Genomic DNA, 576,716 nt, shown 5'->3' on the forward strand with positions numbered 1-576,716 from the left:
AAGTTATTATCTTACTGATAAAGGAAGACAGGACTGCTGATTCCCCCTTTCCTTCTGCCTTAACATGGTTGTAAGAACTGGAGTTCTAGCAGCTGTCTTGTTACTAAGATAATAACAGCCAAAATGCAAGGACGAGTTGAGCAGAAATACAAAAGGGTCTTGATGTCTAAGGACATCAGTGAGCATCTGACACAAAGGTAGCAACTGTTCTACTTTGGTTTTGTTGTTAGGTAAGTACTAAAATCTGTTTCTACCCACAGAACATTTCTGACACCCAGTGTGTGAGGACTTTTTTTTTCCCCCCTCACCAACCAAATCTCTGGGTGCCCTACAATTTAATTCAGTTCTGACACTATCTACCTGGAGTTAGTATCAGATCCCACAAATGAAGGGTTCAGTCTCACAAGACTGTCTTCCCTCCACTTAGACACCAATTGCAGTCCCAGGCCTCCTGTACTTATGGCTGACCAGCTGTAAGTCAGGGATTCCCACAACCCTCTCCTCAGATTTGATAACTTGCCAGAATGGCTCACAGAACTCATGAAGACATTTTGCTTCACAAAGGATACAACTCAAGAACAACCAAATGGAAGAGATGTATAAGGCAAGCTACCGGGGGAAGGAGTGCTCAGAATTTCCATGCCCTCTCCAGGGCCACCACCCTCCCAGCACCAACGTGTGTTCACCTACCTGGAAGTTTTCTGAAGCCCATCTTTCAGGGTTTTAATGGAAGTTCCATTAGGTCGGCATGATTGATCATTGGTGACAAATCATTGGCCATTGCTGATTAGCTCAATTTCTAACCCCTCTCCCCATGTGTAGAGGTCAGGAGTGGGGCTGCAAGTTCCAACCCTCCAATAATGCTTGATCTTTCTGGCAACCAGCTCCCATCCTGAATCTATCTGGGGACCCAAAGCCACCAGTCATCTCATTAGCATACAAATAGACACTCATCACTCTGGAGATTCTGAAGGTCTTAGAAGATCTTTTGTCACAAACTAGGGGTTGTGGTGAGTGTATGGAGATCACCAAGACCAAATATTATAATCAAAGATATTATCATCACTCTATCAGTCAGGAAATGCAAGTGTTCCAAGATCTCTGTGCCAGGAAATTGAGCCAAAGATCAAATACATATTTTTTATTCTATCACAATATCACAGTAAAAAAGATTAAACCCCTATTTATTTAAGGCAGTCTTACTGGATTTTGTCTCACTTGCCTTCTAATTGAAACAGGGTCTGAATCTCTTGTTTTATTAAAGGGGAAATCCAAGCAAAGATAAATTAAGCAATGTAACAATGTAGCCAAATGTCAGCACACCTTCCTGAGGGTAGATGAGAACAGAATCAAAGAGGAATGTGCCAAACCTTAACATGAAGGAAGACTGGGCTGAAAAATTCCTTTGTGTCTCTTTGGTCCTTATATTTTCTCAGTGGTCCATCTGATATTTGACTATTATAGTTTCTTGAAGAAAAATGACGTTTCCTCATTGACAGAATCTCATCAAACTGTGTAGTTAGTAGGATCTTTCAATCATTCACTTTCCCCTTCTTGACTCTATCAATATATATTTATATCTCATTTTTTTACATATTAGTTTTTAAAACTTGCCTTGAGAATTTATTACCCATTTATTAAGGGTCGTAGGCATTATAGATTATCATTCGTAATAACCCTTCAAGGTTCTGCAAGGTTGATATCATAATATTTGTTTTATAGAAGAAGAAACTGAGGTTCAGGGATAGACTGCATTAAATTCTGCTCCCAAAAAGATTTGTTGAAGTCCTTACCCCCAGCACCTGTGAATGTGACTTTTTTGGGAGTAGAGTCTTTACATATAGAATCATGTTAAAATGAAGTCATACTCAGTTAGGGTGGACCCTAAATCCAATGTTTATTATCCTAAATCCAATGACTGAAAAGGGAGATTTAGAAACAGAGATCCACACCAAGTGAAGATGGTCATATGAAAAGGGAGGTAGAAATTGGGGTGACGTAGCTGTAAGTCAAGGAAGGCCAAGCATTGCCAGTAACCTCCAGAAACTACAGCGTCCAAGAAGGTTCTTCCCTGATCCTTCAGAAGGAGCACAGATGTGCTGACACCTTGATTTGGAATGTCTGCCCTCCAGAATTGAGAGAATAAATTTCTGCTGTTTTAAGCCACTTGGTTTGTGGTAATTCATTAGCACAGCCCTAGGAAATTAATACAAGGGGTTAAATAATGTTCTCTATATCACACAACCGGAAAGTAGTGGGGCCCACCTGAAAACATGTCATTTAACTTGTGCAGTGGAGTGGATCAGTTTAACCCACATGTAGTAAGTTGAGCAGCTATAGAAAGGCTAAACTGCTCCGAATTCTTCATTTGTTCTACAAGTCTTTAAGTTCTGCTACACTCTTAAGAATACAAAGAAGAGCTTTCCTGGAGCTCACAACCTATTACGCAGTTCCTAAAAAGTAACATAAGATATCATTATTCCCTACTCTATTTGCCTTAATATCCCTAGAAAACTATTATTTCCAGTTACAGCCCTTCTTTCTTTAGTCCTGATTTTCTTTCAGTGGTTTACAATGATCATTCCCATTTCTTGGCTTAAAATGCTTCTGTTCAGCGGCACCTGGGTGGTGTAGTCGGTTGGGCGTCCAACTCTTGGTTTCTGTTTGGGTCATGATCTCAGGGTCCTGGGATGGAGCCCTGCACCGGCTCCAGTCTCAGCAGGGAGTCTGCTGGAGATTCTCTCTCTCCCTTTCTGCCCCTCCCGTAACCCTCCCCCACAACTGTCACTCTTAAAAAAAAAAAAAAAAAAAATGCTTCTATTAAGAAGTTAGCTGTCAATCTTATTGTTGAAACTAATGTTTATATTTTCCCAGACTGCTCTTGAAATTGTTTCTTTTCATTGGTTTTTAGCAGTTATATCATCATGGTGTCTACATGTGGTTTTCTTTTAATTTCTCCCATTTGGAATGAATGTTTGGCTTGACATTTTTCATCGGCTTTGGAAAATTTCAGCCAACCTCTTTCCAAATACTACGTTTGACCAAATTTATCTCTCATCTCTTTCTAGGGCTCCAGTTATATGTATGTTAGGCCTTGTGACTGGGCTCCATTTATCTCATAGGAGCTTTCCCATGGTTTTCATCTTCTTTAGTCTGTGTGTTTCAATCTGTACCTGTTTTCCGAGCCTCTCTCTTGCTTCATAGTCCTCCCTTCAGCTGTGCCTTCTTTGCCTGTAAAGCGTCTGTAGTGCATTATTCACTTTCATTATTAGATTGTTTAATCTTAGGATTTTTCTGTTCAAAAATTACTAAAATTCTCCATATTTTTTCCTATTTTTTCTTGAACATAGGCATCACAGATATTTTTAAATCCGGGTGCATAAATCTTAATATCTGTATCTCCTGTGTGGATCTGATATGTGTCAATTGTTCTTCTTTTTTTTTTTTTAAGATTTTATTTATTTATTTGAGAGAGAGAGAGAGCACATGAGAGGGGGGAGGGTCAAGGGAGAAGCAGACTCCCTGTCGAGCAGGGAGCCCGATGCGGGACTCGATCCAGGGACTCCAAGATCATGACCCGAGCCGAAGGCAGTCACTTAACCAACTGAGCCACCCAGGCGCCCCTGTCAATTGTTCTTCTGAGGTTTTGTCCATTTAGCCTTGTTTATGGGAATGCCTATTAATTTTTTAATAATGATGAATGTTGCATGTAGAAAATTGTAGAGATAATTTGCGATTCAGATTAATGTTAAATACTTCCGGAGAGGATGTACTTCGAGAGGCAGATAGACAGGGTAGATCAATTTAAAATCCATCCTATAGGTGCGCTAAATAGAATCTGGATATTAGGCTTTGTGAGAGCTCTTCTATAAAACAGCTCTTTTTTGCTTCATCTCTATTCCTAATGCAGCACTGATGTATATACGGGAAACTCTCCTTCCTAGGGGCCCTGAACTATAATTTTTTTAGCACGATGACACTATTCAGTTTCTCAGCCTCTTGGCAGCTACTTAAAAATTAGCTGATGACTCAAAAGGAAAAAAAAGAGCTGAAAATGAGGCTTACCTTTCTGAATTTTCCTTGTCTCCCGGGTCATAAGACCTTCAGTCTTCACTCACTAATTTGCAAAATGCCTTCAAATAGGTTTCTCAGATGTAACCCTTTTTAGTTGTTATTGTCAGGGGTACTTGTCTGATGCAAACTAGTCTGCCAGAAGTGGAAATCCAGAACTGCTTGCTTTTTGTAATCCTGCAGAACTGAGCTTGACGGGTCTTGTTTCATAGTGAAAAGGAAAGACAAATTTCAGTTCTCTTGTTCACAAATAAGGCTCCATTATAGAGCACGAGCTTCTCCTTGTTTGCAGAGGATGATGGAGGTCCACCTTAGCCTGGGAGAGAGCTAGGTGGGGTATGTGCCTGTGCCTGTGTGCGCACGTGTGTGTGTGTGTTTTGGCTCTCATCTCTACTTCACTCCAGATTTGCCCAGACAGGAGGACTAGATCTAGGCAGAATGAGTGTTTTCGCTCTCCATTCTCTGCCCTATTTCATAAGTAACATCTTGCTCTCAGTTACCTCCTAATTTGAGGAACTGTCATATAAAACAATCCTTTACTCCCAACTAATGTCGATAGTTAATACTGATTTAAGAAAGATAGTTGCTACTAACTTATATATTTGATATTGACTTTACAAAATGGGATGCAATGAAGAGAAACATAAAATTTTCTATCATTTTATCATCATTACTTAGTCCATTAAACTATTTTATGTTGCCTTGAAATTTGTTGAAATCCAAAGTGCTAATTCAGGAATGTAAAGTTCATCGATTTCAAGGCATTTAGTTATGTAATTGAATTCTACAAAACTTTTGATTTTAAAATATTCTGATGGAGCAATTAAAAAAAGAGTCCTTTGCATAGAATTTTGGAGCTAGAAGGGATCTTGGGTGTCTCTACAGTCCAGCTCCTTTCTGAAACATGAATTATCCCTTTCCCAAGAATGATTGTCTGAAAATACGTCACTGTGTATATGATGACACAGATTTAACTTCATGTGAATTAGAAGAAATAAGCCAAAGAAAAGAAAAAAGTCTGTAATGGAAATGCTCTTCCTCCTTTCCTTTTTCTTAGATACATGGAGATGTTTCCATGTGCCAGCCATTCAGGCACTGACTCCCCTAAAGGCACTCACAGTCCACGGGTGGATACTCACCCATAACCAAAGACTTATGTGAATAGTACACAGGAAGCCCAAAAGAATTAATAATTAATTTTGTCTGGGGAAGTCAGAAAGGAATTTGAGCTGGGTTTAGCTGTCGAAGGGACAGAGAAAGATCCTTCTGGTTGAGCACCTACTGCTTTATAGATTTATGAAAGTTCAAGGCACACTTGGAAAGCAGAATTCAGTGCAGAGACAACAATAGGAAATGAGGCTGGAGACATAACATGGAGATAGATTTTGAAAGTCCTAATATGCCATGCAGAGGAATTTGAACACTATCCAAACACAAAGCTCCTAAATATTTTTTTTCAAAGCTCCTAAATATTTTAAAGCCAAGGAGAAACAGATACCTTTTGGCTTCTAGGAATACAACTTGGCCAGAATTTTAGATCGAAGACAAGACTAGGGACAACCGGTGACTGGGAAATTAATGCAGTTGTCCAGATGACAAAGATGACTTGAGCCACGATTTTATTTTTCATTTTTAAAGATTTATTTATTTATTTGAGAGAGGATGAGAGAGAGAGAGAGAGAGAGAGAGAGAGAGAGTGCATGTGCAGCAGGGAGGGGCAGAGGGAGAAGGAGAGAAAGTCCCAAGCAGACTCCCTGCTGAAAGCGGAGCCCAAGGTGGGGCTCAATCCCAAACGCATGAGATCATGACCTGAGCTGAAACCAAGAGTCAGATGCCCAACCAACTGAGCCACTCAGGCACCCCCTGAGCAGCGATTTTAAATATCTATATACATCTGTCTCCCTCATCCAGTTACACTGAAGGGTCTGAGTTAACCAAATCCTCTAGAGGATTTGGTAGTCAAGTCGCCATAGGGCTAAAGAAGAAGAAAGCATGACTAAGGAGAATGGGTGGGTTGTGATACCCTTAGGTGAGAAAGAGACAAGGAGGAAGTGCAAGAGGAGAAGGATGAGTTCAACCCAGCTGCCAGGTGGCTTGTTGGTGTGACATTTGGAGGAAAGTTCTGGTATGGTGGATATCTACAGAATGGCTTACTTCCTTTCTCTTGAGATCTCCTTCCCTATCCACACAGCTAAGATTGTCCTTGCTTTTACATGATCCCCATACCTTGCTCACACCCAGTGCCCAACCAGAGTTGACGAGCCAAGGAGAGGCAACAGACTCTTGATGATATCTGTGTTTTGGGGAGAAAATGGCTTCTCTATTTCTTCTCTAGTCATTTATACTGTTAACATCAGTTTACACTTTTGCGACCCATTTTAGTTGCTATATTGGTTAAGATAGCATTGGGTACATGTATCCGCAAACCAATTACAATGATTTCTGCAAATTATTTTACCACATTCAAAATGAAAACCAGAGGTAGGCAGTCAAAGACAAGTATGGTTTTCAAGGCAATCATTGAGGATCCAGGCCATTTCTAGTGTCCTCTTTCACCATCCATATCTTTCATTCTCGTGATCTAAAGACAGCTCTTTACCTTTAACTATTATGTCTATGTCTCAGGCAATAAATAATAAAGGGAAGGGCAAAAGGCATGAGTATGCTAAGTCTGTCCATTTTTAGCACTAAAAAATAGCTTTCCCAGAAGTTCAACCCAAGACATGTTTTCTTGTACTGCATTGCCCAGAATTATGACACATAACCACGCCTAAATGCAAGGAAGCCTGGGAGATTAAGTTATCTAACCGGGTACATTGCTGTCAAAAAAAAATTGTGATTTGTGAGTAAGGAAGAATGTATGTTGGGTGCATACAACTAGCTGGGCCTACCAGCCACATATTCCTTTTAAATATAAAAAGTAGAATTTTTTTTTATGGGTATAGTTTCTATTGATCTTTTTGATGTACAAACATACCAAGATGGAGGAAAAGAAGGCTGGGTGATGACCCTAAGGGAGGAGGGTCACCTGAGAATAAGAGTCTAACCTGTTTGGGGCGCCTGGCTGGTTCAGTTGGTGGAGCATGTGACTCTGGATCTTGTGAGTTCAAGCCCCACATTGGGTGTAGAGCTTACTTAAAAATAGTCTTTAAGAAAAAAAAGAGTGCAACCTGTTTTCTCCAGCAGTAAGTGCTTTTCTATTATCTTCCTTAATTCCCCACTCCAAATCCCTTTCTTTTTTTAAAAAGATTTTATTTATTTATTTGTCAGAGAGATAGTGAGGGAGAGCACGAGTGGGGAGGAGGGGGAGCAGCAGGCTCCCCGCTGAGCACGGAGCCCGATGCAGGGCTCGATCCCAGGACCCAAGATCGTGACCTGAGCTGAAGGCAAACACTTCACCAACTGAGCCACCCAGGGTTCCCTCCAACTCCCTTACATAGGAGAAAGAAGTGCTTAGGATTCTTAAGCTGAGACAGTGCTGATCTACAAAGGCTAAATTTCAGGAGAAGAGAGTGGTCTGCATCAGTATTACTGGGGCAATCAGAAGGTAGGCTAAGTTTTACCTACTGACTGACAAGAGAAGGAGTGAAGGACACTTAGGGTTAAGTAAGGACAATCAAGACGCCCCAGGTCAAGGATCCATTGTAATTCTTCACTTCAAAAACGTTCCCGATCCTTCACCTCTCCCTTTGCAATGTGACTTTGCAGCAAGACCATCAAGAGATGGTGCAGGCAGTGCCAATTTCCCAACCTCGAACCTGGGCTGGCCTTGGGATTTGCTATGGTTAATAGAATACTGTAGATGGGTGCTGGTTCCGAGCTCAGGCCTCAAGACATTATGCACTTTCACTTTCTTTCTTGGAACGCTGTCTCTATCACATGAGCAAGTCTGAGCTAGACTGATGGATGACAAGAAATGCAAGACCTGGGGCACCTGGGTGGTTCAGTTGGTGAAGCGTCTGCCTTCAGCTCAGGTCATGATCCCAGAGTCCTGGGATCCAGCCCCAGGACAGGCTCCCCAGCAGGGAATCTGCTCCTCCCTCTCCCTCTGCCCCTCCCTCCCCACCCCCAGCTCATGCTCCCTCTCTCTGTCTCAAATAAATAAGTGAATAAAATCTTTTTAAAAAGAAGGAAAAAAAAGAAATGCAAGACCTGACCGCTATTGTCACCCCAGACCATACATAGCTAGGCAACTGTCAGATATTACAGTGAGGCCATCTTAGACCAGGTTGGTCCCAGCCAAACTCCTAGCTGTCTCAGTAAGTCCAGCCAAATTCGGCCAAGCATTATCCAGCCAATCTGCAAATTTGTGAGCAATAGGAATGGTTATGGTAAAAAAAAAAAAAAAATGGTTGTGATTTGAAGCCACGAATTTTAGGATGGTTTGGTACACAACAATAGATAACTGATACATTGACAATTAAGATTCTATAAAACGGGGTGCCTGGGTGGCTCAGTTAGTTGAGCGTCTGCCTTGGGCTCAGGTCATGGGCTCAGGTCATGATCTCAGGGTCCTGGGATCAAGTCCTGCATGCAGCTCCCTGCTCAGTGGGGAGTCTGCTTCTCCCTCTGACCCTCCCTCTGTTTTCTCCCTCTCTCAAATAAATAAATAACAATCTTTAAAAAAAAGTTTCAGAAAATCAAGTTTCATTTTGGGGACTCTACAATTATGTCAGGGGTTTACACTTACACTTTATTTATACTATAAATTGCTTTAGTCATGCGTGAATGGGAATAATCTCAAGCAAAAGAAAGTTTGATTTGGAGGACAGAAAAGAGGAAATATTTAAGCAGGTGACTCGGTCACTATCTGGAACGGTTGTGAGATGCAGGAACTCTAGAGGAAAGCATGATGTCATTTAGTGGCCTCCAAGGCAGGGAAGGACAGAAGGAAAAATGAGATGATTCTGGGAGATACTACCCAAGAGGAATAGTAAGAAGTAAAACATTCATCGTGATCTAATTCCAACCTAACCCAAATCTTAAAAGTTGTGAAAATGAGGCCTTAGATAAGTGACCTGACTTGGCTGAGATCACGAAGCTGTGTGACCTCTAAATGCTGGACTCTGCTGGTCACCTTGTGTTTGTGCTTAGGACTCTGGTGGTGTAGTCTTGTGTCCACAATCTGTGTAGCTGAAAATCTTTTCTGCACTCCGACTATCTGTGACAATTATTTGAGTAGCCATGACTTTTCGTTACACCGTGAACCTCAATTTGCCTAAGTTCACCTTGGTATCCCCAGCACAGACTGGTCTTAAGTCTGGAGTCTTCTGATTTCTCCACTATCGTCTGCTTTCGGAGATGGGGAAGATCAAGGCAGGGATAAAAAATGAGAAAGTTGCTTCTGCACCTCCCTCAGCGGGATTGCTAGCACACACACACACACACACACGCACACACACGCACACGCATACACACACGCATGCATTATACAGACAATGTGAGAATATTTGCCTGATTTGCCATCCATGTTCTTTTTTCCAAATGATCAATCAAACCTGGGTAATCCAGACTCCTGGTAAAGATGTTGTGGTAGATAAAACATGTTTTGGAATTATATTTGTTGGAACTTAGTTTCCTCATCTGTAAAATGGGAATGATTATAGTTACCTCATAGGGGCTGCTTTCTTCACCACAGTAAGTGGCATACCATTTATTTAATTAGTCAAAGGAAAATCCAGAAATAAGTTTAATTCCTTGTCCTCCTCTCCCTTCCATATCCCAACCTGTAGTGAGTCCTGTTGATCTTACCTACAAAAAAGATCCCGAATCTAATCATTTTGACCATGTCCAGTACTCTGGTACTTGTCCAGGGTACCATCATTTCTGGCCTGAGCTACCACAGTACCTCCTTACACAGCTTCCACTCATCCCCACCCCACCTGGCAATCCATTCTTTGCCCTGGGGCCAGTTATACTTTTAGAGTAAAAGTCAGATGTTACTGTTCTCCACTGCTAGGACTGAATGTTTGTGTTCCTCCAAAATTCAGACGTTGAAACCTCATGCTCCGTGTGATGGGATTTAAACATGGAGCCTTGGGAGGTGGTTAAGTCATAAACAGGAAACTCTCATGAACGAGATGAGATGTGTGTTCTTACAAAAGACCCTGCAGAACCTCCTCACCCTTTCTGCCAGGTGAAGATACAATGAGAGGACATCTGTCTGTAAACCAGGAAGCAAGTGCTCAACCAGACATGGACTCTGCTGGTGCCCTGACCTTGAACATCCAGCTCCAGGACCGAGAGGAACAAATTTCTGTGTTGTAGAAGCCACCCCATTTATGGTATTTGCTATAGCAGCTCAAACAGATGAAGACATCCAGTGTAAAACCTTTCAATGCCTTCTCATTTGGTTGATCTAAACCTTACCTACCTTTTTTTTTTTTTTAACCTCAGTTTTGTACCACTTTCTTCATCTTGCCACATTGTCTTTGGTTCCTGTCTCTCAAATATTGTAGGCACATTTGTTCCTCCAGTAGGGCCGCTGTATTGGCCATTTCTTCTTCCACTTAGTGGAAAGTAGCTCATGGGTCACTTTCTGCCATTCCTTTCGATTTCATCTTCTTTATAGAATTTTTCCTTCTGTTATTGCATTCATCTACTTGTTTCCCTAGAATGTAAGTTCCATGACAGGGGAGGCCGGGCCTGGCATATACACTAGTGACTAGGAAATGTCTAGCATGCAGTAGGTTTTCAAAAAATCTTTGTTGAATAAATGTTCATCGTCACTCCCCTGCTTAGCATGCTCCAGCGGATTTCAAATGCACCTCGTATAAAACCCCAAGTCCTAACCATGGCCTGAAATTCCACGCATGATTGGGTCTCTGCTCCCCACTCTGATTTCACCTTTGTATACTTTTTCTCTTGCTTATTATGCTCCCATCTCTCTGGTGTTCTTTCCTTCAAGTTCAAATCCAAGTTCAAGACCTTTGCATTTGTTGTTTCCTCCATCCTACCCTACTGCCCAACCGCCCCCCCCCCCCGACCCCATGCTCTTTCCCAGGACCTACCCATATCTGGCTTGTCATCACTCAAGATTAACCCCCATGTCAGCTTCTGAGAAAGCTCTTCTCTGACTGCCCTATTTGATGTTGCCCCCCCCAACACCATGTTACATGACCCTGCTTTCTTTCATTCATAGCATTTATGAGTCTCTGAGCTCATGGATTTATTTGCGTGTTTATATCTTACAGTAAAATTCAATGAATTCAGGGAATCCATTTTGTCTTACTACCATTGCATTCCCAGTGCCTTGAACAAGGCAACAGTGTCAACATTCCACGACAGACTCTCACCCTTTCCTTTTGATTTGCTTTCAAGGGTTGGTACCTGCAGCTCTTTAGCCCTGACATTGCAATTAAATTGACTATCATTCGATAGTCAGTACTCATGGGCTGTTGACAATCTGGTAGCTTGCTCCATTTTGGAAAGAGAGGCAGATATTTCCTACAAAATCTCCTCTGCTAGGAGCCACCTGGTTTCTCCAGACCAATGCAGGGTAAGGTTTACTTTAAAGTAAAGTTAAAAAAATTGTTTACTTTAAAGGAAAGTACCATTTTCTCTACTTGATAATTCAAGGCTAGTAGATGTTACCTTTTTTGGGTTTTGAAACCCCTGGAGACTCTGATCAACGTAATGGACCCTGCTCCGAAAATAACATCAGGTAGGTCGTACCACCAACTTTTGTATATAATTTCCAAGGGTTCATGGCACTCCTGAAACTCATTTATGGATCATTGGCTAAGCTTCCCAGCTGTAGGCTCTCCATGCTCTGATATGCGACTTCAGGGCCCCATGCAGGGTGGTGGTCCCACCGCTGCCTCAGGGACTGCCCGGCAAGGCAAGGAAACAGGACTGGGCTGGGAGTGAAAGGCCTCTGTGAGCAAGGCGGACAGGACGGAGGAGGGCGGGCAGGAGAAGAAGAAGAGCAAGAGGAATGGAGCTAGAGAAGGGAGTGGAAAAGCCGAAGAAAAGCAAGAAACAAGGGGTAAGAGAAGACATGGAAAAGAAAGTCAAGAATCCTTGGATGGAGGAGTTGGGGCCATCGGCGGCCTGAGCTGCTCTCTGGGGTTGTGAACTCTTGGGCGGAGGACAATTTCTGTTCCCACATAGGCAGTAGAGTTACAGAAACCTAGAGGCCAATTCAGATATAATCATAGAGATGCATAGATGAGTGTCTGCTTAGATGATGTAAGACCACGGGATAGTGAATTTATTTCTGTAACCAGTCTGGGGCCCCATCTCTTTCCATTTGTTCTGCTGGGGAAGGGACCAGGCTCCTTGCATCCTGTTCTTTGTCCCTTAATGAAGATGAGAACACGTACCAGTGGGTATCTAATGAAGTTTGAAAGAGAATCCTCAGAGTAAACGAAATCTTGACACAGAGGTAAACATGGTGCAATGACTTTGTAAACATTAGAATAAGATCACATTGAGAACGACTATGCTAAGTGACCAAATCTGATAATCACTCCTGTCTTTGAAACATGATTCAGTGGACTTCTGGTATTACTGTGAAGAAATACAGCATGATGACTAGCATCCTTCACTCTTTCAACACATATGTGTTAAAAATATCTATTACAAGTGAAGCACCATTGAGAGATGGAAGGTACACAAAAGCATTATCCCTCCCTTGTCCCAGTGCATAAGGCGTGTAAATTTCTCCTCAGAATCTACTTCTAGGAGTTCCTTAATGAAAATAGAAGATCCTAATTTTTATTCTATTCCACCTATGGAAGCGTTTCCTTTCAACTTCCTTTAATCTCTGTGACGCATTTCAAATAAGAGAGTTTTCAAATCCATACTTCGTGAAGTAATTCATCTTCCAGGCACCTTGGTTTCTTCATCTGCAAAATGGAGATTATAATCTCACAGAGTTGTTACAGCGAAGGGCCCCATCGCTAAAATTAAGTGGTCATGTACACACAGTGCCTGAAGCACAATCAGCACTCAACAAATTGTATCTATGTTAGAATTATTATTCTGTTAACACCATTTAATTCTTCCCACATAAGCTGGAAAACATTTTTTATCCCTCCCCCAATCCACATAACATCAATGATCAAGTTCTTTTGGCCCTTCCTTGAAAACATTCCTCATAATCGCCTCTCCTTTCCCTTGCTTCTGACACTTTCCTAATTCCTCTTCCTTGCTGTATCTCCTCTTCTCCAAAAATTTGATGTTGGGCAATGGTAGGCTGTTAGTACTTAAGTTTTGGGGGAGTCAAAAGCTATATGCAGATTTTTGACTGCATGGGGAGCAAGAGCCCCTAACCCAGCCAACTGTTAAGGATCAACTGTATATTCAACATACTTTATTAATTTAATCACCCCAAGTGTCTAATCCCAATACCTATGCTTCTACTGATCACTCAAAGCTTTCTTCTAATCCCCGTAATTGGGCTGCCCTGTTTCTCATCCCTCACAGGCATCTAGGACATGGTATCTCATCTATAGCATTAAATATATATTGAAATATATTTTGGCAACACTATAGAGTAATAATTAAAAGCATAGGTATTGAGATGAGACAGTTGTGGTGTGATTAAATCAGTAAAGTATGTTGAGTATACAGTTGACCCTTGAACACATGAGGATTAGGGGTGCCAATGCCCTGTGCAGTTGAAAATCCACATATAACTTTTGGCTTCCCCAAAACTTAACTACTAATAGCCTACTGTTGACCAGAAGCCTTACCAATAACATAAGAGTCGATTAACACATATTTTGTATATGTATTATTATATGTGTCATATATATAGTCTTATAATAAAGTAAGCTGGAGAAATGAAAATGTAATTAAGAAAATCATAAGTAAGGGGCACCTGGGTGGCTCATTGGTTAAATGTCCAGCTCCTGATTTTGGCTCAGGTCATGATCTCAAGGTGGTGGGATCAAGCTGGCTTCATGCTCAGTGGGGAGTCTGCTGGAGATTCTTACTTTCCCTCTCCCTCTGCCCCTATCCCCCCACTGTGCTCTCTCTCTTTCTAAAATAAGTAAATAAATAAATCTTTAAAAAAAAGAAAATCATAAGAGAAAATACATTTACAGTACTGTACTGTATTTCTTTACTATACTGTATTTTTTAAGAAAATCCGCATATAAATGGACCTGCTGCTCAGTTCAAACCCATGCTGTTCAAGGGTCAACTGCAACACCTAATCATGCTAAAGCACTTAATGTATTTTTTGTTAAAGATTTTATTTTTAAGTAATCTCTACACCCAATGTGGGGCTCAAACTCATGACCCCAAGATCAGCAATTGTACCCTCTACCGACTTGAGCCAGTCAGGCACCCCAAACACAATAAATACTATGATTAATATTATTATTGTGGACATTTCTCATTTTCCTAATTTTTTTATTTAAAAAAACTTTATTGAAATACAACTCACATTACCATAAAATTCACACTTATAAAGTATACAATTCTTTGTACAAAGAAATTTCGGGTTTTTAGTATATACACAAAATGGAGCTACCATAACCCCTATGTAAATTTAGAACATTTTCATCACCCCAAAAAGAATGTTCCTAGATGACAATGACCTTCTGGTATCGATGGTACCTTTTTCAATACGTTGCCTGGTGAACTTTTATTAGATTTTCTGTTAAAATCACTTGCTCACATACTGATTTCATCTAGGATCTGGGTTGACTTCTTTTCATGCTTGAAGATGGGATCATTTCATCATTGTAAGGGATACTCACTGTGATTGACATACAATTTGAGGATATCATTTTGTGCTCAACTTTTTATTAGTGTTGATTTAAAAAGCCAGTTTACAAGTCAGGGTATGTATATGAATAAAACAATTGTTATTAAGTAATGGCATCATAATTACCATTAATACGCCTTACTGCATGCCCTCATGCCAATAAGTTATTAAGAACTGCTTTGAAATCCTTTCATAAGTGCTCCTTATGTTGCCAAACTTGTTTTTTTTTTTTTAAGATTTTATTATTTATTTGACAGAGAGAGACACAGTGAGAGAGGAAACACAAGCAGGGGGAGTGGGAGAGGGAGAAGCAGGCATCCTACTGAGCAGAGAGCCCGATGCCGGGCTCCATCCCAGGACCCCGGGGTCATGACCTGAGCCAAAGGCAGACGCTTAACCACTGAGCCACCCAGGTGCCCCATGCCAAACTTGTGTTTGATAATGATTAGGAAGGAGGTTGGTGTGATTAAAAGAATAACATTTTATTTAAGGATCTCAAAGCACCTGGCAAGCTTGCCTTCCATTTTGCAGATTGGATACACTGAGGTTTGCAGTGGTTCAACACATTTCTTTTGGCTATACTGCCATCTGGGAATAGGGCTGGCTACACATTAGAACAGTTTAGGTTTCAACATATTCTGGGCTTTTCCTAAGTAATTCGTCTGCCCTTTTATCTTTTGCCCATTGTGACTGCGTGGCCAGTCAGATCTCTCATTTCACCTTGCCTGATGAAAAGATGGGAGGCAGATCTGTGATCTATCTGGAGGTATAGTATTGGACTTCAGCTGGGAGTTTCTTACTTGTTTTTCCCCCGATTCTATTTAAATCTTTTTTCATTCTTTCCTACCCATTGTCAATTTGAGTCACCTTGTTCGAATATGTATCTTTTAAAGCACTTTTTAAAGCACTTTAAGTCTCTTTACAAACAACGTGGGCAATGCACACATAGCTAATTTCTACGTGATTCACACATTTCCGGTAGACCCAGGCAGGTTGCATAGTTGAAACACCAGGTTTTTGTAGAGAGCCACACTTAGATTTGAATTTCAGCTTCGACACTTAAAAACTGTGGGAACTTGGACAAGTTATTTAACCTTTCTGAGTTCCCTCTCTGTAAAGTGAAAATCATAATCCATAGCTCACAGAGATGTCTTGGGGTTTAAAATAAAATGTCATGTAAATTACTTGGTGCATAGTAGGCATTCAATAAACGTCGGTTCGTTTCTTATTCCAGTTAATAATGCTTATTAGACTATATTAAAAACTAGATCCAGACTGTGATAATGCATTTCTTTATAAAGTATTTAAGCCAAATAACTAATTTCCCCCAGGGAGAAGGGAGAGATATGTTGAATTAGATTCATTTGGTGGACTTATTTATTAATCTTTTTTTTCTTCAACATTATTTTGTTTCATAGTTCATAATTTAGTTTTCATGCCACAAAAATGCCACTGTTCGGTATTACTTTGAACTCTGCTGTGATTTTTTAAAAAACCTATTATTACATTTGCCATTTATTAGAGATCATTGTTCGTTATATTAGCAGCTCGATTGTGCTTCATAACTACTTCGGGCTGACAAACTTTTGCTCTCAACAGTTTCCCTGAGGTCTAAGGATTTACAAGGATCCAGTTTTCCAATTGCAATGTTACAGCAAAAGAAAACAGGAGTGGGGGGGGTAGACTCTCACCGCCTGTGTTCTCTTCTGTAAATATTATACGTTTGCACTGAAGTGGAGCCACATTCTCCTCAAGGACGGCAGCTAAGCGGGGCAGGGGACAAGACTGGGCATTAACTGAGCTGGAGCTCCCGGTACCGTTGCACCTTTAAGGACCGGAGACTTGGCACTGGCCCGGCCTCCTTCCCGGCCCACCTCTGAACTCTGATTGACAGGGCGCCGGGCGAGGAGGAGCCGAAGGAGGCCGCGGAGGAGGCGCAGGGAGGCGAGCAGGGGGAGGAGGGCCCGTCTTCTCTCCGACGGCCAATCAGGACAGGGGGGCGGGGCCCGCGCGCCCTCCTCCCTCCTTCTCCCCCCCCCCACCCCCCCCCCCGCCTCCCGGCTTCCCCGCCCCCTCCCCTCTCCTCCTTCTCGTCCTCCTCCTCCTTCTCGTCCTCCTCCTCCTCGCAGGCTGTGGTTTTTCTGTATGTGTTTCTGGAGTCCTGAGCCTGAGCTAAACAAAAGCAGGAGGCTGACGGGGCTGTCGGAGTTTGCAGAGACACGGAGGAGGAGAGAGCCTGTGCTCTGCCTGCCGCCGCGGCCGGGGGAGATCTGGCTTTTGCAACAGCCCACCCCCTTTGAGATCACTCTGGCCCGGAGTGGGGGTGGGGGGCAGCGGGGGGTGGGGGGGAAAGTTTGCATTGCAATCCCCCTGCCTTCCTCTCCTTTCTCCCGATCAATGCATATTTGCAAAAGGATTAAGCCACAGATTTAAGCGCCGGGAGCCCATTTCTGCCAGGCAAAGGAGACCGGACTGAAAAGCCAAAAGCCAGCTCTGATTTCTTTTCGTCAAGTGGGAAGGTGGTTTATTTTTCTTGCTTTTTGGAGTCAACACCCTTCCCCACCAGCCCTTATCCCCACCCTCACCCCGCAACCCCTTCACGCCCCCCTCCCCCTCCCCACTCCCCATCCTCCCACCAGCCTCTAAAAGAGGCAAAGGGATTTTTTTTTTTCTTTTGGTCTTCTTTTTTCCCCCTTCCCTGTTTATCCTGAAAAGGATCTGAAGCCAGCTTGAAGGATAAAAAGCCTTGGTGCTGCCCAGGAGCCGAGCCGAGCAGCAGAAGAGGAAGAGCCGGGGGCTGCCGTTGCCTTTGGAGATGGACGAGCAGCCCAGGCTGATGCATTCCCATGCTGGGGTCGGGATGGCCGGGCACCCCGGCCTGTCCCAGCACTTGCAGGATGGGGCCGGAGGGACCGAGGGGGAGGGCGGGAGGAAGCAGGACATTGGAGACATTTTACAGCAAATTATGACCATCACAGACCAGAGTTTGGATGAGGCGCAGGCCAGGTGAGATGGAGGCTTTTCTTTTCCTTTCTTGGGGTTTTTTGTTTTTCTCCCTCTCGCAGGGGGAAACAATGGGAACCGAAGCAGCACAGCTCTTTCTTTTTTAAAAATGTTATTCCTTTTCCCATTTTGACGAGCAACTACATGGCGGAGGAGTAAAATTGGAAGGAGCGTTGTTATCGAAAGTGTAATCGCCCATGCCGAGCTGTGGCTCTGTGTATGTGTGTGTGTGAGTGTGTAATGTATGTATGTGTGTGTGTGAATATAGAGATATTCATATATGTCCACACAAACACTCAGGCACGCCGAAAATACTGCCAACCGATCCAAAAGCGGCCCTCGGCACTTTTTACTGCTTTAAAAGTATCAGAGAGAGCAGAATTGTCAAGTTTTTGAACAGCATTCCATGCCTTCTTGTTGAGGGACTCAGTAACATTACAAAATAAAATGTCCCAATAACACTTTATTTGCAAATTTAGTGACTCCTCACCTAATTCAGGGACTTTTGCTTTTCTTTCTTGACGTACCCCCCTAAAATTAATTTTTATCTTTTCCCCTTTCTGCCCCCTTAAATAAAAAAGCAGATTAATTCTTTGTCAGTACTTGTCAGCTATCCAAAAGATATTTTGCATTCATTTGATTCTGTTTCAAAAAAAGCTAATGGAAAGAAGGAAAACGTAATTTTGCTTTGAGGCATATTTGCTAGTTTTGGGCGACACAGATATTCAGTTTAACTTTATTGTCTCTTAATTTGAGTCAGTTTACCAACCTTCCGTGGCACAGAATATATGGTCCTTTAAAAAGGGGTTGGGGGGGACAAAAATCAAGCATGCTCTTTTTCCCATGCTTCTTTCAGGACCAGTTAGAATGCAAATAAATAGAAATGAAGGCATGTGTGAATTTCATATATTTCAGTACTATAGGACAGGAAGGTCTTTATTAAGGAAACATAATAAAGAAGCTGTTTAGCTTCTCAACTTAATTCACTGCCCAGTATACAGTTCTCCACTCTAGGATTTTACAGTAAATTCTCTTTCAGAATAAAATGTAGAGTTAGTGGCAACCCACTAACAGCTTGCCCAAGGCCGACCTCGAAAGGAAGAATTTTAAAAATCTAATGACCACATATGTCTTTACAGTTAATTACCCTGCTTTGTTAAATCTCAGAAGTAGTTTTTTTTTTAATATGTGCACAATTCCTATAACCCGAATGATTTAGTTATATGGAAAAGACATCATTATATGTATTTCTGTCCTATGGAAATAAGGAATTTGAGTTGAGAAAATGAGAAGCAGCTCAAAGCATGGGTGTTATGAATTACACCCTTATTTTAGCAGTAAGCACATGCAACATGTAAACTCAGAAGTACTGAGGTTTATGTGGGCTCTTAGAACTTAGAAATGTTCAAAGACTGGAACTATTCTTGATTTTCTTAAATGGGGGAAAGTTTTCAGAAATGAATCGGTGCTCTTTCTGAATTTTATTATCTGAAGAGAAGCCAGTAATTATCGTAAAGTGGAAGTTTTCCCACTGGCTATCTCTTTTAGAATTGGAACAGATTTCTCCATTGCATTGTTCCAGAAAAATAAACTCAGACAGACCAGTAAACTGGTTTAGTAACAAGTTTGTGAAGTGGAAAGGGCCAGGAAGGCTGGAGATTTACCACTTTTCTCATGTTGAGTCGTATTCCTTTTTGTACAACTGAGGACAGATGTGGCTTGGCGGGTCCCCCCTTAAAGTGGCCTAGATGCTGAGAGAGATCAGACACAATTTTGGGAGAGGGAAATCTGTTCTCTCTCCATAACCACATTGATGTGCTGTGGAAATGCAGTATTTCTGTGAAGCCGTGTGGGGCTTTTTGTTGTTGTTGCTTTTGTTTGTTTTTTCCATTTGGGCCTCTATGTAAGAATACAATTAATGAAAACTATTTTAAAAGCGTCCCAAAGGCGTCTTTGATACAGTGAGGTATTTTCCACCTTTTTTCCCACCCCACATGAGAACTCAATCACCACTAAGCTTTCTTTTTGGTTAAACAATGTAACTCTACTTAGCAAATACTGGATCTGTTTTTCCTTTCCTTAGCCATACCTTTCTCTTGTACACTTATTATTTACAAAGTAAACCATTGATGTTTTAGACACAATGCATGTGTTTATTTTGATACTCTTGAATTTTTGAGTTTATTGCTCCTTTGCTGTACAGTATGTAGACCAGACTTCTGGTTACTGTTCTTCATGAGGATGTGTCTATTTTTTTTTTTTTTTAACTTTCACAAGAATTAAAGGATTGCATGTGTCTGGAGTGCCAGGGGTTTCCATTTGTCTTTGCACATTAATTTCAGTTTGTAAACAGAATTCCCTTCACTGATGGCTGATATGATCAGGATTTTGTTTCCAAAACAGTATCCTTCTGCTAAGTGCTTCCATAGTAAAATCAAGGGAAAGGTATTGTTTGGTTCCTCAAGTGCATTCTGAATACAAACACACACCAAGAACCAGGTAAATCACCAATCCAAAAGGCAGAATTGTATTTATTTTTTCCCCAATGGGTGCAAGGTCCTAATTGTAAATAATTGAATTTCAACACCTGCAAATAAGCAGTGTGCACACAAGAGGCATAATGTGAACACAGAGAAATGAATTTATTCCCCATATGGGTATGTTTGCCCCCTGGCAATACATTTCCATACTCTTTAACTTGGGGACTGAAATTTTATAAATTGACAGTTCTACTCAGAAGACCTTTCAAGCATCTTGTGTTTATGAGAATACAGGGGCATCTGCGGAATGAATTCGAACACATGGATGAATTAAATTTGAAAACACACACACAGACCGAGAGGCAGACAGCTCCTAGGCTTTGGTGGATGCATAGATTATAGAAACTGTTATCCCATGCTTTTGGCTTTGCCGTATTCATTGCCCTGGGTAGGATTATTGGTTTAAGAATTCCATTTTGATTGAACTACTTATAAAAAAAAAACACCTAACTCCGCCTAAATGGGCATAATTTAGGTTAGTTCTGTTCTGTAGTTAAATCCCTACTCTATCCCTGCTAATTAACATTATTTCTTTTTCTATGGCGGGACTCTATATTAAGTCATAAAACAATTGAAGCATGCCACAGAGTTATGCTTGGGATATAATTTTGGCTAAATGTTCAGATTTTTTTCCCCCTGTGCTTTATCAGCAGTTTGATCTCGAAAGTCCACCTAAGCTATTATGTTGTTGTTTCTTTCTTGCAGAAAACATGCTTTAAACTGCCACAGAATGAAGCCTGCCTTGTTTAATGTGTTGTGTGAAATCAAAGAAAAAACAGGTAGGACTGAGATTCCAACATTTAAGCATTTTCTTTGGCCAATTGACTCACTTAACCAGCAATGACAAACCCATTATTTAAATATTAAAATTTCAGCATAAAAGTGCTGTCAAGATTGATCGCAGTTTCCAATAGGAAGCCCTAGTAGCTCTGCTTCCTGGAAAAAGCACCAAGTTTCTTTGACAGTTATTATCAAGCATTACTGGTTTATTTTCCTTGTCTCTGTTACCAGCCTCTTTGAAATTGGGGCCCAAAGAGAGGTTCTGAAGGGAAATTTATAGAATGATGTGTGCATTTGGGGGAAAAATATGAAAGTAAAAGTCTGTTTCCAGGAGGAAAATCTTTTTGGCCCATATTGAAAACCCTCGTTTTTTTTGGAGTTGGGCATGGGGGCTAAACTGTTTAAAGTTTCCTTTCCTTTTTTTCTTGTGATTGTACCAAGCAGCAGGCTAAAGGTTCTCAGCGGTGTTGTCAAATACCTTTGTGGAAAGCGCCATACAATGTCAGGTTACCGGTATCTGAGTGCCCTGTCATTTTATAGCAGGGGGAAGCGATGGGTTGAGGGAGAATATCATGCCATGAGATCCCTCATTCTGTTGTTTTTTTTTTCTACTTTCTAGACCTCATATCATAGACTCACACACTTACAACACATCCCAGGAGGGCATTTAAATTTTAAAGCAACAATTAAAAAATAGCAATCATCAATCAGAGGTGTTCTTAAACAACAGATGCTCTGGGAAGGACATTTAGCCACATCCTCGTGTTTGTTTGTGTTAAGCCTTAATTTTCCAAAGTGGGTGCATCTCTCCCTTGTAAAAAGAAAGAGTTGAAAAGGCAATCTGAAACTAGGGCATAAAGATGAGGAACAAGGGGTGGTTATATAAAGCGGGAGCTCCTGCTGGCCTCTGACTTGATCGCTCGCTTTAGAGCAGTGCAAAGTACCTGCCATCCTATTTATTTATTTATTTTTTACAACAAGGAGTGTAACAGTCAATAATTCATATCTAAACCATATAAGCAAGGGCATGACATGAATGAAAGTGACAATAAATATGATTGCATGCCCGGTTGATATACATTGATAGTTACACATAAAAAAAGGGGGGGGGGGAGGGCACACAGGGTGGCTTTCTTTTTGAAAGCTCTCTGTGTTTGTCTTTTTAAAAATAAATAGTTTCAAGATGTGGCCACTGATGGAATGTGTAATTACTTGGGTCGTGAAATCTATGTGAAATTAGTCAGCAGCTCCTTTGTTGAATGTTATTTGTGTTGTGCATAACATTCTAGACAAAGCACCTGAGCAGTGATGTTCAGACCTTCCAGACTTCCAGGTTGCCTTGCCAGAGCCTAACCTTACTGCAAAGCTGTTAATCACATTATTTTAGCTGTGAAACACCTTTTAAGAGATTTATGAATGGTGCATACAAATATCAAAGAGCTTTTCCAGTTTGTCACACTTTTTAGTTTGTTTGTTTTTTTTTCTATTAGCCAGAGCAGGAAGCCTAAGTGCATGTCTATTTGTTTCTTTTCTCCTTTTTTTCTTCCTTCTCATTTTCTTTTGATCTCTGATGCTTATTTACTTTGAATATTTGGTTTGTTGAAATTTGTCTCTAATCGAGTATGCTTTCCTGCCTATCTTGATTCATGAAATGTAGAAATCAAGACGTAAAGGCATATTTGATAATCCAGGCTAAGGCGACTCTATTTTTGAAGACATTTTATTAGATTTTTTATTGAAAAGGAAGCCCATCAGGGCACCTGAATGTATATTGTGGCCGAAGTGTTTAATTCTGGTCTTCTAATTAAAACCTACTAAGGCAGTAGATCAAAGTGGGTGGGTGTGAATAGAGATCCGGTTCCGGTGTTAAAGAGTTTCTTCCTTCTTCATATTGGCTAAACTACGGTGATAGGAAGCAGTGGCATTGGTCAAAATCATACTTGAAAGGTGTAATTTATCATTGGCTTGTGTATTTTGCTTCTTAAAAATTTTCTGTCACTTAGTGAATTAATATCTGGAGATTTAAAAAAAAAATCTAAGTTAAGGTTCTGTGTGCTGTCTTTAGGATCCTAGATTTAAAACATAGTCGATCAAGTCCTGGAAATTGAAAACGGCAAGGATCCCTGCTCCTCTGTTAAGGGGGAAGTCTGCATGTGTGTGTGTGCGCGCGCACACTCGGTTTTGGGTTGAGAGGGCACCCATGGGTGAAAGTTAAAAAAAAAAAAAGAAAAGAAAAAAAGGGCCTTCCTCCTTGTTCTTCTTCCACTTGTGTGTTAGGAGGAGTGAGGGAAAGGAAGAAATGTCTCCTGGAATGTTGAGTGTTCTGTGCTAAAGGTAGGGGACCCATGACTGGTGTGTGGAGGAGAAGCCTTTGATTCTAAAGCACGATTACTCCGTTCCTCAAGATTTGCCCAACTCCCCGTCCCTGTGCCAGCATATCTTCCTTGCGGTCGATGTGTTGGAGACACATACAGTGTAAAGTTGCAGGAGGCTTTTTTCCCCCCTGGTCTTGCTACAGAGCTGGTAACCAGATCTGTGGGATGGTCAGTTTCTAGGCATTACTTCATTGTCATGGGACTTTTCCTATTGTTACTTCCAAGCCCCCTTGCTTTAAATGAGTATTTCCACGCTTCCATCTCCAGCACTGTAGAGCTTACTTGATGTAGGGTGGGCTGGTTTGCTGGTTTGCATTCTCACGCGAAGTTGACACACTGGGCTCACCTAGGTCTTTATGTCGGGAAGACGGGACTCTGAGAGGAGCATGGCAATGGCCTTCATTTGCTGCCTTTAGTTTTTTTGTTTTTGTTAATGGTTTCAGTTGGAAAACTCAGAAATAAGTAGGGATGCTAGCAAAGACTGTCCTACCAACCTTTTGGAACTTGAAAGAAACGCATGCGCACAACACCCAAAGTAGGCAGCAGCTTCTAAATTACAGTTGATTGATAGGTATTTAAGTCAGAAATTACTGTGAGGATATTAAAAAAAAAACAAAACACCATGTATCTTCTTGCCTCAGAGTGTGGGTGAGTTTTTATTTTGATACCCTTTTGCTTTTTTAAAATAAATGCTAGGAAAAAAGAATGCCTGCAAAATGCTCGTGCCGCAAATCTCAGACAACAGCAAGGAAAAGCTTGTCCAGACCCACAACAATGTGTGTTTCAGAAGGGGCTTTTCATCTGCTTTCTCCTTCTGGGAACGGAGAGATTTAGTATAGAGTTTGGGACCGCTCAGTATCTTATTTTCTCTTGTGTTTTTTTTTTTTTTTAGGAACCATTACTTGTCTTCTGACAAATTAGCGATAGGCTGAGTGTTACATGTGTGGTGGTAGTGGGGTTGATGGGATGGAAGAGAAGGAGACAAAAAAAGGCAAACACACTGCGTTTCTTAAAAAAGACCTTGCTTATATTTCCCAGTGTTTCTTTTTTTTTCTACTTTTGTGTCAAAAATCATGCAGGTTTAAAAATGAGGAAAACACACAAAAAATATTGGGTGCCATTTACTAAGGAGAATATTTATAGATAGCAATGAATAGCTGTAATTGTTGTGAATAGTTTTTAATTTTAGAACATAATAGCTATCTATGGCATTTTCAGCCGATTTTCCTCTGTGAATTATCTGCACTGAAGTTAAATCAAATCACCGAAGGAGGTTAAAAAAATTGTTTTTTTTTTTTTTTTTTGTGCTTCCTTAACACTCTTTTGTTCTCTCTCTTTTCTTTTTTCTCTGTGTTCAATTAACACACCCATCATAGAACTGTGGGTTTTTTTTTTTTTTTTTTAGTCTACTACTGTATTTCACTTTTGACACCTAATCTTATTATTCTTGCCTGCTACTTCTTTGTAATGCAGCAATTATATTATGGGACTGGTACTCCTCTCTTTTTTACAACGTTAGAGAACAATTTGTGTGTGTGTTTGTGTAAGTAGGAGAGGGGCACTGCTGTATACAGCAGGGGAATAATTCTGATGGTATGAGGCCTTGAGCTGAGCAGGAGTGAAATAACTTTAGACAATTTAGGGTTGCCTCTGCTCAGATTCCTTTTGGGTCGAAGTGGCAAGAGTGACTCCACAGAAGTTCATCCATGGCAGGCAAATGCAAAAACTTTTTCTTGCTGACCAGTGAATTCAAGTGTTAGATCTTTTTTCTCTCTCTCTTTCGTTGTGTGTGTGTGTGTGTGTGTGTGTGTGTGTGTGTGTGTGTGGAAGGGGGGAGTGAGGGAAGGGAAGTTGCAACCCAGCTTTGCTTGAACACTACCATTCAAGGCACAGCAGTGAGCTGGGCAGAAATCATGTGACTGGACAATATATGCTTTATCACGATCCGAATGTAAGCTATAGACGCGCAACACTAGGACTGATGAGAAGTATCTCTTCTGTCTGGTCACTTTTGTGATCCATTTTTAGGAGTGGATTAGACAAATTCTGGTGGGGAGGAGGGTGCAAAGCACATTGGGGGCGTAACCTAACAGAACAAGAGTATTGGAAGTTTGGTGTCACTTCTTCTAACAATCAGGGTGCCTTCTAACAATCTTCTAACAATCAGTGACTTCCCGGGGAGGATTGGGGAGGAGAGAGATTGAAGTTAAACTGAGGGAATGGGGAGAGGGTTTATGAGAGGGACGCACAGAGAGACTTGGGACCCAGGGACAGTGGGTGTTGGGAGCTGGGGGCCTTGAGGCTGGGCGTTCGCAGTTGGGCCTGACCTGCCTGTGCAATTCAGCTCTCTGCTGGTGCCACGCTTGCCATGTGCTTTTGCGTTCTACCGACATCCACGAACTTGGGGTTGTGTGGTGGGCAAAATTACAGAAATGCCCCTAAACAAGCAAACAAACCCAGACTTAAGTACTGCACATATTTAAATAGGAAAGCATTTTCATTTTAATTTACAGCATAACCCCAGCTTCTTTGGAGACATAATTAACATTCATGCCTTAGGAAAACGTAGCCTTAATTTTGGTTTTAAACCTCTTTTGGATGGTGGCTGTTATGTTTTGAACGTGGTGAGGTGGATCTAAATATACTTCATTCCTTTCCCTTTTCATATAAAAAAAAAAATTCACCCCAAAGCCACATGACAGAAGCAGTGTCCGAGGTCCAGCCCCTAAAGACAGCTCTTTTTCATTTTCGTATGACCCTGAGAGCACCCAGTCCGCATGGGCTGCCGTTCGTGCCTGGGTAAGAGGAATAGAACATCCCTGGCTGCACCCCGGCCCCTTACCTGAGATGGTGTTGCTGAGGCTTACGGAATGCAGTAATTGATAAAGTACGTGGAGGATTAATAAGTTATTTGCAAAGTGCTTTGAGCTCCCTGAGCTATCCAAATAAAAGATGCTGTATTTTCTATAATTATGTCAGGACTCCTATCCTGTTCCATTTCATAGGATGTCATTGTGTTAACTCTTTCAGGGCAAGGGAACAACACATCTACTAGTCTGTAATCACGTCCTGGGTGGTTGGTCATCTCTCACGGGGAGAATTCTCCGGTTAAATCTTTTGCTCCATCTGCATCTTGGAGTTGTCACTTCTCAGAACTTGGCAGAGTGATTTCCAGAAGAAAAAAAAAGTGCAGGTATAGACTGTCAGAGGATTATAAAACCTATCTCCCTTTATGGCAGAATAAGGTCAGTAGTGACTTCCCGGAAGAGCTTCTCACCGGTGACAGCTGTGTTTCAATCTCTCAATTATTGGTGGAAATCAAGATTGCAAGGGGTAAAAAAAAAAAAAAAAAAAAAATCATCCTTTTGGGTTTAGCTCGTAGATTCCTCTATATCTTCCACTGACACTGTTGTCATGAAGCGGGTACTGGGGTGGGTGCCTTGCACCTTTACTAGCTCGGGACCTACCACTAAGGAGTTGTAAGATGGTAGGCAAATTGCTTAAATAATTTTAGGACAAACTCTAATAGTACTGGTTAAGGACTTCGTTCTCTGAAGCCACACTGCGTGGGTTTGTGTCCCACATCTACTTTTGAGCTCTGTGACCTTATTCAAGTTATTTCACCTCTCTGTGCCTCATTTTCCTCTTCTGTAAAAAGGCACTAACAATGATACCTATCCTAGAGGGGCACCGGGAGGAGTAAATGAGGTAATACATGTAAATTACAGTGCCTGGCATAAGCAGTCAATAACTGTTAGCTTTTATTATTTCTGGCCCTGTTTTCTTACATGAAAACGAGAGGCTTGCACCAGATGGTCCCTAAAGACCAAGCCAATTCCAAGACTCTGTGATTCTATGCTGAAAAGAGACAAACATTGCTGAATTTAAGATTTGCTTTCTTTTGTTTCTCTTGCTGTTCTCTTAAAGTGAGAATTAGCTGTATCTGGCCAAAAAGGCTGGGGCTAGGTTGGAAAAAAAGGGGTACAAAAAGAAGTGGGTAAGAACAAAGACAAAGGGTTTTAATTATCCCTGAACTGGACAACAACTACCTGAAAAGCTAAAGTTGCATATGTTAGGGATAGTGTTCTCTTAGCATCAGCAACTGGAGATATTACATAATTATAGTTAAAAATATTTTCTCTCTGAAAACACATAGACCCGTCCATTCAGTTCACAAAGTTTCCAAGTAGGAAGAGTAACACAAAGTGAGTTTAGGGCAACCCCACCTCTTCCTGACTTCCTACTATGTTTCTTATTTAGGAAAAATTTTATCTTTGTCATAGTGACAGCCTTGATACATAGGAGGTTTATTCTCTTTTATTCTTTTTTAATAGTTTTTTTTTTAAGATTTTATTTATTTGAGAGAGAGAGAGCACAAGCAGGGGGAGGGGCAGAGGGAGAAGCAGGCTCCCCACTGAGCAGGGAGCCCGACGTGGCGTGGGGCTCGATCCCAGGACCCTGGGATTATGACCTGAGCCGAAGGCAGACGCTTAACTCTGGCTGAGCCACGTGGGTGCCCCATCTTTTATTTTTTTAAAGTACACTCTGTGTCCCACATGGTGCTCAGACTCATGGCCCCAAGATAAAGAGTTGTGTGCTCTACCGACTGAGCCAGCCAGGCGCCCCTGATAGTTTTCTTGAAATATATTTCATATACCATGAAATTCACCCATGTAAACTGTACAATTCAGTGGTTTAGTAGATTCACAAAATTGTACAACCATCAGAACCTAAATTTAGATATTTTTTTATCACCTCCCAAAAAAACCAGTACCTATTACCAGTCAGTTCATACTTCTCCCTTTGCCTATAGCCCTTGTAATTGCTAATCTCTGTCTGTGGATTTGTGTATTCTGGACATTTCACATAAATGGAATCATATAACATGTTGTTTGTTACTAGTTTCTTTTGCTTAGTATAATATTTTCAGTTTCATTTATGCTATAGCATAGCATCAATACTTCATTCCTTTTTTTTTTAAGATTTTATTTATTTATTGGAGAGTGGCAGAGAGTATGTGGGGGGGAGGGGCAGAGGGAGAGGGAAAAGCAGACTCCCAGCTGAGCGGGGCTCAATCCCTGGACCCTGGGATCATGACCTGAGCTGAAGACTGACTGTGCTACCCAGGCGCCCCAATACTTCATTCCTTTTTACGGCCAAATAATATTCCATTGTATGGATATACCACAGTTTGTTTATCCATTCATCAGTTGATGGGTTATTTAGCTTGTTTTGTATGTTTTTGCTGCTATGAACATGTGCATATGAGTTTTGTGTGGAGGTTTGTTTCTGTTTCTCAGGATATATATGTAGGAGTGGCATGCTGCATCACAGGATACTCTGTGTTTGGTGTTTTGGGGAACGGCCAAACTGTTTCCCTGAGTCGGAAGTCATACTGTAAATGACACCACGGTTTGTCTTCAGCACCCCCAGCCTTCCTTTTCTTTCAGCCTTTTTCTCCAGTCAGGGATCTCTCTTTTCCATGTTTAGAGTTCTATTTTAGTTTTTGTTTTCTTTGATCAATACCTACTCTAAATTTTGGGGGGATAAATTTAAATCAGAAGAATGAATTTCTACCACTTGAATTTCAGGTGACCCGTTCCTGGAAAGGAAGCAGTTAGCAAAAAAGATTGGATGATTTTCTGAAGAGCAATTTAGTGTGATAGAGAAAGCATGGACTTTGAGGCAAAACCAACTGGGTTCTGTTCCTAGCTTCGCGTGTAATATTAATGTTACTTGGTTTAACAGCGCTTCCATGTCCTCACCTCCACTGTAAAGATAACAATACTATGTAGGGTCGTTTGGGGGCACTAAACAGCACAATAATATAGGGCGTATAGTTGAGTGAGTATGCTCAGTACATGCCAACCACTGTTTTTTGTTTTTGTTTTTTTCCCCAAAACCACATGGCAGAGTATTGACCACCCTTCTCATTAGTTGGGCCCTGTCTCTTCAGGTTGGGTTTTCTCCCAGCTCCATCCAGGGGTTTTAGAGGCTCACCAAAATGCTTCCTGACCCTGCTGCATTTAAATGCTTTAAGTGGTTGTCTGAGAGGAAAACATTCTCTTGGGCAAAGCTTGGCATGAGGCATCCCAACATACCCGCCTGTCCCCCCTTTAGTCCTAGGGCTTTAGGATGGGAATCCCATAAACAGTGCTGTTCAGTAAACATGTATGTAATTTTAAATGTAATGCTTTAAATTTTCCGGTGGCTCATTTAAAAACAGCAAAAAGAAAAAGGTGAAATTCATTTTAAGAAATCTATTTTTAAATCCAAATAGCTAAAATATTTCAACATGTGATCAACATAAAAATTGTTAATGAGCTATTTTACTTTTTCTTTCGTACTAAGTGTTCGAAACCCACTGTATGTATTTTACATTTACAGCACATCTTCAGTGTGGACCAGCCATACTTCAAGCACTCGGTAGTTACATGGGGCCTTTCATGTTGGTCAACTTGGCCATGGAATGGTTGTTTCGGCATAAACTTTGGTTTTGTTTCTTTTTTGGGCTAGTTTTTGCACTCATGGTTGTTCTCCACTCAAACTTGATCTGGTGCTTCTGTAGAAATTGAAATTGGCTCCTGATGGAAAGCCATGTTCCAGAATAAGGCATATATCTAAGGCATCTCTTTCTGGTAGAGAATGGGCCGCTGGTGGGAGCTAGGATGTGGTGGTTCCCCACTATCTCTTCCTGTTTTTTACTTTTTTCTTTCCATAACTCATTGTTTTATGATTCCTTTCCATTCCCTTAACACAATCTGAAATGTTCCCTAGAATAGAATGACATTGCAGGTGGAAGCAGCCATCTTGTTTTCTGTAGTTGGAATACAGTGAACAAGTATGGAGGAGTCTGAGGTGTGACAAAAGTTTGCAGGACCCTGAGTCAGGAGTTCTGAGGCCTACTGCCGCCTCCAAAGCATGTTATTTTAAGAATGTCATTTAATCTTAGGTTTTGATCTTAGGTTTCCACGTCCACGGAATGGGCAACTCTAGAAAGCCATGAACCTGACCCCACATCCCATAGATCACAAGCCCCCGCGTGATCCCTGCCAAGGCTTTGGGTTCATAGGATGGAAGGCAGGTGGAGCGTTTAGGGAAGAAAGTTCTTTTTCATTATTATTGCAGTTCTTATTTATCCTTTGACTCCTGGTGTCTTTTCTAGGCACTCATGCCATAGTGGCTATGGTTGGTGTTAAGGCCACTTCCATCAATCAAATTGAATTGCAAAAGGCAAACTGGAGAGGAAAAAAAAATAGTGTTTTTTTTTTTTTTAATTGAAGCATTTAGCATCGTATTTACAAGGCCAGTTGGAGGCCAGTCCCAGTTTAATCCACCTTGTTGACTCCGTGACTGAATGCAAATAATGGTTCTTTTGCATCCTTTCTATTTGTAGCAATCAGATTCTAGCCTGGAAATTGCTTTTGGAAAATAGAGAGTTGTGGTTGCAGGATTGGAAGGGCAGTTTACCTTTGCAAGTTCATACGGAGCAGCCCAGAAAGTTGGGAAACTTGGCTTCGGTTTTCACCTTGGGATTGTGGAGAGTTACTTGTTCAACATTGCCCTCAGCTGAAATACTGAAATAAGGTCTGTTTCCCACCTACCTGTCAGGAGGGCTTTTGGAAAGCGAGGCTATTTAGAAAGATGTTTGGCTTTCATTAAGTGTGGGCCGCTAAGTGTGAGCGGAAAGCGTTCTGCGTTTGTAGTGCTTTGAGACAGGGCTGAATCTGCCAGTAGGTCAGAGGAATAAGTTTACCTAGTGGCCCGCACTGGTAGGCCGGGCAGAGAGGGCCGCCAGGCGGCTTATTTCTGAGGGCTGTAGGTGATTTGAGACCAACTGTGTCCCTGCAGGAGGATCCTCCTTATAATTACCATTGTTAATCGAATTGAAAGTTTGCATTTCTCTTTTGTCCCTAACAAAGAAAGCCTCTCAGGGACCCTAACGGGGAGCCCAGGCTGCCTCCATTCTGAAAGGCTCTGTGCGGATGCGAGGCTGTGCACGGTGATGCCTTGCTGCAGAATTTGCACGCAGAGGCTCGAGGACCTTGCACCCTCCTTCCGTCAGTAAACACTTCAAAAGTAAGCGCGGCGGCCCAGGCCCGGCTGCCCTTTGTGCGGCCTGCCGACTGGGGTCCCGGTGGCCCCGCAGCCCCGGCGACGGCGAGGCCGGGGTAGGTGCGCGGCCGCCGTGCGGCCACGTCGTGTGAGCACGGGGTCAAGGGCGGCCAGGTGAGCGGCCAGGGGGAGCTGACACCGCTCGCTCACACCCAGATGGAGCACGGAAGGCGGAGGCGTCCGGAAGGAGTTTAAGGGGCTGCGTCGCGGCAGAAAACTTTGGGAACTTAGGGAAATGCGGGGCCGCGGCCGAGAGGCCGGGCGGCGAGCCACCGGCGGGGCGCGAGGGGGAGCGGCTCCCTTCGGGTGCGAGCGCGGCCGGGCGGGGGGCAAGCCTCCGCGGCCCCTTCCCCACGGGTCCCCTCGCCGCGCGCCTCGTCTCCCGGCCCCGCCGACCTCGCTGCCCCAACCCCGAGACGGGGGCACGGAAGAGGCCCCCCAGGCCCCCCGGGGACGGTCCCCCCGGGAGCCGCGCGTCCTTTATCAGGCACCGGGCGGGCTGAGCCCAGCCGCTCGCGGTCAAGGCGTCGGAGCCCCGGAGTGAGGGCGCTCAAGGGCGCGCGACCCCTGTCCCCGCGGAGCGGGCCCCAGCCGCGGTTTCCGAGTGCTGGGTGTGCCTGGTGCCTGTGCGAGCAGACCTCGGTGGCGGTGGCTTTGCATGCAGAGGTGACACGCACGAGGCAGTGTGTAAGCACGTGGCCAAGTGTGTGTGTGCGCGCGCGCGCTCATACGCACGCATGTTCATTTGCAGCTTCTTTCTTAGTTGGCCCTGTGTTGTTTCCTCTCAATTCCATAAATACTCCAGTTAATGCTTTATGGTATTGAAATGAATCAAATGCCATAATCTGAAGTTGCTGCAGAAACCCTCCCTGTCTTCTTGATTTCTCAGCTCTTCCAAGGGAGCGCGTCATCTTCCCCTGGGGAGATTTTTAACCCAGAGAACCTTGATGTACTTCAAATAGCACTGACATTTGTTTTCGTTAAGCGTGGTCTGATTTCTTTAACACTCGAAGGTTTGGGGCCTTCAAACATACCTAGTTTCTTATATGGCCGCTTGTCTTGTCTCACAGGAATGCTGGAAGGGGCCTCCAGCTGCCTTATTTTTGCGAGAGTCTTCAGCAAAGAGAAAATTGATTTGGGGAGTTGCTGCCCACCCCGCTGCCCGAGCACTCCGCCTCCCCCGGCCGGCCTACTGGAGCCGGGGCAGGAAGGGGCTGTCATCATGCTCATGCCTAAGCCATATTACTTTATTTTTCTTCTTAGAAAGTTACACTAAGAAAGATGTTCTTGGTGTGTGATTATTATTCTTAAATGGATTCTTGTGCTTTCCTATTATTGCTCTGTTACAGCCCCGCAGAGCAACCACCAGGTCCTACAATAGGGCCCTCCAGAAACTTTCCATTGACCGGTCGTGGGAGAGCTGGAAGTGGGAAAGGTTGAATTCCCTCATTACTTGGAAAAATCTGTGAATTAATTCTGTGAATTTCACCAGCCCAGTCTCTGATCCACCAACTCCCAGGCCCATTATTACAATTTTACAGCAGGTGACTCTGGGGGAGAGGATGGGAGGGCCTTATGTAGGTATGTAGGTTGAGAGTCCGCATGTTCCTTCTGACTGTTAAGGACATTGTAGCTAAAATCTAAACGACCGCTCACACCAGCAGTGGTAATAATGAAGAATGCAAGCAGTGATTTCCCTCTGCTCCTGATTTGGACACCCCCATCCACCTACCTCACTGGACTGACTTCCTCCCTTTGTAGGGGGTTCAGGCTGAGATATCTTGGTAACTGGATTCACTTCCTCAAGGCTTAAAGAGACAAGCATCTCCCTAGAGGCCTCCATGTGGGCATTCGTGTGCAAAGATTGGTGGTGGTGTCAGGATCCCATTGGAATACATCTTCCCACCTATCATGTCACCTTCCAACTGTCGCCCTCCGTAAGTGGAGGTTATAGAAGCTTCATTGTTTTTCAGTACATTTGGCCAAATATTTTTGAACACTCTCAGTTCTGGAGGTGTTGGAGGAAGACTCTACTGTCCCGTGGGTTGAAGAGTGAAAAAGTTAAAAAATCCCTGTCCTGACTGGGTTTAGTTTTTCAGTGCCAGCTGGACATTTTCGGTTTAGACCTTCTGGAGGGCATGGTGAAATTTGCAGAGTTTGTGCCCTATTTTGGACCATTGATTGCTTTGGCAAATATTTATGGAATTTTTTGTATGAAGCATTATGCGAGACCTAGGAATGCAAATGTGTAAGTAAGCTCTAGCCCTTAACCCTCAAGGAGCTGAGCTCCTCCCGGTCCAATGAGGAGCCAGAATCATGGTCAGGATCTTTGTAACATGGCCAGCTGACTTGCTCCCAAAGCCCTGTGCTCAAGGCGGAATGTGTTCCTTAGGACCAGGAGTGTGGCTGTCGAGGTCATTCTGAACGAAAGCTCATGAACCCTTCTAGTCATATGTGTTGAAGCATGCTTTCTTGGATTCACAAGGTGCTGCGTTTCACGTAGGCAGCCTGAGAAATGTTCTGTGTCTGAGTCTCTGCATTTTTGGCCTTGCCTTTCCCAAATCTTGCCACCCATTTCATTTGCTTGGCCTTCTCCCCTTCACTCTCTCCTTTGTCCCCTTCCTTGCTCCGACTAGGACCTCCCCCACACCCCCAAATTGCTATTTGCCAAACTTGTGACCTGAGACCACTTGGCATTTCCCTGGGATGGCTGGAATTTACCACCCGCCGAATAGGCATTCTGTGACATTTGCTCACCTGGGTAGCTTAAGCTCCATGATCTGTGTTGAGGGAGTGCCGAGCGGAAGTGTGAAATTTACCTCTGTGCTCCAGGGTTCTTGCCAGCAGGGAGACAAACAGTGATGCTTCTGGAAGCTGGAATTAATTTCTATCATGGTGCACATATATAGTTATATATATTCAAACACACATTTATTATGTATTCAATAAATGCACGTAGACAGTTTGTGCATTATCTGTCATTCCCTGGTCATTATTTTAACAAATTAAATTTTCATGGTTAGATTCTTCTTTCACATGTGTCCCTCCCCTCCACAGCTACCTTCTTTCTTCCTCTCCCTCCCTGCTGGTAGAAGACACTGGGTTAACTTAATGCTCTTGGAGGCCTTGTGCCATTAGACCTCCTGTCTCCTTAAGGTTTTGGAGACGCCGTGATGGCTTTCTCATTGTGGCCTGCCCCCTGCTCTGCTGGTAAGGGAAGAGCTGCCTGTCCCTTTGGATCAGACTGGTCTAGGAGCCCGTTCAGTCCAGTTCCTGGGACAGGCCAGCCCCGGAGGCTTCTCTGACTTCTCTGGCTCTCACAACCCACAGACGCACAGTCTGTCTGTCCTGGCTGTCAGCCGAGGAAGGGAGGCAGGCAGTGTGGATGGTGAAACTGTTACTTTCTACTGCTGTTCACCGTGGCCGAGTGATTTGAGGGGAAGAGGGCGCCCCCGGGCCCCAGGCTGGGAGAAGAGTGGTGGTGGGTCGTCTCAGGATGAAGCAGAACAGGAAATGTCCGCAGAAGCGATGCCCCTTCCTTCCCTGTGGAGCAGGGAATTCTTCTGTCCGTGGGTAATAATAAGTAGTGTGCACAGAACACTTAACTGCAGGCAGAGCTACTGTTATTAGCCCAATTTTTAAGGTGAGGAGACAGGTACAGAGAGTTTAATGAACTTCTTTCAAGTCACACCACTAATGAGAGGCTGAGTTGGGACCGGTGTTCCTCGGGAAGTTCTATGAAAAATGTGGATGTGTCCACAGAAATACTCATTCCCATTGAACGAGAGCCCTTCAGATGGCGATTCTTCCAAGAAAAATCCTGTGGAATCCTACTTAGTTGTCCAAAAAACAAATGGTTTGGCTCTCCCCACCTCTGGTCCTGTTTCTCAGGTACATAAATTTAATTATGTCTTGGCTGTGGTTGGCTGTAAAGCATACGTAAAAGGAGATAAGTCCAAAATTCTCCTTGGGCCTATTTCCTGATTTTTATTAGGCCTCTGCCTGTTCACTTTTTAGAATCTCCCTTGTTTCTTTCAGGTGATGATCATGACTTATTTTCCTAGGTGGTCTAAAGCTTGACTGCCCCTCTTAGGTGTATGTCACCTTTTCAGAAGCCTGGGGTTTTGACAGGAACATAAAGCAGGGCACAGTGTCTGGTTCTTGCACACCCTTCGTGGTCCTGCTGTCCTCTGTCATACGTCCTTCTGTCGTACCTCCGTTTGTGGCCACACTCCAGGCCCCAGGGCCCTCCGGTCATTCGGAGCGGTGCAGCTGGGACCTGCCTTGGTGAGACCTGAGAGTCTCCTCTCTCCAGCTGCAAAGCCACTCGGTCAGCAGGGCACCTTGAGCAGTTCAGAAGTGGACGGTTCTCTGTTTTCAGGAGGGGACAGCTGCATTCCATGGGGTAGGGTGGCCCGGAGAGCCTGGTATAAAGGACCTGGGTGGTCGTGAAGTCTTGGTGACAGTGACACTTTCCATGGCCTGTTATCTTCACGTTGCCCCAGGCATTGGGAGGAATAAAGAAAGAATTCGGTATATCCCATGTTTAAGTGTGTTGTGTAAAAACAGCTTAATGCCAGAAATACCTTAGTAAAGAAAATTTTACAAAAAAGAAAAGAAACCCACCTTTTTTTTTTTTAAAGATTTTATTTATTTATTTGAGAGAGAGAATGAGAGATAGCACGAGAGGGAAGAGGGTTAGAGGGAGAAGCAGACTCCCCACTGAGCGGGGAGCCCGATGCGGGACTCGATCCCAGGACTCCAGGATCATGACCTGAGCCGAAGGCAGTCGCTTAACCAACTGAGCCACCCAGGCGCCCAAGAAACCCACCTTTAATTGTACTACCCTAGCTCACTCTCTATACTTATAAGCAGCCCCCCCCACCCCCGGGCCCTGTGCTTATATTTCCTTCCTGTCATTTGCCTTACAGCTGTATGACGTTTCCATTTCTCGGGGATGAGTACGTACTCAGGGATGAAATTCTCTCCTATTTTTGCAACAGAACCCGTTATGGATCTTAATTTATTTATGTATTGCTCATATCATCTCAAAGATGAATTCAAGCAGTTTACCAAAAGGGAGAAGCAAAATGAAGAGATTTACTAAATAAGTGAGGAACACAGAAGAGAAAATCGTGGTAGAAAAAATAAAGTGCAAAGGAATGTTAGTGTGTAAAATTGCATGCATAAGGATCCTTTCTCACCGTAGACTTTCCAGTTCTTTTGCTGGTAAGGAAATAGCTTCTGCCTCTTTGGATCAAACTAATCGAGGACTTTATTTAGTCCAGATCCTATAAAGTTGGTTACAGATTTAACTCTCTGCTTCCTGGCAGCAAAAGTGAAAAGGGAAACAGGATCGGTTTCAGATTTCAAAGCACTGAGAATTGAAATGAATCAGAATTTGACTTCATGCAAAATTTTTCCCATCGCTCATAAGAAGATGCTAAGTGATGTGATAGATGTCCTTTATAACATGATAAACAAAATATTATATTTCATATTTACTATAGCCCTTTATATGTAATGTCCCCATAGCACTCCCCAGATTTTATTGTAATTATTGGTTTTTGATCTGATTCCTTCATTAGCCTAACGAATTTCTGGAAAATAACGATCAGGGCTTCTCTGACCGGCAACACAGTACAGATACTCAGCTCATGTTTACTGAATTGAAATGCTGTTTTATCTGTTTATCCAAAAAGGAGATAAATCCACTTATTAGCATTTATTGAGTTCTTGCTACTAAAAAGAGGGGTCAATCAAAAGTCCCTGCCGCTGGGGCTGCGTATGGTTGCCTGGGAATAGCTACATCCTAAGAGGTACGTTGGAGTTGGGCTGGGTAAGTGCTATGTAATAGAGGCATGAGCATCATCTCTTTTGTGGAATGGGGTATCAGATTGCTTCAGATACACTCTCAGTACAGCTGGCTTCTCCCTTTGGAGTTTGTGTTGCAACCTTGAAACCCAGAGGAGCAGGGGGACAAACAGGAATGATGAGGGCTTCTGAGAGTTTTGTGCCAGACAGAGGCGCTGGTCTTGCTGATTTGCGTTCTCACTTCCATTCTCTTTTAGGAAAGAGGGTCCTATTCCTTGGCTAATTAACCCCATCTCCCTGAACCCCAGGTTTCCCCCACTGGGGTGGGGCGGGTAGGTGGTGGGGGGCCTCTTCCTGATGGGACCCACAGTCTCAGCGGGGAGACTCTGGGGTTCCTTTGCCCCTAGGCGGGCCACTATACCCTTCCTGGGGCTGGCTTCCAGAGAAAACACGGTCCAAAGACTAGGAAAAACAAAGGCTCCTTGGGAACATACTTGTGAAATAGAGAGTGAAAAGAGCAAGTAACTGCCACATCTGGCTTTTACCCAGTTTTGTTAATTATTAGATGTTCATTACTACACTAATCAGAGAGAATTTTTACCTTCTTTTTGTTTTTTAAGATTTATTTATTTTGGAGTGGGGGAGGGGGAGGGTGGGGTGGGGGGAGAGAGAGGCGGGGAGTTGGGGCCAGAGGAGAGAGATTCCCAGGCAGAATCTGGAGCCCCACCTGGCGCTTGATCTCGTGACCCTGAGATCACAACCTGAGCCGAAACCAAGACCCAGAGACTTAACTGGCTTCACCACCCAGGCGTCCTGAGAATTTTTACCTTCTTACTTCCCTTCCTCCCTCTTTTCCTTCCTTCCTCCCTCCCTCCCTCCCTCCCTCTCTCCCTCCCTCCTTTCTTCCCTTCCTTCCTTCCATTTAAAAACACTTACCAGGTACTTCTAAGCTAGGCATACCGGGTTCTCCCTCGATCTGAAAGCAGAGTGTCCTGTGACCCTTAAGCCAAAGGGCAGAAAGCAAAGAAACTGCTACCATCAATTTATATGGAAAACATTTTTGCGTGTTCCGAGACTCTTCGCCTTTTCTGATACCTTGGGACACGTCTTGCTAAGGGATGCACAAAATACCTGGAGAGAAAGTTCAGGTGCTCATGGGCACAAGGTCAGAGTTCTGGCGGCCTGTTGCTGAGGTGCTGGGTGTGGGTCCTGGGAAGGGGCTGGGTAGTGCCCCTCGCTGTCCAGGGGCACGCTGTCTCTAACTCTCATTGCAAATCTAACGTTGAAGGATATTTTCACTTTTTGCCTTTTTTTTTTTTTTTTTTGCAAAAACAAAAGTCCTCTTTGGATTCCTTTCATTTGGAAAAACAGGTACTAGTGCAGGTCTTTGGTGAAAGCCAAGTGCTCTGGGTGCCTGGGGAGCTTAGTCAGTTGAGCATCTGCCTTTGGCTCACGATCTCAGGGTCCTGGGATCGAGCCCCCCATCGGGCTCCCTGCTCAGCAGGGCGTCTTGCTTCTCCCTCCCTACCCATGCTCTCTCTCTCTCAATTAGATAAATAAAATCTTTTTTTTTTTTTAAAAGTGAAGTGGCTCAATGCAAACTTTTGAAAAGCAGAGGGTACCTGTAATGAGAGATGCAAGACAGGACCTTGTCCTCAAGTTGCTTACGCCTGGGAGAAAAACAAGAGAGGGCTTCAAGGTAGCATTGATCAGGACCTTGAAGGGGACCTAAACATAGCCTAGTGCTCAACCCACAGTATGCTCTCAAATGTTTCCAGAAAAACGATGATTCCAGTTTTCTCTAAGACTGTAAGCTTCCCCTTCCAGATGGTAAACTCCTAGTGAGCCATGCTTTATTCATCTTTGCACACCTAGCACAGTGCATAGATACATATGATGTTCAATAAACATTAGTTGAAGGAGAGAAGGAAAAGAGTCATAGGTAATTCATCACAATCTAAATTGGACTTATTTATATTTTCAGACTGAGCATCTTAAAAAATTGCAAAATTCCTACTATCTGTTGCGAGCGTACTCGTTTCTGAATATTATGTGTGTGCTTCTGTGATGTGTCCGAGAATGAGAGAGGGTGATACACCTCTTCCATCTACTGGATCACTCCATGAAGTGCTCCAAATCCCGTGCTCCAAGACAAAGAGGTTTCTGGTTGGAATCAACCTGTTACTGAATGGGGAGAGTTCTCGGATGGCTCCTCTGAGTCTGAGTTTTCTGACTTATGATCTTGGACTTGGAATCGTGAAGGGTGCGCGGGGTATCGTGGGGTGGATGGGGGTGGGGAGAGTGTGTGAGATGGGACACATGAGAACCGTGTAAAGACAGGTGATAATCAGATGTAGGAAGCTGGCTAGACACAACCTTCCAGTGGGAGAGGCGGAGGTGGGCGGGGCAGCTGCTTCTTAGTGGCTCAGATTCCATCACCTTCTTTCATGCCCATCCTCACATCCTCCTGTCTTTTCCCATGTGCAAAGCCTCCTCTTTTCTTTTTCCCTCTCCCAAAAGTCAAGCTTCCTCTTTGCTGACTTTTTGTCCAGGTGCCCTCCCATCAGATCAATGGAAATGTTGGAAAAGGATTCTTCCATTAAATTATAATAATAATAATAATAATGGTAAATACAAATAAACTCAAAAAGTTAAAAGTGGGTTTTTTTTTAAGGTGAAAGAGGTTATAAACCCTGAGGCAGGAGAAGTAATTGAATAGGAGGCTCTCTGGGCACGCTCGCCCCCCCTCCCTTCCAGTTAAGCACGGGTAATTTAAACCTGTCCTTGGGGAGGAGTAAAGGGAGAATTGCCCCCACCTTCCTTCCACGGGTCCCCTCCTCCCTCGGTGAAAATTCCTAGTCCTGAGTCTGTGATATCTCAGACTAGGCTGTCACTTTTCAGGGTCACTCCCTGGGGATATCCTTCCCCCAATCCCAGTGCAATTCAAATGTTTCTGAGTGAAGAACAGGACCCCATGTTGGGTCCTGCATTTGCTTTAGTGACTTTGCTATTTAGCCTGCTCCTGCGGGGGGTGGGGGGGTGGGGGGGTGGTCTTAGACAAGGACTCTCACTGTGGACTTTGAGGAGGGTAGTAGGTCCTTGAGGACCAGTACAGTCCCCCCTTATCCACGGGGGACACGTTCTGAGAGCTCCAGTGGATGCCTGAAACCCTGGCTAGTACTGAACCCTGTAAAAACGTATATTTTTCCCTGTACATGCCTACCAATGATAGAGCTCAATTTATAAAGTAACCACGGTAAGGGATTAACAATAGTAACTAATGATAAAAAGAATAATTCTAACAATATACTGTAATAAAAATTATGTGAATGTGATCTCTGTCTCTCAGACTATTTTATTTACTGTACTCAGCCTTCTTGCGAGTTGATAAAAGGCGTAGGTGATGAGACGAAGCGAGAATGACGTAGGCATCGGGACGTAGGGTCAGGTCACTATGGACAACTTCCGACCGTACCTCGGAAGGAGGTTCATCTGCTTCCAGACCCTCGGGGACACTGACGTCTCAGAAAGTGAAACTCCAATAAGGGGGGGCACTCTGGTACACTTAGAATGTTCTGCAGATTTCCCCTGGCCTGGTTTGGAGGCCCCTGGAACCAGTTCCTTTGGTTCTTTTCTGTGGCTGTTTCACTCCATCAGTAGAACCACAGTCTGTTTAGGACTTCTTGTCTGTGACCTTTTCAGTTGCCAAGACTCCCCTCAGTCGGGCATCGTGGCAGCTAATAACAGTGTCTGTCTGGCTGAGAAACTTTTGCATTTCAGTCTGTAAACCGTTCTTCACATTCGATGCTCATGTGTACTGTTGAATTCTTGAATAAGGACCTTTTCCTTTGTGCGATTGAGAAACAAAACAAATTTCAGCATGTAGCCTCACCCATTTCCTTTAACATTCCTTGAGTAAGTAGTGCTTATAGACATACATTTATTCCTTTAGCCAAATAGTCAACAAGTGGCATCTTCCTGGGGTACAAAGTAAAAGTGAGAGAACAACCCCCTGGGAATCTGGTTTTATAGCTCCGATGTCCATAGCAAAGATGTGCTATATTTACACCCTTGCTAATTATAGAGCATTTTTTTTTTTTGTATGTTCAAAGAGTCCTAAATATAGGTGGTCACCTTCCTAATCCACACAGCAACCAAAGCAGAAAATACCCAACATCCACCTCTTAATGACATGGAGTTTACAGTCGAGTTACTGCTCTAATGTATCCAGACAAATAGGAGTGAGAGGTGCAGAAGGTGTTATCTGTGGAAGACGTACGTGCATCTTTTTCATTGCTGGCCGAGAAGAAGCTGCTTCTGGGTGAAGATGCTACAGTTACCCCTGTTGCAAGAGCAAGCATCAGATATGGCACCAGGCGCATGATGCGTGCTCAGTAAAATGTCTGTGTTTCCTTCTTCGTTTCCAAAACAGAACAGAAACATGCATGCCCATTTGGAGCAGCATTCTGATGCAGCGGAATAGCTAGTCGCCCGTTGTACCGTTGAGTAGAGCGGTAACACGGGAGCCTGCCGTGCATGCTCTTGGGGAGTGCGTGCATGATTTCCTTATCTGTAGTGTGGGCACTGGCCGACCAACCCGGTCCACCTCCTTTAGACCGACCTGGTCCACCTCCACGGTGGTTGTGAATCTCCAGGGAGCTATGTGTATAAGATGCTTTTATAAGTCGGGAATTCACAACACAACTTCGAGATTCCTTCTCAGACCTGCTTAGAATTGAAGAGAAGGAAGCCACAGACTGGCAGACGTGTGGAGGGCTGATTTAGAGCATGGCGTCGATTGGGAAATCTTGTGGAACCTGGAATTGGTGGGGCACGCAGCGGGTATGGAGCTGGAGAGCCCAAGAGGGTGGGGCAGAGGGGTGTGCTTGAGAGTTAGACGATGGTGTGGGGACACTGTTATCCACACACGGGACTTGAAAATAGAGGCTACCTGCCCGCAGCGGCAGCTGTCCACCAGGATTTTGTCTGGAGGATGAAACTTGAATGTCAGCCTCACAGCCCCTCCCACCTCACACCCGAGGAAAGCACAGGATGATGGCGGCAAGGGAGAGAGCACGTGCGGCTCGTTGTTTGATTGTGTCTGTGTGTGTGTCCCTATTTCACCTTTCCTGGTTGCACACACCAGGCCCGGACGCTGCAGCTGCAGCTGTGTCTTCAGGTAAGGTGTCGGGCGTCTTCCCTGTGTGCGCGTGTGCGCGTGCTATCTGCTGACTGAGTCCCCTGTTTGAGTACACGCCTTAGCTTTCTGGAAGCGTATGTGTGGTGGAGAGGACACTGAAGGGGCATGGAGGAGAGTGGTGACCTGGTAAGTTGCTTAGACTCCAGGTCTTGGCGGCTTCATCTTTTAAGTGAAGGGGTTAGACTTGAGTGATTACTGAGGTCTCTTCAAGGCGAGGCTCAGAGCCTTCCTGTTTAGGGTGCAGAGCCCTTTTTGTAATGGGAATACTTACTTTTGTAAGAGGAAGGCATTTTTTTCTGCCTTTTTTTCGTCGTTGTTGATTTTTGTGCGTCCAGTTTTCTTAGAGCAAGGACATCAGGCACACTTATTCAATGCGCGTTTATCTTCCTATTCATAGCAATGCAATGCATAGCGGTTTTCAGTACATGGATTCACTTACTAATTCCAGTTCCTCAGAAGGTAAACGAAGGCCCATCTTGTTGGCCCATCTATCCGTCTGTCTTTGGCACAGCGATTTTTTGTGAATTTGAGAACGGGCACTGAGTTGCGACATGTAGCAGCCCTCCAGTCGTGCTTGGGGGAAACAGGGTCACCCATCACATCAAGGGGTGCTCCCAGGAGAGGTGGGGAGCCCCAGCGCCAGATGCTGTGGCAACCCCCGTCTTCTAGCTCGGGGAGTGTGAATCCCCCATCAGGTTGCAGGAGCCCTGGGTCTGCGGGGAGCCCTCGGCACCTCTCTGCTGTCCATGTGGGGACGGACACCTGAGTTTTTGGAAACTGAAATCCAAACTCTGAGGCAAAGACCAAAGGACAGAGGCCAGCCCAAAAGCGACTGCATGATTGCATGCGGGCCTAAAATAATTGAAGGAAGCAGGGATACCCATCACCGGGAGCTGAGAAACTTCATGTCCAGATGTGGTCAGAGAGGTTCACAGAATGAAAGACAGTCTGATGAGTGAGATACACACGCCTGTAGAGTACAAGAGAAAAATCGATAGTAAGTGGAGGTGAGAGTTTTAGCTGGGTTTTATTGAGCACAAAGGAGACGAAACTGGCTTTTGCAGTGGTTCCAACCGTATGTTAATGGTGCCTTTTTTTTTTTTTTTTTTTTAAACTACAGGGTAGGGGGAAAAGGCACACAGAAGTTGCCAGGCCGTACACGCAAACCCATGCAGACCCACTGATGAGGGGGAAAAAGACACAGGCTCAGGACAAAACATTTTTGGATTCATGCAGTTGGGTTTACGCATGTGGTGAAGGGTGCTCTAATTTCACGGGTGTGTGTGCATGTCTATAATTTGGGGTTTCCAGAAAGTTGTGAGTTTGATCTGTCTTTTCCCATCCCGGGTTCCTTCTCCCTTCCCTTTGCTCTCCAAGCATCTACTGTGGCTTTATTAGGAATTCCCTTTGGTTCAGGGGGAAAAAAAAATAGAGGGAGAAAGAGAGCCGGCTGGAGGGGGAGAAGCAGAACCAGCTCTTGGCTGGCAGCCCACAGCCTGGGCCCAGCAGCCTTGTTTGAGAGCCGTGCCCCGACCTTCTGTTTTCTTAAGCCCACACCCCCGTTACCCCCACTGTGCCCTCTTTTTTTTTTCATAAGGGGACTGAGGGGGGCTGTCTCTACCCTCCTAACCCCCCCTTTTTTCCCCTTTCTGTTGTTTAAAGAGGATCTTTTTTTTTTTTTTTTTTTTTTTTTGAGCCCTGAGCCTCAAGCCGTGGGTTTCTCCTTGCTGGCCTCCCTCGCCTCCCCAGCCCCCTCCCTGATGAAGAGTTCATCCAAAGTTCGCATCCAGACTCCGAACAAAGTGGCGCAGACCTTTTCCTGACTCCTCACCCTTTGTCCTCATCACTCAGTGACAGACAGGAATCAAATGCTGAGGACCCAGCCGGGCGAGGGGCTGTGGGGGAGGGAGGGGAAGGGAGAAGGGTTGTTCCCATTAACTGCCTGGGCCCTCTGCAGCCTCGGAGGGGAGGCCACCTCGGAGGGGAGGCCGGAGGGTGGCGGGCCCCAGAAAGGATTTTTGTTTTCGTTTCCCCAGGCACACACTGTGAGCTCCCCAGTTGTTTGCCGACGGGTTCATCTGGTTTCTGTTTGAGGGAGGAGAGGCAGGGCGAGCTGTGAGCAGACGCGGCTGGCGGGGGGCAGAGAGGGGGCCGGAAGCCGAAGCAGGGGTGCTTTTTCCTGAATCGGAGAACACGGACGCTTTCTGATCCTACTGTGAGGAAACAAATTCTCTGGGAGTTAAGGGTTCACCTTTTGGAGGTGGATTACACTTTCCAGGACACCAGAGGACCATAGAGCAAATTACTTCTTCCAGAGTGCTAAATGATCCCCTGGTGCCCTAGAAAGAGCCCGTTTACCTCCAAAAGGTGAGTTGTTTATTGCCGGAGAGGAGAATATTGGCTGTAATGCCGGCTCATCCATCCTCTCCCATCCCTGCGAGGTATTTAGGGTGGAGGTGATATTATCCACCTGTCACCACGGGAAGGGGGCCTGACCAAGGCTTCTGTGATTCCTGTTCGCACGATTGGATCCCTGGGCAGGGAGGTGAAGTGACTTTGCCAAGGTCTCTCACAGTGACTGCTGCCTGAACCGCCTCAGCCGGCCCTCAGTGCGAAGGGAGAGGCCAAAAGGAGGCCCCTCCTGCGATTGTCCAGGCCCCAGGAGAGGCTGCCTGCTGTTTTTTTAGTGCTGGGGGGGGGCCCTCTGGGCCGGCTCACTTGTCCTGCTCGCTTCACACGCTCCTGCTGTGACTCCCAATCTCCCGAATTGTTGGGAGGATGTTGAGTGGCGAGGTGCCTTGAAGTAGGAGGGCAACAGTGTGAAATCCTGCTTGGCATCGTGATCAGACCGATTGCCTTTTCTTCCCCTAAATGTCCAGAATCACGGTGAACTCTGCAACTCCCGAAGGGGATGCTGTCACCCAGCCCTTTGGGGTGGGTGATTAGGGGAACCAGGAACTCTTTCTGTTGGGGTGAACGGGGCGGGGGGCGAGGGGGGTTTGATCCAAGGAGTCAAGACGCCTGGGGTTCTGTTTCTCCTTCTGACTGTGGATTTGTTAAACAAATTGTAAACCAAATAAAGAACAAAATGTACTTCTTGCAGGGATGTTGTGGGTTGGCGAAACTGAAAACTTTGCATGCTTGCACTTCTAATGTGTATGGAGTTTTATGTGCATTTCATCCATGCTCATGTAGATTAGCTCATGTAATCTATACAACCAGCCTAGGAGGTGGAAATCGTTGTTTTTTAACAAGCGAGGAAATTGAAACACAGGGTGATTAAAATAACTTGCCTGAGATCAGCTTAGTAGATAGTTATGTGCATTATCGTGGAAATACGGCACGTTTCCAGTGGTGTTTTTATAGGACGGCTCTGTTCACAGAGGGTTTTGGAAATGAGGGACAACCTTATTAATTAGGATCCCGGATAAGTTGGATCCCGAATCACTGCAGGCTATGAAGTCTTACCTTTTCACAGGTTGACAAAAAGAGGACTTTCTAACTATATTAGTAGCGCGCATAGGGATGGGGATATTTATCCCGCTTAGGAGAATAAACTTTCCAATAAATGTTTTAATTACTAATGATCCTTGCCAATTAATTAAAAAGTATGTCTGTCATGGCGCTGCTTTCTTGGCAGCACTTTTATTGATGATGAGTTTGTGTGCATATTTAAGTAATAAGGTGACATTTCTTTTCAACGTTTCCTAACCCAGGCTTTTTGTGGCGGAACATCCTGGTGCAGTTTTCCTAGTCTACGAGCAGAGAGGCGGAGAGAGCCATGGGCTCCCCCCAGGGTTCGAGGGTGGCTTGGTGACCTGGTCTACCCTCCATTCCCGGCGTGCGCCTGCATTTTCTTGCATTCTGGTTTCTCGCGAACTTGTAAAGGCCGTTTGCAAAAAGTTGGGGGCCTCTGTGAAGAGGGGTGCTATGCTGCTGCAGTTAGTTAGATGCAGTCTAGACTTTCCACCTCCCCTGTGGCACTTTTGGCAAGTTGACAGGTATAATTGATGAGTTATTCTAAGAATGTGATTCCTGAGTAAGTCTAGAGTGGAGTGGCTGTGTTTCTGAGTAGTTAATGTGGCTGGGGGAAGGCAGAGGAAGGGGGTGGGGGCGGGGGAATGGGAGGGAGATGGGGAGGAGGGTCTTTGTTTGAGTGAGCGGAGTCTGTGTTCTGCGTCTGCGGTTCTGAGAGCGGGTGGCAGGGAATCCTAGCACGCAAGATCCTCTCTGGGTTCCCCGGTTTCTGTAGAAGAGTCCAGATACAGCTCTTCCCGTCCAGCCAGTGTGTGTCCTAGGAAACGGAATAGACACACCATCTAACTTCTAAACCTCCGTGCCAGCCTTCTCGGCTGAGTTTCTAGGGATTCACAGAATAGCTCCCATTGCTCCCAGTTTGCCCAGTTGCCCGACAGTCCAAAGTTGTGATTGTCTGTGGACCATCTGGGGCAGAGGATAGCCTAGTTCAGGGATTGGCCTGGTACCTCCACGCAATACTTTGGAAAACGGTCCATGAGCGTAGGTGGCCAGCCAGAGGTCAGGGACTCCCCCACCCTTCCCACTGCATCGTTGCTCCTGAGTGGAGTCTGCCGTCTCCTGTAGGACGCCAGTCCCCCCAAAACCTCGCCCACCCGACCCCACTTGCCTTGCTGACGACGAAGACTCCTCCTGGGGCTTCTCTTGAGCCTCGGTTATGACAGGTACCCCCCCCACACACACACACACTGGCAACTAGTGCTTATTTCCTCAGCATCTGTGACACACAGTGCTTACATTCTTTTGAAACCCAACGTACTTATTTATAGATCCAGGCACAATTATCTTACTGGATTTTGACTGGGGGGATGGTAGTTTGCTGTGGTTGCACTTTAATTTTCCACATGTTAGGTGGACCCCAGCTCCCAGGGCTCCTTCAGAAGAATGAAGCTGCACCCTTGAAGGTTAGAAATACCAAGTCTTCCCTGCAATCTCTCCCCTTTCTCCCTGCCACAGGAAGACTTCATCAGGTAGGGAGACATGGGTGTGAATTCCAGCTCTTGTGGTTACTAGCTGCGTGACCAACGGAAGTGACTTAACCTCTCTGTTTGTTTTAAATCTGTAAAAATAAGGGTATTTGGCTTACCTCCAAAAGTTGTTGAGAAGGCTAAAAAAATAATGAATGACAGCCACTACTTCGTAAAAATACTGCTAATTTTCTTCTTTTTTAGTTTTTGCCAGGTCAGTGCATGCCGTCCTGTCTCCTGTAAGGGATAAAATGCCTTGCGCTTTGGGGACCAAGGTGCTTTCCACACCCAGAGCAGCCACTTCCTGTTACTGTCGATTTGTCCCCTGGCCCTAGGTCTCTGTTGCTCGTGAGAGGTTCAGCTCCGGGTTCTCTCAGGGTTCCTAACGTGCCTATGCACTTGGTCACTTAAGGATTAGGCTGATGTTCTTTCCCTTTGGGAGAACCTAACTTTTCCTACTTTACCGCTGCCATTCCAGGTTGCTGTTTCTTGGCAGGACCTCCTGGAAAATCATAGGACAGTGTGATAATTATAATAACCTAATGTGCATAGCACTTTATTAATTTCAAGTCACTTTCCTATTTCGTCTCCCATCAAAGGTGGCATTAACCCTATTTTAGAGATAAAGACATTGAATCTCTGTAAGGAAAAGATTTAAATCCTTTCCGCCACTAACTTGCCATGGGAAGGTCACTCAGAAGCACAGAGTGAAACACAGAATGTTAAAGGTGCAGGGGAGACTTTAGAGTTCATCTATTCCAGCACCGAGGAGAAGAGAGATTCTCAATTTCAATAGAAAATTTAAAACTTGCAATTATCATGTTAAAAGAGGCAAAAAGGAACAGGCAAAATTAATTTTAAGAATATCCCAATATATCTAGACTATTATTTCAGTTTAGTAAGCAACATAAAAATTATTAATGAGATTTTGCATTTCTTTTTTTTTTTTTTTTGGTACTCAATCTTCAAAACTGCATGTGCATGTTACTCCTACAGCCCCTCTCAGTTCAGATTAGCCCACATTTCAAGTGCTCTGTGCCACACGTGGCTGGTGGTTACCTTACTGGATGACTTACAGCTCGTCTGTTCAATTTTACAGATTAGGACACTGAGGCCTAGAATTAGGATTAATATGTGGCAAAAATGAAACAAGTCTGCCTGCAGAGCCCTTGTCACTGTACTCTCTGCACTCAACTGTCTTTTTTTTTTTTTAAGATTTTATTTTTATTTGAGAGAGAGAGTGTGTGCGAGAGAGCACAAGTGGAGGGGAGGGGCAGAGGGAGAGGGAGAAGCAGGCTGCCCGCTGAGCAGGGAGCCTGATGCGGGACTTGATCCCAGGACCCCAGGATCAGGTCCTGAGCCCAAGGCAGGTGCTTAACTGACTGAGCCACCCAGGCGCCCTGATGCACTCAACTGTTTTTTTTTTTTTTAAAGATTTTTATTTATTTATTTGAGAGAGAGAGAATGAGAGATAGAGAGCTCGAGAGGGAAGAGGGTTAGAGGGAGAAGCAGACTCCCTGCTGAGCAGGGAGCCCAATGTGGGACTCGATCCCGGGACTCCAGGATCGTGACCTGAGCCGAAGGCAGTCGCTCAACCAACTGAGCCACCCAGGCGCCCTCAACTGTTTTTAATATGAAGACAGAAGAACTTGATTTCCATCATTTTACATCTTCCATCTTATACTCTATAGTTTGGGCTTAGAGGAGGCTCCCACTGTTAAATGGCTTTAAGAGGGTGCCATGCCTGTCCCCAAAGTTACATCCTACTCTTTCCAATAGCAGAGAAAGCTTTCTGATTGCTAAGCATGTCCTTGCTCTAGGGGAACTAGAAATCCATAGTATTTCTGCCGTGCAGACTTCCCTTCAGTGGAGTGGGGTCCTTGCCGCTCACAACTTGCCTCTCACTACCCTGTGCATTTGGACGTGACTCTCCCTAAAAATCCCCAGAAACCATGCACAGCGCCCTTGGCAAACTGCACTGGCGAGCCAAGTGGGTAGTGCCAGTCGAGCAGTTGTCAGTAATGGTCCCATGGGGGCAAGTTGGCTATAAAGCAGTTGAGGATGACATGAATGATGTCTCTTGAAGCTAAGACTGAGCAGACTTAATGGAAAACAAGGTCAGTTACCTGGCTGGATGATGACTCTGGGTTTTTTTTTTTTTTTTTTTTTTGGTTGAAGAAGAGCCATTTATTAATCACTACTTTTGGCATGTTACGTATGATTGATCTGCTCATTGTCACCGCCCAGCTCAGCTTTGCTTTTAGGAGGTGATCTCCATACCGATATGATCAGTGTATATTCACTGGCTTCAAGAAACCACCAGTGGGAAATCTTATTTATGGTGATGATGGTTATGGTTATGATTATTGACAGCCATTATTATAAACATCATTATTATTTAGTGTTAATCAACAACAGTATGAAGGGTGCTCTAAAGAACACGGAATTAGACTCTGTCCTTGCAAATGGGCTCATAAGAAAAAAATGACAGGAAGAGACACCTAGCCTGGGCTGGCTAGGAAAAATACGTTCTAGGGAAATGCAGCTGACAAAAGACTCCAAAGGTTATAATTTCTAGGGCTTTGGTGGAGTCCAATATGGCACCCTGGACATAGATTAGAAAAATAGAAGGTCGAATTTCCCAGTAAAAGAAAGTCCATTGTTTCAGGCCAGTTTTAGTATTAGACTGAGACACGAAGAACAAGTACGAGGGGAACGTTAGCTGTAGTTTTGTTGCATTGACATGCAGGTTCATCTTTAGGATCTGTTTTTACTGTGCCCTATTGGCATTCTTGAATGACTTTCAGGATCCCTGTGATATCATTACAGACCTGCCTAGCCCATGGTGCGGGGAAAAACTTGGATCTAGTCAGAGAGCACTAGTGTGTGGGGTAGAAGCTTCTGTTTCATTCATCCTGATTTTAGATACATCCTTTAACTTTTCAACTTCCTTTCCTTACGTATTAAATAGGGATCATAGTAACTTCATGATAGTGTTTGAGAATTAAGGTGTTACTCTTTTGGCCACTACTGCTTCATGCTAATTTTTTTCCCACACTAAACTCTAAGCTTTTATTTCCCCCATTTATGTTACTCAACTTCTCTAAAATTAAAAAAATATATATCCAGGAGGAATCTGGGGCTCAGAGAAGTTTAGTGTCTTGGCCAGGTCTCACACAGCAAATAAGTGGTACATCTGGGTTGTGAGGCTGGTTTCTTGACTTGGATCAATGACTTGTCTTCAGTTGTGTTCCTGGCAGTCATGGGGATTAATGAAGGCGTGCTCTAGGACCCAGGCTTTGAGATGGACGTTCTGGTTGGTCTTTGTTTTGCTGTTATTTTGTATCAATTGCCCAATAGTGAAAGATTTCTTCTGGGGAATGGTCATTGCAATTAACAATTTGAAAACACCACTTTCAGTCATGTTTACATTTTGCTTGCGGCCAGTTACTTTGTTCCTTCAGCTGGGAAGGGTTTATGTGGCTCCAAAGGGCCAGCTAGGAAGAGCCTCTGCTCTCTGTCCTTTGTGGAAGGAACCGAGTTGGTGGTTATCTGGGAAGATGGTCATCTCCTTAGAAGGTAGGTGGTGATACCAAGCATTGATGGTTAGAAAATACAACATAGCTCTTTGAAGAGGTAGAATGACCTTGACTTGTGGGAATGATGGTATCTATAAAGGAGCTTTTGGGAGGGGCGCAGAGATAATTGTCTACCACGCTTACAAATTTCTTGGCCAGAAAGCAAGAATTTCCACATTCCTCATATGGCCATATGAAGACCAATTACACCCATTTGGATGTCCCCAACTATGATGATTCTGAAGGTGTGGCCTTGAAGCCAGGACCCGGTATATACTTTTCCTTAAGAAATTCCTTAAGTTTCTTCCACATTTTAGGGACTTCAGGAATGGCCTTTCCATGGCCTTTGTTTGGGGTCTTGTGGCTTTGTGATCCCTTAGAAGAGTGAGTTTGTAGCTTGTAACTCTGGGCCCTTAGGAAGCCTTGGCCTTTTAGGAAACTGATCTGAATCGTTGCCATACTTTTCTGTAGGGTTCCCGATTCTGGACTTCTGGTTTTTATCTGTTTATTTGTTTGTTTGGTTAACCTGACTACTAGAATAAGAATATGTTTCTCTTTCTCTTTCCTTTTCTCCCTTCTTTTTTCCTCCCTACCTTCCTACGGGGTGGTGGGACCCAGGGCAGAATTACAGTCCGGGGTTGGGAGGGGTCAAAGGCACCTTGTCTGTCGAGGGCCTAAGCCTTAGCCTTCCGTTGTCTGTGGCGTCCTGGGAGATCATTCCTCTCTTGCCCTCACGGATACCCGCCGTATACTTTTATAGGCAGAAGAGTCACCCGCTGGAGGTGAGCTAGTTTAATTCCCCAATTTTTCTGATGAACGAACTAGTGCCAAGCGGTCTTTAGTTGCATGACCAGAGCCCTCATTACGTGGCGAAGTCCTCGGAGACCCTGCTCGTACCTGGTTTTGTCACCTGTTTTATTGTTTCTGGGCAGCGGGATCCCCCTCCCCAGCCCCGTCCGCTCTGCCCCCTTTTATCCTTCCAGACTGTTTGAAGGGCTACCTGGGCAGCCACATTTTTCATAAAGAGCCTTGTACCTAAAATAGCCTGACATTTGTGTAGTACCTTAGAGTTTCCCGCAAATTTCATTTATGTTATCAGATTTGACCTTTAAAACCACCTGGAGGTAAGACGGAGAGGTATCATTATCCCCTTTCACATAAGAAATGGAAGCTCAGAAAGGTGAAGTGACTTGCCTTAGGTTATTCAACAGGTATGCGGCTGAGCTTGAATTTGAATCCTGGTCTGCGTCCATACCAACCCCTCCCTGCCCATAGACAAAGTGGCGTTCCTTTGCACCCAGCTCTATTTTCTGTGTCTTTTTCTTCCCGGTTTTTCAGCAAAGAAGAGTCAGCAGGCTAATCAACAGATTTCTTTTTTCTCATTCCGTCTGTCCCTCAAGATCTCATGTCCAACACCACTCTTTACCCCAGCCTTGCTCTCCAGTGCCCTCAGCATGAACGCTGGTTTTCTCTCAACTGTGTAATTCTTAATAGATCCTGAGCTTGACCCCAGGTTCTCCCTACTGTTCGCCCATTCCTGCCTGTAGTTTCGTTTCTTTTCTCTTTCTTCGGGCCAGTCAGGAACTGCTTGGCAAATGTTTAGCCTCTTACCTTTTTTTTTTTTTTTAACAGTATTCCCATGTGAATATTTTGTCAGTGGTCTCGTCTTCATTTTAGTCCTTTTTGGGGAAGGGTTAATAGTTCAAACCCATCATTTTTCTTGTGAGGGTCAAGACTTACAAAAGCAGCCCGGAGTGGGGCTGTCTCTCAGGGTGGGGGAGGGACACAGGCTGAGGTGGGGACTGGGCATCCAGTTGGGAGGCTGGAGGTTGGGAGGACACTTGTCTCTTTTCTCCCTGCTCTAGTAGAAGTGCCCGGGGAGACTTGGACTAAAGAGCCTGCCGCTGGAATTGAGGAAGGCTGGGGATACGTCCTGGCGGGTGTCCTTTCTTCGTCTTACTTTTCCTATTGGTTTGCTGAGCAAAGAGCAGGCTTTGTGCAGCCCCCATCCCCCATGATCCCCCCTTTTCTTTAAAAGCTTCTGTTCTCTTTTGAAACAAGCCAACAAAAGTTGAAGCCAGTGTGTGTATGCAACTCAGACCTCATGAGCCGGCCTTTTCCAAAGCAAATTTTAATTCACAGTGACCAGTTTGGGGGCAGTGCGACAGACCCTAATCACCCTGGCGATCTGAGGGACCTCGCCTGATGCTGAATAATTTAAGTATGGTTGTTCCTGCTTCCTAAATCTCAGTTTAGTCTGGTGGGCCTGAGAACTGTGAGTGTATTTATGGGAAAATTTGGATAGAATGTGTGAGTCAGGACTGTCCTAAAAAAACCCCGAAACCCTAGATGTCTCATCCCTGGAGCGTTAGACTAAAATGATGAAAGTATTAAAGACCGAAACCATGCTACTGCTTTTTAACTCCAGTCAACCTGTACTCCGTCTCTCGACACAGAGCAAACAGGGTTCTAGCACTTTCCCATTGACTGGGATACCACCATGCCTGTTTAGAGCAGTGTAGCTTCACTTGTTAAAGCCCTGGGCCAGTGCACACCCGCTTTGGGCCTGTTCCTGGGTCACAGACGCCATCCCTGACGTGGTCTGGCCATCTCGGGTTTGCTTCTAGTCCCACAGTGTACGCGGGGGGGGGGGGGGATCCCAGGTCGATCCGAGACTGGAGTAATCCAAAGGGATCGCTTTTTGATGGGTCCACGGTGATGATTTTCACACCTGAAGAATGGTTTGCATTTCATAAAAATCACAGATCGCTCTGCCTTCAGGAAACCAGAATGGAGCAGTGAATTTAAGCAGATGCTTTATTCAATAATCAGCACTTTTCGAGCTACGAAATCTCCTGTGTTTCCAGTATCACCAAGGAGAGTGGGGAAGAGTCACTTTGTAGCGCTTTCTGAGGCCTTTGGCCTGCGGTTAAAGGGGTTGTGCAGGAAGCCTCATCTGCTGGCCGGTAAAGCCCATGGTGAAGGTGGTGGCGGTTTTACCGCAGCTGACGTGGTTGGGAGAAAAGAACGGATGTGCTGGAGTCAACATGTACGGCTCTTTTCTGCAGGAGATGAGAATGTGGGACTTGAAATTGTGGTAGGAGGGGCATGAGTCTTGGGGGACAGGGCGTGCCTGGTGTGGCAGCCCCCGCCCCTCCCTGCCCCGTGGGGCATACCCCCTTCTCCCCATCCCCGCCACCTGCCTTACCCTGAGTCCTCCCTGCATTTCCTTGAAGATGATAAGGGTTTACATGTTGCGGCTGGATTATCTAAAGATGAGACCCCGTAGCTGGTGGGGTTCATTTTCCACAGGGCCCATTCTGGGGAGACTCCAGGGAACGCCTTTGAGAAGGAAGCTAGTTGGGCAAGACTCTGCCCTTTACTCCTTCCCAATCCTGGCTGCGAACAGTAGTGACATCTTTGTGGCTTGGAAAGTTAATCCTCACTGTTAATTCATTTAGGTAAAACTGTTAGTTAAAAGGTAATCTGCTTAGCCTCCCTTGTCCCAGTCTCCTGCTGGAGGAGAAGGGGTTTCTGTCTTCTCTCCAGGACACCTGTGTTTTGGCCCGTGGATTGTTCATTTTGGCCTCGGGAGAGAAGCTACCTAAACCAGTTCCCAGGCCCTGGTCTGGGTAAAGCCCTGTGCTGTTCATAGGGCAGGCAGGTACGCTGGGGCTAAAGAGAAGCAGACTAGGAGACAGCCTTGGGGCCCACCCTCCAAGCCATGACCCCTGCCCCCCACCCCCAACCTGGGTTTCAGTTTCTGCCGCTTGGGGCGAACTTCAGGATTCTATCACATTCTCCTCATCCTTTAGAAAATGAGGTCTCTAGGTTAGCACTCCAGGAAAGGACTCGGCCATGGTTGCGTTCATGGGGTTTCATTGTATTGTTTTCTGATATTCTTGTTTATTTAATTGCTTGTTCGGGAAGAGTCTCTGCCGTGAGCTGAGGATGCGGCCTCCCCCTTCTGCACAGCACTCTCCCCCCAGACGCTGAGCCTGCGCACTGCCTCCCTCCTGGGCACCCCAGCCCCTTGCAGCAGCCCACCGTGGTCCCCCCCTCCCCGCTCTGTGTCCTCCACTCTACCCACCAGTCCCCCAAAGTCCCAAACGGACAAAACGTAATGTGCTAAATTGCTCACTTGCGTGAAAGGGCTCTTGCCTTTGAGGGGAGCTCTCCAGGTACCTCATTTCTCTCAGATTTCTTTCTGTCCTTAGAGGCCCCCAAAGGTGCTTGTAGAACGTGTGCTGGTCACTGGCTGTAAATTAGGGGCTGAACGTATGAGGCGTCGATGAGGGAGGGCCTCCTGGGCTGGCGAGGGTTCAGTCCTGAAGGCTGCAGGCCCGAGTTCTGAGTGTCGGGTTTCAGCGCTCCTTCCTCCTTCCCCTCTTCTGCGGCTCTTTACCCCACCTTCCTTATCTTCATCTCTTTCCTTCCTTCTTCCCAACCCACTCCGCCCCCATCCCTCCAGATTTTTCTAAAAGTAGCGCTATGAACAGAGCGAGGAATAACGAGACTAGGAAAGAAGCATTAATTTTTTTTTTTCTCTACCTAAGGCAGGGCCAAAAGAGTTTATTCTTTCCTTTTCCCCCCATTTTTCCTTTTCTCTCTTTGTGTATGCTTGCTTGCTTTCTTCTCTAAGCCAGGTTCGGAATGGTTGCTTGCAAAAGAGAGGAATTTTGAATAACTGCGTTTAAGTTAAACAGAATGTGCAGAAAGTTCAGCTCTGTCCCATGCTTTAAAAAATTTAAATCGGAGAAGAATGGGTTTTGTCCTAGAGGGAAACTGGCCAGATGTAGCCCAGGGGCTGCCCCTCCCAGCACTGGTGTGTTTTCACCTGGGTCAGGGCTAGTCCGACTTTGTGTGAAACTTGTCCGTGAAAATATGGATCCTCAGAAGTAGCTACAAAAGTATGTATGCGTTTCCCAAAGAAGTCTTTGCATAGCTCAATGTATAATACACGTTTTTAAGCGGCGTTATAGTCACCGTTCAAGGTAATGGGTTTTTTTTTTTTTTTTAAGGTAACAAACTTCTGAGTTTGTCTGAGGTGTGGTTGGCTTTGCCAAAAAGACATTTCTTCTCAAATAGAGGTCTTAGGACACATTGTGTGGAGAGCACCTACGTATTCCATCAGCTTGGGTTCTGAGCGCTTCCTGGTGACGCCTAGCTTGTATGCTTTGAGTTTTAAGTTTAGTGTGGTCTGCTTTTCAGTTTCATAACTGGACTGTAGCTACGAAAGCACAACATAGTGATCGTGAGCACCTATTGTTGGCCAGACACAGTGCAAAGGGCTTTGTACATGATCTCATTTAATCCTGTTTTAGAAATGGGACACTGAGGAGGAGCCAGGTTCTAGAAATCATCTACACTGTGGTGCACGGCCTGCCTTCTTACCTGTCTGCATTTCATTGTAACTGCACAGTGTGCTTAGGATTACAGTTTGATGTCGGATGCTCCATCCACCCTGATTTTCATTCATTCATTCCTTCGTACACGCGCCAGGCACCTGTGCTGGGCACCTCCTGGTGCCAGGCCCTGTCGTTCAGGCCCACACGTGGTGAGGACTTTTTGTCACAGGATCTAATGAGTTAGCTTTAACAATCAGGAGTGGACGTGGCCTCTTCATTCTGTCCTTGCTTATGCCATCCACTTATTACTGTGGCATCCGTATGTAATAAATAACTTATCAGAAGAGTCATAAAGGACTTGGCAGACAAAATGAACTGCTAGAGAAGACTGCGTTAAATTTTAATAGAATTCTTAGTTATAAGCTGAAGATGCGTCTCGGTGTGTGGCTGAGCCATTCCTTTGAGGCTTGCAGATGAGCTCTACAATAGCAGAGACCTCAGAGACTTGGTCTTACTGCTCTGTCCTAGCACCTAGAACATTCTCTGCCATACGGCAAGGACTTCGTATTTATTTAATGCCTGCATGAGACGGTTAATGCTTTATTTGTGCATGGGGACTGATGATATTTGCAAATTTTGTATAAAATGTATTGCATGAACATTCCTACTGCCTTATTATAACTTAATTTCTCTGATGAGAGAGAGGAATTTTAGAGTCTTATAAGCTCATTTATTTACAGAAGATGGCCTCACTAACTCTGCAGTGAGGTTTTGGGGAAGGATTCCAAAGTGATGTCAGAATTTAGTTTCAATAGATCTTGAAGGATACAAAGGCATAGCTACAGGATGAGTGTGTGACGTGTCGGAGGCTGGGTACGCAGCACATGCAGGGCCCTCGAGTCATGTGATGTTTATGTTATGGCCAGAGTCCAGGGCCATCCCAGGGTCCGCAGGGCTGGAGACATGGATGTGGGGTCATCAGTATGTGAATAGCAACTGGAAGTTAATGGGAGGGACTGCAAGAAAGGCTGTGTTTTGAATAGAAGAGGACCAGGGCAGAACCCCAAGAACGCCAAAATAGGCAAGTATAGAAGAGGGGATAAGGAAAGGATTGTCAGAGAGCCAGGAGGGACACCTGGAAGGAGTTGCATCTTCAAAGCCGAGGCGAGTTTGAGAACTGTAGGCTCATCCCCATCAGGAAGTGCCAGGGTCCTTCCTCTGGCCTCCTCTACGTCTCTCCTGACATATATTATCCTCCATTTTTCTATTTACTCTCTTTCTCCCGTTAGTTTGTGAGCTCCATGAAAACAGGGTTAAAGTGTGCTTTATCTTTGTGCCTAGGTCAGGAATAGCAGAGGCATTTCATCTCATCTGCCACGTCTAGGAATTCTGAGCTGAGTCCAGGGTCTTCAGAGAAGAGTGCCTTAGTCCATTAATGGTTTCTGGTGTGGGTTCAGGATCAGAGACTGGTGGCAACTTGCCATGTATTTTTCATCTCTGCATTAGGCACTCATTCATTCATTATTCAGCAGATATTTACTGAGCACCCAACATGTGCCAAGCCCTGTGCCAGGTACTCAATAAATGTTTATTGAATAAATGTTGAATGGTTAAAGCTTGCAGCAGCCTTAAAAGGGACCCGACCGGGGATGGGCAACCTTTGAGAGCCCAGCGGTGGCCAACCCCAGTGTTGTAGGCCTCTGCTAATCCTGTCCACACGTGCAGAAGAGTTCTGGGTGGCCCAGAGTCCTTGCAAACAGAACGGCCGCAATATGTCCATGATCATAATACAAATGCTTTTCACTTGTATAAGGGTTTAACTTCTTAGAGTGTACTCACATCTCATTTGATCTTTGCATTTCTCCAACTGGAGAGGTAGGTCATAGGCTCTCTCCATGGGACGGATGAGGTGACAGAGATGCATAGGATTTGAATGATTAAGGAAGCTGAAGCTGAGCTGGGTGCAGTACAAAGGTCTGACTGCCACCTCGAGCTCTTGCGAGTATGGTGCGGGGCTTGGCTTCTCACATCTCAGAACATGGCTCTGCTCTTGGGGCAACTGGAAGAGCCTGATGCCTTGCTTTTTTCGAGAGGTTTCTCTGTGGAACCAAGTAGGCACCAGGCAGCGCTTGGGGTGGTAGGAGGAGGAAGAAATGATTGGCTCCCAGAGGTTTCACAGGCTCCCATTCATGATTCATGATTCTTTCTCTGTAGCTAATTTTTGTTAAGTAGAAGAATTCCAGGAATCCTTCAGGAATTGGGGGAGACTGCTCTCTCCTGAAATATAAAACATCTGCTCTTGGTCTCTTTGGAGCTCCACTGTCTGGGGGAAACAAGGAAAAAGTGGATATGAAACAGACATTTTTTCAAGCAATAAATTCCCCTTTACTCATTAATTAAAAAATAAATTTAGGGACAGAGGTGTCACTTTCCAGGAGGCCTCTCCAGCACAATTTTTTTTTTCCCAGCGAAAATGATACATTCACAGTAAGAGACTGAATCTTAAAATTGTGGGTGTTGGTTGGACATGGCCTTTCCCTTGTAACCTCGCCGAGCTCCCGCACACTGGACATTTTGGAAAGGACCAGTACTTTCTTCTTGATAATCAACCTGTATTTCAGTCGGAAAAACGTGGAGGGAAATGGCCCAAATCCCCATTTTCATGTTCCTGTATGCTTCTTTGTTAACCATTTTCTATCCCTCCAAATTCCCTTTGTGTCCCTAATCGCTGTGAGCCGCATGGATTGCAAGAAACCACCTAAAACCTTTCTGTTGCATTTGGCAAGAGCCTTGGAAACGGGGAAGGGAAAAGGAAGGCAAGCGAGTTTAGGGGCGGAGCCCGGTCCCCATTTTGCTTATCGCGGTGTTCCCAGCACCCAGTCCAGTGATTGTCACAGAGTAGGTAGACTCTGTCATTACTTGGTGAAAAGTGCTGAGTGAGTTCCTGGGGTGGGGGGTGCAGTAAGAGAAGGAGGGAGTTAGTGCAGAGGCATCTTCCGAAGACAAGGAAGCCCCATGACCGGGACTCGTCGGAGCGGAGGCTTCCTGGCAGAGTGACAGAAGGGGACTGAGGCTCTTGGTGCCCCGAAGGCTTGGCCAAGTTCACCGTGTCCTGTAGGAAAGGGCCCCAGCCTCCTGCGCCTGTGCGTCTCCTTTTGTTCCATTAGGTTCTGCACCGAGGCGGATGATGGCCTCCACCTCCGTGGCCTCCCTGCCCCCGCCCCATGTCCCCGCTTGCCATCAGCCTTCTAGCCTTAATGGGGCACACTCTGGCGCCAACAACGGTCTCCCGCAGAACTAGAGCCTGGAGGGCCTGGAACTGTGAGGGAAATGTAAGCTGGGAGTTGGAGGGTGGTCCACAGCCCCTCCCCTTCCCTTCTTTGAACCCGGGAGGGGGCTGGTTCCAGGGCTCTGTGGGAAAGCTCTTTTGAAGGGCGATGCACTTGGGCCACGGGGCACCATTCCACTGTAGTGGAGGGGGTCCCTGTTGAGATCCAAAGAAAACATGGGGAGGTTCACATAAAAGCAGAGTGTAGCAACCAGGGACCCAGTAGTCCCGACGGCCTGCTTGCTTAATTGCTGGTGGATTAGGCCCAGAAGGCACTGGGGGCGGGTGGGGAGAGCTTTTGTAAGAGGTTAAGTTCCTGGTGGAGCGATGATTGGATTAGCCACAACTCCGTATAAGCGAGGAGAACGCCAGGAGAAACTCAAGCGATCGGCTCTGTGCGGAGTCTCGCGTTCCCCGCTTGGCCACAGACCTCAGGCCCCTGGTCCTGGAGGGTCTCGGGGCTGGTGCCAAGGCCGCCCCGGGCCGGGACTGGCTGGCTGGAGGGTGGCACATTTGCATGCGCCCCTGTCCTTAGAAGCCCAGAGCCGGGAGATGGGGAAGAAAGAAAAGAGAAAATCAAATTAAATGTTTGCCCAGCAGAATGAATTCTGTCTCCAGTCAGGCTGGCTTACATTTGTCTGGCTTTCTATTTTCTGAACTTTCTCCCACCATAAATCCTTTTTCTTCTCCTTTTATCCATTAAAATGTTTTCATCTTCGTGCCAGCACTTTGGGCTGGTGGTATCTGTCCCGGCTTTATGATCCTCCACGGTCTTTTTGTCACTTTTCTTGTCTCTCCATCCGACCCCCAGCCCTTTCTTGCTTTATGGTTCGATGTTCACTTGACCCTTCTTGGGGTCTTTTTTTTTTTCCTCTTTCTTTCTTTCCCCTCTAGCTTTGGGCCCTGTTCACATGTCTGTCTTTGAAGAACTGTTACTCTCGGGTATGCACGATCACTGGATCAGGCCTCTTTTTGGTTGTGTGTTTAGAGAAGTGAGCCGGCCTGTTCCGGGGCGGGGGAGACACACCCACAAAATTGTCCCCTGGATTTGCCATCTTCTACCTAACCGCTCGTTTGCTTTGAGGCATGGGAATAAAAATTACTTCGCTCTTCCACTCCGCCAGGAGAGTAGGAAGGGGGGTGACGTGCCCCGCAGGAAGTGGGGACAACCCCGTTCCGGGGGGTAGCTGCCTGACTTAGGCGCTCCGGGGAATGAGGGCTTGCAGTGGGCCTGGCCTCCCCCCAGCCTTCCCTGCATCCCACTTTACCTCCAGCCGGAGGGGAGCTGACAGGCTGCCACAATGGCCTCCTTTCTTCTCTGAGGGCCAGTGTTTTGATAGTGTCCGGTTACACCCCAGCCTCCCCCTGGCCCATTTATAAACCTGACACGGGCAACATGATGTAATGTTATTTTTCAGGATCTCAATGAGGGAATTTTTTGCCCCAGGTCAGAAGAATGCTAGTTGATTTTTGCTGAAATGAACCATGGCATGGTATAATAGATGGGCTCTTAGTGCAAGAAGGTGGGGGGTCGAAGAGGGGCTGGAGCTGGGAGTCAGCGAGGAGGGAGGCTTTTTTTTTCTGCCTGGCCCTGCCACTTCCAGGTGCCTAAGCCAACCTTTCCGTGTTGGGAAATGCTCTTGCAGAAGGCTTGGCAGCTGCCCCTTTAGAGCCGTCCTGCTGGGGTCCGCTTTTGGGTGACCGAGTCTGTCTCCTAGGCTGGAGTCGGCCACCCCTTGCAGCCCTGGTTCCCCTGCTGGCCTTCAGCTGTGGCTGCATTGGGCCTGGCCACTTGGCAGGGAGCTGATGGGCCTGGGGGCACCCTCCCCTCAAGCTGCTCCCCGGGGCCGCCTTCATGAACAGTACCTGGGCCCTAAAAATTTCGGAACGGTCTCATTTCTGTATTTACATTTGTTTGGAATCAGAAGGCCCCAGAGATGCTAGTACAGTGTCAAGTTAGCTGGCCCTCACCGGGAGCACTCACTGCCCGGGGTGGGAAGGAGACAGGGAACGTGATGGGCTTCGCCCACTGCCATCCCCATCTACCCAGTGCCTCTGGCTTTCTGAAGGGGGCCGTTACCAGTGCCTCGGGAGAGGTTACTAGGACTGGAGCTCACGTCCAACGTGGCTTTCCAAGGCTGGCCCTGTTATTAATGGATGGGTTAACCTTGGGCAGGCCATTTGAAACTCCCTGCCTCAGTTCCTGCTCCCTGCCTCATGTCCCAATTTTTGACCCTGCTCTGTTACCAGACCCATAGACAAGCCACCTGAGGCCAACGAAAGCCATGTTGTTGGCCTGTCGAGGGAAGCATTTTATACCAACTGCACTGAACTTGCCACTATTCTCAGAGCAGGTCACACCCTTTATGAACTGTCGCGCCATGTCCTCTGCCTTGAATGCCTTCCCTAACTCCATACCACCTGGCAGATTTTTCTTTCTTCAGGGACCAGCTCCCATACCAGTAATGTAGTGAAGTTGTTCTGACCGTCGGCTTGCTCCTCCTCAGAGTCCCCGTAGATGGTGTACGAATCCGTGCTGTCCTGGCGGTCTGTGTCTGGTGTATGTGAGAGCCCCGAGGCCTCTCGGGTCCAGGACCACCAGTTAGTTAACACAGTGCCTGTTATAGAGTGAGTGCTCCATATTGTTTTATTTCTAGAGTAGGCTCCACACCCAGTGCTGAGCCCAGTGCAGGGCCTGAACCCATGACCCCGAAATCAAGACCTGAGCTGAGCTCAAGAGTCAGGTGCTTAACCCACTGAGCCGCCCTGCCCTATTTTAAGTAAATGAACAAATAAGTACCTTTTGGTGACAGCAATATAAATTTCCTTGTTTTACGTCTGTCTCTGTGGAGGTTGTCGTGGGGGAAGACACAAAGAAACCAAACTCCATGTCAGGCTCCGACCAAACCTTCGGTCTGAGTCAGGGTGACTGCAGAGCAGGTGCTCGGCTAGTGCTTGTCTTTCCCCGGGGGCTGAGGCTGCACTGCCCTTCGGGTTCTCTCCTCCTGGAGCCTGGGGTGGTGGTGATCCCGGTGGGCTTCCATACCTGGGAAGACGTGGTATATACTCCTCGCCTTGCCAGAGAAGTAGGTTTGAGTAGGTAAACTCCATGAACTGCCGAGGATAACCATTCTAGGATGTTCCTGTGGGATGTCTGATGGGGGAAACAAAAGCATAGAACAGAAGAAACCAAGGACAGTTCTCTCCTCCGTAACACTCAGGAAGCAAGGTACAGTTCTGTTATTCCCGGAGTTGGAGACCTTCAGTGGTGGGGCCCTCCCCGTGTGTGCAAGCACGCAAAAGCACAACACGGACGCGTTGAGAGGGTCAGTGGATTTTGGACACCATTTACTTCAAGCCTCTCCTCTTACACGTGAGCATAGTGAGTCAAAGAGCAATTAAGTGACTTGACCAAAGGACACAGACCCGTAATATGACGGAGGCTTGGGATGCAGATCTTAGGACTGTGGTTCTTCCAGTACCTAGCCATGCTGCCTTCTCAACCTTAGGCCCACACAGTCAGGTCAGCCCTTGGACACCTCTTTATTCTTCGGCTGGACCTTTCCCGTCTGTTCTTTCTTTCTCTCTGGCTCCCATCCCTTCTCCCACTTCCCCATCTCTCGCAATTTATTGACATGTGACTCCTGGCCCCTCCAACATTGCTTGCTACCTAGATCATTGGTTTTTGCCAACTGGCTGGTAAAGAGTCTGTTCTGCTGCTTGTGCTCTGCCTCCATCTTCACCCTCCACAACATAGAAGCAGCTCATGAAAATGGCAGATCTAAATTGGGCCTCGTTAGAATGCACACGGTAATGATGAGCAGGTTTGGTAGGGCATGACCAGTTGGTGGCTTAGGCTGGCTTCCTTGCTCATGTCAGCTAGACTCTGTAAGCATGTTCAACTTTTCCCTTTATTCTTCCATGGTGAGGGCTCTTCAAAACTGTGTATTTCTCAGGTAGCCGAAGAAAGCTTAGGGACGCGATTTCTGCATGGAGTAACCAGTGGTTTAAAATAAGAAAGAGAATTCGGTTGGAGCTCATTTCTTTTCCTTTTCTTAACAATCTGTGGGTTAGCCTGGTCTCATTGACCACTTTATTTCCACTTCTCCTTGTGGTTGAAATAATCTCTCCAATAACCGCAAGGAATTTTTTTTAAAAAACTAATTCATTCTTTTTTTCCCCTCTGCATCTGATTTTCTCTGTCCTGATATAAAAATAATGAATCAATAACATGGTATTTCTAGAGTAATTCCCCTTCTTTCAGGCAAATGACTGTTATGATGGAATATTCCTGATTTGATAGGGCGTTGATTCCCCCATAGAGGACAGGCGTTCAAACGCTAGCCTTCTAAATGTTAGGTACCAAATTGACCCTTTTATGATCAATTTGTTTTTATCCAGCTTTATTAACAGCCAACCGTGGCACCATTGATTGGATCGACAAGGCGGTGACGTGAAGCAAGCACTAAACGTGGCCAGAGGAGCCAGACTGACTTTTGTGTGGTTTTGTTTTCTGGACAAGGGCTCTGTTAGTTAGAACACCACTGAATTGTGCCCACCACGAGGAAATAAAACCCACGAGACAGTTACAAATGACCTGTCACAAGAGGGGAGGGAGACGTGTGGGAGAAGAAGGTGCGGGAGGGAGAGCCTACAGGCCTTCTGTGAATGACCATAACACCCTACTGACTTGGGGATCTGGCTTCCCCAGGCTGGATCTGCCCAGAAAGGTCTTAGAGGTTAAGAGCCAGGAGTCTGGGGAGGCGAAGGGTTATTGTGTTTGGTCATAGAGGTGCCTTCCAGGTGGTCACCATGGAAATCCTTTTCACTGGGGCGTCCTGAGATGACAAGCTCAGGACCATGTGGAATATGGTCACATGAACCATGGGGCAGGGATCATTGGGAGGCTGGCTTAGTTGCTTTCTGCATTGGCCTCTAGAGCTGTTGCCGTGTGACTCTCAGTAAACTTTGCAGTGGCTGTTCTCCAAATCTGGGGCTGATTCAGCATGTGAACAGGCCTAGGCCAGTTCTTGACACCGGCGTCAGTGTCTGGTCCAGGAGGCAAGCTGTTCCTGCTCTGTGCCCTGTGTCCTTTCTCCAAGCTTCTTGCCCCTCCCAGTGCCCCTAGGTCTCCCTCCCCCGCTTCCCTTTCTCCTCCTGGGCTGTGAGGTGGGAAACTCGGTTTACTGATCCGGTATGGTGTTGGTGGGAAACACTCGGTTAGGCCAAATACTAATACCTTGCAATTATTTAGCATTATACTGGGTGTATCTTCCTTGAGAAATATATTCCTGGGAGTATACCATTGTAATGAGTTTCAGTTAGCTGAATCATATTTTTTAGCTCCTGAAATTATTAATTTACAAATCTGTTCTCAAGGACAAAAACCTGACCCAGGCCATCTCAACCACAGGCTGAAATTTTTGGTAGAGGCCGATTTTCTGATGAATTACAAGGTAAAAATACTTTATGCAACAGGAAAAAAAAATCCAGAATTGCACTGTCTTCCTGCTAACGGGAGAGGGGGCTGCATTTTCTGATGCGATTCGGTCCTTTTAAAGGTGGTAATAATAACGCATATTTATTGGTACTTCTTATGTGCTAGGCATAAGCACTAAATCCATTGACATAAATCATTTCACATAATCCTCATAATAATCCTTTAAGGAATGGAATAGATTTATCCTAATTTACAGATTTTGAGACTGAGGTTCAAGTAAGTGAAGTAATTTGCTCAAGGTCATGCAGCTGTTAAATGGTGGAACAGGGATTTGAACCCACTTGGAGTCCAGGTCCAGAGGTCATATCATGTTTCTTCTTGACTATTTCTTTCCTGTTATGGGCGAAATAGCGTACCTTCATCTCAAATATTATTAAAAAAAAATTCTGGGGTTTAAAGCTAAAGCCCATAGGCCCTGTGTTGGCGCCTTTCCATTTTTATTTCCCTTAGAGATTATAACCAAGGCTAATGTCTGGGGCTAGTCAGCTCAGTTGGTTAGAGCTAATGGGGCCAAGGTGACAAGGTTCAGCCCTCCTATGAGTCTCTTGGCTGGGCTGAGTTTCATGGCCATAGAATTAACCTTTCACCTTGGCCAGCTGTCTCACAAATGTGTGTTGATCAGAGAGAAGAAGAGGGGATTGTGGATAAAACGGAGCAAAGCACTTGACCAGCCACCCAAGACCTTGGAAGGTCTTTCGGTAAGGTTGTCTCTCCAAGTGGGGACGAGATATGACTGCCAAGTTTTAACAGTTTACAATAGCAGTTGATAGTGTGTTCTCTGGAGCTGGTATTTGTTGTGGTGTTTGTGTGTGAGGAAGGGTTGCCCGCTCAAGTAAGTTTGGGCCATAGTGAGTTAAAGAGCTTTCTTTTGATGACTGCGCTTCTTGGACCTTTAATATGTTAATGCGCCTTGTAAATCTCCAGGACGGGCTGGGGTGGTAGTAGTTGCGTTTTAAGAATTTATTTGACCTTAGGACCTTCTCCCTGGACTAGGATTCTTAGAAACACACTTTAGCAAATGCTGTCTTAAAGTGCATTTGCTCTTTTCTATTTAAATCCCTGTAGGCACGCTGTCTTTCCACAACAAGGGAGAACAGAGAAAAAGACCGGTTACCACGTTCCCCAAACTTCTACACGTGTGAATTTCCTTTCAGCCGGTGGTGCCGTTACCTCCAAGGGACTTCGCCGTCTTCGGTCTCATTTTCTTTTTTTTATCCTAATTTTGTAACTAGGATTCTGTTGCTGGCCACAGCCCACACCCCAAGTCAGTGACACAGCAGAAACTAGAACCCAGATCTCTGGGCTCTGGCCCATTTCTCTTTCCAACAGCCTATGCTGCCTCCCAGTGGACAGAGCATTTGCAGGGAGTAGAGATTTTAGTGCTTGACTGTTTTCTGGAAAGGGTTTGCTTGGTGACTGAGCATTTCTTTGGCCTGCCATTGCTCTCAATTTGTAAAGTGACGTTGTCTTAACTCCCTGCGTAAGACAGAACAAACTCTTTCACACCCCGTCCCCCGCCCCCAGATTAGCTGCATTATTAATAAACACTTGAAAGTATCATTTAAAAGTTCTAGGAGCGGATTCTAAACTGACTTTCTACTGGGAGAATAATCATATTGGATGGACTCGAGACAGTCTATACCAGCCCCCAACTTTCTCGAGGGAATGCTAAAGTACACTTGAATCCTGTCGATGATGATCCCCTACTTCTTCACTCACTTTTTCCTTTATTTCTGTTTAGCTTTGTACAACTTCTTGGGCAACTTTGGTGTTCTGATAATTTGGAAGATAAATGAGTCGGCGGTAAATTTTATTTTATTTTACTAAAAAAAAATTAAACCCAAGTGAATAATCTTTATGCTCTAGTCCTCAGTAATACTTAGATGCTCCTTCCGAAGAATAGTAGAGCTGCCAAAATCAGTAGGGTTTTTGTTTTTGTTTTCTTTCTTTTTTTCCTTTTTTTTTTTGCCAAGCTCTGCTTCAGTAATCCTATCACTTGCCTGAAAAATTCATTATACTGAAATAAACACATTAGGAACTCCATGGTCTTTTACATCTCTAATATTTATGAAGTACTGAGGCTCGCAGCCAGCCAATAAGGAAGCAGGTAATTCCCAGCAATCAGTTAAATAGACGTTGGCTGATTTGGACTGCAAAATATAGGTGCCCTGATTAGCCCCATATATGGACATGCATTGTTCTTCAGTCATTCAAAAGCTACCTAATTATGAATATTGATGTATAATGTTCTGGCTTTTAACATAAGGCACTTACCTTTTAATTGGCCATCAGCTTTGTTTTTTAGCTCGGATGTATCTCCCCTGGGATTCAAATGAAATGGGGAGATAATCAGCCAGTAAGCAGAGAAAAGGGTAAAATGATCATAGATAATTAAGTGGCAGCAGGGAAAGTTAGGGTGAGGCCAAAGGGAGAGAAACAAAAGAAGGAAACTCACAGGAAACCAGCTCCCTCTACCACCACACCGCCAGGCACACCCCTTTTGAAAACACTTTTAATTCCCCTCTTCAGCTTTCAGGTGGGACATCTGTACACCTTGGCGCTGACATTCACCAGCTTGATCACAAACTTGTCTCCTCCCTGCCCCTAAACTTGGAACCAAGCGGAGGGCGGGGTGTTGGATACTCACTGCACAGACTTGGCAGGGAAAAAAAGGAGCGAAGCGAAGGCTAATTGGAAGCTGCCCCAAAGTGCACTCTGTTGGAGCTATTTACAATATCTTTCAAGCAGAGGCTTACTGGATCATTCAGTTAAGGGGCTGTGGGTGGGGGGATATAGGTGGGGAGGGCTCCAGGGGAGGAAAATGACCTGAAGGACCAGCTGGCTCAAAGATGGCGGTGGATGCCTTCTTCCTAACCCCTTGAAATGTTAACTCCTATGTGATCTTAACCCTTGGTGCACAGTCTTAAATATGCCCCTTGTCAGCAGGAGCAGGCTGGGTCTTCTGAGTCATGTGTCCCTTTATAGTCCAATGAAAGCTATAGCTGTCTCCCCAGAAAATGAACTTCGATACACCTGTGTGTGTGTGTTTTTTTTTTTTTTCCAATGGAATTTCGGGAAGCTAAGCAATCTCTGAAAGACAAGCTCTGGATCTTTTCACTTTGTCAGGTTAGAAAATTACTCCTGCTTTAGATGCAAAGGTAGATCCAGGAAGCTTTCTAGAGTCTAGAGAAGTCCTAGTGCAGGTACCTGGGACGGCTCAGGGAAAGCTCTGGTGAACTGTGGCTTTTCGGACTACTTTGTCCACCATTCTGTTGCGACAGAGTGATTATAGTCAGTTTTGTGTATTCGTGATTTTCGGGGAGCAAGATGGGGCAGGGGAGGAGCACATCCGGGGAGCACCGCGCAGAGAGGTGAAGGTGGAACAGAAGGAGGCATCTTCTTTACATCAATTTCTGGTATTAAGAGGACCGGGGACCTCTTTTTTTTCAATCCGTGGTCAGGTGTCGCCAAGTCTGATTTTCCCGATTTTGAATTTGTGATCATTCTTAGACACAGTGGAAGTTTACTTTTGTTTCACTGGTGAGGCAGGCCCATGAAATAAGTACTGTAAGCATCTAAGCAGATTTTTATAGAAAAGCGTAAACTACTTGAGAGAAGCATTTGTATTCAGCTACTTTGGATACGGTCATAAAGACCCAAGGTGCAGATTTATTTAAATTTTTTATTAAAGCAAGTGTCACGAGTCACTGTTTGGAGGCTGTACTTTGTTAGTGTAATTCTAGCTAATTCTAATTATTTGTATGCGTGCAAACAATAACATTTCATATTTTCAGAAATAACCCTTATCATTTTAGGTTCTTTTACCAGTTCATATGTTTGAGTCTGTGCGTGCCTGTGTGTACGAGTGTATGCATTTTTTTCTTCCCATCCTCACCTCCCCAGTCCCTGAGAGGAAGTAGGAATTTGCCCACAACTATATCCCCATAGCCTAAAACCAGGTCTGAGGCGGAGTAGGTGGTTGGAACGTATGATTGGATTTGTAGCTACTGACTTCAGGTTTTGGGAGGAAAGCCCAAGACATTTTTTCTTACTCATTCATCTTTTTCATTAAAAAAAAAAAAACCCCAAAAACGAAAAACAAACTCAAAAAACCTAGTCCTTCCCTTTCTCCTGTCTTTATATTTTGCCTTCTTTTTTCTTCTATTCAGAGGGGGAGAATTAGGTTTTCAGAAGCTATTACGGACATTTGTCTGGCTGCTGAGGATGTGGAAAAGCAGTGCAAAGGATTGCCTGGGGAACTGTTTGGCACTGGGCCTTGGGTGCAAACTGGTTCACTATCTCTTCTCCTTCAGAGGCTGTTATAGGTCAGTGGCTGTGCACTCACTCCATTCCATAATCCACAAAGGACTTCTGGATGGAAATAATCATGAATTTTGGCCATCCGTCTTGGTGCACGCTCCCTCTTTTTGGACATAATTAAGAATCATCCTCATCCCAGGTGCCTGTTTGGCCGGTGGAGTTTCTCAACAATTCCACTGAGCAAAGGATGGATGGGTGGTTGGGTGGATGGATGGATGGACCCACCCCGAAAGGGTTCTGTGTTTCTGAAATGCAAGAATTACATTCAGAGCTCAGAGAGGATTGATTACTCCTGTGTCTGCCCATAGAATGCTTGACGAGGCATTTGGATAGATATTTTCTACTATTTTTATTTCCATCTTCTTTAAGGATGAGACATTTGGATCAAAGAAAAAGGCCCCATCATTCATACCAAATCCGGTCTGAAAAAGCCACTAACCAATTCTTCATCCATGTGAGTGAGTCCTGGTTGCATAGACGTCCTGGGTCATGGCAGTATACACTATTAGGGCCTCGTATTTGGGTGTCAGTGAAGCTAGACAGTGCAGGAAAAACTTCCATTTAGGTGCCATCGAGGTTGACCTGGCTGCTTTTCTGCTGGGGCAGTGGCTTTTATACTTGTGACTGCTGAGTAGACTCTCCTTTAAGTGCTGCCCCCCGAGACAAGGTGGGGCTGGACATGATGGCTGCAGAGGAGAAGGCATCATATTGGAAGGCATCATATAGCTGGTTTAACACTTTGGGTTGCTAGGGGCCCCTGGGTGGCTCAGTCGGTTAAGCAGCTGACTCTTGAAATCGGCTCAGCTCATGATCTCAGGGTCCTGGGATCGAGCCCCACATCAGGCAGTCTCCGCACTCAGCGGGGAGTCTACTTGAGGATTCTCCCTCTCCCTCTGCCCCTCCCCCCTCACACTCTCTCTCTCAAATAAATAAATCTTTAAAAAGACAAGCAACCCCTCCCCCAACTTTGGGTTGCCAGACATCTCGATTTCTGTCCCCAGCTGTTCTGGGGAAGCCACTGGGACACACTCCGCCGTCTGCCACGCCGTGTGAATGCTTTGGATGCTTCCAGATTATCTGTATGACATTTTAGACTCAAAAGAAATCAGCCCAGAGAGCTTCTGTGTTACAAGGCTGGGGGGGCCTTTCAGACTCCCAAGTTCTCGGTGATCTCGTTCTGTAGTAGCGAGGAGAGGAGTGAGAGTCTCTTGATGGCTCTGAGGCTGCTCTCCTGTGCCCTCAGCCTGTGACCAAGGTACAGCTCACTCGGACCAAGCTCTTCCTGATTCAGGATGACTTAGGCACTCGATTTGCACGTGCTCTTATCTCATCTCTCCACATTTCTCCAAATTCCTGCCCATGATATGCTTGCCACTGGCCTACACCGAATACTTTATTCTGTTCTTGTCCACATGGAGAAACATTTGCATGAAATCCAAAAGCCAGGCTCAACTGGCTGTTTGAGATCACATTACACGTCCGGCACACTGCTGGTGTGCACTCACACACGCGCAGACACACGCTTATGGAGCATACACACCGTTGCCATTTTGTAAATAATGCCCTTCTTCCTTCTCTTTTTTCTACACTTAGCATGCCTGTAATCTCCGGAGGTAGGACCTGCCCCATTGCACATAAGATGATCATCACTGGGGCACCTGGGTGGCTCAGTCGTTAAGTGTCTGCCTTCAGCTCAGGTCATGATCCCAGGGTCCCGCGTGGGGCTCCCTGCTCAGCAGGGAGTCTGTTTCTCCCTCTGCTGCTCCCGCTGTTTGTGTTTCCTCTCTCTCTGTCGAAAAATAAATAAAATCTTAAAAAAAAAAAAAGATGATCATCACTAACACAGTGGGTACAGATAGATAGAGACATCTAGCAGTGTGTTAATAAAGGACCTGGTGAGGGATAGAAAAATGTCACCCCCAGGTAATTCTAATAGACCGCTTGCCGTTTTTTCCATAACCACGACTGGAGAGGAGATGGGATAGGAATTTGGGAGACAGGGTGTACCTGTATGCAACCATGTGTGAGGTCAGGAGAGAGGAAGAGACTTCTGTACTTTGTTTTCTTCTTGTCTGGGAAATTTTCAAAGCTGCTTCTGCTTTGGCAAGTTAAGAGCCTTGCCAGGTTTCAATCCCCTCAAAACGGGCGGGGGGTTGCCTTGGGTTTCCCCCTCATGTCAGAACAAACAGCCACCGAAATGCCAAAGCCATTGGCTTTCTGATGCTTTCTTTTGGGTGTGTTTCTCTCTCTGTTCCCCACGCGTCGCATCTTCCCTCTTGGCCTCTGTCTGTCTGTGCCTCTGTCCGTCTGTGCCTCTGTCCGTCTGTGCCTCTGTCCATACCTTCGTGGCTTGGCATCTGGGCCTGGATGGTCCCCACCTCTACGTGTTTCTTGGTTTCTGCCGAGCCTGCCTTGCGCCTTTCATTACCACGTTAACAAACTCGAGTCGTGCCTAACGAGGACGCCTCATACGTTATGCTAATGATCAAGAGACATGTTAATGATATTTTAGAAGCCTAATTAGTGGAATATATAACTATATGCAATTTGGTAATGGACTGTGACAACAAGTTGTTAAAAGGGGGCTTGACAAATCCAGTTGCATGTGGCCTCCGACAACAGGAGCTGAGAATGGATGCGTGAAAATCCTGCAGGGAGATAGAGGAGGTGGGTCCTGGGGGTGTGAACACTGGGGGTACCATTTACGTGGGGGTCAGTCCTTCTGTGGGTAGTGTTGCTTTCCTATCATCCTTCCGCTGCTCTAAAACCACAAGGCTCACTGTATCCGGAGAATTATTTACTGATGTTTCTTAAGCAATCGCTATTGTTGTCATTGATCATACACATATATCTTTGTTAGAAATGTTACTTTGATTATGTTATTCTCCACAATATCCTTACTTGCAATTTGTAATAGGAGATGTATACACAGAAGTTAGAAGATAGGGTCTTGTGCCAAAGAGAAATTTTATTGTGTAATAAACCGATAATCAAGACCATGTAAACTGGGAAATTATCTGTATTGTGTCCGTCAACATTTTGATAGTGTTGGTAGGAGTAAAACAAGGGTAGTGTGTATAAAATCATTCAGCTGTTTGAATGTCATTTTCTCTCAATGAAAGAATTGGTTAGAGGCGTGTATTTCTTCAGTTGGAATCTTCCCTTCCTCTGTGACAGTGATTCCCAATTTGTGGGCTATGGACCCTGGGGGAGCCATACAGTTGTTGAAAAGGTTTGGGAAATGCATGTGCACACAAAGCATTGTCAATAAACAGAATGTCATGAGCACACACACACAGACAGATATGCCTACTAAAATTCATTGAGTGTATGAGATGCTCTTGTGGTTAATAAAATGCACATTCATTTAAAAAAGCAATTTTCACTTCCTATTGGCTTTTTGTCCAGGTACATTTTCTTACATCTGTAGAAGCTAAAAATGTACTAACTCTCTTGTAGTGGCCCTTACAATTTTTTTTTAAGTTTTTATTTATTTACCTAGAGAGAGAGAGCAGGAAGAGGAACGGAGGGGGAGAGACAAGCAGAATCTGTGCAGAGCACGGAGTCCAAGTCGGGGCTTGATCCCGAGACCCTGAGATCATAACTTGAGCCGAAACCAAGAATGGAGCGCTCAACCGTCAGAGCCATCCAGGCGCCCCCAAGGTCCTTACAAGTTTTTGGTGCTAAAAAAGGGAGACTGTACAGTCACAAAAGTTGGAGACCTCTGCCTAGCCTGTTGTCATCAAAGCTGCTTGTCAAAATTAGGCAAGTAACTTTCACTTGGACAACTATTTAATTCTAGAAAATATGTTTGTGAAAATTTCCTTAAAGTGTTGTCTGTTTCTACTGTGACTATTATATTACTGAAAATTTAGGAGTATATTTCCACAGGGTAGGACACCCCCCTTAGTTGGAAGGGCGTGTTGTACCCCTACTCACCCAGGACCTACAGCCTTGGGCACTGCAGTATACAGGTGTCACCGGCCTATGGGAACTTAAGTTCTGGAAACTTGCTCTCTTATTTTTGTCCGGGATTAAAATGCCCAGGAGAATTAGGCTTGCAGTATCACACTTAACCACCAGGGAAAGCTCTCAGAAACATAAAATATTCAGTGCAAACATGTCTGACGTTTGTAGCCTCTGGATGGGTAAAGACAGTTACAGAGACAAAGAAATTAGTGTTCTGTGCATTGGCTGCATCCTCCTGAAATGTATTTTATCAGGTTATTGGCAATGAGGTATATTTGTAGTATTTCCTTGGCTCTTCTTTCCAAGGCATTATGGCCCTTTTACCATTGAGAAACATGGAAAGGTGTAGACTTTTCATTTGGTTTTTATTATATATTGAGCACTACCTCTGTGTCAGGTAGAGTTCTAAGTGCTTTTCCTTTACTAACTGGCTCAAGCTTCATCATGTGGTCCCCTCTGGTTTAGTACTGGGACCTAGGCTTGGGAACAGAGTGGCCTCCCACAGTGGTACTTAAGTTAGTTCTCAAGATTGTCTTCCTTTGCCTTTTTCTGTGCCACTGTAAAGGATTGATTTTAAAGGTTTTTTTTGTGGAACGCCTGGGTGGCTCAGTCGATTAAGTGTCTGCCATCAGCTCAAGTCATGATCCCAGGGTCCTGGGGTTGAGTCCTACATCGGGCTCCCTGCTCGGTGGGGAGCCTGATTCTCCCTCTGCTTGCCTGCTCCCGCTGCTTGTGTTCTCGGTCTCTGACAAATAAATAAAATCTTTAAAAAATAAATAAAAAGTAAAGTTTTTTTTTTGTATTTATGTATTTATTTATTTATTTGAGAGAGAGAGAGAGAGAGAGAGAGAGCTCACATGCACGCACAAGCAGGGGAGAGGGGCAGAGGCAGAGGGAGAAGCAGACTTCCCGCTGAGAAGGGACCCCAATGCAGGGCTCCATCCCAGGACCCCGTCATCAAGACCTGAGCTGAAGGCAGACGCCTCACCAACTGAGCCACCCAGGCGCCCCTTAAAGGGTTGATTTTTAAAAGAAAGAAGGAAAAATACGTATCACTCCACTTATTAAATTATGCCCTCATGCCATCTGATACATTTCATCTGAGTTTTGGCGCTGCCTATGGTGATGCACATGATACATGCTTGCTAGTGCAGGAACCTGCCTTGTAAGGGGTGTCACTTGCATTTTTAGAAATATACCAAGAGGGACCTACCTGGAAGGCCTTTTTGAATGCAGCAAGTCAAAAATGCTGTGTTGTTGGTGCTCTGGGAGACTCGGGCTCTTTTTTCTGGTGTTCTCTCCCTCCTTGACTCTCCCCTGCATTGAGGCTTAGGAAGCCGGGGTTCCCAGTTTTACCACTGATTCAGTTAACTACAGAACTGCTCTGCTTCAATATCCATTTCTTTTGAGATGAGCACCATCCCGCACTTCTTCCTTCTCGATTTACCCTACTTTTTTTTTTTTTTTTTGATAAAACACTGATGGAAGATTGTATATGAACCCGGGATTCTGTTATTATGCCTGATATTTGTTTCCAGTTAAAATGAACAAATTTGGGGGTGGGGGATGGAGAGGGAAAAAGTTTATAAGTGAGACAGTGGAAAAGGCACATTCATTATCAGTGTCTTTCTCACTGAGTCGTTTGAAGCCGGGAAAATTAGCAGCTGCTTTGAAGCTCAGAAGATCTTTCATCTTTGTGAGTGTGTGTGAGTGTGTGCGTTAATATTAAGTTGAGATTCTTTTTCTTGCCACTTATTTGGTTTTTCTACTAATAATGAAATTATAATGAGATCCCTGATGGGATTTTTTTTTTAAAAAAAAAGGAAAAACACCTCGCATGAATTATCCCCTTCCCCCCTTCACCCTCCTTCTGCCTTTCTGTAAAATCTATTCTGCATAATAGGTCTTTGTCTCTGGGTTTGAGACTGAATTGAAGGAGGCCAGGAGTTGGAAATGCCCCTATTGTTCTTTTTGGGGAACAAGATACAAAGTTCTGGGAGGCAGGGGATGCTCTCTTTACCTCCACCTCCCTGCTGGGTTCTCTCTGGACCCTGTTAGCCCCATGTTCATCCCCATGCTCACCACCCCCCCTCTACCATGATGGGCCAGGAGGAGGTGAAGGCAAGTATTTCTTCTTACATTCTTAGATGTTCAGTTTATTTGAGGGGCGTATGCTCTCTTCTCTCCTTTTAACTTTAGACATTCATGATGTGGTCTGGTGTAGAGGGACCAAACATCTGTCTTGACTGGCAGAAATAGGGTGTTTTGAAACCTTGGGAAAACCTTGCTCAGGATGGTAACATTTCTAGTAGCGACCGTCGCCTCTGATTCTTGTCCTGTTGTGTTGTCCTTTATCCATAGGGCTTTTTTGCAAATGCCATCGATTAAAGAGGACTCTTTGCCCTGGCCGGGCGTTCTTCGTCCAGGCCTGGCTTTCTCCACGTGAGCGAGTAGATGGAGCCCTTGGTCGAACGAATTAATACATAGACTGCTTGAGACACACATGAGACATCCACTTTTCTAATTTCAGAATTTCTTTCTGTAAGAAAGGCAGTGTTGTGATCTATCCCAATGAACAATTGAAGCCTTGGCAACTCTGTTTCGGAAAATTCTTCCCCTAATGCCACCTAATCTTTTCTTCTTCAGTGTTTTGTCTTAAGTCAGAGCTAGCCAACTGCTGTTTGCTGGTCTTCACACTCCAGAGAAGTGAGGGTCGAAATGGATGAGCTGAGCTTGCCTCGTCTCTGCATGGGGCTTGATCAAAGACCATTGCCTGCGTTTTTCCACATTTAGCGTTTTCTGATCAACGCTAATGACCAGTTTCAGGGCCCCACTCCCACTCATGTCTGTAGGTTCCCCCTCTCTTTCTTCCTTCTTACCATTAAACAGGTGTAATAAAGCTGGTGAATCTTTACAGTTGGTGATTTTATATCATAGATCAAAGATCAAAGCAGAGGAATACACAGCAACCGTAAAATTAACTGCTTTTTCAATTTTACAATGCTTTCAGTGATAGAGAATCTTATAAATTTAATATTAATTAAACACTTAGCTTTTAACCTCCTCCTGCATCTACTTTTGGCTGGTGGCTGGAAAAAATTAATTGGGCATCTTAAATCTTGTGTTACTCACACTCTGACAGGAGGGGTTTCAGAAGCACTTAGAACTTCAGCAAAATGCTCTTGGAGTGCGTTTGTCCTCCTCACCTAATTGAAAATGCCTTTTCTTTTCCCCTAAAGGAAAATTGAACCATTTGCTAATTTTTTTAAAAGGAAGTATAACTTCCAGGTCCTTTTCGTAGCTGGAGCTTTAACACAGTCCCTTGGCACATTTAACACTTCGTAAAATGGACGCCGTCGGATTGCTGTGATTCCAAATGTCCTATTGATTTTGGGATGTGGGTGCAGATGTGTGGCTGGCAGTTGCTCGACCCGATCATTGTGTCACCTGCAGCTTCTGTGTGTGCTCAGTTCAGCAAGAGTGGCCTCCTGCTTCAGTGAACGTGGTAGGAGACGGGGCTCACCTTGGCCATGGGGCCCCTCAAGTATGGACCGTCAGCCTCCAGAGCAGGGGCGTCAGAATAGCAGAGAAAGGCAATAATGATCCACTTGAAGGAAGTCTCAAGAGATAGGAAGCCAGTGTGATGGACGAGATGCTTTGGAGGAGGCAAGAGTAGTTCGCATTCTCTGAGCTATACAAGGGACTGACTGTGGCCTTTTGTTGGGGGATGGGCCCCACTCTGTCTTCAACAGGCAGGCAGGCATCCACGTCCGGGCTTCAGAAATGGCTTAGTAGACATAATAATACCAATACTTTCTCTTCAGAGAGCTTGCGGCATTTTCATCCACGTGATCTCCTTCCCCGCCCCCCCCCCATATCACTGGGAGGTTCTTAGGGGTGGGCAAGATCAGGCCACGGAGTTTACCCTCGCTGTTTACGGTCACGACCGTCCGTTTGGAACTGGCACGTGGGAGTTGCAGGAAACAGAGTGTGGGCCCCCAAGAAGGCATCTTTCTGTACCTGTTTTAGATTCAGGTGATGGGAGAGAAGTAATACATTGCCTGCTTTGGGGGGCCATCTGTTCTCAGCCCGGTGTGGAGTGGAGTCCCCCCGGGTTCTGTGTACCTCACCTTGAGAAAACCCCATAAGAAGCTAAATTTGGGGGGAAAATTTTTAAAAAGTCATCACTCACTGTACAAAAACGTTTTGAAAAGTCTAAGACGGCTTACTGCAAGTCTGCCTTAATTTGCACAGTCTTCGAGCCTGTCGTTTTCTGATGAGTCTGTCCCTAAGTTTAGAACTGATAGTCCTGGAGCCTATTTTGGGGGTATAGTAAGGGGCTACAGATGGGCACCACGGCCGTCTCTTAGCCCCTGCACCGGGCTGCCGCGGTCCCTGCTCTTCAAATCCCCGACAGTCACCTTGAGAGTCCCCCATGGCGCAGGGAACATTTGATCCAAGTGTGAAGTAATAAACTAGCTCTGGAGTCACCACCAGAACCAGGAATCCCAGCCCTCCACACCTGGCCGGTCCACACTCCCTGGGAGACCACCACTGTTCTCACCGCAGCTGAGCTTTCTGAACCTTTTAGGAACTGAATTGATGGGACGTGGAATTTGAGAGCCGATAAATTAAGGATATTGGTAAATCTAACGACTCTATTAGAAGGTGGCACTTGCAGAATCAGTGACAACCTTTGCTTGTGTGTTTGTGAGCGTGTCCGTGGCAGTCCTTTCTATATGTATCTCTCCGTTTCTCCATCCATCTAGATATACATGATATGTGGGGTGCTGTAAAATTTTTAGTGCCTTAGTTTGGGTTGACCGCCTTATTACTCACGAGTGAGCTATCCAGGTCTTCCTTAACAAGTGGCAATAAAAGCTTTACAGCACCCCTTACACCGTCACATATTTTTGTTTAGGCCACACATTGTCTTTTTCTTTTTAAGTCTCTCCTCAAGTACCTTTGTTGCCATGGCAACAGTCCATTGCTGCCGAGGGTGGAGTGGAATGACATCTTCCTGCAACATTCCTGAAACCGGTGCTTGTCTGGGCCGACCTCAGGACCTCAGACCCTCGGCCAGGCCCAGGGCTGGGGCACTCACCCTGGTCATCGGCGGCACTTTTTTCTCTTTTATGCTGACAGCTCGGTGTATTAGACCGCCGTGGCCGTCCCTACATTAATTTTCCCCCGCGTCTCTTGGACCTGTCCTCGAAGGAATGTGAAGAGGCTGACACTCAGGATCTAAAAATTGAAAGAAAGAAAAGAAAAGAAATTGGAAGAAAAGATGGAAAGATGCATTCCGAGGGAAATACCGAGTTGTGTAAGTGGTTGGCTCCTATAGTAAGTACTGTGACCAGACGGAAGGCTGAGGAAAGCCCTTGATAGGTCGAAACCCTTTCTGGAATTCCCTCATAGGCCAGTTTCTACAGATTCCCATATGCATTTTTTTAGGTTTTTCTCTCTGTGTCCCTCAGTGTTTCCCTTACGGCCGACTTTCCTTCTTCTTGACTCTGTGTGGACTGTTACACAGGGGTCATAGAATTGAGTGATCGAATTGTGTGCAATTACTTTGAGGGAAACTGAGGCACAAACTGGCATGTGGTTTGCTGAGGTCACCCAGCCTTTGATGGTGCCGACGGGATGGAAATCCCCATGTCCAAGCCCCAGTTGGAGGTCAGCCTTGCCACAATTAGTTGATTCTTTACAACAGAAATCATTCAAAAGGTTTTATTATCAGGCCAACTTCCCATTAAGCCACCTCCGCACTTCTGTGAAACGTGGATGTAGCTGTAGTGAGTGGTGAGATCGTTTGGCAAAAATTGACATGCGGTAAGGCTGTACCACGCCCCCGCCTCCCCCCCCCCCCGCCAACTTCTCAGTTCTTTCTCCAGCAAGAAGGTTGGCTTGCCCACACCTTGATGAAAGGTAGGAGTTCCCGTAATCTGTTATCTCAACCACATTTGGGATGCTTGTGTGTATGCTACATATATTTATGGATTTTATATGGGCAATATTTTGACTGCTTCTTTTTTGAAACATGGTGTGAATGAGTGTGCCAAAAACCACAGATGATATGAGAAGTGCCATCAGTAAAAGCACTTTTTTAGGAAGGTGAATGAAACAACCCTAAAACAATGTAAAACTTTTCCCAATGTCATTTTACAAAGTCATTAAAAAAGCTCGTGCTTGTGATCAGTGGGAGGATGCTTGTGGAGTACCACCACGTAGCTGACCTTGGTGATTTTTATTAGGGAGAATTCCAGTCTGAGGCTTTTTTGGCATGGGCATAGAAGGAAAGGCAGGATAGTCCATTCTTGGGTAACATGAAAAAGAATACTGAATGGATTTTCCTTTTCTGAGTTTCCTAAGCCCTAGTGAGGTGTTTCATGTGCCTAGGGAATGTAGCATTTTAGGAGACAGGCCATGCTCTGTTTTAGATCTTCCCGTGGGCTTTCTGACTTGTAGGTATGATGTCGTGTGGCTCACGTTTCTTGAGTGTGTATGCTGTTTTCATATATAAGCTGCCTGTAGCAATTAGCAATTTGCCATAATCCATCTACCAACCAGGAAACACTGTGATATACTCCATTTGATACCATTTTTCTGTTTCCTAAATACTAGGGAGAAGAGAAAGCTCACATGTACTGGGCTCCTAGGAAGCAGATAAAATGAGATAATCTTATGTAAAGTCCATTGAATGACCTTGAAAGAGTTACTACTCCCACTTGACAGATAAGGAAACTGAGCCCCAGAGAAAATAAACACATCGCCCAACTTCCTACAATTAGTATGTGATAAAACTCGGGTTTCTCAGATTTCAAGACCCATGTTCTTTCCTCTGAATCATTTTGCTTTCACGAGGTACTTGGCAATGACTTACTCTCTTGTGCAATCTTTGGACCTTTTTTTTTTTTTTTTTTAAATAATGGGCTTCTTTCCTCCACAACTCGACTCATAATAAAATAAGAATGACAAGTGTTTGGCATCATCATGCAAAACCCTGAGAGTCAGCAAATCTCACCTTACTATGAAGGTACCTTTGTCGCCTCCAGCAGGTTTCCAGGTGGTATGATGTCACTGACAGAGTGGGTTATGAAATAGCTGTTCTAGGGACCTGGCAGAGGTTGGGGTGGCAAGTCCGGGAGAGGAGGGAGCGGGAGATTATCCTTCATAACACATAATGTTGCTTCATTTTTTTCTTGCAGGGTAATGTACATTACTGTTGTCTCATTTGTGTGTGTGTGTGTGTGTGTGTGTGTGTGTGTGTGTGTGTGTGTGTGTGTGTGTTTAAGACACCCTTTAATGGCTTAGGTGCTAGATGAAAGTTCTGGTTAAAATAAAACAAGCAGTTTTGTGAACCCGCGGAGAGAGACCGTGTTTTGGTAACAGCGTTCAAAGTGCTTTTTGAACAAACTTAAATGTCTTTGGATGCAAACAACGCAGAGAAGCCAGAAAACATAGCTCTCCGATTCAAGTAATAAAATCATGGGGGCTGAAGGAAGGGGACAAAAAAAATTAAGTAAAGAAGGAAGATAAAAGCTATCACTTCATGTTGACCCTTTTACCGAGATAAGGTGCAAAACATAAATAATCCACATAGAGAGTGACAAGTCCACTTACTTAATTCATTATTTATTTTACTTATTGGAGAAGCTGCCTAGCCTCTGGGCATATTTACAAGTGTGATAGAAAAAAGACAGTCCCTGCCATTACTGTTTACAATCCACAATAGATAATATATAAACGAGACATACTGTTTTTGTAGGCAGACGCTTGCATCAGATATACTTTAAACAAACAGGAGGAAAACAATTAATATGCATGGGAAAGGGTGAAGATAAATCAGCTTTTGTAGCATAGGAAGGAAAATCATACAGATCAAGGTCCTGGAAACAGAGTCGATCCGCATTTGAGTGTTTTTGCATCGGAACGCCCCATTCTGGAAGCCAGACGTGGCTGCAGCGGAGTCAGGCCTGGGTGAGCGGTGCTGTGACTTCCTTGTTCCACAAGCCGAGCCTGGGCAGCGCCCAGCACCACCCCTCACCTTCATGGGCCGCCAGCCGGAGAGAGGCAAATGAGAGAGGTGGCAGGGCCACAAATCACAGGCTCTTGTTAGATTCGGTCTGACCCTTGGCGTCATTTTATCTGAGTCCTCTTGGATTTAATGTGATTCCCTTCACACCACCCCTCTCTGGACAAATACTAATAGTGTTATGTTATCATCATGATTACTCGGGGCTGACCTAATACCCTTCTGCCCGGAAACCATAGGGCCTTGCCACGGCTGCCGCATTCGCAGCCTTCCCGGCCCCTCGCTGACATAGTCGTCCCGGAGCCTTGCAGCTACGGAGAAGGGAAGGATCACTTAGGGTCCCCACCGCCCTCCCCACCTGCGTCTTCCTTGTGCTCCCCGCCCTGCCAGCCCGCCCGGGGTGCTGCCCATTCTCCCAAGGAATTAAAATCAGACTGCTCACATCTTCTGATTTCAGAGGGAGGTGGGGAAGAAGTCAGGCTCCGAGTTGAAGGTAGTGAGACCTGCTGTGCACCTGTCCTCAGCTTCACTGTATCGCTTTTCTCCTGTTGGACATGGAAGTGGGAGGAGAGCCAACGTCTCTGACCTTGAGTGAACGGGTTTTCAGAATCTGTGAATAATTTCAGGAATGGTAGGTGTAGAACAGGCAGAAGGGCCCACTGTGGCTTCAGCGCTGCTCAAACCTGCTTGTTTTTGTTTTGTTTTGTTTTGTTTTGTTTTTTTCTCAGTCTGTTGTTTTCTGTCAGCCACCCCAACACGCTAAAAACGAGGCCTCTCTAACGATCAGTAGGCTGGAAAGAATCAACGGCATGGGCACCGTGGACGCACATGATGTGCGCGGTCTAGAGAAGGTAGAGCCACGATCTCACGGGTGTCCTCCCCGAGCTTGATGGCAGCAGAAAGGCAGGAAAGGAGGTCCAGAAGGATGTGATGAGGGTGACTCTGGGAACGACGTAAAGAGTGGGAAATTGATTTTATGGTGCTCAACCTGCTCATGGGGGGTTAAGAACTGGAAGAGACTTCAAGAGCCCCGACCAGTTTTTTCACAGAGAAGGAAACCAAACCCAAGGTGGGTGTAACTCAGTTCGGGTTCATGCGGTTTGTGGCCGAGCCGGGACCCGCAGCCAGTCTTCCTGATAACACGTCCACATCACAACACTCCCGTTAGAATGTCTGCAACTGAATGGCGTTGGCTGATTTTGGGGGGGAGGGGTTGTTTTTCGGCGCCGTGTTCTCTCTCCCTCCTTAGACTGTTTGTAATCACCTCATTCCTGGAGTTTCCTTCCTCAGGTCCATTGTGCTATCGTTCAGGTGAGGGTTGTTTGCTTGGATCTGGTAGAATTTGAGTGGAGCATCGTCGTGCGGCAGTTCAGAGTGTGGACTCTGGACTCTGGCTGCCAGGGTTCGAATCACAGCTCTTCTGCCTTTTCTGTTAAGTGACTTAGACATAATTATTTAAACTCTCTTTGTGGCTTATCCTAATCTATATAATAGGAAGAATAAGCATGCTGTCTACTTCGTAGGTATCTCCCTCCTAGCTAATCTACGGAAAGCACCGGAAACCATGTCTGGCCCGTGTTGGGCCTCACAGTAGGTTCTTGTTGCTGTTATTTATTTCCTTCATCCTCCAGCAGTGGCCTTGAGCTGCCTAGAAGGTTATATAATTTAACCTCCCATTCCGCTGAGGAAGGAACCCCCATGGAACAGTCTTTGATAATGGTGACCCAGCTCCCTGGAGTGCTGCCACCTTGCAAGCCTGCTCTCCACTTCCTGCAACGCTCACCCTCTGTCTCCTGCAAACTTGTATGCAATAGTCTATTCCTCCTTCTGCTTGGGGAGGTTTCTGGGCTGCTCACTGAGTGTTCCTCCTCTTGGCTTTGTGGAGCCTGTCCTTGTGGGTTGCTGGGAGATGTGGCCAGAGGCTCCTTCGGGGATGTCCTAGTCATGTGTCTCCCGAGGGATGAGGTCACTGCCATCAGCCCCCTGCAGGACCCAGCCTGGGTCCACAGCTGCTCACCTTGGACTCACAAGGTGGCCATGCTGAAGGACTGGTACACGTGAGAGCTGTGGAAAACAAAGTTTACCATTCCCCTCTTCCTTTCTCCTTAAGCATAATATGATTGCATGAAAGCTTTGAAAAGGGAGCGCTTTTTGAACTCGACTTACTGTTGAAACTGTCTGGACCAGAGGGCCAGGGCTGTGCCTCATATCTGCTCTGCTCTTCCACAATGCCATAGGGATTGCCCAAATTTGTTGTAGGGGCCCGTGGACGACTGTAAGCTTGGGAGGGAAGCGTCAGCCTCCTGTTCATGGCCACCATCCGTGGGCACAAGCTTTCTTGTCATGCAGTGCCCTAGGGAGGTCTGGGCTCCCTTGGATGTAGCTTGGGGGGCAGGTCTTTGTTTCAGGGGGATGTGTTTTTGGGGAGGAAGTGTAGCTGTTCGTTGTTTCCTAGCCTGTCAGGACTTGGAAAGGCCCAAACGTTTGGGGCCGGGGATGGTTGCCCTCAGTGTCTTGGAGAGAGGCGTGATGTGAACACCATGTTGAACGTAGGTCCATGCGGGTCTGCCTGCTGGCCCCAAGGCCTCCTGCCGGCGTCCTCCCAGCCTCACAGGTGACAGGAGGCCGCGTCGTCTGTCTTTAGGGATGGCAGCCGTGGGCAGGAGTTAACTCTCAGGCTGCTAATACGCAGGGCCTTCTTTCTGTCTCCTCATGGGAGGCGAGAGATGCAGCAAGGAGAAGGTTGAAGTGTGAGTGTGGGGAGGGGGTACGGGGCGCATGGGGGTGGGGAGGAGAGGAGGAACAACTGTAAAAAATGTTAATTTATTAATCACTGAATATATAGCAGTTCATCTGAAATGCTGTTGCTATGCCAACACCCTGGGAGTTTATTTTCTTAATCCAAGAGAGGAGCTCTCAGTCCCCTGCTCCCCTGCTGTGTCATTTGAATTTGCTTCTGCCACCATGGTATCTGTTTTAGAAAGTGGGGGGGCGAGGGGTGCGGGGGAGGGGCCCGGCTGAGCCACCAAAGCAGTCATATGCAAAGCAGTAAGAGGCCTTTCTCAGTACGACTTAGTAAAAATGACACAAATTAATATACTCTACTTAAACCAGACCAAGATTAATGGTTCTCTTTCAGTGCAGCTTAGCCCAACTGTCACTCGACAGGCGTTTGTCGGACAAAATCAACACTAATCAACATTTATTCGTCTCTTGCCCTTGGGTCTGAGGAGCGTGAGCGGGCTGCGCCATTCCGCCGCGCGCCTCGCCACGCTTTTCACCCTCCATCCAGCTTCGCCATATATCACCCTTCCTCCTGGTGCCTCTCCTCGGACGGATCCACACACTCAGCCATCAGGGTACATTAGAGGCATGATAGATTTTCTGTTTTAATTTACATCTATTATATTACAACATAACAGATTTTGATTCAGGAGAGACCAGCGTCTCCTATAGCCAGACTCCTTGGGAGGATTTCTGCATTAACTTATTAAGGTTCGTTAGGATGCAGCTTCGGATAGACTCCCTTGCTCGTTCTCTCTCCCTCTCTCTCTCTCTCTCTCTATCCTCCTCTCTCCCCCTCTCTCTGTCTCCCTCTCCCTCTCCGTCTCTCTCTCTCTCTCTCCCTGGCACGCTCAGTAAAGATATCCTGGTGCACCTTGCTCACACGCGCACAGCCCCTCTCTAGACTTGGCTGTCTGTGCTGGGTCACATGAGGATGGCTGGGGTCCTCCCCCACTTTCTGATTGGACTTTGATCCGCCAACAGTGGGACCCGAGAGCTCCCTTCCCTTCCCCAGCCTTGGTCCATGGGCCTGGACAAATCCGGTGGCCTAGCTGGTGGGAACCCCCTCTGAGGCTTTCTTCTTAACCCCCAGCATCATCCCCCCCGCCCACATTTTGATCTAAGTTACAGTTCGATTTTAGTTTTACAGGTCTACAGGGTCAGGAGAAAAAAGAAGGGGAACACGAAGTTGGTTGGGCTGACCGAGGAGAAGATGGAAGGACTAAGTCTGAGAGGGACTGGGCTCCTTGCTACGTGACCATCTTGAAAGCGTGTTATTCCAGCTTGGAACAAGGTGGATGAGTCCAGCTTTTGTCTAACATGTGAGATACGAGTATTTATGGTTGGCTGGGAGAGTGCCTTTCCACCTCATTTATGGAATTGGCTTTTTATGTTTATTTGTTTTCTTTCTTTCCTGTCACTGGAGATGTAGTGTTGAGTATGTCTCTTATGGTGGCATAGTATGTCCCCTTGAATTTTGGTGGGACAAAGCCACCTCAAGCTTTGGATACCTAATCACCTGTTCACTGGCTGCAGAGACGAGCCTGAGAAGGGGACAGGACTCCTCCCCTCTGCTCAGATCCGTCTGCCCTCTATTACTTTTCGTGGGGACACTGTGGCTTTGTCAAATGCCCGGGGTGACTGTGTCTTTCTCCTCAAATTGGCCGGAACCCTGGATCCCTGGCCACTTACGAGGCCCGAGTTTTTTTTTTTTTTTTTTTTCTACCACACTGTGGATCCTAAACTGCAGTGAGGTTCCTTTTGTGGCCAGAATACAGAGAAGCCATGGACTGAGTTGGGGATGTGCGGTTTGTTGTGTGTTTGCATGTGGCTGCTGAAGTGTAGGATGTGCTAGGAGGAGGGCTTAGTACTTCCATTTTGGTTTCTTATTATGCAGCTATAAAGTAAATGACGCTTAGTATAACTTTGTACTTAGAGACTGTAGCTCAATTTAAGAAACAAAACTCCACCAACAGGAGTGCTAGGTATCTTGAGCTTGGGAAACTGACCTCGTTAATTTTAATGAGGGGAAAAATTCTCCAGCTGGGGCTGGGAAGAAAATAAAATACCAATGAGGTTATCACTTTGGATGATCTCACTGAATTCAGAGTAGAATCGGAATGATGCTGGAGAATTTTCTAAAATCCCATGGAGAGATTTAGAAGAGAAGAGAATGCATGTGCCCTTGAAGGTATTAAGAGAGTATTTCCCCTGGTGGGCAGAACAGAACTCTGTATGGTCTCTCCTAAAGGGGCTATTAGAGCAGTTAATATATTAAAAAGTTGGACTGAAAGAAAATTGGAATAAAAAGTGAACTCACATGATCCTTATGCGGGTCTAGCCTGAAAACAACGGAGCAGGTCTTATGGTGGCCAAGACCGTTGAGAAGAAGCCAAGGGCTTCTGAGTTCAGGTGCCTGCTAGGACACTACCTTCCAGTGGGACTTGGGGCATCTGTTTATCACCCAAAGGGAGGAGGTGGGCTGAGGGAGTCCTGTTATACAGTAGGCTCCTCTTTGATTTGAACAGTAAGTTGATGACTTTGGCCCTGCTGTTGAGCTGACTGATTATGACCAAAGAGGTTAGGGTGATGGTGGGACGACTTTGCCCTCAGTTCGGAGAACCTTGCCAAGTTGCGCTGGCATTTGGTCGGGGGCCACAGAAAGACACACACCACCGTTGAAGGTATCTGGCCCAGCCCGCCACACAGCTGATCCTGGGAAAAAGCTCATTCCACCAATGAATTCTTCAGAAGCATGGGGCCCAGAGCACAGTCTTTCTTCTCCCAAAGCTCGAGCTTGCTCTTGCTGACTCAGGCTCTTTCCCCCATCTTTCTGGCATGTCGCTGCACTCAGTAGAAGATTTGTACAGCCATCAGGTAAAATTCAAGTGTCACCAAAGGGACACTTCCTGAGTAAGTGGGGCCATCTTGCTCTGGGGGTCATCTGGGTCTCCGGGGAAGGTGGAGGGCAACCATTCATACTTAGAGGCTCCTTTGAAATTCAGCCCTTTTCTCTCCAAGCCCTAAGACCCTTGTGCTGCTGCTGTGGCTGTGTGTATGATGGGAAATGCTGGTTGCCAAGCAGCAGGGAAGGGGCATAATCGTGCTGCCTAGCAACAGCTGCAGCGTGGCCACTCCCGCCGATTTCTGCGCCTCTTCCTGTTTGGTCTGCTGGACAATACGGATGGTTTCTGTGGGTCACCCCCTGCCCTGGGCACAACGAGGTGTAGGAAAACAGAGTGAACCAGGGTGGATCAATACACAAGGACATGCTCTAGAATGATCACTCTCTGCACCGCCTAGCGCCGGGCCCTCGTTTTTACACAGCGTTCCCTCGGTTTCCCCTCTGAAGTTCTAGCGCTCAGCTGGCCCTGGGGGTTGATGGCTAAGAGAGAAGAGGAAGCTCAGAAAAGTACCAGACTTCTCCGGGTGCTGCCTCTTCTGCACTCTGCGTGTGCGAATATAACATAAAACGGTCAATTTTCTGATAAGGACACACATACACACGCGCAAGTAGTGAAAAAGACGAGAGGAGCAGAGCACGACTACCTATTGTTCTTCGGGGCCTGAGGAACAAAGCCATTGGGAGGGAGGGAGGCAGGCGGTCCCTGCTGGCTCACCGGCCCTTCCAGCCCGGACCCGCACCCCTCACATGTGACCCTCCTCGGTGAGGTCACCTGCTTCCTGCGGATTCTAAAAACGCTCGCTGGGCTGAGGCCTCCCGAGTCCGTCCGGGCCTGTGCTCTTCTTGCCACTTGTGTGGAGAGAGCCCCGGGAGCTCCCGGAGCCCAGCGCGTCGGGGAGGTAGCGCGGGGCAGCAAGAGAGAAGGGGAGTGTGTGCTCACTCCCTCCCACCCTCCTGGGCGCGTCGGTGCTGCCGGGCCGGTGTCTGTCTGCAGGAGTTGGATTGTAGCCGAGGCACGAGTGGCGTCCCGTGACCCCAGTTCAGTCCTCCTTCCCGCTCCAGCCCAGTGGGTTTGCACAAGTCATTTGTCCCACCTGAGCCTTCGTGTTCTTGTGTGTGTGGGGGGGGAGCCAGAGCTGCTCCACAGAGTGGGTTGGAAGGTTCCAGAAGGCATAGGCGTGTTGGTGTCTCTGACGTGCAGCGGGTGTGAGGTAATTGTTGCCCTGACCCTCCTCCCCGCGGTTAAAGAGCAGGAAACCCGGAGGAGAAAGGCAGGCTCGTGCGGTGCGAATGTCGACGTCTTGGGGTTTGTCTTACGTCTTCCAAAGGAAGAGCCATCACTTTCCTCCATTGAGGTTAGAGAAGACTAGAAACTGCCCTCCCTTAGTGCTTCGCTCGGTTCATGGGGAGCTCAGAAGGTATTATTTTCTGTGGTTTCTTAGACAATCCTTACATCAGTTAGGATGGTTTGCTCCCATTTCACAGATGCTGAGACAGTAGTAAAGAACAGGGAGAGTCATTGTTTGGGGTCCTAGAGACCACTGCTTCCAAGGTGGACCAAAATCCTAGGGCCTGTGGAGCTAAGTGAAGCCTTCGGCAAAGCGAAAGGGGATGGAGTGTAGTGTAGGGAGTCCCTGTGGAGTGAGAAGGTTCTAGGAGCTTGAGACTTGAATTTTAGACTTTGGGATCACCAGTGAGTGCCCTCTGGACAGATTGCAGCGTGGCTTCTGGAAGCCTAGCAGAGCTGGGGGGCCCAGCAGGGCTGAAATCAGGCGTGTGGCTTCTCTGCTCTGTCCAGCTTTGTGTGTCTCCTGGTTCACAGAGCGGCACAGGGGCTCCAAGGGGAAGGCTGTAGGTTTTCGGCTTGCCTCTCTCACCGAAGACCTGCTAAGCATGCTCATTCTTCAGTTTCCCCAGCGCAGATGATGATAATGTTGACCTATTTCTTGGAGGAAGTTGAGTGTTAGCAGTGTTCACCTTTGACCTCTCTGGAAATGCTCCACTCAGTGGACTGCTCCTTGCCCAGCGCAGGTCCTTGGGAAGGATGTGATAGCGCCAGCGTGCAGGACAGTCGGTACTTCCTTTCGTGGGTTACTTGGGTCTGAAAGCAAACACGGGCACAGTCTTCTGGACAAACAGCCGTTAATAGCATCACTTCTCTGTCGGGGGAGGGACTTGGGCTCACAGCACCCTCTCTGGCTTTCCCTTCTGGCCTCTCCAGGATACCAGCATCCTGCTCCATTTCTTGTTCTCTGTGCAGGGAGAGACACCATCCCTCAAAAAGAGCCCCTCAGAGCAGCCTTCCGGGACCTCAGGCAGAATGCTTGAAGCAGTGTGGTTCTAAAATTCCACACCACCTGTCCTTTCCGTGGTCTCCTCTCTGAGCGGCGTCTCTCACGTTTCATGGCCCTGGGCCACAGTGCACTTGTGATAGTCATCTTGGCCTTTTCCTTGGAGGATGGGGGGCAGGGAGGAAGGAGAAGGGAGAGGGGAGGAGGGGGAGAGATGTGGGCGGGGTCCGTTCACCCATCTGTCCGTCGTTAGAGGGGTCCAGCGGCCCCCACGACGGCACCCCGGAGACGAGCTCGGGCCAGGAGGACAGCCAGGGACTGAGTGTAGACCAGTACAGCAACTGGGCCTTCTCCCCACCAGACACGCTTCCTCAGCTGCCCTCCCCCTTGGCTGCTTTGGGAACAACCCACCTTCTTGTGCCGTGGTTCCACGTGGTTCTCTCTGTGAGACTTGGCAGAAGCCTCGGTTGCCACGAAAGGCTCAGTGGTGTTCCCTCAGCTATACTTTGGGTGGGCACCCAGGAAGAAACCAGGGTCGCAGGCCTGAGGAACAACTTCCAGGCTTCCGTATCTCCCAGGGCGCTTTCTTCCCCGGGGCTTTCAAGAATCTCAGCTCTTAGTCTGAGTCAGAGGACACTGTGAGGAAGGAGCTTTCATTGTCTGCTGAGTTTCAGCCCCTCCACGTGGTGCAGGCTTGTGGATTTGCCTCCTTCTCATGACACATATCACATACTGTGTTCGGTTTTGCATGGTCACGGTGACTTTTGGTATTCAGCTAACACCCTTCCTTTAAGGAAGTTAGAACACTTGATAAGTTTTAAGCCTTTGGGCCTCACAAATACCCCTGGAAAATCGAGGTCCGGTGAGATAAAGTACCTTGATCCGTTATGTAACGTACGTGCTGCTTCTGGGATGGCCTTCCTCCCCTCCCCCTCTCTCCCATTTTGTTAGGAAATTATTTGACTGTGCAGGTCAGCAGGATCCTGCTTGCATGTGATAAGCCCATGCCTAGCACTGCTTGTTTCTCTCAGAGGCGCTCACGCGCATGTCCCACATTCCTGTCGCCGTCCGTCTGAGAGACTGTGCGTGAGGAGTCAGTAGTGACACCAGTCAGGACTGAGGGAACTGAGGGCAGGCTGCTTCCATCTTGTGGAGCCCGAGTCCCAGACAGGAGACGTGTCCTGCCAAAGGGGATGTGACTGTGAATAGGAAGTGGAACTAAACATGGCCCCCAGATAGTTCAGTTGGCTCCCACCTGCATCATTCCCTGGTTTGAGCTCAGGCTAAGGCATCGAGGGCATCACAACATTTTTCACATGCAGAACCACCCGAGTATGTCTCAGGGGTTGGTTCGGTGGTGAAATCCTTGAGGAGTGACAGGGAAGCTTGTCGGGAGCGGTGCTTGTGGTCTCGAGGCCGGAGGACTGGCACTGCACCCTTGTTTTGCGAAGTCTTCCCAGGTGGTGAGTGCTCGGTGGACCTTTATGGACTCCAGTAGGTTCCTTCAGTATCAGCAAGGATGTAGTGGACAGGTGCCGCTTGGCCCAGACAACAGTAGACGTGATGAGGTGTTACCAGAAAACCTGGCAAAAATGAGCTGCCCTCAAGGAGCTCACCGTCTGGTGGTAGAGGGAGGACCTACCTTCTCCTCTGCTCTGACTGGTGTCTCTGTGACGGCTCTGAGTCTCCTTAGCCTTTTCCCAGCCCAACTGGTCCAGAGGAAAGGATGGGGAGGCGGGCTTCTGCTGTGATGGAGGTGATGTTTTACTTTAAAATAAAGTATGGAAGCAACTGATTGATGGATTATAAACTGGGAGGTCCAGGATAAAGCTTCATTCTGGGAGCATCAGTGTATTTCACTGGGAGCCTCCTGGGCATTAATTCTGCCGTTAATTTTGTTATTAGAGACCTAGCCAAACAAAGAGAGGTGGCGAAGCTCGAGGCTGGTTTAACCTTGATGAAACAGTGATTTCACCAAGGATGATGTTCCCCCATCTATCTTCATCCATCAAGGCACTGCTGAAATATGCTAATGAAACCTGAAGAAAGGAGCACAGAGCAGTTAAATGGGGCATTGCAGAAGCTCTCCGTACCCCCGTGACAGGGCGATACTACTTACTGTCCAGATTTAGTAGAGGAGGGAGAGAGATGCTGACTGGTATCATGGGGAAAGACAGCGCGGAGGTGGAGGGTCCACCTAGCGGAGACGAATGGCAAAGTGCAGAGGTAGACACTCCAGAGTGGGATGGAAAAGCTTGGTCTTTGGTGGAGGGCGTGGGTTCCTTTATTCTCTTTGACTCCCCCTCTAGCCAATCCGTACAAGAAGCAGGTATATGGCTACGTCAGACTTTGTGCCAAACCAGCTTACCTGTCATGCATCACCATGTTGGTTTCCAGTGGCTCAATGGGCTCATGCCTTTTTAAAGTTTATAATTTATCAGGTATTTATTGCATATATTATTTACAATACGTGATTGGGCGTGCTACCAAGTTATTTTATACACTTGAATCTAATTAAATTCTTACAAATATTCTATGAAGAAGCACAATTATGGGATATAGTTGACAGATGAGATTTGAGAGGTTAAATTCATGTCAGAAATCACATAGCCGGCCAGGGGCATCACTGGGATTCAAACACATGTCCATCCAACTTGAGAGCCTTTGCATGAAACGTCCATGGTCTGATGGCTGTCATGGAGGTGTCCCTGGGAATCCCTGCCGCCTGTTGGAGTAGTTTGGCTCACTTACGTGTTTATATATTCTTCAGATTTACTTTATTTTAACTTTAGAATTCCCTTCACGCTTCTTTCTTTCCTAAATAGACCATAAGCTCTGTGAGGCCAAGGGCAAGGCACTGTCTCTAGTCCCCAGAACTATGGAGTGCTTTACTTTATAACTCACATGTCCATTGTTGCTCTCCCTTGCTTCTATATGGAGAGCTTATTTTGGCACGATGCTTCCAGTGGATGCGAAAATAAAGCTGGCTAGCTGCTTTCCGGTTTTCATACATTAGATGAAAGCCATTGACGGTTTTATTTGTCTTTACAAGTTAATCCTACAGGAATCACAGTAAGATTTCTGTTGCTTTCAATTTATTGGTGGATCCAGCTCTGTTTCTACTAGTTCACTGGTTTCGTCCTATCTTGCCCATATCGGACCACACACTGGAAGAAGTAAACAACAAGTGAAATTTTATTATTACTGATGAAACAGCTTCTTCTTCGGGGTTGGAGCTGCGTACAAAACTGTGCTGATTCTAGGTAGTTGAGGTAGCGAATTGGCCTTTCCCAAGGTGCAGATCCTCAACTACGAGGCACAAGAATTCCCGAATCTAAAATGATTCTCGGCCCCTTCCCCTTTGTCTACAGAGATGGAGGAAGGCAGAAGCAAATAAGTGAAAAGAAAGATGTTTTTAAAAATTTAGGTAAGATGCTAGGTTAACACGAAATCCCTGAAAGAAACCGTGCCGGAATATCCACTCCATCTTGGCCTTAAAATCTTTTGTGCCATTTGTCAAGCCAGCTCTGAACTTCGGGGCTCTAGGCTGTCATTAAAGAGTTAATAACTGAAGGCCCTGCAACTTCCAGGATGTTGTGGGGGTCAGAGAAACTCGCCAAAAGGTAACATCAGCCAGTGGAGTCAGTTGGGCCCCCCGTCTGGCAGATCTGTCTTTCTCAGCTGCTCCCCCTCTTTCCAGTCTTGGAGTTCATCTACAGTAAATCTTTCTCTTAATAAAGCCGTTTTTCAAATCTGACTTTGGACTAGGGACTGCTTTTTCTCCAAATGCAACAGCTGTTCAACATGGTGCATTGGGCACGGTGTATATCTCTTTGTTTAGTTTTGGGTTTTTAATATGAGCAGAGACATGGAGGAGTGGGAGGGCCCTATCCATTCTTTCTCTCTAGGCGACCGGCAGCCACTGGGCTTGGAAATAAGGCCTCCAGGCTCCCCGGGCTGCTCGCCCTTGAAGGCGAAGCCCATTGTCCCCTAATAAGCAGTACAGGGTCCCCCTTCCTTTTCGCGAGATGAAATTGTGGAGCTCTAGGTGTCAGCCAGCAGAGGCCAGACCTTTTGGCCCCTATCTGTCCCAGCTACACAGGGAAGGCATTTTTTTTGCCCCCTTGCTCACTTGTCCCTTCTGCCACTGCCTCTGTTCCCAATGCACTGGGGAGCATTAACTCCCTGCAGGGGAAAAAGTTCACAAAAGAAATGAATTATGCATATGGAATTCATTTCCTTGATGAATAGGGAATCTGAACAAACTCCATGGATGTTTGATTTTTAAGGCAGGGGGGAAGGAGGGGCTTAGGGCTAAACAGTATTGGGGGGGTGATCAAAAAGAATTTGGAGTAAGAGTTGGGAGGCAGATAATGGCAGAGGACTTGGGTCTGAAATATTAAGGACAAAGTAAGTGGCCCTTTGAAAATAGTTCATGGCCCATTATTCTTGCCAGCACATCCACAGAGATACATATGACACTTCCAGTGAACACACGGATTTGTCAGCGGAGAAATTGGGGGTGATGGTAAGATAATACGGGGGCGAAATGATGTCATTGTGGTCACAGGACCGTGCTGAATTACAGTTCTGCAGTGATTCTGACTTCAGGTTAATAACGGGGGCTTGGAAGTTGAGGCAGGAATTGTGTGGCCTGTGGAGTGTTGGTTTAGAAGTAGAAGGCTTGGGGGCGCCTGGGGGGCTCAGTCAGTTAAGCGTCGGACTCTTGATCTCTCAGATCTTGATCTCAGGGTCGTGAGTTCAAGCCCCAGATTAAAAGAAAAGAAAAAAAGAAGTGGAAGTCTCAGACCCGAGCTCTGGGATCATAGACTGTGTGACCTTGGGGAAGTCGCTTCACCTTGGTCAGTCTCGGGTGTCTCACCTGTAAGTGGCGTGATGAGGACCAAAGGAAAGCGTTCTGACCGGCAGCACAAAATGCAAATCTGAAGAGATTTCATTTTTCTGTCTCTGCCTTCTTTCCTTGACAGCCTGTTAGGGGTGCAGACCCAATCTTTACGTGAGCCAGAGTTTCTTTGGAGCCGAATGAAGGGGAAATGGATTCAGGAGCACCTGGTGGTTAAAGAAATAAAAATACGCGGGGCGCGTGGGTGGTGCAGTCCGTTAAGTGTCCCAACTCCTGATTTTCACTTGGGTCGTGATCTCATGGTCATGAGATCGAGTCCCGCATCCGGCTCTGTGTGCAGCACAGCGTCTGCCTGAGATTCTCTTCCTCTGTCCCTCCTGCGTGTGTGCGCGCTCTCTCTCTTTTATAAAATAAATAAATAACTCTTAAAAAAAAGAATAAGCAAGCAAAGAAAGAAAAATCTGTTGTAATCCTCACCTCATCTATATTGTGAAAATCATTTCAAATCATCAGTCTGATGTTTTTGGCAAATTTAGCCACTGAATTAGTAGTTGTTGCTGCCTGAGTAGTTAGATCGGCAGTGGGAAAGCTTGTCATTGGCAGCCGCATGAGTTAAGGAATCAAGCTGAAGGGGGGTTTTAGAGTTTCTTCTGTAGAAATCACCAGAAGGAGGCGGGCACTCTTGGCCTCCAGAGACCTGTGGTTGCTTCCGGGCTGGAAATGTGGCCCAAACCGGTCTCTTCACTCCTAATTGGTCTTCATTACTCCTTGCTCCCGAACAGAAACAGGGCTTGGAGACCCCATGTCTTTAGGGGAGAAAACAAATAGGGTCCAAATGCACGCACACATGCACAAATGATAGGGAGCTTTCCCTGCTTGCTGAGTGGAGAGAGGTTTTTTTCTCATGGTCTTGGGGGACTTCAATCCCATTTCAGGATTGAGTGGATTGAGCAGATCTGACCACGGCCACGTTTCTGTATTTTTCTCACAACCCAGTTGCAACACATGCAATTTTCACAGAGGTGTACTTGTTTTACAACAAATGACTTCTTTTTCTGGTTATTTTTGGGGGCGGAGGATGTGTCATGTCATGAAGCTATTCTTTGGGCTGTCCATCATAAAAGGCACAACCCAGCTGGGCATGCTGGGCTGTGGTCATCTTCGGTCCTTGCCCTCCACAGGGCCCCAGGACGGGTATGAGGGTGGCGGGGTGAGCCCTTGGGGCTCTGGACCCTCACCCCAACGTGGACCCCTGCGCTTCTGTTTCATGATTTTTATTTGCTTGACTTTATGGGTAAGAGTCCGCTTCTAAGAAATGTTTGAAATCCAGTGGTGCAGAGAATAGACCAGTACCTAGTATGAATTATTTATTTGTTTATTAAGATTTTCATGGCACCTTTCCTCTCAAAGCTCCAGGCACTAGATGGAGCATTTCAAAGCTGATGTTTAGCATTAAAGATTGGAAACAAGGTCAGTGGTGGAGGAAGCACTGGGAAGGATGAGAAAAGAGGAAGGAGAAGGAGAGAATGGGTGTCAGCCGTCCAGACCTCAGAGCGGGAGCTGGAGGAGGCAGGTCAGGAAGACCTGGGGCTCTAAGTGGGGGGAACCCTGCAGCCCGGCCAGTCAGTTGTGGTTTCAGAGAAAGTCATCGCACCTCTCTGAGCCTCCTCCAGACCATGGAGGCCGCCCAGTTGACCGCCCAAGCCCCTCCCAGGGATGATCTTCCCTGGAGGCTGCGCCACTTACCTTTTTAGGTGAGAGGCCTAACACTCCCGCCTAGTAAGTCATTATGGTAATAAAAATGTTTTTTTAATGTTATGCATAAACCTTTCAGTAACAAGTATATTTGCTACAGAGTGGTTTTCAACCCTGGCTGCACATTAAAGTCACCTGGGGAACTTTTACAAAATACCACCAAGGCCTGGGCTCCATCCCGGAACAGTGACATCAACCCTGGGGTGGGGGTGGGGGGCTGTCGCGGAGCAATTGTGTTTTCTCCGAGCACCCCAGGGTTGTTGGAGCTGCTCCGGTGACCTGGTGGAGGTTGACTAGAGGCGGCGGGGCGGTGGAGAGGAGCCAGAGAAAGGCAAGGAAGGGCTGAGTGCTGGGGGCATGGCTTGAAGTGCTTCTCTGATAAACAGTGGGGGGGGGGGAGGGAATTTCAACTCTGCTTTGATGTTATCAAGCTATAGATTATTCTGGTAGTTAAGTGTGGTTCCTTTGGCTCACGTAGCTTATTGTTCACGTAGTTCAATGCTGGGGAACTTCAGAACTATCACAGCCACGACTTTGGACCCTTCCTCAGCTGCCTGGCCCCCTGAAAGCATCACCACATGCCAGGCCCTGTTGTAGGCGTAGGGCACTTACCATATATATGTAAGTTATGTGTAGCTCAAAGGTTGGTGTTATACTCCCCATTTTTGAGAGGAGGAAACTGAGGCTCGGAGAGGCGAAATAATTTGCCGTGGGTCCCCAAACTTGGATATAGTGGAGAAGGGGATCAAACTTGTTTATGTCTCTCCAAACACACCCCCCTCTTTCCACTGTACGCGCTGTCTCTCAAGACGACACAGGACTTGTTAATTCGTCCCATTGGTGCCTTCTCTTGGGGGGAAGGCCTTTGACTTTCTTCCTTCAGGTAGGTGAGGGAATATGAGGGGAGAAAGTAGCTTCTGAAGGGATTACCTTTGAGACTGAGCAAGGCAATGTAGTGTAATGAAAACATGCAAATACATGGGGGCCTCTAGCCATGGGCAAGCTTGAAATTAGACCTTGGCCAAGAAACAAAATGGTGGGGCAGTTCAAATGTGGACATGCTTTGGTGTCCTTGACATTACTTAAGCCCTCTGCTTCTCTTGTTTTGACCTGGCAGGCCTGCACGGTGTTACCTTTGTATTCAGGATGGACTCCTGGAGCCAACCCAGGGGGCCCGTGCTAATGCTGGCCTTCCCATGTAGTTCAGTCCTCTCCCAGAACCATGCACTCAATCAGTCCACTTACTGCCTTCCAGAACAAATGGACTGTGTGTGTCTCCTTCCCTTAACACAATGTTCCATAATCCTATTTTTCTAGCTTAAAACAAAATTAGTCTCTTAAGTGTAAAACTCTTCCCCAGCACTTTTATTAATGGATTGCTTTCATTCAGGGATTATAATGCTTCATATAAGGTGCCACCCCATCTCTTTTCACACCATCTAGGGAAGAAGCTGTGAACTGCTTTCCAAGGAGGAAATTAAGGTTTTGTCAGTGTTGAATGTAGACACAGCTTTCCGTGGGAGTCTCTGGGCCTTAAACCCTTGATGTGTTTGAGAAAATTGTCATGGCCTCTATTTTGTGATACCCCAGATCTATTATGTGAAACAGGTTGTTTTCTGGTATCAGCTGTTCATAGCTGTGACTTGGAGTCATGGCCCCATGGCTTTCCTACATGATGACCAGCTAGGTTTGTGCGTCAGGAGGCCCCGCTCTCCACACCTGGCCCCCCGCATCCTTCACATCCCTGGAGCAGGTTGGCAAGCTAGCTTTTTTTTTTTTTTTTTTTTTTGGCCCCACCCCCCACCCTGCCAGGGGTTTGATAGGGCAAACTTTCACTCAAGCCACTCAGACTGACCCGTGTTGGGTCTCTTCTAAGTGTGGATTCTGTCATTGATTCGGCCTTCACATCTTTACCGTTTAATGCCGCTTAATAAAAATATGATGGTTTTCTTTTCCCTTCTCATAATAATATTGCTAGCTTTGGGGGTTCTTTGAAAACCTTGCTGGAGAAGTCCACGGCCAAAGATAACAGTGATATTTGACTTTAAAGGATAGGCTCTGGCTCACTTACGTCCCGTCTCTGAAAAAGGCTAGGAAAGAGGGGAAGATTTCTGGGAGGGCTATGGAAGATGCTCTTGCTCTGGCTGGGAGGTCGGCAGATGAAATTAGGGAAAATGTAGCACCACAGATCCCAGCTCTGGGCTTCACGCTGTGGCCAACCGCATGGAGTCTGCCCTCTTTGAAGATGGGGAAGTCACCTTTCCCCTGGCCAAGTGCGGCAGAGGGGGGCTTTCCCTTTGCCCCTGTGCAGACAGGATTATTTCTAGTCGAAGAAGAGGCCTGTGACTTAGCTTGAGGAGAGCCAGTGCATTCCTTCTGCATTGTGTGGAGAAGAGAAGGCCATCGAGTCCCTAAGACCTTCCTTGCCAGTCGACCCTTTTGATAGCTGGTAGCTGCGTTCTCGGTGGGCACACATTCAGAGCTTTACCCCGTCTGGAGGTAGCCCACGCTGTTCTGTTCTGTGGTCTAGTGCGTGCTGCCTGAGTTTTCTTTGTCACCCTCCTGCCACCCCTCCTCTCCAGGAGCCAGCATCTCTAGCCCTTCCTCACCACCTCTGCTTTCCTTCTCCCTTCTTTTCCTCCTTCCAGGGCTGCCTTTAGCAACAGGGAGAGACAGAGTTGTAGTGGTTGAAGGTGGGGGGCGGGGGCATGGATGATGCTGCTCAGGGAAAAAAAAAAAAAAAATCAGCCGAGAGAGCTTAGGGCAGGGAGAGGGAGGAAAGAACGCTCCAAGCATAGCACAGCGCAGACCCGCTCCCAGCCTCCCTGTGCTCCTCTCTGAAGAAGGGCGATGAATTTGGTTTGTGCCAACATTAAACTGATAAATGAAATTTGTACGTTAAAACAATGATAATTTAATTGTATTTTCTTTCCTTCTCTCCCATCCACGCTTCTGCCTCCCCCCACCTCTTACTCACTCTTCAGCTTTGGGTAAGGGGGGGGTGGCGGCGGGGAGGGGGGCTTTGCAAGCTGTCGGTTTGCATTGTGCGGACGGGGAAAGGTCTCTACCTGGCTCATTTTGTCCCCTTTGCTTAGGCTGTCACTGCTGACAGTCCTCATGTTTATTTCATCTCGCGTGGTGGCTGTCTCGTTTCCCTACCCTCCGATGTCATTAACGCACGGAGAGCGGGCCCTGCAGTGTTGAGCCTAATGAATTCCACTGTGGCTGCTTTGCTCCCCACCTCGTTACCAAAGCTCAAGGTGTCAAATTAAACCCAGCCTAGAGAGAAAGAGAAAGTGCGGGAGAGAACGCCGGAGCAGGGGTAGAGGGCGGGGTGGGGAGCCCACAAACAGCCCTCCAAAAAGAGCAGGTGGGGAGAGTCGAAACAAGAGGAGTGCCGCAAATGGGTGATTTCCTGGGACCAAGTCCACTTTAAGCAAGGTGATGTCCGGGACTCTCGGCGGGACTGAATGACCTCCGCTGCGTGGTTTGGGGTTTTGCACCTTGGCCTTGGCTGAGGTTTGTTGCCTTTTTCTTATTGCCTGATTGATTTATCCTCACGGTTTATGCAGATTGGGCACTGAGTGAGAACAGAGTTTATGGAGGGGTGTGTGTGTGTGTGTGTGTGTGTGTGTGTGTGTGTGTGTGTGTGTAGGAGTAGAGGCCAAATGAGCACTCCTGGTTCAGTGGCTCTGATCAGCTGCAGAAATCCATGTTTTAAAATGGTGGAAAGAGAGGCACCTGGCTGGCTCAGTTGGTAGAGCACTCGACTCTTGATCTCAGGGTTGTGAGTTCAAGCCCTACACTGGGGGTGGAACCTGCTTTAAAAAAAACAAAATGGTGAAAAAAGAAAACCATCACATACATTAAAATAATCCCAGCGGAGGCCCTCTCTGGTACATTCCCCTTCCCCACGCGCACTCCAATCTAGGGAAGAATATTTCCTTCATCTCTTTGATATATGACGTTATACAACTTATAGCATTTTTCTGTATGTTACTGGCATTTTATCAATCGAGTATTTTGTTTGAATGACCACTAATAGAGTTCTCCCATTTTACAGATGGGTAAATGTGGGGAGATGTTACCTTACTTGTTCAAGATAATAGAGCTAGAAGGTGACAGGGGTTATAGTGTAGGTCTTCTCTTTCCAGAATTTCATGTTTTTTTCCCTTATACCACAAAACTTCCTAGATGTAGTCAAAGGTGGGAGGAGATTGGTGATGAATTTTAAAAATTGAAGTAAATTTATATACAGTAAAATGAATAGAACTTAAGTATACACTTGGATGTGTTTTGACAAATGAATTTACCCGTGTAACCAACACCCAGTTTACCATGTAACCAGCACTCTTCCATCACCCTGGAAAGTTTCCTTTTGCCCTTTGTACCTCAGTTTACCCCCAGCCTCTGCCCCAGATAACCACTGTTCTAATTTTTATCATCAGAGATTAATTGTGCCAGTTCTTATACTTTGTATTAATGGGATCATGTAGTATATATACAATTGATCTTTGAATAACTCGGGTTTGAGTGTGTGGGTCCACTTTTATGAAGTTTTTCTCAATAAATTCGGTGAGGGCTGTAAATGTATTTTCTCTTCCTTACGATTTTCTTCAAAAAATTTACTTTTCTGTTGCTCCCTTTATTGTAAGAACACGATGTATAATACATATACAAACTCGGTGTTAATCAACGTTTATGTTCTTGGTTAGGCTTCCACTTAACAGTAGGCTATTAGTCGTTGAGTTCTGGAGGAGTCAGAAAGGTTAGTAGGGGCAAAAATCAACAACACAAGAAACAGTAAGCGAGGATGTGGCGAAAAAGGAACCCTCATTCACTATTGGTGGGAATGCAAACTGGCACTGTGGAAAACAGTATGGAGGTTCCTCAAAAAATTAAAAATAGACTTACCATATGATCCAGTAATCCCATTACTGGGTATTTACCCAAATAATATGAAAACACTAATTTGAAAAAATACATGCACCCCTATGTTTATTGCAGCATTATTTAAAATAGCCAAATTATGGAAGCAGCCCAAGTATCCATTGATCGATGAATAGATACAGAAAATGTGGTGTAAACACACATACACACACACACACACACACACACACACACACACACACACTGGAATATTACTGAGCCATAAAAAAGAATGGAATCTTGTCATTTGCAACAACATGGATGGATCTGGAGAGTATGTTGCTAAGTGAGATAAGTCAAAGAAAGACAAATACTATATGATTTCAGTCATATGTGGGATTAAAGAAACAAAACAAACGAACAAAGAAAAAAGGGATAAACCAAAAAACCAGATTCTTAACTAATAGAGAACAAGCAGAAGGTGACCAGAGAGGAGGTAGGTGGGGGGCTGCAGGAAATAGGTGATGGGGTTGAAGGGTACACTTATCCTGATGAGCACTGAGCAATGTATAGAATTGTTGAATCACTATATCGTACACCTGAAACTAAATCTAATACTGTATGTTAACTAAATGGGAATTTAAACAAAACAAAACTTAATGCGCATGGCTCTTCGACTGTGTGAATGGTTGGATCTCCTAACCCCCACATTGTTAAAAGGTTAACTGTCCTTGAGTACCTCGCTTTTGCTCATCATAATTTTGGGGGGATTTTTACATGTTACTGCTTGGATCAATAGTTTGTTCCTTTTTATTGCCAAGTGGGTAGTCTGTTGTATGAATGTACCATAATTTGTTCATCCGGTCTCACTTGGGATTTTTCTTAAGAAAAAAATTGTCTGGAAATAATTTGATGCTTAAGACACAAATTTTCAAAAACAGTTTTGGAGCACAGGATGGTCACCTCAGCCTGGCTCCCCTGAATTCAGTCTCAGGGCCATGCTAACTGGTGAGAGGGATGGGAGAGCAGAGAGCCACAGCACACAGACTTCATGGCCACATTTCTCAAACCTTGGCCCACCGACTGGTGCTTTAATGGCTTGCGACTTATTTTCCTCTTTGCTTGGAGTTCATTGCCTGGTTCGTTGTCCTTTGCCATTAATGACCATAAACGTGGCAACAGAACAATGATGCCCTCCCTTCTTTGGCATTTTATCCCTTTGTGTTGGTTGATTTTAGAATTCTGCTGCTCCTTCTCTCAAGATTAGAGTGGAACTTTATTTTGGAGACACTTCTACCATTTCCTTTCCAGATAGTAGAGTGAAGTCAAGGGTATCACTGTTTGGAACTAGAAATTGCTGGCAGATATTCTTTAAATACAAAGAATGGGGGAGCATCTAGCTAGAGGGACAACCTGGAAAACTTTGTCAGATTGTTTGGCAACTTAGAATCACAAGAGAATTCAGGTTCCCTGACATAGCCCAGCACTGTTGCCTTGAATCAAACAGGTAAGGGGTGTGTGTGTGTTTTCAGGAAATTGCCACGTGTACCGACAGAAAAGCGCCCACAGTCTTTTGTACTCTGGTTAGAGTTGACATCAGGGTAAGACACGAGTTCTCAGGTTTCATCGACTTACACTTGTTAATAACCCACTGCCCCAGCCTTGCTGAGCCCATTGGAGCAGTGCAGATCCAGAAGGGTTTGTAGATATGGGGACAAGTAAAGCCAGAAATACTGGAATTTAAATTCTTTCCTTCTTTAAACTTTCCCCAGTGATGTTTATACTTTCTCACGGATCTAAATGGGGAGAGAATGGTCTGAGAGTAGAGGTGTGGAGGTAGCACATTAGCAGTCCTACTTTCTGTGTACCCTGCACACAAAAATCCACAAGATATTCAGTTACATGGCATTAGAGAGGCTTGTTCAGGAAAGACTCTGTTATCGTGAGTCAATTCAAGAACCACGGCAGGTAACCGAATCTTAAGCAGGGCCCCTGGCATGTAGCTTGTGTCACGGACAGCATCTTGGCGAGGATAACTCGGGGCAAGAACTGGTTTTATGGAAAATAGCCAAAAGGAGTTACTCATTAATTCAGCATACCCCCCCCCACCTCTGACATCTTTCTTTCTTGGGTACCTGTCTTCTACAGGGCACCATGCTATGGGGTACGGTCTGGCTTCTGGAGTAGAAAAGTCCAATGTTGAATAAATAGGATTGATGAGGCACATGGGTGTTGGGACCACTTTTAACCTCCCAGAGAATGAGCTACCTTGGGTGTTGACCCATTGGGATGATCAAGACAGCGTGGCTATCTCTGATAATGATCAGTGAGTTTTCTTCTTGCAGTCGACCCCATTTTTGTGTTTGCTGGTCTGGAGCTCCAGTTTACCTCCTTGATGGAGGTCATCTGTTTTGGTTTTGTTTATTTGTTTGCATTGGGCTTTAGAGTTATAAAACACTGTATACAGTTGTGTGATGTAGTTGCTCCAATCCTTAGTGAATAGGCTTTTTACATGACATGGGTGGGTTGCTTTTATAACGAAACTGCTGCCATATGGTTAGGGTCTAGTGCAGTTGAAGGACTTGACGGGGACTTAAATGACAAATGAGGCAGTAGCTGCTTTTGGAATCAATAGGTATATGGAACAGGAAGGTGGTATAACTATTCACCATTATAGTATACACCACTTTGACTGGTATGGATCATATATGAATATCTAGCCTTCAGTGACTGCAGGTAGAGAGTGGAATTAACATGGTATATTCTTAAATATTGTAGAAATGATATTTTTTGAGAGAGTCAAAATTAAGATGCTCTCATTATCCGATTAACTGAGCAGAAAGTGGGCTGTTCACTATAATGAATAACTTTTAGGATCTATTGGTAGAGATCCTGAATGGGGAGAAATGTCACATGTATATTGGCCTAACACATAAGTAATTAAGTACCTGTGGCCAGGTAGCTTAGGCAGATACGCAGACTGAGGAATGCAGCAGCAGCAGCAGCAGTGATGTCCTGATGGAATCTGTTATAGTTGACTAGTGAATAACCTTTCTCAAGTAAATAGTAATTCAGAATGGACAGAAGCTTCACATGTCTCTTGGGAATGTTTGCCCCAGTTATATTTGCCTGTAGAATCTGTGCTCTTCTAATGGATCCAAACCGTTGCAGAGTTAGAAAATTTTTAAAAAGTAATAGAATTCATCTCATCTGAGCTCATTTAGATCAATAAGCTGGTAATGCTGTGTTTTCATTTCCCTGAAACTAAATTATAAAAAATACTTCTTCATTAGCATTTCAAGACTAAGTAGGCTCTCAGATTTGTATGGGACCACAACACGTCTATTCCTTTTGTCTTGGATAAATTATGAGGAGGAAACTGTCTAGAATTTGGTGGCAACATGGCATGCCATTTGAGGCCACTGGAGGATTTGCTGTGTCAATGTAAGATTGAGTGATGGACACAGAGGAAATGAAGGAAAAAACCCTGCTCCATGTGAAATGGAAAGTAAAAGGACGGAAAAATGCCAAAACGTTCAGGAAATTCTTGTAATATGACTAATTGTGCGTGAGGTTCATAGATACCAGTTCTCCTGCTGGTGTCCTCATGTTCTAGAAATGGCTTACCATTGTACTATGATATTAGCTTTTGTATGTTATGTGTAATATGCTGTATTGTATGTGTGTCCTTTATCAGGTGGGTGATAACGTGTTTTGCCCAAGTGTGAGTTTATGAATGGATCAACTGGGCCTTACTTGCATGACACCAAGCCTGTGTTAAGAATGGAAAAAAAAAAAAAAATCACCTGATGGGGGGTATATGACTAATGCAGTGATGTTAAGACAACATATTCTAGTCTCACTACACAAATCATCTGCTGCTTGATAAGCAAAACGAAACAATGGGGAGTGTATTGGTGCTATTTTCCACAAGGTGGAAAAATACCAAGAGCGTATGTAGAGATGATAAAAAATAGTTGACTCCCGGAGACAAGCTTCCGAAATGTGTGGCCATTGAGGGACATCAGAGTGGAGCCCTTTTTACAGTGACTTGGGTAGTTCTACCTGCTCTAGTTAAACATTTTTTGGACTTGGGAAATGTGTCATGCATTGGTGTCTATTCAGAAGGTGGGGACATCTGCTGTCTGTCATGTAATTGGGAGACTTTTATCTCGACAGTAGACAATAATAATACAGTAAACCAAACCTCATATTATCACTGATGTATTAAAACTGGGATTAATCGAAGCAATAAAATCAAAACAACAGTGAACGCTTATGTACTGTGTGAGGTAAAGTTTACCTCACTATCAGAAATAAAACAATAATCTCATAATTCTAACATTTTCCATGATACCTGTGTTATGAGGGCAGCAATGAGATGAGAAATCCATACAAGATGCTAATAATAACTCAGTTGGTCCTGAACCAGGGAATGTGGGATGGTGAAGTACATTTATATCGCACCATTCTGTGCAACGCTAGGTGATCCAGGTGTACCTCTGGTTTCTATTTTTGGTCCGCTCGAGTGGAAAGGAGGCTTGCTTTTACCTTGATAGCGTGGTCAAGGGAAGAAATGCGCTTTTTCCTTCCTGAGTTAGATTTGCTGTCTTACTGCCTTTCATTTACTCACGCTGATCTGTGTGGCTTTATTGACCGTTGCGGTTTCAGCCCATGTAACCCGCCTGCTGTTTGGGAAGGAAACGTGATGGGCAGAGTTAAACAAAGTCCAGGTGCCTCTTCCAGATGACTCGCCATTTTGTCATCCTGGTGGCTTTGGTGTCATGCCTGCTGATATTTGTGCCCTGACATCAGGCAGATTCTCGGGGACGAGGGGAGAGAGTGATGGATGGCAGGTGGGGGGGGGCAGGTGGGGAGACCTCAAATTCAAAAGTCGGTCCCCTTTCTCTTGGAACCACGATGGCATTCAGGAGTTGTGGTTATTTCTCAAGTATTAAAAAGAAAGAAAGAAAAAAAAGGAAGAACAGAAAGAAGGAGAGAACAAGGGTAGAAAAACAAACACAAAACCATCTCCACCTTACAGCCCAATCATGCGGCCGTGATTTAGTGCACTCATCAAAGTGACCCTGTACCCAAACACCAGGAAAGTGCTGTCATTTCTTAAGGTCCACGTCAGTCTGGTGTGTGGGTCAGCCACTTGAAAACTGTGTCCTCTGTGGTCATAGGGGTTTCTGGGAATTTCAGTTCTTGCATAAGAAGGACCGAAATAAGTACGGGTATTACTAGAGATGAAATATCGGAGATCTCTTCAGACAGATCATGGCTGTGCTGGAACCACAGCATTTGCCCTGGACAGCAGCTCGATAGCCTTGCAGGTTTGATAGTATAGAAGTAAGTAAACAGCACGGTGTCATAGAAATAGCACCAGGTTTTGAGTCGTCCCAGTTCTGCTGCATGTCCACAGATGAGAGCCAGATTTAGGACCTTGGATGGGCCACTTCACCTCTCCAGCGTTGGGCTATTGATCCGTAAAATGGGGATTTTAATAGCTACCTTATAATGCTAATAGGCAGTGTTTATGAAGCACCTGCATAACACGGACTGTTGTCATCACTTTGCATGCATTGTCCATTTGAAGACTCACCACAACCCCTCTAAAGTAGGAGGTCTTCTGCTCATTTTATAGCGGAGGAAACAAAGGACAAAGAGCTTGAGTAACTTGCCCCAGCGCAGAGTCATCATGTGGCTCAATCGTAGGCGCATGGATTTCTAGAACCCTCACCCGGGGGATCGGGAAGACTAATGGCAGCCATGGCGATCCCTCATGCAGCACAGCGCATGGTGAAGAGGAGGCTCTCACCAAGTGTGCCTTCCGTCGCCACCTCCTTCCTCCTCCTCGGGAACAGCATGACATGGGCACGGAGAGGAAGTCTTTCTTTCCCGAGTAGTTGGAAATGGGGTTCTAGAAATCACAGCCTGGGAATGTGCCCAGACTTGAAGCGACACACTGGTTCATGCCATCTCGGCTGGAAGGGGGGCAGGGGGCAAAGGTTCGGTCGCAGGAAGATTTGGGATCCTGCATCCTCATTCCTGGGGGGGTTGGGGGGGGCACACGGAGGGCAGCCAGCGACCTTTTCTCTCTCAGCTTCAGGTGTGGGCCATGCATTTCTCTGCCACGTCCTCCTCAGGAATACCGCCCTGCTTGGTAGTTATGCCTGAGTTCCCGGAGGACAGCACCCGTGGCCGAGACTTCCCTTGTGTCCCCAGACACAAGGGGACACAAGCAGCACTGAGCGTGTGCTCTATCTTCCCAAGCTATTCACGCAACCACCGGGATCCTTTGAGTGAGTCAAGGGAAAGTTGGGTTTGTACCGAGCTCGCAGGAGATGAGTCTGCGAAGAACGTCCTCTTGCCATTTGAGGGGTTCCCACCAGTCTCGGCTTCTCCCCTCTCCCTGGCAGCGAGGGCATGAGCACCTAGCACTTGGCTGGTTGGAAATAGGTGCCCAGCCCTTGAATTTGGCAGGGAGGTGAGCAGAGAGCCAGGACGACAGAGGGGGCCGTGGTGGGATGCTGTCCCAAAGCCAGCAGCACCCTGCCTGGCTCCCGAGTTCCTGCGACCGTGCTCTGGCCCTGTTCTCGGCTGCCTGTGCTTTTCTTTTTTTTTTTTTCCTATTCTGAGTTTGGTTCTCCAGGCTTCCTGTTGATTCTATGAGGCACTGCGTATCTGTCCACTAAATTCCTTCCCTCGGTAGGTGAGCCAGAGTGCATTCCTGCTGTTTGTACCCGAACCTTGACTGGTGGAGGAGGTGAGGGGGGGTCGGCTTCCCAGAGGAGAGTGAGCAGGGGCCGGAACCGATCGCGTTTCCCAGGGTGTATGAGGACAGGGACAAGATTCTCTGAGTGAGCAAAGGAGTTCTGGGAGAAAAGGAGGTGTAAGCGAACTGGGGAAGGATTGCACCTGGCTGTAACATATAAGGGAATGTTGTCTAAGCCTGAAATACTGGTTTGGGCTTTGCACTGAGGCCTTTGGGGACCTGGCCTACATGGGACATGCTGGGGCCTGGAGCTTTGGGGCACTTACACCAGGCTCGAAATGCAGCTGCCAGGAGGCTGAGGCTTCTCAGCTGCACCGACGTGGCAGAGCTGAGAAGACTCAAAACACCTGCCTGTTCTGAGGGCTTGGCGGGAGATCCGGGACTCCTGCTGGGGTGGAGGGAAGGACTTGTTCCTTGTCACCCTATCAGCTAGACAAAGGCAGAGTCGGCCGTTAAGCCCCAACCGCAGAGGAAGAAGGTAGTGGTTTCGTCTAGAGGTCACACTCGTTGGTTGTAGTGACGCCCGCTCCCATTGCTTTCTTTTCTTGGTTAACAAAACAGTGCTGCTCCTATGCACGTTACCCTCACCTGAAGCTCCTCAGCGCATTGGCCAGTCACTGAGCTTTGAAAACCCAAGCCCAGGATGCGTATTTTTTTTTTAAGTATAGTATTGTATTTCTAACAATAACACAGATTGTGGTCTGTGCCTCTAAACAAATAATGCATCAACTGTTGATAACGATTCATTCCCTTTCTAGGATTTACGAACTCCTCCCCCACAAATTCTATGTAGTCCAAGCATTACCTGCCTTACCTGTGGAGCCAGGGGCCTTCATGAATCTCTCTCCTGTGCTTCTGCCGGGGAGGCGGCCAGGTCATCAGCACACTGCCCTAGCCGAACGCGTTTGGAGGCAGACACATTGCGGGTTGTGGTGCCTGTTCACCTTGCTGAAGTACATAGGCTGGGAGTAGCCAAGAGAAGAAAATCTCTCGTCTGGTTTTCTCTGTATCCACCAACTCTTCCTCACTGGACTAAATTCTGTTTTTTTTTTTTTTCAAAATTTTATTTATTTACTTGAGAGAGAGAGAGCACGAGCAAGGGGGAGGCAGAGAGAGAAGCAGGCTCCTCACAGAGCAGGGAGCCCTATGCGGGGCTTGATCCCAGGACCCCGGGATCATGACCTGAGCCGAAGGCAGACGCTTAACTGACTGGGCCACCCAGGCGCCCCTGGACTGAATTTTTTATAAGTTGAACCCCCACTGCCATTTGTTTATGTTTTAATTCTTCAGCATCCATAGTGGTCAGAAAGAAAAGGAATGCGTGTGTTTTGAGCATCTGTGCATGGACCCAGCAGAGTTCCCTCTCTCCCTGGTGTCTGAAGAACACCCCACCTGGTATGAGGGGTAACGTTATCCATGGTTCGTGTCCAAGGGCTCTCCACGTCCATAGGGCGAGCCCGAGACTGTTCCCACAATGTGGCCTAGTGACCACTAGCAATTTCACTGTAAGCCAGTCTCTTCTATTGATCTTTGTGATTTTATTTTTGGTACGAATGTGCATGTAAGCATTACCACCTCAGTGGAAGTTAAAAGTTGTATCAGTTTTTTATTTATTTCATATTTTCAAGTAGAGGTGGAGAGGTTGGTTATAGAGTTAAGGCGGGGGGGGTAGCCTGAAGACCTAAAATATATATATATATATATATATACTCTAATAGCATCAATTTTCTGAATGGTTTCTTCTTAAATACTCTCTAAATTCTATTAAATCAATTCCTTTCAGACTTGAAGAAAGAGCTTTTTTTTTTTTTTTTTTTTGAAATACCTCCTCAGTCTGTTTTTGGAATGTTCAGCCTGACCAGACATGATTCAGCCTTCTTGGAGACATGGTTTAGGTAGAGTTCATAGGATGCTGACAGAATCCCCTGAAGCCCCTGGAAGGCCTGGATGCATCGTCTGCACTGCCTTCTCTACCAGGTCAATCCCAAGTTTCCACAGTCAAACGTGGTGGTTTGGCGTCCTGCATGATGGCTCGGGGTCAGAGGGGGCACTGAGGAGACACTTCCGGCAAGCCTGGAGCCCCAGGGTGGGAGTGGAGCTTCCCTGGATTAAAGTGTCTGCACAGGGGCGCCTGAGTGGCTCAGTCGTTAAGCGTCTGCCTTTGGCTCAGGTCATGATCCCGGGGTCATAGGATCGAGCCCCGCATTGGGTTCCCTGCTCGGTGGGAAGCCTGCTTCTCCCTCTCCCACTCCCTCTGCTTGTGTTCCCTCTTTCATTGTGTCTCTCTCTGTCAAATAAATAAATAAAATCTTTAAAAAAATAAATAAAGAGTCTGCACAGCCTCTTGGCAGTGGGATGCCTTTGTTCCCACGCTGTGCTGGGCTTTCCACAGTCTCCTGGAGTTTGGTTCCTTGGTTATGATGATCCGTCTTTCTCCCGTGTTGTTACCTTCTTGTGATGTGAAGGTTTATCACTCTGGGTTATACATACCTATGAACACGCACGTATATTGATTTTTCTTTCGCCAGGAAATGGTTAATGTGCAGGATTTGGATCAGAACGAGTTTTTCTAACTCCTGGGTTAGAACCGTCTCCCTCCCTTATTTTATGATTGTGTTACTACAAAGAACTAGATCTCTACAACACAAATGTTTTAAAATGGACTGTGATATCAGAGGTGCATTGGTGCTAACAGGAGCATGACTTGTGCAAGTATGTCCCGCCCAGCTTTGTAACTTTCTGATGTCTCTGAACACGGCACATGTGTGTCAGCCAAAGGGATGACTTAAGCAAAATGTAAAGTGTGTTTTTTTTTTCCCCCAGTAAGTCTTTTATCTTGAGATTTGGTCAGAGCAGAAGGTATCTTAGTGGGGCACCTCTCCCCATGGATACAACATGATCTGGTGTAATAATACGTTACTGTTCACGAATCATGGAACCTGTTCAACATTATGTGCTTTGGGCTGTGGCCCATAGCTTGCCTGATCTGGCTCAGAACGTAAAGATACTTATCATCGACACGCTGTGTGTTCTTTAAAAGTAAAGCCATATCAAAGATACTTACATTTAATGAGATGATTGCACCTGTCTGTCATTGCAATTAAAACATTTATGAGATCATCAAACACTTTTTGAGCGCTCCTCAATGTATTGCTCTTGGTATGATATCCTATCCATCATAGTCCTATGCAAATAATTACATTAGCGAAGTATGGTGAAGAGTGTTGGCGCCTTAAGTAAAATATCAATTGCCAGGTAAGTTGGGGTGAACCCTAGGCCACCTTTCATTGTGCAGCTATGACTAATCAGCTGGTGTGTCGGTTAATTACTCTTCCCAGAAGCCAAGTGTTAAAGAAAGTCAGAGACGGTGGTCCTGCGTGCGGGAATCCAAGCACCTGCCGAATGGTACCTGATGATTTTGTTAAGGGACTTCAGGCAGCCTCCCTGTTTGTTACAGGTAAATCCTGAATGAGGAAAAAATGCATGCTTTGTCAGTCAGAAACTGGCAGACACTTTGCATGTGGTGAATATAATGAATTACTCATATTAATCCACGTAAGCAAGGGAGGTAGCTGTATGTCAGTGAGAAGGACATAGATGTCTCAACTGAAGTAAATGAACTGAGGTCAGCGAGCTCAGAAAGTGTACATTTCCCTCATTTCACAGGATGAAGTCTTTCCTTATGAGGATCGGACATTAGCCAGCTGGGGAACCTTGTCCAGGTGTCCTTTCAAGGCTCCGTGTCTTCTCTTGTAGGTGGTGCCTATCCCTCTAGTCATGTGTTCAGGTAGCAGTGGTGCCAACATGGGTCACGATATCAACCAGCACCATGCATTAGGGTTTCTGGCTAGAGTTGAACCCCCATCATGAGAGACCGGTCCTGGTGTCATTCTGCACTGTTGGCAAGCTTCAGGATGGCGTCCACTGCACCCAGTGGCACAGGGAGGCTCCTCCACTGGGCCAGCTCTGCCCGTGCTCCTGTCAGTGATTTGGCCACTTCTTCTAAAGATCCACATGCCTCGTCATCGTGGTTACCAAAAGACCAAGTCTTCTGAGTTCTATTGCTGCTCTTTCAAATCTAAGCTTCATCAGATTGGTGGGACCCATTTTATCTGCCTGCATCTAGCTGCAAGGGTGTCTGGGGTTTTAAGTCTTGTGGTTTGGCCTGGGGCGGGAGGTGGACTCCTAATGTAGGAAATAATCAAAATTGTAATGTCTCAAAGACATTTGACAACAGTAAAATGTAAGGCATGGGATTCTCAGTTTGGAGCCACTCTAGGAGGGGAGGGGTGCACCAGACCGGATGGATGGCGTCGGGGAGCTCTGGAATGTGCTTCTTGGGTGCTCTTCACTGTCCTGTGAACACCTCAACCTTAGAGGAGGTCCCCGGGGGCCGTCTTCTTGGGGCATACGTCTAACTTGGTGGCTCCCTTCTGTGGCCTTCTTGGCTGCCCGTGGCAGCTCAGCTCTTCCTCCCAATACTTCCAAAGGCTGGATGGAAGGAGAGGAGGCTCTGTTCATTTCTGCATTCAGTGGACACATCCTGAATGCTAAAAGGGGACTTAGGTCCATTATTATCATTATTCTTACTTGATGCTTTTGTATATAAATATGCCTAAGGTTTCAAAGATTCCGTGATGTATTTAGCTAATGCTTATGTTGTTATAATGTACTCGTGTGTTCGTTTCTCAGATTAGTCTGAGAAAGAAAAATGAAATGATGATAGCTGCTCAAAGACGCCTGATAACAGATTCTGGCTGATGGAGCAGATACTCTGCAGCTTGATAAGCTCAGTAGAACTGTGGGGCTTGCGTTATTGCTATTCCAATAATAGAAATGTCTCTCGACTGGTTTCAGAGACTATCAGTTAGTAATGCCCGGGAGAAGGGCTGAAAGAGATAGAGAATGAGGGATAGGGATGAGGAAGAAGGTTCCTGAGAGTCCCTGGATTTTTTTTAAGATTATTTATTTATTTATTTGAGAGCGAGAGAGAACACGAGTGGAGGGAAGGGGCAGAGGCAGAGGGAGAAGCAGGCTCCCCGCTGAGCAGGGAGCCCGACGCGGGGCTCGATCCCAGGACCCTGAGATCCTGACCTGAGCCGAAGGCAGATGCTTAACCGACTGAGCCACCCAAACGCCCCATAGATAAAATCTTAAAAAAAAAAAAAACTTTAAAAAATAAAATTGAGGGGAATTCAGATTAAAGTCCTGCCCCCCCCAAAAAAGTAGCAATAAGTAATAATTTAATAATCACTACCTTTTGTGAGTCCTGATCATGTGTCGAGGGCTTTAGTATAGGTTATCTCACTGAATCTTCTTCACAGAACTCTTTATTCTTTTAAAGATTTTATTTAGTTATTTAAGAGAGAGAGAGTGTGTGACGAGCATGATCAGGGGGAGAGAGAGTGAATCTGAAGCAGACTCTATGCTGAGTGAGGAGCCTGACGTGGGGCTCCATCCCATGACCATGAGATCATCAACTGAGCCAAAACCAGGAGTCAGTCGCGTAATTGTCTGAGCCACCCAGGTGCCTCCCCCCCGCCCCCACAGAACTCTGTAAAGGAAGACATTGATCCTCCTTTTCTCAGATGAATAAACTGAGATTTGGAGGTTTTATGTAACCAGTCTTGGTCACACAGCTTGTCCTGGGTAGACCTGAGATTTGAACCTGGATTTGCTTTCAAGCACTAGGCCACACCAGCAGAACAGAGCCTGCGCTGCCGTCTGTCTTGAGATGGTTCTAGCACTCTAGCGATTCCGAGCTTCCTTGCTCTCCACCCAGACTGACGCTGCCCCTGGAGGCTTTTTCAGGCCCACTGCTCCATCTTCATGAACCCTTGGCCTTGCGACCGTCCCTTTCTCTTACTGCTCATTTTGATCATCCAGTGTGTGTGTGTGTGTGTGTGTGTGTGTGTGTGTGTGTGTGTGTGTGTGTGTGTGTGTGTGTGTGTATTTAGTTTCTGTCCTTACATGGCAGCGAACTAAGAAAAAAGAAATGCAAATGTTTGAGCTAAGGTCTTTGCCTTATAGAAGTTTGTAATCTGAAAAGATAAATATCGGCAGAGCAATAACTCTGACTCTGCTGGGACTGCAGAGTACAAAGAAACAGAAGACATTTGGGCCAAGACAGGAGTGTTGGGTCACGGTCAGTGAGCTGTGTCTCAGACCCCGTGGGTAGCCATCTCAGGCTGCAGGAATCTTACTGACAAAACCTCCGTCATAAACCGTAAGTAGTTTTTCACTGAAGCACAGCTAGACCCTTGGTATTCAAAGAGTTCATATTCTTGGTTTCAGCTCTTAAGATGACCACATGTCTATGGGATATCGTAAGCGTAAGTTTGCTGAGACACAGATTGAAGGACTTTTGTGAGGGCGAGTCATTAGCCTGGAGGAGGGCCCAGGTGGCTGCAGGCAGCCCTGTCTCCACGGAGTGGGATCCTCGTCTGTGAGGGCTCCCAGAGGTCTCCAGACAACAAGGCTTACTGTAAATGCAGTCTACACTCCCCGCATTTGGTTTCCTGGCCTGTCCAGACAGTGAAAGACTTTGAGGCCAGCAGGCTGTCCTTCTGGCTGGATGTAAATGGCTCTTCACCCGCCCACCCCCCCACCCCCCCACCCCCCCACCCCGCACTGAGGGTGGGTGGAATGCTGTTCACAGATCTCTCCCTGATTGATAGGGCTTGTCTGCAGAAATGGTGATGGATGTCCACTTCCACTTGCTTCTCCTAGGGGAGCTCCTCCTCCTTCACGTTTTTTGGTCAAGAACTGTGTCATCATCACCACCTCCTATCATCTGTTCCCAACAGTGAACCCTTTGCTCCGTGGTCTTGAACTTGGACTCTTGTGAAATCGAGCACAGAGCCCCCACCAAGAGACTCGTTCTTCCCCAGGAGCCCTTTGTTGTGAACCTAGGCAGCTGGTAAAGGGACTGGTGTACTGTGTCCGGTTTCCTTTTCCCATCAAACCTGATCGTGTCTTGATGGGGCAGGTGGTTGCCTTTGAGGCTCAGAAAGGTTTCACCTCTGTAGCGAAAAAGCAGCCAGGTGTGTACCCATCCTCTCTCCTCTCCCACGCCAACACCCCTGCACCCAGCCCGCCTCCACCAAGAGTCAGGGTTGCCCGAGTGAGAAATGCACAGCCTCCCGGCCAAAGGCTGGGTCCCGAGGTGATCTTTAGGTAGGTGTAGATAACAGGGAGCTTCAGAGCCCTGCCAGAATCACTTGGCCACGGCCCCAAGATAATATTTGAAATCCTTGTGCGAGAGAGTGTCAAAGGATAATGTACTCTTCCCCCTCTGCCTTACCTTCCCCCAGCGTGGCCAACACTTGACGTCTTTTTATCAGATGAGCTTGGCACTGCCAGGACCGGCTCCTCGCGCCAATGTGGCAGCATCCACAGCCCCTCAGCTTGTTAGACTGAAAGAATGTGCCGTTTTAATTAATGATATGTAAATATCCTTGAATGGGCCGCATTTGCATATTAAGAGAGATTTGCGGAATCTGCGGAGTAATATATTTTAATTAAGGATTAATTAAAAATAATGGGAATTTCATTTCGCCTGGCAGAATCCGTTTAGATTTTAGCACACGTCTGCTTGGGAGTCTGGTAGGAAGGCTCTGTGTTACGATTCCTGCAGATGAGAGAGGCACTCCTGTGCTTATCATCTCGGAACCCCATTCCGGGGAGCAAAGGGAATATAAAAGGGGTACAATTTTCCTCTCGCCTTCCCCAACACCCACCCATCTTCTTTCCTCTTCTTTGTGATTTTAGGGCTGTTTTGGTATTCTTTATGGTAAAGTAAGTAAATGGCTCTGAGACACGGAACACTAGTTGTGTTGGCAATTATGTTAATGGGATGCTATTAGGCTATGATTCTATATGAGCAATTGGGGAGAAGAAATGCCTTACTGAGAGAGAATGATACAACAGACGTCTGTCTTATTGATATAGCTCCAGTGGTGCTTTCTGCATAATTACACTCGGCCACTTTCTTTGGGTGGGGGAGAGGCCGCTGCATTAGGGAGTCAGCGACAAGGGATCGGGGTGAGGGGTGCCCCCTAATCAATGCACAGAGGACATGGCGGGGACAGGGCAGGCTCTCCTAGTAGATGTGGCTGTTGGCAGGTGAGCAAAACTTGTTTCACAGAAATCCTTCTCCTCCCTTCTCCTTCTCCCTGGAAGTAGTCTCAAGTAGGGATGGAGTTCAAGCTCCAGGAGGCCTTTCCAGAAGTTGGGTTCTGTGGAGTAGACGCACCACCTCTCTGACCTTCTGCCTGGAGGGTCTACCCTGCCGCCCTCTCCTGAGTTCACAAAACAGATCCTCGTATTCTTGGGGAATCCATTGTTTTCCCCCAACATGCTCCCAGCCGTCGATACTGCCGGCCTCCCGGCTGGCTTTTGCTGTGGGTGTGCCTGTTTGGGGGCTTGTCCTGGCCCCTCCGGGGTGGACCTCTGGAAGGCTTTCCCCATTGAGTTCTAAAGCCGCTGCTGGTTTGGAGATGGGACTGCCAACTTGCCCTTCCTGGGGGGCTGGAGAGAATTCTTCTTGCCCCTCTGACTGCTTGAGTACGAGGGCAGGAAGTGGTGGGCAGTCAGAGAGGAAGCCCGACTCTGCCCTCAAGTGACGGAGGCCTCAGGCGTGGACTCCTGAGAGCTGCCCCGACAGCAAAGGCTTATTTGGTTTTCTTCCCTTACCCTAACACACCCTCAGGGAGATCCAGGGGAAATAGCCTAGGACCTCTTTTAGAGCTGATGGGCTGAGGCTTGCATCTTTTCAAGCAAATTTCCGGATTGTTTTGATGACTGCCACATGAGAAATGCTGGGGAGGAACCTGGGGGCCCTGTGGGGTGGGGAGCGGGTGGCAATATGCTTCCACACAGTCCTTTCCTGGAGAATCCCCTGGTGGTAGATTTCAGCACTTCCACTGGAAGCTTGAACTCTGTTTTCCCCTTACTCTCATTAAAAAATATGTGTCAGGTGTCCCCCTCTGCTACCCCACCCCATGCGACTCCCGGAATTCATGAATTTAGGGGAAATCCACCTACGGGCACTGCCGTGATGGCCTTTCCTTGTACGCGTCCTGACATCTCAATAGCCAGCCGGCTGAAGGCATCGGGGTCAGGATTGAAAGGAAGATGGGGTTGAAGCGGCATATATTGACGCGTGGAAGGCGCGGGAGGGACTGGGGCTTTCAGAGCCACAAAGCCACTCTGGGGCAGAAAAACGGGGTGGGGAGCACAGCAGAGAGAGGGGCAGCAAGTGACGGGGCAAGGCGGCCTGGAAACCACGGCCTGGGTGCACGAGGGATGGAGGGGGCAGGAAACAAAGCGCGGGGGGCGGGGGGGGGCGGAGGATCCCAAGGAGTGTTCTCTTTCTGCCCGTGTCCGCATGCCTGTGTGCACTTTGCAAAGGCAGCGGTGCCGTATCTAATGCAAATGGAGAAAATGCAGTTTCTGGTAAGTGTGCCCTAATAAATAACATCAAGTCTTCTTCCCTATCAGCCGGTGACATCCCGCATTTCTCTTCCCTATGCGCCAGCCCAAGACATTTAATGATGTGGTGCTCCTTATGGGATGTGAGGTCCATGCTAATATCTCCCTTGCACAAAATGGTGGGAACAGATTCCGCCTGGCTCAATTATTCTGCACCAACAGAAATCACAAAGTAAATACATATATATTTCACATCCACAGATAGACCTCTCTCTCTCTCTCTCTCTCTCTCTCTCTCTCTCTCTCTCTTTTTAAAGTCAGTGAAGTTCTACTCTTGCTTTTTCTTTTCATTATGTAGAAATTCGTCCAGGGCTAGTGCTTGGTCACTGGAGGATTTCATTAACGGAATGAAGTAAAAATAATCAATTTCAGATGTTCCCAGTGTTTGTGGTAATGGTCTCTCTAACAATTCTGATTAGCCGTGTGAGATGGAATTTTTCTTTTAGATGACTGCGTGCTGACGTTCAATATGGGCCAACTTTGGGGGTGCATGCACGCGCGTGCGTGCAGGCGCGTTATGTGCAGGCGTGTGCGTGCGCTGGCTCACCTGCCGGCCTCCTTGCCTGCCTGGAGCTGCTCAAGAGGCTTCCATTCATCTGCCCTTTCCCTTCGCTGCTTTGCCGCCTCCTTCATGTTTAATTTCCCCTGTCGTAACCCTGTTCCTCAGCCAGTACCGTTTCTGAAAGGCTGTTCTCCGTCCTTTGCTCCCTCCTCATAAGTCTGGGCCATTTCTGGGAACATGTGTGAAAGGCTGATTTTTTTTTTTTTTTTCCTTTTTGTAAGTGGTGGGGGAGGGTAGGAGAAGCTGGTTAAATCTGCATTCGAATCAATGGAAAGCCGCTCTGTCATCGCCATTGGGGAGTAAAAGGTTTTCTGTGAGTGTGGGTGTCTGAATCCGTGGTATATATTATCCTGGTAGCTCTGCCAACCCAACTGGGAGCTCATCAGAAAGTGCTGGCTTGCCCATATGCCTTACCTTTCCTTTCTTCCCCAGACCCCCTTGTACTTTCAAAGAATGAATAAATTAAATTGAAGAGAGTCCACAGTGGATTTTCCATTATTAATATGTTTCTTTTTATTTATTTTTCATGTATTTTTCTCACTCTGTTTTTCTTTTTTCTTCCTTTTTCTCTTCTGCGCTCTCCAATCGATTCCCCCGTTGACACACCAAGTGTGTCCCCCGCCCCCCCGCCCTCTCCCCCCCCCCCCGTGAACAGGGACAGCAATTCTGCAGCCTGCGTGTGACTCCACACACCACAGAGGGCCACTGCATGTGTGAATTGTTTATACTTCCTCCCTTTGATAAGCTGTCATCTGTGGGCACTGCTCGGGGATTTGATCCCGGTGATCTCTCGACCCCGCGGAAGACATTAAACACCCTCCCGGACCCTTTGCTCTGCCTCCGTCTCTGAACCTTTCACTCTCCTTTAATGAGAATTTCTCCTAATTATTTCAGTGGCTACAGCAGAGGGACTGCAGTGTACTTAGATCTCGATACTGGGACGTGACTGTTATGCTGATAAAGGCAAGAGATCAATAATTTAGGCCCCAGCTTTAATGGCAAAGCTGAGAGCTTAAGTGTCTGCATTCAGGTTGAGTCTTAGAGGTTCCTGGAGTATTAATGATTTCCACGGGATTTTCTCCCCCTTCTTCTTAAGCTGCTGCCGATCAGCATTCCTCTACCTGCTGAACTGTATTTGTAAGGAGATATTTGCCTCATCTCTGCGAACATATGTCTCTGCGGCACATAGATGTGCAGAAGCATTCCCGTGCCTCTTGTGTGTACGTGTGATTATTCACAAATGTGGATCCACACAGAAGCATATAGAGACTTCTATTTTTGTTCTTACCTGGGTAGCATCCTCAGGCACTCAGTCCTGGCTTTTGGGCTACCTATGGTTTGTCCTTTTCCCAGTTCATCTGGTAAATGCTCAGGCACTTCAAAGGCAGGGGGAAATGTCATTCTTTTTTTTTTTTTTTTCTCTCCCTTTCTTTTTTATTTTCTGTCTAATTTCTCCCCTCTGTCTTAAAGCTACAGTTGTACTTGACGGAAAGGGGAGACACCAAAGCACTGTACTCCCTCCGATGTGGGTGTGCATGTGTATGTAATAAATTGGGTTCTTATCCACAGTTGTTCTTTGAAGAATTCCAGCAAACCTCTTTGGACCCCGACAAATTATTACAGTACACGCATATTAACCAGACAGATAAATGCTGTGAAAATGATCATAGTATATGACACATTTTATATTAAGGTTGAAAAGGGGGGAAGAGGGGGTGGCATACGTCACTTGAGGGATTTTCGTGCGATTGGTCACTGGAATGTTCATCAGCTACAATAATGGAAGGCTGCAAATAAGTAATCAGTGCTGTCCTCAGAAGGTCAGAGCAGGGCTGTGAATCCCCAAAAAGGGGGGTACCACTGTCTTCCAGGGAACCCAAGCTCTCAGGACCACCACTTCTCTGTACTTTTGTCAGCCCAGCTTCTCTAGCATTTTTTCTTTCTGGAAAAGTTGCTGACATTTTTAAGTTGCCTAAGGACACTAAGCTCCTATGCATCTGCTTATATTTTGGCATTGGAGACCCCTTGGAGACAGCATTTCTTTCCGCCCTAAACTTCCAAACTGATTGGCTTTCTTAAGGGAATGTGGTGTGATTCCATACTGATCCTAAAATGTGCCACACCAACCACTAGGGGGCGAAGCGACAGACATTCGGTTTGCAAAGGTCTCAGGAGGAGACACTGAGAAACGGGCACAGTGATGCAGTGAAAATAAGACATGGGCATCTGTGGATTCCGACCATGAGCCGATTTCCCCATCCAGTTGACCTTTCAACACGTGGCGGGTTTTATTTACCTTGAACCTGTCCGTTACCGGTCAGTGTCCACCTCTGCTTCTCAAGGTCATTAAGGTTTTGGCTTCCTACCTTTACATGAGATGGCATTGTTTCTGTGTCCCTGAAATGCTTATTTCTAGAAGCAGATCCACTTTCATTGTATCAAGTCTAGGTTTCGTGGGGTCATGACTTATGCTGAACCGGGGGGAATGAGAAGTTGAACTCTAGATCAGAGAGCCTTAGTGTCTTTGTGTTTTCAGTACCATTCCAGTTGATTCTGTGGCTGAGGTATGCAAATAGTTTTCTTCCCTCGTCCTTGACTTTGCTCTGCTCTGCTAAGGTCATCATTTCTTTGCTAAGTTGGAATGCTAGCCCTTGGTAATTGCCACCAAAACCCTTTTTCCTGTTAAAAGACATAGCCTAGGGACTTGGAGTAAAAGCCAGCAGTCAAGGAGGCCTGAGAAAGCTATAAATAGGCGTGGAATGTCCTGGGTAATTCTGTGGTGGGGAAATTAATTCTGAACCACTAAGTACCATTAAGAACTTGATGCCAACTAAATAGGCAGAAATTTTTACAGATGCTGCCAGAATTTCGAAGCCACCCAGTGTGCCATAGCTTCAGGGGAGCAAAACTACTAACTCTAACAAACTGGGAAAATGAAGAAACAGAAGTCTGAATCAGTTGAGCCTTGGAGACCACTGATCCTAGGGGAACAGAGACCAAAGGTCATCCTGGGTGATTGGTCGAAGAAGTCACAGGCTTACCCTACCGAAAGGGCCTTTAGACTTGAGGGGATGGTGTTAGGATTTTCTGGTCCCCGTGAAAGTAACCCCTTTCTTTGCATGGTACTTTATGGGTTACTGAATGCTTTTATATCTGTATTCCTACTTGATCTTCAAACATCCCAAGGAGATTGGCGAGGGAAATACAATTATCTCCATGTTAAGATGAGGATATTGAGGTTTAGAGGTCTAGAATGGCTTATTTAATGTCACACGGCTGGTAGAGGTCAGGGCCAGGACACCCATCCAGGGCTGAACTCCTCGTCCTGGGCTGATAGGTGATGTCTACAGATCTCTCCCCTAGGAGTGTTCGTGAAAAAAATCATAAAACCATTTCGTTCATGGAAATGGAAAAGAAATAAAGGTTCTCTTCTGGGTCTCTTTCTACTTCTAGCATACAACCCTTAGCACTGAAGAGAATAGGACATTCCTTCCTTTTACCATCCACTTACCAAGTGTTAATAGTAATAGCCATCATTCTCTGCTTTCCAAGCTCCCCCCTGGGGGAGAGAGGAGTCTCTGCTTGATCGTCCACCACCCTCACGCCGAGCACGACGGAGACCGAGCCAAGCCAGCCAGAACCAGCTTTGGTGAGTGGGCTTTCCTCTCCGATGAGGGCATCAGAACCTGTTCTCTTGTATGCCACGCATCCGGCTGCCCATCATGATGAGGGGTTCATGCACTTGACTGGCTTTTCCTTTCATGTTCTGCCCTTGTAGTTGCAAGATCCTTTCACTTGGTATTACTCATATCATTATGAGTGAACTCCAGGACCCCCATCAGACACTAAGGACTAACTGCGGTCTTCCTCTGTTTATCTCCCACTGGACCTGCTTGGATGAAACCTTTTAAGCAGACCCTGGTGTGGACTGGACATGAAATTTCCATATTTCGTCAGATTGGGTATATTCGTCTGCTCAGGCTGCCATAACACAATGCCATAAAGCAGGTGGCATAAACAACAGACATTTATTTCTCCCAGTTCTGGAGGCTGGGAGGCTTGAGATCGGGGTGCCAGGTGATTCTGTTCTGTGTGAGAGCCCCCTTCCTGGCTTGCAGATGGTTGCCTTCACCTTGTATCCTTAAGTGGTAGAGAGCAGCTCTGGTGTTCCTTCCTCTTGAAATAAGGGCACTCATCCCATCGTGAGGGGCTCCGCCTTCATGACCTCATCTAAACCTAATGACCTCCCGAAGGCCTACCTCCTACTACCATCACATTGGGGATTAGGGCTCCAACATGTGCTTTTTTGGAGAGACACAGACATTCAGTCCAGAACACTAGGTTTTGGACTTTGTGTGGGCCATGTTTGGCGTAGTCTGTACGCCAAGTCTCCTTCCGTTTCTGCGCTTGGAGTCTGGCGATCTCTCGCCCCTTCTCCCTCAGTGGGACACACCCCGCCCCCCGTCATGCCTTGCTGGTAGGGCTGTGCTGTTTCCATTTGGCATGAACTGATGCAGTCTGCAGACTCCGTCCCCTCACTGCAGTTCTTGAGCCCACCTTGATAGAGGAAGGCCGGATCACAGTTGCTCGCTGCGCAGATGGGAGCAAGAAGGAAAAGGAAAGGTTTTGCATTCTCTATGCTGCCACAGGTCATTCTCTGTATTGCCTGCAATAAACCAGGGCCTCCGTGGGCCCATGAAGTGTTCTTATAACCATGTTGTATTTGCGCCGCCGACTGCCTGGGTTTCCAATTGCAATGCCTTCTCTGCTTTCAGATTCCTTCCTGAACAAGCAGATCCCTTGAGGTACTGGATTTTTATCGTCAAAGTAGAGTAGGGTTGGCTCTAGACCAACAGAGAATGGAACCAAGGACGAACAAAAATATGAAATGAAAATCAAATTCAGGTGGGCCCACAGGTCAAACCAAGAAGGCGAGATGAAGAGGTATGTATATGAAGGTAGAAATTAGAGCACCCTGCTGAAAGCAGGTGGTTCCTGAGCATGAGAGGATCTAGAATCTCAGGCCCTGGAGCATGGCTGCCCTGGGTGCTGGGATATTTCAAGGACTTTGGGTCTTGAAATGGGTTATAGTGAAGGGTTTTAAGAGGATAGCCTCTGGAGTAGGGCTGCCTGAGTTCAAAGCCTGGCCCCTCAATTGGCCAGCTACATGATGGTGAGGTGTTTTGTTTTGTTTTGTTTTTAACTGTCCTGTTTCATATGTGTTAGCATTGTTGTTGTTTTCAAAGAGCTGTGCCTGACTCGCTTCTTAGCTGCTGAGAGTTCTTTTTCTCAAAGCTTAAACCTTGACCTTAAGCCGGGGGTTGAGGTCTGCCTTTAAAGGGACTTGCTGCCCCAGAGTCCTCTCTCCTCACAGCACTGAGGGCCTGGGTGTTTTGTTTTTTTTTGCTTTTGCAGAAGACTGTCGTGTCAGGCTTCGCTGATCTCTGTCACACTCATCAGGATTCTTGGCCTAGTGTCTACCCCTTGCTCAACTGGAAGGTACTGCGAAGGTCTCAAGATGAATCAGTAGCCAAGCCTTCAGGGTTTATGGCAAGGAAGAATATCTTCCATGCGTATACTGCCTTATATTTACAAAGTGCATTCATTTGCACCATCTACTGACAGTCTTTAAGGTTCTGTGAGGTCTTAGGAAGTGATACCTGCCTTAGTGGAGCTTCCAGTGTTGACGAGAGAAGACTACAATACATAAACTGCAGACGATAATGTTCAGGGAAGTTGTAATTAGATGTCATGGATTAAAAGTACAGTGATATTTCAGAGACAAAAGCAGTGGCTTCGAGTTCATGGCAATTAGAGTTGGCTTCATTGAGAGGGGGGTGCGGTGGGATGAGGTAATGGGGGGAGGCACAGGGGTCGTGAGGGGAGGCAGTCGCCTGCTCTCAGGCGGTTATTGGGAGTTAGGAATTACTTCTGCATGGGAAGGGAGTGACAGCTAGGAAGTGGGCCTGCCTGTTGTGCGGGATTTGGGTTAGCATAGCCGTGGATTAAGATGACGCTATAGATGGAGTGTCTGTGTCCCCCAAAGGTCATCTGTTGAAACCTAATCATCAGTGTGATGGTATTTGGAGGTGGGACCTTTGGGAGGAGATGAGGTCATGAGGGTGGAGCCCCCGTGGATGGAATTAGTACCTTTATAAAAGGGACCCCAGTGAGTTCCCTCGCCCCTTCCGCTATGTGAGGACAGAGTGGAAAGATAGCTGTCCATCCGTGAGCCGGGAAGCAGACTCTCACCAGACACCAAGTCCCCTGGCACCCTGATCTGGGACTTCTCAGCCTCCAGCAGGGTAAGAAGTAAATTTCTCTTGTTTGTAGACTGATGGCTACCTGTCTGCGGTATTTTCATTATAGCAGCTTGAACAGACTAAGACAGATAGGATGACTAGGGTCAGATTATGCAAAGGAGACAAAGAGAATTTAAAGTAGGTAGTTCACCTATGTATTTTGTCCTTTAATTCACCAACAGCCCTATCCACTCAGTGGTACTGGCCCATTTTATAGAAGGTATACGTGATGATGAATAACGCCCACGTCGGTGTGAAGCGTGCTCTTTCCATTCCAGCATGCATTCATTGAAGGCAGGCTTGCAGGCTAGATGTGGCTGATAGTTGGGAACCTCTGTGGCTCTTTCTTACAGAGGAAGTGTGAGTGAAAGGGGAGTTAACCAGTGAAGTTGTTTAGCGCACATGGAAGCGTCTGTTTCTAGAGGGCGAGGAAATGGGCTGGTGAAACATACAGAGCAATCCGCAAGGCAGACCCGAATGTGAGATTATGAACTCAGCTCCCAGGATCTGCACCCCTTTGCCCGTGTCCTGGCAGTGGCCAGCCCGTTTATATCCACCCAGTGCTCTCTGTGCATCACAGCCCGTATCTAAGGCGTGATCCTTTTTGGGTCTGTGTCTCTACAATTTATGATGCTTTCAGATTACCAAACCCAATTCATTTGGCAATGAAAGAAAATAGTTTTGTGATATTGGCTCCGTGTATGGGAAATTGCATTTTTGATGAGCAAAGCTGTTGGCCTTCTTCACACTCCTGGTAGAGAATGTGAGCTGGTGGCCAGGGCCTTGAGTGAAAAATCCCAGGATAGTCACCCCTCTGCCACAGGCCATCTAGGGGGAAGTGGACTTTAATCCCTGCCATATGTTAAGCTATGTTTTGTAATCTGTTGGTTTTCATTAGCCAGTGTATACACTAATAACTATTGGAGCAAAATAACTATTTCTTAAAGAAGATTCCTGTGATAGAGTTTGTTGTCAGAAAGTGGGAGATGGGGGTTGTGGGGTGTTGAAGGGGTGATTCTTCTCAACACTCATGGTTTTTTGGGGTGAAAAGGGGCATTAAAACAACCTGGTTGTCTGGCACTTGTTGGGAGGAGGGCAGAGGGGCTCCAAGGGAGAGAAGGGGCTCCAAGGTTTCTGTGTCTTCTCTATAGGGTGGGTTCTGGTTAGTTCCAATCCAGGACATTAGTTCCCTTAATCCCTGGTGGTCTGGCTGGGTGACCCCCTAGAGGTGGCGCTCTTCTTTTCAGTTGCCCCTGAGCTCAACCGGTGGGAGATATTTTATCAGCCAGAGATAGTTTCCTTTTCTTCAGTCTTTACTACTACCAACACAGCGCTAAGGAGACCAAAGTTAAGGGTACCATCTCCACAAGCTCCTCCCTTGAGTCTGGTCTGCAGGGCAGTGTAACAGACAACTGTTTTTGCTGCTGATGTCCTCTGTTAATTAGGACTTGCTGTCTTCCAGACTCTGGGGCGGGGAGGTACATCTGAAGATAGAAGGAGCGCTAAGGTCATTTTAATTTAGATTTATCTAAAATGGCAGAGAACTCGTCAGTGGTAAGGCAACTGTCTTCACGTAGTCCGGGGGAGAAATAAACTAAATCACATTCTTCACGTATCTTCTTGCGCCCAGACCAGTGTTTTGAGAAACTGGCTTGCCAATAACTATAAAAAGCTTCCATAGTTTTTCCTCCCACTCCTCATCCTCCCCGTAAAGATTACATGGCTTCCATGCTCTTAATTAACCACATCAAATGCTTTGTTTCCTGGGCTGCGCTTTTTATTCCGTTGATGAATGCTACCCAGGCAGGAGATGATGGTGAGGAGAAGGAGGACTCAGAAGCCCTTGTCGAACTCTGTGGGCACTTTGAAAGGGAGAAAATGACTCGTGAGGCAAGCAGGGAGCCAGTCTAGTGCAGTGGCCACTGGAGAGGCAGGTGGCCACTGCTAGGACTTAGGGACCTTGGTAGGAGACATGTAGAGGTAGGAGGTAGTTGAAGGGCTCCTTCGAAAGTGCGTGATGGGACACGGTGTATGCGGTCATTTTGGTTTTCACTAATAGTTGGCAGTCCTTTTGGGGCCTTTTTTATTTTTAAGGTCATGCTATGAGCTCATCAGATTGTCAGCCTCTAGAAGAAAACTGAAAATCATTGGATCTGAGACCTCACATTGCCTTTTAAGAAAAAGTCAAGCAGACTGCCTGTATTCATGTAATTATTGTCTAAGTAATTAAAAGATGAAATTCACTGCTACTTTTGTAGTTATTTTTAAGATTTGCCTGAAAAACAGTCCCCCACCTGTGAATAATAGCACTAGAGGGTTTCCATTAATGTTTGTGTTCTCATTTGATCTGCGTAACCAACTCTGTGAAGTAGGCTCTTGGGACAAACACAGATCGCCCCCCATCTTAAAGATGGCAAATCTGAGGCCCAGAGGAAGGAAATAATGGGATGGATTTCACAAATTAGGTCTTCTGACTCCAAGCTCATGCTTAAAAAAAAAAAAAAAAAAACGAACTGATTTGATCTTAGTTGGGCAAGGAATGTGTCATTGGAAATACCAGTGATGATGTGAAATCAATTAATGGTTTCTTCCTTCCTGGTGGGAATGAGACCTCAGAGTAGAGCAGATGCGTTACTTCATCGCATGTGGAAATCTGGCCCTTACCTGTGTGTGTGTGTGTGTATGTTGGTGGTGGGGTGGACCTGGACGGTTTCCCCCATGCGGAAGGAAAGCCTGTTCTCAGGCAGAGGGTCCAGTGGATATTCCATAAGGAACGAGAAATTAATTAGTAAAAAACTATATTTAGAAGCTCATAAAATAAGCATTTATTATATTCATTTGCTTTTTTTTTTTTTTGAAGCAGATTAAGCTTGTTTGGGGGTTACCTGGAAGAGAGGACATTAACAGTTTTAGAATTACAGAATCAGAAGGGATCCAATTTTAAACTCCTACCCGGGGAGTGGACTTCCCCTTACAACCAGTTGTGATAGGACTGGCTAATGTTGGCTAGATTTTGTCTGAATCCTCCTAGAGGTCGGTAGCAAGAGCACAGAATTCTTCTGTCTTAAATTAAGGAGTCTTCGAGATACTTATTATTTAACTGCAAGTTGTTAGGATATTATGCACATCACAAAGGCTGTGTTTTCTCCTGATGGACTGAATCTCCCTCAGTGAAACTTTAAGCTCATCTCTCTGAGGTCTCCCCTTGGACATTGTGTCAGACAAATGCTTTGCTCTTCTGCACGACAGCCGCTCAAATATTTGAAGACCACGGTCTTTTTTTTTTTTTTAAGATTTTATTTATTTATTTATTTGACAGAGAGAGAGAGAGAGAGCACGAACAGGGCGAGCTGCAGGCAGAGGGAGAAGCAAACTCCCCGCTGAGCAGGGAGCCTGGCGCGGGGCTCGATCCCAGGACCCTGGGGTCATGACTGAGCCGAAGGCAGACGCTTAACCACCTGAGCCACCCAGGCGCCCCTGAAGGACCACTGTTTTTATCCCTTCATCTTCTCTTCCCTAAGTTGGACACTCTATTCCTTGAGTTTCTGTGTGTTACCTATACTCTCCTTGTGCTTCTTTTATCCCTCCACAGACATTTGTGGAGTACCTGCTGTGTGCGGGCCCGGCACTTGAAAAAATTTAAACTTTTTTTCTTACAACCTGAGAACTAGAAAAAAGAAAACTGGTTGTGTTCTTTTCCTTCACGCTCAGGGAATAGAAAATGTGTGTGTGTGTGTGTGTGTGTGTGTGTCCCCACGTGTGTGTCCACATGTGTGTATGCACATACCCACACACATACATACATGTGTTTATTTTAACTATAGCGAATAAAAATCAGAAGGTAAATAAATGAGAAAGAAGTTGAAAATGAAAAGTTAGGCATTTAAAATAAATCTTTTGACTTTGTTTTATTTTATTTTTTATCTTATTTAGAGAGAGAGAGCACATGAGCAGGGGAAGGGGCAGAGAGAGAGAGAGAGAGAGAGAGAGAGAGGGAGAGGATCTCAAGCAGACTCCTCACTGAGCATAGAGCCTGATGCGGGGCTCAATCCCACGACCCTGAGATCACGACCTGAGCCAAAACCGAGAGTCAGACGCTCAACCAATTGAGCCACCCAGGTGCCCCAAATCTTTGACTTAGATGGTTTAACATATTAATTGTAGGGGTGTGGCTGGCTTAGTCAGTAGTGCATGCTACTCTTGATCTTGGGGTTGTGAGTTTGAGCCCCACGTTTGGTGTAGAGATCACTTAAATAAAACAACTTTAAAAATCATAATAAAATAAAATATTAATTGTGGAGTTAATTATAGCTGCCTCTTAGAGACGGAGCTGTATATAGATACATTACGGTCGCTCATCAAGGCTCAACACCTGTGAGGGGAGAACTCCAGCTTCGGCACCTTCAGCAGCTTGCTGGGTTTCGTTCCAGACCAGTACGTAGAACACAAGTGAAGACTTGGTTGTGTGATTTTCCTCAGCAGGCTGGGAACAGGCAGACAGAAACTCAGTGATTGCATGAAGCCAACGCTTGGTTGCAAGACAGGTGACAAAGAGCTTTAAGGACAAAGGAGAAGTAATGAAATGAACCAGGAGGTGTAGCCAAGGATAGGAAAAAAGAAAACCCAAAGTCAACAAAAACCAAATTGGCAAGAGACGCATTCATTTAAACTCTGCTATTCACAAAGTTTTGATCTTTTTTTCCTGAGGAACTCAGATGTACCTTTGTCTTTGCTGGTAAAAATACTGACTCAGAAATAAAGAGACTTGTTAAACAAATTAATACTCTTAGGAAGACTTTGGGGGGAATGTTTTAAGTGTCCAGGCAAACAAAAGAGTACCTTCACATATTTTCCTGGTATATAATGTGGATGCTCAATAAAAATGTGTTAATATGTCACTTACATACAATGACAATATGTCTTTCTTAGAGATTTATTAAAACAGATATGCTCCATCATGGATGTCATAAGCCCAATGAAAAGAAGTGGGAAGAAATCATCTGACTTTTCTATGAACATACTCTCTTAGACAGTCATCCCTAATTCGAACTGGCCCTTCTTGTTATTCTGAATTGGCGAGAAAATGGCTCCTAAATTGCATTTTGGGATCACTCACTGTCTTTGCAGGTGGTTAGAAATCGAGCAGTTTTGGTACCGCTCTTCCTGGACCCACAGGAAGGACCTCTTCATCCATCCATCCTCCCCTCTGTCTGCCCATCTGTCCATCCATCTATCATCTATCCATTGAATAAATATTTATTGAGCATCTACTAGCTGCCAGGCACTGTTCTCAGTGCTTGGAAGACATTAGTAAACAAAGCAGGGGAAGAAAAAAAGCCTGACCTCAAGGAACTTTTATTTTAGGAATGATGCCTTCTAGTCACTTAATAGCTGCCGTTTTCTGTCAATTATCAAAGTTGGATATAAGACAAAGCAAAACTAATCATGTGTGTTAAGGATAACCACGTCCCATATGCATTTTCCCGCTACTGTTAGGGAGTCCCCTCCTTCCTCATGCTGCAGGTGGAACTGGAGGCTGGGGCATCAGAAGGGGGTGCTCTGGGGCGTAAACGCTGGGGTGGCTGCCAGGCGGGGGCCACCATGGACAGCAGCCCCTCACCGGGAAACCACTTGAATGGGAGGAAAGAAGTTCTTCCCTTTCCTTTTCTGCTTACCTCACACCCGCCTTCCTCACTGGTGGATCCCTGCAAGGACAGAGCAGCTCGGGGGTTCGAGGCTTGTTCTTCCTGCTGCTGTGTTCCCATACTTCAGTTCTCAGATGCCAGGCTGTGAGCCTTCCAACGTGGAGGGCTGTTCACTACTCCTGTCCTGGGGAAAAGCGTAAAGCAGGAGGAAAGCCTCTAAGGGAGTGGTGATTCTACGACCCTCGTCACCTTTTGGTTGCTGGATATAAATCAGTAAGCGGATGGTAATAACTTATACTTGCATGACCCCAATTAGCATCTGTGGAGTGGTGTGCAGCTTCCAGATGTCCCATCAGGTGTTCTGTGACTTGAGTGCCATCAGGGTGCCCTGAGGCAGAAGAGAGAGCCCTGTTCTATAGAAGAGGAAACCCAGCATTTCAAGGAATTTGCCCGGGGTCCTATAGAAAGTGTCCAAAATAAGACTTTTTTTTTTTCTCAAAGATTTTATTTTTAAGTCATCTCTACATCCAACCTGGGGCTCGAACTCACAACCCTGAGATCGAGAGTCCCATGTTCTACCGACAAGAGCCAGCCAGGTGCCCCTGAAATAAGACTTGTAAGCCTGGTCCTGTGATTCCAAAGCCAGTGCTCCTTCTAACTGGCTACATTGCTTCACCTCTGTTATCTCGACTCACACAACAAATGAGACAAGTAGGGTTCATGTCATTATCTTCTGTGTGTTACAAATGCGAGAGCTGAAGTGGAGAGGCTCAGTGCTTTGCTTGGGTTTGCATAGGTGGGAGTAGAATTTGCATTCAAACCCAGATTGTGTGAATCAGATCAAAGCTTTTCTGCTCCATCATCTTGCTTAATGTATCAGGAATCACCATCCCACGTGCTGGCGCGCGCGCATGCGCACGCACACACACACATACACGGTTCGTTTGGATCCATCACTGAGTAAGCTAATTAAGGGCTGCTGAACCTGGCCCGCAAACTTACTGTGATGGTAAAATGAAGTTTTGCTTTTGATATGTGCTTGTGTTGTACCGTGCACCATTTTCTTCTTTTTAGTATCGATGGGGGGATCACTTTAAGATTTATAGTTATTCTTAAGATTTCTTTTCTGTTGTTTATGTGCAGAATATCTAACAGCTGGACTTACATCTAAAACAGCCTTATGAATATCCTTGTGAATTCCTCAAGCTCAAGCGTACTTTTTGCTTTTTGTAGATGAATCTATAGATAGATCTACCTATCTCCGGCAGATAGCATTTTCATCACGTTTTCCCTGTTTCTTGATACTTCGTGAAAGTATTACGGAAATAAAAGAATCTGTCTTTATTCTTTGATCTCTCTTATGCTTTATGAATTCTGAAAAATTGAGGGAGAACAAAGGAAATCCATGCCTTAGTGCTTGCCCCAAGTTTTGAGAAGCAGGTTTAAAAAAAATGCTTTAAAATTATTGGAAACCAGAATGGACGGACACTAGAAAGAAGGATCCTGTGTGGTCAAGGCAGACCAGGATACTTCTCTGACCCCAGCCCTTGGGTTTAGAAGACTGTATTTAAATGTTTCTTTACATGTCCTAGATTCATAGACCTGCTTCTCTGGTATGATGTATATAGATGTTACTTCCTAAGGATGATAAATATGGAAAGAGAATTATCGCCTCACGTATCCAGAAGTCACTTAAAATGGGAAGGGCATGCTTCTCCTATGAGCTTCCTGAGATAGAGTCCTTCTCATGTTGGCAAAAGAGATTTGAGGCAGTCGGCTCCATAATGGAACTTTTTTGTTCTTACACATATGTCATCTTATCTATCATATGGAAAGTAAATGAACTTTATAGAGCATTTTTGGTAAGAACCACTTAGTCTTATGTGTTGAGCTTGAGTAAGAAATAAAAACACACTTACAGGTGTATTGTGGCAGTCACCCCCTTGGCACCAGGAGTTCGACGTACATTACTAGGGCCAGCTACTGGTCGGGAAACTGAGCCCTGGAGAGGCTGAGTGACTCCGTCAAGGAAGGCTGTTCCGTGCTCAAGGCTTGAGCCTCGTTTTCTGAATCCGGAGTTCTAGCTCTGTCTGTTAAGGGATGTCTAATAACCCAAAGGCATTGGCAGAATCTTCTGGTGTCATTCAGACTCTTCTGCAGCCCACTTTCTGAAGGCTTCCACTGTCACGGCTATTCCTGGGAGATGGGGATGGCTTTTTCTAGATCTCTCCGCGTTATTATTGTTGTTGTTAGCTTTAGTTCTATTTTCATGAAAAATGTACTTTTAGCTCATGAAAATAGCGTTGCAGCAGCTTATCACAGTGTTCCGGAATGGGAAGGTCTTATCTCACCTACAAATTAGGGGCACCATCTTGCTTCCTGGAAGGAGGCAAAGCCAACTTTCCCCCAGGGAACGACTAAAGCCAGCAGGCTCTCCTCCCCTCCCGGACCCCATGCTCTGCTCTTTCTTCCCTCCTACCTCATAGAGGCATGAAATAATGGAGAAGTGTTTCCAGCTGCCCTGCGAAGGGAAGGGGGGGGTTCTGGAGACCAGAGGAGAATTACTACTCGTTGGTTCTGTACCAGGAACAATGCTAGGACTTTGATACACGTTTTCGCTGTTATCACAACAGTTCTAGGAGGTAGGCATTATTTCCAGTTTCCATATGGGGAATCGAGACCTGAGTAACATTCCCACACTTGCACAGGTGGTGAGAGATTGAAGCCTGGATGGGAGCTCAGAGAGTCCAAAGAGTAAGAGTCCAAAGCCTGTGTGCATCCTGTCTACACGGGGTGCCTTCCCTCGTGCAGGAGAACACTTCAGACCATGGCTTCTTGAAGCCTTCTGAGTGGATCCCATTTGGTGCCCATCGCATGGAGGGTCACAGAGGGCAGCACCACCCAGTGGGGTGAGCCTGGACTCGGGAGCCAGTCCGGTTTGAGTTTGAATCCTGCGTTAGCCACTTACTATGGATTGCGTTGGCATCCGGTGTAACCTCCCCAGATCTCTCTTTATTCGCTGGTAAAGGGGAAAGCTATCTGCAGGGCAGGGGGCCTATGAGGGTTGGTTTGGAGGGTAGGGGCAGAGCCCTCACCTTGTAGCCAGGCATTCACTAAAGGATGCTCCTTATTATTGTGAGTCCTGTTACACTTTGCTGACAGTGGTAGGTCCCCTGGAGCCTGCGAGGGTGCGTTCTTCACCAGTCTTTTTGACCTCCGACAGTCTTTGCCGATTTTCCAACCTCTCCTCTCTGCCAGAGATCCAGATCTTACCAGGTTTTTCTCTTGTGCCAAACCTGTCTGATCTGGCTTCTTGGGCAGCTTCCTTGGCTCCTCTGATGGGAACCGGGCAGGTGAGAAGCAACAGAGGTAGCATCAGGAACACCTGGGCCACATACTTTCCTTGGCTGCCCCAGAATGATTGGAAGGAAGTGTGCATGAAGATGTCGGAAGGCAGAAAGGAATGGTTATGTTTCCTTGGGTTCACAGAGGGGAGTCAGTGAGTGAGATCGGGATGCCACTTAACTTCCCTGGTCCCCTGGCCACAGGCCAGCTACACCCTCAGCCTCGGAGAAGTGTGTTGAATGCATTAGGGAGGCCTTGACAGTTCCTCAGGCTGGGTGCAGAAGTGTATTCAGGCTGTTGAACGACAAGCAGGATGGCATGGACACGAGCCAGGCAGGATGGACACAGCCATGGTGCTGGAGCACGCTCTTGAAGACTACCTTCTGTGTGCTGGGTATTAACCCTGGAGCTGCTGGGTTCTCAGAAAGTGCAGGGGAGAGATGGAGCAGAGAGTGGCCCCGGGAGATGGCAATGTCGGCTAAGGTGTAGCCGTTGATCAACCAGCATAGAAGCATTTCAGGGTCTAAATCAGTGGTCCCCACATATTGGTATCTAACTGTGTATCAGCCCCGGTTATGTGCTGACAGGGATTTTCAGGGCACCTCGGAACCAAGCCAAAAACTCGTGCCAGGTTTTAAGAACACGTTGTACCTCTTATTGGCAATATGCGGTGGAGAGTCATCTAGGAACGATACCCAGCCTTGGCTTCTGGTACTTTGTGCTATGTTCTTTTTAAAAAAAACTTCTGTAGGGAGAAACTTGTGGACTTAGCACTCACTTAAGGAAAAAGTAACTTTGATAAGAACCAGGTGGGTTTTTCTTTGCCCTTATTGGTTTCGTGTTTTTCAGCTCTCACTAACTCTCCCCAGCTGGGTCCTGCTGTGGGCACGTGTTTGAGACCCTGTGTGTTGTGATATCCCCAACGTGCCACCCGGGCCCTGGGCTCTTCCCCTTTTTGACTTCTGGTATTCCCCCAGGCACAGACTTTGGGGAATGCCTGCCAGTCCCTGCTTCTCCTACTCCTGCCAGGACACATGCATGCCATGTCATCTCTTCGTCTTCATTTTTTCAACCTTACATCTGTATTTTAATTTTTTTTAACACACAAGCTGACACTTCCTTTATTTTTAGGAGGGGAGGTGGAGAGGGGGAGAGAGAATCCCCAGCAGGCTCCACACCCAGCGGGGAGCCCATCAAAGGCCCGATCTCACGACCCCAAGATCATGACCTGAGCTGAGATCAAGAGTCGGACACTTCACCGACTAAGCCACCCAGACGCGCCACGGCTGTGTCTTTGAAACACAAGCACACCTGCCTTTAGTTTATCATTAACCGGAAGTAACCGTTCAGACAGACCTGAGGATAGCTCTTCACGTTATTAAAAAGGAAGTTTTTTTTGTTTGGTGGTTTTCACTAGCCGGCTCTCATGAGTAGAGAGATTCTCTGGTGTGTCTGAGTGTGCACGCAGATTACTAGCAGCTTGAAGAGAGGCATGGCGCTTTGCTAAGGAACTTTCCACTAAACTTGGAGGTGCTATCAGAATGGAGGTAGAAATGAATTATAAATAATAATAATAATAATAATAAAAAGAAATGTGTTGAGTCCTCTAGCTTTGCAAACCTCGTGCACACATTTTCTCATGGGTATAGGAGGTCTCTATCCCTGATCCTTTGCAGGATGGAAGGAAGGCTGCCGCAGATGTTTCTGACAGGGTTGGGGGGTGGGGTGGGCAGAAGCCGTTACCAAGAGCCCCTCCGGCTGCAAAAGGACCACGTGTCTGCATCCATTTTTAAGGCCTTCATCCATGGCCCATGGTCCTATCTCCATTCTCCCGTTCTTGTCCTGGTATTTACCTTTCTAGATATCAAGGCTTTGCACTTCTCCATGAAGTGGTTGGCATCTTCAGATTTGGACCGAGAAAAAAAAAATAGGATCTGGCTTCCTTTTCGAACTCGGGCATGCACCCAGCCTCTCACAAAATTGCAGTAGTGCACGGCTGGGTCTTCCCTGAAGTGGGCCCTCTTGTCGAGGTCTGACCGATGATTGGTGCCGTGACAATCCATCTTCCCTCCATCCTGCTCTCCCCACTTGGGAAGAGCTGTGCCCACTGGAGGGTGGAGCCGTGCCCCCACCGGCACCAGGGGCCGCATAGAGAGCCAGCGACCTTCCTCCGGGGCTCCTGATATCGAGCTGGGGAATGAGTAATTGGGACTCGCCAAAGTGTTTAAACACCAGAATTGAAATTAATGTCCCCTCATTGCTGGCTACGCTGACAATACATTACAGCAAACACCTTCCCAAAGTGAAATGAATGTTTGTTTATCCTCATGAAATATACATCAAAACATGTTGGTGGAAGAAGCCCTAATGAGGGAAGGGACCAGGTTTCTCTTAATTCCAGGCGAATACTTAGCCCAAGTGGAGGGTTTTTTCTTTCCTTTCCTCTCCTTTCTTTCTTTCTCTCTTTTTCTCTTTCTCTTTCTCCTTTTTTTAGAATAACCTGTCCACAGCTGTGTATCTAGGACATTAATATGGGTTTAATGAAAACTCCAGTTGATCTGTCCAAAGATATTGATGAGCATTGCCCAGCTGTATTAATCATCTCCTTGAGGGAGGAAATGAGGGAATGGGCGAGCAGCTTTCTGTCAGATGCCAATCCAGATGAAGAGATGAGGGAAAAAAAAAATTTTTTTTAACCCTCCATAGCCCCATCCCTTTCCTGGGACGTGGATGGGGCCGGGAGGGAACGAGAAGGACCCATGACAGCCCAGGAAATTCTGGGGGCACGTGTAATGTTAAATCATTAAGCTAGTGCCAATAAATCCATTACTGTTAATTATATTGAGATGGCCAACGATCCACTGACAATATTCCTTCATTGATTTTCATTCACGGGGAATCGATGTTCCGGCTTTAATCTCTTTGGTGTTTTCATTTGTTGGTTTCTTGCTCCCTCTCCTCATCTCTTTCTCCCCATGCCCCCACTCCCCACAGCCATGCCTCCCCCTCCCCCCATGAGCTTTCACAGTAATACAGTTGCCCTCTCACTGGTGATACAGTTCTCTCCCTAAGTGCCAAATGTTTCTTGATAGGAACAAGCTACATTTCTTTATGGCTTATGGCAAACTGCCTTGATTACTTCTACTGCTGTACCCATTATGTGAATTAAATATGTATTCAGTTGCATGCTGCTTGCGATGTTATTGCAGGGTGACATATGGTACTGACTCAATTAGAATGAGACTAGCATTAGATAACCCTTCTGATTACATGCATCCTGACCGGCTCCTCCTCGGCCTCCCCTCCGTGCACCCGCTCGCTCCAGTGTCTGCAGGCTGCAGGTTTTCATTATTGGTTATCATTGCCACCACCCTGGATGCGGGCGGGGGCTGGGAGGGGGGCCGTGGGTCTGTGGGAAAGAGGGCGCGTCAGACAGACATAAAAAGGTTGCTGGCGGAGGAATAGAAAGGACTCTAAGCTTGGATTGGGAATTAACCTTTAAAATTATATTCTTTGGAAGTGGTTGTCAGGCCTACTATGAGAAGAGACCAGAAAGGTCTCTCTAGGGTTGGAAGATCAGAAAAGGAAAAAAAAAAAAGACTGTGAAATGGCTTGTGTGTGTGTGTGTGTGTGTGTGTGAGAGAGAGAGAGAGAGAGAGAGATTAGTTAGTTGGTCCTTACCTTAAAAATTCTTCATTTAAAAATAATGCCTTCCCCCCCCCCCCCCGGAGGAGAGTCGGTACTTATTCTAACACCAATAGCCTTTCTTCTTAGAGTACACTTGTATTCAGTGTGCGTTGACACAGTGGGTTTTCATCAGCACCTGACAATGCAGGTAGAGTTGGAACGGTCTCCCCCATTCCACAGATAGAGCAGTGGAGACACAGGGACATGACATGACATCATAATTCAAGGTCACAAAGTCATTTGGTGGCAAAATGGGGAGGACTCCTTAAAAATGCAGAGGAGCCTGAAGGACGGCCGGAGGATGTGCTATGAAGTGATTGAGAGTTGTTAAATCTTAAAAACAAAACCAAAAAGAGAGGAGGTATTTTGAGTGTTGCGGGCAGGGGCAGGAGTGGCTGGAATATCATGTCCCACCACAGCACAGTTCATGGCAGAGAACAGCTGACCACAGCATCTCCTTCTGAGGAGTAGTTTTCTCTCCTTGATCACGTCGCCATGTTGGAAACTGTTCTCAGCTCCTGTGCTTTTGTTTTTCCCGCTCTGTCCCTTCTGCTCCGCGAGTGAGGAGCCATCCTCTCAACCTCTTCTGGCCACAATCTGAGGCTGAGGCAGACCCTTCCCTCCAGGGCCTGCAGGCCATCTTGGATTTTTCCACAGCTGACAGAAAGGCTACCGGACCCCAGGATGCCTGCCTGACTGTTGCACCACCATCCAGTGGGACTTCCTGTCCATGACCAGCTCTAGTCTGTTTGAACATCTGCTGTATACGTTTGTGTGTGCCACACCGTATGCTAGGGGAAATATGAAAAGTTTACTTGGTATATGGTCACTGGCCATAGGCTGCTATGCCCAGACAGAAAACTAGCATGAGGGTGAGAATAAGTATAAGACAGGATGGATGGTGTGAACTCAAAAGTGCTATGGATACACTTATTAATCTTAGTAATCCTAGAATTATGCTGTCACTTAGCCTTGAGTATAGGCGGCACTAACAAATACTGCTTGGATGGATGAGGGGATGATGGAGGGATGGATGGATGGATGGATGGGTGAGTGGACGGGTGGATGAAAGGGATCAGTGTGAACCATGGGAATACTGAGGCAGGTTTCCTCGGAGGAAACGGGGCTCCTCACAGACAGCACAACCGTCCATCCGCCTCCTCCTCCTCCCCACCTTTCCCATTACAACAATGATCGCTAATTTATATAGCACTTTACATTTGAAACAATCCTTTCAAGATAGACTGAGGAAATAAAGAAACAAAGAATAAAAATGATTACCTGTAGAGGCCAGGCGTGAGGGGCGAGTAGGGGTATGGAGACAAGAAAGGGAGCAAGACCCAGCATGGGAATCATAACACACATACCATGGGTGTATTTTTGTACTGTGAACACATTACCTCTTTAAAAATAATAAATATTAAAATCAAAAAAAGTTTCAGGAGCATCAGCTTACCTAATCTTCATAGCAACTGTGCCTGTGAAGGGGGTGGGTATTTTTAGTAGGTACTAATTTCACGTAAGGAAACCAAGGCACAGAGAGGTTATGTACGCAAGGGCATAGTTAGTAAGTTGTAGAGTCAAGACTAAACCCAGATTGGGTTCTTTCTACCCCAGTATATGGCTTCTGTGAGCCTTGGCCCAGCTGTGCTGATCCCCAGAGGGCAGCCTGTGTGAGTGAGGCCTTCCTTGGGACCTTGCTTTGCAGTGTAACTGTGTGTGTACTGAGGTCTCTCCGCAGGAGGGAGGGTGTTGGGTAGGGACCCTCCCCCTGCCACTGTGCACAAGGCAGAGTTAAACTCCCAGGGACAGATGTGGCTTGGAGTTACAAAAAAAGGCGTCTCTGAACTGGCCCTGCAGTTCATTCTGCTGGGGAAGGGAGGAGACCTCAAACAGGTAGCTTTCGCCTGGTCCTTCAGGTGGCCCTGCTGTTCCCTGGGTGCCTGCCGAGGAACCAGGGTGGTACAGGTGCACTTTTTAAAAATTCACATTGAGCCACTTCGCTTTTACAAAAGACGTACATTAGTACCTGTTTTTGCTAACTGAAAGAAATCCGAAGGGGATTTTCGCTTTTATGAGAAAAGGCGGGAAACGAAAATATCGTTCAGCGTTGGCTTTGCAGCAAGAGTTGCGGAGGCCGTGAGCACCTGGGCAGCAAGGGGCGCTACCCAGCTCCTTCCTGGGACCCACCCTCCGTGTCTCAGCCACAGGCTGCTAGAACTCTGACCTGGGTCCCTGAGCACCTATGCTTCATCTCCAGGTAATTGTGTATCCCTTAGCAAGATGTGTCCTAAGGTATCAGAAAAGCCTGAAGAAGGGAGAGCTGCACCATTGGCTGTTCTGGTGTGTTCTCACTTAGTGTGTCTGCTGTTCTATTTGCAGCTCTCAGGCCCAGCTAGTTCATGGCAAGGCTGTCCCCCGAGCATCACACAGCCAGTGAAGAATGGATCTGTCCATAGACTCCATGAGAGCATCTACTACCCCAGACACCGTAATGCTTTCCTTTTAGCAACCTGTGGCTCGGCAGAGGTATTTGATGCCCCTGTTTGCCCTCCAGAAGAGTTACGACAGTGTCCTCCCAGCCCAGCCTTTCTATGGGTCACATTCTGTTTGGATTTCATCTAAAACGGTCCATTGTATCTTCTGCACTTCCTGACCCAGGTCCCACCTCCATGAAGCTTTCTGGGGCTATTCCAGATGTCATGGCTGCCCTGTCTGTTGATTCTGAGATTTCCAACTTCTTTCAATAACTTCTTGGAGTTTCTTTGCTTCTGCTGAAGTGAGATTTCTGCCTCTCCAGATGCAATCTCCCAGGTGACAAATCCAGTGTACACTCTTTCCAGTTCCAAACTCTTGCTGTATTCAAAACCCATGACTTTTCTCTTGTGAAACTTCTACCCCCCCTTGATTTCCATTTTATCCTCTTTGTTTCATAGTTCTTTGGTTGGGACTTCTCAGTTAACTTCAATAGTGCCTGCCTCTTGACTCATCACTGAAATACTCCCCACCATTTCTCAGGACTTCATTTATCCCCTCCATATTCACAGCTCACGAATGTATCTGCTTGTAATCTCACTGCGGACAGGGGCCTTATCTTTCTTGCCAACCTCTGCCGCACCAGGGAACAGCACAACGTCTGAACCAAAGCAGATATCCAGTAAATATTTATTGAATAAATGGTAAATTACTAAACCCTGTATTTTCAGCCCTGGTTGATTCTGTTTCAGATCTGCACATAGAACTGCCTGGCGGGCATCTCTCCGCCCATGTTCAACCGGGCCCTCCAGCCGTCCACGTCCAGAGCAGACCTTCTCAACCTCCCTGTCTGCATCAGTTTTCTCTTCCTGTGTGCTTTCTCTCTTTCATCTGCCCAATCCAGAGAGCTCATGTTTATGCCAGACTCTTAACTTCTTCCCAAGCCTGCAGCATCCCTCTTCCCCACCTCCTGTCTAATCACTGGACAATCTGTGTTGATTCTAGAAGCAGGCATTTACTGAACACTTTATCCCAGGCTTGGTGCCAGGTGAGGGAATACCAAGGTAAACACACCTTACCTATGTCTCACAGCCTCTCCTCCCCCCATCTGCCACTTTCCTGGGTCAGACCCTCACCATCTTTCACCCAGACAGCTACGTTGACCTCCTAGCTGGTATCTCTGCCCCTAATATCTTACAGCTGTTCATCCTCTCTGAGGCTCACCATGACACTCCTAACATACAAACCTGTTTGCCACACCCCTACTGAGAATTTTCACTGGCAGTCCCAGTGTCAAAAGCGACAGCCCCGAAACTACAGTTGTGAAGTATGTCACAAGGAATTTTGATACTCATAACAGGCTAGGACCTGAGATTCTCAAATTATTTAAAATTTTTAACTAATTCGGGACGCCTGGGTGGCTCAGTTAGTTAAGTGTCTGCCTTCGGCTCAGGTCATGATCCCAGAGTCCTGGGATCAAGTCCCGCATCAGGCTCCCTGCTCCTCAGGGAGCCTGCTTCTCCCTCTCCCTCTGCCTGCCGCTCTCCCTGCTCATGCTCTCTCTCTCTCTCCCTCAGACAAATAGATAAATAAAATCTAAAAAAAAAAAATTAAATAAAATTTTCAACAATTCAAATGATCAACATTCAAATGTCGCTTTCACTCACTTGAATTCCTATATGCTTTCCTGAATGGAAGAGAAGTAGCTGGGAAATGGGCATTTCTCTGGGCGCACATGCTGGAGTTGGCCCTGAATCTGAGCATCATTGAGCGTGCGTCCTAGACATAGCATTGAAATCTGCAGGATGAACACTGAAGGCCTTGGCGTAAGTCCACGAGTCTCGTGATCTAGCCCTTGTCTACCTCACCAGGGCTATTTCCTATCATTTTCTTCTATCTCGTGGTAGGCTACAAATACATGGAGTTCCCTATGATACCTAACGCTTGCCACTTTTTTTCTTAGACCTTTGAATATTGTCTCCTCCACCAGGGATTCCCTGGACCTGCCATCCCTGAAGTAAACTACAGCTAATCATTCAAATCCTAGCAGAGGCCTTGTCCAAGTACTCTGACTCAGTTCTAGATTTTCCTTCTTCTTTCTATTCATTTTGCCGTATATATTCCTTCATTGTAACTTATATTACCCAGCCTTTGTAATTTTATTTTTTACATGTTTATTTTCCCATTGGACTGTAAGGAGGTAAATGCCTTTCTGTATTCTTCCAATTGTTGAGGACAGGCTTGGGCATTTAGTAGGTGCTCCATAATCATTCACTGTATGAGCTGGGGAGTCACATGGGTACATCTTCTCCACTGGTCCCAACATTCTCCAGAGGTAGGCAACTTTAGTACCATATCATATCTTGATGGACTCAGAGAGAGCCCGAGACAGGGAGTCCGAGGAGTGAGCCTTAGCTCATCCATGAGTGGTTATATGGCCCCAGACATGTGAACATAAAATGTATATCCACCTGTTTCTGTGTGCATGGTCTCTTTGTTGGGAGAGTCCTATGAAATGGTTGCTTAGACCAAGTTGGAAAATACATATTGGGAAGTATGAGTAGGATGTAACAGGTAAAGTGGTTGGCGTTGATAGTGTGGCATTGAAGGTCTAGCAGAGGGCTCTGGGCAAGAAGTGGAGACCCTGTGGGGGGCGCCTGGGGGGGCGCAGTCAGTTGAGTATCCTGACTCTTGGTTTTGGCTCAGGTCGTATCTCAGGGTTGTGGGATTGAGCCCCGCATCAGGCTCATTTTTCAGTGGGGAGTCTGCTGAAGATTCTCTCCCTCCTTCTTCCTCTGCCCCTTCTGCTTGTGCCCTCTCTCAAATAAATAAATCTTAAAAAAAAAAAAAAAAAGAAGTGGAGACCCTGTGGTTATTTGAGCACGGATGACACATACTGAAACCAGAGTTAAGGACTTTTATTCTGATAAAAATGTGCAGGATGTATACTAGACTGGAGAGAGATTGAAGGCAGGGATGTCAGCCAGGAGACAAGAGGACCTGGGGTCTAGGTAGATGAATGGTATTTTGGGAATGAAAAGTCTCAGACTATTTCAAAAGAAAGAGTAACAATGTATGGTGACCATCTAAACGTGGAAGTTGAAGGAAAGGTTGGAGTCAAGAATAGTTGAATCTAATTCATCGATTAATTTGGATTCCACAAAAAGTTTGAGATGGGAGATGACTTACTGCAATGAAAAAATATTTAACGATCTAACTGGCCCCAAATATCCAGAGGATGTGGTCATAGGTGCCCATTTTATCATGTAGCTGTGGGAAATGAGGCTTTGCCAGGATTGCCCTTGAGGTGTTTGCTGCGCTGTGTGCAAGTTTGAACTAGACTGTAAGTTGTCTTCCATCTCTTTACCTATGTGTCTGTGTCTCAGGTGTTACCTGGGAGAATGGGCTCGGCATTAATAAGAACAAGGAAATTGGGAAAGGGATGGAATTGGAATACCTGGTAGAGTTTTGTTCATTTCAGATTGTGGTTGATCTTTCCGTTTCATAGAATATTGTGCTGGCTTCTGTGCATTGTCCCTTTTTTTCTTATTTTCTTATTGGCTATGTGTCTGACATTCATTCGATTCTGTCTCTCCAGAGACAATGTGTGATCTGCGAGAATCATGCTCTATGTTCCCGTGATTTCTAAGACTTTGCCTTCTAGATCTTGCACCTCCTTTCTGAGAGGAGCCCAAATTTTTTGTGGACCAGAGTCAAATATAGTGAGAAAGAACTTTGATTTTGGAGTCAGACTGACTTGGGTTTGTGTCCCGAATCCTCCATCTACTGTGTGACATTAGGCAGGTTACCTAATTTCACTCATGTCTATTTTCTCAGTACTATAAGTGGAGATGGTAATATCACCTACTTCATAGGGTTTGGGAAGTATTATGATAATAATAGCTAATACTAATTTAGGGGTTGTATACCGGGCACTGTGTTATTTCTGTTCGTTATTCTATTTACCCCTCCCTGCAAAGCCTATAAGGTAAATACTAGCATTGTCCCCACTATATTGACCAGTAAACTGAGCTCAGAGGGCTTAAGTAACTTGTCCTAATTACCCAGGTTGGAATTGGCAGAGTAGGGGTTTGAACCTAGGTTGAATGACTTTGACAGCTGAGCCCTTAACAACTGAAAGCTCCGCAGCCTCCCAAATCTCTCTCTTTCTGTGAAAATCTGAAAGCTCTCCTAAGACTCCCATTTAAGGTAATCACCCCTTTTACCCTGTTCCTATAACAGAAATGCCTGTAGCATGTATTTTCTAATTATTCGTCTACTAATTTTAGCCAGTTGTTCATATGTCCCTCCCTCTTCACTGAATTATAAACTTTTGAATGCAGGAGCTGTGCCTACCCATGCATTTTCCCTCCATAGGCGTTCTCGATCTGGATTTGTTGGAAAGAAATTCTATGAAAGGCTCAGCTTCCTCTTTCCCTAGGGGCCCCATCTTTGGTGCTGTGAGGTCACCTTTGCCTTTCTGTTACCAAAATAGAAAAATTCAAGTGTCAAGGAGTACTATCAACAGCACTAATGAATTGTGACCATTTAAAATAATGAGATAATGTCACTTAGTCTGATGATGGTCTTTACATCTACTCTCCCACCCCCACCCCCCCAAATAAAAAGTCATAAAAGCAGAAGTGATCTTTGCCTCAGTAAGTTAGATTGTCTGTGATATTTGGAATTGAACTAGACAAGAAAGGAAGTATCAGGAACCGGTTCCTCCTTGCCTCTGGGCATCAGACATGCTGTATCCCATTTGGTCTTAACCTCTTCTCACATTTGCCCCTTCAGAGGGAAGGCAGGCATTATTCTGAAGCTTTGCATAGACATACGGGGTTCCGACCTTCCCTTGGTGGGGAGCAGGCCTGGGGAATCGGTGTGGGTGAATTCCCAGGGTACCCATCATCAGGAGGGCTGGGCCCTGAGCCACAGACTGAGATGGAGTGCAGAAAGCTGGTTATACCCCTTGGGTAGCCATTGAGGGCAAGCAAGATGCCCACCTCTGAATGCCCTTGGGGTTAGAAGTACTTGTTAACTGCTCTCGGGTGCACAGCTGAGTGATAATAATGGTCCTGTCGGTAAAAGCAGTAATACACAGAGTATTTCATACTTATGAAAGCATTTTCTACATTGTGCCTCTTATTGTTGTCGAATAGAAGGAGTTACAGGATTGCATTTGGCAGTGTTCAGTGGAAGGCCTTTAGTTGTTTTTCTCGTTTTGCCCTGTCTCTTCATTCTTTCCTTATCCCCAGTGATCTCTCGGATACTTCCAGCTCACCATTCAGAGCTCAGTGTTGGCAGCCTCGCCTGTCTGTCCAAAATAACGGGGAGCCAGGATGTTAGCATAGAAGGCACCATGCACTTCAGACTGTGCAGTTGAGTCATCAGAGTGCCTGAAAGCCACCCCCCCAAACCTCTTGGATCGTATTTCAGACATTCCAGCTGTATGGTGGTCTGGTTTTCCAGCTTGGTCTGGTCTTACCATACCTGCATGGTAATCGCTAATACTTACCAAGCATGGTTAGCAGCTGCTAACTGTAGATCTGAAACGGTCACAGGTACTAACTCAGGTAATCCCCACCACCCCCCTGGGAGCTAGGTAACATGTTTGTCCCCACTTCCCAGGCGAGGACACAGCACAGAGGGGCTCGGAAACAAGGTTCCAAGGCCAAGAGTCAGGTCTGGCTTCCATGATCTGGTACCACAGCCATGCTCTTTACTGTAACATGCCTCTGAAGAAGAGGAAACTCCAGGAGGCAGTGAAACTGTACGAAGGAGAGGAGAGACCTTACAGAGCCCAGCAGATGGAGTTTATGTACAATAGACCGGCTGACTCCCACCTAGCCGTGGGTCTGGGTGGTAATTGGCATTCATAATGATAAATGATTTGGGTCACGAAGAGGAAGCCAAATTATGTTCAGGATTATCCATCTACCTATCTATGTGGATATCTTTTGAAGAAGCTAGATGGAAATATAACATGCTTTTAAATGATTGACATCCAGAACGATGAAAATGCACACGGTTTTGGTAGCCCCCCAGAACGTGGAGACGAAGCAGCCTTCCGTGGTGATTTATTTCTCGGTGGTTAATGCTTCCTCGCCTTGCTGCCTGCTCTGGGGTTCCAGAGTTGTGGCTCCCTGGGTGTCTCCCCCAGAACAGAGGTTGTGGGGACCACGGGACCACCTCCACCCCTTCTCGCTCCAGAAAAGATGACAGGGCTGGGCTCTGTGTTGCTCTGCTTCTAACGTGGCAGGTAGAGGGCGTGCAGTGCGGTCAACATCAGTCCCTTCACGAACCACCATGGAAATGGAAGGGGGGCGCTCAGGATTCGAGAGGAGAGAGGGGAGATCACTTCTTTGTCTGCAAGGGAAGTGCTGTGACTGCCCCTTCAGGTCTATGGGGGTGTCTGTTGGATGAGAAGGAAATTCGCCTCTTCTTGGCTTCCACCTCCCTGAGCCCTTTTATTTTATTTTATTTTTTTTTCTCCTTCTTCTCTCCCTTTGTAGAATCATATAAAATAAAAACACCCAGCAGAAAGGGAGCTGTGATGCTGTCGTCCCTGGCGTTGATGTTATTTATTTTCCTCAGTTGCTGCTCTGGAAGCCCGGAGTTGACAGAGCGGTTTTGTAGAATAGAAACATTATAGACTGTTACTGTCAGAGTGTTAAATGTGATGGATAGAGAAATAGAGGCGAAGGAGGGGACTTAATACTGAGAGCCAGGGTGCTCATGGGAAAATAAACCATCCGCATATAAGAAATGAATGAGGTAATGTGGCGGGAGGTAATGGGCTTTCGCAACATGCCGGAACAGAGATGCTTATTACAGGGTGTGCTTAACCCTTGGCACGCCGGCTTCCCTTTGTGGGTTCCGGGGCCTCTCGCGGGTCCGTCTGCGGGAGCACGTGGGTGGCTTCCCTTCAGGCGGGGGAGCCGGCGGGCTCGGAACGCCGGAGACAAGAGTGTTCTTAATGACGCTGGAGGAGCCGCCTGCACAGCACGGAGCCTCGGCAGCTCCCGGAGAGGGGGCGCGGCTGGGGATCCCCGTGGCCGTGCAAACGGGCCCTGATTGCCAGGGGAAGGGAGCCGGGGGTCGGGGGGAGGGGGCTGTGCTGATTTCTCCACCAGAGACCCACGGGGAAGACACACTTCGGTTACTTGGGAGAGAAGGAAATTCGTGGTACTTGGCTCCCTGGGTGACTCCCGGAAGATGCTCTGCTACTTTATGTAGCCAGCGCCTAGCCGGTTGTGCATTGACCAGAAGGTGCTGGCTTTGCTGTAAGGTGGGGAGGAGAGGGGCAGAGAGGGTCATATCTATCACTCCTTGTCAAGCATGGCGCCTGCTGGAAGGTGAGCGTGTCAGGTGGGGACCCTGCGTCAGACGGGATGATGGGAGGGACCCCTGCCAGGCAGCTGGAGAGAAGTGAACTGAAAGGTGTTCAGGTTCAGCGAGCAAGATACTTTTCCTTTGCACCGGGTTCCTGTGACCTTTCCCACCCACTTTTGCATCCTGATGGTGGCCAGCTTTGTGTCCTGTGTATGATGAGCATTTGGTCAATTATGAGGACTCAGTCGATAGGGCCCCCATCTACCTGCTGGGTGGCCCTGAGTGAGTCATGTAGTCTGTGGGTGTCAGTTTCCTCATCTATAACACGGATACATTTATTATCAGGAGTAAACATAATCACACTTATGAAAGCACTGGCAGGCTATAAGACATTGTGCAAGTACCAAAGTATTACCATTCTTTCTGTTGTTAGTAACGGAACAATAAACATGCATTAAGTGATAAGGTGAAGAGCTTCACCCAAGAAATAATGTTTTCAAGCCGGCAGCTGCACATGTTTTAACCCCAGGCAGTGCTGTTCTGGGCTCATGGTAAAGTGGCGGTCACATGGTCAAGGACACCGCCCTGGTGGGATGTTTATATTGTTGGCACTGGGTCAGGGGGACCCAGGGGACCACCATCACCCTCGAGCTGGGGCATTCCTCCTCTCCTGTTCAGAGTTTCACAGAACCACCGAATTTGGGAGTGAGAAGGACTCATAGGGAATGTCCGTCATTGGCCTTGATTTGGTTTGGAAAGGGCTTCCTGCTGGAGCACCGGCCCCACCTCCCGCAGCTATTGGATTTTCCGCTGGAGCTCTCCCATCTAAGATGTGCTCAGCCCACCCTCATCCTCCGAGATCTAACTGCTGCCTATGAGACTCTGCCACTGACGGCCCTGTCTTTACCAGGATGGTCCACATCCTCGGTTTTGTTTTTTTGTTGTTTGTTTGTTTGATTGATTGTCATGATTTCGAAGGTCCTTTAGTATTTTCACAGGAGCAGAAGGACCTAGGCTGGCATGGTGTGCCACGGTTTGGACTCTGCTCTGGATCTCAGGCCTCCATAGGGCGACCACCGGCAAGGTGAGGGGCCAGTCTGACCTTCCTGTTTCCTTTTCTCTGGATGCCGTCCCCACTCCTGGGCCAGACCTGCCAGGCAGGCGGGAAGCCCTGCTTTCCTGTGCCCCTCCTGGGATACTGTCTTCTGTTTGTTCTCCGTGCATATCCGTTCTCTGTCCTTTGCACTTTGCTGCTTCATACTTTTCTCAACAACCACAGCCTGTAGTGAATTTTCCTTTCTCCTGATTCCTCAGATTTGTACGACTCTGTGCAACAGGTAGCTCTTTACAGTTTTCTGGTGTTTCTCTGATTGTTTCACATGAGAGTATTTTGTCTTATGAAGGATAGTAAAAGTTCCCTGAGAAAAGGGTTATGTCCTGTGTCTATATATTTGTTTTCTTATAACTGGCATTACACTACCCTCTCCTCTATTGATTTGTCATGTATAGCTTTCTTCTGCCTATTTCCAGTCTCCCTCACCAGATTCCCAGTTCCTTCTAGGAAGAAGCATTATCTGAGGTATCTTTTGCTGTCCCAGATCACCTAGTATATAAGCTCTCTTGCTATTTCTGTAGCTTATTGGACAGTTTTTGACAGAAAAGTGCTCTTCCTGCCCTTGTCTACTTTATGTGCTCAGACACCCTTATATCCAGCCTCGAATGGAACCGGAACGGATGCTGGGTGGACGTGAAGAATAGTCCCAACCGGTGACAGGATCTTGTCTCTCGGTAAATAATATCGTCGGTGCATTAGGGTTAAGGGTAGCTCTGAGGATGAAATGCGCTGGTGCGTCTGAAGGGTTTAGACCAGAACCTGACACCTGGCAGACTCCAGAACTTGTGAGTTATAGCAGTCGGGGTATCAGTGGTGATCATGATTGTTGAAAAGCAGAAATAGTAGCAATAATGCCCGATGCCCGCCAGTCTGCCTTTTGTGCTCCATTTGTATTTTGAGGGAGTTCCACCCATGATCCTATTTGGATAGAGTCTATAAGCTGAGGACCACCACCACCACCAGACCGTCTCAGTGTGAGTCTACCTTGGGCTGGTGGGATCCTTCTGCCTCTTGCTTGTTCTAAAGGCTGGAGCCTGTCATGGTGTCTTCCTGAGTGCCTCTGTAGTCCCAGGAAAATCTCTTCAAATATGTCTCTCTAAAAGCCAGCTCCATTTGGGTTCACGAGGGAAGCTACATTTTCAGACCCAGCGAGGTGCAAACCCCTTGTCTGGTTTGAAATGTACAAGAAAGACAGTGATGAAGCAAGAGGGGAGATCCAACTCTGGGCCCTTCTGGGAGACTCTGGCTCTCTGCATCCAGACCCCACTGGGGATGCATAAAATGGGAGGGTATGGAGGGAGTGCAGAGTTCAGGGGAAAGGCAGAACGAGGTAAAATTTCCAGGGCAGTTCTTTTTCCTTGTTGATCAGCTATTTTGCTCAAACCCTTTCTTTTCTGTCTCAAAAGGCACACAGTTCATGGTGCCGTCAGTTTCACCCCCTGGTCCCTCAGAAGGGTGTGTACTGAGGCCCTTTGTACTGGAGAAAGGAAACGCGATTTGGGTGGGAACTGCAAGACCAGTCAGCCTCCAGAATAATCTGGGCTACTTATAAAATGCCGAGTCCCAGGCCCTGCGTCCGCAGGTTTGCTGTCTGGCCTTGGAATCTGCATTTCATAAATACCTCCCATGAAGTAGATGGCTGCCGTGCATACCATACTTTTTGGGAAATACCTCTACCTCCACCCATCTCCCATTCCACTGTGGTGGTGGCTTGCTTCCTGGCCCTGAAGCTGTCGGTCCACTGCCCTGTGAGAGAGCATTTTCAATGCAGCCTCGGCACTCGCTTCACCAGCACATATAAAAAATGAGAACAACATGGAGAAGATTAGCATGGGTCCTGGTGCCCATGGATGGCGTGCACATGTGTAAGGCATTTCATCTTGTTTCACTGAGCTCTGCATGTGTGCTGTATGCCCCCAAATTTAAAAAGAGCATCTCTTGTCCTTTTATGAATGCCCCTGTGACATATGACCCCAACCCAAGAACTTTTGACCTACATCAAGAACCTCTTTTGGGGACACCTGAGTGGCTCAGTCGGTTAAGTGTCTGCCTTCAGCTCAGGTCATGATCTCGGGGTCCTGGAATCAAGCCCTACATCAGGCTCCTGGCTCCACGTGGAGCCTGCTTCTCCCTCTCCCTCTGCTTATGCTCTCTCTCTCTGTGTGTCAAGTAAATAAATAGACCTTAAAAAAAAGAACTTATTTTGAAGAGACTAAAGAACCGGTATTATGGATCCAGAATTTTCCTATAGACAACTGTCACTGAAGGGTTATTAAGACACATGTACCTACACCTTTGTTAAAAAGTCTAGTTTGTAGCAGTTCCAGGGAGGGGCGGTAGGAGGAAGCATGGTGCTCCTCATTCCTCCTGGGGCCTCCTGGTAGTCTGAGGTGGCTACTGTCCTGATACTTGTAGTGTCTATTTATTGGACACGGGTTAGAATGTCTGCGGTTTGAACTGGGTCAGGGGAGCCCATGGTAATGTTGCCTGAACATTCATGGAGATGGGGACCATGAGGGGAAAGTAAGAGGATGTCCTGGACTCACATTCACTGACAATGAATGTGCTCACAAGCTCCAGCGTTCTCCAAGATCACGGAGATGTGATTCTATTTCCTCAGTGTCACGTGCACTGCCTCCTTCTGGTAGAGTCGCTGTATTCGTAGATGCCTTTGGGCATTTACCCGTCCACACCAGAACTTCCATACTGGAGTGGACTCTTCACTTAGAGTTGGCTGAGTTGTGTTTGAGAGTGAGTGTGTGCACTCACGTGGGTATATATTGTGTGTGTGTATGTGAATATGTATACACCTGTGTTCAAGTGACAGGCCATCCTCATGGTCTCTTGGAGGGACTTTGTCTATGCCAGAGTGCAGAGGTAATTAACGTACTGCCTCATTTCCACTGATGTCCAGCCATACAATGTCTTCTGATGTTTGAAAAACGTCATGTTTGCAAAGATCCTTGTTCCTCTCTGACCTTTCGTACTGTGTGATTGTAAATGTGGGAAGGCAGGGAACTTCAGGGTGATGGTGTAGAGGTGTAACAGAGAGATGTCTCTAGGACAGCTGGATTGTGCGTGTAGTGGATTCCTTGGTGTAGGTTTGTATCATTGGAGTTGAGTTGTGATGGTGGGGCTGGGGGAGGGAGAGAGAAAGACACACACAGACATCCGGGCACACACACACAGACACACAGACATCCAGACACAGACAGACACAGAGACACCTAGACACACACACACAGACACACAGGTGCTGACACACACACACAGACTCAGAGACACCCACATACAGACAGACACACACAGACGTTCAGATACAGACACATGGACAAACAGACACACACATACATAGACACACAGACACCCAGATACAGACGCGCGCGCGCACACACACACACACACACACACACACACACACACACACACACGGTCTTTGCTGATTATCATGAGCCTAAACTCATTCCAGCAGAGATGACCTGTTAGCCAGGAGCCCAAGCCTACAGGTGACAAGTTGGGCGTCTCTTTGGCTGGTCACAGCAGCTTCTGCTGGCTGCACTCGGCTTCCTGTCTGAACTGAGAAGCACAGATGCTCTCAGACCCAAGACAGGTCGGGAAGGAAAAGGGATGGCTCGTCCTCTAACCTTTCCTAAACCTCTTCTCCACACAGATCCAACGGTACCCATGAGGACCCAACCACCTTGTTACAGTGGGCTCTGGCATTCAGAGCAACTTTCCTACAAATCTCTTTTTATTGGCATTTCCTCCAATTTAACCATCCCTGAATTGCATTTGAATCAGTTGAGAGAAAGAGAAGGGGAGGAGGCTCCCCCCCTTGCTCTTGGAAAAGCAGCTCACAACCAGCTTTATTTGGTAAAACGCTGCAATAGATGCTTGTCAGAAATAATTTATTCCTGTTAGCTGTAATCTGAAGGAAAACAGATACAAGTCCTATAGTTAAGAAAAAAAAAAGTAAAGTAGTCTTGCTTTCGCTGACAGTACAAAGGTGTCATATACAAGAAGGATTGACACAGACCAAGGGGTCTTGTGGGAAATATGATAATAACTATAAAGAAGACAGATTATTCCCCAGTTGCCAACATTCAAACCTTTTTACAGTCAGTTCAAACATATAAAACTTTATTGCTCTAGCAGAAAGGGGAACAATTTCTGGTTGCACAGCTTTCCCAGGGCTGGGTTTATACTGTCTGTGTTATTGCTCTATAGTGGCATTTTAAAGTTTATTGAACAAGACTTTTACAATTGAAGGAAGTATATAAAACTGTAAATTTATTAGATTTTTCAGGATAAGTGCCCTTTCTAGTTGTGCTCAAGAATTCGGAGCTACGAGAAACTGCTAGTTGCAAGACTTATTAATATTAAAGACCGAGAGTACGCACATTTTATACCTTAACTGATCTCAAAAATGGTATTATTGTATTACTGGGATTCAGAGCTTAGCAGCTACAGAATTGGATGGATACACACATGTAGGACTCTAAATACCAGACGTGTTTGTTTTCCACTGGCTAAAAAGTTAGCTTTTGTTATATCTTACTTTATTTGATTTTAACACGGTCAGAATGCTCCTCTGTTCACTGAAGGCTGTCTCGGGTGTTTTGTTTTTTGTTTTCGTCAGATCCGTGCTGATTTCCCAGCATTTCTCAGTAGAGGGCTATAACGTGAGTGCAGGTGGTGGGTTTCCAGAGCGTATTTTAGGTGAAGTCATATATCGTGGTGTCTCCCCAAAGCAGCTATACCTTCAAATAATCAACACGCTACTAAAAAGAGTTCCCTTTTGTGTTTTTCAGCTTCCCATTTTTTATTTCTTTCCTTTTAGGGCCATGACTTAAGGAATTTTGCAGTGTTTGTGATAATCTGTATCAGGGTTTCTGACTCTCTGCACCCTAGACTCTTCAAGCCGGGAGAGTCTTTGCTGAGGAGGCCGTGATGTGTGCTGTAAGATGTTCAGCTGCATCTCTGTTCCTTACCATAGTAGCCAGCATCCCCATTATTCAGCGGGGACAACCAAAAATGTCTCCAGACGTTGCCAGATGCCCCCTGGGGGCGTAATCATCCCCTGTTAAGAAGCACTCACTTATACAATATTATCATATGTCTTTGAAAATTTTTTTTACTGTAGAACAGTAAATGATGTGGGTTGTATCTGGTAATTAAAAAAACTATAGGGGCGCCTGGATGGCTCAGTCGTTAAGCGTCTGCCTTCGGCCCAGGTCATGACCCCAGGGTCCTGGGATCAGGCTCCGCGTCGGGCTCCCTGCTCCGCGGGAAGCCTGCTTCTCCCTCTCCCACTCCCCCTGCTTGTGTTCCCTCTCTCGCTGTGTCTCTCTCTGTCAAATAAATAAATTCTTTAAAAAAAAAAAAGGGGGAGGCTTACTTACTTTCGGAAATATCTAACTGTGAACTTCTCTTAAGTAGTGTGTTACTCAAAGACTATAACATAACTCAGTCTTTAAAATGTTACATATAATTTCTCAGGACCACATTGCTCTATAACAGCAAATGTCCTGTTTGCTTGCCTAAGTCCGAGGGCATGTGTTTACAGGTATATCCATCTCTGGGTCTGGAGTGCATATTCTTTCTGTATTATCTTATGATTCACCACTTATATATGTTAGCCTCTTTGATTTTGAATATGCATATGCACAGCCATATGTATTTATATATACATAGACGTGTTCATATTATGTGCCCTCACAGCAAAGGTTTTCAGAAGTACAGAGACACTTTGATTTTAATTTTCTCACTTGACATGTTTAATTTTGAGGTTCCATCAACTTGCCTTTAATTTTCAATTTGTGTTTGAGAATTTTTTTTAACCTCTTCAGAAGGTTTTATTAGTGGATATATTAAAAACATTCAAAGAAGTTGTTTATAGCACCTGTTCCCCTTCATGCCACCTAATGTTGTATAAGTATCTACCTGCGAATGGCACTTTGATCTGGGATTTTGTGTAAATTTGCCTAATGGCTATAGCATTTACAGAATAATTAAGACAATATGTTTTCAAAAGAGAGTAATTTCTAACAGGCCTTTGGTTTTTTATTGCTCGCATTTTGGAATTCTACGTTTGCTTTTTCCCCCCTTCTTTTTAAAAATGTTAGACACTTGTGACTTAGTGAGGGGTGCCTGGAAAGTGTCTTGCTTCTGTTATTATTTTGGGGAGCCACTGATCTTTTCTGTTCCTGTGGCCTTGGGTGGTTGGTGATGTTAGCCATGAGGCAATGTGTCTTTTCTCCTCTTGCCATCTCTCTAGGTCATTGGGCCCTTATGGGTGCATCAGAGATCTTCTTTTGTGAAGATGTGTGACATCCCTGAGAAGTATGGGATAAGTCAGTTTAGTCACTAAATGTTGTTCTGATAAGCTGGATAGGAACTATATGATTGGAAAGCAGATCATACAATTGGAACACTGGTGGGTCTTCGTAAGACACCTCTGGTGATCTGTTAGCAAGTCAAAGGATGTCTTCATTATCACCCCTCTAGTTACATTTGGTTTCCTTAAATCTTAATATGCCTTGCTTGAGTTTTCAAACTACTAATATCCATACCTGTGTGGTACCCATTGTGAATGACAGCTGTGGAGTCACACACGAGTAACGTGCCTGTCTTTGAACTTGGCCACCAGAGAAGGTACTTGGCCCCTATTTGGTGGGCTCCCATCCGTACAAATGATCGCGTCCACACTTCGTGGAGTTAAATCGTGCATACAGTCTCTGATGTAAGTCGTAATGAGAGCCTGAAGATGTAGACACACAGAGTCAGGCGTACACAACCCTCCCACCTCCCCACAAAGCACTCCTGGTGAAGAGGGGAGTCTTCATCAGGTCCCGCTAACCTCTGGATTCCTAAGTCCTGTTTCCAGGTACCATGCGGGAGGCGGCAGATTACAATCTTAGAAAAACTCTAACCAGGTGAAAGAAGCCGCTAAAGGAGACAGGAACCCCAGGCACAGTTAAGCTCTCAGGTAGAGTTGGGTCCTGTGCTTGTCCGGAGTTACTGGATGTCATCGGCCAGGTCACCACCTGCAGCGGGGGGTCGCCAGGGGCTGTGGACTCTTCAAGGCTGAGAGGGAAGGAGCAGGAACAACATGAAACAGCAGATGTCAGGGAAGTGGTAAGCCCTGAATCTTTTATGAGACCTTGGGTATTCTGATCACAGTTCTGCTGACACTGAGATTAGAATACAGATTACAGGAGGGAGCGGCTGTGACATGAAGCCCAGGCTTAAATCTTCCCAAGGTTTTAACTTGCCTCACCAAATGAATATTTTGTTATTTTATTTGGCACTGTCCCCGCAGGAGGCCAGGAGAGACAGTGCTGACTGAGCCGGGGGGGCGGGGGGCAGGGCGGGTCCCGAGATGCAAGAGATGAGAACTGCACTGTGGCTAATGAGACTCACACCGTTGTGCAGGTGTGTACGGATGTGCGAGTGTGTGGGGGAGAGAGAGAATGAGTGTGTGAGACAGTGAGTGTGTGGGGGAGACAGTGAGAATACAAGTGGGTGTAATAGTGTATGAGTGAGTGTATGTGAGACCGAATGTGTGGGAATGTGTGTGTGAGACTTTGTGTGTGAAACTGTGGGAATGTGAGTGTGTATGTCATGGTGGTATGTTTGAGAGAGAATGAGCGTGTGTGTAGCAGAGTGTGTGTATGTGAGAGACTGTAAAAGAGTAAACGTGTGTAAGAGCATGAGTGTGTGGGGGGAATGTGTGTATGTGAGAGAGATGGTGTGAGCATGTGAGAATGAGTGTATGAGACTGTGAGAATGAGTGTGTGTGATAGTGTGAATGTGAGAGTTTGGGGGGAATGTGAGTGTGTGTGAGAGGCTGTGGGCATGTGTGAGTGAGTGTGAGTGAGTGTGAGTGAGTGTGTGTGAGAGTGTGGGGAGCGCGAGCATGTGTGTGAGACAGTGTGAGCATGAGAGTGTGTGAGAGGGTGTGCACGTGCGTGTGCACGAGAGCACAGATCCCCTGTAATCCTGTCTCATGTAAGGCCTGGATGCTAAAACCACCAGAGCTGTTTATGAATTCACTCGGCTTCCCAGTGAGGAAAAGGAAAGAAAAGAGCAAGACCCCCGTGCTGAAATGAATTTTATGCCTAAGCGCCTGTCTTAGCAATGCAAATGGTTTAAGAGTCTCCAAACTAAGATGCCTTTTTGGGAAAATGGAGAAAACCCTAAAGAACTTTGGGGCCTCAAGGGACTGTAGGGCATGCAAACAAGAGAATGTGCTGCTCCCAGAGGGGAGGCCAGGCTCCTGCTGAACGCATCGTGGGCAGAGGGAGCTTGTCTGGGTGTTAGGCCTGCAGGTGGTTTAACTGCCAGCAGAGCTCCCAGTAAGGACTGCGGGTGGAGCATGCGCTTTGCGTGCACTGTCCTGATGGGAGGCCCTCATTGAAGGCCAGAGCGTTGGCAGAGCCCCAGAGAACTGCAGGCGCCGGGGGGGTGGGGGTGGGGGGGGCCCATGTAGCGAGGTCTGCCGAGTGCGAGACTGAATTGCTTTGCCGGAGCACGACTTGGCAGCAGTTTCGATCGTCTGGATTTCGCTTTTCCACACGGGTCCACATCTGGTAAGTCATGCTGTCTCCTCGCCAACCTGCGAGTCAGTCGGGTGAGGCAGGGTGACCCCAGCCAAGCACCGGCCACAGAAGCAGGGCAGGCTGATGACGCAGTGGCCTTTGGAACTTGGGCACAGCAGGGATTGGAACTGGGGTTCCTGGCTGTAGCCCTGTGTTTGGTCATCGTGGGTTGACCACCAGAGTAGCTCTGGAAGGGGCAGTATGGGTTCATGTGGGATAATCATCCATAAAGAAGAACTATTTATCAGGTGACTGTTAAGTGTCAGCCTCTGGTCTAAGTGCTTTTAACATACGTAATCATAGCAAATAATGGCCCAGGTACCTTATCCTCATTTTAGAGATGGAGAAACTGAGGCTAATTTGAAGATTGATTAATTGATTGATCGGTCGATTGATTTTAGACAGAGTGAGAGAACAGTGGGGAGGGGCAGAGGGAGAAGGGAAATCTCCAATGGACTCCCCACGAGGCGTGGAGCCTGACATGGGGCTCCATCTCACGACCCCGAGGTCATGACCTGAGCTGAAATCAAGAGTTGGACGCTCAGTTGACTGAGCCTGGCGCCCCTGGAGCCAGGTTTTGAATCAAGGCTGTCTCCAAAGAACTTGGCCTTGAACACCCACCCATGCCAGGTTCCGTGCTAGGTGCTGGGGGTACAGACTGGAGGAAGACAGGACCCTGGTCCTTCGGGGGCTCCCAGTCACCGGGACACCCAAGCACATTGGCAACGGAAGTGGTGCCGTCGATGCCCTGTGAAGGCTGGACGCGCCGTGGTGGCAGCCATTCGGCAGAGACAGGATGGCTGCATCTCACCCAACTTTTTGTGGTTCCCTTTGTGAAAATCTACTACCCTGAAGGCTCCATCTGCCCCCATTGTTGACACGGAGAGAGCTAGCCTTCTTTCTACGAAAATGGAAGCTTTGTAGGGGAAGGGGGGGGGTTGTAGACAAATGGCAAGCAGACCCACCAGAGAAATAGGCCCAGCTGCTTGTTGCAGGAAATCCTCTAGTCTCGTTAGCCCCAAATTGTAGCAGAACAAAGCTGGGTCCATTGAAACAAAAAGAATAAGTAAACAAAAGTAGAAAAGGGGGAAAAACCCACTTTAAGTTGAATAAACTACCGCTGAGCCAGCTCATGAATTCGGAAGGGGATTCTCATGTTTCCAGGGTATTTTTAGATTCTGATGGTAATGAGGGGAAGACCACTGTGACCTTGAAACTTGGTCTGGGGGCACGGAGCTGACGACCACCAAGACGTCGCACACGGACCACCCACTGCAGGTGCTTGCATGGATCTGCTGGTCGGTCTCTTGGGGGTACTGCAAGGCAACCTAAGCCCTAGTTTGGAGGGCGAGTGGGAGGGTGAGAGCAGGAGTTGAAAAGCCATGAAAAAAAGAAAACAAAAACGTGCCTCAGGCTCATTTCAGCCGGCTGCAGGACTTCTCTCTCTTTCTCTCTCTCTCTCTCTCTGAATTTGATACTATTACAGGAACATTATCACGGACTCAATTTTTACTTGATAGTGAAACACCAGTCAGTCCTGGGGGTGGGCTTCTCGTGAGCCCCCATAAATCCGTGGAGGAGTGCGCGGGGGTGGGGGGGGGCAGGTGCTACTCTCAGACCCCAGACAACGCCAGGAAAGGGTGTACCCTGGCTGTGAGCAGGTCTACACAATGCCGGCCAGGGAGCCGGTCACCTGGGTGTGAATCAGCGTCGTTTTGAGGATTCAGTCAGCAAGTGTCTGTAGGATGCTCTGGCTAGTGCCTGGCATGTTCACCAGCGTCCCATAAATACCGGCTGTTGCTCTGTTTCTTCCTGGGCAAAGCCATGCCATTCTCTCTCTGCAAAATGTGAAACTGACATCAAGAAAAGAGAGGCACTGCTGTGGGTAGGAAAGAACTTCTTTGGGGTTCCCTTAACTTTTTTCCTTTTTCTCATTTCACTTCTCTGCTTTCCTCCTCATTAGAAGGCCAGCAGAAGTTGAGTCGAACCTGGAGACTTCTCCAGGGCTGTTGAACTGACGGAGTGTGGGCACCGGTGGTGTGACTTTCCATGGTGACAGGGGAGACATGCGTGCGGGGGATAAGGTCGAAAGTGGGAGAAGGGAAGAAAAGGAAAGCCAGGTTGAAGATAGTCAGTTTCTTCCAGTGTTGAGCAGGAGAGTGGACAGTGACGGCTGAGTCCACGGTGGGGGCGCCGGTGCTTCTCCTCCTCGGAACTGCACCTGCTGTTGCTGGCCCCATCTGGCCCGCCAGGTGGGAGCCCGCGGGCCACAGCGGTGATGGCAGGCCGGTCTGCTGCCGGCTGCAGGGAAGCGTGCTCACCTCACACCCTCTTGCCCTGGGCCCTTCCTCCCTGCTCCTCAGCTCCTTTCCTTCCACCCGCTTCTGTGGACCCAGGAGGGGAAATTGCAAATTGCATCAGCTCCTGAAAGAACAGGGTGGCTGTGGGCCATGTGCCAACAGCGGTGACCCAGGGCTGCGCTGGCAGCCCCCAAGACGTCTGCTGACCTGGAGGCAGAGGGGTGAACACTTTCAGCAGAACTTTGACCAGCGTGATTTTCTTTGTGTTCTGCCACCTCCCTCCCCTGCGACGCACCAGAGAGTTGACTTTTCTGTGACAAGCCTGAGAAACAAGTCTGGCACAAGAGAGCATGGGGAGAAACCCGGTTTGGGAAATGGCTTTCAGGACACAAAATCCCCACAAGCACAGGCTTGTCCCCCACGAGCGTCCTCGTGCTTGATGTAGATGTCTGTCTGTGAAAAGGTGAGGGACACGACGGGGGGTGGGGGGGCTTGTCTCCGAACACCCTTGGCCGTGGGGCTGAGATCCGGGTGCGGGTGAGCAGATAGGTTCCTAAAATGGAATTGGGGGCTGAAGAGCAGAGACAGCTGTATTGGTTTCCCAGTTCCTCTTTGCTGTTTTTCTTTTTCTTTCTTTCTTCTCTTTTCCATGAGAGCATCAGAAAGGTCCCATCTGCCTTTTAGGGGAGGGTCCTGCTTGGTGACTGGTAGCATCTGGGGTAGGGTCCAGTTCATTATGCCACCCAGAATATCAGAGCGGTTTAGGCGTTGGAGACCAGGGAAGGAAGAAGGGATTTGGGGGAAAAAAAATGCACACACACGCACCCCCCATCCCTGCTGCCAATCGGGGCGCTGTCTGCCTGCCGTCTGCAGGCCGCCGCTACCCACTCGTTACAATTAAAATGAAGTGTCCGTCAGCGGCTGTCTTCTCTGTGTGGCCCATATGTTTCTGAGCTGATACTGTCCGGATTATTCTGTTCGGGAAAACGATAACGGCTGTTTATAACCTTGGCAAAGACTGAGGCCTAATCAGGCTGGAGCACATTTTCACCAACTGGCTGATAACAGGCTGTTAGCAGCCTTATCGCTGGGGAGAGATAGGCCAAAATAAGCAGATCTGTGAGCACAGGAGCCCAATCAAGTGGTACACACTCTGGCCCCGGCTTTATTTTTAGATTCCCTTTTCCCGGTTGATATCAGAAGGCGCAGAGGAAGGAGGCGGGGTGGGTAGTAATGCGTGCCCCCGTGGGGTGTTAATCAACATGAGAGGCAGAGGGTCAGCCCGGCTTCCAGTGCTCTGGGCTCCCTTCAAATGAGGGAAAACGCGTGCAGGTCTTAGGAGACAAAGAAAGGGAAGGGACTCTGTTTCCTGGCCTGGTGTGTGGGCCCCGATGCCTGCTTGGCTCAGCATCTTCCTGCTGTTGGGAGTCTCCATTCGGACCGGCAGGCATAGGTGCTGGGCCCTTGCCACGTTCTCTCCTGCTGTAGGGACTGACTTTTGCTTTCTGTCTTAATCCACTTTGCCTGGGCATCTTCATCTTCATGGCATCACTCCGGAATGACGTTCCCTGCCCAATTCATCCTCCTCACACAGGCTTAGAGACCCCACGGTGGGCTGGGGCACAGGGAACACAGGCAGGCCTGCAAGTGCGGAGAGAGGACATTGAGTGAGGCTCGAGGAAGGATGTAACCTGAGGCCCCATGATGTCTTGGCTTGATAACTGGTCCTCGGTCCCCAGGGAGGAACTGTGAAGTTTTCAGAGAGGTCCAGGTTCCTGCCTCGTGGTGTAGCCTTCAAGGAGAGGCCCCTTTGAACTTGGGCCTGTGCAGGGATAGATGGAAGCCAAATCCACAGCTAGCTTTTGCTTCTAGACCCTGTCCCCGAAACAAGTTACATCTGGGCCTTGACATGTGTGTGGTGCTAGAACAGTTACGTTTTTATATATTTATCATATATAAGAAGATACATATGAGGTCGTCAAGCATGTGATGGGAAGCTGGGACAGACGTAATAAAAAGAAGGGCAGTTTGAAGGTATTGTTTGCCGTGGACGATGGAAGTCTGGTATTTTCTGTTTGTTCTGCAGAAACCTCGCTATCCTAAAGAGCAGGAGGCATTTTGCTCTCTACTCTGCTTCTGTCTGTCTGTCTCCGTCTCTCTTCTCCCCTTTCTTCCTGTCCTCTCCCTGCTCTCTCTGCAGCTGCCCGGTTCCCGACTCACTTTTGTCTGCCTGAGACTGAGCGAGTAGAGTCAGGTGGTGGGAAAGAGGGGCAAGGGGGGAAACCCGTGCGTGGGGGAGGGAGGCGTGTTCAGGGGCACACAGATTGAAGTAAGCACAGAAGGCAGCAGAGAGCATTATTACCATTATCATGCAAATCTATTTACAAGGCTCCCTTTATTCATTAATCTCTGAATAGCAGGACCCGTTCATACAGCCTGAAATGAGAACCACCTGTGCCTCTACAACCAAAAAAATACGGGTGTTAAGGACAAATATGTGGGGGCAGGAAGGGGAAAATTAAATATAAACAAATCCAATCTTTCTGTCATTTAGATCTCCATATATATGGTTTTACAGCTCACGTGGTGCAAAATGGCTGATTGGCAATTTAGGGGACATCCCCCAAGTTGAGAGAAAAATCTCTGGGGAGGGTTGGGAATGTCATGAACTTATTCAACAGTCTGTTTCTTAAAAATCCAAACAGAGGTTTTTCTACACCAATTCTTATTCTCCTTTTTGGAGGTTAGTACCCATAAATGGAATTTAAATGATTTGGGTTAATGTTTCAGAGTCCCTGGTGAGTTCAGTATAAAGGAATCTTTTACATTATCGTCACCGAATTCATAGTAATATGATCTAAAAATCTAAATCTGGAAGAGACCTTACATATGATCCAGTTCAGTCCTCTCACTTGTCTACTAGACCTTTAATTAAGAGTTCTTTACACGTAGTCCACGTCCCCATTGGTCACATCGCACATAGACTGGTTACATTATCTTTGGAGCAGTGATTCTTACAGGGAGCAACATAGCTCTTGCAAACACTTATTACCCTGTGTTACAGGCAATTAGCAGGGGCTGCAGGGAGGTGTAGGGAAGGGCTCCAGCTTTCTTTGCCACTGTTGCTAAGATGGCAGAATACCAGCTAGAAAGTCCACAGAAGAGAATCCCACTTAGGGCTGAGCGTCTTCTAAGAAAAAATACGAGAGTGCCCATGGAATGGAATGGCTTCCATATTCCTTTCGGTAGGACTTTAAGTGAGCGGAGTAATAATTCTCACTAAAATCTGTCAAGAGATTGAATCCTTTAGTTCTAACCACCAAACGTTATTGGTCATAAGTATTAGAGTCATGGAATCTTAGAGCTGGAGGGACCCACTCTAAAGAACCACCTCCTTGTGTAGATGAGGAAATTGAAGCCCCAGAGAGGGGACTGGACCTGTCCTGTGATTGTGAACGTGGCGGGGGCGGGGCGGGGGGGGGGGGCTCCAACTAGGGATGAGGAGGAGATCCTGCCTTCTAGTTCAGCACTTTTTCATCTTTATGATGACTTTATAGGATGATTTAGTTGTGGGATGAAGAATTTAAAACAAATCCCTTGATTGCCCATGCCACTGTGTACTCATCTATAAAATGAGGATCGTTAATTCCCCAATTGACTTTTAAGTTCCTCAAGAGCTGGGACTGTGCCATCCATCTCCGCCTTTCCCAAGGCAGCCACCTCTGCACGTAGACCTGCTCAATAGGTGTTGACTCCAGAATATTTGAATGAGTGAATATGACTTTTAATTGGACTTCTCGAGTGATGACTCTTTCGTTAGATGATTTTTCTAAGTTGGGCGCACATTCCCAGCCATTCACTTCTTAAATCTCTTTCAGGAGGAACGGTGAAAAATGGTGATGAGGTCTTTGGCAGTTCCGACAGAAGACCTCTCAGGACTGCAGCGGCCTGATTGTAATCAGGGAATCTTGTTGTTTGTTTGCCTTGTGGTTGGTTGTTCACGAATCCCATGCTCCTGAGGGTCAGTTGACTTTGAGGTTCTCAGTAGCCAGGGTCCCGCACCTTCTTAGTTGTCCAAGAACCTTCTTTCCATTTTTCCCGGTGGTGGAAGGGACCTTCTTTAACTTGCTTCCTGCTGTTTCCTAGTGTCTAAATGACACCTGGATCCAAGTAGGTACTTGGTACATGGATGAGTTAAATGTAGGTAGGTCTGCTTTGGCTTCCCAAGCCCACGCCTTGGAAGCGAGAAGCTGGATTGCAAGTCTGTGAATTATCTGAGTTGATTCCCCTGACTCAGAAATCCTGGCCAGGATACACTTTTCCCCTCAAAGCATGCATTCTGTCAGTCAGTTAAAAACCTTTATCTTTGGACCTTACCTCCCACCACCAGGGCCCTTTGTATCCCAGGCTTCTCTCCTCCTCGCCCTGAGAGGACTATGCACAAAGGCTGATGGTCCACCTGAGCTTCCCAAGGCAGCCGTTCAGAGGGTCAGAATGCAAGGCAGAGGGGTTACTTGGGGGGCGGGGGTGGGGGGTGGGTGATAACAAAATCGCAGTTTTGTTGAATCGAACTTGCTTTTCCGAGGCACGTGACTGGCATATTTGGGTCATTAAATATAAAGACATTCTGCTTCTGAATTATGCCAACAAGATGTTTTCAAATCAGATGAAGACGGTGTGTGTGGCGACCGCCAAGGAGTACGCTTTTCTGCGTGGGCCTCTGAACACACGGATCGCTCGTCTATGCCAGGCAGCTGTGCCCTGCCCGAGAGGCACCATCATCCATTCCGGCATCTTAGAACCTTCCTTAACCATTCAGTCCCTTAAGATGCCTGTGAGTTACATAAATAATAAGATCCTTACCCCCTTGAACGGAATAGGAAGACTAAATTTTGAAAAATTAGGCAATTTGGCCCAAGGCAAGATGTGCAGAGGAAGCATGACCCGGTGAACCCACCCTAAGCGCCGGTGGCAAGAATTTTTCCTGTAAACACGTTTATCATGGTGGGTCCCCGTGTGGCTTCGCGAGGGGCTTTCAGGCAGTCTTCAGACTGACATTCAGCACCTGGTACATGCCTGCTACTGAGATACAAACAGTTAAAGAGGAAAAGAAAGAAAAGACAAAACAGACACAATTCCTTTCTTCGAAAACCTAAAGACACCGTCGGCGTGACAGCTCCGTGTGGAACAGAGTTAAAATATGAAATATTACGATACAGATGATACTGGGTTTTGGAGGTGGAGAATGGTTAAGTCGCAGGATAGTGGTGGTGGGGAAGGGAGCTGGGGCTCTGAGTTGAAAAATGGGTAGGATGGAAGTCAGCAGAAGGTGGAGGAATGGGCCTTGCATTTGAGACGAACCAAATAAATAAAGGCAGAAAGATGGGAAAGAGGGTGACCATTTTGTAGCAATTCTTGCTATATCTCAGTTTCCCTTCTGGTAAAAACTGAAGGACATAGCACTGGTTAGGGGTGTGCCACCGTGGGAAGGACAGCTGAGGGTGATGGACGTGTTCATAGCTGCCAGGGGCGGATGCTCTAGATCTGACCTGCACAGGCATGGCTTTGGCTCTAGGTTTCTTGAGAGCCTCTGTTTAAGGCCAGGACATGGGATGTGTTTCTTCAAAGACTTTTATCCACCTGGTTTGTGGTGCAGTCAGAACCAGGCTCGGGGAAGAGGAAGGCCGTTCATGGCCACAGGATGAATCCAGACCAGCGAAAGCAGCCATATTGGGAAGGAATCCTTGGGTGTCCTGGTGGCACCTCCCTTCCAGCACTGAGCTCTGTCAGGCAGGTGTTCAAATAAATAATGCATCTAAAAACACTTCCAGCAGCAGCTGGGACCGTCTTAGTAGCTCAGGATAGTGGGAGTACATCATCCCAGCTACTTGGGCAGGTGTGTGTTGGCTCCAGAAAGTTAGAACAAGTGCTCTCTAGACATATCCCCTACATGGACTAGGGCCCCGTTTCTGACGGAGAAACAAAATGAAGCATTTATTTCATTGAGCCCTGCCTGGAAACAGGTGTGCCTTGGCTGAGCCCATCAGCTCAAAAACAAACAAAATTAATAGGCTTCCACTAGGGGGAGACTGTGGTTTCAGAGCACTAAGTTGGAATTAATAATACCTGCTCCTCTCCAGTTCTTGTCCATCACGAACAGTGCCTAGTATAACCTTAGGAGAAGATTAATCTCCATTAAGAATCAGAATGAAGATGACTTAACATGTAAGCAATCTATTTAGCACTTATTATGTGTCAGACACCATATGTATTGTTTTATTTAATCCTCAAAAAAATATCAAGATAGGTAACAGTATCCCCCTTCCCCAAATAGTTCTGAATTGTTCATAATAGTTAAAAACTTTGCCCAAGGATGCATAATACTTAAGTCATGGCGTTAAATCTGATTTCTGAGCTACAAGACTTTAACAAAAATGTGAACTTGCCATTAACAGCATGTTTTGCCTTTTTTTTTTTTTTTTTTTTCTTTACTCTAAACTTAGAGATTAGAAAAATATCTTGCAGGGCGCCTGGGTGGCTCAGTCGGTTAAGCATCTGCCTTCGGCTCAGGTCATGATCCCAGGGTCCTGGGATCGAGTCCCGCATCGGGCTCCTTGCTCAGCAGGGAGTCTGCTTCCCTCTCTCCCACTCCCCCTGCTTGTGCTCTCTCTTTCTCTGTCAAATAAATAAATAAAATCTTAAAAAAAAAAGAAAAAGAAAAAAATATCTTGTGTTGGCCTTGTAGCGTGTTCGAGGTAATTTTGGAGAATCCAGATTGTTTTCTGCAAAAGGATGTCACCCTTAACCCCCATAAAGACAGCTGTGCTTGGGGTGAAAATCAGCTGCTGCCCATTGAAACTCCCAGTTGGATCCCATTTGGGAACTCGGAGAGGTCAAGATGTGGTGACCTTCATCATTTTGGGTGCTGCTTCTGTAGGACTAACTCTGATACGTTTGAGTCTAAGAGGAATATTTGACAACCAGGAGTATTTAGGATTTGGGTGACAAACTTGGTCTTGAAAATGATTGTGTAGGTTCTAGTTGTCATCACCTGATGAGTGTCCATTTGACATTGACTTAGGAGCACTCAAGCAGCCAAACCTTGAATCGCTCAGGCATCGGGGATGAGCTAAGCCCACCTCTGCTACTCTGTAGAATCAAAGCTGATGACAGGGGTTACCTGGCTGGCGCTTGCCAGAGACCCCGCCATGCTTTTGACTTCTCTGATCATCTGGACTTTATAGAAAGAGGGTGGAGACAGCCACATGCTCTTCTCTTTGTGGCAAGGACTCGTTTGGAGAGAGCAGTCTGTTTCAGAATTTCAGAGGTTGAAGTGTAAAAATGTCAATTGCAATGGAGACAGAGGTTAGGTCTTTTTGAAACCAAGCCTGTAGTCCTGTGTTCCCAGTCTCTGTGGTCAACCCCCACTCCCTTGGCGTGGACTCGCACTTGGATTTACTGAAAGAGGAGGGGCTGACCCTCAGGAACTGGCCGAATGACAACCTTTTGGTTGATAACGAAAGTGTTTCAGAATTCTACTCTCAGCCTTGCTCCCGGCCAGTGACCCCGTCAGATCTGATAAACTGAACGAGCTGGGGGCTACCACGAGCTGCAAAGGAGACCCGCACAGGCATGCTGGTGTGCGAGAGGCAAAAACAGGCAGGGTGGTGGCCTTCCTGAACAAGCGACACCACGCTGAGCCATTTTTCTCTGCCCTCCCTCTCATGCAGGTTTAAATCGGAGGTGGGGTTAGGGGAAATTCTTCCATCTGTACCTCATCCTGGGAGAGGGAAGGTTGGGAAGCTAATGGTTTGATGTCTGCACTAAGATGTCACATATGTAGCCCTGAATCCAAACGCAATGCGATTCCGTGACGAACATTCGACCAGAACCTGGACATCTGGGAGTGCTAGCCATTTTCACTTGGCCTGAGTATCTGCAAGCTTTAGGCTGTTCATTGGAGTTGTAAATAGAGTATTTACAGGAAAACCAGGGAGTAGCTGTACGGTGTGTATTAGAATTACCCGGAGACCTTGTGAAAATTGTACATGTCCTGGATCAGAGTCTCAGGATGTGGGGAGGCCCAGACCTGTGCATTCATGAAATGCACAAATGATGCCCGGGTGGAGGCCCAGACCTGTGCATTCATGAAATGCACAAATGATGCCCGGGTGATTTGGTGCCATGTCTCACGGAACGGAGGTCCAGTGTTTTATAGTAACATTGTTCTTGTCCTGTACAACGAGCATGCCAGTGGTGGCCCACTCCTTCTGTCTTCGCATTTGGAAGTGCTTTGGCTCCTGAAAGTACATAGGGGTATGCATGTGTCCAGATGTGTGTGTGCGTGTGCATGTGTACGCATGTGTTTATTTGTTTTCTGAAGCACACGGTCGGCTGCTGGCCCTGGGACATGTGATCAGAGTGATGTGGGCATGCTAGCCTGGGCAGACCGTCTCTCCCCAGTTCACCCTGCCCGCAAACACAGCCAACATCCTCAAGGTAGAGCTCTGAAATCCCATGCTGACCTTTTCGTGAAGCATTATAATCAAGTTGAACATTTCCAGTTGTACCACAAATGCTTGCCCCATGGGAAAACACTTCCCTACATTTTATGACAATTGATTCTGATTTTGAGCAACTGATTTGTATTGAATGCAAAATGTCCAGCCTCCCATGGAAACCGGAAAGTCCCCGTGTCCAAACAGGTCCAACACTGTGTTTTTATTATAAAGGCAGGGCAAACAATGAAAGATTGTGTTTTCTGTTTCAGAAAATCCTTCTTTCATTGTTCTGCATATTTTAATTTTCTTTTTCTTTTCTTTTTTTTTTAACAGTCCTGTGGGTCCAGTGCCAGCAGGCAATTTTTAGATATCTGGGCTCATGGGAAACTTTAGTCTGTCTGGATTTTCAACTCCTAGATGGCAGAAACCACTGGATCTTTTACTGTGTGTTCAGGCTCCCACTGTGCCAAGGATCCCTATGTGAACGTGCTGACCCCTCTGAGAGACTCCTGTACTCTGTAGTGAAAGTCACCATTCCACTCCCTGCAGGATAGTTCTGGCCACAAAGGCAGCTGAGCCCTGGGGCCTTCTAACTTTCTTTGGAGGATGTCACAGACACTAGAGCTACTCCTTCCAATCTAATATCTGCTGACACAAACAGGAGCCCCTCAAGGATGCCTTCTGCCAGGGCCCAGACCTGGGGCTCACACGGAGAAATAGCACTGAAGCTTGAGCTCCCCCTTCCCCCAGACCCAACTCGTTGTCTTCCTCAGCGGGAAGCACAAGTGGTATTGGGGCTGGTGTGTGGTGAGACCCCTGTTACGGTAACAGAGATGCCCAGTGGAATATTGCTCGTTTGGCTTGGCGATCTCTTGTCCAGGGAAGGTGCTGCCCCTCCAGGGGAGCCGCGGTGGGCTTAGGGCTTCTCTGGCATCCTTTTGGAAGGATACTCAACAGTGGTCGTACCTGTGTTGTAACAAAAGATGAATTTTAGGGGAATCTTCTTGGGAAAGGGGAGGGGGTCTTTTCTTCCAAAAGAAGGTCAGGCTATCTTAGGAAGCCATCATCTTCTACTTCCCTGGACCAGTGAGGAGATGGCCAAGCGAACTAGGGCAGCTGTGGGTGTCTGGAAAGGCTTCTTCCAATCCCAGGAGTCTGCAAGCATTCTCAGGTGCACGGCAGACTGTCTATACCTATTTCTGGAATTTGCCTCTTGGCATTGGCATGCAGCGGGCTTTTTCTGGTCGTGCTTTGTGGTAGAAAGGTCCCTCTAACCCTCCCCCGTCTCATGTACTCTCTCTCTCTCTCTCTCTCTCTCTCTCTCTCTCATTCTCACTCTCTCAAAATAAATAAATGAATCTTTAAAAAAAAAAAGAAAGGTCAGCTGGGCACCAGGGAATATGGGACTCACTGCTCTTCTCCACCTTGGGCCCTGGAGCAGGTATTTGACTGGGATGGCTATGAACTCGGGAGCGAGAGGGTCTTTTAAGACTTTCTCCCTGATTCTCAGTGTGGCCAGAAATCTCTTTAGGGCACTGCTTCAAGTCTATGACTCCATCTGTAAAGTTGGGTGGCGGTGTTTGGTGGTGGTGGTTTTTTTTTTTTTTTTTTTGCTTCGTACAGGATTGGGAGAGAATGGTGGTAGAAGCATAATGACTTAAAAGCCAAAACAATTGAATTCTTTGAGCTACGGCGCTCTGCTAGGAGAGCACGGTTGTTTCCCGTTGTGGAACACCTTCCAACACATTTATCTGGGTTCCCTCACTTTTCCATTTGCTGTCATTGGCATGAAAGAGCCATTTACTAAAGGTTCGCAAATGTTCCCCAGGTATGAAGGCGGAGCGTTTTGCAGTTGACCCTTGAGCTGCATAGGGATTAGGGGCACTAGTCCCCTGCACAGTTGAAAATCCACGTAGAACTTTTGACTCCCCCAAAACGTAATAGCCTACTGACCCGAAACCTTACTGATAACATCAGTAGTTGATGAACACATACTTTGTATGTTGTATGTATTGTACGCTGCATTCTTACGATTAAATGAATTGAAGCGTTATTCAGAAAATCATAAATAGGAAAAAAAAATGTAAAAAACCTGTGTGTGTGTGGACCTGTGCAGTTCAAACCTGTGTTGCTCACGGGTCAGCTGTGTTTAATTTCTCATGAGTAGCTCACCTGTGGTTCCCCCTTCTCTACCTGGCTGTTGTAGGGACATGGGGAGCCCCACCCAGGGATTAGCCAGGGTGCATATGTTCACTTAGAATGTTTTATTTATTTGTTCATATATCCGTTCATTTAACGAGACTTTATGGAGCATATTTTTGTGACAGGCTGTATTTTTTTTTAAGATTTTATTTATTTGGGAGAGAGCACGAGCGGGGTAAATGGCAGAGGGAGAAACAGGCTCCCCGCTGAGCAGGGAGCCTGATGTGGGGCTCGATCTGGGGACTCCGGGATTGTGACCTGAGCCGAAGGCAGACACTTAACTGACCGAGCCACCCAGGCACCCCGTGACAGGCTATATTCTAGGCACTAGGGATACAATACCAATGGAACAGACAAACCCTTGTCCTCATGGAGCTTCCATGATAGTCAAGGAAATAGACAATAAATACGATACGACCTGGTATCAAGTGGTACTCTATCCTATCAAGTACTAATGTCTTAAGTCCAGTTTTACATTTTACCCCTGGACTGACCCTCAGCTCTAGGCTCCCTGGCAGGTGGTCCCCTGTGTGGTGATGCCTGGCTGTCACTGATTATACATATCTGCAGGGCTTATGCTCATGCTCTGTAGCCATTTCTGCTAGAGGATCTTCTTGCCGCTCACTGAAGCCTTAATCTCTTATGCCGGGATCAATGGACGTGTGCCTTTCCCACTTGGATGCTCATTTTTTAATCCTTACTGCCTCCTTCAATGTCATCCTGTTCCATTTTTCTTTATAGACTTTCAGGTCTACTGTACCTGCTGATTACTTAGTGGAGAGTGCTGGGCATCTCCCTTAATTAATTCCATCGATTTCAAATCCCACAAGGTTCGAGGTCCTTAGATTCCTGAAGCAGCTAAATGGAATGTCTAAATTCCAACCTTTTCCTTCTACAAATTGTTTTGCCACAAAGTTGCTGGGGGAAGTGCTGTGGTTTTATTTATTTGAAGGAGTATATTAATCCACAGAGGATTCTGCATTCTTAACTGGGCTTTTTGTAGATGAGGTAGAAGGAAAAAAAAGCGGGGGGGCTTGGATCTCTCCCTCTTTCTCTTTCTCCCCTACTTCCAGAATGCTGGCTGAGCTGGGGCATTGTCTTAGCAGCCAGGGGTTTCCTGCATTCTTTGAAGAAGGGTATACCGTCAACCCAGGACTTCTCTTTGAGGAGTAACCGCGTAGGGTTTTTCCGGGAGGTTACAGCTAAAACCTATGGCAATGACCTTGTTGAGTGATATGCATGTGATTTTCTAATGCTCCCTGTTAATAGGAAGCACAGAATTTCTGGGAAAGGGTTATCAACCCGGGCTTGGCACCATAAGGTTTGGAAGAACAGTCCATCTCGCACATGAAGGTGAAGAAGTCAGCATTGCTGGGAAATTGAGAGAGTCTGACCTCATTTCCCTCATTGTATGAACATGGATCAGGAATTTGCACCGAGTCCTTGATGTGCACCAGGCCCCTAGATAAGGCATTACGCACATGCAGTCTGTGAATGGTGCAGTGACTGGCTGGATTGGGCATATTACGGCGTTGCAACTAAAACCCCATCCCTTTCCAGTCATCCTACAGACTATAGACTATACAAAGAGCCAAAGAGAGGGAAGAGAGACTTAGGGCAGAGCAGTATCTTTGGCTGACTCCTTCGAGGCTTCTGTGCAGCCCTGCCTGCTAGGCGGGCAGGCGGTGGGGGGTGGCCAGCCCGGCTGCGCTCAGAGCATTGGCAGCGATTGAAGAGTTAACGTGGGACCTGTGTGGGTGGCGGGCAAAAGGAAGGGGCTGGAGGGAGAGATCGACAGATGAATACACCCCCCTCCTCCCCATCGTGCCATCTGACCATCTGAAGTTGCGTGCATGGGGGAAGGCCAAGAAGCACATTCTAGAGAAGGGCGTGGATTTCTCTGAAAGGACTTTTTCCTTTCTGCTCGGGCCAGCCAGGCAGCAGAGCCGAGCCCTGCCTGCGGCTAAGGAAGAAGACTCTGTTGCTATGCGCCGGAAGCTTAATTTTATTATTGCTCTCCCCTATTTAATGTCTGTCTCTCAGGCAGCTGGTGATGTTTTAATGAAGCTGGAATTGTATAGTCTGTAGCGCTGGATAATCATAAGCTGCCGAGTCAGAATCAAATTAATAATTCATGAAATTAAAGTGTATAATTAATTTGAACCATGCAGATGAGAAGAAGGGCCGGCACCCACAGCCTGGAAGGAGCTGAAGTGTGGGGAGTGTTTACCGAGCTCAGCTTCTGTCCCCAAATGGTGTCAGTCGGCGTATGGGTTGGGGGTCCCTGTGAGCCCATTGGTCTGTCCACCTGCACACGTGTGTTTACCGGAAACAAGATAATACTTTTGCCTAAAATTTGAACTAACCTCAGAAGCTCCAAGCATTTTAGTGGGTTTTAATTCAGCCTTCCCAGGCCCTGGAAGGAGCTTATTCCAACCGGAAATGAGATTGTCAGACGTTATCAGGTTATGTATCCTTGTAGCCGGGGTCCTGTTGAAAGCTCCATCAGAAGCTTCACTCTTTGGTGCAGATCGCAAGGACATAAATCAACTCCAAAAATTTAGGCATTTTGCTGAGCATCCAGTCCCTTGTATTTCTGTCTCGTGAGTGCACGCGCATGTGCGCGCGGGTGGGCACACGCGTGCACGCACACACACACACGCACACACAGGCACACACACACACACACACACACACAGCAAATGCGAATGACTTCCCCTAGACAGCAGCAATGATGTGTTTTCCATCTAGCCTCTTGTTTGGTTTTTTTCTCCCAGATGCCCTTGGCCTGGCAATAGCTTGAAAAGATATTCTTGGTGCCATTGCTTAGCAGCAAAGCAGAGGGACAGGAGCCCAAGGGCCTCATCCAGGGATGGGGACTGGTCTGCCCCGGTCCAAACGGCTCTACCTTTCCTGCGTGCTACTCTGACGTTTGTCTCTCTTGCCTCTCTAGGTGTAAGAGGCAGGGGTTCTGTTTATCACGGGTGCTGTTGACATCGCTTGCTGGGCATTGTGCCTGCATTCTGCAGACGTTGACTGGGATCCCTCCATTGTATCTGTAGGGGATGCCTGCACTGCTCCTTAGTTTTGAAAGACAAATGCTCTGGTACTCTAGTGAGGGAGGGATCTCTGGGTTGCGCTTTTCATTAGAAAATCCCTTCTGGTGTTTCAGCCTCCTAAGCATGGCATCTCCTTTTCCCAGTGGAGGCTTGCAGAGAGTGAGGAAGCAAAATGGGGAACCACAAGTGTCTGTTCCTCTTTGTCAGGTCTTTGAGAGTTCTTGTTCTAAAGGGACAAATGATTGGAAGCCGTGATACAGACTAATAACGCATAAACCCCCAAAGGTTTGGGTTGTATTGAGGCTCAGTTGACTTCACGGTCTTGAGTCTTCAGAATGTTTATTTGTCCCTCACATAGAGGCTGGCTCGGTCTGCCTCTGTGTTCACACACTTAGCCAGAAACACCGGGAGGGAGTTGTACCAGAGGGAAATCTCCAGGGGTGCCCAGGGCCTCATAGACAACATCAGTTCTCTTTACCGTCTCGTGATCTGCGTGCTTCCCCTAACAGGCCTTTGCTCACGTGGCCTCAACTTCTGTAGCACCTTTCTGCTTTCCCACAGGTAACTTTTCAGCCACTGGTGGTTTGCCAGACTGGCTGACTCCCTCTAAACACATCAAAGTTCTAGCTTGCTCCCAGCAATCCTTAAACCATTGCCTGCCTCTCGCTCTCAGACTGAGGCACAAATCAGAAACATCTGATGCCCAACATATAACGAACTCATTTTGGGGCAAAAATAATGGTCCTGTAATATTGGATTCCTATCTTCAGAGCTCTTTGCCTACACAAGTAAATCCTGACTGTAAAGTTGCTATCCATCATCTTTTGGTAAGAAAGTCAAGATAGAGAATGAAAATGACTTGCTCAAGACATCTAGAGTGCTTGGCACCATGATGGGATTTGCTTTGTCTTACTTTTCATTTGGTAGAGGGAGCCTTTGACAACCCTAGGATTTGGAAATGAAATGTAACCACCTAAGCACATCTGGAATTTCCTACTCTTGTGTTCGGTTGAAAATTTTTGACTGCCCTGGGTGATTGGACGCCATCTTGCTGGAAAAGTGTTATACTGCATGGGTTCTTGTATGTCCCTTTTAGCCTTAAAAGTTAAACCTGTTTTTTTTAAAGATGAAAAATCATTTGAGACTGCTACGGAATGATTGGAGTTTATGCACAGTGTTTACTTGCGATCTCTGTTTTTGCGTACAAACATTTTGGTCAACCCATAGCTGTCTCCTCCAGGGAATGGGATCTCTCTGATTTGAATATGTTGATTACAGTTAGCAGAGCTGAGGTCTTTTTTTTTGCCATGGGCTTAGTGTAGAGAGAATGGGAACCATGATTCCTGAATCTACTTGTACGTCCCCTGAATACCTGGACAGTGACCCTGCCAGCCCAGTTATTTTAGCCAGGCAAACAGTGATTAAACTAGATTGCCATAGGATCAGTTTAATTAACCAGGTGGCGTTCAGCCATGAATATGGCTGGAACCAGTGAATTAACCAAAAAAACAAAAACAGACAGACAGAAAAAACCAACAAAAACCAACCCTAGTCACTCTGGGTATCTGAATAGATGTATGTTGAAGGCACATCCAGGAATTATATAAAATTGTGAGCATGGCTACTTACTTCATCATTGAATTAGCACTGTGTTTGAAGTCTATTGGGTATAAAATGAGAGGTCTGTGGAGTATAAAAATGGTCTTTAGAAAAAAGTCTTTGAGGAAGAGAAGTACTTCCTAAAACCTGTAATGACAAAATAATGCTTTGCTGGTAAAAGCAGCCCTTGCCTCTCCACGGTGAAATAATTCTTCATGGTGGTCCTTAGTTCATGTCTTTATAGCAGTATTTGTGCTGCGCTGGCAGGTGCATTTTTGGCAGAGGAGGGAACTGAGACCCGTCTTGGGAGCAGTGAACTCATCGGCTTCCCTTCGGATGGGCGCAGAGTTGGAGATCCTCTTCCATCCTGGCTTTGGCTGCTTCTAAGAGCCTCTCTTGTGCTTCCGTAATGCAGGGGAAAGCCTTCCCCTTAGTTTTCTGGGTTCCCTCTGGTGACTCTTTTTGATCATTTTGGTCAGGTGCTCAAGCAGTGCAATATGGTGTTACGGTTTTGCTAAAGCCTAACACCAAGCTTAGGCTTTATTAAGTTACAGACCCCTAGGGATAAATATTCTGACCCTTTAGCAGCTCCTGAGTGAGAGACTGCACTCCCCGCTTGGCATGCACATGACAAATATGTAATAAAATTCAGTAATTAACTTATTTAATTTATGGATTTAACGTGTGGACTTAACGTCTGTCTTACAATCTCAGAAAATCTGCAATTTCTGTTGGTTTCAATTGGAAGATTCTAGAAGTCAGGGACAAGGCGTGTGCAGTTTTATTTGCTACTTCCTGTGTCATGTTAATAAAACTACATTTGGTTATAATTCAAAGCAATACAATTCAGACATCGGGCATTTTAATAAAGTGCACGTTTCAAGAACTAACATACTTTTTTTTATTTTTAAAGATTTTATTTATTTATTTATTTGAGAGAGAGAGGGGGAGGGAGGGAGAGCAGAGAGGGAGAAGCAGGCTCCTGCTGAGCAGGGAGCCTGACGTGGGGCTTGATCCCACGACCCTGGGATCATACCTGAGCGAAAGGCAGACACTTAACCAACTGAGCTATCCCGGCGCCCCAAGAACTCACATACTTTTCAAAGTAAACAGGACACATGACCTTCATTTAGTGCTTCGGATCAGAGGGTGGGAGTTCTTGGGTGGGTCTTCTGGCCTGCTGCATCCACTCACACAGTGGCTATTGATTTTTGTTACTGAGATTTAGAGATTGATGGTTACACACACAGTCCTGTGGTGGTGAGGTCTTGAGTTGGTTTGGAGCAAAAGCCAGCAGTCCTGTCCTGTGTACCAGAGATGACTCGTGGCCACTTTCCTTTGGCATGTGAGGAGGGGGCCTCTGCCACTCATGCCATGAGGGCTTTTGGCCTTTGTCAGTAGCTAGAATTTGGTTGCAGGTATATAGGCTTCTTTTCGTTTGAGCCCCAGAGGATTTTGCTCCAACTTCCAAGTTAGCAGTTAATACAGCTCTGTAAGGGGCAAATGGGAAAAGTGGTCTGTCTCTCATTGGAGAGGGAGGCTCTTACCTCGCTGATGTTTCCTAGTGGGATTTGTCAGCATCTGTGCCCTCCCTCTGTCCTCTGGGAAGATATGAGAAGAGAAACCAATGAACGAAAAGTGGAAATGGCTCATTCTTACGCATTCTGGTGAGGATGGGTGTGACTCTCATTAAGATGGGTGAACCGTTTCAGGCTGTGGTTCTTGGAGATGTGAGCAAGGAGCCCACATGCTGTATTTCCATTTCTTGGGCAAACCAATAATTTATTTGTTTTCCAAAATGAAGCCAAAAGCATAGAAGGAATTCGTAATTTTCAGAAATTATTTATTATCATTATAACATTTCCCCATAGGCAGCAGATAGCCCATTATTCAGAATTATAACCTATCCTGGATTTAGACATGGCCTGAATAATGAAATTGGGGGAAATGCAGAAAATACGGGTTTTAATGTTAACTAAACATACTTCACTCAACAGAAGGAGGGACCCTCTCTCTGCTACAGATTTGTTTGTTTTCTCAAAAATGCATATTTTTTGCTCAGGGCCTCTGGTTTTTAACTTTACACCAGTTGAGAGTCACTGAGTAATTTTTAACTGCAGGATGCATCTCTTTCCCAATATTCTCTCCACCCACTTCAACATATTTCAGCTTAAATGGCCTGTTATTTTTCTTTACAGAGCCATGTCTCTGCATGGGTGAGAACTGCAAAACCAGTCAGGAGGAATTTGATACGCCAAATGGGTCAGCTCATTATAACTTCTAGGAAACCACAAGATAATTGTAGGGTTACTGCTGGTAGGCTCCTCAGCCCCGTATTAGACGTTCATACTCTTCTCTTCTCAGCTTGCAATGGCTGCTTCTCTTTGTAGTACGTTTGATAGGACATCTGAATAAAGGGGGGAACATGCCTTCTTTAAGGCAGAGTTTTCGAGGCAGCATTCAGGAATATGGGGTTAACTGACCTTAGAGGTTTAAAAGAACAAAACTAAAATATGTGATTGAATTCTTATAGTAAGTAGGAAATACATTTTGGGCAGTCTGCTTCAAATAATTAGAGTACCTTTGTTATTCAAAGTGGATTTTCCCTAAATGATGTCCTATTGATAGATTCAGTCACGATGAAATGGTCAAGGTCCTACTGAAGACGTCTATCCATGTACTTATATTTGGGTCTTCATCTGTGAGGATTGCAATAGGTTGGGTCTGCTTTCTAGGGACTCATGAGTTCATGTAAATCCTTTTAATATGGATGTAGGGATTTCAAAGGATTGCATATATGTGTATGTGTGTGTTATAGGTGTATATATATATATGGCTTTATATATGTGTGTAATTATAAATAATAATACTAATAATAATAGGCAGCATTTATATAGCAGTTACTATATGCTTGGGGCGATTCTCAGTGCTTTTTAGGCAATTTGTTTTAAAGAACCAGATGAAGCAGGTATAAATATTATCCCTCTTTTACAGTTAGGGAACCTAAGGTCCAGAGAAGTTAACTAACTTGCCTAAGGGCACACAGCTCATAAGTCGCATATTTAGTTAATGTAGGCAGGCAGTCTGGCTCAAGAGTCTGTGCTGCTTCTCACATAAGTTTAATAAGCAAAGGGCAGATGGTAATAAGAAGAAGAATAAAAGAAGTGGGGTGCCTGGGTGACTCAGTTGGTTAAGCATCTGACTTGATTTTAGCTCAGGTCATGATCTCAGTGTCATGAGATTGAGCCCCACATTGGGCTCTGCACTGAGCGTGGAGCATGCTTCGGATTCTCTTCTCCCTTTTCCTCTCCCCGAATCCCTCCTCCCCGCCCCCCGCTTGCACGTACTCTCTCTCAAAAAAAGAAATAAAAATAAATAAATAAAGGAAGAAGTAACCATCACCAGATTTTCCCTGTGCACCAAGATCTGTGGCCAGCACTTCACATCCATTGCCTCATTTAATCCTGTCCATAACGTGATGATGTGGGTACCATCCGTACCCTTCACTTTGCACATTTAGAAACAGACTTCATTTCTGACTTGCCTCATGTTGCGCATCTGGTAAGCAACAGCTCTTTAGTATTGTGGGGATACATCCCGGAGGGCTTCAGGACATCTAAAGCCACATATAAGACTCTGGGAGGGTAGCAGAGGCCGAGCTGGGTTTGCAGAAGGGTGAGGATGGCGGGTCGATCACCTGACTAGAGCATGGAGTCTGTGAACCCATTTCTCGTCAGTTTGTTTTGCTCTTCTCCATGAACATAACCCTGAGTGTTTAGTCCCAGAGTTGATGGCATCGATGAGGGAAGACCTGGGTCTTATGACCTAGTTGGGTGTACTATTTGGAGGAAAGAGGTGATTCTCTCCTCTCACCTTTCCCCTCAGCCCTCACCTGCCTCTTGGAAAAGGTTCAGCCCCATCTCCCCATGAAATGTTTTACTGAAGAAAGACATCTCTGGCCCGTGTTGTACTCCTCACTTTACCTACTGCAGCTGAACTGGGATCTGAACTACCTGGCAGTTCAGGCTCCAAATACATTATGCAGAAAGTGTACTGCTTTGCCTATGCTTGGTCAAGTCTAGAGTGGCAGTAGGGCACAAAGTCAAATGGACTCAACTGGCTCCGCCCCCTTGGTGTTAAAGAAGCAACTGGAACAACCATTTATGTCAATATTTTGCCATATTTTCTCTCCTTTTCCTATTTGTCAACACCTATTTCTAGATGGTAGGATTTTGAGTGTACTCTTTTGCTTAAACGTACAAAAACGTAATGCATGGCTGGGTGGCACTCATCAGAATGAGGTCAGAAACGTGGAAGACTGGTGGGTGTTTGCCAATGTGTGTGTGTGTGTGTGTGTGTGCGCGCACGCGTGTGTCCATATATGTCTGTGTCTCTGATATATGGGCAGTAGGTCTTCTAGAGGCTGACTCCCTCTCTGTAGGCTCTAGAAACGTCTTTACCAGCAGTGACCCACTTGACCTATTTTTGCAAGTGTCTTTTGCCTTCTTCCTACTCTTTGCTTTCCTTCCCCCATCAGACACGTTAATGGCTCATATCATCTTCCCTTTTCATCAGCCAAAAAAAAAAAAAAAAAAAATCTCGCTTGGCTTCCCCTCTGATTTCAGCCTGTCACTTGATGAGGTCCCTGCTATTTATATTTTTGTTTGTTCCGAGGGAGGGGGGGAAACATATAAATAAAGCCCTGGCAAACCCAACCGCCCTGCTGGATTGGAAGGGGCTCCCTGGCCTCATGGCAGCGGGGCTGCCTAACTGGTAGTTAAGCAGGGACCAAGAGGTCCACACCATGAAAGCCGTTGAAAGGGTTACTGGGAAATGCAAACAAAAACAACATGCAAATGAGGCCGCCAGCAACAGGTAGGCTTAATCAGATGCTGTCAGATGAATTCAGCATCTCCCCGATTGTCGCCTCTCTTTGCCTCCCATTCGGAAGCCCTCATCTGCTCCAGATGTGGTTTAATTTACTGCGACTTGGCTAATTACTGTAATTAAGGATTAATTACTGTTAATTACTTTCACATAAACTCAACGCCAGTCAAAGAGCGGAGCCTTATGAAGTCTGCCACAGGAGTGAGCACGGCTTGGCGGCCTGCGTGCGCTCTGCAGGTCTGTGGATGGCGCCTGGGCCCCTGCTGCCACAAACCTTCCTGACCTTCCAGCCTCGCCAGTGGGATGGGAGGGCCAAAGGTGCGGGAAGGGTCAGCGCTTAGGCCCTCACAGGGCGTCAACTACCAGGCCCTTCCCTCCACACGGGGCAACCCGACGGACAGGGATGATGTTGGGGAGAGGGCCTGGTCAACCCGCAGAGAGAGGCGCAGAGCACCAGCCTTCCCAGTGCAGGTGGGAGCCAGCCTTGTCTTCTTTTTCTGTTATTACCCCGCTGGCTTTGTGAGCCTAGGGAAGGAGCCAAACAGGAGATGTTCACCACAGGTCATTGGAGCAAAAATAAAAGAGGGGGCTGGAAATCAGCACCAGGCCATCCATTTCTTTCTGAGTCCTGCCTTCCCATCTTAACACATGGGCCTGGTTCTGTGGTGCTGGATGGCTAGAGGAATGGTTGAGCCTACTGCAGGTACCTCATCACACAAAGGGGAGATTAGTGCCACCCCAAATACCTGTTCCCCAACTTCACCTGGGCTCTCGGCTCTGCCAGTGAATGCTTCCATGAGTTAGAGAGAAGTGAGTTGCCCTAGTGACTGTTAAAACATGGGCCCTTCTTAACTTCCTGGCACATGACATTGCTTTCTGTTTCATGAAGGAAATGGAACACTTTAATCTCAAAATCCCTCAATCTCCCCCCACGTTGTCTCCAAATGTATCCATATTCTACCTTCCTCTTCTCCTTCCTCCGTGAGATACTCCCCTTCTTATATGAAGGTGATTCATCTACCTGTGCCCCTTATGCTAGTCTCCTCTCTCTTCTGCTCCTTGGCTTTATCCTTGACTCTGTTTGTCCTCTGCGTCTTCGTGGGCATCCTTAAGTCCTTTCTAAGTTACGGGAACCTTCCTGTGGTTCCGTCTTTCCGTAGCTACATAGTCTTTCCCTTCCTCATATCATTCAAATGCTTGCTGACAGAAATCTCCCTCTAATCTTTCTCAGCCTGCTTCAGTTTCCCTTTGCCTCCATCCTTAGACTGTTCTAGATAATGGCACCAAAGCCCCACAGCTGCTTGAATGTAATGTGTAACTTTCAATCGTCATCTTATTGGACTTCTGTCTTGGCTGTGTTTAGCACTTTTCTTCATGACCTCTTCTCAGAACCTGTACTCCCTTGGCTTTTATGTTCCTGAATGATTTTGTTCGCCTTTAACGGGCTTCTCTTTCTCCCTCAGACCCGTAGAGTTCCAACCTCAGATGGACTATAGAGGACTTCATTCTACATACTTTTGGGGTGATCCCATCGATCTCAGGGTGTTTGCGACTCACCAGGCAGACTAAGAACTCCCTGATGCTAGGCCATGTGTCTCAGTCACTCTTGTATCCCACAAAGATATAGTGCCAGCATTATCCCGTGGTGTCTCCTGCTTGCTGGACAATGGAACCCTGGGTCATGTGCATCTTTGGGTACCCAGCAGGGCAACTTTCAAGAGTCTTTTTTGTTCCCAGTGCCACCTTTATTCTTACACAGGAGGATATTTCTGTTGTGGTGAGGCAGGTCTTCGTGTCATCTAAGAAAATCCCAGAATTTCCCTCAGAATCGTTTCAAAGTCAGGTTCAAAGATCTTTTCTGATTGTGAAATTCCAAAAGATGCATTGTTGGTGTAGAAATAGAATACTGGAATATGTACTACCATCTGTTTATAAAGAGTAACCTGCTTATACATAAGTAAGGTCGTCTTCAAATTGACAGAAGGATACTGCTTAAACATAAAGGGAACCTTAATTTGGGACTGAAGAAACATTGAAAGGAGTTTTTTCCCCCCCATCCAATTAAGTTTTTCAATAAATTAGAAAAGAAAAACTACATGCAAGTCCTCACATACTGTGTGTTGCTGTGTTGTCAGTGTAAGTGTGGATTCGTTATGTGTGTGTGCTTGTATTTTTCACTATGCATTTGCAGATCGTAATTTTAATGGACATTCAGTTGTATGCCGTTTCAATGGGCATGCACTTTATGTACAGCGCTAATACATCAGATGCCAGTACTCTGTATGTTGAAGTTCTCTCCTTTCTCATTTTTTCCTGGAATTTTGTTGTAAGAAGTGTAGTATTATAGGTCCCGATTACCAGTAATGGTTTGAAGGAGGCATTTCTTGTATATAATGGACCAAAGTCAACGTCAGCGGACAACTCATTTGCATGTTTAAAATACAGAAAATATAAAAACTGCAGTGCTAAATTACTTAAATACATCCTATTATTTCTTGTCTGAATAATTAATTTCATGATTTGAATTTCTCTTTCAATGCGATTTTGTTTTACAAGTCATCACCATCAGATGATGTGTTTGCCATGATCCACCACGTACTGATTCTTGAAGTTTAGGGGTTGAGTATCTTTTCCCCATTATATGATACGGCTATCATATAAGGGGTTGACTTAACCAACACTTTTTGAATGCCTGTTGTATGTCACACACAGTACTAGGCCCTGCGAATAACATGGTGTTCAATTATCTGTACTAATGAATTATCGTGGGACAAAATTAATAATATACCATTACCAAGAGTAACAAATAAAGTTTGACACATTGAACATTTTTTCTCTCTTGTGGCAGTGTTTACTTAGGTGCCTAGACAGCTTGTAAAGGGCGAAGGATGGAAAGATGAAATTGTATATGATGGTGCTGTGACCTGGAGTGGGAATATTCACGGGGCTGCCTTTTTGCCAATGAAGTCAGTCACTTTAGGACTCTCTCTCAAGTAAGGAAACGTGGAATAAAGAGATAATATCATGACATTGTTTTCCGAGTTGGATAGCAAGAGCTCTAGATACTAGGTGAAAAGTGAAACAGAGATTCTAAAAGCTTCTGTAATGCATTAATGCTATTACAAGAGTATTCATTTCCAGTTAAAATTTAATTTAAAAGCTTAATTTGTTTCATTGTATGTATTATGCAGTTATTTACATTATATTGCACAAGCTACACACCGTAGCTTTGGCTCACCTCTGTTCCAGTCACAATATAAATATATTCCATCTTTGCAACACCATGATCATTTGAAAAGATAAATATTCCTTTTGTAAAATGAAGTATTTAGATAGAAGTACTCATTCAACACTTGACAGCATAAGAATTTATTGATTGCTTAGAGAGGCCAAAAATAAACCTGCACAGATATGCATAATCTAGATACAGTGAGATTGAATTCTATATGTTATCACATATATATAGTATGCGTATGGTTTTGCACTTTGGAAATTTGCTGTAAATATTATAGACACACGTAGGCCTATATGCGTGTGCTTATGTCCATGTGTGTGGAATCTCAGCGATGTGTGTAAGGGCCTTACCGCAGATAGTGTGAACAAAGCTGAAGAGCAAGAGGGAGAAGGAAAGAGAATAGTGATTAAGCCAGCATTGTTCTATCCCATCCCCGGCTGCCTGCTATTGTTTTCGAGCATTTGAAGAGGAAACATACTCATTTAGCTTTCAGAACGAATGACTTTAATAAGGGCAGAGCAGAGAGGTGGGGTAACACTGATGACTGGGAAGGCCCATCAGGGCTCCCCCTAAGGCCATTCCGTCAGAGCCGAGGACCACATGACCGTTAACTCTGCAATCAGGACAAGTTTTCAACATTCCGGGGTATCCTTCAATGGCAGAAAGAGCCATTCGGAGTCAAGAGAAGATGTATATCAGCAGTAATTGGATTCGGGCCAAGGCTCTTAGGACAGTGTTATCTACAGGGAGGGCATGGGAGGTGCTGGGCAGAGCACAGCGGGTGGGCTTCGAGCCACAGCCCAGGGAGCAGTGGCTGGTATGGGCCGCAGGGAGGGACAGTGGCGACACACCAGAGCTGTTGGGTTTGCCCAGGAGTCAGCGTGGCCTGTCTGTGGGTGTAAGCAATCCTCCAGGTTTCTGAATGTCCTGCGGGACGCAACTTCAGGCCCGACGGACGAGGCCGCCCCAGTTGTACTTGACTAGACAAAGCTATTTAAGGCCTGAAAGTGCCCCCATCCAGCGCCCTCCACGGCTGCCCCCTCCCTTCCCTTCACCCTGACTACTTCATTACAATCTGCCTTCAGGCCGGAATTGCCCTGCTTAAGCCTCAAATCATTATAATTACCATTATTAGAAATAGCTGCGGGGGAGGCGTTGGAACACCAAGTAAAAATGTGTGAGTGTGTCCGCTAGGCCTGGAATCACTCCTTTTGAGCTCGGGGGACCACGAGGCATGAGGGTTCTACCAAAGCCAGCTAATGCGACGGCTGTCAGCTCCACTCACCCCACCTGTCAAGAGGGGGATGCGGTGGGGTTCATTTTTTTAATTGACACCTTCCTCTCTCATTCCACGCTCTCTCATCTCAATCTAATTCCCCCTTTCATCTTCCTTCTTTGAGAGGAATCCATTCCTCTGCTACCCGAATAAAGAGAAGGGAAAAAGCCACATGAGGAACAATGACATATGCATTATCCTCCAGAAAAGACATAGGTTTGTAACAAAGGCACAAGCCAGGAAATGCAGCGAAAGTCAGAAAAATAATAGTCAACCTATTATGAGGCAGACAAGATGGACAGATGGAGGAGAGAGACACACAGTCAGTGAGGCAGAGTGGGAAGGAGAGGAGAGAGGCTTGCTGGACCCTCAGGGGGAAGAGAGGATGAGAACATTGTGTTTCTCAGTGTCCGGTTTCCTTCTGTCCCTCTTGAGGCAAAGCCCAGAGCTTCATATGGGGAAACCAGAGAATGGAATCCCGTGTGAATGCCCGTGTGAGTTTTCAGCTCCTAGGAAGGACAGCCTGTAGGTATTCAGGGGCCTATATGAGGTGAAATGGGAGGTAATGCTGTTGACCGAGATCCAAGGAGACTAGGAAGAAAGGGAGGTGTCCACATGGATTCTACCCAACAGTTGCGACTCAGGACCTCCCTGGCCTTGACTTTGGGCAGCCCTGAGAAATGTGGCCACTCTGTGTTTTCTCTGCACCCGACGGCAGAGCCCCCCGAGGAAAGCTCCTTCCATGAGCCTGGGCCTCTTAAGCTCTCAGGGCCCTGAATGATGGTTTACTTGAAGTTAGATTGACATGCATCACATGTGACATTAGTGGTATCGAAAGGTAGAGTGGATCAGCCCCCTAAATCAAGAAATAAAGCAGGATGAAGTTAAGGAAATAAGTCAGAGTCTGTATTTCAGTATTGAAGTATGAATGTTGCTTCTTTTTTCTTTAGTTTTTATTTTTAATCAACTTGAGTTATAATTTACATAAATAAATGCACTTTTATGTGTACAGTTTGATGAGCTTTGACAAATATGTGGATCTCCCCCAATCACCACTTCAATTAAGATAGAGAACTTTTCTGTCGCCCCAAGAAGTTGCCTCATGCCCCTTTTACAGCTCTCCCCCCCCCCCCACGCCGCCGCCCCACACACACCATCCCTGCCCCTGGCAATCACCTTTCTGTCACTATGGTATAGTTTCTCTCTTCTAGAATTTCATATAAATGAAATTATATAGAATGTAGTCTTTTGTGTCAGGCTTCTTATATATAAAATTATAAAAATTGTATTTTGAGATGCACCCACATTGTGCTTGGCTCAGAAATGCATTCCTTTTGTTGCTGAGCATGATTTCATTGTGGGAAAATACCACAATTTGTTTGTCCATTCATCCACTGATGGACATTTGGATCATTTCCAGTGTGCGGTTCTTATGAATAAACCTACCATGAGCATTTGTGCACAGATTTTTGTGTGACACAGATTTTCCCTTCTCTTAGGTAAACACCCAGGACTTATACTCTTCAGTCATAGAGTAACTTTATATTTAATTTTGTAAGAACTACCACACTGTTTTCCAAAGTGGTTATATCTCTAGCTCTTTTTAAGACCATACCATCTTTTCCACAAAGGAAAAATTAGATGAGATTTTACTTACAGTGATAGAAATAGGCCAGTTGATACGGACTTCTTGTGTTCTATAAAGCTGTCTTTATGCTCTGATGAATAGTTTGAATTATTCCATTTTTAAAATTAAGTAACTTTAAGGGGCGACTGGGTGGTTCAGTTGGTTGAGCATCCGACTGTTGATTTCTGCTCAGGGCATGATATTGCGGTCGTGAGAGGGAGCCGGGAGCCCCGCGTCGGGCTCATCGTGCTCAGTGTAAAGTACGCTTGGAGTTCTCTCTCCCTCTTCCTCTGCCTCTCCCCCACCCACATGCTCTCTTATTAATTAATTAAAATTAAATTAAGTGACATTAAAATAAAACCCCCATTCCTAAAATCCACAGGTCTTAATTATTAATTGGTCTAGTTGAATTGTGCAGTTATTTAAGGAAGCATGAAAACAGGGTTCTGCTATGCATTGTGTTCCCTGGCCCCGTGTCTCACCTTCTGCAGGAAATCTTTTCCAAAGGGCTCTCTCATTTCTCATTCCTTCAACTATTATTTATGTACATTTTAACTGCAGTGCCGTCTGGTTTGGACAATATTTTTATAAGTATTCCATTGTCTCTAGCTGGGGTGATGGTTGGTCTCTTTAGTGACATCAGTTTTGGTAGAGGTCCCTTACAGACTGGGAGCATGTTTTCTCCTCTTCCTACTCAACCATGCCGGTTACGAATGTCATGCATACCATAGGTACTTAATAAATTCTTCAATACAGGAAATTGGTCCCCAGAAGCCATAGTTCAAAAACCCACTACCGCTCTGTCATCTAAGGTAACATACCTTGAATAACGTGGGTCCCCCTGCTGTCAGTCACGGCCATACACTCACGCCTACTCCGTCTAGGTGCTTTGTACTCCGAAACCTCCTCACCTGCTCCTGTGCTTTAAGAGGGATCCACATTCCACTCCCTGCCTTTTGAGTAAATAATCACATTTGATAAAGCTCAAGAAATATTTGGTGGCGGGTTTTATTTTTCCACCTCAGCTGCTGATGTGTTACCTAGCAGTCTGTGTTCTACACAGTGCTTGGTTCTCTCGCACAGCTTGTGGTAAGTGAAATTATTCCAAGATTCAATGAATACCTGCTATTGAGCAGCTTCCCTAACCACCCAAACTGGTCTTTTGTTGGTGGTTATTGAGAGGATTGTCACAGCCATTGACCTACTCAATTTTACTTGAAAAGAAATGAGCATTTTTCTTCCCCTTTCATTTCTAAAAGCAGATATGGCAATTTGCTTAAATTGCTGTCTTTAAAAGTTTAGATGATTATACTTTTCCCCCCTCTTGCCTTTTTTCTTCCTTTTCATTTAAGTTGCACAGTGCCGTCTCTTTTTTCTGGGATTGGACACAGTTCCTGCTGCAGCATCTGTGAAGTAACTCTGCGTGTGTGTGTGTCTGTTGTGTGTGTGGGTGTTTCCTTACACATTAGTGTTCACTTACCTGAGACTCCGAGACAAAATAGGTTATATTGAAATATTTGAGTAACATTTTATATTTTAATTATAGGGTCCATTTCTTTAGGCACAAATAGCAGAGTTCTGTAGCTTAAAATACATGTAACTGCACCTCATGGAAAGCCTCCCATTTCTTTGGGGAGAAAGATGGGGTAGCTACTGGCCTCTGACATAAGAGTAAGCGAGGTAAGTTCTATTTTAAAGACTTTTGTATCTGAAGAAGAGACAATTTGATATAAATATGAGGAGAGGAAATTAAAGTTCCAAGGGAAGGACTGACTAGGAATGGGTATTCAGGGAAGAGTGGGGTGGTGATGGCATCTTACAGCCAGTTGGCAGAGGGCAAGAGCATCCTAGCCACTGATTCAACACCATAGGTTCAGTTTCCGTGGGTCACAGGTTGACTGTGCTCTGTGACCATGGCAACAAAGCATATTGAGCCATTATTTCGTGCTGTATGCTTTCTCTGTGTTGAGCCATATGATGGAGAAAATATATTCTAACTAGTAGTATGGAAAGGATGAAAAATATGGAAAAGACTCAGTTCTGTCTTTAGAGAACTCACAGTCTAGTGGTCATAAACTTGATGACCAGTAGCAGCAGCTATATTGCAAATAGGTGACTATGTTAGAGAGGAGACCAGTGGATGGAAAAAATAAACTTGTGACTAATTTGGGGTGGGGGGGGAGAGAACCACAAAGTGCAGACCCCAGTAATAAGGGTTTATGTAATAGGAATTAGTATATTTACTGAGTACTTGATATGTACCAACAATTTGTGTAAGGTACTTGGGATTCAAATGTGGGTTCATTAATTAATTTGCAAAATATTGAATATGTATCTATTATGTGTTGAGCATGAATGAGACATTCATTATCTTTGCTCTCAAGGAACTCACAGTTTGTATAACATATAATCAGATCTTTTTAGTACATAATAAGTGCTATATAATATAAATATTTGCAAAATTCTGTGGGAAGGCAGAAAAGGAAAAATTATTGATATTGATACTGATATTTGATCACTGTTATTAGATATAGGATATAGGATAAAGATTTCAAAACCATCTTGGAACATTACTAAATATTGTAGGTAAAACTAGAAGGATCTAACAAGAGAAGATCTGACAAGAGCTGGTATGTGTTTTTTTGTATGTGTGAGTGTTGGTGTTGGTGCCGGAAAGGGCTGGTTCTTCCTCTTCTTTGCTACTGTGTGGTATTAATAGTTTTACTCAGGTATATATTGAGAGACACATTTTCTAAAACATTAGCAGGAAAGTTGGCCAAGTAGTCTCTGTGGCTGTTTAAGGCACATGGAGTGAGAAAAGCCCCGTGGGCCATCAGGAATATATCTCTGGATTCAGTGGGCCAGGAGGACATTTTGGCAAATTCTTCTTAGTGATCCAGAATTCATATGATTTAGATGTATGGTTTTACTATTCCAAAGAATGCTGGACAGATTTCCGAGGTTATAAATTGCAGTTCCTGTTAACAAGCAGCCAGAAAGTGTCCTATAAGTAAATTGTACTTCAGATCCAAGAGTGAAAGAATGATGGTGTAGTAGATCAGAGTCTTTCGCTCCTGTCATTTAAATGTAGTATCTGTACAAGGAAGAAGCTGCAGAAATGGGCTGTGGGTCCCTGTTGGTTGCACGGGTAGGATGGTAGCCAACCTCTTTTTTTTTTTTTTTCTTTTTCACTATACTGCTCTAATAAATGGTGAGAGTGTTTTAATAATTCCCCTGGCCATCGTCGTAGTTATGATCTCTAGATGAAGACAACTATGTGAAGCTTCTATCCTAGGAGGCTGTAGTCAGCATGTGTGTGTGTGTGTGCATACACACATAGCGTGCTTGATTTATGAACCACCAAAGCCACAGTGAAGTACTAGTGTGAAAATCACCTACCTTAGCAGCAAAGAAACGTCATCATCAATTCCAAGAGAGACTTATAAACTTGGAGCTAACAGCCAGTGGTTTAATTCTTTTGAAGTAGAAATTTCTTTAACCTTTCTAGGCGAAACCATATCCCATCTGGAAAAAATGCAAATTTATGGGCAAGAAGAAAAGCTGAGAGTTGTAGTTTTCATCTAAGAGCCAAATAAAAATTACCCATCTTTGAAAGACAGTCTTCCAAGGGAGTCTTGAAGAGACTCACAGTGCAATCAATTGTAGAGAAACTCCGGAATAGGGAACCCTGCAGATACTTGATATTTGTTCCATCCTAGGTAGGGGGAGACAAGTCTTCAAAGCCTTCAACTGTGGGGTATCCAAGTTGCTTATGGATTGGAGGATCCATCATGTATTCAACACTGAGGATCACAAAAATGGATTTCCAGTATAGTAGGAGACTCCTGCTAAGCAGTGAATGAATGAATGAAAAACTGATACATTGAAGCCAGTATCTACATTAGAACTCGGGTATGGGCTTGAGGAAACTGCTGTATAAAAACAGTCCATTTTTAACTAACCTTGTTAACCACTGACTTAAAAAAAATAAAGAGATCGGAGAGCTGCAGCTTGACTCAAGAAAAAAAAAAAAAAAAAAAGACCACACGGAGATCATTTTAACCAAATTAGGGCTGATATTTAGAGATCTACAGACTGGGGCTTAATAGTCCTAGCCAGCTTGCTGCCTGAAAATGCTAGAGGCACAGCTTCTGAAAGTGACTATAGAGCAATTGACAGTGATGAATGCGAAGTGGTAATGAGTAACTTCATCATAGAGCGGAGATGTCATGGCTTTGCATGCCACTTACTGGACGGAAGCAGTGGCACCAAGCTTTGACTCCAATAATAGGATCGGCTTTCCCAAACAGCATGTAAGCCAGTGAAAAAGATGCCTCAGGGGCCAAGACCAGTGATGGAGCAAAGTCAGAGAAGCCAGCTAGCCTCAGGGGGCGCTCCGGGTGGGACCGGAGCTGTTGGCTCCTTCCACACAAACGTCCAATCAATGGCATCATAATGAGATGACCATAATAGTAGTCATGTTTATTGCCATGATAACAAATTTGATAACGGTTCCATTGATCTGTTTTGTTCACTTCCGTCCCACTGGAATGTCCGTCTCGGTTGAGTCTTGACATGCTGAATTGTTCCTTTTTCCCTTCCTTCTTTCTCTTTCAATCTCTCTCTCTTGTATTTAATAAGATATCCTTAGGACTCAAGGATCCAACGCTCCTAACCCTCACTACCCACTATCTTGATCTTTTTGCTAGAAAACTTACTTCCCTCTGCTGCTGTTGGAAATAAATGTCCCACCTGCACTTCGGAACCGCCTATGTGCTAGGCCCCTCGGAATTTATTAGGTAGTATCTGCGAGGCTGTGCATCATCTTTCGTATATGTTTCCAAAATTGATTCCAAAGAAATCCAGGATTCTCTTAGACAGTTTAGCGACCCTGTATTACCAAGCATTAGATCTGTCTGCTGGCAACATTTAAAAAAAAAAAAAAAATGGTGGCTTAAATAATATCTTGTGGAATAGAATTCCAAAAGTGAGTCATCAGAGAATCAGGGGCCTTAGAAAGCCATCATTCTGCATTGAATTTCCATCCTCAAGATTCCCTCATAATTTAGCATTACTGCTGGATTTCCAGCCATCTCATCAATGTTCCAGAAAGTAAGGAAGGGTGGAGAAGGTTAGGAAGGGCATACTTCTCATCTAAATTATTCCTTTAAGGAGCCTTCTTGAAACCTCCCATGTATATGTTATTATCAAGAACTTAGTCCCATGACCATTGCTAGCTTCAAGGAAGCCTGAGAATGTAATCATTTGCCTGGGCATATTTTCTAAGTACATTGGATTTCTTGTTTCTGAGGAAAAGGTAGCGTGGGGATGGATGGGCTAGGCAACTAGAAGTCTGAGGGGATGGATTGTAAGGACTTGTTGTATTCATCTTGATGACTTGATTTCACATTTGTTCCACACGCCAGAAGATAACACCAGGACGTGGGGGTCACAGAACATCAGAGAGGCATGGCAGAATTTCAGAAATACCAGAAGACACAGGCAAACCATACCCATGTTTGACACCAAGTTGAAATCAGAAATCAAAGTAACGAATGTGTCTGACTCAATAGTAGATTGTTTCCTAGGCTCATTTCTAGCCCAGTCTTATAACTTTAGAAGATTCCCTCTTCTCTATTCTCTAGTTCTTTACTTCTTTATGTTTGGATTGAGACATCACAAATCGTCTGTACTTACTACTGAAGAACTTCCAGCCACAACATCTTGTATGTGTCCAATGAGCAAATAGTCACTGAACACAGCTCTCATGTGAAGTAACCATAACACTCATGGTCATTCTGATGTAATTATATAGCCTCCCTACCCAGTGTCTTTTAGATCCATTGCCTTATTGGATCGTTGCAACAACCCTGTAGGGCAGGGGTAGTGTCTCATCTATGGGAAAACATCCTGATCTGTCTAGTTCAGTTCTGCTTCCCCAGTAGCTGCAACAGTGCCTGGTATATGACAGTCCCCCAATAAATAACTTCTCCCTCTCTTCCATAGTCACTGCATGCTCAGAGGTGAAAGGGTTAATAAACAGAGGTTGTACACATGCCCTCTACTCTGACGTAGCTGTTGACCAGGAGGTGGGAGATATATAGGTAATTTGAGGAGAGTTTATTCATCAGCATGGGTGGAAATTTCACATGGGTCCCAAATCTTAGTCGAGCTATTTGGTCTAGTGTCATACCTAAGAAGATAGCGTGTGTGGGGACAGGGAGGGGATGGGTGCGGGGTGGGGGGAAGAGAGGGGTGGCATCTTGGCTGATTACCTGTCATCTGCAAGACTCTATTCCATATAATATACCAAGCTCACAAGGCAATATTTTTATTCTCTATACTGCACTTAGATGGTAATACTTTGTTATCTACACCAGACTTCCAGGTTAATATTTTCTATTCTCATTTTAAAGATGGAGAAACTGAGGCTGAGAGAGGAAGAAAGTTGCTCAAGGTCAACATATCTAGTCAATGGCAAAGCTGATATTAAAATCCGTACTCTTTTCCACGGCGCCACATTGCCTCTCCAAGGAAAAATATCAAAGCGGGACACTTAAACTTCGCGGTGAAAAATAGAAGGAAAGCACGGGCCACAGACTGAGCAATGGCCTGGAAACTAGAATTACTGAATTCTGTCTTTCCCTCGATGCTGCCCTGGGACGCGTCTTTATCATCCCACACTGTCTGCTGCAAGTGCTTTGTAAAGGATCGAGCCTTTATTACACAAATCCTATTTTATCTTCACAATAACAGTTGTATCTACACCTACATTTCTGCCCTTATCAAATCGAGCTAATAATATTGTCTCTTGGCCGAAGTGATGCAATAATTCATGTGTTGGGAAGTGCGTAGAGAACCACAGATGAGGTGCCTCACAGCTCGTCAACACAGTCAGTTTGCATCTTCTCGTGGAGCTGCATCCTCTACATTTAACTCCAAGGAAAGGAGTAGTAATGGTTAACAATATCAATTCAATAGTCAGTGGTGGTAGACTTAGCCAGCCAGCTACAGGTGAGGCCAAAGGTTCAAAGCGTTTTCTGCCAATTTGCTCCTTCCATGAAGTGTCTACTAAAGACATTAGCAGAGTGAGAGACCATCTGAGGTTAGACCTTTCCAAGAGCCTTTAGAAATCTCTTCATGAATTCTGCTGCATGCCTTCATAGGTGCATATGTGACCCAGTGCCATTAATATTAATATCATATTCCTGTGTTCCATTCTCCTCTGGATACTGTTACTTTCCAGTCCAGTCAGAGTTGACATTATCGAGTCATGTGCTTCTGAAGGATCCTGCCAATGTGCCTCCATGGCACGTCCTAAATATCAGCACTGAAACAGTCTCTCGCTGATCTGTTGTTGCCACATGGCCCTTGTCAGTGCCCAGGGAAGCATCTGATTATTTTCTGATAGATCGGTATAACATGTATATTTTTAGGTGACCATCCTAAGTACTTTGAAATAAAGCCCTGAATCTACTTTTCCTAGAGCCAAAGAAAAGCTAAGGAAGTCAGCTATCAGGTATCGAAAGTATTCAGAATTATTTTTCCTATGCTTGACATCTTGGTGCAAGAGGTTCCTAACAGACAGCAAAGTATGGGGAAGCACTCTGCTCCCACATCTTGGTCACTTAGCCTGGGATTTTTAGGTAGAAGTGGTAACAGGTAGTCAAACTCTTAAATGTAAGTTGAGAAAGTTCTGGTTAATAGTTGTCTTTTTTTCTATGTATTTCCTGTCTAGATTTCTTACCAGCTCTCATGTTAGCAGCAATAGTTTTATATTGCTGTGACATGCAATTTCTCAGATTTTCTGCACAGAATTCCATGGGGTCCTCATGGATGCATGTGGTGACACAGGGTGGGGAATGAGGTAAGGCGAGCAGGTGAGTTGGTACAGGATCTCACTTTTCTTCTGGAGTAGAGCTGCCTTGGTCTAGTTTCCATATTGTGCTTCCAAATAATCCTAAAGAAGGATTTCAGGTTTCACAAAACCCAAAACTCTTTTTAAAATTACTGTATTTTCTCATTTTATTATTTCTCCAAGTCTTTGAGTGGCTGTTGTTCCCTTTCTGCAGATGAGGAACTGAGGCATAAGCAGATGGAGTTTGCAGGGAGCAGCATCTAGCTAGGAAGTTACTGAGGACCAGCTCAGATTCTGATCTGCTGACTCTAAATTTTATTTTAAATTCGGACACCTTTTTCCAGATTTAAATACTCGTAAATTTGAGAATGTTCTTTTTCCTTTTAGCAGATCCAGACTGTAAAGAGTACTATGTTTGTAACTCTCCTACTTATGTTAATGTGGCGCGTGCGTGTGTGCGTGTGGGTGGGTGCGCGTGTGTGTGTTGCACACACACACACATATATTTGAAAGTACAAGAAGGGAGGGCCAAAGCCAGGACAAACACAAGTTTCTATTCTTGGCCTGTTAGGGGTGTAATATGATAGTGCATTCTTATATATTTCGTGTTCTGCTTGCTAGATCTTAGAACTGCCCTTGACTCTGTGTAACCACAAGCAAGTAACCGTACCTCTCTGAATCTTGAATGCCCATGGGCACACTAGAAGTGAAAGTATCTGCCACTTTCCACAGGAAGAAAAGGCAAAGCAGGATTTTGTTTGCCATTTTTTCTTGGTCTGAGGAGTAGAGAGGTTGTGAGATAATTAACCGTCCTTTGAGTGGAGACATTTGCTGACCTTGGTGATGCTCAACTTGACCTGAGTTGTAGTGAGAGCAAGGAAAAGGGCAAACTTCATAGCTGCGGAGGAATGGTGTTCCAAGACATGTTGGGATCAAACAGCTTTAGAATTTTGTTTAGATTGGAGCTTGACAGCTGGAAGATAAGGTTTACAAATCAGAGCAGAAATATTTCTTACTCCATCTTCTAATGTATACACTGATCACAAGTAGTAAAATAATATACGCCAAACAGCCCATGAAGAAAGGTCTATCCACCGTTTTAACTTCAAAATGAAGTTTAGCCAATGTGAGAAATAGCATGGATGCCATTCATTCTTTTTTTTTTTTTAATTTTTGTTTGACAGCAAAAGTCAAGGTCATTGCTAATTACATAAATAGACCAGCAGGATTTGGGATGCAAAGTGTCAAACACTAAGAGCCTCAAATTCTTTATTCAAAATAGAAGATACAGAAAGACCATATCACACCATAAATAATAATTGTGTGATCAAAGATGTGTGTGTGTGTCTCCAGGGATAGCAGAGAGAGAGAGGCAGTTCATGGGGGTTCACCTGACTTCCACTACTTCTTGATTCCTGTTTGCTGGCTTTTAGAAGCAGTCATGTGTATCAGAGGACGGGCCAAGAGATAATTAAGTGGAAATAAGAACTCTTCAGAAAGAGGCAGCAAATCCTCCTAATCAATTCTGATTCCTGCTGGCTTGGTTGCCTAAGATCAGCGTAATAGTCATTAGAAGAGGTCATGGCGGGCTCTGTGACCTCGATCATCTAAGGTTAAATAATACGTCATTAGAAGGGTCAGTCAGGAAAGAGCAGATTTTTTCCCTGTGATTCACTTATTTTGCAGAAGCCTGTGGCTTCTTGGAAATTTCTATCACACATTTCAAATCTCACAGCAGAAATGTTTATACATTGCAGTTTCACTGAATCCAGAGGAAGCTCTTGGAGCTGATGAGAAGGCGGGGTTGTGGTCTTGGGGAGCACACATCCATGACATCTGTCCTTCACTCTGGATGAGGAGAAAGGTCACCTCATTGCATCAGATTTTGTATGAGGATTTGAAAATATCAATCTAACCTTATGGGAGCCCCTCAGGATGGAGTGGGGATGCGGGTAGTGGTGGGGGCTGGAGAAGACAGGAGGAAATCTTTCTCCACTTCCAGTAGGATCAGGAGTATGAGGAGGAAACTGGAAAGGAAACACAACTCTATAATAGGTTTGATTTTAGCCTCACCTTGACATCACGGGGTAGGTCTCACTTCCCCTGGGAAAACTTTTCAAGCCACCAAAAGTAGGGAAGATCAAGTATAGGTGAAGCCCTAGGATGTCCTTCCTTTTCTTTGTGACAATCTGGGCAACATTAAAGCAGCCCAGGAAGTTGGAAAAATAAAAAGTACTGGTAGTCCTGTCCCCCCAAAACAGGAACACATTGCATATTTTAGTATTTTCCTTGTGATCCATTTGTAGACTGGTAATTAGATAGACAGATGGACAGAGAGAGATACAGATTAGATAGCTAAAATTGGAACATGTGCAAGTATCTTGCTTACTGTATAGAGTTTTCCCATGTTGCTATATTACTTTCAAATAATGATTTCCAACAACTCTTTAATAGTCCTTAGAGTTTTTAAATTATTTCAATTTTTTAAAGATCGTTTATTCATTTGAGAGAGAGAGAGCACACGCAGCGGGGAGGGTCAGAGGGAAAGAATCACGAGCCGACTCCGCACTGAGGATGGAGCCTGACGGGGGGCTCGATCCCACAACCCTGAGATCATGACCTGAGCCGAAACCAAGAGTTGGATGCTTAACAGACTGAGCCTCCCAGCTGCCCCTCCTTAGATAGTTTTAAGGGTAATTGCCCTAAGAAATAGGTGAAAGTAATGACGAATAGCATTTATTATGAGTTCCTGGGCAGACACAGAGAGACAAAGATCTATTTTTGTTTTTCCTTCAAATTCTGCCAAAACCTGCTTGTCAGCCAAACAAAAGCGAGATGTTTGGTTTGAGTTGCTGGAGATTTTTGGTAGATTTGATCATTCACATGAGGTTGCTTTTGCTAAATAAGCTAGGCCTGGACCCTTTGACCACACCAAAAGCTTTCTACTAGGACATGAGCAAGAGGATGTTTGGGTGGATGGGTGAGTGGATAGGAGGGAGGGAATCAGTCTTGTCTCTTTCCAAAGCACAAGTACATGGTCTAGGAGAACCACAGACCACCAAGCAGGCCAGTATAGAAGGCCTGCCTTGTCTGATGGTGGTTACCATCATCTGATGGACCAAGAATCAGTATGCAGGAACATTGGTTTGAGTGAATACAGACATATCCAAGCCTTTTTTTTTTTTTTGCGCTTTACATAAAAAGTTAGGATTTAAGCAAAAATATTACTGCTTAGAGGACAGTGTATATTACCTTTTAAAAAAGCAATTTCATCTCTTTTAAAAAAAAAAACTTCAAATGAAGTAAACACTGAGCTAAAGCCAATAGAGTATTTGCACTTCTCTAAAGTATTTAAGAGGAGCTTTCAACTTGGGGGCTGGGTGTGTGTGTGTGTATTTCCTGAGTGCTCATTGCTAACCGTGTGGTGGCCTTTCTTACTAAAAGCGTGTGTGTGTGTGGCTTTGTGTGTGTGAAATATCTGAGAATACAGTATTTAGACCCCATTAGTGAAGGTAAAAATGTACAGATAAACTGTATCATTTATGGTTATGATATGGCTACTGTCAAAATAACATGCTATTTTGACAGTTGCTTTATCTTTACTCTCACTGAGTCTACAATAAGAAACTAGTTTCTTAGCAACTAAAATATATTCTCAAACAAGAGCATTAAAAAAGAAAAAAGCCCATAAAAGAAAAAGCTATACCCATAGTTGATGTCTGGACCAGCTATTCTTGTTGGGGTGGGGGTGGGGTGGGGTGTGAAATTGATCTGAAATAGTTTGATTTCCTTTTGCCAGGCCTACTGCCTGGGGGTGGCCTCCCTGGCCAGGCAGCTATTTCCAGTCTGGATGCTAGAACAAGTGGTAGCTTGTAGGAGGCTTGGGGAAAACTCTGCTTTTCCTTTTTCTTCTTCATTTCAGTGTCTCTTTTTAAATTTTTAAGTGTCCCTTATCTTATATCCTAGGTAAGAAAGTTCTAGAAGAACTAGCCCATAAGTTCTGGAGCAGAAAGCCTGTATTCAGGTTTGTCTTCATTGTAACTGGTAGCCAGTGGTTTATCTATCTTGCAGTTAGCTATGGTGATCGGAGTAGGGACTGGGGGACCATAGTGGGAATTGAACGATTTCAGGCCTGTTGTGTTATATCCATAAAAGGGTTTGAAATTCTCTAGGGCTACAGTTCTCAAAGGATGGTTGGGGGATCCCCAAACCCTTTCAGAGAACCATGAGGTCAAAACGATTTTGATAACAATGCTAAGAATTTACTTGCTTTTTTCACCCTCAGTCTTTGATGAGTCAGCCATGGAGTTTTCTAGAGGCTCCGTGGTATACGATATTGCCACGGGCTAAATGCATAGATCGGACAATCTGCCCGCCTTCTATCAGGTCACACATTAAAAAGATTTGCAAAATTGGGGCACCTGGGCGGCATCGTTGGTTAAGCATCTTGACTCTTGATTTCAGCTCAGGTGGTGATCTCAGGGTTGTGAGATTGAGCCCCACACTCAGCATGGAGTCTGCTCGAGATCTCTCTCCCTCTTCCTCCACTCTAAATAAATAGATAGATAGATAAAAATCTTAAAAAAAAAAGATATGCAGAAATGTAAAACATACCTCCTTAACTTTTTATTTCAAAAATAGTATTTTTCACAAAACTATTTATGTTAACGTGTAATGGGCTTATTCTTGTTTTAAAATGGATTGATAAACACTTCAAATTTTTTAGTTTCAAATTCCTAATACAGTAAACATTGATAGCTATAATCTGTACAAACAAAAACTCTTTGGAGTCCTTAATACTTTTTAAGAATGCAGAGGGGTCCCAAGCCCAACAGGTTTGAGAACCACTGTTTGTGTTTTAAGATTTTTTTTAAATTTATTTTTGCGAGAGAGAGCAAGACAGAGCATGAGCTGGGGGAGGGGCAGAGGGAGAGGGAGAAGCAGACTCCCCACTGAGTACAGAGCCCAACTGGACCCTGGGATCATGACCTTAGCCGAAGACAGAAGCTTAACCGACTGAGCCGCCCAGGTGTCCGAGAACCACTGGTTCTAAAAACTGATCTCAACCTTTGTGGGATCCATGGCTTTGGGGAAAGCACCAATATGATTTCCTTTCAAATGCTGTGGAGCGTTCAAAGTGACTCCCCAGGAAATGAGCATGTTAGAGGTGTCGGCAGTCAGCACATCCATTTAGCACACTCCCAAGATTTTGTTCCACGCCCTCAGTGCTTGGATATTCTGGTGGACAGAGAACTCGCTCTTAAGAACGAGCCTCTCCCCATGATTTCCTCTGCAGGTGCCACAGCCAGTGCGTTTCTAAGGACAACGGCCTCTGGTGTATAGGGCCACCTTACCCAATACTGCGAGCCATGTTACCATTCCAGAACAAGATCTGAGAAATAAGACATAGGGGAGAATGCAGAATATGGAAGGATGAAAGGGGGGGATTGTTAATTAAGCTCTATTAAATATTAATTGAAATATAAATTCAAAATCTCACCAACTCCTGACAGTTATATAATCTAATTAAGTGGTGGGGCCTGTTGCCCCACGGTGTCATTGGGCGTGTTAGGGGAATAAAGTGATCTTCTGCTCATAAACACCACGAGGGCTTTATTAATCCAAGGCATTTGCCAATAAAGTAGATGGGAAAGTTGGCAATAATAATAATTCTGTGGACCATGGAAGAATTGAAGGGGCAATTTTGACCTGGCGAGCAGTGGAGTGAATTAGGTGATGTGTTCCGGGCGTGAGGGTTCAGCCCCTGTCACTGGGGCAACGAGGGGGAGGCCTGTCTGAGGTGACGTAAGTGTTTCCTGCACTTGGGAAAAGTCTATGGCATCCATGGGGTTAGTAGCAGTTTCTCAGCCACCTTGAAAGGGGGTGATCATGTGTGTGTTTTGTGTGTGTGTGTGTGTGTGTGTGTGTGTGTGTGTGGCATGAAAATTTTGAAAGAATAGAACTTGAAAGGCTTTCAGAGATGAATTTGATTTCTTAATAGCAGAGGTGAGGAAGTTTGTGTTTTGCACATTTTTCGCTGACGGGATTGGTCAGAGGACAGTGAAAATGACATGAATCCCGTATATGCTGCAAGAGAAAAGTTGTTAAAAAGCGCACTATATCGTCTATCCATTTTTTGTGTCTTCTGATTCTTTTGTAATATTCTTTTCGTAATTTTTAAGAAGTGCACGGCACAGGGTTTTGAGTTTTCTTAGGTGGTGCAAATCCGTTGTGAAAAGAATTTCTCTCAAGTTCAATCAGCAACTCTTCACCTTCATTTTTTAAAAAAGGCTCTAGATGAAGGAGCCGATCTGTCACGGTACAGAAGCAGGGTTCTTTGAGTTCTCCTTGTTCTTTGGTTTGGTTTGATGGTGGTGGTTTCTGCAGCGTTTTGTAGCAGGACTTTCTTAGACTCACGTGCTTTGCGTTTGCTCCTGGTACCTTGGCCCCCAATTTGTGAGACTGATGTTGCAGTCTCCCCAGGAGTGGAAATCGCATCCTACGTGACCACGTTGGCCCCCATGTGGTTTTGCCAGCCGTGTCTGGGAGGGATACAGCCAGAGTGTGGTTTTGACCTGTTGGTTCTCGGAAATGAGCGTGGTTCTCCCTCCCCCCGCGTACCTCCCCCCACCCCGGCCACTGTGGCTGGCTGACTGTGTCACGCATTGCTCTGTTACTCCCCGTATGTTAGCAATTTTACTGTGGTCTCTTGTCTTTCCTTTTCAATTTGGGCCTGAGCAGTTTGCTAAGGAATGTGGAGAAAGGCTCCCAGTGCTGGGAGCAGGCATAAATCCAGTCTGAACAGTTGCGTCCTTACCCTGCAAAGGGGCCGAGTAGCCTTGAAAGGCCCCCAAGAGGACAGATTTCTGTTTAGTGTGGCCAGGAAGAAGGGGTCTGCATACCTTGTCTTCCTTGACGGTGGAACAAATAAAAGCATTTTTGCACTGCCATTCGAAGCGTGGGCTTGGGCAAGTGCGTGTCTCGGCAAGGCTGCATTGGGCAGGTGTGGGGGGGGATTTCGTGCTTGGGCCCCACCGGCGTGCCCAGGTGTCCATGCACCTGCTGTGTCCCGCTACCTGTGTTCCCGGCTCGCTTGTGGACAGGAGCATGGATCTGTGGTTCACAGGAGAAAAGCAGAGCCTGGACACCTTTCGAGAACTTGGCAGGGGCTTCCCTGATTCACTTTGGAGTGTTTCTTTTCTTGAAGCCGGTGCTGGATCTTGGGTCTGTGCTGCTGACGTTTTAGAACATGAGAAAGAGCCGCAGTAGGAGCCAAGTATCTGCCAGACTGTGTCGGGAGAACCTTTATCATTTCTGTCAGATACATCACAACTCGCTTGTCTTACCATACATCTTCCTAAATGTGACAGAATATTCAGCTGTTATTAATTGAATACTCTCTAATTTAACTGCTTAGCAGGAGAAAGAGTGACTGGTTTGTTTCAACACGTAAAACTGGCATCAACCTGTGTATGTGAGTTTCCACGCAGTTGCCTTGCAGGGCCTGGAAAAAAAAGAAAAGTCATTGTGTAAAGAGAAATGGCTACCCTCCTTTTCAACAGGGTGACTAACTTCAGTGTATTGTTCTAAAACAAATAGAGGGGTGGGTGTGTGAGAGAGAGATATACATATTAGGGTGATACAAATTGGCTTTTGGGAGCGTGTGCGACTCCATCATTTTTCGTGATAGGTGCGTCCTCCTGCAGTTCCCGAAGTTGTTCAGCTCACCCAGAAGGTTCTGTGGCACAGTGGGTCTCTGTTACCCGAATGCTTGCGAGGCTGAACTCGATTCCTCTGTCTTTATCTTTTTCATCCACAAAATGTAAACAGAGAGCCCTGCAAATTTCTATGTAATATTGACTGGGATGCTAAGAATTAAAAACCATCTCGATGGAGAGACATAAAGAGATTAAAATGTAAGGAGCTAAGGGAGCATTTGGAGAGACTCACTAACCGCACCTTCTTTCTCCTTGGACCTTTGGTGGAAGATCAAAAGCCAATCAACTGTCAGCTTCTGTAGCTGACCTCAGACAGACAATAGAAGATTCCAATTCATGGGATCTAGGGAGAAACCAGTGCGTCACCTGGACGTCCCCCTACACTGGTGTGGATTTTTAACATGTATTTATGTCCACATCATTGTGGAATTTTTGAAAAAAGAAGATAGGAAAATGCACTTGGTGCCGGAACGCCTCTAGGTAGCATGTACAACGTTCTTTTCGTAAATGAATTCAGAATGTGACAATAAGTCGAAGCCAGACCTGGCTTGAGCAGAGCACCCTCAGCAGTGGACAAAGGATCGTGTCCCCAACTCTGTGATGAAGGTCAGCGGAGTGTGCGCTCCAGCTCTTTGCAGAGATGGATGAGAGTCCCACACCGAGGACAGGGAAGAGCATACCTACAGTCCTTCGAATCGCCCATCATGGGACTATTAGCTTGAGCGTTCTGGAAAATATTATTACCCCCAGGGCGCCATGTAACTCCCTGGCTCCTGACAAGCTGCCAACAGGGCTCTCTCTGGACTGCAAAGTTGGAGCTCCCCTGGCAGGCTGCCAGGGTTTTAAGAAGGCTCTGGGGGCCCAAGGTAGTCTCCCGGTGCCAGTCGACATTCATTGTAAAACCCAATTCAGAAAAAAACTCCCCTGCATTCCCCTCTGCACTGAGCTAGCTGGTATACCAGGGCTATCATCGTTGGCAGGTTGCCTCTTATTTTAGGGGGCCGGCTTTTGCTTCGGGATGGCATGGAGAAGGGGATTATTTGCACTGTGGCTTTTGATGTAACCCATCATTGTCATATTATATGACTAGCATTGCACAGGGATGGCCGAGCACAAAGACTAGCCCCCTCCCCTCCCTCACGCTGCCCTCTGTAACCCATATCCTGTCACCAAAAGGCTTATAGATATTTTTTCCCCTTCTGTAGTCTTATGGAAAACAGTGGCCTCAGTTGGAAACCTCAATTTTTTTTAAAAAAGGCCCCTTTAATTTGGGCCTTGCAAAACATGTTAAAAATTAGAAGAGTGGGTTTTTTTTCCCAAAGAAATAATTTACACATTTTTACACGGAAATGCCATCTACATATGCTCACAATCACATTTATAATTACTTTTTCTTTGCCGTCATTTAAAAAACAACACTTGGCCACAGAGTTTCTTAAGATACCCTGACATTGCCTGCTTAGTCCAGAAATTAAAAAAGCGTCACATAAATTTTGGTCATTCAGAATAGAGAAACCTATGTAGCGAAAATACCAGAACCACAAAATCTACTCACTAGGGGAAGACTGATTTGAGAATTCCTGGTATGTTTCTCAGCTCATCAGATCCAGTGTTCATAAGACAAATGGAGGGAGGTAATGTAGTTAGTACAAACTCTGGATGTCTGTATACTTATTTATAAATATATGCATTTAGGCTTATCATGACATATGAGCATATGCGCAGTGAGGAAGGGTAGAGATTAGGAACCAGAGAATTCCTAATGTGGTAATACAACAAAAATCATAATTCAAACAGTTCTGAAAGATAAAGTCTAGATGAGGAGAAAATTTTTTATATTTATGTAGCAACTCATTGAAGAGCTCGACACTCCTTGGTCAGTGATGCATTGGGAGTTGTAGGTGGGGTTCAGAGTCGGTGGAGTGAGGGTGGTATGTACCCATATTTCTGAAACTCACCGATCTAGATTTTTTTTTTTTTTTTGTCAAGGGGAAGATGCATCAAATATTTATAGGGCTCCTTCTTTTGCTCCAAGAACAAATGATATGACAGTGAACGAGATGGAGGACACCACTGCCCCCATGGGACTCAGATTCTTGGAGGGGAGACATACATAAACTACGTTGGGGTTCAAAGATACAACCTGATGGGGGATTGTGAAATTGTGACCATGACGTTGAGGTTCAGTTTCAAAGAGTACAAGTAGAAAAAAGTCGTGAAGCATTGTAATTTTTAAAAAAGTTAACACAATACCTGAACATTCTGAGTGAACTGCATTGTAGCTTCATAATAACGGGTCCTAACTTTGTAGTCTCAACTCTTGGACTCACTGAAGATTCATATTTTCTGTTATTGTCTGAAGAGTGACCAAATAGGAAATACAGAGGGGTTGATTAAAAGAACATAAGTAGCAGCCCCAAAGTAATGTTTCACCTTCCAAACTACTTGAAAGAGGTTTAAGGACTCGAGTAGTGCTATCTCACCCACCCTTATCATCACATAAATTCTATTACCCATTGCACATAGCTGGCCCGTGAAGTCAGTACGTTCCACCTGCAGTCAATTGGGCATTGACAGAGAAGGAAGAAAAGAGTTTTAAAAGGCATTTTTCCAAGCTGGCTTAAGCCTTAAAAAAAAAAAAAAAAAAAAAACCTCTAAATCATGCTGTTCCTATTTTGTAGCCCAGCCTGCTCCCACTCAGCCTGCTCTCACACCAGGTTGTGTTGACCCAGCAAAACTCCCTGAGGTCTGGGGGCCAGGCTGAGCCAGTCTGCAACCCCAGGCCAGGCTCTGCACCTCTGCGGGGCCGGTCAAAGCAAACCTTGGGGTCTATTCGGATCTAACAAGACTGAGCAAAGACTCCAGTACTTAACAGCGTTAATACGTTTGTAATTCAAAGTGGTCTTTCATGGCCTTTGAGGTATTTGGGCTTTGGAGACAAGCTGAGCTCTGTCACACATGGGATGATTAGTCGGGCAGCACATTAACTCAGACCATCCAGTTGGGCCACTGGGAGCCTCAGCCACGACCCCCTCATGTTTATGCAGTATTTTATGTTCCCCAGCAAGTTTTCCAAGTCGCACTGCCCCCCCACCCCCAACCCCCAACCCCCAAAGCCCATGTTATTTTGCCTCTTACAGAATCGGTCTGCATGTAGGGCTTTGTGTTCACAAAACACCGTTGGTTATTTTTACCACTTCCATTGTTTCCGACAAGCACTGTTTTCTTGTTCATTATTGCTTAAATATATCATTGCATGGTGTCATGGCTTATGGCTAATAAAACTCCCACTCTGAGTGACTGCAGCCTGGCTTGGTGGAAAGGGACATCACAAGCTGCAGGCAGGCTCGGAAAGCGGCAGGTTTTAGATGTGCCCTGATGCTGGGGATTGATCTCCGCTCCGCGGAGTCGAGGACAGAGGAAAAGCAGGTGACAGAAGGGTCTGTGCGTTAACCATCCTTGCCGGAGCGTGGAAGAAACGGGACTCCCAGGGCTGCTGGCTGGATGCAAACCTGCCCGTCCTCACTCCTTTCTCCCTCCGTCACCTTCAGAATCCATGAGACAGCCTTTCTTTTCATCTCCAGCAACCAGCCAGGTGCAAGTGCACGCGATGAGGTGGAATTATACTTAGCCTCCTCGAAGTGTGCTGGTTTGGTGACTTACTTTTTTTTTTCCCTCGCTCCCTTTTCCTGCCAACGGCCAAGATGCTTGGAACTAAAATCTGGTTCTTTTTCCCTTTAGTGCAGTTGGATTCCGCTAGCATGTCTTGAGTGCCTGTTGGGGGCTCTCCTGGCTCAGTGCCTGGCACATAGTAGTTGCTTACTAAATATTTGCTGAATTACTAAATGAGGAGAGCACCAGGCCCGATGGAGTGATGAGGAAATGTAAGGGAAAATTAAGTTCAAAAGCAGGCGAAACAAGCCCCTGCGTAAATAGGAGTCAGGATGGATACTGGTTCCCCTTGGAGGTAGGGCTACCCTTAACGGTGAGGGGCTTTAGGGGCAGGGGCTGCTAATTATATTCTCGCTTCGCTCCCTCTCTCTCTCTTTTTTTTTAATTCATGCAACGTTGCCATTGCTTTTTACTTCCTGTGCGTGGTAACAACCTTAAACATTTTATTTATTTATTTTTTTAAATAAGCTCAATGCCCAACATGGGTCTTGAACTCATGACTCCAAGGTCAAGAGTCGCATGCTCTACCCACTGAGCCAGCCAGCGTCCCCTCTATTCTGTTCTCTTTCTTGATGCATGCACTTTGTTAGAAGTCATTAAGCCCAGCCACTATGGTTTGTGTGCTTTTATTTAATGTGTTCTATCCTGCAATAAAAACATTTTCTTGAAGGCCAGTGGTGTCTGTCCTCAAGTAACTTACAATTTAATAGATGGAAGGCGGAAGGAGTAACTAATATACAGGCAGTGGATTATAACGTATGTGAGTGAACTCGAGTTCTAGTAATGTGCTATGAGAGCAGGGTACATTGGTTCATTCCAGGCTCTGCCCTTACATGTGTCATTAGCAGAATTCGGGGTGGGGGTCACCTGAGCTAAAGCCCCCAAGTCTAATGCACAAGGAAGTCCACATTCAGTGTCTATCGATGACTCAGAAGCCTGGGTGGCTGGTTCAGCTTTGTCTGCTGGCTCCCATTTATGATTTTTTTTTTTTAAAGAAAGAAACATAAGGAAAACATTTGCTTTGACATTGAATCCACCCCCACATGTAACAGTAATTGCAGGCCCTGGAGGGGAAAAAAAAGTATCATTCCAATTTGGGGCCAACCAGCCTTAACAATATTGTGTTAAACCTTCTGAAGAGACGAAGCCAAGCTACAACAAGGCGGCCCTGGAGCAGGTGGACAGAAGCAGGCTGGGAGAACCTTACAGAAGCAGGAGATGTGAGGGCCCCCACAGACCTTCCCGAGGCATTTTCAGGGAAGACCAGCGACTCTAATCTTGGCCCTTGGAATGACTTGTGCTACTGACCCCTCGGGTTCGGGGCTGTGAGCTAGTCAGATGCCCAGCTCACAGGATAAGATAGAGCCACTTGACCTGCACTTGGAGCCTGACCGGGTCTCCTAGAAACGACAGCCGAAGAAGCACCGGAGAACCAGGAGCCTCTGCAAGTCCCAAAGCACACATGCTTTCTCCTCCAGTCTCCGTGTGTCTGTGAAAGTTCAAATACTGAGTCAAGTTTATTGTTTCTATCTCGTTTATTTTAAGTATAGTTTTACACTTTATTATGTGCAGTGACATCTTAAATGGAGCCTGTCACTCCATCTTGACTACTGCTAGGGGCTAGAGCCACTTACCGTGTCACGCGTTTCAGCAGCCTGATTAGCTGTATCAGAATGAGCGGCTCGGGCTTCCCCCGCGCCCCTGCCCCCAAATAGTGCCCCTGTTCACACAAAGGAAGATACTAGAACCACAGGATTCTGTACTGAAAGTGAGAGGGATTCTAAATTGACGAATTTGGGGGTAGCAGTCCCTTTCCCCCTTCCTCCCCTCCCCTCCCTTCCCTGCCCTCCCCTCCTTTTCCCTCCCCCCTCTCCTTCCCTCCCCTCCTTTCCCCTGCCCTCCCCTCCTTTCCCCTCCTTCTCTGTTTCCCTCTGTCCCTTCTCCAGCTTTTCTGAGAATAATAAATAAATTAAAAGTGCCCGCCCCCGCCCCCCCAGGCATGTTTTCTCTCTCTCTGAGAATAACATTTATTTAGGTTAATTCTTGCCCCGAAAGAGCAACAATTAAAAAAAAAAAAAAACCCACGAAAACTTTCTTTCCTTCACGTGCGCCCCCCCAAGTCAGTTTCTGTAGCCCCGTCATTATGCGAGGTGGCCTCGAGTAATTTGAATATTTCATCCTCCCGGCTGCTAATGCAGCCTGCGTTACAGATGGCACTGCTTCATCCTTCTGGACCTGGTTCAATTATAAATGAAAGTAGGGAGCTGAGATTTGTCTTTTTGTCTCTGCTTAGTTGGAATAACACAATAAAGCTTGATGGGTAGGAATTTCTCAAACGGCCTCTGTGGCCTCGGACGTTCCCGAGTCCATCTCCCCTCAGAGAGCTTGGTGGCACTCAGCGTGGGAAGCCACGCGGGGAAGGGTCATGGTTGGGGTTTTTTGGAGATTTTCTTTCCTCTTCCTCGGACTAAGGCCGTGTCCTAGAAGGACAGACGGCAGCTGCCCCCACCCTGCCTCGTTCTGGCTCCTTCCTGTTTCTCATCGATTCCTTGGCTCTGGCTCCCTGCCTTGTTCCAGAACCTTCAGTAAAACCACTTCCCCACGCTGTGCCCTTAGAAGTCCTGTCCCGTCCGTTTGTGCCACTTAGGGACACCTTTGTGGTCAGGGACCAGGATTTTTCTTCACATTGGCGCATGTATACCCAGCTCACTAAGTCAATATATAAAAATAGAACACACGTGTACAGCAATTTATGCAAACTTGTGAATGTAATCTTATATGCACGTTTATCAGGCACTAGTAGTATTTTAAGTGTGTGTGTGCGTGCGTGCTGTGCATGTGTGCGTGCGTGTTTGCGTGCGTGCTGTGCGTGCGTGTGTGCGTGCGCGTGTGCGTGCTGTGTGCGTGCGTGTGTGCTGTGCGTGCGTGTGTGAGTGCGTGTGCGTGAGTGCGTGTGCGTGCTGTGTGTGCGTGCGTGCGTGCGTGCTGTGTGCGTGCGTGTGTGCTGTGTGCGTGCGTGCATGCGCATGCATGCCTAAGACTTGGGATTGGTGTGTTTTGGGAGTCTGAAAAATAAGCGTTGAATATATTCTTTTAGCGGGGTATTATTGTTATGAACATTTAGGTAAATCGTAGAGCGGACTGTTTGCTCGGGCTGTGTTTATTTGGAATCCGTGTAAAGTTTTTTTTTTCTCCGTCTACCCCAAATGCCTGAGTGCTAAGTGTTGGGGCAGTGCAGTGTTACCTAGAGGAATGACTGATTCACGTATCTTCCAGTCATTTCAAAGAATGGGGGAAAACCACTGATGATTTTCTTTTACGTTGATTGGTTGGTTGATTGATTGATGATACTTCATGAGATTATGTGGTTGCTCCATGAAGATGATTTTTTAAGAATTTTCACTGTGGAGGCACCTGGGTTAAGCATCCAACTCTTGATTTTGGCTTAGGTCATGATCTCAGGGTCATGAGATCCAGCCTGGCATGGGTCTCCGTGCTCAGTGGGGAGTCTGCTTGGGATTCTATCTCTCCCTCTGCCCGTCCCTAACTGTTCTCTCCCTCTCTCTCTCTCTCTCAAATAAGTACATCTTTAAACAAAATTTCACTTTGTCCCTTACCTGCTTTTGGAAGCCAATTCTGCCTTATTACTCTTGTAGGTTTGTTAATTTTTTCCATCCTCACTTGGGGCATCTACCCTTGTGAAGTTAAATGGGAGGCCTACATTTACAGTATCTCCTGCTACCTACCTACTTTCTCTAAGTCATTCAAGATGAAGGATGAAGGGGTCTACAGGAGAAATTGCCAATGTAGAAGAGTGAGTGTTAGCATGGGACAGTAGGGGCTGAGGCGCCCTGAGTTGGCACAGGTCAGCAGAAGCAGTGTTTAAGGAACTCTGTCTGTTCTTTTTCTTGCAAGCTGCAACGCTTTTCGGCTCAGTGCCTCCCCATCTTTTGCCTACTCGGTCAAATGGAATCCAAATGAAATACTGGAGAAAGAACAATGAATAGTAACCCAAAACAGAGGATTAAAGTTTTCAGAAATATGACATACTTTAAAATAGAAGGTGTGCTTCATTTTCATATTGGTTTACGATAAAACATTTTTTGGAGGTGACCTAGTAGTTGAAGAGGTGCTTCTGAACTGTGCCGCCGAGGGATCCTCCGTGGGTCCCAGCTCAGCTCTGTGATCCAAATGATAGGAGGTGAGCTAGAGGTAAAAACTTGGGACCTAAATGGAGTTAGAAATGCCATTGTTCCCTATTTTTCAGGGAACTAAAATAATGTCTTTGCAGCAATTTTTTAGGAACACAACAATTAGAAATGTTTAATAACCTGTGGTCACTTGGATACAACTAATTATCTTGGACTCACTTTCTGCCAATAAAAAAAGTCTTGCCAGATACATGAAATTGGAGTTCCTATTTTTAGCTAGCTTTAATTTGTCAATCATTGACCTACTTTTCTCTGGCAATTTGAAATAAACTGAAAAATAGTAGCAATAATACTAATATTGGCACATTTTCAGTGTACAAAGTACTTCTTGTATATTTGTCTCTGTTTTCACCCTCACAATAACTCTGAAGAAGTGTTTTGTTTTTCTTAATTTACAGATTGGAAAACAAACTTAGGTTAAAAAAACTTAACCACAATCACAGTTCAGATCCAGTATGAATGTGTTGGGATTAGGCTCAACGATAATAGAAACCACACTCATCCCATTTCAAGAAACAGAAGACATGTGTAATCTTTTGACATACTCATGATCCAAGATGGCTGCTAAAGCACCAGCCAGCCATAGTCATTCCAGGCATCAGAATGGAGGTGAGGACGAAGAGTGGACTTACTATTTTTTAAGAGGACTTTCTAGAATACTAGCTCTACTTCTGCTTGTATCCCATTGACTAGGACTTACTGATATGGCCACTCTTTGTTCTAAGGAGGAGCCTTGGAAAGGTATTAGGGTGGAAATGTTTCAGTTATCTCTTGGAGAAAGGGCAAGTTTCTGAAATAGCACTGCACCTGGGTTTAGTAGAGAAGTGAGAGTTGACCCTTGACCAGGTAAGATAGACTGGGTAGTCATTTTTATTATCTCGAGCTGATTTGGAACATAGGTATCATATTATACCCGAGAATCTGTTTGCTAAAAGCAAAGGCAAATCCTGACTGTGTTCACAAGTGTTTGCTAAATTGGTGTAACTAAACCGCATTCGTGGGGAGGCATGTGAGCAGGTGGTGTGTTTGGGCGAGCAGCAGTAGGACTGACAAGGGTCTGACTCTAATCTTGCCATGGGCGGCCAATCAATGGAGATAGGAGTGACCTTCAAGCTCTGGTGTAAATTCTTAAAGTTGACTTGGTGTACTCCTAACAGAATTAAAAAAAAAAAAAAAAAAAGCGTAGCTCCTAAATCCACATGCCCCTTTGGTGTTCCTTCCACTGAAATCATAAAAGGATGGTTTATAGGATTGCGGAGATTTATAGGATCAGCTCCTTGGTTACTCTGTTGCCAATGGTCAAGGAACCCGTATGCTCCATATGGCCTCAGTGGAGAGGACTTTTTACTCCTGACTTTATTTCTGGCGGGGAAAAAAAAAAGTTTCCAAGTACTTGCGCGTGTACTTTTTGCTTTGTAGCCCAAATATCGCTCAAGTTCTTGTCCATGAGCTGAGTGAGTACAGGGTTCCTTCCCTCTATACTTTGTCTTTTGAATCAACTGCTGCAAGGGCTTCGGAGTCACACTGCACATACACACACATCTCAGGGGTGCTGACGGCCCGTGGCTATCTTTTATTTATTTATATTTTTTAAAAGATGAGATGAAAACAGAGCACCTGTATGTTCGTGACCAAAAGCATTTTGTGTGTGTTTGTGTATCTGTGTATAATATTTCACGTGGTATATCACGTTAGCCTCTTAATATGATTTTCCTTAGGTCACAAATCCATATAGAATATTTGACAGTGTAGCTTGCTCTAATATTTTTGTTGCAGTGCTGTAAGGATGACCACATTACTCACGAGTGAGCGCTGCTAGTCTCTTCAGGATGTCAGGAGAAACTTTATGGTGAAGCCAGTACCATCACATATTTTATTTAGACCACAGATGTTCAGTCCCATAATTTAGTCGTCTTATTTTGTTACATTTCCAGCCGCATTTTTTTTTCTTTTAGTTTGCCTTTATAATTCTGTTAGAATCTGTCAATATAACTGGAGTCTGCCTGTGTGGAAAAAGACTTATTAGTCGTGACAACACTAGTGCACAAATCTACATATGATATAATTTGAGATGCACAGAGTTGTTAGGTACAAGACCTTTTTTCACGGTCCTTTGGGAAATACTTGGGTTAGTATATTTCTTTACCATTGTGAAAACCACTGTCTATTATGTGTGAAGACATTATTCTGATAATTTAAGGCTTTTTATTTTTCATTTTGGTTAGTCAAGTTGTCATGATTATAATTCTTTTGTGAACTGGTCTTCTTCCTTTGGGAAGGAATTTTCCAGCACTTGAAAGACAGATACCCATATAGTTAGAGACTGAAAATACCCTTCCTCCACCTTGGCCTTTCTAGCATAGTTGCTTCTGCCAGGAACTACGTATATGGTCATCATCAGTATGTGGATATTGATTTAACCCTCCGTTTGAGGAACATACAGAGATAATGTCTCGACAAGAATTGGCAGGCAGTATAAAGACATATACATACACTTCTGCTCTTAATTCACCCGTGATTTTGTCTCTGCCCAGCAAGATTAAATGTTGTCTTTAAAAAATTGGTCTTGGGGGCGCCTGGGTGGCTCAGTGGGTGAAGTGTCTGCCTTCGGCTTAGGTCATGATGATCTCAGGGTCCTGGGATCGAGCCCCACGTTGGGCTCCCTGCTCAGCAGGGAATCTGCTTCTCCTTCTGCCCCTCACCCCACTCGTGCTCTCTCTCTCTCTCTCTCTCTCTCTCAAATAAATAAATAAAATCTTTAAAAGAATTAAACAAAAATAAAAAATGTGGCTTGGGTGTATTGTGTGTTTGGGTACCTTTGCCCTGTGCAGTAGAGTGTGCATTAAATGCCCTTTCCTGATGGAAGGAAACAGGACACTTTTGCTCTGATTTGGGCCCGGGGAGGGGAATAATCGGCTTTATCCATGAAGGTGATTGGCTCCTGATGATGACTCTCTTCTGGCACCAGATTTGGGGAAGGAGTCCGAACTGTTCAAAATGCATTTCACCTAGTGAGAGTCTGCGAGAAAGCAGCGAACACTTCCCGGATGCCTTCTGTGTGCCAAGCACGCCCCTAATGACTTTACACATGTTAACTCTTTTAAACCTGATAGCAAGTCTGCCAGATAAATGTGGTTCCCCCCAGTTTACAGATGAGGAAACAGTCCGGGGCTTTGAGAAGTGAACTACCTCGCCTGGAGTCAGACAGCTAATAAAAGGCGGAGGAATCAGGATTTAACTTAGGTCTGTCCGATGATAAAGCCATCCCGTTTCTAGGGCACCATGGAAACTTGTGTCACTGTTGAGTCCGATAGGCTCTTTCTATGAGGGTAGGAAATGCCCCTTAAAATATTGTTACGTGAAATCATAGCAATGCCTTTATGTGCTGACCTCACAGACTCTGCTTACCTTGTTTGAATAAATTAGAAAGTGTTTATGAACCTGCTCCATGCCCCTAGCAAAGTCCCGAATGCTGTAAGAGGACGAAAGAAGGGTAAGGTGTGGTCCCTCCCCTTGGATGGGTAACTGCCCGTTGGCAATGAGAAAACAGCATGTAAACTGGTCGTCATGACGATTTCTTTTTTTAATGTTGTTAGTTGCCATACATTACATCATTAGTTTTTGATGTAGTGATCAGTGATTCATTGTTTGCGTATAACACCCAGTGCTCCATGCAGTATGTGCCCTCCTTAATACCCATCACTGGGCTAGCCCATCCCCCCACCCCCTCCCCCCTAAAAGCCTCAGTTTGTTCCTCAGAGTCCATAGTCTCTCATGGTTCGTCTCTCCCTCCGATTTCCCCCCTTCATTTTCCCCTTCCTTCTCCTAATGTCCTCCCTGCTATTCCTTATGTTCCACAGATAAGTGAAACCATCTGATAATTGCCTTTCTCTGCTTGACTTATTTCACTTAGCATCATGTCCTCCAGTCCCATCCATGTGGATGTAAAAGTTGGGTATTCATCCTTTCTGATGGCTGAGTAATATTCCATTGTATCTATGGACCACATCTTCTTTATCCATTCGTCTGTTGAAGGGCATCTCAGCTCCTTCCACAGTTGGGCTATTGCGGACATTGCTGCTATGAACATTGGGGTGCATGTGGCCCTTCTTTTCACTAAATCTGTATCTTTGGAGTAAATACCCAGGAGTGCAATTGCTGGGTCGTAGGGTAGCTCTATTTTTAACATCTTGAGGAACCTCCACACTGATTTCCAGAGTGCCTGCACCAGCTTGCCTTCCCACCAACAGTGTAGGAGGGTTCCCCTTTCTCTGCATCCTTGCCAGCATCTGTTGTTTGCTGTCTTGTTAATTTTTGCCATTCTGACTGGTGTGAGGTGGTATCTCAATGATTTCTAAGAAATCCGTGACTCGTGGGGTATCAGCAGTAACTGCGGAGCCGTGTGCTGTGTTCAAAGACGTGAGGAAGCAGAGGAGGGGCGGAGGAACCCAAGCCCTGCAAGGGCACTCTCCGTGTGGCTGGATGGAGGATGGAGAGAAGACCTTGGAGGACTAGCTGGATTGACACAGACGCTAGAAACAAAGTGTCATCATCCTGTAGGTGGAACAGAAGGAACATCTGCTTGGCCTGGCAGTCTGCGGTTTTCAAAGCGTTTCCTTCTCCGGTTTATCCTCACTGCCTCTCTCGCCGAGGTGTGCTTATTATCCTCACCATCGTCATTGTTGTCACCCTCGTCTGACAGATGAGGAGTACCAGCCAAGCCCTGCTCCACCTCCCGCTGTGTTCTGTGAAGGGCTCCGGAGGAGATGCGCGAGGGGCGCGGGGCTGGGAGAAGCAGCAGTCCCCTGCTCACGGACCCCCAGCCAGTGGGGCGCACAGACTTGACATTATCCCAAGTCTCCTGATTCCAGTTTGGATCTAAAAAGTAAGGGCTTTTCTGGAGTCTGGCACCCCTTCCGTGGGTTCCGGTTTCTGAATGGGTTGTATTCCTGACTTTTTCTTTTTCTTTTACCACCTCCCCGCCCTCCAGCCTTTTGCAATCTCTTCTAATGCTGGTCTCCTGACAGTGGCACTCTCCTTTTTTTGAAGGTGTGGTACAGCTAGGTTCCCAGGCCCAGACATCGGCACCTGTTGTAAGATCAACTGTGCCTTGTGTATGATGTGCTTGTCTTGTTTTGGTTGTATCAGATCACCATTCACAGAATCCTTTTTAATGAGAAAATACATTCTGAGGTAGGACCGACTATGTAATTTGTTGGGGCCAAGTGCAAAACAAAAATCTGAACCCCCACATTCAAAAATTATTACGGATTTCAAGATGGTGGGGCACCTGAGTGGCTCAGTCTGTTAAACATCTGCCTTCAGCTCAGGTCATGATCCCAGGGTCCTGGGTGCGGGGCTCCCTGCTCGGCGGGGAGTCTGCTTCTCCCTCTCCCTCTGCCCCTCCCCTCTGCTTGTGCTCTCTCTCTTTGTCAAATAAATAAAATCTTAAAAAAATAATAATAACAATAATGTCAAGATGGCGACCTTAGCACATTCAACCAAATGCAGGGTCCTTCTGAGCATAGGGCACTGCGTGACTGCATGGGCCTCTCATCCATGAGGCCGGCCCTGTTTGGACATTTGGCTTAGGATACAAAGGAATACCTTCTGCCCTAGAAGCTGATCAGGGCCTCCCTACACAGGGAGTGGGGAGGAGGTGTGCGCACACGCGGGGGCTAGAAAGGAGCAGGCTTCAGGGTGCAGGATGGAGGTGGTTTCTTGGGTCTGCCTGTCCGGGGAGATGTACCAGGAACGTGTTAACTCTCCATTGCAGGAGGAATGATATCTCTTTATTAGTCATTCCTGAAGAATTCTGGTTTGGAGCAAAGGAGAGAATGGATAAGTGAGAGGGAGCGCACATCAGGGCTTCTGTACCTACTCCCAACTCAGATTTGGTTCAGTTTCAAGTTTGTAAGTTTATTATTATAAGTGGAGATAAGGCCCATCATTATGTAGAAGTCCCAGCACCTTCCACATGTATTTCTGGCACAAAAACAGATGGGATAGAAACTTACACAAAAATCACATCTGCCACTCTGGACAATTAAACAAAACATGAAATTGCAGTGAAAACCACGGGGTATTTAAATAGAACAAGATTTCAAATGAAGGACTCATGTTGTTGAACCAGAATGTGGTGTAACTCTGCATCTTCTGAAGGAGGGGGTGTTTTTTTTGGTTTTTGTTTTTGTTTTTCCATATGTTTTGGGTTTTGGGGTTGGTTTTTTTGTTTTTTGTGTTTTTTTGTTTTTTTTTTTTTTTTTACATTAGTAGATGTGCCCACTTAACAAAGACAACTTTTCTCATTCTGGGGGAGGCTAAGCCAAAATTTTGTCCTTTTTTGAATCCTGTTATCAAAAGGGACATGAAAAAAAACCCTAACATTTATTTCACACCAGCCACGTACTAGGGGCCCACCAAAGCCACACACAGAAAGTACTGCCAACCTTATTTTACAGTTGAAAACACAAGCTCCAAGATGTCACCCACGGCCTTCCTGCCAGTAAGTGATGCAAACGGGACTCAAGTTCTAAATCCAAAGCCCATGTTCCCCCCCCGTCCACACACACACACACACACACACCAGATTACCCTCCCATCTCGATTCCAGCAGGGAAGCCAGAGACATAGAGAGGAACAGAGCCTGCAAAGTCATCCAGCCTCTCAACCCTGAAGGAGCCATGCCATCAGGAGGGGCCCCTGCTGTTAACATTCTCTGGGTCCTTGTGGAGGTGGAGTACTGCTTTAGAGCTTTGCTTTTGCTCCCTGAAATGTTTTCTGAAATGGTGAGTTGGATTTCTAGCTCACATCTCATTTCCACTGTGCAAAACTCTGTGGTCCCTAGTAGAATGGTTCCCACCAGTAAGAACAGTTGAAAAAAGCCTATCAGCTCTTCCATAAAAGAAACTTCACTTGCTTTCCACTACTTTCCCACTCTTCTCTGCCTCACTGCCCCCAGACCCTGAATGTTTGCCTATTTGCGTGAGATAAGGATGCTTTTATTGTGGAGTCTGTTCAAATTGATTTAAACTTCAGACCCATTGCCTCCATCTGTGCGTGTGGTTTGATTCCCCCACAAATAGATTGAATTTGCTGGCTCAAGGTTTTGAGGGCATTGTGAAGAATCTCAGAGGTTGATTGAGACTCTGGCCCCAAATCATGGATCTGCACCCTGGGTTCATGTCATTTCCTGGCCCCTACACAGCTGGGAAGAAGAAACATTCCCTCCGATACCAGAAGCGGCTCTGTCTCTGACTCATGTTCTGTAGGAGGAAAAGTATGAAACAAGGGCATTAGGCTCAGAAGACCTCCTACATAAAGTGGGGAAGGCGTGGGTCATAGTCTGTTCTCTGTCCCTCACATAATAGAGTCTCACGGTGTCATTTATTAGCAGAGCTAGTCTCCTACGAAGCTGTTTGTAAGAATCAGATGAGGTATATACTGTGTGTGCTCTGCAAATGGAAATTACATCATCACAACCAGGAAGCTGGGGCAGTCTAGGGAACATGTGCCAAATGTGGACCCTAAGCCAATTTTTACTCCTACATTTATGAATAACTGCCGTATAGGTGAAGGGGCGCTCTATTACTGAAAGGGGGTTGGGTCCAGTTGCTGCCATGATGCCCCACCTCCTTCAGCTTGTGTAAGAGTCAGCGCCCATGCGCATCTCCACACACTCTCTCTGCTCACCTGCACCTGCTTGCACCCCTACCTTTTCACGGCGGCTCACAACAATGTAATGGACTTGAGAGGAGTACGCCTGTCCCCCTGCACATGCCCAGCCCGTCCTTGCTTCTCTGAGTACCAGGACAGAAGCCCAGGACTGTGCAGAGGGCTTGGACTTTGAAGAACTGGACTTGGGTGATCTGTTGTAACCCTGGGCTGAGTTGAGCCTCTCTGAGCCAATTTCCTAAAAGATGGGCATCTGTGATCTACTTCTGAAGATTGATGTGGGGATCAGGTGCGGTAATGGGGATGAGATAATATGAAAGTTCTTGGTAGAGCTTAAAGCGCCATAGCAGAAAAGGAGTCCAAATCCCTGTTCAAAGGCTATCTCATTGGCTCTGTCATTTTAGAAAATGGATGGTTTTCCAGAAACATGTCTTAATCAGCAAGATCTTTATAAATGACCCGATGAACCCTCTGAGTGCCGTCTTCCCTTTCTACAAAGAAAGGAGAGTGACTTGCCCATGGTCACCAAGTTGAGGAGGGCCGGACCAAGTCCATCAACCTCAGTGGAAAACCAGCATTTTTTCCCCCGGAGCCACCTCTTGATTGTGACATCCCCACAACCACTCAGAGTCACCTCCTGTGCTCCAGCTGCCTCCGCCTCGCAGTCTCGTGGACATTTCCTCCCCTTCGTAACCAAGGCAGGTTAGACTCTTGTCTTCCCGCTTCCTGCTGTGCTTCAGCGCCCAGAGCTCTTGCCGACGATGCCTGTGGGCATTCTGCATCTATGTGGCTCCACTGTTTCCCAGGGTCTTTTCCGGGACGGTCTGTTCAGGCAGTTACCCTGTTTGCCCGACTCTTCTTACTGCCATAACCATTGAAGGCTGTCGCCACCTCTACCAGTGGACGCTGCCAGTTCAGAGAATCTCCTTAAGCAGAGTGCCTTTCTGAAGCCAAGCCCTAGTGTCACGGTGTCTTTTGATGCCCCTGAATTTCTCCCTCCAATGTGCGACGAAGTTTCTGGTGCTCATGACACAGGCGTGAGAGGTGTGTGGAGGAGGGAGGCGAGGAGTTCTGTGACCTCTGAATGAGCATTTGTGCACTCGTTCATTCCAAAGACCGCCACCCCTCTGTATTTGGCTGATCCTTGCAGCAAAGCAAATTGCAAAGTAGGTACCTCTTGACCCTGTTGCCTTAAGGTGCTAGCTTTCACAGGAGGGGCACGCTTTTCTCCCAGGATTCCTGGAGGCCCTTCTCGCCACCCTCCCTTCCCTCCTACCTTCCTTTTCCCCGAAAACCTTGAGGATTTGCAATACTCCCTGACCAACGTCTTCAACCAAGGGACCGCCAGGGGATTTGAGTGTTTATTGCTTTTTTTTCTCCAGGATTTTGGAACAGCTCCGACCAGCTACTATTTGAAAACCATAGAAGTATTGTTTTGCTTATTGTCAAAAGGAAAATAGAGTTTTCTGGCAACTAAACGAGAACTTGATATCTTTCTTGCCCCAGGGGTGTGTGTGTTTGGGGCGAAGGGGTATCCAGCCTTTCCCAACCCCATTTCTGTCTCCTGGTTCCCAAAGCGGGTGTTCTGAACCACACCAAGGAGGGCAGGTGGCCTTTCACCAAAGGCAGAGGTTCAGTAATTAGCTTTCTTGTCTACCTGCCTCTGTCTGTCCCCTTTGCCCCAAGGGTTCCCCTGTCGGTCAGTCTGTCTGTTGTCTGCATGCAGCATTGGTTTGTCTGGAATGCAGAAGTCCCCGCCCTTGACGATCACTACAGTCTTGCTGTCTTTTCTCTGAAACAGCTCTTTTAAAGCCCCCAGAGACCCTTTAAAAAAAAAAAAAAAGAATGCAAATGGAAATTGCGCTGGAAGCAAAAATGAACATTGTTGTGAGTCATGGGATCCTGGCCACACAGGGACAAACTAGTTTTTATTTTGGGTAATACTTCTTCTTTGGCGTTTATGACACCTCTGTTAAACACAGCTCGTGTGACCCAGTGTTACTCACAGGCAGTCAGAGAAAAAGCTGCAAGTTGAGCCATCAGGAGGGCAGGGCGACTTATTGTTAATAGCAGCCATTAAAGCTGAAAGGAAAAATTACCCATCTGCCCCCACCAGACCTGTCTGCCTGGGATGAGCCCGGGCCTCCCAGCCGGACCGGTGAAGGGGGGTGCTGGGCCAACATGAGGGAAGGAGAATGGAATGCAGAAACCCGAGATCTTGAGATCGGTGGAGGGGAAGGTAGAGCTGAATTCAAGTTTGGGCCCTACCCCACGCATAGAAGAAACCCCACCGATGCCAACCGGCGGGCAGCACCCCTCCTCCATCCTCAGGAACACACTGGATGTGATCACTCTTTTTTTTTTTTTTTTTTTTAAGATTTGTGTTTGTTTATTTATTTGACACGGAGAGACACAGCGAGGGAGGGAACACAAGCAGGGGGAGTGGGAGAGGGAGAAGCAGGCTTCCCGCGGAGCAGGGAGCCCGATGCGGGCCTCGATCCCAGGACCCTGGGATCATGACCTGAGCCGAAGGCAGACGCTTAACAACTGAGCCACTCGGGTGCCGCAGGATATAATCACTCTTCCCCCAAGATCTGCTGCAGGATCCCTTTCAGCTCGGGATCGGAAACTCAACAGAAAGATTTGTTTGGTAGCACTGCCTTCTAATGCAGTGCTTTCTACCACAGGGTATAATTTAGAACAGATTTACTACACCCCAAAACCGTTGTCATTAGACCTTGGGGTTCCACAACGCAATTTTTTTTTTTTATTTTAAAAAGTCTATTTGTAAAAGAGCATATGGTTTGAAATCCTTTCAGGCATTTTAAATCCTAGCCAAAGATGCAACCCCATGTACCCAGCTCTTGACAAGTCCCTCTACAAGTGTGTTTGTTTGATGAGGCCATATAAGGTATCAGCTAGGAACATAAATTTGAGAGGGCTTTGCAGAGAATATGTTTGTAAAACTGACAACAGGGGCGCCTGGGTGGTGCCGTCGGTGGAGCCTCTGACTCTTGGTTTCAGTTCAGGTCGTGATCTTGGGGACCTTGTGATCTTGAGGGATTGAGCCTTGCATCAGGCTCCGCGCTCAGTGCGGAGTCTGCTTTGGACACTCTCTCCCTCTCCCTCTACACCTCTCCCCCACATCCCTCTCTCCCTCTCTCCCTTTCAAATAGATAAATAAATCGTTAAAAAAAAAAAAAAAAAAGAACATCCAGCAAGTCTGGAAGGGAAAGGCATGGGCCCATTTTGCAGCTAGTGCTAACTCCCCGGGGTGCAGAGTGACCGTCGGTACCAGGATCTCATACCAATTTGGAGAACTGTAACAGAAACTGGACCTGTGGCTTGGAGTATGGCCCCTTTCCCCTCCGCCTGCACACCCTGTACCTCAGGAGGGCAGTACCACAGCCCTGCGTGCTTTTGGGGGGGTGGGAGTGGAGATACTAGAATGAGGTTTGAAAGGCGAGCAGGATGGCCCCAGCGAGGACCTCTGGGGCTGGCTGTTAAGTCTGAGCAGAGTTGGCAGGACTTAGCATTTAGGCAACCCCTGAGTGCACGCCTGGCTCGAGGTCAGTGGTTGGGCCCGTCTGAGGGGGAGGTGCCTGCTGAGTCAGACCAGGAGTGGTGCATGGTACTCGGAGTGTTTGATTTTCCAGATACGACCACGCCCAGCGCTGGGATCCAGCCCTGAACTGTTCCTTGGCTATCAAAACCAGTGTCAGGTCAGATCAGCTTAACTCATCACTGAGAGAATTCTTGATGGAGCCTGGCTCCTTCTTGCGTATGGTTACTTTGTCCCACGAAGAGTGGCGGTGCTCAGCCTCTCCGTGTTGGTGGCACGATTCTCAATACTAGGTTATTTTGGCTGCCCTTTAGAGTGAATTTTAAGCTCTCTCTGCAAGGATCTTCAGAGCCATGTCATTCATTGACTAGAACTCTTTTCTTCCCTGATCCAGCTCTTGGATACAGTCACCACACGGTTCTCCTTGATAGTACCCCATCTCTTACCTTCTGCTCTTGGCAGTTGGATTGCACCCTGATAGAACGGGGTGACCCACTCAGCTTCACATTCTGCGGACAGACACTGCTAACACAGGGTATCTTACACGTATTGCAACTCTACTGTAGTCTCTTCAGTTATAAAAAATGAATTTTATGAACTTAGGGATTGTTGCAGAGTCTGACAGTTTTGGTCTCAACCTGTCCTGTCAGAGACCATGGAAATAAGATCTCTGTTACAGGGGTCCACTCGGTGATCAAGTGTAGAGAGTGCTTTTGGGAATATATGGCTTAGGGGGTTAGTAGGTCGGGTTGTCCCGGCACATCATTTCCGAACCCGTGGATTTTCTCTAGAGGGGATTCCTAATGTCCCCCTTGAGACACCTGCTGAGGGTTCTGGAAAGAATGAGGTGTTGGAAAGGCATTGAAAAGCAGGTCTGGGAAAGAATTAGCTGAGGTGAGATTCAACCGAAGAGAAGCAAGTGTGGCAGGGCCCCGGGTAGCCACGGGCGGGTGAGCAGCCAATCTGCAGTGTCAGTGCTGTGGATCTGCCTCAAGAACCAGGACCAGGACTCCGGGAAGTCAGAAAGGACTTCTCCCCCCACCTCTCCCCCACACCCCCCCCCCCCCGACCGTAGTCCCCATATTAGGGCAGGCGTTTCCCTAAAGTGTGTCTATTTTGGATTCTTTGATCTTTAAGAACCATGAATAGCAGAGAGAGATAGGTGGCAAAAGATGAGGAATTTCCATCTCAAAGACCCTGTGATTGTTTATTGTTTAGAAGAGAAGGCTAATGGGTTGTTGACTTGTCGTATGTACAAAGGGCTTCTGGGCAGAGGATGTTCGGGAAGGTCCATCGTGAAGAAACGGCAGACCAAGAGAAAATAAACCCAGTATGCTTTCCTTTTCAAGCAGGTCCTTTGGGAAGCCTCAAAAAGTTCAGAAGGCCTGGTACTCCCTCTCACAGAATTGATTCAGTGAAGACATTTTCATATCATCAAATGCTGACTCTCCAGTACAATGTGAAGTCTCTGTTGGGGAGATAGAAAAGGCAACTCCTATCTGGTTTGGGTTGGTTTGGCATCCTCAAGGTGAGGATGGAATTCTTACATTTATTTGCTTGGATTTCCGAGCGGTCACTGTGGTAAGAGGCCGTGGGCTCTGTGCCACAGACTCTGCTCAAGTTGCTTCTGTGGCCAACCGAGGGAGGAGTTTACCCTGGGTTGTTATGATTTAGGGGATATTACATTTTTAACGGACCTGAAAAATCTGCTCAAAGGCAGCCACTTGGCGACTTTCCGAAGGCTGGATGCGGTAGAAGCGGGACGTGGGCATCAGTTAGGATCTCATGTTTCTTCCACAAGACTGGCTTTTCCCCATTTCTCAATTGCTATCTCCCAGTGTAATTACCATTGCAAGCATTTCCTGTTTGTCCCCTGTAGGTACACCACATTGCGCCAGTAACCCGTGGCCCAGCAGGAATATACAGTATCCTTTGCCAGTGTCGATCAGGGCTTGATTACACTTCACGGCTGTAATTCAAGCCTGCTAATCTTCCTCTGTGTTAGGAAAAGAGGCCTGTTCTATTAGATAAGCTGATTACTGTCTGGTGTGTGCTTCATGCCTAGCAAGAGTTGTTTATATGTGGAATTATTGCTGGTTGGAGTCTGTGCTTTACTGCACTGAGTAAGCTGGCTTCGGGGTCGGGGTATCAGGCTTCGCCTCAGATCTAGGAGGGTGAGAAATGGAGCCTTGATTACAGCTGCCTTGCACTCAACCTCTGCACCACTGGCGGAGTATTTACTTTTCTGCTCTGTGAATGGAAGGAACCAGATAAGATTTTAAGAGCCTGAGACTTTTGCCCCCAGGCCCCTCTGTCGAAGATCATAGAGTGAAAGGTCACTGCCCCAGAGTCGGCCCGTCCCCCGTCGCTTTGTCGGACCATCTTGGTGGTGTGTTGTCCGGAGGGGCCGAGGGAGGGAGGAAGATGGCGGCGGGGCAAAGTTGAGTGTGTGGGGAAATCAAAAGCCACAGAGCCAAGAGTGCCCGACCACAAGGTAAGATGCCTGCAGAGACCATTTGAATGCTTTCTTGCTTCCAGAGACGTTTTCTTCAAAGCCACAAAAGCCTTGAAACCACCTTCGTCCCTCCCTCCTGGCCCATCGCTGGTCGGCCATGCACATTGTGGTTTGGGTGCAGCCTACCAACAAGCCCCAGCTCTTCACGGAGGAGGAAGTGTATTTGTTACGACTGTCTGCCAAGCGCAGTTGGCGTGATTGATGCTGGCTGAGCTCTGGGGAACCCCCCTGCCCCCACCGAAGCAGCGCTCCAGGGAAAGGGCAGGGGTCTGTCCTATACCCAGATGCAGAGCTGAGCTTGTGCTCAATAATGGCTCGTAAGTGTTTAAGTTCCACCAATGGTTGCTGATTTAATGGCGTGAGGATGAGGCGAGTACCATAGTGGTCACAGGTGGACGTGTGCACCTGGGCCCCGACCTTGTCAACCTCTGCGCTGGCAAATGTTGGCACCTGCTTGTGTATTATTTGAATATGCAGTGGCCTACGCTGGAATGGGGAAGTTAGGGTGAATGTCGGCACGCTTAATTGTGAAAAGATCCCAGGCAGAGGCGTTCTGGTGAGTAAAATTCCCTCCACGCTACTCTGCGTTCAGGATCTGCTTGTCTGCCTGTCTCTGCGGAACCATCCGTCCCTCTAAGGCAGGCCCTTTGTCTTTTATTTCTGTGTCCCCAGTACACCTGTACGGCCTGGCATGTGGTTAGCGCCCAAGGAATGATGTGTTTGACTTAATGAATGAGGGGTGCCTGGGTGGCGCAGTCGGTTGAGCATCATCTGACTTCGTTTGGGCTCAGGTCGTGATCTCAGGGTTGTGGGATCGAGCCCCGCCTGTCCGATTAGGACTCTTTCTCCCACTCCCTCTGCCCCTGCCCCCCGCCCTATGCTCTCACGCACTCTCTCTCTCTCTCTCTCAAATAAAATACTTTTTGAAAAATGAACGAATGAATAAACTGGTTAATATATTTCAGCCAAAAGGGCCCTACCCAAGAATGAATGCAGGTACAAATCATTTCTCACAGCTCCCTGAACATGCCTTCCCTCTTGTGTACGTTTCCTTCTTTTTCTTTCTTTAAGCAGACTCTAAATCCCCAGGGGCATGGGTATTCCTCAGATGTAGAGGGCGTGGTGAGCTGAAGGCAGGACAGAACACTGCAGAGCCAAGTCGCGTGTTAGGAAGGACCCTGTGACGTGAGATTTGGACAGAAGGGCCGCTGCGTTATGTCCTCACCACTGGGCATCTGGTCTGTGTAATGCTTCTTGACCCACAGACATCTCGAGACTTGGTTTATCTCCTTCTTTTCTTCTCCCTTTGCCTTTCTTGGTCCTCTTCCCCCCCCACCCCCACTCTCCTTCTTCCCTTCCCTTCTCTAGGGAAATCCTTATCTCCAGTAGATCAGCATATTCTCCAAATGGATGGGTTGTACCCCCAGACAGATTTCTTTATCTTCTGAACTTGAATTAATTTGTACTTCTAGGAAAGGTCTAGAGAACCATACAGAGGGCATGGCAACTAAAACAGCTCTGAAAAGTAACTGCAAAGTTCTAAGCCTAATTGAAGCGCTGAAAATTGTCTTCAATGTGCATTGATTAATCTTCTCTTCTTTATTTGAAGGGATTATAAATGTGTGAGTTTAGTGTACCCATCATTGTATGTATGGCTTTAGCTTCTAAGTCACAGCTACAATTTTAAGACTGGATATCTGCTTTAGATCCATGGTTGTGCGTTTGTGTGTTCTGTGTGTGTGTGTGAGCTAGAGTATGTGTACTGTCTTCAGAATATGGAAGTACAAAGCCTTTTTTTCTTCCACACATGAGTTGAGTAAATGCTTGACTCTCAAAAGAATAATTGTCGGGGCGCCTGGGTGGCTCAGTCGTTAAGCATCTGCCTTCGGCTCAGGTCATGATCCCAGGCTCCTGGGATCGAGCCCCACATCGGGCTCCCCACTCAGTGGGAAGCCTGCTTCTCCCTCTCCCACTCCCCCTGCTTGTGTTCCCTCTCTCTCTGTCTCTCTCTCTGTCAAATAAATAAATAAAATCTTAAAAAAAAATAATTGTCCAGGAAGACCACATTTTGAAATTCACCTTAGCATCTTTGAAAGAATCTCAGATGTTTTGAGAGTCAAGAAGAGAATAGTGATGTTGCGTCCCGGAGACTCAGACCACGGAGCCGAACCTGAGCATTTTTCTCACAGGACATAAGCAGGGACCAAACTACCATGTTTTGAGCGTCTAGGGTCCTACCAAACACAGAACGACACTAGTAGCAACAAGACAGAGAGAAATTAGGGAAACCTTCTGCTTTTTATTCTGTTCATAACTCTTTACATCCTTGTCACTGAGAGGCTGGATAACACTCTGATCTCCTGTGTGTTGCTGGCGTCCTGAGTTTTAAGACCAGCAGTGTTGTTTGAATGTTTGCCTAAAGTAGAAATCCCCAGGTCTTTAACCAGAGTTGGTTTCCTGGGATCCTCTCTCAAAAGAGGAAACAGAAATGCACAAACATAGTTTGTGTTGGTTTATGAAATCTTAAAATTAGCGAGTTTTCGTCCTAATGTTGTTCCATCATCACCTGTTGAAAATGTTTGCAGATGAGGACAGTAGGCTGAGATGGCTCCAGACCTCTTTACTTTCTCTAGGAAAAGGAAAATATACACAATACATACATTGAGCAATGTGATAGGGGTATCTGCACCTCTTTCTCTGGAGGACTTCAGAGCATCTTTCTCCTCGCCTGTCTGAGCCCATGTGCCATTCTGATAGCAAATGGAGGCAGGGAGGGGACCCAGAGTTTGGAAATTGGGAACAGAGCCTGGAATTGGAGGCATCTCTCAGCATGTGATGTCGAACCTTAAAACCAAAGTCTTGCACCAGCAACCGGTCCCATTCATTACCAAACAGAACAACAGCACAGCTGCTGGGATCTCCCCTCCATATATTCAGTCACAAGAAGTGAAAACAAATCGAGCTTTCAAAAAAAGTGTTTGCACGACTGTAATTGTGATGCTTTGATGTGTAAACGGTTCTTTGACTTGGGGGTTTATTTTAAGACAGAACAGGGTGGAGGGTGTTGGAGCTGGATAAGCCACGTGTGTTGTTCGGAGTTTTCCTCAGTTCAGCCTAGCTCAGGAGAGCAGAGACATGACGTGCGGCAAAAAGGCAACACGGATGTTCGCGCTGGCCTCCAACCTGTGAAAATTGCCGGCCGCTAATTCCGGCCCTGGCGTCCCAGTTCAGCCCTGCAAGTTGAGTCAGGGCATGGGCCCTTGCCTGCTACTAGCTTTGCTCAACTGTCGGGGAAAACCCTAAGTCAACTGCGTAACCCGTGTTATGGCCAGGACCCCGTCTGCCTCCCCTGTGCATCTGTTCCCTCCTCTGAACGAAGGGTTTCATAATACCCTAGAATGTGCCTGTGAGAATAAAGGCAGATGAACCCATTTTTGATAAATTGACGTGTACAGTTTAATTCCCACATAAGAAAAGATCATTGCTTCCTCCGTTCTCCTTTACCCTTTGTCCACATATCTACCCATTTTCGCTTTGTGTTATTAGCCAGCGTTTCTCTTTCTTCCATGATTCTGCAGACTTACTTCTGGTTGGGTCTCCCCCGTGGAAATATAGGACTTAGCAGAGAGTAGGTACTTAAGTATCGGTTTGTTGAATGAAGAGTGGATGAACCGGGGTCCTTGTCAGAATGGCAGTGTTGGTGAAATCGTGCAGGCCAGTACCACTTTGTGCAGGCTGAGAGATTTTTGTTTCAACAGCGCTGTAAGGCTGTCACTAAAAATAAGTGGACACGACCAGTTTGGCAGAGTCAAGCAGAGTGCCTCTGGAAAGCAGGCCGCACCGAAAGAGAAAAGCAAATTTGGCTTCTAAGATCACCATATGTCTGGTACCCCAGAGGATGTGAGCCCTAGCAAAGACCTCTACTGAAGTGGGGACAGCTGGAGTCCCCTTTCCGATCTGAAGGGCCCTTGCTGGAATGCGCAGCACTCTGGGCCTCAGTGGCCTCCCCAACTTAAGACTCGGCTTGCTAGGGGCTTTCCCCTTTCCCCTGGAACAGGTGGGGCGTGCCCGCCCCTGGGTAAGCTTGAGAGCAGCTATTTTGTGGTTTAGAGAGATGTTAGCTCACTCAGTGGAGGAGAAAACAAGACACCTCTTCGGATAAATATAGTAAGAAGCACAGTAAATAAGGCCCAGCCTCAGGGAGGCAGATCTTTAAAGGAAAATTAAGATGGCCTGTCATCTGTCTCTCTGTCAACCGTTGATGTGTTTAGCTAGCGCCTTGTGGTGCTAAATGCTTTTTGATGATGATGGTCATGATGGCCAGTGTACCTCCCCACCGTGAGAGGCACGCCCTGTGTGAGAACTCTGGGCGGGGGGAGGGGCTCCTTCTCAAGCACCCCGAGAGAGGGATGGGCCAGAGGACCCTTCTCTCTTGTCCCCTTCTTCCGGATTTTTACCAGGATGTAAAAGCAAGTGAAGACACCAACAAAACGCTCGTCTGAAACTCAGAGCCTAATCGCTCCCATCTGCTTCAGTGCTCTTTCCCCCTCGCTGCCTGCCAGGATGTTTGCCGCAGACGCTAAATAGCACATTATTTTCGATAAGTTGCAATCATTTACTTGAAATCTACTTCTCCCTTAAAATGTCCCCCTGGAAACTGGAATCGGCGTTTGAGAAGCCCTGTTCAGGATGGAATTTGAATGCTTGCGCTCAAGTTCAAGAAGAGTGAAAGCCCATTTGTGCACCAGGTGTTTATGTATTCAGGGTTTCAGCCGCTTGGACTCCGTTGGGAGGAGAGAAGGAGGTGCCGTGGAGATCCGATCAGTCCAGGAGATCAGAGCCACCGGATCTCGTTCCCCGAGGACAGGCACAGGTGCCGAGAGGGCAGAGGTGGAAAATGGTGGCTCAGTGGACTCTTCCCCAAAGCAGAGACGTTATGCCTCCCTTAAGACAGCAAGCCAAGATCTTTCTTGGTGCCTGGGAGATGTTTCTCTTTTATCCAGGGACTGGGCTAGTGAAGGCATGTTTCACAGTCTGGAGCTCATAATCTCAAGCGCCGTCCCCCTTCTGCTGCCCCTCCCCCCACCCCTGGCATTTCTTATTCAGCGCCTCTTGCCTAGGACGAGAACCTGAGACACAGTGTCCAGCCTGCCATCTGATCTTCCCCGTCACTCAAGCCTTAGTGCTTTCAGAGGCTGCTTGGAAAGTTTTGAGAAGAAGCAGCAAAAGCCTCCTGCTTCTCAGACAGCCTGTTGGCCTGTGAATTCTGCGGCTCCATGCATCTGAGGGCGGCACGGGTGACTTCATTAGCAGCACTAGGCATGTGCTTGGGGTGGTTTTCGTAACGAGCAGTGATGGATCATCCATATACTCTCCCTGAAGGACCCTGCCTGACCTTGTAGGCATTTCTGAGATGGCTGTCTGGGGTCACAGGTGTTGTCTGTGGTCATGCAAAAAGGAAAGCTAATCGGCATGTGTTTTGAAATGGACCTGGGGCACCCATAAATAGGCCTGGTGTCCTTCAGCTGCAGCGTTTCTGCTACCAACAGAGTGAGCGGAGGTGATTTCTTCTCTAAGTAGCCTGCATTAGGATTTCCCTTTCTCTTCTCCCGTGTCCCCATTCTGGTCCTCTGGAACTGACAGATTCAGCGGGCAGGTTAGAAGGCAAACAATTGTTTTACTATCGTGTAAGGAAGGGTCCCAATACGTGCCGTACACGGGCAGGCAAGTTACGGCAAACGAAAGGAATTTGTTAGACTTCAGTCTTGCATATTGTTCCTGCTCCTATGTTTGCCTCCAGGTTGACAGTTTAGTCCGCCTTGGCTTTCCTCTGGTGAGGACAGAACCCTCCCTGAGTGCCCTCGGCTGGTCTCCATGTGCAGCCATCCCACCCCACCCACCCTGTCTTCCCCAGTCTAGGCTGCAGGCCCCCCAACACCCTGACTAGGAGGCACCTCGTTCCCCTCCTGCCCCTTTGCCCCAGACTTCCTGGATCTTCTCCCACCTCAGCTCATTAGCCAGATCAGTTCTCGGAGAGACCCTCTAATGATCAACCCTCTTTCTGTCTGTTCTAAACCTTCTTCTGCAGGAAGAATTTCTCCCCTGTGATGACTCAGGCTTTTCTGTGACTTGCTTCTTGTTCTTCAAGCTGCCCCTTTATGATGACCTCTCTGACACACTAACCAACATGAAACCACTCTGCCTTGCAGAGTTCTTCCTCCTCCTCCTCCTTAATAGCTTCGATTGCCTAGGCTGCCAAAAACAAACAAAAACCTCCCAAACCCCAAAATAACTAACTTAAACAAAATATGCATTTATTTCTCCTTGTTTTCATGTAGTCCAAAGGTGACCATCCAGGCTGGTCTCTACAGTATGATAACGTCTATCTGGTTCTCTCCCTAGTAGGGCTTCCGTTCCCCAGCCAATTCATGGCCCAAAGCAGCTGCTAGGGCTCCAGCCATAATATTCATGTTCTAGCTAACAGAAAGAACAGAGCAACAGATGAGAAAGACATTCCTTCTTTTTAAGGACATTTCTAGAAGTTTTATATCCTACCTCCACTCATTTATCACTAGAATTTTGTCACCTAAGGCATGACCACATCTAGCTGCAAGGGAAGCTGGAAAGTGTCTTTCCTCTCAGGGGCCATGAACTCAGCTAAAAGCCAATGTTCAGTTTCTACAGACGGGAATATATTCGAAGAAACTGGCTGATTAACTTGTTCCTTTTTCTTCGTGCCAACACTCTTTGCCATGCTCTTCCCCAGGCTCCTCTCCCAGGCCCCATGTAGGAGATGGATGCGTGCTCCATCATATCTCATATCTCGACATAATATTAGCATAGTCAACATACACACTTATGTAAAATGATCTCGTTATCTGTGGTAGTTGCAGTGGAAGTAGTAGTCTGAGCCTCAGAGAGTCCTTTTCTCTTGTCCTGTTCAAGGTAAATACACTAGTCCTTTTTCTCTCTCCCACTTCAACTTCCCATCCTCTTTATCACATGAAAGGAATCATGTTTCTAATGCAGAAGGAGTGAAAGAGGCTGAAGGGATGGAGTGAACTAGAATGTTGCACCTCGTTTCTTAAAAGAAAAAAAAGATTTAATTAATTAATTAATTTATTTGAGAGACAGAGTACGCGAGCAAGAGTGCACAAGTGGGGGGAGGGGCAGAGGACGAGGAAGAGAAAATCCCAGGCTGACTCTGCACTGAGCTCAGAGCCCGACCTGGGGCTTGGTCTTATGACCTGAGCCCAAACCAAGAGTTGGATGCTTAACCAACTGAGCCACCCAGGCGCCCCTCTTTTTTTTTTTTTTAAGATTTATTTATTTATTTTAGAGAGAGAGAATGAGCAGGGAAAGGGGTAGAGAGAGAGGTAGAGAGAATTCCAAGCAGACTCCCCACTGAGCATGGAGCCTGACACGGGGCTCTGTTCCACGACCCATGAGATCATGACCTGAGTCAAAATCAAGAGTTGGACACCCAACCGACTGAGCCACCCAGATGCCCCTGTTGTACCTCATTTCTTGATTCCAGACCCTGTGTCTGCCCTGCTGGAATCTGCTGTTTGTCATCCGTGCTGTCATGTTCTGTTTGTCCTTGGGGTGCGTACCACTGTCGATGGCGTTGATCTGGCAGAGGTGGGAGCTGACAGTAGGACAAGGACATGATATTAGCACTAGTCTGCTGTGATTGGTGAGCTGGAAATAATCACGGAGTGGGTTAAGACTAAATCATCACTATCTTATGTAAAGGCCCCTTAAGGTCAGTAGCACATTGCATTAGGAACCCTGCCTTTGAATTATTCCATGGTTCTCAAAAACTGGGAAAGGTTCTGTGTGGGAACAGAATGTTCTTTATTTCACACTAAATTCTGATAAAATTGTTTGGAAGGTTGGAGGGAAAAAAATAGTTCTGCCCCGACTGAGTTTGTAAATACAGGCGAGAAAATCCGACTTGCCACCAGGAACCAGAAAAGCATTTGTGGTCCTAAGACAGTGAAATGATGTCAAGATGGTAAGACCACACATGATAGAAACGTGGCAACATCTGGTTATTTTAACATTTTGAGTGTGGGGTTTCTCGATGCCCCAGCGGAGAAAGATGATCATGAGGTCTGAGTCCCACCCAAAAGTTGAAACTGAAACATGCCTGTTCAAACCTTGATTATGAATAGAGTCTTTACTCTCTTTGGTTATATATTTTTTAATGGAAATGGGAAGCAGTTATCTGAAAGATGACTTCCAGGCTAGCTTGTTGGACACAAGTTGAGACTGCATCAGAGCCAAGTGGTTCCCAGAAGGGTGTTTCTGCCTCTAGAAGGACCGAGCCTTCCTGAGCAAGCTCCGCCAGCTCAGGGAGACTCGATGCTTCCCGACTCAGGAAGATTGAAGTCAGGGGCTCTGTGTGGAGGGGACGCTTCAGGCTTTAGACGAAGCTGGATTCTTAATGTGCTTGGGAGAAGAAGAGTAGTAAAGGAACATGAAGAATGAAGAAGGGGAATGAGGACAGACATTTAGAAATTTATTCCATTGGCTGAGGATCAGTGTCTTGGCCTGTGATGGTGTGAGTGTGAGCCTGCCTGGAAATCCCGGACAGTGAGGTAGAAAGCGCTGGAAATCCCAGACAGTGAGGTAGAAGGCGCATATGCGTGTGTGTCTGTACGCTCATTGACTTATCCTGGTTCCTCCTGGGTTGCTGATTCCTGAGATACGGAAACCAAACTCTTAATTCCAAAACTGTCTTGCTTGCTTATTCTTCCCCCAAAGGGACCTTTTTCAATGGGATTGATTTAGGTTTAACCCACAGTTGAAAACCTACCAGTTACCGAGCACAGACATGTGCTTTTATAAAAATGACCCTGTTTCATCTTTAACAAGGATTATGGGGTGGTTGGTTTTATTATTGACTGTTGGGTGATAAGGACACTGAGCTTAAGGGAGGCCGGGTCACAGGGTGGGAGTCTTGTACCTGGCTGTGTACCAGTGTTCTTCCTTTGTACTGTGCTGTGGAGCTCACGGAAGAGAGCCCTGGGCCCAGCCTCACACATTCTGGGGATATGGAAATCTATTGTATATTAGCACATGCAACGGAGCAGAGAATGTGTTTGGGACCCCAGGCTACAGAACATTCTCATCTTAAGGCAGGAGAATATTGAGACATTTCTCTCACTTTCTCAGTGGTCACTTCTAGAAACTGCCGTTGTAGAGAGAAGCTTGCATCTCCTGGGAATGCAACACAGGCCACCAACCAGTAGCTTCCCGTTTTTCATGCTTTCTGTGTACAGCTTGGGAGGAAACCCATTTCTCAAGTCATGGGTGACCATGTGTGCGGCGGGCCTCACAAACTGAACTCTCCCCTCACACCGCCAAGCATAGCCGCCTGAGGCCGAAGCCAGGGTGTGGTCAGGTCCTCCTCCCAGCTTCAGGGGCAACTCTTTAGGCAAAGGGGTTCCCCGAGAAGCAGTCCAAGCTTGAGCTATTAAGGACCAAAGCCCCTCGCCCAGGCAGCCGGCACCCATCCAGAAAGGCAGGAGCCTGCTGCCCGGCACATGAGCCTCCCTTCTGCCAGTTGGCCCAGGGAGGCTCGGCGTGCCAAGCAGGGGACGTGTGAATGGGATCGGTGCCCGAGCGTCGCTGGAGAAGGAGAGAATGCATGTGACCGGAGCCGCCGGAGCCGCCGAAGCCTTAAGCCCAGAGAGAGAGATGACAAGAAAGGCATGATGTGTTTCTCTAAAGAAAACCCGAAAACATAAACCAAAAAAACAAACAAACTTTAAAATCATCTCAAGAGTGTCATATAATTTTATTTTCACCCCCGCCCAAAACCCTCACACAAGGCTCTGCACATTTGGTGGCTGTTGGCTACGTGTGAAGAGAATGAGCGCATCTCATTTTCTTTTGAAGCCCAGCACTGTGCCTGGCACCGTGGGAAATGCTCAGTATTTGTGGGATGACATACTCGAGGAATCTCAAAATCTTGCTGCTGATTGACTCATGCCCTTACATCCTCTTGCTTGGCCTACCTGCCTAACAACCCTAAAGGAAAGGTGAAAGGTCTCCAGGACATCTTATTTTCATAGTTCAATCCATGGTGGCCCTTAAAGAGACCCCAGACTTGGGGTCCTGCCTTCAAGCCCCCGAGCTTCTGAAGGGTTGAGACACGGACAGCACGGAGTCCCAGCGTGGTTTCCAACACCTGAAGATTTCAGGAGCTTGGATTTCTCATCTGACAAGCCGGCCCCAGGCCAACTGCAGTGTCGGACGTCAGCACCAGGGCCTGGAGGGTCTTAACCTCCCCTGGCTGCTGGTTCCCCGCGCTAATCAGAAGCACTGACCTGTAGCCCTTCTGGTCTAGAACATTCAGGGCATTGAATTGTTCATTCTTTCCATTTGTTTGACAGACAAACTCTTAAAGACACACAAAAATAAGCTTTTCCGGGGCGCCTGGGTGGCTTAGTCGGTTAAGTGTCTGCCTTTGGCTCTGGTCCTGGTCCCAGGGTCCTGGGATCGAGCCCCGCATCAGGCTCCCTGCTCAGCGGGGAGTCTGCTTCTCCCTCTCTCTCTCTGTCCCTCTCCCCACTCGTTCTCTCTCTCTCTCTCTCTCAAATAAATAAAATCTTTTTTAAAAAACAAGCTTTTCCATGAAACCAACAAGGGGTTAAGAATTAGGATTGAAGAGCGTCAGGATGCACTAGCCTGAGCCGCAAGCCACTCACACGAGACTGTGGTCCCCCCTTTGGTGTCGAAGAATCAAATTATGTCATAGTCATTTCTCCGCGCAAGCTGAAGAGTTTCTGGTTTGCGGGTGTGTTTGGGCTTGTGGGAAACAGAACGAACCTGGAGGAAGGGGAAGAAGGTGTGTGTCAGAGAGTTTTTGGGTGCCAGCCACCTACCCTGGCAACTTTCTGTGCCCACCACAGACCTCAAGGCTGTGGGCATCCTTTGTGAGAGGGGACCAGAGGAGGATAACCCGTGGGCTGCATGAAGCCAGAGCCCGTGGCCGGTTCTTCTTGGAAATCCCAGCACCCACCTGGTTCCTGGCACCTGGCAGGTGGTGGTCAGTAATGTACGCGGTCTGAGCATTCCTCAGAGGGCTCACTGGTGGTCAGCATCCTGTGTACGGCCCCTTCCCTGGGGGCTGCTATCAGGCCTTCCAGGAATTCTTCCCAGGTACCGGTAGGTCACACGCCAAACTCTCCACAGCACCCGGAGCCTTCACCATGGAGAATGTTGGCTTTCTGGGGACACCCCCAGGCTATGGGTCCTGCGTAGATTTGTTTGGAATTGTCAGATTTGAAAAGGCAGATTTTTGAGGTGGGTATGACAGAGGTGGCGGAGGAGACGACCTTCTATCCAGTAGCATGCTGGCCAGGGCGGAGCCTGTCACTGGCCTCTAGGGGAAGGGGCGCACAGGGACCCACTGCCGCCTAAGGTGAGGCCGAGGGCTTTGGGTCACATCATCCGCCATCTTTCCCTCCTTCACTCTTTTTACATATTAAGAAATGCCTGAATAGGCGCTTAGTGCCGGAGGCTCCAGGAAGCCACCTGGGGAATCCACAGATGCAGGACAGGTCCTCACCGCCTTTCAGGAGCTCACAGCCTTGCTGGCAGCCTGGCAGGTGTGACCTGAGGTGTTCTGAGATGCCCTGTGGCCGCACAGGTTCTGGTGGCTCCGAGGTGAGGGAGTTCATCTGGGGCTATTATTAGGTTAGGTTTCATGGAGGAGAGTGCTGAGCTGAGATTTGAAATAGGATAGGACTGTGGTAAGTGGATTTCTGTGGCTGAGAGGGAAGAGGGCACTCTGTCACGTGGCCCAGTGGCTCTGTTATGGTGCCATTGGCAGAAAGAGGTAACTGAAGAGGATCAGATTTGGAGGAATGTAAAGAAACTAAGAAGTCAGTGAAAGACCTTCCTTCCTTCCCTACCTCATCTCGTCTTCTCGTCATCTGTGCATCGGAAGACATTGTGTGTGTGCGCGTGCGTGTGCACACACCACCCCCTCCCCCGCATTGATGTCACATCCACTTAGCCACCCTTTGTGTGAAAGAATCAGAATCCTAATGTTGTCAGGAATAAAGTATCTAAGACCTAGATTCTAGTCTTGGCTGTGTCCCATTTGCTTTGATGGGGAAAGTTACTTTGTTGTTACCTTGCCTTTGTCGTCTTGAATCGTCTGCTATGAAGTTTGGCCTTCATGTTTTATAAGGTGATACAAGTTCAGTGCATGCAAGTACTTTATGAACAAACGAAAGGGGTGACTGTGATATTTTCAGGAGGCAAGGAATTGCCTGTATTTCTAAAAAGGCAGGCACAACGTATTTGCATCCCACACTTTTCTCCAAAGCTCTGACCCACTGGGAGACGGCAGAGCAGTCTTGGGCTGAGGCCGGGAGAGTTCCCCTCTCCTGACTGTTCTCTGGGTCATGGGTAGTGAAGACTAGCCCATGGACAGAACACCCTGCACGGGGCTTAAGTCTCCTGCCTTCCAGTCAAGCAAAGACATTGGCCAGAGAGTGTGAGGGCATCCATCCTGGGGAGACCACCTCGTGCTCCTTCTCAAACCACCTGTCTGTCTCTGTTCTCTCTCTTTCTCTTTCTCTCTCCCCCCACAACCCCCCTTGTCTCTGTCTCTACAAACATTTCTGTCCCTCAGCCCACCTTTGGGTCCCTGGACTACTGTCCAAGTCTGAAGACAACCCTCTCTGTAGATCTGCCCTCCTTCCCCCATGCCTGCCCCACAGTGGAAGTTGCATCTAAGCAGGGGCATCTTGCCCACTGCTAACCTGGGGACTGGAAACCGCCGGACCCTCCCTGCGGCACCCGTCCTCGGTGAAGAAAGAGTGCCCTCTAGTGGGCCTTGGCTGGAGCTGCTCGGGGTCCGTGTTGTTCAGGCAAAGACAAAACAAGCAGCCCACAGCCCTCCTGCCAACGATCCTGAATATGCCTTTGGGTTTGGTTTGTTTTTCTCCTTCTTTGAAGGAAAATAAAGAAAGAAGGAACAGCAGGAGACCCGTTGTGAGAGCAGCTCCGACAGGGCTGTGACAGTCTCCTTATCTTGGGAGTTTGACCAAAGAATTAACACACACACACACACACACACACCCCTGCCAGCCATGGCAGCAAGGTGGATGTGACATCGGATGCTTTTCAAAGGGTTGTGACAGTTTCTACATGAATCACTCACCTGCCCTGACTGGCCTCAGACACAAGGGGGTAGATTCCTGAGGAGTAGACTCCTCCTTTGACAGTCATTACCAAAAGGGTTAACCACCTCGTTGAGCAACCACTCTGGATAGCGAGCCCACTGCGCTTGATTACGTTCTCTGGCAGTGGACGTGTCCAGACCTGACTCCTGACTGCTAAGACCCTGCGCACACGGGCGTAAACAGGGAACTTGGCCCTTTAAAACCTGGCTCAGGAAAAGCTGCTGGACTGGGGAGCCAGGGGGAGGGGAGAGCGCCGGGTGCCCGTCAGGGAAGCAGAAACCTGATCATTTGTGATGGTTGCTGGATTAGGTAACAGCTCCGCTGGTTGAAATTGGATCTTGGAGGATGAGTGTTAACATCTCTGGTGTCCTGGCGAAAGGTTCATTTGAGTCTTGCATGGTGCCACAGAGATAAAAAGGAGCTTTTAAATAATCATTTTGTCTCCTACACACCAGAGTGCTGGCTTCAAGCAATAAATAGGTAGCATCAGTTCTGCTTAGACATATCACCCTTTTCATTTATTTATTTAATGTTGGAGGGATTCTTTTTTAAATGACTCGCCGAACAGTTTCCGTATCCGTGAATCCTAACACCCATTTTTATAATGGTTCACACGGATTATCCTTCTGGATAGAAATGAAGTGCAGGCAGTTTATTGGTCCATCCATGCCTCCTCCAAGTGCACAGACACAGCCCAAGACCCTCAGAACCAGAATCTTCTATGAGAAGTAGAAGATGTTCTCGTTTATACTGTTTGTATTGTTCCTGTATATTTACACACACACTATATATGTATATCCCATATATACATGGTATATATATATACACGTTACATATATACATTATATATGCACACATTATATATAAATACTATGTATACACACGTGATATACACACATACGTTATGTATATACACACATATATGTACATATATACACACATTATATGTATATATACACACATGTATATACATTATATATATACACACACACAGTATATGTACACATGATATATATCATGTGTATATATATTACATATGGCGGGGGATTCTGACACATACTCTGAATTTTTTTCTTTTCATAATGATTTCAGTATAATTTAAAGAGTGTAATTTGAAGAGGACTGCTTCTCCCCCACCCCCCACCCCCCATCTTTATATTCTTCTCTTTTCATCAGATCTCTGGTTTGGGACCTATGTACGTGTCCTGAACTCTACGTATAAAGGCAAGCAATGTATACATTAACGTGCATTGAATTCTATCATACCAATTTCTTATTAGCCACATTTGGAAGCCAATTTTATTAAATCTTATTAAATCCAAATTTGTTTTTGAAGAGTATTTGTTTACAGGATTCATAAAATGATACAAAAGCTAAGTGGAGTGCTAATACTCCCCTATTTTTTTTTTTCCTCCTCGACTAAACGTATCCCTTATACGTGGGTGGGGCCGGGGAGGAAGGAGTCCGTGTAGGTGAGTGCTTTGCGCTTGTGTGACTGTCCTAAGGTTTCCTTGGTGGTGAGGGGCCTGCAGCGATACCTTTCAGCATCCTGTGCTAGTCTTAGCAATTTTCTTCCTTATTTCATTTAAAACCAGTTAGATTTCAAGCCCAGCAAAATGTTACTTAGGTAGGTGTGCAGAGTTTGTGTGAATAGTCTGTGCATCCCACTGATGGTTGAAAAGAAAACGTTGAGCGGAGGTGTAGGTGAGCTATGTGGGTCTGGAAGGGAGAAATATTCTCAGAAGTAAATATCGGTGGTAGTAACCTGCCCATGGTTACCTGCGTAGTACCTGGAGGGAACTGGGACCAGCGCTGTGGTCTGTGGATGCCTATCTCTGCTTCTCCTACTTCTCTCAGAATGAATGGAACTTTGCTGGAGGAATAAGTTGGCTGCGTGAGCGAGGCAGTCCTGGGCACACGGGCTGAGAGGATCCTTGCCATCATCTGGGGCGGACAGGTTGTAGGCTAGCCCTAGGGGGGCACATCCTGAGCATTAGGATGACATTGCTCTCTTTCTCTTTGCTACCTTTGTTGAGACCAGAAATTAATAGAAGATCTTCACTGTGCGTGACGGATTGGTTATGGAAGGACCAGGAGGACCCACTAGGAGGCACTACCACTGTCAGCTTCGGAGACTGCTCTCCTAGAGTCTTTGGCCTCTTCTGGAGGATATGCAACACAAGATTCAGTAGGGTGGGTTGGAGAGTAGGATTTTGCACAATTTATTTAATGACCAAGCTAAAGGGGAACAATTACGTTTGTTTATTAAGAATAGCCCGAGGTGAATCTTTTAAACGACCCATAAATGTTTTTGTTGATAAAGCAAATAAAACTTGCTAAATGAAGTTCAGTAGAGAAACCCCCATAAGACCCCACACACAAATGCCATCACCTGTAGAGGTGAGGAATTCTGGGCCCCACCGCCAGGTGCTCAGGTGGTCCCGTTCCTTTCTGCACCTTTAGGGACTGGAAAGGTCTCTAATTCAGGAAATGAGTAGAGCATTGAATTGTTTTCTTAAGGAAATCTCTGTGAGTGACGATAGGTTCTTCGGAGGACTTTGGAGGTTTGGGTAAATGAACTCAAGGCACAGAATAACAGGACTGAATGTTATTCAAAGGCCAGTCCGAGGGGCAATGTCCCAATTCGTCTCCTGGACCTACAAAAGAAGGATTTCACTGGAAGGACGTCCACAACACAAACCTCCACAAGGCCGTTACTGATACGGCGATTTTATTTTAGTGCCGCGGAACATTCTGGACTCAGGTGTGAGAGGAGAGGAGCCTGAGTCCAGAGGTGTTCGGTGTTTGTGTACAGGGGTGGGCTTCCTTCTTTCCTCCCCAGCTAGCCACCCTCCCTGCATCTGCCCTACCCTCCTCTATCCTCACTTCACCGCTTTTCTCCCTTTAATCCTCTGCTCCTTGCTGCCACTCCTGAGCCACGTGGCTCAGCGGGCCACTTGACTGTCTCCTGTTTCATGAAGGCCATACTGCAGGGTCCCATGCAGCACAGGACTTGGGATTTCCTTCTGAACACCGCTCGACGTTGGTTCTTGTCGTGCCTGGTGGAAGCCAGGAGCGTGTGGTTATGCTGGTATTATACGTGATGGGACGCCCCAAACATCTCTGCGTCCCTCGTATTGAGCTCATAGCCACCTTCCCGGTTCCCCCCCACCCCCCGCCCACCCCGGGGCTGTCCTGCTAGGGCTCAGGAGACACCTAGAACAGGCACCACCTCCCGGGGCTCCCCAGATGCACCCCACCTGGAAACAGCTCTTGATTCTCTGATTGTTCCAGCGCTCATGTATGCATCAAGCCACAAAGTGCTTGCCATGGCCCCGTCCCCATCCATGGCTCCTTCTCCTCTGCCTGGAATCACTTCCCTCCTTTCCTCCCTTACCCCCAAACTTTTTTCACCTTTTTTAAATTGGAAATTCTTCTCATGTTCCCTCTCAACAAAGGCTTGACTGCTGACAGCTAAACTGGGTTTAGATGAGTGATTTATTTTATGGCAGGTTGTAAGATGGTAGTAAAAGGAGACTGCCTAGCTCTTCTGCTGATTTTACTAAAACACTTGGTCTCTTTCAGTCCCAGCCCCCTCCCCCACCCAAATGGCCATGGTGTTTTAATAAAAAGCAGCCATTTCATTGATCTGAGCCTCCTCCATCCTACGTGGTTTCTCTGAACGCCTGAAACAGCTTGTCCAATGGGCCTCCCCCTGGTTTCCAACAGGACAGTCGTCACCTGGAATGAAGAGATCTCAGTGTCCAGAGAGAAACATCCCTACTTGATGGCCAGTCTGTCTTCCTGCTGTTTTATTTTCTTATTTTATTTTATTTTTTCTTGAAGAATAATTGACATATAATATATCTTCTTGCTGTTTTAAACTTCTGTACTCTCCCTGCTGGTCTTGGGGAAAGGTCTCAAGATTCCAGTCCAAAACGACTGGATTTATGTGACTTAGGTTATTTTGGAATCGAAAATTTAGGCCGATCAAATAGTATAAAGTCAACGAGTGTAAAACCACAAACTCACAAAATCTAAAATTAGAAACAGAGGGAAATGTCTTGCCTTGGATTAAAAATTTGGCAGTTTGGGGATGAACGTGAAAATTGTCTTCTGCTATAATTAATTTTTTGTACTTCTGAAATTTCTTGCAGTAACATCTACATAACACGAGTTATCATTTTACCCGTTTTTCAGTGCCCAGGATACAGTTCAGCAACGTTAAATGCACTCACCATCCCTCTTGCCTTTGGGAAAGTCTGTCCCCATGAAACACTGACTGCCAGCCCCCGCCCTGCGCCCCTCTACTTTCTGCCTCCATGAATTGGACCATTCTGGGTAGCTCTCATAAGTGGAGCATCATTCTGGAACAAAGCAAGCCTCTCCTTGCATTCTCTCCCCCTCCTGGTCCCCCTGGCCTGGTCCTTCACCCCTTCTGCACCCGCCACGTTGCAAGCACCTTGGTAATTTGCTGCGCCAGTGGTACGACATCGCTTTTCGGTTTTCTTCATTTGCTTGCGTTGGGGTACCATTAACCCTTCCCTCCGCTGTGTCCCCCTGCAGTCTTGAGTATCCGGGGAGCCCAGGAGGAGGAGCCGACAGACCCCCAGCTGATGCGACTGGACAACATGCTGCTGGCAGAGGGGGTGGCGGGCCCCGAGAAGGGTGGTGGTTCGGCAGCGGCGGCAGCGGCAGCGGCGGCTTCGGGGGGCGCGGGCTCCGACAACTCAGTGGAGCACTCCGACTACAGAGCCAAGCTGTCCCAGATCAGACAGATCTACCACACGGAGCTGGAGAAGTACGAGCAGGTAACCGTGGCATGGGGGCGTTGGGCACCCCGGCCCTTTAGGAGGGAGGGTGAAGAGCCTCGGGCCTCAGGGGGCTTGCAGAGCCCCAAGGGCCAGCCTCTGCATTTCTGCACTGAGCCCCTGGCTGGACTGGAGGCCACTGAGTCTTCAGTGTCCCCTGTTAAAAACCCAGGCACACTGGCCGTAAAGGCATTTTAAAAACTTAAGTTGTAAGTGATGATCTCAGGAAACATTAATAGCCAATATAAGAAATGTTCAAGTGGGGGCTCTAGAACATTTGCCCATGGCCTGTAGCCCGGGTCTCATGGGGTAAAAGAGGTCATTGACAGTCACCACCTGACCTGTGGGGAGGTCGTTGACTCGTACGGCCTTCTTTTGCTCCGTATTTGCGGAGGATTCCTCATCTTCCCAGTACTCATGGAACCGTATGGGAAAACATACTAAAACTTGGCCTTAAAGTCCCTTGCTCTACCCAGATTCAGCTCAAGTGAGAATCAGACCTGTTCGTTTGATACGTGATACGGAATGCGATGCTCACCTCCCTCCATAAGAAGAGTAGAGAAGGGCTCAGGGAACCCCTGTCATCAACAAAGTTGGATTCCAATCCTGACACTCCACCGATGGTCTGTGTGGCACAGTGGTCCACGTAGTCTTACCCCAAAGCTGGTGATGTACGGCAAAGAGCTGTAGATTTGGAGTCAAGGATATCACAGGACCATAAAAACCATATGAAGAAGAGCATAAGGAAGGCTTTAAATTACAAAGCAGTATATATAAATGTAAGGTACTCTAATTATAACAGAGCTGCTCTCTCCAAGAGGCCCTCCCCATACACACACACACACACACACACACACACACACACAACACACACACAACACACACACGCACACGGGACTTTACATATCAGTTCTCCTTCCTTGGGTCTGTATGAGCAATACTACTTTAATAGGAGTCCCTTATATCGGCCTTTCTTCCATCAGTAGGTGACAGATATGTTTGTTGTCACCTTGTTGGATGCAACATTATCCTGAAGTTCTATAGTTAACTTACTTTCCTTGAATTCTTAGCTTTCTGGTTTCCTATTCTTTTTTTAAGAGTCACAAAAGAAGAGGGAGAAAAAGCAAAGGCAGAAGACCCTCTCTAGTCCACTTACGACTGTCTAGGTAGAAGGCAAATGCAAACCTAATAGAAAATTTAAATTTTTAAAATAGAAATGGGTATTTTAAAATTTAAAGTGAAGAGAGTTTCGTCATTGCACTCCTATCTACCTTCGAAATGGATTTCTACCAAGTCCCTTCTTTTATGGGGGGTGGGGGGGGGGACTGCTGTGAAGCTTGCAGCCAAGCATGGCGCAACTCAACCATCAGATAGGCGTAGGGACGGTTTGAGGGGAGGAGAATAGCAGCGATCTTACGGTAGAACCTGTGAGTCACTGCCTTTCGCCTTCTCAGGAAAGAGCAAATGTTCTTACCACAGTGTTGGCTCATGTAGACACTTCCTGAGATCTCAGGGGATGCTGAACCCAGAGAGCTGGCTGATCCCTGAAGTTTTCCTGACCTGATCCATCATGTTAAGAGTTCAGTTGGCCCTAACCCATGGGATAGCTTGGGAAGACAGAGGGGGACATTTCCTATAAAGGTTCCTAGCTGGCCTATTGAGTTCTCCCTACTCAGTGCTGTTCCTACCTTACCTTCAAGACTAAGCCTGGTTCCTGGCAAAACAGCCTGTCTAGACTTGCCATCCAGGTTAACTCTCACCACACTCCAGGGGTACAAGAAGAACCCAGAGGGTGGCCTTCCCCCCTCCCCCCATTAAACCCGTAACTGGGATGGATATTAGCCTGGTAGCTGCTGAAAACTGGCTCTGTTCTTAGCTCAGGTTGTCAGCAACATAGAAGAACTGACTGCTAACTTCTGCCAGTTGCACTTGTTGCTCAAGGTCATTTTGTGGTTGGGTACCCAGGACAGGCATGGTCAGCCTCTCCATTTTGACACAGGTGAGGAGATGGAGATCAGAGGGCTTATGTTGTGTATGTGGGTCAGACGTCCAATGAGGGACAGGGGTGGCCTTGGAATCCAGTTTCTGACCCTTAATCCAAGGACTCTTATCGGAACACCACCTGACTAGTCGCACTCCATACAGAGAGAGTGTGGACTTGTGTAGGCCGTTAAGGAGTCAGCTTGTCTTCTGTTACTTCCGTGGACGAGAGAGGCTGGGGTAATAATATTCTCCTTCAGAAACTTCTCAAGGCTATCTACCTGCTTTAAATAATAAAGAAGTTGGAAACCAGAAATTTAAGGAGAGACTCCCATCAGTACAGAACAAATTACATAAGTGGGGGGGGGGGTGTAGTCGTCTATATCTCTTATTCTTAAAAATACAAAAAAAATCATTTCCTTAGTTATATGGACATTTTCTGGATAAGAACTGAATCCTATTTAACACACTTTAGGCACTTCGTAATTTACTAGTGCTAGTTACATCGTTACTTATAGTACATAGTGGATTGTAGGGAAATTAGGCCATTAAGATCCTAGCTAGTATGTCTGGGAGGTATATCTTCTTCATTTTTCTGTGACGGTTCCTCGTGGGAGCTTTTTTAAAATCAGAAAACCTCAGGGGCACCTGGGTAACTCAGTTGGCTAAGCATCCGACTCTTGAATTCGGCTCAAGTCATGAGATCAAGCCCTGCGCCAGGTTTCATGCTAGTGGAGAGTCTGCTTGAGATTCTCTCCCTCTGTCCCCCCCCCCCCCCCGCTCAAGCTCTCTGTTTCTCTCTCTCTAAAATAAATAAATGAAATCTTTAAAAAATAAAAAAATAAAATAAAATCAGGAAACTTCAGTAAAGTAAAAACATTGCTCTCTACTTTAGTACTTGAGTGAATGAAGTTGCCAAATTGGCTTTTAATCGTTGACTCTGTTATTTTTGTTCGTTTTAAAACGTTTTTAGTATGGTGGTGATAGGTAACTAGACCATCAATTAGCTTTCTGCTAATTAGGTATCATGGCCCTCCTCAACCCCATCCCTTAAAAAAAAGAAAAAGAACCACCTATCTGAATCAGCCATCGTTTCACCCTGAGGTTATTAAATAAAGAAAGCTTCTAGAGATTTTCATTAGAAAGAAAGGAAGGAAATTATTTTATTACAGTAAAGGGTGTTGGTAAAGCGCTTTTCTAGCAGATCATGGAGGGAGTAAGGTATTTAAGAGCTGGTATCTTCTAATAGATAAAACCGTGATGTCAGAAGGCTGAATTTTGTTCCAAGTGTCATTTAAAAAACGGATGCTTGTGGCTTTGCAGGGTTCTCCAGCTTTGAGAAGTAATGCTGCTGGGGCCTGGGTGAGGCTAAATCTGTAGGGCTGAACCGGGCTGGGTTAGTCGGTTCACAGCTAAAAAGAATCCTAAATCCCTGTCATGTTCTTTGCTGAGATTGGCACCAAATCCAGTTTGAAGGAGGAAGGGAAGAAGACGGGCTAACCAGAGTGCAGGAGGGAAGCTTAAAACTCTGGCATCTCGAGCAGGACATTCTGAGAGGGCTGGTCTTTAGTCAGTGGCTCCCAGCAACGCCCTTGACCTGGACCTTGGGCAAGGTTCGAAGGATTTCCCTTTGAAATCCTCGACTCTCTTAGGGGCGCCTGGGGTGCATGGCAGCTCTCGAAAATGACTGCCTTTATGACTGTCCACAGCAGAGGCTCCCCACCCCCTGCCCTTGTCCCCTGTCTCAGAAATTCCAGCCTGTGAGGGTTCTCTTTAATTAGCAGTTGTCACCCCAACTGTCGTATCGGGAATGCCGGACCTAACAGGGGCAGCCCGGCTTCCAAAACCACAGGCTTGCAGGACCTGAGGAGGACGTGGTGTGGGTCGTTCCTGGAAAAACCTGGATCGTCACGTCCTGTCCGTCTAAAATGGACTTGGAACTGGTCTTCGCTCTCTGTTGTGTGTTCCTGAGCAGCTGTTCAGCAGCTGCCTTGTTCCCACCTCAGCAGTGGGTGAAAAGATCCCACTGTCTGTTTATGGCAGAGCAGAAAGGACTCCAGGATAAAATGTCTTGAATAAACATCAGATACTGTGAGTATTTTTATTCCCTGTAATGACACACGTTATTATTAGCCCAGCCACTGGGACTCCCCAGCGGAGAGGAGTACACTTGACAATGCCTCCTCACATCCAGCCCCTCCCCTGTTGGAGCCCCCACCAGGTGAGGAGGCTGCAGGCCAGCAAGGGGCCGTGTTTGCCCATGGAGCTGGTCGGGATGCTTGCTCTGTGCCTAACCCTGCACTCCCCACCCCGTGGCCTCTTAGAATCAACTCGATGCCATGCCTTATGTCTTTCTCTTTGTTTATAAGTGGGGGGTGGGTCGGCAGGGAAGAAGCTTATCATACAGATCTGGGGTTTATATAGAAATTTTCTTGGTGGAGAGCAGAATGCTAGATGGATCTGATCTATGGATGTATCTTCAGCATGGGCCTGCAGAGGAGAAAGAAGGTAATCATGACCCTGTTTCATTTTACCAAGAGGGAAACTGGCTCCCGGATATATCCTCACATAGCCAGACACACACCTAGTAACTCCTCTGACCCTTACTATACCGTTTGAGGTGGGTTACTGCCACCCCTATTTCACAAATAAGGAAGACAAGTCCCAGAGAGGTTAGGTAACTTTCCAAGGTCCCACAGTGAAGTGAGTCCCAGAGACAGCGTCTGTATGCAGGCCGTCCAGGCCCCTCTTGCCCACTCTGCTGTGTCCGTGAGCACAGTTCACTTCATCCGCAGGTCACTGTACAAGACCATGGCACTGCTGGCCTTGCTCAAGGGGAGGAATGCTTGAATCCAATACCTCTGACAAATAAAATGAGGCACCGAGTGGTGAAAGGCTTTGCCCAGACACTCATGGAGGCGGGCTCGAAGACCAGGCCTCCCAGTCCCCAGTGTAGATGCAGCCCGGCGGATGCATCTGCCGAGCTATCTTTGGCCGACCAACCTCGAAGGATTTCTTAGAGAAACGAGGAGTGAATGTGTCGTTGTTAACTGCATTCCTGACAGATAGGAGAGAGGCTTTGTGCTGTAAATGCAGTGTTATCATTAATGAGTGTGCTTCTGGTATTGATACTAAGTTGGAGCCCTTTGAGTCCCTAGTTCTTCGACTGTGAAAGACCATCTTGTCTGTTCCATTACAAATCTAATATAGTCTTATAACATTACTGTAGGTTAACCCGTGAATAGATATTTTCATCTGAGGGCTCCGCTAAGGAAAGCAGACTTCAAATGTTAACTAATAGTCACCAAAAGGAAGGCCAATGGTGTGCAGAGGAGCAAGTTTGGGCTCTGGGAAAGGACAGAAGTCCCCAGCTTGGAATAAGAAGTGTTCAGGTCCTGGCTCGGCTGCTCCCTTTTTGCTGTGGGCCTTAGGAAAAAGGCCCTCCTCTGCCCCCCACCCACACAGTTTACACACCTGGAAAATAAGGAGGCGGAAGGCAAAGCGATCTTTAACCTCACCTCCAGAGCTGATGGTATGTGGGTCTAACTGGAGAGGTTTCCTTTCTGCAGGGATGGCTCCTGAATTCTCTCCATCATGTGTTGATGCTACTTCTACAAGGCCTCTGAGGACAGATTCCAGTTTCTGTTGCGGATATAGTGGGTCTTCAGGAGGCCAGCAGAGGAGGGAATTCTCGTAATAAAACTGAAAGGAGAAATAGGTGGATGAGAAATCTCCCGGAAGAATTAGCTTTTAATTTCATGATTCTGTCCTTCGGGCTGTTGACGCATCCCAAAACTGGACATGTGGAGGTTCTAATATATCAGAGATAATGAGCAAGGTAGAAGTTTGTGCTGTATCTGACCCCAAACTCTCTTTCGCTGTTAACATTGGGGTAAAGGGTTGTGGGGTGTATTTTGTACTAGGATTCCTGGTGCCAACCTTTCACTGTAGTAAAATACATGGGAAAAAAATGATTAAGATTTCTCTTTACCCTTTAGGAAAATCTCAATTGTGGCCAAAGTTAGAGTCAAACAGGATGAAAGGTATTTCTAGGCCAGTCATTTATTTTATCCCTCTGATGTGACAAAACCCCCACAGACTAGCTGAGTTGTCTCCACGTGTGCGAGTCTCTAGAAAAGCCCACGCGGCCCTCCGTCCAGGCCCGGACCCTCCACACGCGCCGGTGTTTACTGTCCTGCCATTCCAGGCATGCAACGAGTTTACCACCCACGTGATGAACCTCCTGCGGGAGCAGAGCCGGACCAGGCCCATCTCCCCAAAGGAGATTGAGCGGATGGTCAGCATCATTCACCGCAAGTTCAGCTCCATCCAGATGCAGCTCAAGCAGAGCACATGCGAGGCCGTCATGATCCTGCGCTCCCGGTTTCTGGATGCGCGGTGAGTCACCGACGGGGCCACCTGTCCCCCGGGGGGATCCCGGATGCAGGGTTGGGACCCACACCTGTCCCTCTCTAAAAGCTGCATTTTCACCATGTCAGAGGCCAAGCAGAATGGCAGCCTGCAGAAGCTTCTGGGGTCTGGGGAGGGAGACTGCCAAGACTCCATAAGCCAATGGTTTTGGACAGCTCCAAATAGGAAACCATGTAATGAGAGAGGATGCTTTCTCTTACCCCTGCCACTCACTCTGAGTGAGAAGCAGGGGTGACTGAGGTGGGTGAGAGCAATGACAGCATTTTCATCCCACTCAGTACCCCTTTTACAGGTGTGTGTTGTAGCTCTGGGCTGGGGCGGCCTCACTGGATGCCGCCGTGACCCACGTTCTCCAGAAAGACGGTGCAGCTTGAGAGCTGTGATCTTTTCTACATTACAGACAGGTAGAGAGTGCACTGAGTTCAGCCTAACAAATATTTTTAAGTAGATCGCCATGTGGCATCCTCTGAGCTAAGTTTCCGGAGCACAAAGAGGAATAGGACCTGGTCCCGTGGGCCCGGAGGAGCAGGGGCTGGTCTGCTATGCGCCAAATTTTCAATCAGGGTTTGATGTTTTCCATCGGGCATTGTTACTCGTGACCTCACTTGTGAGTTCATAGAATTCAGTCAAAGAAACCCTGGATAGAAAGGTCCTCAGGGCACCTGAGTGACTCAGTCAGTTGAGCATCTGCCTTCAGCTCAGGTCATGATCCTGGGGTCCTGGAATCGAGTCCTGCATTGGGCTCCTTGCTCAGCGGGGAGCCCGCTTCTCTCTCTCCTTCTGCCCCTCCCCGAATCATGCTTTCTCTCTCTCTCTCTCTCTCTCTGACAAATAAATAAAATTTAAAAAAAAAAAAGAAAGAGAGGTCCTCTTAAAAAAAAAAAGATAAAAACTGAGAACAGAGAACCAGTAATCAGTTCTTGGCCCATACTCTCTAGACCAGTGGATTTATCCAGATCCTTCTGGTTTCTTTAATTTTTGACATGCAGCCTGCAAGATGGTGATAATCCTATCTTTCATATACTCGAGAGGAGGGTTTTAATCATTGATCTAGCAGACATGTTTTCAGGGTGTGGGTGTCCTTTGCGATCGACGGCCCGTCTCAGATTAGCCAGCTTCTATAAATGCAGGTTTCACCATTCATTACTTCAATTCCTAAAGATCATCCCAGGCTATGATTTCAGTTAGAACTTCACGTGTGTCAGAGTCGTGTGCCATTTTCATGATCTACAGTTTTGTCCCTTTTCAATGAGACGGAAAGATTCACTGCTCCTTTTCGAAGTTGTTCACCCCCGAACTCATGCATTATTCAGCTTGGTTACCTGTATTTCTCTCTGTTCACAACTGTGGTTATTGCAGTCCACAGACCTCTTTAAAACTCCCCGGCATCTCCTAAACTCCCTTTTATTCAGTGTGTTTTGGGTCACATGGAATATGAGTTGAGAGTACCAGCTAGCGAGATGCATCTCTGGGCCACCGGAATTCTGTAGGGTAAGTCAAGAGAAAGTTCACACAAAGAGAGTTTTATCCAGCTGGGCATGGTGATGGGGGTTGGGGGCGTGGGGAGGCAGAGTCTCCCTGAAGCAGGGCCCCCATGTATCTCCCTCGCCTCGCGACCTGCTGCCAACCTGGCTTCTTGAAAGCAGTTGAGTGCAGAGTGCAAGTGGCTGGTGGCCTCTGTCTGGGTCCTGTGCCTGTTTGGCCACCACCGCCCCTCTGCGTGTGTTGCTTCCATCCCCATGGAAACCACCCTAGTTAAAATTCTGGAGTTGGTATTTGTGTGGGCAGATATTGAAAAAGAGAAAAGTCAGGCCCAGACTGGATTCTCATCCAGAGAGAACCCAGGGAGAAGGGAGAGGCGGAATCCTTGTCTTGTTGGATTTCTGCTCGAGGTAACTGTGCTGTGTGCAGTTGAAGGTCAGGCTCAAAACTGGGCGAGCTTTGTACACCGTTCCTGTCACTTCCACCAGCCTTCGCCTAGAGGGTTCCAGTTGGCGTCAGAAGAACAATCACTTACGAGAGGGTCTCTTTCCCGCTTTGGTTGCAACCTTTGATTCAGTGCCTCTGAGCCAAGTCTCCGAACTAAAACAACTAAGCTTTTGTCATTGTTACTAGCACTTATTTTGAGGGTATATTTGGTATCGGTGAAAGAGTGTAACTCCAAATGCCAGCCCACGGCTGAGCAAATGGCTTTCCGGGCTCAAAAAAGAAATGTTTACCCAGACCTCGTGATTGGGGTAGTTTCTATCACTGCTTCCAGTGCTGTAGTTAGAGAGCTAGCTAAACAAACCTCAGTAAGAAAGAGAAACCGGTGCTGATAGCCACGTGTATCTGAGGGGCAGGGCTTCATCAGTGAAGGATTTGGTGGAAGACAAATGAAATACAAGGGAAGTTTGACTTAGTAACAGCATTAGTCGCTGTAATGTCACAGGGGTGTGGAATCGAATGGCGCTACTTTGTTACAAAATACTCCTTGTCTCCGTTTTCTGTTGCCACCTAACAGATTATCGCAAATTTAGCAGCTTAAAACAACACAAAGATACTATTGAACAGTTTCTGTGGTTTAGGCATCTGGGCACAGTTCAACAGGATCCTCAGCCCTAGTCTCACAAAGCTGTAATCCAGGTGTCAGCAGAGCCCATGATCTCATCGGAGGCTCAGGGTCCTCTTCCAAGCTCATTCCTGATGTGGGCAGAATTCAGTTCCTTGTGGTTGTGGGACTGAGGTCCCCAGCTCCCAGAAGCCATTCGCTCCCTCCGGCCAGCTCGCGTCTTTACTGCTTGCTTTGTTCCTGGAAGCCAGCAAGAGAATCTCACCAATTTAAGGCTTTAACCTAATTTCCCTAAACTAACAGGACGGATATCCTTTCTTTGTCACAGCCCCACCCATACTCCGGGGAGGGCGGGGTTGCCGGGCTGGAATCTGGTACCTTCTTAGGATTCTGCCTTCCATACTCCTCAGCTAAGCGCTTGGTCCAGGTTTGTCCATTCAAGTCATATCCTTTTCTCTTCCTTACATTGACTTAATTGTGCCAGAAAAAAAATCCGTCCACCCATTCATTCATTCATTCATTCATTCTGCATTTATTATCTTATGCTATGGCCCAAACATTGTGCTGTCAAACTTGGTAAAGTTATTGTCAGAACCCTCAACACAGTTTTCTCAGTTGAAAGAGAGAACTTACACACACTCTTAATGATTTTCAAGCAATAATTTTAACTTCTGTTCAGTAACATTTTGCTGGAGGCAACAATAAGAGGATAAACAGCTGGAAGACACCTCTTCATTTCACCCCGAGAGAGGGATTATGTTAAATGAAGTAGTAAAGTGGAAGGCAGGCAACGAGAGGGAAGGACATGCAGGAAGGTCTGGGCTGACTGGCCTGTATTTAGACTGATTTATCTCATTGAGTTTTACTCTCTGCCGGATGCTGTAGTAGCCACTAGAAGAACTAAGAGGGAAAAAAACAGCATATAAATAAGGGTCTTACCTTCAAGGAGCTCCTAATCTTGTGGGACAAACAGACACTCTTATGAGTGAACATAAAATAGCGTGTTCCTCGTGAAGTACCTCTCCCAGTGCCACCTGAGGGGGTGGCAGAATGTGGGAGAGGGCAGACAGTTTGGGATCCCAGAGCGAGCAGTGTGTTTGCCAAACAGAAAGACTATCATGGGCAAAGTGAAACAATGTAAGCCAACATCAACAAGCATTACTTAGCTGGAATGCTTACTGTGTGTGAGGCGCTAGGGTTTCAAAGATGAGGGACACGTGGCTCCTTCCCTTGAGGAACTTGTTTAGCCGGGGAGACCTAGGTAAACCTGTGGCAAATGCTGTGGGAGAGAAATACACAGGTTGGTGTGAAGAGGCACGGGAGTGTAAAAGTCACGAGTGTCTTTGGGGGCATGGAGAAGCAGGCATATGATGTGGCTAGACGAAATTGTGCAGAGCGTGTTTAGGACTGGGGGAGATGAGGCACTAGGGATAGGAAGGTCCACTGAAGACCCTTAACTGTACCCATGAAGACTTCAGATTTGTCCTGAGAAACGGCAGAAACCGTTAGAGCTGTTTAAGGAGGGAATGCCGTCATTTAGAGCTTAAGTTCTCAAACTGCACTGCTTGGGTTCAAATTCTGGCATCCTTTGTAAGGTGGGCTAAGTGCCCTATCCTCCCTAGGACTCTTGTCTGTAAAATGGGGCTAATCCTATGCACAGGAATAAATAAGATAATATGAAGAAAAAAAAACTTAGTATAGGGTTGGAATATGGTATTCACACCATAATTCACACAGTGCTTCCTTAATATATTAGGGATCACCACATTATATATTACTTATTATCTTATTTATTGTATTTATATTTTATTATTATTATCATTACCATTACTATTATTGTGACATGATCAGATCCATGGTCTGGGAGAATTACTGTAGTGCTTCTCTTGAGGACGAGCTGAATGGGACGGGGGACACAGTAGGACCCCACTATTAAAGCCCCCGTGCTCCTCAAACTGGGTGAACACAGAATAAGTATGAAGTATCTTCCCCATTTTACTTAAATATGCAGGGGAAGATCATTTTCCTTTTAAGATAAACATTGTGTACATTACAGAATAGACTAAAGCAAGAGGTTTGAGAGACATTTCATGCTTTTGGTGGTGTGTAGCAGGGCTGTGAGTTCACGCCTTCCAGAAAGTGTTTCTGGAATGCATCGGGCTAGAGTTTGCACTGTCTGGTAAGTGGCTATTTGATTTTTAAATTTAAATTAACGCAAACTGAATTACATTGAAATCAATAAAGTTTCAGAACGTCCCGCTCCAGTTACACCAGCCACATTCGAGCTGCTCAGTGGCCACAAGCAGGCTCATGGCTGCTAGACTGGGAAGCAGAGATCTAGAACATTCCCATTATTGCTGAAAGCACCACCGTGCAGCACTAGCCAGACCATTACATGATCGAGAGTGGCTTCTCTGAACCCATTTCAAAAACAGAGTGACAATAGGCTGGAATAAAAGGGTTGGATTTGAAAGAATAGAACTGACAGGGTTTGCTTTGGGGCATCATCATCTGATGAAGGTAAGACAGCAGGATGGGTTAAGAACCACCCCGAGGTTCTGGCACCTGCTAGGTACTCAAATATTTGAATGAACAAATGGATGAACAAATTAGACACACTGTACCGTCCGTGTCCATGGTGATGTGGGGAAGGAAGACAATGGAGCTGGTTTGGGTGAAATGCGATGCGAGTTTTGGAGATACAGAGTGTGTTGGAAGTGCCTGGGGATTGTGGTGGTAGACGGGCAGTGACTCTTAGGAGAGTCGCTGGGGCAGGAGGTAATGCATTTGGTATTTAGCAACAGTGTCTGGAGTGCCTACACCTCCCACTCTTGACTCACTCTGATTCAAAAGGTTTCATTCCTAAAATGCCACATTTATCCAGTACTATTCGATCAACCTCCACATTCCTTAACATTAAACACCCAGATACCTAACTCCCAAGGCTTTTGATTGGCTCGAAGTCACAAATGTTAACTCACCAAGCTGATACCACTTCAAGCCAAAGCCAGGTGTCTAGCTCAAAGAACCTTATGGTCAGAAGCGTCTCCTTTTCACTGGGTGTCCTGAAGTCCTGACAAGTCTTGATCTTGGGATTTCCAAGGCCCTCCGTGGAGACAGCCGCTGAGAGCAGTGTAATAAGGGATCCCATCAGAGTCGGGGAGACCGCCCAGGGAATGTTGCACAGCAGTGTGAGAAGCGAGTCAGGAACAGCTTGTCGGCACCAGCCCCGTACCACCAGCTCATTCCAGGGAGGCTTCCTTTGAGCTCAGTTGGAAGACTCCCAAAAAATACAGTGTGATGCTAATGCAGACAGCTGAATGAATGAACTGAGCTTCTCCCAATTAGGGGAGCCTTCAGGGTCCAGTTCCCCAGGCCTAAGACAACTGTTTTCTTTGGGCAGAGAAGAAGCCAAAGGTTATCTAAAGCCTGGCCTGGAGCCCATGCCGGCCGCTTGGCTATCTTCCCCCAAATTCCCAGCAGACAAGGACTTTTAACAAATGCCTATTTTTTGAGTTGGGCTTTTTTTTTTTAATCCATTCTGCCCAATTTCTGATGTTGGGTGACCCAGAAACTCAGCATGATTTGGGAAAGTGACTTGGGCTTGGCATAGTCTGGACAGATGTGGTTAATACCTATGGACAGATGGTGTTCATCCGGTAAAATCAGGCACTTTATTGTGTTAATTAATCCAAGTGGGACCCTGAAAATACAATAGTAGCTGAATTTCTTGTCTAGCGAGGCTGTTCCGTGCTTTCTGTTGGGCTAAATCAGGAAATCCTGTGTCCTGGCATAACCAAGGATGTTCTGGAAATCTCTTCCATAAGGAAAAAGCTTTTGATAAAAGCAAGAAAGGCAAAGCGCTAATGGGGCTAATTTAAAGGTGGAGTCCCCACCGCCTTGTGGAGGGCCAACCAGCTTCTACTGTGAGCCTGGCGTCCCCAAACAGCTCCCGCAACTTGCCTACGGGCCTTAGCTGTGAGGAGGCAGTAAAGTGTTTCTCACTTTAAATTAGTTCAATTAGCACTTTTTTTTTAAAGACAAAAATGCTTTTATTCAAAAAGTGGTTCTCTTCCTTTCAGCGACCTGTGTATTGAAGAGATTTCTGTGGGCTTTTGTTTTACCATTTAGCAGCTGTTCTTGCTTGAAAAGTGCTACTTGTCTCCTTCTGTGGGAGGTCACACAGTCCAGGGGGCTAATTTCAGTGCCTTCCACACCCTCTTCCCCAGATGCCTTTAAAAAAATGCTGTAAGCATTTACCTGGGAATGGAATAAAGGGAAAATAATAACTTATTTTTAATGGAAGCCTCCAGAGTCTTTGTAATTGCCAGGAGGCAATTTGTACGTAAGAACGAGGTTGGGTTTTGTAGTTAAGCAGACCTGAATTCATACCTTGGTTCTACAGCATGCAGATACTTTCAGTGACGGCTTTGGCAGCCGGCCCCTTGGTGCAAATTTTCTCTAATCCACTTTTTGCTCAAAAATCTGTCTTTTCACAGAAGTAGATTCTCGTCTCTCCCTCTTTATATGTATTTGGTGTGAACTTTTTTTTGTCGTTCTTTCCTTTCTCTTTCTGAAGGCGGAAGAGACGGAACTTCAACAAGCAAGCGACGGAAATCCTGAATGAATATTTCTATTCCCATCTCAGCAACCCTTATCCCAGTGAGGAAGCCAAAGAGGAGCTAGCCAAGAAGTGTGGCATCACAGTGTCCCAGGTGAGGAGCTGTCCAAAGGCTCAGCCTCTAGCCTGGCTCCGGTGGAGCCACATGGCGGGGTCTCAGAGATGTTGCTCTCCTGAGCTTTCATGCCTTGCATGTTCCATCTGCTAAAGCCCTCACGTGGCCAGGGAAGTACGTGAGGTGTTTAAGTAGGAGAGTTTCCAGGTAAGTACCTGGACAAACTTGAGAGGGACCAGCAGAAGTGGGAGAAGTAGAGTACAGTAGACAAACAGGGGTAGGGGTCTTCCCATTGAATGCTCCGTTGCTTCAGAAATGGGTCAAGGTTCTTGCCTGTCCTTGGAAAGCTGTCCGCATTTCTCATACTGTTTTCTCAAACACAGTCCATTCCTTAGCCCATCTTGTGCCCAACCCAGGAAGGAGTCAGTGAATGGAACTTTTCAGTGAAAGGGACTCAAATGTGTTCTCTTGATGTGCTCGCTCTGTAACTGATGGAGTGTGGGAATTTTAACGTGTCACTATGATTGCGCTGGAATGGTTGCACAAAATGTCACTGGGTGCCCCTTTTCCCCAAAGAGCGATAACCATAACAGGTGCCTTTGACGTGGAAAGGTACATGATAAAACCATTTTTATCGACCTGGAGTCTTCAACATTAGTATGAAGTAGAAAAGTAGGCAATATTTATATGTATTTATATTTTGTCTACTCAAGGGATCTATCCAAAACTTCTTATTTAATCTGAACCTCAAATACCACCCCTGGTCTCTAGCTGAGAACAGTAATGATGGTTCTGAAAGCTATCAGAGAAAGTTCCTCTGAAATATGTCTCCTGCAAGAGAACCGTATGTACTGGCCTTTCCCTAAAAGAGGTGGGGGAGTGGGGGAAAGAAGCCTACTGTAGCAAGAAACTTCGCTTAGCATTTTCCAAGCAAAATAGATGCTGTCTTGTATACACTGAGCATTTGTACTTCCTTGAATTGAATCCTGGCTTCTGTTACCCCCTGCAGGGTGCTGATTCCCATCAACCTGTGCTTAGCTAAGCCCAGTTAGGTCCAGTCAGAATATAGAACTCCACACAGAGTGTGTGCCATGAAGAGCTCACCAGGGCCTCCCCAACAAGGTGTGGGGGATTTTGCAGCAGCCTTGGAAACACCAAGCCTTTCAACTCAGACCTCCCGCAGGTGCTTTGACCCAGGTGAAGGTTGTTCCAGTCTGAACCCTAGGAAAGCAGAACATGAGTGGTCAAACTCCAGTCACCTGGTTTTATCTAGGTCTCTAACCATTCTTGTCCAGCCTTAGATCCCTTGTCCCCAAGAAAAGACATTTGATGGTTTTTGATATTTGCTGCCTGTTTGAGGAATGGTTCCGGGCACGAACCATATCATTAACTGACCATCAGTAAATTTGATACTGGAATCTTCTGCTTCTAAAGTAGAATTAAATCACTAGACTGTCTAAACTCTAATTCTGGGATTCAGAATTCTAAATCCCTATTGAAGGTAGAATGAACTCTTCTGGAGTTGGTCTGTATTCTGTCTCGATCAAAGATGGACTCCTGGCCTGTTCCAGCAACTTTCACTTCCTTTGTAATGGAAACTCAGGTGCACATAGTTTGTCCGTTAAAATGAATATTTACATACCGTATCACCTTTCCCTTTGCTTCACCCACCCTAAGGCCATGCCATTCTTCCTTCCCCATCACATGACTCCCTCGCAACTACAACAGAGCTGTTCCACTGTTGCCAAACAAGTCCCGGTGGGAGACAGTATGATATGATACAATAACAAGAGCATTTGTCTGGGAACATGTTTTTGTCAGGAGTCGACTGTGAGATTTTAGGGAACTCCCTCTTCTTGGGTCTTAGTTGTCCCATCTGCCAATCATGGTTTGTTGGACCACATGATTTATTAAATCCCCCTTAAGTTCCCAAATCTAGGGAATCCCGATTTTGGACTTTTTTTATTATAGCCATTTTGGGGCTGTCTCTTTCTTTCTTTTTTTGAGGGGGGGTTTTTTGTTGTTTTTGTCAGTTTTTTTGGTTAATAATTACCCCTCCATCTTGGGGCTCCTGGGTGGCTCAGTCAGTTAAGACTGACTCATGTGTCTTCCTTCCCGCTGAGCTTTGCCATGGCTCTGCCCAGGCTCTTCAAACTTAACATGTTTGAAATGTGATCAAACTCTCCCCAGAGAACTGATTATTTTTTCCATATTACCTGTCTCGGACCGTGTCTGTCCTCTCTGTGTCCCTAGTGCCCAGCACATGGTAGACCCTCCGTGACTATGAACAGCAAGTTAATTAATGAAAGCACTGATTATGTACATGGCTCAGGACATCCAGTATCACCTCGTGGGCCATGTAGGGAATGCCTGAACTGACCAAGCATCTTGCCCACCTGTCTGTTCTTCTTGTTGAGAAGGGACTCACTCCCATAACAGGTTCCTTCTTGTCTTCTCAAGTAGCTTGTTTAACTAGACCTCAGGGATTTCTTTCCTTCTCAAAAGTCCTCCCAAACTACCTTCATCTTTCCCCCTTTTTTCCAGTGCATCCAGTTACCTTAGAAAAATCTCGCTGCCTCTTTTCCTCTCCCTCATACGAATAGTAAAAGTTATAAGAAGGAAAGCATGAGTTTGGGAATGGAATTAGATATGCAGTGGTCCTAAAATGGCCCTTGCTCTCCTGTAGGCACCAGCATTTACAATGACTCAAGCAATTTCTCATTGAATTTTTCTCCTCTCATTTACTAATACTGCAATGGTACGGTTCGGTTTTGATAACAAAGGCTTGGCATTCCTCCCGTAGCATAAGCCACACAGGCAGAAGAGGGCTTACCTTATAAGATTTTTAACTTTGGCTAATGCATTTAAAAGGTAACTGTGGTTTTACAAAAATGTCCTTTATCTGCCATTGTTTGGGTAAAGAGAAACTACGTGTCAGCTGTGGTACATGTGTTACCAACTTTCTCTTCCCTCACCAGATTCATAGTTTGTTTTGTAATTTTATTTAAAAAAAACACACAACATTTTAGTTTGAAATCACATCTGGCCTATGGGGTATAAAGCGTTCCTCGTAAGGCAGGAATGATGGGGGTAAAACTTGAATTTAACTGTGTCGCCCCTTGTGTCTGGCAGGGGTCTTAGTATAAAGGGAGCGGGGATGCAGAAGGAAGCCAGAACGGCTGCTGTGAGCCACATGAAGGAAATAAATGAACAAATGAAAGTAAATTAGGTTTATTTTTTGTATTGGCTTTAACATTTAAAGCCTGGAATTCAAAGGACTAATCTCTGGTATGCTTCAGTTTTTCCTCATGTAGATAACACCAAGCTTTGCTACAAAATACTTGGTGAAAACTATCCGATCGGATTATCTTGATCCTAAGGTCCACAGTACCTGCAGCTAAGAATCTAGTCCATATTAGCATTATTCAGCTTCTAAAAATTTGAAATTAATCCTTCAGTGAGAGCACCTGCATGTCAATACAGATTTGTATGGATGATTACAAGTCTGTGCCTCTTGATTGCTCAAAGTCAGTGTTAGCGTTGGTAAGTAACATTTCTCCTGAAATGCTATGTTTATTTTGGTGTCGTGTTCTTAAGAGGTAAGGAGTTTTAAAATGCTTGTCCTAAACTAAAATTGTCCAAATCCAAATCCAAATGAGCAGCTCCTCCGTAGGATGTTTTGCTGCATTGTTTTTGCTAAATGGTGTTGTATTAAGCAGGAGAACTGCATTGTGTGCAAGGGTCCCTCTTGGTGCCCTTCCTTCAGATCTTCTCATTGATGTTGCAAAATCAGAATAGGATCAGCCCGTGCAGCCTGCCTCCAGCCCTCCCAGTACCTTCCTTTTCCTCTGAGATGTTTGCGCAGGACGGAATGTTAACTTTCTTCTCTTCTCTTTAACTGCTCCAGGTATCAAACTGGTTTGGAAATAAGCGAATCCGGTACAAGAAGAACATAGGTAAATTTCAAGAGGAAGCCAATATTTATGCTGCCAAAACGGCTGTCACTGCTACCAATGTGTCAGCCCATGGAAGCCAAGCTAACTCACCCTCGACTCCTAACTCAGCTGGTTAGTTTCTTCTTTGATTTGGGGGGATCGTGCTCCATTTTTGTACTTGTTTTTCCTACATTGGGGTTTTCTTTTCATTCTTTAGGTTTCCGATTGGTTGACTTACGTATTTGATTGTCCCTTTTTGTTGTTGATGCCACTTGGGGTGTTTCCTCTCATTTCCAAAGAGCAGCGTGTTTTACTGTTTATAAGATGGGCTCGTCTGGAGGTTTGCGCTAACGTGTTTAAGTTGAACAGACCCAAATTGGCTGGTTTTGATGAAAAGACCTTCACATTCTCCTTTCCAAGATGACAATGAGCTAGCTACATCTAATACTTGGGCATAGTCCCTTGGGGGCTCTGGCATTTAGTGTGGTTCATATAAAGTTTTTATCCTTGTCTATTTTGCTGTTCCCATCACATACTGTTTGGGTGACCTACTAGCATACACTCTCTGCAGGAATATTCCTCATTATAATGCTCTGGTCTGCAAAGCCAGACTGGGATGACTGCTATACATTGTTTAGAGTTGTTTTTCTTCACTGTTTCATTTTGTTGGTTTCTTTATGTAAACTATGAAGAACAAATTAATTCACATTATTTAGATTCCAGTCTTCCTATTATAATATTAGTCATGTGTTCTGCCCCTGGTTTTATTTTAGTAAATGTGCATTATATCACTAACTTCAGAGTTTAGGCTAACACATAATACATTTTGGGGTTTGCCTAGTACCACCAGTTCTGAATTTCCACACAAGAAAAAAAATAGTCGCTAATACATAAATGATAACCTTAGTGTTTGTATGCTATGGAAGGCATGTTGGTACTTTTTTTTTTTTTTTTGTAAGGGAAACCCAGAAATACTTCCTTATTAAATAATTTTGGTCTCAGGTTATTCATTATAATGAACCAGCTGCGTTGATTTTGGGGGTGGGATGCACATCTAAGAAAACGGATGCCTCCAACTTGAAGGGTCCCAGATTTAAATGTTTGACCATAAGATGATTAAAAATCTAATTTCTAACATTTCTGGGAGATGCCTTTGACCCTGAAGCTTGTTTGTTCACTAAAATAAATTCTCCTTCTACCTTGTGGTGGATTGTTACTGGAGGCCTGTAAGGCTCCACACTCTAACGTCTTCTGTGAGCTTTCTAGATGCCCTAATTTGTTGTAAGGTTCTCCCAAGCTGTACCACCATGGCTTTCTTTTGTTTAAATGGAATCATACATGAAGAGTGGCCTGGGCTTTGTAAGCATGGACATGGTAAGACAGTGTAGAATTCAATCTAGTTATATATTTTTCCTAGCACACCAGGTTGGATAACTCTGAGGAGCATATTTACCTTTTGAGGTTTGTGTGTGTGTATTTCCTTCTCTCCCCCTCCTGGCATGATTGACAAAGGATAAAGGCTAAGAGGCTCAGTAACCAGAGAGTTTCCTTCTTCCCCATCTGGTCAACTATTAAGCGTTTCAGACTCCCGGCAACACTGGTTGAATCGCACTGCTAGGCAGACGTGTTCACTTGTCTCTGGAAGAAGTACAGCCCTGTCAACATTAGCAGAAACACACTCACCACTCCTGCAAAGGTTGTCATAATGCAAAACAGATATAAAAATGACTTTTTCCTGTCCCTGATATATCTGCATTGCAGATGGTTGAGCATGATTTATGACTAGTCCCTAGAAGGGCCCTGTGGACTCCCTTCATTACTAAAGCCGTAACTTTTTGTTCTTTTCTAAAGCACTTAAAAAGAGAAAAGTAAGCATTTTAACCCCCGCTCTGTGTTTAAGAATTATTTTGGCTCTCTTGGAATGTCAGTCAATGATTACAGTTTTCTAAAGAATTTTTCTGCTAGCTTAAACTTAGGTGACTATTGTAAGCACAAAGTAAATTATTATGGAAAATTTGAGCTAAGCCTTCCAGTTGTGCCTAAATTGTTGGAAATAATATGCAGAGGAACCCCTTTGTAGTGCTTTTTTTTTTTCTACAGTAGAGACAAAAGAAGATACTATTGTATGTGTGCAATAGCGTGGGATTTTCATTCATTAACGTTTTAACAGAAAAGTTATACACGGGCTTTTCTGTATTTTCCTTTGTTCTTGTCACAACCCAAAGCATTGCACAGATGAAGTGAGTGCTTTAAAGTGTTCAAACTTTTCACATAGGGTGCTTATGATGTTGCATATTAGCTCCTTGATAATTCCAAAGGATAAAGGATCACTGAAATAGATACCAGTTTTAAATAAGAGGTTAATATGTGAAAATGTATTTTGGCTGAGTTTGAAGTCTAAGAGTTCTGGAACCTGGGAACTTTTTAGATCCTTAATATTGAAGCAGGGTATTTTTTTTCTTTCCCAGAAGCTTTACTAAATATACATACTCATTTCTATTGCAAAGAAGATACTTGGCAAGTAAATCTTCTTCCCTCTAGAGGCTTTTGTGTGGACAAGCAGTTCTTCAGTGTCTTTATTTAGGTCACTTCTGAATATTCCTAGTTGTTGATATATGCCTGATCTCCTATTTCCTTAAGCATAATTCATTAAAATCACTTCGGGCAAGGACCCGTGGGGGACGAGCAAGCATGTAAAGAGAGATACTTGGCACGCTTCATATTTGACACCAGCAGAGTCGGGCAGAGTGGCTGGAACAAAGAGAGAGAGTAGAAGGAAGAGAAGAAAACTAAGTTTTCAAGAGAAAAAAGAAGCAAAAATGGGGGGCCATTTGAAGCAATCATTATAACCTTGGGTCCATACTTCTGCAGTCCCCTAGAGGGACACATTCTCATTTCTATTTTTGATGAGCTTAGAAAAGCAGGAATAAGGTCTCAGAAAAACGGGGCCCCTTTTGGAAGGTTGGGTTATCTTCTGGAGAACATTTTAGCATCCAAGAAGAAGGAAATTGGCTTGGGCCTTGCAGATGTTTGCTGTGGCTTAGCATCAGCATTGATCTTTGATTAGATTCTGTGATCCGCGAAGCAATCGCAGGCTTATGGAGGCTCAGGACTCCCTCCCCCACTTTGAATCTTCCTTTGCTGGCTCTGTGTGTGTGTATCAAGGGCATCGGCAGGCTCGGCCATGAAAGCTTTTCTTCTGGCATTATTTAGTTAGGGGCAAGCCCTTGTACATTTTTGTCGCACCCCCTAATAGAAGGTTTGGCACTTTTCTGGATTGGGGGAAGAGGATCGTATTAAAACCCCCTAGATTCTGGCTTCCTAAGAGAAGTTTATGTATATAATACACACAGTTAGAGAGGAGGTAACACATCCAGGGAGGTTGGCTGACACTTAGTAAATCCATAGGAACTCTTAGAATTTTTTTTTTTTAAACCAAGTGAAAGAATGTATCCCATGGGATGTTTTCTGCTGTGTTCTTTCTTCCCTTAATTTCTAAGTAGAAAATGAAAACACAGCCTGCCGGAATTGGAACTCTAGAACCTTGCCACGGGCACCTTCTAAAGGGGTTTCCTGTCGAACCAGACAGGCTTTCTCTCTTGGGCCTTGTCCTAGGTAGAAAGTAACAATGATTTTTGGAGTTTGGAAGGGGAATAATCATGGAAGATAAGAGAAGCAAGCCGGAGACATAAAGAAGTTGTATCTAGCAAAGAGGCTCCATCTTTTGAGCCTCCAAATGGTGTTGAGAGTCTAGTCTGATCGGCTGCCACCCAGTCTCTCAGGAGCCTTGATTTCAAAACTGCAAAATGAAGGCAATACTCGTCATACATCTGTTTCATAAAAATGCTCTGAGGAATAACAAGCCAATCCTTTTAAACCCTTTGAGTTCCTCAGTAAGAAAAAGTAAGCCTCTCTTATTCTACATCATTGGTTCTCAACAGGGTGAACTTGTACCTCAGGGGACATTTGGTAGTGTTTGGAGACATTTGGTCGTCAGGGTTTTGGGAGGCAGATTCTACTGGCCTCCAGTGACTAGAGGCCAGGGATGTGGCTGACCACCATCCTACAGTACATAGAATGTTCCTCCACGATGAGCCCTTTTCCAGCCCCAGATGTCAATAGTGCCCATGTCCAGAAACCTTGCTGAAGTTTAGATGTTATCATTAGTATTCTGGGGTTTTTGGGAGATGATGAAGTGAATTGTTGTTTTATTTTTTTTTCCCCTGAACAAATTGAAGTCTCCTAAAGACTCTTTAGAAAATGCAGCCTTCAGGAAATGATCTTATGAAAATGGCTGCTAGCACATCTCCACGTCGTCATATTTGCCCGAGCCAGTGCACTAGAATCCAGAGGTGATCCATTATTTCCCGTGGAGTGCAGCTTTAGCTCTGTACGTGTCCCAGATGTCTGGGTGACAGCTTACACGAGCCACTTGCCTCCCTTCCCACACCAAACTCAGAACCTTTTAATTGGCGAGCACATCTTAAAATGTGCTTCCGGTAATTGCTGATGACTTTCCAGCCACCTGCCGCTGAGGTTCTTGACGGACCTTCTCCACAAGCCAGGTAATTCCGTAGGAGTTGAGACCTCGCAGCACCTCCGAGACAGCCCATTCGCTCTCTGTCAAGGGTACGTCCTTCTCGGGAAGTTGTCCATTCTGTGATGAGTTTTTTCTCCCTCCCAGTGCCCAATGAAGAACATGTCTTCTCCTCATTTTGAGTTTTGCACGGACTTCTGTCTGCTTTCTTGTGGTGTTCATGGCCCCTGGCCTCTTCTCAGAGCCATCCTTGCTTCTGGTTACTTATCAGAGAGTCAGAAGCCGTGGTCGTGTAGTACAGGGCCGTACAGAGACAACAAAATGCCAGAATAGCAGAGGCAAGAGCACAGGGACAATTCCTGCAATTACCCTGATTCAAATGCATTTGTACATGAAGGCCATTGATATGCGCATATTTATCTCTATGTATGATAGGCAGCCAGACATATTTACAATTTATCCATGCACATATATTTTTTAAATCATCTGTGTCAATTGCAGTGTGTATCTTGTAAATGGCACATCCCATACCTTCATGGTTCCATGGATGCCATGTTCCTTGGCACCAACGCAGCCCTTTGGGGGTTTCTCCCGTTTCTCAGCCTGCGTGCTCATTTCCAACAAACCGTCAGCCAGGCATAAGGAGTGTGGGTTTACTACAGGTATTTGGGAGAGAAAGAAAGTATCTGGGCATCAAACTGAATACTCTTGTGGGGCAAAAAGTTCTGATACTATATAAACAATTATAATTTGGGGCCCTGGAGCTAACAATTCCTGGTTCTGATGCCATCTAAATGTGAGCTTGTGTTGTAAGAATGCTGACAAAATGGCTCTTATTATTTAGGTTGTAGGTCTGATTAAAAGAAAGGTTGAGAAGGATGTTGATAGGACATTCAGGCCGGCTCGAGTCGCCCTCCCGCCCCCACAAAGAAAGCATTCCCTTCTTCCCACGACAACAGAGAGTGGAGGATCAGCTTATGTAGCACAAGAGCTAGCTAGTTCTTGCGTGTGGGTGGACATCCCCAAAACAAAGAAAAACAGAGATGTTTCCTACCTTGAGGATCTCCCCAAGTGAACCATTTGGTTCTTCAAAATGGCTCCCTCCTTGGAAGTATGAGGATCCTATGAGCAGTTCAGCATAGAGCAGAGTGGCAGAGTGCAGAATTCATTGCTAGTAAAGTGATTCTTCTACAGCACAGAAAAAGCCTTCTCTTGAGCTCCGGGAGATAGCACTCTAGGAGAGCGCAATTTCCTACCTTGGGAGATTAAGAAAGTGTCAGAGCTGAGGCATCATTGCTGGGTGATCCCACACGGATGATGGCTGTCAAAATGTGAGGACAAGAGCACAGTTTGAGCAAGACAGAGTTGGAAATAGAGTGGAACTGACCTGGGTCCCTAAGGTCTCTCCTTTTCTAGGCTAATGTCATGTTTTAACCAAACCCTGCACGTTGAGCTTTCTTTCCTAATGCGCTGAGCTGCACGATGACTTCAGAATAATAAGAAGCTTCTCCACGCCCTTGTGTTGAGGCTGAGGGTGGGCTGGGTTTATCACAGTGCAACCTGGGTGCTGCCTGAAGGCTAACTATGTGGGAGAAGGCTTCTTCTCTGGGAGGGAAAAGCAGATGGTTGACTGCTCTTCTTGAGGCCCACTTTTATTATCGTAAGTGTTATTATTAGCATTTCATATTTCATGCATGCTTCGGAATTCCGGGCCCATTATTCTGTTTCACGTTCCTCCATAATAGCAGGTGGCAAGGGAAGACGTCACCATTCTCACATTCTTCTTGCAGTCCTTGAGGCTCTCTTGGGCTGCTTGCCACCCAGCAAGGAGCTTGACCTTCTTTCTAGAAATCAGGAATGTCAATGGACTCCCCATCCCGGGGCCAGCCCTAATGTGTGGCATTGCCTTCATGCACTCCCCACCCTCCGTCACCGGGGCTGCTTCCCACGTGAGGGCAGATGGGTTGGCAATAGCATATTTGGAAACCAGCCAAATAGCTCGTGTGCTCCATCATGGGGACGGAAGTACCATTGACTAGCCCATATTCTTCAGCTTGTGGTCCCCTGGCAACCCCTAGAATTTTGCGGCCATGAAAGAGAGGTCCTGGAGACCATTTCCAATTCAAATAGACTAAGTTGAGAAGAATAAATGCAAATAAATACTCCCTTTCTCAGCTTGAAGTCATTAAGGGGACACAGTCCTATTGACAACTTGCAGTAAGATGTGGCTTCACATAACATGAGCGATATGCACCCTTTATTGCTTGCTCTGTTCTTCATGCTACTAACCAGACTCTGTTGATGTTATTTTTATTTTAGTATTTATTTGGGGGGGTTGCTTTGCATGTCATTCTTCCTCTTGGCTGTTAGTTGCAGGGGTTGAGCCTTTTCCTTTCTGTGATTCAGGTGCCTCACTCTTTCCTTTCCAGGTTCTTCCAGTTCTTTTAACATGTCAAACTCTGGAGATTTGTTCATGGGCGTGCAGTCACTCAATGGGGACTCTTACCAAGGGGCCCAGGTTGGAGCCAACGTGCAGTCACAGGTAGGGACCCAGCCAATGTGCCACCAGGTGAATGCATTGGAGTCCAAGAGCCCTCGGTTGTATTGGCACTCGCCAGTCCTGTCCAGAGAGAGAGAGGAAGAGAGAGCGAGGGAGAGGGTGAGAGAGGGAGAGAGAGAGAGAGGAAGAGAGAAAGGGGGAGAGAGAGAGGGAAATGTAGAAACAAAATCTTGCCAACGACAAAACCAAACCAAACCAAAGACAACCGTGGTCATGGGGAATCTCGTCCACACTTTGTGAATGCATTTGGCTCTGGCTTGTCAGCCACACTGGGAAAGCAGGAGAGAAGCAAGCACAGGGTGAGGTGACCAAGGCCCATCGGGCATGTAGAACCAGCATATTCTTTCTTCACTGAAGGGAAAGGGAGGAGGAGTTCAGTCCGTTGTCTGACGTTGCAGGTCTCCCTCTTGTTTGTGGGTTTCCCACACTCCATATTTGCCAAATAAGGAGGTAATTGATGAGTAGGCAAATACCTTTGTATCTCCTATTTTCGTTTCAAGCTTTAAAAACACCTGGCCAGGTTGACTAAACTCATCTTCTCAATCATCCTTGAGGTCAAGGGACTTGGGTTTCTGGTCAAGAGTCAGAGCCCATGTTGGGAAGCGAAGTCAGGTCGTGTGGTGTAAAGCCTGCCTTCACTACATCGCAGGAAGCCAGCCTACTGTCTCAGCACAGAGCCTGCCGTGAGAGGGTCCAGTCGAATGCTCTGGGTCAGAATGGCTAGGGAAGTTCTGAGCCCCATTAGCCCAGTCTCCCATCCTGCATGTGCAACAGGAAGCACTTCACGCCTGGAAGAAACCACCTGGCCAGTGATTCAGGAAACACGGCCTGGGGACAAGTATGAGGAGCCATGGTCAATCTGGTCGAGTGACCACACAGCTAGCCATCATCTGAGTCCTCACGAGGACAGTGTTAGTCACATACCGCGCTCTCTGGCAGGCGGCTGCCCAAGCCCCCTCCAGACCGAGCCTGGACTTGCATAGGGTGAAGCGATGTAGGGTGATCTCTCCAGAGGCGGGGGAGCTCCTTCACTCTGTCCCCTCTCACTGCCCCCTGCCCCCCAGCCCCCACTGTCTCCTGCAGCGCTGTGGGTTAGTTTCAGTGGTGGGCATCCCAGGTGCCTTTGACCGTGTTCCCGTCCTGCTGACTGAACTCAGAAAGGAAAACGGATGTGGCAGCTAGAGAGGCCGGCCTCCTCCCAGCGGCCCCCTCCCGGGAAGGATACCTCGGCCGGGACTGTGTCGGTCCGGCATGCCCACATTGTAGCTTGCGTGATGATGCTCTGCCTCCTTCCCCCCTGCACCTCCCTGACTAATCTCCTCTCTGTTGTTGTTCGTCTGTTTAGGTGGATACCCTTCGCCATGTTATCAGCCAGACAGGAGGATACAGTGACGGACTCGCAGCCAGTCAGATGTACAGTCCGCAGGGCATCAGTGTAAGAAAACAAGGCTCCCCCACCCCCTTTGTTTTTATTCTCTCATAACCAATTATTTCAAAGCCGTAGGGCTCGGAATGCCACTTAGTAGGACCTCTCTTAGCTTTACGGTCCCTTAGTTTCTCGTTTCCATATCGGCCACGCCGTCGGCGGCATTCTCCCCGCAAGAAAGTGACGACGGGCAGGGTGCACGCGGGCAGCTGGCGTCGAGGGCTGTCACACCCAATCAGTGTCCGCCTGGCACCTGCGGCCACTCGCGTGCAGCTGAGAGGCGCCTGCTGAACAGGTGACATGTAGCACAACAGCGGTCGGAAATGTCACCACGAGCCGGGGCCCGGGGACCCCGGGCAGGAAAACCGGTAGCCCAGATCCACTGCATCCAGGTCTGTGGTCCGAAAAAGCACCTTTCTCCAGTCTGGCTAAGGATGGAAACCAGAAAGAAATTAACGCCGAGGCTGGGGACGTGGAAGGGACGGGGAGGGGCGCCGGGACCCTCTCCTCGTTCTTGGGCGCGCTGGCGGCTTCTGACTAGCATGAAAATTCATAGCGACAAGCTGTGTCGCACAGAGTGAAATCGATCAGACAGACACAAGGAGAACCGAATGTAGATTTGGGACAGCAATCCAACTTGATTTCTCAGATCAATCGTCCGCTATCTCAGCAGCGGTGACAGCAAGCGAGGGCAAGAGGCAGCCTGGAAAAGGAGGCTGTTCTTTAGATCAGGGGTCATTTCCTGGGCTTTTAGAGGTCACAGGAGGCTCCAGTAGAACCATTTGCTCAGAACTATAGGAGAAAACTGTGGTTGATTGATGGTGATGATTTTGTTGTGGTTGTTTGTTTCTGGTGTTATGATTCAAATGAATTGGGGATGGGATGAAGGAAAGGCAGGCATGACGTGTTAATGTCATCCTAGTCTATACTAATTGAGGTAGAGTGTGTGCAGTGGGGGAAGTGAGGGCTCCTTTGACCCTGCGTTGGTCAAATCAGACACGACTCAGGCGAGACTGGAAGGAATCAACAGAATACCAACAGTTTCATCACAAGGACTGGTTGCGAGAATTAGGAATTCTTAGCCCATAAAGGAGAAGCTGTGGGTGGTATATAGTAGTTTTAGACACGTTATTTGTGAGGAAGATCAGACTGGTCATGAGTGATCTAAGCCGGGCAAGGACAGGAGCACTAAGTAGAAGATTCAGAGAACCCACATCCCACTTTGACCTTTGATGAGCCTTTCTCCCAGTCAGAGTCGTCCAGAGAAGGGATTGGCTGCCTCTGGAGGTCAAGAATGCCACGTCATCAGAGCGTTCAAACATGGCGTAGCCAGCTACTCAGTCAGGATGTCAGAGGAGACGAAGTCAAGTACCAGGTCATAAGTGTCTTGGTGACTTTTTAAGGCCCCGGCCAATTAGGAGCGCTTTATTTTCTACCTTCTTTAGGCAGAATCCCCTCTGAATTTGTATGATATTTATCAAGTCCTTGTCTGGCAAGAGACGGAGGAGGGCAAAGCTAACCCCGTTGAATGGTACTCTGGGCAATCCTGTCACTTTTCCAGAAAGGATTTTCCAGAGCAGAGGCATTCTTCTCTTCTTGCGCTTATGCTAATTATAATTACTATGTTAATGGCTGGCTTGCTGGAAGCCTGCTTAGAAAAACACAAGATACTGTGGTGGAGAAGTATGTTCTCAAAAACGGACCCCAGACGAATGAGGTTGCTCTGTGCTTGTCGGGGGTGGGGGGAGAGGGGGGGAGGAGGCAGTTCAAGCACATACGAATTTACGCGTTTTCTGAGTCTTTTTGAGATACATCTTCTGTCTCAAAAGATTTTTCCAGAAAAAGCTTTGCTCTGTATAAGTGGAAGACAAGAACATGAGGAAAGTACCAGAGTGTGGGGAGGAGAATATGAGCTGCAGAAAGCCTATGCGAGTAGGCGGGAAATGGGCTCACAGTTCCACCGTGTGGCATCCTCGCTTCCTAATTGGATAGTGTAGAAGAGGGTGGTGCTCAGACTCTGCGGGGGTCAACATTGACCCCTCTGATGCTATCGGATGGGCTGGGAATCATTTCTGAAAGATTGTAACCAGACATGTGCAGACAATTATGTCTGATTACATAAGGTCACCACAGAAACTGGGCTTGAAAATGCCACTCTCAAGAGTCCCTCATTGTGTGTGCAGTTCTTTTCCTCTGGGAACTGTGTTTATTTTATTTCTGGGTCTTTAATAAGCAGGGTAAATGATTCGAAGGCTGATCGTGATATGATACGTTCCTTGGGTGTCCATTTTAAATTTTTAAATTATGCCACCTGCAGGAGATAAAGCTTTTTAGAGCGAGCTGTATTTTTAGACAGTGGTGTACGACGCGGACGTGTGTGTATGTGTGGAGCCAGGCTCTGGCTTCCAGGAGAAGAAAGAGGGGCAAGGAGGGAGATGACAAGAGACAAGGGCAGGAATGAAAGGTCCGAGCCAAGAAATAAAAATAAACAATTCCTGAACCCAAGGCAGCAATGGAATTCCCAGCTGGACTCTGGATTGTGTTTCACTTGGTGGAGGACATTTTCTGGGCAGCCTTTATCTGCTCCCCTGGCTGGGTTTTCATAGCACCCATATCTTATCCAACCAGTGTCTATTTTAAATCCCGTGAAGTTCAGACCACTTCCTCGCCTTTCACTGAGCCCACGTGGTGAAGGCATGGAAGGTCGGGAGATGCTGGGAGACTCCGGGCCTGGTTGCTCCCGTGTGACCATGGGCAGGCATTGTACCTCTCTTCCGTAAAACGGGGCCAGTAGTTCCCACACTTTATTAATACCCCAAGGGCTGCTTTAGGGAAAATGAGAAAATAAGTAGGAAGAGGCTTGGCAAAGCAGAAATGGTTCCACATGAATGCAGGATGAAACGTTACAAGCGATAACTTTCTAATTTGACCTTTTTTTCTCCTCTTGTGTGAGCGGTTTTCGCAGTAGGCGGTTCCTAGTAAGGATTGGTTAGGACACGGTTGTCACTTTTTTTCTCTTCTGATGGAAAGATATGCTTTGGACATGGATGTAGAGTTGTGCAAGTCTTAAACACCCCCTTCGTTAGCGGTGGTGAGCGTTAGATTATACATCCGTAAGTCCTTTGTGCTCTCAGATGACAATGGGCAGAGTACTTAGCAGGTTAGTGTGGCTCTGAGTAATGGAGGGAGGTTATTGCACTTCCTGTCAATCAGACAGACTTAGATCACTCAGTTCTCACGTTCATTCTCCTCTTTCCTTTCTCACTACCACTGTCCTAGTTCTAGAATAGTTCATCGGCTTGGCCATTGTGATCATTTTCTCATTACTGTTACTGACTTCAGGGTCTCCTTTCTCCTGCACACACCCTCTGAATTCGGCCATTCCTTCCCCAGAAATCACCAGCACCTGTCTGTTGCCTACCTAAGCAAGATCACACCCCAAGTCTGACACTCAGAATCTCCCACACCCTGGTCCTGATCTACCTGCCCTTCTACCTCAACCCCCTGACATCCAGGCAAAATGTGGGTGCTGGGCAACATAGTCAGTTCATCCATACCTGGTTGCGCACATCCCCCTTACATTGCACCAGGCTGCCATCTACGTAAATGTCCTTCGTTCCTGTGCCACCTTCCCCATGCCTCCCCACTCTCAAAATCATACTTTTGCTCCAACAGCCAGTTCCTCCTGGCTGCCCAGGTTATCCGCCTAAGCCCTTCTTCCCTGCTTCTCTCCGCTTTATCACACATTCTCTTGTATTACAGATACGTGAACAGACAAGACAGACTTAGTTGGTCTTCGTGTCCTCCGCTCCCATATATTTCCTAAATATTTCCTAAATGCCTATATTACTTGCTCAGAACATGTTGACTGATGACTAAATCAGGTAGGAGAAGACAAGTCGCCACTGAATTTAGAAAGTGTATTTATTTAGTAACCAATAGCCACATCTTACATAACAGTAAAGTATCTGGAAATGATTTTTATTTTAAATGCTTTACTAACCCACAAATACATCATGTTTCTGATTCAAAAAGTTTCTTAAGTCTTCCTTTTTATATAAAAGATTTTATTTATGGGGACGCCTGGGTGGCTCAGTCGGTTAAGCGTCTGCCTTCGGCTCAGGTCATGATCCCAGGGCCCTGGGATCGAGTCCCGCATCGGGCTCCTTGCTCAGTGGGGAGCCTGCTTCTCCCTCTGCTGCTCTTCCTGCTTGTGCTCTCTCTTGCTATGTCAAATAAATAAATAAAATCTTAAAAAAACTAAAAAAATAATTTAAAAAAAGATTTTATTTATGTATTTATGAGAGAGAGAGAGAGTGGGGGCAGAGAGAATCCTGTAGAGACTCCCTGCTGAGCACAAAGCCCAACATGGGGCTCGATCCCATGACCCCAAGATCATGATCTGAGCTAAAACCAAGAATCAGACGCTCAACTGACTGCCACCCAGGTGCCCCAAGTCTTCCTTTTTATAAAAAATTTCTAAACTTTTTGGCCAGTGCAGATTCTCTGAGAATCCAATTCACATCAGCATTAGATACATAAAGCTCTATAGTGGTGATACTGCCAAGAGGATGATCCCTTTGAATTCTGCAGAACTCCTCTTGTCCTAAAAGAATCCCTGTGTCAACACCTGTTTGTGGGATACCATCCATGTAGCCATATAACATTGTCTCCACCAGATGTGGGACTGGAACATCCACGGACAAACTTGTGGGAGGTAGAGGCAACTAGAAACTGGGAAACTTAAATCCTTCCCGTGCCTTTTCTTTTGATAAAGTCCCGTCAACACTGTATTTTTGCTTCATCTGTGAAATTTACCAGAGAAGCAAGCTCTAAATTCCCTTTCAGCTGGATAGTTCTAGAGTGGATATCTAGAGTTCTAGATCTAGATCTAGAGATCTACAAGTACAATCTTTGGTTCTCAATTTCAGCTCCAGGGACGCCAGACTCAATCGTAGACTGCACTCCCTAGAGAACTCTTTTGAGAGACTTAGCCTCTGGCCTTCCTTCTAGCCTGCCCCATTCCTTCCCCTCCTGTTGTATCTTGAGGTCCTAAATGGGAAGGAGGAAGAGCTTTCCTTACGCCAACGTTTCCCGTTGAATTCTCAGAGATATGTGGTAGCAGAAAGCATTATTCTTCAGGGGCAAAGCACTTTATTTTTAATTATTTTCAAATGTGAGTTGAGGGAGTGCATTGACTCCAGCCAATCTTAAACATAAATAGAAACCCCTGTAAGATGTTTCTTATTCAAGAGTTTTAGTGAAGATGGAAATAAAGTGTTAGTGTTCTCTCTGAAAAGGCAGAGTGCCATCAACTTCAGTTTATGACAGAGGCATTTTGTCTGTGTTGCTCTGTGATAATTATAGGAGTGGAAAAATAGAGATGAAACTTTTAGCTTTGTAAACCATAGCATACGTAGTTTTGTTTTGGTTTGCTTTTCTCCTGTGTTAAGCAAAGGGGGGGGGAAGGACATTTATTAAGAAAATAAATAACCTATAAATCATTAGGATGAAAATAGCATCCTATTGAGGTGAACACATTGTAGGTGCTTGGATATCAGAGAGTTACTTGGTAATACTTGGCTACGTGCCATCATTTTAATTTTTTCTTAACTACTTCTGAGAGACCTCCTTCCACTTAAAGTATATATTAATAAGATGTTGCCACGTGGAATTGTAGGACTGGGAAGTTAGAGTGATAATTAAAATTCATATGCAAATCTTTAAAAACTCATTTTAATTATATGAAGTTTTAATTCTTCTGTTTTGCCAAGTGGAATTTGAAATTTGAAGGTATGAAAATATATCCAGATATGCTCTCCAGTTAGCTTCCTTCAGGTGCCTCCCAGTGCCGCACCTGGGGACTTGTGAACAGCCCTCTGTAGGGGTAGAGGGAATGATGAGAATGACAGGTCTGAACATGGTGAACCAATATCTGGAGGGTTTGAAGGCAGCAGGAATGGTGTACATGGACTCCTGCCTTCCAGAAGCTTCCAACCTGGCTTGCCTTTATGGCAGAGTCAAAAGAAAATGGGGGAAGCCCCTTTAGCTTCTTACTTGATGAGGCTTTTAAAACTTAATACCATACCAACTCAGCATTTGAGAACTGGAAAACATTTTATTTGAGCCCACAATAGTTGGAGAAGCAACAAAAGCTCAATATTGTAATTTCATATGTAATCCATTGTTTCTCCCCAGTGGCCAGGTGAAAGCCCTTCAAGGTACAGAAAACAAATGAGGCCACATCGTCCAATGGCATCTTGATATACTCATGCATTCATGTGTTCATGTATTCATCCATCCACCCATCCATCCATCCATTCAATAAATAAGCCATCCATAGTATTTTTGACCTTGGGGAAGAAGGCGATGTCCTCTTATATCCAGGTCAGGTTGGGGAAGGCCTGGACCTGAGATGATGTAAAATCCTGATGCCAATCTGATTTTACAGCACATGTTTTAGTTTTCAATCTTACTCAGTGCTTTGTGATCAGGTTTCCTGTTCTGGAAGACTCGAACGGGGAGCCAATCAACTCTGAAGTTTAGGAGGGAATCTGGAAGTGAGTTACACAGCAAAAGAGAGGAATTCAAGACCAACCAGCAGTAGTTGGAGAAATCTACCTTCCTCCCCCCACAAAAAGCCATACCGTGGGCTTACAAGAATACATATCCCTTTGTGGAGACTCCTTATCCCTTTGTAGAAGTAGTCACAAAGAATTTGGTTGATCTTAAACCTAGTGATGCGATCACTCCAGATGTGATCACATTCATAGTGCGTGTGTGGCTGTGCGTGTACATATGCATATCTGTTTCTGCTTTTTGCCCATGTGACTGTGGACAAATCACTTTCCCTTAATAGGACTCCGTTTCCTGCTGGCCTCATCCAGGATCATATTCTGCTTATGAAACATGGTGTTTTCCCATTTCTAGGAAACTACAACAGGAAGGGTAATAGTTCAAAGCTATAAATTAAAGAGAAATTTGTGTTCTTGAAGAGTCCCATCTGTGAGATGAGATTGTACATCATGCTGTTTCCACTGGTATTGATATTTTATAGCACCCTGCCCAGTTTGGCCCAGATTTGGCCCTGCAGCCATGCTGTCCTTGGGCGTTCCAGACTCAAGTCAGTGCCACCTTCTGCTCTATAAAGAAAAATTTCACAACCTCAAAAGGGCAGTTTGTTTTTGTAGTTGCTCCTGAAAGTGGTATGGCCCCTCTCGACCTCAGTAAATATTAAGCTAATGAAATCGGCTGAATTTAATTGTGGGAAACGTTGGCATCGATTTCTGCTGATGGCTTCTTGCCTTCTGGGAAGGAGTTCCATGTTCTTAGCTTGTTTTCAGATAACATGTTAGACCTCTGTCTTAGAAAATCCAGTTGTTATTTTTAAATTTGGTACTTTTTAAAAAACCATCTCTACTTACCTCTGGCTCTATTTGAGTTTGGGGAAGTTCTTTTCCACATCTCTAAATGCAAAGTGTTTCTATTCTCCAGTTTGATGGAGAAATAAGGCAGAAGGTGGGACTGATTTGAATCTGGAACAGCTGACCAGATAAGTAAATAAATGAGTAAATGCTTTATTAAACAAATGTTTATTGATGACCTAATATCTATCATGGGCCACACGGATGTCAATAAGACATGGTTTTGGCACTCGGTAGAGTCACAGAATGCTAGAAAGGCTGAGAGTTAGCTCATTCCGTCCCTGCTTCTCTGAAACAGAAGGTCTATACCACCCAATATAGCCAAAATAATATTATTTTAAAGAATTTGGGGAATGGCCATTGTGAGGAGTTTACATATATAATCCTATTCCTATCAACTAAAAATGTGAGTGGCTTAGAAGCATGGATTGACATTTGCCATTCTTTTAGAGACTTTACAAGTAACTGTGCCAAAAACTAGTCTTTCCTTGTAGAAGCATGCTGTCCGAAAGAACTTTTTACACTGATGGAAATGTTCTATTTTAGTGCTGGCCAATAAGTTAACCATTAGCCCCACATGGCTGTTGAGCACTTGAAATGTGACTAGTGTGACTGAAAAGCCAAATTTGAATTAACTGAAATTTTAAGAGCCACACATGGCGAGTCGCTGCCATGTTGTATAATGCAGTTCTAGATTCCCCGCCAAGCCACGTAGGGGCCACCAAACATGGGACGATCGTATTGACACTGTGACCACGCTGTGAAAACAGAGCCAACTTCCTAACACAGACCACAAGGAAACATGCTTTCTGCCTAAATCAGCCTTTCCTAAAGTAAATAGAACTCTTTATTAAAAAGTAACCGTGTACGAGAAGTTAACTGAGGTTAGCATAATCATATGCTTTAAACCATGAAAGAATATGGGGGAAGGTTTAAAATATAAATATACAAATGCCACATTTATTGTGGTTCTATTTGCAGTAATTGTCAACTCTGTCAGCCATCCATTCATCTAACCTAATAATTTTCAAGCCTAAGCTGGACATGTCTTTGAACTCATCTTGCACCCTTTCTTTACATCTAAAAACCGTGTGGAGCTTATAGGAGGTCCCATCTCTGTTTCAGATGTCCCAGGTGCCCCAGGGCCTTTGCTGGTAGCCACTGCTTAGCTGTTCCCTCCCCCCTGGCCTGCTAGCCTGTTCAAAGCTTGGCCGCAGATCAGCCACATCGGCATCACCTGGCAGCTTGTGAGCAATGCAAACTCTCAAGCCCCACCAAGACTGTTAAATCAGATACTGTGCTTTAACCAGATCCCCTGGTGATCTCTAAGCACATTCGTTTTGAGAAGCTTTGCTCTAGCAAGAAGCACATTTGAACGCTGCTTAGGGCTTACCTAAGAGAAGGAATTACGTTGTGTTGTTTTGGTTTGATTTTTTTTTTTTTGCAAGAAGGATACTACCTCTAAAAAAATTTTTCCAACATTTTATTTTAAAGTTTTTCCAACATACAGAAGAGTTGGGAGAATTTCACAGTGAAACCACTATGTCTGCGTCCTACGGTCTGGCATCCGTATTTCATCCTACGTCTGTCCATGTCTGTGTCCTTCTATCCATTGCCAGGCCAGCTTACTTTTCTGATGCATTTCAAAGTAAATTGTAAAAGTAAATTGACAGCCGTACAGGTTTGCCTGACCAAACATTACTGGTATGGGTGTCATTAACTAGTGTGCAGTATTTGTTTACAGTTTTCTTTCTCTTCCAAAGTAAAATTTTATGCAGTTAAGCATACAGATGGTTAAGTGTACGTTCTCTTGAGTTTTGATCAATGTAATGCACTTGTGAATAGTTTACTATCCTTCACCTTCTTGTGTCTACCCCTTTCTCATAGTTTACAAAAATAAAAACCAAGGTGAAGGAAGGACGGAGCACAAAGTTGGCCACAGAGTAGTCTGTCCTTTTATAGGCAGTTGGATATCCCCCCTCACCTCCCCGCCCCCCCCCCCACTCACCCCCTCACTCGATCGGAGAGCCAGACTGCAAAAAAGTCCATCGCGTATCAAATCAGATGTTTTATTCTACACTTGCCCTCGGTTCTGACTTGATATAACTGCTTTTAAAGGGACTTATGTTCCCTTTGCCATAATAAGAACTTTTGAAATACATAAAAATAGACACTAATGATATTTGAAAATTATAGTGGATTTCCTTACTTCGAAGATAGTACATCTCCCCCTCCTCCAGCTTCTGTCTTTTTCTCCCTTTTCTTCTCTAGTTCCCTTTAGCTTAAAGTCCAGTTCTGAAGCCTCTCCCCCAAATTATATAAACCTGTTATTTTTCAAAGCCACACACTGGTCCAAAATTGTACTTTGTTCCTCCTTAGAGAAGTGATCTGTCGTGGGAGTGCGCAAGCCCATCTTCAGCCAACCCCGAGACTAAGGGGATAATCGAAGAGGGTCAGGTTCTAAGGAGAGAAGCACCAGGCCCCTCTCCTGCCAGAGCTGGGATTCATAGAGAGACCCAGTGTCATTGCTGAATACTCTGTGCCCTTTTCGAGAGGTAAGAGAGCAAAAGCACAGCCAACTCCATGTGTGAAGTTCGAGGCAAACCTGAGCTTCTACCAGTACCCACACTGAGAACACTGTAACAGTTAGTGTATATCCTAATACAGTCCAGTGTGGGTTTTTTAAATCTTTTTTGGTAAGATTTATTTATTTGAGAGAGATAGAGAAAGAGAGGCATGAGCAGGGGGAGGGACAGAGGGAGAGAGAGAATCTCCAGCGGACTCCCTGCTGAGTGTGGAGTCCGATGCGGGGCTTGATCTCACAGCCACGAGATCATGACCTGAGCCAAAATCAAGAGTTGGATGCTTAACCAACTGAGCCACCCAGGCTCCCCTAGTCCAGTGTTTTTGTTAACACTCTCTTCTCCATTTTATGGTTGAGAAAACAGAGACTCAGAAATTAAGTAGTTTACTCAAGATCAAATAGCCAGAAAGGGATAGAGCCAGGATGTGGACCCAGCCAAGTCTGACTCCAAAGCCTCTGTTCTTTCCCTTTGTCCAGAGGGAGCCTTGAACCTCTGTTTCTTACGTTAAGTAAAGGGACTTGGTAAGAACCTTACACCAAGAGAATCTGTTATGTTTCCTAATAATAAATATTTTAGAGCCTGGCTGATAGGGAAAAGAACTGTGAGAACTCACTTATGACTATTACATTATGTATCCTTTTGGGGTGGCATATAGAGTGCTTAAGACCAGTGGGTTCTCTTCTTAAAATTAAATCTAAAAATTATATAGAAAGTCCTTCCCTGGATACAGCCTACACTACATCACTGTTGTGTTCTGTTTGGTTAACCACCTTATCCAAGGACCCAGTGATCATATGAGAGAGAGCAGAAATTTTAGATCCAGTGTCTCCTCGTGGAGAAATTTGGTGGTTCATTAAGATACACAGCAAGACTGTCTGAGGAATCTATGTGTGAAGTCAAGAGAAATCCTTTTTTTTTTTTTTTTTTAATTTGGGGACAGAGAAATGGAAGAAGAGGAAAATTTTGCTTATTAACTTAATAGCTTACCCATGTTAAATAATGGTTTTAGGGGGAAGTTAGCATTGAAGAAACCGGGGTATCAACCACAGAAGTCACAGTTTCTTCCAGACCAACAGAAGGGACCACCTCGCTTTGCTGGGTAGGACGTCTACTGAGACGGTCCCTTCTCTTTGTTGACACTGAGCACTTGGCATTTTTAATCCATTAAAAGACTAAATGTAATGGGACACCTGGGTGACTCAGTAGGTTAAGCGACCTACTCTTAGTTTCGGCTCAGGTTGTGATCTCACCATCGTGAGGCTCTTCGTTCAACATGGAGTCTACGTCAGATTCTCTCTCCTTCTCCCTCCAGCCCACGCACTCTCTCTCTCTCAAATAAATAAATAAAAGCTTTAAAAAAATAGATAAAAGACTAAATGTAACAAAATTCAAGGATAATATAATATGAATAAAATTTTAAAAATTAAGTATAAAAAAGAATGACACATATTAAATATGAAAGAGCGAGGACATGTGTCAACTGTACTTCCATGATAAACATTTAGATAAAAAGAGCTGGGAAAGAAGAGAATTGGAATCAGGAAGAAAGAGCATACTAATGAACTACGAGGGAGCAGACAGGAGGATAAGAATGGCAGGAGGATGAGGAAATTGCGTGTTAAGCAGCAAAGTGAAGGTTAAAAGCAATTAGGACACACAATTACTAAAGAGAACACTAAAAGCATAAAATAAGCTAGGATGAGTGGTTAAAATAAATAACATCAGCTAAGAACATACTTACAAAGATTATGAAACAGATCAAGTAGTAATAAAATAAGGAAGTGGTATAAAGCAGTAAATTAAAGAACAATTAAAACACAATAAGGATAGAAAATTAACAGGCTAAAATGACATTTAATAATTGTATTAATAACTAACACTGACTTCTCATGTGCTAGGCACTTTATTTGCATTATCTTATTTAATTCAAGTTTATTAAAACAATCAGGACATTTTTAAAAATGTCCCCCCCCCCAAAAAAAATTCAGAGGGGGGTAAAACACCAGGCATCAGGACAATAACAGCAACAATAAAATTAAAGGTGAGCGAACAGACCTGCAAATATCCATTGGCGTTCCTTGTCTAGTGTGATGATTTTTGCTGTTGAAGATCACCAAGTACCTAGCCTGGTGCTTCACATTTAGACCATGGGTTCTGGAAGCTTCTGGTGCTATAAATGTCGGTTCTCTCTGCATCTTGTCCTACTGAGCTTGGCCTTTCCTAGAGGCAATTCCTGGTGATTAAAATTCTCAGGCAATAGAATCCATAGCCCAGAACCTATGGCAGTGGGCAAGCATCTCATAATCCCACTCCATTTATAAGATGTAGCACAGGATTATCTTCTCCTAGAAGTACTTCCTAGTCCCTGCAGACTGCACCTACATAGTACTTAGCACGCTGGGTTGGAATAGGAGTCCTTTGCTGGTTGTTTTCTTTACCTTCTTTCTAGGCCCCCTGGTTTCTAAACAGAAGGGCACCTAGTTTTGTATCCCAGCCTTCAGTTCAGGCCTGGTACATAGTAAGTGCTTAATGTCTGCTTTTTGCACTAAGGCTACTTGAATCTGTAGTCAAGAGCTTTCTCTTTTCTTTGCTTTCCTTTTATTTTTTGCTTATTTATTTTTAAGCCAGCAAGCAGACCTGGCTGGATTTTCTGCCTGCCTGGAACCCCTGCGAACATATGCATTTTTGTGTTTCTGTTGTCCAGAAAGGCTCTCCCATAAAACAATGGATTTTTTTTCTTCTTTTTCTTTCCGTTTATCACAACCTGGTACACGTCCTTTACCTCCAACTTCTCTATCCCTCTTAACCTACAGTCTTCACCAACTCACGCCCTAAGTCTTTTATGGGTAGATATTAAATGACCAGAGATGTCTGCCCTTCCTTGTTTTTCCCATACTCTTTTCTGGAGAAAATGTTGTCTCTGTGACCTTGAGCTTGATCCAGAGTTCATTCACTCACTCACGCATTCACTCGTTCAATCAGCAGACATTTTCTTGAAATCTGTTATTACCCAGTTACTGCATTGGGCATTAGGGCAGGGAAAATCAAAAGGAGATTCTCAAGCAACTCTGCATCTCATCTAAGTTGATTGCTGTGTTTTGCCTTCTTTGACCTTATTTTTTTGCAGCAAGGGAAAAACAACTGATTAACATTCTTCGCAGGTAGTTATATTTTGAAGAGAGTTTTGAAATCATTTGCTTTCTCTTCCCTAGGCGAGAGTCCCAGTTGCCTCCGTCTAAGAAAGACCTCAGACCTGTATTTGACCATTGATTGCCTTGCTTTGTTTTCCAGTGAGCTATGGAGGTTGGCCAAGGCCTTTCAAACACCCAAGACAAAGACCTAAATCAGATGTGGATTTTCCCGCATACGCTTTGTCTAATTCCTACATTTACTTCTTATTTTCTGATTACAAATTAATATTTAACGTAGAAAATGTGGAGAATGCAGGGAAATCAAACAGAAGGAAGTTACTGCTAACTTTTTGCTTTCCAGCCTTCTAGCATTCTGTGTGTAAGTGTGTTTTGTGTGGGCGTAGAAGCGCTGTGATCATATCGAACGTATCATTTTGTCACCTACTTATTTTACTAAAAATATATTATGAATATTTTCCATATCATTAAACATTCTTCTCAAACATAACTTTAATAACTGCACAGAAGCGTGGTATAGGGAAAGTCCATAATTTACTTAATCAACCTCTGCGGTGCAATGCTTAAGCTGTTTCTTGTTTTTGGGGTTTTGGGGTTTTTTTTTTTTTACTTTCATTAAAAACACCGTGGTAAACATCATAGTACAGAAAACTCAAGCGTATATTTTCTGTTATTTCCTTGAATAAATTCCTAGAAATGGAATTGCCAAATCAAAGGATGTGAATTAGGCTAAGGCTTTTGCGATGTAGGGCAGATGAATCTTCTGGAAACTTGTATGAACACAGGGTTGCCACCAGCCGTTCACAATCATTCCCACTTCATCACTCTCAGGAATAGTGTCTTAGTAGTTTTTTAAAACTTTGTCAATTATCAAACTATAAACTGGCCACTTGTTTTTATTTTAATTTAATTTGTATCTCTTTGATTACTAGTAAGATTGAACATTTTTCATATGTTCGCCAGCCTTCTATATGTATTCTTGAAATGTTCATCTTTTCTGTCGATTTTTTAAGAACTTTTATACAATAAGGTTATTATTCCATCCTGCACTTTGCCAACCTGTAGACAATGCAGAGAAAACTCTTTATTTCTCATTGGAAGGGGTTCCTGTGGGAAAAGGTCTCATTCTCTCTGTTTCTGTGGAAAATCTTCAGCATGAAAGGTGGATTTTTTTATTCTAGGAAAACTAAAGATAGATATATAATACTGGTGTTGATCTTTAAAAAAAAAAATTAACCCTGCAGTCTGAATTCACTTAACATTTTCTGTATTTCTAGTCTATGAGAAAACTCAGGGTTAGAAAACAAAACGTTAAGAGTTTTCTTGGAAAATGTAGAGGTACATTAATCAATCAAAAATGTTCTTGACAATTTACCCTGTGCCGGAATTTAGGAGTTGCCAAGTACGTCCTTGGCTGGTTTGTAGCCAGGATGAAGAAAGCAGGAGACGTACATGAACGAGCTTTCTTAGGACTGTAGGTCTAGAAAATGGTCTTCTGAGTGACGTGATGTTTTCTGGTAGTTTGGCTGCTGTATCAGCCTCCTGGTATCTTCTTTGGCCACCTGTGAGGGAGCACATTCTTCTGGGCTGCACAATTTTGACACCTCGTGGGCACCGTCGCCCTCTGCCCTTCTTGCCCCATAGCAGAATACGAACAGAAAAGCCAGGTCAGACTCCCGAGCCCACAGCACCAGTGGAAGATCCCCCGCTGCAGGGGTTTCTGGGACAGTGTGAAAGGAAAACAAATGAAAATTTTGAAAAAAATCAAGCCACTCTGACGCCTGGTTGAGAATCCCAGAATAAGATAAGCCATTCCCCAGCCTCCACGAAAGATCTCTGAGATGGTGGCACCTGAGTTCTGAATTCTCAAGTCCATGGATAGTTTTCAAGCTCCTACTCTCATTTTGTCGTTAAATGGAATTCTCAAAACAACAATATCCTCCCCTAAATAAATTAGTGCCCCGTTCTAGCATATTCCCCCTCAACAGTCTCCGTCTGCATTCCCCCCGCAACTTCCCACCACATCCCCCTTGTCCCCCCCTTCTGTTAGCTGTAATGACCCTGCAAACACTAAATGGCATTTGAGTGCATTAAGCAGCAAACTCTCTGGTGACATAGCAATTATGACTCTGAAATAGATTTGGTGCGTCACGGAAGATAAGGGTTTGAAAGTTTCTGTTGTGATTATAGCCTGTAACTCCCACAAATAACAGGCTTCAAAATAAGAGGCTGCCAGTGGAGTCTTTGTGGCTTTGTCTCAGTGATGGCACGTAAATTGCTATTAATGTCCTAAGTGTACTTGAATGTGCCAGTCTTTGGGATGTAGAGTTGGCTCAGTGTCTCTCTTTACGCGGCATGTCATTGTTGGTCTGATAATCTGGGGTAATTGCTGTCTCTTGGATGGTCAGAAAAGTGTAAGGGGCTTTAGCTTCCTGTGTAATGGCAAATAGCCTCAAGGTCTCCACCACACGTTTCATCTATGTGTGTGTGTGTGTGTGTGTGTGTGTGTGTGTGTGTGTGTTCTGTATGTAGCTACCGTTCATCGTTAAGGTGTATATACAATCTCTGTGTGTGCCCTGAGTAAATAATAGTCTTTCAGAAAAGCCAAAGCAAAATCAGAGGTTATAAAAATAAAATAAAGAATTTGGGGCTGTGCAGAATCAGCCATTTGGATAATTTATACTGAGAGTTAAAAAAAAAAAAATACCCTTTGCTTGAATTATCCAGAGTTAGCCATATGCGTAAATACATTTTTCTGTTGTCTTATACATCTACTCTTTCCGAGTTTACACAGCATCTGTGTGTGTGTGCATGTGTGTGCATGTTGGTCTACGCATTCTTTAGGGCTGTGTTGTCTAAATGCATGTGAGTTCTATGTAAATATGATAAAGTCTGTGGAAATTTTGCCTGTTTATGAACACTGTGTATGGATGTGTGTAAGTGTGTATGTGTTTTGGTTTATGCACGTCTGAGTGTAGAGGATGTTTATTCAGATATAAATACTTTTCTGCACGAAGGCACCTCTATTTAGCTAAATCAGGCTGAGCTTATTTTTCTTTGACTCTGCAAAGTTAAATAAAACAAATTTTAAGTTTTAACTTCCTGATGCACATTTCACCTAAGGACTCCATAAATCTGTGGGACATGGAAACATTGTGTGTAACTGTCCGACTTGTACTTGTAACAGAAATAAAACAACCCAGCCATAAGCCTAGAAATGCACACTACTTCATATCCTGTGCAAGCCATGAAAGGTTCTACCAAACCGTCCTGTGTGTCTGAAGAGCCTTACATGGCAGTATTCATTCTGGGCCTTAATCACAGATGAGTTAGAAAGGATGACGCTAAGAAGGTGCCAGAATAGATCTTGATCTCAGAGTTGACCTATGTGTGTACTTCCATTGTGTGGTGCTGGGCGCTGGCAGGGTGGCGGTGCGCCCTGACGACATGGCCCTTGGTGATCTTGCGGTTGGGTGTTGACTGTCACCCCTTGGACAGCAGCTTGAGTGCGTGCCAGGTAAGGTTGGAGACAGTGACTGGTCAGAGAGAGTTCATACTCATACCAACTAGATGAATACCCAATTCACTGCACAGATCTTAAGATCTGGACTTAAGAGCAGGACTCTGCATTTCCAGTTACAATAACTTAGTATCAACTAGCAAGATGGCACCATGCACGGTGGTGTCTCAGAAGTACGACCCCAGGGGAGTTCGTCTTGTCCGAAACCAAGTTTGGTGAGGTGAATTGAGGCTTAGGAGTGGGAGATATTAGAATCTCCTAAAAGACTTTTCTGAGGCTGGGCCTGGGTCCGTAGGTTCTATCATCTTCCTAAACAGCACAAAGATTCCCTGAAGGTGAACTTGAACTGCAACCATGAGTTCCTTGCCTTCGGCCCTGAGCCATGCTCTGCATGTGGTGCCCACATGGTCACACGGCCTGACCTTTCGAAACTTGAAATGTCCAAAAGCAGTGGCACACAGCAGGGACTGAGTCTAGCAAATTCTAGTTCCTGAGTCCTAGTTTCCTCACCTGAAAAGTAGGCCTAGGAGCTCCCACTGGGTTTATATACCATTATATACTCATTGACCAAAGTCAGAGACTTACTAGCACAATCCCTGCCCAGTGGTGCAGTTAGGTTGGGCGCCGGCCGCCAGATGGCCATGTCCTCCTGGGCCAGGGCACCAGGGGAGGCTTTCGAAGCATTCATCCCTGTATTCGTTCAGCTCAAGTACTTCACTGAGCGGCCCTCTATGACACCTGAGCCTTGTCCTCTGCTGGTCTGCGGCTGAATGATTTATCATCTCATTGAGAGTCCTAATGAAAGCCCTTCACGTGGCCTGAAGCCTTGGCACGATTGAGCCCTGCCACCCTCCAACCCCATCCTGCTGCCGTGGCTACTCTTCTCCTCCTTCCTTCCATTGCTTCTGGCCTTCTCGGAGCTCCTTGGAGCCTTTAGAAAGGATTCGCCTTCTGCCCAAGGGGCTCCTTGCCCCACTGTTTACTTGTCTATTTTCTGGTCACCTCTAAGCTGACTTTCCAGAAGCCCAACCACAGTGAGGTCCCCATCGCACTCTCCTAGCCCTTACTACCATCTAGAATCTACGTTTGTCCTTTTGATGATTTATCAAATGTCTTGTTTCCCACAAGGCAGAAAGCTCCAGGAGAGAGCAGACATCAGATTTAAAAAAAAAAAAAAAAAAAAAAAGGTGTCTTATCTCCCACAAGGTAGACACCGGATACTTATTTGTGGAATTCCGAATTAAATGATGACATGAGTAAGACCTGGTGCTCACATAGATATTTAAATAAATAAATAAATAAATACTGCCCCTGGTTAAATGTCAGCACGAAGTGTCACAAAGTCAGGGGTCCCAGCATGTAGGGAAGTGGATGATGGTGTGTCTTGAAGAAGGAAGGAGGTGACTCTCAGGCCGAGCCGTGGATAATGACGTGGATTTCTGGAGACCAGAGGAGAGGGACAGGCAAAGGCACAGAGCCTCTTGCTGGACTTCGCTAAGTAAGACGGAATCTCGCTTGGGCAGTGGGAAATCTCTTATTTCTTGGCAGCAGCTTGCACTGCTGAAGCCTTGGCTGGCCAGGGTATCCGTCCTCTACCAGGAGTGACTGCTTCACTGCCGGTTTTTCTTCACACACAGACCTTCGGAGCAAAATCTCAGCGCTCAGGGGGCTGTGGCAGAGCCAGGCTAGGAAGGGATGTGGTGGTGGGACTTGGCTGTAAGGTCACCAGGGACTGACCTAGTGGCAGGTGGCAATCAGGGAGGATGCCCACAACAGTCAGGGGACCCTGGAAACAGGGATTCTGGAGCCAGCAGCCCAGGACAGACTGAAGGGAAACGTGGCAGGTAGCAGTGGGCGAGCTGAGGTTCCAGAGCAGGATTCGCACCGCAAGAGCAAGTCACTCTCGCAGCGTCAGCGGACCTGTAAGAAACAGCAAATGACGCAGACGTAGGCATGGACTCGGGAGAGGTAGCCTTGGCGCAGCAAAGGCGCCCCTGTACGAAGATACAGGAGCAAAAGGTCAGAGCAGGACACGCAGCAACATTGATTCTGAGTTGCCTATGGTACCAGAGGAAGCCAGAATAAAATATTTTAGGGGTTGAGTGTAGACGTCAATCCCAAATAGAGTTGCGTGCATCTAGCCAATGAAAACACTGCATGTGACTGACTTACACGAGTGTAAAAGTTCCTTGTTGTTCATCTAAAGTTCGGGGGGTGTCCTAGGTTTTATCTGGCGACCCCAGTCCCAGATCACAAGGTAGAAGCTGCATCTGCATGTGGGTCTCAGCCTCGGAGAGGGGCAGGATGGGGCCAGTCCCCACAGGCCACGCAGGGATGGCGTCTGCTGCATACATGTCTGTGATTCCACTGAGGGAGGCGACCAGGAGGCCGTTCCGGATGCAGGGGCTGATGATATCTGCCTCCTCCCTGTGCCCCAGGGAGAACGCTTCTTATTGAGATGGTGTGCGGAGCCGCGACAGGCAGGATCCAGTGTTTTTTCAACTGTTTTTGTAAAGGAACAGAACAGTGTAAATATTCATCGTCCTTCCTTACTTGGGGTAAGCTCTGAAGTACCAGATCTCCTTGACGCCAGCTTAGGAAAGTTCACTTCCTAGCTATAAAAATTACCCTGAACCTTGGCACTGCCTCTGCTTTAGGGCTTGAATATTTTCTAGGTGTACACAGCTCTTCACACGTAGACTGAACTTGTGGAGGTCACGGGTCTGATACCATGGATCTCTCCAGACCCACAATGGAGCACAAATGTTGTACTGCCACTGAATATTTATTTACTTCTCTGTATGTCCCCCCAAGAGATATATATTAAAATCTGTGCTGCCTCAGGCGCTGTGGTAGGCCCTTTGGAAACAAAGATAAGTCCCACAACCCTGCTGTCATGGTCTGGTAGGTGAGACAGGCACATAAAGGAACAAATGCAATATGGCAGCACGGATGCATACAGAGAACACGGGGGGGGGTGGGCGGAAGCAGGGGTGGGTGGGAGGAAGAAATATTGTCAGGGGGCAGAGAGGGGCACAAGGATACTTCACCTCAGTCTTGAAAACCAGCCAAGGTGTGAGTGGCGCAAAATTGGATGAGTGGAGTCTTCAGGGAGAAAGAAGCAGGCAGGAAATGACTGCTGTCTTAGAGGAATTTCTTAGTAGCCTGATGTGGCTGAAGTATTAAACGTGAGCTTTGGGTTGGGGAGTGAGCAAGATCAAGGACATTGTGAGCCTGACAAGGACATTGAACCTTATCTTGAGGCGGGTGAAAAGGCGTTGAAGGTGAAAGAGGGAGATCAGAATTACATTTTGGAAAGATGGCTCTGGTGGTAGCTAGAGACACGGCTGGAGATTGTCAGCCTAGGCATGCGCCTGCTTACCATGGTGAAACCTCCCAGGGAAATTTTGAATTTTTTGTCCTGAGGGGACTTTCCAACAGCATCGCTTTGCCCCTGAACATCTTTTGGTAAACACTCGTTGTGTAATGTTGGGGAAAGTATGTGCATATCAGGAAAACCTAGTTCTTCCATCTTCCTGGAAAAGTGGAGGATCTAGGATGTGACTGCACTGGGTGAGCTGATGGCTCCCTGATCAGTACTGTGTGTGTGTGTGTGTGTGTGTGTGTGTGTGTGTGTGTGTGTGTGCGCGCGCGCACACGCGCGCGCGCGCACACACACCTAGAAAGGAAGAGTGGGTGCATGCATGTTTCTTTGTGCTTCCTCCTGGCCGGCCCCACCACGGCCTGGGGCACGTACACATGCTCGCCCACGCTAAGGCAGCTCTGGTAATGGCATCTGGCCCATATGCAGATCTAGCTCTACTTGGTGCTGACATCAGCCAGTTTGTGGCACCTCAGCGCATTTCTGCGTTGCAAATGAGAGTTTCTTAGTGCCAGGCTTGCTTGGGCTGTCACATCAGGTGATGAATTCTCTGCATCAACTTTGTGCTGCTAAGGGAAGCTCAGAGGGAGAGCGCGAAGGAGCAGAGGATGGGACCGGCGGCTCAGCCCAGCGGCCACCGCACCCTTGCGTCCTCCGCGGCGGGGGCGAGGCAGGTGGCCCCTGTTTGCGCTCAGGAAGGTGGCCGACAAGAGAGAAGTCAGGGCTTCGGGTGCGGTTCCTGGTTCTCGTGTTTGGTCAGGAGAAGCCATGTGGCTGCCCCCATCCACCAGTGCTCCATCCCTGGTGTCATAGGGGGCTTGCTGTGCCTCCTCCACCAGGAAGGCCGTGCCTTGCCCATTAGAGGCGGTCCCAGCAACGTTGGGTGTACATCAGTTAGGTGCTAAATTCATTTGGGTACGACGTACATAGTTGTTTCCGTTCTGAGATTCTTTGTCCCCAGATACCTTTCTTGGATTTGTGTTGGGAAGTCCAGGTTTTCTTATCTGGGAAACCGGCTGCATGTTATCCTAATTTTATATTCTATTAGCCGCCTCCTCCCTGACGTCCCAGGATGAGCCTGCCGCCGGCTTAGGCTTCCTCTGATAGAATTAAATGTGAGATCAGGTCTTGCTTCCAGCATCTGCAGGCCACAGAATTACCTGTAGGACTAGGTGCAAATGTAAACGCTCTTCCATTAGAGATGTTTGTGGAGATAATAGGGCCACACGTGGTTTTGCAGAATTCACCTTCCCACCCCTGTAAGGCCTCCTGGGCGTTTCCAGTGTCAGCATCTTGGAGTAAGCATGTCTGTTATAACGGGGACTTTGCATCGGAGAGTGAAGGCAGAAGTTGGGGTGCAGAAGAAAAATAAAAACGAGTCTTATTTCTCGCCACCCCTGCGCAGTTGCTAATGAGACCATCCTGTACGCTCCCTGCTCCAGCCCCAGAGATAAATAAACACACAAAGGCGGAGTTTCGCACTTTAATATGCACCCGCAGTGAGGAAGCGGGACGGAATCGCTCCCCAGGGTTAAGGCCAGTAAGCGAGGTCAGCCGTTTCCCAAGACGCAGCAGCCTCCCAACGGCTTACATTACAGCCGGCACCATAGAGCTGAAGCGGCCAGAGTGATGTAGGGAAACCCGGTTCCATGGGGCGTGCTCGCAGTTTCCGATCGTGAGGTGTGAGCAGCAAGGAAGGGGCAGCAGACCCTGGGCCAGGGTCTAAAGCGCCTCCAGAGAAAGGGATCCTTCAGCCAGTGCCAGTGTTGGGCATGTGTGTTCCAGAAAGGGCTGGTTGTCCTCTGACTTGAAATCCAGAGGCCACAGTGTCCTGCATGTGGCAAGAAGCAGGGGGTCGTTGCTGGGATATCCTGGGGGGAAGATGAGCAGCCCTCTCAGTGTTCCTGGGTCTGGCGGGGCAGGCAGGGGTTATGGGAATATGGGATTTCAGTGTTAACAAGGGGTGGGGGGTCCTGGGCACGCTGGGACAGTTGGTCACCCAATCTGATGGGGGGGGCGGGTAGAGTGGGAGGGAAAAAAAGGCAGCCAAAGAGATTGACTTTTTTTTTATTTTATTATGTTGTGTTAGTCACCATACATTATTTGTTTTTAGTAGAAGTTCTTCTGTATTCTCCTTCACCAGGCCAACTAGCATAATTAAAATGCCAGTTTTGATATCAGCTTGAACTAATTCCCGTCTCTGCCATCTGTGAGTTCCCTGTACCCTCTGGCATCATGTGCACTGGTCTGAGAAGACAAAACTTTCTCAGATGTCTCCTGTTCGAGTTATTTCATCTCAGACACGAATCAAAAGGAGTCTCCCGGAATCTCCTGGTCCGTGTAGAATGCCTTGCTGGGTCCCTCCTAATGAGACGCCACAGGGCTCATTTTCTTGACTAATGGCTTGGGGGCACCACTTATTGTTATTTTAATGAAATTGGAGCCTGGCTAAATAATGGTAATAGAGCTGCCTTACGAGCAAGGTTGGGAAACTCCTCTGCGGCGCGTCCCATGCCTCGGACAACGACCGCCTCCCTGATCTTCCGCATCTACTTACCTCCCACCGGGTCGATCCTAAGATACGTGAGTTTTTTCCTCTTGTACCAGCACTTTAACTCTCCACATCATGACACTTAAGGAACCTCTGTCAGGTTTTCCTAAAAACCTGTACCGCTCAGCAAACACATACATACACATACACCCACATAGCTGGCTATTTACTTACTGACCCATCTGTCTCTCTGGTAAACACACACATATAAAAAAGGACAGTTGGGACAGACAGGTACCAGAGTGCTAACAGCTGTTGTTAGTCTTTGGTAGGATTATGGGTGTTGTACGTTGTGTGTTTCATGCTTTTTCTCTTGTCCAAATATTACATCGCATATAGAATTGCAAATATTCTATTCAAAAATATTGTATGAGCTTATCTTTTGTAATCAGAAAAGATAAGCAACATGAAGGGATTTTCTTTGGGGTAAAATAAATATAATGGCTCTTCCCCATCTGCCTAAAATGGCACCAGAATACGTGTTCTTGGTTGGGAAGGGAGACTAAGCTCCCGTCACCCCTGTGATCAGCCTGCATTAGGACACGAATTAATTCTGTTCTTGATTCTGATCATGCTACAGAGTCATGGCCCCAGAAAGATAGCAAAGAAAGAATTCCCATTTCCCCCTCATTGGTCCCCTTCTGATCCCTCACCAACAGCAGGAGAAATGTGCTGGGCAGGGAGAGGGGGCAGAAGGAGCTGCCTGACTACCTCAGGAGATGGAGCGTTGGAGTTTTGAGCAATTATTCATGGGTCCCCGATTGAGGTGGAATGCCCTTGGCATTGCCCAGGATGACCCTTTGTGCTCTTGGTATCCAGACCTGCTCTTTAGTGAGATGTGGGGAAAAAAAATCTATCCTCATGCAGAGGTAACTGGTAAGAGCTGCTATGAATTCAGCGCCTGGCTTTCCTGGGGAAATTGGAGCATCATTTGGGTGAGCCAGTGGGGGCGGGGGGGAAAGCCAAGTGGATAAGAAGGGCAGAGAAAAAGGAGCCCAGATTCAGAGGTTCAGAAGCCTGTGTGTCTCAGTCATAAGCCAGAAGTCTGCTTTTCTCTCTCGCACTTCTTCTTTCTTAAGAATGAAACATGAACACAGGTTTGCCAGCACGTAGGTGTCAAGCATGCTCCTCAGTACCATGGGTTATGCTAGAGTACAAGCTGTGGTCCCTCCGAGATGGCAATAACAGTGCCTGCCCCATGTACCCCACGTGTTTCGGAATAAAATGAGTGGAGACTGCAGTAGAAAATAATTTACCAGGAATGCCTAAGACCTGCTCTGTTCAACATGAACACTTTCAGAGGTGAGGTATATTAACTTCAAAGGAACACAGCAATTAGGGGAAAAAGGCATTTTAGCACACTTCTGTTTTGATGCTTTCAAATACATAAACAATCATGAATTATGTTTCATGAGTTAACCACTCCCAACAAATCATTCTTCAACTATTTTAAGGTTGGGATATTTTTGGCCAGGGGTGTTCATTAAAACAAATCCTTTTAGAACAGTGTCATTGTTTGGTTGCTTCTGGATTTAGAATCTTAGAAAAATGGTCTATAAATGTAAATCATACTTATAGCTTCCTAGCTCACCACCTCTCTAGATACATTTATGCAGACCAGTCCTTAGTCTACCTCTGTTTCACCTGTTTGAGTCACCTGAATCACCCTCTGTACTTTTCAAGGCTCACCTCAAAGAGTACCTCTTCCCTGATGCTTTCCCTGATGCTCCACCAAGATGGGATATTGCCTTCATCTGAACTGTCATAACAACAGGGCTGTAACATTATTAGGCTCTGCCTTGAATTATAGTTCATTCATATGCATGTCTTATCCCCCTCCTTGAGGACATGAGCTGTCTCTCACTCATCGTTATATACCCAGGAGCAAGTGGTACAGAACCTTGCACAGAACAGGTGCCTGGAATCCCGTAACATGCGGAACATGCAGGGAAAGGCCTTAGAAAACATTTGGGTAACCTTTTTATCTTTCTGAAGGGGAACCCAAGGCCACAGAGGGGGAAGTGCTTCGCCAGAGTCAACAGCTAGTCCTTGCCAGACTCAGAACTAGAACTTGGGTTCCCTTGACCTGTCACTCCACTAGGGCCCACACAGCGATCATCTGAAGGCTTGGACTGACTCAAAGTATCTTTGGGAAGTGGGAGGTATTCACCTTGTGTCCAAAGGCTCAGTGGGAGGACCCGTACTCATCTGAGGGTGGAGGGAGTATTATCGACCACAAGATCAGCTGCCCCGCTGAGGCGTGTCCCCAATGTGCCAGGCACTGTGCTAGGCCCATTACACAAGTTGCCTTGTTGTCATTGTCTGCTCAAAATGGCCACCCGATCTCAGAGGACTGACTTCTCTCCCTTTTTCCCTTCTAGGCTAATGGAGGTTGGCAGGATGCTACTACCCCTTCATCAGTGACCTCCCCTACAGAAGGCCCTGGCAGTGTTCACTCTGATACCTCCAACTGATCTCCCAGCAATCGCATCCCGGCTGACCCTGTGCCCCAGTCGGGACAGGGCCAGGAGGGAGGGTTTCTCTCCCAACGCTGAAGCGGTCAGACTGGAGGTCGAAGCAATCAGCAAACACAATAAGAGTCTCCTTCTCTTCTCTTCTTTGGGATGCTATTTCAGCCAATCTGGACACTTCTTTATACTCTCTTCCCTTTTTTTTCTGGGTAGAAGCCACCCTTCCCTGCCTCCAGCTGTCAGCCTGGTGTCCGCCATCTTTCCTGCCCCCTCCCCCCTCTGTCCTAGACTCCCTGGGTCCCTGCCCTCAATGACATCACAGAAGGGTATTTTCAACAATTAGAGGAATTTAAAAGAGGAAAGAAAATAATAAACGTGTTTGTATGTTTTCATGCTGGTGGTTTGAGGAGCCAAATTTACCTCACTCGGATCCCTCGCTCCCTCTATTAACAGGCAGCCCTTCTCTTGTTTCTCTTCTTACTCTCACTACCTCTTAGCAGGAACGCGCCACGTTGCCCCACTCATTCCAGGCCCCCTGCCCCCTCTTGCTGTTCCCTCCCTGGGCTGGTTCTGCTTAGAACCCTTCCTCCTCTTCCTTCCCAGCCCCAGCTGTGCCCCGGGGACTGCCGTAGCTGGGCTTCTAAAGGTGCCACGTTTTCCGGTCTCAGGTCCGCTAGGTTGATCCCCAGGCAGGAAGTCAAGCAGCAGGAGAGGACATAAGCAACAAGAAGGGCAGAATTCTCGGAGGCTTCCTCCTCTTCCTCCTAACAGCTCTTGGTTTCAGAGGCACAGTCTTTGGAGACCACGTCACACATAGTAAGCAATGTCCTGAACCTACTGCAAAGCCAGATCTGAGTGGGCATGGTGATGAATAAACCACTAAGGAGTAGAAGGTTCTTATCGTGCAACCCTTCAACTAAACCTTCTCTCTCACACACACACACACACACACACACACACACACGTGTATGTGCACACTCAGGCGCATGTCAGCGCATGCGCGGCCTCAAACATTCATTTCCTCCCGATCAGTCACGTGCCACCTGCAAAGACCCACATTAGCAACCGTGGCAATTTGCCTCGTGAGCCCAGAAGAGTTCGGAATTAGCAACTCTGAATGAAGGCCACCGACACAGACACAGTATGTGCCCGGGGCTTCCAGGACCTGCAGCCCCCCAGCATGGCCACACACCAGAACGACATACACGGGACTTGATCATGATGGAGGAGGCCAGGTTGGCCGCCTCCGCTGTCCTGTTGGCTGCCACCTCTGGAGCGCTCAGGGAGCCACACACACTACTTAAAATGCCTGTAATGGTTTTGGTTCTGTTCTGGTTTTTGTTTTTATATGAGGGGCGTTGCATTAGTTATCCAAAGTGTTATCATGGCACCACATTCCTGTTCTGGAGGGGCTGGGGAAGGACACAGCTTGGGCAGATTTTGCTAGCTTAATTTGAAGACCTGAGAGCGATGGGGAAAGAAAGGGTGATATTTTCAGGGAAATTGTCACAGTGACTTTCATTCCCTGGGAATATCTGAGAGGAGAGTACTCCTAGAAAGCTATTCTATAGTGTCACCTGAGCTTACATTCTTCTTAGCCAGCTGCACCAGCGATAAAGATGGTGGCTCTGTAACCTGACCATAAGTGGGAGGTGGTCAGATCTCTCGGCGCCTCGTTTTCTTCGTCTGTGAAATGGGGATTATGATGCCTGGCTTACCAAGAGGCTTGTGAGAGAATGAAGGAATTGATTTTATTCCTATCCCATCTGTAAATGGGAAGTCAGAGGAAGTGTCATCCCTGAGATAAATTGGTTGGTGCCATGGAGGGGCAACATACGGTTTTCCTGTTCCAACTTCTGGTTACTATCAGTACCCTGATGTCATTGCCATGATGACAAAGAGAAGAAGGGCTATTGTTGTTGCTTCTTTGTTGATTTTGGTCTGTTTGGTTTCCTAGACTAGAGATAAGCCTCCACACTAGAAAAATAGGACCCGGTTCTCTTAGTTTGTACTTGAATCCAGTACGTGGCCTTGTAAGTACTTAGCCCCTTGTCACATCTACTCTGCTTGAGAGGCCTGTGGGAGAGAGAGAAGACCCTGAGGGGAAAGGGTGGCCCGCTAACGAGGTCATGGAAATTGTGCATGGTGCTACAGCAATGAATAGAAATTGCTTCTGTGTGCGTGTTGGGGAGAGGGGTTACCTAAGAAACTGGGAGGTGTGTGAATTTGAAGGAAAGGCAAAAAGTAAATCTTTGGCAAGATGGAATTATGCCTTGATGACTAAGAGCAGTGGAAAGACTGTGTCTACTGACCTGTGCCCCAATCAGAAAAGAGCCCGGGCGAGGGGCTTCCTGGCAGGAGCCATCTTGTGACAACTCCATAGTCGTGGAGCCATTGGAGAACCTTGTTCAGTGTCAGGGGTCTGAACTACCCATGCAGGAGTACGGCTGGATCACATGCCTGACTGTGCAAAGTACAGAAGAGACCCGGAAGGGTTCTCTTGGCAACAGGAAGAATGATTCCAGATTTGGATGGAATGATTGCCATTTTAAGTTGTTGAAACAGATCAGAGCAGAGCTACGTTTGCAGGCAGTTTCTCTCCCCACAGGAGTTTGCACTGATTCTCACCTCGCCCAGCATCTTCCCCACTCAGACCTCTCTGTTCCACAGTTTCCCACCACCTACCCCATGCCCACTGTCAAGCCCAACATGGCAGCCACCAGATCCCCCGACAGTAAGTAAGGCATTGGAACTCTGGCCGCAGAAGGAAGGGGATGGAAAGAGCGTGCCTCTGGAAATACAGCTCCCTGGGAATTCATATTAGGTCAATCCTACAGATACCAAAATGTGCCCCAGGACTCCTGCATTTACTAATGGGAGTGGGAGCGTTCCGTTGTCCCTGGCAGCCGATTTCCCCTGAGTAATACTAGCCCTTGGGATTGCCCACCTTGTAACTCTCCATCTCAATCTCTTTTTCACCCCTAACTCCTCCCCCTCACGTGGAATTGACACAGTACTTTTGCCAAGTGGCACCTTCCTTACTTTTTTTTTTTTTTAAATTTCGCTGTGGTGGTTGTTCTTTATTTGCTGGTTGCCTTCTCTCACATACCTTCCCCCCCTTTTCCTTCTGAGTTTTATTTTTCTGCCCAGAAAAACCTGACTTCGATACCAAAAAAAGATGAAACTACAGAAACTCAAATTTAAAAAAAACTTAAAAAAATACAAAAAAATACTCAACAATTCTTTCAGCTTTATTAACATTTTCCATTGTTTCTTGCGACTTGTGTCTCGTTCTTTGTAGTATTGATGATGAACATTTATAATGAATGTTCTTGTATATTCAGATAAAGAAAAAAAAAACCAAAAAAGCGGTCTGAATTTAATAGTGTTTATAATAAAAATTTTAAAAATGACCCTCATAGCACGCAAAACAGGATGGGGGGCTCCCCCTCTTTCTGTGACAGTACACATCATTCCTGCGTTCGTTTTTAACACCAAACTACCTACATTAATCATTTCCCCCATTTTTCTTTTATTTTCTTGCATTTGTGAATTAGTTCAAGAATGCTAGAAAAGTGTCGAGTTGTGCACATTCATTTCCTGTTTCACAATGTTTAAAAGTGACAGTAATTCATTTTGTAAACTAAAAAAAAAAAGGGTTGGGATAGTGAGCATAATAGGTACAACCTAACACGTTATGTTTATTAACTTTGAGACCCAGAAATAAATTCTTTTCTTTCTTTATTCCTGCTCTTTAAAATATAAAAAAAAAAATTATGTTTTGTGTTATTTTTGGTTGTTTTCTTGGGGGGGCTTTTTTTTTAATTGTCAGGATTACGATCTTGCTGTTTTTATTCCTTACATATGTATACGAGGTGATGTGAAAAAAGACATTTGTAGAGTAGGCAGTTTCCTTGTACTTCTACTTCGCTCCAGAATTCAGTTGACCTCAAAGACAAAGATGAAGCCCATGCGGATGTCCCATCACTCACCTGCATTTCCAGAGTGTGGGGCAGTCCCTGAGAAAAAACACCGTCAGGGACCTGGGTTTTCTCCTTTTGGCCCTTTAAAAATTCAAGGAATCGGCCCAGGAGACCTTTGATAAGGTAGGGAGACCCTTTTTGCCTTTGTTGACTGTGAATGTCACAACAAAGTGCTTTCTTTTCTTTCTTCTTGATTAATAACAACATTCCAGGAGCCCTCTTACAACTAGAAAGGATTTTTTTCCTTCCAGAAGCATCCCACAGAAGTCCTGGTGTGATGGGCCACGGGCTTCCTAGACTAGATCCGGGAGGCCGTCCCTGGGGTTAGTCAGCCTGCGGATCCCTTGAGTCCCAATTTTGGATGAAGAGTCAAGAACCTGAGCCTGACTCCGTGCTCTCCTTTTAACACTGAGAGGTGGAGTTTGATGCCTTGACAGCATACCTCTTAATTACCCTCTGGCTACTGAAAAGCAAATGGTTAAACCAGCTTGATTTGGAATGTTTTTATTAGTCATGGGAGAAAAGAAAGCGGTATTCTCTGGAAGAAACTTATTTTAAACCTCTTTCATTCAACAAATGGTTAGGTGTCCAGAAAGCACCTAGAACATAAGAGAAGTGAAGGCAAAGACGCGGGACCGTGGAACAGTGCGCCACAGGTGTTTCTGCCCCAGACACCTGCTTGCCTGCTCCTGAGTCAACAAAATAATGATGAGCTTTTCACATCACCTTTATGGTTTCAACACCCAGCTCGAAGCTTTCTGGACTCTTTTATTTTTTGTAAACTTCTTTTTTCCTTTTGTTAAAATGAATAAAACATTCAATGTTTTCCCCCTTTTCTCTCTTATTACTTCCTTTCTTTCCAATTATTTTGAAGTGCTTCCCTTCGGTTGTTGGTTTTATTCTCCCCGCTCCCTTCCCCTGTTCTTACTCAGAGTATAAACCTGCAAAGTTCTGCTCTGTTTTGGTTTTGAAAGTTTAAGCTTTTCTGCTTCTGTGAGAGCAGGGGCTTCTGTCCCTTTTGATTCCAACTGAACTTTTGTGTTCTCTAATGATGCTAACATGCTGTAGGCTTTACAGTCTCCTAATTTGTACTGGTAATGCATATTCCAAATAAATAGTTTCTTTTGTTGCAAAAAAATAGATATATACTTGTATTTTGTGTAAATTTCTTCTCTCACATGCTGGCAACCTCGGCTTCCCCCCAAATTGGGGCTGTGTTAGTGTGGATTATGGTTTAATCTGTCACCCTAATCACTGTAAAGCCTACATACCTGGGCGGGTGGGGGGATGCGAATGACCTCACGAGCCCCCGACGTCACCCATGAAGTCCGAAGGGAGGAAGGGAAGAAGTAGGGGGGACCTTTTATGGGCAATTATTGGCTGCACTGAAGGCAGGCAGAGCACCCCATCTTGTGCGCTTGCCAATGACTGGCTACCACCCACCAGGCACCAGTTAACAAAACAAAACAAAAAAATACCAGGGAGATTTTCCATAATAAATTCCAACTTTTTAAGTCACAGCTGTTTGCCCGGTGGTTCCCCTTTGCTTCTCTTTTGTCTGCTGGGATCTGGTCATAAGGAAATCCTGGTACCCAAGATATGGTTCAGAGGAAGGACTCTGGGTTATGAATAATACTCCGTTGTAAGCTTTCAGAGGTATTCGAGATGTTACTCCTATAGATCTGCACACCGACCATGTGTTACATCTACCATCCCATGTGAGCATCTCCCCCCCCCCATTCTTTGCACTCATACTGTGCCCCTGACCTTTGGGTTTATGGTCTGTTAAAGTGTTTGGTGTCCCAGCCATGAACACCATCTTCCCACCCATGCGCAGGATGGAACTGATCTGGCAATTGACATGTCACCCCTCCAGGGACATCACATGGACTGTGTTCTCATTTCCACGCCCTAAGTCTCCAGAGCCCCAGTGAGGCAGGCATGTATTGATGTATTGAATGAACTAATCACTCACCCTCTCATCCCGACTATGATTCTAATCAATATAAGATAGATCAAAGGGATGGAGAGTCAGTGAAGATCAAATGATCATTGTTATTAGTGGACAAGCTAAGAGCCCAATGGCCTCAATGGCATAAGGCTCTCTGCTCCTGTGGACTTGGAGAACATCGCCAGCAGCCAAAATGGAGGCCCCGTGTTCCCTCTTCAAGCCTGGATGTGAGAACACATTTGTGGGAGGTGTGTGCATGCCAGGCAGCCTCAGACTATTTCCTTTTCCAGTTGCACGAAAAACTGTGGACCTGATTCTACCCCCTAGTTTACTACTTGGAGTGATGTTAAAGTGTTGTAACAAATAGACCAAACATGTGAGACCTCACATTCAATACAGTCTATTTCTTACTTAGGCAATAGCCTAAGGCCAGTGTTCCTGGTTGGAGTGTGTCTTCTCAGTGCAGTGATTCCGGGACCCAGCTCCTTCCGCTCTGTGGCTCCTGCACCTAGATGGCAGAAGGGAAAGTAGGAAGAAGGCTCACCGCTTCTCGAAGCTTTTGACCGAGACCTCCCTTCCACCATATTCTAAGTGCAAGGGGTGGAAGAGTGGTCCCTGGCTAGCCAGCCACTTCCTGGCAATAATACCACACCCCAACTTTTTGGACAGTTGGTCCTCTGTGTCACAGTTGGCGACCAAATGGATAAGTGAGAGCAAAAGACAAATCCACCTGCTTGTTTCGCTGCACTAGGCACACTCCCAGTAAATACATGTCCAGTCAACCTCCCAGATTTGGCTTTGTTACACTGCAGTGGGGAAGACAACCTGTTCCCACCTTCAGGACGTGGCCCCATGGCCATTGCTGGCTGGAAGGGTCAAGTCTGGTGGCCAACAGTCACTTTGAAGATTACAGGTCTGAAGCCTTAAAATCACAAAATCTGAAAATCTCACTGCGCTCCGCCCGCCCCCCACTGGCTTCTGCATCCTTATCCTCATAGACTTCTGCCACTTGCCCAATTTAAAAAAAAAAAAAAAAAAAAAGACACGCAGCAAATGCCAATGCTCTGAGCACCATTTGTTATCCACAGACAGTTTCTGGAAACATCCAGCATAGGGAATGCCTCTGGAGCTCAGTGTTAAGAAATGATGCAGTGTGTCCAGGAGGGTGTGTTAGCCTGGGTCTCAGAACTGGAGGCCTAGAGCGAGGAATGAGGCCCGGCTATGGGGGCTTTGCGCTCGTGCCTTCCTTGCATTAAAGCTACAACAGCATACAGATAAAGACAGCAGAGCGTTTCCTGTGAGATGCAGTCTCTGGCTGCTAGCCTCAGGCAGACCTCCGAGGCCACTCTGGGCAGTGTGGGCGTGGGCGAAGAGTTGCTGTAAAGGCTTGTGACAGTGGCATTGTCCAGGGCCATGTGCTTTGGAGAGCCACCGTCTTCATGTATCCTCCTGGGACCCATGCAAAATATAGCTTAGCTTGAGCTTCTCGATGCCCCTGGATAGGGCAGGGGGGTTCATGCATTAACATCCACGTTACACTGTACCCCAGCCAGGATTCACTCTCTCCCACGATATTCAGCCATACTGTCTAGAGTAACTCACCAGAATTGTCGATGAGCACCTCCTGATAGCATAAAAGGCACCAAGTACTGTGGTACCTTTGAATATAAATCTCCCATTGATATGTATCCAGGGAGAAATTAAAGTTCAACATAAAATCCTCCTCTCTTATAAATTAAAATTCAAATGCTAGCCTACAGCTCTGCCTTCCTGGACTTCCTCTGTGTCCACTGTCAGCTGGAAGTAGAGTGGAGACCTTCCTTCCTTCTATAGCAGCGACGGTCCATAGGAATGGCCGTTACTCTTTGGGTCCCTCCAAGGTGCACTTAATCCAACCTTGCCTCCCTCCGGGACCCCGCGTTTTCTGAAAGTTCACTTTAAGAGGCATAGGAACCATAGCTCATCAGCAGCCTGCCCCACAGAATTTAGAAACCACAAGCAAAGCCCAGGCTTCTAGTCCAAATTGAGTCCCCAGAACCCAGATCATAGTATTACGTGGCGATCACTAATGAATGGCCACACCAGAGACGTGATCGTTCAGGGAGGATGCAGGAGAAGACAGCAAACACATGAAAAAGCGAGAAGAAAATCTATAGTTCAGTCTTTACAATGTAGTTGATTGGTAGCATCTGTAGTGTTGAGAAAAAGCCACCACCAAGAGGTTAATCTTGCACGCTGCTCCCTATGTCCTGGGGGGAAACAATCCAATCTCTGCATTCTGCCTCCTCTCTCAGAGAATGACCTTTGAAATATTCATGTCTTTGTGAAAAATTCAGAAATGTAAAACAGGTGCCCTCCTGTCCACAGGCTTACTTGAGGCTCCCTTCTTCCCCGTGGCATTCATAGACCTATTTAAGATGTATCTCCATTTCCACTTCCTGTTATGCCCTGTGTTCCTAATCCCAGATATGTGGGTCCTTGTGCCACTGGGACTTCTGCTCTTCCTTCTCTGGACATTCTCCAGCTCAGGATGCCATCTGAGCTCTTCCTTTGTCTCAGCTGAGCCAACGTCCAGCTGCCGAGCACAGGCTGAGGTCTGCCCCATCACCGTTCCCCACTAACCTTGCCTGTCCGTCCTGAGATCTCTTTTGAGGTTTGCCCTAATGTTTCTCTCCTATTTCCCCCAAATCCTTTTAAAGTGGAGCCAGTAAAGTTAGAATTGTCTGCCCTGCCTTTTCCCCAGTGACATCCCTTCCCTGTCTTATGGAGGCCTCACTCGCTTTGCTATTCAGCCCAGACATTTGTTTTCTTCCCATTACTTTTCTAAATTCTATTTTTGAAAAGTCTTTCCGAAATTCTGGGTCTGTCCAAGGCGTCCATTGTTCAGATGAATGCTGCTCAGCTTTCATTCCTTGGGTTGAGTCCCTACAAGAGGTGTCTTGCCATCACCCACATTCAGCCACTGTTTTCCCGACAGCCTCTTCTCCTGTGGGGCATTCCCACCACCCCCGCCCCCAGCCCTCCCTTAGAGCGCTCTCTCTGGGCCCAACCTCAGAGCACAGGACATGTCAGAGCCCCTACCCACAGTAGCTGCTATGCTGAAATTCGCTAATTGTTCTTGAAGCATTTAACACGATCTTCTTGATTTTCCCCTTCAGATGCGTCCACATTTTCTTTTATCATCTAGTGGGACCTTTAAAGTTGTCCACAGGGACATCTCAGATTGCTTCCAGTACCGGCTCCCCATCTGCTGCTCTCAAAGGGTCCTTCCTGGAACCTTTGGTGTGAGGAATACATACAGTGTGCTCACTGAGATCTCTAAAGTCCAACTATATAGACTTGAATCCTAGCTCTGCAAGTGTCAGATTCATTCTGAAGCTACATAAGAGAATTTTTCTCACACTGACCAATTCTCCAACATTCCAACACCAGCTAGGTGTCCTACAATTCAATTCAATTCTGACACTAACTACCCAGGGTGAGCGTCAGACTCCACAGGTGTGAAGGCTCAAGCCTGCCCTCAGTTCGGATGCCAGGTGCAGGTAACTGGTCACCCGTGCTTCTGACTGACCAGTCATAAATTGAAATTTTCCACAATCCCCATCTCTGGTTTGATAATTTGCTAGAACAACACACGGAACTCAGGAAGCCACTTTGTACTTACTGGTTTATTATAAAAGAGACAAATGAACATCCAGATGAAGAGACACATGGGATGAAGGCTAGCAGGGTCCTGAGTGCCGATCCTCTGTCCCTATGGAGTAGGGGTATGCCACCTTCCCAGCACGTGGATGCATTGGCCAACTCGGAAACTCCCCAAACCCTGTGGTTTAGGGGTCCTCGGGGTGGTTTTAGTACATGGGATGATTGGTTAAATCATCAACCATTGGTGATTAACTCAATCTCCAGCCCACTGCCCTCCCTGGAGGCTGGGATGTGGGGCTGAAAGGTTCGAGTTTATAATCAAGGCTTGGTCTTTTCCTGGATCAGCCTCCATCCTGGAGATTTCTAACGGCCCACAAACAAAAGATGCTCCATCCCCTTTATCACCCAGGAATTTCCAAAGGCTTTAGGAGCTCCGTGCCAGGATCCAAGGACAAAGAACAAACACATTTCCCATTACACTACAACTACTTACCAGCTATGTGACCTTGGAGAATTGCTTAATCTCTCTATGCTTCGGTTTCCTCGTCTATAAAATGGAGATAATGGATACCTATCTCACAGGGTCGTCAGGAGGATTAAATGAGTTACTACTTAGAACAATGCCTGGCTAGCACTGACTAGTGCCACAAATGTGTTTATTAGCCATGTTATTTATTGTCCTCACATATCCTTCTGGGTGCATCTCCTTCTCTGAACTTGTAACAGTTAGGATGGCCCCTTTTTTCCCTTGTTCCACTGTCAAAAACTGTTGGTTATGTAGATTTTCGTTTCCTTCTTTTCTTTCTTTTTGATATCTGTCTACCCGGGATGCTAAGATCGTACACTTCCCGAGGAAATGGCTCAATCATTTCTCCATCATTTCTCCACTGTTGCTACCTTAAGAGACATTAGGATTCTTGAAAGCAGTCACCAAGCTGAGGCTTAGAAGCAGATAAGCTGAGTTGATCTTGGACAGATCTGTGAAGTCGCTGAAATCTGCCTTTATACAGGCCACATACTTTTTTTAAATTCTTGTATTCTCCTCGAGCTCCTTTTCTAGGCTTCTCACCACCAAGGCCGTTTCAGCTTAGGAGGAAAGGATGTGACATGTCTCTGTCTTACTTGAATGGCTCCAACACGGGTGACCCTCTCTGTCAGTCTTCTAGCCCCATCTAACTTAACACTGAAGGTTGGGGGTTTCCAGTTACTTCTTAATCAATACCCAGAGCAGGTGCTGGATGGGAATCAGGAAACGTACCACAGATGACCACGGTTTACATCGCTATCGGTGTATGTGAAAGTTGTTAAGAGAGTAGATTTTAAAAGTTCTCATCACAGAGAAAAAAATCATTTCTCTCTCTCTCTCTCTCTCTCTCTCTCTCTCTCTCTCTCCCCCCCCCCCTTTGGTATCCATAAGATGATGGGTGTTAACAAAATATATCGTGAAAATCATTTCACAATATATGTAAGCCAAGTCATTACACTGCACGCCATAAAATGACACGGGGCCGTATGTCAATTGTATCTCAATAAAACTGAAAAAAAGAACGATTCCATTTCTATGAATGGCCCAAGAGATGCCAAGTTGTGGTGCAAAAGCAAGCCGCTGGGCAACTCTCAGAGAAGGGAGCGGACTTCCCAGGTCTCACCTCAAACTGAAGACAAAGGCCCGTCTGTGCAGGCCTCGCCCGAATCAGCCTCCAGGCATGTCCAGAGGACAGACCAGTGAGGAGAGAGCCCTGGAAGGCCATGATTTCCTGCGTTTCCCTGTAGCCTGGAAGTTCAAATCGGGCCTTCTGCACCTGAGAACAAAAGACGAGGGCTCATGAATCCCATTAACCCTTTGTCTCCTGCACCCAAGTTTATCTTGGTCAAGTCACTGCCTCTTGAGCTTCCGTGACAGAAACTCAGTTCTCCCACTGCTGGGTCCGTGGTCCTGCTTCTGCACACATGACCGCTTTATTCAGCACGACTTCGTCCCTGGGACTCGCCATGCATGGCCAATACCTCCTTTCTGCCAACAGCAGAACCCCTGCTGGGGATTCCGCGAGTCCCCTGGGCTCCTCTCCTAGGGCTTACTGCTTGGGGCATTGCAGACACTTGCCAGCCAGGCAACCATCTGCGTGAGCATCCTTGTGTTTCTTCAGCGAGCAAGCACACCCTGACCACCTCCTATGTGCCAGGGCGCTGCTCTGTCCTTCACGAGGATCTCGACCCCTGGTGGCACTACACTGGCAAGACTTTTTCAATAAGACAAACGATTAAACAAAAAACAACCCAAATCTCCAGGTCCCTGTTGATGAATATGCCCTGTATTCATCAATTTACAAGCTTGGGCAAGAATTTAAAATTATGATGTCCGGTAACAAAGCCCTAACCCAGGGGGAAATGGAATTAGGCTGGGCTTATGGGAAGAGATATGGATTAAAATGAAAACATGCTTGCAATGGGATGACTTCAAACAACTAATCCCATCAACGGGACGAACAATAGGCAGCTCAAGAAGCTGGGAAGGAACCGTATGAACCAATTATTTGAAATCATCTAGCTTCCAGGAGAGGCGCAAAGATGCTAGGCAGGGAATCCCTAACACCCAGAAGCAATGATGATGTTGATTTAAAGCCTTCCCAAGCCCAGAATGTAGTTACTCTCCCTTCCTCCAGTCGTACAGGAATTCAAGTCCATTCAATTCAACCAATACTTCTTGGCAGCCGAGGGCTGGGAGTACGCCAGTGAACAAGATCACTAAGATCATTTAGCAATTGCTTTCTTAAAAAAAAATATGTATGTGAAGTTAGGTTGCTTCGTAGAGGTAAAGACACCACGTTAGAATGATGGAAAAGAAATAGTCTGACTTCGGAAGGCCTTCCCTGATCTCTCCTCCTTTTTCCTACAAGTTCATAAAAGAATGGTTGGCTCTTGCCCACGGTCTTCTAACAGCACCCCCAGAATTCCAAGCTTATTCCCTTCTTTCAGCCTTGTTGCAAACTTCGCTCCTGATGTCGTGACGTCAGCTGCCGTGGATGAGGCCCTGGCTGCAGTCACAGACCCACTCACACACTCGTCCTTTGAGCAGGTGTCCGCCTTCTTCTCTGAAGCCTTTCTGCTTCCTGGACTCCTCGGTTCCTCCAAACCCCTCCCATGAGTGAGTCCTTGGCCTGGCCTTGAGTTGTTACTAAATACCTTCTCTCTGGGTAAGAACTTTGGGGGGGATCTCACACAGAGACGGAGGCACCCTGTCCTACAGCCAGCAGGTGCTCAGACCCTGAGGAGCAGAAGGGAGGGAGGGAGGAAAGACGGAAAGAAAAGGGGTGGAGAGAGGAAGTGAGGAAGGGCACAGGAAAGTAAAGGGGAGCGAGAGGAGGTAGGAGGCGGTGGACGGGATGGAGAAGGGAGAGAACGGGGGGAGGGAAAAGGAGAAGGAAGCCAGAAGGAGGGAGAGGACCGAGCAGAAGTATAAAGAGCAGTGGGCGGGGCGGTGGGGGGAGCCATTCTGCTAAGACCCGAAAGGCATGTCCCATCCTCCACCCCCCCCCCCCCCCCCCGGCGAAGTGACATCTCTGGCATTTGGGAAGGAAGAAGTCAAAACAGGCAGGCGGCTGCAAGGAGAAACAAAGTCTCGAAGAGAGGATGGAGCAGGTGGGAAGACAAACTTGCAATGACCTCACACTTTTGTTCCAGTGAGCTCTGCCCGCCTCACTTGTGAATGTCACATCTGTGACTTTAATATTTAAAGAGTCCTAATTATTTTTAAGCTCTAACAGGCCTGGCGTTGGCTTAGACACATGCTTCTTTGCGGCCATCCATTCATGTATTCTTTCATTCACCAAGTCCTGGACGAACACTCGCCCCGGTGTGCCAGGGTCTGGTCTAGGAACGGGGACCCAATGTTGACCGAAACCCCTGCGGTCAGGGTGCTTAGGTCCCCGCGGGAGGGGTGAGAGACAGCAAACAGAGTAAGTGAGCAAGGTGGTGATTGTGCTGGGGGAAGGGAAGAAAGGACCGAAGGGCCCTTGTGAGTCCAGACAGGGTGGCCTAGAGGACTGGCTGCAGGAGAGGGACGGAGCAGACCGTTAGAGTGTCTGAGAAGGCTGTTCCAGGCAGGGGAACAGCGCTTGCAAAGGCCCCAAGGCAGGAGCACACCCGGTAGGTTTGAGGAATTGCAAGGAGCCCAAGGTGGCTGAGTCAGAGGGAGAGTGAGGGCAAGACTACGAGGAGATGCGGTCTGAAAATTATGGGGGAAGGAGGGCAGAACACAGGGTCTCCTGTGGGGCCTGCTGGGGCCTTTGACTATTCCTGTGAGTGAGCCTGGAGACGTCAGAGGCTATGGGGCAGGGGACGGCGCCGTGTGGCATAGCGTGAATGTCGCTCTGTGATGCTCACTGGCGGCAGAGTTGGGGACAGACCGCCGTTTGAACACAAGGAGGCCAGTCAGAAGACGGTGGCAGTATCGGGGCCAAGAGGTGGCAGTGGCTTGGACCTACAGAAAACCCCGGTATAAAGAAGGCGTATTTGTCTTCCCTGGGACCGGCCTCTGTCCACACGTTTTCCTCTGTGTGGCACGACTTTCTCGCTGCCACACACTTTCCCATACTTCAAGCCCTGGTGCCGATGTCACCCATTTCCCCGGAGTCTGCATAGAGGATGACCGCCCACAGCACTCTGTGTATGCCGCTCCCGGAGCCCCGAGCCTATCCTGTTGCAAGCTTTCGTTTACCTCTGCCTCCTTCTAAATTGAAAACACCTCGAGGTTAGTCAGTCGACAAACATTTATACTCAGTGGGAATAAAAAGGCAAATCAGACATTATCCCAGTCGCAATCTGGTATGGAAAAACAGCTACTCCCACACGAACCACACAGTTTGGTTCATGTCGCCAAGAGAAGAGGCCAGCAAACTGACTGGAAGCCAAACCACCATGCCCTGCGATGTGGTGTCCTTACTTGCAATGCTGTTTAGGGAGTCACAAGGCAGGTTCTCACGGGCTGCCTCCACACTTCCCCTGGCTGTCTCCCCGGGGCTCCATCCCGCCAGGATAGCTGCCCGCAGATGCTACAGTGCCGAGAGCAGGGTCCTGTCAGAGTGAGAGAAGGAGAGCCCCTGGACGATTCCAGAGGGGGCACTGCAAGATGATTAGAAGTAGCTGTGAATGTTTTGTGGTTTTTTTGTTTTTTTTTTCCATAGTACTGGTTGTTGATGCAAAGCTGTCTCCCTGGAGTCTCTTGGTGACATTTGTTACTGGACTTCTCAGTCCTTAAACAGAAATTCTGTCCTTTTCACTGAATTGCTCCTTCTTTGCTAATGTTCTGTCTCCCCCAAGTCCCAGGCAGAGCATTTGACATTTGTTATTGGTACAAGAGCATCATTTGCTGAGTGTGAACAACAACAACAAAATTTTCCCCATAGCGGGGAAATGAATGATTACCTCAGATCTCCTCACCCTTTTTCTCTTCCCTTCAGGCACAACAGCAGTCCACTGCCATGCTGGGCCCCGGCGGGGGGCTGCCCTCATCAGTTTTACACGCCAGCTCCATGGGGTCCTGTTGCAGTACTGACTAGACGTTTCCAGGGAGAGCAAAGGGTGACAGGGCATGGACTAATAGGGTGGGGTGGGGGCTTCTGTGATGTCCCTTTCACAGAGGGTGACGCCATCCTGAAGGCTGGTCCCGCCCCTCCCATCAACAGAAGTTTCCTGAGAGACTACCATGTGCCAAGCGTCCTTCTGGGTGCTGGGGGCGACGAGCAAAAGTGAAAATACCTGGTCCCTCCTCTCGGTGCTGACAGGCTAGTGGGGATGTCTAACACTGATCCATGATTCACACAGATAGGATAAATCTGCAGCTGGGTATGTTCTATGAATAAAAGACTTGTGATCCTATGAGAGTCTACGCCAAAGAAAACTGAATTGGCCAAGGGGGTCAACCATGCCTTCTTGAGGAATTACCTCTCAAGCTGCAATCTGAAAGATCAGTTGACTACGTAATGATGGGTAAGGAGAGAGTTCTAGGCAGGAGAAAGTAGGTATAGGGGTTGCCTCAGAGCAGGGAAGCCGGCAGGTACCATACCTGAAGGCAGGCTAGAGAGAGCAAGGAGAGGTCCACCAGGGAGGACCCCGCGGGACCTGGGTGCCGCGTTCACCCCGCCCCTTGTCCCTACTCCAGAGTGCCCACAAAGCAGCCTCTCAATGAGGCTGATAGAGGCTGAATGAGGCTCTGATAGAGGGAGAGTTTCTTCATCGGCCTTTCCAACATTTACCTGTTGAGTAGCAACTCTGTGCCGAAATGTAGGGGTAAGAAGATAAAAATTTCCATTCTTGTCCCTCCTGAGATCACAGTCCGGTAAGACACAGAAGTAGACGCAGGACCCTACATTACGGTAGGGTATGTGGTATAATCAAATTATGTTTAACTGCTGTAGGGTAGAGTTGGCCCGAGGGTGGTGAGTTGTGGAGAGTAGGAAATACTTGTAAGAGGAGGAAAGATGTGGGTCACTGTGGTTGACATGAGGAGGCTTGGCACCGCTCCTGGTCCACCGTGAGCAACCAGGACCCGCCAGGTTCCCCGTTCTCTCTCCTCTCCCGGCCCCCAGCCCTTCAGCCTCCAGTGCCACTGAGTGTAAATCTTTCTGGGAGAGTTGTTTCTCCATGTGGTCATACAGTACCAAGCTCCTAAACCTGCCTGCGGGGTGAATTACGAGCCGGTCTCTGGAGCCCCAGCCTCTGTTGCCCGCAGAATGAATTGTGGTGCTCCAGGCTGCTGGGCTTTTTATTTATTTATTTGTTTGCTTTAGCATATTCTAATCTGATCATTAAATTGCAATCTGCCACCCATCCCCAACCCCGACCGTCTTCAGATGGAACAGATTTTTCATAGGTAATGATACCTATAAACTTCGGGATGGCAGCCACTGGAGCAAAGTGGGGGAGGGGAGGCGGATGGGGGGAAACACATGGCCCCTGGCTTGGCCTTGGTCATGCTGCTGTTGACCTAGGCTCAGCTGGACCTATCCTGGCGGCAGCTAGAGTGGGCAGCACCTGGGGCCTTTCCTAGCCAAAGAACCATGTGCTGAGAAGGCAGACATGGGCCTCTGCACCTCGTCCTTGCATGCATAAGATCATCCCTGCTCCATACTGTGCCAGGCAATAAAGGTGTCACCTAATCCACCTTTATGGTGTTGCATGGGGAGGGATCTGCACTGATAAATCAAAGGCACAGAGGATGCCATATGGTGCCATGGAACACACGTCCCCGAGGTCATCTGTCTGATCTAGGGCCGCTCTACCCTGGAGGGACTGCCATCTGACTGCAGGACCATGACTCTGGGGAGAGTGACAGTCATCATGGTTATAACGTTGGCACCACCAGTTTGTCTAGCATTTTATATGCTGTGCTGACACATTCCTTTGGGGCCTTCCAACAGTCCCGTGAGGGCGACAGGACAGGGGTCATGAGTCCCATCTCAAAACTGAGATGCTGGGCAGTGGAGTGAGTTGCCAGGGTAGCGCTGGCCCATAGGAGGCTCCCTTCCAGTATTTACTGCGTGAATGAATGGCTTCCTACTTCCCCAAAGCCACCTCAAAGTACGTCTCCAGGTGCTTCTAGAACCTTGTCCAGGAAAAGGGTCAGGGCTAGATCCTAGGAGCCTGCAGTTCCCACGCGAAATCAGCTGGGGAGGAAATCACCACCATCCCCCACCCACAACTAATTCTCATGCACGCCAGAGTGCCCAACACTGGAGAAGGCGCTTTGAAGGTGCCAAGGCCGAGCAGACAGGAAAAGATCCGTCTCCACCTTGCTGTGGGAATGCTGGACTAGGCAGGGTTCTAAGGGTTCTGCACATAGTCCCTTCCTCGGTTTTCTCAACAAGCAGATGCAGGTGCTCATGTCCATGTGACCAAGTGGCTAAAGTGAAGCTCAGAGAGGTTGAGCAACTTTCCCAAGGGTCCCAAACTGCTAAGTGAAGATGCCAGGTTGAACTTTGGCGGCATCTGAGCCATCGACTGCATGGCCACACCACCTCTTTCTTTTTCTTCCAGAACATACAGTTTCGAAACTGCTCTCCTTGTCTATCATCCTGTCTCCCTTCCAGAGTTCAGGTGCAGGTGGGGTAGATAATACCGGATAGATATTTCTATTCCTTATTCCATAACTAGCTTGACAACTGGTTTAAGATCAAATTGCATCTCAGCGAAGAAGGTGATTTTGTGTAACTAGCGGTAAAGTGGATTGTCTAATCACATTCCTACTTGTGTCTCACGCCTCCTGGTGGGCAACCCCCTAGGGAAGAGGCTGTTCTAGCTCCTTCTATCACACAGCCTGTTATCCATGATTTCTCCATCTCATCCAGCCGTGGAGTCTCAGAGAGCACAGGAAGGGTCATCAGATGCCAGAAGATTCTGTGACAATGCAGGGCAGCATCAGACAAGCTGTGGCCCAAAGCTTTTGTGCCTGGAAGTCATCTTCGAGTGACCCTCCCTACTGATAATCTTACCTAGATTATGAGCTATCCAGAGATCTAACCCTGATCCTGACCTTACAGACATAGACCTTCCCTTACTCTAACCAGAACCATGCACATTCACCCTCACCTGGCTCCAGTCGTGACCCTCAGAATAACTTTAACCATAACCTGGATGCTAATTCAGTCGATGGCTGGTAGATCATGCATTGAGTATTTTAATATCTGTACCCCGAAAGGTCACAAATTAAGCAAGATGACTATGCTTTGAAGAATTGTCCCAAGGCCACACGTCTAAGAAATTAATCTAATTTGAAAATAAATAGGGGCACCTGGTGGGTGCCTCAGTCGGTTAAGTGTCTGCCTTCGGCTCACATCATGATCCCAGGGTCCTGGGATGGAGTCCCGCATTGGGCTCCTTGCTCAGCAGGAAGCCTGCTTCTCCCTCTGCCTGCCGTTCCCCCTGTCTGTGCTCTCTCTCTCTCTCTCTCTCTCTGACAAATAAATAAAATCTTTAAAAAATAATAAAATAAATAAAGTGCATGACATCTGAGATTCAAAAGGGGCCTCGGAAATCCCATGGCCTATTTCTTCTCTTTTCAAGCCAGACACAACCCTGTGTCATCCAGTTTGTGGGGTCTGGCCTCTGAAATAGTGGCTGCTGATAGTTTTCAACAAGAGAGAAACTTTTTTTGAACACCGGGGTTTCTGAGAACTCCTCTAGCGTGACTGCATTAAAGAGAAGGAGAACAGTATTCAGGGAACAGTGGAGATTCGAAAATTTAGGAGACCACGTGGCACAGAGAGCCCCCCACTTAAAACCTTTGTCCTGCTGCTTAGGAGCTGGGAGATCTTGAGCAAGTTATTCAGAGCCTTTTGCCTCATTATACAGCAGGGATCTCAGGGTCGCCGGGATTAACGAGACCCTCTATGCAGAGGGCGCGGCACACGCATGACACATAGCATGTGCTCCATCCATCCCACTGCCCTTGAGCCTTTGTGGTGAGCGGGATCTGACGTCACACCCAGGACAGGCTACAAAATTGGGCTATGCAGATTCTATCTCGGAGACCATGCAGGAAAAAAAAAAAATGCCCTGTTGGGGACGAAATGGGCCAACGGTGGCCCCGGAGCAGGCTTACCAAATGGGTGACGCAGAGCATCCCATCTTGAATGTGGCCTGAAGGCTGTCCCCTCTCCCTGTCCCACCTCACCTTGCCCATTAGCTCTGAGCATGCGGGAAGCATTTTGCAGAAAGAATAATAAGCAAACCCAGGATCAGCCAGATACCTGGAAGGAAGAAGAGGGGGGAGGAGCCAGGCTCGGTTTCAGTCACTGCTCACCAACTGCTCTGTATCCCCCGTGGAGTTCTTGTCAATGATTATTCAATCTCAGGCCTGACCTTTCTATTCTAAATAACACTGCAATATCAGCGCAGCCCAGCCCGCAGCTTTTGCAAGAAATTAACTGTATCTGGCTCTCACAGGAGACCCCAGAAATCCCCTCAGTAACTAAGCCCAGGCTGGCTTACAGAAAGAAAAGACCCAGCATTAGCTTCTTCTCATACACTCCTCCTAATGCCCGTCTAAATATCACAGAGCCCCCAGCTGTTTAATTCTAATAAGTACTCATCTATTCTCAAAACAGACAAATGTTAGGTCTCAGGTGGGCCCCCAGCATTCGTGCGGGAGGAAGAGAATCTGGAGAAAGAAAGGAAAGAGGAAGCTTGCAGCCAGCTTCAGATCACCAAGCCTGTCCCACAGACGCTTAAGAAGGCGGCTGATGTCCTGGTTTCCAGTTCAGCCAGAACCAGAGGGCACTCGTGAGGGAGGCCGGGTTCACAGCCGGGGAAGAGTCTGCACTGAGGGGGTCCTTCCTTCCCTCGGTGGAGCCTCGGGTTCCAGAAGGGCTTGAGACCAAGCTGATCTGCTTCACCGGGTGGAAGGCTGGGAGGACCAGTGGTTAAGGATTCAGGTTAAGGGTTCATGGTTAAGGGTTCAGGCTTTTCCTGGGAAATATTCCTGCTCTGAGCTGGCACTTGGACCTGAGTCCCAGTGGTTACCCCGCAGGCAGGAACCCCACCTATGAGAGTGAAAAGCCTAGTGCTCTGAAACCTAGCTGATTTGCAAACAAGGCGGGAGAGGGGTGGGTGGAGCCAAAGGAAGAACCCTATGACATTTTGACTTTATGTTTGAAATGGCTGGAATTAGGTCACTGAGTATGAACTCTGTCCTGGGTTTCCTTGGCCCTTAATGAATGCACAGTGGCTGGGAGTCAACGATCTGGGCTCACATCAGAGGCCCTGGGAGTCTGTGGGCCTGGAATGCCTCTTTCCCCAGGGATGCTCAGTCAGGAGCAGGTGTGGATCATGACTCAGGGGCTGGAGTCCCTCTAAGAGCTGGTTATGACCTTGAGACTCAGAGGGGAAGGCACTGCACAGTGCGGGTAGCTCCTGATATGGTGATCGTTCTGGCTCTGCAACCCACTCCCTCACCTAGGACCTCGGGTCTCTTAGTGCCGTCGGGGGACAAGAAGGGTCCTCCCAGCCACAGGCCAATAGGCCTCTGGCCATTTGAATGTTGGTTTTCTTTGTTTTTATAAAGATTTTATTTAGTTATTTGAAAGATTTATTTATTTATTTGAGCGATAGAAAGACGAAAGAAAGAAAGAAAGAAAGAAAGAAAGAAAGAAGAAAGAAAGAAAGAAAGAAAGAAAGAGAAAGAAAGAAAGAAAGAGAGAGAGAGAGAGAGAAAGAAAGAAAGAAAGAAAGAGAAAGAAAGAAAGAAAGAAAGAAAGAAAGAAAGAAAGAAAGAAAGAAAGAAAGAAAGAAAGAAAGAAAGAAAGAAAGAAAGAAGGAAAGAAAGGAGAAAGAATGAGCAGAGGCAGAGGGACAAGCAGACTCCTGGCTGAGCAGGGAGCCCAATGGGGGCTTGATCCAAGGACCCCGGGATCATGACCTGAGCTGAAGGCAGATGCTTCACCGACTGAGCCACCCACACACCCCTGAATATTGGTTTTTATCTCCAGCATGAATTAATAATGAGCTTCTATTTTAACAAAACCTAAATACCTCAGTGATGCCCCCTGCCCCAAACAGCCCCAGACACTTTATATGTTTGTGGAGGTTTAGTTAGATGCTATATGAGAGTTGGCAGGGTAGTCCACTGAAAAACCCGAAGGCCACAATTCTAAATCCATTGTTAAACCCCATGAGATCCATCTGCCTCCCTCTGTCCTGCTTGTCAGGAAGCCTGGACAGCTCCTACAGATAGGGGAAGGCAAGCTAACTTCCCCAGATTGGCTCTCTGTGGCTCTGGCAGGTTTCTTGGAAAAACTCGAGAACTAGAATATGGCTACTATCCGGCCCCTGGCTTTCGTGTCCCCGAGAATCACCTGAATGAAACTCCTGAGCTCTCGCTTCTTTTTTTTTTTTTTTTTTGTCCCGGTCAGCACTGCCATCACTTAGTTTATGAGAGTTCACTAGACACCTTCCATGTACCAGGCCTTGTGTTAAGTCCTGGGGATCGATAATGAACAAAGCCAACCAAAGCCCTCCACCTTGTGAGAACACACATTATAATAAAGGAGAGAGGCCTACACGAAATAAATAAGGAACATATTGAGAATGTTAGTGGTCAAGGCTAAAACAAAAGGCTAGCAGAGAAGGAGGAGAGCGAATGTTTGAGGCAGGCTGGAGGAACACGTGATCTTTGCTGGGATGGCCACGGAAGGCCTCTGTAAGAAGGTGACCTGTGAACAAGACTGAGAAAAGGTGAGGCAGCAAGCCATGTGGATACGTGGGGCACAAGCAAAGTAGGCAGTGACAGCATGTTCAAAGGTCCTGAGGCAGAAGCATGCCTGGTGCTTCAAGGAACAGCACAGAGGCCAGCATGCCTGGAAGGGAGGGAGAAGACGACAGCGGTGGGTGGAGGAATTAAGGGGCCCAGAGGCCATTGCCGGGACCATAGCTTCTATTTGGACAGACAGGAAGAAGCTCTGGAGGGTTTAGTTAGAGGAGCACGTATCTGGAACTCAGGTAATCTGGGGTCCAAGTCTCAGTTTTTGTTTTTTTTTAAGATTTTATTTATTTATTTGAGAGAGAGAGAAAGCACATGAGATGGGGGGAGGGTCAGAGGGAGAAACAGACTCCCCACTGAGTCCCCCGATGCGGGACTCGATCCTGGGACTCCAGGATCATGACCTGAGCCGAAGGCAGTCGCTCAACCAACTGAGCCACCCAGGTGCCCCCCAAGTCTCAGTTTTGCTCCTAGCAAAGCTCTATTACCAAGTAACTTAAATAATTCTCACCTGAAAATTACTTCCGTCAACCTTCGTTTCATCACCTGTAAAATGAGGAGTTTATACTTTTGAATTCTACTGTTTTTCCACCTCTAACGTTCTGTGATTCTAGTTAAGTTTAAAAGTAAATCAGGGGAACTCTTTGTTAGCATTGCAAGGGCCCATCTCCAGGGCCTGCCTTGGTCAGGGTTCCTCTGGAAGGGATCACAATGAGAGACCGGAAGGACGTTACTCCCTATTTCCTATTTAGTTCAGGTGCAGGGACTGATGAGAGGTATAGAAGATTGATCTACCTCTCTGTGGGGGTCTTAAATCCCACCTCCAACCTCCTTTCCCAAATGCTTATCAACCAGATCAAGGTGATCATCTTCAACACTCTGGTTTTATCGTCATTATTATCATTATTCCATCCGATTTAATTGAGCCCCTCTGACGTGCTCTGCCCAAGGAAAAGCTCAATGGAAGACAAAAAAGAAGGACAGAAGACAGGTTCTCCCTCCCTGGAGAGCTGATGGTCTTGTCAGGCAAGAACTTGTCTGGTTTAAAACAAGACAAAATGTATTCAGAGGATCCAGCTGAATAGCAGTACAAAGTGGTAAACAGTCGGTGCCTCAGGAGAGGGACAGAGCCGGAGCTACAGGGGTTCAGAGAACAGAGTGCTCTCAGGAGGCAGAGGGCCTGGGGAGACCTCTGAAGGAGGCAGGGTGACAGCCAGGCCTTCGAAGCCAGGTCAGATTTGGATGGGTGGATATTATTGCCTCCAATTTATTGGCCCAATAAAGCAGGCATTACGTAGTGGGTAAATAAAGGTAAAGCAGGTTGGCAGTTTAACGTGCGCTCACAGGCACTGAGAGTTTTGGGTTTTCATGAACTGATCAAGAACGTATTCCTACAGGTTTCATGGCCTCTCATCTTAGGACATCCTAGAAGGCCTGCCGCATCGTACACAGACGGGATGGATCGTGGCGGGAAGGTCAGGTTTGGAGATAGGAGATTCCCAGGGCCTCTCTGGGGCTATCAGGATGTCTGCTGTTTTGCCACATCCATCCGCCTGGTGTCCCTGGCGAGTCTGTGAGCATAACTTCTACAGACAAGAGTGGCGGAGGCCGGTGGGCCTTTGGCTACAGCCTGTTCCAGAATCCCTGAATCTCAGGGTTGGAAGGAAGCTCCTCGCAAGCAGAATAAACCATTCTCTCCTTGCTGCTCACTGGATACCATCCCCAACAGCACAGATGAGGGGATTTTTATACTTGTGTGTTGGAAAGAACACACCAGACTTGAAGTTGAACTTTACAAGGATGGAGACAATAGCTTCCTTGTCTCTGTCCTCTGTACCTGACCTAGGAACATACACTAGGTGTTCCATAAATATTGAACGCAAGTGATACACCAGCTCAGTTCATCTTAATAGTTTGGGGACTTTCAGGTTCCATAAAGGATCTGCAGAAGGCCACGAAGCCTCTCCCTAGAGAAAAATGCCCGTCGGCACATACTTACAGGATTGTGCAAATGGTTTCTGGGGCACAGGGGCTGTGTGTGGAGCTCTGCTCTAGGGACATCCTTCAGGGACGATCCTGCTGCCTCAGCCGGGACACCCCTGGAGATTGGCCTCCACTCCTTTCCCACGTGGGGGCAGTGTTAATGGTCAGAGGTATCGTTTTTATGTATTGCCTACAGCTTTCCTTACCAATTCCACTCTTGCCCTAGCCCTCAGCCGAGCACCTCCAAGCAGGGAAGGGGCCGGGAATTGGTGTCCCAAGGGCCCTAATTCATCATCCAGCGTATGCCTGCTTTGCCGTTTGTGGACCCTCGTCCTGAGCCTCCTGGTCTTCCTTTGCCTCTGGTGCTCTTTGCTCTGATGGAGTTTAGGCCCCCTCACTGTCCCAATTCTGTCTTTGGAAAGCCGCTACGAACACCCAGACAGGGGCCACGGGTACCCGGCTCTATTTCTCCCTTTGTTTCCAGACAGTGGGCTTGCCTTTAAATTGCTGAAGACCGCATTTGCTCTGCGGCAGGTCATGGCCCCAGACGCTGTCCAGGTGTGCTGTCCATGAGCCCTGTCTCCCCACTGGGCCTGGGGGCAGCTTGCCATCCACACCTAACTGCCGTGCTTTTACATTCATCCTTGTTAAAGGCCAACCTATTAGATTTGGCCCTTGAGTCCAGCCTGGTGAGACCTTTCTGGATTCTGATTTTGTCATCCAACATATGAGCTCATTACTCACAGGCGACATGTTGACTGCACGACAAAGAGCTGCCATCTTGGAGTATTTCTCCGACAGACCTTGTGCTCCACACAGCACGTTACTTCGCTCTGAGGTGTGTGCTATCCCTGGGTGGTAGTTAAGCACCTTGTGACTAAGAAAGGGTAAGTGCTTGTCTGCGTGATGAAGGTTTAGAATGTAAGTGAGGTCCGGAGCAGACGACCAAGAAAGAATTCTTAAGACGTCTCTGGTACAAAAAAGGTGATTTTATTAAAACTCGGGGACAGGACCCGGGGGCAGAAAGAGCTGCTGTCCTGGGGTTGTGAGGGGTGGCTGGTTATATACTTGGAAGTTGGGGAGGTGAGGACAAAGGGGGTGTCCAGAAGGACTGTCATATGCTAAAGACTCTCAGGATACTGGAGGCCTGGTTATTGTCAAGCCAAGGCTGTTTTCCCCTCTAATGAGGCACTAACATGAAGACAGTTGGGAGTTTCCTGGAGGGATGTTACATTCCTCCCATCACACGTCCTTGTCAATGGGCTTTAGGTTTAGAAGAAATTCAATTTTATTTACATTTCCTTCCGGAAGCTATTGCTAAGGCTTTTGTAAGTAAACTGAGGGAGACTCCTGTCCTGCAGGACTGTGATGTCTATCAGTTAACCATTTGTTTTTCCTTTCGGGCAGCCAGGAGTGCCTGAGGAATGTCACACACACCCCACGTTGCGGGGGGGGGGCGGGTAGGGCACCAGCTTCTGCCTTGTCCTCAGCCAGCCTTCTGCTCCCTCATCATGGGGATGCACAGCCGGGCTGAGGTAGAATCAGGATTCGAACCCCACGCTGTCTGACCCCGAAGGCCACACACACCCCTGCTCTGCTGCGCTACCTTGGTCCAGCTCAGTAACATTTGGAGCAGGCCAGGCCCCGGCCTCGTCGCCAAAACGACAGCTCTTCAGGCTGGGGCTTGCTTCCTTCGTCATGATTCCTTCCCCTCGCCTGGCACACAACTCCCCACGGTGCCACCTGATCCTGAGGAACAGCAGGGGGCACTTGGCCCACTGTTATGGTGATTCTGTGCAGTTCCCTGAGCCTCCTTCCTGAATGGTAAATGATGGAGCACAGTGCGGTTTGGTGTGGGTAGATGCATGCCGGCCTCCGAGAGCCCCAGCTTCCTTTATTTACTACATGCTCCGAAACAGTTGCTTAAGGACTGAGTCTACAGTCTGGCCCAGAACATTGCTGAACCTACTTAGTTGGGAGTCGGGGGGTCCGACCTTCTTTAACCAGGCCTCTGAGAGCAGCAGCAAAGGAGAGCCAAAGATACCCTTCCTGGTACTCTCCCAAAAATCCCATGGACCCGTCCTGAGGACTTGTACCTCCTCCCTGAATTTACACAAGACCTCATGGAACAGACTTTGAAATCTTAGCCTGTACAACCTCTTAAATTATAAACTTCCATTTACATCTATGACTCTCAGAGCTAATGGCCAATGACGACCTTCTGCATGGGCCTTCTGATGACAGCTTCTTTTTTTTAAAATTACAAAAATAAATAAACTTTTGTTGGCTTTTCATTGCAAAAGGCTGATTTTTTTTTTTTTTTTTAAGATTTTAGTTATGAGAGAGAGAGAACAAATCTGGGGGAGGGGCAGAGGCAGAGCAGGGAGCCTGACGCAGGGCTCCATCCCAGGACCCCCAGATCACAACCTGAGCCAAAGGTAGACGCCCAACCGGCTGAGCCACCCAGGCGCCCGAAACCCTAAGTTTCTTAACAGTTCTTTTTTTTTTTTAATGTGGCAGACATCTTTGATTTGAGACCACTGGCAAAAAAGGCACAGACCAGACTTTCTTTAAAGTTTGTTTGAAAACAAAAGACCAGGACAGAAAGGAGAGGGACCACGTCTTCTGTTCTGATTCTTGGCTCGCAGACAAAATTGGGGATGGTAAGTCCAAGCAGCTGGTAAGCAGTGGGGAGGGCTGCATCCCCCAGAGTTCTGAGGTGTGCACTGTCCAAGAAACTCTTCTCTCTGGAGGCTCACCTGGGTTTTTTCTTACTCCTATTGCGTGTAGTTTGACAGAAGACTCAGGTATTGGGCCCTCTTGGAGTATAGTCTTCTCTTCCCCCCATCTATCAGTGAGACAGCTCTACCCATTTTCTTTCTGCTGTGAAATCCCTGTCTTGACTGATTTTTTTATGTATGTATATTATTAGACCACTTATATTATGATATTTTTGAATATTTGTGCATTGTTGTGTATTACATGTTAAATGTATTATTTTACACATACACATAACTTCTTACTGTATAATTTTCATACATATCAATCCACACTCATAATCATCTTTCTACGAACATTTTGACAGAGGTAGAATCATTACAGATTGTTGTTGGTAGGAAAGTGGGGGGCTCCGGAGCAGTGAGCTTTTTCCTCAAAACCCTCTTTCACCATAAAACTCCCTTACGTAGAGGCTAAACACTCAGAATTTATACCAAATCCTATTCCATATAGATTCACAGGCATCACAGAACGGAAGGAATAGAAAGACCTTTGAGAGAATTCAAACCATCCACCCCAATATATTAGTGAAAAAAAATCTCAGTGCAGACACACTGGCCTCAAATGGCATGGCGTCTTGTCAGAGTTTACGCTGGCTGGGTTCTCTGGGAAGCAGATGCTGAGGTGAAGTTAAGACTGCAAAGTGTTTATCAGAGGATTACGTCTGTGAAGGAAAAAGCAGAAGGATGCATGATTAGGCAGAGAAGAAGCAAATAATGATGTAGACCCGAAAACATTTTAGCCAACCCAATGGGGAGCTCTGGAACAAAGACCACCCTATGAATGAGCCCCACATGGGGCAGAAATGGCCAAACTGTGGACCATGGTCATGCTCAGTCACTGTCTGGGGGGACCCTGAAGGATCTAACCTCCAGAGACGACCAGCCAACCCTCGGCCTCAGAGCCGGGCAGTGAGCCCTTCCTTGAAGGGATATGTGAGCAAATGGCGCACATCTATGTCTGCACACAACTCAGATTTGCTCTTGTAGGTTCCCTATCTGTTCTGGAGGGATAGGACTTCATAATAATAGTAATGCTTATTTTTATTCCTTGTAAAGTAGGAGTATTGTCTCAATAGATACATGACAAATGCCAAAAAGGAAAAAAAAATATGTATATATGCCAGATGGCTTTTCATGAAAATATTTTACAGCGGGCACTTGGGCGAGCTCTTGGAAATGGCCTAAGGTGTCTCCAGAGTGGAGGTCAGTGAACTCAGGACAACCCCTCAAATTTCCATTAGTGAGAAGTAAGATGAAGCAATAAATAAATTATTATTAAGCACTTTGCAAATATAGTGTTATGCAAATGCTAAATAATCATAATAATATAGTAGTATGCTGATCTTGATAAACGGGTCGGCTTCCATGTCATTTAAAATGGATGGCGCAGCAATGTCTGTGAAGATGAATGAGGTCTGGGCTCACAGAGCTCAATAATGAGCACGGGCTCTTTTGCTGGGGGGCTCGGGCCTCCTCGCAAGAGGCTGCCTTCTCCTCTGGCCTCTGTGGGACAATTAGCAGAGGAGAGGGCTGCTGGCCGGCTGGGCGGGGGGGCGGGGGGACAAAGCTCCCATGCAGAGACAGAGAAAGTGGACTCTGGTGAGTGCCTGCGGATTAGCATTTCTGAGAAGTCGGGGCTCCTCTCCAAGAGGGATGGGGGCAGGGAATTAGCATTTATTGCCTCCTGTGACCCAGACACTGTGCTCAGTGCTCTGTTTATTATCTCATTTATCCTCCAGGCCAGCACATTAAGGTAATAGAGGAGTGGAATAAAGCAGAATGCGTTACTGTTTTCTGTAGAAAAGCAGAAAGACTGACCCCAGTGGTGGCGCTTCCTTTTTTGCATTCTGGCCAACAGGAGGATCTGGAAGATGGGGAGAGTCGCCCAGGGAATCAGAGAAAGCTTGACCCATTGGTCACAACCCCCAAACTCTGGGGCTTCTCAGGGCACACATCCGAGCTGCTTTGAGGCCACACCCAGGATAATTGCTCCTCCTCGCCCTTAGCTGTGGACCTGATGCCCCAGGGGCTGTAAACCTTTCCTGTCCCTTCCCAAAGGGCAGCACACCTTGGTAAAGGGTTACCATGAGCCAAGTACTCCAATGAGGGGTTTACGAAGAGCATCTCATTGAATTCTCACGGGGGCCCTGTGAAACAGGATTTATTTCCTCTAATGTCCTCCCCTTAAGTAAGGACATGAAGATTTGGGTAAGTAACTCCCGAAAAGTCAGACGGCTATTCAAAGGGGAGGAGATGAGCACCAGGTTGGATCAATGACGAAGTGGTGGTAGTCTTGTTATACTGGGCGAGCTCAGAGGTCCTGATGCTTGGGGATTTGCTTCTTTTTGGCCCATCCCTGGGCTATGTTCGTATTAATGATTAATTACCTTTTGTTTAATGTGTCAGATTTTGAGGGCATAAAAGTAGCTCAAGCATTTGCTTTTTTTTTTTTTTTAAGAAATAGCTTTACCGAGCATAAGTGACATAAAATAAACTGCACATAGGTGAAGTATACAATTTGGTTAGTTTTGACATACATAAGCATCAGTGACGCCATCACTGCAATCAAGATGATGAACATATCCATCTCCTCCAAAAGTTTCCTTCTTCGTAGTCCATTCTTCCCACCCCTCCTTGCCTGATACCCTCCCTGGGGAACACTGATCTGTTTTCTGTCACTATTGTTCGTTTGCATCTTCTAGGGTTTTATATAAATGGAATCATGCAGTATATGCTCTTTTCTCTGGGTCTGGTTTCTTTCACTCAGCATAATTATTTTAGATTCATCCAAGTGTTTTCTTTCCTTTGTTTTATTTACAGAGGCATAAAGACTTCGAATAATTCATAGGTATTTAATTTAATTTTAGCCTTGGATTCAGTCCAGAGTTCAAATTCCAGCTCTGTCACTGTATGTGTGCCAAGGGGGACGTCTCTTAACCTCTCCATGGCTCAGTTTTCTCGTCTGTGAAATGGGTATAACAAACACGCCATTGTGGAGTCCATGTGAGGGTTAGATGGGGTAGTACAGGAAAAGTGGTTCGCACAGGATCTGTACATGGTAAGCACTTGTTTTTTCAATTCAAATAGAAATTTTTAATGATAGAAACTATTTTCATCCAAATCCCTTTGACACCTCTTAGGTTTTTAATACCAAGTAAGAGGATAATAGCAGGCAAGAAGACCAACTGTGACATGTAAATTAGCTCTTGTAATCCTCACAAGAAACCTGTGAAGTATGTGAGTACATTGTTATGCCCACTTAGAGATGAGGAAACCAAGAGAGATAAGAGATGTGGTCATTTTCTATTCTCATAGATAGTAGGTGGTAGAATCAGAGTTTGAACTGAGGCAGTCCAGCTCAAGACCCTGTGTTATTTTTCATTAGGATCTGGCTGCCTTTTGGTCTGCAGTGACATCATCCACTAACACTAAGGATTCACATTTTTTAAAAAAAGACTTATTTATTTATTTTTGAGAGACAGAGAGAGAGCATGAGTGGGGGGACAGAGGGAGAGGGAGAGAGAATCTCCAGCAGACTCCCCGCCCACGCTGGGCTCCATCTCACAACCCTGAGATCATGACCTGAGCCGAAACCAAAAGTCAGATGCTTAACAGACTGAGCCACCCAAGCACCCCTGAGGGTTCACATTTTAGGGAAAAAAAATAACTAGCTACGAACACCCTATAGGTACCTAAATAAAAATCAGAAAAATGGCTAATGGAAGAACAAAATGGTAGTCAGGACACCAATTATCATTAAGGGATACCAAATGCTTCAAATACTTAGGCATATACTTGTAATTTGAAATTGTGAATGGTGATCCACACCTGATTCTACGTTTCCCTGTAAGTGAGTGAAAGACAAGGAATCCATAAAGAAGAGACTATGGCAGCCAGAGCTGGTGCTGTCTTACCGGAAATGCTGGAAAAACTACCGTGTGTTCTATGTTCGAGCCTCAGGTTTAAAACCAGCCCAGAGGGTAGCCCCATCACTGAGTGTGCAGTGTGGCTGCACGGTCCCAGCTAAGCAGGATGTACTCACCCCGAGTCTGAGGATGGGCTGTCAATGTAGAGCCCATTGGAATACCTGTTATAGTAGAATAGAGAAACTCAGTTACATTAAGCACAATAATAGATATTCACTAAGGATCTGGAATTTGGTCTAATAGAAGGAGGGACATTTTAATTCAGTTCAGATGAATGAGTGTTTCTTACTTGTCTGATAGGCACAGAATCTCTGCTTTTGAGATAGTCTTGTCTGGAGTAGGTGATACAGAATGAAAGATATAAATAAATTAATTTCAGTGTTAAGAAAGGCCTGGATTCCAGGGATATTTAGAAGGCAGAGTCAATGGACTGTGTGTATACCTGGAAGGAGCCATGAAGGAAAGATCAGGGTTCTGGCTTTGGGAACTGTGAGCCACTCACAAAGACAGAGAATTAAGGTACACCGATTTTATAAAATTGTTGATGAGGGCAATTTTTGGCATCTTGCATCCGAGGTGTAATAGGAGATCCAGATGGACACTTCCAATGAGTAGTTGTGTTTCTGAATCCTGAGCTCCGGTGTGAGGTCAAGGATGAAGAGAAAGGTGTGTGTGTCGTCAACATTTAGGATGTGGAGGAAGCTGTAGGAGTGGATGAGGTCTTCCTGGGACAGTGTGTGGAATGGAAGTAGATGGTCAACACAGTGGTCATGAATGTGAAAATAAGGTTGACCAAATACCAGTATCAGAAGGCATATTAAAGTCATGGGAATGGACAATATATCATATAGGTCTTTCCTATTGCCAACTTTTTCAAAACTTTTTTCAGCATACACTATTTATTCCCTGCAAATAGATGCAAACTCTAATCTGTATCCCATTGGATGGCAGGGAAAAGGACCCCAAAGTGAACATAAAAGACTGCCCCGGGTGTGGTCCTTTACCTGCTAGTTGGGGCAGAAGCACTGGAAGAACTTCGGGTGGTGGATGCTGGGCAGAGGTGCAGGTGGGATAGAAGAGCTACTTCATTGCATTAAATACAAAGCTGGCATAAACAATGGTGTCTTCCTAAAACGTTCTTTTGTTAAGGATGGAAAAGGTTAAGATACTGAACTGTAAAGAAGGCTTGTTTTTATGATTTTTTTTTAAGCTGTGTGCTGACCTCTTCCTACCTTAAACCATTGCTTCACATCTCCTCATACCCCTATTTCTCTATCATTCGGTCGACAAACACATGTTGAGCATCTTCTATGCATAGACTCCACGTAAAGTGCTAGGGGCACAAAGAGGAATGGTATCTGGTCCCTGCCCTTGAGAAGAAGAGAGGAGACTCAGTGGTCGTGTGCTAACAATCAAAACCATCTCATTCGTGTCGTCCTTTGTATGTGTCCAAGAGCTGTCCTCTACATCAGATTGTTGGCATTCTCCAACATGCGGGTGAAGGAAGTAGGGCAGTGATGATGATTATTATGCATCAGTAGCTGAGACGCAGAGGTGGAATGACTTGGGGAAGGGCAGTCAGTGGCTGAGATCCAGATCTCTTGGCCAAGAGTTCTTTCTGCTAAGGGGAACGTTTTCCCCGGCACTCTCATCCTGGGCACCTTGCCTTTGCAATTTCCTGGTTGTCTATTTTATCGCTTTCAGCTGACAAATTTGACAGGCCCTTGGGGAATACTGACTCAAGAATAACTTGCCTTTGGTCAAGTGCTAAATCCCATAGGTGTAGGACAGACTTTGGAGAGGCCACCATCGCTCTCTCGGCCCCTCCCAATCCCCACTGTTTGTCTGGAGGGAAGTATGCTTATCAGCTCTGTACATACCAGGGAGCAGCTAGCAAAACCAAATTAGCTCAAACTGGCTGCCTTTCAGGTCAGCTAATTAAATTAGCTATTGTTGCATTACTGATAAGGACAGTTTGGAAAAGGAAAAAAGCCACTCATCCCAGCAGCCATAACACTAAAGCCAAGAAAATGTGTTAATGGGAACACTTTGAAATGAAACCCCTCAGACTAGCAGCGGTACCTGGGGGTCTTTGGTAGTCTGTTCTCCTGGCCATCTGCTCCGAGCTCAGGACTCACAGCCCTCTCTGGCTCTGGTCCTGCCGATACCCAGCTGCAGCCAGGGCAAACCTTTCCTTTTCCCCACTCCATGAGCCCGTCTTCCTGGGAGTCTGGAGAGAAGTGAGGATTCTTCTGGGAGAGAACAGCTCACCCGTGTTTGCTAAAATCAAAATTCTCTATTGTATAAAAGCCAGTCGATATTTGCAAAGAGCCCTCAAGATAAAGGAAAGAAGGAGGAAAGAAGGAAGGAAGGAAGGAAGGAAGGAGGAAGGGAAGGAGGGAGGGAAGGAAGGGAAGAAGGAAGGAAGGAGGGAGGGAGGGAGGGAGGGAGGGAGGAAGGAAGGAGGGAAGGAAGGAAGGGAGGGAAGGAGGGAGGGAGGGAGGAAGGAAGGAAGGAGGGAAGGAAGGAGGAAGGAGGGAGGGAAGGAGGGAAGGAAGGAAGGAGGGAGGGAGGGAGGGAGGGAGGAAGGAAGGAAGGAGGGAAGGAAGGAAGGGAGGGAAGGAAGGAGGAAGGAGGGAGGGAAGGAGGGAAGGAAGGAAGGAAGGAAGGAAGGAAGGAAGGAAGGAAGGAAGGAAGGAAGGAAGGAAGGAAGGAAGAGGGAGGAGGAAAAGTCCTAAAAGACAATACAATTTACTTCCCAGTGTCTGCCCCTTGCTAACAGCCTCTCCACCACTCTGGACAGTGTTGTTGAAGCTGTAATTAAATTGGCTGCTATCCTCCGTGAGATTTGCACACATGGATCCACCCCATGCCATTAGCCTCCATCCTAGAACTCCAGGTCTTGAGTAGAAAGACGCAAGGTGAAAGTGCCAGGAGCTCATTTGCTTTAGGAACAGTACTTCAAGGAGACCTGCCCCCTAGACTTCGGAACCTCCCCCCACCACCAGCCTCCCCCCTCAGCCCCGCCTGCCACACTGCCCTGGTTCTGTCTTCTGCCAGGACTGATTATCTACACTTCCTAAAGTTTTCTGAGCCAATTGATGTCTTTCTGATTCATCCCTTTTCTGCCTCAAATAAATAACAAGAGTCTATTCTATTGCAATCCAAATGATTTAAAGATGGTTTAATCCTCTGACGGCTGAGGCTGACGACCAGAGAGATTGAGTGATTTTCTCAAAGTCACACAGATGATAATTGGCAGATCCAGGGCTAGAGCCCAGGCTTCCAAAGCAATGAACTCATGCTGCCTAAATACAGGGCTCACTGTGCACCTTGTCAGAAAGTGAAGGCAACTCCAGGGATCCCACCTGCTCATCCCCCATGAGAGCCTGGAAAGTTCTATCACTTTCCCTCCTTTACATGACTCCCCTCTCCTCCTCCTCCTCCTTCCCTTCCTCTTCTTCTCCTTCTCCTTCTCCTTCTCCTCCTCCTCCTCCTCCTCCTCCTTCTTCTTTCTTTTTTGGGGGCATGTACTAAAAAATTGATTGGAATTCATATATGATACAATTAAGCATTTTAAAGCACACAACTCAGGGTTATTTAGAGGACTCACAATGTTGTACAACAAGCAGCTCTCCCGAGTTTCAAAATATTTTCATCACCCCACAAAGGCACCCCATACTCACTAACCGATCACTCTCCATACTTCCCGTCCACCTGCTAACCTCCAGTCTGCTTTCTGTCTCTATGGATTTGCCTATTACGGATATAGACTATTAAGGGTGTGCTTTTGTGTTTGGCTTCGTTCACTCAGCAATATTTTGAGTCCATCTATATGATATCACGTATCCATGCTTTGTTCGTTTTCATGGCTGAATAATATTCCAGTGCATGGTTATACCACATTGTTTATCCATTTACCTGCTGATGGGAATTTGAGTTACTTCTACCTTTTGGCTTTTATTATAATCTTGCTATAAACATTCATGTGCAGGTAAGTTTCCGTGTCCATACATATTCTCATTTCTCTTGGGTATATACCTAGGAATGGAACCACCGGGTCTTATGGCAACTCTATGTTTAACTTTTGGAGGTGCTGCCAAATTGTTTTCCACAGCATATTCCTATTGGCGATCTTTACCTGACAGTGCCCTGCTTATGCCTTGCCCTGCCTCTCCCTGTGCCCAGTTCAGGGGCTTGCATTTTGTCAGTGTTAAAATGGAGGAAATGTTTATAAGCTTAAAAGAAGCCACTAAAGAGAGAATGATCTCTTGGAGAAAAACAAGTGTCAATTTTAATGTGTCAACATTATAAGGTGGGCGTGAAGTCTTAGGGGGAAGGGTGATGCAGGTCTTTATTCTACAGGGAGGTGAACCTGGAGCTCTCAGGATAACAGAAAGGAAGGAGGAGGAGAAGTGGAAGAAGGGAGACAAAAAGGGAGCTTAGAAAGGAACAGATAGCGGAGTCCTGGGTACTGGGTGATGTGATTCCTCCCAACCTTGGCTGCCCAGAATTCTCCTGCAAAAGATATTACACTTTCAAATACTGGGAATGGATACTTTTCCTCGTGATGGTGGCTGCTAATTCTGAAGAAGGGGTTAAATTTTACATTGGCCTTGAAATGATGTAAGATAAAATTTAATGAGGCTGAGAGGCACAGACCACGGCAAACAGCCCTCTTCTTGGCCACACCTCCCTTATGCCTACCTTGAATTAGCAAAAATCTGGGGGTGGACATCAGCCTTACCCAAGCCCTGGGATTCCCCCAGATAGAACAGGGATAACTCCATTTTCTTTTGATTTGGTAGATTCTGTGTCAGATTTTTCCAAACCATGGGATAACATCCTCCTGTGAGAAAACAAGTGAAATATAAACCTATTATTACAGTTGTCCAGGTGTAGGTTCATACAGGCATAGTGTCTGCCTCTCACTATAAGATACGGAATTTCTATAAATCAAGTTCATTCTTAAGCCCTCAACACCAAGGGCTGGAGTACTTTCTACTGAACTAATGAACATTACCATTGAGGAGGCCAGTGATAACAAGGAGAAGAACAGCTGTAAATATTTTATAGAGCAGCCTAGAATTATAATTATGTTATAATTATATGTTATAAAAATAACATATATGCTCTGCTCTAAGATACATACTTACTTTAAATTTCAAGATTTATTTATTTATTTTAGAGAGAGAAAGAGAGCACAAGCGGGTGGGGCAGAGGGAGAGGGAGAGAGAATCTTCAAGCAGACTCCCCGTTGAGTACAAAGTCCAACACGGGGCTCGATCCCATGACCGTGAGATCATGACCTGAGTCAAAACCAAGAGTCGGTCGCCCAACTGACTGCACCACTCAGGTGCTCCCATACTTATTTTAAAATTAGAAGTACATTCTGTAAGTCTCAGTTTCTTTATCTGCAGACAAGGAAGTTTAACTCTCTTCTCTCCCTTAAGCTCTAGCATTCGAAGCTAAATGGGGAATTATAAACACTGGTGAACTCTGTGGGAAATTACAAGTTAGTGAATTGGGTATATTCACTGAGATAATTGATTTTTAAAAAATCGTCCAAGCCCTTAAGATAAAGATAAAAGGAAAAAAACCTTGCTAGAGAAGCTGTTCTAAGAGACTTTAGCCCCCCAAAGCAAGTTCTCCCTCTGTGCTCATTATGAGATGTGCTAAGAGGAAGTTGAGTCCACCACTGCTCACCGGGGTGGGATGCTGACCCCATGCATAATATGTCACTGAGAAGATGCTATCAGTGCGTGCCCCAAGAGCATCAGTTCAATCAATTGTTATATTGGGAATTTGATGGAAAGAAGTGGCCTAGCCCTGGGCAAATGGACACCCCCATAGCATCCAGTAAAGTGAATATAATTCTTGCTTTATCTTCCTTGTATAAAATAACACGAAGTCTTTGCACAAAATGTAAAAGTGGGAAAATATTATAATTCTATTACACTAAGACAGTAATATTCATTTTCTGATAGTCTTCTCTCTGTCTGCATATATATGTTTGTAATTAATGTTTTGGCAATTCATCAATAGGTGGATTTATTGCAAAAAGTTTGTCAGGCTGAGTTTGGACAACAAACGAGTTCAGAAGTTAAAATGTTTGTTCTTTTCTCAACTTGTCTAGATGTTCTTTCTCTCCTCTTGATCCCCCGGCCACCAAGTCAAACATGGATGCCCTTCCTCCCCTCCTCTAGTGACTGGGGATAAAGCTTCATGTCTGTGGGGTGTTATCAGCTATTCAGAGACAGGTACAAATTACACTTTAGAAACATTGTCAACTTTTGAAAAGATTATTTTTTAAAGATTTTGTTTTTAAGCAATCTTGACACCCGACGTGGTGCTCTAACTCACAACCCCATGATCAAGAGTCGTACATGCCATGGACTGAGCCAGCTGGGTGCCCCCAAAACTATTTTTATTCTCTGAAAATACTTTTGTTATTAAAGCTAGGTTCTATGTATACATAGGTTCATTAAAAGAGGAGACAGTTTGGTCATACTCCCTCTCAACCTTCACTGACATATAATAGGGTCAAGAGAGAATATCCTTAATCAATTGTCTTTAGATGGAAACATAAAAATGAGGTGCACAGGGAAACCACTGGACTCAAAGTAAGAGCCCATAGATTCAAGCTCTGCGTTTGCGATCGATCAGTGCTTCATCTGTAAAAGACGGGTAACAATAATTTTCACAGGGTTGTTATGAGGATTTAACAAGCTAATGTACGAGAAAGGGCTATACAAATGACCCATGTGTTTTCCTTAAGAAGAAATTATAAACAGTTACTCCACCGAACTCTTCCTAATATTTATCACGGAGAATTTTTTTCTCCATGTTATACGAATGAAAAAGTAACTTCCATTTTTGATGGCCGATGAGCCATTTCCTGCATCATCTAGGTCTGGGCCTTTTCCTTCTCCTATTTTCAGCTAGTTAGCTGCTCGTTGAGATCTTGCCAGAGGGTGGGCAAAAGAAATAAAAACCGAAATCGGTCAATTTGACTCTATGATAGCAGTCCTGATGAAAGATTTGTGGACAAAGGGTATTGAAAGTTGTGAGTTAAACTGGAATTTTGCCTTCTTACCAGGAAATTGCAAGAAACTACTGATTGTTTGGATGTCCTGGTGGTGACAGCTACCCCTCTTCTCTTGACTGAAGAAATGTCTTCCTCTACGTGGAAAGTGGTCTGTCTTCCCGAATGACACATATTGACTTTTGAAGGAGTGAGAGGATCCGCGCTGGCCAGATGTATCAGCCGGAACATCTCTGGTGAGCAGCGGACTAGCAGATGTTGCGAGTAGATGGCTGTCGCATCAACAGAGTCCCAAAGCAATAATCACTCTTCTTTCTCTTCCGCACCAATCCAGGAATCAAATAATCACTTGTAAGCATTTACTATGCACCGCCATATAATATAAAATGTGGTGAGTACCTAGCTATAGAAGACAACTTCTTCACCTTCAATAAAATTATGACACATTAAGAAAGCGAGAGTTGCGCATGCGAAAATACAACGGACTCCATGGGGAGAAGACCATGAACACATTTAGAGCATCTCCCACATGCCAGTCAAGGTGCACTGTGCTGTATGTGTATTAGATTATCTAGTCCCAACCACATCCCTGAGAGGCATTCTTATCCTTGTTTAATAACTTGCTCAAGGTCACATGGTGAGAAGAGCGTGGAGCTGTTTTCAAGTGCAGATGTGTCTAGCTCCACAGTCTGTGCTCTGTTACTAACCCACTGCCACAGAGAGAAATCAGAGCTCGGAGACATCATCTGGGTAGGTGGGTCAAGACAAGATGCTTTAAAATGCCTCTCAGTAAAATACATTGATAAAGTTTACCAAGTCCATTAATTGGTTTGGGAAGGATTTCTCTGGCCAGAGAGTAAATGTCTGGATCCTGGAGGCAGGGATGGTGGAGCAGAAATGACAGCACTCTGGGCTCAGCTTAGCCATCATCTGCATCTGTTCGTCTGAGCACATTGCTTCCCTCCTGTAGGCTTTTGTGTCACCATCTGTAACAGAGAGCGTTTCTGGATTGTCTAAGGTTGCTCCCTCTCCATCACCGAGCAGGTGTATTATGATATACTAGCTCTGAAGTCAAGTAGACTTGAGTGTGAATCCTGGCCCCATCTTCGAGCAGTGTTCTGTTGGGCAAGTCATTGGACCATCTGTACAATGGACATAATAATACCTACCTCAGGGTCTTTGCCTTTATCACTCACTTCTTCTCTTTGGAATGGTCTTCCATTACCCAGTTATCCACAGAGGTCACCATTTTACCTCCTCCAGAGCTTCACTCCATTCACTTTTTTAGTGAGATTTTCCTTGAATGTGACACCTACACTTGCAAACCATCTGGCATTTCCTGTCTTCTTTCCTCATTTTATTATTCTCCTTAACACTTAACACCTAACATACTATATATAGCACTTAATTATCTTATTTATTGCTTGTTTCCCACCTCTAGAATGTAAGCTCTATAAGGGCAGGGTGTTTTGTATTCTTTACTTCTGTATCTCCAGTTTCTAGAATGACTTAGGTGCTTAATAAATATTTGTTGCATACATGACTGGTTGTCGTGGGGATGACATGAGTGACGTGCTTTGCACAGAGCCTGGCACTAGTAAACACTCCACACATGGTATCTGTTTGTTTTCATTACAATTTTACTATAACTTTGCCACACTTCAGTGTTCTCTTCCCCTCCAGATAATCTGGGCTGAGCATTCTGATCCCCTTGGCAATGTGAAGGCCTGACTTTGTTTAGATTAGTCTTGAAGCAAGAGGAATTAGTCACTGTGGGGGAAATTAATTTTAAAAAGGAGGATTTGCATGGTAGCGCTTTCAAATAGCTAAAGGTGTGGTCACAGGGCTAGAAATTCCAGGAAGCATATTTCTGCTTCATAAGAAAGGATTTCCACAAAGCTGGATGTGTAAAGATGATATAAGCTGTCTCAGGGGGTAGTGAACTGCTCATGCCTAAAGATCTCCTAGAAGCTGGATAACCACATCTCACTGACCCTCAGTATAATTATTCTAATGAGTGACAAGTTGGAATACAGCCAGAGAGATTGCACACTTAGAGCACCATGGAGATGGTTGGTAAAACATGGTATCTCTAGGGGCAAGATAGAGAGAGCCAATAAGAGTGTCACTGAATCTATACAATCAAAGAAACCAAGGATATGTGATCAGGAGGCTGAGCACAGCCACCCCAACTAAAAGTCAAAGTCTAATATCCAGCTTCCAGCTGTGAGTCATTTTTCAGAGCCAGAACCCACTGACAGAAGGAAAGGCTGGAGGCCCATGTGGAAAGACTGCTCGAATATTATAGTATGTATATATGGTAATGATTCTCCCATTTCTTCCCAAAAAAGTCCTTGGCTCTACTCAGATAAGCATATGCTGGGGAAAGACTACTGAAGCATTTGAAGGCTGTTAGACACAGATCTAAAGCTGATGTTGATGTCTGAGAATGAGACAAATATCATGGACTTATCGTTAGAGTAGAGGTCCTAGGTCTGGGTCTTACTGCATTTGGTGGGTCCATGAACCCACCCTTGGTAATTTCCTCAGTCCCTAAGTAAATAATTGGAATGCATATACTTGGTAGTTGATAGAAACCTTACACAGTTCCTTGGTCTGTGGGGCAAGAGTTATTGTAATGAGGAAGACCTACTACAAGTCTCTGAAATTTGTCTTCCTCTGCTTTGTGTGGAAAAAGGAGTGAAGTAAAGATACACAGAGACTCATGGGCAGTGGTGAAAGGCATGGCTAGTGTTCAGGAGCCTGGAAGGAGAAAGATTTAAGATCAGAGATAAGGAGATCTTGGAAGACATATGTGGATGGATTTTGGGAGTGGAAGCATCCCTTCTTCAATCATTACCAGAAGGGATCCACCACAGAAGAAGCACTAAACAGCCAATTAGACAGAATGACTTAGAAGGTTGATATTAACTTGTTTATCTCATTGGCCACCCCAGTGTTGGCACAATGGGCCCATAAATGGAATGCTCATGGTAGCAGGGAACATGCATGAGCTTCCATCCAGCAGGCCTGATCTAGATATTGCCATTATCAAATGTCTATGCAGCAACATTGACCAAACTGAACTCCTCTCCAACCTCCCCCCAAATGGCACCATCCCAAGGAGACACATCAACCATCTGGTAGCACTTGACAACCTGGGATCCCTTCCACTCCATAACGGGCAAAAATTCAACTTGACTGGAATCCACAGATATCCCACATTTGGGTTTGTCTTTCTTGCCTTCAAGGCCTTAGCTAGTACCACTCTTTGACAGCTTCTAAAATCTGCTGACACAGGATTCTACATAATGTTGCATTGGACCAAGAAACCCACTTCATAGCAAAGGGGGGGGGGTGGCAGTAAGCACATGACCCTGGGGTCTACTTTTCATATGATATTCAACAGCCTCCAGCTGCTACTAGCACAAGAGACATGATAAAATGGATTTCTAAAGACAGCACCAACTTGGAGATGATACCTTGCAAAGATAGGGCTCCATTTTCCAGAACACACTGTACATCCTAAATCAATGGTCATGATATGGTGCTGGGTCCCTGGTATATAGAATACATGAATCTGAGACCAAGAGGTAGAAGTCAAAGTGACCATACTTCCATGACTCCCAGTGACCTACATGGCAGGGGCGGGGGTGTTGTGTCCTCCTTTCCCATACCTCTGGTCTCTGTGGGTCTGGAAGTTTGGTTCACGAAGAAGGAAGCCTTCCTCCAGGAGATGGAGCAAGTCCCATTGAGCTATAAGCTGCAGCTGCTGTCTGGGCATGTTGGGCTCTTTGTAACAAAAGACCAGCAAGTAAGGAAAGCAGACCCCGGTTAGATAGTGCTGCTCTTACCAGTGGGACCGGGGAAGAATACATTTAGCAGTCAGTGGTTCTGGTTCCCACACCCTGAAACATGGTATTCGTGTACATATACACATGCATACACATGTACATGTACATACACACACAGGCATACACACACACACATCCCTCCTACCGGTTCTGTTTCTCTGGAGAAACCTGACTAATATAGTGCTCTAGGCAATGCCTGACAGATAAGCCCCAGCTCAGTTTCTGTGTGACACACATCCTTTTCTGGCTTATGACAAACCTGCCCAAAGCCACTTCTTGGCCTGTCCCCCACATCCACCCCAGGAGAGGGGGGTTTTCTGCTACAATTCAGCCCTGGCAGCTCCTGGCAGAGCCCTCCCTGCTCTGGTGGAGGAGTCTTCACTGTCCCAGGATGCTCACCCTTGGCCTTCCCCTTCTCTTTTTACATGACCTGTCATTCTTTCCAATATTGGGTGTTCTCCAGGAGGAGAGGTGATCCAGCACAGAGCAGACCTTATTAAACTTGGCTCTTGCATCTTCAGCAATATTCCTGTTGAGACCTGCAGTGTTTTAAGAGTCAGTTCTTCTTGGGGAAAAAGGGGGGGAGCTCGAGATGGGGGGGCATGGGTTGTACACCACATGAAGTAGTTCATCCTTTTTATTATTTTATTCTACTGCTGTTCAGATGACTTTTTGGATGCCATTTACGTATGATGGCTCTTACAGAAACTATCTCTGCTGTTCAGAAAAAGGCAATAAAACTTGCTGAGTTTGTTTGAAAGCTTCTGGTTCACATGTGCAAATAATAAAAAAGGAGAAACCCCGGGTAAGGCAAGAACTCGGAAACCTGCCTCCTGCCCCTTTAGATGTGCCTCAACCTTCCCCTCAAAAGAACAGATGGGAAAACTGATGTTGGCAGCTATGAAACATTGTCCAGGTCCGTTATCTGTTTCACACCTCCACTGCTGCCCTCTCCCATTTCCACAGGCATCCCTGGGATGCTTCACCCGTATTTCCAAGCACTGGAACTGTTGCATGCAGCTTCCTTGGGCTGGTGAAGGGTTTGGGGGACGTTAGTGGTGAGGATGTGAGGTGAGCTTGGCTCAGGCTTTCTTTCTTAGTGAGAGCTTCTAATGCCACTTCCCTTAGGCATAGTAACCTTCAGTTGAACTTTGACTTTGGAAGATGACTTTTACAACATTATCTGATAACATGCTGATACTTGGGGTCCTTTTGCAAGTTGCATCCAGATTGCCCTCACTCTTCCTTGATGTGTTCTATGAACACACACACACACACACACACACACACACACACACACACAGAGTCTTCTACACATGATGGTCAGCCTTCCAGGACCTCTTGGGGCTGGCAGGACTATCTGTAAATACGCTCTGTATAGATGAGGCTGGACTTGGGCCAGGTTTTGTGACGACGGGGTCCAGAGACAGGATGAAGTCCAACAGTTAGGAAAATGCAGGTGCCACCAAAGCACCTGCATCCAGCCCAGTGCTCGGTGCAATGAGCCTACTGTGCTTTTAAATCATTCTTTGAACTTTGGAAAATGTGTCTCCTGCCTAAGCTGTATCTGGCCTAATGTGTAAATCTCCCCACGTGTAAGGGAAAGCAAGCGAGCATAAGTCAGAGGCTACTGCCCTCTTGACAAACAGGAAGAATATGGGGCCTCTTGCTCCTAATGGGTCTCAGGTGGATGGGGCCTGACGCAGGCAGAGGTGGAAAGACAGTGGAGGGAGAAGCAAAGACATCCCCCTGCCTTCTCTTTCCCACTCCCGGGCATGAGCATGGCACACAACACGTGCCCTGTGCCCACCTTCTTCCACACGTTAGCTTAAGATTTGATGCTCTTGAGAGTGTCACAGTCTGGAAATGAGCAGGAATAGGATTTAGGGGTCCTGAAATGGTGAACTTAGGGCCAATTATATGGTCTGGGTTGAATTCTTTTGTTATTTAATTTTTCATGCCCTTACATTTTATCTCCTGACCCTGACCAGCTTCCTGAGGTGGTCAACCCACCATGGGGACCTCCGGGGTCCCACCTCTGCCAAAGCAACAACACAGAAGTGTTTGCTGTGCTCATTTATGTATGAATAAGACCGGGGAAAAGACCATGGGTGAAACTGGGGCTGAGAATTTGCCAGGATTCACCCCAAATTTGATCTGCCCCAGGATTTAGGAGCTACTTTCATTCTGAGGTTCACTCTCTCTCTGAGAACGTACTTTCTCTCCGAGGCACATGCTGGAGGAGGCCTGGGCTGCTTTCCTGGAGTCATGGGGAGTCGGAAGGGATCTCAAAGCTCATTTCATCTAATTCCTGACTTCACAGATGAGTTCCCATTATTTATTTCATCGTCACAGTGGCCCTCTCAGATGGGTGCTGTTGTTCCATCCCTTGGGGCAGAACGCTAAGTACGAGGGAGATGGTGCCACCTGCTCAGGGCTACATAGACAGTCAGTAGTGAGGTCAAGGGTTGACCCAGTTACCCTTGAACCTCAGTCCAGGGTTATTCCACCTTAATAAGAGGTGCTTACACGTCAGTCTGAGGATCGTGCAGTTGGGATTATTTTCATACATCCGTAACAAAATATGATATCTAGACATATGTCAACATAGCTTACCAACTTCCTCCCTTGAAAAAGCCCGTCTTTAATGATGAGATGATGTTTTTCCTACATTTCTCACAGAGGTCCCTTCTTTATGAAATTACAGTGGTAATAATTGGGGGCGGTTTATGTATGTGCTCAGCAAAATAAAACACTGGCATTTATATGACAGGTCTCAATGTTTCTAAAAATTAAAAATCCCCAGGCTGGGAACCCAGTGCTGTATGATGTCACTTACAGCATTGCGAGCAGTGTTGGCAAAGATGAGCAGGAGGTCCCTGCAAGCATCGCCATCTTGTTGGGCGGCCATCATCACCCTCCACCCAGCATCAGCCTCAGCACCACGGGGGTGAGACCCTGCCCTCTCGCCACTGAAACCTCCTGCCTGGTTCATCGTGAGGACCCTGTGCAGCCCCAGGGGGGGCCACAGGATGTCTGTGAGGAACAGGAGCCTTGAAGCTGTCATAGGACCTTGGGGGCTTGGCAAGTGGATAGGCTGGTTTGACTCTATTATCTGACCGTTCCTTCCCATTTCTGGGGTGCCAGACAGGAGAGAGAAGGCCCAGCAGCGAGAACTCAGTGGGTGCACCTGTCACTGCTCTCCCTGCCTCAGGAGAAGAGAAATAATTCAGACGGAGCTCCTAATTCAGGACTGAATGCTCAGTCAGTGTTCGTTTCTGTCTCCCCTTTAGGGGCAGTCCTAGGCAAAGCTGTGAATTGTCCTGTCTTCCGTGCCCTCGTGTCTACAGGCTTCCACCCTGGGGTTCTTCCAGCCAGGGAAAATGCTAGCTGATATCCAAATTCACACCGAATGACTCACAGTTTGCAAGAAGAGTATAATGCTTAAGCACAGGGAACATTCTAGCAGTGGCATTCCAGACCCCATGGTACCCAGCCGAGGGGGCTTTGCAGCCCCAGCCTCCCTGACACACAGCTGATGAGCCCCACTCCCCTCCCCGCCCCAGGCAGGAGGCCAGTCCCGGTGCCAGGTATGGCATCTATCTCCCGCTCTGTGCACTCGGTGTTACAGCTGACACCTGGGATGTCACATTCTGACATATAAGGCTATAGGGGTCAAACCAAATTCCACTCATGATTGGGTGTCAAGCTTGCACCGGAAGCTGGTTTGGATCAGAACGGTCTGCTCAAGTCAGATGACAATGTTTGTCTGGTCCGGGCTTGTCTGACAGGATGTACTCCCTGGCAGGTCCCAGGGTCCAGGACAGAGGCTGCAGGGACAAGGATGGGTGGGAGGCAAGGGGCGATGCCTCATCCTCCTTTGCCTTGTCTTCAGGTTTGTTGCTACCTTGTGCTTGCTGACGTTTGAGCAGATTGTACTTATGCAAATAGGCTATTTTGCTTTATTTTGAGTCTCCTACATGCACGGAGACCACTAACTGTCACAAAGGTTTCTTTCCACAATGGTGACTAACAGCACAGTCACTCACCCAGCAGCAAGGGAGAGGTCTAGTTGGGGATGAAGAGTGTTTAGTATTGATGTGAGTCCTGAATACATGAGGATTTGTGAAGCAGTGTTAGGTGGCCTTTAATAGCGTGGGCTTTGCATTCAGACAGACCTGAGTTTGAGTCTCTGCCCTGACACTGATGAGTTGCATGGCCTTGGGCAATTTTATTCATCTTCACAGGTCCTCAGTTTCTACCTCTGTAAAATGGTGACATAATAATATATACGACATGGAGTATTTTAGGGTATTAAATGAAAATGCATGCAAAGCAGTTTGCAAAAGGCCTGGAGAACGAAGTGATCTTGGTGTTACTATGTGAAAGTTCTGATCTATCACCACTTGAGTTTTACCATTTTATGATGTTTCCTTATTTGCCATCTGTTAAATTAGGATAATGAGAGGGAAGGAAAAGGAGACGTTGGTGGTTGGTGGACTGGAAGGTACACTTGGGAGAAGCAATGTGTTCCACTTGGACATATTTCTAGTGCAATGTTCTGCCCTAGGAATTTCCTTAGTAAATTCTACAGACTCATCAGAACTCTTACAGGGGTGCAATTTTGTTTTGGGAAACTTGAAGGAGAGGGCAGGAGGATAACTGAAGTATGGACTACGTAAATTCACAAGAGAGCACAAAATTATGATTCATAGAAAATCAGTTTCTTGTTTTCTCCAAATAAGTGTAGAGAAGTAATAAAGAATATTTGATTGAAAGGATACCTTTATGTCTGTATCTGACCATGAAGTGGGGGTGAAGGGTAGGGGTGGTGGGACAATTGTGGGAGGTGGCCAAACAGGGACTTCCAGAAATTTCTCCTTTTTTTTCTCTGGGGGGACAGCCCATGAGGCAGCAGCTGACCTCACACCAGCAGGCCCAAGCCACTGAATTGTGGGCATCAGCAGCAGTTTGCCTAGAGGCCAGAGCAAGAAAGATGAAACCAGGGGATTCCTGGCTACCATAGCTGAGAAAAAGGGCAAAGTCAGATGAGAGGTTATAATAGAGATGGAGGTAAAAAGAGGAGGTCTTCCGTTATTGGAGAGCAGAGAGAATCCAGGATGGCTGCCATACAGTGTCAACCTAATCTCTTTTTTCTAAAGATTTTATTATAAGCATTTCCAAATATGCCCACAAGAACAGAGTACAACATTGTTCATCATCCAGCTTCAATGGCTATCCATTTTTTTTCTATACTTGCTTTATTTTTAACCCCTTTTAATTTTGTTAGAGTAAAGGACATTTCAGATACCCCTAAATAATTTAGTATCCACCTTTACTTTATACCTAAGCATAATGCCATTTTCAACATCTGCCAGATTTAACAATTATTAATTAACAGTCCCTAGTCTTGCACCACCATTTTAAAGAGCTACAAAACTAAGTTCAAAAGTCAAAAACAGACACGAGTATATATAAGTTAATATGGGATAAAGGAGGCAGTGGAAGGGCTGGTTTATTCACTGTTGGTTAAATAGCACATTTGTTGGGAAAGAAAAACTTCAAGATAAATTTCAGAAGAACTAACCTTTCGGTAAAAATATCAGGATGGATAAGATTTTCTAAACATAGCACCAAAGGTAGGAAAAGAATACATCTGGCTACGTATCCTTGCTCTCTCCCCACTCCCAATAAAAACAACATCAAAACTGAATAAATGATAAGCAAAATTTAAATAAACTAAAGGTTCTGGAAGAAGGTGTTCCATCTGTATTACAGACAAAAGGTTGAGATCTTTAGCGGGGTGCTTATAAGTCTGTAAAACACTTGGGTTCTCCAAAAGAAAAATGGGAGAGGATTCTTGGTTAACTCACAGACATTTCATGTTGCAATCTGTCAATTAGCTGCTCTCTCTCCTTCACCCAGGGTCCACAGGGAGGCTTCCTTGGCGAGGTGGCTTAGGGACATCTGTCAATTACTCATGTTTTAAGAAGTTATGTATTTGGCTTCCCCATTTCCCAATATCTTATCCCAGACTTAACATTATTAGGTGGACGTGTTTTATACTTTGTGGTTTGGGTTTGTGAAGTTTTCTCATTTCATTAAAGAGGAAGCTTACTCTCCTTTGTTATTCCTTCATTTTTTCAAAATTAATTTCAATGGATTAGCAGATTTCAAGGGAGAGGAGCTAAATGAAAATATTATTACTCCAACTGTCTACCCAAGTCTACATCCTTGGGTGATGTTTTACAGCAGTTTTTAATTTAACGGGATTGTATTTAATAAACACAGTATTTTCTCATATATTTGAAAAAAAAAACTGACACTGGCTCAATAGAAGAATGAGAAATACCGGCCCTTACTCTTATTAAAATAAGACAAGGTCGGGACTTTGCTACATGAGTAAAGATCTGCTGGGAAGAAAGAAAAGACCGTGCAGTTTGAGGTCCCACAATTTCATAAGCGAGAGGCATGTTGGTCCAGCCAGGAATTGGTAAAACCTTCACAAACTGTGTCTCTATACAAAACCACCTCATTCTTCATGCATCTTCCTCGAGTGAAGTTTAGTAACTGACCAAGCCAAAAGATACCCTCCCTTTGAAAAAAGTCTGGATAGGAAAAAGAAAAAAGCAGTAATAGCTGTCATTGAGGGTAAATGGCATCACTGACATCCCAGATTTAGACAAATGTCATTAGGTTGGACTTGGTTAGCTGAATACTGCTGATATTTGTGCCCTTCTGCAAATTCTGTATTTGATTCTCTCATCCCAAGGGCTTTTGTGAAACAGGGAGCATCGTCTCAGGAACAGAGATGCAGTCAGCCCCCTAGTCATTACAGTGGAATAAACAGCAATACATATAACACCTGGCCATGAAAAGGCCAGTGGGTAGAGGGAAAGATGAGGCTCGATTACTTCTTTCACAATTTATCCACTGCCTCTCAGTGTATGTGCTGGCTGAACTTTTATTTACATATTCTTTATGAAAACTCCGAACGTAACCTTGTTTTTCAGATATTAATCATAACTGGGGGAATGGACCCTTGGAATGATTTAATTCTTGTTTTCCTAGAAGTTCAAAGAAACATACATATAAATATATATTAATAAATATAAATAAAACATAAATACATAATATAAAGATGCATATATTCAGAGATAGATAATAAGATTTGATTTATTAAACAGTTTATCAAGTAGGAATCTCTATTTACTTGCAACTCAGTGCATCTACAAAGTAACGGCCATTGCTCTTTGTAACGATGGAGGTCAGATTAAGAGCAACGCAAAGAATGTTAAAGAATAGTAGTTCAATACCAGAAGAATTGCTTTACACTGAGAGCTTGCCAATGCTGGGATGGAACTGGATGTCCTTTTTCCCACATACGGAGCTACCCAAGCTAGAAACCTGGACATCGTTCTCTACTTCTCCCACTCTACACCTCGGCCACACCCACGTTATCACCAAATTCTTTCAACCCTAGGTGCTAAATAAGATGGAATCTTATCTGCTGTCTGTCCCCTGTCATTGCTAATCTTTGTCCAGCTCTGCCCTAGCTTCTTCATCCAGATCCCGGGCTCATCCTCTAACCCACAGCCCCCAGTGGCGCCCTCTAGTATTCATTTTAAAATGCAGAGTTGATCTTGGTTCTCCCTTAAAAATATTCAATGACTCCCTTTCCCTCTTCAGAATAAAATCCAAACTATTAGCATGGGATACACTTTTCCAGTCTGGGCTTCACCTTATCTGTCAACACTCTTCCAACCACAGTCCATGCTCCAGCCACACTGAGATACCTGTAGCACGATTCCCATGCTTGCTAAGTATTTGTTGCTTTTGCTCACTTCCAGCTATCTGAGCTATCTCTATTCACTCCCCTACCATCCCTCCTGTTTGTCAGACTTGCTTCTTTCATTTAAGAGCCAACACACTGTCATATTCACTCAGAAACCTTTCTCTGAATCGCCTTCCCTCCAAGCCGGGTGCCTTTTCTACACTCTCTCGTAACTTGTACACAGCTTTTTCAGAGCATTCATCAAATTCGATTGTAGTTGTCTATTTACTTGTCTGGTTCTTCTTCTCTGTAATGTGAAAATGAGATCACCATTGCTAGTGTGTCCCCAACAGATGATCTAGGACACATTTCAAGGATGTGGAATAGAAAAACTAAGAATCAAGTAAAAGGGTAAGAAAGACCTCTCAAGTCTCTTCTACTTTTGAGTATCTAAATATCTCTGATCCCAAGAACTTATGACACTGACGTTCCTCATAGAGAAATAAGGTCATCATTGTTTTAGCATAAAAATATTTTGATCTTTTTAATGACTTTGATTATTCAGTAGTAGAATTTATGTGATAAATATTGTCTACACTATCATACATAACATGCAACACTTTTACCCAATTATGCATATAAAGGAAACTTCTCCTCATGACGTTCCTGGTCAGGGTAATTGGGAAACCCAGTGCCACCTTGTTTTACCTACATCAGTTCTATTCAGGACTTCTAATACCATAATGTGGCAGTTAGATTAGAACATGGGTTTCACAGGAAGACGGTTCTAGGTTCAAATTCAACTCTACCCATGTATAATTGTGATACATTTCAAAAGTTACCTTACATTCTTGAATATGATTTTCCTCATCCAAAATGGTTGTTGTAAGGATTATTTTTTTAAAGATTTTATTTATTTATTTGACAGTAAGGCAAGAGAGGGAACACAAGCAGGGGGAGTGGGAGAGGGAGAAGCAAGCCTCCTGCCGAGCAGGGAACCCGAAGCGAGGCTCGATTCCAGGACCCGGGCATCATGACCTGAGCTGAAGACAGACGCTTAAACACTGAGCCACACAGGCACCCCTGTTGTAAGGATTAAAGTACAAGTAGTGCTTCACAAAGAAATTGGTACATAGGAAGAATTCATGAAATGATTAATATTATTATATAATATAAATTATATAAAATACAGTAATTATAATTATTATAATGTAATTGAAATTATTATTATTCTTAAGGAGGAAAACTAAGAAGAAATCACTTCCCAGATATCAGATCCTTATGTTTGCAGGAAGTCAGAGAGGACAACGGTTTTATGATTCTTTCAAACATGAAGGCCCAACTTCCATGGCTAAGCCCATATTATATTCTTTTTTTTTATTAGAATCTGCATTTTTTTAAACATATACTGTATTATTTGTTTCAAGGGTACAGGTCTGTGATTCATCAGTCTTACACAATTCACAGAGTTCACCATAGCACATACCCTCCCCAATGTCCATCATCCAGCCACCCCATCCCTCCCACACCCCTCCACTCCAGCAACCCTCAATTTCCTGAGATTAAGAGTCTCTTATGGTTTGTCACCCTCTCTGGTTTCATCTTGTTTCATTTTTCCCTCCGTTCCCCTATGATCCTCTGTCTTGTTTCTCAAATTCCTCATATCAGTGAGATCATATGATAATTCTCTTTCTCCAATTGACTTATTTCGCTTAGCATAATACCTTCTAGTTCCATCCATGTCATTGCAAATGGCAAGATTTCGTTTTTTATGGCTGCATAATATTCCATTGTATATATATATATATATATATATATATATATATACCACATCTTTTTCCATTCATCTGGTGATGGACATCTAGGCTCTTTCCACAGTTTGGCTATTGTGGACATAGCTGCTATAAACATTGGGGTGCACGTGCCCCTTCAGATCACTGCATTTGTATCTTTGGGGTAAATACCCAGTAGTACAATTGCTGGGTCATAGGGTAGCTCTATTTTCAGCTTTTTGAGGAACCTCCATACTGTTTTCCAGAATGGCTGCACCAGCTTGCATTCCCACCAACAGTGTAGGAAGGTTCCCCTTTCTCCGCATCCTTACCAACATCTGTTGTTTCCTGACTTGTTAATTTTAGCCATTCTGACTGGTGTGAGGTGGTATCTCATTAAGGTTTTGAATTGGATTTCCCTGATGCCAAGCGATGCTGAGCAGTTTTTCATGTGTCTGTTGGCCATTTGGATGTCTTCTTTGGAAAAATGTCTGTACATGTCTTCTGCCCATTCCCTGATTGGATTATTTGTTCTTTGGGTGTTGAGTTTGATAAGTTCTTTATAGATATTGGATACTAGCCCTTTATCTGATACGTCATTTGCAAATATCTTCTCCCATTCTGTCTGTTGTCTTTTGGTTTTGTTGACTGTTTCCTTTGCTGTGCAAAAGCTTTCTATCTTGATGAAGTCCCATTAGTTCATTTTTGCCTTTGCTTCCTTTGCTTTTGGCAATGCTTCTAGGAAGAAGTTGCTGTGGCTGAGATCGAAGAAGTTGCTGCCTGTGTTCTCCTTTAGGATGTTGATGGACTCCTGTCTCACATTTAGGTCTTTCAACCATTTGGAGTCTATTTTTGTGTGTGGTGTAAGGAAATGGTCCAGTTTCATTCTTCTGCATGTGGCTGTCCACTTTTCCCAACACCATTTGTTGAAGAGACTGTATTTTTGCCATTGGATATTCTTTCCTGCTTTGTCAAAGATTAGTTGACCATAGAGTTGAGGGTCCATTTCTGGGCTCTCGATTCTGTTCCATTGATCTATGTGTCTATTTTTGTGCCAGTCCCATATTGTCTTGATGACTACAGCTTTATAATAGAGCCTGAACTCCGGAATTGTGATGCCATTAGCTTTGCTTTTCTTTTTCAACATTCCTCTGGCTATTCAGGGTCTTTTCTGGTTCCATACAATTTTTAGGATTATTTGTTCCATTTCTTTGAAAAAAATTTATGGTATTTTGATAGGGATTGCATTAAATGTGTAGATTGCTCTAGGTGGCATAGATATTTTCACAATATTTGTTCTTCCAATCCATGAGCATGGAATGTTTTCCATTTCTTTGTGTCTTCCTCAATTTCTTTCATGAGTATTCTATAGTTTTCTGAGTACAGATACTTTGCCTCTTTGGTTAGATTTATTCTTAGGTATCTTATGGTTTTGTGTGCAATTGTAAATGGGATCGACTCCTTAATTTCTCTTTCTTCTGTCTTGTTGTTGGTGTATTAGAATGCCACTGATTTCTGTGCATTGATTTTATATCCTGCCACTTTACTGAATTCCTGTACGAGTTCTAGCAGTTTTGGGGTGGAGTCTTTTGGGTTTTCCACATACAGTATCTTATCATCTGCAAAGAGGGAGAGTTTGACTTCCTCTTTGCCGATTTGGATGCCTTTGATTTCTTTTTGTTGTCTGATTGCTGTGGCTAGGACTTCTAATACTATGTTGAATAACAGTGGTGAGAGTGGACATCCCTGCCGTGTTCCTGACCTTAGGGGAAAAGCTCTCAGCTTCTCCCCATTGAGAATGATATTCGCTGTAGGTTTTTCATAGATGCCTTTTATGATATTGAGGTATATACCCTCTATCCCTATACTCTGAAGAGTTTTGATCAAGAAAGAATGCTGTACTTTGTCAAATGCTTTTTCTGCATCTACTGAGAGGATCCTATGATTCTTGTTCTTTCTTTTGTTAATGTATTGTATCACGTTGATTGATTTGAGGATGTTGAACCAGCCTTGCAGCCCAGGGATAAATCCCACTTGGTCATGGTGAATAATCCTTTTAATGTACTGTTGGATCCTATTGGCTAGTATTTTGGTGAGAATTTTTGCATCCAAGTTCATCAAGGATATTGGTCTGTAATTCTCCTTTCTGATGGGGTCTTTGTCTGGTTTGGGGATCAAGGTAATGGTGGCCTCATAAAATGAGTTTGGAAGTTTTCCTTCCATTTCTATTTTTTGGAACAGTTTCAGGAGACTAGGTATTAATTCTTCTTGAAATGTTTGGTAGAATTCCCCTGGGAAGCCATCTGGCCCTGGGCTTTTGTTTGTTGGGAGATTTTTGATGACTGCTTCAATTTCCTTAGTGGTTATAGGTCTGTTCAGGTTTTCTATTTCTTCCTGGGTCAATTTTGCCAGTTGATACATCTCTAGGAATGCACCCATTTCTTCCAGGTTATCTAATTTGCTGGCATAGAGTTGCTCATAATATGTTCTTATAATTGTTTGTATTTCTTTGGTGTTGGTTGTGATCTCTCCTCTTTCATTCATGATTTTGTTGATTTGGGTCATTTCTTTTTTCTTTTTGATAAGTCTGGCCAGGGGTTTATCAATCTTGTTAATTCTTTCAAAGAACCAGCTCCTAGTTTCGTTGATCTGTTCTACTGTTCTTTTGGTTTCTATTTCATTGATTTCTGCTCTGGTCTTTATTATTTCTCTTCTCCTGCTGGGTTTAGGCTTTATTTGCTGTTTTTTTCTCTAGGTCCTTTAGGTGTAGGGTTAGGTTGTGTATTTGAGACCTTTCTTATTTCTTGAGAAAGGCTTGTATTGCTATATACTTTCCTCTCAGGACTGCCTTTGCTGTATCCCAAAGATTTTGAACAGTTGTGTTTTCATTTTCATTGGTTTCCATGAATTTTTTTAATTCTTCTTTAATTTCCTGGTTGACCCATTCATTCTTTAGTAGGATGCTCTTTAGCCTCCATGTATTTGAGTTCTTTCCGACTTTCCTCTTGTGATTGAGTTCTAGTTTCAAAGCATTGTGGTCTGAAAATATGCAGGGAATAATCCCAATCTTTTGGTACCGGTTGAGACCTGATTTGTGACCTAGGATGTGATCTATTCTGGAGAATGTTCCACGGGCACTAGAGAAGAATGTGTATTCTGTTGCTATGGGATGGAATGTTCTGAATAGGTCTGTAAAATCCATTTGGTCCAGTGTTTCATTTAAAGTCTCTATTTCCTTGTTGATCTTTTGCTTAGATGATCTGTCCTTTTCAGTCAGGGGGGTGTTAAAGTCCCCCACTATTATTGTATTGTTGTCAATGTGTTTCTTTGCTTTTGTTATTAATTGCCTTCTCCCACGTTAGGGGCATAGATATTTATAATTGTTAGATCTTCTTGTTGGATAGACCCTTTAAGTAAGATATAGTGTCCTTCTTCATCTCTTATTACAGTCTTTGTTTTAAAATCTCATTTGTCTGATATAAGGATTGCCACCGCAGCTTTCTTTTGGTGTCCATTAGCATGGTAAATGGTTTTCCACCCCCTCACTTTCAATGTAGGGATGTCTTTGGGTCTAAAATGAGTCTCTTGCAGACAGCATATTGATGGGTCTTGTTTTTGAATCCAATCTGATAGCCTGTGTCTTTTGATTGGGGCATTTAGCCCATTTACATTCAGGGTAACTATTGAAAGGTATGAATTTAGTGCCATTTTATTGCCTGTAAGGTGACTGTTACTGTATATTGTCTGTGTTCCTTTCTGATCTATGCTGCTTTTAGGCTCTCTTTTTGCTTAGAGGACCTCTTTCAATATTTCTTGTAGGGCTGATTTTGTGTTTGCAAATTCCTTTAGTTTTTGTTTGTCCTGGAAGCTTTTTATCTCTCCTTCTATTTTCAATGATAGCCTAGCTGGATATAGTATTCTTGGCTGCATATTTTTCTCGTTTAGTGCTCTGAAGATCTCATGAAAGTCCTTTCTGGCCTGCCACATCTCTGTAGATAGGTCTGTTGCCAATCTAATGTGTCTACCATTGTAGGTTCTCCCAAGCTGCTTTCAGGATTTTCTCTTTGTCTCTGAGACTCGTAAGTTTTACTATTAGATGTCGGGGTGTTGACCTATTTTTATTGATTTTGAGAGGGGTTCTCTGTGCCTCCTGGATTTTGATGCCTGTTTCCTTCCCCACATTAGGGAAGTTCTCTGCTATAATTTGCTCCAAAATACCTTCTGCCCCTCTCTCTCTTTCTTCTTCTTCTGGGATCCCAATTATTCTAATGTTGTTTCGTCTTATCGTATCACTTATCTCTCGAATTCTGCCCTCGTGATCCTGTAGTTGTTTATCTCTCTTTTTCTCAGCCTATTTTCCATCATTTGGTCTTCTATATGGCTGATTCTCTCTTCTGCCTCATTTATCCTAGCAGTTCGTGCCCCCATTTTTTGTTGCACCTCATTAATAGCCTTTTTGATTTTCACTTGGTTAGATTTTAGTTCTTTTATTTCTCCAGAAAGGGTTTCTCTAATAACTTCCACAGTTTTTTCAACCCCAGCTAGTATCTTTAAAGTCATGATTCTGAACTCTAGGTCCAACATCGTACTAATGTCAGTATTGAGTAGGTCCCTGGCAGACGGTACTACCTCTTGTTCTTTTTGCTGAGGTGATTTTTTTCGTCTTGTCATTTTGTCCAGAGGAGAACAGATGAATGAGAGAACAGAATGCTAACAGGTTAACAACGTCTCCAGCAAATATACTCTATACAAATCAGAAAAGACCTGAAATCAGGGGACAAGAAAGGGAAAGAAAGAAGAGAAAAAAAAAAGGAAAAAGAAAAAGATAAAAACAAACAAAAACAGAACAAAACAAAAAAAAACAGAATATGATCAAATATGATCAGGCTAGTGCATAGATCAGTGCCACACACTAGCTTTTGGGCATATTTTGGTCTGTTAGAAGAAAGTGCCTGCTAAAATTTTAAAGGAAGAAAGACTTATATATGTACAAAATAAGGGTTGGTACAATGAAGGGATGGCAGATGACTGTAAAGATGAAAATTATAAAAGATTTTATAAAAGGAATTGATAAGAAGTTGTTTTTAAAAAGAAAGAAGAAGATTTAAAAAGAAAAAAAAGAAAAAAAAGGGAGAGAATGTGATCAGGCAGGAGACTAGAACAAATCCATACACTAGTGATTTAGGGTATATTTTGATCTGTTAGAAGAAATTGTATCTCAAAATTTTAAAGAGAGAACAACTTATATATATATGCCAAAAATAAGGGTAACTACTATGAAGGGATAAAAATATTACTCTAAAAATGAAAAATAAAAAAGGTTTTTTTAAAAAAAGGGATTGATAAGATGTTGTTTGAAAAAGGGAAAAAGAAAAATCCAAAAAAAAAAATAGTTGAAAAATTAACTTTGGAAAACTATTGAATTATGGTACAAAAGCCATGAATTCTATGTGCAGTATTCCCCTAGCGCTGGAGTTCTCCCGTTCTCCTTGATCGGTAAACTTGGTCTTGGCTTGCTGGCTGTTCGTGCTGATCTTCTGGGGGAGGGGCCTGTTGCCGTGGTTCCCAAATGTCTTTGCTGGAGGCGGAATTGCCCCGCCCTTGTGAGTCTGGGCTAAGCAAGCTGCTCCGGTTTGCTCTCAGGAGCTTTTGTTCCCTGCAAGCTCTCAGTACAGCTTTGTAGGACCAGGGTGAAAATGGTGGCCTCCCAATCTCCGCCCGGAGGAGCTGAGAACTCGGGGCCCCGCTCCTGAGGAGCACTCCGTGCTCACCCGGCCTGTGATCGAGCGTTTCTATGTCTGGCACCTGACCCCGTGTGGAGTCTCCAAACCCAGCAGATCCCTGCGGTGCGCTCCCGCGCCGCTCCTCCGGGGGGAGGGAGGGGAGTCTCCCCAGCTCTGCCACTTGTTGGGTCCCTGCTGGAGGAGCAGTGGCCCAACTGGGCCGCGGATCACAGTTTATGGCAACCCCGAGCTGAGAGCCCGCACCTCGGCTCCGTCTCTGCAGCCGGCTTCCCCGCTCTGATACCTGGGAGACCTGCCGCACTCAGGCACCTCCGGTCTTTCTGTGACCCTGAGTGTCCTGAGACCACACTGTCCCGCGAGGGTTCCACTCCCCGCTTAGCCACTGGAGCAACATCCCTCAGCGGAGCCGACTTCTAAAAGTTCTGATTTTGTGCTCCGCGGCTCTATCACTTGCCAGAAGCGGCCGACGGAGGCCCCCTCCCCCGCCGTCTATCCTCCCGAATATCGCCTCGGATTCACTTCTCTGCACGTCCTACCTTCCAGAAAGTGGTCGCTTTTCTGTTCAGAGTGTTGTTACTATTCTTATCTTCGATCTCCTGTTGAGTTCGTAGGTGTTCAGAATGGTTTGATCCTTATTCAGCTGAATTCCTGAGACCAGACGAAATCCAGGTCTCCTACTCCTCTGCCATCTTGCTCCGCGGCCCCCCCCCCATAGATCTTGCTTTTTTATCCAATCTGATACCCTGTGTCTTTTGATTGGGGCATTTAGCCCATTTACATTCAGGGTAACTATTGAAAGATATGAATTCAGTGCCATTATATTGCCTATAAGGTAACTGTTACTGTATATTGTCTGTGTTCCTTTCTGGTCTATGTTACTTTTAGGCTCTCTCTTTACTTAGAGGTCCCCTTTCAATATTTCTTGTAGGGCTGGTTTGGTGTTCACAAATTCTTTTAGCTTTTGTTTGTCCTGGAAGATACTTCTCTCTCCTTCTATTTTCAAGGACAGCCTAGCTGGATATAGTGTTCTTGGCTGCATATTTTTCTCGTTTAGTGCCCTGAATATATCGTGCCAGTCCTTTCTGGCCTGCCAGGTCTCTGTGGATAGGTCTGTTGCCAATCTAATGTTTCTACCATTGTAGGTTATAGACCTCTTCTCCTGATCTGCTTTCAGAATTTTCTCTTCATCTCTGAGACTTGTAAGTTTTACTATTAGAGGTCGGGTGTTGACCTATTTTTATTGATTTTGAGAGGGGTTCTCTGTGCCTCCTGGATTTTATGCCCGTTTCCTTCCTCACATTAGGGAAGTTCTCCACTGTAATTTGCTCCAATATACCTTCTGCCCCCCCTTCTTCCTCTTTTGGGATCCCAACTTTTCTAATATTGTTTCGTCTTATGGTATCACTTATCTCTCAAATTCTCCCCTCATGATCCAGCAGTTGTTTATCTCTCTTTTTCTCAGCTTCTTTATTCTCCATCATTTGGTCTTCTATATCACTAATTCTGTCTTCTGCCTCACTTATCCTAGCAGTTAGAGCCTCCATTTTTTATTGCACCTCATTAATAGCCTTTTTGATTTCAACTTGGTTAGATTTTAGTTCTTTTATTGCTCCAGAAAGGGATTCTCTAGTATCTTCTATGCTTTTTTCATGCCCAGCTAGTATCTTTATAATCGTCATTCTGAACTCTGGTTCTGACATCTTACTAATGTCCACATTGATTAGGTCCCTGGCAGTCGGTACTGCCTCTTGTTCTTTTTTTTTTTTTTTCGAGGTGAGTTTTTCCATTTTGTCATTTTGTCTAGAGAAGAACAGATGAATGAGAGAACAAAATGCTAAAAGGGTAACAATGACCCCAGAAAAACATACACTAAACAAATCAGAAGAGACCCAAAACCAGGGGGAAAGAAAGGGGGAAAAAAATAAAAAAGAATATGATCAGGCTGGTGAATAGAACAGAGCCACACACTAGATTTTGGGTGTATTTTGGTCTGTTAGAAGAAACTGCCTCCCAATATTTTAAAGAAAGAAAAACTTATATATACATATATATATACAAAAATAAGGGTTAATACGATGAAGGGATGGAATATGACTGTAAAGATGAAAATTAAAAAATACTTTAAAAAAGGAATTGGTAAGAAGTTGGTTGAAAAAAGAAAGAAAAATTTAAAAAAAAAAAAAAAAGGAGAGAATGTGATCAGGCGGGAGACTAGAACAAAGCCATACACTAGATTTAGGGTATATTTTGGTCTGTTAGAAGAAACTGTATCCCAAAATTTTAAAGAGTGAATAACTTATATATATATACAAAAATAAAGTTAAATACAATGAAGAGATAGAATATGACTGTAAAAGTGAAAATTAAAAAAGATTTTAAAAAAAGGAATTGATAAAATAATATGTTGGTTGAAAAAGGAAAGAAGAAAAATTTAAAAAAATAGAAAATGAAAAAATAAAAAAGTTAAAAAAAGTAACTTTGAAAGACTAAAGAATCATGGGAAAAAAGCCATGAATTCTATGTGCAGTATTCCCCTAGCGCTGGAGTTCTGCCATTCTCATTGATCAGTAAACTTGGTCTTGGCTGGCTGTTCTTGCTTATCTTCTGGGGGAGGGGCCTGTTGCCATGGTTCCCAAATGTCTTTGCCAGAGGTGGAATTGCCCTGCCCTTACCGTCGGGGCTAAGTAATCTGCTGGGGTTTGCTCTTGGGAGCTTTTGTTCCCTGTGAGCTTTCTGTACAGCTTTCGAGGATGAGAGTGAAAATGGTGGCCTCCCAATCTCTGCCCCGGAGGAGCCGAGAACTCGGGCCCCCACTCCTCAGTGAGCCCCCAGAGAAAAACAGTCAATCACTCCTGTCTCCCTGTTCTCCGCCCGCACTCCATGCTCACCCAGCCTGTGACTGAGCATTTCTGTCTCTGGCACACGACCCCGTGTGGAGTCTCCAAACCCAGCAGATCCCTGTGGTGTGCTCCCGCGCAGCTCCTCCCGGGGGAGGAAGGGGAGTCTCCCCGGCTCTGCCGCTTATTGGGTCCCTGCTGGAGGAGCAGTGGCCCGACTGTGCTGCGGATCATGGTTTATGGCAACCCCGAACTGAGAGCCCACTCCTCGGCTCCGTTTCTGCAGCCAGCTACCCCTCTCTGATACCTGGGAGCTCTGCTGCACTCAGGCACCCCTGGTCTTTCTGTGACCCCAAAGGTCCTGAGACCACACTGTCCCAGTGAGGGTTCCGATTTTGTGCTCTGCTGCTCTATCACTTGTTGGTAGTGGCTGAGGATGCTCCCTCTCCCTGTGGTCTATCTTCCCAAATAGCACCTTGGATTCACTTCTCCGCACGCCCTACCATCCAGAAAGTGGTCGCTTTTCTGTTCAGAGAGTTGCTATTTTTTTCTTCAATCTCCTTTGAGTTTGTAGGTGTTCAGAATGGTTTGATCCCTATCTAGCTTAATTCCTGGGACCAGACGAAAATTAGGTCTCCTACTCCTCCACCATCTTGCTCCTCCCCTCCAGCCCATATTATATTCTGCCCAGAGTTGGATGCAGACATAGATAGGGGTTTCTTTTTCTGCATTAATCCCAGTGGTATTAATGTTATCAGGATTGGAATCCAGATCTCTGAAGGTCAGAGAATTCTGAGCAAGAACTTCCTAAAAGCCTATGACCCAATAGAGGGATATAGGGAACATAGGGAATATATGGAAGAAAGAAGAGAGAGAGGAACAGAAGCTGCCCGGGCTCCCAACCTCCTAAGAAATAAAGATGTTGGGATCTCAGCCAACACCCTTAAGTAATAAGGAGTGATGGGAGACAAAAGCTGACAGTCTGTGACATGTGACATGTGACTTTCTAGTGACCCAGAGATTGGATTTGTTCTAAATGGGAAGAGCTAGCATGGTGACATCAGGAGCAGTTTCCAGTGCAGCAAGTAGCTCACATCCCACTCACAAGAGCTGATGGCCAGAGGGAATGAACTGATTTAGAGGACCAGAGCTCTGCCTTGGACACTAAATTGACAGTGCATTATTAAACTTCCCTTGAGCCCTTCACCACACCCATTCTGGCATGGAAAGTTTTCTTTTTCCCAAAGAAAAAGCAATTTAATTTACCAAACAAGTAAATTAAAGGCTTGGTACATAGAAAGTTGCCTTTGCTTTATAGAATTTACTGAATTTTTTTTCTTTGAGTCATTTGTTGGTTTGTTTTGTTTATATATAATGAACTTATCCAATACATTTACAATATAGGTCAATACCTATGAACATTAAAATATACACACTCCTGGGGTGTCTGGGTGGCTCAGTCGGTTAAGTGTCTGACTCAATTTTGGCTCAGGTCAGGATCTCAGGGTCGTGAGATCAAGCCCCATGTGGGCTCTGCACTGGGTGTGGAGCCTGCTTAAGATTTTCCCTCTCTCCCTCTGCCCCTCCCCACTGTCCCATTCATGCACTCACAAGCACATGCACACACACACTCTCTCACTCCCTCAAAAAAAAATGTACATATTCCTAAAAAAAAAATGTACACCACCTCAGCAGTTCCTCGATAGGGATTACAGACTCTGTAAATGAAAACCTCAGTGGGCATGATCCCCCTATGTGGGTAACCATCATGGCAGCATTATGGTTGCAAAAGTTGGAAGCAACCAAAATGTCAATGAAAAGAAGTTAAAATATGGTCATCAGGCTCTGGGATATTATATAGCTACACCAAAGAATAAACATGAATTACATGTATTGACCTGAGATGTGTCCCAATTATATATTTTTAAGGGAAAAAAGGAATTTTCAGAGTGATGTGTAAAGGATGTTTGTATGAGCAAAGGGAAGAGTATGGAAGAGTGTCCCCCAAAACTACTGACATTGGGTATTTCAAGAGGCTGGGATGCTGGGATTGGGGGTGGTGAGGTCATTAAACATTTTATTATGCTTCTCTTTGACTTTTAATGAAGATTACAAATTACATTTGTAATTGTTGAAAATCCATATAAGTAGAATATAGGTGTGTGTACATATATACATAATAATACATATATATGTAAAAATAAATATATGTAAAAATCAATCAAACTAGAATAAATAAAATTAGGCAAATTTGTGTTTAGGACTAAGGAGCAGAGGAAGGGCAGGAAACAATGTTATTGTCCATGTTCTTTGGGGTAATGTGTGGTATATGTGATTTCATTTAATCATCACAGTTGAATGAAATAAATATTAATAGTCCCCTTTTACATACGAGAAAGTGGAAGTCCAGAAAGACCAAATGGTTTTCCCTAGGTCACATAGTCAGTAAGTGGTAGAGCCAGGAATTTAACTCAAGTCTGTCCATCTTCAAAGGCCATAACTTTCCATGAACCCAATTTTATAACATAATTTTTCTCTGAAAAGTATAGATTTTTTTCTACATAGCTTATATAGGTATAACTAAATAAGGAACAGTCATTGCTTGTTTGTTAAATCTCAAGAAGGAAGTCACTAAAAGTAACAATTCTGTGGTTAAAATATAACATTACTTTATTATAGACAGATTTTTTTTCACTACCTTGTCTTAAATCTTCCTCTATATATCTGATGAAGAAATGACATTTACTGATTTTTGCTGTTACTATAGAATTATTGTTTTAGAGCAATATTGTGGTTGTGAAAATAAAGAAGGCCATAGAAGAGAAAAATGTATTTTGAAAAAAAAACAACCACACACTGTTAGGATAGGTGAAGCAGAGTCTTGGTTAAAGGATCATTGTCCATGTCTCAGTTTTCTCAGCTATAAAAACACACAAACAAAACATAGTGGTCCTTGAACACACAGTTATTCCCAGACATACTGATGGTATTTTCATGTTGACTCAGCTGGAGTCCGCCATTCATGACATTTGCTTAGTTATACCCCCTTTTCCCATCCCTTTGCAGAATCTTAGGCAGATCCTGGAGTATTTGTTTACTTTCTGCTATAAATAGGATCTAATTATTGCTCCCCTTAAAGGAAAAGGTCCAATCCAGTCTAATATTAAAACTTTAATCTCAGGGCGCCTGGGTGGCTCAGTCGGTTAAGCAGCTGCCTTCGGGTCAGGTCATGATCCCAGAGTCCTGGGATCGAACCCCATGTCGGGCTCCCTGCTCGGCGGGGAGCCTGCTTCTCCCTCTCCCTCTGCCTGCTCTTCCGCCTACTTGTGCTCTCTATCTCTCTGTCAAATAAATAAATAAATAAAATCTTTTAAAAAAGAAACTTTAATCTCAGATCCAGTCCATAACTTCTTTCCTCTCTTTAACCCGTGCCTGTTCATCAAGCACCTACAGTTGAGGAAAATGCATGATAGGCTCTTTTGTTCTTTGTCCGCCACCTTCCCACTTTGCCTTCTGCATATCCTGAGGTCTTAGCAGGGGGAAGGGTGATTAGATGAAGAGGGAAGACTTTTATGTCACTGGTACCACTATAATCCTCTCTTGGCTAATCTTGGCTGTCAGGTTGTTCACCTCCTACCTCTTACTGCTGAAAAACTTTTGCCCCAACAGGGCGCCTTCTTGAATGGTAACTGAAGTCCAGGGACTTCCAACAGGATCCACTTGGCCATAGGAGTCTTGCTCATCCTTGCCAGCCCAAAGGGTGTTAATATATGTAGCTCCTCACTGTTGTTCTCTTTCCTCACCCTACCATTGTGCATGGCTGCAGCTGGTCTCGTCTCCTGAACTCTAGGGGGAGAACCAGGCACCAGTCGTGAGTTTCACATAGAATCTCAAAGAATGACTCTTTCACCCCATCTCCCTCCTTCAGCCCTGGAGCCCAGAATCTACACTTCCTAAATATCCATTGGGGGCAGTGAGAGACCCTTCTGTGCTTCTCACATGCACTCTCAACCTCTGTGAGTATTTCTCTTGAGTCCCCATCACTTGATTTGGAGGAAGGCACCCTTGAAAAGGAAAGTAAATGGAGAAAAAAGATATCACAGTCCTCCCTCCTAGTCTAAAAACCTTTCAGTGAATCTCTTCAGTCATCCATTTGAATCTCTAGACTGGTCTTATATTTACTACTGGGCATTGATGGGGCTGATGGGTGCTGGGAAGGTCCTGTTTCCTTTGAGCACATTTTGGTAGTATGCTTCTAGTTCCTCTCTTTAAAATGGGGAGTTACTTCTCATCCATTGTTCTCAGCTTTGGGGCTTTGGCCAACATTCCAAGATGCTGGGAAAATTGCCTTCAACATCCTGTTTTCCAAGAAAATTGTTTTTATTTAGCTCAAGATTTTTTTCAAGAAAATTAGAGAACAGAATTTCAAATCCTTCAGAAGGAGCAAGCAAAATCATAAAATCACAGAAGTTTTAGGTCTTAGAAATCACTGTCTTTTCATTATCTATGAAGAAAACATATTCCAGAAAGGATAATTGACTTGCCCAACTTCATGGCCACAAGAGATAGGAAAGGGAAATATTGGGCTTACCTATAGATTCCTCACTTAATGAAGGCACAGGTCATAGAAAGTACTTTTTTTATCCTATTTTTATTATTGGGAGCAGACAGGGAAGAATTTATGACTGAACAATGTTTTGAGATACCGAGATTATAGTAAAACATATTCATCTGGAATATAATACAAAACCTGAAGCAAAAGGAATTTTTACATATTCTTTATTTTGCTTTGATGAGGAAGGGGTAAATGACAGATAAACAAATTGATGTCAGAAACTTATCCAAAATAGAAGTTTCCTAGGTATGTCATTTCTTGGCGAATCTGGTCAATACAAATTTTCCCCATTTAAAAACTGAAATAATAAACCTTTATATTTCTTTGTGTGTGTGTGTGTGTGTGTTTGCCACTTACAAAGAGCTTCTACACACATCATCTGAAACTCTACAGTGAGAAATGAGGTTATATTAATGACCTTGAAACAATATGAGTGGCCTTTGAATTATTAAGGGATAATTATTGAATTATTAAGGGAATTTTGTTCTGTGTCATTTAGTGTCAGGTATATTATTTAGAAAGAATCTTTCCACATATGATATTAGTGTGGGGTGGGGTGGGGAATTCTTCACTAACTAGAACTTTCCAATGACTAAGTACTTCACTTTCCCAGCCATGCTGGGTATTGGATGGCTATTCTGATGTGTTTATGACAGGCAGATGTTGTTGCCTAAGACAAATTTCCTAAATCCTTTCTTTCACAACCCTTAAGTTATATTCTAGAAATTTATCCTAAGAAAATCAGTGAACAAGAGTACAAAGCTGCTTTATAACACTATTCAGAGCAGCACTATCTTCTCATTTTCAATATTAAGGAACAAGGAAATGGTAAAATCACAACTTTGATTTACAAAGTTATGTATTGGGGCGCATGGGTGGCTCAGTCGTTAAGCATCTGCCTTTGGCTCAGGTCATGATCCCAGAGTCCTGGGATCGAGCCCTGCATCTGGCTCCCTGCTCTGCGGGGAGTCTGCTTCTCCCTCTCCCACTCCCCCTGCTTATGTTCCCTCTCTCGCTGTGTCTCTCTCTGTCAAATAAATAAAATCTTAAAAATAAATAAATAAATAAATAAAATAAAAAGTTATGTATCTGTAAGCTTGTGTGTACTAGCAAGTATTGCTGAGATATGTACACTCTTGGCTTGCTGTCCCTGAGAATCTGTTTGCATGAGCTGATAAGACTTCTGTGATATGTATGAGATCTTTATCTTTTGGACTGATGGAAGGGAAAGATGTTTGGGGGATGGAGATACCCAAGGAGAAGGAAGGAAAAGGAGATGAGAATGATTTCAGTAACATGGGCTCTGCTCCAAAACTCAGGCAGAGAGTCTGGTTTCGAGACTTAACTGAGAGAGAAGTGAGGGAAAGAAGCTGAAGGCTGTGTTGGTGAAAACTGCCAGCCTCTGGGCATCCATGAGGCCACTTTGGGATCTAGGTAACAAGACTTCAGAGATTTGGGATAAGGCCACTGGCCCACCATACCCCCAGCCTCCGACTCTGCTCGGGATGGCACCTACAGAGGATAGCGGTGCGCATCCATGTCATGGAGGGCGGCAGCACATGTGGAAAGGAGGCAGGAGTGGGGGAGAGGCATGTTCCTAAGCATATGTAAGACCCCACCACCCAGGACCCCCAGAAAAGACTATGACATTCCCTGAAGGGGAGCTGAAGTTCAAGGTGAGCAAGCAGGGGCTGGGATCTGTCACAATATGTGCTTAACATGATCAAGGTTTCTCAACTTCAGCACTACTGACAATTGAGATCAGATCATTCTTTGTTGTGGAGGCCATCCTGTGCATTGCAGGATGCTTGGTAGCATCCCTGACCTCTACTCATGGGATGCCAGTAATAACCCCTCCCCTACTTTGTGAAGAAAAATGTCTCCATATATTGTCATATGTCCTCTGGGGGCAAATCTCCCCAGGCAGAGAACCATTGATCTACTGGAGCTGCAATTGCAATCAAGGTTGGTGAAAATCATAGCCTGATAACAACAGTTACTATTTCGTTGAGTCTGTACAGCGCCCTAGGCCCTCTTCTGACTGCTTCATGTTTTTAACTTATGAATGCTCACAACTCCATGAGGTAGGTGTTGTACTTATCTTCATTTTACAGACGAGAAAAGGAAAGCACAGAAGAGCAAAAACCTTGCAACAATGTTAACAATCGTGGGTTTTTCTGAATGATTGCTATTTTTCTTTTTCGGTTTTTAATTTTTTGTATTTTTCAAATATTTTCCAATAAATTGCCTTAATAAAAATTATTAAGCAAGCAACTCAATAAGACTCAGTGCTGCGGGACTCCTGGGATGCTGGGTGATGAGCATCTCCTAGCAGAGAGCCCCAATGGGTCCCCTTGTACACAATCCCAAGAAAAGATCAACATGGCCAACATGACTTTAAATTAAGACCAAAAAACAACTGGAGGAAAGAGAGGCTTGACAGATTATGTGTTCTCCTAGTTGGCTGAGTTCAGTCTTCATCTCTCCTAACTGCAATGAGTGTATTCATTGTCCACACTCTATGGCCCACCAACTGTAGGCACCCACCTGAGGGAAGACAGAGGGTGGGTTCTCACCTTCATCAGGCAAGCATCTCCTCTCAGTGTGGTCGCTGGTGCTGTCCCTGGGTCAGAAGGCTGGTGGGTGTGGGTGAAGGGACTTGGAGGCTGAGGCTCTGGGAAACAAAGGCTGAGGCCCACAAGCTTGGATTGCATCCTGTATCTGTCAAGCGCTGGCTGGGCAGGCATTTGGGAGTGATTCCAGCGGAGGCTGGGCTGGCAGCTGAGTGTTCAGCAGAGCCTGCCTGTCAGTCACTGCTTATGCTCATCCCTTAATGGCTCTTCCCTTGTCATTTGCCTGGTGTCGCTTTTATGTTAAGTGAATTTAACAATGGTGAAAGGTGCCAGTCTGAGGTCCCCAGAGAGGAGCTTTGCCGGAAGAGCGATTGGAATGAAAGTTACCCCCATCAAATCACCTCTGCTGCCTCACCCAGGAGAAAGTAACCCTATGGCTCCGGAGGTACCCTGGAGGCTGGACTGAGCCAGCCAGCTCTTCCCACAGCTCAGCAGGCATCCTTAAGGGACGCCAGCTGAATGCAGGTCTGCAAAACGAGAGACATCTTGCAATTGCTTTTCCTTAATTTCCACACCCAGGAGTATTTCAGGAGGAATTTAATCTCTATGTTTCTGGTTCATTTACACTTAACTTGTCACAGGATTCTTTCCAAAGAGCCATTTGGTGCCCAAGAGAACTTGTGAGCTTTTTAAACATATATCCATCTTTTTAAAAAAAATGTTTTTTGAACTAGTCAGATTGAAGCAATGTCTAAGCTACACATGAATATGAGATGGTTTTAAATTTCAAATCCAGTTAAGCTCCTAAGAATTTTTCTGTGGGGCAGCCCATCTAACAAATCAATCAATGGTAGGTGAAAACAGGCATCAATTTGCCCTCCCAGGGTTGGAAGTTGAAGTTGGGGTATGAAACGAGTCAGCAGGAGAAGAAGGAGTAGAGGAAGCAAGAAAATGGAGAAAGTGCTGAAGGCATAATAACTCCAGCTACCTTGTTTTACCTCTTACTGTATATGACCTGTTACTGTGCTAAGCACTTTGTTGGTAACTTCTTGCAACAACCCTATGGCAACTTTCAGATTACCAAGAAAGGAGTTCCCCTGTTTTATAGACAAATAAACTTAAGCTTATAAGTTAAATAAAATAGCCAGTTGTTGGAAAAGAAAAAATTTCCTCTACCCTTCAAGATTCTTCTAGGTGGTCTAATAATGAAGTTGCATGAGACAGATTGACAGGAGAAAAAAATACAGTTTAATTGCATATGCACAGAGGACCAATAATAAAATCGAGACCCAAAGGAATGACCAAGATAGTTTTAATGCATTTTAGACAAAGAAAAAATAAATCTGTGAGGCATTGACAGAACAAAGAAAACATGTTTGGGAGCTTCAGTTAGTAAGGAATTCTAAACAGAATTTGGTAAATTAGTAAAAGTAACAAGGTTTTTTTATATAGCCTTCTCAGCTCTGAGCTTTTTGTCTCTGGTGATAAGGATGTCTCTTTTCCTCCTGGTGCAGGGAAGACACCTTGCCCACAGGAGATTTATTTCCTGTTTTCTGGAGACAAAGGCAGGTAAGAGTGTTCCTCTTACAATGGCTGTTTCTTACGTAACTTTAAATTCAAAATAATCAATATACCAAAGTGGCACATCTGGGGACAGCCTCCCCTTGGCCCTCACACAGTTCACACAGGTAATAACTGAGGTATCCAGAATTAAGTTCAACTTCATCTAAATCTAAATTAACAACACTGAAATGAGGAGAATGTGCAAGAAAGAGGAAAGAGGGGTGCAGTGGCCTACTCTGACACTGCCAACATAGTCAAATAGAATGCCAGAGAGTCTTTTCTCTGTTTCCATCCTTATTGACTCAAAAAAGTACTGTGTGATTGAGGGTGAGGTTGGCTGATTTCTACCCAACTCATCGTGCAGACCATGGTTCCACTGGAAGAGCTTCCTTCCAGCTGCAGTTGCAGGGCACTGTCTTCGACTCATCCAGAAAACTCACTCTGAGGCTCTGAGGTACAGCTAGGAAGGTTGAGCTTTCTGACCTTTGGGCAAAACCTGACTTTACTCCTGAAAAGAACTGAAAACAATTTCCTAGGCACCGAAGCCAGTTATTTCTGGGGGAACTTGTATTTTTAAGACAAAACCTTTCATTTATTCTGGAAATAGAACAACAAGAAACAGGTGTGTGTGTGTGTGTGTGTGTGTGTGTGCACGTGCGCACGCGATCTTGCTACCAGGATATCTGTGGGAACAGAGGGCAATTTTCAGCTCCACCCAGAACCCTAGTGTGTTTATCTTTGTTGAGCATAGTTTGCTGGAGGCCTTACTTCCCATTCTGTTTGGTTCATGAAGTGCTGAGGACCTCTGATGGCAAGACTGTTGTACTTGATATTAAACACACCACAGTGAGGAAGAAACTATCACATGCACTAATTTTGGTTGTTTTTATCCAACATCACTACCTTTGGTGCAATTTTCATAGATGATCCTGGATATCTCCAAGGATCAAGGGCACTTATAGGCTCCCTGGTACTTCTTTCTCATCTATTTAAATAAGCATGGGCATTGCACTCATACTTTTCTTTCAATAAGGACTTTCCACTAAATTAGTAAGTGTAAGACTCCCAAAAGACATGATGAAAAGTGCTAATATAGTGGCAAAGTGTGTAGGGATCCTAGAGGATCTTGATCACAAGCCCTGACACTCTAGAGAAAAGCAGCTTGCGGGTCCATGCTGGAGGAGATGAAGTTTTAGGGGTTGGGAAAATGTGAAATGGAGACAAGATAGGCTTTCCCTGTGTCCCTAAGTTCTTTTTGGATGCAAGGCATGGGAGGTGACATATCTCCATCCACTCCCAGGAGCTCATGTTGGCAACAGATGTTAGCACGGATTGAAGAACTATAAGGAGAAGGAAAAGTGCCAGTTTCAAGAAGGAGCAACTATGTGAAAGAACTTGGGATAAATGAGTCTAGATTTGATCAGCCTTCCTCTGCTATGAGCTACTCTGGCATCCATGGTCTACCCCTGTGAAATGCTATATTTTATTTGCCACAATTAGGCTCACATTGCCTTCTCCTGTTTTGTGTGGGCTTGTTCTGTTTCCACACAATGGCCTCTACTCAAAAACTTCCAAAGGCTGCCCTTTACCTGCACCATAAACTCCAAATTCTTTCCCCCAGCCTCAAAATTCATTTTTTGCTGTTACTCTCAAAATTTCCTCAACAATGTGCACAAACACTCCATTCTATTAAAACAGATACATTTGTCCCATAGAGTGACCCACAATCCCAGTTTGCCTAGGACTGAGGGAGTTCCCAGGACATAGGATTTTTGGTGCAGAACCAGTGACATCCTGGGCAACCTGGGACAAGCAGCTTACTCACTCTAAGTCACTCTTGGGTGAACAAATCTTGAGTTATTCTGCTTCTGTGCCCTCATGCTTTTCTTGCTTGGAATGCCACCCTCTTTCTACCTTATAGAAATGTGTCATCTGCCAAAGTTCACATCAAATTCTAGCTCATGGGTGAATCTTTCCCAGGCCCCCCTCAGTGACAACCCATTTCTCTTCCTTTGAATCCCAATAGCTCTGGTTGCCCTGGGGAATTCACAGGGGACCTGTGGAGTGTTTGGGGATGTGGATTTAGGAGGTTGGTAGGTTGAGTTCTAAATCTGATTATTTAAGTTCTAAATCTGATAAGTGCCTCAGTTTTCTCACCTTTAGCAGAGGAATGAAGATTGAATGAAATAATATATGTAGCCCCTGCCTTGTGGGTGGTCTACTTGTTGAGCACCTTCCAGGCATCTGTCCCTAGTCCATGAAACAGTGAATCAAACAGGCAAACGGCCTTTGAAGAACTAAGATGCTAGCGGGTGTGGGAAAGATCATAAAAGGAAACTATAAACTATGGCAGATGGTGGTAAGTGCTAGAAGAATAAAGCAGTGGAAGGAGATTGTGAGTGCTTTATGCCAGGGTGGTCAGAGAGCCTTAAGCAAAAACCTGTGCAAGGTAAGGAGTTGACCCATGCAGATAGTTTGAGAAAAGAGGTCTCCAGGTAAAAGTGACAGTGAACAATTACCAAGTGCTGAGGAAGTTCATGCTTGGGGATTTTGGAAAAATATGGTTGGAGCAGAAGGAAAGAGGAATGTGGTAGGGAATGAGATCAGAGAGGCAATGGGGGAGCCCATGGAGAACCATGTAGATGACCAAAGGACTCTGGCTTATGCCCTGAGTAAGAGGGGATGACAGTGAAGTGTTCTGAACAGAGGAATGACACTTAAAATTTCTGACTTAAAATTTTAAGAATCACTCTTGCCACTAGGTTGAGGATAGACTGCAGATGGGTAAAGTCAGAAACTGGGGACCTGTCAGGAGCCTACAGTGGCAGTAAATGGGGTGAAAGAGGAAGGTGACCTATGCAGGGGTGTAACAAGTCAAGTGTACGAGATTCTGGCTATTTCTGGAAGCAAAGCCAATGCACCTGCCAACAGAGAGCAGTCAGACTTGACTCAGGAATGGCTCCACAACTTTTGTGTACAGAAGGATAGAGTTACTTTCAACTGGGATGAGGAAGACTGGGAATGCACAGGCTGGGAATGAAGATCAGAAGTTGAGCTTTGGGCATGGTGAGTGTGTGGCATCTATTAAACATCCACGTGGAGAAGCAGAGCCATTTTAAACAGGCAAGATTTCTTTTCCAGCTGATCTCATGGTTATTTGGAGTGGTTCAGGGGAGAATGGAGATTATTGGGGAGGGGGGTAATTAGTGCTCCCTTCTTAAGCCTTCCTAGGTATTATGAGCACTTTGTAGCCAGAAGGTCAGATCCATCAACTTGTACCTTTTTCTGGACCTCCTTCAGTTCTGAGAACTGTGCTGGGCACTGTAAATACCTGGTTTGTATCGAGTAGCGCCAACACAAACTGCAGAACAGGAATTTTGCATTCCATGAGCTTTTTTAAAACAGAACCCTCATGATCCTAAGCCCTTTGCATAAAAGAACCTGGTCCTCCATGTGGAAGCCTTCTGAAAGCACCTAGCACATTTTATAGTCCCCCCGTGAAATGTTAGTTGAGCGTCTAGGCAGGTAATGCCTTGTGGCAGAGACATCAACTCTTGCAGGTTCCCAGAAACAAAAGAATAAAAGGCAGAAGATGAATGGCCTTTGCCTCTGAAACAGCTGGTGCTGCTCCTGCATCTGCATGGCCAGTTGACTTAGAGATTTGTGAAGAGAGCCTCTGGGCCCCTCGCTCCTGCCAACCGAATTACTGGGAACATCCCATGGCCATGATAGAATTATCATTCTCTTCCAGGTGCTGCAGGACCCGTGCCCTGGTGCTGGAGGATGAAATACACTTACTCCTGGAGGAAACTGCAGACACGACCTGGTCACAGCCTTGAAGCTGAAGGTCGTCTTGCTCCAGATGGTGACTTGGAGCCAAGTCAACAGCACACATCAAAGATGATTCCCAAGGGGGTGCCAGGGACTTGCTGGTGTTGAAAGACCCAACATTTGTGTCAATATGGCTGGAGGCAGAAGTGGGCACCATGGCACAAATCAATCCAAACAGTGCATATTCCAGAAACCAACCCTATATCCCTCTGATCATGAATGATGTGAGGACCTTTTTGCTCTCTTCATGCCACATTTGGCAGGTATTTCTGGTGTCAACTCATTTCCAGGGGCCAGGTCTCCTCTTCCCCTCCAAAATGAATGTTCTAGGAAAGGGTTTCCATATCGAGTAAGTTTGGGGAACTCTGGGTTGACAAGTGAAACAGGTTTCTTTGTGCAGGATTTCTCAAAACTTTCAACATGCTAATACCCACTGAAGGTTTCCAAAGAGGACAAACAGCAATACTGAACAGAAGGACCTGTTTCCCTGAAGCACCTATTAGGAGTAAGTGTTGCTCTAATCTCACTTAGGGAAATGCTTCCTCAGGCTAACATTGAAACTGTTTACATTCTCTGAGACCAAATCATGCTTGGGGAAGAAGCCTGGGAGGATGCTGAGGAATCATTTTTAAAATGCCACAGGAGATTTAAAAAGAAAGGCAGGAGAAGAAATCAGCCCAAGGGCATGAAGAGCAAGTTGATTCTCCTGCCTCAGTAGCTTCTGGCTGAGGAGTTCAGCCCTATTCCTTCAAAAGCTGTGAACAGGATGTTTGCTCTAAGACCTGGTAGGCACTGTGTCATGTTAATGGGAGGAAAAGTCTGAAGAATTCTACTCAATGCTGCTTTGAAGGGAGGAGGGAGGGTCTATCAGAATTTAAATACGCAGAAGGCTTCACTTAAAATACGATCCTCAGAGAATCTTTGTTGGAAAACTTCTTGTGGGTGAGATCGGCTTTAATGAAGCCCTGTGGTAAACTCTTTCTTGTAACAGGAAAATCAGAGGAGTTGACGGGAAGTATGCAGGATTTCCATCTCACCCCCTACTTTAACCACCAGTTTACTCTGCAGTAGCTACAAGAGCCATCCTGTTGCTGTTTGAACAACTCCAGTGGTGAGAGAGGCACTGCCTCCTTAGGGAGCTCCTTCCATTGTCAGGAAGCTTCTGGGACAGTCAACTCCACCCCTTGGCGAGGAACGTCATCACTAGGCTCTGGCCCTCTCAGCTCTTGCTGCTTCGGGCATGCTGTGCACTAGGTCAGTAAGTCATGCAGGATCTAAAATAAGCAATGACAAGGCAGATATACCGAGACTCTAGAACAATGAACAGAAAGAAACACACAAATGAAGCAGCCAAAAACCAGTCTTCGTGTTTTATCTTTTCAAGGCAAGGCTGTGGATGCAACTTTTTGGTGAAAGAGGAGGGTTGTTTTGCAGAGAAAAATAAGATGATCTACGTGGAGGTGTGTTGAGGAATTTGGGGATGCCGTCCACACAAGCCTGAGGTATTATTATTAGTGACAGCACTAATGGTGGGAACTATAAGGAGACAGTGAGTGGAATGAGTAGAAAGGGTGAGATTGCTAAGGGGCCAGCAGGGGTGGAAGGAAGGCAGTGGAAGGTGGGGATGAAAGATCCAGGTGGGGAAGAAGAGGGTCAACAAGAGAGTGAGGGTCCTGGAAAATCAGTTTCGACTGGCACAATATGCCACCTTATAACCACACGCCTTCAGTTCTGTTGCCTAACTCAGGACATTATCTTGAACCACTTTTTTCCCCTTCATCCCACCACTGCTCCCAATCTGTTATCAGGTCTGTGAACCTGCTCTCTTAAGCGCAAGTAAACTCGATGGCATGTTTCCAGCTATAGGTGCTCACTATTTTTAATTAAAATGAAGTAAGGGCCTTTTAACGGGTAAAGCAATGTGAGGAGACACATTCCCTGTGAATGTCTCACTGTGTTGGTGGGCACCGTTTACCCAATTGAGGGAAGATGTACTTCTCAGCAAATGAGCCGTTAAGACTCAGTTTCTGGATCAATGACAGCACCAGGAATGAGCTAAAAGGGAGGAATGTCCTTTGTTGGAAGGACTTGCTGCCTGCCTGTATCTCTGAACAGACAGCTGCCTCCCTGAAGATGTGTCCCTTTACCCTTGGACTCTCATTCATCTGTTCCTAAACTCCCCAATGAAGCCACTGGTCATGGCAAACATCAGATGACTCCAGCTTTGGCTTTGGCTAAAGAGGTACCAAATCTTCACTCACATCAGGGTTCCTTAGGGATCTTAAAATCTGGAGATGAGGGCATGTCCTAAGAGTAGCGGCTGGGTGAGGGAGGTGGTGTGTGTGTGTGTGCACGCGCATGAGCGTGCCTATGTGTACCTGTGCAGGTGCATATGGCAGAGACAGGTAGAGCTGTGGATCCACATTTTCTTCTTCTTCTTTTTTTTTTTTTAAGATTTTATTTATTTATTTGACAGAGAGAGCAAGAGAGCATAAGCCGGAGGAACACTAGAGGGAGGGGGAGAAGCAGGCTCCCCGCCGATGCGGGGCTCGATCCCAGGACCCTGGGATCATGACCTGAGCTGAAGGCAGATGCTTAACCATCTGAGCCAGCCCTCCACACCTTCTTCTTCTGCCTACACCTGGAAACCAGGAGATTCTTTAAGTTGGGGTATGGGCTGATTACAGTATCCAGAGTGCACTGGTCATTTGCAGTGACTAAAAGTTCTCACAATTTGCCCGCTGTGCTTCAATGGCCCCTAACAGCCTTCTATCTCCAACCATGGCCCAGGAGCCCAGAGCTCATCACATCCAGCCAAGCCCAGTGTCATTTCCTCCCTGGAGCAGCTTCTTTAACTTATAGGCCCAGGGGCCTCACCTGCTCCTGGCCTCCTCCCTTAGTTGGCTCTCTGACTTCAGCATCTGCCTCCCTGACAGTATCTGTCCCCTCTAGGGATCTTAACACCAAATGTCTACTTTCATGTGTAGACCAATACGTGGGACTGTGGTTAATCATAAAATGCCACTCAAGGCCATTAAGATTGTCTATTTTATGTAAGTAGGTAGGTGCATAGGAAAGATCTGAGCAGAGAAGGGGGATTTGTAAAAAAGCACAGGTGGGTGAGCAAGCAGTTTGCTCCACACTAGAATCCTTCCTAATGCCGCCTTCTTCAAACTTTAAATCTCACCCCTTAAACTCTGGACACACCAGCCCTTTCTAACCAGCCCGGGTCTAAGGTTCCATACATTCTTGCAAGAAAATGGGTGCTTAAAACTTAAAATTCAGATGACATCTGATCATTTTTAGCCACCCAAAAGCTCCAGCACAGGCATTTACATGAAATTGGTTCTGTTCTTATCTGTGTGCACATGATTAAGTGGGTATTAATTTCAGGTGTCTGCAGGAGGTGGCAGCTGACTGTTCATTTGAGACTAAGGCCCAAGCAAGGGCTGTAATATTGGCAATTCATCTATTCACCCCTCATGGGATAGGGCAGAACGTGGTGGGAAGTAGGCATGAGTTTTGGAATTAGACCAGGGTCTCAGCATGGATTCTGCCTCATGCAGCCTTAATGTCTCTGAACTTCAGTATAACGTCGATGATCATGAAAACAGGACGAAATAATATGTACAAAGCTCCTGTGCATTACTTACTTAGAATAGGTGCTCAGTTATGGCAACCTTCAATTATTATTTCTGGGCATCCAAGATGTTAGTTTAAGAGCTAGGTTGGATGTTGCTACCTCTATAAAGATTTATTCCACATTTGAGTCCAGATTCCAAGTTCCTACTCACTGTGTCAGTGGTTGTTAGCCCTGGGTGATTCCACAATCACCTCCGAGCCTTTTGTCAAAATACAGATTTCTCACACTATTTGAAAAGATTCTGATTTAGCAGAGGTTGAGCAGGACCTGGGAATCTGTATTCTGTAAAAGCTTCACCTGTGACTCTAATGATCAAACTGACACTTGAAAGAACTGCTTATAGAGACAGGTATATTTCACCACTAAATCTGTAATTCTTAATTATGCGGTGATAATGAAGTCTCTGCTGCAATGACTGATTAGGTGGAGAAGCATTTATTCTGCCCAAATAAACATACTAGGATTCCCCTTCAACCAACCAGAATATAATAAAATGGGGGTGGAGGAGTTGGAATGTTTTTGAAAAGTTTCCAGGTAAACCTTCCTACTTCTACCGAGAACCACTGCATGGGGGCTGTCTTGGAGCTTGAAGTCCAGTGGAATGCCAGCATCTGCCATCTCTGGCACCATCCACCTGCCCTGCGGCTGGGTTTTAGAAGTCACCATCCCTAACTTGGGTCCAGTTTAAGACAATGGCAAAAGGATCTTCCAGAAAGCAATTTGGTATTGGGAGAGGAAGGCACTCAGATCTTTCCTATGCACCTACCTACATAAATTAGGGAGGACTTGTCCCAGAAGCAACTTCATGAGATGTTGCAGGTCAATGACAATCAGAAATAGCTAATTACCCCAAGAGTCGGGGGCAGGTGCAGGCTCTCCACCGTGACAGACTGTTGGTAGGTGCCTCTTCCTCCTGACAGTAGCTCTCCCCGGTCTGAGGGACTTGGAAGCTAGAAATAGGTATTAGCCAGAGGTGTGTTTACTGGGAGAGGGAGGGAGGAGGGGAGAGCGGAGAAGGGGGATTGAAGAGAGGAGCACATTCTGACTTAAGAAAGGAGCAAGGTCTGCAGCTCTTTGGGAAACTCAAAAGCCTAAACTTGAGGGATGACTCTGGAAGTAATATTTATATGAGAAGATGCTCCCTGAGAATGTCATTCCCAAGAGGTCAAGGGTATTGCCTTGTTCAAGCCATCAATTCCAACCAGAATGACCCATCCCATTCAATTCAATCAAGACCTAGCTATCAGCATTTTAAGATTCCCAGGTGATTCCAGTGTGCAGCAAAGTTTGAGAAGGACTATTTTCACACCATATTCCTTTGATGAAAAAAATAGTCCTGTGAAATTGGTATAATAGAATTTAAAAGTCCCATTTTGACAGATGAAGAAACTTAGATTGCAATCATTTGTCCAGGGCTAAGCATCGGTTACGAGCCCAACTCTGGATTTAAAGGCAGCACCATCTGATCCAATGGCCATGCTCATCCCACTGTGTCTGGCACAATTCTTAGCACCAGCAGATTGCCAGTATCTATTGTCGATTTAGATGAAGCAGATTCATATCACATAAGAGTGAATATTAGCTTTTGTGGGCTGTCCCCCCAACTCACGGAAGAAGGAACAAGAAGGCATAAACCTAAAGCTCTAGTAACAGGAATTTAGGCTTAGATACTAGAATGCCTTTTCTGAAAGAGATTATTCAGGCATATTGAAATGAAAAATCCAAGGATTGCTTCTGCCTCTGCCTCCATAGGAACACGTGCAATTTTGCATGAGATGAAAAAATCATACATTTTTGAAACAAAATATTCCAGGAAAGATGACATATCAGAATTTAAGGAGCTCCTTCTCCCATATTTGTGAGGATGATGAAGTTTTCCTACTGATGCTGAGAGATACTTCACTGGTCTCATTCTGTGTGGCCGGGGGTCAATTGTAGGACACTCGGACCCTGACAAACCTTCCTTTACACCTGATCAAAGATGAAACAACAATTTCTAATTCTTCATTTACTCCCCTATTGTTCTTCAAGGATGAGGATCCTCAAAGCTGAAAGGAAAGCCCAAATTGGTTGTGCAGATGGTAGGAGAACAGTTCAGCTCTCTACAGGAGTCCCAGTGCCTAGGTCCATGTGAGAGGACTTTGTTCTCCTTTTGATAGAAAATAGGCAGCTTCTGGGGTGCCTGGCTGACTTAGTTGGTTAAGGGTCTGCCCTCGGCTCAGGTCATGATCCCAGGGTCCTGGGATCAACCACACATCGGGCTCCCTGCTCAGGGGGGTCTGCTTCTCCCTCTCCCTCTGTGCTCTCTCTCTCTCTCTCTCCTCTCTACAGTAAATAAATAAAATCTTAAAAAAATAGTCAGCTTCCACATAGAATAAAGATCTACTCCACAGAGAATAAAGATCTTTGAGAAACCATACAAAATATGAGGTAGGAAAGAATAAAATCCAATTCAAGTTTTCAGGAAGGAAAAAAAAAGATTGAACTGGAAACTGCACACTAATAAAATAGATGTGTCCTGTTAAGGAAGATTATCCAATAGAGAATTTGCCAATGATGAGTACTTAAAAAAGAAAGGAGTGATCTCTGGGATCGGCATGGATTTATACACCCTGAATCCGTGTCCTTATTTTACTATGATTATTAAACCTACAGATCAGGAGAATACTATATATGTCTGTTTCAAAAAGCAAGACATTTGACAGTTTTTAAAATTATATCCTTGTAAGCAAGACAAAGACATGTGAATTGGCTGGGAATTCAGGTATATGAATTTATTGAAAAACTGTAGTCAAAAATACACATTCTGGGACTAATATGAACAATGGAGGACAGTTTCTAACAATAATTATAATGTTCATCATAGGCAATATTTATCTATGCACTTAGTACTTCACCTGTCCTTTCACTTTTATTAACTTAAATGAAGTCTCTGGTGACGGGCTTAGCCCCATTTGGTTAAATATTTTTGGCAAGGATTTAGTGAATACCAAGCACATCTTTTGGGTGGCAGAACAGTAGGAACGACAACACTCTGTTGGATTATTTACATCAAAGATATTGTGAAAAGTTAAGTGATTTTCAAACATTCCTAAAAGCATCAAAAACTTTTCCTCAAGAAAAGCTTTGGAAGGCAAATGTGGGTGAACAGGTGAAAGGCGAGTTGCCTGGATTGGAGGGTCTTCAAGCCCTGGTCAGTCTCTGCACGAGACCCCCTTCACCCTGCCTCCTCTTGAGAGCTGGGGTGGGGCCAGTGGGGCAGAGGAGGGACCTCGGGAGGATCCCAAAGCTTTCAGGAGCCCAGTGTGAAAAATCCCATGAACTAGAGCAACTTCCAAGCCAACAGCCAAAACTAAGGTGAAATGATAGGATGTCCAACACAGTAAAGCCATTCCCATGTCTGTGACTTGCTTCAAGACACTTCAACATATACCACGTGGAGTCACAGGCCTAAGTAAGCATCAAATGAGCCTCACCTGGGAGCAATGTCTGTGTTCTACACCCACATCCACAGGAACCTGAGTGAGCATTACACAATGAGGTTTATAGATATCAGTGTCTGCCCTCAAGGAATGGTGGATCTGAAACTAAAGACAGACAGACAGGAAGGCATGATGGGAGAAGAGACACCCTTAGAGCTAACCACAAACCAGCCACAGTCAGATCTGTGTGGAAACTGTGATGGCTTCCTGTGAGCACAGGTGTGTGGTTCAGATGCCAGGTGAGGGGGGGGATCTGTACCGCACAGTGGGCCGTGTCATTCATGTGTGAGTTACATGCAGTGGAGGAAAGCAAGAAGGAACACTCAAGTTTCTGTAAGCAACTGGAAGGACAACTTCTTCATAAATCAGAGAAAGAAACAAGTCATCATCTGCCTGCCTCCTTCCCTAAGCAGAGGTGACCAGGAAGCACCCACCTTGGCTACAGGTTGCCCCTTGGGGTATAAATGGCTTTGCAGTGGCCCTTGTAGCCTGCACTCACATGCAGGAAAGGGAGTAGAGTGGGCTTCATGTCTGCCCCTCCACTGACTCTCTGTAGACATCAGGCACCCCAGTCCTGGAGCTGCAGGGGAGGCCTGGGACAGTGCTGAGAGCTGAAGGTCATGGGAGCAGAGAGGTAGCAACCAGTTATGGACTCCAGGAACCAGAGATGGGCCCGTGTCCCAGGGTGCTAGAGGTGGAGCTTGAGTCATGTGGATGGGATCAAAAGGGTCACAGCGTGGAGAAGGTGGAATGTCCCAGGCCACCTTGCACGGTAACATGCTCTGTGTTGGGATTTCTAACTGGATGGTGAGGTCTTCAAAGACAGGGAGATGCTCTCTCCCCATTAATCTGTCCCCAACTCCCCAAATAGTCTCCTAAAATACCTGGAGATACCTTAGAACAGTGTTTCTCAGAAAGTCTCAGAAAGTGGTCTCCAACTACCTCCACTGGCATCTGATACAAAGACAGCATCCTGGGACTTGCTCCATAACAATTAAATCAGCATCCCTAGAAGAAGATACAGAACCCGAACATTTTAGAAGCTTTGTAGATGATACATAAACACACAAGTGCTTGTGAACTGCTGAGCTAGAGCAGAGGACCTGCTTGCCTCCATATGGTCTGAGTTAGGTGAAATGGCCCCCATCCGAATGTTCCTGAGAATCTTGAAAGGTTCTTCTAGAACCCTTGTCACCTTAGTCATGAGAGCAGAAAGTGTAATGTTTCCTTTTACATGGTGGGAGGCAGGAAAAAGGAATTTCTGAAAGAAAAAGATAGAAACAGATCTTCTCCATTTATATTTTTAACTTTCTATTAAAAGACACTTTCCAATGCTGCCTTGCCTTTTGAGCTCTTGCAAAGGCAGCCACCTTTGCTACTGCTTTAAAAGAGAATCTACAGATACCGACAAAGAACAATATTGTTTTCTTAGAACTTTTATTCAGCTTGAAAAAAAATCACAGCTGCATAATGTGGGATCCTGAAGGCAGGCTGCTTGAATTTTAAATCTTAGCTCTGCCTCTTACTCATCGTAAGACCTTGGGCAAGTTATTAACCTCTATGTGCCTTGATTTCCCTACCTGTAAAATAGGTATAATGAGAATCTCTATCCCATAGAACTGAATTTGCACCTATGAAGCACTCAGAACAGTGGCTGGTCCATAGCAAGCAGTCATAAATGGAAGCAGTTGTTATCTGGTGCTATTCAGTGTATAGAGAAGGAAATAGGAGTTCAGCATGGGAAGGGATGTGCAGCCAGTTCATGGCTCCATGAGATCTAGAATCCAGGATCTGTATTCTCACTACAGGGCACTTTCTGTGTTTCCCCTTTCTGTCCCTTCCCCTCCTGTGATGCAGAAATTTGATGCTCAGTCCCTAAGAATGATCTGAGCATGCTTTTTAAGAGCAGGTCCATGGGGAAAACAAAAAAGTCTAAATACCACTTGGAAAACTAAACACCTTCTGAGTGCCTCCAGGGCATGTTCAGCCAGAGCTCAGGCAAGAACCCCCAGTCAGAGATGATGAAGACAAAGGACTCCTGGGAACATCTTATCCATCTCTTTTACAAACAGTAGAACGGAGGTCGAGAGAGCTGCCATGACATGTCTGCAGTCCCAGGATGTGATTTCAAACCCACAACACCTGACTCCTACTCCGATGGTCTAGCCCCTGCCGACCCCGACCCTGGGAAGGATGCCACAGGCACGGGCAGCTGCCCCTCTGAGCTGCTGTACTGGATGGTTTTGCAGACTCCTCCTCACTCAGATCTGCTGGTCCAGCTACCAGCAACCCCTCCGTGGGCTGATGGTGCCCGAGCAGGGCAGGGAATAAACCAAGTTGGTGTGATCAGACTTTGGTGGGGAGGACCCTCTCAGATTCCTCTAAATCATGTAGAGCAAAGCATTCAAGATGACCCTAGCCTGGTCCTTTTTATGACTTCCTCCAAGTGAGCGGGTAACTTCATACAGGTACCCCCTTATTACCTGTAATGAGTTGCAGTGATGTTAGATGTCTCCTGGCCCCCTGTCCTTGATGGGTTTCCAACGACAGTCTTCGCTGCAACCTAAAGATCCCCACAGGCACTTTCTTCTCTTTGGGATAGAATTATTTTCACCCCATAAGAGTCTGTCCTCCTCACAGTCCTGCTCAGCACAGGTGGGACTTGGGGTCCATGTTTCTGGCTGCAATGCAGGGAGAGGGGGCTTGATGTGAGCAGGCAGGAGAGCCAGGGCCTGGTGCCTGGAAACAACTCAGCATCTTGCTCTTGTTACTAATAATCCTCCCAAAATCACCGAATGGTTTCTAGGCATTAGAGTTATCGTTTGCCATAAACCCCTTGTCTGTTTCCTGGAGAGTTTAATATACTGCAGGAAGGTTCACCCATAAAAGGTGCCGGTTGCACTCCTGTGAGTGGGCTGGGCGTCTGTAACTTATGACCTTCATAAATGTGAGTGGGCCTCGCGAGCGTACCCATCAGTCTTTGGAGTAATTCTGCTTCGTAGTAAAATATTTTACTGTGCACACTCCCGTCAGCATTTGCCTCCGTGGTGGTGAGATGTCCCCATTCTTGCTGCCTCTTGATCCTTACTCTGGCTCTGTTTTTGGGGACCCCCCTTCCAGACTTCAGTTTGGGACCCAGAGGATCATCTTTGCTTCTTTAGGGCCACAGCTGCTGCCCTGGGAAAGTGCTGCACCGATAGAACATTATTTATCACTGCGATGCTATGGGTGCTTTTTTTCCCCTTCCAGAATGGCAGGGAATCTGCCAAGAAAGCCATCACCTGAACCAGGGACAGTCCTTCACTATCAAAGGGGACTGTGTGCTCAAAGGTGCTTTGCAGACTGCAGAGTCTTCTAGAAGCGTGACAATTCCTTGTCGTCCTAATGTACCACAGTAGTTAGCATTCTGCATCATAGGCCAAGACACCTAGATAGGCTTTATCAGACTCACTGCCTGCATCTAACACCAGCCCAGAAAGGCGCCAAACACCTTCCAGGCATCGTGGAGCAGTAGGGAGAAGGGTCCTCTCAGGGAATTCAAGTCTCAGCTCTGTCCTACAAATTACTCCCTTTCTCTGTGCCTCAGTTTCCAAAGCTGTAAAATTCCTACTCCATCTCCATTCCACTGTTATTGTAAAGGGCAAACAGAATACTCTATAAACAGTAAAAAACTCCAGAATTGCCAAGTGATAATGGTTTTATGGTAAGGAACAATGGAGGGGCATGGACTTAAAGGAAATGAAGCTGAGTGGGAAATGATCGAGTTAATAAAAAGGATTTAAGAGAAAAAGAAGTAGCTGGATATAGTAAATGGAATATATGGCTCTTGCTATTGGGTGTTGCCCTACTGCAGGGGGTAGGTACTGGGAACTGAGAACTAGTGTGACCAGCTTGGTGAGGACAGCAGGGATGGTCCATCTGCCCAGCAACCTGTTACTCCCGGAAATTGTCCATCAGATGGCCTCGGGGCAATTCAATTCATTTTCAATTCAACAAATATTTATTGAACGCCTACTGTGTACCAGGCATTTCTATAGGTTTTTGAGTTTTGCCAGTGAACAAAACAAAGATCTCGCCCCTTGAGGAGTTGATAATCTGGAGGGGAATACTATCTGCTACCTGTGCACACTGGGCGAACATGTCCTCAAACACAGGATGGAGCCTAGGGTAGCAGGTGCAGTCCCATTGGCTCTCCTGTCCCCCAAGCAGAAATCAGGGAGGTCTGTAAAAATTGCATCCATGGGTCATTGACCAGAGAGAGTTCATCAGACTCCAGAGGGCCCTGCAAATTCCTCCTTCCTCTCTCCCTCCCAATGTGTACACCACCTTTGTATTGTAGGTCACAATGTGTTCTAAAGTAGACCAAGCGGGCAGGTTCATTCCATTGGTGGCTGGCATGGCTGCATTTAGAGTTCACCTTCAGACCTGCTACTGAAGCATGTTTCATGAGTTTCCAGGAATATTTAGAGAGAGCAGAGAAATAAAGGAGGGAGCAGAATGGAGTGGGAAAACATGAGAAATGTTGGGGTGAAGGATTGTTCCCTGGGAAAGATCACCAATACATGGCATTTTAAAGATGGTCCTGCAGGCTCCTCATAATTCAGGAGCTGCCACTTACCTCTCTTTGAGAAGCTGTGTTACTGAGAAGACAAACATATATCCCTTAATTTATAATCTGTCTGAGCAATTACTTACATTGGTCAGCTATTGCTGTGTAACAATCACAAAATTGTGGACGACAATAAGCATTTACTTTGCTCGCACCTGCTCAGGCTATCTGGAAGTTGGCTGACACAGGCTGGGCTCAGTTGTTCTGTTCTTCAGAAACAGGTTTGAGAGTGAATTTTGAATTCAGCTGCACCAGCCATTGATGGGATGAAATTGCTCTTGTTGGTCTGTTTTAAAACATAATATGACCTGTGATGCCAGGATGATGTACATACTGGAAGGGGGGTAGAAAGGGAGGAAGAAATAAAGGATGGAAAGAAGGATGAAAGGAAGGAAGAAAGACAGTTCTGAGAAAAACTGAACCAGCAGCAACAGCATCACTGAGAATTTATTAAAACTGCAAATTATTGGACCCCACCCCAGAGCTACTCAATCAGAATCTCTAGGGGTAGGTCCCAGCAATCTGTGTATTAATGAACTTTTCAGGTGATTCTGATGCTAAAGTTCAAGAACCATTGCTCTCATTTGCAGATTAGATCTCTAATCCTTCTTGGACCAGTCAGCTAGCCAGGACAATGGCAGAGGCACAAGAAGGGGAACAGAAACGTGTGACATCTCTTAGGGCTTAGGTGAGGAACTGACCACTGATACAGGGTCTGCCCACATTCCATTGCCAAAGCGAGATACATGACCAAGGTCATGGATCCAAGGAAGGGTGAAGAGTTGGGGTCAAAAATTCAATCTACTAAAGAACTTAGCAAAAATAATGTTGGTGTAGCACTTTATGGTCTATAATGCTCATTTACATATGTTATCTCATTTCATTCTCATAAAAACTCTCTGAGGTGGGAGGGGTCTCCATTTGACAGATGAAGGAAAGGAAGTTTTTAGATATTGAGGTCAAAGTCACATAATTAATAAAAGCCAAGTCTCTCATCTCCAATTTGAAGCTATTTCCACTGCATCAAACTTCTAGACCATCGGTTCATAAAAGCGGAGTCCAGATATCTTTCATAATCAATAACCTCTCCAGTGCACAGTGTGGTAAATACTCTAAAGTCCTTATGCACCCGGGGGAATGAGTAACAGAAACATAAGAACATATTTTCACCCATATTAGCTAGCTCTATTTATCAGGTTTCAAAGTTCCAGTCTCTTTTGCTTCTAATACTTCCCCATAGCTTGAGTTCCAAATTTCCATTAGCCTTCCATTCCATACCTATGTCCTTAAAATTTTGTACAAGCTAATTTTTCTATAGGAAAATCACTTTGACTAACTTCCAAGAGACTATGATTTTGCTGGAATGTCAGAAGATGGGGTGGGGTGGGGTGGCCAAGAGCATAGAAAGAGCAAACAAATAGCGTTTTCTTGCACAGCTGAATATCCATTCTGAGGAGGGAAATAAGATTAAGAAGGAAAATGAGACCACAAAGAAAAGATGGTGTAGAGGACATGTTGTGTCTTGATGTCATGCTATAGAATTCATAGCCTGTCAGATATTTTGTCAGCCAAAGTCAAAGGGAAATTTTAGTGAGTGCCTTTGATGATTGAAAAAATCTAATTAGAAAATGTTTTTGATCAAATTTTTATTGGAAGCATTTCAACAACTTAAATCTGAGGAAATATTTTTAAAAACTCTTATGGGAAGGTTGGCTCATAGAAAAAGATTTCATTTGTTGTTTCCACCTTTATTTGTAAGGCAAGCATCTTCCTTCCTTTCTCCTTGCCTGCCCGGCTCCCAGCTTACCCTTCCTCCCCTGACTACCTCACAATTTAAGACACCTGGGGTGCAATAGGAGAAAAATATGACCCTGACTCCAAGTGTGATCTATAGGGAGCCCTGGCTGCACACCTTAATTATTGCTAACAAAGTAACATTTTAATAGCTTTAGGTTGAAATTGATGAGCCCTCCTGTTCACTGGAAGTGTTGCAAAGACATGACATGACATCTTGTAGAAAAAATAAAAAGAAAAGAAAGGACACAGTGGCTTTGAATAACTGACTATGTAGAATGGTCAGTCTAAAAAAAAAAGTGCATTGTCTGTGGTCAGCAACTTTTCCCAAAGAACTCAGAGTCCATTAGAGCCCATATGGTCACCTAATTTATTTCCATCTTTCTATAAATAGGATGCAAATATTATTCTCTCCTTTTACAGAAGAATAAGCTGAAGAAAGGCACCATGGAGAGACAGCACAATGTCTTCTGGCAAGGGAAAGGTGAGCCGCTAAACGGGATTCTAAATGCCTTGAGGCCAGTGACTTCTCCACCTACTGCTATAATAAGTGCTGGCTGTAAATGGTGGGTGTGGGTCACATACCAGATGGTTGAGGGGGCTCTAAGGAACTAAGAGACTTAGCCTCCAACTCCAAGGTAGATCTGCTAAAGTTTCAACATTCAGTGAGAATGACGATCTTGGGCACTTAGTAGCTCTTCAACCCATCATGAGCTTTTGAAGCATACTCCTTTTTAATAATCCCAATTAATACATGTAGTGGCTATGATTCCTCAGGCCACTCACCTAGTCTATGGCATCCATAACCTCCCCTGGCATCCATGGTGATGTTTGATCTTGTCATTAGTCCACAGAAGGCAAACCACAGCCTTCTCAGAACCCAACCACGAGGCTTCTTCAGGTCTGCTGACTCTCTCAGGTACCTCAAAGACCCTCTCAAATAGCATCTTAAGACAGCATTGATTATTCTCCAGAAGTGCTATGAGATCACAGGAAAATTGATAGGATGACTGCAGAGTCTCTTCTTAGAGAAGACATGCTACCATTTCTTCTGCTGTTATGGCACGAGAGCACTTCAAGAAAACTTTTCAGGGGTGTGACTTCATATCCTGAGGAGTGGGAGGAGGGGAAGCTGGGATGCAGAGACCCTTCTTAGGGAGGCATAGCAATGTCCAGTTCTATCCTTCTCCTCTCTGGCTCTCCTCTGTCTTCCCAGGGAAATTAGATCTCCCATATGAGAGAAAATGGGCTCCATATGTCTTCTAAGTCCATTTATATGACATAATTTTTATTTCCTATACCCTTAAGAATCTTACTTTTTATTACTCAAAAGCCAGTTTTCTGGAACTCAAAACATTCTACATCTTCTCTTCCTCCCCCCAAAAAATAATGAGTTTGAAAACTATGTCTTCATTTGTTCAGGCTTCTATAGCAAACTACCATAGTCTGGGTGGCTGATAAACAACAAAAATTTATTTCTCATAGTCTGGAAGCTAGAAATTCTTAGATCAAAGTCCTGGAAGATCCTGGACTGTAGGTGAGAGCCTACCTCCTTGTGCATAGACTATCATCACAGGGCAGAAGGACCAAGGGAGGTCTCCGAGGTCTCTTTTATAAGGGACTAATCCCATTCAAGAGGGCTCTGTCCTCATAATCTAATCACCCCCCAAAGCCCCCACCTCCTAATACCATCACATTCGGAGATAGGATTTCAACGTCTGAGGACACAAACATTCAGTCCATAACAAAGGTCTATTTAAGGGAACAAAAGCCAAACTTGAACTTTTTTTTCCCCTTTTCCCTTGCACTGCTGCATCCTGGGTGGTGAGTAAAGAATACTTCACAGCTATCTGAGTCCGGGAGGGATAAAGGTAGTAGGACTATTTACCAAGGAAGGTGGTAGGTGAATACTTCAAACTAGTCTCCCACATCAGCATAAATTTTTTAGCATCACTAAAGGAAAGGCAGAACAATCCAGAGACAGTAGAAATAGGGGTGCTCTCTTTCTCAAGAATTAACCACTCTGAAGGAGGAAAAATTGGGGAAAGGGCTTAAGTCAGCAGGGGAGAAAGAGGAGAAAGTAAAGAACTATTTAAACATGCTGGGTCTTTTAGTAGGTATTATTTTGTCATATAGCCATACAGTCATAAACATAATTCAATAATAAATAGCTTCCTGGTGAATAATATTGAGCTAAGGCTTATTTAGGGAGCCCTAATACACCTTAGTCAAATTCATATCATATCACATTACATGTCACACTCAGTATGTATAAATAAGTGTGTAAATACTGAAGGCAGTGATAGTAGATGGGGGAGGTCCTGGAATTAGTTGCCAGGAGTGAGGGTAGGGGGGCAGAGCAATGCCATTGTAGTGAGATTAAGGAAATGTAGGTTAGCCTATTAACATAAGGGCAGTAAAGAAGGTAAGAATACCTAATGTCATTTGCAGAAGTGGATCTGAAACTGTTAGATGCTTGGCAGAGCAGAGTGATGAGGTCTCTATGACAAGGAACCCTGAAAGTATGTTAGGAATTTGGGGTGGGTTTAGGGATGATAGCTCTTGGCCAAGACTGGAGATGACCATTCTCAGATCTTTAGTCTGTGTTATCTCAATGAAGTGGCTCTATATCTAAGATTTCTTCATCTTCTGCGAAGAAGAAATATTTTTAAAGAATCTCTGGAACTTCAAGGAAGAAACCTATTGGTATCAAGATTCAAACCACTCTAAAGAATCAATGCATCACACAAGATAGGAGCTTCTAATATGCAAACATGCAAAATAAATGAGCGTAGTTTTAAAAGGAACTGATCTTACTTATAATTAAAAACTATAGATTTTGTTATAGCCTGGGTTCCCCCAGAAAGCAAAGTATGAGGCAAAAGCCTACTGTTTTATTAGGAGTGTCATCTTAGGGAAGCAGAAGGGAGGGGAAATGGGGAAGAGACAGGGAAGAAGGAGGAGGCAATTCAAGGGTATGTTTCCAAGCCATCTTGCTCTTGGTGTCAAGTAGAAGTGACCGCTGGGTCTCTCAGGACCATCTCCTGAGCTACCAGTTGAATAGTGGCTTCTTAGGATACTCCATCCAGGTGGAGGAAAGGAGAAGAATCCATCTGCTGGCTCCCTTCTCCCATTAGACATAGGTTCATCTTATTGGGGGGTTAACAAAGAAGCCCAGAGGCAGGAGGTGAAAGGGAGCAGCATAGAGTGCTCTGGGCATGAACAAGTGTGAGAAGCTGCTCTAGCTGGTAGGGCATGAGGCCAGTGTGTCCACTGCCACAGCCAAAGGTGTCAGAGACAGAGGAGGTTGAGAGAATATGATGGGTACTTAAAGGTAATTGTTTGTCTTGGTCTGTTCAGGCTTCTATAAAAAGATACCATATACTGAAACAGTCAGCATTTATTTCTCACAGTTCTGGAGGCTGAAAAGTCCAAGATCAAGGTGCCAGCAGAGTCAGTGTCTACCATGAGCCTGCTTCCTGGTGTATAGATGGCTGTCTTCTTACTGTGACTTCACAAGGCAGAAGGGACAAGAGAGGTACCTGAGGCCTCTTCTATGAGGACATTGATCCCCTTCGTGAGGCAGCCCCCCTCATGACCTCATGACCTCCCCAAGACTCCACCTCCTAGTACCATCACCTTGGGAATTAAGCTGCAACCTATGACCTTTGAGACTTTCAGCCCATAACACTGTTACTATCTTTTAAATAAAGATTTAGCTTTACATTTTCTCTAATAAGAGAAAGGGGCTATCAGTAGTGTGAGTACTCATCAAAAACAGGGAGTTTTACCCAAGAATTCTTAACAGTAACTAAAGAATATGTGGATTAAATGTGTATCACTGTCCAAATGTGTTGGAGGAAGAGGACTCCTTTGCCTGTTCAGTATTAGCATTCCCAAAATCAGAGAGAGCATTGAGAAAGCTAATACTGAATAGGCACAGGACACTTCTTTCCCCGTCCCCTTTTGACAAGTGACCTTGTTGAGTAGCAAATGACATCCTGATAACTCATGATAATAGCTGATATTTATAGAGGCTTAGCATTGTTTTAGGAGTTCTGCTTTGAACCCTTGCATTAATAACTACTACGTGTTAACAGAGACCCAGAGAAGCCAAATATCGTGTCCAAAGGCCCATAGCAGCTAAGTGGTTGAGTTAGGATTTGAGTTCACATGTTCTGACCCCAGAGCCTATGCTTTCATCCATTATATGGAGTTTTGACACTTTGCTAGAAGATAAAATTGCAACTACTTCTCTTTTCCAAAATTCATGTCTGCTTCTGAGAAGTCCTGAGGTTTTCTTGAAATGTAATTAGGATTATGCATATTTCACAGATAATGTTTAGACACCATAACCTCCAGAAACCCATGATGGGGCATGTGTTGTGATACAAGGGAAAATACATCTCAACTTAAATCTGGTAACAAGAAATGCTGTGGATCAACCCTATGGCCCACAGCACCACTCCAGAAAGCATCCCAGTGACTAAAGGGCGAGTTGGGTGAGTGAGGAAACAGTTTCTTTCTCCCCAGGCCTGATGGTTTCACACCATGAACAAAGAGCAGTGGTGGAGTTGGGGTGAGGGCCTTTCAAGAGGCTGAACAAGGTGCAGAAAGCCCCCACTGTGAGCCAGGTGAAATTTCAATTCCCAGTCCAGAGAACTTCTGAAAGCAAATCTTGTTGCCTGCCTTCAATGTATTTTGTTCATGCTCCACAGACGTCCTTTCTCATAAATTTAGAAGTATCTGCACGTCCCAAGGTGAGCTGGTATCTTCTTTTTATTGCCAGCAGTTTGCAGGCAAGGATCTGACATTAAAAAAAATATGGCACTCACTTTCGAGAGTGTGACCCTCTTTCTCAGCTCTTCCCTCATCTTCTTCCAGTTCCCCCTGCTTTTTCACCTTTGTGCTTCTGGTTAGCATGCATGGGGGCTCTGGAGAGACCCTTCCAGATACTTGGACTTCTTGCTCAGTTGCAAAAGGATGCATTTTGTCTGCAGATTGCCTCGTAGAGACACTGTGTCTGTCTAAAAAGACTAAAAGACTAAAAGAGCCTCCAGAGAACTTATTTTAGATGTTTGCCAACTAACCCATTTTGCATGCTTCCTGGGAAACACAATATGCACCATCTCTACAGGAGGAAGCAGGAGAGATAGTGGATATCTCAAAGGAAATTTATGATGCTGATGGGAAATTTAAGCCCCTTAAAACAACGGCTGTGTCATGAACAAGGGAGGACATTTTTATCACCTCATGCCTGTGGCTTCCCTCATCCCCTTCCTGAGGGATAGTGGCCGTGGATCTGATTGGTGGTCTCTTGCCTCTCCCTGCTTAATGGCACTTGCTGTAGAGAATTTTGATAGACCATCAGTTCAGCTAACTTGAGCAGATTCGTGTGCTTTTAGATATATTCTTGTGGATATGATAAACGCACCATGTGACTTTCAGGGACTTTAGTTCTATACCCATCCTTCATTTTCTCATTCTTCTTTCTAAGGAAACACCTAAATCTTTGGGACTAGCAATGTGCCAGGTAAAAGACATTTTCAGCACCCTCTATGAACAAGGAGTGGCCAGTTGGCTAAATTTTGGCAATTGAGATGTAAATGGAACTGCTCAGAGGAACTTCTGTGGAAGCACCATAAAAGAGAGAGAGAGAGCTGGGAGCTCCTTTCTCCCCTTCTGTCTTTCCTCCATTTTTGGACCTGATACTTGAACATGAAGGCCAGAGCTTCAGCAGCCAAACTGAACCATGAGGCAATCTCAGGGTGTGTGTGTGGGGGGGGGGAGTGGATTTTGAGCCAAATGTATCAAAGAAGAAAGATGAAGGATTCTAGTTTCCTGAAAACTGAAGAACTGTTGTATGAGCCCTGAACTTCCTGCCTCTAAACTTGTTTTATCCAAAAGAGAAATAGGTTCTATCTTATTTTGGCGAAGGTGCTTTTGTTGGCCTATTGTATGTAGCAATACCTAACCCTAACTGATTGACTACCTCTGTGATGAGAATGTGCCAATAACGCTTTCTCCTAACTGACTGATTCAGGTATCTGCCACTGTACTTGCTAATGTTCTTTAGGTGACAAGTAACAACACCCACTAGAGCTAGCTTGTGCAGGAAAGGGGAATCTACCACGAGGTAGTTTGGTCTCACAGAACCCAGACCTCAGAGCCTCTGAAACAAGCTGAACCTAAGAACCAGAAAGCCATCTGGAATTGCTCTCTGTCCCTTGTCCCTGTTCTTTCCTGTGCATCTGCTTCCCTCTTTCTTTCTGCAGGCCACTCCCCTCAGCTTCTTTGGGCCACACAGTAGGAGACATGATGCCTACTCCCTACTTCCGACTTTATGTCCCCCAAAGTGGAATCAATTCTCAGTCCCAGTTTCTTGAGGGTAGAACTTTCACTAAAAGGTAGAACTTTTCCAGAAGAAAAGAGGTTCATTGAAAGTTAAAGAAACACTCCAAAAGCATCCACTACTCCTACACCAAGTGGATACATGGTATAAATAAAAACAACCTGACTTGGAAAACAACAATAATAATAATAATAAAAAACCCACCCAACATGAAAATGCCTGATTCTTCAGACAGGAAAAGTATTTGTCCAAAAGTTTAAGAAAGAAATAATACCACTCTTGTACAAATACATCCAGGAAACCGAGAATGAGGGAACACTTCCTAATCTTTTTAGAGATCAGCATAATCTGATTCTAAAATTTGACAGTGGCATTTCAGGAAGAAAATCTATAACCTAGTCTCTCATAAATATAGATTCAAGATTCTTTTAGAAAATATTAGCAGATAGGATACAGTGAAATATAAAAAGGGGAATAACATAACCAAATAGAATTATTTTAGATATGGAAGGGTAGTTTAACATTAGAAAACTAATTAGTAAATTGACAACATTAATGGAAAAGGGGATAAAGTATTACCATATTATGGGAGAAAACATCATCTTGATAGATGCAGAGAAATCATCTGGCAAAATCTAATAATATTCATGAAAAACTCACAGCAAAGGAAGAACAGAATGGAACTTCCTTAATGTGATAAATATAATCTACAAAAAACCTGCAGCAAATATCATGCTAATAATACAATACTGAAAACTTAATTCTTGAGTTTGGAGATGAAGCAAAAATTCCTGCTAGCCTCACTTTTATTCAAAATTCTGATGTAGTTTTTAGTCATAGTAATAAATCCAGAGAAAGAAATAAAAAGCATACATAGTGGGGCACCTGGGTGGCTCAATCGGTCAAGCGTCTAACTCCTGATTTTGGCCTAGGTCATGATCTCCGGGTTGTGAGATTGAGCCCCATATTGGGCTCCACCCTGGGTATGAAGCCTGCTTAAAATTCTCTCTCTCCCTCTCCCTCTGCCTCTCTCCATGTGTGTGCTCTCTCTCTCTCTTTCAAAAAAAAAAAGCATACATATTGAAAGAAAGAAAACTCTTATTTTTCATGGATGACATGATCGTTTATCTAGAAAATAAAAAACAGTCAACAAATTATTAGAAGTATAAATGAATTCAGCTAAGTTGCAGATACAAGGCCAATATAAAAGAATTAATTGTATGCTGGCAACAAAAATTATAAAATAAAAAATTATAGTATATAACATCAAAACATATCAAATACTTACAAATAAATCTAGTGAAAGATATACAAGACCACTCCACTGAAAACTAAATATTACTAAGAGAAATCAGTTAAATGGAAGAGTGTACTACATTCACAGATTGAAGAATGCAGCATATGTCAATTTTCCCAAATTAATCTATAGATTTAATGAAGTTGCACTCAAAATCCTACTAGGCCTTTTTTTTTTTAATGGAAATTGAAAAGCTGAACATATGCACTCCCCACGACCAGAGAATTCTACTCCTGAGTATATACCAACAGAAATCAGTACATTTGTTCATTGAATGTCATATAATAGAATGTTCAAAGCAATATTTTTAATACTCCAATCTGGACACTACCTTGACGTCTATTAATAACAGAATGATAAATATATTGTCTGTTCACACAAAGGAAAGTTAATTAGCAATGAAAATAAATGATTCTTAAACATATATAGGATACTGATGAATCTCACAAATACATTGAGAGCAAGAAAGGCCAGACCCCCCCCCAAAAAAACAAAAAGAATATATACAGTATTATGCCAGTTATATAAAATATAAAGGAAACATCACTTCTACTATTGGAAGCCAGGAAAGTTGTCACACGCAGTGAGGTAGTAACTGGGAGGAAACAGGGGAGTTTTCTGGGGTGTTTGGAATGTCCTGTTTGTCCATCTGGGTGCTGGTTACATGATGTATTTAGTTTATAAAACATCTAGCTCTGTCTTATGTACACTTCTCTATTTTTATGTCATACTTCAGGGAAGATTTAAAAAGTGATAAAATAAAAGGCTAAACAAATACATATCTTTAATATGGTAACAACTGCTTCTCCACAACTAGACTCAGTTTCTAATTCTTTATTAATGTACTCCATATTAACTTTTATTTTTTTCCATATTAACTTTTAATTGTTCAAGCCACAAGTCATTTTTTTTAAAATCATGAATAAATGTGTAAGGATATATTTTATCATTTGCAAAAAATATTTGCTACAGCACAGAGCCCGACTTGGGGCTCGATCTCATGACCCTGTGATCATGACCTGAGCTGAAATCAAGAGTCAGACGCTTAACCTACTGAGCCAACCAGGTACCCCAATATGTATGCTTATTGAATTTAATTGGGTTTACCAAAAAAAGAAGGTATGGTGTTTTAACAGGTGTGGTCTCTCTATATAGAGTGCCATGAAGATTGGGAAGTTGGTAAGTGTGTTTCCAGTAGCCCTCCCTGTTCCCTCCCGCACCCCTGCCCCCAGCAAACTTTCCATCTTGAGGCCAGCATCCCCAGGGCATTAACTCAGCCCTCCCCCTTCCCCAATCCCTCAGCCCAGACAGCTCACGGTTGTCCTGATCCATTCTCTGAGAACTCTGTTCTTACCTAGAACTAACCTAACAACCTAATTTGAGCCCAAGAGTCAAGTACTGATAATGGCTACATGTTTTATTTGTCCCAGAAGACAATTTTACTTTAATTTTGAACTTTCCTGCCTAAACCTAGAGAAATGACAAATGGGAGAATCATGGGCCCTTGGCTGGCCACCAGGGGATAGGTTTAGGGAAGATAGTGAGTTACGACTGGCGTTTTTCAAAGCACGAGACCAGGCAGCTAACTGCACGTAGGCCTGTCCTGACCATTTTGTGACTTCTCCGGGGGTTTCTTCAGTTAAAAAAAAAATAAAAGAAAGAAAGAAAAAAAGAAAAAAAGAAAGCTGTTCAAACCCTTTTCTCTTAATGACAATAGTAACTTCTAAGTCACACTCGACTTTCTTCCTTCAAAGCCCCTCTTGAAATTACCCTGATTTAATAAACTGGGAGATTCTATTTGATTTCAGCATTGAACTTTTGCTCAGAAATTGAGGGAAGGACTGCTTTTCATCAAGTTCTCCACCAGAGTCCAAATGGCAGCAGGACATATTTCGGGAAGTTCCCGTTTGATGTTTCTGAGTAATCCACAAAGCAGACAAACCAGGGTTTATTAGCACTTTGTTCTTCTCAGAGGCAGAGTGCTGAATAAATGCCTTTTTTCCCTTTGGAAAAAAATTTTACTAGTAACCATAGCAATAATAATTCCATCTCCAAGTGAAAATTATTATTGTTATCTTCGTTGGCAGCCCCAGTTTCTTTCCTGTCACAAGGAGACAGAAGGCAGACACTGTCTTGAAGTCTATAAAAGGCGCACCTAAGCAGGATGGGGAGCAGCTGCTTTCTCTCTGAGCTGAGAGCAGAACCAGAGAATAATGGCTTACCCCTAGAATGAGGGGCTTAAGCTAGATATGAGGAAGTGGTTCCTGGCAGTGTGCTAGATAGGTTGTCATGGGAGTTTACAGAATCCTCTTCTTTAGAAGCCTTTAAAAATAGCTTAGATGATCTGTGCCTGGAACGGCAAACATATGCCCTGCTTTGCCTGTGTCCGTTGTGAATTCCATATCCCCTTGGAGGTCTGACTGTGCCTTTACTAGATTTCTGATAGCTGGACCGCCTTACCCTGTCTGCCAGCACTAGACAGAGAACACCAGCTCTGCGAATGTGAAGGAATGAATGGAAGTCGGGAGTTTGGATAAAAGGATTTAGCGATGATCCAATACAGTCTACTGGTTTGCGGCTGGTTAGATGTTGGCCCCATGGTTATTTTCCTATAGTCCATTTTGTAAAACGAGATTTGGCCAGATGCACACCATTTGGCCAGAGGGCTCTTTGAAGAATTACTGAGTCCACCTCCCTTCTTCTGGATTGTTAACTTTGTCCGTTTGATTCTACACAGGCTCTTGAACAAGAAGGAAATGTTCTCTGAAGTGGGAGTGCATACAATGTTTCAGAAATTACTCAAATATACATGGAGAAAACAGTTCATAGGAAGAACTTGAACCAGAGTTCAATCCAGACATCCCTTCTTCCAGCCCCACTGATGTCTCTTTCATTGAAGGAATGTGCTAACCTTTTGAAAAGTGCTTTCATTTAAAAAGTAATGGTCAGAACCCTGCTAAGTCCTTCAGTAACAATATTTTACCTCAGAGTTGACATTTATATGTCAGCGACTCATTTGTTACAAATTCTAATTGCAGAGCAACAATCCAAAAAAGGCAGTGCAAAAGGCAAAAAGAGAAAAGGCTCAGAAACCCTTGGAGATCCCATCTAATTAAAAATGCAAATTAAGAAAGAAACCTCAAGTCATAAGTCCTGTTCAGGCTTTTCAAAGGCACCAATTACCAGTGACTCATTGTGAAAGGGCTGCCTTTAATTTTAAGTCAAATTTCTCAACAATAACCCATTGGCAGGAAATTAAAATGACTACCAGCTTAGTAGTACAATTAACACTTCGACCTTTGTTACCAAACTTTATTCATACTTGTTCTGTTTCTCTAAGCAATCACTAACGTAGACAATTTTCCATTAAATTTTCCTGAGGTCCTAAGAACATTTTGTTTTCCAGCGATAAGCAATCTCATCACTCAACTAATCCACTCCTTTTCATGAAATCATACTGAGGGACATTCCAGAAAAGAATGTACTCCTTGATAGAATCTCTTCTCTAATAATACTTCAGATGGCAAGATAGGAGAGTGTGATAGTGCAGAACAAAGGTCCTCAGACAGGAGATACAGATCACCAAAGGACTCTTGCTAGGGCCTGAGTCTGGCCATGTGCTAATATGGATCCATTATCAGGTGTCAGATATCAATTCATAATGTATGCACTATACTTTTTATTATCATAAGAGGAAATACCAGTTATGGAATAAACTTTTTTTAAGTCTCAGAACTGGAAGGGAATACAAGAGATTATGTAGGCCAATCTCTTCAGTCTAGGGCTTACCTAATATGAATTGAGTGCCTGTATCAGTTAGGAGATAGAACCTGAACAGGGAAAATATACTATGAACTATAACAGGGGACTGTAGTAATGGGGGATTGGCTAGTAAGAAGCAAAGAGCTCTCTAAGGTCTATCAGATGGCAGATAGAAGGAACAGCCATTACACTGAGGCTGATGTAGAGTGCTCAAGAAAAATGCCCTTCTCCCCTACCCCACAGCTGAGATCCAGAGAGGGTAACAGACGATGAAGAAGTCACTGAGGTGTCAGGCAGGTGGACTACGCTAGGAGTATGTCCTTCAGGTGCCAGGGAAAGCTGTTGATGAGGAGGTCCTGTGCCTCAGCCCTTGCTGAAAAATCCCACAAAGGATAAGCCAGGGAAAACTATGATGGGAGGTGCCTTGCCAGTGTGCTGTTTTTGGAAAATGCTTGAGTGGGGATGTTAGGGTAAGCCACTGGCCATGAGGCATGTTGTGAAGCTGGGTGCTGGAGAAGCCATTTGCCACAGGAACCAGGCTCAGAAGAATCTGTCCATGCTGCAGGAGTCAGGCACTGGAGGGGCTGCCTGTGTGCGTGGCCTCTGGATGCCGGGATTGCCATGCATGCTGTAGAAGCTGGGTGCTGGCAGGGGGCGCGTGCTGCAGGAAACTGGCCCGCAGAACACGCTGCAGGAATCAGGCACTGAGGAAGCAGCATTTGCTCCAAGTTATTGCCAAGAAAGCACGAAGAACTAGGAAGGAAAACTCCATCCTCTACCAGTGTCCTTCTAGCATCCTCCACTGACAAAGCTTTACCCGTGTGCCAGCTGACAAAGAGGAAATATTTAAAGGGCCCATCTCCATTTTCATGGAGCAGACAATGAAGCTTGGATTTGGAATGAAAGACAATACGACGGTATGTATTGCCTACTGCGTGATAGGTATGTTACAGACATCATCTAATTTATCCCCTGCAATATTTCTAATGCATAAATATCATCAGGCACAATTTACAGAGGCCCACAGACTTAAGAAAGGTCACAGAGTTAGTAAGCAGGGAGTAGGGATTCAAATCAAAATTTGGCCAACACCAAAATGTCTTATCAGATAAAGGGCTAAGATCCAAAATCTATAAAGAACTTATCAAACTCAACTCCCCAAAACCAAATAATCCAGTCAAGAAATGGGCAGAAGATATGAACAGACATTTCTGCAAAGAAGACATACAAATGGCCAATAGATACGTGAAAAAATGTTCAACATCACTCGCCATCCAGGAAATACAGATCAAAACCACAGTGAGATACCACCTCACACCAGTCAGAATGGCTAAAACTAACAAGTCAGGAAATGACAGATGTTAGTGAGGATGCAGAGAAAGGGGAACCCTCCTACACTGTTGGTGGGAATGCAAGCTGGTGCAGCCACTCTGGAAAACAGTATGGAGGTTCCTCAAAAAGTTGAAAATAGAGCTGTCCTACAACCCAGGTTGTAGGTATTTATCCAAAGGACACAAACGTAGTGATCTGAAGGGGAACCTGTACCCCAACATTTATAGCAGCAATGTCCATAACAGCCAAACTATGGAAAGAGCCCAGGTGTCCATCGACAGATGAATGGATAAAGAAGATGTGGTGTATATATATATACACACACACACAATGGAATATTACTCAGCCATCAAAAAATATGAAACATCATTTGCAACAAACAACATGGATGAGACTAGGGGGTATTATGCCAAGTGAAATAAGTCAATCAAAGAAAGACAAATACCACAAGATTTCACTCATATGTGGAATTTAGGAAACAAAACAGATAACATAGGGGAAGGGAGGGAAAAATAAAAAGACGAAATCAGAAAGGGAGACAAACCATAAGAGATTCTTTTTTTTTTTAAAGATTTTATTTATTTATTTGACAGACAGAGACACAGTGAGAGAGGGAACACAAGCAGGGGGAGTGGGAGAGGGAGAAGCAGGCTTCCCACTGAGCAGGGAGCCCGATGTGGGGCTCGATCCCAGGACCATGGGAATCATGACCTGAGCTGAAGGCAGATGCTTAACGACTGAGCCACCCAGTGCCTCAAACCATAAGAGATTCTTAACTATAAGAAACAAACCAGGAGGAGAGTTGGGTGGGGGGATGGGTAACTGGGTGATGGACATTAAGGAGGGCACGTGATGTAATGAGCACTGGGTGTTATACGCAACTGATGAATCCCTGAAATCTACCTCTGAAACTAATAATACACTATATGTTAATTAATTTAATTTAAATTAATTAAATTTAAAAAATTTGGCCAACACCAAAGCCCACTGACTTTCTATACTACGTTTTCTCCAGTGAAGCCCAGAATTCCTGGAAGAGTGGAGGCCTAGGGGGCCAATCTCAGGGCAGGGGTGAGGATGAAGACTATAGTTGGGGGACAGGTATTCTAATAGGCTGAGCTGTGTCAGGAGCGAGGTTGGATTGATCTGAGCCTGGGGAAACCTGAAGGGCAGAGTCTGTAGCAAAACTAAGAACTGAATTAAGCTAAAGTCCATAGGGGTTAGGTAAAACAACAAAGATGAACTTTAAGGCCATGGGATGAAATGGGAAGCAGGGACACATCAAAACAAAGCACACAGGTGCCAAGTACAGGTCAACAATTCCTTGAGATGACCACCACCACCACCACTATGGGTTACAGGGTGATTGGCCATGCCCACAGGTAGAGAGAGGGTGCCTGAGGGTGCATTCTGATTCAGACAGTTTACTCAACAAGATAATGGCCAAGCTAGGGCTAGAGCCTACCTCCTTGACTCCCATTTCTGTGCTGTTTACACTTGCCATCAGCATCCATGAATGCTAGAGTTGCAGGAATAGACTAAAGTGGATGGAGGAGCTAGACCACAGAGCCCTCTGCCTGTTGAACTGATCAGAGGACATAAAAGTGGAAAACACAGATCAAGTTTAGTTCAGGTAAAACATCTGGTATGTTTAAGGCCATTCCTGTTGTGTTCCTTTGTCCCCCACACAACTTCATGAGGAGGCGTGTGATAAGCATTCAGAAACTCTGTTTGCGGGGTGTCACATCCTCATTGCTATTAGCTGAGGCCTTCTAATCAGGGATACTCAGCCTTTACTGAACATCTGAATCATCTGGACAACCATTAAAAAAAGTACTGATGCCTGAGGCTGCTTCACACCAATAATGAGAGTCTCTAGAAGTGGGTCCATTCATCAGTATATTTGCCAGATCCAGAAGAGGTGATTCTAATTCAGATCCAGGGTCGAGTATCCCTGGCATACCCTGACTACAGCAGAATGACATTGAAAGAGACAAAAAGTTATTTAAACCCTTCTTCCTGTGGGATCGACTCTCCTAGGGGATTCTGAGAACAACTCTTTTTCCAGAGCAGTCACCCACTGGCCTGTATTGCACAGTATTATCCCGGCAGAGATTTTGAACTCAAAGCTGGTCAGGAGGCTTAGTACTATGCAAAAATATGCTGAAGAGATGTACAGGCTCCTGAAGCTATACTCCGTGCCGAGAACCAACAAGACACGGAAGACTGGCATCCCTTTGTTGGAAAGGGAAATGTGTTATGGTTCTGAGGTTGATCCATTCGTTGGCCTTAAGTAAATGAGGTGTGCTCCTGACAACTACCTCAGGGTAAGATTTTAACTAGGAAATCCTAATCTTCAGTGACATATGTGATGGGGAAAGCAATGAAACATCCTTCTGCTTGGTGATGGGTGAAGCCCTAAAGACTCAATCTGGTCTTGATGAACATCCAAGAATCTAGATGCGCGCACCCCGCTGAGGCAGGGGTTTCTGCCAACCATGCTGGTAAGGAAGTCTGTGGTTTCTCGCAGTGTCAGATTTGTTCAGTTTGGGTATAAACAAATACCCTAATTTCCGTCCTGGGGTATAAACAAGCAGGTTTCTCTCCTTTATCCAGGTGCCATTACTCCTTGAAACTAGTTGTGTATCTAATTAAAAACAAATTTTTTTTAACTTTCCATTTTTTTCATTAGGTCATGTCATTCCACATTATGTAAAGTAGTTTTCTTTAGCTTTGTGAAACAAAAAATAAAGCTCAGGTTTCCAAGATAAAATTGTTTTAAAAAATTATTATGAAAAATTTTAGTTATATGCATAGAATAATATAATAAGCTCTATTATATGCATCATCCAGCTTTAACAATTGTGAACTTGTGGCAAATCTTATTTTATCTATACATTTGCCCACTACCCAGCCCCATATTCTTTTGAAGCAAATTCCAGGCTTCACATTATTTCATCTGCAAATATTTGAGTATATAACTCTTAAAATAAGATATATGAAAGTCTTAAAGATAATATTTTCTTAGCTAAAATACTGATGTTAATTACTTCATCCCATCTAATACCCAGTGTCCCAACTTTCAATTTCAATCAGTTTTATATCATTTTTATCACTTTCTTACATATTATTTAAATTAAGATGCAAATAAGTTGTATACATTGCAATTAGTTGAAATGCCTCTTAAGTCTTTTTGTTTTTTTAGTAGGCTCCATGCCCAGAGTGGAGCCCAATGTAGGGATTGAATCACGACCTTGAGATCAAGCTCCGAGCTGATATCAAGAGTTGGATGCTTAACCGACTGAGCCACCCAGGCACCCCTAAGTTTCTTTTAATCTATAAATTCTCTTGATCTGGTTTTTCCCCTTGTAATTTATCTGTTGAAGACTCCAATGGCTTGTCCTGTAGGGCTTCCCACAGACTAGATTTTGCCTATTGCGCCTCCTTGGTATCTTTTAACATGTTCTCCTGTCCTCTATGTCTCCCATGATTCAGTTGTTGGATATATAGGTATAATTTTTTTTTTTTTTTTTTTGGCAAGACTAATTCAGAGGTGATATTGTGTTCTAACATAAGCACATAATGTCTGGTCCTCACTTTTTTTTGGTCAATGACTTAGCAGTCATTGATTATCAATGCCTAGACCCATTCATCATTAGGGATTAGAAAATGGTAAATTTCAATTCTTTCATTCCTCTGTCATTGTTTCAAGCTGGGTAACATCTATATGAGAAATTTCCCTTCATCTATCTGGATACCCAGTGGTACAGGTCATACAGGAAATGAAGGACATAGTGTTCATTTTATTCCCTTCATTTCTTTCCCTTTTATTTACTAGCTTGCAAAATAATGAGTGGTTCACAAAATTTCACCAAGGGTGATCAATCAAGTTTTCTTTAAAAACAGCTTTATGGAATCATAACTAATACACGATAAACTACACTATTTAAAATGGCAATTTTATAAGTTTTGAAATTGATACACATTTGTGAAACCACCACTGCAGTCAAGATAATAAACACATCCATCATCCCCAGAGCTTCCTCATGCCCCTTAGTAATCCCTTACTCCCACCCCTGATTACCCAGACAACCACTGATCTCCCTTCTGTCATTATAGATTAGTTAGCATTTTCTAGAATTTTACAGATACATACAGTATGTTTTCACATAGTATGTTCGTCAGACATATAATGTATGCTCATAGTCATGCAGTATGTTCTTTCTTTTTGGGGGGTTGAAAGTAAGGGGGTCTGTCTTTAACTCAGCATAATTATTTTGAAATTCATCTACATTACTACATGTATCTGTAGTTCATTACTATTTCGGTATAGTATTCCATTCTATGGATCTGTGGCCTTATGGGTTTCATCAAATTTTTAAAGAAGTGTTAGTTATTATTTCCTTAAATATATTATTTTTCTGTTCCCTGCTCTCTCAGAGACTCTGACTACCTGTTTACTAGGCTGCTTGAAGTCTCTCCACATCTCTTTTCTTCTTCCTCCTCTCTTTTTCTTTTTAATCTTTTTTTTTTCCTGTCAGTGTTTTATTTCTGGAAGGTTTTATTGCAGTCTTCAAGTTCATTATTCTTTTGCTCTGCATAATCTACCATTAAACCCATCTAGTGTGCTTTATATCTCATATTCTATGTTTTACTCAATACGTTTTTTTCTCAAGGTTCTTGAACATATAGAATACAGTCACAGCTGCATTATTAATGTCCTTGTCCATGAATTCTATTTGTGTCATTCTGGGTCAATTTCAACTGATCAATTTTTCTCCTCATTGTGAGTAGTATCTTCCTGCTTCTTGGCATGCCTGGTAATTTTTCATTGGATATCAGACATGAATTTTGCCTTGTTGGATACTGGATATTTTTGTATTCCTATAACTATCCTTGAGCATTGTTTTGGGATTCTGTTTTAGTTGCTTGGAAATAGTTTGCTCCTTTCAGTTTTTGGTTTTAAGCTGTTTTCCTTTATCTGTAATTTGATTACTTAGTGCAATAGCCTAGGGTGTTTTGTGTAAGGTTAATTTTCCCCACTACTGAGGCAAAATCCTTTGAGCACTCTACGAAATGCCCTGTAAATGATGAGGTTTCTCACCCTGACTGGTGGGAACAGACATAATTCCCAGCCCTGTGTGAGCACCAGGGATCATTCCCCCTAATCCTTTTGAGGAGTTCTATCTCCAACCTCTGAGCACCTTCCCCACATGCAATTGCTGATTAGTGCAGAGTAAGGACTCAAGGGGATTTTCGGCTCAAGTATTCGAGTACTCAGCAGGCATATACATGTTGGGGTAGAAGTCATAAATCAAGAGCTCCATTTCAGATGTGTAATGTTTAAGGTGTGAGACAGACCTTCAAGAGGAGATAGTGGATGAGTCTGGTGCTCAGAGGAGTTATCTGGGCTAAAGAGGTACATTTGAGAACCACGATCAATTCAAAAATGTCATTTCAACCATGGGAAAGCCTGAGATTATCCTGGAAGAGAATGAAGAGAAAAGAGCCTAGCATGGAGCCTTGTGGAAGTCCTATCATTTTCTGAGTGAAGGAGGAGGTAACCTAAGAAAGAAAGGTTTTGTGAAAGTCACCAGAGAAGGAGAGTGGTGTTGACTGGGTCAAATTCTTCTGGGAGTTTAAGATGAGGACAAAGAAGAGTCCATTGGGTTTGGTAATGGGGACGTCACTAGCAGCCTTGATGAGGACCGTTTTGGTGGAGCATGAGGGCAGAAGTCATGTTATGATGGTTTGAAGAACGGGGAGTTGAGAAAAAGGTAACAGCATGTTAATACAACTCTTCCAAGAAGTATAACTCCCAAGAAGGAGAAGAAAAATAAAACCCTGAAGAGGACTGTGGGGAGCAGTGAGACCCCTGGCTCAGAGGTAAGAAGCATCTTCCCACCCTTTCTTATGGGGGATCTCTTTCATGTGACGTGAAATTTCTTAATCCAGCCCCTTGTACTTTTAGTCAGTAAAGAGTCCTCAAAAATTCTGTCATTATGTGGTCTACCAGTCTTTGTTTTTGGTGAGTTAATAGCTATTTTGATGGAATGTTGCAACCCAAAGACATTGGGGCTGCAAACCAGATGTCATTTACAAGTAGTATCTCTGCAAAAACAGCTCAACTGGTCTCCCTGTCTCCAGTCTCAATCCATTAAATCCATTCCATGTCCTGCAGTTAGGCCTATTCACAACCCTGCTCAATGCCTTTTAAGATGTCTGCATCAACTACGGAATAAGCCCATGCACATAATCAGGACATGCAAGATCTTCCATGACATGGCTTACCATCTCCCCAGTCTCACTTCTCACAGTGGCTCCCTTCCGTGTCACTTTCCACGTCCCACTACTTGTATTTCCCTGTATACACCATTCTCAGGTGGCACCGCCTCCTGTGTTCACTTGCCCACTCTCTTATCTTCCTAACTCTTACTTACCTTTCAAGACTCATCTCAGACATCACCTTCTCCAAAAAGTATTTTCTCCTCTAGTCTTTCAGCGAACTCCAGGTTTATGTCTCTCTCCACATACCATATTATATAGATTTATTTTAAAGATGGGCTCTATTTTTTTCATTAGGCTATATAAAAGCAAGAACCATGTCCTGTTTTTCTCTGTACTTCTAACCTTCAGCTCAGTGGTGCAGAGAACAGAGCAGGAGATTAAGAAATTAAATTCAGTGGAAAGCAGAAAGACCAGGACAAAGGGACAAATGTTTCAGTGTGGAGTAGAGATTAGTATAAGTAACCTGGGGTAAGGCCTTCAATTGAATGAGAACCTGAGCACTCCAGGTTGAAGCAGTAGCTCAAGGGAACAGTTTTGGTAATACAAACTAAGACAAGACCAGTAAGTTGGAGCCAGTTAACTTTGAACTTCAAAAACCAGGCAAAATAATTGTAATTTGAAAGCAATTTGGTTAACCCAGCTTTGAAGTCATAAACAGAGAAATGATTGTTTAATAAGAAAACAAGATCTGGGAAAAGTCAAATAGCATTAAATAATTCTAACAAAATAGTTAGTGTTCTGGTTTTGAAACCACTATTTGAGATGGCCAGCCTGAATTTGGGAGCCCAGTGTTTCCTGTTGTTCAGTTTTTCCTCTTAACTATTCCCATGTCAAGCTACAAAGCCATCATCGGGACATGGCTAAGAGTCTGGATCTCAGATCCAAACTTCTTGGGTTCATATACTGGCTCTGTGACTTTAGGTGAGTCACCTTGCACCTCCATTTCCTTACCTGTAAGGAGAAGATATTAATAACGTGTACCCCATAGCATTTTTGTGAGGATTAAATGAGGCTTCATAAGCATAAGTTAGAACTGTGCCTGCCATGCTAACAACCATATAAATGGGTTTTTTAAAAACTAAAAATTAATACCTAAAATACTAGACCTCCTATTCTCAAATAGGCAATGAATGTGAAAAGTATCATCAGGTATATCTCTTAGAGCCATGGAGCAAATGAAGATGGGGCTCAAGGAAAGACTGGGTCAGCAGCAGATACAGAGTCCCCGTAGGTCTCCAAGTTGATAAAGCTTTGACCTAGCAGGAGATGGTTTGCATTTTGCTTGCCCACTAACAATGATGGAAGACAGTGATTCCCTGTACAGAATAACCATAAAACGTCTATGGCCTGGATTAAGCCCTTAGGTTTTGAGAGGCCATAATCAAGGCAATTTCTGAGAGCTCCATTAATAAGCTTTTCTAGAAGCTGCCAAAGTCCAGCTACAGTAATTATCCAGTTAGTTTGCTGAATCAGCAAATAGAAGCTTCCCCAGTCCTGTTGCTAATTAGGCTTCAGCCTCTCATCTCATTAATAAGCTTCCAGTTCATTTGCATGTGAGGAAAATATGGTGGGTATGGGAGAGTTTAACAGAAACTCAAATCACCTTCAACATGTGTCTTTTTTATTAAAATATTTAACCTTTTATCCTGACTCAGAAACATCTGTTGGCATTACAGTCTATGAAAAGACATGATGAATTCAGCATTTGCAGGCAATTCCATGGCACCTCCTCCTCACACCTGGCCCGTTCCCGATCAAGTAGAGGGAAGAAAAGACAAATGAATATGATTAACTCAGTGTTAGAGATTTGCAGTTGGAAGGGACACTCTGGTTCAATTCCTTCCTTTTACAAATTAGGAAATCAAGCCCCCCAGAGGTAGACTGGCTTGCTCCAAGACCCACGGGACTGGGACTATTGCTCGGGCCACTCTTCCTCTGACCCAGGTCTTGTCACTCATGATTAGGTGCCAGACATGCAAAACATCTGATGGTACTAGCTAACAAGTAATAGTCGCCTGTCACCTGATAGGGGGCTAACTTCTCTCCACTCGCATCTGTCTGCCTGGAAGAAGAGTATAATTCTTGTCCCTTCTAATCCATTTCCAAGAACTGTTGATTTTATCTCCTTTAGTAAGCTTGTGTGGCAGGCAGAATTTTGGTGCCCATGGCCTTTGACCTCTGATGTCATGCCTATGCTTATATTATGTGGTAAAAACCAGATAAATGCAGCAGAAAGGACGTTGGAGATTCCAAGCATGAGGAAAATTTGATGCACTAACATTGGCTTGAAGATGAAGGGGGTCATTTGTCAAGGAAATAGAAGCCACAGTCCTACAACTGCAAGGAACTCAATTTTGTCAACAACCTGAAGTGAGTTTGGAAGCAGAGTCGGCCTCAGAGCCACTAGATAAGAGCTTGGCTGGCTGGATCATGACTTTAGCCTTAGGAGGCCTTGAGTGGAGAGTCCAATGGAGCTCTTCTGTGCCAGAACTTCTGACCCACTGCTGCATACTCAATGTGTGTTGTCTGAAGCCACTAGGTGTGCTCACTTATTACAACAGCAATGGAAAACGAATACAGCTTGAATCCATCTATTTTGCTCCACTTCCATGGCCCCCTACCTTAGTCTAAGCCCCTGCCATCTCTCTCCTGAGCCAGTGAAGTAGCTCCCTAGCCCTTCTTTCCACACCCATCTTCCTCATCTTCTATGAGGTCTTTACACTGCAGCATGAATCATTTCTTTGGACAGAAACACAACCAGGTGATTCCTGGCCACCCCGCCCCCCACAGTCACTCTCTCCAAGACTAGTTAAAATGAACACCATCCCAGTGGCTTTTAGACAAACAACACAATACCCTTTGTATAACCTACTAGGGTCTATATGGACTGGTCATTCCAGCTTCGCCTGAACACTCTTTCCTTCACTCTCTCTGGCACTCACATGGCCTTTTTCTCCTTTTCTCTGTCACGCTCCCTCCTGGGGCAGGGCCTTACAGGTGCTCTGCTCTCTGCTCCGACTCCCCTGTCCCTCTTCCCTTGACTTGGCTAATGTTCATTTAGTCTGTTGCTCTTCATTTAAATGTTGCTTCTTTGTGATGGACTAAGCCTGCTTGCCCTCTTAGATACTTCCATGGCCCTGTATGTTTTCCTTCATAGCCTTTTTCAGGGTTTGTAACTATACCTTTAATTCTGTCATTATTTGATCATCTATACTTCAAACCAGAATGTAAGCCCCCTAATGCATCACAGGGTTTTTCCTGATTGAGATCATATATTTAAAACATTTATCACAAGCCTTAAAGATAATAAGCACTCAGTAAATTGTAAATACTATCATAAATACATAACATATAATAGTATTATGTGCAATTATGAGGATAACCACCCAGGACCACAGAAGAGGAGCCCCCAAATCCCACCTGATGGGAAGAATCTGGGAAGAGAGACTCCTAGAGGGATTCAGCCAGGCGAAATAGTAGGAGAGCAGAAGGCATTGCAGGAAGTGGAGGTAGCATGAGCAAAAATATGGAAATGAGACGCAACATGATGAATGTGGGGAACTCTGCTGCTGGCGTTAGTAGTTACACAAATCCCGTAATAGACATGCTTTGTCAAAGCAGGTGTCCCAATGTCTGCCTGGTGTATAATTTGGCATGTGTGCATGCCCAGCCAATGAACTGAATATTGCCACACAGAAGTCCTGGTGCCCTTCTTCCAGCTTGGCATCTTCTGCAAGTGTACCAAAGGGACCCGTGAAAAGCTAGCATGGAAATATGGAGACACGGTGAATAATGGGGTCTTCACCTCTTTAACACTGGGTTGTGGTTGTTTTTTAAATTTTTCCTCCAGTTGACCAACAAATATTTATTGAGCTCATCTCTGGACCAGGCTTTCTGGAGAATGCAAAATTAGTCTAAGACTTGATTCTTGCTATCAGGAACATAATGAATATAATTAAAGGGGCAGTATAAATGCATATAAGAAATAAAGAAAAACTCAAGTTAGTGTATGTGACAGATGCTAGTTGCCTACCCAACAGTCATTCTCCTCTTCCTTCTTCCTAGTGGAACCCCAAGTTCGCCCAGGTGTGACACAGATTACAATATGCTCTGGGAATGTAGGACGCTTCTCCAAGTTCAGGGAAGGAACTAGATTGGTCTAAGCTAGTCATAGACATTCCACTTCTTATTGCCAGTGATTGGCCTAGGGTTATGTATATGAACTTCTTCTGGATAGTGAGGCATAAAGAAAGGTCTCTTGGGGTGCAAGGATTTTCTTCTCTTCACCTTTTCTTTCTCTGTGTGAGATGCCATCATGTGTGACGGTGGTATCTGGAGTCATTTTGTCCCTATCGGGCAATAAGCCTAAAGGGCAAAAAGCAACACATTGAGGATGGCAGAGAGGAGAGACAGAGTGAACCTGGGTTCTTGATGATACATTGATCCTCTGCAATAAACCTGGTATTATCATCTCCAAAATTTTGTGAAGTGAGAGAATCACATTTCTTCATTGCCAAAGCTATGGTTGACTGATATTCTGTTTCTTGGAGTCACGCACATCCTAACAAGCACAGCATATAGGAGAGGGACATTACAAAGAGTATAGAATTTGCAGTCACTGGAGTTAATGACAGGGGTTCAAATTCTGGCTCCATCACTAAGCCTCTCTGGGTCCTCAGAACCAGTGTTAGGGGAAAGGCACTGTGCTAAATGTTGTAGGTACACAAAGTTGAAGAAGCTACTCCTAATGATTTTATAGTTCAATGGGCAGAGTTAGACATACTTTTCAAACACTATCTAGATCGCAAGGCTCAATGGAATGTGCAACCAGAAAAGAAGAGCTGATATTCAACAAGTAGGTACCAGGGTGACCAAGTCAGTTCTGACAGGTCAATGCCTATGATGCGCCAGCCTTTCAATGTCTTGAATATCACAGCCATGATGGTGATCATCATGTGCTCTGGAAGCACAATAGGAGGATAGTAGGTCATTTGTGCTGCTTGTTGAATAACAAGAAGGACTCATGGAGAAGGAAAGCGAGCCCATTTCAGCTACGGAAATAGTGAGAACAAGGCACTGATGTGTGAAAGTACATAGTATGTTCACTTTGGTAGCTACTCATTAACTGATGGTGTCTGATATGTGAAAAGTAAAATTTATAAAGCATACACATTGGAGGAAACTCAAGTTTGCAAAAGATGTCATTTATTTGAAAAAAGTAGATGCAAGATTCTTTGGAACGTGTACTCATAAAATTATGTGTTTGTTTACAGATAATGACATAATTGTCAGAGTCTTAGGGGAATAGATATAGAAAACCAGCATGTTATAGTCAGTACTTAAAGAACAATCAGAATCAAATCAGAGTTTCTGGAATCCTAATGGCAATCAGTGGGAAAGTAAAACCCACTTCACATGTGTGTTTTAATAGTTTTTAAAATGTGGAATAATATTTTAGCTTTACAGCAGTATTGCAAAATATAGTATAGAGAGTTCTCATAGGCCCTCCACCCAGCTTCCCCTCACATTAGCATCTTAGACATTTATAAAATCTACGAAATTTAACCCTACTGCAATATTATTAACTAAAACAGAATTTTTTCATATTTTGACAGTTTCTCCATTAATGTCCTTTTTTCCCCTTCTAGGGTCCAATCCAGGACCCCATACCGTACTTAATTATCATGTCTCCTTGTCTCCTCCAATCTGTGCCAGTGACTCAGTCTTTCCTTCCCTTTCACGACCTTGACACTCTTGAAGGTCATTGGTTTATAGCATGTCCCTCAACTGGATTTGTGTGATATTTCCTCACAATTAGACTGAGGTGAAGCATTGTCAGCAGGTTGCCACAGAGGTGAGGTGCCCCCTTAGGACATCCTATCAGAGGGCACTGGGTGGCAATACGTATTACTAGTGATGTTAGCCTCCATCATTTTACTAAAGGTGGTGTCTGTCAGGATTCTCTCCAGGAGTAGAATTTTCCTCTTTGTTCCCTCTTCCCAGCTGAAATGAGTGTTTGCTAATGTCCTAAGGCCAGAGTGTGTATTGCCTTTCTCCCCAAAGATGAAAGTTTTTGCTCCATGTAGGAAATAAAAGAGAACAATCTCGGTGAGTTTCTTTTCCCTCCCCGTGGCTGTTTTTTCTTTCCCCGCTGTCTGCAGCAGTGTTTCTGCATTTCTTCCCTCCCTACAGGCACTGTCTCTCCTTAGATGCGGGGCCAGTGGATTTCCCTGTGATCTCAGCTCTCTCATGGCTCCAAACTACATCAGAAAGTTTGGTGGAAGCCCGTCTTCATCTACGTACACATCATTGTGTTAAGTACGGGTCCATTTGGCACAACTGACATCTGGTGTCCTTCTTGGGTTTTTGGAACCAGAAAGTGAAAGAAAATGCCATATATTTGAATGAATACATGTATTATTTACCACCTTTCCTGTTCCTTGGGGCTTCATTTGTGTTTTGGAGGAGAAATAGAGGCTTCTCTGCTGTCTACACACACGTGGAAGAATGAAATCAAAGGAAGCCGTCCTTGCAGTCAAGGGATCTGGGCCCTAATTCTGACACATGGAACTTTGTGGCCATAAAGCTTCGAATCAATGGCCCAACTTCTCAGGGCCTCGGATTTTTCCATCTGTAAAATGGGGCTGATAAAAGCTAACACCCTGGCCTGGGAGGACCGAATGAGAAAATGTAGCAATTCGACCCAGAGTAGTTTCTCTGTGTCCTCGCTCTCCTGCCTACACTCAGTTACGGTACAGCCAGAAGCCCTCAGGGGTGTGGTAAGCGGGCATCGGCATCATTACTAAGCTCTGCCAGCTAGACCTCCACCCGAAGTAATGGGGGAGGGGGACTGCAAGAGTGGATAGATGCTCCTCAGCCAAGCCACCACTGGAAGTCGGGGGGGCAGGAGAGTCAGGTGGCAGGAGACAGAGCTGCAAGACCAGGAGAGCCAGGGTGGGGCCTCTGGGCCACCCTCACAGTGGGAGGAGGAGTCAGTGGTATCCTGGACACAGGTCAGGTGGCCGTGGAAAGCCTTCTGTTTCATGGCTGGCATGCAGACTTGCTGATTTTCAAAGCAAGGTGGCCAGGCTGTGCTGGGGAGAGGTGTTCAGACTCAGGTAACTGTCAGGAGCCAGAAGGAGCGTCCTACTCAGCGCATTGTAGAGCTCTGCTCTCTGGCTCTGGCAATGTGCGTTGCCCATTATGAGAAGGCCAAGTCCAGTTGGCTTGACTCAAGAGCCAGCCTGATGGATGATTTACCTCCCTTGCATTGTGTGTGTGTGTGTGTGTGTGTGTGTGTGTGTGTGTGTGTGTGTGTGTGGCGCGCGCAAGCTCATGCGTGTTTATGTGCATGAATCTATGTGCATGTGTGCGTGTGACTATCTGTGTAAGTGTACATGTGTGTTAATAGGCACCAGCACACGTATTCCTGTGCTTACCACCTATGGACATGCCCATGTAAGTACCCTGACACTTAGAAGGGTGAGTTAAATGAACAGACGCTTGTGAGCCTGCCAGCCTTCCTTTTGTACTGATGGGTCAGGGCCATTGTCTGGTACAATTAACCTGGGGCTCAGAGACTTGCACATGAATCCAACAGGGTACTATGGCTTGGATGACTTCCAGCCGTGGTGTGTGATGGGGGTTGTGTTTCAAAGCCTTCGTCACACTAGACTGCCAACTTCCCTGATACCTTGTGCTTTGGAGGACACAGGCAGAGTGGAAGTATCAGACTGGAAAATTGCCCAGTGATCTGTTACAAACATATTGTCAACTGCTGGAGCCTCCAGTGCCTGTCCCTGCAGTGATGGGTGAATGCCATTCCCTTTGGCTTTTTGGAAGCCACGTCTACTCTGATTCGTACTGCTGTGGAAAATATATCATGCCCTGAGATGGAGGCATTCAAAGGCATGAGCATGTTGGCTGAGCTTGAAGGACGGTGTGGGGGCAGGTGAGGAGGGGACATGCATGCAACTGGGGTATGGGAGGGGGGCATGCCCCTCTCTACCCCTACTGCTGCCTTTGTCCTAGATTTGTCCCAAAGCCCTGCATCTCTGGGTACCACATCCCATCTGCTTATTATTATCTAGCAGGTGGGTTGGGGGGCCCTAAAGGCCCTAATTACAATGTCAGCCCCCATCAGGTGTACAAAACAAAGTTGCGGCAAACCTGGCATTCAAAGGCTGGGCACAAAAGGCAACTGGCTTCCGGATATGATTTGAGGGTCCAGAAAGGTCTCCCTGTCAAAGGATCTACCCTCTTCCTCTGATATACAGCTCCTTCCTTCCTCCATGAACTCAGTTCTCATCTTAAGGAGATACATGCATTTTTACTTAATTTAGAGCATATTGTTATCTGGGAAAGGTCATGTAAGAGAACTCACACATTAGCACCCCTTCATGTCATTAATTACACCATCATCACACCTGGCCCCTTGGAGGAGACTTGAGAGAATGGGGGTGGGGGTGGGGACACATGATGGATGAATCTGGATGAGAGGAACTAGGGCTCAGAGTATTGCTATATGGCGTGTGTGTGTGTGTGTGTGTGTGTGTGTTGCCCATTATGAAAAACAGCTGAGCTGAAAGATAGCAAGCACAACTTTGCCCTGAAGAGCTTGTAGATGCCAAATGAGACAAAACATACATGTACACAAGTTGGGTGATAGACCCTAAAAGGCAAAATGACTAGGATCCAGTGATCCTGTTGAGTAGTGAGTATGGAAGGGCAGGGTTGGGTGCGGAAACCTCCCTCAGCTGACTTCGGAGCTGGGTTGTAAGGGCTGAGGAATTAATCAGCATGACCCCAAGGTCAGGGAGCAGGCAGAGAGTGCACTACAATTGACCCTTGAACAATGCAGGGGTTAGGGGCGCCGACCTCCCCAGCACAGTCAAAAATCCCCATATAACTTTTGACCTCCCCAAAAAACTTAACTACTTATAGTCTACTGCTGAGCAGAAGCCTTACCAATAACATCAACAATTGATTAGCACATATTTCTTATGTTATACGTATTATATACTGTATTCTTCCAATAATGCAAGCTAGAGGAAAGAAAATGTGAAGACAATCATAAGGAAGAGAAAATCCATTTACAATACTGCACTGTATGTATCAAAAAAAATCCATGTATAAGTGGACCCACGCCATTCAAACTCAAGTTGTCCAAGGGGCAGTGGTACTTTGACAAGGTCCAGTGTCAGATATTTGGGATGGCAGACACTGATGGGGACAAACATCAGTAGAGGAAGAGATGAAGGTTGCTGGTCACCTGTTCCCACTGGCCCAGGAAAGTGACTTGCATAAAGTAAACAAATAACTGAAACAGACACAAATCAATTAGATGGTGACAAATAAAAATTTTAATAGCCCAGGATGAGGTGTTATTAAGAATGACTTGTCTGAGCCCAGTGCCTTTAGATTTATTTAAATGTAATTGACACGGAATGGCACTTACACTGCTGTTCCCATTCTGCCGGCTGATGGTGTTCGTTAGAGCGCTGTGGAGATCCCAGGAAGCGTTATCTTTAGAAAATAGTCCATCCCTATTCTCATTCATTTGTAGCTTAACTTCCTTCATTACATTGCATTAGGAGAGAGAGCGTGGTGGCTTCCTGGTGCAGCCACTCCTGGGGCGCGTTTCCCCAGCTGAAATCCGCGTTCGTGGGAGACGAGGCAGCAATGGGTCCTCCCGCCACACACACACTCTTCCTCATTTCCCTCGCTGGGTATCACTAAAGGGACTGGATATGCAAAAATCGGTTGTAGATTTCCTAAGTCTTCGGGGCAAGTTGCCACTTCTCCTTCATCAGAGACACAGCGGTGAACTAAGGGGAAGGTAGGTTTTTGCAATTGAAGTGAAACTGCTCCTTGAATCCTGTCTCTATCCCTCCCTTCGGTTTTCTGGTGCAGGTTTCTCATCATGGAAGGGGGTGCTGTTGATACCTCCCTTATGGAACTGTTTGCAAAGACTACACAATTAATGGACATGTACTGAGCAATTATTATGCTCCATCTGTTTTATAGGCATGGTTGTAATTTATCTAAAAGGTAAAAATGATTGTTCTGGGTTTTTGTTATCCACTGTGTGATAATCCACTTCCAAATTTGGGGCCTTACACAACCATTTTATTATTCCCTACAGTTCTGGGAGTTGATAGGGCTCAGTGGAGATTCTTCTGCTCGTTGTCACTTAAGGGTGTCTGGGGTGGTGCAGCCAGAGGCAGTTGGGGATGAGCCACCAAGGCTCAGCTGGGACAGTGGAATGGCTGGGTAGCTCTCCCCACATGGTCTCAGGGCCTCACCTCTTCATGTGGCCTCTCCAGAAGGACAGACTTCTTACCTGGCCACGCAGGGCTCCCTGAAGCACAAAAGCAGAATCCACCAGGCCTTTTAATACCCAGAACATCACTGTCAGTTTCCTGTTAGTCATGCAGTCAGGTCACAGGTGGGCAGAAGCCAAATGTGGGAGGGGATGACACAGGACTCGAATACCAGGAGGCATGGTTCATTGGGGGCCAGTTTTGGAGCCTGGCTACCAGGTTTCCATTTCACTTATGGGAAAACAGAGGTTCTGATTGTTAAGTAACTTTCTCAAAGTCACAGAGTTAGTAAGCAGAACTAGGATTCAAACCCAAGGCATCTTGAGTTTCCATTTGTGTCATTGACATCCATGCTGTACTGACTTTTAAGAGTCATAAAAAAATTCCTAGAATAGCGTCTGGCCTACCAAATATACTCACAGAATCGAATTCTATTTCCTTTCCTCTCTTTTCCAAACATTTTGTAAGAGTTATGCTGTATCAGTTACTCAAATGTTTATTGAGTGTCTATTATGTGCCAAGCCCTGTGCTGTAGATATTGGGGATAATGCAGCATGCAAGAAGGACCTATTAGCCGTCTTGCTGGAGGTTTTTAATTGGTAGTTGTGTAATTAGCAAATAGGAGCTTGAGAAAAGCTCTTTCCAGTGAGGTTGGGTGTTCCAGGAGCATTTGGGATCTGGCTACTGGCCTGATGGTGACCTCGTTTTGGGCAGAGTGTCAGGGTGTGGGGAGGGATGGAGGATGGGAGAAGCACAGACCTGCCTTCTCTACACCTGGGCCTGGTGGCCTATAGCCAGGCCTTGGGGATGTCATCTAAGCCTGACTTGTGGATCAGGGCATGCTAAGTAGTATTACAAAGACCTCTGGTAAAGGAGGCATCTAGTTAGTGATTTCCACTTTTTATAAGTAACTTCCACTTTTTGTATGTTATACAAATAGTACAATGTTCATTGGAGGAAAAGAGATAAGGAGGAAGAAGAAGGAGGAGGAGGAGGAGGAGAAAAAGAAAAAGAAAGAAAAGAAAGAAAAAAAGAAAAAAGTATTCACTAACCCCAGATAATAACTATGGATATTTTGACATGTGTTCTCCTTGTTAGAGATGTATCATATCAATGAATCACATTTTTCATAATGTATAGAGAAACTGAATCACTATCTTGTACACCCAAAACTAATGTAACATTTTGTGTCAACTGTACTCAAATAAAAAATTTTTTTGAAAAAAAAATCACATTTTTGAGTATATTATGTGTCAAGAACACACCAAATGCACATATTTGGAACCAGTTTTTTTCTTTTATTTAGTGACACATTATGACACATAATGTGTCATGAACATCTTCCTATGCCAGTAACACCATCAATTACACTTGTTCATTGTATGCCAATATATGGATATTGTGTGATGTATTAACTACTTATCATTGCACATCTGACTTCTCTGTAGTTAGCATTCTTGTAGCTAAATGGTGTGCATTTTCTTAAATATTTCCTTAGTATAAATTTATCATGGTGAAAAAACTGGACCAAAATATGTGCATATCTTTTTGACATACTTTTTTTTCAAATTTGGAGAGATTATACCAATCAAATTGCCCAGCATTGAGTGTGTATACCCATTTCCCTACTCCCTAACCTAGTTGTTTTTTGGCTTTAAAAAAAAAAAATCACGCTATCTGGATAAGTGAAACATGGTATCTTGTGTTGTTTTAACTTGCAGTTATTTTATTACCATTGAGGTTTAACATTTTTGTATCTGTACTGATTAATTATATTCTTTCTTTGTCAATTACCTGTGTCTGTCCTTCATCTGTCCAGTTTCTATGAATGGACAGTTTTGTTTCATGTCTCAGTCCCAGTCCTGAGCCCCACATTTGTGGCTAGATGGCTCTTGGTTCTTGTTCCTGAGTGTTTCTTCTAGGATCTGCCTACATTTCACTTGCTCTTGGACTGTTACTCTGACTTAACTTCCCGGGGACTGCAGTTCTGCCTCTGATCCCAGTCTGAGGATTCAGTTCCTGCCACTTTCATTCAAACATCCCTGCTGCTGACAGTTCCTGCCAAGAACTATGAAATTGTCTGCTCCCAGAGTATCCTGCCTGTTGAGACCTGTCCATCCGCCCACCTCCAACCTATTCCTTTGGGTGGACCTCTGTAATGCCAGCCTATTGCATGTCACCTGTCCCTCTCGCAGGATCCCCTTGCAACCCCCCCCCAAAGAGGTTCTGTTTCTCCCCTTCCTGGGTATCGCCACATGTGCCCACTCCAGTGGCCGAGATGGCACGAGGCATGGCCTTCTGCTCTTAAATTTATTCTCTCCAACTATGAATACACTGTCCATTCTCATTTGAACAGATGAATAAATGGAAGCCAGAAAAATTGGTTTATCCAAACCAGCACAGCAAATAAGCTAATGATACCATCAAGGCCCCACTGACTCCTGAGGCCAGCTTTCTGCCTACATGGTTCTGAATCCGATGTCTGGATTTTCAGGAGGCTCGTGAAGCCCCTGCAAATTTCATGGATAATCGTGTGTTTATTTGTATGCACGTTTTCCATGGGAACTCTTGTAAGCTTCCCAAAGGACTAGTGATCCACAAAACATTTACAAAATGGGGACTCAAAGATTTCACTGCGTAGCTAAGAACGATTACTGCTGGTACTACCACCCTACCGCTAGTAATAAGATAAATGAACACCATGCAGGATATCTAATATATAATTTGGGAGAGAATAGTTACCAATGAAAAATGTCCTTAAAGTCATTTTTAGGTGGCCTGAACAGCTTTATAGAGGAACCTGTCCCAGGTTCTAGGCAGATCCCAAATCTCTGAGCCTGATAGCAAGAGCAATCGCGTATTAATGGCTGAGCATCCTGAGATCAGAGTGTGGACCACTCATCATTCTGTCTTCCCCGGGACCAGCAGCACTCTTGGACAGGTGTTGGGGGGCTTCTAGAGGTAATGCCTGCAGAGAGACAGAGAGCTCTGCACCTCCTATCAGCACTCCAACATGGAGACCTAGCAATGGGGTCTGCAACCTGCAACTGAGAAGGGCCTCTGTAAGGGGCGGAGCCAAGGCAGGAGGTTGGGACAGTGGCAGGTGTGGCTTAAATCCTGCTGGCTGAACACTTTCCTGGCGCATGTGTATCTCTTAAGCAGATCGCAATGGCCGCTGAGCTAGAAAAGCTGGGTCTGACTGTATGACTGCAACAAAGTTCTTTCTTTCCAGGGGAGGCCTTCGCTTCCTCACAAAAATAATGAAGAATTTGGGAACGATGGTTTTTGAAGTCCATCCCTGTTCTAATAATTTGATATTTTTTTATTCTTTAAAACGTTACTTTTGTGATTCTGAACTTGTCAGAAAAATAGTGGTAACATCCTGAAAGTCTTAGGAGAGCACACTTTAAGGGATGACCACAAAGTCTGATACAAAGATGACGGGCTAGAGTCCTCTAATCCCTTGTTCTTGTAGGGAAACATCAAGAAGCAATGGAAACTGGCTAAGATAACCTTACAGGAATTCTGGAAGACAGTCAAAAGTCCACATCAACCAAGGCAACTTCTTCTTTCTTCTTCTTCTTTCTTCTCTCTTCTTCTTCTTCCTCTTCTTCTTCCTCTTCTCCTCCTTCTCCTCCTCCTCCTTCTTTTTTGTTAAAGATTTTATTTATTTATTTGAGAGAGAGAGAGGGAGAGAGCATAAGAAGGGGGAGCAGCAGAGGGAGAGGAAGAAGCAGGCTCCCCACCAAGCAGGGAGCCCCACACAGGACTCGATCCCAGGACCCCAGGATCATGACCTGAGCCAAGGACAGATGCTTAATGGACTGTGCCACCCAGACACCCCAACCAAAGGAACTTCCAATCAAGAAAAGCCACATTCAAACTGATAGGAAGTTTTGTGGCATTTTTTCCTTGCCCTTGTCCCACCCTCTCCTCACTGTGGAGGAAGTGGCGACCCAGCTTCCAATTCCCTCCCTCAAACTGGAGGGAACAGGACAGACCTTATCTGTGATGTTCTAACCTGGCTGGGGGCTACGTGAATGACTGGCCTCTGTCCTCCCTCAGATGGATCTCTGGTGAGAAGACGTGGTGGGTAACTCGTGAAAGCTGCAGGGGACTACAGACCTACAGAGCCCGTGGCAGGACACTACAGTAGAGACAAGCAATAAACCATCTCAGCCCAAGGAAAGGCTGAGGTGAGACCTTGAGGAAATTAGGAGACACAAAAGCAGCCATGTGGACAGGGGGTTGAAAGAGCCACACACGGGCCCAGTTAAGACACATGTTTAGAACAGACCTGAGAAGAATTTAAGCTTTCCCTTTGGGCTGGTCCCCAGCCTCAGAGCACAACCAGCTAATCAGCAAAGGACTGCCCCACCATAGAGCCAGTCTGCAAAGACTCAGAGAGGTGGCTGTTATTTCAAGTGCCCAGATGTCAGTAACAACAAAAAAATCACAAGGTTTACAAAATAGAGGAACATGGCCCATTCAAAGGAAGGAAAGAAATTGGCAGAAACCATTCCTAAAGAAGCAGAGGCATTGAACGTACTAGACAAAGACTTTAAAACAACTGTTCTAAATATGCTCAAAGAGCAAAGGCAAAACACGGACAAAAAAATTAATGGAAATCAAGAAAAACAATACATAAACAAAATAAGAATATCAGTGTCAATTCTCCTATTCATATATGCTTTTGTGATTACTCATCCTGTATCTTTCCCACAGACAAGTATTACAGGTACATAACTGAATCTGGATTATGGTGATATTCTAAGTTGTATTCACTGTGTCTTTAAAAATAATTTTAGGTATTATTTATTAATTATCATTTCTATTCTGGGCACTATTCTAGGTGCTTTATACACTTTATATACTTTGTTCCCTTAATCTACCCAACAACTCTGCAAGGGTATTATTATGGTACTCATTTTACAGATAATGGTCAAATAATTTTCTTGTGCTCCCTGATCCCTGAGGTGGTTTCAGCTGCAGAGAGGGGGCAGAGCGGTAGAAAACGTTCCCAATACTTCTTCACAACCCAAGTGTTGTCTCACCCAAGTGTTTAAGATCCTTAATCACAATGATCATCCTACCTGTGCTCCTCTGTACACCATATGTTCTCTTGCGGCCCCTCTATTTTATGAGAAACACTTCTGCCCTCTCACACACACAGGTGTGAGCACCAAATGGGTCATCAAATAATGATGGGATAGTGTTTTCTAGACCAGGAGGATTATCAGAATTATGTAGGAGGACTTTTTAAATAATGCAGATTCCTAAACTCCACCCAAGATCTAGGGAACCAGGTACTCCACCAGCAAGACCCAGGCTCTTGTGGGTAAAGTGTCCCCCAGGTAACTCTGATGTTCAATCAGGCTATGGGCAACTGCCATGGAAGCTCAGAACAGGTGCACCGTTGACACAGGGAAAGCTTACCCAGGGAAGCAGAGAACATTCAACTGAGGAAATCAAACTCTGTCTGGCTTTTAAGGACAAATGAAGTTCAGATGAACGATGATGATCGGAAGGGCACCTCAGGTAGGATAAGTGGTGTGAAAAGGATACAGAGGCAGGAAAATACATGGCATTTTGGAGAAAAATGGGAAATGTTAGTCAAGGAGTAAGTAGAGACAGTTCTGGATGCTTCCCTCCTGTTAGAGGGGGTTCTGTTGGAGAAAAGTCCGACTTTCCCTTGTCCTCTCATTTGTGCTGCTCTAAGGATATATAGGAGAGAACCTAAACATGTGCTTTCCAGCCCCTGGCCTTTCTCCCCCTCAGCAGCCAGCTGTTCAGAGGGAACATGGGTACCACTCCACTCCTTGGTGTCCTAAGTCTTCTGGGGCACCTTCTGCTTCAGTGGGTGGGGGATGCCTGCCCCAGTCCAACACTGCTTGAGACTGAGTGGGTAGAACCTAGGGTTTTAGTATTAACAAGTCCACTAGCTTGAGTCTGTATGTCACATTCTTCAGTAACAGCCACTTAGGAAATAAAGGTAATCTGTTCATCTCCCTTCTGCCTCATTTGTCTTATTTCTCAATTGGCTGAGAATTCAGGCAGGCAAGAGTGGTTCTGGTCACTGGGTCCCTCAATCCCCAGTAGGAGAACAGGGTTGCACCAAAGAAGAGGCCAGATGAAGGAGCATGCCTGGAATGCCAGACTTTAGGCCAGTAGTTCTTATTCTTCTTAGGAGTCACACATTTATTTGAGGCTCTGAGAAAAGTTGTGAAAATTTCCCCAGTTAAATGATCAAAATTATCTGGGTTTTTTTCCTTTTGTTTTTGTTTTAAGTACAGATCACCTAATCTCACCCAACATCTCCTGAATCAGATTCTTCAATGGTGAAACCCAAGTGTTTGGTATGGGTAAAATCTTTTGCAGGTAATTCTGATGTTCATCAGAATTACATTCTATTTCCGGGTATTTGAACACCTCCCGAAGCCCATTGGGAGCCCCCTCTCTCCCAGGATTCAGAACCCTAACTTCAGGCAACAGGGGCGATTGTGTCCTGGACCTGAGAGAGCCATTGCGGGCATCAGTGATGTGGTCCTGACCATGATGTTGGCACTTTGTTTCAGCATGCAGTGGAGTCCAGGAAGACTTACAGGACTGAAAGAGGAACATGGTCACCCTTCCCGAATTCTGTTCATGGAGCCCATGTCAGACTTTTTCAGGCTTCCAGGACTCTGATGGAAAGAGGATGACAACCCCCACGTTGGAGACCAGGATTCTGTTGTTTGTGGTTTCTGGGTCTGGTTCTCATCAACATTGTCTCCAAGACATGGTCCTCACGTCCAGATGATGAGTTAAGCATAAATGGGTAACGTTGTCCTCCGCTTTTCTCCCCAGTCTTCCTTCTGCTCTTGCATTCATTAAAAACAAAAACCACCCTACCAAATTGTAGCTGCTTCTCCTTGCTTAAGCTAAAGCACAGAATGCCAGCAGTTTTGGAAACAGCAACAGGCTGGTCTGCGTAGAAATCTCCAGAGCATTGTAGGCTAATACGTTAAAATTAAAGAGAAACAGAAGCCATCACTACAAATTGCAACATTATTGTTCAAGCCAAGATCATCCTAATTATAAACTAGCATTTTTATAGATGTCACAGGGGCTGTTTTAGTGCCGCTTTGCTGATGCTAAAAAGATAGTGTGGAAATGTGATCAGGGACTCTCACACTACTGCCTAACTGGAGGGGGAAAAAAAGTTAATTAGGCTCTTTTTGGCATATTAGTGAAGACAGGCTTATTAGACACATTTACAAGCTAATGATATGCCTATACTCTGCTCTCACAAAAATGCATTTCAATAAACTGATTTACAGTTCAGCCATTTTCCTCTCTTTAACCAGTGCAATCACAATTATATTACCTACATTTAATTGGCATGGAATCAGAGCATTTCCAGGGACCGTTCTGGGAGGTGCTAATGGGATGGAGGTCTCCGCTCATCCTGCCTTCCCCAGCTTGTCCTGGACCACAGGTAGCTCCCCACCCTGCTTGTCCTTCACTTCCTGGGATGAACAGCTTTGATTTGACTAACGACCTTTGGGCCACAGGGATGGATCTCAGAGCTGTCACCAAGGAAAAGCGCAAATGTGTGTGTGTGTTGGTGGAGGGGGACATGCAGGATGCAGCAGCCAGTGGCCTGGGTGGTCAGGGCCACACTTCCCCCTGGGCTTCCTGGGGAATGAAGCCAGCACTGAAGGAGAGGAGCCTTTCCCTCTACAGCTCAGAAACCAAGGGCATTTCTAGGGGGCCTAATTCACACTTGTCTGTGCAGGATAACCCCTTTCTCCACCGACACCCACTCTGCACACTGCTTTTAGTGACCCTTCTCACAAACACCGCTGCCAGAGCCTGTCATCGCTGGAGATCTGGCCCCACCACAAAAGGCTACTCATCTTAGTGTCCACATCAATAAAATGGGCATTGTAGGTACTCCTACCTCAAAGTGTATTCGAGAAGATGAACAGAGATACTGCTTATAAAGTGCCGAGCAAAGTGCCTGGCCTGTAGGAAATGCTCAAAAATATTACCTATTATCATGGTCACTATTATGAAACTCCTGTATTTAAAAGCATTTGATGAGTTTCTATTTCCTATAGAAGCAAATCTTACTTAACATGGTCTTTAAAGTCCTTCAGGTTCTTTTTTTTTTAAGATTTTATTTATTAGAAAGAGAGAGAGAGAGAGAGAGAGAGAGAGCATGCACGCATGCACACAAGCAGGGGGAGGAGCAGAGGGAGAGGGAGAAGCAGGCTCCCCGCTGAGCAGGGAGCCCAATGCAGGGCTCAATCCCAGGACCCTGGGGTCATGACCTGAGCTGAAGACAATGCTTAACTGAGCCACCCGGGTGCTCCAAAATCCTTCCAGTTCTAATCATAATTTCTCTTTCCAACTTCCTTACCTTTCTCCTACAGCACTATGTTCTAGCCACACAGAACTGCCAACCTTCTGTGGCAGCCCTCTGTCCTCTGCCCGTGCTGTGCCCTTCACCTGCATAGCCCTGCCCTGCTGCCCGACCAGGTTCTTCACCAGATGGTCCTCCAGAAGAGACCCTCTTCCTCCTCCTTCAGAGCTCAGCTCGAAGCTCCCTCCTGGGCTGTCCTCCCCAGCAAAGTCCTGCCCCCCTCCTCCAGACTGCATCATACACACCCCTTCTGGGCATTACTTACTTCATGGTATGAGAGGTACCTGTTTCCCATGCTGTTTCCCCTGACAGGAGGTACACTCTTCAAGGACAGACACCAGGACCCATGTTTTATACCCCATGTCTGACCCAATGCTCAGCACAGCCAGGTAATACATGAAGGGTTTTGATCCAATGGAATCAAGTTACGTTATACTAACTTGAACACGAGTTCCAGCTAGATTGTTTCTTAGATGCCATCTATACCTTATAGTACAGAAACATCTGATTTTATAAAATACTGGATTCAACTCCCTTCTTGAGCTTCACTTCTTTTTTGTCTATAAGATGTGAATATTAATTCCTAATTCACAGGGCTATTGGAAGATATAGTGGGTCAATTCATGTGAAAAGACTGTAAACTTCGATGTCAACAGTACCATTTCCTTGCTTACCCTGGGACTTCTGGGAGACAACGGGATAAAGAAAAGCACATTGTCCATGTAGCTTGACTTGTATTTGTTGTTGATGTTTTTCCCATTCTAGTTCCCCAGAGTAAAGGTAAGCTCAGGATTGTTCCTTCCCCAGGGAATGGGGGACATTTCTTGGTGCCCATCTCAACAGGATGGACTGGGGATCTTGGAATAAGTCTCTGTACACTGTAGCCTATGTGTTCAGATTCCAATCTCAGTTCTTGCAAGAGAAGGATCCTGGGAAGCGCCCTTTCTCCTCCTCTGTCCCCAGCCCCATCCATAACAACAAAGCCCAGTCCCTCTTTTTATGAGGATAATCATTATCAAGACATCATTCAAATTTAATGCCTGGGAATGACTTCACCATGCCTGTGACAAACAATGTCACAGACAGTTATTTCTTTAGAATGTTACAGTTTTAGTGTCAAGGAAAATGTCACTTTTGTAAGGTAATAAATGTGGTTTATTCGAAGAGTGGACACACTGAGGTCTGCCATTTAATTTGATAATGACTCATCCTCAGCACTTCCTTGAAATTGAGTCACTCCAGAGCAGGGTCTTGCAGCTACTTTCCCGAAGTGTTTCCCGAATCACTATGTTCCAACTAGGACGCTTCCTATTTGAGGCATCTTTTAAACAAAAAAGATTTATTCACCAAATAGGAGAATTGGGGAAGCCCCATCCGGTCCAGAACAGTCAGTGCTGTGCCCTCGGTTTGTACCGTACATGTGAAACTGCTCTGTAGCACCCGGCGGTGCAGCTATGGTGGCATTTTCTAGAAGCACTCCAATTTCCCCCTGCTGAGCTCAGGAAGAGAGACACCCAACTGTGCGGGTGTGAGGGGGAATGCAGCTCTTCCTGCTCTCCAGATCACTGCACCATCACAGAATACCCAGGGCCAGATATTCACCCTCCATAGGAGCACTACCCTGAGATGGGGCTGGGGCGTGGCGGGGCAGGGGGGAGGTGCACAGAGCAAGAGAGACTGCATCAGAGAACCCGTGGAGTCAGCTTGACTTACAGAACACAGGTGAGTGTCCAGCATGATGGGTGTTCCACTCATTTCTGAGATCCACAAAGTCACAAAATATTCCTACCCGTGTTTGTTTGTATGTGCATTGTACTGCATTCATGTTTCTATGGCATCCCAGTGTGTTCATATCAGAAGGAACAAGACTGCGTGACACTGGAGGGTAGTGACTTTTCATCTGCTTTGGCAGCAGAAAGGCTTGGGTTCAACCCTTGACTCTGGTACTTGTCACTAGTGGAAAACCTTGAACAGATCCCTCGATCTCGCGAGGTTTATCTTTCTCAGCTGCAACATCGGGATGGAATTGGCCCTGGACCCTGCTGTTCTGAGGACTGGATAAAACAGGGTAAATGAGGCACCCCTCACGTGTCTGGAGTCTAGCTGGAGCCCGGGTCACGGTGGTGGACATTGTGGTCATCAGAGGTGGCGCCGCAGGAGGGGAGGAGTATTATGACAGTGGCCTGGCACCCAGCGCAATGAACACAGAGGATGCCCAGTGAATTGAATTTCGGACCGAACAAATAAATAGATGAATGGATCTAATATTCCCCTTCCCGTTTCAGTAAAGGGCACTGAGGGAGATAGTGTCCCTTATTTAACCAAAACCCACTGTGCAGCTATGTTACCCTAAGAACTTAACTACAATACCTGGCAGATTTCGGGGTCTGGCTGGAGATGAGAGGAGACACACCAGTGACAGAAGGGTCTGGTGGGGACCTGTGGGACCTTATAGGAAGTAGCGGAACCAATGGCAGGAGATGGGGCATCCAGCCGGAGAGCGAGCAGTCTCCCTGGCAAAGGTAGCAGCGCTAGCTGAGGCAGCAGGTTGCCGAGTGTGGTGGAACATCAGCACTCCCTTGCGGAGGCGGCCACGCTCACTGCGGGAGGAGAGAGCCCACCGTAGCCGACTGGATTTACTACCGGGACACACAGGAACTATCTCTGGCGGCTGCCAGAAATACGAGTGCGTCCGCGCGCGCGCATGCGTGTTGGGGATAGTGGCCCCGCAAGCGGGTGCCTGTGAAATTTACATTATTCAAATTCATAGGGCCTCATTCTCCGCAAGAGAATAAACCTGGTCAGAAAAGCGAAGTTTCATCTTCCAGGTATACACCATTTTTGAGGAAGTTCCCAGCACTTTTAGTAGAAGAGTCATTGCAACCTTTAAAGTATACAATGGAGCGAACGTTTCTCAGTTTTGAGAAAAGAAAACGGCTTTAGGTTTTAGGATGTACCTAATGTTTTTCAATCAGACGTGTAGAACTAAAACCTGGACCCAAGTCCCTAGAGCCCTGGACCCCCCTTGGGCGTGTTCTCAAATGGGATGAGGTCTCCACCCATAGGAGTTCCAGAGCCACCCACCAGAGCCAGGAAATGGGTGATAGGGGGACATGAGCTACCCAAGGCAGAGCTGGGGATCTCAAGGCACTGTGCAACACTGAGGAAAAGTCTGTTATGAGTTTTTATAAAATATGCTAATGAGTTTCCCATTATTTCCTCTCATTATTCGGTGTTGCCTCTCTGCTTCTCTGACACTTAACTATGACAATGTGACACCAAAAATATCAGGGCCTGCAGGGTCCCTGACCCCTAGCTCTTTTTCTTCCAACAGCTGGGACATTTGACCCTTGCCAGCAGGCTCTGCTTTGGAGTCAGGGCAAAACACTCCCTCCCCCCACGTATTTTCTTTTAATACTTAATAAAGGTCACATACGTGAAAGTATGTAGGACACAGTAAGCCTTCAGCAAATTTTAATGTCCTTCCTCTCTTTAGAACCTTCTCAAAATCTCTAAATATGGTGTAATCCCCCTGAAGGTGGAGAGGCATAAAGTTTCTTACTTGAGGATCAGAGAAAAACTTCCAATCTCCAAGGGCACCTAGAAAGCTGGTCCCAGAAAATGCCCAGTCAGCCATTCAGAGACTGGAAAGAGGCAGACGTGAGCCCTAAGCCCCAACCCCATTGCCCATGGCAGAACTTTCTAACTGGTTACAATGCTTATCCTGTTTTTACTCTTTTCCTTTAAGGTATGGTGCAGCCCAGACCACTGTCATCAGAACATTCTAGTCGGCCTTCACCAATTATTTGGAGTTAGCCCACAAAATGAAAGCCACTTGCCATCCTGCGCAAGGTCATCAAGATAATATTCAAACAAACGTCAACATACAGCAGTTCTCAGTTGATATTATTTGAAGTTGTTTATCTGGATATCGGTCTAACAGGTGTAAGTGAGTCACACATACCCAGCCTCAACTCCTGAGGTCAGGGAAGTTGAGACCCCAGACACCCCAGTAGACCCCCGCACTGGGGGAAGTGCCACAAGCAGGGCATCAGATCGGAACCAACAGGGATGGGCAACAGGGATGTGCAGTTCAGATGCCAGGAGGGGGGCACTCTTGCTGGTCTTGCTTCTGAGTGTCTTCCTGCTTGTGGAGTGCAGGCTGTCCCTTCACATCTCGGGCTGCTGCCATAGAAGTATTCTGAATTATTTAACCCCAAATATTTCCCCCACTAATCTCTTCACTCATCTGATCCCAGAACATTGGTGAAAGGATCTGGAGACCTTTATTTAAACTCGAATTCGTTCACTTATTTGTGGACAATGGGACCTTATGTGAGCTGTCGGGGAGCCTTGTTTCTGTGTGAGCTGCCCAAATCGGGGAGCCCTGTTTCTGCGTTTGTATAGAGGTCCTCAGACAGGTCAGTCTCAGAGATAGCTTGCCTTCCAAGTCCTATGATTCTGAGGTGGAAGGAGGAGAGCAGAGCAGGATCTTGACTCTGAATGTCAGATAGCAGAACAAACACCCCTTTTTAAAAATAAAGCAATGTCTGAAATTATTGTGCTGTTCAGTGGTATTTTGGTTACCACACATAATTTTTTTTTACATTTCCTAATTTGGAGATAAAATATTTTATTCATCATAAACATTTCCTTGTTAATCATTCTATAAAACCATTGTAAAGTCAACATAATTTGATAGTTAATAAAGGTCCAATTCTCTGCCTTATGCATTAAATTATGTAATACTACACAAAAATTATGAAGCTTTTACTATGCGCTAGGTGTTATGCTAGGTACTTATATTTATTACCTTGTTTAATTCTCTCAACAAAGCTGCTGAGTACTTTTATCCCTCGTGAGTGAGGAAATGGAAATTTAGGGGAGTTAAATAATCTGCTCAAGCTTACCTAGCTAATTAATGTTGGAGCTGGATTTTGAACCTGAGCAGTCCGACATGAGAATCCTGGTAACCTTGGGGACATGTGGGTGGTAGAATGTCCTTTACAAGAAAAAAAAAAAAGCCCATAAAATAGTCTTGTAACAAATAATGTATAGTTTACAAATAACATATTTATATGTAGCATTTTCCCTAGAATATCCCATCACAAAGAAAAGACTGTGTTGGGAGGGCCTCTGGAAAGGAATGTCATGATTAGCAGTCTGATGAGTGGCTCTGTGAGGCCTTCGGCTGTGTGGCAAACACAAAATGTTGCGGCAGCTTGAAGGTCATGTGCTCTGCCTCTCTAGTGCCAGGGTCACTCCAGGATCTAGCCTGGGGGCTGGTCACTGGGCTGTGCAGGGCAAATCTGATCTTCCCTCAAGGATCACAGCAATCATCTTATGGGATGATAAGCAGAAGGATGAATTTGTGCAGGCACACATAGATGCAAATGAAACAAGCAGCCAGCCAGAGAGAGAAAGAGAGAGAGAGAGACCTTTTGTATCTTTGACAATTGTCCACATTCTGTCTCCACTCCCTAAACCCCCCTCTCTCTCCAATATGCCTTTCATCTTCCATCATCCACTGGAAATTTGCTTCTTGTCAAGGTCACCGATGACCTAGATCCTTGAAATTCAAGTGTGATCTAAGGACCAGTTGCTTCAGCATCACCCAGCAGCAGAAACACAGAATTTGAGCCCAGCCACAGAATATGAGTTTAATAAGATGCCCCAGATAATCTCTATGCTCATTAAAGATTGAAAAACAGGGACTTATAGCTTCCCAAAGCAAATGACCAATGTTCTGCCCTCGTTGCTCTTAGCTACACTTGGTATTCCCACATTATTGAGCTACTTTTGCCTGGGGTGTGGTAATAGCACCCTTATCTGGTTTACTTCCTACTTCACTGTCCATTCCTTGCCAGTGTTCCTTGCTAAATTTTTCCTTTGCTCCCTCGGCCTCCTCCGCCATACTTCCAAACATTAAAGTGCCTCCAGGCTCTGACATCGGTCCTTTTCACTTCTATCTATGCTCTTCCCAGGTGATTTTATCTAGTACCCCCTAAATGCTGATGACTCCAAATGATGTCTCTATCCCAAACCTTTCCCCTGAGCTCTAGACTTGTAGGTACACTTGTCTACTGGACAGTGTCTTCATGTCCACTTGAGTTTTTAATAAACAACCAAAAATTAATTTGATCAAATAGAACCATTGACTCCATACTCTGTCTCTCTAACTCTTCTCCATCTCCATAAATACCATGTATCACCTACCATTTCCTCGGGACAGAAATCTAGGAGGCATCCTGTAATCCTTTTTCCCCTCATATTTTACATCTAAACCAATGCATTAACAAGTCCTGCAAATATTATCTCCACAGCACATCCCCAATCCAAATAGTCTCCTCCATCTCCATATCATGGCCCTATCCAATCCTGAACTACTGTAGTTGGTTCCTCATTGTGCTTCCTACTTTCCATTCTGGTCCATTCTCCAAACAGCATCCAGAGAAATCTCTTAAACCATAAATCAAAGTATAATCCTACTCTGCTTAAAAATCTTCAATGTCTTTTCATTATAATGACAATAAAGTCCAATATTCCAACTATATTAATTAGAATACTTTTAACTCCGGGTCACAAATACCCAACAGAAAGTAATTTTATATTTTACCCCTTAATAATGCCAAAGGTCAGCGGCTCCAAGGTTGGTTCTAGAGCTCCATAATCTCTTCCATCTTTTTGATCTGTAATCTTCAGCAATTCAGTGATATCTCACCTCATGGGTGAAAGATGGCTGCTGTGGCTTCAAGTATCACATCCTCCCGTAACAATTTTGCAGAGTAGGAAGGACAGAGAAGGCTTTATTTTATTAGGAGGGAGGAGAATCTTTCACCAATGCTCTAAAGTTAGATCCCAAACTGAGTTACATGACTAGCCCTAAGTTATCACTGGTAAGTAGAAATGTCCTAGTCAATCATGATTCATTTACTGGAGAAGGAGAAAAAAGCATACCTTCCCAGAGTACATTTGTAGTTCTATTTCTGAAAAGGCAGGGGATCATAAAAAGGGGAAAAGAACCAAAGGCATTTGTCACACTTTCTATGCCTACAGAACAAGGTCAAACCATCTGTGTCTATTTCCCCCCTTGCCACTCTCTACTCTCCCACACTCACTGGGTAGCCCCACCATGCCAATTCTCTCTCTGCCCCCCAAATACACCAAGATTCTATTCTTCTCAGGGCCTTTGTACTAGTTACTCCTTCAGTTTGAAATGCCTTTTTTTTTTCCCACAGATGTTTGCATGGCTGCCTCTACACATCGCTTAGGCATCATCTTGTCGAGGAGGACGTCCCCAACCACCCCACGCAATGGAGTCCTGCTCCCACCCTACATCTGCCTTGGTCATTCCACATCACATTGTTCCATTTTAGTTTCTCCACAGCACTTAACAGTATCAAAATTATATTTTATGTATTTATGGATTTACATCATTTATTTCCACCCTCTAGAATGTCAATTTGTTGGGTCAGATATTCTACCACTGCTGTTTCTCTAATCCCTAGACAATGCCTGATACATAGCAGGCTCCTAATCCATTCTTGTTGACTGGTTGACCATAACCCGGGATGAGTTGTCCCATACGACTTCTTTTCAGGTCATGCTTATAAGGAAAACTCCTCATCAGTTAGGCTAGGTCATAAAAAGAAAGTAGCCGAGTTGGTTAAAGAATGGAAACCTCAAAATGGATCAGTCTCTGGTCAGTTGATTGGCCGGCTTTGCCCACTTCTCAATCTCGGGTGACATCTTTAAGAAATAGTCTGTATTTCTCCCTCTCTATATTTAAATATTGCTGAGTAAACCCCTTTGTTTTGGGAACTTTACATTAAAAAAAAAGTCCTGGGAGGCGGAGCAAGATGGCAGAGGAGTAGGAGGCCTGGATTTCGTCTGGTCTCAGGAATTCAGCTGAATAGGGATCAAACCATTCTGAACACCTACGAACTCAACAGGAGATCGAAGAAGAGAGTAGCAACAACTCTCTGAACAGAAAAGCGACCACTTACTGGAAGGTAGGACGTGCGGAGAAGTGAATCCAAGGCGATATTCAGGAGGATAGACGGCGGGGGAGGGGGCCTCCGTCGGCCGCTTCTGGCAAGTGATAGAGCCGCAGAGCACAAAATCGGAACTTTTAGAAGTCGGCTCCGCTGAGGGACGTCGCTCCAGTGGCTAAGCTGGGGGTGGAACCCTCACGGGACAGTGTGGCCTCAGGACACTCAGGGTCATAGAAAGACCAGGGGTGCGTGAGTGCAGCAGAGCTCCCAGGTATCGGAGCAGGGAAGCCAGCTGCAGAGACGGAGCCGAGGCGTAGGCTCTCAGCTCGGGGTTGCCATAAACTGTGGTCTGCAGCCCAGTCGGGCCACTGCTCCTCCAGCAGGGACCCAACAAGCAGCAGATCCAGGGAGACTCCCCTTCCTCCCCCGGGAGGAGCGGCGTGGGAGCGCACCGCAGGGATCTGCTGGGTTTGGAGACTCCACACGGGGTTGGGTGCCAGAGATAGAAAGGCTCGGTCACAGGCCGGGTGAGCACGGAGTGTGGCCGGAGACCGGGGAGACGGGAGTGACTGACTGCTTTTCTCTGGGGGCTCGCTGAGGAGTGGGGCCCCAAGTTCTCGGGTCCTCCGGGCGGAGATTGGGAGGCCACCATTTTCACTCTGGTCCTCCAAAGCTGTACCAAGAGCTTGCAGGGAACAAAAGCTCCTGAGATCAAACCCGAGCAGCTTGCTTAGCCCGGACTAGCAAGGGTGGGGCAATTCCGCCTCCGGCAAAGACATTTGGGAACCACGGCAACAGGCCCCTCCCCCAGAAGATCAGCACGAACAGCCAGCAAGCCAAGACCAAGTTTACCGATCAAGGAGAACGGGAGAACTCCAGCGCTAGGGGAATACTGCACATAGAATTCATGGCTTTTTTTTTTTTACCATGATTCATTACTTTTTCAAAGTTAATTTTTTTAACTGTTTTTTTTAATTTCTCTTTTTCCCTTTTTCAACCAACATCTTATCAATCCCCTTTAAAAAAAAAACATTTTTTATTTTTCATTTTTAGAGTCATATTTTATCCCTTCATAAAAGTTACCCTCATTTTTGGCATATATATGTAAGTTGTTCTCTCATTAAAATTTTGAGATACAGTTTCTTCTAACAGATCAAAATATACCCTAAATCACTAGTGTATGGTTTTGTTCTAGTCTCCTGCCTGATCACATTATCTCCCTTTTTCTTTCTTTTCTTTTTTTTTTTAAATCTTCTTCTTTCTTTTTTCAAACAACTTCTTATCTTATCAATTCCTTTTATAAAATCTTTTATAATTTTCATCCTTACAGTCATCTTCCATCCCTTCATTGTATCAACCCTTATTTTGTACATATATAAGTCTTTCTTCCTTTAAAATTTTAGGAGGCACTTTCTTCTAACAGACCAAAATACACCTAAAATCTAGTGTGTGTCACTGATCTATGCACTAGCCTGATCATATTTGATCATATTCTGTTTTTTTTGTTTTGTTCTGTTTTTGTTTGTTTTTATCTCTCTCTTTTTCTTTTTTTTTTTTCTCTTTCTTTTTTCTTTCTTTCTCTTTCTTTTCCCCTGGTTTCAGGTCTTTTCTGATTTGTATAGAGTATATTTGCTGGGGACGTTATTAACCTGTTAGCATTTTGTTCTCTCATTCATCTATTCTCTGGACAAAATGACAAGACAAAAAAAATCACCTCAGCAAAAAGAACAAGAGTTAGTACCTTCTGCCAGGGACCTACTCAATACAGACATTAGTATGATGTCGGACCTAGGGTTCAGAATCATGACTTTAAAGATACTAGCTGGGCTCGAAAAAAGCATGGAAGTTATTAGAGAAACCCTTTCTGGAGAAATAAAAGAACTAAAATCTAACCAAGTCAAAATCAAAAAGGCTATTAATGAGGTGCAATCAAAAATGGGGGCACTAACTGCTAGGATAAATGAGGCAGAAGAGAGAATCAGCGATATAGAAGACCAAATGATGGAAAATAAAGAGGCTGAGAAAAAGAGAAATAAACAACTACAGGATCACGAGGGCAGAATTCGAGAGATAAGCGATACGATAAGACAAAACAACATTAGAATAATTGGGATCCCAGAAGAAGAAGAAAGAGAGAGGGCGGCAGAAGGTATATTGGAGCAAATGATAGCAGAGAACTTCCCTAATGTGGGGAAGGAAAGAGGCATCAAAATCCAGGAGGCACAGAGAACCCCTCTCAAAATCAACAAAAATAGGTCAACACCCCGACATCTAATAGTAAAACTTATGAGTCTCAGAGACAAAGAGAAAATCCTGAAAGCAGCTCAGGAAAAGAGATATGTAACCTACAACGGTAGACACATTAGATTGGCAACAGACCTATCCACAGAGATGTGGCAGGCCAGAAAGGACTGGCATGATATCTTCAGAGCACTAAATGAGAAAAATATGCAGCCAAGAACACTATATCCAGCTAGGATGTCATTGAAAATAGAAGGAGAGATAAAAAGCTTCCAGGACAAACAAAAACTAAAGGAATTTGCAAACACGAAACCAGCCCTCCAAGAAATATTGAAAGGGATCCTCTAAGCAAAGAGAGAGCCTAAAAGCAGCATAGCCCAGAAAGGAACACAGACAATATACAGTAACAGTCACCTTACAGGCAATACAATGGCACTAAATTCATATCTTTCAATAGTTACCCTGAAGGTAAATGGGCTAAATGCCCCAATCAAAAGACACAGGCTATCAGATTGGATTCAAAAACAAGACCCATCGATATGCTGTCTGCAAGAGACTCATTTTAGACCCAAAGACACCCCCACATTGAAAGTGAGGGGGTGGAAAACCATTTACCATGCTAATGGACACCAAAAGAAAGCTGGGGTGGCAATCCTTATATCAGACAAATGAGATTTTAAAACAAAGACTGTAATAAGAGATGAGGAAGGACACTATATCCTACCTAAAGGGTCTATCCAACAAGATCTAACAATTGTAAATATCTATGCCCCTAACGTGGGAGCAGCCAATTATATAAGGCAATTAATAACAAAAGCAAAGAAACACATTGACAACAATACAATAATAGTGGGGGACTTTAACAGCCCCCTGACTGAAATGGACAGATCATATAACCAAAAGATCAACAAGGAAATAAAGACTTTAAACGAAACAATGGACCAAATGGAATCACAGACATATTCAGAACATTCCATCCCAAAGCAACAGAATACACATTCTTCTCTAGTGTCCATGGAACATTCTCCAGAATTGATCACATCCTAGGTCACAAATCAGGTCTCAACCGGTACCAAAAGACTGGGATTATTCCCTGCATATTTTCAGACCACAATGCTTTGAAACTAGAACTCAATCACAAGAGGAAAGTAGGAAAGAACTCAAATACATGGAGGCTAAAGAGCATCCTACTAAAGAATGAATGGGTCAACCAGGAAATTAAAGAAGAATTAAAAAAATTCATGGAAACCAATGAAAATGAAAACACAACTGTTCAAAATCTTTGGGATACAGCAAAGGCAGTCCTGAGAGGAAAGTATATAGCAATACAAGCCTTTCTCAAGAAATAAGAAAGGTCTCGAATACACAACCTAACCCTACACCTAAAGGACCTAGAGAAAAAAACAGCAAATAAAGCCTAAACCCAGCAGGAGAAGAGAAATAATAAAGACCAGAGCAGAAATCAATGAAATAGAAACCAAAAGAACAGTAGAACAGATCAACGAAACTAGGAGCTGGTTCTTTGAAAGAATTAACAAGATTGATAAACCCCTGGCCAGACTTATCAAAAAGAAAAAAGAAATGACCCAAATCAACAAAATCATGAATGAAAGAGGAGAGATCCCAACCAACACCAAAGAAATACAAACAATTATAAGAACATATTATGAGCAACTCTATGCCAGCAAATTAGATAACCTGGAAGAAATGGGTGCATTCCTAGAGATGTATCAACTGGCAAAATTGACCCAGGAAGAAATAGAAAACCTGAACAGACCTATAACTGCTAAGGAAATTGAAGCAGTCATCAAGAATCTCCCAAGAAACAAAAGCCCAGGGCCAGATGGCTTCCCAGGGGAATTCTACCAAACATTTCAAGAAGAATTAATACCTAGTCTCCTGAAACTGTTCCAAAAAATAGAATTGGAAGGAAAATTTCCAAACTCATTTTATGAGGCCACCAATACCTTGATCCCAAAACCAGACAAAGACCCCATCAGAAAGGAGAATTACAGACCAATATCCTTGATGAACATGGATGCAAAAATTCTCATCAAAATACTAGCCAATAGGATCCAACAGTACATTAAAAGGATTATTCACCAAGACCAAGTGGGATTTATCCCTGGGCTGCAAGGTTGGTTCAATATCCGCAAATCAATCAACGTGATACAATATATTAACAAAAGAAAAAACAAGAATCATATGAACCTCTCAATAGATGCAGAAAAAGCATTTGACAAAGTACAACATCCTTTCTTGATCAAAACTCTTCAGAGTATAGGGATAGAGGGTACATACCTCAATATCATAAAAGCCATCTATGAAAAACCTACAGCGAATATCATTCTCAATGGGGAAAAGCTGAGAGCTTTTCCCCTAAGGTCAGGAACACGGCAGGGATGTCCACTATCACCACTGCTATTCAACATAGTATTAGAAGTCCTAGCCACAGCAATCAGACAACAAAAAGAAATCAAAGGCATCCAAATCGGCAAAGAGGAAGTCAAACTCTCACTCTTTGCAGATGATGTGATACTGTATGTGGAAAACCCAGAAGACTCCACCCCAAAACTTCTAGAACTCATACAGAATTCAGTAAAGTGGCAGGATATAAAATCAATGCACAGAAATCAGTGGCATTCCTATACACCAACAACAAGACAGAAGAGAGGCAAATCAAGGAGTCGATCCCATTTACAATTGCACCCAAAACCATAAGATACCTAGGAATAAATTTAACCAAAGAGGCAAAGGATCTGTACTCAGAAAACTTAAAATACTCATGAAAGAAATTGAGGAAGACACAAAGAAATGGAAAAACATTCCCTGCTCATGGATTGGAAGAACAAACATTGTGAAGATGTCAATGCTACCTAGAGCAATCTACACATTCAGTGCAATCCCCATCAAAATACCATCCACTTTTTTCAAAGAAATGGAACAAATAATCCTAAAATTTGTATGGAACCAGAAAAGACCCCGAATAGCCAGAGGAATGTTGAAAAAGAAAAGCAAAGCTGGCGGCATCACAATTCCAGACCTCCAGCTCTATTACAAAGCTGTCATCATCAAGACAGTATGGTACTGGCACAAAAACAGACACATAGATCAATGGAACAGAATAGAGAGCCCAGAAATTGACCCTCAACTCTATGGTCAACTAATCTTCGACCAAGCAGGAAAGAATGTCCAATGGAAAAAAGACAGTCTCTTCAACAATTGGTGTTGGGAAAATTGGACAGCCACATACAGAAAAATGAAACTGGACCATTTCCTTACACCACACACAAAAATAGACTCCAAATGGTTGAAAGACCTAAACGTGAGACAGGAGTCCATCAAAATCCTAATGGAGAACACAGGCAGCAACCTCTTCGACCTCAGCCACAGCAACTCCTTCCTAGAAACATCACCAAAGGCAAGGGAAGGAAGGGCAAAAATGAACTATTGGGACTTCATCAAGATAAAAAGCTTTTGCACAGCAAAAGAAAGAGTCCACAAAACCAAAAGACAACCAACAGAATGGGAGAAAATATTTGCAAATGACATATCAGATAAAGGGTAGTATCCAAAATCTATAAAGAACTTATCAAACTCAACACCCAAAGAACAAATAATCCAATCAAGAAATGGGCAGAAGACATGAACAGACATTTTTCCAAAGAAGACATCCAAATGGCCAACAGACACATGAAAAAGTGCTCAACATCGCTCGGCATCAGGGAAATCCAAATCAAAACCTCAATGAGTTACCACCTCACACCAGTGAGAATGGCTAAAATTAACAAGTCAGGAAATGACAGATGTTGGCGGGGATGCGGAGAAAGGGGAACCCTCCTACACTGGTGGTGGGAATGCAAGCTGGTGCAACCACTGTGGAAAACAGTATGGAGGTTCCTCAAACAGTTGAAAATAGAGCCACCATACGATCCAGCAATTGCACTACTGGGTATTTACCCCAAAGATAGAAATGTAGGGATCTGAAGGGGTACGTGCACCCCAATGTTTATAACAGCAATGTCCACAATAGCCAAACTGTGGAAAGAGCCAAGATGTCCATCGACAGGTGAATGGATAAAGAAGAGGTGGTATATACACACACTGGAATATTATGCAGCCATCAAAAGGAATGAGATCTTGCCATTTGCAATGATGTGGATGGAACTGGAGGGTGTTATGCTGAGTGAAATAAGTCCATCAGAGAAAGACATGTATCATTATGACCTCACTGATATGAGGAATTCTTAATCTCAGGAAACAAACTGAGGGTTGCTGGAGTGGTGGGGGCTGGGAGGGATGGGGTGGCTGGGTGATAGACATTGGGGAGGGTATGTGCTATGGTGAGCGCTGTGAATTGTGCAAGACTGTTGAATCACAGATCTGTACTTCTGAAACAAATAATGCAATATATGTTAAGAAAAAAAGAAGAAGAAGAAGATAGCAAGAGGGGAAGAATGAAGGGGAGTAAGTCGGACGGGGAGATGAACCATGAGAGATGATGGACTCTGAAAAACAAACTGAGGGTTCTAGAGGGGAGGGGGGTGGGGAGATGGGTTAGCCTGGTGATGGGTATTAAAGAGGGCACATTCTGCGTGGAGCACTGTGTGTTATGCACAAGCAATGAATCATGGAACACTACATCAAAAACTAATGATGTAATGTATGGTGATTAACATAACAGTAAAAAAACTACAAAAAAAAAAGTCCTGGGAGACTGAGCAAGTGAGTTACTGCAGCCACCCGTGATATCCCAGGTGATGACAACACTGACAACCTACAGTCTAGAGGTGGTTCTTCTAAAAGGTAAGAAGGAGCCCCTGGAACCAGGTTTCTCTATTCTATTTAAACTCCCTCTTAGGATCACATCACTTATAATTTTGTGCAATGGTAAAAAATAGGGCCAAAGTCGAACTGTAAACAAACTGTGAAGGGGGTCCAGGTGACCCATAGGGCTACAGAGTCCGCCTCCAGCTAGGACATCACACAGACCAAAGTTTCAGTGTAGAGCCTGCCAAACTTGCCTTCTGCCTTGGTGAAGCCACACAATCTCCCTGAACCTCAGAAGCTTTATCTATAAAGTAAAGCTCAGACCTTCTGGAAATATCAGTAGAGATGTGATGTGATGTGATGTGATGTGATGTGATGTGATGTGATGTGATGTGATGTGATGTGATGTGATGTGATGTGATGTGATGTGATGTGATGTAATGCGATGTGATGTGATGTGATGTGATGTTATTGCACAGGAGGTACCTGGCAGACAGTGAACGCTCAACTTATTCTGGTCCTCCTTCCTTCCACGTTTGCCAGCCAAGAATCCAGGCTCACCAAAAGCAAAGAAATGGAAAAGTGACCCTTTATGCTATCAACACACTCACAAAATCTCAGTGAGAGGAAAAAGATTAAAATACTTTTGGCCCAATCACTGCTTTTATTCACTAAAGACAGTACTGCAGAGCCCTTTGAATGACCATCTTTTAGGCTACACAAAATGTCTGACAATAGGCTTTCCTTTCCAATAATCTCTTTTAAATAATCCACTTGTTATATAAAGTACGGTCTGCTGGCCCTGTTGGAAGTCATGGAAGAAAGCGCTGGGCCTTACAAAGCCCAGCTCAGCAGGCTGCCTTCATGGTGGTGCCAGCCCAGTCTTACTGGGAGGGAGATTATTACCTATAAGAAAAGGCACATTTAGTTTTCCCGTTTTCTCAAATCATCTGAGGTCTGGTGCCTGTATGGTGAGTCAGTGGGCAGACTTCATTAGTTATCCTATGACGAGTGTTCCTATGACCTGGCCTGAAGAGGCCACACAGCTGTGTGCACAGATGGTGACGCTGGGGGTTAGGAGATTGATATTTGCATCCCTGTTCTGCTAAATATCACTCCTTTGGCTGGGGATGAGTCACAGAACCTTTCTAGGCTTCAGCTTTCATATTCATGCAATGACAGGGTTGGCTTTATAGGGCCCCCAAAAGTTCTTCTCTGGCTTAAATCCATATAATGTGGATATTCATGTTTTCCCCCCTGATCTGGTCTCGGTTCTCAGCAGAGGGAAAGCTCTGTGTAGGACTGAGAGCTCAGGCTGCCTATAAAACTACAATTAGCCCTGAGTATTTGCAGATTAATTAAATTCCATAAATGTTCTTACATGAAACAATCAGTCCTTACTGTGCTCCTGCTTGGTATCAAGAAGTTATACTGCCTGATCTCTGCTAATGAGCTATTTTCAGATGAGTTGACAGTCGGAAGAAGGGCATTCAGTGGGGAGGAGCAAATAACGACTTTCTACACTTCATGCCTCTTTACGTAGGTTAGGCCCAGTCTTTCTCTGTGTGTCATCTTATTTTTTTATTTTTTATTTTGACAGAGAAAGAAAAAAAAAAAAAAACACAACACAAGCAGCGGGAGGGGCAGAGGGAGAGAGAGAGAATCTCAAGCAGGCTCCATGTCCAGTGCAGAGCCCGACGCAGGGCTTGATCTCAGGACCCTGAGATCATGACCTGAGCTGAAATGAAAAGTTGGACACTTAACCAACTGAGCCACCCAGGTGCCTCTCTGTGTGTCTTCTTAGATGTCACCTCCTCTAGGCAGCCCTTCCCTGACTACTCAAAATTGGGTTAGGAATGTTGTCTATGTGTTCCATAGCACCTACTGCTTCAACCTTGGCAGCACTCATCATACTGAACTGGCATTGCTTGGTTTGCCTTCTTCTTGTGGTGCAGTTGTGATTTCATGAACGCAAAAGCTGAAAATTGTCTTTGAAACCATATTAAGAAGTTTGGATTTTAACTGAAGACCATGGGGACCATTGAAGAGTTATCATGCTTCAGGGATCAGGATACAGTTCCCAGACCAGAAACATTATTCAGGCAAAGGAAGTCTCTGCAAGTGACCCGGGAAAGCTGATAGTTGGAAGAAGGAAGGACTCCTGCTTTCTGATTTCAAAATTTCAGACAAAGCTATAGTAATCAAAACAGTGTGGTATTGACATAAGAACAGAAATACAGGTTGATGAAATGGAATTGAGGAAGGTAAAAAAAAGTCCATGTCTATGATCAATAGATTTTTTTTCATTTTTGCAATTCTTTGTTCTTTTTAACAAGATTTCTAGTGTTTTGCACATGAAAGCTTTTTTTCTTCCTTTTTAAAGACTGTGGGACACATGTGAGATTTACTCTCAGCAAATTTTTATGTTCACAGTACAATTTTATTAACTACAGGCACAATGTCATACAACAGACCTCTAGAACTAATCCATCTTTTATAACTGACATTTTATGTCCACTGAGCAGCAATGGCAACCACCATCAGACTTGCTATTTCTATGACTTCGACTATTTTAGAGATCTCATATAAGTATTTGCCCTTTGGTGACGGGCCTTTCTCTCTTAGCGTAATATCCTTCAGGTTCATCCACGTTGCCACATATGGCAGGATTTCCTCTTTTTTTAAGATGAATGATATTCTGTTGTACATATATACCACATTTTCTTTGTCCCTTCATCTGCCCGTGAACATTTAGGTTATTTTTATATCTTGGCTATTTTGAATAATACTGCAATGAACATGGGAGCTGATCTCTCTTCGAAACAGTGATTTTGTTTCTTTTGGATAAATACCCAGAAGTGATATTTCTGGACCCTCCATACTGTTTTCTTATAGTGGCTGCACCATTTTACATTCCCACCAACAGCGCACAAGGGTTCCCTTTGCTGCACATCCTCACCAACCCCTGTTATTTCTAATCTTTTTGATCCCAGCCATCCTAACAGGGGTGAGGTGATAGCTCATTGTGGCTCTGATTTGCATTTCTCTGGTCATGAGTGATGGTGAGCATCCTTTCATGTCCCTATTGACCACCGTATGGCTTTTTTAGAGAAATGTATTTGCAAGTCCTTTGCCCATGTTTTCATTGTTTTGTTGTTGTTCTTGTTTTGCTACTGAGGTGTAGGAGCTCCTTTTATATTTTGGATAGTAGCGCTCCATCAGACACATGCCTTCCATTCTGTAGGTTGCCTTTTCACTCTGCTGATTATTTCCTATAGTGTGCAGAAGCTTCTTATTTTGATACGGTCCCATTTGTCCATTTGGGATTTGAGTCAGAAGGTCAAGATTTGTTAGGCCTTTAGACTCTGGTTCTTCTTGCCCTATTTTAATCTCTTGGTTTCGTCATATACTTGCATTTCCTCTGGAGAAGATTTCTACTTCTCTGGTGCTGTTGCTCATACGTTCTGTGCTCCAGCCACAGCTGAGCATGACTTTTCTGCCTTATGGGCAGCATCACAGTGGCTGCACACAGGAGCTACCAGCTTTTACAAGGCTTAGAAGGGCAAATAAAATCAAGACTGTTTATAAACTGAATGGGAAAGTTCAAGTACCTTTGAATTATTCGATAACAAATGTACAGGCACTTCTTTGAGAAAATGTCGACACAATTCTGTTTTTATAGGCCCTTAATTAAAAAATGCCCAAAGGCCCTTGTCCCTGTAAATGTCCATGGGAAAGAAACAATGACTAAGTGTGAATTTACTCACTGTTCTTAGTCCCTCTGTATTATGTCAACAAACATCAGAATTGGTGGGAGAAAGTTTTCCTTTTGACCCCTTTCTTCCCTTCGCACCCCAAGTAAAGGGAAGGCTACAGTTTGGGTGTATCTTCTATCTAAAAAAGCAAAGACAAAATCCAAAAGACCGAGAATTCTCTCTGGCCCTGCCTATACACTTTCAGTTGTAGCTCTATTTGTAAGATGGTAAATTTTTTGTTAAAGCAGTTGTTCATTTTTCTCAGTTGCTTGTGAATTTACTTTCAGTCTAAAAATAAGACATAAATGATCCAAGTGACAACGTTGCCGTGGGGTAAAGTTGCTGCTCAGTCTCCATTAATAATAGAAATCGTGGTACCTTAAGTGTGTTCACTGGAAAGTTTTTCTTACAAGAGGCACAAATGACACCTTATAAAACATCTCACGTAGCTGTACTTTCACGCGTATGGCTGAGCTGGGTGGGATTAAGAGCAGAGGAGATGCTTCTCTTAGGTCCTCGTGACGAACCTCAGGAAAGCTTGTCTGCTTTTCCAGCATGCAGTGGGGCAGAAGTTCTTCTCTGGGAATGGGGCTGTTTAGACAGGTGCCCGACCAATGCTTTGTCATTGAGGGGTCATGTTGAAAGCCCCAGGTTTGCAAAGCAGGGAACTTGGGTGCAAGGCCCGGCTCTAAATTAGCAAGTGCTACTGAAGAATTCACTTTACGTCTCTATGGCTCATTTTGTAAGATCAGGTGAAGGCAATATTCCCTGCTTCACAAGATTCTTATGAAAAGTCAGTGAAAAATATATAGATTAAAAAACAGACTTTATAAAGATGCAATAGAAAGTTAGTTATTAGTGGTATAACTTAGGTGGTCTGGTTTCTTACGCTCCTTAACACCAGTTACAAGAACCTCTGCAACGTGCCATGTGAGTCATAATAATGAGTCATGTATTGGGTTAGATGTTTCACATTTTAACAATTGTTTCACTGTTTTATCAAACTCTTTTACAAACCCCCGAAGTCAATATTATTAGCCCAATTTAACAGACAAGAGACCATGCAGGTATAAAATGGCAGTTGGTCTTCAAACCCAGGGTGCAGATATGTCCAACCGCAACCCTGACTCTCCTTCCCAACATGCTGTCCCTCAGGAGACCCTCAGCCACCAGGCCATTTCCATCCCCAAAGGGTTGGAACTGCTGATCCAGAGTGAATCTAGTTAGGAGCCCCAAATCAGCCTCTCTCACCTTGTTCCTAAAGTGTCACAGAGGATTCAGGAAAAACAAAGTGACATCCTGAAAAACCAGAATGGCAGATGCCCCCAACGCTGGAAATGGGGAGTAATTGCTACTAATAGTAACACCAACAGATGTGGATGGAGAAAACCCTGACTGGACTTTGGTGTATGGCATAACCTGGCCTCACTTCGTGGACCAGAGGCTTCCTGAACAAGGACAAGTTAAAACTTTACAACCCTTTCCTATATAGATATCACCAGCTGAACACCGGATGGTCAGTTCCTCCCTGTTGGTGTGAGTCTACGTGGGAAGATATCTTTCCTTTAACATCATTTCTTCCCTAGTCGGACCGTTACCAATGCAGGCAGACCATTCTCATTCAGGCAAGGGGCCGAAATCCTAGGAAAGAGCTGAGTGAGACATAAGGCAAAGCTGTAGGTGGCAGAGACTACTAGAGTCCTGGTAGCCAGACACACCGTCAGTAATAGGTTGTAAGGTACCACGTGGCCTCTCCAAACTAGACACTAAAGCAGGAGAGTAGAGGTGCACTGACTGAAACTCGTCCAGAGACTGAGAAATAAATTAGGAGCCCGTCTACTGCCCCTTCAGTGGTGTAAGTGAAAGGAAGATGAAGCCATCACGTAAGCCAAGATGTGAGCCAAAACGATGCCTTCACCACAAGCAACAAATGTGGACAAAGATGCTGCTTTATTCAAAAATTACTAAGAAGAAATAACCGGAAATGGGACTGAGAACAAATACGTCAGAGCAAGGGAAAGGCCCCCAGAAGACCCAGAATGAGATCATTTCTCCGAAATTAGCCATTTGTTGCATATGGAGGCAAATGTTCACAAACTGTTTGGCATCCTTAATTGAGGTCTAGAAGGGATGGCCTCTGAGAAATAGGAACAGAAAATATGAGACTGAAGGCTGAGGTGATAGGGTGCAGGATTGGGGAAAAACGATGACCAGAGGCGAAAACAGACATAAATGAGATAAGCAATGAGTCCAACAGAACTGAAAACAGAAACTCGGGATTGAAATTCCTTTTGGAGGAAAAAAAAAAAAGCAGAATAGATGCTACAGAGAAATGAATGAATGATATGATGGAAAATGTCGAGATGTCTTTCAGAACATGGAAACTGTGACTTGGAGAGGCAGGGAAAAATGACAGGTCTGGCGGTGGCGAGCAGGACACCTGTTCCCACCCTGGTTCTGGGGGACAAGGGATGGGAGGGGAAACACAGCCTCCCTTCGTGAGGCTGTAGGGAAGACCCTGTCCTCTGGAAGTGGGCAGAGTTCAACAAGTGAGGGAGGGTTTGATGTGTAAACAGCTCCTCGCCTGTGGAGCCACCCGCTGAGGTGTGGTTTTCCACTGGCTTCCAGTTCCCCTAGTGGTAAGGGAACTGCTCCTCATCAGTTGCCCCCATGCCACTGGCTGTCTCCTCTTCCTTGTCTCTCTTCCCTATGCCCCTACTGTCACCTCTTCAATAAACGACTAACACTTGAATCTTTGTTTCTGGGCTTGCTTCTGAAGGAACCCAACGAAGACAACCTCCATTATGCTAACACAACTCCCTGTCTTTGCTCACTGACCAATTAGCAGCATGAGACCCAGAAAGTCACTCCATGTTTCCCCAAAACTCTTCTATCTCTTGATTTCCAGGACACCTCACTTCCCAGGGTCCCCCCACCCTCACCTCACTGGCTGACCCTCTTCCTCCCTACCTTTCATATCGGAGTATCTTAGGCTCTGAGCCTCCACCTCTGCTCCTCACTCTCTCCCCTTTCTTCTGGTGTTTTCCATTTGATTCCTTGTTTATGATTCCAGCCAGGCCCCTTTTCGGAATTCCGAACTTACTCTAGACATTAATTAAAGGATGAATCTTAACTGTACCTTGAGTTTACTTTCCTAGAGTTTTGTGGTACAGGAGGCACTATGCAAGCTCTTCAAATACATTGTCTTATTTAATCCTTACAACAGCACTCCAAATTATTACACTTGGAAATGCAAGAAAAGCAAGGTTCAGAGAAGCTAGGAGTTTGCCTGCATTCATGGAGCAGGTGCAGGGCAGCACCAGCATGTGAATGGGGTCTTCCTGACCCTGAAGGTCATAACCCTTACCACCCACCCACTCAGCATCCTGTAGCTTTCCCTCCTTCGTGCAACGGGTACAGAGGTTTTATAAAACAGGAAGCTGTCAGAGCTGGAAGAGAACTTGGTGACCTTCTAATCCAGCACCTTCATTTAAAAGTTGTCCCAAAAGGGCAAACCATTTTCCCAAGATTTCTTTAGATAGCTGTTTCTATGTACAATGGGTGGTTGTTTCGGGCTTTATGTTTGGGACTGTAAATGGTGCCAAGGTCTGTTTTCTCTTTCTCTTTCCCCGAGCTGTATCTCCAGCCTTGGAGGCTCTCTGCATATAGATAGATGGTGCACAGTATCCTAACTCCCCTGATGCTGGCAGGCCTCTAGAGAGAACACTGGGGTGGGGTGGGGGGGCACCATGTCACTTCCCTGGGATACTTCCTCAGGTGCAGATGGTTTTCCAATTGTACAGACCAAAGACTGGCATTTTAACCAGAGAAGCCCTAAATCTCTGTTAAATATCTACCCATCCCATTAAGGCTATTTATTGTACTGTATCCAGAGCAACGAAACCCCAGACTGTGTCTGTGCCAAAGACATGAATAAAAACTGGAAAAAAAAATTGCAGCCATCCAGATGTTCTTTGGCAATGACAAACACCCAGACATTTGGAAGCATCTGGATGACTGACTGACTTTTTCAATTTTCATATGGAAGATGAAGATTCTGCAGACCCAGCATTACAGGCCAGATGACAATAAACAAATCTTTGACAATGTCCACAGGATTCCAAACATCTGGGTGCAGAACTGAAAAATCCAGTGAACTATCCAAATGTTTGGTATCATTTAAACAAAACACTGGACAGCAGGAGATAGGCAAAAGATCTAGAAAAAGAGGCAAGATGTCCCCAGAGCAGGCTCTGTCTACACAAAAATAATTATGTTCAATTTAAAGGGGAAACTGAGTTAGGAATGGTAAGTTTTTTTCATTAGAACCCACACTCAAGGGGCGCCTGGGTGGCTTAGTCATTAAGCGTCCGCCTTTGGCTCAGGTCATGGTCCCAGGGTCCCGGGATTGAGTCCCACATCAGGCTCCCTGCTCAGCGGGAAGCCTGCTTCTCCCTCTCCCACTCTCCCTGCTTATTTTCCCTCTCTCGCTGTGTCTCTCTCTGTCAAATAAATAAGTATAATCTTTTAAAAAAGAAAAGAAAGAACCCACACTCAAGATCTCTTTTCTGTCTACTGGGGTTTCCAGACCTAATGAAATGAGGGACCTTTGGGAATGTACAGTCAGGGTCTGATTTGCTTACAGAATATAGGAACTCTCCAACATCACAGCAGAATACCAAAGTCTTATTTTTGAGTGGTTTCTCAGTTCACCAAAAAAGGCAGAAAGCACAAAAAGTACATCTGGAGCTTAGGGGCTTGTCAACCAAAAAAGGAAGGTGATGCTTACCTCCCTGCTGGGGTAGGGAAGAGGGTATGAGTGTGCTGGAAGGTGAACGAGCCCTCTATATTTGAGAATAATATGAATATACTGAGCGAGAGACAGTCAGGCAAGGGTGAGGCACCCCCTCAAAAGTGAATTTGCTATAGTCTTTAACTGACGAAGGAAAGAAGTCTTGTATGCATGGATGCATAAAAGAAACACTGATGTTGGGGCTCAAAGAGGGGTGGTCCTTTGAGGGAAATTATGTTTTCTTTTGTGGTTCCCAGAGGGCTGATGGCAGCTGGGGCACCAGCAACAAAGCACGGTGCCCCTGGTGGTGAACCCAGCATCGCACTGGGCCTGTGTGGCCTTCAGGACTGCTCGCGGAGGTGGAAGGTTGGCACCCATTGGTGGAGAAGTCAGAGAGCCCAAGCGTCTGCAAGATCTTGCACCAAACCAAGTGTGGGCTGGGAACCAAACATTCCTCTGATTGTAACCTGACCTCGTGATTTTTCTTTCTGCTGTTATATTCTAGGAAGATCAGGGTTGTGAGCCAAGGAAAACGTGAGACATCTCACTGTTGCTTTTCATCTGGGCCACGGTAAGGAAAACGTAGTAAGATTTGCATCTCGAAGCTGTTGTGCCTGTGATGCCTGCGTTCTGGCCATTTCCTTGACAGTCCCTGGGAACAGTGCTCTGTTAGGGCAAGAGGCAGAGGCCACAGCTTGCAGACCAAACAGGGAGAAAGACATCGGGTGCAGAAATAACATTCACACAAAACCATGGAAAAACCACAGGGACAATAATCTCACAGACAACCTAAAGCTGAACTTCACTTGCCAAGTACCCCTTGAGTTCCTGGCAATTTTGAAAACCATTGTCCAAGACAAAGATGCTCTGCTCAGAAGATGTCTGTCTCCTGATCCTACCCCAAAAGAGAAGGAAGAAAAAAAGCCATCCCGAAGACCCCGGTAGACTGTGTAAACAGTGACGTTCTAGATGCGTTCGGCAGGGTCTTCATTCCATTGTGCTAACCATATTTAGGCTCTCCTTGCCTCTGCTGGAAGAATGACTGTCAGTATGCATTGTTTCTGAGAGGAACTTAAGGCAAGGCGGTCTCCAAGTTCTGTAATTAAAATAAGTTTTTTAAAAAAGCGTTGTACAAAATTTTCTGAGTTTAACACTTTTATAACAAAGCCATCCCTCAGGTTACAGATAATTAACTTAGAAGTAATTGAAAAACAGACCAAAAATGGGTGTATTGTAAGTAGGGCCACTACCGTGTAACCTTGGGCAAATTGCTTCAGTGTCCTGAGCCTTATACTCATCGGTGAAGTCAATGGCTTGAAATTCCATACTCCACAAGGTTCCACCAGCTCTTGAGTCTGTAGAAGTATTTTCTTTTGAGGGCACCGGGGGAGAGGTGCATGCAGGAGCTGTTGGTACTCCCAGCTTGATTTTTCTGTAAATCTAAAACTCCTCAAAGAACTAAAGTCTTTAAAAAAAAAAATATGTAAATCTGATCTAAACATCAGACAAACCCAAATGCAGGAACATTCTACAGAATACCTGACCAGTGCTCTTAAAAAATGCTGAAGCCATTAAACACAGGAATGAATGAGAATTTGTCACAGCTTGGAGAGACTAAGGACCCGTGACCATTAAGTGAAACACTGTATCCTGGATCGGATCTTGGGATAGAAAAAGACAGGACTGGGAAAATTGCTGAAATCCAAAATAAAGCCTATTGTTAAAACAACAACAACAACAACTACAATAACTAACTAAATAAAGACTACATCAACCCCCAGTAAAAAAGCTATGTCACTTCGAAAATATAGGAAGATATATGGAAAAACATGTGAATAGCCTTTATATAGTTATTCATATGCATAACTCCTTTTAGTATTTTGGTGATTCTTCTTACCAAAAAATGTATATTTTACATAGTTGGGATCATAAAAAGTATGACATGTTGACTTTTCTTTTGAGATTCACAGATATCATATTTTGTCCTTTATCCAAACTTAACAATAATATAATTTTAACCACTTTGAAATATTTATCCTTAGGATGTTAATACCATCTTTGTCTTTAGAAATGTCTGTTCCTGACTTAGTGAAATGATTTTTTTTTCTGTTGAGTGGAAATCCTAGTCATCACGGTGTTATTTCCCCTAAGTGCTCTATTCGAATGCTGTGTTTGGTTCTGTGAGGAAAATGAAGTGGACGAAGAGGAGTAGTATGAATCCATTGTTGGTGTTCTTGCTTTCAGAAAATCTAAACAGCACAAACCTTCCCTGAGAGAACATATAAACGAATGCTGTTTCTGAATTTAAAAGTATTCACACAAGATCCCTTGAACTGACTCACTCTCTGCAGAATCCAAATGTCATGTCCCATTTACTAAAATTTAATTGACACAACTATTATGTTTGATAAATTCCCCTTATAACGGCAAAGCGTGAAGATTCCCTAAAAATGGAGCAGGGTGGCAGTGGGTACAGATTACAAGGGACATGGTACAGGGATGTCATAGCAGATGACTTTACAGGGACCCTCCCAGCTCATACCCCTCTTATCCGAGAACGTACAACACGTGTGAGTCTAGTGGGCCATGTTTGTATGGCATGCCCTTCTTTCCCCCATGTATAGCTATGGATGATTTGACTTTGAGTGAGACACTGATTCAAAATGAGCCAATCAGATTCTCTCCCCTGAGAATCTGGAGTTGGGATTGAGACTCACTTGATGTATCCATTTGAACTGAGGACATATAAATTTGGGAGCCCTTGGGAAACCATGTTTGTCAAAGGTCAAAGAGCAAAGCCCATAAAGCTGTCTGGAGAGGAGGGGGGAGAGGAAGTGAAGGAGAGAGAGAGAGAAGCAAAAAGCCAGAGCACCTGGGGATGTTCCATTTCCTGCTTCCAGACCTCTTGAGACCCCACCATGTTTCCTGCTCAAGTCTCCCTGGATTTCTTATTTCAGTGAAGTTTATGTTCCCTGTAACTACAAGAACTTTATCCCAAAATAGATCTTGCAAAGCCTGCGACTGGACTTTCACACCAACCAATTTAAACCACTTGAAAAAAATATTTTGGAAATATTTTCAAAAATAAAATGTTTATTAATGCCACAAATACTTACAAATCACCTGTTATGTGTTGAGTAAAAGATAAATAGAATGCATTTGCTTAATGAATGCTAGGTTCTGGGAGACCTCAAAGTAAATGTGATGCTCTTCCTATACTTGAGAAGCTTCTATCTACCCAGCACTAACTATATGCCATGAACTTTGTGAAGGTTATTCACATGATTTGATGGGTTTAGTATTAATAAGAGTTGAATTCCAACAAATTTGCCTTTGACAAAATGAAGGCAAGTCGCTTTTTTAAACCATTATTTGTTTTATTTTTCTGTAAGATATTTGGTTGCATCTCCCTCAGCTAGAGTAAATCCACTCAGGGTGTTTGTATCCAGCTAGGGCCCCTTCTCCTACCACAGCCCAAGGGGACCTGGGGGATGGAGCTGCTGGAGACTCTGAACTTTGGACCAGGTAACCCCTCTAATATCATCCCTTGGAAGCACCCATCTGTTTTAAGCATGCACTTTATTAGAATAGAAAGTACTTTAGTGATGTAAATGAAATTCTAATAGATAATGCACAGGTAGACAGCTTAATGAACAAACCTAATTAAATTAATTTTAGGTAGTAAGTTTTAATTATAGTGGTTCTATTCTATTTCTCATTGAAGCTTTCCATCTACCTCCTGTTATTAAAACAAAACAGAATGCCTCGGTTTCGGGTCAAAATTGCTCTCTCTCCTGCCACTTAAATGTAATCAAGGCGGCTCTTTTCACACATGTTCCCCAAAGTGGCTGCCCAAGCATTCCAGAACAACCTGGAATGCTTGTCAGAAATACACACTCCAGGGGCGCCTGGGTGGCTCAGTCAGTTAAGCATCTGACTCTTGATTTCAGTTCAGGTCATGATCTCAGGGTCTTGGGATCGAGACTCACCGATCCCACCCCCAGCGGGACTCCACCCCCAGCGGGAAATCTGCTTAAGATTCTCCTTCTCCCTGTGCCCCTCCCCCCACTCGTGCTCTTCCCTTCTCTCTCTCAAATAATAGATAAATAAAATCTTTAAGGAAAAAAGAAAACACCACACACTCCAGGGATCCACTCAGTGTCTCTGATTCAGTGGGTCTGGGGATGAGCCTGAAATCCTGATTTTCAACAACTTTCCAGTAAGATTCTGCTGTAATTCTGCGTTGATAGTTGATTTACTGTTTGGAAGACCAAAATGTGGCTTTGAGAAGTTCAGTTAAGGTCAGCATGAAGGAGAGCCCTGGTTTCCAGACTAGGTACCCACATTCCATTGTGTGAGTTGCATTCTGCCCAAGGGCACCCAGTGGGGAGGGCATAGGGCTGAAGCCTTGACTGTCCCAGGATGCATCAGCCCAGAGGAGGGGTGTTGGTTTCGAATTTGTTCTTGGACGGTGATGGACCAGCGGCAGCCCCGTGAGTGATGATGGCCATGTGATCGCAGTCCCCATGCCACACGATCTCCAGGCCAGCTCAATATCTGCCACCAGTTCCTTTTAATAGTGTCCTTCCCAAGTCCCCACCACCACATAAACGTCTTAATTCTTTTGCTTAAAGGATTTCACTGTAAGCCACAATTGCCTAAAATACATTCTAAGAAACTTGATCCTATATGGTAAATATCACAAACACACGCAAACATACACACACAAAATTAACCACACATATTAGCATATTAAAGTCTCAGAGAAGTCCTGCAGTAAAGAAACCAGGCTGACTCAGAAAACATGGCTTAACTCTGTTTCCCAAATTGAAAGAGAACCAGTTTCTTTCCTTCTTTCTATTTGATTGTTTTCTGCTGAAGACATGTCCCTGGACATCACTTTCCTTCCCTCTGCAGACTGTCTGTGGCTTATAACTTAAATTTTGACACAGGATCACATGTTAGTTGCCAGTACATAGAACAAAAAAATGCCTAGCATAGGTGATACGTAAATGCTTATGGAATGAATGAATAGATGAATAAATGGTTAAGTATTTTTTTACAAGAGGATTATTTTTAAGCGTTAAAATCAACAACTTTTGGGGGGTTTGACATTCGTCTGTGTGTGTTGCGTACACAGATGCAAGCTGTGTGTTTGGGTTACTGACTGTCCGAGTGGGGAGGCCACCTCTTCCTAGAGGCTCTTGCTGCCGTGGCCCCCATGGTCCTCATTAGTGGAAGAGGCTGAAACCTTCCGGTTTCCTCTCATCTCAGCTTGCGCCCTGTCAGGACTTATCAAGATCTTCCTTGCTCAATTCACGGGCAATCATTATTTTAGAACCTGAGATAGGAAGGCAGTAGATTTTATGTGATTAGCCGCTGAGATAAACGTTAATTAGTTTTCAATTTCCATAAAGTACCCCACTGACAGAAAGATTTGTTAAGTCGGTTAATGGCTAGAGATGATTGTTCCAAAATTGGGTGGGGGAGGTAGAGAGCTATGACCACAGGGGCTGGAGAGGAGTGAACATGAGCAGGAGCACATCATATATTATGAAAATAAATGGAAAGGGTTCCAAATGAATCATCGGACGACCTAACAGTTGATGATCATTAGGAAAAGATGAATCGGGGACTGGGAAAAGGTAAGGGACATAAAATGGGTGACAGGCCAGGCATTTTTATCTTTTAACCCCAGAAGGAAAAAAATGTGTATGTAATTGAGTCCAAAATCCAAGAATTGGGACATGTGTGATGGCATAACTACGAACCCCAGACCCCAGTGCTGAGTCAGACGTGGACCCCATTTTGCTTTAGTCCCATCCAGAAAGCTGAGAAATGCTCTCATTTCTTCTTAGAGCCAGGGAAATTGTTTTTGATAAGCCAGCACAAAAGGAAGAAGAGAGAGGGGAAGTTTGGTGGGCTTATTTCTCCCAGATAGTAGGGAAACTGGTATCATGGATGTAGACCTGTAAGTTATGCATCAAGTACACCTTCGATCTCCACCTCACACACACTGGATGGGCAGCCTCTAAGCTCCCCGAGGCTCAGTTTCATCTTTTGCAAAAGAAAGATATTGTTTGTATCCCCCTTGTCAAGTTGTATCAAAGACTAACGGAAATAACATATATACTGCCCTTTGCATTGTGCTTGCTGCGCACCAAGGCGAGTATTCAAGGCACGCTAGTTAACACCATAGCTGTGGGGGCCTGAGCCAGTTTGCCAAAGTGCAAAGCGTCTCAATGCCAGTGGTGCTTAAGTTCCAAAGATGGCAAATTGCCAGAGCCCTAGGTGTTGCTATTGGTGCCTCTAAATGCCAAAGGCAGTCGAGAGTCTTGCCAGACACAAAACTAAACTCTGTAACAAGCGGACTCCAGGTCCCGCATTCCACCCATGGCTACACCCACCTCCCAATCAGTTCACTGTGCCCAGTAAGGGAGATACTGTCAGGTCCACTTAACCTCTGCTTCTGGGTCTAGGGGCCAAGACATGCCCCTGTAATCCCTTTCTCCCCCGTCCAATATAATGAAATAAATGAAAGTCTGCAATAAAGATGCCACTGTTGACCCTTTTTTTGCTTCCAATTCTGTGTTCCCTCCAGCACTATCCTCCCTCCTACAACAGGCTGATCAGATCCATCCTTGACCAGAGGTGTCAAAAAGCGGGCTCAAAAGTTTGAGTCATGGCACTCACCTATAGCAGGCAACCTCTTGCCCCAGCAATGCAATTGCTTGCGAAAAGCTTTAGTTGTCTTGATTTAGTTTTGCCCAAGTATCTTCCTGAGGGAGCTGGGAAATTTGAGGGAGCCAGGACTGACTAGGATGTGGCTGCTGAAATTCCAAGTTATCCAGGAGAAATACTACATCTTTAGTATTAAGGATTCCACTAAACATGCCGCCTGGCCCTATCTTAGCCAAGCCTGTGATGCCATAGGAAACCCAGAGCAATTTTTATCAAATACACTTCATATTACTCCTCATCTTCTATCCTAGAACCACATCAGGAGTTGAGGGTCATTATTCACCTATTATGGTCTCTTAAGAATATGTTGTTTTCAAAATCTGGGTTAAGCATACACATATCAGGGGCCTGAGTAAGAAAGTGTAGGGCCACGGGGGGAAAAGGTAACTTAGAGACTCTGCTTCTGTCCTTGCAAAAATAAAAACAACAGAAATAAAGAAGGGAGGGAAGGAAGAAAGGAAGGGAGGGAGGGAGGGGATAAGAGAGAGAGAAAGGGAGGGAAAACATCTCACTAAATCATCAGAAAAATTAGAGGATGTGACTGGAAATAATAATATACAAGGGGAAAATTCTTCAAGATGATTTTTTTTTATGTTCTTAAATTTGGATGTTTGATTTTTTTAATGGTGAAATTTATAAATAAGCAGGAAATAAGTATAAAGCTTGGGGTTAGAACACAGCTCTCTTCTACGGGAATAAGATGGTATCTGAAAATATTTTCTTCTTTATTTCTTTATTTTTAACACAAAGAATAAAAAGCACATGATGTAGTTAGAGGTGGATTGACAGTGACATTTCATTAATGGTTTGAATAAAGCAATTTCTTTCCAGCTCGCAGTACCCAAACAGGCAACCACAACGGCAAGGTAGTTTCCCTTATAATTCTGTGGCAGAAACATCCATTAAAGATAAATAACCATACATAATTGTATATATTTAATTTGGTAGACATTTCTTGAAGAAAGGGAACTTTATACTATTTTCAAACTCAACCTCTTTTCCCCATTTTTCCTGTTCTGTTTTTGAAGAGAGAAGGCAATGTGACTGCATAATGATCTAGCAAGTCAATACTCCCAGGGATATATATCACACAATACAATGCAACCTCATTAGACTATTCTGGCATCAAATGGCGTGCTATACACAGCATTTAAATTCAAAAGTCCATCTCAAATCCCAGAGGTCTGGTCGATGCAGCAAAATTATCTGGAAAATTTATTCTGAATCCTTTCATTATCCCAAATTACCTAGGTGTTAGATATGTTGGCGTATTTGCGAAAATAAACAAAGAGCACCTATAAGAGAATAAGCAAAGGCTATTTATTCAGAGCTTGGTATAGCAAGGGAGTCAGCCACCATCACATGCGTTCAGCAGAAAAGTGGGAACGCTTTTATAGTGGGGAAAAAAAGGGAAGGCTTCAGGTATGTCCTGACCGGAGGCTGTTTGGATGGGGGGAGCTGTAAGCCAGCTAACTAGAAGAGAGGCACTCTAGGTCATTTGTTTGGGTGCATTATTTGGCTTTCTCTAGTTGGTCCAAAGCTGGAAATGGAGGCAAAACTGGGGAAAGCTCTCCATTAATCAAGCCCTGGCTATTTGGGACCACCTGCTACAGGAGTTATTAAGTGGCTTCCTGGACTGGTTCTATACCTAGTGGGTTGGCCTCCTGGGTTGGTTACTGCAGGTAATAGGTTGCCTTCCTGTACTTCTTGCTGCAGATTGGAGGTCATATAGTCTGGTCATTTTCCATGTGTATATTCAATCTCTCATAAGTAAATAATTTCCTACATGCCTGCTGTTGGTTTTCTTCTGTCTTGAATAACCTGAATATTTCAAAGAACTCAAGGTGGGGTGCCCGGGTGGTTCAGGTCATGATCCCGGAGTTCTGGAATCAATCCCCAGGTCCAGCTCCCCGCTGAGCGGGGAGCCTGCTTCTCCCTCTCCCTCTGAGCCCCCCCCACCACACTCTCATGCTCTCTCAAATAAATAAATAAAATCTTAAAAAAAAATCAAGTTCTTTAGACGTAATATATCCTTTTATTTATGGCATCTACATAGGCCCCTAGGGTTTAGTTAATGGCTCATGTGCTCCATGGCTTCCCTTACATGATATCCTATTAGCCAAATTCAACAAATATTTATTCAATTATTACTTACTACTCTGTGCCTGGTTCTAGGTGTAGAGATATATTAGTGAACATGCTTCTATTTTAAAGGGAGAAGATAAACTGGCAGAAAAATAAGGGAGTAATTAACAGAATGTTAGCTGGTAAAAGCGCTATGCAGAGGTCTCTGAGGAGAAGACATTTCAGGGGAAATCCGAATGACAAGGAGCCAGCTCTTCAAAGATCAGAAGGAAAAATAATCCAGGCAGAGGTGCCAGCTGGGGCAAAAGTTCAAAGATGGAGGAAGCCAGCATGTTCAAGGAATTAAAAGACCCGTGTGGCTAAAACATAGTGCTCTAGGGAGACTAGTAATAGAGGAAAACAGAGAAATAAGCAAGTACCAGAGCATGTGTGGCTTTTAAACAAGATAAAAAGATTATTCCTCGTTTTAATGGTAGAATGATAGAAAGGCATTGGAGAGTTTTTTAAACAGCAGAGGAATACCATTCCACTTGTATTTTTTTAAGGGTCACTCAGAGTTCTGGGTGGAGAATAAGTCGTCAGGAGTGAATGCAAGAGGACCAGTTAGGAGACTGACAAGAGACAGGGTGGCTGAGATTAGAGTTATAGCAACAGAGGTAATACAGTAAGTGGACAGGAGCATGTTTTCAAGGTAGGTGGAGTCACGCCGATCTATACTAAGAGGTGGGGTATGCAGATGAGGAAGGAGAGAAACCTTCCATTTGGGGTTGAGCCACTGGGTGGGTATTAGCAACACTGAACGAGACAGGGAAGACAAGGGCAAGAGTAGACTTTAGAGAAGGGAATGAAGAATTCTGTTGGCACCGATTTGTGTGTATTGCCCTAGAGTGCAAATCTAGGGAAATGCAGTTAAAAACTCTGACTATGTAGTTGAGAACACTGTATGCAATCGGAAGGCTGCCATGTCAGCTTTAAAGAGTCCCCCACCTCCAGTGGTTGGAAGGCAAATACGGCTGGGGATCGGGCCCTAACCCTGTCTTGTAAAGCTTGAAACGTTTCAGTGCCGATGAACTGCCTCCACGCCGTGTGAAGAGCCCCGTGCAGAGGAGTGGAACTATGAGACGTGGGACGTGAATGTTTGGAAAGACATAGATGGGGCCGAGAACTTTGGACTGCTAAAATCCCTCAATCTCTCTTGTCAGAGGAAGCAGTCCCCACCCCCACCCCACCCCCGGCCCCCCTCTCCCTCCATTTTCTCCTCTAATTCGCCCTTCTCTGGATAAAAGTCTTCCAGTGAATGCACCTGGGGCACTTGCTCTCCAGCAGACGCCAATCCTCCTCAGGCCACCCCCACCAGCAGCTCTTGCTGCCTCCAGTCCAAGAGTAAGGGCTACTTCTGTTATGGAGATAGAAGCACTGCTCCATGAGGAGGAGCCTATACATAAAAGTAATCATGAGACCTCCCCAAACAGGAGGAGGGCAAGCTCAAGGATGGATTGTAAGGGCATTAGACAAGGAGGAATAAATACTGGATTCAAACAAGCTGCTTTCACTGACCTAGGTACACCTTCCCCAAATTGGGGGTTTAGTGTTTTGGCTACTCAAAACCTATCATTAACCATGGCCTTGAATTAAAAAGATCAAAATGGCAGGACTTCACTAAATTCTGCAGAGCAGAGTCTGAAGGCTCAGGAAATGGGAATAGGGGAATGGATCCATTATATGCACTCTGCTCAGATATTCCCTAAATATGCTTCTCCCTGTCCTCCCACCCCCAAGGAGGAAGGCCCAAAAAACACTCCCTTCAGCAAGGAATTAAGAAATGCATTGGGGAACAGGGCACCAGCCCTGCTGCAGGCTCTTGTGGTGGCTGTCCTCTATAGTCTAGGGAAACTGGTAGGCGTTAATGCAATAGACCTGGGTTCCCTGATCTAAAGGGCACCAAAGGGATCCTGGCACTGGTATAAGCCAGGTGGTATCACTTAATTATCAGAGACGAGGAGGGCAATTACTATCACAGTCTACAATGACAAAATAATAATCAGACTGTTTTAATGTGCAATGGTGATTAATCACAGGGTCCCTAGATGTAATATAGATAAGCTGTCCACTGAGGTTGCTTGACATATACAAGAGAAATGTTTTAGGTCTGATGTACAGAAACCTAACCTAAGTTGCTATAATGGGGATTCCCAATCCTTTAACCAGTTCCCAGAATTAAGCTGGTTCCGAGACTCAGAGTCCCTTGACTGAGGAGGAAGCTAGATCCCTTTGAGTTTGGACCCTGTAATACAGCCATATGTGTATACCATGTAACCTGTAAACCATAAAACTTTCATCACGGGGATCTGAGGCCATTTACCAGGGTAATCGTACATTGGAACAGGGGCAATAATCAATTTCCTGGGGTTATTAGATACTGGCTCTGAACTAATGCTGATGTCCAGAGACTCAAAATACCACTGTGGTGCACTTGCCAAGTAGGGGCTTACAGAAGTGAGAAGGTAGTTGGGGTCTTGGCCTAAGCTCTTTATATTATAGTAGAGATCAGATAATAGATGGAGTGTTGGCCCAGCCCATCTTACACTGGGCCCATGCAGACTCATTGGGGTTGTTCCACTGGTCCCAGACTGGATAACAGAAATAGAAATACTAGGTAAAAAGCATATTCTGTACATTATTACCATCCCTTGAGGTAAGGCTTTTCTGTTAAGAAGGACCAAGAAGAAGCCCTTGCAACTGACCTCTTTCCACACCTACCAAAAAAGTAAAACAAAATCAATACCGTAAACTTAGGGAAACTGCAGAGAATAGGAGCTCTGTCAAAGACTAGGGAAATGCACAGTTGAAAATTCCTTCCAAATCCTTGATAAACTTACCTATGTGTCTGGTGCAAAACCCAGATGGGTAATAAAGAATGGCAATAGATTAATGGAAATGTAATTATGTTGTTACTACAATCGTAGTTGCAACTCTAGAGGAACTATATTCACTAGAGCAAATGAATCACCATCCCTGAGGTCAGATGCCCAGCTATTGACTTGGCAAATGCTTTATTTACATTTCAATTGGGAAGAATAATCTGCAGCAGTTTGCATTTGTGTGGCAGTGTTAATATACTTTTACAGTGTTTGCTCAGAGTTCCAACTGTCTTGGTCTGTCATAACTGCTCCGATACCCTATAGAACATTGTAACACAATTGTTCAGCATCAATGTCATTTAATAACATTCCGCTGTTCAGAACTGTTAGTCATGGAATAATAAACTTCCTAGATGCTCTAGTAAGACATATGTATGCCAAAGGGTGAGAGTTAAACCCTGCAAAGTTTCAAAGTCTTGCCACATTAGGAAGTATCTCAGGGTCCACTAGTGGTCCAGAGCATGTTGGTATACTCCTTTTAAAGTGACAGACTAGTTGTTATACCACCTATCACAAACACAAAACACAAGGCCTCAATGGCCTTTTGGTATGGGGACACAACATATACATACCTTGGCATGCTATTCTGACCCATTTACCAAGTAATCTTTAAGTCTGTTGGTTTTGAGTAAATCCCAGAAGAAGAAACGGTTCTGTAACAGATGAAAGCTATGATGCAAGCTGCCTTCATGACCCATAAGACCCATTTATATAGGAACCATCTATGTTGGACACAGATGCAGCATGGAGCCTCTGGAAGGCCCAATAGGAAAACCACAGCGTAGCCCGAATAAAGCCAAGCTAGGATCTGTCAACAACTAATCCGCATTTGAGAGTAGCTTATGACTTGCCACTGGTGTAGACTGAATGCCTGACAATGGGTCACCAAGTGACTATGTGACCTGAACTTCCCATAATGACCTGGGTATTATCTACAGAACCACAAAATCACACATACAACAGAATCAGTTTTGTTATAAGAAGGAAGTTGTATATGAAAGACTGAGCCCCAAATGGTCAAGAAGGCACAGGTGATTGCACAAAGAGATAACCCAGATTACTATGTTACTGTCCACTGTGTTTCAATGCCTCTTCCTCAGCCTATTTCTATGGCCTCATGTGGTATTCCCCGTAACCAATTAACAGAAGAAGAAAAAACACTGGTGGTGTGGTTCATGAATAGATCTACACATCTACACAGTAAGCAGCCAAAATTCTGCAGATGCCCCAGTATATTCACATTCAAGGGTGGCCTTGAAAGACAGTAATAAGGGAAATCCTACAACAGAGCAGAACTGTGTACAGTATATTCTATCACACACTTGCTATGGAAGGAAAGATAGCCTGAGTTACATATCTCTCCTGATTCATGGACAGTGGCTAATGGGTTGGCCAGCTGATTTGGACTTTGGAAAGAACAAAATTGGAAAACTGATGACAACGTGTACTTAAATGGCACTCTGAGAACAGACAATCAAGAGATTACGCTGATAAATGCCCACTAGAGGGCATCCACAGCTAAGGAGACTCCCTATAAATACATGGGCACAATGACCTATTAAAGATGACAATCAGCCTCTGTCCCCAGCCACCCTAGTGCTTATTCAATGGATCCATGTACAAAGTGGCCCCGGAAGAATGAGGAAGACTCCACGTGGGCTTAACACCATGGCCTTTCTCCAGCAAAGCAATTCCAGCTACCATCATGGCTGAGTGACCAATTGGCCAACAGCAGAAACCCACGCTGAGCCCTCTCTGTGGCTCTATTCCCTGAAGGGACCTGTCAGCTTACAGGTTGGTGTCACTGGATTCTGCTTATTATAAAGTAGGTAGTACCGTGTCTTCACAGGAATAAACACACTTTGCTTTTCCTACCTGAAGTGTTTCGGTCAGCATCATTATTTGTAAATTGTAAAAATGACTCATCCATCATGATGGTATCTCATACAACAGTGCCCAAGGGCAGTAGACATATTTTATAAAATAATGACATATTTTACAACCACAGAATTCAGTGGTTTTTATCAAATTCCCCAACTTGTAGAGGCAGCTGGCTCGATAAAGCAGTGACCTGGCCTATGGAAAGTTCTGTTATGGTCCCAGCTGAGAAATAACACCCTACACAATTGGGCTACCCTTTTTCAGATGTCAGACCTGCTTTAAACCAACATCACCTTCCCATAGTCAAGACACATGGGTTCAGGCATCAAGAACTAGAACTGGGGGAGGTCTCTCTCACTATCATATCTAATAACCTACTGGAAGAATTTTTCCTTCCTGTTCCTATGAACTTCAGTTACCTTTTTGGAGATTCTAGCACCCATCGGAGAAAAGTTTCCACCAAGGAACCAAATGATCCTTCAGATGAACTGGAAGCTACATCTGCCTTCTGTCCATTTTGGGTTCCTTTACCTCCAAACCAATAAGCAGGGAGATTACCGTATGGGGTGGTTAACTCCAATTATCAGGAGAAATTTGGTTACTTCTGTACGGAAGCAGTAAGAAAGACCAGACTGAGAACAAAAGGAATTCACTGGATTGCTTTTAGCACCTCTTTCCCCATAACCCCGGTTAATAGAAAGCTGTGGGAACCAAATAAAGACCTGGCCATTAAGAACTCCATTTCTGAAGAAATTAAGGTTTAACTATCCCTATAAAGTAAAGAGCCCTGTCCATCTGAGAGGCTGGCAAAGGGCAAGGGGAATAAGAAATTGGTGGAGGAAGAGGTTGCTATGAATTCCAACTTAAACCTCATGATGCCACAGAGGCAGAGATTGTAACCGTTTTTTAAGAGTACTTAACTGTTTTCTTTCTTCTCATTTTCCCCTTAGGAGCTTAAATGATGAACCCAGTGGCGGCTCGTGTTGTAAGTTTCAGGGGGAGTGTAGTTAACCTGACATCTCCTCGTGATGAGGAAGTTGCTGATGGGACTGAGTCCTCTGTTTGAGATGCTAAGGAAGGAAAGGGAAGGGATTGTGCTGAATGTCACCTGTTTACTTACCCAGATCCTGGATCCACCTTTCTCTCCCCTGCCCCCTCCTCCTATAGCAGTCTCATCTGTAAGTAGTACATCCAACAGGGCTTACACGCCTCTGGCCTCAGCTAATTGGGCATCTCCAGCATGAAATGGAAGGCTGGCAGGAGAATGATGTCAGGATACCTATTCCCCTGGCTTCTCCCTGTGAAGTTGTTTCAAGCTGGCTATGTACCTTGACCAAAGATCACTCCTCTCCAGCGAACCTCTTCTATGTTACTGTCTCCTCATGAGTTTTGCTAGGCTCCCCATTCTCATCCTTCAGGCCTATGGGAGGTAACCGCTCTGCTCTGCCTGCCCCAGGTTCCTGCGTTACTGCACACCTGCCCCCACACTGTAACAAAGCCTTCTCCAAGTATCTGAATTTGAACATGCCATCTCTTTCTTGTCCAATATAGTTGGTAGCCAACAAGTGAGATGAAAGAGGAGCTGATGATCGTTATTTTGACCTGAAGTTGTCAGCATGGCGGTTTTAAAACATGTCTACAAATTCTTCAATATTCTTCCCTTGTAGAACTTAATTCCCCTCCTTTAGTGTGGGCTGGACTCAGTGACTTGCTTCCAATGGATGGGACAAAGTGAAGGTGACAGTGTTCTGTTTCAGGAACTAGGTCATAAAACGCACTGTGAGCTCCCCCTTGCTCTCTTGGATCACGTCTGTGGGATTCCCCCATGGCTCTGGGGGAAGCCTGCTGCCATGTAAGAAAGGCCAGCCAACAGCCATAGGAGCTCATCTCTAGGAGATGGATCCTCAAACCTTAGCCCAACCTGCACAGGACTGTAGCCCTGCTGACTTTCTGACTGCAACCGCATGAGGTGCTCTGAGCCAGAACCACCCTGCTAAGCCACTCGAAATTCCTGATCGGCAGAAACTGTGAGATAATAAGTGTTTATTGTTTGGAGCCATGAAGTTCCAGGTAATTTATTATGCAGCCACAGATACCTGATATACTTGGATACAACTAAGATGATATATTAATAATCGCAGTGGAAAATACTTATTGGATGCTTATTATACAACACTTACTGTGCTAAATGTTTCATTTAATGTTCACACGTACCCTGTGAGGCAAGCACTATTATTAACTTCATTTTATAGATCAAGAGCTGAGGCATAAGCAAGTTAAACATCCTGCCCAAGGACACAGACAGCATTGTATTTCATGGATTATACCAGGCATATTTTTTCATATTTACCATCTCTGAAATCAGGATGCCTCTTAACAATCCATGATGTCTCACAGTTGCTGGCAACAAGGTAACAGTTTAATACAACTGCAATTGTGTGCGCCTGTGTGACCTTGGCCATTGCCGTTCATGGTGTTATCCCTTCCTTCGAGTTACGTGCACTGTACCTAACAGCTCTTTAAGATATTTTCAAAAGCATAGTCTCTGACTTGGAAACAAAATTAAGTTATTGTGTACACAAATAGACAACAGAGCAGATCATAAATTTTATATTTGAGATGCAAATATTTATTGCTGAAGGAATGACAATTCCATATTTTCTAGCAAAACGACTACCAAATCCTTTGCAAGACCTAAAAAGGAAGATGCCCATAAATAGCTAAAGCTGTTTCTCTTTATTCCTGAGATATGTGCAAAAGGATTGCTTATCACATGCCAAGGGGGGCAGTGTAAAGAACGGCAAAAGAAGAAAAAGAATTTCTTTCTTCTTGAAAAAGAAGAAAGAAATTCCAAGGCAATAAGACATTGCTAGAACTGAGGCAGCTGCCATGTAGAATGATTATTAAGGCACTGCTTCCTAGTTTAATTGGTGACATTGTTTTCCTTCGTAGTGTTTAAAATAATAATGATGTATCTTATGATTGGTGGTGTCTTAGAGATGATACAATACATTAAGTGGTGGGACTTGGGTTTGAAGCTGGGTCATGTAATTTCAAAGTTGACATTCTTGATCACTACCCAAAGTGTCTCCCTTGCGATCTGGCTTATTGGGAGCTTAGAGAATGCCCAATAAACTCAATACAGTAACTTAAGGAAAGGTTATTCAAAATTACTTCCCATCTCTGAAAAAGTACAGGGGATTGGTTGCACAACAGTGGGAATATACTGGATCCTACTAAACTGTGACCTTAAAAATGGTTAAGATGATAAATATTATGTTATGTGTATTTTAACACAATTAAAATATAAATGTGCAAATAAATAAGTATTTTTCATCTCGAGTATCCAGTTTATTTCTGTCTCTGGACCATGGTGGAAGGTATTGGCAGGCAGTGGAGGATATAGTTAATACTCTGTACCATAATATCAAAAAAGCCCTGAAGTTCTGCATCCTCATTATGGTGCTGGTTACAAGGATGTACTCATTTGTCCAAAGTCATCAAACCAAATGAGAACATTTACTGCATATAAAGTATGCCTCAACAATAACAAAATTGAATTGAAAATCTGAGTGGAGAAACAGGCACAGGAAAAAACAAATATTTAGTAAACATTATTGATACTAAAGAAACTTAGAAATTGTTGAGTTCTAAGATCTTCAATCTTATTTCCATAATTCATCATATTTGCTCTTCCATCTGAGCTTGGTGCATGTATGAGAAGAAATTACACCCTGTCTATGGCATGCACCCAGTCTGCCAATATGGTTTCCCTAAAGAGGGGGTTTGACATGATGAGTCCATGATGATCTCAGCTGATTCCTAGGGAAAATCATACCTTTATCTAAGTATTCACACACATTTGTTTAATAGTCCAATTTGTTAATTTAACTTGGAACAGAATATCTATTAAGTTTAGTTGACAAAATGATTTCTTTCTTCACTCTCCCTTTATGAAGTAGAAGGAAGGTAGTAGAAGGAAACCAGCAAGTTTCTCTTCCCCTCAACATTGAACAGTTGGGAGGAACTTCTCAGGTCCTCACTGGGAGCACCAAAGAAGGAAATTATATGAGTCTTTCCCCCAAATCTTTTCTTCAGATGCAGGTGGGAATCCTGCACCTATACTCTCAAAAGAGTGCAAGTAACCCTTGGACCAACTGATCTCATGTTCCTGAGCCATTTCTCTGTGTTTAGGAAGATAAAGTAATGCTGGGGAAAGGGGCAGAGTGCTACTCAGTCCCTGCCAGGAAGGCTGGGGAACAGACTCTTCCTCTGAGCTCGAGTGTTGGGTGTGAGGTAGGAAAGGAGAGGAAACTCAGCACAAGTAGATAAAGCTACACTATGAGCTTCTCTCTGTTAAATGCCAAGCAACACAACTGAAGAGAGGAGACCCATTTTAGCCTTGTGTTGCAAAAATCAGGCTGGGGAGTTTTGCTGTGAAGATAGCTGAAGAGAGGCTGGGTAAAGTGCTCACCATGACAGTCCACACCAGAAACAAAGGAAAGGGTTTCAGGGTTTCACTTTGTCCCTGTGTGGTACTCTACCTTGACCCCAGAGTTATCTAGGTTTTACTTGACCGCCACGATCTGTCACAGACCAGAGAGAGGCCAAGCAGGGATCGGCATGCACAGGTGAGCCCATACCATAGTTCCTGTTAATTTTAGAGGAACGAGTGATTTCAGGGTGGGGATGGGAACCCCAATGCCAGAATATGAAAATGCAGCGACGCATATGGATTCTGCCAAGAGGCCTGAAGGAAAGGACTTACCAGCTCAGTACCTCTGTTTCTCCTACCATAAAATGAAATCAATATTTAATTATCTCTCTCAAGTTCTCTCTCCCCACCCCTACCTCATGGGTCCACCTTTATTCCTCTTCTTCTTTTATTCATTTACTTAACTGTTATTTCTTTAATACCACCATATGATGGTCACTGCTCCAGGCCTATAAAATGATGGGCAAACCAGAGTCCCTGCCCTCACAGATCTTCCAGGCTGGTGAGGAAAATATATTTATTTAGATGAATACTATCAAGACAAAGAACAGAGGACTTAGTCACTTAGTTACTCTTAGTGGAGTAACATGTGAGGTACTATGTGGAGAAGTCCTCTGTTGGAAAATCCTGACCAGAAACAAGAATAATGAAGACGTTAAGGTTGACAGATGAGAGAGTGACAGTGGGATTATGGAGTCTCAGCAGCTCAGGTGGGATGTGTAGGGAGAATGAAAGGCAGAGACAGAATGAGAAAAGACCTCTCGACTAACTCCCATTCTACCCTCACCTCTCTCTCTGTGATGATGGCCCACCTCCTGCTGACTCCACATTTTACCCACAGTCCATATAGCCAACAGCGTTCTTTTGTCTCTGTGGCCTTTATAGCTTTTTTCTACCTCCCCTCACCCCGCCGCCGGAGCAGGGAGGTGATTGGGGAGTGGAAGGGCATGCATGCTGGGTTCTTGTGTCCAGGACATCAAGACGGCAGAGGAGGGCCCTGGGGAGAGCTAGGTTTGCAAACCACACTGTCAGGGTGAACTTACGTTGTTGTTAATGACTTTGACGTTATTAGGCTAGACAGAGGGATGTCGATATGAATCATCTTCAGTGTTATTCCATATTCATAATGGACTAAATATAGTCAGAGGAATGGGACCAGCGGGCACAGGCCCCTGGATGGTCGTAGTAGATGATTCCATGATGAAATTAAGTGCCAGCCCAGCTCCTTTGTTCCCCAAGGGGCATAGAAACCCATATCCCCACCCTCCAACCCAAAGATGAAACCAAGACACGGTTGTTAGCTTTCTACCCTTCTTCCCCAGTAGCCAAATTTAAATACCATTTCACGAGGCCAGGCATTTTGCTCTGATTTGTGCAGATTTAGAGTGCACAGATCCAGCCAGAGGCGGCCAATCCCAAGGCAGTGTCTGTACCTCTTCCTAAGGCCATCTGTGCCTCTGTCCAGTGCCAAAGCCTCGAGGCCATGATTTTCATTAAATGAGAAGGTTAATGTTTTCACTTATGTAAAGAAGAATATGAAGGGATGAGGGGAGGGGTTGCAACTATGAAAATAAATAAGCTTTTTTCTTTGTAACATAATGAAAGGAGGAGGTAGAAAAGAGGAAGAAGTACAGAAAAAGAGTCATTGATCTACTCAATAAAATTCAAAATTAAGAACTCAGATGGTAATGCCTAGAATGCTAGAAGTTTCAGATCAGAGGTTTTGATGGATTAAATTTAATGTTAACTGTATGTACATGTGCCATTGAGCAATTAGTTCCAAATAAAGGCAAAAGAAAGGACTTACTCAGCTGGTTTAATTCATGAAATTTCTGATTAAAAATAATACATGTTCAATATAAAAGATAAAATACATGAATAAACAGCAAAAAGTAAAATTACATGTAATCCATATATACATATACATATATACAGATCTATATATACACACACTTGAGAGTAATCTAGAAGTTTTTACTTAGCACATCAAAATTCATTACCAAAATCTGCATCACTGGTTTTGATAATCACTCTTATTGGTTTTAGAAATAATCTTGGGATGAGAAAATCAGTGTGTGTTGGGTTGTTCTATTGTCAGCTTGGCTAAACCAAGAACTTTATTATCCAGAGTCCCCTTCTGCAGGATTCCAGACTAGAGTTGTTAAAAGAAGAACAAGCATGAAATTCAGGAATCGAAAGTGAAGCAGCAGCCATTACTCTCTGAAGTTCTTTGCAGTTTGATATGATGACAAGCAGAAGAGGTGCCTAGCAAGTTCCAGCTTGCCCTCACTCTCCTTCACTCCATACCCAGCTCTTCTGCCTGACTGTCAGTCCTGCAGGGCAACAACCAGCTCAGCCCACCTCCAGCCTCCTGGCAGCAGACCCCCAGAGGTTGGTATGGAAGCAATGGCTTCCCAGTTTCCCCTCCACAAGTTTCTCTCTACACAGTCCCACTCTGACCATCTATCATGCTTGGTTTCTTAGTTTCCCTTGAAGGTCTTACTTGTCTATACATATCAGTGCCTCCTTCTGTGAGCCTCTAACTTCCCATTCTACATCTTCATTTCTTAAACCCTTCCCATAATTGTGTAAGGTATGATCTCTATGATGAGTGACTTATCTTACAGCTTGGGGGCTGAGATATCTGAAAACTTAACAAAGTATAGTGTTGTGGGTAGCCGAATTACTATTCAAGTTGAATTTATAAGCTCACAGAATCTCTTATGTTAAATTTAGGGCATTAATTGGAAAGAATAAGGGTACCAATATTTGGAATGGTGATACATGAATAGATTCAAATGAAGCCAAGGACCTTGAACTCCCATATTCTGCAAGGTTTTTTATTTTTCCTATTACTGGCAGCATACTGTTCTGCCCTATCTGCCCTAGTCTTCCTTTCCCTGAAGAGCCTGTGATGGCATCTCTTGTCTTGCAGGGCAATGCTGATCCTCCTCAAGACTATCCCTACAACCACGCATCACTTTTAGAGCTATGTCCAGACTCAAGTCCCATCAGGTCCCCAAGGAGTCATCTCAAAGTGTGACCCATAAGGAGATAACACAGAAAATGAATCCAAGATTTGTTGACTATATAATAAAAAGTCTGGGGCAACATGTATAAAAAAGGAACTTAAAAGTTTGGATCAGAATGGAGGGGATATAATATTAGGCCAGGACAAACTTATTGACATGAGTACAATAAGCAAAGGTCCTGAATTCAGTGTTTCAATTTGAGGGACTTAGAAAGGCTCTAATAGTTTGTATAAAAATTAAGATCCAAGTTTCTGCTATCTAAAGGAGATGCACTTCAAATATAAATAAAAGGAAACATGTTGTTGTTTTTTTTTTTTTTAAGAAAGACACACCAAACAGTAAGCATAAGCATATTATCAGGGAAAATAGATTTCAAAACAAAAAGTATTGCCAGAAATAAAGAGAAACATTAACTAATGATAAAGACCATTTCATCAGAAGACAAAAGAATTGTAATTGTATGTGAACATAATAACAGAGCTTAAAAATACATAAAGTAAAACTTAACAGAATGAAATAAAGAAGTTAATCTTAGAGATCTTAATACTCCACTATCATAATGGTCAGGAAAACTGGATAAAAATTTGTAAGACTATGAAGATACAAATGACACTTTCAACTACCTTCACCTTAAAGATATTTATCCAATATTATGCCCAAAATGAAAAATAGAATACACATTGTTAAAAAGATATAGGTCATATTTTGAGCCATAAATGTCTCAATAAATCTCAAAGATTGAAATCTTAAAGTATATTTTTACCACAATGGATTAAATTAGAAATTGGTAACAAAAAAAATCCCCAAATATTTTAAAACTAAACGATACTTCTTAATAACTCATAAGTCAAAAAAATAAATCACAAGTAGAAAATACTTTGAACTAAATGATAATGGAATGATAATATATAAAATCTGTTAGATATAGGTGAAATAGTACTTAGAGGGAAATTTATAGCTTTCAATGCTTATATTAGAAAAGAAGAAAGATTTAAAATCAGTGGTCTAAGTCTTTATCTCAAGCAAACTAAAACCACAGAAAAGGGAAAAAAAATATGGGCAGAAATCATTAAACAGGAACAGTCAAATAGAGGAAATTGACAACCAGTAATCAGTTTTTGAAAGATTAATGAGATTGATAAACTGATGGCTGATTGATCAAGAAAAAAAGAGAAAACACAAAGTACCAACATGAGGAATGAAAGTGGGGATATTGTTACAGATTCTGCAGATATTAAAAGGATAATATGGTTAAATTTTATCCTAATAAATGCAGCATCTTAGATGAAACAGACAATCTCCTAGTAAGACACAACTTATTAAAACTGACACAGAAGAAATAGGAAATGGAAGTAGTCCTATCTATTTTAAAAATTGGATCAATAATAAAAAAACTTTACCACAAAGAAAACTCCATGCTCAAATGCTTTCACCAGTCAACTCCACCAAATATAAAAAGGAAGAAGGAATAATCTTTAAAAACCTTTTAGGGCGCCTGGGTGGCTCAGTTGGTTAAGCGACTGCCTTCGGCTCAGGTCATGATCCTGGAGTCCTGGGATCGAGTCCCACATTGGGCTCCCTGCTCAGCAGGGAGTCTTCTTCTCCCTCTGACCCTCTTCCCTCGCGTGCTCTCTATCTCTCATTCTCTCTCTCTCAAATAAATAAATAACATCTTTAAAATAATTCCTTTTAAAAAATAGAGAGGAAAGGAAAACCCAATAATTTCTTCATAAGTCCAATATAACCTTAACATCAAAATTCAAGATATCACGAGAAAGGAAAATCACAGGTTACTATCTTTTATTACATGAACACAAAGCAATCCTTAACAAAATTTAGCAAATCTCTTCAAGACTAAGTGGAATTTATTCCTGAAATGCAATGTTGGTTCAATAACTAAAAATCAAAGTAATTAATCACAATGACAGAATGAAAGAGAAAAACATCTGACCACCACAATGGAGATGGGAAAGACTGTCAAAATTCAACACATACTTACAATTTTAACAATTCTCAGACTAGGAATAGAAGAAAACCTCAACCTGTTAAAAGATGTCTATGAAAAACCTATGCAGGAGGAAAAGATGACAGAGGAGTAGGAGACCCTATTCCAACTCGTCCTGGGATTGAGCTGGATATCCTCCAGACCACTCTGAACATCCATGAAATCAGCCTGGGATATAAGAAGATAGATCTGGATCTCTACAAACAGAATATTGCAGGCGGTTGGTTTTGAGGTATGAAGCAGGGAGCCAAGATTCTGTGGGCACATACCCGAAGATAAACAGAAGGGGGAGGGAGCCAAGCCACCGGGATCCTACACCACTGTGAGCAATAGCCTCCAGCACTGGGTACTGGGCACAGACTCACAGACCGGTAGTGGCAGACCAGTAGCGGTGGGAAAAGGACTTTAGGGCAGCCCTCCGGACTGAAACCCAGATCGGCAGGACCACTGTGCGAACTGGGTGGCTGGCGGTTTTAGAAGTACAAAGGACAGAGACGTTCCCCGACCCGGAGGCAAGGACTGGGAGCCCTGCTGAGGGGTGCACAACCTAGGACGCTGCAGTTTATAGCAGCACAGACAGAAAAGGAGATAGTGTGGCCTGGAGAGCTCACTGAAGAACAGACTGCAATCTCTCTGCTCTGAGGCAGAGAGTTGAAAATGATCTCTTCTGCTCTGACTCTCGGAAGAGACACGTAAAGCTACCAGGGAAAGACGCCAGAGAACGAAAGCCCCAAAAAACCGGTTTTCACTGAGCCCATCCCCTCCCACAGAGAGCAGGGCAACTCTGCCCAAACCCGGTTGCCTGAGTAACAACACGGCAGGCCCCTCCTCCAGAGGCAGGCTGGGAGAACAAGAGGCCGACAACACTAAGGTCCCTATAAAACAGGTGCATCCTGTTTGGGTTGTGGTCAATAATTTGGATTCTGTACATTCCCTCAACCACCCCTCAACAGAATGACTAGGAGGAGGAACCCCCAAAATAGGAAAGACTCAGAGACTGTGACTTCTGCCACAGATTTACAAATGGATACAGATATAACCAAGATGTCGGAAATGGAATTCAGGGTAGCAGTTGTGAAGATAATAGCTAGAATGGAGAAATCGATTAATAGCAACATAGAGTCTCTAAGGGCAGAAATGAAAGCTGAACAGGCAGAATTTAAAAATCCTATCAGTGAGATCCAATCTAATCTAGCTAATCTAACAGCTAGGGTAAGCAAGGCAGAAGAATGAATTAGTGATCTAGAAGACCAATTGATAGAAAGGAAGAATAAAGAGGAGGCCAAGGAGAATCAACTCAAAATCCATGAAAACAGAATTAGAGAAATAAGTGACACCATGAAACATTCCAATGTCAGAATTATTGGAACCCCTAGGGGATGGAGAGAGAGAGAGAGGACTAGAAGATATATTTGAGCAAATCGTAGGTGAGAACTTCCTTAATCTGGGGAATGAAACAAACATTCATGTCCTAGAGGCAGAGAGGATCCCTCCCAAGATCAAGGAAAACAAGCCAATGCCCTGGCATGCAATAGTAAAACTCACAAATCTTAGAAGCAAGGAAACCATCTTAAGGGCAGTTAGGGGGAAGAGGTTCCTTACGTACAGAGGGAGGAACATCAGAATAACGTCAGACCTATCCACAGAGACCTGGAAAGCCAGAAATGGTTGGCAAGACATATTCAGGGTACTAAATGAGAAGAACATGCAGCCAAGAATACTTTATCTGGCAAGGCTGTCATTTAGAATGGATGGAGAGATGCAGAGCTTCCAAGACTGGCAGAAACTGAAAGAATATGTGACCACTAAGCCAGCCCTGCAAGAAATACTAAGGGGGGTTCTATAAAAGGAGAAAGACACCAAGAGCAATATAGAACAGAAATTGAGAAACAACCTATAGAAACAAGGACTTCACAGGCAACGTGATGACAACAAATTCATATCTTTCAGTAATCACTCTCAAAGTGAATGGTCTAAATGCTCCCATAAAATGGCACAGGGTTGCAGATTGGATAAAAAGACAGGACCCATCCATAGGCTGCCTACAAGAGACTCATTTTGAACCTAAAGATACATCCAGACTGAAAGTGAAGGGATGGAGATCCATCTTCCATGCCGCGGACCTAAAAAGAAAGCTGGGGTAGCAATTCTTTTATCAAAAAAATTAGATTTTAAGCTAAAGACTGTAATTAGAGACACAGAGGGACACTATATCATTCTTAAAGGGTCTATCCAACAAGAAGATCTAACAATTGTAAATATCTACACCCCCAATGTGGGAACAGCCATCTACATAAGCTAAATGTTAACCAAAATAAAGAGTCATATTGATAATAATATGTTAATTGTAGGAGACCTCAATACTCCACTCTCAGCAACAGAAAGATCACGTAAGCTGAAAATCAACAAAGAAACAAGAGCTTTGAATGACACACTGGACCAGCTAGACCTCATAGATATTTACAGAACATTCCACCCTAAAATAACAGAATACTCATTCTTCTCAAGCACACACAGATCACGACTAACACCAAGGAAATAGAAACAATTATTAGAAATTAATATCAACAACTATATGCCAATAAATTAAGCAACCTGGAAGAAATGGATGCGTTCTTGGAAACCTATAAACTGCTAAGACTGAAACAGGAAGAAATTGACAACCTGAATAGGCCAATAACCAGTAACAAGATTGAAGCAGTGATCAAAAACCTCCCAAAAACGAGTCCAGGGCCTGATGGATTCCCTGGGGAATTCTACCAAACATTCAAAGAAGAAATAATACCTATTCTCCTGAAGCTGTTTCAAAAAATAGAAACAGAGAAAGCTTCCAGACTCATTCTATGAGGCCAGCATTACCTTAATCCCCAAACCAGGCAAAGACCCCATCAAAAAGGAGAATTTCAGACCAATATCACTGATGAATATGGATTCCAAAATTCTCAACAAAATCCTAGCTAATAGGATCTAACAATACATTAAAAGGATCATCCACCACGACCAAGTGGGATTTATCCCCAGGATGCAAGGGTGGTTCAACATTTGCAAATCAATCAATGTGATAGAACACATTAATAAGAGGAGAGAGAAGAACCATATGGTCCTCTCAATTGATGCAGAAAAAGCATTTGAGAAAATGCAGCATCCTTTCCTGATTAAAACCTTTCAGAGTATAGGGATAGAGGGAATATTCCTCAAGTTCATAAAATCCATCTATGAAAAACCCACAGCGAATACCATCCTCAATGGGGAAAGGATACAAGCCTTTCCCTTAAGATCAGGAACATGTTGGGGCGCCTGGGTGGCTCAGTTGGTTAAGCGACTGCCTTCAGCTCAGGTCATGATCCTGGAGTCCCGGGATCGAGTCCCACATCGGGCTCCCTGCTCAGCGGGGAGTCTGCTTCTCCCTCTGACCCTCTTCCCTCTCGTGCTCTCTATCTCTCATTCTCTCTCTCTCAAATAAATAAATAAAATCTTAAAAAAAAAAAAGATCAGGAACATGTCAAGAATGCCCACTCTCACCACTATTGTTCAACATAGTACTAGAAGTCCTAGCAACAGCATTCAGACAACAAAAAGAAATAAAATGTATTCAAATTGGCAAAGAAGAAGTCAAACTCTCTCTCTTCATAGATGACATGATACTTTATGTGGAAAATCTAAAAGACTCCACCCCCAAATTACTAGAACTCATACAGCAATTCAGTAATGTGGCAGGATATAAAATCAATGCACAAAAATCAGTTGCTTTCTTATACACTAACAATGCAACTGTAGAAAGAGAAATTAGAGAAACAATTCCATTTACAATAGCACCAAAAACCATAAGATACCTCAGAATAAACCTAACAAAAGAGGTAAAGGATCTATACTCTAGGAACTACAGAACACTCATGAAAGAAATGGAAGAAGGCACAAAAAGATGGAAAAACAATCCATGCTCACAGATCGGAAGAATAAACATTGTTAAAATGTCTATGCTACCCAGGGCAATCTACACCTTCCACACTATCCTGATCAAAATTCCAATGACATTTTTCAAAGTGCTGGAACAAACAATCCTAAAATTTGTATGGAATCAGGAAAGACCCCAAATTGCCAAGGAAATGTTGAAAAGGAAAATAAAGCTGGGGGCATGACGTTGCCAAATTTCAAGCTATATTACAAAGCAGTGATCACCAAGACAGCAGGGTACTGGCACAAGAACAGACATACAGACCAATGGAACAGAATAGAGAGCCCAGATATGGACCCTCAACTCTATGGTCAAATATCTTCGGCAAAGCAGGAAAAAATATGCAATGGAAAAAAGACAGTCTCTTCAATAAATGGTGCTGGGAAAATTGGACAGCTATATACAGAAGAATGAAACTCGACCATTCTCTAACACCATACACAAAGATAAACTCAAAATGGATGAAAGACCTCAATGTGAGACAGGAATCCATCAAAATCCTAGAGAAGAACATAAGCAGTAACCTCTCTGACATTGGCCACAGCAACTTCTTTCAGGATACATCTCCAAAGGCAAGTGAAACAAAAGCAAAAATGAACTTTGGGGACTTCATCAAGATTAAAAGCTTCTGCACAGCAAAGGAAACAGCCAGCAAAACAAAGAGGCAACCCACAGAATGGGATAAGATATTTGCAAATGACACTGCAGACAAAACGCTGATTTCCAAGATCTATAAAGAATTTCTCAAACTCAACACCCAAAAGACAAACAATCGAGTCAAAAAAATGGGCAGAAGACATGAACAGACACTTCTTAAAAGATATACAAATGGCTAACAGACACATGAAAAAATGTTCATCATCATTAGCCATCAGGGAAATTCAAATCAAAACCACACTGAGATACCACCTTACATCAGTTAGAATGGCAAAAATTGACAAGGCAAGAAACAACAAATGTTGGAGAGGTTGTGGAGAAAGGGGAACCCTCTTACACTGTTGGTGGGAATGCAAGTTGGTACAGCCACTTTGGAAAACAGTGTGGAGGTGCCTCAGAAAATTAAAACTAGAGCTACCCTATGATCCAGCAATTGCACTCCTGGGTATTTACCCCAAAGACACAGATGTAGTGAAAAGAAGGGCCATATGCACCCCAATGTTCACAGCAGCAACGTCCTCAATAGCCAAACTGTGGAAAGAGCCAAGATGCCCTTCAACAGATGAATGGATAAAGAAGATGTGGTCCATATATGCAATGGAATATTACTCAGCCATCAGAAAGGATGAATACCCAACTTTTACATTAACGTGGATGGGACTGGAGGAGATGATGCTAAGTGAAATAAGTCAGGCAGAGAAAGTCAATTATCATATGGTTTCACTTATTTGTGGAACATAAAGAATAGCACGGAAGACATTAGGAGAAGGAAGGGAAAAGTGAAGGAGGGGGTAAATAGGAGGGGGAGACAAACCATGAGAGACTATGGACTCCGAGTAACAAACTGAGGATTTTAGAGGGGAGGGAGGTGAGGGGATAGGTTAGCCCTGTGGTAGGTATTAAGGAGGGCATGTATTGCATGGAGCACTGGGTGTTATACAAAAACAATGAATCATGGATCACTACAACAAAAACTAATGATGTATTGTATGGTGACTAACATAACATAATAAAATTAAATTAAGTTTAAAAAAAAAACTATGCAATCATTATTCCTAATGGTGATAACGGTGACATATTGAATGTTTTCCCCTGAAGATTGGGAGCAAGGCAAGGATGTCTGCTCTTACCACTTCTGGTATTATCCAGGGCAACAGGCAAGGGGGAAAAAAGCATATAGTTTGAAAAAGAAGTAGTAAAATATTCACAGATGAAATAATTGTTTACATAGAAAACTTTATGAATCTTTTTAAAAAAGATATTAAACTTCATAAGTGGAATTAGAAAGGTTACCAGATACAAGGTCAATATAAAAAGCAGCAAATAATTGGAAAATGAAATTTAAAAAAAAACTTCACTTACAATTGTGTCAGCAAATATAAAAAAATGTAAGAACAAATTTAACAAGAATCATGTAAGACTTCTACCCTGAAAATACAGAACAGCTGATATAACTTAGTACCTAAATAAATAAAGATATCATTCCCAGAGTTTGGAAGACTCAACATTGTTAACATGTGGGTTCTCCTCGCCCCAATCTACAGATTGAACATAATCCCTATCACACCTACAGTGTTTTTAAAATAGAAATTGGTAAGTTGATTCTAAATATATGTGGAAATTCAAAGACCCAGAATGACCAAAACAATCTAAAAAAGAGTGACCAAAGTTGAATCCTGAGCCCTGATTTCAAGACCTACCATAAAGCTACAGTAATCGAGTGTGGTATTGGCATAATGATAGCTGGATCAATGGAACAGAATGGAGGGCCCAGAAATAGACCCCCACATATAAAGTAAATTGATTTTCAACAAAGCTGCCAAAGCAATTCAGTGAGCAGAGGAAATAGAACAAATTGTGCTGAAACAATTGGCTATTTGTATGGGGGGGAAATGAATCTTGACCTCTACTCAATAAAGTTATATTGGTATTTCAGTTAAATCAGTAAAGACGATAAATACTGTTAATAGTAGAGCCATTTGTGGTTCTATGATTACATTTACTTTCTTGTAAGATTTGTTTTGTTTTAGTGTCTCCTCTAGCCTTCCTTTTGGGGTTGTGCTACTCTCTTTTTCAAGCTTTCCATCATATCTAGATTTCCTTTGCTGTGAAACAATTCAGTGCCATTTGCCTTGTTTCCAGGTTGTGGGATGGTTCAAGTTCCCCGTCCTGGGATTCAGATTGAAAAAGCAGCACTGCCTGAGGCTTGCTCTTTTTATGAGAGAAGGCAGAATAGAAGAGGCCAAGGTTAACCTCACGAGCACACTTAAAGCCTCTGATCAATATGGTATATGTCACATGTACTCGCAATCCACCGGATGAAGTAAGTCACACAGCCAAGCCTCAAAGGGAGGGAAAGTACATTTCTCTGTAGCAGAGGGGAGAGAAGCGGGTGTTTACCAAATAATAATATAATTCCCATGTATCTTCCTCTTTCTGGGTGCATGTTTGAAAATGCATTTATTTTACCCTCTTTTGACTAGTAGTTTGGTTAGTGGAGAATTCTTCATTGAAAATAATTTTTCATTAGTATTTTAAGGAAATTGCCCCATCGACTTCTAGCATCCAGTATTGCTGAGAGAATATATGGTCTTTTCTCATCAAAGTGACCTATTGTTTCCTCTCCGAAAACATACTTTTTATCTTTGGTGTTCTGATATTCCACAATGGTGTGTCCATATTTTGATCTTTTTCCAATTATTTTAATTAACAATTGAGAAGACCTTCCAATCTGGACACAAACAGCCCTCACTCTGGAACATTCTGTTGTACTCTTTCTTGATAATTTCCCCCCTCCTCCATTCCTCTGCTCTTTCTAGAACTCTTCCCTGGGGTGATCTTCTAAGGCTGACCTTTCAACTCATATATCCCATTTCTGCCCATTTGTGTGTTTGTAGGGACTTTCTTTAATATTTTAATAATATTAAAATAAAAATTTAATAAATATAAAATAAAATTAAAAACAAATATAAATATACATATATTTATATAAAAATAAATATAAAATAAAAATAAATATAAAAAATAAAATATTTAATATTTTTATTTCAATATCTCAGGTAAGATGCTTTTGGCCCACAAGTAAGTGAGGACTCAACTCAAAATGGTTTGAACCAAAAGGGGATTGTCTCCCACAGAAAAAGTCCAGAGGTGGGTGGCACAAGGGATTAATAAACTCAGCTTCTTAATGACATAGGGGCTCTGGCAACTTCAATGTGTCATCCTTATGGTTGGACCTGGAGACTTTTAGTATCAAGGTGACTACAGCAAATCCAAGCATCATATCCTCACACAACTAGATCTGAAGGAACAAAAGGAAACGTCTGCATTGTGTCCTTTTTTACTAATAAGGAAAATCTTTCCCAGAAACATTACTGCAGACTTGGCCTCACACCTCACTGGCCAATAGTATATTCACATACCCATTCCTAAGCCAATGACGTGACAGAGAGAACAGAATTACCACTATTATCTTAGTCAAGGTCTACTCCTGGTGCCGGGAAAGGGCCAAGTTTCCCCTGAAACATAAGGCATTTGGAGAAGGCTGGCTGCAATCAGGATTCTGTCAGGAAAGGGGAAGAGAGGACAATGGCTGTTGAATGGGCCACCAGCAGCCATTTTGGCTACCACAGTCCTCATGTCAGACAACTCTTTCTACTTTGCTTTCTCCATTCTAATAATTTCTTGTTTCATGAATGCTAATTATTCATATTATCTCAGAGGATTCTAACTAGGGTTTTATTTATGTTCTCTTGGATTTTCTTACGTATTATGGTTTTCCATGAGGATATTTTATTCTAGCTTATCTCCATCTTCTCTTTCATGGTGTTCAAAATCCTCAACTGTCTGTTGATCCTGAATTGTATCTGTATCTTAAATGTGACAACCACGAGCTGACTAGGGGTTTGGTGCCTATAGGCGGGTGTTCATCTGTTAGGCTACGGCCCAGGATGATCAGGCCAGAAGTGTATGATTATTTTTTAGGGAGATCCCTAGAAGAGAAAATGCAGAGTTCTTTCCTCTAAAAGATATCCAATTTTTCAATTTAGGAAAGAATATCCTGGAAGCCAAGTTTAATGGAGAGGTTAAGGAATGCCAAGTATTCTATGTATGTGCTTTCAGTTAATCTGCCTGCCCATAACCCCATGGTATCTTCCTCTTCTCTCTTCACTCTCCGCCACGTGCCTGCAGCCCCTGCCCTAGTCCCTGTGATATATGAGGCTCCTGCTCTGTCCTTCCTCTGGCCTCAGCCCTCCCCACTAGGCAAGGAGTTTGAGGAGCCAAGGGATGATCCATCCAATATTCACAGTTCCCTTTCTAGACCATGCTCTGAGTAACTGGGACCCCAGAAGTCCCTGCCCACTCAGCCCCAACACTCTTCCTTCTAGGCCCTGTGTGGGGTTCTCCCCAGGCCTTGGATGGTAGTCAAGGGGTGGCCATTTGTGGGGGGTGTAAATGGAGCCACAATATGCCAACTGGGCTGGCTATGCAGGTGCATGGACAGCCCTGAGTGGTACAGAATAGGGGGCAGGGGAGAGAAGGGATGTCAGCTGGGGGCTGAGGGACCCCACGTGTACTGTTGCTCTGGGTCCCACAAAGGACAGGAGGGAGCTTGTTTTCTGTTTCTCACATCTGGTACTTGCAAATGCCAAGCCTCTCTGGGATTAGGAAGGTGAAGAACAACATCCTCAGCTGTATCATCCAGGTGTTCTCTAAGCTCATGCTTCTCAAACTCAACTGTATATAGGGATGATCTGAGCCCATTAAATGCATATTCCAGGCCCCACTCAAGGAGTCAGATTCAGTGGGTGTGGCATGAGGCCCACAAATTTACTTTCCTAGCAAATTCCTAGTAGCACTGCTTGGTCCAGACCTTGTAGGCCCCACTTCCATGGTTACAAGTTCCCTATATACATGCTCAGTCTCTCTCAATCCCACTCTCTCTCTCAAGAATTTCAATTTTTCATCTGTGACATTCTCTTCATGGTTGTGTTTTATACCTTTATAATTTTTATTTACTATCATTTTAGTGGTTCCTCAAGAGGAAGAAAAGATAAATGTGTATGATCAGTTATTTTTTTTGTGAAAGTTCCATGAAAGGTTTTTAAAAATTGGTATTTAAAGGGGTAATTTTTATCTAACCGAAAATTAACTGAAGTGACTGCCTCTTCCTCCTGATGGTGACAGATAAATGGAGTGTTACATATTATCATAAAATAATGGTATTGAGTCTAAGACTGGATTTGACCTCTACTTGACCTAATGCACATGGATCTTACTTTACCCTAGCAGCTTCATCTGTAAAATGTCAATATCATAATTATACTTGATTGTTGTCTAATAGGAGTATTTTGAGGTTAAATGAGAAATTATTTATGAGACGTTTCCAGGACCTACATCGTAGTAATTAAGCTCCATATTTATGTGGGTCCTGGCTCTGAATTGCCTCAGACCCCACACAGACATTGCGTAACCTGCTATTTCCCTGGCACGCTGGAAAGAAGTGCCATGTGACTGGGGAAGAATCAGCTGGAGTCAGGCAAGCCTCAGTCTGGATTTGACCTGAGCCTCTAGCCACGGAATCCGAGGTACATTTCCTCATGTGCCCAAGATGGCATCAGAGCAGGTCTACAGCCATGATTTTAAAGCGCCAACTGATAAGAAAACAACAGAGCCCTAAAAAGTACTAATATGAAAACCAACAATTCACAAGAAGACAAAATGCTGCTAATAACACGTAAAAACTATTCAATCTTGTCATTTTTTTTTTTTAAGATGCAGGAATTAAAATGAGACATGATTTTCATCTATAAACTAGCATGTATTTCTTTAAATGACAATACACATTATTATCCAGTGAAACATCTACTCTTTATATCCTTGTGGCACCATATCATGATACAACCCTTCTGTAAGGTGCTTTAACAGCGTGAATCAAGATCCTCAAAAATACTGTCTCTTGACTGAGCAATTCTTCTTTTGTATATGTACATGTGTGTATGTGTGTGTGTCCATGTGTGTCCATGTGTCCATGTGTGTGTCTCTATGTGTCTATGTATACACATACACACACAAGTACAAAAGATTTTTTCTTCCTATAATGTATTTCTTATCTATCCATCTATATAATACATATATATCTTTGAATGATATATATGATATATACCCTATAAAATACTCCATATGAAAAATACACATAAAGAGAGGGCTCTACTATCTATAATTTGCTTCAGATACCTCAGTAGGGACAGTGTAATAAATATGTGTTCCTTTTTACCTACATCCTCTGGGTAGATATAGATAATATTTAAAGTTCCCTAAAGAGAAATACACACTGGGTGGTGGGTGAGTAATCAGGAATCTATACTCCAGAGAGAACAAATACTTAGGTTTGATAATTATATGAGAGATATTAGATATGATTTTTGTTCTGCAATGAACAGCTACTGACAATGGTGGGGGTGTTGTATAAATAGACATTGTGTGTTTGGGCACCTAGGGATTTTCTTAAAAACCATCTCGGCATTGTCACCTCCTCTAATACGGTCTCAGGGGCAAGTTCAGCTTCCTGTAGGCCTTAGTCTTATAAAGTTGATCCAGGTGAGAGGGTAGAGGCAACGGATGGTGACCTCTGATGGTGACTGATTAGAGACCTTGGTCCCTTAAGATTCGATGGACCTCTTTCTGTCCTTAGGTTATAAGAAGCTGACACCCTCTCTGTGAGGGTCAACCTGTGGAGGGTTCTGGCACGGTTCCTACAAAGCCAGTACAGCTGAGGGTGTGGGGGCCCTGGAGCCAAGCCTTGCTTCCAGGGCTTTGTAAAGGTCTGCAATTCCCACAGGCTGGACCACAAACTCCTCATGGCTACTTCACACTGACCAGGGCCCCTGTCTCTAGATCTGGCTCCTAGAGAATGATTTTTCTTACTCAGGCCCTTGGTCTTCCAGCCCAAGTGAAGCTGTGTGGTAAATCAGGCCCAAGGTGCCACTACCCCAAGAACACTGTGTTTTCTATTTCCTGGGGGTCAGTACTATTTTATATATCCCAGAAGGTGACTCTATTAGTTTGCTAGAGCCATAACAAAGTGCATAGACTGGGTGGCCCAACCCACACAGGTTAATTTCCTCACAGTTCTGGAGGCCAGAAGTCCAAGATCAAGGTCAGTCGAGGACAGGGTTGGTTTCTTCTAAGACTTCTCTCCTTGGCTTGTAGATGGCCGTCTTCTCCCTGTGTATTCTTGTGTCCTTCCCTCTGTGTGTGTCTGTGTCCTAATCTGCTCTTTTTATAAGGACATCAGTCATATTGGATTAGGGCCCACCTTAATGACCTCATTTTAACATAATTACCTCTTTAAAGACCTTATCTCCAAATACAGTCACATCCTAGAGATACTGGGGATTAGCAATTTAACATGTAAATTTAGTGGCGGACACACATCAGCCCATAACAGTGGCTAAGTACATACGGTAATTCAAAGGAGGAACTTCTTCTAGGCTCTGTGGAGGTTCTCAGGACACAGGATATAGGGAATTACCCTGGTCTGAGTTCTACCATATTGGGAGGAATTATTAGGAGGAATCTATGTTTTATTATGCAAACCAGGATGCATTCCAGAGGGAAAGAGGGTGTAACTGACACTGATGCCAAGAAAACAGGAATAAACTGGAACCATCCCGAGGTAAACCAGACAGTATAGTCTCACTACCCATAAATTAAGAACCAATGACTTCCATAGGTAGCTACATTTACTGGAAGAAATAGACTCTTTGTACAATGTCCCCTAAATCTCTCTAGACGTGAGAGCAATGGGAGCCTGAGCTCTGTTTCAGACAGCGTCATCCATGAGCCCACCCTCCCCTCTGCCAATTGCTGGTGAATGCAGCCAGTGGGCTGTGTATTGCCCGTTCAATTCTGTGGTTTGCTTTCCCTCCATGTAAGGCATGGGGATAGAGCATGCTCCAAATCTAGAGATCAGCCACTAATACAAGTGAACATGCTACCCTTCTTAAGAGACACAATATTTAAGTGAGGACAGCCCCAGCCTCCAGGAAGCATTTGGAAATGACTGGAACATTTTTATTATCATGATGCCCATTTATATTGGGTGCAAGGCAATGGTGCCAAACACCTTGCAATCCTGAACAACCACCCAGAACAATCCTGAACAACACAGAACTGCCCCATGCCAACCGCCCGGAACACCTCAGCTGAGAACCATCACACACAAATGCAGCTCCCACTGTGGGCTTGTTGGGAAACGTCTGGGGCAGGCAGACCTCAGGGTGGGGACTTCAGCATTCTATTTCCTCTGTCTCTAACTCCAAACTTGCCCTCCTACATGCCCCTTCCCACCCAGGAAAAGAGGTGTGTCTGGATGAGGATCTTAAGATTTGGGTTTGAATCCAGGCTCCACTGCCCAGTATTTAGCTGTTTTCTGAGCCTCATTTTCTTCATCTGTAGAACAAGGACGATATAATGCTTGTAATACTTGCTCCTCTAACCTTTCTCAAAGGATTTTGTTCCCATTTGACCGCATTCATGAAAGTGCTTGGCAAACTGAAAATTCTGGGCAGAGGTCAGTGGTCACCAGCATTAGCAAATGCATCTCCGTTCAGTTACAGGAGGAACCATGCCCACCATCAAATGACTCACCCTTTCCACTGTGCTTGACCAGGACAAGAGAGGAAGGGAGAAAGGGGTGGCCCCTTGCGGCTGAGCTTGGCCCCCCACAGTCCCCTCACGCCTGTGCCTTGTTCTCACTACTAACGTAGGTCCACGGGGGACACCAGGAAGGCTGGGAGGTCTAGGCTACAGCCCAACCACCGCCTGGCTCAAGTCTTTGTAACAAAGGCCCTCTGGGGTTTGCTCCCCACACACGCCTATCACTTCCCTCCTTTGCCTCCAGGGAACAGGGGTTTGGGGAGGCCATGATTTTATTCCTAATTGCCTGGGAAGTGTTGTAAACCCTGTGGAGGACATAAAATTCTAATCTATTTTAGTCCCCATTAATTTCCCACCCTTTTTCCTTTATAACTTGCTCTCTTTTCTCTGTCATGCTCCCTCTTCCCTGATGGATTTGCAAATTCCCCTTTTATTCCTTTCCACCCCCTGGGACGAATTGATTCAATTTTCAGTGAGGCTTTTCGCATGTTTCCCTTCAATCTTTGTGGAGCCCAAGGCTTCTGGAGGGAGGGGTCCAAGGGCAGGCCAGGAGCCAGAGTGGGCTGTCTGACCTCTGGCTCTGGCCAGCTCTCCTGGCCAGCCCTGACAGTGTCTCACTTCAAGATCCTCCTGTGCCGACAAGCTGCTCGTGACTTAATTTTATTGCTGGCGAAATGGGACTCCAGGTGTCCGCTCCTGTGCACTGAACGGGCATGTTGTAGAGAGCAGTTAATTGGAAGGTGGCCTAATCCCTCTCCTCTGACTCTCCAGGATTACGCCCTGCGGCCCCATTCTCCTGTGTGGTAGATATAAATTTGCAACCACTACACTCAGGTGCAAGACATTATTTAACTTCTTGCATTATTTAACTTCTCTAAATCAAATTAATTATGACCCTGAACCTCCCCTGTTAGAACACCAGCCTCCCCTCTGAAGGACAATGCAGAGGTGCCAGGAATCTTCCCAGTGCTTGTGGCGAGGAGTGGCCCCCGGGCCTTCACTCACAGAAGTCACTGCATTAGCACCTTGTCCAAACCATCAAGGTCTCTGAGAGTGGAAACTCAGATCTTTGCTCTCAGGGTCCACAGAACCAATCTGCTCTGGGGCCTGAGAGCCAGGGAGGCACCCAAATAATGTTCCCTTTCTATCGAGATGCTCTCTCTTTGTGACGGTTGGTTGCTCCACCATTTCTCCAACCGCCTCCATCTCTTTGCCAACTCCTACCTCCATCTGGCCATCCTACATAATAATGTCTACGAAATCGTTAGAAACAGGCTGGAGAAGGAGTCCCTTCTGCAAGTTTGTAAAAAAAAAAAAAAAATACAGTAACCAATTAAAGTTTTGCTGGGTCATCTGTTTCAAATGTTTCCCTCCCTGTCCTCCCCAGTTCAGGACTGACTGAGGTATGGAAGCTGCTGTGGGAAGGAGGCTCTCCTTCATCTTGCCACCCTTCCAATCTGCTAGCTTAAGGTCCCTACCCCAGGTGGAAGTGGGGATGGTGAAAAGAGGCGCCCTCTTGAGTGCCCAGTACAGCAGGGCTGGGCCTTCTGCATGTCCAAGTACCAACAATGCATTTGCAGATCCCCCCCCTGCATTCCGAGAGCCTCCGACCTACAGTTTCCTTCTTGATCTGGTCATGTCTATCATCCTCCTCAGCTTCGCATCGATCCTTCTGTTGCAGTCACCTTGAGCTTCCAGGGCAGGAATCCACATCTGTCTGGGGAAACAGAGCCACAGGTTCATCCCCACCAAACTCTGGAAGACCAGGCCCCCAGCACGGGCTGTATCAGTCAGCCTCTCTCCTGGAAGTTTGTTTTTGTTTGTTTGTTTGTTTGTTTGAACTCTTAGCCAGGCACCTCAGTCCCTAAGGAACCCTCAAACTCTAGGAAATGTGTTCAATTCTTTCCAGTTGTTCCCTTGAGATCCTAACCCCCACTCACCCCACCCCTAAACCCTGATCCTCAGTGCCTGGCCCTCTCTCTAAAGATATCTTTACTCTGAAACTTTTTTTAAATCCTCCTCCCCAGCTTAATCTCAGCTTCTCCCATCAAAGCTGCAGTTGACATGCCCAGCACGAGCAGTGAGCCACGCAATTATTCTCAGCCCTGGGGCCTCCAACCCAGGAGGGGTCTTATTTTAATATTCTGTTGCAAATGTGTAGCACAACATCAGGCAGGGGTAAGTGTAGTAACGACACCTGGTATAAGGGGAGTGAGTGTGAGAGTAGGGCCTGTTAGAGCAAAGATGCCGAAAGGTGGAGGAGTGCCCAGGCAGGGGTCTGGGGAAAGAGCATTCTGGGAAGAGAGGGCAGCAAGGGTCAGCCTGGCACATTTCAGGAGGCTAGACTGGCTGGTGCAGATGGAACAAGGTGGGTAGGCCTGCCAGGAGGTCGGCATGGCGGCCAGGGATCAGAGCATGTAGGGTCTCCCAGCCGTGGTAAAGTGTGGACGTTATTCTCATGGATGCGAAAGTCCTGGTGGTTTTGAAGCAGAGGAGAGGCCATACCTGACAGGTGTTAAAGGATCAGGTGACCTCCATGGGAAATGGGCTGGTAAGGAGCAGGAGCAGAGACCCAAGGAGAAGATCTGGGCAAGAACAGCAGTAGGAACTCTGGTAAGAAGTGGCCACATTCTAGATATACTTTGAAACTAAGGTGGCAAGATGTGCTGATAGAGTGCAAATAGGTTGTGAGAGAAAGAGGTTTTTATTTATCTTTTCAAAGATTTTATTTATTAGAGAGAGAGAGGGAGAGAGAGAGAGAGAACAAGCAGGGGTAGGGCAGAAGGAGAAGAGAGAGAATCTCAAGCAGACTCTGCACTGAGGGTGTGCCCTATGCAGGACTTGATCTCACGACCCTGAGACCATGACCTGAGCTGAAATCAAGAATCGGACCCAACCGATGGAGGCACCCAGGCGCCCCGAGAAAAAGATTTTTAAAAAAGATTTTGAACTTCCCAGGTAGCTCTAGCTACCAGTTAGCCCAGGGAAGACGATGTCCTCAGGGAAAGTAGAACCCTTATTCCAGGACTTGGGAAGTCCCAGGGGTACTTGACCCAGCATCCCTCTTCGGGGCTCCTCTCCTGCCATCTCCTAAGCAGGGTGGATTTGCAAGATAATACTTTTAGGCGGTTTTTTTTTTCCCCAAAGTATGGTCCAAGGTCCAAAGTATGGTCCCTGTCACAAAGAGCCAATTACATAGACAGCCTAGTTCCTACTGATTTATATCTGGATCTAAAACCATAAAAGATAAGGAGCAGTTTCATGGGTCATAGTAAAAAAAAAAATGAGGAAAATTGAAAGAAATGTCACATTTAAGTTAGCTGCTTTCTCAACTAGCCCAATTCACGCTTAATTTTCCATTATCTAGCTCTTTTTTTTTAAGATTTTATTTATTTATTTGAGAGAGAGAGAGACAGTGAGAGAGGGAACACAAGCAGGGGGAGTGGGAGAGGGAGAAGCAGGCTTCCTGTGGAGCAGGGACCCCGATGCAGGGCTCGATCCCAGGACCCTGGGATCATGACCTAAGCCGAAGGCAGATGCTTAACGACGGAGCCACCCAGGTGCCCCCATTATCTAGCGCTTAAATTTCCTTTCAGGCATACAAAAAATATTAACTTTCTCCCAAGGAGTTGTCTATCCTGTTTTCTAATGGCTTGCATGTTGCCCATACTGTTATGGTCTTAACAACAGTTTCATTGAATAGAAATGGGTATTTTTTCACTTTTGTATGGATGTATTAGTTTTTAATCACTACTGTAAACTCCCATTTCTCTCTGAAGTCTATCCACTTCAGTGCAAGGATTGCAAAATCGGATTGGCCTCGGGGGGGAGGCAGTAACAGCTGTAGAGCGGGAGCTGGGCGTGAGGCACTAGGGAGGGGTGGGTACTCTGGAGAAGCGCCAGACCCATGCCCACAGAAAGTCATTCCAATTAAGAAAAGGAAAGGAATTAAACACTGTGCTGACAAAACAAAGCACGGTATTTACAGGACCCATCCCACACTGTCTCTTCTGAATACATAAAACAATATTTTCTCTTAGAACCCAAGCCTATATTTCTCCTGATCAGTTAAAAACAGATGCTAAAATATGTCCAAACCAGCAAAAAAGCAAGCTCAATCAAGAAGCATTCCTTGGCTTGTTTAGCAGGGGCTGCTTACACACTGCTCTGTACCTCCTGTGACTACTTTGCCCCTACTTCTCTTACACAGGGCCATTCCCTTATTGTGCATTTACAACTTGATTTTCCACTAAAAAGAAGATATGGTATTTTCCTGCTCAGCTTTTTTATTTTTTAAGATTTTATTCATTTATTTGAGAGAGAGAGCACAGGAGAAGGGGTGAAGGGTAGAGGGAGAGGGAGAAACAGACTCCCCACCGAGCAGGGAGCCCGATGTAGGGCTTGATCCTAGGACCCTGAGATCATAACCTGAGCCAAAGGCAGATGCTTAACTGACTGAGTCACCCAGGTGCCCCCCTGTTCAGCTCTTTAAAAATCAAAATAGAATAAAAATGTCTTTAAAACTAGTGGTTTCTTCATCCTTACATTTGAACAATCCCTACTATTCCTCAAAGTGCCTGCATACACTGTATTAGTTAGGATGTGCTAGGTTGTGCCGCAGTAACAAACAACACCAGAATCTCAAAACCCACCGTGATCAATATGTCATCTCAATATGAGCCTCTATAATCACTCCTACAGTGAGAAGGGCATGTGGCCAATCAATCACCGGTTCTTAAAGTTCCTACCCAAGAGTGACACACATCACTGCTAATCAAATTTTATTGGCCAAAGTGTTTCATCCAGCGATACCTACCCTCAAAGTAAATAGGAAGTGCAACCCTACCATGCAGCAGCAGGAGAGCCAGAAATATTTGTTGAACTGCATGCATGAACAACAAATATGTGTTCCCACATTAAGGACTTTACAGAGGTAGAGCCACAAATCTTTCTATTTAGTACAGGAAAAGATGAAGACTCAAAAAAAAATTAGTGACTCTTTCAATATCATCTAGTTAGTTACTGGAGAGCAGAAGCAAGGGCCTTGTTTTCCTAAATTTTAATTTAATGTCTTTTCATTACAACATGTTCTCAACCCGTGACTGTGTTAGCTAGACATTTTTTTTGCCCCCAACTAATTTTATTGATACCCTCCTTGTTTTGAAGAATACTTGAGATGTTGTGCCATGGCCCTAGTTTATTATATACACACAGAGCTTCTGGCTGTGATTATACTGCAGAAAACACAGGTTTTATAATCATTTAAATTTTTTTTCATTTATTTTAATGACCTGTTAAAATAATGATATGGTTGATTCAATCAACCAAACTGTTTTAGAGTGTTGAAAGTAATGATTCCCTTGACGGAAAAGAAAAGTCAATTCGGGGGCCATCTGTGGGTGTTAAAGCAGAAGCTTTCTAGAACAACGTGCTGTAACTGCACACGCCTCGTGCTAAGCCTATGTGTCTTTGAGAATCTGAACAATATTCCAAATTTCCATCAACACTGGGTTATTACAACATGAAAGGGAACCCTTTGGCCAATAAAATGAGATGATTCTCTTAACACTTTCTGGGGCAAAATTCATTTTTTGCCTTTGACAAAAATGAAATGCCCATCAGATGACAACAAAGGACTGGTAACCTCAAACACAAGTAGCAGCTTAGGTCATTTTATAAGAATTTAGGCAATGTTTTCTCTCCTTCCCATCAGGTATCTTCTTCAGGGTTCAGAATTAATACATTCCTTAGACAATTGGCATCCCAGTCTTTAGTTAACAGAACCATTTGCATAACAATAATAAACCTTTTCCCTGTATCCCTGTGTGTGTGTGTGTGTGTGTGCATGCACACATGTGCCTGAGATGGGGGGGGTGTTAGCCGGTGGGCATGCATGTGTCTGCATTTCTAGGGCCCCTGAGGATGAAATTATGGTGAAAAATCTTGAGGCAGTCTATTTTCTCAACTTGCCTGAAACTGGTTTCACGCTTCTTCATTTTAATAGGAATCAAATGAAGGATGCTGACTCATTAAGACGCAGGCTTGAGAGGTGTGAATTCCTAGCTGATGGCTATGCACAGCTAAGGGATAGTATTTCAAAAAGGTGAGAAGATGATTTTGCCTAATGTTTAAGGAATTACGTTGTAAGTTTAGACCTGGAAGATCTGTTTACAAGGGCTTTCAAAATTGAGGAATATTTCAGGTTGTTGTCACAGCACTGTCAAGGCTATATTTTATTCAAAGCACCAGAGGAGGCAAAAAGTGTGTGTGTGTGTGTGTGTGTGTGTGTGTGTGTGTGTATATACACACACACACATACTTTTAATTTTTTTTTCTACTGTAGTGAGGATACTACTACTGGAGTGAGGATGATGACAATACCTAACTCATAAAGTTGTTGTGTTAGCCATATAATAATGGGTCGATAGTCATCATCATCATCATCATCATAATATACTAATAGTTTTTAAATATTTTTTTATTTTTAGCCACAAAATTCAATTATTCAAATAGTATCTTATATGTGTAAAACAAGTATGTGAAACAAAACTGCTTTGGTTCAAGAGAGTATTGAGACCCCGAACCCTGCCAGCCTTGCCAAAGCCAATCCCTTCCCTTTTGCAGAGCTTCATAGAACCTCTTTGGAAAATCATTGCCTTATACTATTTTTTATTTGTGTTTGATGCAGGTAAAGTTTCTAACTACACAACCCCACTACACACACACACACACACCTTCAGAACAGGTTATTGGGCAAATATACTAAGTATAATCTCTCATAATACTAACTCTCTTTTACTGAATGCTTACCTATTTGTTCACAACTTTATACATATTACCTCTGTTTCTCATTTCAACTCCACGTGATTGGTATTATTATCCTTGTTTTATAAATGGAGAGAAGAGACACAAAGAGGTCACCCAACCGTCGACTCAGTGGAAAAGCTAGGATTTGAAGCCAAGTTTACCTTTCTGGAAAACTTAAGCTCTCTCCCCTTTACCACACACTTATCAAACTGGATATGCTTGAAATCCATGGGTTTTCTGTAATAAGTTTTAAATGGAGTGTTTGCTTTTATAATAATACAACAGATTGAATGTACGAATATTCTGGATCATCTCAATACCCACTTTGTAACTGGGCTCTGTCACATTTCAGCGTTATTTGCTTTTGTTTGCAATTACGTTGTTGCCAAGTGGCGCTACTTTAATGGCTCCAAGTAATGAGAAAAGAACAGAGGTGAACTGAATAGTAAATGATGCATTTGTTCCAAATGACATCACAGCAGGCCGTACAAAATAGTTCAGGAGAGGAGAGTGTTGTGCAAATGAGCCAGTACACAAGGTAATAAGTGGGGCACGCAGAACTCGGAGGAGCCAGGACCATACTTGTGCTGCAAAACTGTGATTGAGTTTCAGCCAAACGTGGCTCATCACAGAGCATTCCTGTGTTCATTTGAATTTTATCATGTTTGTAATCTGAGTTTGTATTTAGTTGGTGAAGTTGTTTTGGAGCTCTTAACATGAACACTTTATAGCCGGTTTTATGTTAAACATATTAAAGTAACATAAAAATAATTTAACACAGGGATCCTTGAGCATTTTTCCCCTTTAAGGGGGGTTTACATAATTGTTCAAGATTTGAGGACCCCTGCACAGAATGACCCAGCTCTCTACCTACTGGGTTGGCTCTAAGGAAGGAAGCTTTTGGAAGAGGAATCTGAAGACTAGTCAGTTCCACCAAAAGTCTACTCAATTCCATCAAACAACTGGTTGATCAATTTTTTTTTTCTTTTTTACAAGTTGGCTGACACTTCAGATAAAGTCCTGAATATAAAATCTATTAAATGTAAGGATTATATGTGTATGTGTGTGTATCCTTGAGAGTAGTTTCATGTGCCAGAAAGTTCCAATCAGATATCGTCTTTGGTTGTAGTAATTAATACTCATTTTATTAAAGTTACTAATCCAAAAACTTAATCCTTCCTTAAGCTTTTTAGTTCAATTTAGAAATCCTGTTATTTTACCTTTAAATCTAACAAATCTTAATCATATTTTGGTGGGAGGGCATTATTAATGCTTGGGCCCATTTACAAACTTGGTTAAGCTCCTTTACAAATTTTAAACTGCACTTATAAATTTAATATATTCAATTTTCTCTTTAAACACTTCAATTATCTGGCTGAAAAACTTTCCCCATATTTAAGTAATTCTTATAAATCTAATAAATTAGACTTATGAACACAGTGAAACTTAAGTTCTCTTAAATATTTCAACACTGTCCATAAAATTAGTAAGATTTCAACCTAAAATTATAGGACTAAATCAATGACTCAATTGCAATTTTAAATTGAAGTTACAAAGTTAAACTGTTCTTCTAATAGGTCATTTTAAGTACCTAAATATTACTAGTAACTGAAATTCCAGGTTTTTTCAGATTCCTGACACAAAGACATCAATACTATGGTTCTTGTCTTTTAGACATTTCAGTACTTAATTCTAATCTTCTGAGTTATGAAAGATGAATACGCAGAAGAGAAACAATTATGTTACCCACATAATTTGGGAGGATTACATGATGACCCGAGGTTTCAGCTGAGATGGTGACTGGATATTTGTCAGCCACACTGATGGGGCATGCCTAGTTCCAATTACCAAGGTTATATCAAAACCCTCCAATGGGGTGGACTCATAGACTGTTTAGTTCATACCAAGTTATATAATCCATGACTTGTTCCATTTACCCCAGAAAATTTCATTCCGAGCCCTGGCTTGCTTGATTGCATTTTGCTTTCCTTTGTATCTTAAAATACATAAATGCATTTTCCAGTTAACTCTAAAGACTTTTGGACCCATCAGCATCTTGCATTCTTTTCATATTTTTCCTATCTCTTAATATTGAATTCTAAATATCTCTCATGACTCGCTGACTATTCAATCATAACTTTTAAGGTCATTCCTCTGACACAACCTATTTCTAAGACTCACAGAAATTAGTCTGGAAATCTAGCCCAGTTATTTTCAAAATTTTTTGTTGGGAACTCTTTGTTCAGTCATAATGTTATACAGAACTATGAACAAATAAAGCAGACAAAAGCCAGATCCTATCATTTTAAATCAGTGTGGACCTCCAGACATGAAATCACAGGGGAAGCATCTCCAATTCTTATTTTTATGGTCTTGGGCAGTCAACCGTGAACTAGCACACCACCCTGGATAGCAGTAGTGAGGACAGAGCATATTGGCCACGTGACTTGTAGGCAATGATAGCCGTCAATCGTGGTCCTGGAGTCCAGGGTGATTACTGGGCCACGTATGGAATGCAGGTAAGGTCTAATAATAAAAGGTGGCACGGGGTGGGGTGGGGTGGGGTGGGGGACTGTGGAAGACTGCTAGCTATTATCTAAAATCCATGTTTGCCTCTTCTTTAGGGGCATATTGCTGAGACTATATTTGCCCAAATCCCTTGCAATTAGATGTGGCCATATGACTGAGTTCTAGTCAACAGAATGTTAATAGATGTGATGTGTTCCATTTCTAGGCATTCCATAAAAATCTCTCCTACCCTGTCCTCCATGTTCCTTTACCCTGTGCCTGGTAGTAATGCGAACAACCCCAAAGTATCTCAGCAGGTGCAATCTGAAGATGGCACATCTTCCACCAGCCTGGATCTCTGAATAACTGCACAGTTGAGGACCACTCCATCAACCTGTTTTCCTACTCAGCATTGTTACACATCAAAAAACATGCTTGTACTGTGTTTGACCCATTATATATATTGAGAGACCTGTTTGTTATGATAGTTAATTCACCTCAATTGATAGAGCAATCAATAGAATCAGCCTCTCCATATGGCCCTTCACTCTGACTTGCATGAGTAGGGTCTCATTCATTATTAATCTCTCCAGCAGAAAGTGCCCATTGACCATATCCACTCAGAATGAGGCAAACTTGAGGCTGGTCAACAACGGAGCCTGGTACATCAACACAAAACAGGCTCAAATTTGGGTCATTCTGATTCCCTGGGATCTGCCATCATCAGGTCTGGAAGGATGTGAAGAAGGAGTATAGTTTCTCTATTATTTATGTGTTGAGGCTTTTCCTGATGCTGACAGGTGATTTCAGAGGTTTCAGGGCAGGATGACTATGTACAGAGGGCCCAGCTTCTTCGCAACATAGGTGAGGTTACTCCACTGATGGCACAGTTGTTCAGTAAGTCAGCAAAGAATATTTCCTCCACAGGATAGGTCATGATGGCATAGCCAGCCCATGCTAGGGAATAGGTCTGACTAACTAGGAATTAGAGCCATGTGACTTTTCAGCCTTCCAGAGCAGGATCACCATATTGGGCTGGTCTTTATCACTGGAGTTATTCCATGACGGACGGGATCATCAGAACTCTCCCCAGAACTGTGCAGACATAAGCAACTGTGTTCTCCATTAACAGAGTATTTGTATATGCTAATTCTTTCCACTGAGTGCCCCATCCCTGTGCCACAGCTAACTCCTAGCATCCTTTCCTATTCAGGTCAAGTTTTATCTACTCTGAGAAGCCTATGATCCCACAGAATGGGTTAACTTCTCCCTTCTCTATTTTTCTGTAGTACCCTGAGCATATTTCTATGTATTAACTAGTTTTGCATCTATTTACTCTAACCTCTGAGTGGCTATGTCATTCCTCCTGAAAACCACCTTGCCTTCATCATCATGTATGTGTCACTCAGGAAATATCTGTTAATGAATTAATGAGCATTTATTTGGCATCATAGAGACTGACCCACAGATTAAATGGCTGGAATTTCATTCTCCAACTATCTTGTCACCACATAGTTTCAAAACCTATTATTTTACTGATCACAATTTGCCTGGGTGTTTGATTTCTTCCCGTCAGCAACCCAATGATAGTTCTCTAACTTCTGCTTTATTTCCCAGGATAATGACAGAACATAAAAGGCATTAAAGGGTTAAAAGTGTAGCAATCTGTTTGACATGAAAAGGAAAAGATACGAAGAAATTTTAATAAAAATACAACCCTACCAGGATTTGGACTCATTACCTCTGCAATATAAGGAAGACACCAGGCAATGTGAATTTACAGGTGTTAATTAGCCAACAGAGGGCTCCTCGATTGTTCCCAGAATACCATATAAACATAGAGAAAAAGAAAATTCAATCGAAGAGCATTCCCTTGCTCATAGGAAGTACTGCATGCATGCACAATGTCATGCAAATCAGGTTTAATTTACTGCATGTTTTTCTGCTTCCACCAAATTTGTTGAAGAAAATAGATCTTTCTCTGCTTGTAGCTGTAAATTCCTACATTATCAGAGCTTACTCCGATCAAGATGGTGTTTCCCAACTGATGCTTGAATAACAACAGAAGAAATTCTCTATGCGAAAATACGAAATAGATATTCCCATGGTCAGCATTGTTTTGGAAATAGTCCCCATTGCTCTGGGGAGGAGAGTTTATTTGGACAATAGGAACATCGGTAGGACCTTATTTTGAAACAAGTAGTTACTCTGATAAGGGTTCCCATTCCCATCAAGAGTACTGGAAATTAACCATTCTAATGGTTTGCATAACGGTGATTTAAAATATATCCTTGCAGCCACAATTAATTAAACCACCCTCACAATTAAACATAAGTAACACTGGGGGATATATCTACAAAGCATTGAACAACCCATCTGTTTCCCCCACTAAACTGATCTGTCTTCCTGGTGAAGTGTGGACATAGGCATAAGTAAGCTCTGCTTATTGATGCAGTTATAATAATCCAGCCACATTCACTTTCTTATTCAGGTGCTCACTCATGGAGCCCCTGCCATTTTCCACAGTTGTGTTGTACTGGGCACTCTGAGTGTTCTGAAGATGTGGACACATTGTAATAATTGTAACTAATGCTTATGTAGTGCTTACCATGTGTAATACATTAAAAAGTGATACAATGTGAATCACTTTTTAAATATTCATGTTCACCTATTCAGCTCTCACATCAAACCTATGAGGTAGGCAGTAGTATCTCCTTGTACCACATGAAGAAACTGAGGCACAGAGAGGTTCAGTAACTTCCCTAAGATCCTCAACTGTAAATGGCACAGGTAGGACTCTGCTCTTAACTATGACCCTCTGCTGTCTTGGTTCCCATTAAATCCTTGTTGAATAATGACTGTGGCTCAATCAGACCAAAAGGGGTGATCTAGCTCATCACAACAGAGATGGCATTTACTGACTACCAATCAGTATGGTTCTTAAAATGGGATCAGCAAACTTTCTGCAGCTCATTAAGCTTCTCCACATGTCATGTGTTTGTGACAAGGACATATTATCATTTGTTTCTTTGTTTGCATTAGTATTTTATGAAGTCCAGGCATTGCCTCCTGGCACCTTTTCCATGGGCATCCTCTTGGGTACCATTTATTCTAGAACATCAGGGTAGTCTTCTCATGCTGAGGAGTGGGGGTGTCGCTGGTGTGCAAGGTCTCTATAGAGGCACTGCCCAAGTGGTTCACAGGCTGAAAACCTCACATGCCCTTGACCTAGGTGATGACATGTAAGGTTTGGGAAAGGGGGTATGATCAGGGTTTGCTGTTTCTCTGACAGGAACAGGATCCTGGGACACATACTCAGCACCCTGATTGTCACCCTGGACCATGCAAGGCTCAGAACCCAGCAGCGGGTGGAGAAGGAAAGTCATTTCTGAAATGGAATAGATAGGATCTAGCTGACAGAGCATTTCCAAGCATGGCCACACATCAATTGGCGAAGAATTGGCTCAAGTGGAGGAGGGAAAAACAGAGCCTAGATTTCTTCACTGATAAGTCTCTTTTGTCTAGTTATTTTTGGTTCCATTCACAACTGCATCAGATTGACTCTGTGTGTAGGTTGAGCCATATGAAATTGCTGCCACGGGATCATTTTTTACTCACAAAAAAAAAAAAAAAATAGCACTTTCATGTAGATCAACCTAATAATAGCAGATCTTATATAGTACCCCAAATACTAACATCATGGTATTTCAATTACAAAAGTGAGGTGGCAAGCTGCCAACCTCCTTCATTAAAACAATAGTGAAGCTCTTACTGAGTGGCTGGTGTGTGAAAGGCACAAAGAGACATGAAAGCTATCCCAACAAATAGCATGGGCAGGAAGAAGAGGGAAACACAACATGGGCAGTGTGTGTACCATGGCCCTCTCTCCTCCAGTACTGTCTCTGGATTTTAAAAAAAAATGAACCTTTGAATTTATGTTGCTTGACATCCACAGGTTATTATGAAATGAGTAATAAAAATACAATTAGAGCTTACTGACAATTTACTGAGCCCTGCCCATATACATTCTCTTAAGTGCTAGAGTACATACAGGGAGGAAATACAGATCCTATCCTCAAGGGTGATTTTAGTCATTCAACAAATATTTGTTCAGCACCTACTATGAGTCAGCATCTGATCTAAGTGCTTGGGGACACATCAGTGTTCAAAACAGAACAAAATCCCTAGCCTCTTGGAACTTACAGTCTAGCAGAGGAAGACAGATGATAACAAACAATAAAGAACCAAGTAAGTACAATAAATGAACAGAGCAATTAAGGGGATCAGGACTGTAGCAGGGTCCCACCTTAAAGGGAATGGTTAGGGTAGGCCTCACTGAGAGAGACTGAAGGGAAGTCATGGGGTTAGCCATGCTGATACCTGGGGGAAGAGCAGCCAGGCAGAGAGAACAGCCAGTGCAAAGGCCCTAGCCTGGAAGCCCCCGGGAATGTTTAAGAACAGGAAGGAGGCCCATGTGACTGGAACTCATAGGGAATAGTCCTCATTAGTAATCACATAATAAGGAAACCGAGACTAGGGTTAGGTTCAACCACAAAGAAGGGCAACCATGTGGCCATAAGACTGGAAACATTGTAAAAAAAAGTTGACAAAATGGTGGCTTATGCCCAGAGATGTCTAATCACAAGATGGCATTCTATAAATACACTGAAGCCACAAGAACTAGGTGTGGGGGGGGGGGGCGCCTGGGTGGCTCAGTCGTTAAGCGTCTGCCTTCGGCTCAGGTCATGGTCCCGGGGTCCTGGGATCGAGCCCCGCATCGGGCTCCCTGCTCGGCAGGAAGCCTGCTTCTCCCTCTCCCACTCCCCCTGCTTGTGTTCCCTCTCTCGCTGTATCTCTGTCAGATAAATAAATAAAACCTTTAAAAAAAAAAAAAGAACTAGGTGTGTGGAACCAGGTCACCTACAGCATCTGGGATGATGCCAAGAGAAAGTCATCTGGGAAAGGAACAAAGTCCTCCTCAGAGACCAAGAGATGAAACTGAAAGCTGAGGAAAAGGAACAGTAAGGGGGAAGGGAGCTTTTGGCAAAGGTATAAATCTATGGGGTGAAATGTAAAGAAAAAAGAAGCATTAGACACCGACTGGACCATTGGGTTGAGGATTAGGGTCGTTGGTAGAAGACCGGCTTTACTGTTTGCATGGTGAATTAGTTCAAGCAGAGCCACTGTTGCTTATCAGCCAGAGGACAGAAGATGACGGGCCAGGTGCCTGGCAGGAGGGCGACCACAAGTTAATGTCTCCCCTGAGGCCTGGGCTTGGCCTTTCCCAGACTTTCTCCTCTTGAAATGGGCATACTTAGAAACTCACAATGTCACAAACCGTTTGCACCCCTCACCCTTCCCAGACCCCCAAGGCAGACGTGTGTCTGAAGCTGACCATGCTCTTCCTCAGAGGAAACTCCAAAGGCTCTTTTAACAACCCAGCCTAAGTGTCTTCTGAGTCCTCTGCCTCTGTGTAAGAGTGAGTTGATCCTATAACTTGTGGAAGGTAAATGTAACTGTGGCTGGAAAACCAACCCTCGCCTCCAAAGACCTTGCCCCCATCCCCAGAAAGAGGTGCAGGGGAGAAAGGCCCTGGTGCATACATCTAACCAAGCACTCACAGATGGTCATTTCACCATTTGAATGTGGTACGTCAATGAAGGAAGTCACCACCTTGGGCTCTTGCTCTGCAGGGTCGCCATCTGAGTCTTTTAGAGAGTCCTTGTGGTAAGGCAGGAAGGGGAAGGGTTATGAGCTGGACATGAAAAAGGAACAAAATATCCTGTGTGCATAATCACGTGAATGCTGACTCCACGGTCTTGCCAGTTGCGGTGGTACTGGGACAGCAGCTGAAGGAAGTATGGCAGTAGTTTTCAAAAGGTGGTCCTGAGATTGCTCCAGAATCACCTGGAGTTTTGGTTAGAACTGACATTCCCAGGCCCTGCTCAGACCTCAGGAACCAAAATTCCCTGGGTGAAGGCCCCAGAATTTAAATTTTAACAAGCTTCCCAAATGCTTCTAAAACATGGATCATTTGAAAAACACTGGTGTAAATTTTAGTATGGGGGGGGAGGGATTAATGTTGATCTTTAGGAAGTGAGTGAATGTGTAAGTGTGTGATTATTTGTATGATCCAAGAGTTAACCTTTATCATGGAAAGAATGCAGAGGCAGGTGGGCAACTCACAGCTCAAAGTACATGGGATTTAGCTGCCCATGTCTCTCCCGAGTTATTCCTCAAGAAACGGAATGTTTAAATTTCTCCCAGTGACATGAATGTGTGGTGTCACACACACGCACGCACACACACACACACACACACACACACACACATGCTGTGCCTAGTGGACTACTCTTCTTGGTATCTAGGGCATGATTCCATAATGGAAACTCACTCCGAAAACACCCAGCTGCCAGGAAAGATATGAATCCCAGGCCAGACCTGCCCGTGAGACATGGAATGGCAGTTGGCAGAGCGGAAATTAGAAGAGGGAAGTATTCTTTTTCTCAATGCTTCTACACAGAAGTTTTATTTGTTTAAGTTTTTATTTTAATTCCAGTTAGTTAACATATGGTGTGAGATTAGTTGCAGCTGTAGAGGGAGGTGTTCTTATAGAGAAGAGCAGAACGAAGGCTGAGACACAAGATTAAGAAATGCAGATGTTGATGAAGGCACCTCCTGTGGATATTCTAACATCTGGGGTGCTTTCTTCATGGACTAAGGAGACAGTCGTGTTTAGAATTTTTCTGCTCCTCGGGGAAACTCAACTCCCACTGGGGGCGTGCGCCCAAGGATGGCTTGGGGAGAGGAGCAACGGAGAAGGGAGGTGGGGCAGCAAAGGAGGCGTGGCTGCCCCACATCCATGCCTTCCTCCCATGTGTCCTGCTGGAGAGCATCACGTGTCATTGGGAGAGCCACGGCCAGGAATAAGGGGCAGCCCGTAGCAGGGCCCAGGAGATGTAGGGACACATTGCCAGGCCAGTGCCAGTGAAGATGAAGGCAACCCCTCCTCGGCAGTCCCATGCACTCAAAGCAGTGGTTTTCAAACTTCTATGACCATGGCCACAGAAGGAAACAGATTTTATATCACACCCCACTCTACCAAGATGGATACTCAAGTTAAAGTCTCAAGAAATAACACCTCGACTCAGTGCAACACACCGCGGATCAACATCTGATAGTTTGGACAGGGCTTTATACTCAAGAAAACGTCTAGCTGCCAGAAAGGATAGGAATCCTGAGGCCAGACCTGCCCCCGGTACCTATTGCTCTTGACTGTTTTAATTTATTTCATTAAGACAAATGCTGTTCTTGACTTGCCTAATTAATTTCCAGAGTATAAAAACACAACACCAGAGGGAGGAGACCCTCAAAGGAGGAGGAAAAACTAGCACACGGGTTCCATTTCTCACCGTCTGTTGGGTAAATGGAATTATTTAGCTGAATAATGAAAAGTTGTTAACTAGAATCCAGATGGAGGGATACTCATCCCTCTGGAAGCATCTCTGAGGACCCTCCTTCCAAAGCCAGTGTCCCCTGCAGACCTGGCCTCACTCTCCTTCTCGCTTCCATCCACGTTGGGTTCTCCCTCTGAGACGACTAGTGGATTGAACATTTTCAGTTCAAGTCTTTGTTGCCCTCACGAAACCGTAAACTCCCAGAACGGGGTTGTTGCTTTACTCACTTCTTTCTACCCAAAGCCTTACACCTGGCACCAGGTACTTAATGTTTGTTGAGTGTTTGTGCTGTTTGCCTGTAGGGAGCTTTGCTGGATTAAATTTGTTGTATCTATCTAGCTACCTACTCATTTATCTATAATCATATCTTACATGTTATAGCATAGATATATAAAATATGTATCTCCCGCCTCCCGGCCAGCACGAATATGTTACCAAAGGCACTGATGCTGGCTGTGAGGCGGAACAGTGATGTGACCCGTGTCACATGCTTGGACCTGAATCCCATTCTTGCTTTTAGTCACCTTCATGTAACTTGGACAATGAAGTTAGGCTTTTTGGGTCTCAACTTCCTTATCTGTAAAAAGACACTGAGAACATGTATCCCAGAGGACGCTGTGAGGATTAAGTGCAATAATCCGTAGGTGGTGGCCGGCACAAAGTGGGTGCCCAATAAACGTCAGCAATTATTGGATCCTGCCGCTGTGTGGGCCCTTGTTTGAAAGAAGAGCCACGATGAGAGTCATGGTACAAACAACGTCCCAGCTACTAGTTGCATGAACAATGGACGGACCATTGCTGCTATGGCTGGAGGATTGGGAGCTGCTTCTCAAAGACAGGGATGGAATCTAGCCCTGAAAATCCATTCAACCTGGAGGATACGGGCTGGGGAGAGGGGGAGGAGTGGGCATTCCAGGTGGAGGGACAAACGCGGTGAGACTTCCGGTGAAATGGGTTGGCGAGGCCACGATTGCATTGGTAGTTTGCTGTCACTGAGGCCTCTGGTATGAGGCAGGGGACTGTTGGAAATGGGGATTGATTTGCACAGAAGACCAGCTTGCACAGAAGACCAATGTGTGGACTTCACTTTGTCAGGCCGAAAGGTTCTGATGTTTAGTTAGAAGCCAATAACCTGCTGACCGACCACACAGAGCAGCCTTCCGGTGATCTCATCTTCAGGTTAGTTGGAGATAGTCTAAGACACACTATCTGATACAGTTGCCACGGGTCATGTGTAACCCTTGAACACCTGAAATGCGGCTGGTCCAAACTGAAGTGTGATATCAGGATAAAATACATGGGAGTTTGAAGATAATTTGTAAAAAGAGTGTAAAATCTCTCACTCATATTTTTTGTATTGATTATATATTGAAATGATATTTCGGCTACAAGAGGTTGAATAAAATATATTACTAAAATTAATTTCACCAGTTTCTTTTGACCTTTTTAGTGTAGCTACGTCATTACATTACATTATGTATGTGCCTTGTATTATATTTCTATTGGACAGTGTGGGTCTGAGGGTGGATCACATACTACACCCAGCATGTTCCAGTCCCCCACTCCTTAAAAAGGAATCACCCCCCAATACCCTTACCTAAAGTTCTCTCCCCACATATCCAATTCCATCCACTTTGTACATGTTGTCCCCCAAGTCAACCATCAGCAACTCTTTCTAAGAAGAACTTCAAAGGTGTCTTGCTTCTCATGTTTTAGGAATAGTGCAGGATCGGATTCCATTTATCATACCAATGATCCAGCTAATAGTTCAGAAAGGGGCCAATAAATGTTAAAAAATATTGTTTCAGTATTTTACTCAACAGATAAATGAGTAAATATTTAGCAAAGATCTGACAAGACGAGGGCACCATGTTTGATGCTGTAATACAATGATAAATGAGAGGTCCTGTTGCTTGCAAAGAGCCTAGCACACTTAACATAAAAACGTATGTTTTACGCTTTGCTTTGTGGTCCCTGTGTATATATCAATCCCCATTTCCAACAGTCCCCTGCCTCATACCAGAGGCCTCAGTGACAGCAAACTACCAATGCAATCGTGGCCTCGCCATCCCATTTCACCGGAAGTCTCACCGCGTTTGTCCCTCTACCTGGAATGCTCACTCCTCCCCCTCTCCCCAGCCCGTATCCTCCAGGTTGAATGGATTTTCAGGGCTAGATTCCATCCCTGTCTTTGAGAAGCAGCTCCCAATCCTCCAGCCATAGCGGCAATGGTCCGTCCATTGTTCATGCAACTAGTAGGCTTTATACATACTCTACTGCTGATCTATCACACTGGATTGCCACCGTTTGTTGGCTACTCATCTTACTGGAGCGTCAGCAATATAAGGATCACATGGATGTCCAGGGAAGTTGGAGGTCGATCGTATAACTTAAAGACCAAACTCCCAGCAGCCCCATCTTACTTCTACCATCCATTTACCAACTGATAAGCCAGAGAAAGAAAGGCACGAAACCTCATAATTACTATTTGGGGGTGAGTCTGATAGAGAGAGAGAAGGAAATGAATTTTTACATGAACTTGTATGACAACATTTTAACGGTCAGGCCAGACTCCATGCCAGGACATCTTTGGTTTGGAGGAATGGAATGGGACTTTCCACATGCATGTTCATGAAATATATTTAGTGTAACTTCCTGATGTGGGCTTTTGAGGCTAGAAAGCTTGGGTGCCGTCTACCTACAGCTGCAAAAGGCCACTGTAGGGTTGGAATAAACTGTTCCCAAGACAGCTCAAAGTTAGAAGGCTTCTGAGACTCACTTACTAGAGCTTCAAGAGTTTCCCTGAAGTGGAGCTGTACTGCCCAGCAAGGTCATCCCGCATGACTAAGGCAGACACAGTTAAGCACTGAAGGCAGCCATGCCTGTTCACATCAAGGGTCAAGTAGCTGGTACACAGTGGGAGCTTGATAAATGTTGAAAGGATAAGTGAATGAATATATCTGCAGAAAATTATGACAAACTCTCACAAGATGAGAATCCTCATCACTCCTGCTGTGGCAGTAGCATCAAAATACGCTCTTGAAGCGTATTTGCTGGGAGAGTTTCTAGAAGGACAAAACTATAGAGGGGTTCCTGTCCCCAGGGGCCAAAGTCAAATGGAGACCTGACGCTCTCTGAGCTAGCAGGTAGCTCTTCGTCGTGCTATTTTAAGGAGGGAGATCAGTTAAGAGAATCTTATTCAGTTAACCTCATTTCTTTAAGCTCTCACCCTATATTAATTAGCTGATAGAACCCTTATGGTGTGATGTGTGTTTAGGGCCATTGTAGGATGCACATTGTCACAGAAATCTGTTTTGTGGGACTTGTTAGCACAGATATTATTTAGCTAAATAGCTCTTAATGATTCCTTCAGAGCCTGCTGCATCTGGTGGGTAATTCACTTTATAGTTGGGGACTTGAAAAATTCCGTTTTTTAACCTACTCAACCCCACTGACCTAATTCTGGACCAGGGAGGTGAACGGAGTATCTTCGTGTTCAGAAGAGATTTAAAATAATTCCTGATGCATCCTAGAGTAAGGAAAAGCCCCCAGAGTGTAGTATGATTGTATTCCATTTTGAAGAAGCATTAAAAAAATATATGATTTTTTCAAACAAATCGCTGCAAGGGAAAAGAAATTTGAATCACATCAAAAACCTGGCTCCTTTGAAAATAACCTGTTGAATTCAAAAGACTGAATTCACTCTCACAAATCCTTTTGTGCATCTGGAGACAAATGGACGGGATTCCGAAGGGTCCACGCGGTGAGTTCTATTGCTCTCAAACAGGCTTGACTAACAGATCAAGGGTTTCCGTTCGCTGCAGGCGATGCTGCGATCTGTCACTGAAGAACTACTCCCGGGCATCGCAGGGCTGGGGCAGCCTTGGCGCCCCTCTGAAGCCAGCAGCAGCGTTCTTTTCAGGCCACTCATCCTGCTAGTGAAATGCAAATACTCACATGATGACAGATGGGGCTGGGAAGGGGTGCTTCTTTAATAATTCTATAATTCCATCAAATGTTCTGGTCTCAGGTAACAGAGAGCTTTGAATGGGGCTTCTATTGGAACGCCATGGTGGTTGAGAGCTGCTTCTTTGTCTCCCTTCCCTTCCATGCTTCAAGATGAAATTGAAATCTCTCACAAATGAAACCCCTGGAGCATCTCTGAGGCCGTAAGCCATCGATGGCTGCCGAGTACACCTCAGAGCGCCAATTCCAAGCACAGAGTCGGCTTGGCTTGGCTGTCTCCAAGGAAGGGAGCTCTAGGCACTGGGAAGTACATCTGTCCTGAGAGCTGACGACCTCGGGCCCTTTCCAGGAAGCGACAGGTTACTTTTGGACCCACCAGTTATTGCATTTTCATCAACAGGCTCTGATGGAAAAATATGCGGGGCGTGAATTCACTGCAATAGAGTGGTTGGTAACCCAGGACAAAGAAACTGAATCGGATTCTCATTTCTGCCATTTCCAAGTTCTGTGAACATGGATGTTATTTAGCTTCTCCAATCTAAACTTGCTCATTTGCAAAACGAGGATCATAATTTCTAATTCATGGGGCTGTGGCAAGGCATCTGCAAGAGGGTGCATATAAAATGCTTTGTGAAGGGTAGCTTGTGTTGTAAGGGCTGAAAACGATCACTGTCCTTTCTAGGGTCTTACCCGAGGGGTGGGAAAATGTAGGGTTATTAGGGTGGCCATAGACAGGCAAAGGCTGTGTATGTAGTTACACACATAACTAACGGGTCTGACAGAAAAGGAACATACAAATAGCTTCATCTGCTTTCTCTAGGAGTCTGCCAACTTTTTTCTGTAAAGGGCCAGAGACTAAACATTTCAGGCTTGCAGCTGTATGATCTCTGTCGCAACTAGTCAACTCTGTCACTGCAGCATAAAAACAGCCATAGGACAATAAGTAACCGAATGAATGTGGCTGGGCTCCGATAAACTTCCTACACAAACCAGACAACCGACCGGACTTGGGAGTGTGGCACCCCCTGCTGGAAAACAGATGTCATTGTTTCCTGAAGGACAATGGTCAATAATCCAAAGAACAATAACCCAAATCACATCCTATTATGCACACTATCCTTTCTCCACCCTTTAATCTATACAAGAGAATATTTTATTGATTTTAGTCACATAGAGAATTTGTAGCCTACATTTCCAAAGGTACTACTAATAAATAATGAAAAGGTTATATAGACCGTAATAAAATTTAGTAGGCTAGATATGATCAGCCAAATGGAAAAGGCAAAAAGGAAATAAAAATTTGGTAAAAACCACATTTTGTACAGAAAAACTAGATGGTCTGCACCATAGAGAGTTTATACAATGAGCTATTGATTCTACGGACTCTCTGGTGAGCAGTTTTTAAAAGTCCTAGAAAACTTAGAACGCACAGTGAGAATTGGGCATTTTAACAACATCAAAAAACACACACACATAAATATTCAACTGATCTTCAAAAGAAGTATGACCTCAGAAATCACTGTAGGATAAACTCCAGCTGAGTCTACACACATAAACCTATTTTATAAAAAGAAAATGATATTTGAATTCAGACCCTTCACTGACTACCCTGGGAAGGAAAAAAAATGGAACACAATAGTTTAATTAGACTTTCTAAAGTTAATCAATAGCTAGTTGTTTTTAAAATAACTAGATTTTAAAATGAGGTGTTTTTTTTTTTCAATTTTAGAGTCTGACAATTTACGAACTTGAAATACAAATCCAATCAAATCTCTCCCCCCGCCCCCAGTGCCCTTCAAAGGCTTCTCTGCACTCCTGATGCTCTTGGGATAAAGACCAAGCATGTAACCTGGCCCACAAGGTCTTGCTTGGTCCCCCCCAGACTTCCCACTACAGCTTTATCTCCAACCCCTCTCCCCCTCCAGGTTCTCTGGGCCTCAGTTAGCAGTGTCCCCATCTCTGTCTCACCACCATCACCCCTGCACCTGCCCCGGGCCCCCCCTCCATACACAGTCTTGTCTAGTTAACCCCTACTCCCTACTTAGGCTTCTGTTCAAATCACTTCTTCATGGAGCCTTTCCCGAGCCCCAGTCAACTGTCACAGAACCTGTCTCTAGCCTTCAAGCTCTTACTGCAGTTTGTCATTATACATTCATTAGGGTGATGGTTTAATTAATGTCTGTCTTCCTGCTGGGCCAGGGACTCCCCCCCCGCCCCCCCAAGAGCAGGAAATGTGCCTGTGTTTGAATGGCAGAGGCCTCCGCTCAGCGCCTGGTGTGTAAGTAGAGCCTTAATAAAAGAGATAAAGGAGTGACAATCAGAAGGATATAGAATTAAAACATAGCCGTAAAAAGTCAAACAAAGAGGCTTTCGAAGGGATACTGCACACATTATAGATAAAACATTGCTGTTTTTAAAGTAATACAAGTTTACTGGTTTGCTCCTTCTTAATGGATGATCTAGATTAGGCTTCGGGTTGGCAAACTTTTTCTATACCGGGACACACTCTACATCTTTCAGGCTTTGGGGGGCATAGATCTGTCTCAGCCTACTCAACTTGGCTGGTAGAGCAGCCAGAGAACCTAATGAATGTGAGTGGGGACCAACAAAACCAGGGATTTTCCACCCCCATACTATTGCCATTTCGGCCCACTAATTCTCTGCTGCGTGGGGCTGTTACGGACACTGCAGTAGGGCCGGCAGCATCCCTGGATGGACCCACCACCGCCTATAGCGTCTCTGCCCCCACTTATGACCACCAAAAATGCTTCTGGGCATTGCCCGAGGCTCTCTTAGGGAGCAAACTTATCCCAGCTGAAACCACTGCCAAACAATTGATTTACACAAACAAGTGGTAAACTGGGCTTGGCCCACGGGCTTTGGCTGAGCTACATCCCGGCCTAGAAAAAAGAAACAAAAACACTGGGAAATTCCTCAGTGGGGTTCTGTAACTGACGGGACTATTAATTTCTTCTCTCACTTATTGGATCCTCTCCGTAGTATGGGAACCCTTTGAATATTTTCTCTCTCAGAGGTAGGTAAAGCCGTGGCATGTGGTCAGTGCGGACAGACCTCAGAGAGAAGCGGGGTCTCCTGATCTGATCCACTGGGTGAAACTCACCTCCTCAAACTAAGGGTGCTGTCTTAAGGTTTCTACATCCCGTCCTCCCCACGTTTGGACCTCAACCCCTTTGACTATTTTTATTAGTTTTTGGTTTGTTTCTTTTTAACTAGCTTTCAGCAAATGTGTGTTGCAAGGCAACTGAAGAGCTGCAGGCAGGGTAAAGAACAGCTTGACTTAGGTTTTGAGCTAGAAATCAAGATCTGAGTCTGCATCCAGGCTTTTCCAGCTGATGTATGACCTCAGAAACCACCTTTTCTTCCTTCCCACCTTTTTTTTTTTTCTTCCCCTTTAGGACCTCAAGAACACAGACTCGGATTTATCACTGTCTTTGGTTCATGATACCCTCACATTGCTGGTCTGGACATGGACAAGTTTCTGCTTTATTTGTTAGTTTTGTTTCTGTGACAAACATCTGTGCCCCGACCCCACACAAGAAACAGAACACCGTTGCCAGTGAGCACGCCCGAGATGCTCCATCCCTGAGCTGTCCCCCTGCCTCCCTTACCTGAGGGAACCCGGCTCTGGACGGAATCTGATCTTCACCTTCCCACTTTGCCCGCAGGATGTGGGCTTCTCATTTTTTTTTTAAGATTTTATTTATTTATTTGAGAGAGAGAATGAGAGAGAGAGCATGAGAGGGGGAGGGTCAGAGGGAAAAGTAGACTCCTCGCTGAGCAGGGCTCGATCCTGGGACTCCAGGATCATGACCTGAGCAGAAGGCAGTTGCTTAACCGACTGAGCCACCCAGGCGCCCCTGGGCTTCTCATTTTTAAGGTGTGGGCGTCCATGGGAGGGGGCCGATGAGCTGAGCCCTTCTCTCAAGTCCAAAGCTCTAACTCTGTGGACCTGGCACACTCTTCATTTTCTCTGACAATCCTCAGAAATTGTGCCCCACATATTTTTCATCTCTACATGGGAGTGAAAATCTAGGCAAATTGGTTTTGTGAGACACAGAGAGAACAGATTTCGATTCACATCTAAGATCGCATCTTACGACATGTCTCATGGCCAAGGCCTTTGCAGCATGCTAAGGCCATGAGGATGTGTTGTATCGAAAAATGTTTTTCCTCTGATAGCCAAATAGATTTTTAAAAAATATTGAGGCTTTTCCCCCCTCTTTGGCCATTTCTCTATTTTAATGTTAAAAGAGTCGTATGATTCTGACAGCTCTGTTGACGGGAGCTCGGTCTCTGTGCCCCTGGGGCGGCAATGCAAGCATGGTAAACTTCAACACAGCCTGTAATGTATGGTCTAATTTTAAATTCTGCAAAATGCCGATTTATCTGATTTTTACCAGAGCAAGGAGATAAGGCATTCATGCCCCCATGCAGCTCAACATCTCTATATCCTGGAAATGGAACCTCAGGGAAGGCAGGCACAGGCGGCGCCCTGGGTGTGAACAAAGGAGGCTGACCCCATGTGTAAGAGACGTGAGAGGGCACACAATCGCGCGTGCGCGCGCGCGTGCGTGTGTGTGTGTGTGTGTAAGGGGGGGAGTCAGTAATGTTAACAGTCATTTGCATCACTATTGATTTCATGTGGGAGAAACGGAATTCTCCTGCCAGAGTCCCTGACCCCTTTGGGTGAGATTCTAGCAACCTCCAGTGGACAATTTGTAGAACTGCTCTCATTGTCTTTGGACACTAGGACCTCACCTTTCCCCTTAGGGGGGGATCCCTTTTAAATAATAAATATTTTGTGCTCTTTACTCTTTGAATTGAAGACAGCTGACTTTATGAGCATGATTTCAAAAGACTCCATAAAAATCTTAACTGTAATATAAAAGAAAAACCCAAGGGAAGTAATTTTAGATAAATAAAATTAAAATAATGAATATAAATATGTGTATGTATAATGGATGAATGCACGAATCTGCACTTAAATATATAGTGTCCAGGTCCGAGTGTTCTAGAAGACACAATTATTTGGAAACTGGCATCTAGTCAGAATCACTGGAAACACGGCAGTCACAAAGGCGACAGGCAGAAGGACTCTATTAGCATCTCAAGAGCCACCAGCAACATTGTGGCAGATCATGTGGTTTTTCAAAATAAATAAGAAAGATCTGGTAAAATTCTGAACAAAACAAAGCACAACCTTCCCTGGGATTTAACAGCAGGTTCATTTCTAGGAAATTTAAGGTCTACTAAAATTTTGCAAGAAGTCCTTTGTAGGGGCGCCTGGGTGGCTCAGTCAGCTGAGCATCTGCCTTCGGCTCAGGTCATGATCCCAGGGTCCTGGGATCGAGTCCTGCATCGGGCTCCTTGCTCAGTGGGGAGTCTGCTTCTCTGTCCCTGCCACACCCCCTGCTTGTGCTCTCTCTGTCAAATAAATCAATAAAATCTTTAAAAAAAAAAAAAAGAAGCCCTTTTGTGTTTTCGTGTTAGATGTTAGGGTCCAGGCTCCTCCCGCAGCTACAAATCGGCTTTCTACCTGCTCTGGCAGAACTTTCCAAATCTGCAGGGGGTGCCACAGCAACTTGGTGTCATGCCGGACTGTCCACTGTATTTTGGGATATTTAACAACCCCAGTCCCTGCCCACAAGCATCAATAAAACTCATCGATCAATTCGATGCATAAATTATCAAACAGGCTGTGGAGAAAGAGCTACTTCCATGAAGAACCCCTGACAGGCCTTCCTCCAGCACTGAGGACACTCCTGTCCATGGGGCTCTCTCCCCAGGGCCACTGTTACCACTTGGCATGTGCTGTCTTGACCTTCTCTGTCTACGTTGGGGGACTCCGGAGATGCTGGGCAGGACATCCCTGAGGCTGTGGGGAGGGAGAGAGGAGAGGAGTGCTGGGCAGACGGAGAGCAGAGTCCAGCCCCGAGCTCAGCTCTTAAACTCCCCCAGCAAACAAGGTGAAATGCCAGGTTCTAAAACCAGGCTGTGTCTTCAGCCCCACCCCAAGGTCTTCTGCAGGCCTCATCTGTCTCAAGTTCAGCGAAGGGCAGGTGGGTCTCATGCCCAAGACCTCAGAACTTTTCCTTGTCGGCCCCTCAAAGCACAACTCTGATTGCTAATTCTTAACACCTCATGTCCGACAGCAACAAAAATGCACTCAACAGAGAAAATTCAGTATTGCTAATAAGCACAATGATCCAAGAATAGATTTGTTTGTCTGTGTTATGGGCAAGACACAAATGGTCTACACGTGAAGCCGGCAGGCCCTGAAGTGTATTAAATGGGACACGGGTCTGAATGGTTAGGCATAGATATTTCTCAAAAAAAGAGAACGTGTCCCCTGTCAAATAAGACCAGAAATGCTGGCTTACACAAACTGTGACAGGCATTCATTTCACAAATGCAGGCGTGCAAAAGGGTAACTGTTTTCTTAAAGCTGAACACAAGCTAACTCTCCAACTTCCATCCTGTTTGCCTCTTGAAAAGTAAAGTATTGACAATGCAAGGGAGGTGTCATAGCAAACGTTCCCGATCAGTTCAGGACGTTGCCCTCGGCTCTTCTACTTTCTGTGGGTGGTAGAATCTCAGGGCGGGCCTTACTCCTGCAGGCTTTGCTGGGATGGGGGTGGGCCTGCAGATCATCAGGTGCTGCCATGGGAGATGCCCACTGTGAGGGGATGCGTCTCATCTGTTTTGGGTCTCAGTCTTCCATTGAAAGTCACGGCATCTGCATCCACCGCCCCACCCCAACTGTCTCTCGGGGGCGGGGCGGGGGGGGGCTTTGGGTCTGCCAGCCTCTCTCAACTACTTTCCCAAGGCCTTGTCCACAGCCTGACACTTTCAGCTGCTTTCCCTCCACCACGAGGAGGTTTGGACAGCCCTGGGACCTTCCTAAGCTGGAAGTCCCCAGACTACGCCACAGAATTAAGGCCCAGGGTCCTCCCCAACTTAAAGAGACCCCTGCTGCCCCCTTCTTCAGATCATTGCCCATGTGGGTGTTCACCTATGGGAAGATGGGCCGGAGGGTCCCTCCACAGAAAGACTCCTTTAGTAAGCTGCCTCGAATGTTCTCCCTTCAGACTCAGAAAAAGCATCTCTTCTAGCCTTAAGGTGATTTTTATCTCCTCAGTCTGTGGCCCAAAACCAGCTTGGCACACAGCCTCTAGCCTTCTAAGCCAACTGATTATAAAGCGATGGTTCAGATGATTTTTCCTGCTAGGGAACACTGGCAATGTTCAGAGACTTTTTTTGTGGTCTCCATTTGTTGGAGGATGCTCAGCATCTAGCAGGGTAGCCCCCACGACAAAGAATTCTCCTGCCCAAAATGTCAGGAGTGCCGAGGTTAGCCCAGGAAACTTGTACTTGTTATTTTGTTCTTCTATCAGAGAGAAAAGGAATCCGTTCATTTTCTTAAATTTTTGGCCAAATTTTGTGCTCTAGTCGCTGACCACACTCCTAGCTGCCAACTGTTAGTTAACAACCATATTAACAGTTTCCAGTGGATCCTGAAAAATCTCAGACAGAGCAGTCTGAGCACGGAGATGGGGTTTTTCCGATCTGCTTGAGCACATGCACCGGGGCACGGATAGACGCCACCCCTCTGCGGTCCACGCAGGCTCCCTATCCGACGGCATGGGCAGGAAGGGGTGGCCTTTCCTGCCTTTGCAATGCTCTGTCAAATCTGCAGAGCCCAGGCCTGGGGGGGGGGTGGGCGGGGGGGGGGAGGTTGGCCACCTTCAGACCGAGCGTGGGAGAGAGGGATAGAGGCTGTGCCCCTAGGGCACAGAGGCCCCGTCCCGGGCCTGCTTGGATTCCAGGCAGCAGTGGCCTTCAGGTGTGACTGAAGAGCACCGAAAAGTGTACTTTGCAGCTCCCCTCACCTGCCAGGAAGGTCAGCAGAGGTGTTCAACCTGTGTACGCAGAAGTTTAAGGGTTTGCAGAAGTTCTGGGGGCCTCACTCTTCCATCAGAGAAGGGCTGATTTCTAACTTCCTTCCATGTTGGACTTTTAGATCAAATTTAAAGAAACAGTTTCTGAAAGTAGAAAGGAAGATGGAGAGACAGACGCCCTAGGAGACATGGATGCGGCATCTTCGTCTTGAAAGGCAGGAGTGCCCCCGCCCCCACGGGGAGCTCACCACACCAGTCAGATGGGGAGGCGCCATTCCCCCGGCGGTGCAAGAGGCGAGCTGTGAGGCACTCAGGAGAGAGCTAGGGAAGGGCGCAGGGCAGGCGGGGAGACCGCCACACCTACCCTAGATAGAGGTTGCCCTGTCCACTTCTAGCCGCGCCCGCCCACGGGCGTGTTCGCCTTGCGAGCGGCCCCCCAAGGCCCTGCACGTACCCCCCCGCCGGCAGCGGCCTCGGTGTGCAGAGGGAGGAAGAGAGAGCTCCTGTTCTTGGGTGTCCTCCTACCAGCACCTGCAGCCTCTGTGGAGGGGGGCGCGGAGCGAGCCGCGTGGCAGCCGGGGCTCCAAACGTGCAGGGCACACTCATGTCCCCAGGAACATCTGTCACAGCTGCAGCACGGTTCGGCCGCTGGTTCTGCTTGCACAACCCCAAGCAATGAGTTTGACCGAGATCTTCGTAAAAAGACTGATGGGGTAGGGCAGCAAGGGGACAGAAAAAGCTGACGTCCCTAAGTAGAGAACTGGATACAGCCTTTAACAGGTACCTTCAGACTTTTGATAGCTTGAGCCACACAGTTCGTTCATCGGTAACACTTCTAGGGACTTCCTATCATGCTGGGTGAAGTAGAAAGCAGACGAAAAATGAGTAGGGCCTATTCTTAAACCAGGTAGTTTTTTTTAAGACTTTATGTATTTATCAGAGAGAGAGAGAGAGCAAGTGCACAAGCAGGGCGAGCGGCAGGCGGAGGGAGAAGCAGACTCCCCGAGGAGCAGGGAGCCCAATGTGGGGCTCAACCCCAGGACCCTGAGATTATGACCTGAGCCGAAGGCAGATGCTTAACCGACTGAGCCACCCAAGTGTCCCAACAAGGCAGTTGTTTACGGATGCAGAAAGTATACTGGATTAACAATGGAAAAGACACAAATGGCGACGTTCAGCACCTCTGGCATAAATAAAACCTGGCCTTTTGTTTTGTTTTGTTTTGTTTTGTTTTGTGAGAAGGGGAGAGAAAGAGAAGGAGGGCCAAGGATGGAGGAAAAGGGAGAGAGAGACCCTCCAGCAGACTCCCCACTGAGTGGGAAGCCTGACGTGGGGCTCGATCCCACCACCCTGCAATCATGACCTGAGCCGAAATCACGAGTCAGACACTTCACCGACTAAGTCACCCAGGTGCCCGGAAACCTGCCCCTTCTTAGCTACCATGGTCTTCTACTGGCCCGGTTATAACTTTTTATGGGTCATTATCTTATCACCATCAGGATCACCATCATCTGCATCCTCATCACTAGTATTTTGCTGTGGTCCTCACCCTTGTTATCTGTAATCCTCACGGAAGAGCTTTAAAAACAAAGGGACAAGAATGATATCAGCAACCCCCCGCTGCCGCCCACAACAACGCAATTAAAATCCCAGAGAGTAGAGTCCAGGAATTGGAACTTTCAAAATCTGCCCCCAGAGGTGCTGATGTGCCAGCGAGGTTGAGAACCACTGTTCTGGCGACACCCAGAAACATGCTAGGTGACAGCACTTTAGCAGCTTTATTGCCTAGAAAAAGGAAGGATTCCTTCCTTCCTTCTGCGGTTTCGTGGCTCATGTGCAGCGCTTCTCAAACCTGGCTGCACATGAAAGCCACCTGGGGAGCCTTAAAGAGCAGTGGCCGCCCGGGCCCCGCCCAAACCAACCAAGCCAAAATCTCTCGGGGGGGTAGGAATTGGACTCAGCATTTTTTAAAAGCCCCCTGGATGCTTCTGATATGTGGCCAGGATTTCAAACCACCGCTCCAGTCGCTGAGGTTCTCAACCTTGGCTGCACATGGGAATCACCTGGGAGCTTAAAAAAAAAATACTGAGGCCCCAGGTCCCCTCTCCAAGGAGGCTGATTGAATTGGCCTGCCGCCGGGAGGCCTGGAGAGCAGGAATTGTCAGTGCTCGCCAGGTGATAATAGCGTGCAGGCAAGGTTGGGGACTTCTGGGTCTTCAGGAGGGGGAGCAAACAAGAGAGAGAGAATTCCAGCAGTGTAGTATGATGGGAAAATGCTGAACTGCTTTTAAACGGAAGCCGTTGCTTCTTTCTGGCCTAGCAGGGATGGTCTGCTCCATGGCACTGGACATGAAGAAGTGTGACGTTGCTTCATGAAGCTCGGCTCAAGCCTGGCTGGTGCCACTGTGATGTCCATCTGTTGACGCTCCACCTTCCCGCTCCCCAGGAGGGCAGAGAGCACCAGAGACGTGTCCATTGCAGTATCAGTGGCTAGAGCATCTTCCCAAATGATGCTTCTGCCTACCGAACCCGTACCCCTCACTCTTCATGCACAGAGTTCCAGTTCTACCCAGGATGGCAATGTGGCCCCCAGAAATCATGCATCCCGGACCTCCCAGAGGTGGCCACGTGACAGCTCAGGTCAGAAAGATTGCGGAAGTTTCTAGGACACGTTCATTTCCTCATTATGAGCCCTGATCCTTTGTGCTTGTCCCTTCCTCCCTTACACTCTCTAGAGTGCCGACGCAAGGCTCAAGGTGAAGCAGGCTTGAAGCAAAAGCAAAGCCACGAGCCCAGGATGGCAAAGCAGAAAGACTGAAGGAACCGAGGACTTTGGTGCCTTCGTGGAGCCAGGGCGCCTGCCCTAGATCACTTACCTCATGACTTCACACTGAAGTGAAATATAAGCCTACATCTGATTAAGCCACACTGATCAAATTTCTCTTCATACAGCCAAACAGCATCCTCACAAAGAAAAAGCCTGGACCTCAGTCTGTTCCTAACTTTGTCATTATTTTGCACTACTACCTGATACCACTAGTTGAGTGCTGCGTGTCCTGTCTCGTTGATAAGCTGCTGGTGTCCACTCACGGTGGACAGTCCTATTCTCTAAAGGATGCAAGCTCTTTCCATCATCCTCGCCCTCCTCATTCAGTATGTCAGGGATATTGCCCCTCATGATGCAAGATGGCTGCCGAACTTGATACAACACACACCCTCACATAACAATGTTTCAAAGTGGAAAAGGGTGGGGCACGCTCATGATTTATCGGGGTGAAAAATATTTTCTAGAAGTCTCCAGCAGACTTCTTCTTTGGCCCTGTTAGCTATAATTGGGTTGCTTATAGAGCCTGAAATCAACTGTTGACAAGGGAGCACGGGATTACCATGGTTGGCTGAGACCAGGAAGAGCCCACCAACTGAGCACACTGCTGCTCCAAATCTGAACCAAGTTGGGGGTCCTTTTAGCAGAGAAGAAGAGGAAAATGGCTGTTTGGTAGGCAAGCAACAGGGTCTGCCAAAAGGGGCCAACCAGGTGACAAAGGAGAGGAAGGGTTTTAGAGGCAGAGGGAAAATCATGCACTCAGCTAAAAAATAAACAAATAAAATCTCAAAAAAAAAAAAAAAAAAAGGAAATCCAGAAAATGTAGCTTGTACTCTGCATGGCCATGAACCCAGCTAGAGGTTGGGAGTTGTAGGAAGGGAAAAGCAGATATTGGGGAGAGCTAGCTGTCTCTACTGCACCATGGTAAGCACAAGCCGTATCTGATTACCTGCCTAAAACCTCAGTGCCGCCTGCCTCTGTCAAACCAGGCATATGGACCCACAGAGCCTCTTCCCTCCCCACCACCAGCCTCCACCTGGCCTTCAGCCAGCCACTGATCCGCAGTCTCCTCTGACCCTCCGGCTCTTCCCGCATTCTTTCCAAATGCTTCCTCGCCTGCAGTACACATTAATGAAAGTTCACTTTGAAAATACAGATACAACAGAAGAAAAAAGTCCCCCATATCTGCACTGCCCTGAGACCAGCACTGTTAAGCTTTCATATGTATCTATAATAAGGGCCAACAATATTGACTGGCTACTAAGTGCCATAGCTTGTGTCAGGTGCTCACCTGTCCCACCTGATTTAATCCTTACAGCAACACGCACGCACACACACACGTGCACACACGCACATTTTCTTTATACAGAATAAGGTTATACTTTAACATTATTTCATGCAACTTTCTTTTTCAGATAATGATATATTGGGAACATCTTTCCTTGTCTTTATATTTTCCCTTAAAAATAACATGGTACACTGGATGAGAGCCTGATATTTGGACATAAGCCACCTGGGATTGGAGTCCCCGTTTTGCCAGAGTCTAACCAGGGTGGCTAGTTCTCAGCACTTGAGTTTTCTTATGTGTAAGATAGAGATACCATTAGTTTCCAATTATTAGGTTGCTGGGAAGATCGCCTTGACACCATTAAAAATGACTTCATAATAATCATAATGGCTAATATTTATTAAGTATCTGCCAGGTACCGTCAAAAGCACTTCACCATGTCAATCTTTACTATATTTCCGTAAAGCCATTTTAAATGGTGTCAGTATTCTATTCTACGGAGAGTACACTTGTTCTAGTTTATACGCCCACAGCTGATGTCTGTGGTAAAACCTGAGGGCCCTCCTTGTATGCTTGGGATGTACTAGATTCTGGAGGCTCAAGGCTCCATGGAAGCTGCCAGTGATTCCCCTTAGCTCCAGATCAGAGAGGGAGACAAACCATAAGAGACTCTTAATCATAGGGAACAAACTGAGGCTTGCTGGAGGGGAGGTGGTGGCGGGATGGGGTAACGGGGTGACGGGCATTAAGGAGGGCACATGATGAGCACTGGGTGTTACATGCAACTGATGAATCACTAACTTCTACCTCTGAAACTAATAATACACTGTCTGTTAATTAACTGAATTAAAATAAAATAAAATTAAATTAAATTAAAATAAAATAAAATAAAATAATAAAATAAAATAATAAAATAATAATAAAATAAATAAAATAAAATAAAATAATAAAATAAAATAAAATAAAATAAAATATAAAATAAAATAAAATAAATAAAATTAAATAAAATAAAATAAAATAAAATAAAATAAAATAAAAAATAAAATAAAATAAAATAAAATAAAATAAAAAACAAAGACCCCCAAAAAGGCAACTGCACAAACATCAGCGGATCAGGAGCAGGCTAAAAGTGCCTGCCGGGCACGAGCCGCATGGGGAGTCAGGCTTCCTTCTCCAGGCTGGCGCCCAGGCCTGTGCCCACCTGCTGCCAGGAACCAAATCTGAAGCGGCATCTGCACTGGCCAACAGGCCGATCTGGTGAGCTTCATGTCTGAAAGCTGACCACTCACACTAATGCAACTCCCACCCTTTTGGTAAGGAGAGTACAGAAATCACACGTCTGACAGCCTCCGGTGTAGGCCTGGGTTGTCCTCTTCTGTAACGTCCATGGAAAAGGTATGGGGCAAAAGAGATGCACAGGATAGACCGATACTTAGCCAGTTTCGGTGGTTGGAAGGCAGGAGGGCAGACAGCCTTGGAAGGGACGAGAGGGAGTTGGCAGGGGGGTGTAGAGGAGAACCAGCCCCTGGGCTTCTCCCTCCTGAAACACCACCGTCTCATTCACCACACTTCTGACCCCAGATATGGGGCTTTTTCCCGCACCAAGCAATTCCCAGCTGGGGGTCCTATGATTCAATATAATTCGGACGCTCTGTGGGGTTTGTGCAGATTCCACAGGTCAGGGACAGGCTAAGTCCCACAGGACCGCCTCCACCTCAGACTCCAGGGCAAATAGTAGGTCCCCAAGTTACCCACAGCCTGGAGGATGGAGTGGGGCCGAGGGTCCAAGCTTCGAATCCTGAGTGGCCGGCGCCCCTCCAGGAGCCCACCCAGAGTCACCGCATTAGAACAAAAGACACTGCTCTCCCCCAGGAAATTATGGGGGGACTTTCAGAGGGTCAGGAACTGGGACCAAAGACCAAATATTAGAACGAAAGATGCCCCCAGAGCTCTTCTCACTTAAGAAATTGCAAGGGTTTTAGGAGTTCTGTGCAGGAACCAGGGGCAGAGGCCAATATATATTTTTCTGTGACATCACAGGGGGTCGGCAGGGGCTGCAGAAAGAGGGGGCCTGGTGATGCGGACAACTGGGGGCAGCCTCACTGGTTTGCCTGCCCAGCTGCCCTGAGCCCTCAACTGCTTTGTCACTTTGTTTTGCAATCGCTCTGGAGGAGCTGCAGTTTTGTGTTAGGCCACAAGATGGAGACTCCGCCTTTTAGCCGGGGAACCTTTGCCCACCTCCCAGCAGAGCCTGGGCCACCCGCTGTCCTCCCTGGAATCGCTCAAGTTAGTCATTTTTGTTCAGTTTAAATTTCGCCAGAAAAGTCCAGGCTGTCGGTTATTTTTTTAAATCCCTGCTGGTTTCTATTTCTGGAATCTTTTCCCATTCTTTTTCAGACCAATTACCCCTCTGTTGTTTTTGTTATTAAATTTTATTTCATAATTAGGAAGAAAAAGATCTGCCAAAAAAAGTCAACTGGAAGAACAAGTTGCTTGACTGCTTTTTGATCTCATACTGGGACTTTCTGTGTTGTTGTTTTTTTTTTTAAGATTTTATTTATTTGACACAGAGAGAGAGAGAGAGAGAGCACAAGCAGGGGGGTGGGGCAGGGGCAGAGGGAGAAGCAGACTCCCTGCAGAGCAGGGAGCCCGATGAAGGACTCAATCCCAGGACCTGGGATCATGACCCAAGACAAAGGCAGACCTTCACCGACTGAGCCACCCAGGTGCCCTGCTCTCTCAGAAGCAGACGCCTGGTCTCCAGAGTCTGTAAGAGAGACATCACGTTGCCCTCACACACACTCACACACATATGCTTTCACACTTGCATGCATACATATGCACACACTTCCTCCCACACTCCTGCACTCACTCACATACTTATTCTATGCACACATTTACAGACACACTCACACATATACCCACACATATTCTCACTCACGTGTGTTAACTCACACCCACACTCATTGTCACACACACATATAAACATACATCCACATGCATGCCCACACATGCCCTAATGTGTGCATACACTAACCCTACACATGTGAATATACTCACTCACACACATAGGCACACACACACATTCACACATCCACCCACAGGCTAATAACACATACTTATGTACATACCCCAAGTAAGAAAATAGGAAGTATTAGAACATTTTTCTGCATCCCCACTCATACCTGGCACGGCGCTGGGCATGAAGTAAAAGGAAAAGCAAAAAACAAAGAAACACAAAACATTTGAAGCAGGAAGAAAAAAATTTTTAACTGCTTGACTCCTTTCCGGATAAATTAAATTTTGAAAGAGCAAACACTGGTCGATCTACTGCTCATCAAAACTTTGTTATAAATGTCAAAAACTGGCATTAATGGCACAACGTGTGTCCAAAGCAAGTATCAAAAGTCAAAATGAATGAACACAAGATTGGCTGTGGCTCTAGGGGCCCTATTCGAACAAGGAAGGGCATGACCTTGAGATTGGCACTCCCACTCCCATGTTAGGAAGGAAGACATCGGTGCCTGGAGAAATTCAATGGCGCTTGTCACTGAACAGAGAGCTCTTTGGCAGGGAGCATGTCTAGAACATCACTTTAGTTATTTGGTCTTTTTCTTTTTAAGTAGGCTCCATGCCCAACGTGGGGTTTGAACTCATGACCCTGAGATCAAGAGCTACATGCTCTACCAACTGAGCCAGCCAGGAGCTCCTAGAACATCACTTTGTATCCCTCGTGATGCCTGACTATTTTCTCACTTGGGATATAAGTGTAAGAATGCGATATGGGGGCACGAGTGAGCAGGCGTGTGAGTGTGTGCCCGATAAGTATTAGCCAAAGAAAAGAACGTAGTTCAAAGTCACACGAGTTAAGAGGGGACACTTGAACTCAATCCCAGCCTGTCTTTAAAGTATATATTCTCTCTAGCACAACCATTGTCAACCGAGGCTGACAACCAAAGGTACAATCCAGAGAGGTCACAAGGTCAGATGTGCCTGCAACATGGCTCAGAGCTCAGCTTTGGTCCTTATGCCCACACATAAGGAGTCCTGGGTCTTGGTCACTCCCTGTTCAGGCAACCTACAGAGCACATCAGCCATTCCTGTATGAACAGTTCTGTCTGCCTAATGTAGATACTTTTTTTTTTTTTTACATATTTTAAGCTACAAGTTCCAGTTTTTGACATTTTAAGGTATCATTTATTAAACTTTTATTTTTTAAAAGATTATTTATTTACTTATTTTAGAGAAGGAGAGAGAGCATGCAAGCAGGGGGAGGAGCAGGGGGGAGGGGAGGGAGGAGAAAGAATCTCAAGCCGACTCCCTGCTGAATGCAAGCTGGATGCGGGTCGCGATTTCATGACGCCAAGATCATGACCTGAGCTGGAACCAAAAGTCAGATGCATAACCAACTGAGCCACCTTCATTTATTAAACTTTTAAACCATTTTTAAAAACTCTTTTTGTATATTTTACTTAGATTTTTCTTTAGAAACAGAGAGATACTTTCTTTCGGGGGGGGCGTATTCCAAGATCGAAACATTTGGTTAGGGATTTCTTGTAAACATAGTCTCTTTCCTAAGCATATATTATTCTTTCAGAGCCACAGATAACTCAATGTCTTTATCAGAAAACAAATGATTGAGTAAAATTGGCTGTCACTTCAACGACCATTGAAAGAGAGGTTGGACGCTCCCTCACTTGCTTGTTGGCAGAGTCTTTCATCGAAAAACTGAACGGAATTTTGTCAGAAGCTCCCAACGCTGCCCTTCGCTGCCCAGGACAGCTCTTCTCATATAACAGGAGGGATCTGTCCTCATGGAACGATTTCTGTGACTGACCGCTCAAGCTTCTCGTTGTTTTTAGGCTCTCTTCTAGAAAGGAAGTCTGAGGAGGAGCCATTTCAGGGTGTCTGGAGGGGGAGCTGACATTTGCTAAGCAGACCAAGGGCCGAGGGTTTCCTGGGCCAGGAGCTGCCTGCGAACTGCAGGGCCATGTGTCTGGAGAGAGAGGGAAGGGGTGACACTGAGAGCTTGGTTGAGGCCGATCACCAGAAGCCTTCTCTCCCATTCGCCCCCAAGGAATACAGAGTTGCGGCTTGATTTCATAGGCATGCACAGCTCCCAGGTCTTAAAATCAGAAATGAACCCTTAACGCTCTATATCCAAATGGACACACAGAACATGTCCCCCTGCTGTGCATTATGTCACCTGAGGCAACCTTGCTTGTTTTCAGTTTGTGAGTGACCAGGGCGAGCTTTATCTCACAGAAGGAGAACTTTGGCCTAAGAGTAAGCCATTCGGTGGTCACCCTGACTGCTCTGGCCATGATTCTGAGCTTTGATAGAAAGGGAGTGGACTGGCCCAAGATTTCCACAAAAGCAGCCATCAGCCAGACAAGGTCACGTACGTGCTCCATGGTGGAAGGCGGGGCTGGCATTCCGTTCTCTGCCCTCCCTGCTCCCCCGAACCCTGTCTTGTGACACCACCCACTTTGCGGGGCTGCAGGGCCATGACCTGGCCTGTGACTCTCTCCCCAGCAGACCTGCAGCTTGTGAAGGTGAGGTCGTGCCTTATTCGGGAACCATTTGACAAATGTCGGTAAGTGCAGAGGTGGTACAAGACCCTGTGGTAGAGGCTGCTCTAGCAGGTGAGCTGCCGAGACAGGTCCTTGCGTCCAGCGAATAGGCCATCACAGCCCCGGGTCTTGAGAGCTAGGACCAGAGGTGGCAGAGCGCAGGGAACTCTCTGGATGGCCACCCACTGTGGGTGTTCCCTGGAAGCAGTGACATCTGACTCAAGTCTTAAAAGTTGGGTAGGAGCTAAGGCTCCTCTGCAGCCGGCACATGGCCTGCCTCTCTCCCTGAAAGTCTGATGAAGGCTAGGAGGACGGGGGGTGGGTGCAGAAACCAGTGGAAGAAAAGGCAAAACGGTAGCTGGAGGGCCACCTGGTCCCGGGCTCCTTCCCGGGCAAACCCCTGAGCACCCACTACCTCTTCCAGAACCCGCCCCAGAGAGGGGGCCCTGCTGGGACTGCCTCCTGCCCAGTTCCCAGCTCTGCCCCAGCTCCGTGGCTCCACCCACCCGCACTCTGTGTAATCACTTCCGGTTTTTAGAAAGTGCCCTTGCTCTTTCCCACCCTTCCTTTTAACCCCAGCAGCTTCCAGAAGACTTGCCAGAAGCAGGCCTGCCGGGACAGAGGTGGCTGGTGGCCCCGAGCCTGCCCAGCGCCGCTGTCCCCACAGGTGCAGCCCTGCCTCCGAGGGCGCCCGGAGCCGCGCACAGCGCTGTCATGACTCGAGGCCGAGGTGATTAATTAGCGGCGTGGCCGTGCGGGGACGCGTGCTGGCCACCACACCGGCCCCGTGACAGCAGGGGTCAATATGCGGTGTCACTCCTTTCCCTCTCACTCCCTCCAAAGCCTAATTGGCTGTGACACGCGGGCCAGCTGTTCTGAGAGGTGGCGCGCCGCGGGCGTCTCCAGGATGGTGGCGGGGGCAGGTGACGCGCCTGGGCAGAAGGTGCGCGTGTGCAGCCGGCGACCACAGCCTTGTTCGGAGGCTGGGCCCGCTGGAGGTTTGGGGCATCAGCATCCTGCTTCTTTCTCCTTGCCTTCCTCCTGGTCGCAGCCCAGAGGCCAGTGCAGAGAAGAGGGGGTCCCGCTGGGACGGGGTGCGGAGGGGCGTCAGGAAGCGCCCTTGGCCCCAACAACCAGAAGTCTCCCTCGCCTGCTGGACTGAAAGCATTGTGGGAGGAGGAAGAAGAAGGAAGAGATGCTTTGGGGCATTGGGAGGGGAGAGATGCTGGGATTGGGAGAGGGTGTGTGCCTCCAGGAACCAGCTTGAGCATGAGAGAGAAAAAGAGAGAAAGAGAGAGAGAGAGAGGAGCCTTGGGAGAGGCGACAGCCTTGGTTGTTGGAAAGAACAGAGGGCTTTGCTCAGTTTGCGGGACACACACGATTCAAGAAGGAACACACTTTTCTTTAAAGTCTGGCAAGGCTACCTTAAACAGCTTCCTCCCCGGCAGCCAAGGTGTCCCCAAATCCATTCTGACAGTGACTTTCTAAGGAAAGGATCACTGGGGCTGCCTGCACTAAGGAGGGCACAGAACGGAGAGACCTCACATGGCCGGAGCCCCTACAGTGTGCCGGGAAGGGGGGCAGCCCACACATGCCCCTGGAGTGGGGGCCGGCTCCTTGGCCTCTCTAGATCCTGCTCTTTGGAGCTGAGCTAGCTGGTGAACTGGAAGGACTGGTTGGTTTGTTTCATGCATTCAACCACCTGCACAGAATCTGACGGGCCAGCCAGGGTGCCGAGAGACAGAAGAGCTGCAGAAACCACAGGGAGGCTGGCAAACAAGGAGGGGGTTGCATTACAACCAGCCAGAGAGGTGGTAGGGAGAGCCAGGCATGGCTGGCCACCCAGCTCCCGCACAGGCAGGAGGCAGGAGAAGCCCTGGGAGGCCTCCTGAACGAAGGGCTGGATGATGCCCGAGGGCGTTAAGAATCACTGGCAGTTTCCGGCAGAGGGAGACCCAAGCTTATGCCTGGACAGGCACAGATCACCAATGCTTGGGGCACCCCAGCAATCCTCTGCTCCCCACTTCTCGTCTGGAGCAACCCAGGCACGTCTACAAGCAGAAAGGCCCGCTAGGCAGACGGAGGCATTTCCCCTGTAAGTAGGTGGGCTGAACCTTCAGACAGCCTCCTTTTTGAGGCCCTAAGTGGGAGGCCGGAGGGGGTGAATGGGGCCTGGGGGTCCCCTGGCCTCGGGGCAGTAAGAACCTCTCTGGGAGGGAGGGACCGCAGAGTGGTGCTGGTGCTGTCGCTGTCAGCCCTCTGAGCAGCTGGGATGGCCCTGCAGCCCCTGCCTCTCACCCCGCTTCTCGTTAGCCCCCCGCCAGGCAGCCACTCAGGCAGATGAGGAAGTGCGTCTCTGTCCTCCGCCCCGGACCACCCCACGGTCACCTTGTCCCTTTGTCCTGGGTCCTCTAGCCCTCTAGGACATAGGGGTGGAAGAAGTAGGAACTCAGCCTGATTCTCTGCTCCCATGCCGAGCACTGTGGCATCCCTGCTAAACACAAAGGAAGGACACTCCACAAGGCCCTCCTGTGCGCAGCGCCTGTCCCTTCGAGCTCGGTGGGGTGAGGTCCTTGCTCATGTGTGGACCCCACAGGACGGGCAAGTCACCTTGGTGGGGAGCAAGGGTGCTCCTTGGATGCTTGCAGCTACCTGGGGAGGGATGAGATCAGTGTGGCCAGGAACAGGCCAGCACAGCAATGCCTGGCAAACATTCATTCAGCCTGCGGTGTGCTATTACCCAGAGCCACTAAGACCACCGGGAGGGGTGTCCCCACCGCCTGCGGGACTGTGACATTGCAGCAGAGTGCATGGTGGGAACAGGACAGAGAGCCGGAGGACAGGAGTGGGAGTCAGTATGGGGGGGGGGGCTGTGACAGGGAAGGCACCCCGGATCGTGGGGCCGGGGGAGCCAGGACAGCTCAAGGAGGGCTTCCCATGACCTGCAGCCGCTCCGCTCACAGTGCTCTTCCCTTCTCGGGAACGGGCCGGGGCGGTGGGGGCAGGTGCCACCCGGGCCGCCCAGGGCTTCGCAGAGCTGGGAATGGCTTCCCCGCTGCTCCAAATTCTCCTTCCTCCCTCCCTGTCTGTCACAGGGGCTTTCCTTCACTCCCTCCACCGCAGCCAGCTCTCTTGAAGAAGGAGTTTTAATTTAGCTACCTAGCAGGTGCTCTTTCTTTCCAGGTTTGTGGTCAACCTGTTTGTCTCGGGAACTTTGCATACGGACAGCCCAAGAAGCTTTTGAAACACCGCAGGGAAATAATCAATCATTGCCTATTTTAAACCCTGCCTCACCAGGAAATGAGCTTTATCCATCTCCCATGACCCCACCCCCAGTACTGACACCGCCTCGGACTAAAGTGTTGATTCGAGGAGCTAAGCAGCAGCGTTGGCATCTGAAGGGCACAGGCTGCTTGTGTCCTGGGGTCAGGATCCTCAGAGCTTCCCTCTCTGTGGCAGAGCGCAGAGCCCAGCATCCAGCAAACATGCTGGAGAAATAGCACAGCTTTCTCGGGACCCTCAAGGTCACTCGGTGCAAGTGTGAGGACAGCCCATCAAAGCCAAATCAGGGGCAACTCGTGAAAGAAAAGGTGCTACTAGAAGCTCAGTGGAATGGGGGATCTGCTGCCACTTGCCACGCAGCGTCACGCTAGCTGCTGGGGGCCGCAGTCCAGCTGAGCGCATCTCTTTCTGCACCCCGCCTGCTTGCCTCTCTGAATCCCGCACGTGGCTGGCTTTTAACGGCCCTCCGAGCCAGCTTTTCCCCGAATGTGTGCAGGGAAAATCTAGACTCTTAGGACACTCAGAGGGGAGTCTGCTGGAGGATTCTCCCCCTCCCTCTCCCCTCACTCAAATAAATAAATAAACCTTAGAAAAAACCTGATAGCGTCTTCACCTAGCCCTCTTTCCTCTTGGTGGAAAAGACTTTAAATGATATCACTTTAAATGATAAATTAAAAAAATAATACTAATAAAATAAAATAAATAGCTGGCAGGGTTCTGATTCTGTAGTCACGTGAGTATGGGAAATGTGACTGCCGCATTCCCCTCGCACACTGGCCCATTCAACGTTCTGAGAAGTCCTGCAGCTAGGAGAATCTGTTTAGTTTTATTTAATGTAGCTGCCCAAATGTATTTCATCACAGAAGTCCCCTTTTTAGGTAACATCTATTCACATCTTCTGGAACTCGGGTTTTCTAGAATGCCCTTGAAGCAAATGTTGCTGGCCTAAAGGATTGTCCATGATAGTTCGAGGTGTATCATATTAGCAGGCTACTCTTGAAGCAAAGGGGTAATTCCTTCATGACAACCAGTGGGTAGGCAGATGGCGGCCCCACCAGCCCCTCTGCAATCACATCACATGGGTGATCTCCTGCTCCATGCAGCACAGAGAGCTCTGGCAACCATGGGGTTGTATAGCACTGGGCATCTCTTCAAAAATCAAAAGCATGCCTCTCTCGTGACAGAAGGCAGAAGGTTGAAGCATATCCCCTCAAATAAATTAATACTTATCTCATGCCATTTATTTAGGGGAAAAGTCCACGTGCACACAGGAGAAGACAATCAAACAGAGAAGGCTGGGAGATCCAGATTTGCTCTCCAGCGTGTGACTTTTTAGCCAAAGCAAATGCTGTGTGCGAACAGAAGGAGGCAGGATATAGTTATTCAATAGACAGTACTCATCAGTTCTTCCATGGTACTTCTGGAAACAAACTAAGTAGTGAGATCAGATCACAGCAAGAGATTGCTTTTCATCCATCCTTTCATTTAACAAAGATTTACTGGGTATGTACTGTGTGCAAGACCCTCACGCATACACCAAGAGGAAAGAGGGCTAGGGGAAGACGCTATCAGGTTTCTTCTGAGGTTTATTTATTTATTTGAGCGGGGGGAAAGGAAGGGAGAGAATCCTCCAGCAAACTTCCCTCTGAGTGCAGAGCCTGACACAGGGCTTGAACCCACGACCCCGAGATCATGACCTGAGCAGAAACCAAGAGTCAGATGCTCAACTGACAGAGCCACCCAGGTGCCCCAAGAAAGTATCAGTTTTGCCCTAAAGGAGTTAGCAGGTTACAGGGGAGTTACCATGTAGGCTCTGAAGTCATAATCATGGAATCACTGAGCTTTAAACAGAAGGCCCCTTCCAGGCTGTACAATCCCAGCCCATCATGCTGACACAGGAGGAAACTGAGGCTCAAAGAATTTGAGGGACGCCGTTAGGGCCACACGCCTTTTTGGGTCCTCCTGAGCCCAGCAGACTCCTCCCGCTGCTCCAGCAAGAGCGCGGCAGGGCCCCCAACAGTAGCAGGGAAGGCGCTGCGGGGGTGCAGAGGTCCCTGAGAAAGGAAACATTTAGGCTGGAACTTCAAAAATATGTAGGATTTTGACAGGTTGGGGACGACACTGAGGATGGAAGGGCATTCCAGGAGGATGGAATAGCAAACAAAGATGTAGAAATGAAAAAGTATCGAATGAGTTTGGGTAAGAGGCAAATAGTCCAATTCTTGGTCAGACACATGGTAGAGAGAGAATACTGTCATGGAATTGACCCTGAAAGGCAGGGAGAACCAAGACCCTGGATGGCCCAAAGAGTCAGACCAAGGGCTAGTTCAGGTCAGCGTGAGCGGTCTGAGCTGTGCACCGGAGCCGTGGAGGCGGTTACATTATCTGGGCCAGAGTAGGGCAGGCTGAGGAAGGGTGAGGGCAGCATAGCAGGGACCAGGGGGTGAGATGCTAGAGATCGAGAATATATCAGCGGAAGCATCTGGGGCTAGTGCGTCCTGGAGGAAGCATGTCCAGACTGTGGGGGCGGCGCTCAGAGTAGAGGACCTGGGTGATGAAGTCTGCTTTCCATGGAAACTTTTATTAGTGAGTTAGATGTCACCGATTTGTCCTTCCGAAGTGGCTGTAGTCTTGTGCTTGGTGAGGGAGGATCCTTAGGAACTGCATGGAAAGGAACACTGGGTATGGACTTGCTCAGCCCATGGGAAGCATCACAGTGAGGATTTCAGATTTTTTCCTCTTTATTTTTTTTTATTTTTTTTTAAAGATTTTTTATTTATTTGAGAGAGAGAATGAGATAGAGAGAGGGAGCATGAGAGAGGGGAGGGTCAGAGGGAGAAGCGGGCTCCCCGCCGTCGGCGGGGAGCCCGATGTGGGACTCGATCCCGGGACCGAAGGATCATGACCTGAGCCGAAGGCAGTCGCTCAACCAATTGAGCCACCCAGGTGCCCCAGGTTTTTTCCTCTTTAATTTCTATTCCTTCTCTTTAAATCAAACAGGTGTCCATATATATACTGAAGCTGCTGAGAAATGTTTCACCGTGGAACATCTTGGTGCTCAAACCATGTCTGATCAATATTTCCATTTTATAAAACTTTTTCGGGGGCATCTTTTACAACATTGTTTTGCCCGGAAGCAGAGAGATTTGCAAATGTTCCAAATAGTCTTCCAAACGGAGCCTCTGGATCATCTCATATGTGAATATAAACAAATAATCTGAGTTGAATCTCTGTGCTCCCAAATATTCAGACATTTGTCATTGTAAGGTCCAGATGTTTATATATTTTTACAGAGCAAAGGAAACAGATATTTGGTATCGCGATGACACGGGCTCAGAACTGGGTCACAGTTTAATTCCTGAGCTGGAATAAAGTCTGATCTGCATGCCCCCGCCAAATTCATTCTCGTGATTCCTGCCTTTCCTGCACAGTGCTGTTCCATACCAGCCTACACACTCTCGCCCAGAGAGGTCTTCGTCTGAATGCCAGCAAGCCTGTGAAAACACCTTCATTCCCCAGGACCACTGGGTTCACTGCCACGTCTGGGAGGGGAAGGAGAGCTGAAGGACCCGGCCTTATGTTCAAAGCAGAAAATCAATAAGCTCATTCACACAAATTAAGGATACATGAAAGGAGGGCGAAAACAAAGCAGGGGGAAAGAGGGAACTAAAGAGACAAGGAGAAGAGAAGGAGAAGGGTTCAGAATCTATCCGCCCAGCGCTGGTGCACACGCGGCAGAGTAATGGGGAAACACACAGACACCACCCCGGCTGTTTGCAGGAATAAAGGAATCACGTGTGTGTATCACAGTAGTAATTAAACCCGCTCAGTCAGATGCTACAGAGAGATTAGTTGTCACATTGTGTTAAAGGAATCCTTGCCTTACTCCCTAGAAGGGGACGGACTGCCTGCCGTCCTGTCATCTGCTCCTATGCTAGAGTAACCCTCAGCCAGAACGCCTCCCCGGCAGATTCTGTGCACAGAGCCCTTTGCAGTGGGGAGCGTTCTGTCTGCTCCATAAGAGGAAAAACGGACCACATCTATGTGCTCAGCTACCCCAACCTTGAGCCCCAACCGCCATGCAGTATATTTTGGCTAACACCCTAAACAACGTTTAGAGACACTCACTTTTTCCAGTCTTACTTTTTGGGAAGGTGAGTCCGAAAGTTCAAGAGGTGACCAGGAGGGGCAGGCAAGGGGGCAACAGAGTGGTGTGGCAGGAGACACTGGGTCTGGGACTCAGGACACTGAGCTCACAGTCCTCCGCTCTGCCCGGCATTGTGAGACCCTTCACTTCTGCAGCTACAAATGGGATCTCTCAGTTCCAACCCAGCGGTGATTCTGTTCTGCTAACCGAGCTGAAGAGATTATGTATCACAAGGTTGAGAGAGAGGCAGTGAGGTCCTTGGACAGGGTTTCATTACCAGACAACCAGTGGGTTCACTCAATATCCTGTCAGCCCAACAGAAAGGGAAATCCAGCCAAACCAGCTTTTGGACTGACCTGATGGCTACTTTGACCGAATTTGTGAGCCAAATAGTTGGGCACAAAAGAACACACAGGGACTAATCTGAGCCATCCAACAGCACCAGCTTCCAAATCATGCCCAACCTCCACCTGGGGGGATTCTTTAAAATTCATTGTAAGCACCTTCTCTGTGCATTGTATTCACATAGTGCCTTTATCTGAAAGCTAACTGGAGGCTGGAAACTTGTCTTCAACACCATCCAGGAAGTAAGAAGACAGCTCACGGAATGGGAGAACATATTTGCAAATCATCTATCTGATAAGGGGTTTATATCTGAAATATATGTAAGGAACTTTTACAGCTCAGGAATAAAAAGGCAAATAAACTAATTTTAAAAATGGGCAAAGGATCAAAATGGAGATTACTCCCAAGACATATACATGTATTAAAAGCTCATGAAAAGGTGTTTAAACATCACGAGCTCCCAGAGAAATGCGCATCAAAACACAAGGAAAGAACTTTACGCCCCCTCTGATGGCTAAAATCAAAAGGACAGACACTTGGGGCGCCTGGGTGGCTCAGACCGTTAAACCCCCGACTCATGGTCTCAGCCCAGGTCATGATCTCAGGGTGGTGGGATGCAGCCCCTCGCTGGTCTCCCCGCTCAGCACGGACTCTGCTTGAGATTCTTTCCCTCTGGCCTCTCCAACGCCCCGCTTGCCATCTGGCTCTCTGTCTCTTAAATAAATAAATAAAATCTTTAAAATAAATAAATAAATATGTAAATGGATGTAATCCTTAAAAAAAAAAAAAAAAAGACACACACTTGCAAGACTTGAGGATAGAGAACAAGGATCCAGAGAGACTGGAACCCTTGTTTGTACGCTGCTGTCGGAGTGTGAAATGGGCCAGTTGCTCTGGAAGAGAGTCCAGCAGCACCCCAAAAGGTGAAACAGAGTTACCGTGTGACCCAGCGATTCTACTCCTTGGTATATTGCCAAGAGAAATGAGAACATATGTCCGCACGCAAGCATGTGCCAGAACGTCAGTAGCATTATTATTCATAATACACAAAAAATGAAAACATCCCACATGTCCACCAATAATGAATGGATAAACAAAATGGGGTGTATCCAGACAATGGATATTACTCAGTAATAAAAAGGAATAAAGCGCCGATACCTGCTACAGCATAGATGAGCTTTGAAAATACTATGAGAGCACATATTGTACGATTCCATTTATATGAAATGTCCAGATTGGGCAAGTCCATAGAGACAGAGTAGATCAGCAGGCACCTGTGGCTGGGAGGGAGGGATGGGCAGAATGAGGTGGGCACGGGTCTTTGAGGAGGGGTTACAAAGAGGACAGAGCCATCTTTCTCATTTCCATCTAATTGAAGCCGTTGGGTTTTTTCGGGTCTCTTTGTCATAGCAACTTAGACTGTATTCTAACTAGAAGAATTAGAATAACAAGTGTGTGCGTGACTGATGAGTAACCCAAATGCTAGTATATACACCTCCTACAACAGGAATATTTAATTCATTCTACACAGCATCCTCTTCCTATTCAATATCATGGGAAGCTGAATCAGAAGCTCTGTTATCAGATATTATTAGGACCGGTAGTTGGTTGTTAATCTAAATGAGTTGGTTAGGGGCACCTGGGTGGCTCAGTTGGTTAAGCGTCTGCCTTTGGCTCAGGTCATGATCTCAGAGTCCTGGGATCGAGCCCCACGTTGGGCTCCCTGCTCAGCGGGGAGTCTGTTTCTTCCTCTCCCTTGGCCCCTTCCCCCACCCCCACCCCCGCCCCGCTCATGGTCTCTCTCTCAAATAAATAAATAAAATCTTAAATAAATGAGTTGGTTAAAGTGGGATCATTTTAAATGATACAAACATATTTTAAACATTTTATTTTAGTGTATATGGAATACTTGCTGGAAGCCTCCTAAAAAGAAAGTGTTGGGCTCTTTATCACATGGCTAGATGGCCGGAGCTCTGGGATCCATATTGAACCATGAGGATAATGGTCACTTTCCAGGGACAGTGGAGCAGAAACCTGGAAGGAGCCTGGATCCTCCACAATCTCACCAAACTACTGTTTAAGTCTGGACTGCTTGCCTCCAGACTTCTGATCCATGAAAGATACTGTGGGCATCGGTCTGTAAGTTTTATGGAAGGAATGGAGAGGGTTGGTCAACCCAGCACATTGATTAAAGGGTAATCAATTAAGAGCATTTACAAAGTGATCAGAGTCTGGAATGAGAAGAGGTTTAGAACAAAGCAAATTAGAGATCTTTACAAGATAAGTCATTTGAGTTACATAAAGGCATTCATGCACTTATCCCACAGTAAGTACACCTCTTTTATGACTAGAATTCTTAGAACCACTGGATGTATCATTTCATAATTCCTCAGATGGTACTAAAAATTGCTGAAAAATTTTAAATTTCCAATTCTGTTTTTTTTAAGTCACTATAAGCCCAATGTATAATATGAGGCAAGTCACAATACAATTGAATGGTGTGTAGTTTAGCTGGTTTTCTTAGCCTCAAATAATTCTGGGGACACTTCTTATATACTGGCTACAACCATCACCTCGGCTTCATTGGCCAAACATCCATAATTAGCTGACATAGAGTTACTGCAAAAGAATATGCCATCGACCCTGCTTGCCTATGCACACTGCCAGGGTCGCGTTTGTGTAGCTTACAAGGGGCCAAGTTGGAAGGGGTCTGAAGTTCACTCTCAGCCCCTGCATTACTTTTCAAGGAAAATACCACCTAAGCTACTTTGAGACATGGTATAGAATCATTTTGAAAGGCCTGCCAGGAAAGGTAAGAAATGATTAAATAGCTAAATGAGCACTTTAAAGCAATTTAAAATAAGAAATGAAACTATAGTCATAGAAATAATACAATAATTATAAACTAAAAAAATCTCTATTATTTATTATGTGTCAAGTAACTCAGGAGATACTTATCATGGGCCTCTGATTTACTATATTAAGAGCAGGATGTGGCTGTGACAGCTACCTGACCCTCAGAGATTGGTGTCCCCTTTCCATTATTGCTGGGAAGCCGCCCCAGCCAGACCCACATCCTCCAGCTCTTGTGCATCTGATCGACCAATTCTGGCCCATGCAATATACGTGATGCATGTTACTTCCAAGCCAAGACTATTAATATCAGAGTACCTTTCTCATTTCTCTTTCCTTCCAGGTTGACTTTGGAGACCTGGTTGAAGATGGTGGCATCACAAGGTGGAAAGAGCCTGAGTCCCCAAGTCACCACTTGTTGGAAAGTCTCCCATATGAACCACCCAACCAGGAACACTGAATTGGATTTTTTATGTTAAGTCACTGAATTTGGGGGATGTTCTACCACAGCAAGTAAATTGCCTTGACTAATGCTGAATACATAGGATTGGGAATTATAAAATTCTCATTTATTATAGGTAACCAGTCCCCTTATTATGACCTTATCCTATTGTTACATAACTTGGTTAGAAAATACTGGGGGTTTGTGAGAACTTCTCCCTGGGGACCCTAGAAACCTTTACACAACAAACTCTAACCAAAGACAAGAACAACCCCAAATTAAGTGCATTTAGGCAAGCACTTCATGCATATATCTATCTGTAAATGAAAGTCTCTTACAGACAAAATGCCTAGTTTACTTGAAGAGTGTTTTGGAAAAGTTAGCAAATGAGACCATTGTGTGTGTAGACATTTTTACTAAGAATTCTCTGCAGGTTCTGGAAAATTCAGTGTCAATAGTTTGAGCATCTGCTCCTCACACCCATATCCTCCAGGCCTTTGGACATGTCTGATCCATGAAAAACTATGCCACCAGGCTAGGTGGGACATGGCGCCTTCCAAGGACCCAACACGCAGGCCACATTCCTTGATGGTCAGATCTCCACTGTTGGGTCCTCGGAAGGCAGTCACCCCCTGTCATGCCCACCTCTCTGCGGAATTTCTGATGGGCTTTATCCCCCACAGAGTCATGACCTGGAATCAGAGTTTCACAGAACACTCACCATGACTCCATGCAACACAGTCAAATATTTGCTGTTCTATTTCTTTTTATAAAATGCTGATTGGAAGCCAATAAACTATTTTCACAACCCACTAAGGAATTGGAACTCTCCGTTTCAAAACTGCCCTGTCTCGTCTGTTACCCCTTTGCCTCAAAGCACCCTTTCCCGTTGTGCCTTCTCCTTAAAGAAAGCCTGTGCTTAAGAAGGTCTCATTCATTTCCTTCCTGGTGAGAATTTGAGCCCAATTTTTACTTGTATAGGAAATCCTTGAATTTTTAGCCTTAGAGCTAACAGAAATCCCTGACCTCTTTTTTTTTTTTTTTAATTGATGAGTTGACAGATAAGTCCAGAAAGGTTAAGTTCTTGGCAGAACTGGTTACAGAGCGGGGATCAGAACCCAGGTTGCATGATATGGGGTCCTTTCCACTGTTTACTCTGCCACTTCTCTAAGTGAATGACTGTGCCCTCCCATGATCAACTTCAAGATTAACAAGATGTGCAGTTAGAATTTTGTGGAGACAGAGTATTGGGTACCCAGAAGATAATCAAACTGTATGTACCTACGTACGTATTTTTTTTATAGATTAATTTATTTATTTGAGAAAGACAAAGAAAGAAGAGAGAGCGCGCGCACAAGTCAGGGGAGGGGCAGAGGGAAAGAATCTCAAGCAGACTCCCCACTGAGCCTGGAGCCTGATGCAGGGCTCGATCTCATGACCCTGAGATCATGTGCTGAGCCAAAACCAAGTCCGGCACTTAACCAACTGAGTCACCCAGGCGCCTCCATATGTACGTATTTTTGATGATCAAATAAGATATTTCATTTACTAAAAATCAATTCCTTCCCGTATTCTACGGAATTTTTTTGTTGGGACAGTAAAATACAAACAACATAAAACTTACCTTCTTAACCATTGTTAAGTGTATGGTTCAGTGGTATTTGTTATGTTCATATTGCTGTGCAACCATCCCCACCATCAATCTTCAGAACACCTTGTATCTTGCAAAAGTGAAACTCTCCACCCAGTAAACAATAACTCCCAGGTCCCCCTCCCCTCAGTCCCTGGCAATCCCCCTCTACTTTCTGTCTCTATCTCCAATTGTATCTGCAGGTAGCTTTAGACAACCAGGTCCCCCAGCCACAGCCGGGGGCGGGGGGGAGGGGGGCAGGCAGGCCGGATAGCCAGGGCTCTGCGGAGATGCTCCGAGCACTCTGAATCAGTGTCGCGCCTGAGCTCAGCAGGTGGCGCAGTCCCACATCCTTTGCCTCTGAAGCAGCCTTTGAGCTTAGGAGACCCGTTAACCTGAGCAAGCCAGCGCAGGTATGGAAGGTAGGAGAGGACAGGGGGCATGCAGCCCCTGAGCGGCAGCCCTGCACTCTGACCACAGAAGCCGCGTCTCTGCGGACGGGCAGAAGCAGACACCGTGACTGACAGCAATAAAGACAGAGCAGCTGGTGCGCCATTAATAATCCCGGGCTCCCGGGAATTCATCCCTGTGCAGACGAGGACAAACAGTGCAGGCTGTCGTCAGTGTGTGCTGGGAACACCCTTCCGTCACCCTGGAGGCATGACTTCATGGGCCTCACCTTTTCAACTTGCTTTCCTAGGTGCCCGTGACATTTATTTCCTGACCTCAGGGTGACAGCTCATAAAGACAAAATTATCCCAACCCAGCAGCTTCTAAGCCATGGGGCTTAATCCGTGTAAATCATTACTGTAAATGACGACAGCCGTCATGGACTGAGCTGTAGGGTCCTAGAGTCCCGATCTTAGCCATCTCCTATCTGTCCCAAACAAAATGTATTTCTTTTCCATCACACTCTTAAGCCCTTTTGTTAATGGTAAACTCCTCTTTTATAAACAAAGTCATTCCAGGAGCCAGAGAGAACCATTGCTGAGAGTCAGCACAAAGTGAGAAAAGACAGCCATGGCCACAGACCACCCGCATTACTAATAGGGCTCCTAACAAGGGCTACAATTAAGCACTAATGAACGGCTCCAGGGATGTCTGCACCCAAGGAACCAACGTGAAATAGTCAAGGAAAAACAACAGGGCGTCCTCCTCAGTTTGGACTTCCCACCAAGAAGAAACTCTGAAAGTGGCGGGTTCATAGAAGCAACAACCACACTTTTTAGGAGTGTCCTGGCGTATGAATTGACAATGCACAAAGCATCCCGGGGCAGGGAGAGTATATACAAGAGAATCTCGGAACAGGAGTGAGACATTTGGGCTCGAATTTAGGCTCCTGTTCTTGCTAGCTATGAACTTTGAAAAAGACATGAACTGCCTGAGCCCTTCTTTTTTTCAGTTGGCAAAATGTGTATACTACCAGCCTCTCCCTTCCTCACAGCATTTGAGGACAAAATGAAATAATGTAAATAAAATCACTCTAAACATAAGTGGCAAAGTATATATATATGGATACCCATGCATATATGTAGTCACATATGGTGTGTGTGACATACACACACACACACACACACACACACACACACACACACACACACACAGGCAAAGCATTTTGATTAGTTTCATTATTAAGAATTCTTCAGCAGTGCTTGTGGGAACCTCTGCCTGCGCATCTGCCCCAGGGATAGTCACTATAATTCTATGAAATCAATGCAAGTTGCAGCAATCGCTGTGCCCTTCACAGGACCTTGACGCCACCTAAACCAAGACGACGCGTATGGAAGGTAAGCACTTTGCAAGGTGTGAGTTAGAGTGGGTATTTCGGAATTGCTGAAGTTATACAGAAAGCTTGTTCGGATATGTGCAATGTGTGCTATGAATTCCCAGAATCCAGCAGAGGGTCCTGGAATCACATTTGACAAACTGTGGTGAAAAATGCCATGTTCTTGCTTTGATGGCTGGCCTGGGCGGTGGAGGCCGTGCAGTGTCCGAACTTCGTTGTGGACATCAGTATTCATGTATCCCACGTGCTTCCTCGCAGCGGTGGTGGTTACACAGTGCTATGGTGTAAACTTTTGTGTCCCCTCCAACTCCAAATTCACGTGCTGAAATTCTAACCTTTAAAGGTGCTGTGGGTGGGGCCTTTGGGAGGAGCTTGCATCATGAGGGTGGAGCCTTCATGAATGGGATTAGTGCTCTTAAAAAAGGAGACCCCACAGGGGGCCTGGGTGGCTTAGTGGATTAAATGTCTGCCTTCAGCTCAGGTCATGATCCCTGCTCCTGGAATCGAGCTCCATGTTGTTGGGCTCCCTGATCAGTGGGGGGGTCTGCTTCTCCCTCTCCCTGTGCCCCTGCTCCTGTGGGTGCAGTCTTTCTCTCTCTCTCAAATAAATAAAATCTTAAAAAAAATTTTTTTTAAAGGAGACCCCACAGAGCTCCTCACCTCTTCCACCATAGGAGGGCACGAGGAGTCTGCAACCGAGAAGACAGCCCTTACCCAACCATGCTGGCCCTTGATCTCAGACTTCCCAGCCTCCAAAACCATGAGAAAAAAATCTGTTATTTCGAAGCCACCCAGTCTGCAGTATTTTGTTGTAGCTGCTCAAACAGACTAAGACACCCAGGGGTGTCCACATAGACATACACACCTATGCCCAAAGAATAATTTTAAAAGAAAAAAAAAAAGAAAATCAGCCTTGCTCATTCCGACCCAGAGGTTGATGATGTAAGCACGAAGGATCTGTGTGCATACTTACCATCACACGAGCAATACACGCAGACGTGTCTGTGATGTGTCCGTCTGGGTATCTGTCTAATATTCCAGATCATCCATCTATTCCTGATACTACCTCCCACTGCTCACTGCCTATTTTTCTGTCCCTCCCCCTGTAGCCAGAGATTTAAGAGAACAAGGACAGTGTCTTATCTATCAAATGGTTTAGCTTAACAAGTATTGGTAAAGTGAATAAATAATGAGCATGGCCATACCTATGTTCCTAAAAGAGAATTTGCTAAAGCATTAAAAACATAGCTGTTTATTTTTATGAGAAAACTGAATGAATTGCAGAAGTCATTTGAACAATTTCTTTTGGGGATGACTTTAAAAAAGTAGGGGAGATAACTCAGATCCTGTGAGTACCATGTCGTTAGAAGAAAGTAGCATGGTCTAAGTCCATGGGCCAGCTGTCTCAGAATCAATGACAGGACCTTAGAGAATACAGATTCCCGAGCTCAAGACCTAGAGGTTCCTGACTCAGCAGGTCTGGACTGTGGGCCTGGAATCTGTAGTATTTGAGTCCCATTGGTAATTTGAATGCATCTCCAGGCTTAGAGATTATTAGACGAGGGGACCTCAGTCAAATTCAGGCCGAGTTCAGCCTGGGTCTGATTTGAAAATAAGTCCTTCTCTGTCTAGCTTCAAGTCAGAAAAGCCTGCCTGGGTAAAGCCTGAGATGACATCAAGATGTTGAGCAACTGGCTGATTCTTCTGGATTTAAATATTTGAGATTACATAATGGGTTGAAGCTTCTGAAGGAATCATGAGCTCCATCTTTCTCTTAGGCTCTTAGCTAAAAAGCCTCTTCAGGGCCTAGGGCAGGTACTGGGATGGGAGAAGAGAGGATGGCTTAAAACCTAAGATTAAAAAATAATAATAAATGAGAAATAAGTGTCATAGAAGGAATTCAGAAAAGTAAGTAGGATTTTCTTACCGTCATAGGTGGGAGACAAATGGGGAACTCATCTGTCACTTAAATTGTTCTGCATCCTATGATTTTCCACCTCACTCTTTTAGGGAACAGCGTTATTCAAGATGTCACAGAGGAAGAAACTCAAGGATGCAGAGGAGGAGGGACTCTTAGTTGTAAGCAGAACAGGTAGTAGGCTCTTTTTAGTTCCCATTAAGCAATGATTTGCAGAGGAGAAATAATCTAGACCAAGCGCTAGGCATATCAGTCCTATATTCCTGCTACAGACCCACCAAATTCAGAAAACTGTAAATCTCCAATTACTCAGTCAACATTTATTGGGCAATAAACTTTGTGACACTCTCTGCTAGGCAGTCTGGAGACTCAGGTATGAATTTAACATGGTCCCCATCTTCCTGTAACTTACACTCCACAAAATCAATAATAGAATTTTATAGGTCTTTAGATATTACACAGTTGTTTCTTATCTATTGAACCCCAGACATCTATATCTGCCTATTCTACCTCAACATCTACATATGTAGTAGGCATCACTCTCTTAACATATCCAAAATTAAACTTCTTTCCCCCAAAACAGGTGCTCCCTTCAGTCTTCCACATCTTAGTTAGCGACAACTTTGCTTTTCCAATTGCTCAGGTCAGAACCTTGGAGTCATTCTTGATTCCCTTCTTACTATCAACATTAGAAACCCCTATTAGGAAAAACTGAGAGCTTTCCCCCTAAGGTCAGGAACACGGCAGGGATGTCCACTATCACCACTGCTATTCAACATAGTATTAGAAGTCCTAGCCACAGCAGTCAGACAACAAAAAGAAATCAAAAGCATCCAAATTGACAAAGAAGAAGTCAAACTCTCACTCTTTGCAGATGATATGATACTTTATGTGGGAAACCCAAAAGACTCCACCCCAAAACTGCTAGAACTCATACAGGAATTCAGTCAAGTGGCAGGATATAAAATCAGAGCACAGACATCAGTGGCATTCCTATACACCAACAACAAGACAGAAGAAAGAGAAATTAAGGAGTCGATCCCATTTACAATTGCACCCAAAACCATAAGATACCTAGGAATAAATCTAACCAAAGAGGCAAAGAATCTGCACTCAGAAAACTATAAAATACTCATGAAAGAAACAGAGGAAGACACAAAGAAATGGAAAAACGTTCCATGCTCAGGGATTGGAAGAACAAATACTGTGAAGATGTCAATGCTACCTAGAGAAACCTACACATTTAATGCAATCCCCATTAAAATACCATCAACTTTTTTCAAAGAAATGGAACAAATAATCCTAAAATTTGTATGGAACCAGAAAAGACCCCGAATAGCCAGAGGAATGTTGAAAAAGAAAAGCAAAGCTGGTGGCATCACAATTCTGGACAGCAAGCTCTATTACAAAGCTGTCATCATCAAGACAGTATGGTACTGGCACAAAAACAGACACATAGATCAATGGAACAGAATAGAGAGCCCAGAAATGGGCCCTCAACTCTATGGTCAACTCATCTTCAACAAAGCAGGGAAGAATGTCCAATGGAAAAAAGTCCCTTCAACAAATGGTGTTGGGAAAATTGGACAGCCACATGCAGAAGAATGAAACTGGACCATTTCCTTATACCACACACAAAAATAGACTCAAAATGGTTGAAAGGCCTCAATGTGAGACAGGAGTCCATCAAAATCCTAATGGAGAACACAGGCAGCAACCTCTTCGACCTCAGCCGCAGCAACTTCTTCCTAGAAACATCGCCAAAGGCAAGGGGAAGCAAGGCCAAAAATGACCTACTGGGACTTCATCAAGATAAAAAGCTTTTGCACAGCAAAAGAAACAGTCAACAAAACCAAAAGACAACCGAAAGAATGGGAGAAGATATTTGCAAATGACATATCAGATAAAGGGCTAGTATCCAATATCTATAAAGAACTTATCAAACTCAACACCCAAAGAACAAATGATCTAATCAAGAAATGGGCAGAAGACATGAACAGACATTTTTCCAAAGAAGACATCCAAATGGCCAACAGACACATGAAAAAGTGCTCAACATCGCTCGGCATCAGGGAAACCCAAATCAAAATTTCAATGAGATACCACCTCACACCAGTCAGAATGGCTAAAATTAACAAGTCAGGATACGACAGATGTTGGTGGGGATGCGGAGAAAGGGGAACCCTCCTACACTGCTGGTGGGAATGCAAGCTGGTGCAGCCACTCTGGAAACAGTATGGAGGTTCCTCAAAAAGTTGAAAATAGAGCTACCATACGATCCAGCAATTGCACTACTGGGTATTCCCGCAAAAGATACAAATGTAGTGATCCGAAGGGGTACGTGCACCCCGATATTTATAGCAGCAATGTCCACAATAGCCAAACTATGGAAAGAGTCAAGATGTCCATCGACAGATGAATGGATAAAGAAGATGTGGTATATATATATAATGGAACATTATGCAGCCACCAAAAGGAATGAAATCTTGCCATTTGCAATGATGTGGATGGAACTGGAGGGTATTATGCTGAGCAAAATAAGTCAATCAGAGGAAAACATGTATCATATGACCTCACTGATATGAGGAATTCTTAATCCCAGGAACAAACTGAGAGTTTCTGGAGTGGTGTGGGGGTGGGAGGGATGGGGTGGCTGGGTGATAGACACTGGGGAGGGTATGTGCTATGGTGAGCGCTGTGAATTGTGTAAGGCTGTTGAATCACAGACCTGTACCTCTGAAACAAATAATACATTACATGTTAAAAAAAAAAAAAAAAGAAAGAAACCCCTATCAGATTTATCCTCAAAATCTGTGCAGAATCCGACTTTCATTGCTATCACATTGGTCCGGATCACCATTGTCTCTCACCTGAACAACTACAGTAGTCTCCTTGCTTCACTCCTAGGCCTGCGTGATCTATTCTCAATAGCTGGTTTGAGTAGCTACAGTGCTTCCTTTAAAAGGTAAACCAAATTATACCATTCTTCTGCTCACTCCCCTCCAATGGCTTCCATTTTGCTCACAGTAAAAGCCAAATCCTTTGATTGTCTTCTTTCCTCCTTCCTATATCCTCATGTACCTCCTTTCCTTTGCCTCCATGACCATATCTCTTCCAGATACACTGATCTTCCTACTCTTCAAACACACGAGAAATCTTCCTGCCTCAGGGTCTTTGCGCTCCCTGTTCTCCACACCTTAAATGTGCTCCCCTACATGTCTGCAAAGCTAACTTCCCTAATGGCTTCATGTGCTTGCTCAAATCTCACTCCGATTTTTTAAAATTTCAGTCTGCAACCTTCCACACATACTCCCCATGCCCCTGGCTTTGCTTTGGTTTTTTTCTATAGCTCTTATCATTTTCCAGCATATTATGTAATTTACAAATTTGCTAAGTTTGCTATTTATTATTTTCTGCTGCTTGGCAGAATATAAGTGCCATGAGGCCTGAGACTTTTTATCTGTTTTGCTGAGATATACGGGCACCTAGAATGGTGCCTGACACAGGACAGACTCCATAGACGATCACAGAACATCCTCTGTATGAGTGAACATACTTCATGGAGAGCTTCCTTTAACATGGGCATCTTATAATCCTCACCACCACCCCACGAGAGGTCATGCTATTACCCATGATTTACAAATAAGAGAACAAATTTTAGAGAGGCTGAGTCCTCAGCTCTGAGCCATTAGACTCTGGGGCCTAGCCTCTTTTTTTCTTTTTAAGATTTTATTTATTTGAGAGAGAGAGAGAGAGCACGCAAATGTGTGCACAAGCAGGGGGAAGGGGTGGGGAAGGGACGGGCGGAGGGGCAAAGGGAGAGGGAGAAGCAGAGTGCTACATGGGGCTCCAACCCAGGACCCTGAGATCGTGATCTGAGCTGAAGTCAGACACTTAACCCACTGAGCCACCCAGGTGCCCCTAGACTCTAGGGCTTATGCTCTTGGCCATTATAACAGAACTGGATTGGGCCAGAGGATGCATGGACACCATGGTAGAAAGGACTAGAGTCTCATCCGGCCTCTGTCCTCACAGGCCTCTCTTCCCTGTGTCTCTTCTTTTTCTAAGGACTCTAGTCACCAGATTTGAGGCCCACCCTAATGGAGTATGACCTCATCTTAACTACTTGCATCTACAAAGACCCTATTTTCAGAGAAGATCACATTGTGAGGTTCTGAGTGGACATGAATTTTGGAGGGACGTTATTCAACCCACTACAGAATGGGTGGTCACAGAATCCTACATCTCAGGGTGGGATCAACCTTATAAAAACATTTAATCAACTTCTCATCAGGTATTCAAACTCCTCCTGCAGCATCGCCATCAAAATTCAGTCTATTCTCTACTGGATTATTTCCAGGAGTAGGGTGTCAAACAGCTCACTCTTGGCTGTACAGCTCTGTTAGGGAGCTGCTTACAAAATACATCCTTATGGTGAAAATTCAGAAGAATGGCTCACCAAGTATGTTAGCATCCTAATCTCTGGAAGCCATGAACATATGGCAAAAAGGACTTGCAGATGTGATTATGTTTAAAATAAGCTTAAGGAATAATCTCCCGTGGCAGACGGAGATTATTCTTGATTAGCCAGGTAGGTGCAGCCTGATCACCTAGGTGCTTTCCTGACTGCATCAGAGGGACTACAGAATGGTCAGGGAGATGCAACATTGTTGGCTTTGCAGATGGAGGAAGGGAGCCATGAGCCAAGAAATGTGGGCAGCCTCTAGAAGCTGGAAAAAGCAAGGGAATAGATTCTCCCCTACTGCCTCCCGAAGGAACATGACCCCATCAACACCTCGATTTTAGTCCAGCGGGACCTATATCAGACTTCTGATCCATGGAACTGTAAGATAATAAATTTGTATTGTTTAAGCCACTAGGTTCGGGGTAATTTGTTATAGCAGCAATAGGAAATTGACACAGAGGGGAAACCAACATTCCTATAACTTCCCCTATTGGCTCTAGATCGGCTTCTGGAGGAACCAAAACACCTCTGCTTCTTCCTTCCCTACGGCAAACATGGAGCTTTTGAAGACACATCTCAAATCCACCCTAAATCTTTAGTTTGCTAGTTTAATATTGTCAGTGTTTCCTCATATGACAATTTCCAAACCCTTCATTATTGTATCTACTTTATATTTTCGTTCTCACCCTCACCCAAAAAAGTTGGCACCTTGAACACACTCCATATTCCGATGCGGAATATAGCCTCGAAAAATGCTCTAGATTACTAATGCCTCTCCTGGAGCACAACCCTCACCACCTAGCCCAGCACCCTGCTGCAGTGTAAAATAGTGCCCCATGTGCTTTGGTGGAAGCCTTACTATTGGGAGAATGGGAAGTACAGGGCTTTGCAATCAAACTGACCTGAGTCTGAACTCTGACATTTCCACTTTCTGGCTACATGATCTTGAAAAAATTAATTAGCTTTTCTGTGTCTTGGTTTTTGTAACTCAGGTATAAAGAATGAGGTTTATACTCTATAAAAAAAAAATAAAATGAGATCGTGTGTTTGAAAATATTTTGCAGAAGGAAGGCATTAAAATAGGTTGGTTGTTTTGTTTTGTTTTGTTTTGTTTTGCTGAGTCCTGAACATCATATTTCCATTTATGTGGACCAAGTTTGAATTAACTTTTTGGGCAACAATATCATATTCCAGGCTTATTATGTCAAATTTACAATCACCTAAAAGCCTTATTTCTTTTTTCAGGGTAATGCCTGGTGAGACACCTTTACTCTATTCTATCCTGGAGCAGTGGTCGATTTTGTGTTATTTTTATCTTGTGAGGTTTGTTTTGTTTTTTTTTTTTTTGGCCCAGTCTGCCAGTACCTTTGGGAATCAGATTCTCCCACTGGGCATATTAGCATGCCAGTTTCAAACCATATACATTTGTTAAATAGGTCAGTAAGTGCCTGCAGCATCGCCCTAAGAAAAAAGGAGATGAGCCTATTTTGTAATCACTAGTGCTTAATGCTTTTCTCCCTGATCCAAGGCCTCACTTCTTTCTTTCTTTCTTTTTTTTTTTTTTTAGGCCTCACTTCTTTCTTGTCCAAGTACTTACAAGCCAGCTTTTCAAAGTCCACTGATTTCAGGACTCCTTAAAAATCACTGTGGGTCTTTCCAGCTGGCTTGTGAGCCAGCTCTCCGTACTCAGAAAACACACGGTTCATCCCACGAGACTTGCCCACAGGAAGAGCACTTCGTTTCCCCTTTATCACCCCCTGCCTCTCCAGGGTTAAAACTCCCTCCCGTCAATGCTGGTGTTGACCTTCAAGGCTGTACAATCCTTCTCCTTAAAAGAACAGAGAAGTTAAATAGGTGCTAGAGAGTTGTTTTCTCTGTGACCTGTGACCATTTCAATATTGACCTTTGGCAGAGGAATATCATTTTGTTGCTGGTCTTTCTTGCTCAAAATCTAAATTAAAAAAAAATCCATCTTTTGTCATCTGGTGCCTTTTGGTTTACTTGCAAATTGCCCCCCCCCAGAGGTCAATGGCAAGGCATTCTGTCCACCATTATGTATAGGCACTTATCCCTGTGCCTCCTTTATGTCTGAACGTGCAGATACATTCCCTGAGGACGGCTCAGTGTTTCCCAACATCCATTTCCTCTTTTCTTCTACCCGAGAATTTTTTGAAAACTTCCATATAAATGAGTCTTCTGCCTTCTGTCTTACTCTTTGGAACTTTTTCCTATCTTTTCTCTGAGCTTCTGCTTCTGTGAACTTTTCCAAATTAGATTGCTGAAATATAAAGTACATCTCTAACTCTGTCCTACACTCTCAGGTGCTGTGAACAGTCCAGTGCCCACAATTTGGAACTTGTAGAGTCAAGATTGGTCCTAGCTCTTCAGGCATGACCTTGGCCTAACATCTCCACACTCCCCCATCACCTCGGTAGCAAAGCAACCTCTTCCGATCCCACACAAAGGGCTCTCCATAGCCCCAGAGGGAAGACAGATCCTAGGGGGCTGAAAGCCCACAAGCGATGCTCCCCTCACCCTTTGCTCTTGCAGACAGACCTCTTTCTTTGAAGCTCAGGAAAAAATACTCCTTGGTTAAAAAAATCACGGTCCTCTTCTTTCTCCTCTGTACTTCCCTTAACTCAGTTACCACCTGCAGCAAGACTGAGGAGCCACAAAACTAGGGCTAAGATGTTAAGTCTGGAAGCAGACAGACATGAGTTTAAATCCCAGCCATGTGAGCCTTAATTTTCTCATCTGTAAAATGTGGTTAATAACAGAACCTGGTACCAAGGGACATGAGAATTACATGAGATAATGTCTGGAAACCACTCAGCTCAGTGTCTAGGAAATGACCATGCCAATTAATGTTCACTGTCATTATTCACTGGAAATATGTCCCTCCCCTATAAAGACTCAAGCTCGTGTCTAGTAATTTCAGCCTACCGAAACGTCAGGTCAAGCTGCTGCCATGAAGCCCAGGCAGCCCGTGATGGAGCATTCAGCCATTAATGTGATGATGGAAGAAAACAAAGAAAAGAACAGGCCACAAAGTGGTAGATTCTGTGGTCCACTTACAGATATGGCCTCAAATAAAAGCGGGGTCTATAAGACATGAAGGCCAGAATTCAACTTGGCTTTTTCTATGGAACTCATAATTAATCCGTCAGAAAAACTCGACGATTCAGTTATTGACTCAACTGCCCAGTCATTCCTGGGTAATATATTACAGATCCTGTGGAAAATGTCCCAGGGGAGTTGGTATGTCCAGAGAGGAGGGAATGGCGAGGGGCCTTTGCTGCCTTCTAAATCTTAGCATATGATGGATTCGGGAGAAGAGTAGAGTTGAGGAGAACAGCAAACACAGCTTCCCTTTGTCCATCTGTCAGAATTGGCACCAAGTGCTTGGCAACCTTTTGGGAGCTTCTATGCCTGGGCTGGGTTAACTTGGCCCCGTCCATTTAAGAATGTTTGATTTGATTGCACAGCAAAATGCTTTTGAAAAGCTGTGCTATTATCCCTGAAATAGAAAAATTAAAAAAATTTGAAAAGCACCTTTGAAGTCAGCTATCCAAACGAAACCTGTGACATCAGAGCGATGGCAGATAAGTGGGGGGCAGAACAAGGCAGCCATTGACCGCGGGGCAGGCCGGGCCGATGCCACACTTTACACCCTCCTGATATAAGTCAAAGATGAAAGATGCTCTGGGCAGCTCGCCTGACCTCTGTGCCTCTGCTATCTCCAGTTGATTGCACGGTGTTTCGCTCCGAACAATCCCTCACTGTCTACCTGGTGCAGGTGAGTCTCAGCAGAACGGGGGCTCAGGCGGCTTGGCCAGGTTATGGGAATGCCATGCATAGCACAGGGGGCCAGAGGAGGGCTTGTGCAAATCAAGCACTGTCTTTATGACTCCTCTTATCCTTTGCATGCGGGGGCCGGGGCAGCTAAGTGCAAACCGAGGGCAGCAAAGAAAGCCCAGGGCATGTGTGCTGACAGACAGGCCGCTCTCTCTCCAACTGATAGAACATCAGAGACTGAAACCAACTCCAGCTGCCACACTGCATATTACCATCCAATGTCCCAGAGCCGTGTTATAGCATGATGGGTTTGTATGAACCTGGATTAAGTTCTTGCATCTCTTAATATAGAACGACTCACTGAAAAAGTTCAACTGCTAAGGACAGTCTGTCAGTAAATATGCATTTCTTTAAAAAACATATATTTATTTATTTTAGAGAGAGAGAGAAAGAGTGCATGGGGTGGGGAGGGGCAGAGGGAGGGAGAGAGAATCCCAAGCAGACTGCCGGCTGAGCAAGGAGCCTGATGCGGGGTTCGATCTCGTGACCCTGACACCATGACCTGAGCCAAAACCAAGAGTCAGATGCTTAACCGACTGAGCCACCCAGACGCCCCTGAATCTGCATTTTCTAACAAATTCCCAGGTGATGCCAATGCTGCTGGCCCAAGGCCCATACTTTGAGGACCACTGGTTTTTGAGGTAAATATCAGTCTAATGTTCAATATTGCCATTATAAATGATTTTCACTTACATTTTGTACCCTTCAACAGAAGTCAGGTGCTATACTAAGTGCTGGGGGTACCAAAGTGAATAAAAGACTACAGCTGAAAACTCAGTATATTCTAAGCTCTATCTAGAACAAAATGGGATCAAGTAAAGTCCACTGTTAAATAAATCCTACAGTGAGTCTTCCCAATAGAGCATTTGGGGAATAAGCAAAGTGGGTTTGCAATTTTAACAAAAAGAAGTAAAGTTACCTTGTGGGTTTCATCAAGAAGTGGTGAGATAAGCAGTTAAGGAGGGAAAGTTGGCAGAAAAATGACTTACTCTCAAAAAAAAAAAAAAAAGTCATTTTCAGACCAAGGAAGAAGAGCCCTGCATGTCTAGAAGATACACTGTAGAAAGGAAATGCATGAAACTGAGGGTGGACAAAGCTGAAAGCATGGAGAGAAAGGAGTAGAGTTATTGTCAACCACACACTTAGGTGGAGAAGTTGAGCATTCTGATTCAATTTTCCATTGGAGTCTTGCTTAGGCACCCACAGAAGAGAAGAGTCTCTGGAAATTTCAGGCCTTCCTCGTTGACATCCTTTCACCTTCTCTTACTGTCTCAGATACTCTACACATCTTTGTGGCTTCTCTCAGATATTGAGGGCAGCTGAGGCAGGAGAGGAATGTCCACTCTCCCAAAGAGCCAATGACTTGTTGCTCACAGTCGTCCTTGTCTGCGCTGGCCTCCATTCATTCATTCAGAACCAGCCTTGAGCAGCTTCTGTGTTCCCAGCGATGTGCTGGGCTTGGGCAGTGGGGGAGGTGAGCTCTGCAGTCACAAGTGTGTGACATCATCTCTGTCTTCAGGGAACTTAACAGGAGACAAGAAAGGCACTCTTAAGAAGTTATTTGACATTGAGTAGCAATTTCAAAACAACTGTAAGAGATGCTGCAAGGTATAAATGATTCAATGTCCTGTGAGTAATTCAGAGTGGAAAGTACAGCTGCAGAAGACAGAACAGTCTTCACAGAGGAGCAAGATGGGAACTCGGAGTGAGGAATGAGGAGATATTACAGTGTTGGGGAGGATAAGGAGACAGTAAAGATAGAAGGGGGGGAGAGAGAGAGAGGAAGGAAGGAGGGAGGGAGGGAGGGAGGGAAGGAAACAGAGAGAGAGAGAGAGAGAGAGAAAAGAAAAAGAAAGAAAGAAAGAAAGAGAGAAAGAAAGAAAGAAAGAAAGAAAGAAAGAAAGAAAGAAAGAAAGAAAGAAAGAAAGAAAGAAAGGAAAAGAAAAGAAAAGAAAAGAAAAGAAAAGAAAAGAAAAGAAAAGAAAAGAGAAAAGAAAAGAAAAGAAAAGAAAGAAGCGGGAGTGTTTGCAGTACACTGAGGGGCAGTACATAGCTTATCTTGGCTGAGTCAGGGGGTCTGAACCACACAAAACAAGTTGAGAACAGACTGAGTAAAGCGCTGAAGGCTGTCCTAAGGAATTCTGACATGATTTTCCAGACAAAAGGAAATCCATCATGTGTTCCATTCATTCATTTATCCGGTCTGTACTCATGGAGCACATACTGTGTATGGGCCAAGAACAGGGTTCCACTGCAGGATCAGAGATCAGTGACTAATCCTTGCTCTTTGAGCATTCACCACCCAGTAGGGAGACTCCATGGAATCGGATAAGAACACAAAACACCAAACGCTACAACGGAAGTTTGAACAAGGACAATGAGGAGCAAAGGGGGCAGCGGTTGGCTCTCCTTGGGGACACTTAGGAGAAACATCACAAAGCTGAGCTCCTTGAACTGGGACTCGGACATGGGTAAACAACATGAACAAAGGTGTGAGAGAGCCTTCCTCACTGTTCTCTGTGGTCACCCAGGCTGCTTCCCACTTCTCCTCTCTCCCACCAATCATGTGTCATGAGCAAATGCAGGAAGGACTAAAGGAGGAAGGGAAGGACAGGAGGGGAGGGGGGTGGGAGGACATCTAGAAAGGGTGATAGAGAGTCTGCAAAACATCATGGTAGGCACACAGCAGTCCTAGAATGAGTGTGTGGGTGCTCAGCACTGCAGCTATCAGGTGACATGAGGAAGACATTCTTCCAGAAGATGGCAAATTTCCTTTTTTTTCCCCAGACACACTGGGTATAGCTGAACATCTGCCTAGTTCTCTCTCTACTTGGGAACACACGCCCCACAGTCAGAAGAGACAACAGCTGATTGGTCTTTGCTCTGACTTGACAGGCACCAAAAGTCTCTTCGTCTATGTTGCCTTCCCCCTCCCAGGTCGGGCTGCTCCCCTCAGGCCTGACTTCACAATCCCGAACCAGAGTCACTGGTCGGGGAGCGATCAGGGCTCATGTTTTCCAGATGGCCACAGGTAAGAGGTGCATATGTCACCCCAAAAGCTATGTTACCCTTCCCCCTGAGCATATTAGCTAGTGTCTACAAGGGAAAGGGAATGAGCTTTAAAAAGTGAGCCCATAAGAAAATGTATTGTGTTCTGAAAGCAAACCTGGGACCACCCTGCTAGTGAGTAATGGGAAGACTAATTTTTTCGAAGTAACTAATGTCTCAATGTCCAGCAAACAATCTAGCTGAATAGATCATTTCTCTGAAAAGAAAACTTTCAACAGCTAGAAGATCAAAGGAGTGTCTCTGGTTCAGAAGCAGATTTCAACTTTCTTTCGCCATCGGCGTATTCCATGAAGCATCACTCTTCAGCCTCTTACCACCCGTTCCTCCCCCTTCCCCAAGTGCAATTCCACCTAAGGGACAAGCTGCACTGGCCTGGGACTCTGAACCAAGGTCACTTGGGGGTTACGTGGTCTGAGCACCCTCCACAAGCAATTTTTCCCGTCATTCAGTTTCTTCCTATTAGCAAGAAGGACCCCCAGGACGGCTGCCCCTGTGGTTGGACTCCAGGTCACTGTTGTGCCCTGTGTAACTTAGGAACCGCTTTGATTATGCAGGTGAATAGCTCTACTTGTTTCCCCAGCAGATGTTTGGTTGAAGTTCCTTCCCTGTGATTATGATTTTCTTTGGTCAAAAGAAGAGTAACTTGAGAAAGCTGGTCCAGGAATGAACAGGGAGGTGGCTGCAAGATGAATTTTTGAACTCTACAGGGACTGCAGTTTTTGACTATACAATCCCTGCACCAACCTTATTATTAAGTGTAATTACCGGCCCTGGGCATGAGCTACAGGTCCCCTACAGAGGATCTGAGCTTGCTACTGTAGGTACCACCAAGGTAAACTATACTTTTTCATGCACAATCATCCTACCAATTGGGGGTTATGAACCACTGGGTGATCACTGGATCAAGGAGGCTCCAAATGCCGAAAGACCTTAATATGATCCTAAAGAATGTAAAACATCCATTATTAGAACTGTAAAAGCTAAGTATGTCCAGGCTACTTCAAAACACTAAAGATGTGTTTAATGCAATGCATTTTTTTCAATATTAAATTGTTGGAAAATAATTAAAGCTTCTCCCCACCTAAAAAAGACCTGTGTCAGCTGCAGACTGGTTAATTCAATGATACTCTTTGGAGGTGGAAATGGGTTTGGGTTTAGGATGACTTGGCCTTATTTCATACAAACCACACTGATCAGACAGATTGCTGGCATCAGAGAGCTCTTTTTTGCAATGTAATTGTGAAAAGCATGCACACTTCTACACCAGTACATTTTATCTCAATAGTGCACCTCAGATTATTCCTTCAAACTATTCAAAGAGCAGAAGACAGTGGGAATTTGTACCTAAGGGGGATAAAAAGAATGTAAGGAGCCTGGGAATGTAGACTAAAGCAGCACTCCACAAGCAAGACATTCCCTTGAAGATTAATATTTTATCTCAAACATTTATGAGGCTATTATAGTCTACTTCATATCCGTGCTCCACCTCAAACAATGACTCAAACACTTATACCCCTATAGCTGAGGTCCTGGGAGGGTTTGCTGTGTTGATCCTGGAGCTCAACTTGTGTCCCCCGAAGGACTGGCATGCCAGCCAGAGAAGTATAGTCACACAGACACAATGTCTTGGCAAGGAGATAGGCCAGCAGCCTCGTTTTTATTCCGTGAGAGACACCAGCTCAGAAAACTCTGACCTATGGAGACCACAGTCCCCTAGTAGATATCTAATCTTTGGTGTTTTGAGCCCTGGCAGCTGTCTACCAGGAGCAGATCACCTAGCCCTATTTGGACTGTCTGGAGGTCCAGATATAAGAAAGTAATGTTAGCTCCTTATCTCCTTATCATATCAGCCAGAGATTCAAGGGTTCTAGAGGGTGCTGAGAAGTTGAGAAGTGTGTGTGTGGGCATGCGCGCGCACGTGTGTGTGTGTGTGTGTGCCCCCGCACACATGCATCCTAAATATGAAATCAGTCACAGCAGTGAACTCGTGTACCAAGTGGTGAGAAATCAGTGGACTTGGAGAAACTTCGAACCTTGAGCAGAGCAGGGAAGAAATGAGGCATGGGTAACTGAGGAGGAATGGAGAGCGCCATCCAGAGGCAGGAAATGGCAGGTGGACCAAATCAAGCTGGGTAGAATGAGGTGGAAATAATGAGGGCCAACCATGAATTTCCCACCGTTACAGAGATTATGCACAGAGTGCGGGCATCTCCTCCAAAGGAGAAGTTATAGCAAAAATAATATTAGGAAATTTAGGGAAAGCTGTATCTACTGAGCACTTACTGAGGGCCCAGCTTCGGACTAAGCACGCGGAGCACCATTGCAAGACCTGACAACCCTATGAGGTACAGATGATTCTTAATTCCATTTTTGAGATGAAACAACCAAGATTTAAGAGAGATTAGCTTATTGGCCAAGATTACCCTCCTTCCTTCCTTCTCTCCTTCCTCCTTTTATGTATCAGTCACTCACGCCCACCCTCTGGCAGACACCACAGGCCTGGTCTCAGGGCATCATCCCCTTCTGTTCTCCCCGAGCCCTCTCACCCCCATGCTCTCTGCTGCCACCCAGCAGCCACGGACGGCTGCAGAATTCCCAGCCCTCGCCCTGAGTAGTGTTGCACACCAAATGCTTATGAGGAAATGTCACCACTCGGGACCCCAGTTCCTTCATCTATTAAATTATCCTTGAAGGTCGCTTTCAATTCTTATTTTCTGTGATCTGTGATCTATTTCCCTATAATGTAGGAAAAAAAACAAGGTAAGATTATGGTTATCTATGGCTTTTTTCCCCATAGAGCAGATTTTTAAGACGTTGTCTGAACAGTTCTTAAGCACCCTGTTCTACTGCTCAGAAAGAATCAAGATGCTCCAGAATCATCACGCTTTTTGCAGTGTTGGGATCAAAATTATTTACCCATTATTTATTCAATTAAATTGTTCATTGCAACTATATAAAATTCAAAACTCAGCTGCTCGGAAAACAGGTTGGTAGTTTCTTGAAGAGCTAGATGCAGAATGATCATGGGACCCAGAGTTCCTCTCCTGGGTATATATCCAAAAGAACTGAAAACAGGTACCTGAGCAGATCTTTGGACACAAATATTCCCAAGAGGCACTATTTGCAATTGCCAAAAGTCAGAGCAATCCAAAGGTCCATCCACGGATGAAAGGATAGAGAAGATGGGGTATATACAGTCAATGGAATATTACTCAGCCATAAAAAGGTATGAGGTGCTGACAGCAGCTACAAACACGGACGAGCCTCAAAAGCATGATGCTAAGTGAAAGAAGCCCATCACACAAGGTCACATATTGTATGATTCCATGTGTGCAGAATATCCAAAATAGATCATCTGTAGAAACCAAAAGGAGATTGGTGGTTGCCAGGGACCGAGGGGAGGTGACAATGAAAAGTCACTCCTTATTAGGTCCTGGATTTTCTTGTGAGGTGATGAAAATGTTTCAGAGCTACAAAGAGATGCTGGTGGCACAGAAACATGAATGCAGTAAGGCTGCTGAATGGTACAATTTAAAAATCATTCATTTTATGTTATGTGAATTTCGCCTCGATAAAAAATACATCAGTTCCTTAGTCTCACTAGCCCTACTTCAAGTGCTCAGTAGCCAGCGGCTACCACGTTGGGCAACACAGATCAAGAACATCTCTGTCACGGTAGGAGGTCCTATGAAATAGTGCTGATTTAGACTGTGCAAGGTTTCTGACACTCTTCTGGGGAGGTTCCTTTTGTCCCCGGTCTTTACAGAAGCCCCATGAGCACCATTGTGTGTCTGCCCTGGACCACAGGACAAGGGGCATCCTCAGCGCAACACTTCCAGCCAAACACCCACCAGAGGGCACTCGCGTACCCCGGAAAACACCGAATGAAGCCCGAGTGCAAAGATGGAAATCTATTTTTAGCATCCAAGACTGAACCAGTGGTAACAGAAGTGCACGGAAAGCAAACACTAATAGGACACGTTCCATGCGAACTCTCCCATTCTCGCTTGTCCGACTGTTCATAATTTGGGGGAAATTTTCCTTCGTGATCACATCGGGTCTCAGCCCAATGTGAATTCGGTAAGTATGTACAAAGTTGAAGCTGAAGTAGTACAGTATGCTTTCATGTCAGTGAGAGAGAAGCGCTGCATCGTACACATGTCCGTCAGATAACACAGGGGCACATGGAAAGCAGATCGACGTGCACACTTTCGGATATCAGATATCAGGCTGATGTAATAGCCGAAGTCTTAGGACAGATGTTGTCCATCCCCGCGGTCCTCCAGGAAACACTCATGATAACCCAAACACCGTCCCTCATGAGCATCTCAAGAGTGATAACCCTCTAAGACAGCAAGCCTTTAGTGACCAAGTCATCTGCTTCCGGGATGAGAACCTTACGAAAAATACAATGAAAACATTTTAAATTCCTCCTCCCTTCTGGGACATTAGCCACTGTGAGCAATGTATATTCTATTGTTTGAGTTTCCGTGTGAATCATCCCACCGAGCTCTTGTAATCAGAAATCTGACCAGGGTCAGTGTTGAGCTCTGCTTGTTGTCATTTTGCAAATGGAAATGTGGAGAACCAATCTGGCAACTTTACACGTTACATGCTATATACAGAATAACACAGTACAAGGCTCATCCATTGCCTCTACCATTTGGTACTTGGGAAATGATATTTTTCCTCCTTTCCTGAATTTGGAAATGCTTGGGGTTAAAAATATAAATGCACAGGCTCCTCAATGTGGAAGAGCTGTTCGCGGAAGCCCCTCAGGGGAGGGGCGTAAATGTCACCGGCCCTTATGGTGGTTGGTTGTTTTGTCACATGGACATAAACAGCAGGCTTTTCTCCCTCCCTTTCTCCCACTCTCTGTCCCTAAATCTGACTGATTTCTCAAAACTGGAACATTCCCCCTTAATACTCAGCTCTCCTGATAAAGTGGACAAAGCCAGGTTTTGGCCTTGGATTAGTGGCTGCAAGGGCTATTATTACAAAGAGAAAAAAATTTCCAGACCTTATTCAGCTATATATTTTCAAATGAAGTGTCTTTAAATTGTCCTTTCATCTAGTGCCTTATAGTCTTTATATTTTCGTATGTGTACAATTTTATATTTACAGACTTATGCTGTTGGTAGACACACTCTTCAGGTCCCTGAAACCCAAGACCGAAATGCTATTTAAATTCCAAAGGACCATACCCCCTCACTTTCCTCAGATGGCCTTCAATATCTTCCACTCTCAAAAACGACATAAAATTGGCCACGCGCCTGCCAATCAGCTGGAATGTGTTGTAAATCAGGGAGTTATTGGCCACCCCGTGCCCATTTACACAACCTTAATTTATGTCTCCTTAAGCCACTTAAAACAAAATTGGCAAAAGAGAGCAAAATGTAAGCAGCATTTCCCAGAGAATGTTTCATAGAAAACCAGCAAGGGAAGCATTAAGGGAAAAAGATGGTCTCCGTCCAAAAAAGGGGACTCAAAAGAATCACGGAGTGATTTCTTTTCCTCCTGGTGATCCAGTTTCTATCAGTATAGTCAAGCCAAGATGGTGAGTGCTCTCTCCAGCCCTCTAAGATCTCTGTATAGTCTCTGGGCTCATCCCCAGCTTCTGTGGCCTTCACAACTTTCTTCAGAGAACTGGCGGGTGCCCTGAGAGCCCCCAGGAGGCTACAGCTAGTGATGACTAGGGCAGGAGTTTGGAAGCCTAGCCCCTTGCCTTGAGGTGGGACAAATTCTGCCAAGTAAGTTAATCCCTGGAGCATCTCACCCACGATGACACCGTGGCTTGGCTTCTTCCGTCCCTGTCCTGTTTCCCACCGCCCACCCCCACTGCCACCCCACATTACTGACTTCTCCAGGGAGCACTTCCTTCATCAGCCCCTGGCCACAGGTCCTCACCTCAGGGTCGGCTTCTGGGGAACTGGCCTGCCCTACTACAAAGAACCCCACTTTACTTTGTTTGACTCAGGATTTCATTTATTTACGCATTCATCGAACAATACTTTCCTACTATCCTAAAAGTGTTCGACCACGGACGGCTCACAGCAGGGTGGTTCGTTCCACCAAGCATGAACAGGTGAATTTTCTCTCTCACATAACCTCTCAGATTTCTGGGAAATTAGAATGCCAAGGAGCCCATTTTGGGAAATGCCGATACTCAGAATTGGATTTTGCACACATGAATCTCCCTCTCAAACTATACTATCCATTCCTCATAGCAAAGCTGGAGGGCCCATTTCTTTGTATCCGCATTCTTACTTGCTCACAGGGCACTGTGCCCTAAATAATAGCTCCTACCATCATTGTGGGAAATGCTCTGGACATGGAGTCAGAGGCTCTGAATTCTCACTCATCCTCATCAAGCAATGAGGAGCAGGAGGGGACAACCTGGTGCTTAAGATGTGACCTTGCTAAGCACGGGTAGGGCTAGCGTCCATTTTGTGGGATGGCTACAGTTTTGTCCAGCTGGCAATTCTGTAAAAGATTTTCAAAAGAGCATTGGGTAATACCTTCTCCCCAGAAGCTCACAGTTCATTCCCAGATGTGGCGTAATCCATCCCCAAACATCCCTGGGAAGCAGAAAGAATTTTAGAAGCAAAGAGTGTAATTTTTAAAGGTACCTCTGTCCAGTGAAACATTTGATCAACTCCCAAACTCAGCCGTCAATCCTGATGGTTGGCACCACAGAGGAAAATGACCCAGGTGTTTTGAGGCCAGACTGATGGGTAGAAAAGGGTCTGGAGGTGAAAGTTCGGGCAGGTGATGTGCTTTCTGCCCCCACCCTTTACCTGCCCACCGTTCTCAAGTGAACCAACACTTCAGTCTCCTCTGTAAAAGCCCAACGTGATGGGATCGTGCTAAGCCAGGGCCTGTCCAAAACCAAGTCTGGTCAGGGAGGCGCTGAGGAGAGAGGCCTGCTGGCTGCTTCTGGGGTGCATGCAATCAATGCCCACAGTGCCTCGCGCTGCTTCCTGCTACCAAGCATTGGGACTCTTTGTGCTTCATTAAGTCACACGGTAAAAAGCAAAAACAAAACAAGAACAAAACACCTGTTTCTACTTCTCCTAACAGAGAGGACTAAGAAGAAGGGGGTGATTGAAATCATAAGTAGAATGGTGTGTGGGGGGGCATATCTGCATTCCGGTCACATCCTCAAAGGTACGAAGGCTGCTCTAGACAAACGGAGGACAATAAAGACTGAGGATGGGTCTTTGGATTTGGCGACCAGGCAGCCATTGGAGAGCAGCTGTAGCAAAGTCAGAACCTAACTTCTGGGTTTAGGAGTGTATGGTGGGTGTGTGCAAGCCCCCAGATGATTCCAAATTGGCTGATATGTGACCAGCATCAAATGAAGGGCACAGACGATCCTTAACCCCGAGCGTTAAGGAGTTGGAACAAGAAGAGCAGCGTGGAAAGGATGGATGTCTAACACAGAAAAATCAAGGCTTGCAATGGGCTGGAGTTAAATTGGAGGTTGGCTACAAGTTTAGACAGTCTTATCCCAGGACATTCCCTGCCTCATTTGTCCATGAGATCAAACCCTCTGAAATTCTAGCCTTGACTCTCTAGCAAGTGAGCCTGGAACTGGAGTGTAAACACTTTTAAGACCTGCACAAAACCAATCACCAGGGCCTGTTGCTGACTTTCGCATTGCCTCATCTCCTGTCTATCGCATAATACCTTGCCACTTGCCTATGACCCTTCCTCAAAGGTACAGGTTTCTTTGTTTTTGTTTTGTTTTGTTTTGTTTTGTTTTTAAGTAGGCTCCTCGCTCAGCATGGAGCCCAACGTTGGGCCTGAACTCACAACCCTGAGATCAAGACCCAAGCCAAGACCGAGAGTCAGACGTTCAACCAACTGAGCCACCCAGGTGACCCAAAGGTAGACTTTTATTACTTGGGGTTGAACGTGAAGGAAAGGAGCTATAGAATTTAAGATGCTAGATGTATTTTTTACTTCATAAACAGCCCAGGGGTGTGGGCATGTGTGAGGGGAGAGGACCTGAATCTGTGTGCGTAGTAATGTCCAGGCGTTGACACTGGCATGACCGTCCACCACAAGACCATTAGGTACTAGCACAATGCATGTGACACTTGGCTAGACAAGTAATACGTTGTAGGAAGCCTAACCCAAGGCAGGCGCAGAGACAAAGAACAGGCACCAAGTATCCAAACATCATCACAATCTAATCAATGTTCTCCATACCCGAAGGAGCACACATGCTGCAGGGGTCAAAGATATGACCTTAGTGCAATGAGGAAGCTTGGTACCAAATGTTGGAATGCCAGGGTCCAAGTCCTGACCTTAGCACATTTTAGTTCTATGGCTTTGAGAAGCTCAAGGTGTCTGACCTTGGGTTTCCTATAAGATTAAGGCAATAAAATATCTGCCTTGCTTCCAACAAAAAGACTGTCTTGAGAATCCAATGAGATAAAAGTGTGAAAGCATGTTGGTCTAAACCAGTATACAAATGGAAGATTTTTAAAAATATAATTGATGATTAATTCTCCCTCCAACAGTGCAAGATGGGGCAGGAAAAATCCTCATCAACACAGTTCAAATTTGTCTCTTTTATCTTGTAAACTTTTTATTTGATATAATTTCAAACTGCAGCGAAGTTTTAAGAAACCACAAAGAAAACCCACATGTCATTAACCTAGATACATCAGAAGTAGCAATTGGTAAAACTTTGCCCCATTTGCTTTATCACTCTCTCTCTCTCCCTCATCGCAGACATATTTCTTTAATCCTAAATACCTTAGTGCATATTTCCCAAGAAAAACATTCTCTTACATCATCCCAGTACAATCACCCAAATCAACAATTTTAATGCTGATATAATGCTATAATTTAGCCCACAGTCCATATTAGAATTTTGTCAATGGTTTCAATACCGTACTTTTTAGCCATTTTTCCTCATTCCATGATCCACCCCAGGATGAAGCATTGCATTTACTGTCATGATATTTGAGCCTCCTTTAATCTGAGATAGCTTTTCAGCTCTCCTTTTCCTTCATGATTTTGATATTTCCAAGGAGTACAGGTCAGTTATTTTGTAGAAGGTTCCTCATTTTGAGTCTGTCTGATGTTTCCTTGGGCTCAGATTCAGGTTATGCAATTTTGAAAGAAATCACAACAGAAGAAATGTTACATCCTTCTCATACCAGGAGGCCCGTGACGTTGGTTTATCTCGATATTGGACCTGGAATATTATTCAGCTGTGAGAAAGAAGAAATCCTGCATTTGCAACAATATGGATGGGCCTTGAGGGCATTATGCTAAGTGAAATAAGCCAGACAGAGAAAGACGATTGTTGCATAGTATCACTTCTATGTGGAATCCCAAAGAAGAAGGAGAAGGAGGAGAAGTCGTCAAACTTACAGAAACAGAGGAGTCATTGCCACAAACTGGGATTGGTGGAAATAAGGAGAGGTTGGTAAAAGGGGACAAACTTTCAGCTATAAGATGGATAAGGCTGGGGCACCCGGGTAACTTAGTCAGTTAAGCGTCTAACTCTTGATCAGGTTGTGATCTCAGTGTAGTGAGATCGAGCCCCGCATCAGGCTCTGTGCTGGGTGTGGAGCCTGCTTAAAATTCTCCTTCTCCCTCTCCCTCTGCCACCGCCCCCCACTCACCCATGTGCCTTCTCTCTTAAAAAAAAAAAAAAAATGGATAAGGTGTGGAGATCTAAGGTATAACATGGTGACTATAGTTAATCACACTGTAATGTATAATTCAAATTTGCTAAGAGGGTAGAACTTAAGTGTTCACACACACACACACACACACACACACACACACACACACACACAGAAATTAAAAACAAATAGATAAATAAGTGAGGTGTTGGGTGTGTTAATTAACCAGATGGGGTAATCCTTTCACAATGGAAAAATAAAAGATTGAGCAATAATGATTGATGGATATCTAGATAAGTTCATTGTCCTAATATAGTTCATACACATCTAAACATAGTATATACATACCATGTTCTTGCTCTCTCTCTACATATATAGTATAAAATGCATATAAAGAAAACTTGAGTTCCATTCACACAAGTCCCATTCAGACCAGGGCTACCAGTTCATTCCAGCCCTCCCCCTTCCCCATGTTTGCATCTCCTCTCTCTGACAGTGAGACAGCCGGCTCCCATGTATAGAATAGTCACTAATTTGCTCCAACTTAGGACACCCAGACAGTAGTTTCAAAATCGCTAATTCATGCCACCATGAGCAATGAACTTACTAAGCAAACTTCAACATTTGTTTATAGTTCTTTTTGACTTTAGACTGAAAGCATATAGTGAAAATACTGAGGTCCAAAATTCCTTGGATTAGTTTTATTTCCTCCTTCAGGGTGATTATGTTTTTCGTAAGAAGCGTAAATAGATCCATTTGTCTCTGTCTGTATTCCATTTTGTTTTTTCCCCCATCCTTACTGATTTGACCTTTTTTGGAGAAGCAAAACATTAACATGGTTCCAAAAGTGAAAACTGTTCAAAAAGGTATTTTTTTAAAAAGTGTCACTTCCTCAAATCCGGGTTCCCATTCCCACTCCCAACCAGCCTCGGTAAATAATCAGTCCCACTAGTTTTTGGTCTATCCTTCCTGTGTTTCTTTCGGCAAAAATGCAGACGCGTGTTTATTTCCTTATAATAGTTAATATTAGAGTTATTACTGGCGTACAGAAAAGGCACCATCTGTACACACCAAAGAGTCCATCAGATCAGGTTGCATTTCCTACTGACTTGGAGGAGCCTGTAGGGGTCAGCAGGGGACACAGAGTCAGTGCTCGTGAACTGAGTGGATATTACAAGTTCACTGCAGTCTGAACCCACATCCATCAACCGGCTGCTAATCCTTCTTGACAGACATCCCAGAAGAAACCTGATGTGTTAACGAGTTCCAGAGTTTAACGAGTATGAAAGCCAAGGTTTGAATTTTAGAGGCCAGGAGGAAGGTGATTTATTCCTACATTTGACTGACCGTGAGAAGTCACCAAGAAAGTGGCCAGACTCAATTGCCTAAATGCTCTTCCCCAGCCCACCCCCAGAAGAAAAGCCCACATTTGTAAGGTGTCTTCCTTTCTTCTCTGTGTGTATTTCAGAGATTTGGGAGCCTCAAGCCCCAAGCCCTTCTTAAGATGCATTTGATATACCACCCCGTGTGGGTGACAATGGCAGGTCTGTCTGCGTGCCTGTCAGCAGGGCCACTCAGCCCTGCAGGTGGAGAAAAAGGACGGTGGCTCCACCTGAGTGCACCTGCGCTCACCTGAGCAGAGTCAAGAATGTGAACAATTCAAGTATTCTCCAGCCGAGGGATGGAGAGAAGCTGGATGCACTTTGCTCTTTGGGTATTTCTCCTTTGTCCCCACCGCTTTTCTCGGCAGAAGGGCAAGTCTGTACTGGACAGTAGGTAGGGAGCCTCAGATGGCTGCCTTGGCTCCGTCGAGCCAGGCTCCAGCAAAGGAGGAGGCAGGAGCGAGAGAAGCCCACCCGGGCATAAGCAAAACCCTCTGACTCTGCCACGTGTGCAGAGTTGAGCTAAGCTCTCTCCTCCATCCCCAAATCTCTGTGTTTTCTCATTAACTCTGTCTTACCTTGCCCTCTTGGTACATTCTGTTGAGAAGTGTAAAGAGATATGTACCCGTAGGGCAAAGAAAAGATAAATTCCTCCCCTTCCTGATCCCAACTTAAACCCTCTTCAGCTTGACAGCGACTCTCCTCCAGCCCCGTGAGGCAGCGAATGGGACATAATGTGTTGATAGATGGTAACATATACGCTAGTACGATAATGTCCCTCTACTGTGGCTCTTTTACAAAATCTTGGGTTTGGAAGGACCTTAGAGGTCACCCAGGCCAGTCCCCCGCCTCCCCCAGCAATCCCTCTGCAACTCTTCCGACAGGTGGCCATTCAATCTCTGTCTGGACACTTCCAGTGATAAGGCACTCCACACTGCTGAATAGCAGACTCCTACACATCCTTCAAGACCCTGATCAAATGTCATCTGCTCAGTAAGGCTCCCCCCAAGCAACCCAGGCAGATTAGTTACTCCTTAATTTGTGACCCCTCAGCACCCTTCCCCCACACCACCAGGACGTACTACACTGGGATGTATCTGCTTACATCCATATCTGTCTCTCCTAGTGGTCTCTCCGCTTTCCAAGGGAACAAGCTCTAAATTGTTCATCTTTGTATTCTTAACACAGTCCAACACCTAACGCTTAATGTCCCAATAATGATTGAACATTTGGATGAGCGCCTCCTCCTAAGACAGCTCCTACCATATTTAAACAGCTATAATTATTTAAAAATCCACCCTTATGTTGAGTTTATGTCTCCTACAACCCTCTTCTGTCCAGGCTGACTCTCCAGGTCCCTTCCATTCTTCCTCAGCGGATACAGCTGTGGAATCTCAGCTCTCCTTTTGCCCTGTTCTGGATGGGTTTACCTTGGAGAAGCCAAGGAATCGCAGAACCATGCACTTAGTTCCATAATCTGCATCACAGAATGGTATGTGACAGCTGGGCAGAGAGCAAGAAAGGCTTAGGAAACAAGGTGAGTGCTTCCTGAGTACCAGCCACAGCCCTTCCAAAGGACGTCTCCTGATTTTCCTCCAAGTCGATCTCAAGGGAAGATCCTAGTCAGTTTTCCCACTAATGAAATACGAAACCTGGTAGCAAAGGCATACACCCCACCCTCAGGAGACTACGTCACTGCTGCCACAGCAGGGAAAAAGGTGCCAAGTCTTGTACTGGTCCCAAGGCTTCAGCCCGGAAGTGACACATGATTACATTTTATTAGCCAGAACAAGTCCTGTGACCCCACCCAAACTCCACAGGGAGCTGTGATCCTACCAAGCGTCTGGAAGGAAGGAGAACCAGTACGTTAATAAATGGCCAGAGTGACTATCCAAATACTCGCACCCAATATAAAACTGGAGAGACGGTGTCAGAGAGGCTGGTACAAACCAGGTGCTTAATGAATATTTTATCAGATAAATAAAATGCGGCACTTCATGTGGGGAAACCAGTATCATTATCCCTCTGCTTGCAAACCTAGTTATATTCTATTTTAACACACATTAAAATACATATTCTATGTTATCGAGTGGGAGAGAAGTAGAACATTGGTATGATTATGATCTCATCTCGGCAAAGTTATGGATGTACACATACACACAAGGCATGGTTATACGTTATGCAAAGAGAAATAAATGTCTGGGAGGGTATTCCACCAAAAATTGTTAGTGGGTTATTTCAGTCCGGTGGGTTTTTATGTGACTTTTCAAATTTTATTTTCCTATTTTGTATGATATATTTTCAGTGAGTATGAAAATCAGAAACAAACAATAAAGCAACTTCTATTTCAGGGAAAGAATACACAGATTCCCATTATAAGGAAATGAGGCAGACAATACCAATAAACACAGGCGTGGAGGAGGGAATTCAAATAGTCACAACACATCCTGAAATAAGAGCAAGTTTAAAAAAATGACCTAAGATGACAGAAAGATGTCTGTCCAGGGATGTTCAGTGGAGCACTTACGATAGAGAAAAATTTGAAACATCCATCAGAAAATAAGTCAATGTACCAAGACTGACGTGGGCCGGCGGGAAGGACGCAGGGGCTCCCAATGGCCAAATCTGGGACAATATGAACATTAAAGTGAATAATGATAGCAATGGGTTATAACCCAATGAATAAAACAGAGAATCCTGTTGGAGGCTCCTTCACCCTCAGCACGTGGTGGAGTTGTAGTCATGTGGTCCGTATTCATATTATCACATACTCACACAGTCGGTCCCTCCCTCCTCCTTTAAATATATTCTTTTTCTGACCTTGCAGAACACAACACTCCCCTGGTGCCTCTCCTCCTTCACTCGTTCCTCCTTCTCAGCCTTCTTTACTTTGTTCTCCTCTCCCCAAACTCTTCACAGTACAGTCCCCCGGGGCTCAGTCTTCCCTCCCCTTCCTTATTCACATGCTCTGCTCTGGGGGCATCTCAAAGAGCCTCATGCTTTCAACCTCATCTGTGTTAATGACTCCCAAATCTGAGTCATCTGAGCCTCACCCTCACTCCTGGACTGGAGACTGTATCCAACACCTTCAGTGGGACGCCCTATAGACAGCTCAAATCCAGTCTGTTCAAAACTGATCTCCGATCTTTGCCCCAAACCTCATTCCACCCTTGACCTTCCCCTGTGTCAGCTATGTCTTCTCCGTCCTTCCAGGTGCTCACGCCAAAACCCCGGAGGCCTCCATGACTCCTCTTCTTCTCCCAGATCTCCCACCCAGTCTGTCAGAAAATCCCTTTGGTGTCGCTTTCCAACACATCCAGAGACCAATCATTTTCTCTCTTCATGCTGCCCAGGCTGTTTTCTCTGCCTGGAACGCTCAGAGCACCTCAGAACCAAGTCCCTCATCTTCATGTCCTTGCTCAAATACCATCTTCTCGGCGGGCTCATTGGTTAAAAATGCAACCCAATCCTTATGCTGCTTTATTCTTTGATGGCACATAACCCCCTCTTAGGTACATTGTGATTTTTCGTTGTGATTTTCATTATGCTTATTGTACATTGTCTGGCACAACATAGTGTACACTCCATCAGAAATGGGATTTGAACTTTTTAGTTCCCTGATTTATTAGAAGTGGCACAAAGCAGACATCCAAGAAAATTTGTTGAATGAAAAATTGACATCAAGTTACCCATAATATCTCGTTGTGGAGGAAAGCCAGCTACACAACCATAAAAGCAAAATGATGTTATTTTTGGGAAAAAAATAGTATGTATACATCTTAGCATATATGTAATTGTATGGAAAAATATACAGCAAAGTGTTTATGATGGCTTTTCTGGGTGATGGAATTCTAAGTAATTTCTCATTTATTCTTTTGGCCTTTTAGGTTTGCCTTTTAAAAATGTATGCTTGGGGCGCCTGGGTGGCTCAGTCGTTAAGCGTCTGCCTTCGGCTCAGGTCATGATCCCAGGGTCCTGGGATCGAGCCCCGCGTCGGGGCAGGGAGCCTGCTTCTCCCTCTCCCACTCCCCCTGCTTGTGTTCCCTCTCTCATTGTGTATCCCTTTCTCATTGTGTATCCCTCTGTCAAATAAATAAATAAAATCTTTAAAAAAATAAAAATAAAAATGTATGCTTATAGCAATGTCCACAACAGCCAAACTCTGGAAAGAGCCCAGATGTCCAACGACAGATGAATGGATAAAGAGGTGGTATATATATATAGAACGGAATACTACTCAGCCACCAAAAAAATAAAATCTCACCATTTGCAACAACGTGGATGGAACGAGAGGGTATTATGCTGAGCGAAATAAGTCAGTCAGAGAAAGACAATTATCATTGATCTCACTCATATGTGGAATTTAAGAAACAAAACAGAGGCTCATAAGGGAAGGGAGGGAAAAGTAAAATAAGACAAAATCAGAGAGGGAGACAAACCAGAAGAGACTCTTAACTCTAGGAAACAAACTGAGGGCTGCTGGAGGGCTTGGGGGTGGAGGGATGGGGTGGCTGGGGGATGGGCATTAAGGAGGGCATTATACGCAATTGATGAGTCACTAAACTCTACCTCTGAAACTAAAACTAGAACTGAAAACTAAACTATTTTATTAAAAAAAAAAATTAGGGGTGCCTGGGTGGCTCAGTTGGTTGGGTGTCTGCCTTCAGCTCAGGTCATGGTCCCAGGGTCCTGGGATCGAGCCCTGCATCGGGCTCCCTGCTCCGCGGCAAGCCTGCTGCTCCCTCTCTCACTCTCCCTGCCTGTGTTCCCTCTCTCGCCGTGTCTCTCTCTGTCAAAGAAATAAATAAATCTTTTAAATAAATAAATATTAAAAAATAAAAATGTATGCTTATGATAAATTCCTAATGGGAAGGAGACCCACTGGGGAGCAAGAGCATCATGGCTATGAATTTGGGGTTTGGATCCAAACAGACCCAGACATACTTTCTGGTTCTACCAGTTATTCTCCCTTAAATGGTCCCCTCCTCCATGAACCTTGTAACTCACAGGTTGAATGAGAAACTCGTGAAGAGCATTTAGCCCAGCACCGCAATACTTGCTATTATGAAACACTGGATTTAATCCTCCCAACAAGCTCAGTGGGAAGGCAGCATGATAGTCCCATTTTCCAGATATGAAAGGCAAGTCTCAGAGGGTTAGGTTCTCGTTCCCTGGAACAAGAAACTCCTAGACTTTCCCCCAAGTCTGCCTGACACGAGAGCCCTTGCTCAGGACACCAGGCCCCACTTCACCTCAAGTCTGTACAAATGCTGCGACTGTCACCCTTTGTTTTTTGAGCCCAGAAGAGTCAAGAGAAATAAGAACATTTCTTCCCAGATTTTCTCTCTAAGAGTAATGAAGGAGATGTCTTGACTGGTAGAGCTGCAGGAGTGCTTGGAGACCTCAAAAGCAAGGACACGGAGGTCCTGGGGTGGGGATGGATGTGGCTAGTGTTGGTGGCTGGAATCAGGGCTGACAGCCCCCCGGCGGCCTCACCACCTCACCCAGCTGAGACGGGACAGCTGTCCACGTGCTGGGGAGGCTGGTGACCTCCAGTTCCCCTGTTCCCAGGCCTAAGAGCACTGCCGTTTTCGTTTCTACAAGTTTCTCCTCGGACTCTTACCTAAGCCTTCCGTCATGTCCTCAGGCCTCCCTCCATTTTTTTTTTTTTTTTTTTACCTTCAGTCTCTGAAGCCCCACTAAGGAGCAGTTTCATATCAAGAGTAATTCTCGAATGAGGAAAGAACGAAAACCACATCTGCTCGCGGGCAGCTATGCTGCAGTACGTGGGAAATGCCTGAGAGCCGCCTCCCCGTGGGGGTCAGTGGGCACCAGCCAGCCAGCCAGGGGGAGTGCGAGAAGAAATGAAATCTTAATTTCCAAAAAGCCTGGGGAATAAAGCTGCTTGGAAAAAATGTGATCCTTGCAAAGATAAGACAGGCAGAGAAGATTCAATAAAACTACTAGCTGATGGTGAAAACATTTCCCTATGTACTCTGCCTTCCACACAGTCTCCTCCCAACACACGGTCATGCTCATTCTCCCTCTCTCTCCCCCGTCTCTCTCTCTCTCCTCTCTGTCTCTCTCTCTGTCTCTCTGTCTCTCTCTCTCACTCTGTCTCTCTCTCTCCCCTGTCTCTCTCTCTCTCCGTCTCTCTCTCCTGTCTCTCTCTCTCCTCTCTGTCTCTCTCTCTCTCTCCTGTCTCTCTCTCTCTGTCTCCCTCCCTCTCTGTCTCCCTCTCTCTCTCTCTCACCGTCTCTGTCTCTCTGTCTCTCTCTCCCGTCTCTCTCTCTCTCTCTGTCTCTCTCCTCTCTCCCCTCTCTCACTCCCCTCTCTTTCTGTCTGTCTCTCTCTCTCCCGTCTCTCTCTCCTCTCTGTCTCTCTCTCTCTCCCCTGTCTCTCTCTCTCCCCCCACCCCGTCTCTCACACGCGCACAATCAGCTGCTATTAACGTCACTGTAATAGCATGTTCCAGCTCAAGTTATTGGAGAGTTGCCTTCGGTGTTCTGGGTTTAGCTGGGCATCTATCATGCCTGAGGAACTCCTCATCCACATTTCCGACTACCAGTCCTCCTGCTCTCACCCCGGGGGGGGAAACCACTTGATCATGAAAGCAGAGCACTGCGTTGAAACCAAATGGAAGCTGATTTAACAGTTCAATAGTGAGCACAAAGCTCCCGGAACGGAAATCACAGATTCCAGCTTTATTTCCCCATCTCCTAAAATGTTGTGACCTCATAGAATTGTCTGCCCTCCCCAGGCCTCACCGGCTTCTACCCTAAACCAAAGATGATAACAAAGCGTTGCCACCATAAAGGCAGGTGGCTGCATCGAGTCAGCGGTTTCGTGAATCCTTTCCAGTTTTATAAATCACTTATTTAGTCAAAAATCTTTACCACACAAAGTCCTGTCCTCAAGATAGATGGCGAGTTCTGGAAGGAAGAAATTGGGTCAAGAAAGAAGATAAAGTGTATGAGCGAATGCTCTGCTTGACAGGGTGGTCAGGGAGGTCCGCCCTGATAGAAGGTAGATACCGCAGGTGGGAGGGACATTCTAGGAAGCAGAAGAACAAATACATTCTCTGAGTTTACGAACTCCTTTCTGCACCCATTTCCAAAGGGGCCAGAGGTCCTTCCAAAGTTGGCTTCCCTCGGAAACTCTAGAATGTGGAGGCCTGGCCAGCTCTGTTGTGGAAAGGCCAAGCACTGAGAATCAGAGAAACAGAACCCCTCCTCTTCTTCCTCAATCCTTCCAGGACCAGCTGGAAGGTAGCCACCTGTCTGTGGGCAGGGATTTTCCCAGAGTCCAGCTTCCAAGGGGCCCCCTTGTTCAGGCAGCAACTCTCCCCTGCAAAGAGCCCTGGGACCGCCCCACCGCCCCCCTCCGGCTCCACAGGGGATGACAATACGTCTTCCAAAGCAACTCACGAAAGAAAACTCTGCCCTGGTGACCACCACGCGCCTCAGGGGCCACATTCTCTCACTCTCAGGGAACCCTGAAGCTTGCCTCCCTTTGTGACGTTTCAAGGATAGAGCACCTGGTGTGATCGGAAGGAAATAAACGAGCCAAAAGTCCTGCTCCAAAATGCAGCACAGGGCCTGCCTGTAAGCAGGCCCAAAATTTCCACTAGGGATTGTTCTTTTGAATTAAGACAGTGAAGTTCCATGTTTAAAAAATGCACATACAGCACAGTGTTGACAATACCTTCAAGTGTTATTTGCTTTTAACCCCTGTAGTGGGTGGAATCCTGGCCTCCCCCAAAATATATGTCCATATCCTAACTCCAGAATCGGTGAATGCAACCAGTGCCCTCCTAAGAGAGGAGAGAGAGACACACACACAGAGGAGGAGGCCATGTTTCACAGAAGCAGAGACAGAGTGATGGGGCCGCAAACCAGTGAATGCCGGGAGCCAGCAGACGCCGCAAGAGCAGAGAAGTGACCTCCCCGAGGACCCTCAGAATGCCAGCCCCTGCCGGCACCTGGACTGGGGGCTTCTGCCCTCCAGAACTGCGAGAGAACAGATTTTGTTTGAAGTTGCCGAACTTGTGGGAAACTAATTTCAGACCTTAGAATTCCTTTATTCTATGAGCTTCTGCTGCTCTCCTGGACCTCGAAGCTCTGGGACCTGGGACCCCTACAGGTTTCATCAGGAGGGGAAAGAGAGCAGCAGCAGGAGGTGTGGGCGAAGGGGTGTGACAAGCGGACCCAGGCAGGACACTCCATGTGGCAGAGAGGTCACCGCAGAATATACGGGGTACGGGCGGATGTGGACACCCAGAACAAGTGATGCCAAGAGGGAACAGGCGGGACCAGCGAGAGGACACTTGAGGTGACAGCGACCAACCCCACCGCCTACACTTGATGTTTTAAGTCGCCGGCCTCCGGCGCAAGGCTCAAAGGATCAGACTCATCCCCAGAAGGGAGCCCGGCTGCCCCCCTCCAACTCAGCCTCTTGGAATAGGCTCCAGGCCGAAGCTTTCTCAGGCTGCTTTTCTCTCAACTGAAAGCTTGAGAACCATGTGTCTTGTGCTCAAAGGCAAATCATGGCTGTTGGCTTCAGATGAAGAAGTCGCCGGCACCCCAACCGCGGCTCAGGAGACAGTTCGCCCGGGATCTGTCACGCCTCAGAGGCCCCAGGGACCAGGGAGAAGGGTCTGTACTAGCAAGCTGCCCCACTTCCAGGCGTGAGCAGAAGCACACACACAAACCCAAGGCCACCAATGGCGGAAACGTCCTGCCCGAATTCCTTTTCTTTGCTGAATTTGAGGGCAGTGATCAAGGAGCCTCCTTGGGAAGCACCTTGAGGATATAGTGGGGAAGAAACTTCCTTTGGCGTTTCCCAAACACTCCCCTTTCGCGCTTGTTTTTACTTAGTCATTGCCTCCCTCCTGGCCTCGGGCCCCGGAGCCTGCATCCTGCCTGCCCCAGGTAACCAGAGCCCCGAATGCACACAAAGCACCACTATGCCCGGGTGATGTTATCAGGCCCGCCTGGCCTGCTCCACACGGGGAGACAGTGGCCGAGCCAGGGTGGCCGGACTCGCGGCTGCAATAGGACTCCCGTGCTGTCGACTGAGGACAGAGTGGCCTTTGTGAGGGACAAATCATATTGAGGTTTGCCCCTTATTAACATTGCAGTCATCAGAGCATTTTCTTTCCCGGCTTCCAGCGCCAAAAGCCTCTATAGGCTTCTGTAGGATGTGGATCAACCCTGGAATTGACATTGGCTGGCAAGGATGCTGTGGCTGGATTCGGCTTCCGTCTTGGGGCCATCAGAACACTGAGCACACGTCATGCGTGACGCAGAGCAAATCTGGTGGCCCCGACCATAAGACTTGACTGAAGGCTTGACAGAGCAGGGCTAGACCAGAAAAGATTTGGTCATCATAGAGGGCAACAGTGCCTTTGACAGGAGGGACAACAGATTTGGGACTCTATAAACTTGGATATATATTTGTACCCTACCAAAGTCAGCTGTGTGGACAAGTATCTTGAACTATCTGAGCCTCAGTTTCCTCATCTAAAAAATGGAAATCACTGTGCCTACTTGGTAGAGTTCCTGTGAAGATTGTGGACAAACTGGTACATGGTAGATGCTCAAAAAATAGTAGCTTTAGTACTAAAGGATTCTCACCCCCAACTGCAGAGCTATTAGAGTAGGTCTCAACAGGCCTACCACACAGGTGCATACACATCTTAAGTTCCTAACAACATACAGTGTAGAATTTGGCACAAGCGAGGAGGAAATTAGCAAATAACCGACAAGAGTACTAAAAGCTAGATGTTTGAATACCATCACCTTTTAAAAAAAGTGATCTATTTATTTTAGAGAGAGAGCATGCAGAGGGGAGGCGCAGAGGGAGAGGGAAAGAGAAAATCTCAAGCAGACTTCCTGCTGAGCAGGGAACCTGACTCGGGGCTCAATCCCACAACCCTGAGATCATGACCTGAGCCAAAACCAAGAGTTGGATGCTCAACCTACTGAGCCATGCACGCACCCCTGAATACCTTCACCTTTTTAATTACATTAAACCACTCCCGTGTCTCCTGAGCAGGTCCAAGCCTGGGACAACGCTGCTGTGTAAAGGCAAGAAGACTGGTCTCTGAGGTTTCTAGTCTCCCGCCTCTGGCTCAGTTGATGAGCCACACTGGCTGCACACCACCTTGGCCAAGCCCTACTGGGGAGGGTACAAGGATGTGCATGTCACCTGCTGTCCAGCCACCAGAAATCTCAGTTTGACCTGGAGTAAAGGCAAGGCAGGACAGCCCCGTGCAGAAGTGCTCAGCCTGGGAAAACAGGCAGCCCTGTTTCAGCCCTGGCTGTGACCCCTTCACCAGCTGTGTACCTTGGAGCAAGTCAGTCCACCTCCCAACAGCAGTCCTCACCAGTAAAATGACAACAGCTGAGGTACCCACCTCATGAGCAGTTGTGAAAATGCAAAGAGCTTTGTACATAGAGTTCAACAAATATTTGCTAAATAAATGACATTCGAGGTGGGATATTAGGCTAGGAAGAAGAGAAAGGCCAAAGGAGGGCATCATTAGGAGGCAAGAGGTGTTTTGCAGCAGAGTGCTCCCCTAACCAACCCTCTGCACGTCTGGGGAGGACAATGAGGCCAGCTAAAAGCTTGACTAAGTAGTGAATGCTTCATTACACCGGAGAAGAGGAAATGGAAATAACATTTATTTATTGCCTGCTGTATACAGGCAAGTGCTAGGGGCTTTACCCACGTTTTAGTGCTTAGTGTTCACAGTGACCCCATGAGATCCATTTGACAGATGGGAAAACCAAGTTGCAAAGATATTAAGTAATACTAACAAATAATTATTGAGCAGATATTGTATGCCACCGCAGGAATGGCTTCACAAAACAGGGCATTTTACGATGGCTCCTGGGAGAGCCTGTTTTCAGGGGAAATGAAGCTTAGTGGTGGTTTGGGTTTGGGTTTCAATTCAGATGAGTCTTAGGCCACCTTCCCCGCTTAAGTCGGAACTGACCCTCCTACCAACCTCATCGTCGATTCTGCTTGTGAGGAAAGCGTCCACACTCACATCACGTGGACAGAAAACCCACCACCTACTTTGGGCTGTGTTCGAGGCTTACGGGCTGGTTAGGATCCCCATCTTGTGGTAGGACCCACTTAGGACTCTATGCAATGCTCTCCTGGCTAAAACTCACTGGTAGATAACTGGCTAGGACCCTCAATAGAAAATTGCATCCTTCATCAAAGCCCGGTGCAAACAGCACCTCCTCAGCCAAGCCTTGAACAGCCCCAGACCGTAGTAGCCCAGTGCTTACAACATCCCTGTGTCCCGAGCGGATCAGGGAATCTGAGAGGAAGCGGGGACCACCAAGGAGAGGTAGAGAAGAGGGAGGGGCTTTTTAAAAGAAGGAACAAAACTAATCGTTCAAGTTTGACTGGAAAGTAACTATTTAGGATGAAATAAGAAGTGAACTATACAATTTTAAAAGCCAGCCAGTATAACAAACATCACAAAATTCAGGAAAAAAGCCCACACGTTTTTATGAATTAACTGCCAGGTATATGTTTATATTTTCCCTACATTTTTAGCTGCATATTATTTTGCATACATCCATATTTTGTATGCATCCATAGGTACATACTATTTTGTATGCTTACATATATTTGTACCATTTTCCACCAAAGAGAATGAAAAGATAATTTAGTCTTTCTTTTAGCATGGTTAATTAAATTTGTTTGTTACTATTGGTGGTTGGGATGCACAAAACATGTAAACACACACAGATGTACTCTGTTCTGCATCACAAAGGTCTGTCCCAGCCAACACAGGCATCGGGAATTCTGATAAATTCTGCCTCATGTAACTCCCATTACAGGCACCCGCACGTTCTGCATATCCTGGTGTGTGTGTGTGTGTGTGTGTGTGTGTGTGTGTGTGTGTGTGTGTGTGTGTGTGTGTGTGTGTGTGTGTGTTTATAATTGTACACATTCCATTATTAAGTATATTTCTGACCTAAGAAAAGTTCAGATTAGTCATTCTGATTAGTCATCCACAAAAAGCAAATCCTCCACTTACAATAAAATATCTGGAAGAATTTTCCAAAGACTAGCTTCTGGCTCCCTACATTTCAAGTCTTCTTTCTCTCCCATGATCTACAAGCTTCTGTTGCCAGGCATCGTGTGACCCTTGACCCCGCATCTTTGTTTCATCGATGGATTGGAACAGGGGCCATAGGCATATTCCTGGGAGCCACTTCTGTACCAGCTTGGCTAGCAACAGATTAACTCTGCACAGAAATGGTTATGAAAAACATTCAGCTGCCCCAAATTTTAACCCCAACTCAACAGCCCTTTTACCAATCTCAAAATTGCGCACAGCCCTCACAGCCCCACCCCATCTCAGGGGAAGGGGGATGGAGAGGTAGAATGGAAGGCAGAGTGAAAGAGAAGGTCTTAACTGATTGCTTCTGGAATATCTCAACAAGGCAAGTTTCACAAAAGCCCATGACACAAAAGCCAAGCACACATCACAAGAACTTCTCCAAGGTCTTTGAAGGCACCCATGGAAGTGGGTGGTCCTGGGAGCTAAGAGTAGTTTCACAGTAACTCTGCCTCTGTCTATGACCTTTTCTGATTTGCCTATCACATTGTCACTTACCATTATCCTGCGTCTATATCCTGTCTTTACATGTGTACTCCCTGTGTGATTTCAGTCAAGTCTATCCCCTTTGCTGAGCTTCGGTTTGGAAATCTGTGAACTAGGGGTAAAACAGAGAATGCCCCATGTGTTCCTGGGGCTCTTGAGAGGATGGTGTAAGGCAATGCATGGGAAGGTTCTCAAAAGTCAGCCAACAGTTCCTCTGCCCATGGGAGATTTGGTGATAGAGGTGTCCTTTACACTCACTGGCTATAACGCAGGGGACAAACAATCAAGTGAGTCCCTGAACTGACCTTGGATTGCCCTCAGAATAATAATCCGTCATTAACAGAGCTTGTATGCTCTGGCCCTGCTTACATCTCCCACCTTGCCTTATCTCTAACGCCCCCTCCCACATACTCCTCCATTCCTGCCGCTGAACTGCTAGGGAGTTCCCCATCAGGCAACCTTTCTCCAGCCTCTGGGTCTCTTTTGATGCTGTCCCTCTGTCTGGAAGACTCTAGTCCTCACACCCCTACCCTTCACTCCCCTACCTTACGATAGTCCTGCCAGGTGTAGCTTAGCTGACCCTTCCTCCAGGACATTGTCTCTGAAGCCCTAGTCTGGATAAGGTACGACCATACTCCCACATGCCCCCACAGCATCCCACCCTGCCTCTGTTTCCAGACTTCCCCTGGATTTTAATGTACCTGTCTCCCTCACTAGCCTGTGGGCTCCTGAGGACTCACAGTACTTAGCACAGTAATGGCCAAACACAGGTGTTCAATAACTATTATTTTAAGATTTTATCTATTCATATATTTGGGAGAGAGAGAGCACAAGCAGCTGGGAGAGGCAGAGGGAGAAGGAGAAGCAGGTTCCCTGCTGAGCAGGGAGCCTGATGCGGGGCTCGATCCCAGGACCCTGAGTTCCTGACCTGAGCTGAAGGCAGACACTTAACCAACTGAACCACCCAGGTGCCCTGTTCAGTAACTATTTGTTAATGAATACGTAAGTGAAAATGGGAAAAGAAGCTGACCCTCCAATCTCTAATGGCTTCTGGAAGAGGTAACACAAGATTCCCATGAAGTTGGGAATTTTCTGGGCTTGATCTTTGGGCAGTAGGCTGGCTCAAGAGCAAAGTAGACTTTCTTCTATCTGATGACAGAGGGTGAAAGCCTCACTCCCTAAAGGCACCTCTTCAAGGAGCATGGGCAGCATTTGCTGGAGTCATTGACCCCAGACCCCAGAGGGTTTGCAGAGGTTGTTGGACTAAATGCAGGAATCTTATATAGGTCAGGGACAGCTGCTCTGATAACACAGGACTCCTCAGTGCCAGGTGGCCGCACATAAAGGAGCTGCAGGTGGCTATAAACATGTGCTGTTCACTCAATGGCCTGCTCTGGGGCTGCTCTGAACAGGAAGAAGGACTCTGCCGTGAGAGCACGGGAATGGAAGTGGAGCAAAGAAATGGGTCATTAGTCAGAAGACAATGGCCTTAGGTTAGCCTTCTTTCAACCTCTAAATACAACTCTAAGACTCAGGATGTAGCCCACAAATCAACTTTTTTCCTGGAAATCTAGCCTGTACTTGAATAACGTCCCACTCGCCTCTGCAACAGCCAGAAGCAGAGCAAGAAGGCTCTTATACTATGTGTTTTGTTTTTGTTTTTTTTTTAGATGCAATGGGGAGGCCACCTGACTCACTCCTAATTGTCAACTGTGGTCTGAAATTCCACAATTAGACATGCATTCCTTTAACTAAATGTTCCTTTCCTGTTAAAATACAAGCATCCCTGGCAACCTGTGCTTTGAACCGTATCAGTCATTTACACTTTATATCAGTTGATATAACCCACTCCTGTCCTTAGGATTTGCTCCCTGAGGCAGAGGAGTTGGGAGTACTCTAAAGAGGATTCCAAGCCCCAAAGTCCTTGTTAGTTTCATCTTGATTTTTCCAAGTGTTTTTGCCCCTGTCCCAAGCAGTACCATCTTAGGTATCAGTCCTCCTGTGATACTCTTCACCATGGGTACTATATTTTTCTCTGCATTTCCTACCTCCTTATTTCTCTTCTTTCATTCAATTTCTTCTCTGTTTTTCTCTCTACTCCATCTACCCCAAGCCTGAAGAAACATCCATATATATGTTCATAGGCATCCTGTAACATAGGGGCAGTGAGGTATATGGTAAATAGCACAAAAGCTTTGAAGCTAAAAGGTCTGGCTTAAAAATCAAGCCTCTGTTGCTTAGTAGCTATGTGACTTTGGACAATTCACTAGTCTTACTTTCCTCCTTTGGAAAATAATATGTAAAATCAATGCAGAAGGGAGTTGTGAAAAATTAAGTGTAGTCTCACCAATATGGTTGGGTTGTACCAAAAGATTTCTCCTTTCCCTCTATCTCTATCTAGGCCTAAAAAAGCACCCAGTGAACCCATGGGCATTGCCTAACTTTGCAGACTGGAGATTATTAACCTGTCTAATGAGCCAATCTTATTTTTTTCATTTTCATTTTCCTTGGCTTTAATCTTCCTCTACATTAAGTTGTAATAAGACTGCAACATGGCATCCTGGTCTTGAACATATAGATGCTTTTTCTGATCAATCTGCCAAAATTAAATGGAAATCCCATAACTTTAGAACAGTGCTTCCAAGAACGCAGTGTTCAGTCTGACTGCATGCAGCAGAAGCTCCAGGAATGTATGCTAGAACAGCAGATTCTTGGGCCCTGTCCCAGACTCTTAAATAGGGATCTCTCAGAGTGTGGCCTGGAATCCAATGTCTGCCAAGCACTCCAGGTGCTTCTCACGTCCTCCAAAGTTTGAGAGCAATTGTCCTACCGGTGAAGCTTAGTACATAGACTGACCATTGCAACAAAAAACAGGAAGGCACTCATCAGCCCTTATTTACTATTCATAGCAGTAAGACAACCTTTTACCACTGACCATTGAGACCCAAGGACATGACTTGCCTGGATGCTCATAGGTGGTTCGTGAGGGAGACAAAAGGAAACCCAAGTTCGATGCTTCCAGGCTCAGCTCTCTTTCCACTGCACCATGCTGTCTGACCCTCCAATTGCCTTCAATCCTTCCAAAAAGTTCTCACCACCTAACAAAGGACCTACAAGAGTCCCAGAATCTACAGGCAAAAAAGAGTAAAGCAAGTGTGTGTCTGGGTAGGTATATGATAGAAAAAGAGTCAGAAACAGAGACACAAACAGAGGGAGAGAAAGAGAGGGAGCCCTCCGTTTTGTCCTTCTGTACTCATTACATTTTCTCTTCTTTTCAAACTCATCAGAGAGGTTAGATGTCTGATATGTTCTTTTTAAATTCCTGAAAACACAACTAAAAGAGATGATCATCATAATTAAGTTCCATTATGGGGATGGAATTTAGATGACTAATGGCATTTTTTTTAACACTGAGATTTGATCTATATGTCCATTTAAGTATCTTATGTGTTTTCTTATAGTTGGGAACTGTTCTATCAAGTTTCATGCTTCCACCTGATAAAAGATTGTTGGACCAAGGTAATCATTTAAAAATGTTAGCTATTATGTGGCAGAGAAATGAACTGAATGATGCCTCAGGAAGCATGCAGTTGGAAGAGTAGTGGTCTGAATGTCAGCAGATTTGAGGTTCCAGCCCAAAGAATGAGCTATGGAACCCTTGTGGGCCTCAGGCTCCTCACTGAAAAAAATGAGAGAGAAAATTTGAGGGCCTCATGACCTTGCCTTGCAGAGCAGTGTGCCCAGATGTGCTTGTCATTATTCATGGGAAATGCTGCAGGACAGCACATCTCATCTGGGAGAGTCTTAACACATATTCTTGGAAGAAAGGCCAGGAGAGATTCTAAAGGGAAGAACCCAATTTTAAGCTCTCGACCGAGCTTTCCCCAAACCCATTTCATTCTCCATTCAAAAAGTATTTATTCAGCACCAACTTTGTCCCAGGCACCCTTCCAGCAGCTGGTGGTTGGACAGGGAACACGACGCAGAGCAATGCCCTCCCACAGGGAGCTGACATCATAACGGGGGAGACACTGCAAGCAAAATTAAAAATTAAAATACATAGCATCTGAGATGATGAAAAGAATTAGGGATGATAACAAATCAGAGAAGAGAGTTGGGGTAGAAGGGAGGTATGAGTGACCAATATTCTTCAAGAAAAATTCTTCGTAATATCTCTGGACCTGACATTGCACAAAAACATAACCCATGCAACCCTGTTCTGGAAGGTGGGTAAGGGTCTATCTACTCTTAAAACTGTTTCCGAAGAATGATCACAGTGCGCATCTTGCTTATAAGTAAGGAGAGGGAGAGATGGCCTTTGGTACTAGAACTGGTTAGAGTCAGATGACTCACATGATGTCACAGAGAGTAAAATTTAATCCACCTACCCTTTGTTTGCCAAGCACCCCTCTGGGTGCCATTAGGAGACCCTTGCCCTTGTCTGGAGGCAGCTGGATAAACCAGTTGAGAAGATGGGTCTGGGTCAGTGTCTGCAGCACAGTGGAATGCAGTGAGATATTAGAGAATCTGGCGGTTTGTCATCTGGTGGCCATTCTGTCCCTAGTTGGTGATCTGTGGTCATTCCACCGATGTGGGCCTCAACATCGTTAAAAATGTAGATGTGGGACTGGATGACCTGACCTCCAAAATTGCTTATTTTGGTGAAATGCTATTTTATATATCTGCATGAGATAGATTTATGCATTCACTTAACAAACATCTATTGAGTTCCCAGTGATACTTGGCTCTGAAGCCAAGGTAAATAATCCAAGAACTCTTAAAAAAAACAACAAAAACAAAAACAAAATACTCTCATTTAGTAATGTTTTTGGCTAATGTTTGCTGAGCACTTACTATGTGCCAAGAACTGTTCTGAATGCTTTTCGTATATAACTTACAACCCTTTGAGGTAAATACTATTATTAGCCCCTTTGTGGGAGGCAGAATTCGAAGGCAACCCAGTGACTCTTGCCTTATATGCTGCTCCGGGGTTGAATGTGGGTGGAATCTGTGAATCTGATGAGATGTCACTTCCGTGATTATGTTATATGGTAAAAGGTATTTTGCCAAGGGAGTCCAAGTCCCTAACCAGGAGGGGTGATGTCAGCAAGATGGAGATATAGGAATTTCCAGTTCTTGTCTCCTCACAGAAACATCAATTTGAACACTATCCATACAGGAAAATACCTTCACAAGAGCAAAGTCCTCCAGGTGAGAGATTACAGCACCTGGGTGGAGCACTTATATTAAGAAAGACATATTCAAGAGGTTAGGAATACAGTATCACATTCCCTCCATCACTCGTCCCCCCAAACCCCGGGAGCTCACAGAGAGACACCCTCCTCATGGGGGAAGGAGAGTGAAATGAGCACCCAACTTCACTGTGGTCTGTGGGGCCAACTAGCACCAGTGACCATTGGGTGGGCCTGGTGACTGGGTCATGAAGGCTCTAGGTTGGCCCTCATACCAGCCTGGCTCCATAGCTCCAGGCTCCTGACCCGCCCCAGCACCAGACCCATCCCCACAGGTTCTAGGTCTCCACCTGTTTCAGACCAGCCCCTGGAGCCTTGGGAACTGGAGTCCGGGCCTGCCCAAGTAGACCTTGAGGCCAGATTGGTCCCCATGGACTCAGACTCCAGGACTGGTCCAGCACCAGGCCAGCTCTTGTGAACCCCAGCTGCAGGCCCACCCCTGCAGATCCAGGCTTCAAGCCCAAAACACTGCAGTCCCAGCAGCAGGACGGCTTCCATAAACCCAGGCACCAGGCATGCCACCAGTGGACCCTGGTATCAAGCCAGCCCCCACAGACTCAGGACCTGGCCTGTCCTCCATGGACCCATGTGCCAACTCCACCCCAGCACCAGGCTGGCCCTTGCAGACTCAGCCTCAAGTTTCCCTCTAGTCCCAGGTTGGCTCCTGTGGCTTCAAGCTTCAGGCCAGCCCACATCAACTTAGGAGCCAGGCTGCAGGCCTGCCTCCATGACCCAGTCACCAGGCCCACCCCAGGGATCACTGGTGCCTAGCTGGCCCCACAGAACCAGGATCCAGGACTGTCCTGCTGGACCTAGGCTCAAGAATGGTCCATTCGAGAACTCTATCAGGAAGCCTGACAATCGCTTCTCAGCCTTTTGGCTAAGATCAAGTGTAGGAAGCCTGACAATATGTGAAAGTATAAAATTCACTGTAAAGGTAAGAATATAACCAAATTCAGAATAGTCTAATACTGTAATGGTGTTATGTAAAGCACTTTTAATACTAGCATAAAAGTTAAAGACAAAAACAATAAAAAATAACTCTAGCTCCAATAATTTGTTAATGGATACACCATATATAAAACATTTCAATTGTACAGCATTTTTCACAGAACTAGAAAAAATCCTAAAATTTGTATGGAATCACAAAAGAGACCTAATAGCCCAAGAAAGCTTGAAAAAGAAAAACAAAACTTGTAGTATCACAATTCCAGACTTCAAGTTATGTTACAAAGTTGCAGTAATTAAAACAGTACAGTACTGGCACAAAAATAGACAATAGATCAATAGAACAGAACAGAAAACCCAGAAATAAACCCACAACTACTTGATCAATTAATCTTTGACAAACCAGGAAAGAATATGCAAAGGGAAAAAGATAGTCTCTTCAACAAATGGTGTTAGGAAAACTGGACAGCCACATGCAAAAGAATGAAACTGGACTACTGTCTTACAACATATACAAATATAAATTCAAAATAGATCAAAGCCCTAAATGTGATACTGAAACCATAAAATTGCTAGAAGAGAGCACAGGCAGTAATCTCTCTGACATCGGCTGCAGCAATGTTTTTCTACATATGTCTTCTGAGGCAGGGGAAATAAAAGCAAAAATAAACTGTTGGGACTACATCAAAATAAAAAGCTTTAGCACAGCAAAGGAAACAATCAACAAAACTAAAAGACAACCTACTGAATGGGAGGAGATTTTTGCAAATGACATATCCAATAAAGGCTTAGTCTCCAAAATATATAAAGAACTTATACAATTCAAAATACACATACACACAAAAAAACAAATAATCCAATTTAAAAACAGGCAGAAGACATGAACAGACATTGCTCCAAAGAAGATATATAGATGTCCAACAGACACACGAAAAGATGCTCAACATCACTCATCATCAGGGAAATGCAAATCAAAACCACAATGAGGTATCACCTCACCCCTGTCTGAATGGCTAAAATCAAAAACACAAGAAACAACAAGTGTTGACAAGGATGTGGAAAAAAAAGAACCCTTGTGCATTGCTGGTGGGAATGCAAACTGTGCAACCACTACGGAAAACAGTATGATGCTTCTTTAAAAAATTAAAAATAGAATTACCATATGATCCAGTAATTCTACTCCTGGGTATTTACCCAAAGAATATGAAAACACAACTCAAAGAGATATATGCACTTCTGTTTACTGCATCATTATTTACAATAGCCAACTTATGGAAGCATCCCAAATGTCCATCAGTAGATGAATGGAGAAAGAAGAAGTGGTGTATACACACACACACACACACACACACACACAAAATGGACTATCACTCAGCTATTACAAAGAATGAAATCTTATCATTTGCAACAACATGGGTAGACCTAGAGGGTATAATGCTAATGAAATAAGTCAGTCAGAGAAGGACAAATACCATATGATTTCACTCATATGTGGAATTTAAGAAACAAAACAAACAAGCAAAGGTAAAAAAGAGAGAGAGAGAGACAAATCAATTATAGAACAAACTAATGGTAACCAGAGGGGAGGGGGGTGGAGGGATGGGGGAAGTAGGTGTTGAGGATTAAGGAGCACACTTGTTGTGATGAGCACCAGGTGATGTATGGAAGTGTTGAGTCACTATATTATATACCTGAAACTAATATTACACTGTATGTTAACGAAATGGAATTAAAATAAAATTTTTTTTAAAAAGTACAGTAATCATGATGAGCACTGATTCATGTGGAGACTTGTTGAACCACTAATATAACACTACATTAATATACTGGAATTTTGAAAAAATTAAAAATAAACATTTAAATTGTGACATCAATAACAAAATGTAGGCCGAATAGAAGTTAAAGTGTGGAGTTTTTGTATGCAGTTGAAGTGAAGTTGTTGTCAGCTTAAAATTGACCATTATAACTGTAAGATGTTTTGTGTAAAACTCATGGTAACCACAAATAAAATACCTATAGGATATACACGAAAGATAAAGAAAAGAATCAAAGGAAGACAGTAAAAGATGAGGAAAAGAACAAAGGAACTATAAGACAGTCAGAAAAAAATTAATAAAATGGCAATAGTCAATCCTTACCCATTGATAATGACTTTAAATGTAAATGGATTAAATTCTCCAATCAAAAGATCAGAGTAGCTGAATGCATTAAAAAATAAAAATACCAAGACCCAACCATATGCTGCCTACAAGAGACTCACTTCAGCAGTGAGGACACTCACAGACTGAAAGTGAAGGGAAGCAAAAGGATATTCCATGCAAATCACAGTTAAAAGAGAACAGTGGTAAATATCCTTATAACAAATAAGACAAGGTAGATGTTAAGTCAAAAGCTGTAACAGGAGACCAAGAAAGTCACATATAATGATAAAGGGGTCAACTCATCAAGAGAACATATATGCACCCAACATCAGAGTATCTAAGTATATAAAGAAAATATTAATGGAACCGAAGGAAGAAATAGACAGCAGTACAGGACTTCAATACTCCACTTTGAACAATGGATAGATCATCCAGACAGAAAATCAATAAGAAAACAGTGTAGGTGAACAACACTAGAGACCAAATGGACCTAACAGACATATACCTGGGATCTTAAAAAAGAAAAAAGTCAAACTCGTAGAAGCAGGAAGTAGAACAGGAGTTACCAGAGACGGGGAGTTGTATAAGTCTACAGTTCTAATGTACAGCATGATGACCACAGTTAATACTTATGGAATACCGGAAACATACCAAGAGAGTAGATTTCAGGTGCTCTCATCACACACACAATAAAATGGTAACTATGTGAGGAGATGATGTATTAATTAGCTTGACTGAAGTCATCATTATATTTGTATTATGTTTTCATATTTATATGACATAATCATGTATCTGTATATCAAATCACTGTGTTGTATACCTCAAACACAGGCATTTTTTAAAATTTAAAGATATTTAATTCAGAAAAAATGCTCTGGAAAGTGTGCACCAGACCATTTTCCAACACAAATGTTTGTTGGTGTCAAGGGACAGTAAGGACTCAGTGCCAGCATTCTCCCACCATGTAAAACTTAACTCGTGTTTAGCTTAGCTATTGCCATTTTTGCATGACCAAACAGGCATGTGAAACCACAGAATAAAACTGTTTTATTCTGCCTAGCAAAACTACATTAAGTGAAATTTTGTAAACCAAAATTGTTCTCAGACCAAGATAAATTTAAGTCAAATATCAAACAAAACTAAACAAAACAAGGTCCCTAATAGTTGACCTTAAGAAAAGAGATTCTACTGGGTGAGCTGAACTATCAGGTGAGACCTTAAAAGAGACGGGGCACTTCCTGAGGAGATTCAAAGCATCAAAGACTTGATGACAGGGAGATTCTCCATTTCTGGCTTTAAGAGTGGAGAAGATCACTCAGTGAGGGATGGGGAACAGCATCTAGAAGCTGAGAGTAACTTCTGATCAACAGCCAGGAGGAAGGCAAGGACCTCAGCCCCACAGCCTCAAGGATTTGGATTCTGCCCACAACCTGAATGAGTCTGGAAGCAGATTCTTCCTTAGGCAAGCCTCCAGATGAGAACACAGCCCAGCCAACTCCTTGATTTCAGCCTGATGAGACCATGTGCAGAGAAGACAGTTATGCTGTGTTCAGACTTCTGACCTATAGAACTATGAGCTAATAAATTGGGGTTGGTTTAAGCTGCTCAGTTTGTGGGGATTTGTTGTACAGCAATAGAAAATGAATATACCCATTTATAGACTGGAAAACTGAGACAGAGAAGGGTAAATAAACTTGACCACGATCACATAGCCAGCCAAGTGCCAGGGCCAGGATTATGAACCGATGCTACCTGGTTCCAGAGCCTGCGTCCTTCCTGTATGCTCTGCTGTTCAGCAGGGAACTATACCAGAAAGCAAATGCCTATAGCCCAGTTTACTAAGTACCATAACTAGAATTAACAGTTAAAAAAAAAATAGTAGTGTTCAGCTCTAACAGAGGAATAAATCGGTGATGTCCTCTGTGGAGAGCCCATTGTGAAACAGTCACGAATTTTGCTGGCTGGCTGTTAAACTGTTAGCAGCTTGAAATAGGCCATGATGGGAGTAATTTACCTATTGAAAATTGGTAAACACTACAAATGAGGTTTTTGTTTTTGAATGGGACAGCATGTTAACCAGCACAGCCCTGGATTGGTGATTCCTCCAAGACTTAGCCGATATTGAGTACCCCTAGAATATAGAGAGAAGGGAGGATCATCATGTGATGGGTCAGTGTAGGACAGGGGCTGGTTCGTGATGCACAGCGGAGAGTATGGGAAGAGCGTTTCGAGTGGAGGGCAGCACGGCTCTAGAGTGGTACAGAGGTGGGGGGGATGTCACGTGTGTGAGCACCTGGAGCAGAGAGCCATGCTGGGCACATCATTCTCCACCACGAGAGGCTGGCGCAGGGCACTGCCATGAGAGCAGAGTGTGCTCTGCGTGGGAGGGGTCTGGATGAAGCCCAGCAACCTACCAGATGGGGTGGGGGGTGGCGCACTCACAGCTGTCCATCAAGCACGACCCAGAGGCCCAGGGCCCGGTATTCTGGAATGGAAAGGTGGGGATCAGAGCCCCATCAGAAAGAGGAGTGCTAACATGAGCCCAGCTGGAAACAAAGCTGAAATCAGCTGACACTGGACTGTGTGTAGCCCTTAATATAACAGCCATATGAACTGTACGATGGAGGCAAGAACCGCCCTCAGGAGTTTGGTTTAATTTCAGCACTAAGTCCACTAGTTAAAAAAAAAAAAAAAAATACAAATTTATCAACCTGTACTTGCAAACTTTTTCTCAGAGTCCTGCTATGTGGCATCAAAATAACTGGTTGAAAAGAAAACAGTTCAGTCTTTTAACCCAGGTGTATCGTGTCCTGGGGACAATAAAAACGTTTATTGGCATGTGTGTTTAGTGCCCTCTGTTGACCCCACTTTTGTGTCTCTTCCGATCCTCCTCGCCTAACTGCTGCAGCCGGCTTCACGTCGGTTTGACTGGACGGTCCCTCGCCTCAGACCTTCACCCCTCACCTCCCACCTCTGGCCTTCTCTGTCGACACTCTGCCTTGGGACACCTCAGAAACCCACCTGGAGCCCTAACCTGCACAGCCCAGGAATGCAAAACAGTTAATATACCTGGGGTAAAGCTTTGGTCAACAGTAGAAAGAAGACAGCGGGGACTTGTCTGTTTCCCCATCCCTCCCTGCGTGGATGGGCTTGAGAGGTGCCTCATAGAACTCCTCAGATGGCCAAGGGGGGTGGGGGGCAAGCAAGCCGTCACCTGCCTTGGTGACCAGCTCACCCCTCCCACGCTTTGGTCTGCCGTGCTTCACCCCTGCTCCCGGGGCCCTTCCCTGTTAAATCTTTGACTCAGCTCTGCTTTCTGGGAAACCCATGTTGAGCTATGTACTGACTGGATGTGCTATCATCTTATGAATGTAAGTACGAACAACCATCAAGCTACCCACCAGGAATGGACAGTTGAGAAAATCAGAAAACTTTCCTAATTAAGTTTTTTTTTTCTGATCCTCAGATTTCCCAGTTCCCCTAACCCACAAATATCTAAAGTTTAGATATCATACAGTTATCTGAAGTTTAGATAACATGCAGTACACTTACCATGGTTTGAAAGAGATAAAATTTCAAAGTTT

The 576,716-nt window shown here is 45.1% G+C and overlaps 1 protein-coding gene across 2 annotated transcripts; it reads left to right on the top strand.

The window, feature by feature from the left end:
- Positions 1-17,158: 17,158 nt before the first annotated feature.
- Positions 17,159-291,987, top strand: PBX1 (PBX homeobox 1). 2 transcript variants are annotated; one of them, XM_028104777.1, is made up of 10 exons: positions 17,159-17,310; positions 17,507-17,797; positions 21,040-21,113; positions 240,173-240,417; positions 246,605-246,795; positions 253,959-254,094; positions 257,963-258,122; positions 264,957-265,069; positions 266,433-266,522; positions 291,506-291,987. In XM_028104777.1, the coding sequence occupies exons 2-10, from the start codon at positions 17,607-17,609 to the stop codon at positions 291,596-291,598; spliced, it is 1,293 nt and encodes a 430-aa protein (XP_027960578.1). In that variant the 5' UTR covers positions 17,159-17,310; positions 17,507-17,606; the 3' UTR covers positions 291,599-291,987. The 2 variants fall into 2 exon arrangements, with proteins under 2 accessions (XP_027960578.1, XP_027960579.1); XM_028104778.2 differs by lacking the exons at positions 17,159-17,310; positions 264,957-265,069 and having other exon boundaries at positions 17,448-17,797; positions 291,506-291,595.
- Positions 291,988-576,716: the final 284,729 nt, after the last annotated feature.

This window comes from Eumetopias jubatus, unplaced genomic scaffold (assembly GCF_037043125.1).
Source record: "Eumetopias jubatus isolate StellerSeaLion01/CBP00866 unplaced genomic scaffold, mEumJub1_p1.0 scaffold_12, whole genome shotgun sequence".
Taxonomy (NCBI): Eukaryota; Metazoa; Chordata; class Mammalia; order Carnivora; family Otariidae; genus Eumetopias; species Eumetopias jubatus.

Coding starts and splice junctions, on each gene's coding strand:
- PBX1 (XM_028104777.1), top strand. CDS start 17,607: ATGGACGAGCAGCCCAGGCTGATGCATTCCCATGCTGGGGTCGGGATG. Junction 240,418..246,604: donor AGCTGGAGAAGTACGAGCAG/GTAACCGTGGCA, acceptor CTGCCATTCCAG/GCATGCAACGAGTTTACCAC. Junction 266,523..291,505: donor ACAGTCCGCAGGGCATCAGT/GTAAGAAAACAA, acceptor TTTCCCTTCTAG/GCTAATGGAGGTTGGCAGGA.